Genomic DNA, 497,832 nt, shown 5'->3' on the forward strand with positions numbered 1-497,832 from the left:
ATAACAACGAAACCATAAAGAAGAGGTAAGCATTAAGAGCTACCTCTTGATGCATTCACCACATACCATCACAAAGGCGGAACAGGCCGCGATTTTATATCTGGAGGGACTGGGTGCTGTTTACTAATAACCCAGGTCCAACTTCGTTCTCAGGTAGCGTACGATCTTCCCGCACATTAGTGATGCGAAATATCGATACGGCGGTGCGCTAACCATGGTGACGAGGTTGCAATGTTCCTCGACTGTCAAACGGGGAAGATGCGCGGTGTTCTACCTTTTGCGCCTGACGTATAGTACTGCGCAATTTTGAAAATAATTACAGAAAGTAAAACAGAATGGCGCAGCACAAATTTTAAAAGTGTCCATTCTCAAGACTGCGCCCAACAATAACAAGCATGTAATTCAGTTGGCGGTTTCTTCAAGTCGAAAGAACATCAACAGAACGGTGAGGCATTTCCACAGTCAAAACAATGGATTCACGTGCCATTATGGGGTGTATTCTGGAGCATCTGGGGGATATATTTTGGAAAGAATTCAAGGAACAAGACACTATAGATAATGCATCTGAAAGACAACTTTTTCAAGGTAAGTTTTGACCACATCTTCTCTTTGCACTTCTTCAGTCGACGCGAAGAAGTCATCACAGCAGATGAGGGTACCGGTCAACTCGGTCCCAAGCCAACTCGGTCCCAGTCAACTCGGTCCCAAGTCAACACGGTCCCAAGTCAACTCGGTCCCAAGTCAACTCAACCTTGACTTGACTTGACTTGGGACTCAACCGACTTGACTTGGGACCGAGTTGACTTGGGACCTAGTTCACCTTGGACCGAGTTGACTCATATTCATAAGCCTGCCTAATGACCACAGTGTGTGTGTTAGGTGCGACTCAGCAGACCACTGACTGAGACCCTCATTGCAAAGCTAGCTAAACAGTTCCCTGAAAAAAATCTATCTGTGTTCTGATGAACTAATTCGAAAATCTCCCTGGTGAATGAATTGAATTTTGAAACACCGACATTTCGTACTGCATTAAACATGATAATTATTAGTCTATAATTTAATAAATGATAAACATGATGTTATAAATTAATAATATGATTAACACAACATGTGTCATGATTTCATTTTTCTCATTCAGATTCATTCAATGTTCAGTTGTAATTTTTTGGGGTCGGCAGCGCAGGTCAGACATTCATTTTAATTCAAGACTTAAGTTGTTTTATAAGGCAACTAACACTCAACAGACTCCTTTCGTTCTAAAACTTTTGTGTAGTAGTTGCGATAACCTAACCCTCCTCCCGACGGCGTGAGGAGGGTTACGTTTTTGCAACAAACTTCTTTCGTTCATACAAACGAATGGAGTCCGTGATATGATGATTACGAGGACTCAGGAGGATCGTTCCGCTATCGGCTCCACAGTTACAGTATACTATTACTATTACTATGATACTTGTTAATGTTAAATCCCGGAGCAATTATAAAAAATAAAAAATAAATCCTTTCGATCATCAGGGATATTGTGCCACAAGATGGACATCAATACCCATAGGTGCCGACTCGTTAACTTCTTGCTGCTTCTGGTGCGCCTTGTTGACGGTCAAGATGTCGAGGCCATTTATAAGGACAACCAACAATGCACGCCCCTCGAAGACGCCCTCGGGTGTTTCAAAACGGTCATGTCAGACTTGGAGTGTGACTGCACGCAGAACGAAGTTGAACATTTTCAAAACATCCTGAAGGAACAGGTATGGACCTGATTTCAATCATGTAGCTCTTTTTAAAGCCGAAATTTGGCTAAGCAAGAAATTCCCAAAGGTGTTTTGACTCTGTCATGTTAGAATGAGTAAGACGGCACTAAGAACGAAGTTGAGCTATGAGACATCGTGAAGGAACAAGAACATTGTATGGGCCCGATTTCATGTAGGCAGAAAATTCTGCTCATAAAATTCTTGGCAGAGCAAGAAATTCCCTTGGGTGGTTTGACTCTGTCATTATAGACTAAGAGTGTGACTGCACCAATAACGAGGTTGAACAATTTCGAGGGATCCTGAAGAAACAAGTGTGGACCCAATTTCATGTTAAAGGCAGTGGACACTATTGGTAATTGTCAAAGACTAGCCTTTTCAGTTGGTGTATCTCAACATAAAACAACAAACCTGTGAAAATTTGAGCTCAATCGGTCATCGAACTTGCGAGATAATAATGAAAGAAAAAAACATTCTTGTCACACGAAGTTGTGTGCGTTTAGATGGTTGATTTCAATAATATAGAATAATAATGTTGAAAATTTCTAGTGTGCCACGTCTGTCAATGATGACACGCCTGGCGCAAAAAAACAAGAACTCTGCTAACACACATTGACACAAGACAACCAAAAGTTTGAAGGCTATCGTTTGGTAACTTGTTTTTACTAAGCAAATTACTAAGCTGTATTTTTTGATATTTTAACTGCAAGGCTGTGATTGTATGCTGTAGAGCAGGAGATTTCAACAAAGCCCTTCTTGTGTTCCTGAGTTTATTTGGCGATACTGTACAAGAAGACCCTTCAAAACCAAACTCAAGGGTAAGTGACAGATGCTGTCTCAGGCCTTGAACTTTGGTCCGGAAGGGACAAAGCAATTTTCCTCTGGTTAGGGGCTGATTTGACCACAAGAAGTTGGAAGCACTAGGGAAAAGATCAAATGTGGGAATAGGTAGAATTGATAGATCGATCCATTAAGCTCCGCCCCATTGCGTATTGACCAATTAATACCCTGATCGCGCAACCAAAGGGTGACAAATTAAGTCAAACATGCGTGCGTGTATGCTTGGTTCACACATGTGCTGTGGGCGGATCCTATTGGATCGGTCTATTATTGAATTAGGCAGCCTAAAAAGGAGGGTATCTGTGGGGAAAATGAGAATGTAAAGACAAAAGGTCATTATTTATTTCATTCTTGGATGTTCACACAAGTTGGAGGCCCCCTATCCACAGTTTTGAGCCACTCTTGTTTTGTCTATGAGGCAAGCCAGAAAGGGGATATCTGTGTGGAAAAGGAGAATGCAAAGACAAATATTTATTAGTTATTTCCTTCTTGGATGCTCACCCCATGGGTTGAATGGTCTGGAGGCGCCTTACCCACATTTTGTTGCGTTTTTGTTCTGTGCGACAGGTCAAGGTTCAGCGGCAGCTCCAGGCCTTCATTAATGAAAAGAAAGTCAGTCAGAGATTCCTGGATCTCCACTCCTATGAGATCTTCCTACAAGAAGCAAAGACAATCTTAGAGAAGGTTCACAGCGCATTCAGTCCTCCTGTGTTACTCTCGGTAGGTCCAATAAAAAGTTGATATCTGAACTAAAAAGTTGCATTCCCAGGCTGCCGCTTCCCAGGTTGAATTGTAATTTAAATCATCCCTGGCTACACTGCAGGTAGCGGTAAAGTGGTTTGTCCCATGTGTTGTGTAACGCATGTAAAAGAACCCAGTGCACTTATCGAAAAGAGAAGAGGTTTGCCCCGTTGTGCCTGGCTGTTGCTGCTGAATGCGCTGTAGCACCTTTATAAACCCTTATTGGAAGGTACTACATAATTGGGTCTCAAAATCTTTCTGTTAAATTGTATGTACTAAGCGCCTTGAGTACCTAGTTGGTAGTTACTTGGCTATAAGATTTTGATATTATATTATTATTATTATTATTATATATGGTTCTGACTAGCACCCCGGAACAAAGACATCATTTCCAAGAACAGGGTATTAAATATGATGTATTGGTCAACAGAGAGGTATTGGTCAGTATTGTGGAAGTATCCTGGCCGAGCGGATAAGAGCACCGAATACAAACGTTGGTGTTTCTGATCAGCAGAGTGTGGGTTCGAGTCCCAGTCTTGACACCCGTGTCTTTAAGCAAGACACTTTAACATGATGCTTCGTCCTTCGAATGGGACTAAAAGCCCAGAAGTGTTTTTGTAATACAGAAGTATTTTTGTAATAAGAAATGGTCATTAAATATTGTTTTGATTTATTTACAAGGTACAAAAGAAAGCTGAACAGAAACAAGGAATCACTGATGATGACAAATCCTCGTCGTCATCGATGGTTATTGACTCGTCCAGTGAGGGCACATCTTCAAGACGATCCTCTCCGCTAAAAGGTCAATATAAGATGGCATCTTGTGGCCAAGCGGTCTAGCTCACCCAAGCTCTGGGCCCAATTTCAAAAAGCTGTTAAAGACACTGCACACTATTGGTAATTGTCAAAGACTAGTCTTCACAGTTGGTATATCTCAAACTGAGAAAATTTGGGCTCAATCGGTTGTTGAAGTTGCGAGATTATAATGAAAGAACAAAAACACCCTTGTCACACAAAGTTGAGTGCTTTCAGATGCTTGATTTCGAGACCTCAAATTCTAAACCCGAGGTCTCGAAATCAAATTCGTGGAAAATTATTCTTGAAAACTACGTCACTTCGGAGGGAGCCGTTTCTCACAATGTTTTATACTATCAACAGCTCTCCATTACTCGTAACCAAGTAAGCTTTTATGCTCATAATTATTTTGAGTAATCACCAATAGTGTCCACTGCCTTTAAGCAGCAAATAAGCAAAAATTGAGTAGGACAAAAGTCACAACCATATAACTCAGTGTCATTTTGGCCAGCGCTTGCTATAGTAATACTTTTCTGTGCCTATCAAGTTTTTGTGCTTGCAGGCTTTTATGAAACTATAAAACAGAATATTACTTTTGATTTTTAGGTCTCCGGAAGCTGTCACGCAGCAGGTTGGACAGAGGTGATCATCCGATGCTGGATGAAGCATCGAACGAGAATGGGTCGACTACTTCCGAGACTGATGACAACTGTGGCACTCCGAAGGGACTGAGATTTATTTCATCACGCAAGAAAAAGTGTAGAGGGACAAAGGGAGGCAGTAATGACCGTGAAAAGAGGTACGTAAAGAAGACTATATTTTAGGTTTTCCCGCCCAACTTCAGCAAAAGTTCATTGAATAAGCCAGTTGGGTGTTAGATTTGAACATTGTCTGGTACAATGCAAGCTAATTATAGGGTGGCATGGTTGGCTTGTGCACAAAGCACTCGCCTCTCACCAAGGTGACCCTCGTTCGTACCCTGCCAGGGCCATATGTGAGTTGAGTTGTGTGTTGATTCTCTGCTTTGCCACACGGGTTTCCAGACCATAGGGTTTTCCTTCCTTTGGGAAATATCAAACACTTTCGATCTATGGCTATGCTCTATGGTCATACTAGGTTGATGTGGCTGGCTGTCAAAGGCGCCATTGCATGCAATGCATGCCTGCTTTTTTTTGCACATCTTTTTTTTATGACAGTTTTTTTTTTTTTTTTTTGCTTTTCCCTGGACGACCTCTGCTTGTTATAATAATTATTGTATTGTCCGAAGAATTAAAATAAAATAATAAAATAAATAAACAATTAATACAAAACAATAGACTTCTGTTTTGTTGAGTTCTCTAAGATTCTTTTATTTGCAATACCTATAAGCGTCTACACCTTGGCAGTGTTGGAAGCTGCCGTGCCTTCACTGACAGACGAAGACTGGACGGACATCAGAGGAACGACTAATCCGTTTGTAAGTCCAAACTTGAGTCTATCTATCTTATTAATCATAATACTTCAGTGCAAAATTTTCAAATCCAACTTGCCTCTGTCTTATTATTTATTGATCAACCCTTTGTCAACGAAGTCTCTCTTTTTTTTTTTTCTAACAGCAAGATGACTCTCTGCCGAAGAGACAGAAAGCAAATTCGAGAGATGCAAGCAACGCGTCTTCTGCACCCTCTCTGGATCAGAGCCAGTCGCCGATCGCTGCACCCTCTCTGGATCAGAGCCAGACGCCGATCGATGCACCCTCTCTGGATCAGAGCCAGTCGCCGATCGCTGCAGTAGACCCTCAATCCCCCAACGATCTTGGACTCCAGAGTCCGACAGTGTCTACTCCAAAGAGGTAATAATAATGTAAGTTTTCACTCAAGCGCCAGTGGACTACGGAGGAGCTGGGAGGCAGACACGCTATATTTTTCCCTCGTATTCCACGAGCACGCGTGTGATACCAAATTCATCTTCCAGCCTCATATAAGTCAAAGTGAGTTTGACATTTCAGAGGGTTATTTCGTGACGAAGAGCCTGCTTGCCCAAAGTCATTTTTTGCACTGACCGTTGGCGGAGCGTGACGCATTGACACTTACAATACGCAAAGTGCAGTATGAAACTGGGCGTAGGTTATGACTTGATATCACATGTATGTATCTTTGTATACACTGTAGGTGAAATGAAGCATGTTACGATAGGTGCCAGCCTCACTACGCTACACAATGGTAAGTCTAGGTGAATAAAAACATCAGCCCTCGGGATGTCGGCAAACTATTTAGGACAAATCTAAAAGTGCTTTGGACGAAGAAAAAAAAATTCACACCGAATTTGTCCAAAATAACATTCCAGATAAGGATGTCATCCAATGTGTCTGTGGTTAAGTAGCTGCTTTAAATTTGGACCCGGTGTAAAATCTTGATATCAATTTTCTGCGTTTTTCTGTTTCCATAGGGGAAGATCAATCAGGGACCGGCAGTACCAACCAAACAGAAACAGGGTCCGGGATAACACATCACTGCCAGAGAGGGCGGCAGACTCATCAGATGATCTTATGTCTTCTGGGTCTAGCTCCGGAATAACCACCAGTAAGTTGTATCCATCTACATGTACATTGGGTAGATCACAGGCTGATTTGGCCTGAACATCTGTGCAGCATTGTGCAACGGGTGAACTTAAGTCACCATTTTGGGGCTCAAGCAGGGTATAATACACAGTATAACAACTTTTCTTTTTCTATTTTTAGCGACCTTCCCAACCCTAAAGTCGCCGAAACTACGGCATAGTTTAAACCCTAGTCATGCCTTCAGACAGCCGAGTAGGAAGAAGCAGTTCTGGTCTTATGAAGAATGCAAGCTGTTAAAGAAAGCCGTGGATAGGTTTGGCGTCGGCAAGTGGTCTGAAATGAATATGGCGTACGATTTCAACGGGCGGACCAACGTCAATCTGAAGGATAAATGGCGTAATATGGTTAAAAATGAGGAAGTCTGAGTTTGTTTAAATGAGTATACAGTGTTAACACACATCGGTGTATATGGGTAAAAAACAGAATGACTATTCTTTATCCCAGACTATTCTTTATCGTTGCGGAACCCGCTGCCAAACCATAGGATTCGAACTGCATCTAGCTACTGGGCAACCTCGGTAGTCTAGTTGGTAAGACACTGCTCTAGAATTGCAAGGGTCGTGGGTTCGAATCCAACTCGAGTAATATGCCTGTGATATGTTTTTCACAGGACTCGGGAAAAGTACTGTGTATACAGTGCTGACACACATCGGTGTATGGGTAAAAAACCAAAATGAATATTCTTTATCCCTGATGCAAGTTTTACATCTCGTATGTTCTTATTGTTGTTTTACTTCTATTTGTTGTTACTGTTATTATATTTCTGGTAATGGAAATGGAACCAGGGATACCTCATGAGTGAGTGTAATCGCTGTTGCTCGCAAGGAGCAAGCCCCTGAGGTAACTTTTAACTGTAAGTCCTTGCTATGTGAACTAGAAACACCGGGGTTAACCTCCACTCTTTAACGAGTCGTCGCGTTCTTCCTATACTCTTCCACAAATCGTCGCTTTTTTTTCTCACAAATCACTCAAAGTTACCACTAATTAGTAAACAATTTTATTAATTATTATGTAAAAACAAATCCTGGCAAAAAGTAAAAATCATGAGCATCATCTTTTAGCCTTAAAGCCATTACATGTATACACTTTCGGAACAGAAAAAAAATTGAAGTTCACAGATTTACAAATAACTTACACTTATACAGGGCTTACAGAAGGTAATGGTGAAAGACTTCTCTTGAAATATTATTCCATGAAATGCTTTACTTTTTGAGAAAACATTAAAACAATTATCAATTCTCAATATCGAGAATTACGGATTTATTTGAAACACATGTCATGACACGGCAAAACTTGCGGAAACAAGGTATGGGTTTTCCCGTTGTTTTCTCCCGACTCTGATGACCGATTGAGCCTAAATTTTCACAGGTGTGTTATTTTATATATAAGTTGTGAGACACACAGTGTAGGCCTTTGGACAATACTGTTTACCAAAAGTGTTTGTACCAATGGCTTTAATTGACATTAATTTAAAAAAAAAAAAAAAAAAAAACAGTCCAAAATACAGTTTGTTTGTTTTTCATTTCAATAACCAACATTTATTTATCATTTTCTGAGAAATACATTACTTTTACAAAGTTAATTGCTTTATTGCTTTTGGGTACAGAATAAAATAAGACACTTTACTTCCACAAGTTACCACAAATATAACTGTTATGGTTTTGGGTACAGAATAAATTAAGACACTTTACTTTTACAATTTACCACAAATATAACTTTCTCAGCCGCAATCATATTTAAAGAGCGTCTCTCAGGTTAAATTAAGTTTTGTGTTGCACTTTCACTAGGTGAAGTGCTTTAGTTTGGGGAAAAGCTATAAGTCTCTAGCCTTGTGGTAAAATGGTAAAAAATGTCAGTATTTAGTACTCTTTCAGAGCAAATTTTGAAGCATGACGTCATCGAACCTTGAAAACAAATAATAGTATAATATTATCAAAGTCTTGTATAGCGCACGTATCTACCAAACAAGGTGCTCAAGGCGCTGAGTACATGTAGATACAAACTTTCAATAAGATGAATTCTGAGACCCAAATATTTAGCACCTTATAAGAAGGGTTTACAAGGTGCTACGGCGCATACAGCAGCCACAGCCAGAAACACCAAGGCGAACCCCTTCTCTTTTTGGTGAGTGCACGGGGTTCTGTTACATGCGTTACACAACACACGGGACCAACGGCTTTATGTCCCACCCGAAGGCAAAGCAATGGACACAAGTGTCGTGGCTGGGGATTCTAACCCACACTCTGTTGATCTGTTGATCAGAAACACCCGAGTTTGAAGTCAGTGCTTTAAACCGCTTGGCCAAGACACTTCCAAATGGGTCTGTACATTCCACAAGAGGAATTTCTACTCCAGTCATGAGCTTAAATTCCATGCCATTTTGATTGCATACCATCGAAATTCAGGAATGAACTTTTAAAAAAACATATACCCCGTACAAAATTGACAGATTCATGTATTTGAATAGAGACGTCTTTGGTTATTGGCAGTGGCAGTATGCGCAGTGGAAGGGTTTCAAACACTGCCATTTTACATCCTTTCAATGCAAGGTTAGAGACTTTTTCCCTATTTATAAAGACTATTTATAAAGATACTTGATTCGTTTTTAGATCCAGAGGAACAAAAACCTCCTAAACTGAAAAAGAAAAATTGTTTAAAAACTTATCACCACTACCAACATTTTTGTCTGACTAACTGCCACAAGCTAGATCATTGCCCCAATACTTACAGAATCAAACAGCATTTTTGTGATCTGTCATCTCGAAACCCAAGCCTTAAAGTCAACAGTTCTATTTCTGTTACCTGTGTATTTTACAAGTTACTTTTTTTGTTGTGAGTGTAAATTTTTCAAATCAATGACTGTTATATTTGTAGTTCACAACAAAATGCTAGTGTTCAAACTTTTTGTTGGGAGCGTAAATTTTTTGAATCAATGACTTTGTTATGTTTGAATCAATGACTTTATTTGTAGTTCCTAAAGAATAAAACCTAACCAGTTCACAACAAAATCAGAGTGTTCAAACTTTTTGTTCGGAGCGTAAATTTTTTGAATCAATGACTTTGTTATATTTGAATCAATGAACCTGTTATTTGTAGTTCCTAAACATAAAACCTAACCAGTTCACAACAAAATGTGAGTGTTCAAACTTTTTGTTGGGAGCGTAATTTTTTCAAATCAACGACTTTGTTATAATTTCAATCAATGACTTTGTTATACTTGTAGTTCAGAAACAATAAAAACTAACCAGTTCACAACATAATGCGAGTGTTCAAATGTTTAATTTATTTTTAATTGTGAAATGTAGCTCGAGTAAAGAGTGTATTATTTTTCGCAGAACTCGGGAATACAGCGACTAGCACACATCAGTACAAGGGTCAAACAAAATAAATAAATACTTAAGAATGCATCATTTTTTTTAATTATGCGCATGCTGCAGAAATCCATATTAAGAAACGCCAACAAAAAATCCACACCAGTTGCCTACTAAACTTAACAACAGTGCTCACCTTAAAAAAAGTTTGTATTTATAAGCACTGGACACTATTGATAGTTACTCAAAATAATTGTTAGCACAAAAAACTTAATTAGTAACAAGTAATGGAGAGCTGTTTATAGTATACAACATTTTTAGAAACGGCAGTAACAGAGTTTTTGAGAAAGATGTATTTCTCACTCAAATATTAAAAGCCTTCAGGCCTGAAGCCTTTTGTTAGTAACTGAAAGCACAAAATGATTTTGTGCAACAACTGTGTTTTTCATTTCATTATTCTCTTGCAGCTTCGATGACCAATAGACCGTATTGAATAACCCCTTTTTTGCTATGAAAGTCACCATCTTGTAGGTCAAACCGTATGCGCATCCAAACGCGTACATCAATGAAGCACGCAGCATTCCCGGTTTGATTTCTACGACACAAGCATACACACACGCTTGCAGACGCCATCTTGTAGGGCAAATATTTGAGCGGTGACGTCATACTCGATACGGTTTCCGAATTTTCACTGGTTTGCTATTTTATGCATGTATTAGGATACACCAAGTGAGACTGCTGTTCTTTGACAACTACCCAAGGTTTTCAGTGCCTTCAAAGTATGCGGACAACGTTGGTTAACGTCGGGGGTGGGGGGGGCACTTTCAATAGGAATATCGGGCATGAATCTACGCTAAAACAGCAGAATTCAAAATAAAATAAAATGATGCACTGTTAAAACTGTACATAAATAGACATCTACATGTAACAGCAATGTATAAAGTAAAGTACATATTTTGTGATGATTAGACAGATGGTCTCTAAATGGTTTTAAACATCAACAGGATTGATTAAGACACAAAGCAAGGTGTTCGTTTAACTTACTTTTACATATTCATTTAATGAAAACAAACTGAAATTCTCAAACACCCTTAAATTGGCATAGGTTTAAGTTCTACTAGAACTGTATTTAATGATGAACAAGTGAAGTGTTTGGTGAGATTGCTGGTGATTTTTAGCGAGGGAGCTATGTCACTCGGAGTTGTGAGTATAAAAGTTTTCATTATGGAATGTTCGGAAATCTTCAGCCTGGATTTGTGTTAGATAGCACGCTGATAACGGAAATTGCCTAACTCTGAGAGTTGCCAACATTTGCATCTTGAAAACAGCAGGGAGATTTCGGACAAGAATCTTTAAAAAAAAATGTTTTATGCAAGTCCGCCCCAAACAAGGCTAAAAGCCACTCTTAGTATAGGGCTACAAGATGAAATTGATTAAACATTAAAATAAATCGGGAGAGCCAGAGGCAGGAATTGATATTCCTTCTAAAACAGATTGTAGGATGGAGGGAAACACCCACCAGGCAAGGAGTTCCAAAGAGATGCAGTACGTGGAATCAAGCTGTTGGAATGACTCTTTGTTCTACATCTCAACAAAAAGTGAGCTGTTTTGGTTTCAGTATCCTGACGATGACTAGAGCAAGCTAGTCGAAACGTCAAGACCAATTAGGACACACTCTGCGGTAGTGAAGTTTTGTACGTTTTATGAAGTTCCCTCGATCATCTAAACTTTAAAAAACATGTAGTCCCAGCCAAATTTCTGTAAAGCGGAATTTTTATCTGAGCCCCCTTATAGAGGCAGAACAAAACAAATCAGTTTTTAAATTACTTATACTCAAACATCTCTAATATAATTTGTTATTTTATTTTGAATAATAAAGTCTACAATAATATATAGTTTTGCTTTGCCCTTTTATAAATCGCATACTATGCATTTGATGTAAACATTAAATTAATAACAGAAGTCAACAACAACAAAATGTTAATTTTATAAATAGTGACCTAAATCTCGCAATAAATAAAGATAAATGCTCTAAGTGCACAATCTTTAGCAAATAAAACTCTTTTAAAATGTATTCTTTTGTTTCTACTTAATGAACAGAAACATTGTAATCATATAGACGATGTGACCTCCGACGTCACACGAAAACCATAACATGGCAGGCAAAACCTTTGTGTTTTGGCAGCCAGCTAGAAAGTGTCTGCAATCTTACCATGACTTTGTGTCTTTTTGCATGGCGAAACATGACGTATACAGTGTTTTTTCAACATATAGCATTTTTAATTGTAAACACGGGTCACATCGTCTATACATTATCAAACCAAAACAGAGTTTGGAGTGTTTAGCACATTATTGGTACACTCAGCCTGGGTAAACTAGCAGAAAACAAAACCACCCCCAAAAAATAAATAATAATCATTTCGAAAACCAGAATTCTGTACCGACATGTGTGACCCCGTAAGAATTCCATGATTTACAGAGAAAAAGATGTTTTCAGTAGCCAAAATTCTTCTATTTCCCACTTTTTAAAACAAGATTATTTTGCATTTAATTTATCTCTCACCATTACACTACCTCTCCCAGCTAATTTTTTCAAAAAAAAATAAATAAATGACTGATGCGTAGACAAAAACCATATTTTAAAGTCAGTGGATACTATTGGTAATTACTCAAAATAATTATTGGCATAAAACCTTTCTTTGTGACGAGTAATGGGGAGAGGTTGATGGTAAAAAACACTGTGAGAAACGGCTCCCTCTGAAGTGCAATAGTTTTCGAGAAAGAAGTAAGTTTCCATGAATTTGATTTCGAGACCTCAGATTTAGAACTTGAGGTCTCGAAATCAACCATCTACACGCACACAACTTTGTGTGAGAAGGGTGTTTTTTTCTTTCATTATTATCTCGCAAATTCGATGACTGATTGAGCTCAAATTTTCACAGGTTTGTTATTTCATGCATATGTTGAGATACACCAACTGTGAAGGCTAGTCTTTGACAATTACCAAAAGTGTCCACTGCCTTTTAGTTTATTCCGAGTTGTTTTAGTTGATTGTACTATAACAAACACGGCATCAGGTTGGCTCAGTGATTTCTTTCCCTGCCAGTTTTATTTCTGTTTACCCCAGGTTCGAATCCCAACTCATCAGACTTGCATGTGCATTGCTTTTTCAGTCCCAACCTGATTGCGTGGGTTTTCCCCCATTCAGGGGTTTTCGTCCCACACCTAAAACTTAATTATTTATCCAGTGACTTTGAGATGTAAAGATATTTCCTTTAAAAAAAAACTGAATATTTCTTCTTGTTTCCTAATCGCATCCCGTTATTGATGTTTGCGCTCTTGGGTGTGTAATAAAATAATTATAAATAAAAACAATAAAATCATCTCATCAAAAAATACTTTTCAAGGTCAAATTTCATTCCCCTACTTTACCGACTAAATAAAAAAGTGTGATGCACCTTTAATGTATACCTTTTGCTTTAAAGAGTGTGATAGTTCTTGTCCCGTCGAGTCTTGTAGAAGCTGTATGCAAACCCGAGTATAGCGACGATGACAATGCCTAAGACGATCCCGCCAATAAAACTGGCCGCGTCAAACTTTTGAGTGGACGGTTCTTTCGTCGCGGGGGATGCAGTTGTTACGTCCTTTCCGGTTGTTACGTCCTTTCCAGTTGGTCCAGCAGCAGGAGTTGTTGGGGGTGGCGTTGTTTTGTCGGAGTTCGGGGTGGTTTGCTTTCCTGCCGTTGTTGGCCCTGTTGTTAATTTTGCTGTAGTTGGTGGCAGGGTTGTTGGTTTAACAGTAACTGAAAGGAACAGTTGAAGAACTAAATTATTTCATTTTGTTTCCGGAAAAGTAAATTATTCAATACTAGGGTTCTTCTCCCTAGGATTTTTTCAAAACTATTGGTCATTCAGGACCCAAATGTTTGAAATTTCGCCAAAGGCAAGGACGCTAAATAAGCAAGATTTGAATAATGTCTGGTACATTGACTTGCTTAGTCACAATGCAACGATAACATTTGAATTCTTCAGACTATGCAAAACGGTTCAGGGCAAGCCTTTGCATAGCAATCTCCGGATGAGTGCCATTATGCCATACACATCCATTCAAAATTGTGTTCGGGTGTTCAACGTCTCTAATGTAACTAAGCAAAAGCTTGCCCCCTCATCATGTGACATAGCCACTGTCGATAGACTGAGGAATTCCAATTGAAGTGGTAACTTGAGATCAAGCATGTCATTGTACCGGACAATATTCAAATCTAACACGCAAATGGCTTATTGACACAAGGTTTGTAGACTGTTTTCTACTTGGTGTTTTAATACATCAACACTTTTTGGTCAAAAAGTTAAATAAATGCAAAAAATTATAATTGTTCAATTGTTTCAACACAACACCCCTCCAGCTATGAAATGGTAAGGCCCTCGGGTAAACAACTCCTTATAAGGAGATTGCTTTGCGCGTCGAGCGTATCCCGTGATGTGGCACATGTGTTCCAGCTGTTGCTCTCGACCAATAGGAATAAAGAAACTGTCCCGCTCACAACTGGTTATAAACACTTGTCAAAATAAAAGGTTTTAATACCCCCACGTGACGTGCTCTCCACCAATAGGAATAGCGAAACTGTCTGAGGTATTTATTGGTTTAAACATGAAAACAATAACTTACCAGCTTTAACAGATGTGACTGCTGCGGTGGCTTCTGTCTGCGCTGCTACAGTTGTAGCAGTTGGCACATCCACTGTGGCAGCTGATGATCCTTTATAGAAAAAATAAGATGTTATTGGTGAAGTGTTAGACTTGTGTACAAGCCGTTAAATGTCTGTCGCAGTGATAACATTCCGACGTTTCTCTCTGCGTTTCCGCTGCGATTCCCGCAATACTGGCAGTATTCTCGCGAGACTGCTGACCCCAGCGAGAATACTGGACTCACGACTACAGTCCAATTTTGCAGTCGTCGGCAGCCAGCAATTTTACACGAGAGCAGCGATTTCGCAAGAGCAGTATTCTATTGCGGAAACCTGAATCATTACGCCACCAACTTGACCCCACTATCTCAATGCGACGGACCATTTTAACGACTTGTCCACAAGTCTTGTGAAGTGTTGGTATCACGGTTACAACCTCTTCCCCATCATATAGGTCTGAGCCTCTGTCTTTTCTTCAACTGTTTTAATGGTAAATGTACCACCAGTGTGTCCGACCTGCTTAATTGGGTCTCGGAACTCATCAATTCAATAACCTATCTTTCTTAAAGTTTGTATATACTCAGCACCTTGAGTACCTTGTTGTATATATACCTAAGACTTTGTTACAATCATACGTTCACCCTAGAATTTTCTGCTCTGGCAACCACTGATTTTTCTCAATGAAATTGGAATCTGTCAAACTTGGAGTTATCACGTGAGGAACGTAAAATTGATAAAACAATGCAAATGAAAAACCACCCAACCATCTGTTTTCTTATTGAGTGATAACAGGTGCACACAAATTGTTTAAATATGCACTAGTATAGAATATTGATTGGGGTCGGACACCGATTGTTGTCGCACATTTCGTGTCGTCTCCCACGCAATCCAGTGTGTCCGGCCTAATAATGGAATTGGAGGTTGATATTCACATGGCCAAACTCTAAATAGCAATGCTTAAAGGCACTGAACACTATTGATAACTGTCAAAGACTAGCCTTCACAGTTGGTGTATCTCAACATATATGCATAAAATAACAAACCTGTGAAAATTTGAGCTCAAGCGGTCATCGAAGTTGAGAGATAATAATGAAAGAAAAATAACCCTTGTCACACGAAGTTGTGTGCGTTAAGACCTCAAGTTCTAAATCTGAGGTCTCGAAATCAAATTCGTTGGAAATTACTTCTTTCTCAAAAACTATGGCACTTCACAATGTTTTATACCATCAACCTCTCCCCATTACTCGTCACCAAGAAAGGTTTTATGCCAATAATTATTTTGAGTAATTACCAATAGTGTCCACTGCCTTTAAAATAAACATTGTAGGCCTGTTGTATATGTACACACTCAGACAAATGACTAAAACTCCACTCATTAGACATTGTCCGTTTGCACGGACATCACATGAACAGGCTAGATGATATGTGTAGGGCTTAAATTTTTTTAAAGGCAGTAGACACTATTGGTAATTACTCAAAATAATTATTAGCATAAAACCTTACTTGGTGACGAGTAATGGGGAGAGGTTGATGGTATAAAAAATTGTGAGAAACGGCTCCCTCTGAAGTGATATAGTTTTCTAGAAAGAAGTAATTTTCCACGAATTTGATTTCGAGACCTCAAGTTTAGAATTTGAGGTCTCGAAATCAAGCATCAGAAAGCACACAACTTAGTTGTGACAAGTTTTTTTTCTTTCTTTCATTATAATCTCGCAACTTCAACGACTGATTGAGCTCAAATTTTCACAGGTTTGTTATTTTATGCATACGTTGAGATACACCAACTGTGAAGACTAGTTTTTGACAATTACCAATAGTCCACTAAAACTGTAACACGTATTGTAATTAGACGTTGACCATTTTAGACATTTTTTAGGCATTTGCACACTGCACATCATTGTGTAGGGCCTAACAACAGGGCTCGCATGTACAATGATGGTTCCATTGTGGAAGGCAACAGACAAGAACAAAGATTGTGAGCAATTCTAACCATGGGGGATAGCGCAGGACATTTCCACAATCACAGCAGAAAACATAGACAATTGTCACAATGGAGTTTCTTCAAACTCATTTTAAGAGAAGGGTTTTGGTTTTTTTTTACTAACCAGTTGTTACTGCTGGGTTCGTCACTGATGGGAAAACACCCAGATCTTCATTTGGTTCTGTTCCATTAGTTACTGCAATAAAAAAAAAATTAACAAAATTATAGTTTAGAAAAAAAAAATCTCTCAAAGTTATAAATGGTTCATAACATGGTGGAATGTGCTGTAGTCAATACCACTAAGTTAAGACCAAGATTAAGACCTCTCTACTGCGATCTTGGGACCTGAGATGGATGAAAAATTTTACATTAAAAGTTCTCGGCGCTGAAATATTTCACCAGAAGATTATTGGTGCTGGTAAAAAACAAAATTACAAAGAGCTGTCAGATTGGAAAAATTTTTTAAAAAATTATGGACTTTGGTGAAATTTGATTCAAATACTTTGTTTTATCGATTTAATCTCTTCAAAAATTTAATAAAGTCATACACAGACAGAGGACACACACTAAAGGCCGGACTGAGGAAGAAAATAAAAATTATAAATTCTACATGTACAACCAAAAAGGTTTATGGGAGCAATTTGGTGTTCAAAAGCGTACGTAATTCTCCTTTCAACAATATGTAATAATGTAAAAAGACAAAATGACCGACATAATGAGAAAGTTTCATTGTAAATATGTAGGGGGCCTAAGCCTATTTGTTTTGACGTTTTGATTTAGCCTGGACTTTAGACTTTGACACTTTATAAGTGACATAGTGTAGATCGTTTTTGTACTACACACTGTGGGTCGACCATGGCTACAAAACAATCATACATGTTCAAGTATATCCCTGACCCCCACTGGGTTTTGTCTAGACACCTGGCAAAAATACAGAATGCAACAATCTCAAACACAGTTGAAAAGAGAACCTGCTTAATGCAACAAAACATAAGAAAGTTGAAATGTTGTAAAGATGCGCCAGGTGATTTACTCTGGTTTATAACTTATTATCAGGCGCCCTTGCCCAGAACGTGCAGTATGCAAGTAAAAAAAATATTATAAAGGCCCTATATTTTCAGGCATAATTGAATATTCTTCCTACTTTAGTCTGATTTCCAATTTTTTTTGCTCTTGGAAAAATCTGGAAAATTGTGATTATAAATAGCTAACGTACACAAGTGTATGTACCTGGGTCAGCCCTTGCTCTCAATAAAAAATTCCTACTTTTTCCCAAGGACCAAATATCATGCCTGTTAGGGGCCATTCACAATTATCCACATTTTCACGAGCGTACAAACTGACACTTTTTCAAGGCCCCCTACCTCCCCCCCTAAAAGTGTACGAAAAAAAATGTTGATTTTGTTTCCAAACAAGTCTTCATCTAGGGAACGGAAGGGGCTTTGCGCAATAATTTGCAATCGCGGTTTGGGAACACTACATTTTTAAAAGAGCTTATTACCATTTTAAACCGTAATCCCTTTTTTTATATAATGGAAGCAGATATAAAATACATGTTTTATTACGCTATTTGTATTTTTTATTTTAAAAATTATCAAATTACTGAAGCCTTTTACAATGCAAAAAACATTTAAAAATGTGGCGACGGGCGAGAAAACAGATGGACATTAAAAAAAATTAAAAAGCGTACGGTGGGCATGAACCCCCTCCCCCCCCCCCCCCCCAGCGTAAGGTTTGTACGCTCGTGAAAATGTTGATAATTGTGAACGGCCCCTTACATTATGGACTGGGACAAAAGCTGAACGACTAGTGAAATGACGAGCTTGGTCCTTCTGGCTAGTCACCATGGGCAATCCCAATTGTAAAACTCTACTTTTTTTTTTTAACCCTACACAATTGAAAAAATAGTGCACATACAAAAATTAATTTGGTTTTAAACTCTGATCTAAGAGCCCCTCTTTAGAAAATCTGGGAGTTGGAAAGAAGAAAAAAAACTGCTGGGTTGCCTTTCAAGATCATTGCAAATTAACTTCAACTCAACTTCACTTAGAATTAGGACACTAATTACTTTCTGATCCATCACTGTTTACTCTACCATCTCATCTTGCGAGGTTAATCGGGTTTTCCCACCGAGAGGGTTTGAACCAATTGACAGATGCTTTTGTAGCGCGTACTTTGGGTCACGTTCAGCCTAAGGCTGAGGCAATTATGCTAATTGAGATGACATTTAAGTGTTTAAAGGCACTGGACACGTTTATGTAATTGTCAAAGACCAGTATTCTCACTTGGTGTATCCCAACATTATATGATGCATTAAATTACAAATCTGTGAAAATTTGGGCTAAATTGGTCATCGAATTTGCAAGAGGAAAATGAAAGAAGAAAGATCGATAGAACCATGGAGCAATTTGCTCCATGATGGAACACCCTTTTTGTATCACTTTGTGCGATTTCAGATGCCTAATAAAAGGCTACAAGTCTTTGTTGAGTGATAAATTACGTCTTTTTCAAAAACTTCATTACGTTACTTCAGAGGGAGCTGTTTCTCAGATGTTATACTATCAACAGCTCTCCATTGCTCGTTACCAAGTAAGGTTTTATGCTACAATTTTGTTGAGAGTAATAAATAGGCCTACATGTGTGTCCAGGGGTGGATTTCACAAAGAGTAATAAAGACTAGTCTTATTGTAGTGATCTACCCTAAACCAACTGCAAAGCGTGAGCTAATTACTAAGCGCGAGCGTGCGCGCGGTTGGTTTGGAATTAAGAATATTGTGATTTAGAAGATAATTAATAACAAGGTTTGGAATAAAGAAAAGGAATGTAAAAGGAAGAGTTTAGTTTTGAGCTAGACTGGAGAACAGGAGGGTTCGAGAAGAGAACTCTTAATAAAATCATTTATCGTGACATCAACTTACTTTCGAGTTCAACTTGTCATTTGTTTGTTCTGTGGCGAACTTTAATTATTCATCGTCAACTTCAAGTTCAAGCCCTCCCGATTAACTTACTACTACTCCGCACATACGTGAGGAAGAAGGACCCAAACCCAACCAAGAATATTACATTATTATCTAAAATCGCCCTAACTTAGGACCAGCCATACGTTTTTAATAACTCCTAAGGCTAATTCTTACTCAGTAAAATCGACGACAGTGCCTTTAAGGGCGGGGGGGGGGGGGGGGGGGGGGAATGAATCACGGATTGTCTTGGTGCTATACAGTCGTAGTAGAGTCAATGTGAAGCCATGGAGGTGAAGCCAAGCGGAACTTAAGAGCTGTGGTTGGGAAGGCATCAGGTTGTGCTTAAGTGCGGGTAAAAACATTAATGATGGTTCTTTTTAAAGCCACTGGACACTTACTCCAAATAGATGAAATAATAAATTGTTAGCATATAAAACTTACTTGGTATAACAAGCAAACCCTATTTGAGATATGGTGGACACAATGCTACAACACTATAACTAGTATAGGTTTGGGTAAATTTGTTGGTATACACCCAAACCAAACAGTACACTCCTATCACGTCCGCCATACCTCAAAAAGGCTTATGGAGAGCTGTTGATGAAACATTGTGAGAAACAGCTCCCTATAAAGTACATGTAACCTGTAATTTCTTGCTCAAATAATAAAAGACTTCAAGTCTAACTAAAGCCTTTTAATTGTGCATGCATCAGACAAAGTAATTAATGCAACAAGAGGTGTTTTTATCTTTCATTATTCTCTTGCGAATTTGATGAACAATTGATTCAAAATTTCACAGGTTTGTGTTTATGTATGTTTGGATGAACCAACGGGGACTGATTTTGTTCCCAAAACAGTGGTGATTCACTGGAATCCCTACTGCCACTGATCATCTGATGCCAGTACTTCTTTCATAAAGCCGAGGGAATCTAGCAAACATGATAAATTAATTGATTGTATTTTTTGTAAGGAGCTAAAATTAGAATAACAATTGTATTTTCGTACATGTATCCCCCAGATGACTCATTCATTTGTCATTAGTCATAATGGACCGAGGTAGTTGATTCATTCGTTATCGTCAATGCTCTTAACAATTACAAATTTAATGAATGCAATGTTGTTATGTAACTTCTACTTCATTCATGTTTTAATTGTTACCATGCCCAGAGCTTTATTACATTGTCAAACTCAATAAAGATAAAATCAAATGCAAAAATTGTAATGACCAAAATCAAAGTTGTTTCGCAATTTTAATCATTCAACCCAAAATATCCAAGAAATGAATGAATGACTTGGTTGGGCATGAAACTTCAAACTGATGATAGAAAGAAATGATTTTAAAAACAACAAGTACTTACAAGGGGCAGACGAAGCGTATGCTGCCAGCAGAACAACAAGGAATATTTTCAAATACATCATCATCTTGAATTGTTTGAAACGACAAAAAGACACCACCTCAGCTAGCTTGCAGCATCCACTGACGAGTGATGAAAAATGATTGCAAAACACGATTTGCTCTGATGATGATGTTGCCGTGTCACTTTGCTGCATGTTAGTCTTGATAAGCAACGTTAGTTTTTGTACTAATCGTCAGTAGAGGGCGCAATATAACAGGCTCACAATAAGTCAAGTCTAGCTTCTGCTGCTATCAGTGACTACGTTTACAAAATGAACGACGCAAATCAAGACTAGCCTTTCAATTGTCGAGTGCAAGCAGAGATTGCGCGGTTTTTAAGTGATTCATATTGCGCAAACTTTTGGTGGCGCCCTTTAAAATCTGACACATCATCATCATCACCAAGATCGAACGCACCCCACCCCCCTCATCATCAACATCAAGCCTGTATTCTTCCCTTGTTGGATGATGATGAAGCCCTACTACAATAATTTCCGCATTCTTATATCACTGTTGTAAGCTTGGTTGGTTATTAGCTTACGCGTAACAGACCAATCATAAAGCAGCAGTTGTCCACACGTAAGAGGGCGGTATTTAACACAACCTTTAATTTTTCACCTGCAAACAAAATACCACAGTTAAACCAGCATAGCGCCCTCATTTTTGTGTTGGTGCAATAATTAAAAACACAGTTGACTTGGTGTGTACGAGTTGACTTTTGGGTACGACGAGTTGACCCGTTTCGATTGCAGCGCATGTTCGTGAATTTTTAAACAAAATGACCGGTATAGAGAGATCCCTTCGCTCGGTTTTCGGTAAGATAATTCCTTCTAAATGTTCGTTTTTACATAAAGAGTATTTTATTAACTATCTAGGAATCCAATAATATTGGCAATATCTATCAAAATCTGTGTGTGAGTTTAAATGTTTAATTTAAGAAATGTTTGGCTGGGCATTTTTAAAACACCAATCAACAAAGCCTTTGCAAGCAAAGTTTGGCAAATTGAATTTCATCTCTAAAATGGTCAAAACTTTGATTTTGTTTAGGGGGGGGGGGGTGGTTAACTGCTGTCTGCTGCAGCTGACCCTAGAGACTTTATATTGTGGCCAAGCATCAGGATTCAGTGGACTTAATTATAAACATAAATTAAACTTTTAAAGAGAGCATTGGATGATTGTTCCTTGTTTCTTTCCTTTCCACATGCACCCCTAAAAATACTTCTAGAAACTATTTTATAAGGCTCCCCCGCCGTGTCTCGTGAGCATTATAGGGGTCTAATATTTTAGGCCTCCTTAATTAACGCTATACGTGTTTCAAATCAGCGTTGATAATGATAGGTGAAAGTTTTACGACCGTTGTTAGCCAGCAATAACTGAAATTTCTTTTGTACTTCACTACCAAAACTTTCCCCACAAACTCATACATTCATAATGCTTGCATTTCCTTTTTGTTGAGTTGAAATTAAAATACATCGTCAAAAAATGACCGATACTCACTCACACTGTTGTGTTTCTGCCGCATCGCACGTTTTTAGACTTCTCAATATGCTCAACGCTTTATAATTCGGGAACCAGCCTACTATATGTACATGTACGTGTAGATCGACGAACTGCCGAGCCGTGGCCGAGTCGGACTGAACCATTATGTGAAAGGGGTGTTACGAACCGGTGCGGCAGTGCGTGGGCGCTGTTTGTTTACAATAACCGTTCACGCATAAAGCGTCCACGCACTGCCGCACGGGTTCGTAACACCCCTTTTACAGAATGGTTTAGTCCGACTCGGCCGCGGCTCGGCAGTTCGTCAACCTACATGTAGTAGGCTGGTCAAAAAATGTGCGATGCGGCAGAAAAACAAGCAGAAAATTTCATTTTTGATGATCTATTTTAATTTCACTCAACAAAAAGGAAATGCTAGCAAAATGAATGTATATTGAGTATATGGGGAAAGTTTTGGTAGTGTAGTACAAAAGAAACTTCAATTATTGCTGGCTAACAGTCATAAAACTTTCACCTATCAACGCTGATTTGAAAAACGTATAGCGTTAAGGAGGCCCAAAATATTATTAGACCCCTATTAGGCTCATGGGGGAGCCTTATAGTTTCTAGAAGTACACTAAAAATAGTCAGTTAGTCAGTTAGAGTAGTCACGTGAAAAAGCGAACATACATGTACCACAACCCAAAGAAAAGAAAAACCCATTTTCCCAACCAAACACAGTCTGTCATTCTGTGGGGTAAAAAATGAGAGGACATAGTTTATTATGATATTCAAAAAGAAAAACTACTTAATATCGAGGGATATTTGTGTGAATGATTTTGTTTCATATCTCCTTTTAGAATTATCTTTCCAACCATATTATTTTATAAATGACAATTGCATAACAGCCATCACCTCTTAAGAATAAAATTCCAATCTGAAGGCAATGTGTTCCTTTTATTAAAGTTATGTAAATAATGATGATGTTGTTCCTTCTCTTTCATCCGGTAGTGGGTAACATCCCGTATGATGCGACCGAAGAGAAACTTAAGGACATCTTCTCTGAGGTTGGTCCCGTCATCAGTTTCCGCCTCGTCTACGATCGCGAGTCGGGCAAGCCCAAAGGATATGGGTTCTGCGAGTATAAAGATCAGGAGACGGCATTGAGTGCTATGAGGAATCTCAACGGGTATGAGCTAAACGGACGAGCACTGAGAGTCGATAACGCAGCGAGTGAGAAGAACAAGGAAGAGCTCAAGAGTGAGTAAACTTTGCCAATAGTAGTGTAAAGCCCAAGAGTAAAAGATACGTTGTTTGTTAAAGGCAGTGGACACTATTGGTCATTACTCAAAATACTTATCAGCATTTAAACCACACTTGGTAACGAGTAATGGGGAGAGGTTGATAGTATTAAACATTGGGAGAAACGGCTCCCTCTGGAGTGACGAGTTTTTGAGAAAGGAGTCAACTTTCCACGAGTTTGATTTCGAGACCTCAATTTAGAAGTTGAGGTCTCGAAATCGAGCATCTGAAAGCACACAACTTCGTGTGACGTGGGTGTTTTTTTCTTTCATAGTTATCTCACATCTGTGACGACCAATCGAGTTAAAATTTTCACAGGTTTGTTATTATAGGCATGTTGAGATACACCAAGTGAGAAGACTGGTCTTTGACAATTACCAATAGTGTCCAGTGTCTTTAATGGTATTCAGGCCTGTATGCTTTGTTTTTGACAGGGCAAGGGCACTAAGGCATTTTCTCCTTGGTGAAGGGCACCCTTTGAGGAATATGTAAAGTTCTATTCACCATACCGCTCCTTCATATCTCACCAGTCTCATCAAGATTTACCAACCTGGAAGACCTGGCCTTTCGCTCTGGTTCAGACAGTACACTCTTGGCAGTTGCAAAGGTGCATTCCACTGCTGGGGACCGTGCTTTTTACGCGCATGCTCCGCGCCTTTGGAATCGTCTCCCTCATCAAATTCGTTCCGCGGAGTCACTCGCAGTTTTCAAGAAACATCTCCAAACTTTCCTGTTCAATGACTGATTGCTTTGACTGTTTTCCCATTATCAGTGCCATTATTTATTTAGTTGCTTATTGTTTAGTTTCTTGTAAAGCGCTGTGGTACCTCGTGTAAGAGCGCTGTATAAATGTCTTTAATTATTATTATAGGTTTTCTTGGTCAAATTCGGCAAATGAGCAGTCAATTTCATTTTCATGCGTTCGAATTACAACTGTCTTGCCTCTCCAGTTGTTACTGCGTTTCAAATTCGAAATTCGGCCGTTGAATTTTGTTTTGAGTCAAGTCAAATTCCTTTAGCACTCTGTTCAATTCAGCGTATCGTCATTCTTTTTCGTGGCACACACGCCTCAAGAAGCGTCTGTGAATTTGATTGCTGCTTTGATGAATTGTTAAATTGAATGATTATTTTGTTAAATCGAATAACGTAAAAGTACATTTGACTCGTCTTAAAACGAAACCGAATGACCCTTTTCAGTAGCATTCAATTTCGTGCCAAATAGAATAAGCTGGTGGTTAAATTGGCTGCTCATTTTCCAAAATTGAGCGAGAAAACCTATATTAAGGGCACAGAGGCAATGACCAGAGGCATGGGGGCAATCGCCTTCATTGCCTTCGTGGAGTATCAGGTCTGGGTATTGTCAGGCGAACAAAAAACATTGTTGTAAAATGAAACTTACTGTTTATCAATTTTATACTAGAACATTTTTTTTTCTTTCTGTGAAATATTTACTGGTCCTGGTGGCTTTTCAATTGAAGTGCTTGACCTCAATTATCTGTTTGTTGGTCATCATTTAGTTATTCTCACCTCTCCACACTGATGAAATTGACCCAAATCATCTGGGCCCAATTTCATAGAGTTGCTAAGCACAAAAATTTGCTTAGCATGAAATTTCTTCCTTGATAAAAAAACAGCATTACCAACAAAATTTCTATTTGTTGCATATTGTTTGTTACTGGTATTCAGCTGATGTTTGCTCATCCTGAACATCATGTGGAAATTTGGTTGGCAATCCTGTTTTTATCGAGGGAGAAATTTCATGCTAAGCAAATTTTGGTGATTAGCAACTCTATGAAATTGGGCTCTGACGTCATCATAAGAATAATCTTTGATGGGCCATTTTGGTGGTCATAGCACTATGCATTATTCAGTGAAGTGCACATTTAAGGCGACACAGCGTTTACACGTCTTAATAAAAAAAAAATTAAAAATGCATTGGAACCAGCGACACAGTTTTTACACGTCTTAATAAAAAAAAAAATTAAAATGCATTGGAACCAGCAACAGACTTTAAGTGCATGTAGATGTTCCTCCCCAGTCCAACTTACAATTGTCTTGTTGTTCTTGTACCTTCAGATCTTGTGCCTGCTGCTCCTGCAACTGATGTAAGTATTCTCTCGTTGATTGATGTCTTATCAGATGACATCACTCTCAGTGTCCAAGTTTATTTTTTTTTTCAGGGTGGGGGGATCCAAAAGACCACAGAACTTGTAGCTTAAAGCTATGGACACTATTGGTAAATGTCAAAGACCAGTCTTCTCACTTGGTGTATCTCAACATATATGCATAAAATAACAAACCTGTGAAAATTTGAGCTCAATCGGTTGTAGAAGTTGCGAGATAATAATAAAAGAAAAAACACCCTTGTCACACGAAGATGTGTGCTTTCTGATGCTTGATTTCGAGACCTCAAGTTCTAAACTTGAGGCCTCGAAATCAAATTCGTGTAAAATTACTTCTTTCTCGAAAACTACGTCACTTCAGAGGGAGCTGTTTCTCACAATGTTTTATGCTATCAACCTCTCCCCATTACTCGTCATCAAGAAAGGTTTTATGGTGATAATTATTTTGAGTAATTACCAATAGTGTCCACTGCCTTTAAGCCTTTGGTGCACCACAAGACGGTCGATAGCAACCACCAAAAACACGTCAAATTGGACTTTTGTATAACAGTCATAACTTAAAAACTATAACCCCACAGTATACCGCCCTCATTCCATTGTTAAGAGTGAGTGTTGAGCTTTCGTTTGGTGTGATGTTCAACAGTTGAGAAAATTGTTGAAAAATCACGGTTGAACATGTTCTGTTTTGCTTCTTTTTTAAAAATTAATCTGTGCACCATAGGGCTAAAACAATTACTGGACCAGTATTTTAATAACATGACCAGATTCAAAACGAGAAGAGACTAATAATATCAATAGGAATAAAGACTTGTTATGCGCACATATCCATCCTTCTGGGTGTTCAAGGCACAGTAACACAAAAACAAAACCAAAGAAAAACAGACACAACAAAATTAGCCTTGTAAACCTGTGACATAAGACAAGTTTTGAGAAGAGATTTGAATTTTGTGGTACAAAGACAAGATCGAAGATTAAGTGGGAGAGAGTTCCAGATGCGTGGCGCAGCTTAAGGAGAAGACCTGTCACCCCAAGAGTGTCGAGACTTGGGTTCAATGAGACTGAGGAGAAGCATGGAACTTGATCGAAGATTCCTTGATGGAGTGTTAACTTGAAGTAGTTCAGAACTATAGTGGGGAGCCTTACTAGAATCAAAATAAACTCTCAACTCTTGATTCAGATTGTTGTAATTTTTATTTGCAGTCGCCGTTTGGAGACGCCGTTGCACCACATGAAGCTCCCGAGGCTATCTCGAAAGCCGTGGCCAGCTTGCCTCCAGAACAGATGTTTGAACTCATGAAACAGATGAAGGTTGGTCTCTCTGTTTGAGTAACTTTTTCAGTTTGTCAGGGCCAAATTTTTATGGCTCTGCTTACCGTAAGCACAGAAGCTTACGAAAGCAGGGAATTCTGTGCTTATGGCAAGCGTATTTCAAGGGTTAGCGGCGAATTTTGGCTTCTGCGCGTGCGTACTCCGCGTTACTAGGCATTCTACGCTTACAAGGCTAGCGCAGAAATTCTGCACTTGCATGTTAGTGGAGAATCGCGATCGTAAGCACAGAATTCGGCGGTAATCAGAGCCATGAAATTGGGCCCAGTTCTACTTTGTACTCACTTTCAAAGCTCTTTGTGGTCTATCTCTGTCTATATATCCTCTTCATTCTGCTGGCCAATCCTCATCCACTAAAATTGCTGCTTTTGTAAACTTGTACTTAAGCATTTCAAGGGCACGAAGGCAATGACTACGGGGCATGGAACATTCATTGCCCAGGGCTGGAATTTCACAGCCATTGCCGTCGTTGCCCTTCAAGTGGCCGTGATGCCCCTTTCAAGGGCACGATGGCAGTGACTAGGGGACATGGAACATTCATTGCCTCCAAGAATAATCAGGTCTGCTGTTTCGAAACAATTTTATGGTCAGAGAGTCTTCAAGTTCTTTGCACCTTCATAATGATGGAAAGACTGGCCGGTTCATATTCACCAAGCCAACTCTGTTCTGATTTTCAAGAGACCTTAAAAGACTTAAAGGAACATTACATCTGGATTTAAAAGAAACAAACTCAACAATAAAAAGTTGCTGGCAGTATAAGCACTTTATGTTAACCACCATATACATAAACTGACAAACTTGTTTGAGAGAGATCCTTTGACCATCTGGGTCACGAGAGAATAGTGAAACACCGATTACAAGTTTTGCATTGCATCGATGCCAAAACAAAAATGAATAAAACGCTCACTGAGCGATAAACTCCAAAGGCCGAAATAAGATGATTTATTTCTCATCAAATATGAAATTTCAGACAGAAATATTTCAAGGGATGTTTTCTATACTATCATCATGATTAGACCGTGTTAGTTTTATGTAAATCTGTGATCTTCACGAGTTTTGTTTCTTCCCAATTCTGTATTGTTCCTTTAATTAATTTTAGCTCTGGTAATACTGGTTTTATTTCTGATCTTGTAGTTGGTGATTCAGAACAACCCAGTGGAGGCCAGGAACATGCTTCTACAGAATCCACAGCTTGCTTACGCCTTACTGCAAGCCCAGGTCGTCATGCGCATCGTCAATCCAGAAATCGCTGTGGTAAGCTAGAAAGGAAAGTTGTCTCTCAAAGGCGTGACCTCCTTAAGTTGATAACATTTCTACAGATCAACCCTCCCACTATGAGTGTGTTTCTTAAAGCCATTGGACACTTTCGGTAAACAGTATTTTCCAAAGGCCAACACTTCGTGTATCAACTGCTATATAAAAATAACAAACCTGTGAAAATTTAGGCTCAATCGGTCATCGGAGTCGGGAGAAAATAACGGGAAAACCCCCCTTGTTTCCGCACGTTTCGCTGTGTCATTTTTTACTCAAAAAGTAAAGCATTTCATGGAGTAATATTTCAAGAGAAGTCTTTCACCATTACCTTCTGTAAACCCTGTAAATTATTTGTAAATGTGTGAACTTTTTTTTTTTTTTTTTCTGTACCGAAAATGGTATGATGGCTTTAGTCTCTGATCTACCCCAGTAAATGGACATACCTAGTGGAATTGCAACCCCTGCTCGGTTATTTTTTACTCTTTCCTGTTAAACTCACTCCATTGTGCTGTTTTTGTACGATATTGTTGATTTTGTGCGTTTAAACATTCTATGCTAAAATGCGAACAATAATGTGGTGTCATAATTATTATTTTTTCTTCAAATTTATGTATTTTCTTCAGACGCTTCTTCACAAGCAAATCAATGTACCTCAAGTTCTCGTGCCACCTGACATGCCCCAGACCACACAACAGCAGCCAGGCATTATCCAGGGTCAGGGGCCAGGTATGCCCATGATGCCCGGTGGACAAGGTGGCCCTGGACCAGGCATGATGAACCAACGCCCACAGATGATGCCCCAGCAGCAGGGACCAGGTAGGTTAACTGACCACTCCCTCTTTTTTTTTGTTCCTTCGCTTACCCCTGTCTTACCCATTTTCTTACCCCTCTCCTATCCACATCCCTCGGTTAGCCCTGGAGTACTTTTACTTTTGTAAAAAAATAATTCCCGGGTGTGGAACCAACTTCTCCTGCTGACTGTCAAATCATCTCCATCCATCACAACATTGAAGTCAAACTTAAAATCTCGAACCAGATTACGTAACGGAGCTTTTCGCGAATCTTTCAGAAAAGCACTTGATAAAGGTAATCAAAAGGATTGTTTTTTTAACACAATTGAAATCTATTTATAGTCATATGACTCGATTTCCTTATTGATTGAAAACATTTTAAATGAAATTCAGCAAAGTTCACGACTTGACATTTTCGCTCAAGCAGGTCTTTAAGTTTAGTAATGGTTTAATATTATTTTTGATATTCCTTGTTGACCAGGTGGGATGATGCGGGGTCCGATGCACGGACCGAACATGGATCAACGAGGACCCATGGACAATAGAGGACCCATGATGCAACAAGGCCCCCCTAACCAAATGGGCATGGATCGAATGGACACAGGTAAGCTGGAGTCTGTTTGTTGGTCTGTCTTTCTGCTTGTTTGTATATTTCACTTCTGTTGTGATTAGGCATCGTACCAATGTTTGTTACGTAGCCCATATGGCATACATGCAACGCCAAAAGAATATTTTGTCAATTTGTAATGGCAGCAGTATTTAAACAAAAATTGAATCATGCTCTTTCACTTTCGCAGAGCCAATGGGTCAGCGAGGTGGTATGCCGCCCCTCAGCCAGGAACAGCGAGGAGGGTTCGACAATCGCAACCAGATGGACAACCGAGGTCCAGCGCCGGACCAGAGAGGTCAACCAGACCCAAGGTCACATGACCCCAGACGACCCGATATACGAGGTCCGGACATACGAGGTTTTGACGGGCGAGGGAACGACCCTAGAGGTCAACCCATGAGAGGCGGTGGTGACCCTAGGGTCATGGAGAGAGGAGGACCAGGCATGCCGGTAAGCATCTAGGGAGGGTTTTTGCTTCTTAGAAATGAGTACAAGCGTAAGAGTATATCACGAGGAAACAATGAAATGAAAAAAGTTACAAGAAAGATGTTAGTACAGTCCAGAGTCGTACAAAACACTACATTTAAGTATTGTTGTTTTTTATCTGTTTCTAGGGTGGACCACCAGTACCCCAAATTGGCCAGGGTGGCCCAGGAGGTCCGGTGGGGCCTGGAGGTCCAGTGGGGCCAGGAGGTCAAGTGGGGCCAGGAGGTCCAGTGGGGCCAGGGGGACCAGGATTCGGAGCACCTCAACCTACGCAGCAAGAACAGGATAAGGTGAGTTTGCAATGGGCAATGGAGGGATTGGTAACCAGTCTATTAATAATGAAGCATCTGAAAAATTTAACAATTAAAAAAAAAATTCTTTTATTGATTTTCTTTTGAAGCAATCGGATCATACTGATTAAAACGTTGAGTTGTCTACCACAGGTTCTTTTCAGTACAAACACTTCTCAAAAAGATATTTTCACATGGTGCTACCATAAACCTCACCTGATTATCCTTTGACTTTGCAAAATTTCAAATCCTACTGGCTATACTTTGTTGACCCTTCCCAATTGCTGTTCATGTGCTAATGTGTAATAGTTTACCTCAATTTCCTCCCTCTTTGGTATTTGTTATTGTTTAAAGACACTGGACACTATTGGTAATTGTCAAAGACCAGTCTCCTCACTCGGTGTATCTCAACATAATATGCATAAAATAACAAACCTGAGGAAATTTGAAATCAATTGGTCGTCGAGTCAAAGTTGCGAGAGTATAATGGAAGAAAAAACACCCTTGTCGCACAAGGTGTGTGCTTTCAGATGCTTGATTTCGAGACCTCAGCTGAGGTCACAAATTCAACTCAAATACTTTAGTTAGAAATTACTTCTTTCTCAAAATTTAAGTGACTTCAGTGTGAGCCGTTTCTCACAATGTTTTATACTATCAACTGCTCTCCATTGCTTGTTACCAAGTAAGTTTGTATGCTAACAATTGTTTTGAGTAATCACCAATAGTGTCCAGTGCCTTTAACTTTTGGTTCCCTGATTCTGTCATATATTATTCATTCATGTTTTCTTTTTATGCAGTGGTTGCCTTTCCCTTTTACAGGTCAAATTTAAAATAGAAAATTTTGTTAGACTTTTTGATTTGATTGATTTGAAATGGTTGATTCAGAATTGAAAATGTATTAAAAATTTGTCTTACCTCGGCCCAAGTTAGTCAAAATTAGTTTAAATTTACCCAGTCATTCTCCCCTAGAGTTTTATTAATATTGATACTTGTTGTTTCTTTTGTTCAGGCTGCTCTGATCATGCAAGTACTACAGCTATCCCCAGAGCAGATCAACCTCCTCCCTCCAGAACAGAAGGCTAGCATCATGTTCCTTAAAGACCAGATTGCACGCAGTCAGGGACAACTACCATAAGCCAAGACACTACACAACAGCCATGTTGGTCTATTTGTGAGTATGGCTTTGTGAGCCAAAGTGAGGTTCGGGGTTCGAATAGACTGGTACCTCTACACTTTCCAGGGGTGAGAAATGTTTGATGTGTTTCTTGTTCCTGAAGGAGCAGATTGCACGCAGTCAGGGACAACTACCATAAGCTCCTAATACTGGAATACATTACTCTACAGCCATATTGGTATATTTGTGTGTATGACTATGAGAGCCAAAGTGAGGCTCGTGGGTTAAAATAGACTGGTACCTTTACACTTTACAGGGGTGAGAACTTTACAATGTTTTTCATGTCACTCAAGGACCAGACTACAGGCAGTCAGGGACAACTACCATAAGCTGGTTACTGGGTACAATACACTACTACCATAGTGGTCAATTTGTGTTTATGGCTATGCGAGCCAAAGTGAGGCTCGCAGGTAAAAAAAAGTCTGGTACCTTTTTGCATTTCTTTATTTGGGCATGTCTTTTTTTTCCGGGGGGTGGGGGGGGGGATTGGAGATTGATGTTTATTTCTTATTGTTGACTTAAATTTGTTGTCGTTTTTGTGGGGGGGGGGGTCGGCACTCAATAAATGTACATTAAGTTCATCATCTTTGTGTAATACCATGTTGGGTAGCACCAAACCATTTTTATTCCTGTACGTTAGAATTCATACAAATTTGAATAAATAAATCCAGTATCTGGAAGTCTACTAAACTCAACTGATTTTGTGTCACCTCTAAATTATTTTGTTGTCATTTATAATTCAAGTTTCTGTATAAAATTATCAAAATATTCTGATTAAATAAGTCATGATCCATATAACATTGCATTAATTTGACACATAATAATGATTTCAAAGTCAACAAAATATATTTTGCTATATTTTTAAAACTAAGTACAGTCGACTCCTGTTAATACGAGGTCCGCCGGACTGGCCCATTTTCCTCGTATTATCCAAATCTCGTCTTGAACGCAGCGTGCTAAAAATAGATATACATGTCATCATTGTGCATGCACACAACACGCGTAGGTGCATATACATGTACAGGAATGGTTGTTATTATATAAACAAATTATCATTTTCAGTCTGAAAGCTCACTGCTCGTAAAGTTCATACCAGAACTAGTCCCCCCCCCCCTCCCCTTCCTAGGGAAAATATTCCACTCATAAATACTGATAAAGTCAAGAAAATAGATAATCATTGTCGCTCGGAACCGACACCCCAGAAACACCTTGTAACATTAACCCAAAGGTCGCAGGTCCAAATCCCACTCTGGTAAATTTGTCTTTGTACAACCCCGAATTCAATCAAAACTACCCAGACAGTTTCCCTTGTGGTTTATAACTTGATGAAGACGGTGTTTCTTGAATCACTGATTACCCCACCTGTCTGTACTTTCTCAAATTATATATTCAGTCTCTACAAATCAGCTTAAAAATCATAAAGGCACTGTTGGTAAATACTGATTGTAAATTCTACATTTTACAGGTCACAAATTACATTATTCGTCACTTCCAATAAATAGATACCGTTTTAATAAGAACATGATATGATATAAAAAAATTATTTCCTTTAAAATATTTGACTAAATAAACAAAGCACACTTGATAATTTCCAGTGAAAGACTCGGATCTCATTTTTAAGGAATAATGTGAGTGTAACTTCTCTTTTTCTGAACAGAAATCTGCTAAAATAGGAGAAAGAATTTGCAGCTCTGCAGTGTAAACTGGGTCTTGGGGAATAGCGGCGGCAGTATCAACTGTGGTCCCAATAAATATTTATTTTCAGTTTCCTACAAATTAACTACATACTAATCAACCAGACAACCATGTCTGTTTCCAACGATAGTAAGCTACGCGTAGGACAGTAAGAACACGGACAAAGCTACACCTATATAAAAACAGGCATTATAGACGATGTGACCTTTGACATCACATGTTTACAAAAGAGCCACAGAGCCTGGACTTCCTGCAGGCATGATTTGTACACAGCTCAATGGAAGAAGACATAAAATCTTATATTTTATGGAGATTGCACTGTCTAATTCTTATCAACTTTTGATATGATTAAAGGAGGCACATCTCAAAACTTGTCCAGCTTTTACTTTCATAACTCTTGGTTTTATGTGGAAATTATGACACAAAATGTCCACTTTTCCATAGGACCAGTGTAGTATCTTGCCTGCCAGCATACTTAAAGAATGTACAAGGTCACACTTATTGTAAACAATGTTCACATGGTCTATATTTAGGCTTGAGTACTCTTCTGTTCCACATCTTTGTCAACTAATCTTGTCTATGGTCAATGATGGTATTGCTGGTCCTGAATTTCTCTCTTGAAGGAGCACAACAATTTTCCCTCTCGTTAGAGGCACTTCTTTGAGAAAAATGTAAATTTGTATTGGAATTTTGCAAAGAGTACCACAGCAAAAGTACAGGGCACCAACAATTGCCGTGGATTACTTCAAGGCATGGTAGTGGAAAAAGGTGTATAAGCTTGTTCCCTGCCGGTTGGTGGCAGTGTCAAATGTGGCCTACATAAAAATACAGACACGGTTTTATACTAATTTACTACTTAAACTAATTGTCTTCTAAAAGTAAATAATTGTAATTTTTGTTTTAAAAGTTCTCCTTGTTATAGAAGAAGCGGCAGCCATCTGCTTTCATGCTGGCATGACGATTGCAGCATTTGTGTAGCACACTTGATAAACTCTTTGGCCCACAGAAAAACACCCCGGCGTTCTTTCTGGGAAAAAAAACAAAGTGATTCAGACAGGAATGAGACTAGAACCGGGCTGTCAGGTTGGGCTTGGGCTCCGGTTCAAGGCACCCTAACGATGTTCGAATCACCACCTTGTGCTAAGTACACGCTGCTCCAAAACTTATAGGCTTGGTAGAGCTGCATTTCCGCTCCAGACGCAGCAAGCCGGAGACAGAGCCTAAGTATGGTTACACCTCGAGGACCTCGGTTCAAATCCCTTTAGGGCGAATAAGTGGATTGATTTTTCAGTCCCTACCTGACTGCTTGAGTTTTCCCTGGAAAGTCGTTTTGGTGTGTAAGCAGTTTGCACTAGCTTATCATATTTTCACAAAATTATAAAGACACAATCAAAGTCATGTGTAAAAGTTTCAGCTGAACACGGTGTCTACTTGCTCTTGGAGAAAAAACACACATCGACTTAAAATTAAAAGAAATCTACTAAACCAAACTTCTTTGGTTCTTACCCTGGATTATCTTGGGCAATCTGCTTGAACGTGTCGTCCCATTTCGGCCGGCCGTAGTTGGTCTTCTGTCTTAGTCCGGTGATGGCATCTACCTCCTGCTCTTCCTGTAAGTAGATATTCTTAGCCTGGCAGAGAAAGCAAGAGCAAGAAGTTCGTTAAGCCATTGGACACTTTCGGTAAACAGTGTTGTCCAAGGCCCACACTTCGTGTATCACAACTTTTATATAAAATGACAAACCTGTGAAAATTTAGGCTTGATCGGTCATCGGAGTCGGGAGGAAATAACGGGAAAACCCACCCTTGTTTCCGCACGTTTCGCCGTGTCATGACATGTGTTTAAAATAAATTCGCAATTCTCGATATCAAGAATTGATATCGGTTTAATGTTTTCTTTAAAAGTACAACGTTTCATGGAATAAAATTTCAAGAGAAGTCTTTCACCATTACCTTCTGTAAACCCTGTAAGTTATTTGTAAATCTGTGAACTTTTATTTTATTTTTCTGTACCGAAAGTGTATAATGGCTTCAAGACATAAGAAGAACATCAAACCCGACGAAGATCTAGTGTGTTGTATAACTTGTTTACTTTCAAGCTGTGGATATTTGGCCTTATATTCAGGACTCAAATTTGGGGTGGAAACCAACAAGACCACAAGGATTTTTGTTCAAAATGTTAACTGTGTTTTCTTTAAGACCAGAATAAAAATTTTAGAAATCCAAGTTAACACCGTGACTTCTTGACTTGCCCTGTGGGCTTCACTACAAACTGTGCAATCCTTTCAGATGTAAATTTTAATAAAATTTAAATTTGTGAGGCCAGAAGGGATCCAAGAGACAAATCTCTTTCAAAACAATTTGTTGCGGATTTATACCAACGACCTCTGGATTAACGTGCCACCGCTCTACGCACTGAACTGTCTAACACTATGTTTGCGGTCTCCCTATTTTCTCAATATCTTTTTCGAGGGTGCCAGTCAGATGCCTTACAACCTGTAACTGCCTAGTAGCCAGGGATCACACTCAAGCTTATGCTACAACCTTGGAAGCGACAACAGATGGATGCGACGTATATTTTAAATACTACATAGAAAAGTTACAGGGTAACTTTTTAACAATTTAAAAGAAAACTTGACTAAGGCGAAAGTTGGACCAACAGCCTTTGGATTAACGTGTCATTATTTACCTGTCTGTGACTCCATCCTCTTGTTAAGTAGATATGATACTCAAGAAACTCGCTGCGACCGCTCTCAGCCAATCTGGTCTCTAGCGAAGTCAGGAGCTCCGTGAACCACTCAAAGGCGTTGGTGTCACGACAAATCCAGAAGAAATACACCTTCTTGAGTTTGAGATCGGAGTCAGGAGTTAGAATCCGTTCACTGTCGAGAAGAAATGGCAGATTAAAATACACTTCTTCTCTCACCCTGGCCCAGCAATATGGAATGAACTCCCACCCCAATCTCAGACAAGTCACTTCTTATACCAGCTTCAAAACTCATTTACAAGATGGAAACAATTTGGCTGAAATGAAAGTCCGCAGTAGATGCAGCTATTGCAGTAAGCAATTCTTTTTGTGTCACAACAAATCAGTGAAGACAAAGACAATTGCTATCATTTGTATCAATATTGTAACAAAACATTTGCTGACCAAAATGGCGTCCGCCCTTGTTAAAAATGCAATGGGTCTGGATTTGATTTGTGATTCTTTCCAAGGGTACAAGAAATGTCAGGACTCAGGGAAATTTGTTGAATGTTTAATTCTGAACGTCTTGAAGACATTGAGAGGAAGAAGCAGAAGCAGATACAAGAGATTTTCCCTAAAGAGACTCGGAAAGCATCAATATAGTTATTTTATCGACAACGTGAACTTACGAGATTGACTTAAGGATAGATGCGAATGGTGTGACGCCGATGCCTGCCCCAACACAGATTCCAACTTCATATTCAAATATGTCAATACTCGCCGTCCCAAACGGTCCATCAATAGCAACTCTACAAAAAAAGTAACAAATTGGTTTTGTGAAAAGTAAATTTAAAAAAACTTTATATCATTCAATTATAATGTCTTACTGAGAGCAGGATACATAAATAAATTATGAGAGGCAAGCATTTGAAATCAACTTAATTTGGGCTATCAACCCAAATTCTAAATTCCTACTTAGGTAATCTTTGGAATTCTTACTTAGGTCTCAAAGAGATAGATTTATAAATAATGCCATCGATGTGACTGAATTCTTACTTCACCGTGCCACTTGTTCTATATGGATAAAATGAGTAAAAGCAAATTCTTACTTGGGTAACCGTGTCACTGGTTCTATATAATTCAATGAATGAAAGCAAATTCTTACTTGGGTAACTGTGTCACTGGTTCTATATAATTCAATGAATGAAAGCAAATTCTTACTTGGGTAACTGTGTCACTGGTTCTATATAATTCAATGAATGAAAGCAAATTCTTACTTGGGTAACCGTGTCACTGGTTCTATATAATTCAATGAATGAAAGCAAATTCTTACTTGGGTAACTGTGTCACTGGTTCTATATAATTCAAAGAATGAAAGCAAATTCTTACTTGGGTAACCGTGTCACTGGTTCTATATAATTCAATGAATGAAAGCAAATTCTTACTTGGGTAACCGTGTCACTGGTTCTATATAATTCAATGAATGAAAGCAAATTCTTACTTGGGTAACCGTGTCACTGGTTCTATATAATTCAATGAATGAAAGCAAATTCTTACTTGGGTAACCGTGTCACTGGTTCTATATAATTCAATGAACATAAGTTGATTCTTACTTGGGTAACCGTGCTACTGGCTGCTCTCCTTCTTGGTCCCCTCCTACACTCTCCTTCAGTTTCATTGTCCAGTCACCGACGATGCGAACGTGGATGCTTAAATAATCCTCCTCAGGGGCCTAATGGCAAAGGAGATTTGAATTTATCCTTAAAAGTTACTTAAAGGCACTGGACCACTATTGGTTATTACTCTAAATAATTGTTAGCCTAAAAACTGTTAGCTGTTAGCATAAAACATTATGAGAATTGGCTCCCTCTGAAGTAACGTAGTTTTTGAGAGAGAAGTAATTTCTCACTAAAATATTTGAATTGAATTTGAGACCTCAGCTAGCCGAAGTATCGAATTCAAGCATATGAAAGCACACAACTTGTGCGACAAGGGTGTTTTTTCTTCCATTATTCTCTCCGTCTCTCGCAACTTTGACAACCATATTTTTAGTTCAAATTTCACAGGTTTGTTATTTTATGCATATGAGATACAACAAGTGAGAAGACTGGTCTTTGTGAGGGCAGGGGGTCGAGTGTCAGATATGAATATTCATGAAGGGTTTGACTCACCGATGTCAATGTAAATGGATGCCACTGTATCCTCGATATGGACGGGCACAGAAGGAAGATGTACTGACCGGGCAGCATCTTAAAGCCTTGTTTCTTCATTTGGAGCTCGATGACATTAGATGGATGTTGGACAACCTGAGACAAGGAGGCGTTAGTAATACCCAGTTTTTATATAGCGCATTTCACACCCGAAAGGTGTCTCCAAGCCCTTTCAACATGATTACCCCTGGTCACTGGGCCTTAAATCATTCCTTAAACCACCTCAGCTCCCTGGGGAGTATACAGCCTGTGCTACACTTCTCAGCTAAACCAATAGCAAGAACCACCTCTACTCTCGCAGGTACCTATTTACCCCTGGGTGAACAGAAACAATTATAGCTAAGTGTCTTACTGAGGGACACAAAAGTCACGATCGGGATTCGAACCCACACTCTGCTGAACAGAAGCACCAGAGCTTCAGTTTGGTGCTCTTATCCGCTCGGCCACGACACCCTAAGATCAACTGCTTGGTCAGAGTGGTGTCTTGCCTCGCCTTCCACCTCTGGGTCCCCGGTTCGAATCCTACCGGGGGCACTATATGTGGTTTGGGTTTTCAGTCCCTACTTGACTATGTTGGTTTTCCCTGGAATAATCCTCTAAGGTTTTCCTCCCACATCTCAAACTGAAATTTCTTCGTTGTCTTCTCTCTTCCCGTTTTGCTCTAATAAGAGCGCTTTATATCCGAATCCAAAAACTACTAGAGTTTATCTCACCATACCTTTGTGATTATGATGGTATGCCAGGCTCTGTAAAGTCTAAAGATCCTCTCAAAAACGTAACACACCATCGGAAACAATAGCCACTTCCAACTCTGCATCAATACAAAAAAATCAACACAAAATAAACCTGTTTGACTAAATTATACAAAAACATTTAACCAATAGTGGTCTTGTCAAAATTAATCAAAGACAGGTAGTCGGATTATAAATCTCTGATGTCAAAATCTCTGATGTCAGATTTCCATTGGACTGTATTTCTATCAGAGACATGGTTTACTCGCTGAAAAAACTAAAAGACTGCGTTCTCCAATAGACTAAAAGACACGCCCACTCTCTTGAAAGGTTCAAAAACAAAATGTCTCCTGACAATGACTTGAGCGAGCTAGTCGAAATGTTCAGATCATTTAAGAACTCACTCCGCGTTAGTGAAGTTAATAACAATCCACTATAAGCTATTGTTAAGTACATGTTGTAACAGGCCTGATACTTCACGGAGGCAACGGAGGCGATTGCCTCCGTTGCCCCTTGCCATTGCCTTGGTGCCCTTGACAATTTCCTCATAGAGTGCCCTTTGTCAAAGAGAAAATGCCTTGGTGCCCTTGCCCTTTCAAAAACGAAGCATACAGGCCTGGTTGTAATCCTGGCCGACTTTCTACATTCTGCCCAGGGTAGTAGTTAATAAACAGGACAGTTCTTTTCTGAACTGAGAAGTCTCCTGAATTCTGAAAATCTACTCCGCGGTATACATTCATTTGTAGCAAGACAAGTTCTCAAAAGAATATAATCTACCAAGCGATAGACTTACACATGGTTTTACTGCTAACCCAATATATTTAGATCATAAGGTCTTCCCCTACTACTACATTTTATTAAAAAAGAAAACACTGGAAACTAATTATTACTCACTGATGCTGATCCGTTTACAAACTCTGGATTTGGACACTGCTCCGATGGCCACTCCGTGTACAATTCATAACAAACCTTAGGGTCATGATGAGCAACGTTGGATTGTGAACTCACAACTCCTCTAGATAGATACAAACCAAGAAGATGCTTTCAGAAATCGCCAATGAACGAGATAAAGGAAAACAAAATAAAAGCCTAAACTGTTTGGTGAAAACCTTGTTCTTTAAAACTACATTACTTCAAAGGGAGTCGTTTCTAGCAATGTTTTATAATACCAACAACTCTCCAGCATGTGTCCAGTGCTTTATAACAAAGTAAGTTTTAAAGGGTTTTGATACCTTTTGTAGATCATGTTTTTGGCCATGACATGAATCCCTTATCACCGTCAATGGAGATGAATGATATATAATTTACCTGTAGAAGTTTCAGCTTTGTTAGTCATCAAATTTTTGAGTGAAAAAAGTGAAAATCAAAGAGCGATGTTTTCAGGAGAGCCGTGTTTTTTTTGTAGAGGCTGAAACTTGGAAATTGTTTTACTTATTTCTCAAAAACTACCGGTACAGCTCCTCGGCAAGTAATATTTTAAAGGAAGCTTTCTACCATCATTATCTTTGAACCATGTAAGCTTAAACCAAATCTGTGGATGTTTGCGTTTTGTGTTGTATTGTACAAAAACTACCCAAACCCTTTATACCCTTGAATTAACCAAAGGTTCACCCTCTATTTTAACCATCTCATCACATTATTAACTTACAACAGGGTAACCAAACTTTGTAAATAATTCAAATATTAAAGTTATGGGGGGTAAACTTACAATGCACCATGAGCAAGGATCATAGCAAAGTAGAGTACAAAAAGATGATGGGTGAACCAGAACGTCTCAAAATAGGACCTCCTGCAAAAGAGCGCAACACCCACACAAAAATATCTCAATAATGCTTCTTACATATAAATTTTGGGGAATAAAAAGTGATTTATTTTTCAAAAAACGCATTACTTCGGAGTGAAATTTTTCTCAAGATGCATTTTATTTTACAAAGCTTCGCCAGGAAAGTTTTGTAGCCATTTATTTTCAGAGCCATTACCAAACACAGAAAGCCTCTTTAAAGGAACTGGACACTATTGGTAATTACTCAAAATAATTGTTTGTAGCATAAAACCTACTTTGGTAATGAGTAATGGAGAGCCGCTGATAGTATTAAACATTGTGAGAAACGGCTCCCTCTGAGGTAAATAGTTTTCGAGAAAGAAGTAATTTTCCACGAATTTGATTTCGAGACCTCAGAATTAGATTTTGAGGTCCTGAAATAAAGCATCTGAAAGCACACAACTTGTGCAACATGGTTGTTTTTTCTTTCTTTCATTATCACGCAACTTCGACGACCAGTTGAGTTCAAATTTTCACAGATTTGTTGTTTTGTGCATATGTTGAGATACATGTACACCAAGTGATAAGACTGGTCTTTGAAAGTTACCAATAGTGTCCAGTGTCTTTAAAGGAAATCTCAGCATAATTTATGCAATCTTGTTGTCCACAATGTTACTGAATACAACTCCAGGAAGTGATTAGCTGGATAGCCCCCCAAGCCACTTCCTTCACCGTTGCCCACATTTCCGGAAAGTCACACCCATGGAACAAAATGCTTCAAGTTCTAACTCTTGCTTCTAAAATCCTGTGAATGAATGTCTAGAAATGTTTGTTTAATTTGGGGTGGAACAAAGACAAATTGACTAGAGGGGGATTTGAACCAACGACCTCCAGTTTAACGTGTCAGCGCTCTACCAACTGAGAAATCTAGCTCTAACGTTGGCAACTCCCTATTTTGTCAATTTTGTTTGAAGGTGCCAGTCAGAAGCCATACAACCGTTAGTTACACTGTAGCCACAGATCACACACAAAGTTACCCAACTTTCATTTACAGAAATTGGTGGGGTGAAACAAAGAAAAACTGTCAACAACTCCAGTTTAACGTGCCATCGCTCTACCAACTGAGCTATCTAGCGCTATTGTTGGAGGTCTCCCTATTTTGTCAATTTGTTCAGGGGTGCCAGTCAGAAGCCATACAACTGTGTAGCCAGGGATCACACCCAAGTTCACCCAACTTTTACTGAATAAATTGTACGACAAAAAAATAAAACCACCACCATCGCATTCACCCTTAAAGATGAGAGGGACAACAAGACTCAACAAATTTACTAATTTCTGTGCTTGAGGAAATACATTTTGTAGGAAGATCCGTCTTACCTGATAAACTCTGTGGCGCTTGAGAACATTAATATAAGGACTAAAGATAAGACTGCACCAGTCCATCCGGGTAGGAGTACCAAAGCTTTCTCAACCAGTCCAAGACCTAAGCTATTCTGAAAATGAAAAAATATAAAACAAACTTGATTAACACAAAATGTGGGTAACAAACTCAAAATTTAACTTACAGGGTTTTGTTACCTTTTTGTACAAGTTTTTGGCCATGACATGAATCCCTACTCACTGTGAATGGAAATCACAGAGCAATATTTTTCTTATCTCGAGTTAGGACGAGTGTCACTCATCCTAACTAGGACTGGTCTAAACTTTTTAATCACTCCTTAAAGGCAGTGGACACTATTGGTAATTACTCGAAATAATTATTAGCATAAAACCTTTCTTGGTGACGAGTAATGGGGAGAGGTTGATGGTATAAAACATTGTGAGAAACAGCTCCCTCTGAAGTGCCATAGTTTTCAAGAAAGAAGTAATTTTCCATGAATTTGATTTCGAGACCTCAGATTTAGAACTTGAGGTCTCGAAATCAACCATCTAAACGCACACAACTTTGTGTGACAAGGGTGTTTTTTTCTTCCACAATTATCTCGCAAGTTCGATGACTGATTGAGCTCAAACTTTCACAGGTTTGTTATTATTTTTATGTCTATGTTGAGGTACAGCAAGTGAGAAGACTGGTCTTTGACAATTACCAACAGCGTCCACTGTCTTTAACATTCCTAGTCCTAAGTTAGGCCTGTCTTTGTGAAATCGACCCCAGTGCCTTGAAGTAGCAAGAATCACCTTTGAAATAACTCTAATGGGATTAAGTTTAGCTCCGTTCGCCGTCGTCCGTAGGCTGAGGACAGACGCTAGTTCCCCGCTCTCGCCACTTGCAGCATTGTAGAGATGTTGAAAGTTGAAACAGTGACTGACGACATGCATGACTGTGAAGATAACGATTAAGTAGGCGACAACTTTGTGGAATGTGATGTTCTTGTCGAGTTGTCGCCGTAGATTCCGACGATAATACTAGAAAAATGAATAAAAGTTGTCAAAGAGGTGGGAATTTCATTTCATTCAGTTGTTTAAAGTTATTATTTGAGAAGAATTTTGGCCAAAGATTGGAAATTTTGAAGGTTTTCATGCTTCGTTTTAACAAGTTATTTATTTAATGTTTGACAGGGAAGTTTTGAACTTGATCTTGGGCCATTTTTTGTGAATATCGAGAGACTAAGCAAGAAATATTGCTTAGCACAAATAACAAACTTTTGCTTAGAAAAATAAGGTTACCAGCCAGAACACCATCAGTTAATTACCATTGCTGTGACTGGTACCTCAGTCATTTCTTGCTTAGCCAAGAAATTTGCTAAGCAGAATTTTCTGCTTAACAGCTTTTGAAACTAGGCCCTGCGGTGGATTTCGCAAGGAGTTAAGACTAGTCTTATCTCAAGTTAGAATGAGTTACTCGTCCTAAGCCTTAAGTTTTTAATATCTCCTAGGACTAGTCTTAAATTAGGACTAGTCCTAACTCTTTGTGTAAATCGACCTCTGGTTGTTGACTTACATTATTTGTCTCGCAGGAACCCCTGAAGAATGAGATGATGTTCCTGCAGACTGGAAGCAGGATCATCATGCTGTTGAGATTCAGGCATGTTGCGCTGGCTCTAGCGACGGGAAGACTCGCCTGGATCAGAATAACAGGACATCATCATGATTAATCATCACATAACAATAGTCTTTGTATTAATTTTGGTTTAACCCATACACCGATGTGTGTTAGCACTCATTACCTTCCCGAGTCCTGTGAACAAATATCACAGGCATGTTACTCGGGTGGGATTCGAACCCACGACCCTTGCAATTCTAGAGCAGTGTCTTACCAACTAGACTACCGAGATTGCCCGGTAGCTATAGGCAGTTGAATCCTATGTTTTTGTAGTCTTGGTTTCAAGACCTTCGCACCAAAATGGTGAGCAATTCCAACAGGGCATCCAACTGGATCAATTCCAACAACAGAGGGCACCACTGTCCTTGGTTATATTTTATAGCTTGAGCGAAGCAGTTGTCAACTGAAGAGGAAAAGTGCGCCGAATAATAATAGGCTAAATCTAATAAATATCTTTTAATTCTGTTGAGTATCAAATTACCCTTACAATGTAGCCTACACAATTACACAAATGAAATAGACACCTTCTTCATGCTTGTGCAACTCGTTTTGATTCTGGCCAACTGTAAGACAAATTCTGGACCAGTAAACATGTTGAGCTACAAACCCTGCAGTCTGGTGGATTTCCCAAAACAGTTACGGCCTATAGACGATGTGACCTGTGACATCACACGTTTACAAAAGAGCTACAGAGCCTGGACTTCCTGCAGGCATGATTTGTACACAGTCCAATGAAAGAAAACATAAAATCTGATGGAGATTGCACTGTCCAATTTTTATAAACTTTTGATATGATGATGAAAGGGGGGCACATCTCAAAACTTGTCCAGCTTTTACTTTCATAACTCTTGGATGTATGTGGAAATTATGACACAAAATGTCAACTTTCCCATACTACTAGGACCATGGGTGCAGTATCTTGCCTGCCAGAATACTGAAAGATTGCACAAGGTCACACTTATTGTAAACAAAGTTCACATGGTCTATATACCTACCCCCATTAGATGACGCATGTAGTAAAACTCGTCTGAATTTGCGTATGTGATGTAGGATACTACCCATGCTAAAATGTTGGCCAAGAACCACACAACCTAGCAGGTAAAAAATAAAGAGTTAAGAAATGCTTCTTAGTCAACAAACTAACATTTCTGCATCAAAATAACAAACTTTGTGTATTAATTAAAGGGCCACCAAATTGCTGTCAGATTCGGCACTTTGGAATATGAAGATAGGGTTTGTAATGAAATGAAAAAATGGTATTCGATGATTCACATAGGGCAAGGCAATGTGTAATTTATTGACACAACTCGGTCCGCTATTTTGTGGAATCAAATTTTTGACAAAATTTGCTGTTTGGAAAAGAACCCTAAACCTGTAGCATTGCTTTTCGCAAACATCAGGAACCATGAAGAAATATCAAAAGGAAACGTGAATAATGAAAAAATGGCAACTCACCAATAAAATCCATTTTACTCCTTCGTTAATGAATCGATCCCCCATATTTACTAAGACTGTATTGGCATCTTAGCACCGCAAGAAAATATGCAAGTGGGGTCGGTCCTCTGAGCTTGATCTTGATAGTAAGGTGAATTTTTAACCTAGAAAAATAAAAACAGTGTAAAATAACCTTTTGTTAAGCAGATTTAAGGTGATGTGTAGTACAGATCTACCTAGATGTCTCTTCCTACACTACAGTGTTAGTTTTATATGATAGGTCTAGTGTACTCCTAGAACTATGAGGTTCGTTCCGCTATAATCGACCGTCTTCGCTGTCATGGAGACGATAGCGATTCGAACCTCTATTTATAGTTTTAGGACTAGGAGTAGGCCTACCTGCCTAGTACTAGTATACATAATTATTTCAGTTTTATGCTCAAACATTGCTTAATATTTTATATGTACATTTATTTTAAAATCTGTTGGACATGCTGCTGCTGGCCGGACGGATGGGCGTGGCAAAATATTAATGGTACACTCTGTGAGTGACTGACTGGCGTGACATGACATGGAGGAGGTAAATCAAGGGAGAGTGTGTTTTACTTCTAAAAAACTTATTATAAATATAAAATTTAAAAGGCTTGAAGAGTCGAATGGTTTCGAATTCGAGTCGGCCACACATGACCCCCCTACCATGCCCCCCCCCCTCCCCAACGGATGAATTGAAATTGAATGTTGTTGGTCCTTGGTTGACTCACACTCACAGTCACACCCTACCTCTCTTATTTTCTTAGCCAAGGTTAACCCCTACCCGACACCAGACATGTCAAGGATATCATATGCATAATAAACTAGATCTTTTAATTTCTCCATGTGTAATAATAAAGACAAGACTAAGTTAAGTTACTAATAGATTTGAAACGTGCCGTTTTTGGCAGTTATTGGAGGCATTCGATCGTTGTTTTACCTGATTAATGATGATGTTGGGTCCGTCCCTTGCAATGTCCGAATCCTGTGTCACTATGGAAGGAAAAATGACATGGAAAGAACGCATTTCTCACTAACAAATCCTACAAAGTGTCTGGTGTTTCTAGCCAAAAAAGTCGGGCAAGTGTCGAACACCACAGCCAACTTGATAAACCTTGTTTGTTTTTGTTCAATGAGAAAATCAACAACTTTTGTGAAGGGCGCCCCCTCAAACGTCTATTTATAACCAGACGATGTGACCCGTGTTTACATTCAAACCGCCCTCTGTTGAAAAACACTGTATACGTCATGTTTCGCCGGGCAAAAAGACACGTTAGTCATGGTAAGATTGCATGCACTTTCATGGCTTCCAACCATAGAGCTACATATAAATATATAGCTCTATGCTGCCAACACACAAAGGTTTTGCCCGGCGGTGGTATGCGCGCGAATCATGTTATGATTCTCGTGTGACGTCAGAGGTCACGTCGTCTATACGTAATTGGACGGCCCAACGTGAAATGAAACATAGGGGTGTCAAAAAATATGTGGGTGAATGTTGCTTCGTAACTAAAATGCCCAAATTATCCAAATTGTCCATCTGGTGGGAATGTTGTATATTTTAAACTTTGTGAGGGGAAGTTATTGAAATCTATTGTTTGATTTAGCTTTACTAATGTAGAGAAAATCCATTTAAAATACGTTTTCCTATACGTCAATGGTGTGGCTGATACACCATAATAGTACGGTGTTCCATTAGTGCCACCTCCATTATTAATTTTTGTTTTACCCGTAACTGTTTTTGATGTGCGACACTTTTTCTTTTTTGTGCGGCGCAATTCTTGTGCGTGGCACTTTTTCCGTCGCAGTGTCGCAGTTTGTTGTCGTCGACATTATTTTGTTGTGCTCATTTTTTATTAATATTAATTTAAGTTTGTGTTACTTAGTTTTGAAATTTGGCCCGAAGAAAATCCGGCGGTCTGGGAAATTACTTCTTTCTTCTCGAAAAGCACTCCACTTCAGAGGAAGCCGTTTCTCCGTTTTATGCTATAAACCTCTCCCCATTACTCGTAATCAAGAAAGGTTTTATGCTAATATTTATTTTTTAGAAACTACCAATAGTGTCCACTGCCTATAAAAATTTACTTTAGCATATGAGAGCTGATAGTGTAAACGGTTGTGAGAAACGGGTGCCTCTGAAGTAAACGTAGTTTTTGAGAAAGAGGTCTCACTACGAAAGTACTCCCCATTTCAGCCTGAAAGACTTACAGCCTATTTCATATGCATCTGAAAGCACACAAGTAATGCAACAAGGGTGTTTTTTTTTTCTTGTTTTTTCTTCTTCATTATTATCCTTGCAAATTCGATGGCAAGTCCGTGTTATTTGATGCATGACGCCAAGTGAAAACTGGGCCCAATTTCATAGAGCTGCTAAGCACAACAATTTGCTAAGCCTGAAATTTCTTCCTCGATAAAAACAGGATTACCAGCCAAATTTGCATTTGTTGCATAGTGCTTGTTACTGGTATCCAGCTTTTGTTTGCTTATCCTGAAAATCACATGGACATTGGTTGGTAAACCTGTTTTTATCAAGGAAGAAATTTCATGCTAAGCAAATTTTTGTGCTTAGCATCTCTATGAAATTGGGCCCAGGTCTTAGACACTACCAAACGTACGTGTCCACGTGCCTTTTAACCCTCCCAACACTGTACAAAAAAACACTACGTGGACGCCGTTTTAAAGTCCCCAGGTTCAAGTCACTACGTAGACGTGACCAAAGACCTATGTTTTCTCAGGTACGGTTTAAACGGGTTGCTTACGTTGGACCCAGACACCTGTAAAAATGTCTTCGTTGAGATTAATGCCGAATATCTTGAGCAGCTGTCCAGCGCCAGAATATTAATCTGCCATTGGAATACACGATTTGAGAAGCGTTACCGTCAGACGACACAAAAGGTGCACCATAAAAAATGGCGTTGGTTGACAAAAAGTATGGCAGTAGAGTACGTAGGCCTACGTTTTCTTCATGTGTACGGTTTTATCCTGGTTTACGGTGAGCTTTTATGATAGCTTTTGAACAGCTTAAACAAGTATCAAAGCCTTTAGTGTAGTAGTCCTGGCCGCCTGGTTGCTGGGAGCACTGGGCGTGTCCATCTGTCCTAACCCCTAACTGATGGACACGCTCCATGCAGAGTCCACTCCAACACAAAGGCCTACAATCGGAGATAGTTCAGCGGCGGACCTACATCAATGTACGATTGTGTTAACTGTTTCCGTGTTATGCACCCCGCCCCGCAAGTTCATGTGCATGACAGTCAATAATGTGTGAGTGTACGTGCACATTCAATGCGCGTACATGTACTGTACGTTTGTTACTTTAGTAACAAACGTACAGTACATGATGAGATTTTGGACTCTATCTCCCCGCATGGTTGAACATGTCGCTAACAAAATAAAACTCCAAAATGCCCTCTCTATCAGTACTAAATAAGGAACATTCTTATGTTTGCAATTGGGCGGGCCCTAGGCCTACATAATCCCCATGACCTCATCCAAAACTTCATCCAGTCGTAACGCAAATCAAAGTCAAAGTCTCTCTTATAGGCATGATAGTATGCCATTGACTTTCACTGGACTTTCTTTAAGACCAGGGATTTAGCAGTAGGCCTTGTTATGGAAAAGTCTACCCGACAACATTAAAACAAGTGCAAACAGACTCGAGAATTCATTTAAAAGACAAAGCTATTAAAACACATGTATTGTGCTCTTACTTTAAAGGAACACGTTGCCTTTGGCCGGTCGAGTTGGTCTTTGAAAAGCGTTTTTGTAACCGTTTGTTATAAAATGCATATGATTAGAAAGATATTTTAAAAGTAGAATATAATAATGATCCACACAAGTATCACTCGAAATTGCGTGGTTTTCGTTTTACCTCGTCGACAAACACGGTCGGCCATTTATGATAAATGGCCGACCGTGTTAGTTCGCAAAGTAAAAGGAAAACCACGCAATTTCGAGGCAATTCCAAATAGGTGTGGACCATTGAATTCTACTTTTAAAACATCTTTCTAACCGTATTTTTTTATGAATGTTATAGCAAACGGTTCAAAGACCAACTCGACCAAACCAAGGCATCGTGTTCCTTTAAAAAAAGAGTCTTACTTTGTCAACTATTTGTCCTTGATACTTACTTATCTCATTGTCTAACTTTAATTTATCCGTTTCATCTCAACGCGCACGGAGATTTGTGATTTTGATTTTATGCGCCACTTTATTTTAATTAACGGATTTTTACGTGATGCGCATTGTGACCGCGAACAATAATTTCCGGTGGTTCAACAATAATACTATGATCACATTTTTTGCGTTGTTCAACACTAAAACATGGCCCATTTTCTGAAAAGGGCGGGTGTGAAAGTTACACTCGTACGTATCGATTTCTAGCTGTTGGCGGACACCGGACGTGCGGGTGATTTTTCCATAGGAAAAGTAATTTCTGGTGCAATGATACGCAGCATCATAATATTAAATGTTGTTTTATACGCCAAAAAAGTATTAATGATTTAAATTACTTAAACAGTTGGCAATATAAAAAAAAAATCGCGAATCATCTCTAAGCGCAATGCACGGAAAAGTGTGATCTCAACCATCAGGGCGGCAGGTCATAACAGTCGTGGCCGGGGTTGAGGTCCAAAATGATAATTCATGTGCTTCCCATATTGCGTTTATGATAATTTTATGCATATCACAGTATAATTCGAGCCCTTTCCACAAGATTTCGTGAACAACGTTGTCAAAAATAACTTAAACGAACGATCCCAACTACAGTTGGGACACCCCAACTACATTTTGGGACGACAAGTTGGGACGAAAAAGTGCGGTACACAAACGTTCATACACACTGTGTTTTGGCCATGGTATTTTTGTACGCCGGTTGTTTTTTAGTGTTATATAGTAGGAGGCTGAACTTGTGCACTTTGCAAAACCACTATAAACAATTAACGAATAAACTTTGACCTTGTACACAAACGTATAGCAAAGCAAAACGTAAAAGTGTGATTATCTTGAAAAGTGTACATTTTGAGTATACCAGCTTTTTTTGCACTCCCCATCTCAATTGTGCATATATATTTATGGTGCATATGTTTAAAACAACTTTTTTTGAAAGGTTAATGTACCCATAGCAGGCAGTTAAAAAAAAAAAAAAAAAAATCAAATACCACCTTCATGTAAGGTCATATTAAGGTCAAAAAGTGCCAAAACTTCTTTTTAATTTTTTTGCAAAATTTTACCCCAGGCGGCAGATCTATCCATTAAACTTATTTTCAACATCATAGTGACATTCCAAGTCTGTGAAATTAAGAGTTAATATTTTGTTTTGTACACAAACTTTTAGGAAAATTAAATATAAAGGTGCGATTTTCTCCTAAAGTGCATATCCTGAGCATAACAAATGTTTGTTTGCACATCCTATAGATCCCAGCACTGCATAATAACAGTTTTAACGAACCTTTTTTGAAAGGTAAATAAACCAAGGCAGTTTTAGTTTAAAAAAATTCAAATTACACCTTCCGCATTGGTAAACTGAAACAAGACATGCGTATATGCTGATTCCTGCAATTAGTTTGATTTTAGTTTGACGTGCACAAAAACTGCATGTCTGATATCAGTTATTTTTACTCCCAATCTTTCCAAGTACATGTACGCGGTTAAATACTCAACTTTTAATAGTGAATTAACAAAGTTGAACATTTTTTTTGCAGTAAAATGTTGTTTTATCCTAGTTAGGCCTATACATTGTAGCTACGATGGGGGTATGGGGTATCGTGCAGTGATACATTATATACTTTCTTATCTGGAGTGCCATTAGTCAAAGCTAACTCCAGAGCTACATGTAACCAGGCACACCAAAACCACTACAGCTTGACATACTTTTATGCCAAGTTTCTTTGATGAAAGAATTCTCACTACTCTTCAGGCACTAGCAGACAGCAATGACACTCTCATCACTTTGATCAATCACTTTGTGGACATAACACAGGTCAGAAACATACCATCATCACAGTTGCCCGGCCACTATTACACAGCAGGGAGAAATGAAATTACACGGGCAAGTCCAAAGCTTGAGATATAAATTTTGTTCAAGGGAGGACTACGTCTGCTTCAACTTTCTGAAGGATTGACAACACATGGAAAGTACTTGGCTGGGTTAGGCGTGGACAGAGGCGGGTGTTAATGAAGCCAATAATTTATGACTGAGACCCATGCTTCAAGGCAAAGCCTACTTTCTGTGATGTGAGGCTCTGTGGCACATTAAACGGTCTGTGCTTGAATCTTGGTCGGTCAAAATTGTTTAAACAAGAATGTGGAAGTTAATAAACTTGCCCAAAGTGTGGTTAAGCAGTTAAAATAGAGGGGCGGCAACCACACAGCAGAACTCTCCAAAGCACAGTAGGCCAGCTGTCAGATTTTCTAAGGAGTGACATTGGTCATGAGCTCATAAACAAATTCAACAAGCACTCTAGAAATCCAAACTCCCAACTGTGGTCTCATTACCATGAGATGGTGGAGATTGAGATCCACAATACTCGGAAAGACAGATACTTGATCATCAATCTGGGAGCTTTGTCCGCAATGCTGCCGTCCCCATCATCTATAACCACAGTAACTTTGATCATTAGGGATGTGTTCATCTGGCAGATATGAAACTCCTCAAGAAGACAGAAATGTTGATTATGTTTACAAGCTTTCATAATAAACAGTAAGATTTGATGTGTTCCGACTAAACCCAACCTTGGCGAAGAAGATGACACAGGCTCTGATATTGTGAGAGAGATACCACTGGTATCTTTGACAACCAAAGTTATTGCACCAGTTGATGTGGTATAAGTGATCTTCTAACAACTCCAGATCATGGAACGCAGTATATAATGACAAACTGGAAGCACCGTCTGCTTCAAGAAACTCTCGGTTTTAGTGATGACGGCCTGAAAAAAACATTGTGCAAAAACTGTCTCTGATCTGTACAATACAAATGTTTCAACCAAACGAATTATGTATGGTACAAAAGCCTATCCAAACGGACAGGAAGTTACTGCAACAATTGCTCAATGCTGCCACTGGAACCTACAACCTAGTCTTGATCGCTAGATTGGAGAGGGCTCCACCAAGGTAGTGACACAGTCAAAGAGAATGGGAAAGAAAAAGCCAATTCGAAAGTTCATCGATAGACCCGGGTTCCACTCCTACACGTCAGGTATGGGCTATTGAACAAAGCTAATCTCAAGTTCTTGTCAGACGTTTTCGTAGAGAAGGGCAAGGGTCTACTGGAAAGATGAGGAATAGTACAGGCGGGGGTTCCTTTGTGTTACGGAAGCCATGGTCCTTTATAGGAGAGATGACGTTTTGAGGACACCTTAGCAGGCTGACACCCGGTTGATGCTCCATGCATAGAGGCAGTCAATGAGGATAAGAGTGATTTGCAGGTGGAGAAATGTCACTTCTGGTGAACTTTGGAAAGAAATGCACATTAATTATCCGATACGTGCAGTAACTGAGAGACTTGCCAACCTGTAAGGCAGCTTGCATGCTCTTACATGATGCGACACATCTTCTCCTACATGACAAAAGATTAACTCATAATTTCACAGACTTGGCATGTCAATTTGATGATGAAACTATGTTTTATGGATAGATCTGCCGCCTGGGGTAAAACTTGGCGAAAAAATAAAAAAAATAAAATTTTGACATTTTTGGCTCATTTTGACCTCAATATGACCTTACATGAAGGTGGTATTTGATTTTTTTTTTAACTGACTGGGTACATTTACCTTTAAAAAAAAAGTTGTTTGAAACGTATATGCACCATTGAGATGGGGAGTGCAAAAAATGCTGGTGTACTCAAAATGTACACTTTTCAAGATAATCACACTTTTACGTTTTGCTTTGCTATACGTTTGTATACAAGGTCAAAGTTATACATTAATTACATACGTTTGTCATGTCAAAATTAACTTAAAAATACATTTTATGGATAGATCTATCACTTGAGGTCAAATTTTGTGAACATTTCAAAAATGCAAAATTTGTGCCTTATTTGAAATTTTGACCTTAAAATGAGTCGTTAAGACCCCACATGAAGGTGGTATTTGAATTATTTTGTTTTTCTCAAAAACTGCCAGGGTATATTTACCTTTCAAAAAAAGTTGTTTGAAACCAAAATATGCGCCAATGAGGACGGGGGTGCAAAAACAATTGGTGTACTCAAAATGTACCCTTTTCAAAATAATCACACTTTTACACTTCGTTTTGCTATACATTTGCGTACAAGGTCAAAGTTTATAAGTTAATTACATTGGTTTGTAGTATCAACATAAAGTTAAAAATACAATTTATAGATAGATCTCTCAAATGTGGTTAAATTTGACACAAATTTTGAAAATATTGATTTTTGACCTTTTTTGACCTTTTTACCCCAAAATGACCTAAAAATTCAAAATCAAGCTGGGCATCCACCCTAATCGTCTTCCCGAGCCCATGATCCATACATCTAGCATGGATGCCAGCCATTAACAAACTGTGCCGTGTTTTTTTTTTCGAGAGCACTGGCTGGTCTGCTATAAACCAAACAAACATACATCTACCTCCATGACTTCCCCATGGATGAGTCATGTAATGTCGATCGCAGCTGGCTTGTGAGAGTCGATATCTATGGAACGCGAAAAAGGCAATTATTCTTATCCACCGATCGGTCTTTTGCATGGATTGATCGGTCCTTATCGTCGATCGATCGGTTGCTGGTGCAAATTTTGCCGACGTTCACTGACGTCGGACCAATTCGTGTTAATTGGGCTGTAGCAATGAGTCTTACTCTAAGTTGGGAGTCGTGCTACATAAAAGTAATAGTAGGCCAACTTTTTGTGTACAGTTTCATTCCTGCAGTTCCCGTCTTCATTCGGACGTTCATTTGAGGGAAAAACACAGTATTTGGAGCGTGGGCGACAGGGGGTAGCTGCCTGTCCAGCGCTGCTTGGTGCCGGGCTCATACCTAGTGAAGTACCTGTGATATACTGGTATCTGGGACCAATTACCAGAGGTAAACAAACAAATATTGTTGCTACATTCCTGCTGCTTCTAGTTTATTTTTTATTTTTATTTTTTTACCAATTACTTTACTGTTGTGCAGTGGCTCTATACGTGACCTTTCGGAAGATTTAAGCAAAATTGTTTTTACTCGTTCTCAAAAATGCAACCCTGTGGAGACTTAAGTTAATGTTCATTTTTTTTGTGTTCTTTTTCCTTTCCGATTTATAGACCTTATGCACGATGGTGGTGTGGTGAGCGTGTCCCAATTTCCGTATTATGGATACTTTTTGTTTTCCTTTCTTTTATTTTGTTATCGGTCTCAATAAGTCACTATTTAAATGAGCACAACATGTGTGTGTTGCACTGGCCTGAATATCTGACGTCACACTTCTAGGCTTGAATACAGAGAGTGGCCTCTAGCCTAGGTCAATCCCCGTCCATAATCACCTTTCACCTACATTCATTTATGCAGACGACCGAAAGTGCAGCTGTCCAAAAGTCAACTCGGACCAATCAAAACACTGCTTCAGTGACGTCACTGCACGTTTATCCAATGAAATAAAAGTATCCAATGAAATCACTGGAACTTTTGGGACGCTAGGTGGCAGCAGACTTTACGGTTATAACTAAAACAATGACAATTTTACGTGGCGAGTCCACTAATCTTTTGATCAGTGAGTCAGTCTGCTGCCACCTACCTGGAAATCCAAAGTTTCCCATTGGGATACAGCATTAGCTACATTATTTCTTATCTCCTAATAGATGCGCTACCCTTCATTGTAAAAAACGAAGGGAATATTCTATTTGGTGATGGCGTGCCTGTTGGGCTGTACGGCATTAACGACGAGCTAAGTCTCATCATTAGCCAAGTTAGGAACTCGAGTGCTGGTACCTATTACTGTCGGCTCGCACCACAACGCCTGGCTTTCCAAGATGCGTCGGTGCCCATCGAAGTGATAGGTATGTCTGTGTCTCTTTAGAGATACCCGCATGGTTTACTATAATAACATGTTCCCCGGTTCGGGAAAGGCTTGGTTGGAAAACGTGTACAAAATCACGTTGCCAAAAAGTTTAAAGACACTGGACACTAATTGGCAATTGTCAAAGACTAGCCTTCACAGTTGGTGTATCTCAACATATGCAACAAATCTGTGAAAATTTGAGCTCAATCGGTCGTCGAAGTTGCGAGATAATAATAAAAGAAAAAAACACCCCTGTCAGACGAAGTTGTGCGCTTTCAGATGCTTGATTTTGAGACCTAAAATTCTAAATCTGAGGTCTCGAAATCAAATTCTTGGAAAATTACTTCTTTCCTCGAAAACTACATGACTTCAGAGGGAGCTGTTTCTCACAATGTTTTATATATACTATCAACCTGTACACATTACTCGTTACCAAGAAAGGTTTTATGCTAATAATTATTTTGAGTAATTACCAATAGTGTACACTGCCTCAGTTTGGAGGTCCACGGTTGCAGGCGTATACACACTAGGGTGTATGGGTTGGGCGGGAGGAGGGGCTCCCCCACTTGGTAGACCACTGTCTGTGACACAAAACAAAATGTAAACTTTGTTTATTTTTGGTTCCAGTGTCACCAGACCCTGATGAGCTTCCGATCGTCTCTCCTTGTGATGAGAAGCCGATCCCTTCCCTATGTGAGATCTCGACTGACCAGTCAGTGATTGGTCTCACATGCAAGGTTAAAAACACCTTCCCGGCGGTCGAGCTGCAAATCTGGAGATTTCCAGCCGGTGACGGTAATAAAATCGTTCAACTCAAAGACGCAGTAATTGTGACTGAGCAAGTTACAGTTCCACTGCTGGGGAATCTAACTGAAAACGGTAAGTATAACGTCATAGCTGAAAGAAGTATAAGTGATGATGACGATGTCGTACTCTCTTAAAGACGCTGGACACCTTTGGGAATTGTCTTAAAGACCAGTCTTCTCACTTGGTGTATCTCAACATAATGCACAAAATAACAAACTAGTGAAAGTGAACTCAACTGGTCGTCGACGTTACGAGTATTAATGGGAGAAAAACGCCCTTGTCACACGAAGTTGTGTGCTTTCAGATGCCTGATTTCGAGACCTCAAAATCAAATTCTGAGGTCTCGAAATCAAATTCAAATATTTGAGTGGAAAAATTACTTCTTTCTCGAAAACTACGTTACTTCAAAGGGAGCCGTTTCTCACAATGTTTTATATACTATCAACAGCTATCTATTGATCGAGTAACCAGTAAGTTTTATTCTAACAGTGATTATCAATAGTGTCCAGTGCCTTTAAAGTAAAAGAGTGAAAAAACAATCGTTTAGTCCGCAATACCACTGTTGCAAAAGAGCATCATGGCGGACAACTCTTTTAAGAGTGAAAGATGGGTACTTTCAACTCGATTAAGAGTGAAGTTCGTTTCAATTTAACTCAAAAAGGGGTACACGGAAAGTCCACAAGCCAGTTTATAGCATGGTTCCTCAGCCAGGTGACGGGCTTCGATACCATCATCAAGGTGAGAGGGTGGTTATAGTCGGCTATCTTGTAGACTTGCGGACAAGTCGTTAAATGTCTGTCGCGGTGATAGCGTTCCGACTCTCTCCGCTATTCCCACGGTATTCTATTACTAACTGCTGTCACGACTAGGGTCCCGTTTAAAGACAGTGGACACTATTGGTAATTACTCAAAACAATTATTAGCATAAAACCATACTTGGTGACGAGTAATGGGGAGAGGTTGATGGTATGAAACATTGTGAGAAACGGCTCCCTCTGAAGTGCCATAGTTTTCGATAAAAAAATAATTTTCCACAAACTTGATTTCGAGACCTCAGATTTAGAACTTGAGGTCTCGAAATCAACCATCTAAACGCACACAACTTCGTGTGACAAGGGTGTTTTTTTCTTTCATTATTATCTCGCAACTTCGATGACCGATTGAGCTCAAATTTTCACACGTTTGTTATTTTATGCATATGTTGAGATACACCAAGTGAGAAGACTGGTCTTTGACAATTACCAATAGTGTCCACTGTCTTTAATGGGGAGTAGAAGTCGGCAACCAGCAGTTCGCACGAGAGCAGTGATCTCGCGCCATATAAAATATCGCCACAACTTGTCTATCTTACCGCATGGGACCATTGACGACTTGTCCACAAGTCTAGCTATCTTGAGACCAATTAGAGGGCAATTACAATTTTACGTTTTATCTAAACATAGAGCGCCTTAGAACCGATAACACCTTCACCACGACTGCTTCAGTTGAGGTCGAGGTTGGAGTTAGAGGTGGCGTCTTCATCTGCAATAGCTCGGGCCCTGTCCCAGGAAAAGGGAAGAGTACATTGGTGGTGATAAGCAAAGAGGTCCCAGTGGCACCAACTACGCAGACTACCAGCCATGCAACTACCTTCAAAACAGGTAAGCCATGTTCCCACATGACGTCACAAAAGGTCGACGTACTAGATCGGTGAACGTTGCCGTTGGTGCCTGCCGTTGGTGAGACGTCAGACTGTGGTCAACCTTTGACGTCAGATTGTGGTCAACCTATACCGTTTAGTCTGGTATAAAACAATCTGACGTCAACAAGACGTTCTATCATCAACCTTAAGACATCAGACTGCTGTCAGATGTCTATTTTGGTCACAATGAGACGTCGCTCTTTAATGTCGATCTTCTGACGTCAATAAAATGTTAAAATTTGGTCAACCTGTGACGTCAGTACCGTCATAATATTGAGATCGGGCTTAGAAGTGGTTAAATACTCCAAAGCTATCATTTTGTTTGGTCATGGGGACAACTTAAACAAGGCTGAATGCCTGAATTCAGATAAAATTATAAAATTTCGCACTCTTGATATGTCCTTTTTTGTGAAGGGGTTAAAACAACCAATGAGGAAACAATGATGACTTCAGTTGAAACAGGTGACACTACGGCAACATGTGAGATGCTCGGCTTGACGATTATTCTGACTGTGCTCACACTCTTGTTTGCATTCTTGTGGCTTGTGTCGATCGTCCTGTCGCAACGGGTAACAGTGCTGAAAATTAAGGTAAGGAAATGATGGCCTTTTGTCAAGGCTTTCTTGGCTTGGAGACCCGTTTATGTCCCAAGCGACTCGCGCGCACGATCTCCCGTAATCGCTTGGGAGCACTGCTCTCCAAACCACAAAAGCCTTGTCAAAAGGCTAGGGAATAGTGGACTTTAAAGCTCTGTATTGTATCTTTGCTGAACTTTGGTCACCTCTTTGGTTTCGAAACTGAAAATCTTTATTTGTTGCCCTTTATGATGTTCAGTGGTTACACGCTGGTGGAACTCAGCACCAAGCGGAGCCTCAAGAACAAACCGAGCAAACGACTGAAATGTTGCACCAAAACACAGCCTCTGCGTAAAGTGACTTTACTGTGGACGTGTCCCCTGCTCTTGCATCGTGTGATTAACTCGTGGCTCAACTTTCGATCAGTATGAAGACGATCACTGCATACTGATCGAAAGTTGAGTCGTTAACATCTTGTTCTCTTCAATATACACATGATGTTACCGCAAACTTCTCTTAGTTGTAGGCATACTTCCATCAGCATGCAAAGTTTAAAATCTAGCTACTTTGCTTTCTTTTTGCTACAGCTTTCATTTTGTTCCAGCCTTCTTTATGTTGCATGCTGCATGTTTTCACTAACGAGCACACATAATGTTTTAGCTTTGGACACCTCTTTGTTTTCGAAACTGAAAATGTTTATTATTTTGTTGCCCTTTATGATGTTCAGTTTTTACACCGTGGTGGAACTCAACACCAAGCGGAGCCTCAAGAACAAACCGAGCAAACGACTGAAATGTTGCACCAAAACACAGCCTCTACGTAATGTGACTTTACTGTGGACGTGTTCCCTGCTCTTGCATCGTGTCATTAACTCGTGACTCAACTTTCGATCAGTATGCAGTGATCACTGCATACTGATCGAAAGTTGAAGAGAACAAGATGTTAACGACTCAACTTTCGATCAGTATGTAGGCATACTTCCATCAGCATGCAAAGTTTAAAATCTAGCTATATACTTTGCTTTCTTTTTGCTACAGCTTTCATTTTGTTCCAGCCTTCTTTATTTTGCATGTTGCATGTTTTCACTAACGAGCACACATAATGTTGACACCTTTCAACAGATAGTGTTGTGGTGTGAAAAAATGGTATACTTGGTACTCTTCATCTGTTCAAAATTCTTCCTGGCCATGTAGCTTGCAGAGTGTAGTCTAGATTTCAAGCCGTCCACGTAACTAAATCATACCGTGGCGGGCGCGCTTTGGCGATTCAACCGCGCGTAGTACACTATCCAGAATCAAGCACCATAGTCTTGGGCCAAGACTACCTGGCCAGTGACACTTTGAATGATAGAAACTGTACTTTCTACTTTTTAGTTTGTTGTTTATGTTGGCGAGTGTGATTTGGGGCAAAAGTGTGTCTTAATGCAGATCAGTGGGTCATAATCACTCAAATAATCATTATTTCTATAAGCACGTTCATCCAAAACAATGAACTACGTTCATTACGTCCCAAACCAAAGGGGTAGAACGAATAGGCCCTATTCGGCTAGTGTCAAACAAAGTGAGAATGGTACCGCGCAAGACGCCGCAAAGATCGAGGAAGCCATAATTCACAAGTGGGGCAACAAAGCTTCATATAATTATGAGCTTTAGAAACCAAAACTGGGTGAGGTTCTTGGCCAAGTCCAGCTGACAAGGTTGGGATAAATTGACTTCCAAAAAGGAGGAGGCACTAATTTGGAGGTGCATTATACTATGTGTGAAAGAGCGGTTAAGATCAACGAATTCAAACTCTGATGTTTCTGTTCAACAGTGGGTTCGAATCCTGGGAAGCCATCCATTGTATGTGCCGTAGCACCTTGTAAACCCGTATAAGGTGCTAAATAATTGGGTCTCAGAATTAATCTTTGCAATAACCGATATATCTTTCTGAAAGTTTGTATGTTTATACTCGGCGACTTGTACCTTGTTTGGTACGTGCACTATACAAGACTTCGATATTATTAGTATTATACTATTATCAATTGACTTCAAAAAAGGTGGAGGGGCGCACTGCTTCTCAGGTTTGTTATTATGTCTGCTAATAATGGAGCGGGGCTGCCATCCCCTACTCCACGGGTGGCGGATTGTGGAGCGACCTTCATAGACCATTTGGATGGATTTCGAAAAGAGTCGCCTTCTCGAGTGAGGACGAGTTACTCGTCCTAACTGAGGCCTAGCCTTAGGTTTCTAATATTTCTCAATATTTCTTGATGATTACCAGACAAGAAGTGGTAAGTCTGAGAAATTTTAAACTACCACGCCGCGGCGGTTGTCAAGTTTGGAGATGACGCATTTCTCTCTCAACGAAAAGAAGATTAGTATTTATTTTCGCCGACTGTTAAGCTGTTTGAAATTGCAGATTGTTCGTGCGTGACAACCAGTGTATATTGCTCGTTGATTACGGTACCAAACATTGAAGGTTAACTGTGAATATAAAATAAGCAGTCGTGGACCAACTGGTGATGAACTACGCGAAAGGAGATCGGGAAGTTTGTGTGGTTTGTATAAGACGTCATTGACGAACACGCAGACATTTTGAAACAAAAAGCTGTGTTTCCAATGCACAGAATAGGAGCAATGATATTCCAAATATTTAGATGTACGTTTCTTCTCTGCATATACCATATACCAGGCGTTGACTTTGGCCCGTTTTTAGACCTGCTTCAAAAGGTCGTAATGTTATGGCTTTTTAGTAAATTGTGTTTTCCATTGGCGTAACTATACATATTATACGTAAACACCGATCAGCTCAGGATTCATGGTATCATAAGCTTAAAAGAAAAACCTTACCAAAAACATTGCTGGCTAAGCCCAAAAAATATTTCTTCATATCTTTTTCATTTAAATAAAACCTGCCCACAATGTAGATCTCGCACATAGTGCAGAAGCTATGGGCGTGTATCGTTGCAGGAAGAATGACTCGCAGCGACCGCTCCTTGAAGGCAACTGGGACCGTCCCCTTATTCAAGAGCAAGAGACATCGAGGAGAAGTAACAGTGTAAGGAGGGACAACAACGAGACTTATAGCCAGATGTAGAAAAGTTCGAATATTATGTGCGAGACTTGCACAAGATGTCACTTAGTTTAGGAAAAATAGAGGCGCCCGACCCCTGGAAAGGTCAAACTTCAATGACGTCACGAGGAGTACATACACACAGATCTCCTGTTGGCGGGGAAGGCCTATCCCCATACTGCGGTTTGGGATCTGACTATTGTTTTATTTGCATTCATGTCCACGACAAGTCTTTGTCTGACGATTATCATTGTCACTAACTTGACCGCTGATCTGCGACGAGACACATTCATTTCGTACATTGTTACTGTCAGTTAGCAATTGGCTAATGAAACTGTTTTGTTAATAAATCTGCATATCAAATAAGTTAACATTCCATTAATCCCTCCCTTCTAACTCTTGGAAAAACACAAATTTTAGAGTCTGAGTTTGTGAGGGCAAGGTCGTTTACCCGCTTACGGTGGCCCACAACTGTCACGGCAAAACAAAAAGCGCCACGGCAAAACAAAAAGCGCCACGGCAAAACAAAAAGCGCAACGGCAAAACGAAAAGAGCCACGGCAAAACGAAAAGAGCCACGGCAAAACGAAAAGAGCCACGGCAAAACGCAAAGAGCCACGGCAAAACGAAAAGCATGCGGGTTGATAATTTACCTCGACTTCGTCTCGGTTAAATTATCAAGAACCATGCTTGGGCGGGTTTAAACCACTAGTTGAAAACCTCTTCACCACACATTTTTTCCCTTATCATTCTCTTGTAACTTCGATTACCAATTGAGTCAAAAAGTTTCACAGGTTTGTTATTTTGTGCATAATGTTTGGATACACCAAGTGTGAATAATGGTCTTTGACATTACCAAACGTGTCCAGTAGCTTTATAGGGTGAACTCTCCACTGTTGGTGATTTTTAATTTTCTGAACTATGCATATAATTGGCTTGTTTTTTTTTTCTTGTTTCTTTCTGGGGTTTTCTTGTTTCTTAAAAAAAAAACTAGGTTTTGGGGGTTTTTTCCCAGCTTTTTTTTTTAATGAAAGCTTTATTTCCGAAATTAACATTTTAACATTCTTATCTTCCATTTTGTTGTAACCTTTCAATTTTAATCGTGGATTTAACATTTTAATCTTATCTTCCATTATTCGAACCTTCAATTTTAATCGACGTGGATTCGTGTATTTTGGCTGATAACTAAGTAGAAATTAGAATTGTGTATCGCTACTTCACATGAAATTAAAGGCAGTGGACACACTATTGGTAATTACTCAAAATAATTATTGGCATAAAACCTTTCTTGCTGACGAGTAATGAGGAGAGGTTGATGGTATAAAACATTTTGAGAAAAGGCTCCCTCTGAAGTGCCATAGTTTTCGAGAAAGAAGTAATTTTCCACGAATTTGGTTTCGAGACCTCCAGTTTAGAACTTGAGGTCTCGAAATCAACCATCTAAACGCACACAACCTCGTGTGACAAGTGTATTTTTTTTCTTTCATTATTATCTAGCAACTTCGACCGATTAAGCTCAAATTTTCACAGGTTTGTTATTTTATGCATATGTTGAGATACACCAACTGTGAAGGCAAGACTTTGACAATTATTACCAATAGTGTCCACTGCCTTTAATGATTATGGTTTATCTGAAATATATCGACAAAAACAGTAAGTAACAAGCATTGTTTTATAAAGCAAGCAGTGTTTAAGTACTTTATATTGTAGGTAGAAAACGCCATTTGGCGCTCAATATTTTCTGAAAAAGTCATGATTTCGAAATGTTAAACTTGCCAACAACTCAAGGGTCTCCGTGTATATTATTATTCCAAGGGAACACTGATTTCCAAAAGTCTAGCATATTTTTGTAATCCCAATGAAACAATTAATTGGCTGTAGTGTACACAACAGAACTAGCAAAATCAAGGGTCTATATGAGTACATTATACGTGGAAACACTGATTCCAAAAGAAGTGCATAATTTTTAAAAAATATTCTAATAGATGGATTGCACATGACGTCAATGACCGCCATCTTTGATGTAAAACAATGGGAAAGTGCACATGAGTACGCGCTGCACACACAAATGTCATCAGCCAATGACAGCCTTTCAAGATAATTATGGGCACGTTTCGTAAAAGATGGTGGCCAATGCATGCAAGGGGTCTACTAAACGAAATTGGCTATAATAAATACTACAACTAGCAAAACCAAGGGTCTTCAAAATAGTCTACATAATACCAATGTGAGACACTGTCTTTGGGTAGCAAAGAGTATTAATGATAAAATTGACGTAAGGAGAATCAGGTTTAAGAGGTTTCTTGTTTGCCTTCTTTTTTGGGCTCGGATATTGATGGGTTTATTCAGTAATAAAAGCTTTGCAGCTTTAAGGAGGCTCAATTAAATTATAATGTTATCATCATCAAGAAAAGCTACACAAAATAATAGAGAGGTGATTTTTCTTGAGCTCCTTAGGAGCTATGCTCATGCCTTTATTTGAATTGTATGCCATTTTTTGGCACGTATCCATTGCACTTCCGTTTTAAAGGCTCTGGACACTATTGGTAATAATGTTACTAAAAAAAGTTGTTAGCATACACAACTTACTTTGTTATAATGAGCAATGGAGAGATGTTGATAGTATACAACATTGTGAGAAACGCCTCTGAAGTAACGTAGTTTTTGAGAAAGAGGGAAATTTTTTTAAAGAATAAATTTCTCATTCAATATTAAAAGGCCTCAGGCCTCGAAGTCTTATAGGCATTTGAAAGCACACGAGTTGTGCAGGCAACGTGTGTCATAATTCTCTTGCAACTTCGATGACCAATTAAAATGAGGAGATCAATTTAATCCTCACATGCATTTGAGATACACCAAGGGAGAATACTGGTCTTTGACAATTACCAAAGGTGTCCAGTGTCTTTAATATATAAGTATTTTAAATTTTTATGTAATTTTCTAGAAATAGTCCGGCTGCACTGAATATTGCATGAACAGATTGCTTAATTGGGTTGCCTGTAAGAATGCTGTGCTACCAATAATTGAAGAAACAACAATAATACAGATTGTTGAAAGGCAAATGATTGTTAGAACTCTTGTGTTTTCTTTTTGTTTTCTCTGAGATGTCGAGGTCTATTCTGTTTGAATAAAAACAGTTAACATTGTTTTACCCCGTCTAGCTCGGACTGTGGGGGGGGGGGGGGGCTACTGGGCCCAATCTTATAGAGCTGCTAAGCACGAAAATTTGCTTAGCATGAAATTTCTTCCTTGATAAAAACAGAATTACCAACCATTTCCATTTGTTGCATACGTTGCTTGTTACCTGTATTCAGTTGTTGTTTGCTTATCCTGAAAATTATGTGGAAATTTGGTTAGTAATCCTATTTTTACCAATTATTGGCAAGAAATGGTTGTGCTTAGTGTAGTGCAGCTCTAATGAACTCATGAGCCCAGATGATGATGATGGTAGAGGGCGCCAGACTGATCAACACAACCTGCCTGTTTTATTGACACGTCGTCCCCAGATTAAGTTTAAAATAATTATGTTCATAACGAACGTGGGGACGATCGAATTGTGTGCATTTTATGTATGCACACTATTCACACATCATCCGATCACCACACGATCGACAGAAAAAGGTGGTTAGCCAACGTGCGGTGGTAGAAAATAAACACTCGATTTTCAGATCTATTCTCCATAAATCACCAGGCCAAGCAAGGGGCAAAACTCACGCTGACCGTGTGGAATACAACGCCAAGGTATTTAACCTTTATTGTCCCTTTCATAAAAAATGTGTTTTTCTTTGTGCAAGTGACTGGTAAAATTACTGTTTATAAATTGGAGCCATACACCATATCCTATATCACTGTTGTGCGCAATCTTTGACATTGTCCTTTTATTGAATTTGCGCGGTGTTTTATCTTGTTATGATTTTGAAATTTGCGCAGCATACTCGGACGCAAACTTTAAACACCGCGCGATTGTTGTTATTGTCTAATCATAATTTTTCACCACTTGTCGTGAAATATATGCTGTAAAAAGTGTAAGTGCGAATGTTTTGCCGGATCTCAAATTCTGTCTGGAGAAGTGGTACTGGAAAAGTTTCCGTATGGCGCCACCACTTTTTCATTCGATATAAAATAATATAGGAACTTACCTGGATTGATATATCCCTTTTTGGAAAAATGAGTGAAAAAGTGGTGGCGCCATACGGAAAGTTATCCGTGGTACTTTTGTTCAAAAACTATTGAAGAATGTTGAGTTGAGAAACGGATCTGCCATGACCACCTGTGCAGTCCCACTGTCACTGACCATGTTCGGCTGCTCATCATCATGCTTGAGTTTGAGGCGTTTGCGCTCAAGAAGCGGTCGCTCTAAATACCGACAACTCATGACCCCTCTCGACAACTCACGACAACAATTTTTAAATGCACTTTAACTTGTACATAAGTCAACAACTGTTAAATATATGCACAAGAGTCGTATGCACCTAAATCACTTTCAAACTTCTGAAAAAATTGTAATTTTAATTGTAAAAAAGTGTTTTTTTACCCCCAGTTTAGTAACGAAGGGAAATATCTGGCATCTGCCATGTTTTTTGACGTACTTGGACGATTCCACTACACCACAGGGGTAATTTCTGAGGGCTCAGTTGTATTTTTTATTTTTGGTTTTAGCTGCTGTTTTTTCTTTCATTGTAAGTAACTAAGTCGTCACTCTGGAAATGGAAGTTAACTCCATGAAAAGCACATAAAATGGTAAATAATCATCTTGCATATTGTACCATCCCTGAAGTACGTTGGGAGACAACAAGGCAGATTTTTCCGTTTGTTACTAAACTCATGGTAAAAAAACACATTTTTTACAATTAAAAATACAATTTTTTTCAACAGTCTGAAAGTGATTTAGGTGCATACGATTCTTGTGCATATATTTAACGGTTGACTTATGTTCAAATGTTCATGTTAAAGTGCATTTAAAAATTGTTGTCGTGAGTTGTCGTGATGGGTGGTAAGTTGTCGGTATTTAGTGCGACCCCTCAAGAAGTAGTTATAAAAGTCCAATAAACCATGATTGAAGGATGAAACAAACAAAGTGGAGGAGTACATTAGGACAATGCCAACGGCGCTGGCTGACACACTGGCAGATTCCTGTGTGATAAGCAAACTGCGCTGCAACTTGTTGGTCAAATTTCTGTTTTTTTTTAAATAAATTTTGACAATTCATTTGAAATGAAAGAATTAAAAAAAAAACATCCTGTTTTTGTTTCTAATTCTAGTCTTGAATGCTGCTCCCCAATCTCAGGTTGCACGATTAATCAATGGATCCACCATTGACCGAACCCATCTACCTCTACCACAACCCCGTCCCCTAGCCCAAACCCTTACCCCTAACCCCTAACTCCTAACCCCTACCCCCTACCCTAAACACTTACTCCTAACCCCTACCCCAAACCCTGTCCCCTAACCCCTACTACAAACCACTACCCCTAACCCCTACTACAAACCAGTACCCCTAACCCCTACCCCAAACCCCTACCCCAAACCCCTACCCCAAACCCCTACCCCAAACCCCTACCCCAAACCCCATCCCCTGACCCCATCCCCTAACCCCATCCCCTAACCCCTTCCCAAAACCCCTACCCCAAACCCCTACCCTACTTGTAGAACTATGAGGTTCATTCCGCTTTTGCCTGGGAGTCGTGTGATGATAGCGGAACAAACATCATAGTTCTAGGAGTACCCCTACCCAAAACCCTACCCCAAATACCCCTACCCCAGCACCCCTACCCCAACCCCCCTACCCCAACCTCCAAACCCTACCCCATCCCTACCCCTACACCAAACCCCTTCCCTCACCTCTACTCTATCCCTTCCCAAACCCCTACATGTTAACCCAACCCCAAACCCCGCCTCTACCCCAACCCTTCCCAAACCCCCACATGTACCCCCTTCCACCTACCTTGCCTACCCCTTCAGTGTTGTGCGATTGATGGACCATCAAAATTCTGCCCTACAGTTACGTGGTGGATGGATCCATCACACAAAAGCTCTGCAACCGCAATCAGTCGATGATAAAACATTACATAATGTCTACACAAGGGCTCTTAAAAACAGAGGACATTCCATACAATTTCGACAACAAACTTGAAGTAGGACCAAGAGACCAAGTCTAATCACTAGGTCCTATCAGTATAATCACAATAATACAAAACCTTTATTTCCTGTGCATTGTTGTGTGTTGTTGATTGCTTTATTATAGTGTTTTCAAAAAAAATCTATAAATAATTCATCATATTACAGAGAGTGGACTTTGAATTTGTCTGAGCACCCTCAAGTTAATCAAAGAGTGATATTTACTTTACATATTTTTTTTTTTTTAATAATAACAAAAAGAACAATATAAAATACAGAAATAACAAAACAAATCAGCTTCAAGTGTGGCAAGAATGGGAATTGTCCAACAACAACACTGAACAAAGAATTTGTTATCAAGTATACTTTGTGTCAGTTGAGTGATGACAAAATATTACAACAAAACATGCAGTTTGAAAACCATAAACTTTGAACACAAACTGAAACAATTTGCCCAAAATGTCTCTGTATGTGCAGGCCTGGAATTACATGTACACAGAGGCCATGGAGGCCACGGCCTCTGTTGCCCTGGTTGCCTCTGTTGCCCTGGTCTTGGCCTGGGTGCCCCTCCAAAAGGTTCTCTTGCCCTGGTCTTGGCCTGGGTGCCCCTCCAAAAGGTTCTCATCAACTTTTTAAAGTTCTTGTACACAGGCCTGGAACTTTGATTGTCTCTATCCTCCCCCCCCCCCCCGATCATTGCCTTGGTGCCATTGAAATGAATTTCCTCATAGGGTGCCCTTAACCTAGGAAAAAACGCCTTGGTGCCCTTGCCCTTTCAAAAACGAAGCATACAGGCCTGTAAATGGAAGTGTCACTAACAAAATGACACTGGTCTTCAGGTCTTGCTCTCTCAATGTAGACAAATTTCAGGCCTATTTGAGCACAACACACAAGTATTTTCTTTGTGTTTACGTTTTGTTTGTATTCAAATACCAAGCAGAAAGACAAATCTTATCAGTTTCTAACATAAAAACCATCAGTAAATCAAAAGCTGTATCATCCTGCATTCTGCACTTTGAACAATGCAAACAGAAACTATACAAACAAAAGGTACCATACCAGCAAAATCACAGTTAATATTTTTCTTCACTGACATCCAAAGCTTCAACTCTTAGTAGTTTACACATTGGACTTTAACCGTACCACATTATAAGGTGATAACAAAAAAGTTGAACAAGAATCTTGTAAATATTTCAGTACATGATTAATCGTTGGTATTGGTTGGTGAGAAATACGCAAACTTAAGATGTAAGTATTTTAGTTCAAACAACATTGATGAGCAACTGGGCCAAATTTCATAAAGCATGTTAGCACACATATTTGCTAAGCACAGAAAAGTATTGCTTAACAGAAACAGGTTACCAGCCAAAATTACATATGTACTTCAAGTTTACATTGTTGTTACTGGTGGTGTGAACACTAAATATTTGCTTAGCAAAGAAATTTGTCAAGTCAGTATTTTCTGCTTTTAAAACAGCTTTATAAAATTGGGCCCTGGTGTTTAAAGGCAGTGGACACTATTGGTAATTATCAAAATCCAGTCTTCTCACTTGGTGTATCTCAACAATATGCATAAAATAACAAACCTGTGAAAATTTGAGCTTGATTGGTCGTCGGTGTTGCGAGATAACTATGAAAGAAAAAAACACCCTTGTCACACGAAGTTGTGTGCTTTCAGAAACTTGATTTCGATACTTCAATTTCTAAACTTGAGGTCTCAAAATCAAATTCGTGGAAAATTACTTCTTTCTCGAAAACTACGTCACTTCAGAGGGAGCCGTTTCTCACAATGTTTTATACAATCAACAGCTCTCCATTGCTTGTATCCAAGTGAGGTTTTATGGTGATAATTATTTTGAGTAATTACCAAAAGTGTCAAGTGCCTCTAATGTTAGTGGCTTGACTTTCGCAAATGGCACAGCAAGATAACTGAGAATTGTTTCAATAATCTTAATAAATCCTCATAGCATGGTGTGTAATCTGCTCATACAATGAGTGAATAGAATTTAGCTGGTTGCAAAAGTTCTTGCTTACCAACCAAAAGGACGCTGTTGCAAACCAAGCAAAGGGGCCTATGGTACAAATCAAAGATTATAGTGCGCCGTAGGCGCAAGATGCGGAACTTGGGCTGAAATGTGAAATCCCACTGGACGCCATTTCGGCAAGTAACTCTTTTGATACAACAATAGAATAGTGCAGATTAGTGCACGACCATTTCTATCCATGGAAAACAAAACATTCACTTGCTGAAATGGCGCCCATGCGTATTTCACATTCCATCAATAGATAAGATAAAGCTTCAGTTCCGCATCTTGCGCCTCTGGCGCTCTATAATCTTTGGTACAAATGCATGGAGGGATGGGGCAGGTTTATGACCATAGGTTGGAAAGATCAATGCTTGCACAATAGTAGACATTTTAGAGAATCTATTTATAGTTGAGTGGTCGTGATCTTTTGTTCTCACCTCTGAGAACAGTGGGGAAATGACCAGTGAGTGGGATCCAGTCTACATGTACATGTACATGTATGTCATGTACATGTATTGATGTATTTCTAAAAAGACTCCCATTGTAAATGCAAGTCATTCCTTTTGTCTTCTAGCCTGGGATAGTGGGTCTTTCTCATCCCCAATTCCCATTGTCCATCCTTGTGTTTACTTTATTAATTTAGCATATTCACTGGGAGCTGATTTTGCTTTGCAAAGGATATTAACAGTTACCCTAAAGAGCAACATTTCTTGATAGGTTTACCAAATTTACGCTAAATTTTTGCTTGAAATGGTTACAGGTATATTGAATTTTTAACCATTTGAGTCTCATTTTTGAGATATCGCCGGAAATCTGGAGTGAATATGTCCAAGCAGGAAGAATGACTTCCCTAATAGGAATACACAATGTGAGACCGTAAGGCTTCTCAGGTTCAAATTTTGAGGGATAATTTTTTTCATCTTTTTACATAATCCACCACGCCATCTTGAAGTAAAATGTTTCTCAAAATGCATGGATACTACCGAAAGCTGCTGTAGACTTCTAACAAAAAATTGTCACTGCCATTAGAGAATGATTACCAAACAAAGTATACCGTCCCTTTAAGATGTATTCATAAGTACCTCAGACAGTTTCTCTACTCCTACTGGCGGAGAGCGCGTCACGTGGGTGAGCATAAACCTTTTGTTAATGACCGGTAAAAAGTGTTAATTCATGGACGTGACACGCAACCTTGCACCTGTTCTTATAAGACAGTTTCTTCATTCCTATTGGTCGAGAGCAACGGCTGAAACAGTTGTGCCACATCACGCGATATGCGCGGCGCCCACAGCATTCCCTTGTAAGGAGTTGTTTACGCGAGGGCAGCGGAGGGCTCATCCATTTTATAGCTGGAGGGGTGTTGTGTTGAAAGAAATCATTTAACAACTATAATTATTGCATTTATTTTACTTTTTGACCAACAAGTGCTGATGTTTTTGACCGAAAGGTATTTATAAATGGGAATCAAAGTGTGTTGAAATCAGTTTTCAACTAGTGGTTTAAACCCGCCGAGGCCTGGTTCTTTATAATTTACCTGGACTTCGTCTCAGTAAATTATCAAGAATCAGGCCTCATTGGGATTAAACCACTAGTTGAAAACCTCTTCACTACACATTGATTCCCTTAGTCAAAGAAACTTATCATGAATTCTCTTTGTCTTGTCTTTTCCAGATTGAGAATCTATCTGACATTACTATAATTATTGCATTTATTTTACTTTTTGACCAACCAACAAGTGCTGATGTTTTTGGCCGAAAGGTATTTATAAATGGGAATCAAAGTGTGTTGAAATCAGTTTTCAACTAGTGGTTTAAACCCGCCGAGGCCTGGTTCTTTATAATTTACCTGGACTTCGTCTCGGTAAATTATCAAGAATCAGGCCTCGTTGGGATTAAACCACTAGTTGAAAACCTCTTCACTACACATTGATTCCCTTAGTCAAAGAAACTTATCATGAATTCTCTTTGTCTTGTCTTTTCCAGATTGAGAATCTATCTGACATTACTATAATTATTGCATTTATTTTACTTTTTGACCAACCAACAAGTGCTGATGTTTTTGGCCGAAAGGTATTTATAAATGGGAATCAAAGTGTGTTGAAATCAGTTTTCAACTAGTGGTTTAAACCCGCCGAGGCCTGGTTCTTTATAATTTACCTGGACTTCGTCTCGGTAAATTATCAAGAATCAGGCCTCGTTGGGATTAAACCACTAGTTGAAAACCTCTTCACTACACATTGATTCCCTTAGTCAAAGAAACTTATCATGAATTCTCTTTGTCTTGTCTTTTCCAGATTGAGAATCTATCTGACATTCCATACCTGAAGAACAAACCGGGCATTCTTGTTTGTAGTGAATACTGCTGAACTTCTCTTCAACTTTGTCTTCTTATCATCCCTCGTGTGACGGACAATCTGTCCACCAAGCCTCACTATGAGTTTACTGTCGTCTGTGAAGGAATCCCCGCTGTGTGTGATGGTCCTCAGCATGACATTCCTTATCAGCGGGATCATCGTTATTTTGCTTCAGCTGCTGACGTTATTCCTTGTCTACCCCTTCAGCAAGAGTTTGTATCAAGTCATCGTCTGCAAGATTATCTACATGCACTGGGCACGTAAGTACAGTTAACACTCAGGCTCTCACCCATAATAACAGCCTGTTGTACATTGTCTATAATGTCTATTCATAAATACCCCAGGCAGTTTTGCTATTCCTATTGGTGGAGAGCGCATCACATGGGGGTGTTTAAACGGTTGATAATGACCAGCTGGAGCTATTTAAGACCTGCTTGTGTTGGGTGCACAAGCTCATGTACGCCCATTTAACTTATGCGGAACACAATTCCTAGCTATAAGTAACAGCACGTAATAAATCTGTACACGTGCTGCATCATACACACCATCTGACGCGCACAAAACATTTTCACAAAAGATTTTGAAAATTTGAAAACTCGCAAAGGAAACAAGTGGCAGATTGTCTAGAATTTCTGAAACTGTTGCCTTTCAACAAAAGGGCATTTATGAATGGAAATTAAAGAGTAGTGACTGATTCTTAAACTGCTGGTTAAACCTTGCAGGGCCATCATCATATTCTGATGATATCTAAGTTGTACTTACCAGTTCTATTATATTGACAGAGATGGTATGGCTGTGCGACCACTGGTCCGGAACAGAGACGAGGCTCGTTGCTGATAAAAAATTCTTGGAATTTGTCGGCACGGAGCACGCCGTCATCACAGCCAACCACAAAGAAGACGTCGATTGGCTCGCAGTCTGGGCTCTTGCCGATCGCTTCGGCATTTTAAAAGTAGGTCGATCATATTTAGGCCTGGGCGATGAGTGAAATTTACTACTCGACTAGTTGGCCCCTAATAGCAGTGGCTTTGACACTTTAAAATGTTTGCCACAGGCGCAATATAGTAAAATTCACGCTGAAAGGATTGAAGGATTGTCTCACTGATGTCTGATTGTGTTTCGTAAGTAAATTATGTTGTCACGAAGAGTCGTGAGCGACACAATTGGTTCACGGAGTCTTTTTGTGGTAGTCATGATGCCACGATTAACTGAGTAGTTGGAAAACGGTAGTCGCAAAAATCATAGATGTCTTCATTTTTGGGTTTCCGTTAAAGCCATTGGACACTTTCTGAACAGAACAAAAATTATAAAAGTTCAGATTTACAAATAACTCACAGGGTTTACAGAAGGTAATGGTGAAAGACTTCTCTTGAAATATTATTCCATGAAATGCTTTACTTTTTGAGATTACATTAAAACAATTATCAATTCTCGATATCGAGAATACCAGATTTATTTTAAACACATGTCATGACACGGCGAAACGTGCAGAAACAAGTGTGGGTTTTCCCTATATTTTCTCCCGACTCTGATGACCAATGGAGCCTAAATTTCTACAGGTTTGTTATTTTATATAGTGTGGTCCTTTGGACAATCCTGTTTACCGATGTTGTGCGATTGCTTTAACAGAATGCTAAATGTCTGATGAAGAATGATCTTAAGTACGTTCCCCTCGTCGGGTGGTCGTTCTCCATGCTGGAAATGATCTTCGTCAAACGGGACTTCACAAAGGACAAGAAGAACATGATCGCCGGTTTCAGGAGCTACATCACATATCCAATTCATTGTATGGTGAGTTTTTTTCCTCTAGGAAAATTCATTATCATTTTGTACGCTGCATATCAGAGCAGTGCTGACTCTGTACTGAAACTTTTGAATCCCTATAAAGAGACCAGCAAGGTTTTAGCCAGGATTTAGGAAAAGGATGTCAAAATTTGCTGGAAATTAAAAAAACTTGGGTGTCCAAATTGTTTATCAGGGCAGTGTTGACTCTACACTGAAACCTCTGAATCCCTATTTGAAGAGACCAGCAAGGTTTTAGCCAGGTTTTGGGAAAAGGATGTCAAAATTTGCTGGAAATAAAAAAACTGTGCGTCCTAATTTTGCATTTTAATGTTAATGACAGATAGAACAGGGTGTCCACATTTGAAACAGGGTGTCCACAAGATACACAGACACCCCTCTGGCCAAAGGCTGAGTCACACTGCAGCATTAACGAAAGCGATAACAATCACGATGCAAAGAGAACGCATTATATTGGTTGAATGGGTGTGTGCGGTTCTGCTGGGAGCAATGGGAGACTTTGAGACGCTAGGTGGCAGCAGACTTACCTGGTAAATTACCATTGTTTACCTAGTTCTGAGCGTGCGCACATGACCAACAACAATGGATTTTACCTGGTAAGTCTGCTGCCACCAAGTGTCCCAAGAGTCTCCCATTCCACCAATAGAATGCATTTTCTCTGCGTCGTGATCGTTATCGTTTTTGTTATCGCTGCAGTGTGACTCGGCCTTAACACTATGGAGATCAACACCTCAAAAATTCTTCAGTCTCCACCTCATGACAATGACTAGATTGTACAAGCATTTAGAGATAGTTGCCCAATTTCATAAAGATGTTAATCAGAAAATACTGCGGAGCAAATTTATTTGCTAAGCCAAACAAAAAAATGTGTGGGACACCGACACCTGTTGCAACAAATTGAATTTAGCTAGTAACCAGTTCCTGCTAAGCTAGATTTTCCTGTGCTTAGCCAGTTTTTGTGAATATAGGTTTTGGAAATAGGACCTAGTATTGGTGTCACACTATGCAGGACTGATGCATCAATGGTGCAGTTAGCCTCTATCTTTTGATTCATAGTTAGGGGGTAGACCACACAACAAGGGCAACTTGCGAAAGTAGGCAAGTCACACCGAGGGCGACCTTTCCCCCGCAAAAATTCTTCACAGACAAGTGTATTGCTGTGGAGCCTGGCGTCACCCAAGCTCATTATTTTCCTTACTCATTAGTTTAAGGCATAAATTAAAGTGGTTTCAAAAATACCTATACACAAACGTATGTGACTTCTACCCACGGTTTGAAGAGCAAATTATTACTAAAACAAAAGATGTCGTTAACTTTCCGCTAAGATGCATCAATTTGTTTGGGATATTTTTGTACACGTTTTGGCGCGAAAATAATTGAATAGTTTTGATCAAAACGTGGTTGTTTCAATGGAATTTGTAATTACCCATAATGCATTGCATACGGTTGTGCATGCACAATGCCTATAGTGCAAATAGTACAGCATTTATCATAGCAAGTACATGTACATGTAGGCCTATTGTATTTATTAGTGGTTTGATTTTTGAGTTAAATCAAAGTTGAATTTGAGTTGAATATACATTTAAAACAAATTCTCTCATTTTTTTTACAATTACAAATACAATTTAAAAAAAAAACGCTTTAATTTAACCTTTATTTTGTTTATATATTTTTTTGGCAGATATTAATGTTCTGTGAAGGAACCAGATTCACACCCGAGAAACACGCCAAGGGTATCGCATTCGCAAAAGAAAAAGGATTGCCAGAGTTAAAACACCACCTCACTCCAAGAACAAAGGGTTTTGTCGTTGCCATGGAAGCGTTTGACGGAAAAGGTAATTAAAACACTGCTTTTGTTTTTAAATGGGGTGAATAATTCAGCAATCACGCATGGTTTTATTGCAGTTTGAACCCAAGAAAAGGAGGCCAAGTTATCTTTTGGACATGCAACTTAAAGTTTTGATCCTCGTTTGAGACCTTTTTGTCTGCAATGATTCTCAACCAAGAATACATGAAGTCATGGCTAAGGCTTTGTATCCGGCTTAGGCTTTGGCTGTGGTTAAGGCACAATAACCCGCTTTAAGAACACCATCCCGAAAGTGTCTGTTTTCAAAAGGACTGTAGAAGTAAACACTGCCCTCTATTGAGTGTTTAAAGGTATAAAACAGGATTTGGTAGAGCTGCCTGGTCCCCCAGTCTTTATCCTTGTGGATATAGACAGCCACTGGGGCCAATTTCATGGAGCTGCTTCAAATTTGCTTAAGCACGAAAATAGCTCGCTTATTTTACACATGTTACTGGCAAAAATTTCATGCCATATACATTGCTTGTGACTACTATTTAGCTGTTGTTTACTTAGCATAACAATTAAGTGGAGTCTGGGCCGGTAATCTGATTTGATTTAGCAAAGATTTGTTTGCTTAAGCAAAATTTTGGGCTCAAGCAAAATTTTGTGCTTAAGCAGCTCTATGAAATTGGGCCCAGGTCGAACAGACCCACTTATTTCATTTGATAAACTTGCAGTGACGTATGCTTTCAATACCTGTGTTATGATTGGTCCGAGGTGATGTAGTAACAGCTTGCCCTATTGATTGTCTGCAATGCAGCATACATGTGTATTATGGTATGTACATCAAGTAGTCATGTTTTATTCACTGTAACGCATGGTATGTGTTCAGGTGAATCGACTGCAAAGCTTCATGTGAAATGAATGTGAGGTCAAAGGTACATTGGTACAGATTTTGACACCTGCTCATGGCTGGTATCCGGCGTAATTTGTGAGCCTTGAAGAGTGACATCAGATGTTCAGGCTTACAAAAGGTTAAAGACAGGGGACCAGTCTAACAGGCCCAAAGATTTCAGTGAATAATCATGCAGTGGCGTAGGCTTGAAGTTTCTGTTTTAATTATTTGTCTGCTCCAAAGTGATATACATGTAGTTTGTCAGCTGTACCAGCCAACAGTAAAAATGAACTTTTGATCGTCCACTAGAAATTTTCCACTGAATAAAAAGCTGGAACCACTCTTGCCACTGTCAACCCATTGGATCGGTATTTTTTATCAGGATTCATTTTCAATAAACACTTTTCTGTTTTCTTTTTCTGTTGCAGTGCCTGCAATTTATGATCTTACCTTTGCTGTGAGCAAATCGGAATACGAACCAACAATGCTGAATATTATGAGGGGAAAGAAATTTATCTTCAACTTCCATGCAAAGTAGGTGTATTTATAACCCGTCTGCTGCCCCTTCCTAGGGCCCAATGGAAAATATTTGAGCGGAAAATATAGCTTAAGTTTCTTCTAAGCAGAAATGAGCAGGGTACTGGATACAAATTGTACTTGTGACATGGTAGTTTGGCTGGTAACCTTGTTCTGATATATCTAGTAAAGGTTTGCCATACTAAGGTTTGCATGTGATAATGCTCGATGGCTCAGTCGGTAGAGTGCCCAGCACGTTAGTCCGGAAGTCGCAGGTCCAAGTCCTGCTCGGGTCAATATTTTTTTGGGGTCACCACAAAATTATGTTTAAATTTGCACAGTGATTTTCCATTGCGGTTGATTACTTGATATTCACTATTTTAAGACTGAGATTTTGCAGCCATGAATATGCAGTACCTCGTTAACCACATTCACAAAAATCATGAAGATAAAACCATAGAACTCGCCAGGTTGCACAGAAGGGCTTTTGTAGAAAACATTCTTGTTTCAAGTCGACGTGGTTAGGCCAAACATCCAAAGTTCATGTTTAGAATGCATAGACTTCAGTTCAAAGCCTATTTCCCCCTTCTGAGTATTGCGGTTTATTATATTCTTTATATCCCACGAGACGAAGAGGCAGACCAAGTAGGCGTTGGATGGACGACATCAGAGAATTCAGAAGCGTCACATGGATGTGACAAGCACAAGAAAGATCCAGGTGGAATGGTGATGAAGAGGCCTTCCTTCTGCAGTAGAGCGATATAGGCTAGATAGGATAGATAGATAGAAAGATAGATCCCTGATGCAAAACTATCATCTTTAAAATATTAGTGCTTGTTTTCTTTTGTTAACGAAACTGACCATGTTTTTTTCTCTTCAGGAGAATACCAATTGAAGACGTTCCTAAAGACGAAGAGGGACAGGTGAAATTCATCCACGACCTTTACAAGGAGAAGGTATGAGAACAAATGTCTATCTGAGCGGTTTTGTCGCTTCAAATGTGCATAGCAAAATATTTTCACTGAACAGATATTGTTCACACTGAATTCTACTGCTAAGTAGCAAACAAACTTATTTTTTAGTAGCAACTGATATACTTTGCATAGCATTTTGCTCTGCTAAACAAGGAAAATTGTTCACTATATTGTATAAAAAAGCCATTTGCGTTTTAGATTTGAATATTGACTGGTACAACAATGTGCTTGGTCATAAGTACCCACTTAAATTTGAATTCCTCAGACTGCACAGACAGTTGCTATGTCATATGGTTCGGGGCAAGCTTTTGTGTATAATAATAATAATAATAATAACAAATTCTTAGATAGCGCATTTGACAATAAACCGTATCAATGCGCTTTACATTAGTCCCCTGGTCATTGGGCCAATAAACATCCCTTTAATCTTTCTCAGCTCCCATTAGGGAGTATACAGCCCCGAGCTGCCGTGGCGCTCCGAAAGCTTGTCATTCACAATATCAACCTCTACCCTCGCAGGTACCCATTTATACCCCTGGGTGAAGAGAAGCAATTATAGTAAAGTATCTTGCTCAAGGACACACGTGTCACGACCGGGATTCGAACCCACACTCCGGTGAATTAGCACCAGAACTTGAATTCGATGCTCTTAACCACTCGGCCGTGACACTCTACACTCTGTGTAGTTACATAAAAAATCGTTTAAGTTACGTAAGAGACGGTGAACACCCATACACAATTCTAAATGGATGTGTATGGCACAATGGCACCAGGGTTGGCTCATCGGGAGGTTGCTATTCTTGCCCCAAACCATTTAACATAAAAACTGCCTCTATCACGTCTATAGTCGGAGGAACTCGAATGTAAGCGTTACATTGTGACTAAGCAAGTCATTGTACCAGACATTATTCAGATCTGACTCGCAAATTGCTTATGGAATTCAGAACTCAATGGGAGAATTTGGAACGCTAGATGGCAGCAGACTTACCAGGTAAATTTCCATTGTTTACGTAGTTCTGAGCATGCGCACATTACCGAAAACAATGGATTTTACCTGGTAAGTCTGCTGCCACCAAGCATCCTGAAAGTCTCCCATTAAAAATTGCTCTTCTTCTATTTCCCATGGCAACCAGGTGAACTCTATGAGCATTTTGTCCAACATGAAACCTTCAAGGGTTGCATATTTTTTCCCGGTTTTTATACTGAAACAAGTTCCTCTTATTTCTATTTCCCATGGCAACTAGGATATGCTATACGAGCATTTCGTTCAACATGAAACTTTCGAGGGTTGCAACCACCGCAAGACGATCCCGTTCCCTTCCAAGTGGTCGCCGATCTTCGTGGAGGTGTTCTGGTTATCATTCCTTGGGTTCCCAGCACTGTACCACCTCATCACTGTGCTGACCACGGGCTCTCTTCTGGCGTCGGCAACTGCACTGGGTGTTGTACTCGCATGTAAGTAAACACTTATCCCTCTTATGTAGAGTGTCGTGGCCGAGTAGTTAAGAGCATCGAATTCAAGTTCTGATGCTTAGTCACCAGAGTGTGGGTTCGAATCCCAGTTGTGACACTTGTGTCCTTGAGCAAGATACTTTACTATAATTGCTTCTCTTCACCCAGGGGAATAAATGGGTACCTGCGAGGGTAGAGGTCGATATTGTGAATAAAAAAAAGCCTTCAGAGCTGCACAGTACAATATGCAGCCAATCAAACCAGGAACACCGGGGCGAACCCCTTCTATTTACCCTAAGTGCACTGGGGTCTTTGAAATGCATTACAAAACTCACGGGACCAACGATATAATGTCCCTTCTGAAGGACGAAGCAATAGCAGTTAAGTGTCTTGCTGAAGGACACAAGTGTCCGACCGAGACTCGAGACCCACAATCTGCTGGGCCACAACACTCCACATTTCTGGTAATGCTGGGCTGCTAATGTCGAGGCCAGTGATGTAAGACCCGGCCAGTAAACTCGTTCTTGTTTTGTTTGTGTTTTTTTGTTACAGTGTATATTCTGAGTAAATTCATGATCGGTGCAACCATGACATCGAAAGGCTCAACGTATGGCGGGAACAAACACAGAACAAATGGAACGAGTACGGCTGCCAGTGAAGCGACGTCTGCCAGTAAGAAAGATTAACCCAAGATCCTCTATTTGCCTCTCTTTTCTCTGTATTACTGAGATTTTAAATTCAAAATCAAGATAATGACAATTTTTTTTACACTCTTTATTTGTATCAAATTTTTTAAATTGAAATATTTTTTTCTTTAAATTTCAAGCCGGATAGCTTTGAAAAGAAAAGACTGCTCTCTCATTGTAGCTAGGGTACGCTGCCAAAACATTGATTCGAACTGCCTCTAGCTACCGGGCAACCTCGGTAGTCTAGTTGGTAAGTCACTGCTCTAGAGTTGCAAGGGTTGTGGGTTCGAATCCCACCCGAGTTACATGCCTGTGATATTTTTTCACAGGACTCGGGGAGTATACAGTGCTAACACACACCGGTGTGTGGGTTAAAACCAAAATTAATACGTTTGTTTTTCTTCAATGCTGTTATTTATCAAGAACTAAACGTCAAGGTTGTTGTTTTTGTATGTTAACCCAGGAACCAAACAAGTGCTGAATTTTTTTCTTTTTTTTTTCAAATTTAAACTTCAGTAGATTGCCTAATGGGTACTTTTGAAGCCTTTAAAATCCAAATTCAACAAATATAATTGCTTTTAAACCGATGAAAGCCCTGAACCGCACTACCCGTAGTCTTGTGTGGAAAGGTTGGTCGGTGATTTGTTTTTTGGGGGGATGGTTTGGGGGGCTATTTTTTATTAATTCAAACTTTTTTGTTGGTTTTGCTTTTCCACACATTTCCGTTCCATTCCTTTTCCGTCCAGACCAGTCTAGGGCTCATTTATTTAAAGCTGCTCAGCAAATTAAAAACAGGGAACCAATTGCAAGCACTAAACATTCATTGCACTCTAATTTGGCTGGTAACCTGTTTCTGCTTAGCAAATTTCTTTGTGCTTAATAGTTTTATGAAATTGGTGCCTAGTAAATAAAATTCCTAATCGCACAAATATTTAAATGTCTTTAACTCGTTGAATATTTGCCATACAAAAAAATGACAAATTTAAATGATCTTGGAATGTTTTTTCCAAAGCCTGGCCAACCATTGGTCAAGATAAATATCTCAATCTTGTTACAAATATTTTAGACTAGGGTAGGTAAAAGGGTGATGTGCTACTTGTCAATGCAAAAACTTACGAAACTTTCACAGTATTTTCAAAGTTTTGTTTTTCTAAATTTTATACATTGTACATTTAAACATAGTGTAGTTACAAAGAAGCGGAACCAAAACAAAAAGTGTTACGCCTTAATCAGTACTGATGTATTATAAAATGGTTTGCAGAAATTATTATTCACATCAGAAATGGAATAATTCAAGCATTTTAAACAAATGGGTTACTTGGCTTTAAGTTGCTGATAGGGCAAGTTGAGAACGGTGTTTGCGTCTAGGTAGTGTTAAAGACACTGGACACCTTTGGGAAGTGTCAAAGATCAGTATTCTTACTTGGTGTATCTCAACATATGCACAAAATAACAAACCTGTGAAAATTTGAACTAAATTGGTCAACGAAGTTTGGGCAGTAATAAAGTAAGAAGAAACACCCTTGTCACACGAAGTTGTGTGCTTTCAGATGCTTGATTTCAGGACCTCAAAATCTAATTCTGAGGTCTTGAAATCAAATACGTAGAAAAGTACTTCTTTCTCAAAAAGCTACGTTACTTCAGAGGGAGCCGTTTCTCACAATGTTTTAAAATATCAACAACTCCACATTACTCGTTACCAATTAAGTTTCTATGATAACAATTATTTTGAGTAACTACCAATAGTGTCCAGTGCCTTTAATACAAATCATCAAAGTGAAATAGGCTGCTTGTTTGCAGACACAAAATTCTGTTAAACCTTATATTACTTTTGTAGGTTTTTTATAACTCAATAGTAACATGTTGCAGTTTATGTACGTGTCTACTATCTTTCTTAGTAACAGGTATTTGGTATATATTAATCATATTTTTGTCTGACTAATCAATTTCATCCTCTGTTGCCATTCTGCAATTTGCAATAAACCATGTCTTGGTTGCATCTACACAGCACACATTTAACCCTTCTAATGTCTAAAGGTTTACTAAAATATTCTCAGACGACACCCCTAAAAATAATATCAAAGCAAAAACATTATACACATATTGACTGGCAATGAGGTAACTAGTATACGTCTATTCCCCCGAGGGACTTTTATAACACACCTCAGTCTTAAAATGTGAAATAAGAACAGAAATCTGGAAAAGAAAGGAAGTTTTGTAGTTGCTGTTCACAGTTTACGTCAAGAGCGGGTGCTGTAACCAGGCACTGTTTTCAAAGACTAGTGCCCGCTCAGGAACTAGTTTCCACGAAACTTGCGCGTGCGATCACTAGACTATAAAAGTTCACCCCACGTGACCGTGTTTCAGCCAACCAGAATACAGAACAAGCAAGAGGTGTGTTATAATTATTATAAGTTATCACACAAGCGCGAGTGGAGTACGGAAAAATATAGCGCTTCAGACGCGCTATATTTTCCGTATTTCCACGAGCGCGCGTGTGATAACGTATTTATCTTCAAGCAAACTTGGCGCGTGACATAGAACACACAATACGCAGGGTAGTGATATTAGCCGTGCAATATAGGTCTTTATCACCACTACATTCTGCGAATCTGATTGGAGGATTAGCGCGTACTTGAAGATAATACGTATTTTTGCCCAATAACCACGCTGCAGCCAGACGCCAATAACAAATCTGTCAGCATCGTGTATTGCAGCACGGCGTGGTAAACTGCAGGGGTCTTCTGTGGCGAATAATGGATTTTATTGATGGAGCAATAAAATGAATTATATCCACTGTGGTTTTGGATGTTAGACTATGCCAGCTTGCAATATGATATCATTTATTTGTACATATTACAGTCAACCCTCCTACTGTCTGACCATTCAATATTATCTACCGTGAGTTTGAAATAATATGTACTGTGCTCAAATCATCATCATCTTTCGTCCTTGGACAGAACAGTAGAAGCAGCTTTGATGAACTGGTGCCAGGTTGCTTTATCCCTCATGAGTTGCTGGGTGTCGTTTAGATTTAGATTTGGTCTTTTGTAATCAAATAACCTAATAGGCCTATCCAACATGAAATGCACAATCCATTTTTAGTTATATAAAACTAGTTGGACAAGTATCGAATAGCTCCCAATAAAAATATTATCACCATATTGATATTATTAAAAAAATATATAATAAATGTTTTCAATAATAATTTGTGAGATCAAACGCATCGTTTATAATAGACATGTGACAAATGTAGGATAGAAATTGATCATCATACTAGAAATGTATGTACTCCCAATAAAACTTATTTACAATTTGAACTTTTAACCCACCATTAATCATGAATTATTGTTTGTTATGTTTCTCCATGAATCACAAAAAATATATGTGAAGAGGGACATAATTTTTCTGTAGCCAAAATAACTTGGTCTGCCCCCAAAAAAACATTGTTTAAAAACAGTGATCACTATTGGTAATTGTCAAAGACTAGCCTTCACAGTTGGTGTATCTCAACATATGCATGAAATTGCGAGATAATAATGGAAGAAAAAAAAACCATGTCACACGAAGTTGTGTGCGTTTAGATGGTTGATTTCGAGACCTCAAGTTCTAAATCTGAGGTCTCGAAATCAAATTCGTGGAAAATTACTTCTTTCTCGAAAACTATGGCACTTCAGAGGGAGCTGTTTCTCACAATGTTTTATACCATCAACCTCTCCCCATTACTCGTCACCAAGAAAGGTTTTATGCTAAAAATTATTTTGAGCAATTACCAATAGTATCCACTGCCTTTAAAATGGCATGAGGTATAGTAATTCAAAATAAGCTCAAATAAGCAAACTGGCAAGAACACTACTCATAAGAAATGTTCATACGGTGCAACCATAAACCTCACTTAATAAGTTTGATGAGAGATAAATTGTGTTCCAATTTAAGTTTGTTGTGCCAATTTTATCTTGCATATAATTACATATGAGTAGTACTATTTACATCAGGAAGTTATAATGAAGTTTGTGAATATTCATTGTATGATAATATGCTGCACTCTAATTTGCATAATTTGTAAAACCATGTATGATTTTACAGTTGTAAATAATGTGATTGTTATAATGCCTAAAATAGTTCCTGTTTGTTATCATTTTGCCAAAACTTTAGAAGATTCCAAAACTTAAATTTTATTTAATTAAATAATTTAATTAAAGAGTTGTTAAAGTTTACTAATGTGTGTTAATAAAAAGTACTATGCAAATGTAAACAAATAAAACAGGACTCAGAGTCAAGTCTGTACTATTGTCTTTTATCAGAAATGAAATGTATGTGTATTTTTGTTATGGGTTTATTTCTTACCCCTAATTCAATTCGTACCCGCTCTCTCCTCTAACCTTGCTCCAAAATGACGTAGAAAAGTTGATATATTTTTCTCACACAGCTTTAGTTCGGGTAACTTTGGGTTGGTTAAACTTGACGAAATTAGATAAACTTTACGAAGTGATATCCGTCTTTTGTTTTCTATTTGTTTACATTTTTATTGCTGTGTGACAGTCAATGTGTTCATGCCTTTTGGAGAATTGCTGTATTTGAACAAATTAATTAATGGGAAACGTGAAGCAAATGCGGGGGGGGGGGGGGCTTGCAGCCGGGGTAGACCATGGTATTCAATTTAAAGAAACAAAACTACAGTTCTCACGAGCCTGTTTTAGTTGAAAGACTTCAGTTATTATTGTCAGTAGTATTTGTATTTGTATTTTTTTTTGTATCAAGGGCGATTACGGGTTGTTTCACTTTGCGCACCTTAACTAATCTCACCAATCCGAGACCGGAACACTACATTACGCCAGCCCCAGCGGGCGTTCCGGGCTGTTATTGGTGGGACGTTGCGACGCGAATCCAGAGGTAGGGTCTCACCCGGATTAAAGGATGACACTCGCTGCATGGTTTCATTTACCAAACCCACAACAAACAAGAGGACGTTAGAACACTCGTGAACCTCAAGAAAAAGATCACATGGAACGATAACATGTAGGGATGCACATTTTGGATGGATCATCAAACTTCAAAGTAAGTAGCCCAAATCAGGCAGCGCAAAGTGGGTAATTTTTTAAGAAAAACGGCACAATTCCAGGGTATGAACCTCCTAAAAATGTGTTATTTTGATGACCATTATGATATCAAAGTGAATATATCAACCAGAGAAAAATACAATTTTGATTCGAATATCGGTTGTCATAATTATGCAATCTCCCCTTGTTGATTCTAAACTGTCATTATCTCCACGTCAGTTTCGCAGATCTTGACACCTCACTCTAAAGACACTTGTACTTTCGTTTTTTAATTAGAGGAGAACTTGTCCTGATTTATATTTTGTGTATATTGCGATAAAGCACGTATTTTAATTAGCTATCATTTTGCAAATATTTACCCATGCCACGATGCACTTGTTACCTAAAATGGCATTAATAATACAGAATCCTATTAACGTTCTCAGAAGTTTTGATCTATAGGCCTAGGCCTAGGATGTTTAGAAAAAAAATCTTTGCAAAATAAGTTGTTATAATGTGCGAAGAGAAGGTGTCCTCTAAATGATTAAACTTGAAATTCTCTTTTGGAATTAAGAAAAGTTGAACTATTTGGGGTATTTTGCGATTAGAAAGAGTTGAAAAAAATAAGACGGTTTTAAATATTAGGCATAGTTGTGGTAAGATAAGATAAGATAAGATAGGAACTTTATTATTCTACACTGGAGAAATTCAAACTGGCCATGATTCAAACAGTACAGACAAAAACGCTTAACATTATTTAACAATAAACAGACAGATAAAAATTAGTTAAGAATTATGTATCTATCTGGTAATATTGGGAAGGGAAACAAAATTCATCGCAGTTCACTGGCCACCAAAACTCTTTTTAGGGTGATAATGTTCCGTTTGATTTGTTTTGTACGGTTTAGTTTTCTGTATACTTTTTTATATGTGATTTTGTTTTATCGCCAGTTTTCTGTAGCTTAAATTTAACAACACTATTGTTTATATGATATTTACTTTAAATTATTAATTAAGTGGCAATGTTCCGAGGAGTTGCTGAAATGGTCATAAGACAATACAATTAATTATGTGTCATTTATAAGGTTCTCGAGTCATCAATCACTAGAAGAAAATTATCACAGTGCGAAACAAAATGATTTGTAAATATCAAAAATATTCCTTACGGCAATAACCATATTGACTTCTGTAATTAAATTTATTGTTTACATGAAGTAATTAGAAGGTTAATATTAAGCCTTTTGGGTGGTATAAAAAAGCCTCGCTAAGTATTTTCTTGCAGTCGATGAGCTGGATTTAAGATCGATAGCATCTGAACGATCTTTTTGCTGGAGTGAAAATCGTCAAAAGTTCCTCCCGTAATTTTGGTAAGTGTTCCTTGCCGTCTCCAATTAAGCAAAATTATCTCAAATTTTAGGAATACTTGACTAGTATTTTTATATAATTCTTTATCTACTGGCATCGCGTTCACGTCTTTCCACTTGAAGTTGAACTTTTTGAGTATAAGAATCTCAAAGTTACCTTCTAACGTTTGACAATTCCTTTCAAGTTCCATTTTTTACGCCTGTACTTTTGCCAGATTTGTATAATCATTACTTTACCTACTCGGCTACAAGCATCATGGTTATCCAGTCATAGACACCATTTTGTTTTTTGTTTTAGCCGCAGTTCCCGTCAAGATGTACACGTTGTTGCCAATACTCTTACTGGTTGTGAGTGCTTACGGTACGAAATTGGAGCCAGACCACTCCGAGCCAGGACGATACATCGTTAAACTCAAGGTTTGAAATAAACATGTTATCCAATCATCGTTATTATCTGATCTTTACTTTAAAAAGTGCAATATTATTGATTTCGATAATATTTCTTGTTGTTGTTCCTGGTGTTGTTGTTGCTGTTATTGTCGTCGCTGTCGTCTTCAGCCGTTTAATTTACTTCAAAACGCGACTTAAATTATGTTTTAAATTATTTCGTATTGTTTTATTCAATATAATTGTACGCTCAAGAATTTCCTAAAGTTCCTCTGGGTAAACTCCTACTAACTATTAGAAATCGTTCAGCGATAATTGTTGCCAATACATACAATGCAGACATATTGTGTTCTTTGCTTTTCACTTAAATAGCACAGTTTGGCAACATTGTCATAAAGCACATCAATAAGGAGAGCTCATAAGGATTTGAGGACGATTGTAAAAAAAAAATCATAAATAATTTCAGAATCATTTTTCAGAGATGGGTTATCATTAACTCAGGAATACTTCACCTGTTTTGTTTGTTTTAGTCGAGCGAACTGGCGGGAAAGTTTGCGGAAGATTTGGATGAATACCGACAGTCTGCAAAGAAGTTGCCAATTGGTCACGTGGAGATGATATCACAAGCGGAGACGGGGTCAAGTCTAACCGTCATGAATTTGAACCGCCAATCACTGGATATGGTGAGTATTTGGGGGTTTCCCCACTATAAAGACAGTAGAATGCAAATGAATTCAAACTCACGCTGTGGAAATTTCTTTGGTACTGTTTTTCCCTCTTTTGTTTTGTCCTTAAAGACACTGGACACTATTGGTAATTGTCAAAGACAAGTCTTCTCACTTGATGTATCTCAACATTTGCATAAAATAATAAACCTGTGAAAAATTGAGCTCAATATTGGTCGTCTAAGTTGCGAGATAATAATGAAAGAAAAAACACCCTGGTCAGCTTCTTTCTCAAAGAGCCGTTTCTCACAATGTGTAATACTACCAACCTCTCTCCATTGCTTGTTAGCAAGTAAGGTTTTATGCTAATAGTTATTTTGACTAATTACCAATAGTGTCCACTGCCTTTAAGGTAAGGTACCAAAATGAGCACATGCGCACACACACAACTTCTAAGGATGAATACATGCACCCACTTAGTTTCACAACTTTTCTTAAAACTACAAAGGTCTCCATCAAGTGTTTTTCTACATTGCACTGTTCTTGTAGGTACGCAATCACCCATCAGTGGAGTACGTGGAGGAAGACGGCCTGGTCGAACTGGAGGTTGAGATTGGGGCGGGCCATTTACTGGAGACTCGGGGGGACGATGTGTCATACTGGGGACTCGACCGAATCAATCAGAAAACACTGCCGCTGGACGAAAATGTCTCATTTGTTGGTAGGAATTATTTTAGATTAGAAAAAAAAGACAAGTTGGCTAAAGTGGGACTTGAACCAACAATCTTCGGATTAATGTACCGGTGCTCTGGCGGGCCTCCTATTTAGTCAATATCTGGAAAATAACACGTATGGCCATTAACGATTTCTCAAAATGAGAATTCAGAGAACAAAAATTGTTCACTCTTTTGTTGCAAAGGCACTGGACACCTTTGAATAATGCAAGGAAAAAACACTTCAAAAAAATGAATGTGTGATTTCAGATGTCTAATGCCTGAAGTCTGTAATTATTTGAGTGAGAAATTACCTCTTTCTAAAAAGCTACGTTACTTCAGAGGGAGCCGTTCTCACAATGTGTTATACTATCAACAGCTCTCCGTTGCTCTTACCAAGTAAGTTTTTATGCTAACAATTATTTTGAGCACTAATAGTGTCCAGTGCCTTTAAACAGATCAAGATGGTTTCTGTCCTACAGGTGACGGAACTGGGGTGAATATTTACATCATTGACAGTGGGGTGATGGAAACACACTCAGACTTTGGCGGGAGAGTCAAGGCGGGCTTTGACGTCTTCGACAGCGATGTGAGTAAACAGACTTACAATCTCGCGGTTACGCGTGGCTTAATTTTGATTTTCCCGCTCAAACTATGCCATACTCAGTGTTGGTACAAGGTTCAAGAAGCAGTTCTGAAGGAAACGTATACCTTTTTGTTTTTGAACCCGTCCCGATTGTTTTAATTCGATATAAGATAACAAAAAACTTATCCGTGAAAATTGCATTTCAATAGGCGGAAGCGGTTATGTCCACGCAGGAAGAATATTCCGTAATTTAAATAACACACAATCTGAGAAACGTGTCTGACAAAAACGTTTCTCAATATTCTAATTTGGGGGGATAAGAACTGATGTGCTCATAACCACATTATTTAGAATGTTTCTCAAAATACTTACCATCGTAAGCTTCTGTACTTCTAACCAATGAAGTCTGTATTGCCAGTAATTTTAAGAGTGGTCCAAGCGTATACCTTCCATTGAAAGAGAACATTATTGCTTGACAAGTTCCATTCTAGCAGGGCCTTATCTGAAACAAATTTTGAGATGTTTGGGTCGAATTCTCTGAACAAAAAGCAAATCTTCCGAACTTGGTTTAAAAAAAATCCTCTGGCTTAACCAAACCCCAACCACAACCGCTCAACACCCGATCCCCGACCTATTCCATCGAACATTAAGCCATTCTGTCTTGATCCTCTACAGGGGCAAGATTGTCTCGGACACGGTACAAAAGTTGCCGGAGTCGCTGCTGGCAAGACGTACGGCGTGGCAAAGGGTGCTACCATACACTCAGTCAGGACGCTAGACTGTAACGGTGTGGCGAGGAACAGTCAAATTGCAAGAAGTATGGAGTCAGGTTTTCTCAAAATCTTTCAACAAGCTCCAGTAATTATTGACATTACTGATTCTTAAAGACTAAGTCCAGTACTAATCTATGTAGATGGTGTCTGGCCAGAGGCTCAGCAGTAATGTATTAGAGAACTGCAATTTGTGTCCACTGGCATTCCTTGTCAAATTGCTGAATATACGTAAACGAATAGAAGAGCAGATAATTTGTTAATTTCAATAATGTTATTGAATGTATTGATGTTGATGTCTTATAATCACTCAAGTAGTTTCATATCAACCAGATCTTAAGATATTTCCATCTTTTCGCTCCATTACCGCCTCCCTTATTCACCCACCATGCCACTCCGCCATCCTCAACCAACAACTACCACCCACACTCAACAACACCACTCACACAAAAACCCTTCCACTTTACACCCGACAACCCATCCATAACCCATCCCCACCACCTCCCCCACCCACAACCACCCATCCCCACCCACCACCAGGCATTGACTGGGTAGCAGAGCACGGTGAGTCTCCCTGCGTGGCCACAATAGCCCTCTCCAGTCGTTCGTCTAAGACCATCGATGCAGCCATCCAACGCCTGGCAGAGTCCGGCTGCCTACCGGTGACTGCCGCTAGCAACGAAGTCAAAGACCGGCAGTACGATGCGTGTGTGCGATCACCAGCTCGCTCTCCTTATGTAAGATCTAGATTACATTGTCAAAAGCATTCTGCAAAATACTCGTTAATGGATTCATAGTCTTTGGTCGTCGGTCTCCTCTCGTCGGTCTTCTGTCATCGCCAAGTCTTCTGACGATGACTATAGAGTAAGCTAGTTTCCCAGTTGTGACACTTAACCACGATGCTTCGTCCTATGGATGGGACGTAAAGCAGTTGGTCACGTGTATTGTGTAACACATGTAAAAGAACCCAGTACTCTTTATCGAAAAGACAATGAGTTCACCCCGGTGTTCCTGGTTTGATTGGCTGCATAATGCGCCACAGCACTTTGTAAACCATTACATAGTGACGTGTAAAAGGAGTAGGTCTCATAATTCAAACTTAGTCCCACAAACTCTGCAGGAAAATATTGAATGTGGTTGCGCTAACAAAATTAAGCGTCTAAATCTCAACCTTGAAGATGTTGAGTTGTCAACCACCGATTCTTTTCAGAACCAACACAAGAGGTTTACACATGGTGTTACCGCAGACCAGTGTGTATTGTGTATTTTCGTCCCCTTCTGTTTTATCTGATTATTATTTTTATATTGTTCACAAAAAGGCCCTGACTGTTGGAGCTTCTAAAGCTGACGATTCCAAGGCGTGGTTTTCACGGTACGGGATCTGCGTGGATATCTTTGCTCCAGGGTATGACATTCGGACTACCTCGAAGAAGGGGGATGATGAGTTCCTGTACGCCCGGGGGACGTCACTGTCTTGTCCCTTTGTGGCCGGTAAGAAGAGCTTAATTATTTTGTTTAAGCCCGTGGACACTATTGGTAATTGTCAAAGACTAGTCTTCACAGTTGGTGTATCTCAACATATGCATAAAATAACAAACCTGTGAAAAATTGAGCTCAGTCGGTCGTCGAAGTTGCGAGATATAATGAAAGAAAAAAACACCCTTGTCACACGAATTTGTGTGCTTTCTGATGCTTGATTTCGAGACCTCAAATTCTAAACTTGAGGTCTCGAAATCAAATTCGTGGAAAATTACTTCTTTCTCGAAAACTACGTCACAGTCAGAGGGAGCTGTTTCTCACAATGTTTTATACTATCAACCTCTCCCCATTACTCGTAACCAAGAAAGGTTTTATGATGATAAATATTTTGAGTAATTACCAATAGTGTCCACTGCCTTTAAGGAATTCAATACGTTTGGTAATTGGAAGTTTGGAAACCACTGCCTGTTTCAATTCTATAGTATAGATAATGATATAAAACTATATCTGTGAAAGGTGGAAGTGTTTTGGAGATATTGCCGAAAATCGGGAGCGGATATGTCCAAATGAAGAAAAATCTTCAATATTGCACTACAATATCTGAGAACTCAGATGTGTGATAAACACGCAGTAGCCCTTCTTCGAAGTGGAAGTTTCGCAAAGTATTGCAAGAGAAATGGCACAAGTCATTTTAAAAAGGCAGATCCGATGTTTGAGTATTATTAGTAACTTTTTCGCACATAAACACTAAAAGCTCAATATTCCTAATCACGTCACTGAAACACCATCGCCTAAAAGCTCTAAAGGCCTCCATGAGACAATGGGCTTTTTCCTTACAATGCCATGCCCACTCCAAGGAAAAGAAAATCACATGAAAATTGGTGAGTTTTTTTTTAGGAGATTGCCCATAACTGATTGCTAGTAAATTAATGCATTGTGTTACATGGCCCTATGTGCCTGAGACGGGTTGCTGGTAGAATGCCTTGCGTGAAACGGACCTAATGTTGATAACCTCATTTCTTTCTGTTCATGTTTCTAGGCGTTGCTGCCATCCACCTCGGTAACGGAGTGCCTCAAGATGAGGTACGAGAGCGGATCCTCAATGATGCTACTGTCTGTGAGATACCAGATGCTGGTAGAGGCTCACCCAACCGCCTCCTGTACGTTGACCCTGGCCGGAAGTAGACCCCATCAACTTTATGATGATGTGCATCTCTCAATGCACACCTTCCTTATTAAAACCTTGGGAGGCATCATGTTCACTGTATGGTCTTGGTTAGAATATTGAAAAGCAGTGGACACTATTGGTATAATTAATACTCAAAATAATTATTAGCATAAAAACTTACTTGGTAACGAGCAATATGGGGAGCTAGGAGTGTTGTTAGTATAAAACATTATGGGTACGGCTCCCTCTGAAGTAGGCCTAGTTTTTGAAAAAGAGGTAATTTCTCAGTCAAAAGTAAAAGACTTAAAAACAGATTACGATTGGCCATGTTACTAGTTTGTTATAAGTAATTCGTTTTCTAGTTTGTTTAGTATTATGTGAATGTGAAGTATTATTTTGGACGAATTCTTTATTTATTGTGTACACTGAAACATTGCAAAATACTAATTTTTATTGTCAAAAAAACTTAAAGAGTCATACAACTACCTCCATAGCTAGTGGACCCAGTCCGGAAATGTATTCTATGAATTACTGAATAAGACCAAAAGAAAAAATAAATGTTGCTGTGAACTGTGTTTGTCGTCATTTTGTAACTTTTCCAGAAAGTTTCGGGAAGATTTAGGCCGGGGCAACGTGTCTCATCAACTGGACCCTGTAATCATCCTCTTTTCTGGACCCCCCCCCCCTCCCTCTTCCCAACATACAATATTGTTTGTAGCCTATAGTCATCTTCTCACACACAGTAGGCCTACTACCACCAAAGAGCAATCGTCTGCCCGCCCACAAACGGCTCATGCAAGCCACGCCCCTGTAAACGCAGCACTTTTATGAAGCCCGCCCTCTTGTGAAAAAATAACTATTACAAGTGCATGATGGGAAGGAAATATTTTCGATGTTGCCGACTGATGAGTGCTGACACTCCAAAATTCGAGTACAAAACACCGAAATAGTTTATCTTACCAGTATTTTTTTAATACGTCTGTGTCAAGTTGGGGTGAGTATTAGTTGTAATATTTAAATATGCTTGTTATTTGGTATGTCCTTGCTTGTAAAGACTGTTAAATCGACCTTGGTAACAGAGACCAGCGTCCCGTTTCTAGGGCCACACACTTGACTTGAGGTGGTTGGTTGGAGCGCACGCACGGCCGGCAGACGGTGCCAGAGCCGCCGCCGAACGGTCGACCCAGTCCCGGTGGTTGTGGGGAAGTTGGGCGAGTCTGCCCGGCTATTGGGCAGACTTCGTACGTTTATCATTTTCAAAAAGAAGAAGTACATAAGACAAGTACACAAAAGAACATAATATTTTTTTCCTATATTTTTAGATTAAAGTTCACATTCTCAATTCACTGGACTGTCACTGGCATGAACCATGCACCTGAAGAGTGAAGTAGGCCGCCCTAGTATTCAAACTTTAATTAAAAAAATTAAAGAACCAAGATTTAAATTTGATTTTGTTTGCCCCACCACAGCAGTTCAATTCAACTCCTCCCTTTATATAATAAACAAATGAGGTGTCAATGTTATTTTAGATAAAAACTAGTGTTAGGGCCTACTTGCTGTGTTGTTTTAAAATGTTATTGTTTAGGCTTAGGGACTGTCCAAATTTTACAACATTTTTTCTAGTCTGCCTGAAATAAATAAATAAATAAAATGGTTTTGCACTTCTTTGATTAGACTCGGTAACTCGGGCAGGGGTGCTGCACTCCTATAAGTATTAGAACTTTGTTGACACCTTCAGTGGTTAGTTAGTGGTTCTCCTGCAACTTATTTATCATGTGAGGAGTTTGTTGCAATATTTGACAGATACAGATAGTAGTATGACCAAAGATGTTTTTTTTAAAGGAGTACAGCGCCCTCTCTGCATGCTCTGCTCTTTGATCTGCTTCTGCTGTCAAAAGCTCATTGGATTCTAACTATTCAAAATGCAGACTTAGAATTTCATTTTTGAAAGGAAGGGCAAGGCCATTTTCATTTTGCAAAGGGCACCTCAGTTGGCAATTCTTAAAGACACTGGACACTATTGGTAATTGTCAAAGACCAGTGTTGACAGTTGGTGTATCTCAACATTATGCAAAAAATAACAAATCTGTGCAAATTTGAGCTCAATCAGTCATTGAAGTTGCGAGATAATAATGAAAAAAAGAAAAAACCTTCAAGTCTTTCAGATGCTTGATTTCAAGACCTCAAATTCTAAACTTGAGGTCTCGAAATCAAATTCGTGGAAAATTACTTCTTTCTCGAAAAGTATGTCTTTTCAGAGGGAGCCGTTTCTCACAATGTTTTATACAATCAACCTCTCCCCATTACTCATTACCAAGTAAGGTTTTATGCTAATAATTATTTTGAGTAATTACCAATAGTGTCCACTGCCTTTAAATTAAAGCCAATGTGAAACTTTTTAAGGGGTATCAAGGCAACAGAGACCATTGCCTCGGTGAAACTCCAGGATACTGGGGATACTGTTCCCAACGAGCTCATCTCAAACATATTCTAAGGGCGAAAATTTATATCATTTCATCCTCAGATCCGGATTAGACCAAAATCTTAGTCAGCAATGACTCATATCCCTGATTATTATTTTTTTTTTCACCCATCCCATTATTGCAGTTTGACGTTGAATTAAATCAAGACAAGTCAAGATTATGGAACAGGTTCATCTCGCTGGAGACGAGGACGATGAATTGTACTCCGGGTACAACGACTACAATCCACTCTTCGATACTGAGGTAAGTCGAAGAATAAAAAACTACCCATTTATAAATAGGCCTAAATAATACCCCAAGCTCAAACAGGGTGTCCAAACTTAAAACAGGGTTTCCAAAAGACACCCGGACACCCCTTTGTAACACTAACAATGAGAAGTAATTACAAAGGCTTTCACAACACAGATGACATGTTGCTTTTTTTTAAAAACCTCTCTGTTTTGTCCACAAGTTTGCTATGTTGTTTATTTGTATGATATTTGTGAAATGAAGTATACTAATTCATCAGATTTTCTTGTTTGAATTGACAGAATCTTCAGCAAGATGAAGGATTTCAGAATGCGGTCAAGACGAGCCATGGACGTCGACCTCCTGTGAGTGTTTGATTAACTCCCTTTTGGTTTTCTCTGCTCGAGTTTTCTTCAAAGAGGGGCTACAGGGTCAAATAGGTCACAGGTTCAAGTCCTGCTCTAGTCAACTTTCTTTGTTCAATACAACCCCAAATAAGTCTCTAACCTTGCGCAAAAATGTGATAAAATTTAATTGACTCTTTTCGACCGAAACATGAAACATACATCGTTTAATCCAACCATTGTATTGGTGAATTTGTTTACTTTTGTTTTGGGTTAAATTAAATGAATTGTTTACTTTTTTTGTATTTGTAGATGACAGCCACAAGGCAGTTTGGCATACAACGTGGACAAATGGGTACAGCTGCCGGGGTAAGCTCTTTACTCTGATGCATAATTATTGTTTCATGAAAAGATTATCTTATTGACCCCTTGCACGCCTGCACACGCGGCGCCTGTCGTACGCTCACCATTTTGGTTGGCAGTTATGTTTACGTGTAAACGCCCCGTCGTCTAAAAAAGCGCACTTCACTGAATAACTCACAGTGCATTGCCCACCAGTATGGTGCATCCAAGATTATTCTATACACCAATTCAGGCGCGCAGTGTTGAGCAGCGTGCGCCATTGCTGAGGTGTACATGGGCTTAGTTTTGTGCACTAAGACATGATGAAATCATGTTTCTTTTCACTCTTTATGGACATGAAATGTTTTCCTCAACGACTATCACATTTTCCTTAACAGGACATCATGATATACTAATGAAAATCACTGACTACAAAATTTGCAACTAAATAAAAAGCGATTCACCTTGAAAACGGTGCTTGTCTTATGTGAATTGGGGGGAAAGACTCAGAAACTGCACAAAATAGTCACTAAAACGAAGATTTTGTCATAATTTCAGTATTTTCCTTTGTACTTAATTTAAAAAATAAATGCAAGAATGTAGTAAATGGTAGTGCAGCCATGTCAGAGAATCGCAAAAATTTTCGAGAAAGACATTACATTTCCATAAAAAGAGAAAAGAAACATGATTTCCTTATGTCTCTGTGCACAAAATTAGGCACATGTTACCTCAGCAATGGCCACGCCCGGTGCGCGCCTGAATTGGTCTATATGACGTCAGGTGAATTGGGTCAATAGAATGTTTTCCTACTTTGGAAGTCTGAGGTAGTGATCATAATAATTTAAATTTGAAAATTAAAGGTAATTCATAAAGACAGTTCCGCTATTCCTATTGGTGGAGAGCGCGTCACGTGGGTGTGTATAAACCTTTGTTTAAGACCGGTAAAAGGTGTTAATTCATGGGCGTGACACGCGACCTTGCACCTGTTCTTTTAAGACAGTTTCTTCATTCCTATTGGTCAAAAGCAACGGCTTAAACAGTTGTGCCACATCACGCGATACGCGCGACGCGCACAGCAATCCCTTATAAGGGGTTGTTTACCCGAGGGCGGTGGAGGGCTTTACCATTTCATAGCTGGAGGGGTGTTGTGTTGAAAGAAATCATTTAACAACTATAATTATTGCATTTATTTAACTTTTTGACCAAAAAGTGATGATGTTTTTGATCGAAAAGGTATTTATGAATGGGAATCAAAGTGTGTTGAATCGGTTTTCAACTAGTGGTTTAAACCTGCCGAGGCCGGATTCTTTATAATTTACCTCAACTTCGTCTCGCTAAAATTATCAAGAACCAGGCCTCGTTGGGATTAAACCACTAGTTGAAAACCTCTTCACCACACATTGATTCACTTATTTATACCTTTTGGTTTTTGGAGCCATCCGATTGAACCTGGAGCGAGTGTGTCCACCCAGAAAACAATAATCCCAAATAAACTATTTGAAAAGTGTTACTATAGTAATGCCGCTCAGATTCTAATTTTGGAGCATAAAAACTTTTATATTTTTACATAAGCACCCTACTTCAAAGTGGAATGTTTCTCAAAATGCTTAAAATATAATGTCCTATCAGAAGCTGCTGTAGTCTTCTTACCTTAAGTTAATTATAAATACTATTAAAGGAACACGTTGCCTTGGATCGGACGAGTTGGTTTATAAAAAGTGCTTGTAACTGTTTGATATAAAATGCATATGGTTAGAAAGATGTTTTAAAAGGAGAATACAATGATCTACACAAGTATGCCTCGAAATTGCGTGGTTTTCCTTTTACCTCGTCGTCTAACACGGTCGGCCATTTATGGGAGTCAAATTTTTGACTCCCATAAATGGCCCACCGTGATAGTTCGCAAAGTAAAAGGAAAACCACGCAGATTGGAGGCAAACTTGTGTAGATCATTATATTCTACTTTTGAATTATCTATCTAACCATATGCATTTCATAACAAACGGTTTCAAACGCTTTTCAACGACCAACTCGTCCGATCCAAGGCAACGTGTTTCCTTTAATTTTAAGAGTGATAACCAAACATTCCCTTTTAGGGAACAGAAATAATTGTATGCTCAATAATGTTGATTTGTTTTTACAACTCCAAAAGCCAAGTGAAACTAAAAGCTGTGGGTAAAGAAAGATTCCTTGCCTTTATTTTGATTGCAATTTTCTCTTTTTTTTTAAATTAGGCTCGTCTGAAAACTGGTCTAGTGTCGTCAATGGGTCGACCAGTAACCGGCATGGCTGCAGCGGTAAGTCAAATTTTGACATTCTCCCTCGCTTGTCGTTGTCTCAGTCGACACTCTCGACTCAAGCTCTGGTGTTGTCAGTTGCTGTTGTTGTCCTTGTTGGTCTTGTTCTTGTTTTTTTGTTGGGGGAGGGGAGTTTACATTTTCACATTTTTTTTATGCTGTATTATGTTAATGCATTTTTTAATGTCAACTGTATCGCCTGATATTTTTTCTAATAAATAAAGAAATAAAGAAATAAACAATTTTCACAAATTTGCAAATAACTTACAGAAGGTAATGGTGAAAGACTTCTCATGAAAAAATAGTCCATGAAATGCTTTACTTTTTGAGAGAACATTGAAACAATTATCAATTCTCGACAACGAGAATTACGGATTTATAGTAAACATGACACGGCGAAACGTGCCGAAACAAGGGTGGGTTTTCCCTTTATTTTCTCCCGACTCCGATGACCGATTGAGCCTAAATTTTCACATGTTTGTTATTTTATAATTAACATGTGATACACGAAGTGTGGGCCTTAGACAATACTGTTTACCGAAAGTGTCCAGTGGCTTTAAGTCAACTATTTTTTATTGATGATAGGATGGTAGTGTTGCCAGACCCATGACAGCAGTCAAAGCCGCTGGTTACTCCTCGACTGGACGAGGTCAATCATTTGACCCCATGAATCAGGCCTCCAAAGGCCCCGCACCACCGCTAGAATCTAGAAGTGAAGACACGTAAGTTGAAGAAAATAATTTTTCTCGATTTTACAAAGCACTTTCGAAGTTTCATTTTAAAGGCACTAGACACTATTGGTAAATACTCAAAATAATTCTTAGCATAACAACTTACTTGGTTACGAGCAATTGAGAGCTGTTGATAGTTTAAAACATTGTGAGGAACGGCTCCCTCTGAAGGAACATAGATTTTGAGAAAGAGGTAATTTGTCACTCAATGTTTAAAGACTTCAGACCTGAAGCTCTTTATCAGGCATCTGATAGCACACAAATTGGTGCATCAAGGGTGTTTTTTTTTTTCATTATTCTTTCGCAACTTCGATGACCAATTCAGCCAAAATTTTCACAGGTTTGTTATTTTATGCATACATTGAGATACACCATGTGAGAATACTGGTCTTTGACGATTACCAAAGGTGTCCGGTGCCCTTAAGATTACAGTTTATACAAATTGATTTGTTTCTTACAGACCTGAGGAGAAGATCAAGAGCCTTGAGAAGCAGGTGAATGGTTTGATCGAGGCTAGCTGCTTGGCCCATAGCAGAGGAGAGCTAAGCTTGGCCCTGGAGAAGGCTAAAGAAGCAGGGAGGAAGGAAAGAGTCTTGGTCAGGCAGAGAGAGCAAGTGTCTAATGGGGATCAGGTTAATCTGGATCTAACCTACTCGGTAAGTTTAGGGATTGGACAAGGAGAGGTTTGAGGTAATGCCATGTGAATATATCTTTTGAGTAGAGTAGTGATGATTCTGGGAAAAAACGGTGGTTAATGACTCAACGTTTCGATCTGATTCATGTTATGGTTTATTTCATTGGTGTGTTGTGGCTTGGCGGTCATGCGCACCTAACTCAAGATCTTGTGTTTCCGATCAGCAAAGTGTGAACTCGAGTCTCGGTCTTGTGAAGAGGGTTTCCCAGGGTTTTTCTGGCAGTTGCTGCTAATAAGGGAATCAATGTGTGGTGAAGAGGTTTTCAACTAGTGGTTTAATCCCAACGAGGCCTGGTTCTTGATAATTTTATCGAGACGAAGTCGAGGTAAATTATCAAGAACCGGGCCTCGGCGGGTTTAAACCACTAGTTGAAAACCGATTCAACACACTCTGATTCCATTCATCGAAAAGTAAATTAAATGCAAAAATTATAATTGTTAAATGATTTCTTTCAACACAACACCCCTCCAGCTATGAAATGGTAAAGCCCTCAGCCGCCCTCGAGTAAACAAATCCTTACAAGGGAATGCTGTGCGCGTCGCACGTATCACGTGATGTGGCACAACTGTTTCAGCCGTTGCTCTCGACCAATAGGAATGAAGAAACACGTGCAAGGTCGCGGGTCATGCCCATGAATTAACACTTTTTGCCAGTCATAAACAAAGGTTTATACACACCCACATGACGTGCTCGCCAACAATAGGAATAGCGAAACTCTCTGAGGTATTTATGAATGTAATATAACCTTCCCCTTGCAGGTGCTCTTCAACTTGGCCAATCAGTACGAGGCCAACGAGATGTTTCAAGAGGCCCTTAACGCCTACCAGGTCATCGTCAAGAACAAGATGTTCTCTCACGCCGGCCGACTCCGCGTCAACGTCGGCAATATCTACTTCAAGCAGAGGAACTTCCCTAAGGCTGTCAAGTATTATAGGATGGCGCTGGATCAAGTCCCCACCACTCACAAAGAGATGAGGTTAGGAAATAATCTAAAACCCTTTTCACACCCTTTTCAATGGACCTCGTCACAGCAGGCAACAATTGTATAGTGGTTAAGAGCATCGGATTCAAGCTCTGGAATTCGATCAGCAGAGTGTGGGTTCGAATCCTGGTCGTGACACTTGCTACATAAAGTTGGGGAGGTAGTGCTTTCTACCTGCCAGGCTTCTGATTGATGATACCCAAGCCTACATCCGTATGGACTGTAAAGCCTTAGGAGTAGGTGGCAACGGCCTCTGGAAAAAAATAATTGTAGCCAACACCTTGAAGTGGCCTTCAGGCCTTGTGTGTCTGGCGAGTTGCATAAAAAAATAAAAATAAAAAAAATCAGAAAAGATTACTTTCAAATGTTGGCTTTAAGTCTGTTAGAATACTAACAATTAAAAACAAATCAGAAAAGGTTACTTTCAAATGTTGGCTTTAAGTCTGGTAGAATACTAAAAATTAAAAACAAATCAGAAAAGGTTACTTTCAAATGTTGGCTTTAAGTCTGGTAGAATACTAAAAATAAAAAATAAAATCAGAAAAGGTTACTTTCAAATGTTGGCTTTAAGTCTGGTAGAATACTAAAAATTAAAAACAAATCAGAAAAGGTTACTTTCAAATGTTGGCTTTAAGTCTGTTAGAATACTAACAATTAAAAAAAAATCAGAAAAGGTTACTTTCAAATGTTGGCTTTAAGTCTGGTAGAATACTAAAAATAAAAAAAAAATCAGAAAAGGTTACTTTCAAATGTTGGCTTTAAGTCTGGTAGAATACAACTCTGTTGAATAGTACCAATACATGAAAAAAGTTCTCTTAAAGCTTGTTGAAATAAAAACAATATGTAGTTAAATTGTGTAGAAAGTTCTTTCCCATTAAGGTTCTGGTCTTGCTAAATAGAATCCAGCACAGTTAACATTTAAGTTTCAACCCTTGTGGAATGTTATCCCAAATTGGAGCCCTGACACTGGAAAAAAAACATAATAAGAGATGTTAGATTTGCATCGGGATAAAGAATATTAATTTTGTTTTTTTACCCATACACCGATGTGTGTTAGCACTGTATACTTTTACTCAGTACTTTCCTGAGTCCTGTGAAAAAATATCACAGGCATGTTACTCGGGTGGGACATCTTGCTGTACTTATTAAATATTTTTGTTTTTGCATTAGAAACAAGATCATGAAGAACATCGGCATTGTGTTTGTGAAGATGGGACAGTACAGCGATGCGATCACCTCCTTCGAGCACATCATGTCGGAGAAGCCTGACTACGAGACAGCCTTCAACCTTGAGCTGTGTTACTACGCTACAGGAGACAGGGACAAGATGAAGAAGACGTTCCAACAGCTGCTCTCTGTTGACTTGAATCTTGACGAAGAGGATAAATATCTACCGCATCCTGTAAGTATTGATCAGTCTGCCACCATCTTGGTTTGTTCCCTGTACCCAACAGCAGTAATGGGTGCTTATATTCATTTATAAAAAAAGAACCAGAATAAATGCCCTTTTAACCTTGTGTGTAATCCCTGGTTACAGGTTAAACAGCTTCTGACTGGCACTGCCTAACAGAGATATGTTGACCAAATAGGAAAACCACCAATAGAGGGGTAGAATAGCTCAGTGTGTATAGCTGTTCTTTAGTGGTCATTAAGTTCAATGTTCTTTGTTAAACCAAAAACAACTTTAATGTCTTTTGTAGCGGTTTCTATTATGTTGCAAATAATAATTCTTATTTTGTGTGTGTGTGTTTTTTTAGGATGACAAGCATGCCAATCTGGTTCTTGAGGTCATCAAGAAAGATCCACTTAGGGTCAGAGAAAAAGAAATGTAAGTTGGTGTTTCAATTTTTGTTTCAATTAACTTGTTATAATTTTTCTTTTTACTTAGAGCCTTTTATATGTGTGTTAAATAAGCAACAATTATTATTTGTTTGATGTAACAGGAAAGAAGGAATGGAGCGCTTTGTGATGGCCGCTGCTAAACTCATCGCTCCGTCCATCGAGCAAAGCTTCTCCGCTGGCTATGACTGGTAAGTTGACTCACTAGAGACAGACAGCCAGCGGGACTCTACACCTCAAACCGGTAGATTTTACACAACATTTGGGTACATGCGCCACCAAGGCCAGAGCACCCAGGGGGACCCCCGATCTCAGTGATCACTGCTGGGTGTGTCCTCTCTAGTTCTATTACCAAATGACCCCAACTGGAATTGACCATTCGACCTTTAAACGTATTAGCGTGTCATGGCCTAGTAGTCAAGCACACTGGGCTCAAGCTCTGTTTTTTTATCGACTACACTTGTGTCTGTCACACACAATTGTCAAGACCAGGACTCGAACCCACACTCTGCTAAAAAACCACACCAGAGTTTGAGTCCAGGGGGTTTGAGTTACTGGTATTGACACGTGTGTCTGTAGGCAAGTCACTTAAACATTATTTCTTTTTCCTTTGAATGAGACATTAAGTTGTTGGCCCCCTGTGTTGTGTGATGCGTGCAAAAGAACCCAACTACATTTACCGCATGGTGTATCTGGCAGTTGCTGCTGATTGCCGAAACCAACCAAGGTCATTACCACACAGTGAAGACCAGCTCCTCACACTGGTATTGCCTAAATATTTAATCTAATCAGTGAACACAGCAGGGGTCTGTTGCAATAAAGTTGTACACTGTTCTCTTTCGGAAGAACGGTTGCTGTTATATTTATAATTCAGTCATATAATGATGCGTTTTTTCCTTTCCACCACAGGTGTGTAGACTGTGTGAAGCAATCCGCCTACACTGATCTGGCCAATGACCTGGAGATCAACAAAGCCATCATGTATCTGAAGCAGAAGGAGTTTGCACAGGTACTAAAGAACTCGTTATAAACTCTTTTCCTCCCACAAAACTGAAATTTGCCAGTATTGTCTTCTGGCCTTTGGGTTCTTTGCTAGTACAGTGATTCTGAGAGTCATTGGCCTTGTAACCAGAATGAAAAAATTGAATATCTGTGACATCTTTAAAGGGTCTGCCTTCGTTTTCACAAAACTCTTCCTAACTTAAGACTAATCTTAGGACTTAGGACGAGTCCCAACCCTGCACTGTAGCATGCAGACCTTAAGATTGATCCCAAGTTAGGAAGAGTTACTCGTCCTACCTCGAGATAAGACGAGTCCTAACTCTTTGTGAAACCGACCCATGGGTACTTTTTGTAGGACACAAAACACAATGTCCACAGATTTACATTAAACTCACACAATTTGAAAATAATGATGGTAGAAAGCTTCCCTTAAAATATTACTTTCTGAGGTGCCGTTGTTTTTGAGAAATGAGTAAAAACAAGTCACAAAAGTAATTTTCGTCTCTAAAGACGAAAATTATTTCAGCATGTAAACTGTTTTTTCGTGACAGCACCTCAGCTAGTAATATTTTAAGGTAAGCTTTCTACTATTAAGTTGTTGCTCAAACCCAAAACCCCCGTCCTTCCATCCACCTACAATGACCAGGACTTAGCAAATGAGTTCCAGAAATTCTTTGTCACCAAGATTTCAGACATCCGCTCATCATTTTCATCAGTCCCTTACAACGTGCCGCAGACATTGCCACATCTTCAACCAGAGTGTAGACTATCTGTGTTTGAGCCTGCCACTGTTGCTGAGATTCAAAGGGTTATTATGAAATCTCCTTCAAAATCCTGTGAGCTGGATCCAGTATCAACATCCATGATAAAGCAAAACATCGATATTTTTGTACCCTACATCACTAAGCTTGTAAACGAATCTCTCAGTTCCGGTTGTTTCCCCGATAGCCTCAAAGTTTCCTATATCAGGCCGCTCATCAAGAAACCAAACCTGGACAAGGTGATATTCAAAAACTACAGACCGGTTGCAAACTTAAAATATCTTGGAAAAGTCATCGAACGAGTAGTGTCATCACGTATTTCTGATCACATTCATACTTTCAACCTGTCCGACGTGTTCCAGTCAGCATACAAGCCTTTCCATGGGACCGAGGCTGCACTAGTCCGTGTGAGCAACGATATTCTCTCTTCTATGGACAATGGTAACCTTACAGCACTAGTCCTGCTAGACTTGAGTGCTGCTTTTGACACTGTTGATCATAACATCCTTCTCTCTCGGCTCCAGAGTCACCTTGGCATAGACGACACAGCCCTAGCATGGTGCAAATCGTATCTCCACAATAGAACTCAGCATGTATGTATTGGCACTGCGATATCCGACCCTGTTGTTTTGAACTACTCTGTGCCACAGGGGTCGGTACTCGGCCCGCAGTGGTTTACGCTGTACACTTTACGGATTCGTGACATCATCCTCAAATTTAATCTGAATTACCATGTGTACGCAGACGACACTCAGCTATACATCACGTTTAAATCTTCTCAAGAAAACGCCAATGCATGTATTGCAAGACTTGAGAAATGCATCCAAGAGATTCGACGTTGGACACAACAAAACTTCCTGAAGTTAAATGATGATAAGACAGAGTTCCTTTTATTTGGGTCACGTCAACAGTTAACTAAGGTTTCAGTATCTCTCAACGAATCATCTTCAAGCTGATGCTCATTGTCCACAAAGCTCTAAATGGTAAGGCTCCCCACTATATTTCTGAACTGCTTCAAGTTTACACTCCATCAAGGAATCTTCGATCAAGTTCCATGCTTCTCCTCATTGAACCCAAGTCTCGACACTCATGGGGTAACAGGTCTTTTTCTTCAGCCGCGCCACGCATCTGGAACTCTCTACCACTTAATCTTCGATCTTGTCTTTGTACCGCAAAATTCAAGTCTCTTCTCAAAACTTATCTTATGTCACAGGTTTTCAATGACTAATTTTGTTGTGTCTGTTTTCTTTGTGTTGTGTTTTGTTTTTGTTTTGTTTTTGGTTTTACTGCGCCTTGAACACCCAGCAGGGCGGATATGTGCGCATTACAAGTCTTATTATTATTATTATTATGTTATCTTCAAACGGTGTAAGTTTAATGTAAATCTGTGGACATTGTGTTTTGTGTTACAAAAAGTACCCAAATCCTTTAAAGGCACTGGATACTATTGGTAATTGTTAAAGACCAGACCTCTCACTTGGTGTATCTCAACATATGCATAAAATAACAAACTTGTGAAAAGTTGAGCTCGATTGGTCAACGAAGTTTGCGAGATAACTACGAAAGAAAAAACACCCTTGTCACACAAAGTTGTGTGCTTTCAGATGCTTGATTTCAAGACCTCAAATTCTAAATCTGAGGTCTCGAAATCAAATTCGTGGAAAATTACTTCTTTCTCGAAAACTACATCACTTCAGAGGGAGCCGTATCTCACAATGTTTTAAACTATCAACCTCTCCCCATTACTTGTAATACCAAGTGAGGTTTTATGCTGGTAATTATTTGGGTAATTACCAATAGTGTCCACTGCCTTTAAAGCTCTTGATAAACAATTCCTTTAGACTTGGCACACTACAGTACTGACTCAAATATAAACCTAGGTCGAAGTTGTTTTTCTTCATTGCATCTGAAGAAGTGTTTATTGCTATGAAAGCTTATGCCATAGAGCTGTATATATTGACTAGAGCGCTAACACCCCGTTATACACGCACTAAGGTTTTGAAGCCGTGTGGGCGCATCCATGTTTATGTACAAACCATTACAATAGCTTGAAATTTTGTACGGCAATTGTACGGCTATTTGCATGATCGTGCGTCTGTTCTTTGTTATGTGCCATCGAAGCAAAAAATGCAGTAAATGTGAACGCACAATCTGCTGATAAGCGCACAAACTGCGAGCGTCATGTGCGTCATGATTAAAAGGCGTGTTTACCTTTTTTTTAGTACGGCAACCAAGTCGAAGTTACTGTTTTCGTAGCGCGGACGTACGCGAGTGGACAGTTGCGTACGTATACGCACACGCAGAATGTAAAATAATCGCGGCAATGTGTGTTCTCTTAAAATTCCGAATTCACGCAACACATCAAACATGTCTGCGCCCAGGGTGGCTTCAAAACGCAGAGCACGTTAGCGCTCTAGTCGATATATATAGCTCTATGGCTTATGCAGATATTTCTTACTGGGACCCCATTTGGAATCCCAACAGAGGCACTATGTGGATGTGGTTTTCAGTCCCTACCTGACTGCGTGGGTTTACCCTGGAATTATTATCTGGGGTTTTTCCTCACACATCTAAAACTGAAACTTCCTTCCTTGTCTTCTCTCCACTTGGTTCTTGACTAGTACAAAGATTAAGTTTTCTGAGAGTTCTTGGCTTCACAACCAGAATTAGTAAATGAAATAGGTGTGACGTCCGGACTTCAATATCCATTCTTTCATGTCATATTTGGTTATTGTTTCATTACTTCTTTAGGCTGTTGAAGTCCTAAAGGCTTTTGAGAAGAAGGATTCCAAGTGTGCCTCGGTCGCCGCCACCAATCTCTCCTTCATTTACTTCTTACAAGCCGAGTACCAACTGGCTGAGAAATACGCTGAGGTAGCGATGGCTGCCGATAGATACAACACTGCTGGTAAGTCAGTAGAGGAAACAGTAAAGGGTCACACATAGGCTGAGGTAGCGATGGCTGCCGATAGATACAACACTGCTGGTAAGTCAGTAGAGGAAACAGTAAAGGGTCACACATAGGCTGAGGTAGCGATGGCTGCCGATAGATACAACACTGCTGGTAAGTCAGTAGAGGAAACAGTAAAGGGTCACACATAGGCTGAGGTAGCGATGGCTGCCGATAGATACAACACTGCTGGTAAGTCAGTAGAGGAAACAGTAAAGGGTCACACATACGCTGAGGTAGCGATGGCTGCCGATAGATACAACACTGCTGGTAAGTCAGTAGAGGAAACAGTAAAGGGTCACACATAGGCTGAGGTAGCGATGGCTGCCGATAGATACAACACTGCTGGTAAGTCAGTAGAGGAAACAGTAAAGGGTCACACATAGGCTGAGGTAGCGATGGCTGCCGATAGATACAACACTGCTGGTAAGTCAGTAGAGGAAACAGTAAAGGGTCACACATAGGCTGAGGTAGCGATGGCTGCCGATAGATACAACACTGCTGGTAAGTCAGTAGAGGAAACAGTAAAGGGTCACACATAGGCTGAGGTAGCGATGGCTGCCGATAGATACAACACTGCTGGTAAGTCAGTAGAGGAAACAGTAAAGGGTCACACATACGCTGAGGTAGCGATGGCTGCCGATAGATACAACACTGCTGGTAAGTCAGTAGAGGAAACAGTAAAGGGTCACACATAGGCTGAGGTAGCGATGGCTGCCGATAGATACAACACTGCTGGTAAGTCAGTAGAGGAAACAGTAAAGGGTCACACATACGCTGAGGTAGTGATGGCTGCCGATAGATACAACACTGCTGGTAAGTCAGTAGAGGAAACAGTAAAGGGTCACACATAGGCTGAGGTAGCGATGGCTGCCGATAGATACAACACTGCTGGTAAGTCAGTAGAGGAAACAGTAAAGGGTCACACATAGGCTGAGGTAGCGATGGCTGCCGATAGATACAACACTGCTGGTAAGTCAGTAGAGGAAACAGTAAAGGGTCACACATACGCTGAGGTAGTGATGGCTGCCGATAGATACAACACTGCTGGTAAGTCAGTAGAGGAAACAGTAAAGGGTCACACCAACTAGTTTCTAAAACGTCCGTACTCGTCCTGAAAAAATTGAAATTGGGTTTGGTCTGGCTAGAACATATAGCTTTAGTCGGAAATTGTCTATAGTGTGACCCTAGTTGTTATGGGTTCATTAGATTGAGACTCTAAGAAAAGAGGCAATGACTACTTGACTTGTTCAGTCATAGTAATGCTTTGTATACATGAGCTGCTTTATACACTCAATAGAGGGCGTCAATAAGATGAGTGGTTTGCAATCAACACTAGTCACTTAAATTCTGGTATTGAGTCGGGCCTGTCCGGTAACAGGATGAACGCGCTACAAACAAACCCAGTCTGTGTGCACATCAAAATGACGCCCAAGCGCACCATGTCTAGCACGTCCCTAGTACGATCCAAGTACGACAGCTCTGTTTGTAAATGTTGCCACTCCATCTAACTGAAGAGATGGTCATCCAAATTTCTTTGGGCAGCCTCATAGTTCTGGAACACCATCCCGATCAAACCCGGCCGAGCCTGTCTATGAAGATCGAAAACAGATTGTAAACAATTGCTACTGCATCCAACTCCGTTTTGCACACAGTTTAAGCCCGTTCGGGTATATTTTTAAGAACATATTGAGAATGAGTTCGGTGTGATGGGGGCTTTAATATATAAACCATAATTCATAAATACCTCAAGACAGTTTCGCTTTTCCTTTTGGTGGAGAGCGCGTCGCTTGGGTGTGTATAAACCTTTGTTTATGACCAGTAAAAAGTGTTGAAACATGGGCGTGACATGCGAGCTTGCACCTGTTCTCATAAGACAGTTTCTTCATTCCTATTGGTCGAGAGCAACGGCTGAAACAGTTGTGCCACATCACGCGGTACGCGCGACGCGCACAGCTTTCCCTTGTAAGGAGTTGTTTACCCGAGGACGGCGGAGGGCTTTTCCATTTCTTAGCTGGAGGGGTGTTGTGTTGAAAGAAATCTTTGAACAGTTATAATTTTTGCATTTGTTTTACTTTTTGACCATAAGTGTTGATGTTTTCGACCGAAAAGGTATTTATGAATGGGAATCAAAGTGTGTTGAATCGGTTTTCAACTAGTGGTTTGAACCCGCCGAGGCCTGGTTCTTGATAATTTTCCTCGACTTCGTCTCGGTAAAATTATCAAGAACCAGGCTTCATTGGGATTAAACCACTAGTTGAAAACCTCTTCACCACACATTGATTCCCTTATTATATAATGCTATCTATTAAACCACAATAACTCAAACTTCTCATTTCTGTTTTTTTAGCGTTGGTGAATAAAGGCAACTGTCTGTTCGTCCAGAATGACTTGGAGAAATCAAGAGAGTTCTACCAAGAGGCTCTTCGTACTGAGGCAACGTGCACCGAAGCATTGTACAATCTAGGTATTTATTCCGAACTACCTCCATATTAAAGGCACATGACACCTTTGGTATAATATTCAAAGACCAGTATCCTCACTTGGTGTATCTCAACATATGCATAAAATAATAATAATAAATAATAATAAGACTTTCGGGTGGCACGGTTGGCTTGTGCGTAAAGCGCTCGCCTCTCACCAAGGTGACCCCGGTTCGATTCCCGGTCGGGGCCATATGTGAGTTGAGTTGTGCGTTGGTTCTCTGCTGTGCGACGAGGGTTTTCCAGACTATCCGGTTTTCCTCCCTCAGGAAAAAATCAAACACTTTCGATCTTGGCTGTGCTCCGTGGTCATAATGGGTTGATGTGGCTGGCAGCTGAATGCGCCCTTGCATGCCTGCTTCTCGAACACGTTGTAGCCGCGTCCTTCGCAATTCAGCTCTTAGCTGCGAGTAAGGACGATTAGCCCCCCAAATTATTATTATTATTATTATTAATGCGCACATATCTACCCTGCTGGGGTGTTCAAGGCGCAGTAAAACCAAAAACAAAACAAAAACAAAACACAACACAAAGAAAAACAGGCACAACAAAATTAGTTATTGAAAACCTGTGAAATAAGATAAGTTTTGAGAAGAGACTTGAATTTTGCGGTACAAAGACAAGATCGAAGATTAAGAGACTTGGTTCATTGAGGAGAAGCATGGAACTTGATCGAAGATTCCTTGATGGAGTGTTAACTTGAAGCAGTTCAGAAATATAGTGGGGAGCCTTGCCATTAAGAGTTTTGTGGACAATGAGCATCAGCTTGAAGATGATTCGTTGTGAGATAGGGAGCCAGTGTAGTTGTTGCAGAATGGGGGTGATAGAACAGGATTTTCTAGACAGTGCCACAATGCGGGCAGCAGTATTTTGGAGCCGTTGAAGTCGTGAAATCTGGTTGTTAGGAAGACTGTAGAGCATTGCATCATATGTGAAAAATTTGACTCAATTAGTCATCTTAGTAGAGAATACTGAAAGAAAAAACACCCTTCTTGCACAATGTTTTATACTATAAAAAGCTCTCCATTGCTCGTTACCAAATAAGTTTTTATGCTAACAAAAATTATTTTGAGTAATTACTAATAGTGTCCAGTGCCTTTAAAACGGTATAGCCCATTTTGTTGGGGTGTTTGTTTGTTTGTTCATTTGTTAGTTTGCTTGTTTGACTAAGCACAATAATTATTATTATTATTATTATTTTGTATTTAGGTTTGGTGAATAAGAAACTTGGTCATCTGGAGGCATCATTGGATTGCTTCTTGAAACTTCACGCCATCCTCAGGAACAACGCTGAAGTCTTATTCCAAATAGCCACAATGTATCCTTGAAAAAGAAAACAACAAAATTAAGATTCAAAATTTATTGATTCTTTTTAACTTTCTTACACCTAGGAGAAGTCACCAAGTCAAGGAAAGTCCCAACTAAAGTCTCTCGTCTAAAGTCTTTCAGGGCAAGTCTTACACTAATTCAGTCAAGTCCATATCATGACCTATATTAAGACCAAAATATTTTTGGATGAAAAATCAAACATTCTCACTCATCTCACATAACCAGTGTAAGTTCTTTTAGTAATTTCAGTTAAGGGAGAACGCTGAATTGAACTCGACATCAGATTCCAAACCTACATGATGAGACTCAATAGTGCCAAGGACCTGATTCCCCAATTCCTTCCCAATATGTAGGTTGCTAATACACAAAGGGTCCGTTCGTTTAGCTTCCCCGAGTCGACCCCGGTGTGTGGCGTTTTTTTTCTTTCCAGGACGAACGTGGGTAATTATCTGCACACGTTTGTCCTGGAAAAAGAAAACACCATACACCAGGGTCGACCCAGGGAAGTTAAACGAACGCACCCAAAATATGTTCAGATATATTTCCTTGACCCCCATCGTTCTTCTCAGCTACGACATGTTAGAGGACACCCCCCAGGCCACAGAATGGTTTACCCAGCTCATCAGCATTGTCCCTACTGATCCAGCGATCCTATCACGGCTTGGTGAACTCTTCGATAACGAGGGAGACAAGTCACAAGCTTACCAGTATCATTATGAGGTCAGTAACCTGTTAAGCAGAGAATACCCACTTAGCAAAAAGTACCCACTTAGCAGGAAATACATGCCAAGAATTTTAGGTCCAAGCAACCCCGCCAGCCATCATGGTGTGCTGATTTTGAAGCAGTGCGATACACAAATATTCATTGTGTACATATTATGGCATGACGAGGCTGAGTGAAAAAGAGCACCAGACTTAAGCCCTGGTGTTTCTGTTCGGCCGAGTGGGTTTTAGTACCGATCTTTGCACTGGGTCCTAAAGGAAGACACTTGACCATTATTACCTCATCCTCTGGATGGGACATAAAGCCGTAGGTCCTGTGTATTGTGTAATGCACATGAAAGCACCCACTTACACTTATTGCTATTAAGAGAAGGGGTTTGCCTGGGTGTTCCTGGCAGTGGCTGCCGATGAGCGTACCGCAACATTCTGTAAACCCTTGTAAGGTGCTACATAAAATGGATGTCATATTTAAAAAACAACCTTAAAAAATAAGTGTTTTGTGACACCTTTAGAAAAAGTTCTTTAGACGGAGGCCCTTAGGCAAATTGTTTTCTTAACTTTTCCTTGTACAGCTTGTTCGTATCATTGTATAAACAAATGTCTTCATTTAATAATTTTTCTTTCTTCTCTCAGTCATTCCGCTACTTTCCGTCGAACATTGAAATCATTGAATGGCTCGGCGCTTACTTCATCGACTCTCAGTTTGTGGAGAAGGCGATTCATTACTTTGAGAGAGCTGCCGTTATACAACCCAACCAGGTTAAATGGCAGCTGATGATTGCTAGCTGCCACAGACGTAGCGGTAAGTAGGGACTTCCTTAAAGACACTGGACACTATTGGTAATTACTCAAAATCCAGTCTTTTACTTAGTGTATCTCAACATATGCCTGTGAAAATTTGAACTCGATTGGTTGTCGAAGTTGTGAGATAACTATGAAAGAAAAATCACTCTTGTCGCACAAAGTTGTGTGCTTTCAGATGCTTGATTTCGGGACCTCAAATTCAAAATCTGAGGTCTCGAAATCAACTTAGTGGAAAATTATTTCTTTCTCGAAAACTATGTCACTTCTGAGAGAGCCGTTTCCCACAATGTTTTATACTATCAACAGCTCTTCATTGCTCATTACTAAGTAAGATTTTATGCTAATAATTGTTTTGAGTAATTCCCAATAGTGTCCAGTGCCTTTAAAGACACATTTGGTAATTGTCAAAGACCAGTATTCTCACTTGGTGTATCACAAAATATGCATTAAATAACAAACCTGTGAAAATTTGGGCTCAATTGATCATCGAAGTTGCAAGAGAATAATGAAAGCAGAAACAACCTTGTTGCACAAATGTATGTGCTTTTTTATGCTTAAAAAGTGATTCAGGCCTGAAGTCTTTGAGGGATAAAGTAAACTCTTCCTGAAAAACTATGTGACTTCAGAAGGAGCCATTTCTCGCAATGGAAATCTTTTCAACAGCTCTCCATTGCACGTTACCAAGTAAGTTTTTATACCAATAGTGTCCAGTTCCTTTAATCACTGTAGCTAGCAAGCTTAAGGAAACCAGAAAAACCAGAGTTAACCTACCAATGTGTTTCTTTTCATTATTTTAGGTAACTATCAGCATGCCTTGGAAACCTACAAACGAATCCATAAGAAGTTCCCGGACAATATTGAATGTAAGTTTTTGAGATACATAATTTACCAAAAATGTACGAAGGGGAAACACAAAATCCGTTATTCTCGATATCAAGAATTGATAATATTGTTTTAATGTTTTCTCAAAAAGTAAAGCATTTCACGGAATAATATTTCAAGGGAAGTCTTTCACCATTACCTTCTGTAAACCCTGTAAGTTATTTGTAAATCTGTGAACTTTTAATTTTTGTTCTGTTCAGAAAGTGTCCAATAGCTTTAAGAAAATCAGTATAACTTGTTATAACACACCTCTTGCTCGTTCTGTATTCTGATTGGCTGAAACACGGTCACGTGAGATGAACTAATATAGGCTAGTGATCGCGCGCACGTGTTTTGCGGGAATAGTATTAGAGCGGGCACTAGTCTTTGCAAATAGTGCCCGCGGTAACAGCGACCTCTCTTGCTTGAACCGTAAACAAACTACAAAATTCCTTTTTCTGTTCTTTATTTGACATTTTAACACCGAGCTTTGTTATAAAACACACATTGACTGGCATAATTCGGTAAGTAGTGTACGTCTGTTCCCCCGAGGGCCTGTGAGCGACCAGAAGAGGGGCCTTTTTCCCTCGGCCTTCGGCCTCGGGAAATAGGTCGCTCTTCTGGTCGCTCAAAGACCCTCGGGGGAATAGACGTACACTAGTTACCTCGTTGCCAGTCAATATGTGTATACTAGTAAATAGCTTGAAAAGTCTATCAGGGCCAATACTATAAGAAATCCACCGTGCTGTACTCAATATCAAAATTCCTAAGTTCAAGGGTCAAATCGTGCATAGAGTTTAAATGAATGAGATTTTACTGTTGTTTTTTTAATCTGATGTTTCTTGCCGCTAGGTTTGAAATTTCTGGTTCGTCTTTGCTCTGATCTTGGGTTGAAGGACGCTCAAGAGTTTGCCACAAAACTCAAGAAGGCAGAGAAGGCCAAGGAGCTACGAGAACAGGTGGGTGTCTGTTTTTGAAAGGGGCGGGGTTTTGGGTTCACTATCATAATTACCACCGTCCCCCTGCCCTTTCATGTTTTACACAGTTTTGCAAAATGCTTCACTGACGAGCACGTTTTCATGCAAAAGAACAGCTTAAGTTCAATCATTTCCCTACTTTGACCCCAGTGAGGGCTCTTTTTGAGCCATTTTTTTAGGGTTTAACTTCACATGCAAGGGGTATCTAATGTCAAAGAGAAACTTCTATACTACAGTATTGCCACAAAAGGGCCCCTTTTTCTTTTCTTTTTTAATTACAAAAGTCTTTAGCGGGAAAATTATTGAATAGTTACAAAGAAAATAAGTTTAAAACAGTGCTAATGTGTTTAAAGGGACACGTTACCTTGGATCGGGCGAGTTGGTCTTTGGCCAACCGTATTTGTTCGCGACGTAAAAGGAAAACCAGGCAATTTCGAGGCATGTTTGTGTGGATCATTATAGTCTACTTTTAAATTATTGTTCATATGTATTTCATAACAAACGGTTTCAAAGGCCAACTCGACAGATCCAAGGCAACGTGTTCCTTTAAAACGCTGCTTTATTCCGTTGGTGTAAGTTGTTAATAGTCCGAGGGTTAATGAAATTTTTTTTTCAATCCGTGGGGTGGTCATTTTATCAATGGTGCAGGTAAAATATGTCGACTGTTTGTTTATTTTAATCCATATTGATCTGTCTCATTGCAGCGTGCTAATAGTGGTACTCGACGTTCTGGCAGCGGTCGGGCTGGAAGTGGTCGTGGAGGTAGCGGAGGTAAGTCATCAGAGCTTAAAGGCACTGGACACCTTTGGTAATTGTCAAAGACATGTCTTCTCACTTGGTGTATCTCAACATATGCATACAAAAATAAACCTGTACAAATTTGGACTGAATTGGTCATTTAAGTTGCAAAAGAGATGATGAAAGAAAAAACACCCTTCTCGCACAACATTGTGTGCTTTCAGATGCATAATGAAAGGCTTCGGACCTGAAGTCTTCTATTATTGGGTGAAAACTACGTTAGTTCAGAGGGAGCCGTTTCTTACAATGTTTTATACTATCAACAGCTCTCCATAAGCCTTTTTGAGGTATGGCGGACATACAATGTTTTACGCGCGCGCCCCAAACGGGGGCAACTCATATGTATATAGAATATAATACCTAGATCGGCAGCACAAACATATGCGCCATAAGCCGCAGGAGTGTTGTAGCATTGTGTCCGCTATATCTGAAAAAGGCTTATTGCTCGTTACCAAGTTAGCTTTTATGCCAACAATCATTTTGAGTAATTACCAACACATTTTAGGTTTTTGGAAACGCTCAGTTTTAATCTTTCATAAATGTAGATAAATGCATACAATAAACGAAATATTTTAATTTCAAACGGTGGTCATGTTTTTTTAGATAATTATAGACTTACACAGTCTATGGTATACATTTATAAATAATGTGTTTTCTTTTTTCGTTTTTATTCTAGGAAATGCTCGAGGCATTCGTAATGGCAGTGCTGGTAAGTTGACATTATTAACAGCTTGATGTGGTTACTATTAAAATAATTCACTTATTTATTTTTCTCACTTGTTTATTTTATCAATGCACTTGATGAATCCGAGCAGTGTTTTGACAAACACTTGTACCAAATTCAACTTTGCACCAATTTTTATTTGAGCGCACTGACAAGAACCTTTTCAAAACACCAAGAATATTTTTTTCAGTTTATACTTTTCAAGAATCTCTCTATTTGTCTATTTTGTTTTGTAAATGAAAATATGCAGTTACTCACTTACCTTTTGTTTTCTTGAATTTTGAAAAAAAGATTTAAGAAGAAACTTGCATCAGTTTATTGGAATTTCTTGTAAAAAAAAGCTGGGGGGATAATGAAAAGTGTGTCAATATTGTTGGAGGAGTGAGTTAAATGTTTTCCAAATAAATTTCAGAAATGTATTGAAAACGAATGATTATTGTGATCAGATGTCCAGGGAAATAACTAATTTATTAGTTTGGAGGGAACTAAAACATTTATTTTAAGGTCTTATGGTGAAACCCGACTATGGCTAGATTTGACGTTGTCAAATTCGAAAACTATTTCCTAAAAGAAGGCAGCACTTACAATGTAAGATAGAGATATTTTTTAGTACCAACTATGAATAAAAGAAACAATTGTTTGTTTTTTATGCTGGAATATGCAAAACATTCAATCCCCTTTGATTCCTATCTTGACCCTTAAATGTCTCTTCAAGATTAAACCATTTTGTATAAATAATAATGCATGCTTTCCAATATTAATAACTATACTACCATTGTATCACCATACTTAAAAAAAACACTTTCCATGCCTTGCTCTTCCATTAACCATCATCACCCCCCCCCTTGTCATGCTGTGCCTGCTGTGATTCTTGCCATTCTCACTCCCTCTGTAATCACGTGTGTAGAGTCAGAGAGAACTGATAGTCCCAATGTGGCTGTTGGAGGGGAGTTTCTGGAGGTAGACGGTGGTGGTGAGTGTGTTAACCGTAACAGCTAACATTTAATGTCTAATCAGTTCTGTAAAGTCGGGATAGACCTCATGTAAAACACATTGTCTTTAAATTTGAATGTTACAACCGATTTTTTTTTTTTTTAAGAATTCCAGATACAGGTTGCCTTGGATCGGACGAGTTGGTCTATGAAATGTGTTTGAAATTTTTTATGAAATGCATATGGTTAGAAAGATGCTATAATGATCCACCTAAATATGCCTCGAAATTGCATGGTTTCTCCTTTTATCTTGCGAACTAGCACCTGAGCACGGTCGGCCATTTTGTGAAGTCAAACATTTGACTCTACAAAATGGCTTGCCGTGTTAGTTCTCGACGTATATAAAGGAAAACCATGCAATTTCGAGGCATTATTGTGGGGATCATTGAAATCTACTTTTTAAAATATCTTTCCAACCATTTGCATTTTGTAACAAACGGTTTTGAAACGCTTTTCATAGACCAACTCGCCCAATCCAAGGCAACGTTTCCCTTTAACTTTGGTTTTACTTTCCAGAGTTCTGTGATACAGGTACGCGAATATGACTTTATTTCAGAGAGAAATATTTCACATAAAAAAAATGTTCTAGCTTGAACTTTAAGCTAAATAGAATTAGTTGTTGCAAAATACTTACGAACCGAATGACTTGCTACCTCTATGGTATGAATGCAAACAAGATTGTCTTAAAATTTCAACTCTAGCAGAGTCTTTTATCTTTTTTTTGTTTTTGTTTTTTCATCCTTGCCAATCATCCTTTATAACACCTTTGACAATAACAATAAAAAACAGAGTTACACATTCATCTTTTAAGGTGTATTCCACAAAACTAACCAACTTACAAAATAATAAAGGGCCAGTCACACTGCAGCGCTAAACAAAAACGATAGCGATCACATTAACAAGGCATGCCCTCGATTGGTGGAATATGCGTGGGCGTATTCTTGCAGCTTGATCGTTATCTGTTCGTTACCGCTGCAGGGTGACTGGCCATTAACGCTTGATATTATTTTTGGAACTATCTAATAACCCCCAAATTGGTTCAGTTTGCTGTGCGTCTTCCCTTCCCAACTTTTCCCCAACTGCCATGACTGCTTTTGAGTTGATTTGCTGTCGGCCAGTGATTATTTGTCCCCTAAGTGATTCTATCCTACTTGATTCAAAAACACTTTTTACCTCTCATGCACCCAACCATTGCAGCAATGAACAGTAATTCAGGTAATTTATTTTATTTTTTTATTATCAGTTGGTTCTGAGGTCGTTGGTTCAAGTCCCACCCCAGTCAATTTGCCTTCGTTTAAACCTAAAATATTTCAAACTGACCCAAAAAGTTTCCCTGAATGCCGGTCGCCCCATGATGAAGTACCTTGCTACATGTAATTCCATGCTCCCTGATCAAACTAAACCATGAAGCTCCCACATCCATCGTGTATACATGTGTGAATGCTGATAAAATTATAAAAAGCAAAAAATAAGCCATTGATACTTCCTTTCGATTGCGATCCGAAGCAAATTTTGATGTCACATGGCTGTTTTTGCTGCTAATTTTTTTTCACAGAAGATGAGCTCATCTTAGTCTTAGGCCAGATCCGAATTGGCGGCTACGGCTACAGGCTATGGCCAGATGGCTGCGTCATGCATTGAAGTATAGGACGCCCTTAACAACACCCCTAGCAACAGTCGTAGCCGCAGCCGTAGCCACCAATTCGGACACGACCTTAGTTTCATTCTCTCACATCTCTTGGTGTTTCTCTTGTCACAACTTTTTAACCATAAGTGGTATCAACATGGGGTTTTAAAAGCATTCAGCAAAGAGTATGCTATCTATTTGGTTTGCTGTGGCATCATTTGTGTTTCTACTTGCTGGGTAAACTATGTTAGGAGACGATGACTAGAGCAAGCTAGTCGAAAAGTTGAGACCGATAATGAACTCACTCCGCGGTAGTGAAGTTAATAACAAGAAGTTCCCGCGATTCACTATAAAGCGAAAGCAGTATTCTCAGCCGGTTTTCTCCTTTCTGCCCTGGTAGTAGTTAAAAAGCAGAGACAGTTCGTTTGGAACTGAGAAATCTCATGAATTCCCCAAAAAATTTACTCTGCGGCAGAAGAACTTAAAGCAAACAAGTTCTCAAAAGAACATAATCTACCCAGCAAACCAAATATATATTGATACCTCACCATGCAATGGCTCGAAACTCATAAAGATTAATGCTCTTTTAAAATAACTAAAAAAAACTTCAAAATGACTGGAGTCAACGAACAACTAATTTTGCTCATGTCACACTGTAATACAAATTCTTGGGATTTTTTAGTCGACTATTTGTCTGATTCGTTCATTGCTTCGTCCTTGTGTAGACTCTGGTCATGGGAGCAGACAGAGCAGTGCAAGATCTGGCAGTGCAAGGCGTAGTGGGAGAGCTAGGGCGTCGCTGCCTGATACTAACGGACCATATGAGGCGGAGGAACAGAGTGTCGGTAAGTTGTGGGTCGCTCAGTTTAATGGGTTCAAACGAAGAAACTTATATAATAGATGTTAAAGGAACACGTTGCCTTGGATCGGTCGAGTTGGTCTTTGAAAAGCGTTTTGTAGCCGTTTAGAAAGATGTTGTAAAAGTAGAATACAATGATCTACACAAATATGCCTCGAAATTGCGTGGTTTTCTTTTAACCTCGTCCACAAAAACGGTCGGCCATTTATGGGAGTCAAAATTTTGGCTCCCATAAATGGCCGACCGTGATAGTTCGCAACGTAAAAGGAAAATCGTGCAATTTTTAGTGACACTTGTGTGGATCATTATATCCTACTTTTCAAACATCTTTCTAACCATATGCATTTTATAACAAACGATTTCAAGCGCTTTTATAGACCAACTCATCCGATCCAAGGCAACGTGTTCCTTTAAATTTTCATCGGGAATAAAGAAAATTATTTTTTGGTTTTTACCCATACACCGATGTGTGTTAGCACTGTATTCTCAGTACTTTCCCGAGTCCTGTGAAAAAATATCACAGGCATATTACTCGCGTTGGATTCAAACCAACGACCCTTGCAATTCTAGAGCAATGTCTTACCAACTAGACTACCGAGATTGCCAGGTAGCTAGAGGCAGTTCGAATCCTATGTAGAAACTTAGTCAAGTCAAGTGTGACCTGTTCCAATAGGGGGAAAGAAACAAAAAAAGTTGGCTTTTTAAAGTGGATTTTTGAGGAGTGAACTATAAAATGTCTTGTGCAAAAACTCATAGCTGAGCGGTTAAGAGCACGGATTCAAGCTCTGGTGTTTGATCAGCAGAGTGTGGGTTCGAATCCCGGTCGTGACACTTGCTACGTAAAATTGGGAAGGTAGTGCTTTCTGCTCTACCGGCCAGGCTTCGGACTGATGATACCCAAGCCTACATCCGTATGGACTGTATAAGGGGTAACCCTGTTTCAGCCCTAGGAGTGGGTGGCAATGGCCTCTGGAAAAAATTATTGTAGCCCACACCTTGAAGTGGCCTTCAGGCCTTGTGTGTCTGGCGACGTGCATACAAAAATATATATATAAAAACAGTGACATTTTACACTGTTCCAATGTAAGGTTGAGACATGTAATTTTTCCCGACTCTTTTGACCACATTGCGTATGGTGCCACATTGCGTACAGCGCCCTCACTGAGGTCAAAGGAAGACCTATCATTGGCTGAAACAATTTCTATTGTGTGACCTCAGTGATGGCGACCAATGCAATAGGTCTATTTATTGGAAAATTAGTGATTCACTTAAAGATGCTATGTCAGATTTTTGGCCCCAAACATTAAAAAGTAGATTTTTTTGAGTGAATGGTATTTCCAAGAGTATCACCCGCTCTAACGCAAAAAACTTTTACTTTTAATGGTCAGGAACCATAACAGAAATGTAAAACATTTCTTATAAAACACATAAGAATTGGTCACGTGATATATTGTTGGGGTCCCGACAAAAACATATTTTGAGCACTTTATTTCACTGCTACTAATAGTTGGCGGACTTTTTCGAGCAATGGCTCAAATGAAAGCTTGTAACTTTCTCGACCCCATTAAAATGCCTATTTAATTCTAAATCAAATTTTTGGGGTCAAATAGGCAAAAAATCTTACATAGCATCTTTAATTTGTCCTTGGAGCCCCTCCTTAAGTAAAAGGAAGACCCATATTTTAGATGTTTTCCTTTTCATCTATTTTCAACGTCTGTCTAGATGCATCTTATGTGGATCCTCTAGGCCCGACCACAGAGCGACCCAAGACTGCCGCTCGTCGTCGTGACCAAGTGGAGGATGAATTCGGCGATGAGGAACTGGGTGACGACCTCCTCCCGGAGTAGTCCTAGTCATTGGACTTCATTCAAAAAAAAGGCCAGAACAACACCCTTTTCGCCTTTACCAACTCACACCTGGTATCTCTATGTGACTCCTTGACAGAGACAAAAATCGACCCTGCACCCCATCCCTCTTCATATTGGTTCAATATATTTAAAAGCACTGGAGACTATTGGTAATTACCCAAAATAATTGTTAGCATAAAAACTTATATGGTAACGAGCAATGGGGAGCTGTTGATTGTATATATAAAACATTGTGAGACACGGCTCCCTCTGAAGTACATGTAATGTAGTTTTCGAGAAAGAAGTAATATTCCACTAAAATATTTTAATTTTATATCGAGACCTCAGAACTAGAATTTTGAGGTCTCAAAATCAAGCATCTGAAAGCACACAACTATGTGTGACAAGGTTTTTTTTTAAATATTATTATCGGGGATAAAGAGTAGTAATTTTGGTTTTTACCCATACACCGATCTGTAAGCACTGTATACTCAGTACTTTCCCGAATCCTGTGAAAAAATTTCACAGGCATGTTACTCGGGTGGGATTCAAACCCATGACCCTTGCAATTCCAGAGCAGTGTCTTACCAACTAGACTACCGAGGTTGCTTGGTAACTGGAGGCAGTTTGAATCCTTTGTTTTGGCAGTTGGCACCGTACATTATTAGCACATTTTAAACTTTTGAAGCATTTCAATGGACCCTTCCCATTAAATATGCCAATTACATTCACATATGTGTACACACCCTATTGGTTGACAAACGCCATAGAGTTGTGCACTAAGCTGAGTTATCACGCAGCCATTAGCCGTGTACAAAGCAGCGCTAAGTTCCCTTATTTTGCCAACCAAAATGTTAGTGCGCACACGCTACATGTATGGGCAATTTACATGTTTCATGGGGTCTATTAGCAAAGGTTTGGGCACATCAGATGTACAACCGTCTTTTTTGTTTTGTAATTAGTTGTGGAAGGGAAAACCTATATTTAAATACCCTTGTATACAAAACTTTAATGTCTTAATGTTTAAGACCTATATTTAAATACCCTTGTATACCAAACTTTAATGTCTTAATGTTTAAGACCTATATTTAAATACCCTTGTATACCAAACTTTAATGTCTTAAAGGCAGTGGACACTATTGGTAATTACTCAAAATAACTATTATCATAAAACCTTTCTTGATTACGAGTAATGGGGAGAGGTTGATAATATAAAACATCGTGAGAAACAGCTCCCTCTGAAATGACGTAGTTTTCGAGAGGTAAGTAATTTTCCACAAATTTGATTTTGAGACCTCAGATTTAGAATTTGAGGTCTTGAAATCAACCATCTGAACACACACAACTTCGTGTGACAAGGGTGTTTTTTTCTTTCATTGTTATCTCGCATCTTCGACGACCAATTGAGCTCAAATTTTCACAGGTTTGTTATTTTATGCATGTGTTGAGATACACCAAGTGAGAAGACTGGTCTTTGACAAGTACCAATAGTGTCCAGTGGCTTTAATGTTTAAGACTTATATTTAAATACCCTTGTATACCAAACTTTAATGTCTTAATGTTTCACCTCAAGCAATTTGTGAAAATTGCAACAACAACAAAATTAATGTTTTAATATAATGTAGATCTGTAAAAATAAAATGATGCTTTTTGTGTGTAAACTTTTGAACTTACTGAAGTATGGTTTTGGTTTTTATTTTAATTTGTATTTCTCAAATTGTTCCCGCTGAAATGTATAAGGTTATTATATAGCTTTGTGTGTTCATCCCTTTTGCTCTAAAATGCACCTTGTGTATTTATCAAACTTTTGCTCTAAAAATGTACAATCTGCAGCCTTGTGTATTAATTGTCTAATTTTGCGCTAAAATGCACAAGGCTATTATAGCCTTTTTCAAGCAACATTTGACAAGTTCACAAGGCCTTATAGCCTTGCAAACTTTTTCAAGCAAAATTTGACAAGGCTATAGCCTTAAAGATTCTTTAAGCAAAACTTGACAAGTTCACATGGCCTTATAGATTTTTTTCAAGCAAAACATTTTCAGGCAAAATTTGACAAGTTCTTGTAGACTTTTTCGAGCAAAATTTTACAAGTTCAAAAGGCCTTGCAAACTTTCACAAGGCTACAAGGTTCTCAAGGCTATATAGCCTTATAGATTTTTTCAAGCAAAATTTGACAAGTTCACAAGGCCTTGCAAACTTTCACAAGGCTAGATTTTTTTCAAGCAAAATTTGACAAGTTCACAAGGCTATATAGCCTTATAGATTTTTTCAAGCAAAATTTGACAAGTTCACAAGGCCTTGCAAACTTTCACAAGGCTAGATTTTTTCAAGCAAAATTTGACAAGTTCACAAGGCCTTGCAAACTTTCACAAGGCTAGATTTTTTTTCAAGCAAAATTTGACAAGTTCACAAGGCCTTGCAAACTTTCACAAGGCTAGATTTTTTCAAGCAAAATTTGACAAGTTCACAAGGCTATAGCCTTATAGATTTTTTAAAGCAAAATTTGACAAGTTCACAAGGCCTTGCAAACTTTCACAAGGCTAGATTTTTTTTCAAGCAAAATTTGACAAGTTCACAAGGCTATAGCCTTGTAAAAAAAATTCAAGCACAATTTGACAAGTTCACAAGGCCTTGCAAACTTTCACAAGGCTAGATTTTTTTCAAGCAAAATTTGACAAGTTCACAAGGCCTTTTTAGACTTTTTAAGGAAAATTTGACAAGGCCTTATAGATTTTGACAAGGCAAGGCAAAGCCTTATAGATTTGTTTTCAAGCAAAGTTTGACAAGTTCACAAGCCATGTAAATCATAAGCCTTGTGAACTTTTCGCTCAAAAAAAATCACAAGGCTATATTATAGCTTTATGAACTTTTCGCTTTTGGAAAAAAAATCATAAGGCTATATATATATAGCCTTGTGAACTTTTCGCTAAAAAAAAATCACACTGCTCTATATGATAAAAATGCTGGACTTTACCCCTTATAGTTTTTTAAGTTTCGCCCCAACTTTCAAGTAAAAATTAAAAATCACAACTTCCTAATTATTGCTTCAAATATTATTATAGGCTTCTGTTCAATAAAAAAAGGCTTCAGAAAAGCCTACTGCATCATGAAGAGCACAACATCGCACCTTTAAAAAAAACAGGCAAAAATTGAGAAAAGTGCTGGCCTCACCTCCTATGATTTTTTTCAAATTTCGGCCATTAAAAGGATGCCGTTCGTACTACGTCACGCGCATGCACATCGAGCAAGGCATGCTGGGGAAAAATGGCGCGGCGAGATCGATCACCCCTGGGAACGAAGTTGGTGTACCCCTTTACTTAGTCTGGTTCCCAAACCCAAAAATCTCCGACTAGGCTCTCTGTCGACAAGAGACGTCAAGGAATCTTTAGTCAGGGGACCAGACTACCCTTTACTCCCCGCGGCCATTTTCTTTTCTGAGCGCGGGCATGGTGTGTTCAGCTCCACGTGTGTGTTGAAAAAGCAGATTTTCTGCAACATTTTACATCGCAAACCGACATCAAAATTCAACAACTTCCACATGATAACTGCACGGATGTTCATAGAATCTTCTAAATCAGGTAAGTGATCCATGTGTTGATGCAAAAGAGGAAATTTGAGGGGGTTTCTAAGACAAGATTGTCTTGGCAATACATACAGTCAAGTTAGCCATTGTCAGCTAATGATATAACCCAAGACAAATCGAAGAAACGTAGATAGTGTTAAAATTTATTCAACCACTGAATTCTCGCTCAATACAACTTACAAGTGAGGAAAATATTGTTGTTGAAACTAAAAGAGTAAAATCACAGGGCGCACATATTTTTCTTCAAATATTTTTCTTGTGTGTTGGGAATTAGATTTGACGACATGAAGTACTGTACATGTCTAGCCCTGGTAGGACGTCAGTCAGTGCCACTGTAAAATTTTTCGCATTGGTACGGGACCTTTATACCCTGGACTCTGTCCCGTATATCCCCTCATTTGTATGAACACTAATTTACATCCATACTCTAAATATAATTTTGTTCTTTTTCAGAGTTCGTGAAATCTGATGTTTCCCTTTCATCAAGTGTATGCTGCCTCTCCCTGCATCTTAGCAGTCTTTACAGCCACAACAACAGTCACTGAGGTACAAAGCCTCAACCATTCTGTAAGGCAACCAAAATTTATCATTTTCTATTACTAGCTGTAGGGCCAGAATAATTTATACCAACACATTTGCCAAAACTTCTCTCATACTTTTTATTCTCCTAAGACCCACATTATTTATGACTTCTTCTTTTTTGTGGGCCTCCGAAGAATCAGTTTAATTTCCATTAAAAACTTTCATTTAGGTCAGCCCCCAAGGATTAGTTTTAGGGAAAGTGGTAATTTTTTTTTCACACCCCAAAATTTGAATCTGAGGAAGGCTTCAGGCATAAAGCCTTTCTCATGCATCTGAAAGCACACAATTTCATGCATGGAATATTGGGTTTTCTTTCATAATTTGTTTTCAACTTTGATGACCATTTAAGCCAAAACTTCCATTGGTTTGGTATTTATGCATTATTGAGGCACACCAAATGAGGAGACTGTTTTTTGATAATTACCAAAAAGTATACCCAACCTTAATTATTTTCTAAAAGTTATTTTTAATTAGTTCATCAACAAGAAGAAGGCATCAAGTTATAAGTTGTCAAAATATTAGGATTCATCAGAAAATAATAAGCAAACCAGACTAGATTGTTTATTTGAATTTTCAAGACTTTATTTGAACAAACTTTAAATGTCTTCCAAAGAAAGAAAACAATAACACTCAATTAGTGCATCCACACTGTTAGACATTACCCCACCCACCCTAACCTCAAGAACTTGATTATGACTATGCTGTATGTTATGTTTCCTTAATGTTTCAATTAAAACAAATATTTTGTTTGTGGGTGCTTTGGCACTCCTATTGCTTCCTTACTATTCATTTTGATAGTTGCTTAAATTGATGGTTGGAAATATGCCAGTTGATGTATAATTACTTTTTGAAAACCTCATTGAAATTATTTCAAAATGTCTTTTTTTTTGTAATGCACTTGTCAAGCGCCACAATTCCAAAATTGTATTTGTAAAATCAAATACAGCTTTCAATTCATACTTGTTTTTATTAAAATTATTGAAAATGTGTAGTTTCAAAATTCAACTTCAACCCCCAAAATATCCGAGAAGAAATATCAGCTGGCAAATGGCAACCATAGCTAAGAAATATTAATGATCAACCAAGGAAGAAATGTAACCTGTTTTATCCAAAAGGAGTCCACATGGCTAACAAAAAAACTAGTCTCATGAATTAACTATTTGGTTTCTGCAAACTTGCAAAATATTTGTGTGCTTTTTCTTCATCTTACAAGAACTCAGAATATTTACAGAATCAAAGCGGTTTTTTTTGTTTCTTTTCAAACAAATCTAATTAAATTTGACTCCTTTATGGTTTACAGGTTGCATTTCTTACTTATAAAGAAGGTACAACATTGGTATTCATATACTGCATAAAGAGTGCACAAATTTTGACACAAAAACTTTATCTCAAACTTGCAGCGTTTTCAAAACAAATTGCTTTATTTATTGTTTAACTCCATACAGTTTTTACATCAAGTGGACATTTAGATGAATGTTTACTTGCATGCTTACCAAAATTGAAGGTAATGCATGTTCACTAAATTCCCGCATTAAACTTACAAGTTCAATTCACAATAGCGCAACTACCAATGTTGTATCTTCTGAAAAGGCCGCATCTTATAGCTTGTTCTGTGACTTTATAATCTCAATCTTGGAAAGTTTTTAAAGTCCACAAAGGGACACAGCGAGTCAAAAATTACTAAGTGTTTTTGTCAAAAAATGACTGAGTCCAAAAAAAGACTAAGTACAAACATCGACTATGAGTTTCTGCTCAAAAAAATTACTAAGTACAAACAATGGCTAGTTTTTTGGTCGAAAAAATGACTAAGTCCACAATAGGACACAGAAAGTCAATAATTACCAAGTGTTTTTGTCAAAAAAAAGACTAAGTCCAAAAAAAGACTAAGTACAAACATTGACTATGAGTTTCTGCTCAAAAAATTACTAAGTACAAACAATGGCTAGTTTTTTGGTCAAAAAAATGACTAAGTCACCAATAGGACACAGAAAGTCAATAATTACCAAGTGTTTTTGTCAAAAAAATGACTAAGTCCAAAAAAAGACTAAGTACAAACATTGACTATGAGTTTCTGCTCAAAAAATTACTAAGTACAAACAATGGCTAGTTTTTTGGTCAAAAAATGACTAAGTCCACAATGGGACTCCATTTTATTGTTATTTAAAGTCACAACAAGCTATAAGACGATACCTTTAATAAGGGGCTGTATTCCATTTTGATGTACCTAGCTATATAATCTAATGGTAATTTGAATTTGACGTCTTGTATAAGTGTCATGTGCAAATTTCTAGTTGATTACATTGTTGGTGTACATTACTTTGGGATACAGTCTCTTCTGCACCCCTATAGGGGGTGCACTTGGTTGATCAATATTTTAATAATAGGGGGGGTAGGGCCAAACTTTTTACGCAGTTAATTTCGAACCGTACAACGGCACGAGAAATATTTTTGGCTGACTTAGTCTATATAAAAAAGGCGTTTTTTAAGGGATTTTTTTGATTTTTTTAAGCACCACTGAACTGTAGAAGCAGCAGAGTTGCGCAAACGTGTGTGCCGGTCGGTGTGGCCAACTACTATCTAGAAAGTGAAGCGACTAAATGATCTAAGTATTAATGGAAGGAAAGCATTTTATTAAGTGAAATCAAGTTAATGTTTCATTGATAGTCTGTTTTACCAATGTCCTGCCTTACATGATTGACAAACTAAAAAGATTGTTTTTTAAAAGTCCGAAGCCAAAAACAAACTTAAGATTTTTTTTTTCAAAGTCCAAAACACAAGTCGGAAAGGATTCTGTTGCCCGTTAAAATGTTTGATGAATCTGTATCAAGTGTACCATCGGACGTCTCCCCCTGTTCGGGCAAACACGTCGCTAAGTTCTTGGAGTAAAGTTTCAAGTTTGAATTTTGGTTGAAGTGTAAAAGGACGCTCCCACTCCGTCACCGATTGAGTCCTGTACCATCAGAATAACGAAGACTTCAACCCAGATGATGATGCGCTGATCAGAGAAACAAGATTCCAACATGGCGGCTTAACTTTAAAAATTTTGTGAATTTTTGTGACAAGCACAAAAAACAGAACAGCATACTCAGGAATATATTGGTTTCACTTGCATTAGAAGTACTACAATTTGTTTTGGATTTGTTAAGACATCGCAACATTTTAACAGTGTGTGTGATTACACGTTCAAATGAAGTCAAATTTCAAAGTCAAAAATGAGGTTATACACAAACATCAGATTTGCATCTTCATTGCATTGAGTATCATTACAGGAGATATTGTAGATGACATTGGGTTTATGGAGGATAACTAGACTGAGAAAAAAACAACTAACCTATCTCTAAACAAATTCTAAACTCTTAAGTACAACAAAGTTTCAAATCCTACGGAACTACAAATTGCTAATGAGGTCCCAATAAAGTATTGAACATCTAGGATCAACAACTACTCCTACTGATTAACTTCAAGTAAGCCTGCAAACCAACAACTGCATGCTAGTGATTTTCGCACCAATTTTAAATTACAATGTTTTTGCGTAAAAATGAGTCCGACGTCGATGTCGGAAATTAAGGTTTTATCAGTGACGATAAGATCCTAAGTACAACAAAGTTTCAAATCCTACGGAACTACAAATTGCTGATGAAGTCCCAATAAAGTATTGAACATCTAGGATCAACAACTACTCCTACTGATTAACTTCATGTAAGCCTGCAAACCAACCACTGCATACTAATGATTTCGTACCAATCATAAACTACAATGTTTTTGCATAAAAATGAGTCTGACGTCGATGTCGGAAAATTAAGGTTTTATCAGTGACGATAAGATCGCTGATAACTTGGTGTATTTTCCATCTAGAAAGACACCTGTGATTCTGCAAACAGTGCACTAAAGTAACAAAGTGACGTCTTATTTAGATTACCTATTCCTGCTGTGTCTTTTTGGCATAATATTCATAACACAATCAATCTAACAAGCAAATTGAGAAATAACTAATTTAGTTATTTGTTTAATAATTCTACACTAATACTGGACTTGTGTTTATGCTTCGAATAACTACCTAGCCATGTGACAAATTACTATGTTTGTTCCGAGGTTTAACTGAATAAGTCTACACTAATACTGCTAATACGCTAATAAACACCTAGTTTGATCCATTGTACACTTCGCTGTTGTACATGTTGAGACGTTCTCATGTTAACCATAAAAGAATTAAAATTATTGATGGACATCGCACAAAAATTGTCTTGTTTCAAAGACAATTGTTGTACTGACAAAAAACTAGTAGGTTACTCTTGTTCCCAACAGTTCTACGGGTTACATATCTTAAACTTGCCAACTCTTTTTAGAACCTGTCAAAATATTAATGACCAAGCGTCTTTGTCACTTTAACAGCCTAAATAACTAGAGAAACAAGATTCAAACATTGCGGCTGAACAAATTCTGTGAGTGTTTGTAAACCGCCTGAGTGTCGTCACCATATTCAGCTGGAAAAGGGTTAACCAGTTGTAAAAACTGTTTACAATTATCAATAATTAATACCCTGAAGGATTGAAAACACCTACTGCAGCTAAATTACTATGTTTATGAAAAATGTATACAAATCATGCACACCTCAGTGGCAGTATTTGTTAAAAAAGCAATGTCTATTGGTCAACATCATTTGTAAATCATTTTCTCAACTGATTGTTGTTAACATATCTACTGTAGAATCTGTCATAAAGCTGACCACTCAAAACCTACAATGAACAACCTAGTTAATTGGTCACTGAAATAGACCAATAGTCAACGTCATAGACTGAATATTGTCAACCAGTTCAACAGGGATTTATAAATCTAAAATCTAAACACTATTCTAACTGACGAAGGAGTGTACATACAACCTACTGTGGCTGAGAATTGAACCAGTTACAATTACCTAATGCACAACGGCATCTATCTAAGCGACGATGTTTCTTCTATAAAGGACCCTGTTAACTTCCTACACAATCCCAATGTCATCTTTGATATCTCCTTTTGATACAGTCAAAACTTCTTAACACAAGTGAAACCAATGTAAAAGCCTGAGTACCTGATTGAAATGTGAATAGCCATGTTCAGAATCTCGTTTCTCCGACCCTCGCACCAACATCTGGGTAGAAGTCTCCGTCATCCGTCAAGTTCAGAGGCTCCCTCAGATCAGAAGAGGATGTCCAGTGTAGAGAAGTTGCTCAAAAAGTAGACCCGTTTACACAGGAACAGTATAGAGAGACGGGTACCAACTTAGGATAACAAAATGATCAGGTAAAAAATGTGTAAAAAAGTGCAATGGTCCTCAGTCCTTGACACTTTTGATACAGGCCCCCAAAGACTTCAACAGGCAACCAAATCCTTTCTTTCTTAGGTTTCGTTTTTTTTGTCGGAGATCGAGAAAGTTGAAATAGTTTGTCAATCATGTAAGGTAGGACACCGGTAAGACAGACTACCAGCGCCACATTAGCAAGATTTCACTTAATAAAATGCTTACCCAACCATTAACTCTTGGATCATTAGGTCGTCACACTTTCCAGATAGTAGTTGGCCACACCGACCGGCACACACATTTGCACAACTCTGCTGCTTCTACAGTTCAGTGGTGCTTTCTACAGCATTTAATGAATGGTAACCAATTAATTTACTACATAATTTTTCAAATTATAAAAACAGCCAAGTACAACATTTACAATCCTTGAGTTGAAATAAAGTTATCTCTGAAATAAGATTTTTTTTTGTATCAGCTGATGCAAAAAAAAACTCAATAAAATTTAGAACTATTAATTATTACTGTCGCAGCAATGCAAAGAAGGAAAAAACAACATTTTCAAATGAAGTTTGTGACTGTTTCGTACAAAACTTTGTACTTTTTAATCAATTTTATTTTGAATTTGGACAGGTGTGTACCACACTCATCCAAACATGTCATGCCTAAAATGAATAAATTTGGTTAAATTGATGACGTACTCGTATTTCATTTTGTGTTTGGACAGGTGTGCATCACACTTATCCAAACATGTCGTGCCAAAAAGGAATAAATTTAGTTAAAATGACGGCGTACTTGTATGTCATGAAGATTGGTCCCAAGAATACAACTTTAGGATGTGTTCCGCTTGCATTAATTGTATTGAGTGCAAGTTGTACTTGGCTTCACAATCATCAAAGTATCAATATAGGACCAGAGACACTCCCACAATTTGAGTCACAAGCAAATTTTACAGAAAGTTGCTAAGATATTCCAACTCTGGGAAAAATCTAGAAAAGCAGAGTTTTTAAAGTGAGCAAAGTTTTAAAAGTAGTAGCGGGAAAAAAAATTGCCAAGAGAGTAAAAATAAAATAAAATAAGAATTTAGAATTTTGTATTTTGGGAAGTAAAGTCGAGCGTTCTATATGAAAAATGTACGCATTTTGTATATAAAGTAATGTGAACTCATTTCGTGGGAATGTCTCAATAAAGTGTTAAGATAATTTATGTAAAATACACAAATATTTTGCAGTTGTGACCCAAATTACCAAAAAGGACAAATCTTTTCGCATTGTCGTATTTCTTGTCCCAAAATTAAGTTTAAAGCCAAAATTAAGAATAGCTTTGACAGTAATTTATTTTGCGTGTGTGGCCAACACAAAGAATGATAAGCGAAATGTTTCACGTAATGATTTGTCTTCTTCTTTTTGTGAAGTTGGATCACAGATGCAGTGAAATGCACAATCATGAATAAATCCAGGTGCCCTTGAAATGATCCAGTACAGATTTATAATTTCCTCATAGGGTGCGTTTTACCAAGGAGAAAATGCTCTGGTGCCCTTGCCTTTTCAAAGGGGGGGGGGGGGGGGGCAGAGGTAAAATGGCAAGTGGCCATTTCTGACATACATCCGTGAAGGTTTACAGTAACCTTACCCCACAGAGGAAAGGTTTAGAGGTCACACGGCAGGTGGATTAATATAAAGTACCAGTCATTTCCCCCAGGTAGGAAGGGGAAAAGATCATGTATGTACATATCAACCTCAACATTTAGTTTGCTGTGACCCAATCCCTAGCAGAAAGGGATGAAAGTCATGCGTGATGGTAGTGGTACAACAGTAAGCCGCTAATGTAAAACGTTACTAAGTTTGCTGCGACACAATCCCTAGCAGAAAGGGATGAAAGTCATGTGTGATGGTAGTGGTACAACAGTAAGCCACTAATGTAAAACGTTACTAAGTTTGCTGTGACCCAATCCCTAGCAGAAAGGGATGAAAGTCACGTGTGATGGTAGTGGTACAACAGTAAGCCGCTAATGTAAAACGTTACTAAGTTTGCTGCGACACAATCCCTAGCAGAAAGGGATGAAAGTCATGTGTGATGGTAGTGGTACAACAGTAAGCCACTAATGTAAAACGTTACTAAGTTTGCTGCAACACAATCCCTAGCAGAAAGGGATGAAAGTCATGTGTGATGGTAGTGGTACAACAGTAAGCCACTAATGTAAAACTTTACTAAGTTTGCTGTGACCCAATCCCTTGCAGAAAGGGATGAAAGTCATGCACTATGGTAGTGGTACAACAGTAAGCCACTGCTAGAGAACACGCTGATAGGTTCCTAGTTTGCTATGACACAAACCCCTAGCAGAAAAGGACAGCTCAGTCATTTAAACAGGGCAAGTGCACCAAGGTGGTTTTTCTTGGTAAAGGGCACCTCTATGGAACAATTGCAAGAACATTTCAAGGGGCACCCAGGCAATGACCAGTGGCAATGTTGCCTCCGTAACGCATCAGGCGTTTCGCAGTAACAGTATCGAGGATGACATGTGTGCAATGACCAACTCTCAGGAAAAAGGGAGTTTTAGTCTTGTCATGACCCATAAGTTACTAAGTATGCCATAATCCTAACCAGAGCTAGAAGGCTTTTATCATAAAAGGTGTGCACTCAAGTTTCTTGTTCGTTCTTTCAATCGATCAACCCACCCCAGGGGTTAGGGGAGGATCGACCAACAACAACAATTCACAACGGTTAATAATTCAATTTCAGATACTCATTTTTTGAAACAAGCTATAAAGCACGAGTTATCGCAAACTAATGTAAGCAACACTGACAGTTTAAAAACACCTTTATCACAGTTCGGCCATTTTGTCTGGTTCCCGTGTACCGATCAAAACCCGCTCGAAACGCTCAAAGTTTAACAAAAAGGAACCAGACTGAATTTTGTTGTCAAGCCTCATTTTGTTTCTTGAGACAATCTTGATGGCACTGTTTGTGATAAAGGATCCTTATCTTATTTAAGTACCCATACTGGGATGGATGCTCGGCCTCCTCATCAGTAACACATCTCTCTGGCATCAGGTGGTGGTCGTTGTTGTCGTCGGTGGTGATTTCATCTCCTTGTTCCAGTGAGCTTTTGCCTCAAGTTCCTCTCAGTGTAGACCGATCCGAAGATGTTGATTCTCTTCAGGAGTACTCAATCTCTTGATGCCTGTAAATACAAAAATATATAAAAAAATTACTTTTACATAAAAAATGAACCTTTGACCCTAACCATCTTGGGGTCGATTTCACAAATGGTTAGAAAGATGAAATAAAACAGTGAAAGTTTCAGCAAAATAGGTTAATTGGTTCTACTTGCTGAGAAAACAGAAAGAAGCAAACCCTGTCACGGTAGCCGAGGTAAAGATTTCGATACATCAACAAATTATGTTTGTTTTTTTCCCCAAACATTTAAACAAATATTGGCCAAGGGTTTCCATACGGACACGAACCCTTTATCACCGATTTTTGCTCCTCTGTTTTCACAGGTAAAATATAAAACCTCTGAAATAAAAGGAACCTATTTGTATATCAAAATATTTGGAGGGGTTTACGTTATTTTTCAAAGTTTAAATGTCAACTTTCATTTTGAAGTCGCGCAATTTTCGATCAAACACAGTTAAAAAATCGGCCAGGGGTTTCCTTACGGGTGGCGAACCCTTTGTCACTGAATTTTTGCTCTCCTGTTTTCAGAGTTAAAAATATAAAACCAAATAGTTGGGGGCTTGTTTTTCAAAACTTATAAATCACCTTTCATGAAGTGGCGCATTTTTCAATGAATAAACACAGTCAAAAAATCGGCCTCTTCATCAGTAAGACATCTCTGTGGCATCAGGTCGTCATCGTTGTCCTCGTCGCAGGTGGTGATTTCATCTCCTTGTTCCAGTGAGCTCTTGTCTTGAGATCTCTGAGTGTAGACCGATCCGAAGATGTTGATTCTCTTCAGGAGTACTCAATCTCTTGATGCCTGTAAATATATAAAAAAAATATGAAAAAATTACTTTTACATAAAAAATGAACCTTTGACCCTAACCATCCTGTGGTCGATTTCAAAAATGGTTAGAAAGATGAAATAAAACAGTGAAAGTTTCAGCAAAATAGGTTAATTGGTTCTACTTGCTGAGAAAACAGAAAGAAGCAAAACCCTGTCACAGTAGCGATGAATCCATCCGAGGTAAAGATTTTGATACATCAACAAACTATGTTTGCTTTTTTTCCCAAACATTAAAAAATAATTGGCCAGGGTTTTCCTTACAGACTGTCACTGATTTTTGCTCTGTTTTCACAGGTAAAATATAAAACCTCTGAAACAAAATTAACCTATTTGTATATCAAAATTACTGGAGGGGTTTACGTTATTTTTCAAAATTTAAATGTAAACTTTCAATTTGAAATGGCGCAATTTTTAATCAAACACAGTTAAAAAATTGGCCAGGGGTTTCCTTACAGGTGGCGAACCCTTTGTCACTGAAATTTTGCTCTCCTGTTTTCAGAGTTAAAAATAGAAAACCAAATAGTTGGGGGCTTGTTTTTCAAAACTTATAAATCACCTTTCATGAAGTGGCGCATTTTTCAATGAATAAACACAGTCAAAAAATCGGCCTCTTCATCAGTAAGACGTCTCTGTGGTGTCAGGTCGTCATCGTTGTCGTCGTCGTCGCCGGTGGTGATTTCATCTCCTTGTTCCAGTGAGCTCTTGTCTTGAGATCTATAAGTGTAGACCGATCCGAAGATGTTGATTCTCTTCAGGAGTACTCAATCTCTTGATGCCTGTAAATATAAAAAAATTACTTTTACATAAAAAATGAACCTTTGACCCTAACCATCCTGGGGTCAATTTCACAAATGGTTAGAAAGATGAAATAAAACAGTGACAGTTTCAGCAAAATAAGCAAAACCCTGTCACAGTGGCGATGAATCCATCCAAGGTAAAGATTTTGATACATCAACAAACTACGTTTGCTTCTTTCCCCTAACATTTAAAAATAATTGGCCAGGGATTTCCTTACAGACTGTCACTGATTTTTGCTCTCCGTTTTCACAGGTAAAATATAAAACCTCTGAAATAAAACGAACCTATTTGTATATCAAAATATTTGGAGGGGTTTCCTGTTATTTTTCAAAATTTACCAAATGTCAACTTTCAATTCGAAGTGGGGCAATTTTCAATCAAACACAGTTAAAAAATCGGCCAGGGGTTTCCTTACGGGTGGCGAACCCTTTGTCACTGAATTTTTGCTCTCCTGTTTTCAGAGTTAAAAATATAAAACCAAATAGTTGGGGGCTTGTTTCTCAAAACTTATAAATCACCTTATATGAAGTGGCGCATATTTCAATGAATAAACACAGTCAAAAAATCGGCCTCTTCGTCAGTAAGACATCTCTGTGGCATCAGGTCGTCATCATTGTCGTCGTCGTCGCCGGTGGTGATTTCATCTCCTTGTTCCAGTGAGCTCTTGTCTTGAGATCTATAAGTGTAGACTGATGCGAAGATGTTGATTCTCTTCAGGAGTACTGGATCTCTTGATGCCTGTAAGAATACAAAAATATATAAAAAAATTACTTTTTCATAAAAATGAACCTTTGACCCTAACCATCCTGGGGTCGATTTCACAAATGGTTAGAAAGATGAAATAAAACAGTGAAAGTTTCAGCAAAATAGGTTAATTGGCTCTACTTACTGAGAAAACAGAAAGAACCAAAACCCTGTCACAGTAGCGATGAATCCATCCGAGGTAAAGATTTCGTTACATCAACAAACTATGTTTGCTTTTTTTCCCAAACATTTAAAAAATAATTGGCCAGGGATTTCCTTACAGACTGTCACTGATTTTTTCTCTCTGTTTTCACAGGTAAAATGTCAAACCTCTGAAATAAAAGGAACCTATTCGTATATCAAAATATTTGGAGGGGTTTCCTGTTATTTTTTCAAAATTTACCAAATGTCAACTTTCAATTCAAAGTGGCGCAATTTTCAATCAAGCGCAATTTTCAATCAAACACAATTAAAAAATCGGCGAACCCTTTGTCACTGAATTTTTGCTCTTCGGTTTTCAGAGTTAAAAATATAAAACGCAAAATTTGGGGGCTTGTTTTTCAAAACTTTTAAATCACCTTTTATGTAGTGGTGCATTTTTCAATGAATAAGCACAGCAAAAAAATTGGCCTCCTCATCAGAAAAAGAAAGCGCCAAATATTTTTACTGCAAGGTGAGTGGGACCAACGGCTTTACGTCCAATCCGAGGGGCGAAGCAATGGTTAAGTGTCTTGCTTAAGGACACAAGTGTCACGGCTGGGGAGTCGAAACCACACTCTGTTGATCAGAAACACCAGAGTTTGAATTTGATGCTCTTAACCGCTCGGCCACGACACTTCCAACAACGATTTACACACATGTCATATGAACAGTGACTTTCTGCTTGTACTAATCCTTATATAGCACTGAAATCCGTCATTCAGTGACGTTCGTGGCTCTTCAACAATGTTACCCCTGATCACTGGACCATTTATTTCATTCATCAAACCAACTCAGTTCCCTTCGGAATAAACTGCCTGTGCAGCCAAAAATGTAGTGACCAAGCTAAATAAATTACAAGAACCATCTCTGCCCTCAAAGGTACCTACTAACCCCTGTGCAATCTATGGAAACTGTATACTAAACCTAAAAGGGTCTACAAGCCTAAAGCCCGGTTCATATTTCCTGCGAATGCAAAGCAAATTTTGTTGTCACGAACTTGCAATGAATCACTCGCAGCAGTTGAACTGTGTTCAACCCCTTCGAAATATTCGCTAAGAAAACAGGACTGTGTCACCAAAATTCACTTTGCATTTGCAGGAAGTATGAACCAGGCTTAATTTAGTAGTGATTAACTTACTTGCATGATGGGCAGAAATAGATGACGGTTTGTCCTTCATCAGCTGATCGTGTTTGCCTGGTGTGGAAATGAAGTCCATCGTGACTGCACTTGGCACATGCCCTGTCAATCTGAAACCAGACCAGATACAAAAATGAAGTTAAGAAGTGATGAAAAATAACCAAGCATTGAAAAAATAAATCTGTTATAATACGCCTAAAAGGTAAGGCCATAAGTTTTTTTTAATTTTTATGATTAATTGACAAAATATAGAAAGATGAAATAAAACTATGAAAGTTTCAGCAAAATAGGTCTACTAGTTCTACTTGCTGAGATAACAGAAAGAAGCAAAACCCTGTCACAGTAGCGATGAATCCATCCGAGGTATAGATTGCGCTACATCAACTAATTACGTTTGCTTTTTTTCCCAAACATTTGAGAAAAAAAAAATTGCCAGGGGTTTCCTTACGGATGCGAACCCTTTGTCACTGATTTTTGCTCCTGTTTTCACAGGTAAAATATAAAACCTCTGAAATAAAACGAACCTATTTGTACATCAACATATTTGGGGGGTTTACGTTATTTTTGTAAATTAATTTGAAGTGGCGCAATTTTCAATCAAACACTGTTAAAAAATCGGCCAGGGGTTTCCTTACGGGTGGCGAACCCTTTGTCACTGATTTTTGCTCCTCTCTTTTCACAGGTAAAATATAAAACCTCTGAAATTAAACTACTGTATTTGTACATCAAAATATTTGGGGGTTTACATTATTTCTCAAATTAATTTGAAGTGGTACAATTTTCAATCAAACACAGTTAACAAATTGGCCAGAGGTTTCCTTACGGGTGGCGAACCCTTGCTCACTGAGTTTTTGCTCTTCTGTTTTCAGTTAAAAATATAAAACCAAATATTTGGGGGCTTGTTTTTCAAAGCTTACCAAATGATAAATGAAGTGGCCCATTTTTCAATTAATAAACACAGTTAAAAAATTGGCCAGGGGTTTCCCTACGGGTGGCAAACCCATATCACTGAATTTTGCTTACATGTTTTAAGAGTTAAATATGAAATATTAAATATAAAAGAAAAACTATTTCTAACCAAATATTTGTGGGGGGGGGGGGGTAATTTTCAAAAATTACCAAAATTAAAAAGAAATTGCCCTTTAAAATGGTGGTTAATTTTTCAATTAAACAGTTAAAAAATTGGCCAGGGGTTATCCTACGGGTGGCGAACCCATATAACTGAATTTTGCTTTGCTTAAGAATTAAATATAAAACCTCTGAAATAAAACTATTTCTAACTAATTTTCAATAAATTGCCAAAAGATTAAAAAAATCGCCTTTTAAAATGAAGTGGTACATTTTTCAACTAAAACTGTTAGAAAATTGGCCAGAGGTTTCCCTACGGGTGGCGAACCCATTGTCACTCAATTTTGCTGTTTTCAGAGGGATAAAACCTCTAAATCAAAATAAACAAGTACAAACAAAGAACTTTGGGGGTTGCTTTTTTTCAAAATTTACCTATTTATGATAAACCACCTTTTATTCAAAACAAAACTTTGCATTTTTCTTTCAAACAATTTCATAATTGATTCAGGTTGCAAACCCTTTACACTGATTTGTTTTTGTTTCTTTCCTGAAATAAAATAAAACGGTGAACCTAAATATGTTTGGGGTAATATTCTTCAAAAGAAACCAAATGAAATAAATCACCTAATAAATTTCATATTTTTTTCATAAACCAATTTTTAAAATGGCCAGAGGTTCCCCTGTGGGTGGTGTACCCAATTTCACAGGATTTAATTGTACATCTTGTTTTGTAAAAAAAAAATATATATATATATAAAAAAAAAAAAAATAATAACAAAAATAAAAATGTGCATACAAAAATTAAATAAAAAATAAAATAAAAAAGGAGGCGGCCTGTAAAAAGGAAGCGGGTGAGGATGCTAAACATGTTTCTTTTGTTACTTGGCCTGAACAGCAAGATATAAACCTAAACAATTTGGATATTTCTTAAGATAAAACTCCAGTGTGTCACTCACCAGTGGTCCTAGGTCTTTCTGGTCGACGACCTTGTGACGACCCTTCAACATTCTTGTGAGAGTTGAGACTCAGGTATGAATGATAGACCACACCATGTGATGCAGCTGTAATGAAAAGGAAGACAATAAGTGACTTTTCATTCATTCAAAAAATATGCTGTCTGTGCTAATGATAGTTGTTGTCTTTACAAAAAGGCGAGTTTTGATTAACTTACCTGTATAGCTAGTTTATTTCTAAGCCTAGTTATTGTTTTGCACCTCAAAATATTAGAATGTTGATAAAATTTCCTTTTTTAGGGTAAAACAATTAGTTATATTGTGTTCTTTGATTAGTTTGTTTTGATTTGATTAAAAACCTAGCTAAGCTTGCAGGAAAGGAAACATAAATTTAAAAAAGATAATAAATATAAAAATGGATAACTTTCCGTATGGCGCCACCACTTTTTCACTCATTTTTACAAAAAGGGATATATCAATCAGGTAAATTAGATACTATATTATTTTATTTCGAATGAAAAAGTAGTGGCGCCATACGGAAACTTTTCCAAAAAAATTGCGGTCACCACTGATAAAAAGAACAAAATTCACTGATAATATTAATAAACACAACTTGTGTTGAAAATCTGTAAAAGGAATGTAATTTTAACTTAAAAAAACGTGTTGGTGATCGATTTTGTAATCATGAATGCCCGGCAACAGTGCAGCAGGTTCTGAGGTTGCAAAGCACAAACCATGCCTCATCAAGATTTGAAAATCTGAAACATTCATTTCCAAAAAAGACAAGTCAGACAGTCAATGGGGATAACTTTCTGTATGGCGCCATCACTTTTTTACTTATTTTTACAAAGGGATATCTCATTGAGGTAAGTTCGATACTATATTATTTCATATCAAATGGCAAGGGTATTTCCTTTAGGTTTTTTTTACCACAACTAAAAACAAATTTGAATTTATTTATATATTTTTATTATTATTATAAATTATAATAACATGACCAAACAACAGCGGATGAGCCACCAGGATGCAATCATTACAAAGGATGATATAAAAGGCAATCATTAAACAGACACGCCTAGTAGTAGGCCGATATAATGTAAATTACAAAATTAATATTGAAAACTTAGTTTACTAAAAACATTATTTATAAATATTTTTTTATACTAAAAAAAATATTCATTTTTGTTTTGTTTTAAAAATAAAAAATTATCACAGTCATTAAGCTGTATCTGCATTAATGTATTTAATATTCAAAGTCTGAGTGTTGCGATCATGCATCAGCCTCCTCCCCCACCGCCTCCTTGGCCACGTCCCGACTCCGCCTACCCCTTTTATAAATAACGCACAAACAACACACAAGTCAAGACTCAAGGGGGCTATCACACACAATTTTACAAGTTCCTGTTTCCACAATAAATATATATATTCCAAACTTACTTTTTGCATCTACTTTGTGAGGACATGTCTTGCATTTCATAACTACCGTTCCTTTTTCAGGAAACGGTAAAATGGAGCAAAATTGCGGGCAAAATTCTCTCGAAGAAGCAACTCACTCATCTCCGTCCATGTTTTAGAGAAATTCTAATCCAGCGTGCGTTTCTGAATGGGACGCAAGTGATTTATCAAGCCTGACTTCACCCATACGTTCAGCGTTGAAATTGGTTTAGGGTATCTGACTAGGTATTAAAATAGGAATCGCGCCCTCTGCTGGTGGATTGTGATTTATCAAGCCTGACTTCACCTATACGTTCAGCGTTGAAATTGGTTTAGGGTATCTGACCAGGTATTAAAATAGGAATCGCGCCCTCTGTTGGTGGATTGTAGAGTCTCCCGCGCAAAGTTAATGAATTGTAATAATTAATTGATGCACTTTCTGGATGATTTTGATTTATTCTGGTTAAAAATACCAAGCGCAAAAGAATAAACAATGAAATTAAATAAACATTATCCCCGAATACGAACCACACCACGTCACTATCTAAGAGAGAAGTCCCTTCTAACTACTAAATCAAAATCGCTTTAAACTTTGTTTTCAATAATCCCTAGAACATTACATAAGTTGTCACTCACAACGATTAAAAAACAAAGAAATAATATTATTATATGATTTGTATAACCATGATAATGCTGGAAAAATAGTTTTTTGCCCCCTGCTGTTTTTATGTTTAAACTGCATTTTCATGTGTGTCCTCAAATGCATTTTGTTATTTTTAACCACAGGGGTAATTAATTTTAAAATAAAAACAAGAGGGGCGTAAACAGTTATTTAAGTGAGTTGCTGCTGGGGGATTAGCGAATTTGGTTTGGAGTTTCTAATTCTAAATTCGCTTGCAATTATTGGATATTTTAACTGGCGTTTGGCGAGAGCAGACAAGTGAAGGAGACCGTTGCAAATTAGCCTAAAATCAAACAATAACGTTTTGTCACAGACTCATCCTGCCTGCGCCTTTTGAATTTCACCGACTGTGTATAGCAAATTTTCCCAATTTTTTAAAGGCAGTGGACACTATTGGTAACTACTCAAAATAATTATCAGCATAAAACCTCAATTGGTAACGAGTAATGGGGAGAGGATAGTATAAAACATTGTGAGAAACGGCTCCCTCTGAAGTGACCTTGATTTCGAGAAAAACATTAATTTTCCACGAATTTTATTTCGAGACCTCAAGTTTAGAATTTGAGATCTTTAATCAAGCATCTGAAAGCACACAACTTTGTGTGTTAAGGGAGTTTTTTCTTTCATTATTATGATCTCGCAACTTCGACGACCAAGCTCATTTCACAGGTTTGTTATTTTATGCATATGTTGAGATACACCAAGTGAGAAGACTAGTCTTTGACAATTATTACCAATAGTGTACCATGTCTTTAACAGCTTCATACAAACTATTGCAAGTCACTGAACCCGAAGCAACAAACGTATTACCTTTCTCCAGACATAAAACATTTTAAAAAAAATCCACATAAATACCATGTGTTTTTTTTGCAGTTTAATTATTGTGACTTCCATTTAAGACACTGGACGAGCATACGACAGTATGTTGTGTTTACTCAGCAGCTGAACACCTACTGGACCTGCGCAAAACTTGGCACAGCGCCCTCAAATAATGGTCAACAAAATCTTGGGGCGTTTGTTTATTTTGTGTATATTATTTTTTGCACTTATCTGCCCTACATATTATTCCTGTACCTATGAAGGACCAAAAGTGGACAGCGCAATTTTCAATATTTTGATAGAAGAAAATGAGAATTTACTTTCAAGTAAAACCTTTTTTTTTTTCAAAATCTTCATTTTCTGCTATAGTCTAAGCTCCACAGTGCCAAAAAAGCTTTAAAACATTTTTACCTTACATTTTTTGCTCCCCTCAATATTTTTATATGAAAATGTACAGTAGGACATGCTGATCATGATTCAGTGTGGTGTATAAAATTTTGACCCGGCATTTTTGGGTGAAAAAAGCAAAATGGCCGCCGTTTTCCACCTGAAACCATTATAAAACAACTCCCATTGACATAACTAGAACACTAGGAGACCGATTCAGCCCAAATGTGGCTGAAGTTATAGAATTGTACATTTTACATGAAAAAATTTCAAAATTCAGTATGGCCGCCATTTTACATAAAAAAATAGGGAAACATTTTTGGTAAAAATTTTAAGGCAAATTTGGTCAGGATTAAAATAAAATATAGTTTTGTTTGAACAGAATAATGTGGTGAAAATGTACTTCCTAATAATTTTACATAAAAATGTGCGTTAAGACAAGTTGATCATGAATCAAGATGGTATATAAATATTTGACCCGGCGAAAGTGCATTTTTTGGATAAAAAACAAAATGGCCGCCGTTCCCCCCCCCCAAAAAAAAAAACATTACAAAAACTCCAATTGTCATGAACTAGAAAATTAAGAGACCGATTCAGCCCAAATTTGGCTGAAAGTATGAGGTTTGTACATTTTACATTTTAAAGTGTTACCAAATTCAATATGGCCGCCATTTTGCAAAAATGAAATGGGATAAAAACACATTTTTTGGGAACTTATTTGGCAACTTTGGATAGGTACAGACTTGGTAGAACAGAATATGTAGTGAAAATACACTTCCGAATATTAGGATCTAAAAATAAATATGCGGTAGGACATGTTGATCATTAATCAAGATGGTGTATAAATATTTGAACTGGCGAAAGTGCATTTTTCCCCCCACAACCACTACAAAAACTCCAATATTGTGATTAACTAGAATATTAAGAGACAGATTCATCCCAAATTTGGCTGAAAGTATGAGGTTTGTGGTGTACATTTTACATTTAAAATGTTACAAATTTCAATAATGGGCGCCATTTTGCAAAAAAATAAAAAATGGGGGAAAAACACATTTTGGGGCAATTTTTTAGGCAGCTTTGGTTACGGGTTCCAAGTTGGTTGAACAGAATATGTAGTGAAAAATACACTCCGTACATTTTTACATTTAAATGTGCGACAATTTGACATAACCAAATATGTTGATTATGAATCACGATGGTGTATAAATATTTGACCCGGCAAAAGTGCTATTTTGGGTCAAAACACAATATGGCCGCCGTTTTCCCCCAAAACAATTACAAAAACTCAAATTGTCATTAACTAGAAAATTAAAAGACCGATTCAGCCCAAATTTGGCTTAAAGTTATAGGTTTGTACATTTTACATTTCAAACATTTCAAAATTCGATATGGCCGCCATTTTGCATGGAACATTGGGAAAAAAACACAATTTTTGGGAAAATCTTTTGGCAACTTTGGTTAGGTACAAACTTGGTTGAACAGAATATGAGGTGAAAAATACACTTCCGAATATTTTGCCATAAAAAATGTGCGTTAAGACATGTTGATCATGAATCAAGATGTTTTTTAATATTTGACCCGGCAAAAGTGCATTTTGGGGTAAAAAAAACAATATGGCCGCCATTTTCCCCTAAAACCATTACAAAAACTCAACTTGTCATTAACTAGAAAATTAGGCGACAGATTCAGCATTTTGCATGAAAATGGGGAAAAAACACAATTTTTGGAAAAATTTAAGGCAAATTAATTGGTTTCTAGGAACAAAATTAAGAATAGACTTGGTTGAACAGAAATTGTTGTCAAAAATTCACATCCGAGCTGTTTGAAATTATTGTCAAATTTAATTTGGCCGCCATTTTGAGTCCCGAAAATGCATTTATCGCTAAACGTTGTGTTTAAAGGCAGTGGACACTATTTGTAATTACTCAAAATAATTATTAGCATAAAACCTTTCTTACTGACGAGTAATGGGGAGAGGTTGATGGTATAAAACATTGCGAGAAACGGTTCCCTCTGACGTGCCATAGTTTTCGAGAAAGAAGTAATTTTCCACGAATTTGATTTCGAGACCTCAGATTTAGAATTTGAGGTCTCGAAATCAACCATCTAAACGCACACAACTTCGTGTGACAATGCTGTTTTTTTCTTTCATTATTATCTCGCAAGTTCGGTGACCGATTGAGCTCAAATTTTCACAGGTTTGTTATTTTATGCATATGTTGAGATACACCAACTGTGAAGGCTAGTCTTTGACAATTACCAAAAGTGTCAACTGCCTTTAAGTAGCTTTCACTGCGTAAATGTTTACTGCAATTGGAATGGGATACTTTAAAGGATTGAGCTTAACTTATATTCATCGTTAGTTGATATAATAATAATAATAATACTAATAATCTGTCAAAGAATGCGCATGCAAGTGTGAGGCCTTTACGGCATGGGTCCGAGCTTGCTTAAGGGCCTGCGAAATGTTGCAGTCTAGATGCTCTGTGGTGCAATCTTAGGTCATTTAGAGACCCAGTAGCAAACAAAACAAAACAATAAGCCTTCAAAATTTGAACAGTAGAATTTGGGCCTTTTCGGATTTGGGAAATTCTTGAATATTCATTATTAACAAAATGAAAAAGATGGGTATGTGTAATGGAATGTTTGCAATGTTTGTACGCAAGATTTGCGGGCAAAGAAAACAATCTCAGAAACGTCTCAATTGAATGTGGTGTCAAATGGAACAGAGTTATTAACAACCTTCAGGTGAGAAGTTTTATCTGGGTAAATTATTACCGCTGTAACTCGCCATATAGGCTGCAAGAGAACTTAAAAGTATTGAGATGACACGCCTGTACGTGCCCTTTAAAGACAGTGGACACTATTGGTAATTGTCAAAGACCAGTCTTCTCACTTGGTGTATATCAACATAGGCCTATGCATAAAATAACAAACCTGTGAAAATTTGAGCTTGATTGGTAGTCAGAGTTGCGAGATAACTATGAAAGAAAAAACACCCTTGTCACACGAAGTTGTGTGCGTTAAGATGCTTGATTTCGAGACCTCAAATTCTAAACTTGAGGTCGTCTCGAAATCAAATTCGTGGAAAATTACTTCTTTCTCGAAAACTACGTCACTTCAGAGGGAGCTGTTTCTCACCACGTTTTATACTATCAACCTCTCCCTATTACTAGTAATCAAGAAAGGTTTTATGCCAATAATTATTTTGAGTAATTACCAGTAGTGTCCACTGCCTTTAAGAAACACAAGGCAACAAAACTGGGAAACATTGTGCCCCCCACCCCCCACCACCACCTAAGAATTGATTGCAATGACGGGACACAGGGTTTGTGGCACAGGGTTTGGTCTTGCACCTTGCAATACTTGAGTTTTATGATAAAGGTGGTCAAAAGACGCGGGGGAAAAATTTGATATTGTGTCCCCTTTCAAAAATGGGGTGGGATGGGGGACACTTCCCTTCCGCTCTTTCAAGGGGTAGGTGCAAATCTGTCAACGATATAGAGCATACGTGTGAGAAGCCTTTACGGGATGGGGTATGGGCCCGATTAAGAGTCTGTGAACATTTGCCATTTTAGATGCCCTGTGATGCAATCTAGGGCAAATTTTGAAGAGGGGTGGGGGCATTTGATATAGTGTCACCCACCCTCCAAAAGATGGGGGAACATGTGTGAACTACGAACTTTACGGGCCCATTAGCCATAAAAAACAAAATCTTGTTACTCTTAAACGCAAACTTAACTTTGTACAACTACGTAATTTCTCTAAATAAATACACTTCGTGACATGTCCAGGCATTTTCAATCTTTTATTAATCATACTCATTTATTCTCAAATCCAATAAAAAATATATAATTGTAAAGATAAAACTCTAAACTTTGTTAACACCCCATCAGATATTTAAATTCAACCAATAATTTTCATTCATAAACATTGGGTTTTGGTTTGGAGTAAATTGACGGCCACTGCATGCCGGCAGACGTTTTTCAGTGCACCTTCGACGTCCCTAGTGAGGTTACCAATCGTGGCACTATTTCAATGCAGGGCCACCCGAATAACACCACGTCAGAAATGCTATGAAAAGAAGCCTCAAACTTCGAAGAAGGCTCACATTTTCAGATCACAAATTTGTAATATTTACCTAGTTACATGTTGTTGTGATATATTTGTTCCCTGTACTCTTTAAAGGCAGTGGACACTATTGGTAATTGTCAAAGACTAGCTCTCACAGTTAGTGTATCTCAACATTATGCATAAAATGACTAACCTGTAAAAATGTGAGCTCAATCGGTCATCGAATTTGCGAGATAACAATGAAAAAAGAAAAAAAAAACCTTGTTACACAAAGTTGTGTGCGTTTAGATGGTTGATTTCGAGACCTCAAGTTCTAAATATGAGGTCTCGAAATCAAATTCGTGGGAAATAACTTATTTCTCGAAAAATATGGCACTTCAGAGGGAGCCGTTTCTAACAATGTTTTATACCATCAACCTCTCCCCAACACTCTTCACCAAGAAAGGTTTTATGCTAGTAATTATTTTGAGTAATTACCAATAGTGTCCACTGCCTTTAAATACCATTTGTATGTATTTATTTTTTGACAAGCCTTCGTTTGGGTGCAGCAAGCTTTGATTGAAAGTATTGCTTCTTGATTTGTGCACTTCTTGATTTCTTGATTACAAAATTAATTTTGAAAAGGTAACCCGTCTTCAAATGGAGATTGCAGGGCAATTTTAATTTTGCAAAGGGTGCTTCCAATGGAAAATAGTGTCCACTGCCTTTAAAGAAGTATTATAAAACAGAAGTACTTTACCAAGGATGGAAGAGATTAAAACTTTGCAAAAGAAGTTGAAACGTAATGCTACAAAAGTTCATGAATCTCAATGACAATAAACGGAATTTATTGAAGAAAAAAATACACAAGTTTGAAAACAGTGTCCCTTAGAATTTAAAAACCATGGACGGAAAATATTCGTTAAGTATACATTTCTTATATCAAATGTTAATTTTAATATAAAATATTAATAGGTCATTTTGGTTGGTGACCAGTTTACAACAGCTAATTATATTTTCTCAAGTATTTATCGATATAAGATGGGACCAGACAGAGTTATAGTCTATATATTGTAGTCTTTCAAAAATCACTTTGATAAATATATCACTAAATATGCATTAAAAGTGTAGGAATATACTTTGTTTCTAAATGCTGAAAATTGGACGGAGTGTAACAATAATTATTTGGTCCTCTTGGAATTTGTTTGTAACAAGCAATGCTGATCGTGAGTATTCTAACAGATTTAACCACAAATGCCAAAGCTGTACTATATTACACATGTAGCTCCTATTTGACTAAATTATCTGAATTTGTCAGGTTTTGTCTGGTTACGACACTATGCCTAAGTGCAGTTTGAAATGTGATGGATGCATGTTTATACAATATGATATCATGTTGTAATGGCGTCTATACAGTACACAGTCAACCCTCCTACTATATGACCGTCCATAATAGATGTGCTAGACCTGCCAGGAATAATTCAATGAAGTACACAGTCAACCCTCCTACCGTTTGATCATTAAATATCATCCACACTGTGTGGTTTTGAATGATAGAAACACTAGGCAGTCCTGCAATATAATACCATGTGGTAATGGCATCTATAAAGTACACAGTCAATCCTCCTACTGTCTGACCATTAAATATCATCCACACTGTGTGGTTGTGAATGATAGAAACACTAGGCAATCCTGCAACATGATATCATGTGGTGAATGCACCTATGAGCATAGTCAACCCTCCTACTGTCTGACCATTAAATATCATCCACACTGTGTGGTTTTGAATGATAGAAACACTAGGCAATCCTGCAACATGATATCATGTGGTGAATGCACCTATGAGCATAGTCAACCCTACTACTGTGTGACCATTTAATTGTATGCTAATGATACTGAACTCAGCCAGCTTGCAAATATTTCATGTTGTGAAGGCATCTAAACTGTATACAGTCAATCCAGTTTACATTGTACACTTATTTCTAAACCGTTCAAAACCAGACGACCTCAGCTACTATTAAGCCAGCCTACAATACAATATTATTTCTTAATAAGTTAATTTTTCAAAGTCTTTGCAACACTCAAAAACAGGCACTCGTATTTAAAACGTCGCATTAAAACTAGCAGGGTTATGAACCAAAATCTTATGTAACGTAAAACACACGTAAACAGCAAAACTTCAGAGAGAAGTACTTTTTGTTTTGATTACCAGGCAGACTTTAACTTCGCTAAAAGTCTGAAATTAGTCATTCCTAAATGTGAGATCTTAATCTAGAAATCTTTTTATTTGGAGATTGATTGGAACTGGTTGCAAATAGATTGCTCTGTGTGCCAAAGACCTTTTCACAAAGTAGACCTTTATTACGCTGTCACCATCTTGGTCGTGTTCCCCATTTCCTTAACATGGCACCAGACTATTATTTCGTCCAGCCTCAGTTTGGTTCCAACGAGTTGAAACGGAGTAAAATCAAGATGGCCACACCGTGATAAAGATCTATACCCATTGCTAGCTAGACCAGCATGTACAAAGTATTTGCCATAAGGCTCTGTTTTCCGAGACCTTCTTTTACTTGGTGTCACAGAGTAGAGCCACGCCTCTTAAGATCCAGTGGTCCGGATGATGAACCGTCTTCAGGTACAACGGGAAGATGTACGTCAGATCGGTACGTCTTGGCTTACGGTAGACGGGACACTCGTAGAGCCTCGGGTCCTTCCCCCCGGTGGCGTTGATGGCGTAGACGTGGACCACGGGAAGTGGGCTGAAAAGGACCTTGGGAGGGGGCTCGATCAGCTTGCAGTTACGTCGGTCCCAGCCGGCACCGTCCAGGAAAAGGCCGTAAATGTACACACCTGAGAGAGAAACGGACAATCAAAATGAAAAAGTAAAAACTACAGTCTGACAGTTCTTCAGCAAGTAACATTTTAAGGGAAGCTTTCTACCATCATTATCTTTTAACTGTGTAAGTTTAATGTAAAATTTGTGGACATTGTGTTTTTTGTCCTACAAAAAGTACAGAGGCCCTTTCAGATCACAGTAACCATACCTTCTGGTGGTGGAGTGCTGATGTCTTCCTTCAGGAGCTTGGTCATGTCATTGTGGAGCACCACACTGTCCAAAGCCCAACCCTTATGAGCTCTGGTGATCTCCTGCCTCATAGCAGTCAGGAAACCCTGCAAGAGAAAAACAGATGGAAGTCAGAATTTAAGGTTCAAGTTTCATTTCATAATAATAATATCGAAGTCTTACACATGTATAGCGTGCGTATGTACCAAGGTACTCAAGGAGCTGAGTATATACAAACTTTCAGAAAGATATGTTTTTGAAGTGATGAATTCTGAGACCCAATTATTTAGCATATTATAAGGGTTTACAAGGTGCTCTGGCACATCCAGCAGCCACAGCCAGGAACACCGGGGCGAACCCCTTCTCTTTTCGATAAGTGCACTGGGTTCTTTTCCATGCTTTACAAAACACATGGGACCAACGGCTACATCCCATCCGAAGGACGAGACATTTATTTGCCACAGTAGCATAAAATAAAAGACATCACTCAAGAGCGATTTAAGAATGCTACTTAACAGTAAAGATATCTCAGGAGCTAGATGATACTGAAGAAAGATCCACTTAAGAAGCAGAGTTTGTAGGCAGTGGTCCATAAAGACATGCATTTGCACTGAGACAAAGTCTGTGGTCAAGTCGAGAATTCAAGGCAAACTGTTCAAAGGCTTGAGATAAATTTGCCTTCATGCCCCCTGGTCAATGCCTTCATGCCCTTGGATTGCTCAGGTAGAAATTTACATTTTCGTAACAGGGTGCCCTTTACAGAGGAGAAAACGCCTTGGTGCCTTAACCCTTTCAAAAATGAACCATACAGGTCTGTGCATGTTAATGTTCTTTTGCACCTAGACGTTGCCCACTTTGAGACGCTCCCATGTGGATTGATGTGCCCCATGTAACAATTCTTGTGCCTAGACCTTGCCCCACTTTTGAGACGCTCCCATGTGGAACGATGTGCCCCATGTAACAATTCTTGCGCCTAGACCTTGCCCCACTTTTGAGACGCTCCCATGTGGAACGATGTGCCCCATGTAACAATTCTTGTGCCTAGACCTTGCCCCACTTTGAGACGCTCCCATGTGGAACGATGTGCCCCATGTAACAATTCTTGTGCCTAGACCTTGCCCCACTTTGAGACGCTCCCATGTGGAACGATGTGCCCCATGTAACGTTTCTTGCGCCTAGACCTGGCCCAACTTTTAAGAAGCTCCCATGTGGATTGATGTGCCCCATGTAACAATTCTTGCGCCTAGACCTGGCCCCACTTTTGAGACGCTCCCATGTGGAACGATGTGCCCCATGTAACAATTCTTGCGCCTAGACCTGGCCCCACTTTTGAGACGCTCCCATGTGGAACGATGTGCCCCATGTAACGTTTCTTGCGCCTAGACCTGGCCCCACTTTTAAGAAGCTCCCATGTGGAACGATGTTACATTTTTTTTAAGCATAAACTTTGCCCCACTTTTGAGATGCTCCCACGTGGAACAATGTGCCCAATGTAAACGTTTTTTGCGTCTAGACCCTGCCCAAACTGAGACGCTCCCGATATTTACCTGTGGGTTGAAGAAGCCTGTCATCCAGAAGACGTTTGGACGTCCCTCGAAGCACCAGGTAAAGAACTGTGCATTCCTCTCAATCAGGTCAGTGAACCAGAAACCAAGGGTGGTGGACTCCCAAGATATCTGTACAGGACGAAAGATTAAGAATAATAATTTATTAGATATTAATTTAGCATATGGGCTAAAGAATATAATTTGTTTCCACCCAAAATGTTCCTTCTTTCGATCTTTTGCTCTCCCAGCCAGTCAGTATTTTGACAGATTACACCTTTCATCCTACATCTGTATGGACTGTAAAGGGGGCAACCCTGTTTCAGCCCTAGGAGTAGGTGGCTCCTAGTGGATGATACCCATGCCTACATCCTTAGGGACTGTGAAGGGTGTAACCCTGTTTCAGCCCTAGGAGTAGGTGGCTCCTAGTGGATTATACCCATGCCTTCATCCTTGGGGACTGTAAAGGGGGCAACCCTGTTTCAGCACCAAGAGTAGGTGGCTCCTAGTGGATGATACCCATGCCTTCATCCTTGGGGACTGTAAAGGGGGCAACCCTGTTTCAGCACCAAGAGTACATGTAGGTGGCAACAGCCCATGGACTCTCTCACTTATAACAAGAAGTTCTCTCGATTCCTAAAGCAAAAGTGGTAGTCCCGGTCAATTTCCTACTTTCACCCATGGTAGTAGTTATAAAGCAGGACAGTCCATTTCAGAACTAAGAGGTCTCCTGAATTCCAAAAATATCAACTCCGGGGTAGTAGAATATAAAACAAAACAGGTTCTCAAAAGAATAACATGTCATGTAAGTAGGTACACACATGGTGTTACCGCAAACCAAAATACATGAAAGTCCTTTGGTCTTGCGGACTTTTTTCCCCCCAAATTCAAGCCTTGTATTTGGACGAGGGTCATGAGTAAAAGAGATAAAACCTCACCATAGGGTTATATATAAGAACTAGAGGGCGCACTGGTGATGCTTCTTGCACAAACGCGCAGGACTGTAAGGAGACGTGCGGGGGCCATTCTGCACGCGCGTTGAATATGAAGTAGTCGTTGGCGTTCATGTTTATTGAACGCTACGCAATGCTGTTTTGTCAACTTACAAAATGGCCGCACAAACACACGCTGTGCGATGCTGTTTTGTCAACTTAGAAAATAGCTGCCTGCGCGCATGCCGGATTGCGTATATAGGCCAGTGCGCCCTCTAGTTCTTATAAAATAACTCTTTGATCCACACCTTCTTCCAGCTCTCAGGGACCCTAGCATCGTAGATATTATCTAGAGCATCTCGTAGCGTCTCACTCATGATGATGGTACCGTCGATAGCGAGCTTCAGATCCTGTAGGGTGGTACGCACCGTGAAGATCACACGCTGCATACGGTCAATCTCCTGACGCAAGAAGATGTTGAGAGGGGAAAGGATACCCATCTTCTGCAGACGAGCTTTGACCTGAGGAAGAAAATTAGAAGCAGGAATAAGGTATTGTTGCTTGCAGAAATGGTTTACCGGTTTGGTCAAAGACACCAGTGTCAGACTTGGGCTCAAACTCCCCTTCAACAAAGCTTGCTGCGGGCTTGTCAGCAAGCTTGCAAAGTTTAAAAAATGAAAATTAGGAGGGTTCTAAAAAAAGCAAAAGCAGGGTTCCAAAAGAGAAAATGAGGGCAAGCTTGCCAGCAACCTTGTAGGGTTCCAAAAAGACATGAGGGCATGCTTGCCTCCAGCTTGCCACAAGCTTGCAGGGTTCCAATAATGCAAGCTTGCCAAAAGTTCGTCAGAAATATTGCAGGGTTTCAAAACGACATGAGGGCCAGCTTGCTACAAGCTTTTTCTCAAGCTTGTCAACAGCATTGAAGGATTCCAAAAATACAGGAGAGGGCAAGCTTGCTACAATATTGCTACAAGCTTGCAGGGTTCCAAAAGTTTGTCAGCAAGCTTGCAGAATTCCAAAGGCATGCTTGCCACAACCTTGCCAACAATCTAAATGTGAGAAAGGGCAAGTTTGCAGGGTTCAAAAAATGGAAATGTGGGAAAGTATGCCCAAGCTCGTCAGCAAGCTTGCAGGATTCCAAAAATTGAAGATTCTGATAAACTTGTAGCAACCTTGCAGCCAGCTTGTTGCAAGATTATGAAAAACTTTTAGTAACTCTTGAGGTTAAATACACAGAAATTGCACAGACTTGACATTTTACTTACCTCATGAGGCACAAAGTTTCCAGGCAGTTTCTCCAGCATTTCATCGGCTTGTTTGTAGACGACGGACTCTCTGGTTTCTCCACCTCCGCTCCCACTGTCCTTGGGCTGAATGTTGACGATGAGTTCCAACACCTTGAAAGAAAAGAAAAATCCAAAATGCATCAAACCATTAAATTTTCAAGAGTTTTTAAATTTTCGTCAAATTTCTAAATTGATTTGTGGTCTCAGATGTTTCGTACAAATGAGTCTTAAGTAGTTTCTTGAATTGTTGAAGTGAAGTTGCATGGCGAACATGTGATGGTAATTAGTTCCATACATCTGTAGCAGCAGCAAAAAATGCACATGAACCCGCCCTAGAGGCGGTGCAATGTGCAGCCAAGAGGTTCTCTGAGGAAGAGCAGAGGGAACGCGGTGTGACATACGGATGTAGATTGTCAGACATGTATGATGGCAACTGGTGAGCAACGGATTTGAAGACATGTAACATTGTTTTACTAAATAGACATAGATGGCACTCTACTCATGCTATTAATATCAAAATTACCTCCGTCGCCATGTTGGTCTGGTACGTGATGTCAGCATTGGGGTGAAGACCAAAAGCTTCTGGTGAATCGACCAATGGAAGGTTCTCAATAGCGTTGCGATATTCATCAACGCTGCGACATTTGGGAATGGTGTAACCTGTGCGACAAAAAACCAACATAACAAAAAGACTTAGATTAGTCATTGTTGCTTAATAAAGTGTGAAGTCGCTATGGTGGTACTGACAATTTGTCTTACAGGATGGATTTGATTGCTTTGTGAAATCGACCCCTGGATTAATTTTGACAAGACCCCTTACCTTTGTAGAACTTGAACTTGTCGAGGAACATATCTTCTGAGAACCAGACCCTTGCGTACGTGTTGAGGAGACGTTTGTCATAGTCGTCTGTTACTCGGCCACCGTACTGCACTTCACCTAACATGTAGCGGATGGTATTCCAGGATACACCCTGTACATGGTTAAGAAAAAATGGTTCAAAATATTGTTGTCATATTGTTATCATATAATCAACTGTAACTCGGCCATCGTACTGGACTTCATCTAACATGTAGCGGATGGTATTCCAGGATACACCCTGTACATGGTTAAGAAAAAATGGTTCAAAATATTGTTGTCATATTGTTATCATATAATCAACTGTAACTCGGCCATCGTACTGGACTTCATCTAACATGTAGCGTATGGTATTCCAAGATACACCCTGTACATGGTTAAGAAAAAATGGTTCAAAATATTGTTGTCATATTGTCATCATATTATCAACTGTAACTCGGCCATCGTACTGGACTTCATCTAACATGTAGCGGATGGTATTCCAAGATACACCCTAAACATGGTTAAGAAAAATTGGTTCAAAATATTGTTGTCATATTGTCATCATATTATCAACTGTAACTCGGCCATCGTACTGGACTTCATCTAACATGTAGCGTATGGTACTCCAGGATACACCCTAAACATTAAAAATAGTGAAGAAAGTGAGAAGAGGCAAATAACAACAAAAATAACAATAATAGTTCTTATTTAGCGAATTGCACAAAAATGTTGTGTGACAAATACAATTATACACATTGCACTGAAGGAGAATCCGTCTATCCAAAAGGTGCTGCCAAATTTTTATAGAGTGATTTGTTTTGATCAGTCAGCAGGCACAAACTTATGGGTGATGAGTCAAATCATCAACGGTTACCAGTGCGCTGAATTTGAAGTAATGTGGTACACAACTATAAAACCAGCTATAGTTACAAGATGGCTTTCATCTTAGCAACTTGATTCAGATTTAAAGGTTTCCAAGATATACTGCTGTAATTTTAAAGATGTACATAAAATAATAATAATAATAACTGAATCTATATAGCGCCAAATTACCAAAGGATGCAAGGCGCTTTACAGGGAGACAGACAAAAGAATGGGGAAACCAGCTACGAGTTGGAGAACAGGTGCGTCTTGAGACCCTTTTTGAAGGACAACACAGTCTCTGTGTTTTTAATGGGGACAGGAAGACCGTTCCATAGTCGGGAGGAAGCAGTAGAAAAAGCTCTATCACCGGCTTGTTTGCGTGACTTGTTCACCACGAGGGAGATCGCATCATAGCTTCGAAGGGAGTACGGACAGTCATGGATTTCAAAAAGTGAAGAGAGATAATCTGGAGCACTGTGATTTAATGATTTGTAGGTATGGACCAGCGTGCGGAACTCAATACGTTGGGCTATATGGCTATCTTTTCATTACGTTCTCCCTGTGAGCATAGTAGGGACTTTTCGTTTTTGACGACGGATGGTTCTGCGACGGTTGTTCAGCTAAACGTTGTCGTTTTCAGCACAACGAAGATTCATCCCAAGTACTGTCGTAGAAATTGAGGGACGACCGTCCTCAAAGCCGACGCATGCGCAGATGACGCCAAATGTCATCTTTACCGTCGCAGAACCATCCGTTGTCGAAAACGAAAAGTCCCTAGTGATGGAACGGGGAAAGATGTGAGGTTTTTTTTAGGTCAAAGTTCACCTTCTTAGGGTCCAGGTCATCAAGATGATTGTTAACAAACTGCACACTGGATGTGAAGTCAGCCTGGTTGAACTCATAGGGGATGTTCCAGCCTAGAGGACCGAACTTACGCCTCTCTTGGACGGTGGTGTGAAGGAAGGCCACGGCATACAGGATGGGCTTCCACTGGGGTAGGTTGGAGATCTCAAGTTGCTCCTGAGAGGGGGAAGAAAAGAAACGAGATGTTGAGAATAAAACTTTTGCGGTAAATCACTTTTGTGGTAGTCAGACATAAATTAATGTTTCATCCCGTTACTTGTGTCACTGACTTGAGGATTTATCTAGCAACAAATACATAACATTACAGAGCACTGCTAAGTTTGAAGGCAGAGTTTGCCCTTTGTGGCTGGCAAAGTGGGGCTCAAACAATGGTTAGAGAGTCAAACGCTTCTCACTGTAGTCTGGCCAGGCCAGGCCAGAACAAAATTTGTTACTTGTCCATTTGTGAAGGATTTTATTTCATTAATTCTGGTTGTGAAGCCAAGAGCTCGCAGAAAAGCGAACTTAATCACTGTACTAGACAAGAACCCAAATGGAGAGAAGACACTGGGTGCGTTCGTATAGCTTCCCTGGGTCTATCCCGCGGTGCTCACTCAGTGAGCCCCTGACAAGAGCTAAACGAACAATCACACTCGCACTCTCGTGGTGACGGCATGCAACTCAGGTCACCCCCAAGTGACCCACTCCACAAGCAGGGCACTGGGGGCTGACCCGGGTGAGCCCCGTCAAAGCTGTTCGAATGTACCAGGGAAGACCGGGGTGACCCAGGGAAGCTAAACGAATGCACCCAACGAAGGATGTTTCAGTTTTAGATGTATGAGGAAAACCCCAGAGGGAGTTAATCCAGGTAAAAAACCCAAACAGTCAGGTAGGGACTGAAAACCCAATTCACATACATGTAGTGCCACCGTAGGGATTTGAACCAGGGGTCCTAGAGGTGGAAGGCAAGGCAAGGCAAGGCAGTAGGATTTGAAATGTAGTCCTAGAGGTGGAAAGCAAGGCAAGACAGTAGGATTTGAAATGTAGTCCTAGAGGTGGAAAGCAAGGCAAGACAGTAGGATTTGAAATGTAGTCCTAGAGGTGGAAAGCAAGGCAAGACAGTAGGATTTGAAATGTAGTCCTAGAGGTGGAAAGCAAGGCAAGACAGTAGGATTTGAAATGTAGTCCTAGAGGTGGAAAGCAAGGCAAGACAGTAGGATTTGAAATGTAGTCCTAGAGGTGGAAAGCAAGGCAAGACAGTAGGATTTGAAATGTAGTCCTAGAGGTGGAAAGCAAGGCAAGGCAGTAGGATTTGAAATGTAGTCCTAGAGGTGGAAAGCAAGGCAAGACAGTAGGATTTGAAATGTAGTCCTAGAGGTGGAAAGCAAGGCAAGACAGTAGGATTTGAAATGTAGTCCTAGAGGTGGAAAGCAAGGCAAGGCAGTAGGATTTGAAATGTAGTCCTAGAGGTGGAAAGCAAGGCAAGGCAGTAGGATTTGAAATGTAGTCCTAGAGGTGGAAAGCAAGGCAAGGCAGTAGGATTTGAAATGTAGTCCTAGAGGTGGAAAGCAAGGCAAGACAGTAGGATTTGAAATGTAGTCCTAGAGGTGGAAAGCAAGGCAAGACAGTAGGATTTGAAATGTAGTCCTAGAGGTGGAAAGCAAGGCAAGGCAGTAGGATTTGAAATGTAGTCCTAGAGGTGGAAAGCAAGGCAAGACAGTAGGATTTGAAATGTAGTCCTAGAGGTGGAAAGCAAGGCAAGGCAGTAGGATTTGAAATGTAGTCCTAGAGGTGGAAAGCAAGGCAAGACAGTAGGATTTGAAATGTAGTCCTAGAGGTGGAAAGCAAGGCAAGGCAGTAGGATTTGAAATGTAGTCCTAGAGGTGGAAGGCAAGGCAAGGCAAGACAGTAGGATTTGAAATGTAGTCCTAGAGGTGGAAGGCAAGGCAAGGCAAGACAGTAGGATTTGAAATGTAGTCCTAGAGGTGGAAGGCAAGGCAAGGCAAGACAGTAGGATTTGAAATGTAGTCCTAGAGGTGGAAAGCAAGGCAAGACAGTAGGATTTGAAATGTAGTCCTAGAGGTGGAAAGCAAGGCAAGACAGTAGGATTTGAAATGTAGTCCTAGAGGTGGAAAGCAAGGCAACATAGTTAAGTTTGAACCAGAGTCCTAGAGGTGGAATCAATGCAAGACACCACTACGCCAACCGGGCCGCCCGATTAGGAAACCTACCTGTGTGATACCGGCGTATGTTCTCTTGAGGCCAGCTTTGATACCCTGTGGGGGCTCGTTGGTATACTTGATGGAGATCTGCAGGAGGTTGATGGGGAACTTAGGATGCTCCTCAGTAGTGATCCAAAGACGGAACGAATCGTGGACATTCTCAGCGCTTATAATCTAAAAAAAAAAAAATAACAACAAAATTAACAACTGAATAGTTATGCTTAAACGGAAGCTCAAACAGTGTAACAAAACAGTGTGACAAATGTTTTCTCCCTCTCACAAAACACAATTGTTTATAGTAATAATGCACTCAATAGAGTCAAAAATTAACTGAACATCATCAAATAGTTGCAGCAAGCTCAAAGTTGGGGAAAATTCTTTCATTCTCCTGAAAAAATGAAAAGCAAGCAGCTGACATGAGGCAAATGACTTTTGATGTCAAATCAGTTTGAATCTGTTTTATTCACTTGGAAATTTGTAACACCATGAAATGGTTAACGAGGTGCTGTGGCGAAATATGCTGCCAATCAAACCAGGAACACCGGGATGAACCCTTTCTCTTTTTGATAAGTGCACTGGGTTCTTTTACAAGCCTTTCTCAACACATGGACATGAATTTGAGCTTACCGTGTCTTGAAGTTCGTCGAGGAACCCGAGTCCAAGATGGCAGTTCTGAAGGAGGACCCATCCACCTTCCGACATGAATCCACTCAAAAGCTTACGGGCGTGTACTTCTTGACCTTGACCCATACTGATAGAGCGACAACCTGCGCAAAAAAAGTCAATTGCTTGGTGTAAGTTTTGTGTCTCAGAAAGTATTGTTAACACTAAATGTACATGCATGTTTGAAAGTGCAAACAAGTTGCATCTTCCTTTTAAACCCTTTCCTTTTTTTTTTACACTTGGTGAACCCCCCTCAACCCTCCCCCCCCAAAAAAAAAAAGTGTCACAGTCGCACCCTTAAGAGTTCTACATGTTCATTATGTTGAAGATTTTCCAGGCAATTTCATAGTAAAAAATTATGACTTTTCCAATGGGCGAAATGGAATCAGATTTACGACTTAAGTGAGAAGACTATTATTGCCTGGTGTCACATGGCCCAGAAACATTATTATTTTCTTGGTAAGCACATATTGAGGGTTATTTACTGATCAATGTACGAGAGGCTCCTACTAAGCATTACATTTTTGGTAAGCAGCTATAGACCGTATTGAATAGGACGTCACTATTCAAATATCTGCCCTACAAGATGGCGTCTGTGCGCGTGTGCGTGTGCATATGCCGTAGAAATCTAACCGGGAATGCTGCATGCTTCGTTGATGTACGCGTTTGGACGCGCATACGACCTGCCCTACAAGATGGCGACTTTCATAGCAAAAAAGGGTTTTTCAATTCGGTCTAGTGAGGGTTACTTACAAATATTCATTTTCTTAGTGAGTCCTTCAATGGTTAATGAAAGGGAAACCTGCTAAGGATGATTTTATTGGTAAGCAGATATGGAGTGGTACTTACGGATATTCATTTTCTTAGCGAGTCCTTCAATGGATGCAGTAGGATCTGATCCCATAGACAGGAAGCAGGCCATGGGTGTCTTCACGTCAGACTCCTCCCACATCTTCTCCATATTGAGGATCACTCCCTCGGCAAACTAACACCAGAAAAAAAACCCAGACACAAAGTAAGTTATTATTACCATTGTTATTAATATACATTTTTGGTAAGAAAACACATGTGCTTGCAATGCAATGTTAACACCCCTATTCATCCATGATGAGTGCTCAGCAGCCGATTTTACGAAATGCTAGGATTACGAGTTAGGACGAGTAACTCCTCCTAACTTTGGATGGGTTCAATGCGCCCTAACATCTATGGATACGGAACTGAACTCGTCCTAAGTCCTAACATTAATCCTAAGTTAGGGAGAGTTTGGAGTAATCGGAGGCTGGATGCCGTAGCAATGCTAGTTCACAAGAACTTTAGATTAATGTCCAATTTTAAGGACAAAGCAATCATGGTCAAGAATCTTGCTACAGGACACAAGTGCCATGACCGGACTTCAAACCCATATTGTCATCTCTTACGCAGAAACTTTCATTTCTGAGAGTACGATGGTCTCCGACAGACAAAAGTAACAAGTAATTTATTTCTATATGGACACAAGATTATTGAATAATTCACAAGAATGTTTGAGGCAACACATTGTTTATACTCATACGTTTTGGTGTTTGTGTGTAGTTGATTGGTGAGGTTCATTTCTTGCCCAGCATGTCCAGGTAAATAACGAGAAAACTGAAATGTGAAGAAATGTCCTTATTGGTGACTGCCTGTTACTAGTAAACCGTAAATTGACATAGCCTAAAGGTTTTACACTCACCTTAACACCGATGGCGTCAGCAATGTACTTCCTAGCCTGTGGGATGGTACGGTCCGGACACCAAGACCTGACCAGCAGCAGCTTACGGAAGACATCCAGTGACGAGGAGTATCCATCAGGTATGGTAGCCTCCTCCGGTGCATCTTCATCAAACCATTGCTTCCAGGCCTTGTCATTGCGCGCCACCTGGCCCAGGATCTGGTTGAACTGTGGCAGCTTGCAGAGCTGGACGAGATTGAGCCATGTCATGTCCAGGATCCACTTCTTGGGTTTGGGTTCGACGGCGTTTAGGTCCAAGGCGGCACCGCCTGAGGGAGAAAATAAAAGACAGATAATGATTGAGATGAAATAAGTTTAGTTTTATGGAAATTATCATGTAGAAATCACAGAAATCGCATGATTGAAATATATTTCAAAGAAATTATAATAATTTCTTTCTTTTTTTAGAGATCACCTTCATTTTAACTTTTTTTTTGTATGGCCCTCAATGCCTGCCAAAATTAAATTAAACATCCATTCACGTGCAGCTACCAACCACATCTCTTGCTGAACAAAGTAGATAAGGAGCCACTCTAGGTCAACCTAAATAAATTTTGGTTTCCGCCAGGTGAACTTATTATTTACATTGGCTCTGCTCATGACAAGATGGACGTCTAAAACCAAGGCGCTCCATAGTCATTCTGAACGACTGCAACAGTCGATCTTTGCACTTCTAGCGTGTCCAGTCGTTCTTAACTGTTTCAGACATCAAACTTTTCATGTTCTTAATCTAGAATTTAGTTCGATGCGACTCTGGAGCACCTGTCATGCCTGTCTGGAACGGGTGTTAGCGATTTATGCAATTAAACCCTACCTTTGATAAACGTCTGGAACTCGTTGTGTTTAATCTTGCCGCCCTGCATGTCAATCTTGAGTGCCAGGAGGATGGTGAACAGGAACTTATGGTTCTCATACAGACCGCGAGCCGTGTATTTAAACACCTCGTACGTCATGTACTCGATGATGTTGGCTATACGCTTGGATGTGATTGGGCTCTTCTGGGACCTGGGGGAGGAAAGGAGAATAAAGGTCAAGGTTCAAGGGTCATATCTGTCATGTACTCAATGATGTTGGCTATACGCTTGGATGTGATGGGGCTCTTCTGGGACCTGGGGGAGGATAGAAAGTCAAGGTCAAGGGTCATAGGTAATGTACTCAACGATGTTGGCTATGAGCTTAGACTAAGCAGTAAAATTACAAATACAGTTAGATAGAAGCTAATAAAGCATATCAAGGGGTCCAAACTGGCTGAACACATTTTCAGGGTGGGATTCAAGGGAGGGACATTTTGAAGGGGACTCATGGGGGTGGGAAAGGGGCGAGGTAGACATGGAAACGCAAGTACTGACGACAAAAGAAAGGTAATACGAGGGATGAAAAATAAGTACATACTGTACTGGGTGAACTTGACATGATTTTTCTTACCTGGCCATCGAGATATCAAAGATACCCAAGAACTGTTTGAGAGACGTCTGGTACATGACGTTCACCATGCTCATCTCGGTGATTAAGAAGTACAGTGTACTGCCTCGGGTAGCCACTATATGACAAACAAGCAAAACAAATTAAAATATAAAAGTCAAAAGTGTTCCTGATTTGTTTGACAGCAATGCGCAACGGCACCTTGTAAACCATTACATGGTGCTACTGTATCTAAAGGACCAGGTCCAAAACTTTAACAAAATCATAGTCTGTGTCCCTCACAGGAACAATATTAAATGTTGAAGCGCCATGTGCGTCACTTGAGTAATGAATTTGAGTGCTAGATGAGAAGCCAATTTACAGTTTAAACACGAGATTAGATACCTGTTATTTTTTCCTGTGCAAATAGAACTAAAATAAAATAAAAATAAGAAAAAATGTAGGTAAAAGAAGTAAAAAGAAGAACACTTTTCCTCAAGCATTTTCAACTGTTTTTTTTTTTCAAAACGAGGTTCACTTTAGCTTTTCAAAGTTTCAGAAGGAATAATAGAAGCAACCATACCAGGTCTGAATTCCTCTCTTGCCGAGTTGATCCGCAGCTCCGTCTCGGCAGCGATGGTCAGTTTCTCGCTCACTTCCTCCGCAGTGATCTTAGTGACTCCTAACACCTCGATAAGAGACTCGTCTTCAACGAGGGAGCCCTCCGTGCTGGTCAGTCGGTACAGGAGATTGTCCTCAAGCTCTTGCATCTTGCGCTTGTTGGCAGTGACCTCCTCCATCAGTTTTGTACGCTCAGACTCCAATTCCTGCAAGGTCGGGATAAACTCTTTGTTTAGTTTGTTTAGATCATTTCCCGTCAAGGGAACTCGGCAATAGACAGGTTCACTATCCATAAGGGTACAATTTCATACAGCTGCCTAAGCAGGAAATATTGCTAAGCAAATATGAGTAGGATACCAGTCACAAATGGTACATGTGACATGGTTTCTTGGCAGTTAACTGTATTCTGGTGAGCAAACAGTTAACTGTATTCTGGTGAGCAAAATTAATTTGTGCTTAGCTACTTTGTGCTATAAGCAGCTCTATGCAATTGATGAGAGCTCACTAACATGCCTAAGCAGAAAATACGCTATAACATTTTCAGCTAAGCAAAAATGAGTAGATCACCAGTCTCAGTTTGTGAAATTATTCCCTCTGATGAAATAACATGTTTTTGAGAAAGAGGTTATTTCTCACTCAAGTTTGAAAAGACTTCAGGCCTGAAACCTTTTTAAGGCATCTGAAAGCACACAAAGTTGTGCAACAGTGTTTTTTCCTCTTGTAACTATGATGGGATATTGAGGTCCGATTTTCAAAGGTTTGTTATTTTATGCATACAATGGGATACACCAAGTGAGAATACTGGTCTTTGACAATTACCAATAGTGTCCAGTGCCTTTAAGTGATCGCTGGTAGCACTACATGTAATTCATACCACATTTGATTTATTTCACTGTTTTTATCATACCTGTTTCTCAGTAAGGATGACAATACCCAGCAGCTGATCCTCCAATCCCTTCATAGTGACAGTGAAGTCAATAATAGAGGTCCGAGCACTGATCTCTGGGGTGTACGCAGGGTTGGCCAGCTTGGTGGTGATGTACAGACGGAAAGAGTTCATCACGTCACATTCTTTGTCTCCGACTTTTACCTTTGGAATGAAAAACATTTGCATATTGTCAATATAGATTCAAAGCAGATCCAAAGCAAATGAGCTAATGATAATAACAATTGTATTCATTGGGTGCCTAGCACCTTAAGAAGAAAGTCTCTAAGCGCTCAAAAGAACAAAAAGAAAACTAAACAAACGACACGTTTAATTAACTTAACAGAAATGTTTTTTAGAAGAGTCTTAAAACTTGAGATAGTCGTGGCTTGTTTGATGTGTACAGAGAGATCGTTCCATAAATGAGGTGCAGCAAACTGAAAACGACGTTCACCATATGTTTTAGCGGCAAAAGTTGGAGTAACAAGGGTTTGTTTGTTTTCTGAACAGAGGTGTCTTGCAGGCATGTATGCGGTGAGCAAGGCTTCAGCTTAAGGTAGGATTCGAACCAGCCGTCGATTTCACCAAAATGTTCCCAACTTAGACTTAACCTAAGGGCTCAAGACTAGTTAAGTTTTGTATCCATAGACGTTACGACACACTGAACCCATCCTGAGTTAGGACCTGTGTTATTTGAGATAGGATTAATCCTAGCGCTTTGTGAAATCGGCAGTAGGATCCACAGGGAAAAGCAGGGAACCAAATCCCTCAGCCAACATGACACCCTAAATATAAAATGTTAAACTTACCTTGAAGGTTGAGCCGGACTTTATGAAGTTCTTCTCCAGGACGTTGTCCAAAGCCGGATCCAGCTCCTCTCCGATGTCTTCTATCAATAGAGGGCGCCCTAGGGACAGACTGTCCTCAAGATGGGTACGGAAATACTTGTGGTTCAGGGCGGTCACCTTTTAAACAAAAATTGAATAGAAAAACAACATAAATTTCATAAAATTCAATTTACAACTATTTTGTCATCTCATTGCTATGAGGCACATAATGGTAATGTTTAAGGTAGCGTCATACCGTGGGAGACAATGTTTATTGTCGGTTGCAAGTGGACAGGGAATAGTTTTGTATAACATTAGGACTGGGTGGCCCAAGCAGTTTGGCCGGGATTGTAGTTCCCTTGGTCTTACCTGAAGCTCATTCGCCTTCTCCTTGTTCTTGATCCAGACCTTACCCTGTCCCTGAGGGTCAATCAAGAGTGGATAGCGGGCAGCCTTAGTGACGATGATACCATTCTGGATAGACAGCTCATCGTTGGGTAGACCTTGGAGGTTCCATTCTCCTACGGTGGTGTTGTCAACCAGCATGCCGGTGATGTTCACATCCTGTGGTAAAACATTTTCATATAATTAGGATCACACACTTATATTGGGTACATTCGTTTAGCTTCCCTGGGTCGACCCCGGTCTGCCCCGGTGCATTCGAATATCTTTGTTGCCATTCAAAAGGCTCTCCCGGGTCAACCCCCAGCCCTGCTTGTGGAGTGGGTCACTTCATGGGTGACCCGGGGTGCATGACGTCACCACGAGAGGGCGAGTGTGATCGTTCGATTAGCTCTTGTCAGGGGCTCACCCGAGTAAGGACCGGGGGGAATGGAAATCTTGACATGCGACAAAGTTTATAATCATCGCTGAGGCCTAGAAACTGTGTCTTTTTTTTATCGCGCATCAAGATTTCCATCACGCGACCATCGTGCGAACGACTTTAAACCGGCCTTAATCTTGTAAAGATTCTGTGGATAGATATTATTCTCAAGAGAGACTTAGTACTCACGTCGCTGTATGGGATCTTATTGATGGCCATCTCTTTCTTCCAGTTCTTCAGGAGGAGATTACGGAACTCTTGATTGAAGGGTCCTGAGTAGGATAAGAACCCAGTGGCTAAGAGAACATCGCCCACCAACCTGTTGGAGCACAAACATATTACATTATATAATTTACCAATTTTGAATTTAGCGCACGGTTTGGGAACTATTTTTCATCCCACAAAGTATGAAGCTTTCTTGATGCACCTCTAGCCTATATTACACAACCCCATGTGATCGTTTTTCAGCCAACCTGGGACCACTTTCATAGAGCTGTTTAATCACTAAAAGTAGTTGAGCACAAACAAAACTATGTTTTATAAAAGATGTTAAATATGCACCGGGGATAAAGGATAAAGTATCGGGATAAATTCCCTGTCACAGAACTTGGGAAAGTTCTGAGTATACAGTGCTAACACACATCGTTGTATGGGCAAAAAAAAAACAAAAAAAACAACAACTATGTTTACTGGAATAAGTTCACCAGTCAAAACAGTCTGTCACATTTAAAATCTTAAGTTGGTAATTTCCCCCTTTTTTGCTTTAATAGCAGAAAATTTGTGAGCACTATTTTCTGCGTTAGCAGCTCTATGTGGACACCTTGTGCCAGGACTCTGGACTGTGTCGGGAAGAGATGCATGCAGCAATGGAGCAACAACGTGTTTGGAGGGCCATCATCCGATGCTCCGCATCGACTGAATGAATGAGGCAGCTCTGTGAAATTGGGCACAGCAGAATTAGCAACAGGTATGTTTTCAATCTGTTTGTGATACCAGTTCTCATTTTCAAGAGCTGTCATTACCAAACTCACTCAGCAACATCTTTCATTTTCAACCCACCTGTTGATTTGGTCCTGGAAGCGTTTGCTCGCCTCGGTCCAGCGAACCTTCTCCCCACCGAGTCCCTCAATCAGCGTAGTGGCATTAGTCATCTTCCTCCTACAGCTCTCCGCATCGTCAAGTAGAGTCTGCTTCTCCGAGATGGCAGCGTCGTACATGGCCTGGACGACGTCTAGCTCCTTCTGTTTCTCATCCAGCTGATCTTGAGCTTCTGTCAAGGAGGCATTGGCTTTGTTCAGACGAGCCTCCTGGATGGTTAAGTTGGCCTGGAGAAGGAAACAGAAGAGAAATGATTGGTGTTCTAAAATCACTTTTGGAATAACCCTAACAGGTACATTGTTCTTTGCATTTGATGCTAAAAAAGCTTCAAAGTATCGCCATCAACTCCAGGGGAGGCCTAGCACCGGCTCCTGGCTGGAAGAGACCCAGAGGCCGCCCTCGATCATCCTGGGCCCAACAACTTGGCCGGCCTAGCGAAATCAACCACATGTGGCATGAGGCTGTAGGATGTGGACACAGGAGATCGGACCCTTACTGTCTCTGCGGTCGATTGATTGATTGAGGGTCTGTTGCCCTGGTTTACTACTATAGTCTTCACTTGGACACCAGCAGAAACTTAGTATTCAGCGCGGTATAAACTTGTACTATTATTATTATTATTACTAATATGATTATTAAGCAAATCTGCCTAACACAGGATTTACTGTAAATTGAAGCAAAAAATTGAATTAATGTTTGAAAAGAAACAATAATAATAATGCTTAAAAAAGAAGAAAAAAAAAAAGAAGAAGAGATCTCTAGGCAAAGAAATCGGTCATCGTCTTACCTTCAGCGGCAAGACTTCCTTGTTGATACCAAAGAAGAAGGACATAGCTTGAGTCCAAGCACACAGACCAGCCACATCACCACAAGACTTCTTAGCTGACTCTAGGTTGTAATCATCCATGGATAGATAAGGCTGCAGTAACTCCACTGTCTCACCATTAATTGAATCCTAAAAAAATGGTGCATGAATGATATTAGAATTCTATTACTCACGTTATAGTATAAAGTGAGAATACAGCCGTCGATTTCACAAATAGTTAGGACTCGTCTTATCTCGAGTTAGGACGAGTAACTCTTCCTAACTTAGGATTAATCTTAAGGTCTGCATGCTACAGTGCAGGGTTGGGACTCGTCCTAAGTCCTAAGATTAGTCTGAAGTTAGGAAGAGTTTTGTGAAATCGACGGCAGTGCTCAAAACCAAATTATACATGTACTCCATAGAGCTACTTAAGCAGAATGGTCATAGATAAAAATTTGTATTTTACCTGGTAACCATTTTCAGGTTGACATGGTTGAGCTAGATGTTGTGCTTATCGGCCCAATTTCATAGAGCTGCATAAGCACAGACATTGCCAAGAACAGCAGCTCTATGCTTAGCAGGTTAAGGTTACCCGAGACAAAACACCATGTCACCATGTACAGTTTGTGACTGGTATCCTGCTCAATCTACTAAGCAGGACATTTACTGCTAAAGACATGTAAGCAGCTCTTTGAAATTGGGCCAAGGTCTGATTTTTATAAACATGCTTAGCAGAAAAAAGGGCCAAGTAAATTTATCTACTGAGTACTAAAAAGAGCATGAATTAGGTACAAAGCAGAACCTTTAAAAAAACAGCCAAGCGCAAATAATTGCAGACTCACCTTTGAGAAGCTGAGTAGATCTTTAAGGAAAGTGCTACCACCCATCAACTTAAGGGCATCCGGCCATGAAGGCTTCGGACTAGGTTTCTCTGGGTCCAAGCTCGTCATCTCCAGACGACGTTGGAACAGCAGCAAGACGCAGTCCATGATACGCATGATAAGATGAGGAGGTTTGGCCAGCTTGCGGACGGTGGAGATGTGAGCTGGTTTGATGGTGTTGAGGGCAGCCTCTGCCTCCTCCAGCGCTGGCTTGGCTGCTTCTAGTTTCTCCATAGCTTGGGCCTTGTCAACCTGTAGTCAGATGAGGTAATAGTAGGAATTATATTCAGTCGTTTGAAAAAAAATAGGAATATTGTATCGAGGCTGACCAACATGTACAGTTGGCGTAAGCTTTAGAAGATTTTTTATACTACTTAATCACAATTCTTTTCGTTTTTTCCAAGGGCTAACAAAAAATCAGAAATCAGACTTAAAGTAGGAAGGTTATCAAGCCTGTAATAGGTTTCTTTTGAGTGTTTTTTTTTCAATGATTTCCTTTGTAGTCAGGTTAGCTTCTTTACATAGGTAGGGTTCGAAGTGTTTGTCTCCTGAAAAGATCAAAACTTCACTGTTGTTTGGGCACTGGCCTGGTGACCAGTCTTTAACTTGTTTACCATTCTGTAAATTTTGAAACGTGTTGTAGGCTTTTAAAGGGTGGCTGCAGTGTTTTTTTATTCATTTAAACGATTAAACATGACTTTTTAAACCTGAAATATTTTTTTATATTTTTTATTAAATGCGCAAGTATTTTAAAAATGGTTTTCAAGAGATTAGGGGAACCCACCCCGCCCCTAAAAGGGAGCCTTCATTCGCATAAACGTGACGTCATGTCGGTAACCCGAGCCGTCGGGCCCCCTGGCTGTGTGCATATAGAGACGTGTGCGTTGTGTGGCCTGGTACATGTACCTAGGCGCGTGTAGTTAGGGACCAGACTCTTTTTGCCGACGATATGTTTGAATTCCCGACGTGACGTCGATTGTAGGGGGGAGGGGGGGCGGTAACAATCCACAAAAGGGGGGCATGACTTATTCGCTAATTACGATGTCGGGAATAAACAAAACACATTTTATAGATTTATTTGAATTCACTGCAGCATCCCTTTAAGCTGGCGCTGCGGCTTGGGTTGGGATTGGGGACTAGGGTTTGGGTTGGGTACAAGGGTTGGGATTGGGTTTGGGTTGGGTACAAGGGTTGGGATTGGGTTTGGGTTGGGTACAAGGGTTGGGATTGGGTTTGGGTTGGGTACAAGGGTTGGGATTGGGTTTGGGTTGGGTACAAGGGTTGGGATTGGGTTTGGGTTGGGTACAAGGGTTGGGATTGGGTTTGGGTTGGGTACAAGGGTTGGGATTGGGTTTGGGTTGGGTACAAGGGTTGGGATTGGGTTTGGGTTGGGTACAAGGGTTGGGATTAGGTTTGGGTTGGGTACAAGGGTTGGGATTGGGTTTGGGTTGGGTACAAGGGTTGGGATTGGGTTTGGGTTGGGTACAAGGGTTGGGATTGGGTTTGGGTTGGGTACAAGGGTTGGGATTGGGTTTGGGTTGGGTACAAGGGTTGGGATTGGGTTTGGGTTTGGGTTGGGTACAAGGGTTGGGATTGGGTTTGGGTTGGGTACAAGGGTTGGGATTGGGTTTGGGTTGGGTACAAGGGTTGGGATTGGGTTTGGGTTGGGTACAAAGGTTGGGATTAGGTTTTTTGACTAGGGTTGGGGTTGGGACTAGAATAGCAGGCTGGGATGGATGGCAAGAAGTTGACTACTCACATTGATGTCATCTACAATGGCCTGGGCTTTATCCTTGACTTTCTGGACCTGAGCTTTGACTTTCTCAGCAGCCGAGGCACTGACCGTCACCTCAGCGAGGACGACGTCAGCTTTCTTAGATGCCACTGCCAGTTCCTTCTCCTTGACCACTAGCTCTTTGCTCAACTCATTGACTGAGATGGTGGCCTCGACCAGCTTGGAAAGACCTGTTGGATGAAATGTGGTTCTGAAACATGTCAAAATTACTCTTCTATTAAATATATTTTTGCGAGTGGCTTCCTCCGCGACGGTTGTGGACACTGACTTAAAACCCACGAATAATGCAAAGGACAAACAAAACGTGCTTAGACTAAAACATTACCGATATTACCAAAAAATTAATAACAAGTGCATAATCATAATAATAAATAAACTATAATGAACATTTATATAGCATTGGTATATGCCAATTTTGAAGGTCATGGCGCACGACCGTCAAAACCTGATCATGAAGATAACTGCTTTCAACACCCAGGAATAAATGGAATACTGCTTTAATAAAAGGAAGATATTGTCACTACAGATATGATCTTATTGAATTAAAGGCAGTGGACACTATTGGTATCTACTCAAAGTAATTATTATCATGAAACCACACTTGGCAACGAGTAATGGGGAGAGGTTGATAGTATAAAACATTTTGAGAAACAGCTCCCTCTGAAGTGAAGCAGTTTTCGAGAAAGAAGTAATTTTCCACGAATTTGATTTCGAGAACTCAGATTTAGAATTTGAGGTCTCAAAAACAAGCATCTGAGAGCGCACAACTTTGTGTAACAAGGTTTTTTTTTCTTTTATTATCTTGCAACTTCGACGACCAATTGAGCTCAAAATTTTCACATGTTTGTTATTTTATGCATATGTTGAGATACACCAAGTGAGAAGACTAGTCTTTGCCAATTACCAATAGTGTCCACTGTCTTTAATGGGCTGTGTATACTTAATCAACAAGCTCAACTTGCTTACCTGTTTTCATTCTCTGCGCCAACAGTCCGATGGCTTCCAGTTTCTCATTATAGATGGATTTATAGCCATCGATGAAGGACAGATATGACTTGGGGGTCACGTGAGTCTGACGACGATATCGCTGGAAGTATTCAGTGCACGTCTCGGCCACCGAGTCCTAGAGAAGAAAAAGTTTGATAATTTAAAATACAAAGTAATTAATTGATCGGAAAAACTTTGTTTAATTTTCGGGGGGGGGGGGGGGAGTAGGGAAAATTTACCTGGAGATGCAACGTTTGTAACAACTTTTAAATCTCTTAAAATTGTTGCGGTATCCACAGCTAAAATGTATGATTTGTACTGCCTCTACCTACCAGACGACTACCGTCGTCTAATTGGTAAGATGTCTGCTCCGGAATGGCAAAGGTCATGGGTTCAAACCCCATCAAAGTATAGGGCCTGTGACTTATTTCTCTTTTTTTTCACAGGACTCAAGGACAAAATACTACGTATACAGTCCATCACACACATTGGTGTATGGGTAAAACCACATAATATAACTCTTTTTTTCTTCCAGAAATGCATCACATATAACGGTGAAAGGGTAAAACCACATAATATAACTCTTTTATTCTTCCAGAAATGCATCACATATAACGGTGAAAGGGTAAAACCACATAATATAACTCTTTTATTCTTCCAGAAATGCATCACATATAACGGTGAAAGGGTAAAACCACATAATATAACTCTTTTATTCTTCCAGAAATGCATCACATATAACGGTGAAAGGGTAAAACCACATAATATAACTCTTTTATTCTTCCAGAAATGCATCACATATAACGGTGAAAGGGTAAAACCACATAATATAACTCTTTTTTTTCTTCCAGAAATGCATCACATATAACGGTGAAGGGTAAAACCATATGATATAACTTTTTGCATGTGTGTCAGAAATTCATAACACATATCGTTGTAAGAGTAAAACCACATAATATAACTTTCTTTGCAGCGTCATTAATGGACTACGCATAGCGGTGTAAAGGTATAACCAACTTTTTTGTTGGCGTCAGAAACAAACTAGATTTATACCCTACCTGGAAGCTCCCCATAGTGCTGACGACGCTAGCCTTGACTTGCTCTGTACATTCGATCTTGAAGGAGGCAAGGAAATGCTGTGAGACGGCTACCAGGGCGTCCTTGGGCCAGCTGGAGAACCAATCCATGGTACAGCCGGAGAAGAGACCGGGAAACTTCAGGGAGCGGTTACGGAACTTCTCTCCGACCTTAAGAAAGGAAAATGATTGATTAAGATTACTGCAATGGTTGAGCTTTACACTGTATACAACATGTTAAGATAATATAAGGGAGACTACAAAACATCCGGAGGTCAATGTTTTATATTCCGGTCAAGTATATTTTTTCAAATGAATTCTCCTGAAGACGAGCTGAGGATACTGTTAGAAACGTCGAGACCCAACCGGCTCTTTTCAGAGCCAACACTCACCCTAAGAGATTTACACATGGTTGTACCCGCAAGTTTACTATTTATTCATAGTTTCTTCTTATTTTTACAAACCACGCAAAGCTTCAAACAATACTTAATGAATGATCCGTTCAAAATTCACCAGTCTTAAGGAATAATTCAATTTCACCAGATAAGCATTTCACTGGTCAATTAAAACTACTCAATTTCATCAGGACGCAAGATTCATTCAATTTATCAAAAATCAGCAGCAAGCGCCAGGAAACCATTTTTTTTTTCAATTGTAAATGGGCAGATAGGTAGCGGAAATTCAACTAAGAATGGTGAAAGTGTAGTCTTGAATTGTTATAAATGAATAAAGGCAGTGGACACTGTTGGTAAATACTCAAAATAATTATTAGCATAAAACCTTACTTGGAAACGAGTAATGGGGAGAGGTTGATAGTATAAAACACTGTAAGAAACGGCTCCCTCTGAAGTAATGTAGTTTTCAAGAAAGAAGTAATTTTCCACTAATTTGATTTTGAGACCTCAGATTTAGAAATTCAGGTCTCGAAATCAAGCATCTGAAAGCACACAACTTGGTGTGACAAGGGTGTTTTTTCTTTCATTATTATCTTGCATCTTCGATGACTGATTGAGCTCAAATTTATACAGGTTTGTTATTTTATGCACCAAGTGAGAAGACTGGTCTTTTACAATTACCAGAAGTTTCCAGTGTCTTTAAACCAAAGTGAATTATTATAAATTAAGATGTGTTACCGGTGAGAAGCAGAGTACCACGTGGAGGTTAGATCGTACTCTAGACAGGAAGTAATCATAGAGGTTCTCATTAGTGGGTGGCCGGCGTGGATATTCCTTCTTCATCACAGCTATCAGCTCTCCTGTTATCTCATCAATTTCATCTCGCTGGAACAAGTTGGATACCTGTCGGAATAAAAAATAAATAATAATTAAGAGTAATTGGTAGGCGCCAAAATCCACCAAATGAAGGTGTTCGCAGCACACGAGAGTGGACCCTCACACAGTAATAAAGGAAGAGGAAAATCAGACAAAGAACAAGTACAGAATGTCAGACAAAAACCACAAAAGTTAAGATTAACTTGCAATAAGAGATTTCTTTTTTTGCTCTTAATTGCTATTCTTTATTCTGACTGAAATAAAGTTAAAAATAGACGCAGCAAAGCAACCATGTGTGTATCATTCTGTTTTTCAACTTTCTTTCTTTATGCAGCAATTAATTTCCACAAACTCCCAACATTCACAATGAAAACAAGCACTATTCAAATAAAAGAAATTGAGTTGTATAGAAATGTTGAACTCATTCAGAATTTATACACATTGCACACTCAGTTTATCCATCTGTTTTTGATTTGCCTTTTTTTTTTTATATATGGTTGTTGATGCTGTTTTTATCAAGGAAGAAATTTCATGCTAAGCAAATTTTTGTGCTTAGCAGCTCTATGAAATTGGGCCCAGATCAGACACACTGGTGCCACATTGATGGCTTTTCATTGTTTTTCAACCTCTGTTGGCAAAAACCAGAGCTGTGATGTTGCAAAAGAAAGTTCTTTAGAAAGATATGTGGTCTGGTATCCAGACTCCAATTAACCCACCTCTCCTGACGCTAGTACGTTATTCATATACTCCAAGAAAGCTTCATCCTTGATCTCATTATCAGTGAAGATGAAGGTGATACCCTGGCCTTGCTGACCGGCTGTACGGTACAGGTACTTCAGATCATCCATCAAGTTACTCACGTTGTAGGATCTGAATAGAGTGATAGAAGAAAAATATAAGGGTCGAGACGTTTAACCGGTTAAGCATAAAATATCATTCAAATCTCCCAGAAGTCTATGACGCGGTATTGGGACCTTGTGTCCACAAGGGCATGGAGGCTGCATGGGGGTCAACCTGCTATTAATGAAAACTGTCGTTTCGGTCGAAAATCGTTTGGATCAAAAGTTACACACTAGTTGTCTCGAACACAGATGAACTTTCATGCTACATGTAACATATGTATGTTTCAAAATTTCCTTAAAGGTAGTGTCATAGATTGGTTTTTGACTTCGTAATGCCAACTTATTTGCAAAATTATGAATAAAGATACAGTAAAAGACAGTACAGTACAATACAGTGTCTAATTGCTGAGAAAACAGCGAAGAACTGGCACAGTATTTACACAAGAAGGTCAAATCCATCTACATGAAGTGAAACGACAGTGGGTACCAACCCGCATCTCTTGTCCAGCATTCACAACGTGACACCCATGCACCTTTAGAAATCTCAGATATGATTCATCACATTCAAATGTTTCGGTGCAAAAAATCCAAACTATATTACTTTGAAGGGAATCCTTTTCTCAAAATAGTTTATACTATCAACAGCTGGAGTACATCTCACCTAGTAATTTTTTGTTAATGTTTTGTTATCTTTTTGAGTATTTACCTACCTACGACCTCATCTTTAAGTTTTGCACTTACTTTGACAGCGTAATCTGGAATATCTTGTAGCCAGCGATGAAGGAGGCAAGACGAGTCAAGCTCTGTTTGCCTGAGCCACCCACACCTACCAGCAAAGCATTACCTTGAGGAGTACGGATGATACGAGAGATCTTGACGAGATGGACCATGGCGTCCTGAGGGTCACAAACAGCAAGGGAAGAGGTTAATACAATAAAAAACAGGCATTTCAAGTTAGGCTACCAAATAAGCCAGTTAGGCTCTTTCATGGCAAAACAGCCCATCTTGATTTTTTTCATAAGGATATTTTCTTGGTAAATTATGGCCGCTTTTTCCCATTTCAAAGTTTCAAAGGCATATGTATGGATGTGAATAACAAGTCCTATCTCTGCCTTTTTTATACTTTCATCCCGTTTCTATGGTAAAACAGCTTTAATCTCTGTTCTTTCTTTTCTTAAAATGTCATTTTCTCTTGTCTAAAGGCAAACTATGTGGTCTAGCAGTTAAAGGCACTGGACACTATTGGTAAATACTCAAATAATTATAACCATAAAACCTTTCTTGATTACAAGTAATGGGGAGAGGTTGATGGTATAAAACATTGTGAGAAACAGCTCCCTCTGATGTGAGGTAGTTTTCGAGGAAGAAATAATTTTCCACGAATTTGATTTCGAGACCTCAGATTTAGAATTTGAGGTCTCAAAATCAAGCATCTGAAAGCACATAACTTTGTGTGACCATTGTGCAACAAGGGTATTTTTTCTTTCATAAAATCTTTCAACTTCGACGACCAATTGAGCTCAAATTTTCACAGGTTTGTTATTTTATGCATATGTTGAAGACTAGTCTTTGACAACTACCAATAGTGTCCAGTGTCTCTAAAGACATCCGCCTAAAAAAAATATGGTTTGACACTACTTTCTTAAGCATCTGAGGATTTGTTTTCTGTTAGACTTGAAGGTAACATAACATCATTTTTGAGCGAAAAAATACAGAACTTTGCCAAGTTGTTATTGTAAGCTTTGGTGTGATGCCTGCCTAAAGGACATGTTGTACAGTTACAGGTTGAGTGGCTTGAGGTCTAGAGAGAGAGAGAGATGAAGAAAAAAAGCTACCTTAAAGAAGACAAGATCCATCTTAGCTCCTCGTATTCCCTCGTTGTACATGGCTAAGAACATGTTGAGTCTGGCGCCAAGCTGGTCGAATGCTTCAATGGGTTCATAGATCTTAGGTGCGTCTAGGTCAGCATCGTCTGGCTCCTCACCTTTAATAATCAAAATAGACAGCATTAAATATCAGCCGCTTATATCACCGTGGTCAAGTGGTTAGACTGCAGGACTTGCAATCACAAGGATGTGGGTTTGAACCCCCGAGCTAACCGCTGATTTCACAACGACTAGAATAAGTATTGTTGTCTAGTTTCTGAATCACAATTTCTTGATTTGTGTAATTCATAACCATAGACGTTAAACCAATGTTTGTATGAGAAAGATTGGCCGGTGCCAGCTTGGTGTTTATATCCCTTTGTGGGAGTTCGCCGAGTTCCCTTGATGGGAAGATCATTCAAACAAACAAATATCAGTTACTTCATAAGCAGTATTTGGCATACCATCCTACCAACCTCCTCCCCGGACATCTAACAGTCTAAACCGACACGCACTACATGTACTATACAGGGCTTCCCCACCCAATGTGCAACCCACACAGTAGCCATGAGCCAGCCAACCACAGGTATCCTTTTAGGAGAACCCATCACAGCAGTGACTGACTCTACATAGGGTGCGTTTGTTTAGCTTCCCTGGGTCTTCCCTGGGTCTTCTCTGGGTGCGTTTGAATAGCTTTGACGTCATTCCATGGGCTCAACCGGGTCAGCCCCCAGTGCCCTGCTTGTGGAGTGGGTCACTTGGGGGCTGGTCCCAGGTGCATGACGTCACTACGAGAGCGGTGAGTGATCGTTCGTTTAGCTCTTGTCAGGGGTGAGCACCGGGGAGTAGACCCAGGGAAGCTAAACGAATGCACCCACTGAAACTTCTGAACTCCTAAAAATTCATGTAGGCCAACTTCTCTAACAATTTTTCAGTCTCCTGACTAAACAAAACTGCATGTCATTATGTAAGTACTGTCTGAAACTGGTATCCCGCTGAGCAAACGTTGTTAAGCAATATTTTCTGCTTAAGTTCAGCGATTGTGCGTGCATGTGCACTGTAATGCATTTGCAGGTTATCTGAGCTTGAATGCTCTGTAGTAAAATACCCCAATCCGGTTATTTACCTGTAATTTCAGGAGCGTCTCTTAAGAAATCCACAAAGTACGGTTCCTTGTCTACTTGCTCAGCGAAAGCAGTGCCCAGATCCTCCTCTACAAGCTGCAGAAACAAAAAGACGTCATGTCAAATTATGAATAAGAACTGAGTAGGTTTACTGACAATTCAATTCAATTAAATGCGTCATATTCTTTACTGCGTGAGGGCGCTCTCGAACATATTTGTATCACTTCCGGGGGTATATTAATTAATATCCACAACAGTTATTAATTAGACTGGAACACATTACTAACGCAGACATCACATCCATCACAGACAATAGGATTTTTAAAGGGAAGGTACATGTTTGGGAATTGTCAAAGACCAGTCTTCTCACTTGGTGTATCCCATCATAAGCATAAAATAACAAGCCTGTGAAAATTTGGGCTCAATCAGTCATCGAAGTTGCGAGAAAATGAATAAAAGACTTCAGGCTAGAAGTCTTTTGTTATTTTAGTGAGAAATTACCTCTTTCTCAAAATCTATGCTACTTCAGAGGGAGTTGTTTCCCACTATGTTTTATATCTCCAATGCTCGTTACCAAGTTAGTTTTGAAGTTAATATTTGTTTTGAGTAACTACCTGGATGGTGGCTGGAAGATGAGAAAGAAAATGTAAAGAAATATAAAAATATTATCTTACCTTCATGAGAGCCTTCTCAAACCAGACTTTGTCTTCTTGGTTGGTGAAGCGATCAGCGATGACGCGAGAACACTCATGCTTCCAGAGGTTCAACAAAACAGGTGCGGCTGTTACCACCTCAGAGACAGTGTTTAACATACCCTGAAGAAAGAAAGCAAATTATTAAATCATAATTCAGTCACAAAACAAGTACAAAATAATATTCATAATAATACGACAGTGTTTAAAGTGACATGTTGCCTTGGATCGGACGAGTTGGTCTTAAAAAATCGTTTGTTATAAAATGCATATGGTTAGAAAGATGTAAAAGCAGAATACAATGATCTACACAAATATGCCTCGAAATTGCGTGGTTTTCCTTTTACTTTGCAAACTAGCTTGGTCGGCCATTTATGGGAGTAATAACTTTGACTCCCATAAATGGCCGACAGTGTTATTTGACGATGTAAAATGAAAACCACGCAATTTCGAAGCGTATTTGTGTGGATCAATGTACTCTAGTTTTACAACATCTTTCTAACCATATGCATTTTATAACAAATGGGTACAAACGCTTTTTATAGACCAACTCGTCCGATCCAAGGCAACATGTCCTTTTAACATACTTTGGAAGTAGAAAGCAAAAACAAACAAATTATTTAATCTTTGTACAGTCACAAAATCAGAACTGGATGCAGTAGACGACTCAGCCTGACACATCAAAAGTACAAAATAATAATACTAATAGTTAAACCGAGTTCTTATAAAGCACCTTACCACACCGATCTGCGTTTCAAAGCACTCAGTATTGTTGCCTTGCAAGGTATGCGGAGCTACATTTTATATTTGAAGTATGAGACCTAACCCTTTACACAGCACCATGTAATGGTTTACAAGGTGCTGTGGCGCATTATGCTGCCAATCAAACCAGGATCACTGGGGCGTACCCCTTCTCTTTTCGATAAGTGCACTGGGTTTTGTTACACAAAACATGGGACCTACAGCTTTACCTCCGATCCGAAGGACGCAGCAATAATTTTTAAGTGTCTTGCTAAAGAACACAAGTGTCTTGACCGGGTCTCAACCCCACACTCTGTTGATCAGAAACACCAGAGCTTGAGTCCATTGCTCTTACCACTTGGCCCTGACACACCACTGCCAACATTCGCAGATTCATCTTTAAAAATTTACCAAAGTCGTCAAGTAAAAGTTACTTTCCTAACAAAGATAGTTTAATTATATCTTTACCTGCCAGATTCGACTGAGATCACGCAGATTGAAGATGTAATGGAACTTAGCCGGAGTCGGCAACATCTTGATCTTTGTGCGTTGCCAGAGCTTCCTGGTGGTTGATACCAGGCTATCGGCCAGCTCCAGGATCTCATCTGGGAAGCGACGCTCCTGAAGAGGAAAATGAACAGAAAATGCATCACGCATTAAAGGCACAATTGGTAATTGTCAAAGACCAGTCTTCTCACTTGGTGTATCTCAACATATGCATAAAATAACAAACCTGTGAACATTTGAGCTCAATTGGTCGTCGTAGTTGCGAGATAATACTGAAAGAAGAAATCACCCTTGTCACACGAAGTTGTGTGCGTTTAGATGGTTGATTTCGAGACCTCAAGTTCTTAATCTGAGGTCTTGAAATCAAATTCGTGGAAAATTACTTCTTTCTCGAAAACTATGGCACTTCAGAGGGAGCCATTTCTCACAATGTTTTATACCATCAACCTCTCCCCATTACTCGTCACCAAGAAAGATTTTATGCTAATAATTATTTTGAGTAACACTTGAGGGATATTGATCAAGCAAGGGCAGCAATGATGCAGTGAGTTTGTACTCCACTGGTAACAAAGATTGTCGCAGTCTTACCTTGCAGTAGTGGCCGCATCCAATTGTCCTAAAGATCTTATCGATGGAGTTATTGGACGGCAGGGTACAGTTGAAGATGTTGAACTGTCTCTTGAGGCGTTGGGGGATGTCATTACGGCCACCGCCGGGCTGGATCATGGCGGCCATGAACTGGATGTCCACGATGTTCGTGAAGTCACCCGGCTTATCCAGATTGTAGAAACCTCTGGTCTCCATCAGCTGACGGACAATCTCGTTGGTGATCTGTTTAGAATGACAATGAAAAGCTGGCATTTATGGAGCGCCTTTTCAAGATTTGTCCAACACAGATAAAAAAGATGGCAAAAAAATAAAAGTTAAACAAGTATTTCTTCAGCAGTTTCTTGAATCAATTCCAGTGGGTTTGCTTTTTAGCAGCTATCAGGAAGTGAACTTTTCGATGGAAATAGCAACTAGTTGTACTGGTTTGTTCATACTCCGATGTTTGGCAAAGGAGTTACACAACAATAACAGGTGTGAGTTGGTAAAGACAAAAAGGATGTGTTAATGGTCATAGTGTACTTCCATTGGAAAATCTTGAAAAGTTTATGGGAAACTTTTTAAGGGGCACCAAGGCCAAGACCAGGGCAAAATTTAAAGGACTTGGCCTACCTTTTAATACCAGACCTGCTTACCAACACCTTTAGCAACAGCCGTAGCCAGGATTTGGAACCGGCCTTAAACAGCCGCAGCCAGGATTTGGAACCGGCCTTAAACAGCCGCAGCAAGGATTTGGACCTGGCTTTATGTCATGTATGTTTACATACCTGATCTCCCCATTCATTGATAACAGGCATGTTGATATCGTCCACGAAGATGGTCATCTTCTTTCCGGCTGGTGGTCCATACGTTGTACCTACACGCTTGTCAACGTAGCTTTCAACGGTACGCTACAAAACAAAGTTAAGAAACAATCAAAGGTAATTCAACAAGGGCCACCTAGATCAATTAGTACACCAAATGTTATTTTTTTTAATTTTTCATTAAACCACACACATATTGCTCGGATGGGATTTGAACCAACAACTATTGTCAATTCTTAGACATCTGCTCTAGAATCGACAAAGGCTGTGGGCTTGAATCCAACCCGAGTATTATGTCTATCATCCTTTTTCCTATCGGGTATTATCCCATTTCACAGGATTAATAAAGGTATTGAGAGACAGTGTTGTAGCCACGGTGGGCGGTGCTGGGCGGGCCTGACCAGGACTCACAATGTTTGCCCAGCACTCTGAGCAAAATACACTATGCCGCCCAACACAGATTTAAAATATTGTTCACTATGCATTGATCTGAGACGCAGCTAATGATAGGGAGTATTAATGAACACAGTCAAATTGCCATTCATATTATTGCATGGTCCCATAACACAAACAGTTTGGAAACCAGGGGTCGATTTCACAAAGAGTTAGGACTCGTCTTATCTCGAGGTAGGACGAGTAACTTGTCTTAACTTAGGACTAATCTTAAGGTCCGCATGCTACAGTGCAGGGTTGGGCCTCGTCCTAAGTCCTAAGATTAGTCTTAAGTCAGGAAGAGTTTTGTGAAATCGACGGCTGGCCCCCACTTCAGCAATAATGGCCCATAACTAAACATGAATAAATTTGTTGATCCCCTTGCCCTTGGTTGACTTCCCAATTCTTGTTATTTATTGCCCCCCACTAAAATTGATCTAGCTATAGTTACAACACTGTTGAGAGATACAATGCCTAACACGCAACAGTGTGTGGGTAAGACCCACATAACAAAACTGAACATCTTGCATAAGACACAGATTGTCCTGGACCCACTTATCCGTTGGGCCCAATTTCATAAAGCCTGTAAGCACAAAAGTTTGCTTAGCATGAAATTTCTTCCTTGATAAAAAAAGGATTACCAACCAAATTTCCACGTGATTTTCAGGATAAGCAAACAACAGCTGAATAACAGTAACAAGCAATATGCAACAAATTAAAATTTGGTTGGTAATCTTGTTTTTATCAAGAAAGAAATTTCATGCTAAGCAAATGTTTGTGCTTACAGGTTTATGAAATTGGTCCCTGGTTGTCCTGGACAAGGTCCACGAATCCCGCTTCATACTTCCTGCAAATGCAAATCAAATTTTGACGTCACATGGCTGTTTTCGCAGTGAACGTCTCTTAGGAATTGAACACAGCTCAACTCTTCCAAATTATTTGTTGTGAAATGTTGACGTCAAAATTTGGGTGTAAGTTCAGAGCTATCCTATCCTTACCTGGTACATGTTAGGTGTGGTAGCAGAAGAGAAGTTAAGACTCTTAGTGAGATGTCTCTCAGGATCGTACTTAGCACAGTTTCCTTTGATAACCACCGTCTTGGCTGTCCCCTGCTCACCTGCAAGTCACAAAAAGTGCCATTGTGTTTTATTGACCTGTTACAAACACCGCCACACAAAGTGACTGTATGTAGAGCTTGCCAATTTGAGAGTCAAGTTTCTGTGTATTTGCTACAAATTATGGTAAGCTTGTAGCAAATACACAGAAACAGGCAGCACAAAGCTTGCCACTAGTCTTGGAATGCTGGGATGGCATTGGACATGCGTTTAAAAACAGCTGTTGGTTTTGTTTGTTTTTCATTTCCAAATATCACAATAAATAATCATAAAACATACCAGACAAAAGAACAAAGGGTGATAAGAGGAGGGCACCAGGAAAAAGCCTAGGCTTGTACAGAGCCTGGACCCTTAGCTGGATAAAGCATTTTGGGCTAACATTTCAGAGAACAAGGAAACCTTGCTTCTTTATCTACTGTTGGCTTCGTTTGGAAAGGTAATGAAATTTGAAATCAGATTTCGCTAAAAAAAAAAAACTGGTAACTGGCATGGATAAATTGGTAACCTGTCAGTTAAACTGGTAACTGGTACGAATAAACGGGTAACTGGTACGGCTAAACAAGTAACTGGTTAAACTGGTAACTGGTAGATAGTTTACCGATGAGCAGCACAGCTTTCTCCTGCTTGCCGATGGTCTGAATGAGGAAGTCAGTCCTGACGTTGTCTGTATTAGGGACCAGGATGGAGGAGTAGTCTGGGGTACTGTCTGTAGGGTAGATGTACTCTGGAACCTGTCACAGATAAATACATATTGAATCAATTAAAGGAACACATTGCCTTGGATCGGTCGAGTTGTTCTTTGAAAAGCATTAGTAACCGTTTGTTACGAAGTGCATATGGTTAGAAAGATGATTTAAAAGTAGAATACAATGATCCACACAAACATGCCTCGAAATTGCACGTGTTTCCTTATACCTCGTCGGCTAACACGGTCAGCCATTTATGGGAAACCACCCTACTACCTCCAAATTAACTATCCAGCCGTCAATTTCACCAAACTCTTCCTAACTTAGGATTAATCTTATGACTTAGGACGGGTTCAGTTCCGTATCCAAATATGTAGGACGCATTGAACCCATCCTAAGTTAGGACGAGTTTCGTCGTCCTAACTCGAGTTAGGATTAATCCTAACGTTTCGTGAAATCGACCGCAGCAAAGGTAGCTGTGGGGTGTTCTGGCTGATAACCTTTTTTTTGCTAAGCAAGTTTTTCTTGCTCAGCAAGTTTGTGCAGTTACAGGCTTTATGAGATTGGGCCTAGGGGGCAAAAGAGGCCATGGCCTCCATGTAATTACAGGCTCGGAAGGGGGCAAGATGACTTACTCTATCGCTCCAGTGCTCCCAGCTGCCAGCGCTGTTCACAACATACTCAAAGATGGTATCTTGACTCGAAGCGTCAATCTTGGGTAGTTGCAGACCTCCCTTCTCCTTAAGGAACCCCTCCATCTGGAATCAAGTCACAAATATAATTTCAACTACTATTTTTTCTTGAAGATGGATGAGAAACGCTGGATGAAAAAAGGCATTTCATTTCATTTCATTTTAAATATTCTGGTTTTAAAGCCAAGGACTCTCAAAAAAGCAAACTTATTGACTGTACTAGCAAATAACCCCATGGAGAGAAGGTAGTTTTCTTAAAGGCATGGACACTTGGTAATTACCCAAAATAATTGTTAGCATAAGAACTTACTTGAAGCAATGGAGAGCTGGTGATAGTATAAATTATTGTGAGTAACCGCTCCCTCTGAAGTCATGTAGTTTTTGAGAAAGAAGTAGTTCTCACTTAAATATTTGAACTGATTTTGAGACCTCAGCTGAGGTCTTGAAATCAAGCATCTGAAAGCAAACAACTTGTGCGGGCATAGGTGTATTTTCTTCCATTATTATCTCGCAAGTTCGACGACCAATTGAGTTCAAATTTTCACAGGTTTGTTATTTTGTGCATATGTTGAGATACACCAAGTGAGAAGACTGGTCTTTGACAAATACCAAAGGTGTCCAGTGGCTGTAAATATTGTCTTTACACTGCAAAACGGCACAATGTTTGTGCTCTACCAATAGTGAAAAGTGTGTTATAACTGGAAATGTCATTCTGTCTAAAGGGTTAAGCGAGGAATTTTCACTTGAAAAATGTGCATACTCCAAGGTACTAGGCATTCTACGCTTAAACAGAAATTTGCTCTGTTTGCTCTGCAAGCGGAGAATGGTGATCGTTAGCGCAGAATTCGCTGGTAAGCAGAGCCATGTTACTGGGCCCTGTATTCCGTCAGAGGGTTAAAATTGAAAGTATCTTGCATGTCTTTTTGAAGTTATAGCATAACTACAGGGATTTTTAACAGCGATGTCTTACCGCTTTCCTGTCGTCCAGCTCAAGGAGAGCTCCGATGGACCACATGAGGCAGAAGATGAAGAGTCTCTCAAGATGCTCCCGAGATGGATTACTGTCCTCACTAGGGATTAGACCGGTCAGGAGATCCACAGCTTGACGGATGTACATACACTCCAAGATCTGGATTAATGATGATAATAATAATAATAATAATACCAGAACTTATGTAGCGCTTTTATCACATCGACATGCTCTAGGGTGCTGAACATGGCACTAGTCAAAATCTAAGCAGGTATCAATTGTTTGGACAAATTAAAACATAAGAAACAGAAACATAGCAACAGGAGTACAAGTGATTACAAATCATAGGAATGTTACTCATGCGGGATTCGAACCAACAACCTTTGTCAATTCTAAAGCAGATGTATTACTGCTAGACAACCAATAGCGGCAGTTTGAATCCTTTATTTTAGCATTGGGTACGAGAACAATTTGATGGATTCTACATTTTCATCAGGAAATTAACAATATTATTACAGCGCTTTAGAGATACTGGTGTAATGTGTAGAACCTAATCATATTTGTATATCCCCAACTCAAATTAAACATCTTTCAAAGCATAAAACTTGCATTTGGATTGGCACAATGTGGGCACCAACGAGGTCACCAACAATTGTTTATGTCAGAAGAATTCGGTGACATTCAGGGCCGATTAAAAAAAATACAAGGAGAAAAGTCTTGACTTACATCCATTTTAGGGACGCAGTTTTGCATGGCAAAGTTGTAGGTAATCTTGAAGTACTCAGCAAAGAGGTTATACAAGACGTCCTGCTGGGAAGAAGGTCTCGTCAACAACCAACCCTGGAAGAGACAATTAGTCAAACGATTAGTAAGATTTGAAACCTGGCATAGTCAGATAGTGGAGATGAAAACCTAGCAACTTTGCTGTAATAACATGAATAACAATAATTTCATACAGACATGGTCAACAGTAGAGCTGCTAACCATAAGCAAACAAAAAATGGCTTGCTAACCTTTTCGCCCATGTAAAGTTGAGCTTTAGAAACAAAAGTTACGTCCCATTGCAATTCCATGGTGAATGCACAAGCCTGCTCTCTTATTTCCTTGCTTACTTGTGAAATACATGTATCCTTAATAAGCAACTTATTCTAAGAACCTGTATGCACTTGGCCCTGGGACCTAACTTCACCTGCTTTCTCCAGAAGACGTCGAGTTGAAAACAACGGTTCTTTTCAGAACTACGCCAACTCATTAGAGATAGTCATTACATGGTGTTACCGCAAACCTTTCTATAAGGTATTTCCACCATACACAAATCCTACTATTCAACTACCTGTTTAATTAACAAAAACTACTTAAGGTTGAGATTATGCTTACCAGACATGCCAGATTTAGCTTTCCACTTAAACTACCATGTCGCATGTACCACTTATGGCTGGTATCCTGCACAATTTTCCTATGCAGAAATTTGTGAAGCAATTTTTTCTGCTTAAAGCCATTGGACTCTTTCAGTAAACAGTGTTGTCCAAGGCCCACACTTTGTGTACCACAACTTCTATATCAAATAACAAACCTGTGAAAATTTAGGCTCAATCGATCATCGGAGTCGGGAGAATACAATGGAAAAACCCACCCTTGTTTCCGCGCGTTTCGCCATGTCATGACATGTGTTTAAAATAAATCCGTAATTCTTGTTACCGAGAATTTATATTGTTTTGCTGTTTTCTCAAAAAGTAAAGCATTTCATGGAATAATATTTCAAGAGAAGTCTTTCACCATTGCCTTCTGTAATTCCTGTAAAGTTATTTGTAAATTTCTGAACCGAAAGGGTCCAATGGCTTTAAGCAGCTCTACAAGTTTGGCCACTAATTTGAGATACATGGTTCTTTAGTTGGTAAAGGTCATTCACTTCCATGACCTTTGACATGTTTGAGGTTGTTTTTGGACTCTCACCTTGAGGATCGGCTCCCAGTCCATGATGGAGGAGCTCATGTATACCATGCCGTTACGAGACACCGTAGCCGGGGAGGCGTTGTCAATGTTATGAGGCTCAAAGATGATCTTACAGGTAGGGGCCATGGGGATGCGGTCACCGTTGGCTAGGGTTAGGGTCTTGTTGTCGTCCAGGACAGAGTTGAGATTCTCGATCCAGATGGCGTCCACCGGGCCGTCCAAAACAATCCAGATGTGCTCTCCCTGTATTGAAAAATAATATAAATTTATATTTTGTCAAGCAACAAACCACCAAGGGAAACTAACTGGGTAAAATTGTTCAAAATAATTTGGGGTTAAAAAAACAAACAAAAAATGTTTGGTTTTATCAGATAAGGAGCTAGTCCCCCCCAAAATTTCATGTCCGGGTTGAGAGGTTTAAAGCATGAGTCTTTGCTTTTAAGTTTGTTTGCTTTGACAATATTAAGTACAGCAGGTTCCAAACTAGGTGCGCTAGAAAGTCTTTCTATGAATAGAGGACAAGATTCACAGTTGTTCAATTAACAACATGGCTTCTATACACCCCTCCTCAACAAAAATGCCTCGTTGTATGAGTGAAACCAAATTCATTCAGTTGAGTCACTTTAAGGTTTCAAGAAACATCTGAAAACTTTCCTGTTCAATGGTTGATTGCTAATGACCAACTGTCTTTCCCGTTACTAATGCCATTATTTATTTGCTTATTGTACTGTTTCTTGTCACGTGGTAATAACAATAGTTTATTGTAATTATGTTGCACTCCCTCCAACACCAGCCTCTTCGAGGACGCGTAAAAGTAAAAATGTGATGAGAAAGTTATATAGAGACAGTTAAGTACCCTGAGTAAGCGCGCTCTATATTTGCTTGATGTTATTATTATTAATCGAGCTGCCTCTAGCTTACAGGCAATCTCGGTAGTCTAGTTGGTGAACTGCTCTAGAGTTGCAAGGGTCGTGGGTTTGAATCCCACCCGAGTAACATGCCTGTGATGTTTTGTTCACAGAACTCGGGGAAAGTACTGAGTATGAAGGGCTACCACACATCGGAGTATGGGTAAAAAACCAAAATTAATATGTTCTTATTATCATACCTTCTTCCCTTTAAGAGTCTTCCTCCACAGTGTTGAGAAGATTCCATCCGTCCAGTCGTTAGTAGCGACATCAAGCCGTCCAAACATCTGAGGTGCTGTAATAGCTTTAGGGTTCATCCTCAGCTCACGGTGAGGGGCTCCACAGTCTGACATTGCCTTCATCAGGGTGTGGATACACTTGGTCTTACCTGGAGGTTGGATAAAAAAAAGTAATGCGTTAGAAACACTGGACACTATTGTAATCTAACTATGAGGTCTCAAAATCAAATTCTTGGAAAATCACTTCTATCTAAAAAACTCTGTTACTTCAAAAGGGAGCTATTTCTCACAATGTTTTATACTATCAACCTCTCCCCATTACTCGTTACCGAGCAAGGTTTTATGCTAATAATTTGTTTAATAATTTGTAACTACCAATAGTATCCACTGCCTTTCAACATGAATGAAAATTGCACAAATCAATAAATTGTATAACAGTAACTCAGGCATGCAACTGTATCTTCATCAAAAAAGAGGAAATTACAAAGTTTCCATGATTTTGTATAGTATTTTTCAATTTTGAATGGTAAAACTGAGTTTAAAAATGAGGAAATCAGCTGATCCGAGGAGGTTGCATGCCTGATAACTAGACGACAGTACTTATTCTAGTCATTGTGTATCATGCGGTTAGCTTGGTATGATTTGAGTGACACTTTGGCTTGTGGCCTTATCTTGGTAAGCATAATTTGTTTTATGTTTAGGCTACTTTCTGTGCTTATTAAGCAAATTGGGCCCACATTGTTGAGGTGTTGTACTCACCAGCACCACTAGGTCCGAGTGTCATCATTCCGTGACGTACTCTTTGTGTCTCATACAGCTGAATAAGCTTCAGAATCCATGGAGGGTGGTTCACTATTCCTGCCTCAGCAACCTTGAAAATGAAGAGAAATGTTTATTTAGGGTTGGTGAAAAGGTAAATTCTGCGTACGATGACATTCTAAGCAGACACAGTTTTTTCTTGTATGTTATTAAACAAAATTGAAGTTTTTAACTGGGCAAATTGGTGAAACGTACACCCAAAGTGCTAAGACAACCAAACAAAGAGAAAACAGAGTTCTCGAGTAAAAACTACCATCAGAAATGGAACTTTGTTTTGACAATTAACAATAAAATAGAGGAAACTCTACATTTTCTGAAACACCAAAACACTTGTTTATGTGTGTTGTCGTTCAAAAAAGACTCCGCTAGGGTTGAAATGTCAGGCACCAGCAGTTTGTTTGTATTTTCCCATAGACCCTTTTGGTTGATAAGCAGTTTCCAACAAAACTCTATTTTAAATATACATTTTTGATCAAGAGATTAATTAAAAATCAATGTCAACTCAACTCTGTGTTAATAAATTGTACAAAAGCTATAAAATATTGTTGAAATAGTCCACGACAGGGAAACTATAAGTACCTGTTTGTCAATGGCGGCTTCGATGTCTGGGTAACCAGCTTTGTCAAGAGACATACCAGGGAACAAGTCATCAATCAGGGATAAGAACAAAGGTTCATCTTCATCAACCTGGTCAGAAAAAAAGAAAAACCAAGAAATGATTACAAGTTTATTTGACACATAGTTGTTTAATGAATAAGGTTTTGTAAAACGATTATTGTTGTTCTGTTTGTATCATTGGGATTTTGTTTCATTATTTTGGTTCACTAGTCATTAAGAAACAAACAATAAACATGATAATTCATAAACCCTGTGAACAAAATCACAGGATTTGAACCAAACCACCTTTGCAATTCTAAAGCAGATGTCTTACCAACTAAACCACCAAGATTGTCCGGTAGCTAGAGGCAGTTTGAATCCTATTGACCCCTTGCACGCGCGTCACACGCGGCGACTGATGCCACGCTCACCATGTTGGTGGGCAGTTAGGTTTACATGTATTAACGCCGCATCGCCTAAAATGCACACTTCACTGCATAACGCACAGCATAGAGTCATATATGAAAACGCACAGTGAAATTGCCCACCAGTATGGCGCATTCAAGATTTCTCTGATGATGACATCGGGTGAATTTGGTCAAAATATTAGCAGTGAGTAGTTGTTGTCTTTTGAGAGAAGAATATTGTAATGTGTCCAAATAAAGTGGGTTTCGGCTACGACTATGACTAAAGGCGTTTGCAGCGTTCTAGTCGTAGCCAATGCTAAAGCTGTTATTTCAGACACGGCCTTCGTTAAACTTACCAACTTGGAGAGGTTCATGTCTCTGAGAACTCTCATGACGATAGTAGACTCACTATCCTGCGGGTTGAGACGCTTGAAGGCTCCAAGAGTACGCAGAACAGATAGAATGTTACGCAGACCAAAGTCATAATGCACCTGTTAGAGGTTTGAATAACAAATTGCAAGGTATATTATGAAATAAAACAGTACAAGTATCTAATGATACGGTGCTACAGGAGTTTGAGGAATTAAAGTAAGCGAGTTTTGAATTTGATTGAACTATATTTACAATCAATCAATCAATCAATCAATCAATTGTAACACTTTTATGGTGCCTTCTTCAACAAATCATTGCTTATGGTGCTGTCCAGTAAGCTCTTGTAAACATGTGAGATTTGAGTTAAGTCTTAAAAACATGTATTGTACGTGATTGTCTGATGACGTTAGGAAGACTGTTCCGTATCTATGGGGGCCGCAACAGAAAAGGCGCGGTCACCAAAACTGTGTTTGCTTCTAGGAATGAATAATGCAGATTTGTCCGAACTGGAGTCTTTACTCTTTGCGTCTCCATGCAAACATTCTGCACTCCTACTTTTGTAATACCAAATCCTTCAGACCAGTCCCCAAACCAGAACCTGAATCTGGAAGAATGGGTGTGATTTGGGTCTGTCAGATGGAGCTCAGAATTTTATTTTTAACTGACCTGTTTGGTGAGCTGCTCCTCGCACAGTTTGTACAGGGTGTAGAACTTGCGAGCGAGTAGGACGTTGCCTTGAAAACCACAGCTAGCGAGTTTGACACGGATGATGATCTGTCTGTCAGGAACCATCATGGCGACGGTACGGAACTGAATCTTCAGATTCTCTGGTAACTCTTGCCGACCAGCGTAACCGGGGTTCTAAGAATGAAAATTAACGATATGGTTGTTAATTGGATAGTTTCTTCAGGTGATGCAAGTAATTTGGGTTAAATATGCAGAATGGAGATTGGGGTCCCTGAGCATAGAGGACACACTGTTAAGAATGGTATTCCTGAAGTAAGAAGACGTTATTTTAATTCAAACAAAATTACTGTTTGAAATTTTTTAATTGAGATTTTTGAGAGTGACACAAGAAAAGGTTTGTTGAAAATTGTTTTTCTTTGTATTAAAGATTACCACTTTTAGAAGTGTTGATAAACATACTTTTTTTTTATTTTCGTCTGAAAGCTTACTGACTATGAAGTTCACACTTAGAACCAATTTTTCTGTGAAATATTCCCTCAGAAATGAAGTCATACTCAACTTGGAGATCGAGGCCCCTGAGCATAGAGACTTTACTACTAAAAATTGTATCTTGAACTACGAAGAACAACGTTGTTAAAAAAAAAAAAATTGTTTTTATTTATAGAAAAAATTTCAATAAAGATTTTTTGGGAGTTACACAAGAAAGTTTTCTTGAACTTTTTACATTTGTTTTCATATTAAAGATTACCATAATTATTAAATATCAGTCTGAAAGCCTTCTGACTATGAGGTTCATACTAGAACAATTTTTCTGTGAAATATTTCCTCTGAAATTAAGTCATACTCCAGAAAACTGTACCTGAAAACCTACAAAAAAACAGCTGATTTCGGTAGTTACAACCAAAATTAAGACAATATGGTTACATGATGGAAATTGTACATGATTTCACACTTCATAACTGAAAATTTCTTTTGGTATAAAATGCATTCTGGTTACAATAAATGATGCAACTCTACCATAGTCAAGAAGATTCCAAACTCGGGATCCATGTCCACGCTGTCACCATCGGTGAAGATGAAGTTGTTTTTGCGTTCCTTCTTGCAGGTGAGTACGATGGCGATCTGCTGGGCAGCCACTGAGAGTACAGGCAGCTCGATACGATTGAACTCATCAAAACAACCCCAGCTACCAGACTGGGCCAAACCTGGAACGAGGGAAGAGAAGCACAAAACACAAATGAGGTCAAAGTTTTACTAGTATTCTGGTGTTGAAGCTTGATCAATTAGGACTCTGATGGAAGATTATTTTCCTAAATAGTTAATAAAGTTATGACTTCCCGTTTACTTTTACCATTTCTACGATTCCCATCAGAACTATATGAGCCCATCTGTAAAAACAGCAGATGTCAACTCACTTTCAAATCAAAAGTTTTGATGCTAAAAAAGTAGAATACTGTTACCCCGTTTTTGACAGTCTCAAAAAATACAAACCGAAGTGGGGGAATACAAAGCAACTAACAATTTGAAAGGATTGAAAATAATGCATTACATTTGTTGAGGGGATAAAGATAAGAAATATTCCAAGAACAAAAATAGGCAATATGAACCTCAGATATTTCAGATACACGTAGATCACTACAATTACAGAATTGCATATTGTCACAAGGCTAGCGATATGACCTTTGTACTCTGACACGGTGACCCAATGTCAAAGGTCAGATCCCCACTGACCCTAGCGGATTCACCCTCCCTTGACTCACCTTTGTAGATACGACCCAGCCCTCTGAAGTCCATCTGATCAGAGCAGTTGAAGACCACTACGTACTTGCCGAGAGCTTTACCCATATCCTTAGTGGTCTCAGTCTTGCCTGTCCCTGCTGGACCAGCTGGGGCACCTCCCATGCTCATACCCAAAGCTTGGGCAAGGGTTATGTAGCATCTGGATAAAGCAAAAATGATAACAAAATCAAAGGTGTTTCCTTCAACCTATATTTATGAAACAATACCCTCGGAAGACACGGGCCAAACTTTACAAAAGCTGTTTACCAGAAAATGATGCTTAGCAATGGGTAAAAACCCATTATACTCATTATTACTATTCTAACTACCCACCTGTCAGTAAGAGGTGTAATGACGAGTCTCTCTGTGCACCCAACAGGTTCCATCTGATAGATGAAGTCAACATCAGTGATTGAGATCACACATTGATCAGTGTCCTCGTTGTAGTAGAAACGAGACTGCTTCAACCACTCAAAGTCAGTGATGGACTTGATGTGCATACGCACCTGTCAACAAAGAAAAGATTGGGAACTAAGATTGACAACTTTGTACCTTACATCTTTGTGTGTAACAGTTGTTTGTAAGACTGCTTCTTACAAACTTACTTCTTTTTATTATTAATCATCCAAAAAGAAAATGAAAAAGGATGAAAAATGTTCAGTACTAGACAAGGGAGGAAAACCCACGCAATCAGGTACAGATTTAAACACATCTTCATGGAAGGCTGTGGTCTCAGGCGGGATAAATACAATTCAGGGAGGAGATTTGAATATGAACAATTTCGTAACAATGCTTTTACTAATTGATCAAAAACTACAGCACCTCAGCACGTAACATTTTAAGGGATGCTTTCTCTCATCATTATTTTCAAACTGTGTTAGTTTAATGTAAATCTGTGCACTTTGTGTTATGTGTCCTACAAAAATTACCCACACCCTTTAAGATGTTCTTACCAAGTCATCAAAGATATCTCTCTGGTGAACGTGGATCGTGATGAGGGTCTCAAACTTGGTTCTCTCGTACTTAGTGAGCTCCTGGGTAGTGACGTCAATCAAGGTGTTCAACATCTCCATGAAGTACTGGTTAGTAGATGCCATGATCTATAACAAACAAACGAGAAGTGTGAATATGAATATGGCATACCCAAGGAAATAGTATGACTATGATCGATGTAAATTGATATAGACTGTGTAAGTCTTGCAACAACGCCACATAAAACACAAAATTGTTGCTCATCCCCGCCCGACCGTTCAAAACCCTCCGACCTCATTTTTTTTTCCCCCATGTCTGGATATCTCTTTATACTTTTACTGCCCAGATTTTTCAGCTGATATTTTTTTCAAAATGTAAAGGTTTTTTATTCATGTTGGCAAAGCAAGAACAATTCTTCAAATATTTACTTGGGCTACACTGTGCTTAGTTGTTTGAAAAAGTTTACAGAAAATGTCATCTAGGAGTTAAATTTGTTTGACAAAACTATTGAAAACATCAAAAACACACAAACCCTCTGTTTTGATGATGGTGATTGTGATGATTTCGTTATTCTTGATTTCATATTTGGCATGTCAACAACACTTTAAAAAAAAAAAAAAAAAAAACTCCCTCCCTCCCCCATTCGCAAAAAAAGGACGATCAACAATTTTTTTTTATGTGGCCTAATCAAACTTCCAAATTGGTCCCATTCATATTTAGTTTCATGAATCTGTTTCTTCCAATACTTTAAACCAATGTAGTTTAAGGCTATACAAATTGTATCACAATGTATGGGGATGTAAAATTTAGCACAAAATATATGAAAGAATTTTGTGTTGAACCAAGACAAATAATCTAGAATGGGACCTGCATTTTTAAGATTTAAGCGCTGGTACTCTACCAACTGAGCTACATGTACATGTACATAGCCCTTATATTGGCAGTCTCCCTATTTTGTCAATATCTTTGTGCGTTGGATAAAAATAATAACAATAGTAATGGTGGCTTCTTAGCGCTAATATTCCTCACTCAGTGTCGCTCAAGACGCTTCAACATTTAGCATTTTCCTGCAAGGGATGGTGGAGCTACAATTTTGAAGTATGATACCAATTATATTATGTGGCACCATGAAACGGTTTACAATCTGATGAGCTTTTACCTTCTTGTCAGAGCGAGCCAGCTTAAGTGCGTCCTCGCTGTCCCTCGTCCACAGCATCTGCAGCCCAAGAAGCCCCACCTGGGCAGGGTACGTATTCTCAAACTCAATCAGCTTGAAGTTCTCCTTGTCTCCGATAGCAATACTTGAGGTACGGATGATGCTGTGCAGAGACTTGAAGATAGTCTTCATCAGCTCTCCAAGCCACAGCTCTACGTTGCCCTGGGCCATGACTGGCTTGACCAGGTCGATCTTCTCGCTCTCCCTGGAACTGACCGCCAGGATCTGATCGTAGACTTTCTCGTGGAAGTCTGCTGTTTTGACGTTGTCGAAAAGACCCTCCAAGTGGTTCTGAGAGAGAGGAACAAGAGAGATGTTTCAAAACAAGTACTGTAAATTGTTTGGGTTTTCAAGTATCGTTGCAATTTAAATTGGTTTTCAACAAGTGAAAGTAAAACAATATGAGTCAAAAATAAATTAAAGTAAAACAAAATGCATCAAAAATAAATTGGTTCTCGATTTTTTAATTTTTTGTTAAGTATGTTTTCCCCTGAAAATTAACCACAAACGTTCGTTGGCTAAATCTGTATAAGCTGCTTAGCTACGCAATAAAGCAGGGTGCTAGTTGCACACAATTCAACCCAATACTGCATTTTGGTTGGTGAGCTGTCTGATGTGACGAAAAGTGACATCGATCAAAATAGTTTTGGCAGTTTGGTCTTGTGAACCAAACTTTGGGTCACGGAAAAGTTCAAGTTCTGTTTACTGGAGATGTTGTTTAAATTCAAGTTCTGATTCATATTTGATTTTACACGTACCTGGATAGTATGAGAGTCCGATGCCTGACCAAGAATCTCCAGCAGTGCAGGGTCAGAGACGAAGAAGAACCTCGGGAACACCAATCTCTTCTTCTCCAAGTAACCCGTCAGAGACTTCTGACAGATCTCCAGCTGCTCCAGGAGATGGGGTAGAAGCTGACCCAGGGTGTCGTCCCCGGTGCAGCACTGAACAACGTTGGAGTTCTCGTGGGCACTCTGCATGATTTTCACCCACGACTTATCGATGTTGCTGAAGCGTTTGGCTTCCTGTTAGTAGTAAAAGAAACATGAATCTTAAATAACAGACAGGAACATACCCCCACTTTGGAGCTAAAGCACATAGCAGATTCACATCTGTTTAGCGTCAACAGGATTACAGTCAGTGCTTACCATGCACGTTTATTAATTCTAAAATCTGTCTCCATATTGCCTTAACTCAAAACCATTGTATGGATAACAGACATTCATTCTAAAAAGAGACATTTACAGGACTATTTTTTCTCCTTGGATAGAGCATCACCACCTAGGCCCAATTTCATAGAGATGCTAAGCACAAAAACTTGCTTAGCATGAAAGTTCTTCCTTGACATTGTATGAAAAAAAAAAACAGGATTACCAACAAAATTTCCATTTGTTTTTTAATGTTGCTTGTTACAAGTATTAAGCTGTTGTTTGCTTACCCTGAAAATCACGAGGAAAATTTGGTTGGCAATCCTGTTTTTATCAAGGCAAAAATTTCATGCTTAGTAAACTGTGGTGCTTAGCAGCTCTATGAAATTGGGCCCTTGTCATTGCACATCTCCGCTAGAAAAGGGATGGAGCTTCCAATCTCTCTCAGGAAAAAAACGACAATACCACAAATGGATTTTGCAACCCTCCCTCTCCAGAACTGCAGAAATGCTTTAAGAGAGTATAACAATACAATATTCGAGATTCAATATTTACCTGTGGTAGCTGTTTAGCAATGTCACCGCCCACAAACACAGCCTCCAGATAGATCCATAGATTCTGGACCTGCATCCAGTTCTCAATGATCTCGGTGGTGTTGGACAGCTTCTGCACCCATTTCTGAATCTCAGGCTTGAAGGGGGCATTGTACCTGCAGACGGAACGAGTTAAAGAGTTCATTGGAAACACATTGATTGAACATTTGATAGGTTTGTTATGTTATGCATATATGTATATTTGGTTTGCGGTAACACCATGTGTGTATCTACTTGCCAGGTAGAGTTGTTCTTAGGGAACTGTCTTGCTTTATTCTGCTGCCGCGGAGTAGATAATTGATACCTCACCATGCAATGCCTCAAATCCTATATTATGCATATATGTTAGGACACACCAAGTGAGAATACTGGTCTTTGACAATTACAACGGTTTACCTTTTTGTAGGTTAAGTTTACCTGTAGAAATTTCAGCCTCATAACATGTTAGTTGCCAAGTTTTTGAAAAAAAAAAGTAAAAAATCACAGAGCAATGCTTTCAGCAGAGTCGCATAAAATCTGTTGTACATGCTTACATAATTTTCATCACACTGAGAAAAAAATTATTTTTGTGACATTGTGTCACTCCTATCTCAAAAACTACATGTACGGCTACTCAGAAAGTAATACTTTAAGGGAAGCTTTTAATCATCATAATCTTTAAACCATGTAAGTTAAATGTAAATCTGCGGACGTTTGTGTTTTGTCGTACAAAAAAGTGCATACACCCAAACCCTTTAAATACATTACTCGTGTATGAACTCACCTGTTACTCATGAGCGATGCGAGTACCATCAAGCTATCCTCCATCAATGAGATGATCTCACCAGTAGTGTCTCCCTTCAGTAGGAGTTCTCCACGACTCTTGAAGGGTGAGAACTGGAAGTCTTGAGCGCTCCATTCATTGATGACTTGCTTCAGTTTAGCTTCGATGTCACGTTCTTTGACCGCAGAGATACAGATGTCCTGAGTAAAACAGAGAGACAAAGAGATCGAGATTCAAAACCAAGCAGGAAACCATTTACAAACAGGTGCAAATTTTTTTAAGAACTGTACAACTTTTTCAGTGCAAAGTTCAGACATCTAAGTCGCCAGACACACTAGGCCTGAAGACCACTTCAAGGTGTGGGCTACAATCAACTATTTTTCCGGGGGCCGTTGACACCTACTCCTAAGGCTCAAACAGGGTTACCCCCTTTACAGTCCATACGGATGTAGGCTTGGGTATCATCAATCAGAAGCCTGGCTGGTAAGCAGAAAGAACTACCTCCCCGACTTTTACGAAGGAATCATGGTTAAGTGACTTACTTAAGGGACGCGTGCCTCACTCAAAATTAGCAAGGGATTAAAGGAGTGTCGATGGACTTGCATAACAAAATATAAATATAAAAAAAGTCCAAACCTCAATATCTTCCTTGTTCTCCAGCAACGGAGCCATCATAATATTCCTGAGTAGGAAAGCATCAGACTCCACATCGAATGTGTGCTTAGTGGCCGTCGCGATGCGGTCCCAGTGACGCGTCATCATGGCCTTGCTTGCCATCATCTCCAATAGAGGGCAGCATTCGTTGAAATCGTCAATCTTCTTCTTGAGCTCCAGGAAGGCCTGCCACTCCTTCAGCGCCTTGGGGAGCTTGCGGCACCTGGGAACAAAATCAGAGGTATGTGGAAATTAGGTGATTTTACACACACAAAAAAAACCCATGATAACATTAACCCTTTGGTGCACAAGGCGGTCGCTAGCGACCACCAAAACATCAAATAGGACTTTTATAAACAGTCATAACTTAAAAACTGATAAAAACTTATCTATGACCAAACCTTAAACTGCAACAAACGCTGCATTAATCACAGGGAATCAAAAATATCGACATTCAGATAAATCAGAAACTTCTCATCTCTGTAAGAGACTTACTTATTCTGGAAGTCCAACAGCTCTTGATTAATCTTCTCAATGTCAACCTCTACCCATGGAATATCATAATATCCGTTAACATTATCAATGACAGCATTGTACAGCTGGTACAACTTCTGCAGTAGCGTCAGCTCTCGTTTGATGCGCTGGATGTCAGGATAGTCAGTGACTGCCAGACCGAAGAGCTCCTCACCCCCGGAGTAGGTCACGAACTTACGCCAGAGCTCATCAAAGCGAGCTTGGAAGAGCTGCAGACGATCGCTGGCTTCGCTTGGAGCGATACCTTGTACCATCGGACCACTAGAATAAAAAATGGGGAAAAAATGTGTAAGCATTTCAGGAGTATTTCAATGAAAGGCAGATTTAGAGAAGTCAATTAACATATTAATAATAATAATAATAATAACTGGATTTATATAGCGCCAGATTACCAAAGGATGGAAGGTGCTTATAAGGAAAAAAGAAAGACCAAAGTGACGGTGACAACCAGCTACCAGTTGGAGAACAGGGGGGAGTCTTGAGACAAATTTTGAAGGACAGAGCAGTGTGAGTGTTTTTAATGGAGACAGGCAGACCGATCAATAAGCGAGAGGCAGCAGTACAAAAAGCTCTCTCACAAGGGAGATGGCATCATAGCTTCAAATCTCCAGCAGCGTCTTATACCAACAATAATAATAATATAATAATAAGAAGAATACCCGTACTTATAACGCGCCTTTTGCCAAAGGATACAAAGCGCTAGGTATTATTACTGCAAGGAGTGGGACGAAGTTCGAGATTTAAGACCTAATCCTGAGCACCATGTAATGGTTTAAAAGGTGCTGTGGCGCAATATGCTGACCACAGAGATTGCCCGGTAGCTAGGGGCCATCACTAATTATTCACAAACTTAAGTGCTCGTTTTACCTGTCTGTGTATTCGTCCACAAAGTTAGTAACCTCTGACTGGTAGAGCTCCACCAGGGTTAGAAGGTTGGCTTTAAACTCTGGCTGGATCTTGAGCAATGTTACCTGCACATGTTGCATCTAAAGGGGTATCAAAACAAAACAAGAATGCTCTGAAAATCTGTAAAAAATATCTGATCTGATGAATTTGTGAAATATATCGGATGAATTTGCAAAAACATATTGTTGCATCAGTGCAAAAACGTTGCACCTCCTGAAGAAGCAACTACGTTTATCGTGAGTTTGAAACTGGCGAAACTTCATATCTCACTGAAATTTACACATAAAACAAGCAGCCGAGATATGTTTTTTTGTATGGAACATTTTGGTGCAAGATACGTCTTAGCAAAATTGAGATATAACAGTTTTGCACTAACGAGACGATATGAGAAAGTGGTGCGACTTGGAATTTTTTTAGTGTAATGTTTTTGCACTGACATGACGAAATGCACTTGAGCTGTATTGTTTTAAATGTTGCGAGAACACCAACAAGTTCTTTCCAGAGCCGAAAATCTCTCAAGAGTTGAACCATGTGTCCTTGAGCAATATACTTAACCATAATTGCTTCTCTTCACCCAGGGGTATATGGGTACCTGCGAGGGTAGAGGTTAATATTGTGAATGAATAAGCCTTCCGAGCGCCACGGGAGCTCAGGGCTGTATACTCCCCAGGGAGCTGAGAAAGATTAAAGGAATCATACTGTCCAAATGACCAGGGCACTAATGTCAAGTGCATTGATACGGTTTATTGTGAAATGCGCTGTATACATGGAATTTGTTGTTATTATTACCCAAAAGAACAGTAGAAACCCCACTCCACCTTTCAAAGCCTAAAATCTTCCACACTCACCTGTGTATTAAGATTCTTCCAGCTATAAGACAAGCTATCCACCTTCTCAGCATTACCGTCCTGAAACAGTAAATCGTACTTATTCAACATCGCAAAGGACTCCTCGATCGGCCCGATAGTCATATCGATACGAATCTCCGACTCCCTGATCTCAGCCAACGACGCCATGGCGGCTCTAACATCGTCAAGATCCTTGATGGGACGGCTAAGACGCTTCTGAAGATTCTCGATGAAGTCGAAGATGTCTGTCATGTCGGCTGAGGCCTTGGCGTTGAGGGCTTTACCGAAGGCAAGCTTCCAGGCTTTGGTCTCGGCGATTAAGGCTTCCTTGAGTTTTTCCGTGAGGCAGATGACAGATCCAACGCGGTAGCTGGTCGGGATCTCCTCGATTGTCGTCTCAAGATTCTGAGAAAATAAAGAATCAACCGAGATGAGAGTCATTTGTAAAAAGAAAGTCTGAAGCTATCATTTAACTTTTAGGAGGTATACTGAAATGACAGAATGTCCAACGTCTAGTAACCACAGGGCTTGATTTTCACTAACACTAAGATTCATCTTAAACCTGTTAAAGAATTTTGTTCACTATATTTCAAGGAACTTCAGCATCCTGGAGTAATATATCAAGTAATTTTATCTATTGACATCTGAAGTGCACGAGAAGTAGATCAAAGAGCAGTGAGTTGTTTATATCTGAAGAAAATAACGTCCACCATGTCCACATTTTAAAATGAGCCGATCTGAAAAAAGTTGTTAAAATCGAAATTTCTCATCCTTAAAGAATTGAAGTACTTTAAAAGTGTTTCATGGTTTAAACTCAAGTTTTTCGCTAAGCAAAGAAGTTCCAAAGTTGTATTCTCTGCAAACCAGCTTTATGAAATTGGGGCCCGATAACCTTTTTTCTCCACTAAGCAAATGCGCATGTTAAGTAGCTTTATATCAGCGGTTCCCTGGTTTTATACACACCTGGTAGTATTTGATCTGTGTTTCAATCTCTCCAAGGAGCGGTTTACCAGCCATGAACTCAGTCACCTTCTCCTCCGGCTCCTCGTTCCAAAGCTCACTGAACTCCTTGAAGCTGTCAAGAACCTGCAGAGCAAGTGGAAATAGATGTTATCAATTGTCTTGATCAAATAATACAAATCAAATTAATAATATTGGAGTCTTATATCATGTATATCAGTGTTTATAGTACACTTATCGATCAATGATGTGCTAAAGAATAAAGAGAAACACTTTTTGATACACGTTTTGAACTTTATGAATTTATGAGACCCATCATGCCCATTACACATGTATGTAGCACTTCATATATTTGTTGACCTTATCGACCATTATAGGGGTTTTACAAGGTGTTGTGGCGCAGTTAAGCAACCCTGCTACAAACACAGCAGCAAACCCCTGCACAAGGTTTACATCCAGTTGCATTGTTATTTAAACAACTGAGAATATTTCTACTCCCCCTAGACAGGATGCAGGCAGTAGTGCCAGTCTATCGCAGGTTACTCCCCAGCTCTCACAGACACCCAATCACACTCCTGAGTGGAGAGAAGCAATTATGATAAAGTGCCTTGCTCAAGGGCACAAGTGTTGCAACTGACCAGGCTAGGATTCGAACCCACATTCTGTAAACCACAGAACTCAAGTCCATCGCCTCAGACTGCTTGGCCATGACACCCCTAGTTCCAGGCATGCAGACATTTCTAAAAAACTTTTCTCCAACCATAGAGTTACAATGTTTATATAAGAACTAGAGGGCGCACTGGGGATGCTGCTTGCACAAGCGCGACAGGACTGCGAGGAGATACGCGCGCCATTCGGTACGCGTGTTTAATATGAAGTACACCTTGGAGTTTGTTGAACGCTACGCGATGCTGTTTTGTTAACTAACAAAATTGGACGCACAAACACACGCTGTGCGATGTTGTTTTGTCAACTTAGAAAATAGCCGCATGTCACACTTGTATATAACTCTATGTCTCAAACTAACCTCCTGGCATTCGGACTTGCTACTACCGATGATGTTATTCAGTGTGATCACCACCTTCAGCACATCCTTGTGCTCACTGATCACCTTATGTAAAGGTTTCTGAGTCACTGCGAGCATCGGCACCTTATCTGTGTCCTTGTCATCTTTAGCATCCTCAAGCTCCTGAAAAAATGAACACAAAGTGAAAAAGCATTCAGTTGTTTGTTTGTTAGCTTCAGCCACTTTGATTAAAAAACCAGTAACTTACGGGGGGTGGACTGACGCATCTGAGCCCGATTTCATGGCTATGCTTATGGCCGAAATCTGCACTTACAATCACCATCTTGCGCTTACGTAGCAAGCGCCAAATTTCTTTGCGAGCTTTGTAAGCGAGCCATGAAATGGGCCCTGTTCCCTGTTTGCAGCGTGTTCCCATGTGGTGTTGGATCTCGCTATTTTTTCCTATGAATGCCTTGCTTGATCAAAACCCATGTAAGTACGTCCTCTGCCTTTTGAACTGTCTCCCTCATCAAATTCATTCAGTTGAGTCACTTGACATTTTCAAGAAACATCTCAAAACTTTCCTGTTTAACATGTTTAATGGTTGATTGCTCAAGACAAACTGTTGTCCCATTATTAATGCCATTATTTATTTGCTCATTGTATAGACGCTGTGACCTGTGTTTACATTTAAACCGCCCTCTATTGAAAAAACACTGTACATACGTCATGTTTTACCGGGCAAAACGACACGTACACATCGTCTATAGTTTCTTGTAAAGCGCTGCGATACCCTGTGTACGAGGGCTTGATAAATGCCTGTTAATATTATAACTTTGGAAAGTACAAATATATTGTATGTTTTAATTAGTTGCCAACTGCACCTTAATTTCAACTCAAAATAAACGATGTTGTGTTTGTTATACCTCACACATGCACGACATGCACATTAAACAGTTACATCTTGGTTGTCCATTATTATTAATAACCTTATATTAAGTAATATTTGTATTATTATTAAAAGTTTAAGTTCAGTGAAAACATGATGAATGAGTTTAACAATGTTACATGTCCTGAAGAGGTATTGATTCCCAATTGCCGATGACAGGTTCCTCTTATTCCCATTCTGGAAAATTGTTGTTTTAAAATACTTCTTAGATTATCAAACAAACATTATTGAACCAATATAAGGACTTGTGCTGTGTGGTTGGGTATTGTATAAATTAAGGGAGAAGTGCTGTACGTATCTGTGGGTAAAGAAATGATAATGTGCATTGCTCTTCATGTTACAGAGATTACTGTGTGTTTAGTGTAGTACACAGTTTAGGTAATGCAGCATTTGAAAGCTTACAATAAAGTTTAGATACATTATTGACTCCCATAATGGTTAGCATGGCAGAGAGTAGACTGTGCCCCTGTCTTTATCCTGCGGATAAAGACAGGGGCACAGCTACTCAGATCCAGTGATTCCATTGGATACAATGATATCAGTGGATAAACGTGCACAGACAGTGACATGAGCTTTTAATAGATGCTAAAACAGTACACTCCTATCACGTCGGCGATAGAATTTGACTGCGTGTCTCTGTGTGAAATGAATGTAGGTCAAAGGTGAAAATACACGCCGGTCTGGAGGCCGGTCTCTGGCGTTACTCAAGAGCCTCAAAGTGTGACGTCAGATGTTCAGGCTAGGCAGACAGTGACTTTGGTGCAAGGGCAAGGTGGAACGCTAGGTGGCAGCAGACTTACCAGGTAAGTTTCCATTGTTTACGTAGTTCTGAGCATGCGCACATTAACGAGAACAGTGGATTTACCTGGTAAGTCTGCTGCCACCAAGCGTCCTAAAAATACCCAAAGAGGACAATAATTTAAAGTAAATAATATCAGTGAAGAAAAACTACCTGAAATTTTTACAATTGAAGCGAAGAAAGATAAAGTTTTTGTGTTTTCTAAAACGGAGCTGACGACATGGACGAAGAGAGGAAGTGATGGTTTGCATATTGAATGACACTTTAAGGGGAACTTTTAGTTTCCAATACAGTGTTTATTTTACAATCGGTGGTAAAACATCGAACAGTACTGCTTAGAAGTTGTTTCATCAGCTTAAGTTTCCACAATCACAGGAGATATTTTAGTTTTAGTTTTACTGCAGATTTCCTTTGATTAAAATGGATTGATTAACCAGAAATGTTTATTCCAGGTTTTGTCGACAATCTAATTGATGATGTCAATGTTCCTAAGAGGGGCTCTAAGATCAAATTCAGTGCTGTGATGAACTCATGTCCTGATAGATAGAGTCCTTTTATATAATTGCGGGGAAAATACTCGTCTCCTAAAAAGGTGCAAAAAAATGATATTGGATTTTACTTACTTCCAAGTACAAAACTTGTTTACCAAAAACGTTGTGAAAGACTCCGAAAGGGTCAACATTCTATTCGGAGTAACTGTATATCAAATAAGTTTGTATTTGAAAGTGTGGGTAGAGATTTGTGAATTGTTTTCACCAATGGGAGACTTTGGAACGCTAGGTGGCAGCAGACTTACCAGGTAAATTTCCATTGTATACGTAGTTCTGAGCATGCGCACATTACCGAGAACAATGGATTTTACCTGGTAAGTCTGCTGCCACCAAGAGTTCCAAAAGTCTCCCACTACAGGTATAAGGACTCCATCTATCAGACCCAGAGCTGCCAACATTTGCTTTTTGCGATCAGGGAGACTTTGCACACAAAATTAAAGAGATATTTAGAATCTAATTCAACACAATGGAAAAGTTTCCACAATCTGCATGGAGATTTTCAAATCTATGGATCAAAACATGGAAAGATTGGTTTATTTTCAGGTAACTTCCTGTATACATACAGCGAGAGTTGGCAACTCTTAAAGTATATCACAAAATTTGCATCCTGAATTTGACCTTTGACCCTCTCTCTAAGAGTTGTGAGTGCTTAGTTCTACTATGTCAGGGTACCACTACTGTCAGTGTTTACTGTACGTGTTTTGTTTTTGTTTATTTTTTCTCAAAATGTTGATGAACCTTTTGTTTGGTAACCTCACGCATTGCATGATCTTCAAGCTTCTTGGGTAATGTAGCAACGTAAGCCTGGCATAAAGGAAGAAGAGAAAGTCCACAGCACATCACGGAGAAAGAGAACAAGTAGCATCACCACAAGGAGAAAAAGTAGTATCATTATAATTTGGGAGGCTAATTATCCTTTACTTAAAAAAAAACAGCTGAGAAGCTGCGTTGTGTAAAATGCAGCCGGGCGGACGCAGAAAGCAATGACAATGCCCCTTCAGCTTTATAGGCCGAGGGGTCAAAAGTAAGTTCTACTCCCCGATGTTTCATATGCTTTGACGTAGTATCACTACTGAAGTTTATAGTAGTATATGCCTTAAAGGAAAGGTACACATTTGGTAATTACTCAAAACAAATTTTAACTTAAAAACTGACTTGGGTACGAGCATTGGAGAGCTGTTGATAGTATAAAACATTGTGGGAAACGACTTCCTCTGAAGTAACATAGTTTTTGAGAAACCGGTAATTTCTCACTAAAATATTAAAAGACTTCTAGCTAGAAGTCTTTTATTCCTAACTGAAAGCACACAAATTCATATAACAAGGTTTTTTTTCATCAGTTTCTCGCAACTTCGATGACCAATTGAGCCCAAATTTTCACAGGCCTGTTATTTTATGCTTATGATGTGATACACCAAGTGAGAACACTGTTGTTTGACAATTAAAAAATGTGTAAAGTGCCTTAAATTTAGCCCTCTTGGGGTTAGTGTTTATTGGGGGGCATCAGGTTCTTTGTATAGTGGGGAATTACTTTGGCTGTGTCCGAAATTGCGATTTTTCTTCAACACCAACCGATGCACTGATCTGTATCTGTAGCTGTAGCAGAAGTCTCCATTTTAGACCAGCCTGAGACTCACTTAAAGTGTTCAATTTGAAGAGGGCATTGAAATGTTTTGCCTTCAAAAATTGTTTGTGCAAAAGTGTCGAGACAGAAAACCAACACAAAATATACATAAATTATATTTGAATCCCTCGAAAAGGAACAGAGTTATCCAAAACACCAAAGATAAGGAACAATCCATGAAAGAAGTTAACAGAAAACGTACAAATGAAAGAAAAATATCAAAATAAGGCCGTGTACAAGTAGGCGGCTACAGCTACGGCTTCATTGCCAAGTCATCATGCAATGAAGAATAGGACATCCTCAGCAATAGCTGAAGCCGCTACGGCTACATTGCCAAGTCATCATGCAATGAAGAATAGGACATCCTCAGCAATAGCTGAAGCCGCTACGGCTACATTGCCAAGTCATCATGCAATGAAGAATAGGACATCCTCAGCAATAGCTGAAGCCGCTACGGCTACATTGCCAAGTCATCATGCAATGAAGAATAGGACATCCTCAGCAATAGCTGAAGCCGCTACGGCTTCATTGCCAAGTCATCATGCAATGAAGAATAGGACATCCTCAGCAATAGCTGAAGCCGCTACGGCTACATTGCTAAGTCATCATGCAATGAAGAATAGGACATCCTCAGCAATAGCTGAAGCCGCTACGGCTACATTGCTAAGTCATCATGCAATGAAGAATAGGACATCCTCAGCAATAGCTGAAGCCGCTACGGCTACATTGCTAAGTCATCATGCAATGAAGAATAGGACATCCTCAGCAATAGCTGAAGCCGCTACGGCTACATTGCTAAGTCATCATGCAATGAAGAATAGGACATCCTCAGCAATAGCTGAAGCCGCTACGGCTACATTGCTAAGTCATCATGCAATGAAGAATAGGACATCCTCAGCAATAGCTGAAGCCGCTACGGCTACATTGCTAAGTCATCATGCAATGAAGAATAGGACATCCTCAGCAATAGCTGAAGCCGCTACGGCTACATTGCTAAGTCATCATGCAATGAAGAATAGGACATCCTCAGCAATAGCTGAAGCCGCTTATTTGGATACAGCCTTGTTAACACGAAACCACAAGATACCAACAACCTAAGGCCTGGTTCATACTTCCTGTACTTGCGATACAAATTTTGTCGCCACAAATTCGCAATGAATAATTCGTATCAGGTGAATCGTTCGCTGTAAATACAGCCATGTGACGTAGAAATTCGCTTCACAATTGCCTTCGCAGGAAGTATGAACCGGCTGAAGGCTAGATAGCACAGTTGATGGAGTATCCAGCAGTTAAAGGTTCAATTCCTACTCTAGTAAACTAGTTCATCCAAAAATGAAATGTCTTGTTAAGCCTCACCTTCAACGCAGCTCTCTGACTGATAATAGTGTGAGCCCACAGCGGGATGTCTTGAGCCATCCTCAAGATCACCTGCACCGCCTTATTGACCGTCTGCTGAACATCATCCAGGCTCGGACGTAGCACGATAGTCGGGATGGACAGTACGATGTTAGCCATAAACAGAGGCACCTTAGCGTCTTCGTTCTCCTGGGGACCCTGGGTGTACTTGCTGGCCGAGGTCTGAAGACGACGCTTGATGGAGTCCAGGGATAGGCGGGTGCCTTGGTGAAGAATTAAACAAAAAAGATGCTTAGAAGCGGGTACCAGGACCATCTCTCACACGCTTTGAACTATTCTCTTGAAGGGGGCTGGAAATTTTCACAACAAATTTCAGAACTTGTACCAAGCCAAGCATGAAGTAAGAGGTAAATCACAAAAAAAATCCTACAAAAGAGATTATCAGCGGCGGTCAGTTTGGAGTAGTGGTGTCTTGTCTTACCTTCTACATCTGGGACCCCAGTTCGAATAACACTGGCGGCACTATGTGGATTGGGTTTTCAGTCCCAATAACTGCTAGAGTTTTTACCTGGAGAAATTCTCTGGGGCTTTCCACCCACATCTAAAACTGAAACTTCTTTATTGCCTTCTCCCCTTGCCAAGTTGCTGAGCAGGCTTTGACGAGAATTAACATGGATGCATCATAAATGTTATTCTTAAACTTTCTCCAGTTGAAATCACATCAAGGCCAGGATGGCAAAATAGTTAGAGCCCTTTATGGTATAATGAGGATCAGTATTTACTAATGTTATAGAGTACAGGAAACAAGACTTACATTTGATGAGGGCGTCAGTATTCCTCTGACTGAAGCTTCCAAGCATAGCATAGAAGCTACAGGGGAGGCATTCCAGACAACGTTTATGCTTGGAGTCCGGGGTGAGGCACGGGTAGTTATCGTGGAGGTTACATCGCTCGCTCTCCTTCAAGTTGTTCTTGAGGGTGTCGACGAGATCTTGAACCGCCTTCTCGACGGCCTTGCTTTGTCTGTCGAGAAATTAAACTTAATCAAGTCTTTCAAAAAAAAGGTTTGTTTAACAATTTGGGAGAATTATGCTCAGCAGTACTAGAGAAGTAGATCAAAGAACAGTTTTTCATCATGTAGGTTTTCCTCCAACATCTAAAACTGAAAATTACTTTCTTGTCTTCTCTGCTTTGGGTTCTTGGCTAGTACAGTGATTAAGTTTGCTTTTCTAAGAGTCCTTGTTGGCTTCACAAATGAGGGACCAATTTCATAGAGCTGCTTAATCACAAAAAGTAGCTAAGCACAACAAAATTATGCTTAACACAAAAAGGCTACCAGCCAAACTATCCTGTCACATGTACAATTTGTGACTAGCAACCTTCTCATTTCTACCGAATAGACAAATATTATGTAAATATTGTTTGCTTAAGCAGCTCTGCGAAATTGGGCCAAGAATAGATGAAATGATCTCAGATAAAAATTGGGCCAAGAATAGATGAAATGATCTCAGATAAAAATTTTTATAACTAATTCTCCTTCTTTATACCTTGAGAGCTGCTCGCAAGCTTCCTTGCAAGTCTTTTCCGTGTCGGCCAAGAAGTCCTTCGTTGATGTCGGCTCAGCCTCTGGCAGGACACACAGTGCCGTGCAGGACATATCCTTCAATACCTGGTCGATGCGGCAGTCAAGTAGATCAGAAATCTGCTTGGTCAGGTGCTCTAGGAAGCCCAGCTCCTTGTAGGTGTTTGAAATATCTGTTGAGGAAACGGTAATGTGGTTTTAAAAAAAAAAGTTTTATTACGGGATTTAGAGTGTGGTGAAGATTGTCGTCAATAATAGTTTTTCGCCTTCTGCCATGTCTGCTCAACTTTACCCACCCATAGGCAGAACTCAACACCAACTTCATTATCTACCAATCAAGGCATCACAATCTCATTCAAATTGTAATTCTTTATTCGCACCAATCCAACCTGGAATAGGTTCAGGTTAAGGTTTCAGGTTTATTTTCCCTACCATTAGGTAGTACATGAACTATGTAAGAAAAATTAATTATCGGAACAAAATAATAGTATGGGGAGGTCGCAGACAAGAAGCTTGTACAAGGTCTGGCCTCTTCGAAAAGAATACATGAAGGTACAATCTTGACAGGCTCCCTTTGAAAGCAGTGACAGCAGTCAAGATTTTGGGCAGTGGGCCTTAAAGATGCTATGTCAGATTTTTGGCCGAATTGACCCAAAAATTTTGATTTAAAATTCAATAGGTATTTTGAAAGTTACAAGCTTTCATTTAAGCCATTGCTCGAAAAAGTCCGGAAGCAGTGAAATAAAGTGCTCAAAATTAGTTTTTGTAGGGATCCCGACAATATATCTAGTGACCAGTTCTTATGTGTTTTATAAGAAACGTTTTAAATTTTTGTCAAGCTTCCTGGCCAATAAAAGTAAAAGTTAAACTTTTTTCGTTAGAGCGGGTGATAATAATAATAATAATAATAATAATATGAAACATTTATATAGCGCTCTACGGAGAACAGAGCGCTTTACATGAGACTATGACAACAAAACAAAAGAAAAACAAACAAACTAGGATGGGCGGGGAAAAAGAAATGTCTTGAGGAGGCTTTTGAATACAGGCAACGAGATCGCCTCTCTCAGACCCGCGGGGAGCTCATTCCATAGGCGAGGGGCAGCTATGGAGAATGAGCTATCCCCAGCTTTCCGCCTAGTTCTAGGAACGGAAAGCCGGGTCTGATCAGCTGATGAGCGGAGTTGTTGCCTGTATTCATCAGCAGTATTGGAGTGATACTCTTTGAAATTTTTAGTCCAGGATGATGAAGGTGGGGTTTGCTTACATTGGTCCAGGCTGAGGGAAGTCCAGTTGAGGCTCGTTAGTCCGGGTTTCAGAGCATCCTCAACGCGACGTCTGAATGGAGACATCAGTGGCAACACCAAGTTGGGAATGGTGGTCACGATGCGGTCATACTCTCTCAGTAACTCAACCAACCTGAGGAATCAAACCAAACAAGTTTATTAAAGGTAGGCTATTTCTTCTTTCTTTGTGGCCTATTCCACTACATTGCAGTGAGGAAAGCCCGGGGTACTGACCCAATTCACCTGACGTCATCATCGAACAATCTTGGAACCGCCATATTGGTGGACAATGTCACTGTCAGTGAAGTGCACATTTTAGGCGATGTGGCGTTAACACGTAAACCCATTGACTACCAAAATAATGAGCGTGGCACAGTCACCGCGTGTGACGTGCGTGCGACGTGCATGCAAGGGGTCAATACCCAATTGATGGGGTAGATCAGGGGTAAAGCTATCCTACATGTAATGTGAAAGGGTCAGCATTGATTCCCCTTGGAAGCCCCCAGAAAATGAACCAGAGTGAAAAGGGCTTTCCGATGGTAGAGAGAAAATACAGGGTCCAATTTCATGGCTCTGCCAACCACCGAACTCTGCACTGATGATCACCATTCTTTGCTCGTTGAGTTTCTACACCACCCTTGTAAGTCTAGAATGCCTAGTAACATGCACGCGGACAGGCCGAAATTCCCACCAACCCATGAAATAGGCTTCACGTAAGCGCAGAAATCCCTGCTTCCATTAGTGCCTGATTCTTTGCTTGCGGTAAACAGTACCATGAAATTGAGTCCTGGTAATGTCAGGCATGCAACTGCCCGATGAAAAAAAAAGAGGAAACTTTTCGAGACCCACAATGGTACCCTAAAAAGTGTTGAGGTTTTTTATGCTCTTAGGATCAATCTTAGCATGTATGACAAAGACAAAGTGAAGTGTTTTATACAACTAAAATAACATGGAAAAACACCTTGCCTATGTATGCACCGTAATTCTAAGGTGGCAAAGCATCGGGAGTTGATTAAGTTGAGGAAAACTAACTATTGTTTCCCAGGTAATTATGAAATTTGCATAAAATTATTATTTAAAAAAAAAAAAAAAAAAAAAAAAAATATTTTTTTTTTTTTTTTTTGGGGGGGGAATAATAATTTTATGCAAATTTCATAACTACCTGGGAAACAATAGTAAGTTTTCCTCAACTTAATCAACTCCTGATGCTTTGCCGCCTTACAATGGTCGGTTGCTCCATGGTGAGAGCCACTTGTCCCCGCTTGCCGTCTTGCACATCACACAATATGCCATTCCTGGCTTGTCCACTTTCCGGACGGTTTCAGATAGCAGTTTACCGTCTACGTCTTATTTTTCCAACCAGAACCACTTCCAGGTATTTTTTACTCCTTTATCTATGGCTTTAATTTGGCCAGGTACCACTCGGTCCCGCTCTAAAATATCATTTCTTTTGGATGTCATTTTGACGGACGTTTGAAGTAAGACTGTTCACAACTCGCACACAGTATACATGTACATTTAGCAACGAACTCACACACACACATACATATCATGTACATGTGTACAACACATGTATACTATACTATTGCAAAACAGCGGGACCAGACGAAGACACCACCTTAGACTCATTTCAAGGCTGTATAATAACTTGGTTTAGCACACAACTCGCCTGCGCCACGGGTGCGTTCCACTGTTCCAGATTTTTCGACCGTACACACGGCTATTAGTGACCGCACGCAGTGTGTAAACGTATGCATTGCTTGCTGTGGGCTTTAGATTGACCCTGCAGTAGAATGGATTGCGTGCCGCGGCAGAGGCCAGACCATGCGTTACAATGCATTGTTGAATTTATCTTAAGATCGCGCTAACCGCGGAATGTATTTTTTTAGCGGAATTCCGCGTTTCCGCGGAAGAGTTGCATGCCTGTAATGTGTTGTTCTACTACACAGCTCTGCATGGATCAACAAGGGCGGTCAAATATTTTTAAGACTGCTACCAAGATGACTTACGCCACATAGTTAGCCTTGATTTCAGCTTCCTTTAGAATCAAGACCCCGGCAGAATCCGGCACCTCCAGATTCATCTTGCTTAGATACTTAGCCTCAGCGATCAGCTCCAACACCTGAGGGTCAAAGTTCACAAAGAGCTCCTTGGTCTCCGGATGGCGCACCAAGAGGGAAGAGTTGAGGCCGGAGCGGATGGTGTCGACAGCACGGAACCACCCTCTGTGGTAGAGAAGCTGAAAAGAATCGAAGACAGATTTGTAAACGATAAAATCAAGTTTTTAATTTATTTTTCTTTCTATTTTTGTTTACACCCGTTTTAGACAGGTGTGCCAGAGTTGCGCCAAACCAAATAGATTAGGAGCGACTCTTAGTCAACCAAAATAAACTTTGGTTTCAGACAGGCGAACTTAACATAACATTTACATTGGCTGGGCGTTTGAAACCAAGGCGCTCCAGAGTTGTTCGGAACAACTATATCAGTCAATCTTTCAGACGTCAAACTTTTCTGTACTTAATTCAGAACTTGGTTCAGCTAGGTCGGAGCACCTGTCTAAAATGGTTGTTAGATACAAATTTGCTGTATGTCTTCGTTCTACCCCAAATCCTTTAAAAGAACCCAGTCAGCTTCCCTTGTTTAATATTTTCCTCGTCTTTTAAGACAGTTCAGTTGGTGTTCGTCAAGCATTTTTAAACATATCTGTTTTTTCTCACCTCATACTCCAACAGAACTGCAGCCATCTTGTTGAAGTTCCTGATGATCTTCTTAGCTTCTTGAGTCTGTAAAACAAAAACATATCAACGAATTTTAAACAAATGCTAAAATGTTGCCATTAATAGGGAAAGAGAGAGGCAAAACCCAGAAAATGCAAGGGGTACCGGTAGTTGTTTAGAAGACTAAGGGGGAAGGGGATTGAGGAAAGGGCTGGTTGGGCCATGAAAAGTTCGAAACACAAAGGACACAATTTTGCCTATATTCAGTATTACATTGACAACAACATATATTACTCCACCTTTAACAGGCATGGAACATTTAGTACAAGGGCTGACCTATATTGTAGGCTTGAGTAGACTTTCAGGCCATATTGATAATACAAAAAATCTGATTTATCACTATGTCCAAACAAATATTGGAAAACAGACTTAAAGACACTTGAGACTTTTGGTAATTGTCAAAGACCAGTCTTCTCACTTGGTGTATCTCAACATTATGCATAAATTAATAAACCTGTGAAAATTTGAGCTCGATTGGTTGTCGGAGTTGCGAGATACATGTAACTATGAAAGAAACTATTACCCTTGTCTCACGAAGTTGTGTGCTTTCAGATGCTTGATTTCGAGACCTCAAATTCTAAACTTGAGGTCTCGAATTTGTGTAAAATTACTTCTTTCACGAAAACTATGTCACTTCAGAGGGAGCCTTTTTCACAATGTTTTATACTATCAACCTCTCCCCATTACTCGTTACCAAGTAAGGTTTTATGCTAATAATTATTTTGAGTAATTACCAATAGTGGCAATGCCTTTAAGTAGGTAGAATATCTGTTTTTAGAGAGTATAGAAATAAAACTTACCCGCAAAACTTCTGGCTTTCTCTTGAATGCCCTCATGGGCGTGTCGATCTTACGATAAAGCTGCCTTGCCCAGGTGATCTTGCCCGCCACCGGGGGCATGTTACGCATCACCGGGGGGTCATCCTTCCCCTTCTGGTACAGCTTACGCACCGACTCCAAGTCACGCCCGTAGTTTATCAACACTCGCATGTATTTGTCAGTTAGGTTGAGGTGGGAGCCAGAGATCTTCTCGAATTTGGAGAGGAGGTCTAAGGCCTTATCGGTCTGTCGAGATAAGTTGTTGTTTCATTGAAAGTGAACTCCTGAAACATTTACTTTTTGTTCTGAGGATCATGTGAACTGTTTGTGAGTAAGAGTTGCAAATAGATTGTCCTTGAATTTAATGGAACAATTTTGGAAAGCTTAAAACAGTTTTGCTTTTTAAGTTTGAATGTAACTGCAGTCTTGTTTGCTACTGTGGTCATGGTTTGATGGTAGTCCTTACAAACTTTCCAATGTGCTTGATTTTTTGGGGGAAATTTCCTTCTGGAAAATTGGCCTTACGTTTCTTATGTCTCATCACTATACGCAGACATTTATAATTTTCCATAATTTGTTTCCAAAAACAAACAAAATGACAGGAAAATCATTAAGAAACAGAAATCCTTGTTTTTTTTTACTGTCATGTGTTGATGTTATCAACCTTGCACCACTGTTTATTAATTCATCTTTGTACATGAAATATCTAATACACTTTTTGGTTTTTTTGGCATCTTTAAAAAAAAATTGGTTTCACTGGAAAGTATCCACAGGATAAACAAACCAATAAATTAATACACAAACAAAAAACAAATACTTACGGTCAGTTGTTTGTCAAACCATGAATCCACGAAACCCTGCAACTGTGAGTGCAGGCTGTCCATCAGAGAACGGAACTCAATATAGTCAACATCAAACTGAGAATACAAAATAAAGAAAATAATTGTTGATTAGCTTCCTAGAAACCTGCGCTAAACAAATTTTACATTTCTGTACGAGGCCGAAGGCCGAGTTGGATATGGGATGCAGACGCGCTATATTTGCCGTATTTCCACGAGCGCGGGTGTGATAACGTATTTATCTTTAAGCAAACTTGGCGCGTGACATAGAACACACAATACGCAGGGTAGTGATATTAGCCGTGCAATGTAGGTTTTTATCACCACTCCATTCGGCGAATCTGATTAGAGGATTAGCGCGTACTTGAAGATAATAATAATAATGACGTCTTCTATCATTGTCTATAGCCCCGATACCAACGAAAATGCTCATGGCGCTTGCTTCAATACAAAAAAAGTTCCCTCTTGATTGTCCTCCAGTGGTGCACTAAGATCAAGAAAAAATTAAAACAATCCAATATCTATGGAATGTTACTGAACTGTTTATGAAAAAGATGAGTCTTCGGGGTTGTTTTGGAAATGGCTATTGTCTGGATGGCTCTGATGGCATGTTATTAACCAATCTCACCTCTCCTTTGCGATGGTCAAGTACATCGTAACTCTTCTTCTTGTAGGTGGCAGTGATGCCTTGAAATCGGATGAAGATGGAGTCAATTCCTTCGATCTTGACCTCTCCCAGTGAGCTCATACTCTCCATGGTGTTCACCATGTCAGCGATGCGCTCAAGACGCTTGCAGAATGTGTCAAACTTGCCGAAGATGTAGTTCTCACTGCAGAAACAAGTCATTTACAATCAGATTAATATTTATGGCAAATATTTTGTGTCCAATTGTAACCACATACTGACATACTGTACGTAATTGTTTCAGCTAAAAGCTGATATATCCATGTCAACATTTTTCCTGGACTGTGAATGATGAAGGGGATAATCCTGTTTCAGACCCAGGCGTGGGAGGCAACATGCCCCTGGTGGCTGTTGATCTGAGTCCATGGCCGAATCGGTTAAACTAGCCCTCATCGTGAAGTGTCTTTCTGGCCTATGTGATGTTAGGTGATCTCTACTAAAAAAAAAATGAGGTGTGTGACCCTGTTTCAGCCTAGGAGTAGGTGGCTCCTAGAAAAATGATACCCATGCCTTCACACACACACACACACATCCTTATGGACTGTGAAGAGGGTACATTGTTTCAGCCATAGGAGTAGGTGGCAATGGCCCCTGGCATGCCTGGCGACAGATGATTTGGGTCGATAGCCCAAATCAGTTAAGTGTATCCCTCACCTTAAAGTTGGCGTCTGGACCTAGATGTTGCAATTTGTTTAACGATCACTTTTTAAAAGTGTACATAAATATCAGTTTGACTAGATTATTACAGTTTGTATTATTTATTTGGAATTTAGTGTTTTCTGCAATATTTATAAAACGTATTCTGTTAATTGATTGACCTTCTGATGTTAAGTGATCTCTCACAACCAAAAATTACACAAAAAAAGACTTCCAGCCGTACCTGAACTCAAACTGCCTCTCCTCTGGAGTTTCCTTCAATCTCTCCTTTGTCTTATGGAAACATTTCTGGTACTCATCATTCAGATAAATACAGTCATTCAGTCTCTTCAGCAAGTCAGATCTAAAATAAATGAATAAGAGCAAAAATAAAAGTACAAATCTTAAAAACAAACAGGATCTATAAACTCTACAAAAAAAACAAAAAAAATCCTTGTTCAATTAAAATGTAATTGTCTTTTTGCTAATTTATATTTGTTTTGTCGCTTTCTGCTGTTGTAACTCTTTCTTTTTTGTAAATTAAACTAGGGTCAAACACATATTAATAATTGTATACTCAGTGTTCAACATACTTCAGTGTTCATACCAGTTTATATCAACAAAAACAATAACAAAAACTTATATCAAGTATAGGTCCACCAAATAATTCCCTTAGAACTGGGCCAATCAAATTGCAATTAAGACTGTTATTTAATAAAGTCAAGACTAATAAAAACAGGAGGTCTAATAAAAAAAAGGAGGTCTACTGTTTACAACAAAGAGCTTGACCAAACAAAACCAAGGCTCGGCTTTAGTGAACATCCGTTCAGCTTGTTGTGACCATGCAGAACACTGGGAAAGCCAGGTTTGGAAGGTTAAGCAATTAAGTATCCAGCGTATTAACTGGTTGTAAATCCTAGCATGCCTCGACTCTTTAGCTTAAAATCTTGTGGAATCAAATCTGTGTTAACAAGAACAACAGGAATACCGCCAACCCATCACGTCATCACGAGTGCCCAAGTTCTGTCTGTGCATTATCAACGCTAATTCAAGAGACTTGCAATCTACGTGACGGACTGAAAGCAAAGGCCTATTCTATAGCAATGTCTAACTATACTGTAGACCACCAAGATTGCCCTGAAGCTAGAGGCAGTTTGAATCCTATGTTTTAGCAGCCGTTACCGTAACGCTTTTGTTGACATTATCAATCTACAATGAACACTACATCCACTTTGTCCTCGGACACTGTGGGTCTGTCTCCAGTCCTCATCGCACTCCGTACTTGTTTCATTGCCATCATTGCACTGCTGATTATATCTGGGAATATTCTTTCAATTGTCGTGACACGCCGTGTAACCAACTTAGCTGACAGCACCAAGGTTCTGATGACGTCACTGGCTGTATTCGATCTTCTGCTGGGATTTTTGGTACTGTTCTGCGTTGTAGCATCTGCTCTGGATAGGTGGCCGTTTGGCAAGGTGGGATGTGAACTGTTGACAGTAGGAGCGTACCTTGGCCTCTTCATGTCCAAGCTGTCAGTTATCCTCATCAATATAGAACGTTACATCGCAGTCAGTCGGCCGTACAAGTTTCAAACGTGGTGTACGAAACCTCGATTCATCGTTCTTGAACTCACAGCAACCATAACCTCATTGGTCGTAATCATCACCTTAAAAGTTATATTCCAAGAATCTGCAATTTACTATTCAACATCGGCTTTCTGTTTCGACGCAAACACCAGCAGAGTTGGAGCAGTTCTTCGCCTTCTTGTTGGCGACTTAATCCCAACTCTTATCATGACCTTCATATACTCTCGTCTTATCAAAATAAGTCGTCAACATGAACTCAGAAATAATCACAACGGGCAAAACCACCTTCGTGAAAACAAGGCCCTGAAGACGTTCCTTGTGATCACTATGGCGTTAAGTGTTTGCTATACACCATTTCTTCTCTTGAGAGCAGTGGAATCGTTCACAGGTCTCGCTAGCCCCGAATACCTTCAGTTTTTGACAATATGGTTGGCTGTGTGCAACAGTTTGTTTAACATCTACATCTACTGTTTATTTAACGAGTCGTTCCGTCAAACGGCCAAGAAAATCATCTCAAGAAAAATTTGTGTTTGCAAAACATCAATTGAACCAGAAAGTGTTGAAACTTAAGTCAATAACTGAATTCAGTTTGTTGTTCGGCATAATTTTTGCAGTTCAAAAAACGTTTTACCGTATAGTAGTAAATTTTGCCCTCCGTACTTGTTTCATGGTCGTTATCTACATCAAGTACAAACACCCACAAGCAAAGAAACCTTGCTTACCTGTGAACTAATTTGAGCGGGATTTCCCTGCAAACTTCCGCCAATTTTTTTCTACAGTGAGCATGGAATGAAATTGGGTCCTGCTTCTGCTAAGCATATATTGTGCTGTACAACAACAGCAAATAAGACCCAAAGATGAAGTAAATCTCAGAAAAAAATGCTTCCAAATGAAATAAAACTGCGCCAAAAAAAACCCCCAAAAGCATCGTGCATTGAATCTGCTTTGATTGATCCAGTAATTGCACCTAACAGACTCTGTTAACTCGAGCAGTATGGACTTGCAATACTGCATTATGACAAAGCTTTTAATAGAAAACAAAATCAGGCAGTGAATAACTGAATTGCTGTCATTTTTAATTGAAATTGAGGCCTCGGCAAATTGCTAGACATCAACCTTGACAAGACACGCTGATCATAGCGGAGAGCTAAAAGCTCACAGCATCATTATACAGAAGAGGGTTGGATGGGGAGATGTTTTAAATATGGATTACTTGTTTGATTAACAAAAACGATCGGGCACTAAGGCTGGATCTACTTAAACAGCAAAAAGCTATTAAGTACATTTGAACAGAGACACACGGTCAAGCCGTAGACTTTAAGGGTATCGGTTGCTTTGATGAGCAGACATTGAAATAACTCAGTACTGCATTCACCCAAAGGATATCACGTAAATCAACACGATTATTATAGTATTTGATATCCATAGTTCGAAGGAGATTTTGAGGTGCCGTTGAGGAACTGCGATAATATGAGCAAATTAATCAACTGATTAGGATTTGCGATATTGTGAGCTGCGGTATCAATGCATCAAATTAATTTGTGGTTAACACCGTCTTTGAGAGCTTACCTACTTGTTTCTTCTACTGCTGTCGAATAGTTTTCAGAATTCCGGAGACTACTTAGTTCTGAAATGAATTGTCCTGCGTATTGACTACTACGTATACTTGGGCGGAGGTAGTAAATCGGCCATAACTATTCTATCGCACAGTGGATTGAGGGGACTTTTTGTTATTAACTTCACAATCGCGCAACGAGCTCTTAATAACTCTCACTGTTTAGACTAGAGCGTGCTCTTGTCAACATCGGGAGACTGAAGACAGTAAGCAGTAAGAAAGTTACTGATGCAGGTCTCTCGTACATTTGTAGAGTTGCATGTAGTGAATGCATACATCTGAACCATCTCTCACACCTGGTGGTGACTTGACTTTGATTTCAGCATCGCATCGGACAGTTGCATTGGATCAAGGCCGACAATGAACACTACAATCTCAGGGTCGTCGGGTCTGTCCCCAGCCCTCATCGCACTCCGTACTTGTTTCATCGCCATCATTGTACTGCTGATTATATCTGGGAATATTCTTTCAATTGCCGTGACACGCCGCGTAACAAATTTAGCTGACAGCACCAAGGTTCTGATGACATCACTGGCTGTGTACGACCTTCTGATTGGACTAGTGTCTGTGTTGGGTCTTGTTGCTTCTGCTCTAGACAGTTGGCCTTTTGGTGATTTTATCTGCAAAGTAACTGTTGCATCTGCGGTACTTTTTTTCATCATGTCAATACTTTCTATTATCTTTTTGAACATTGAACGTTACATTGCTATCACTCGTCCCTATAAGTTTCCAGTCTGGTGCTCTAGAAGACATAACATCATACTTGTACTTGTGTCTTCGACCCTAGCACTGATTTTTACCGTCTGCTCTCACCTCATACTCACAGAGATGGGAATAACTTCACAATATTTCGCCATCCCTGCACTGTGCTTTTACAGCAGCGATTACCCTGCTATCATTACATTGTTCCTCCTTTTAGTAGTCCTCATCCCAGTGCTAATCATGACGATTGTATACGTTCGTTTGATTAAAATCAGTCGTGATCACGAACGACGTATCCAGCAAAATGGCCAAGCAGCCAACAATCCATCGGACCACAAAGCTCTGAAAACTTTCCTCGCTGTCACTCTGACCCTGGCAGGATGTATGGCTCCGATCTTTATTCTGGAACTTGTGGAACCTTTGATGTCAGTACCTAGCCCCGAATGGCTTCAAGGCATACTGATGTGGCTAACCTTTTGTAATAGCATTTTAAATGTTTACATCTACTGTTTCTTTAACAAGGCCTTCAGCCAAGTGGCTAAGAAAATCCTTTTCCGAGGAGTCACTTGCAACAAATCAGTTGCACCGATAAACATTTAACACTTTTAAATATGTTCTCTTGCGCTAAGTGTGGGTTCTACTTTTAGATAAAGTTTATGTTTTTTTTTCCAAGGATACAAAAATCCATTTATGCCATTAGTTGTCCTTCGCAAGGACGGTTTCCCATATCATCCCACGCAGTAAAAAAAAAAAAAAACTTGTCCTTTCCAAGATAATTTGTGAATAGCTAATATGCCTCTAATGGCAAGATAATAGCTCCATCACATCCCTCAAGTTAAGTGGAAGTTCCTGTTTAAGCAGACAATATCTGCTAATTGAATTGTAATGGATTATTGTACAGGATGATGTTGAAGTACAGTTTTAATTTATAGTGACACACCCTGATATTAACTTTTGGCTTCAGGCTGATGTAGAGCAAAATCAAATACGCACATTTTGTCGACTACTGACCAGCAACATTGCAAAGTGACGTTCACACTCGAACGACTCGTTTGGAAGCCTAGTCAACTCTCGGTACCACGGTAGTCAACACCATTGCCTTTTCCTCTTGCTATAGTGTCACCGGTTCCCCTCTGCGCTTTGGACATGTTAGCATGGAACAGGCCGGCGGTTCCAAATGGTCGAACAAAGTAGTCAACCAATGGTCGACCAGTCTGGGTTCGAGTCAAAATGGTTAACCTTAAACCACAGAGTGCACTCGAACGTGCTCCAAGTTGAATTTGAAAGAAGAGCAACCAGTCGGAGCAACAGTGAATCCCTTCTATAAGCATAGCAAAATGCCTTATAAATCAAAAACTGCCTCAGTTTGTTCATCAGAAATGCATCCAAAAATAATCAACTGCATAAGACTTTGATATTATTATTTTTTTTCCAGACCAATGCTTGGTAAACAACTTAGCCACCATCGCGAGTGATGAAGCGCCATAAGAGAAATGCGTCATTCATTTTGACTTACTCACTGCATGATGGAAATATATATTGCGTAGATCTCCTAATTACAAGTGACAGCGGCTGTACAAACATCGTTAATAAAGAAACGGAAGGCTACAAAGATGAAGTTGAATAAACCCTAATTCATTGCTTACTCTCACTAAATGTAAATGACAGTGCAGTTACTAATATCCTTCATTCAGATCTGAGCGAGTTTTTATGAAACTCACAGCTTTTAACCCTTTTGCGTGGCATCAACTTTAGCTCAGACATTGTAGCTTGGATAGATTTGTCAATCCTGAAATCAAACACACCAAACATTTATCGTTGATGTAACGCACACTCTATTGACAGACACCAAACGTACACTGGAAGTTTTGAGTGGGACTCATACAGCCAAGACCGGTGACGATGTGTCTCTTTAACTCTAGAATGAAGTGGAGAATTTGATATGCATTACAACATTGTGTGAGATGGATCAGAATCTGCTCAGCTTCTTGCGTTTAACCGAAGCAAGACACTAATAAAAAGGCTCCGACCCATCCATTGGTAACACTGTCTCATAAGCATCAAAGCCTATCTTGAAGCAGCTTCACTTGCTCCCCGTTGAACAGAGGATCATCTACCAGATTAACCTACTTATTTTCACCAACCTACATCTGTGATCTTGTCTAGCCTTACAGCTTGTGAAAATCTACGTTCAGCGGCTTACAAACTCCTCCATGTGGAATAAGCTTTGAACAATTCATAGGAATCCCAGTCTTTTCAGGGACAGTCATGAAGGTCATCATCATCATCAGTCGGCTGCACAGCAGGCGGACACAAGCTTTTCCCAATCTCTCCTGTCTTGTGCTATTCCCCAAATCTTTACAGAGAGACTTGGATTTATAAAGTGAAACTGATGCGAACCAATAACTCCATCATTTGTGATTGATTTAAAGAGATAATATTTGTGTATGACGCCCTTTCGAGTTACTTGATATTACAAATTAACAATGAATACTACATCCACAGACAAGGCAGACTCTATGGGTTTGCCCCCAGTCCTCATCGCACTCCGTACTTGTTTCATCGCCATCATTGCACTGCTGATCATATCTGGGAATATTCTTTCAATTGCCGTGACACGCCGGGTAACCAGCGTAGCTGACAGCACCAAGGTTCTGATGACATCACTGGCTGTGTATGACCTGATGGTTGGCTTCGTCGCTCTGTTCAGCGTTGCACCTTCGGCCCTAGACAGGTGGCCCTTTGGTGATTTTCCCTGCAAACTATTAGCTTTGGGTATAACTATGTTCTTCATAATGTCAATAACTTTAATAGTTTGTCTCAACATAGAACGGTTTATTGCTATCACCCGTCCATACAAGTTTCCTTTGTGGTGTACAACACATAGTGTGGTAATACTTGTTTGTATGTTATCCATATTTAGTTTAGGTTTCTGCGTCAGTCTGATTTTTGAAATATTACCAACAGATATTGATACTTGGGACAGTTGCTTTAATATGAACACCTCAGTGTTAAATAACTTTCTTAGTATAATCCTTGCAGATATATTTCCAACAATATTGATGTCATATATTTACTATCGATTGATTAAAATCAGTCGCCAACATGAACAGCGACTGAATCAAAATGGCAACAATGAGGCAAACAATATTCATGAAAACAAAGCTCTCAAGACATTCTTTGTTGTTACGTTGACATTCTCCGGATGTTACACGCCAGCTTTGATTTTAAGAGTTGTGAGGTCATTGAGTGTGCCCCTTCCACATTGGCTTGAATTCCTTACAATTTGGTTGTTAATCAGCAATAGTATGTTCAATGTCATCATCTACTGTCTTTTCAATACGTCATTTCGTCAAACAGCTAAGAAAATCCTCTTGGAGAGATTCCCCTGCTGCAACAGATCGGTTGCTCCAATTAGTATTGCAGAATAATGTTGGAAATGTATGTATAAATTGAAATTAAGAAACTATGTTTATATGGTTTACTTATAATCACCATAGCCAAGTCCTTGAGATGTTTGGATTGAAGGGTTTTGAGAGTTTTTAGGCGAATTATAAATTTAATGTCTTTCAAATGTTTTTAAAGGCCAAATGATCAAGTTGCTTTAGCTTTCAAGTTTACCTCGTGTTCTATTCAAAATGGTATTATGTTCTCTAGAAATATTTGTTTATTCATATGTCTTACAAGTGGACCATAGAGCTAGCCCAGTGACTTGAGGCAGTTTTAAAATCCCACATGTATATATTAGCAGCGGGTACCGCAACAATTTAAGAAACTACTGATTTTAGAGTGCTTTAAAAGGCAATTGCACAACATCTGTAAACAGTATTGTCCAAAGGCCCACACTTCGTGTATCACAACTTATATATAAAATAACAAACCTGTGGAAGTTAAGGCTCAATCGGTCATCGGAGTCGGGAGAAAATAACGGGAAAACCCAACCTTGTTTCTGCACGTTTCGCTGTGTCATGACATGTGTTTAAAATAAATCCGTTATTCTCGATATCGAGAACTGATAATTGTTTTAATGTTTTCTCAAAAATTAAAGCATTTCATGAAATAATATTTCAAGGGAAGTCTTTCACAATTACCTTCTGTAAACCCTGTAAGTTATTTGTAAATCTGTGAACTTTTAATTTTTGGTCTGTTCAGAAAGTGTCCAATGGCTTTAATATGCGTCGGTGTAAGGGTACAGATTATTTTCTTTAACCCTGATGAAAAAATAACATGTATAAGAAGATCTTTTTGTTCCCTCAAATTAATATTTATCGAAGTATTATAACCTGTTAAGACCCCTTAATAGGCTACCTGCCAATTACTGTTACCAGTCTTGAAATTGACTTTGATACACAGTATTAAAACTGGCTCTTGCTATTAGCGGAAGAACTGACAATGCTGAACTTATATTCATAGCGAACAGGTAAATACAAGCCTAATGAAGAGATGATTAACAACGTATTGCTTCAAATTTTCCCTGCATGTTGGTAGTAACTTTGTTGGGAGTATCTTTAGCGATGTTATAATTGTCTTTCAATTGATGCTGTAGCCTGTATTGCATTTGATGCTTTTGGTTGTTGATACCAATATTGGAATAAATATCTAAAACCAACCAAATGTAAGTGACAGTGGCTGCAAATCATTGGTCTATAGATTGTCATAATAAGAGGCTTGATAATAATGATGCAGTTTATTTGTTAGGGCAGTCCACCAGTCTGCAGATTCGCAGCGTGGAACTCCAATCTATCGGACTTAGCTCAATTTCTACAGAAGAGAGTCTAGAATCGTCAATGTGCGTCTTCATAAGACTATACAGGAACACAAGCGACATTCCTGCTCTATTAAATAAACTTTGACAAGTTTGTGGGAACTCTGCAAAACCAGCATGAACTGAAAGCTCTTGAATAAACAAGTACAGTAGATCTCACAGCGAAAGGGCCTGGAACTGAAGTCAAGGAAACAGTCGGAAAAGGTTCTAGAACTTAAACTGAAATCTTGAAGATTGGATTTGAAGAACAAACCCTGACGATGTCTACTGTGAATATGAACTCTACATTCACAGACGCTGTGGGTCTGTCCCCAGTCCTCATCGCACTCCGTACTTGTTTCATCGCCATTATTGCACTGCTGATTATATCTGGGAATATTCTTTCAATTGCCGTGACACGCCGAGTCACCAACTTAGCTGACAGCACCAAGGTTCTGATGACGTCACTGGCTGTATCCGACCTCCTGGTTGGTTGCATAGCTCTACTCACTGTTGTAGTATCTGCTCTGGATAGATGGCCTTTTGGTGATGTGTGCTGCTCTATTTCTGCAGTGTTTACCAGTACAAGTTACTTTATGTCAATACTTTCAATTACTTTTCTGAATATTGAACGCTACATAGCAGTCACCCGGCCATATAAATTTCCAATATTGTGTACACGCAGTCGTACGATACTGCTTGTTACTGTGGCATCATTATTCTGTTTTGCCACTGGACCTTTGTTCATTGTTTCCTTTAAATCATCGGTAGAATATTTTAGTGGTTCACTTGTTTGTTATTACAGTGACAAACAGATCTATTTCAAAACTATCACCCTTTTGTTGACATTTGTATTGCCACTACTCTTTATGATATTTGTTTATTATCATTTGATTAAAATCAGTCGACAACACGAGCGTCGACTGAATCAAAATGGTAACAATGAGGTGAACGACAACAAAGCTCTCAAGACATTCCTTGTCGTTACTTTGACATTTGCTTGTTGTTACACTCCACTTATACTTTCAAGGACCGTAGAATCTTTGTTAGCTATACAGAGCCCAAATTGGCTGCGGTTTCTAACAATTTGGCCAGGTACATGTAACAGTATGTGCAACGTGTGGATTTACTGTCTCTTTAATTCACCATTCCGTCAAATGGCAAAAACAATTCTCTCGGAGAGATTTCCCTGTTGCAACAGGTCAGTGGCACCGGTAGTGATCTAATTCAGAACTAATATCAGAACTAGTCATCTGACGATGACTAGAGCAAGCTAGTCGAATTATTGAGACCAACCCAAGAACTGACTCTGAGGTAGTACAGTTAATTACGATCCTATAAGCTAAAGTAGTAGTCCCAGCCTATTTCTATACCATCCGCCCAGGTAATAGTTAATAAGCAGGACGGTTCTTTTCAGAACTGAGAAGTCTCCCGAACAATCTACTCCGCGGTAGTAGAATTAAGCAAGACAGTTCTCTAAGAACAAACTCTACCTGGCAAGTAGATACACACATGGTGTTACCGCAAACCAACTATATATCAATATCTACTTAAAACAAGGCTTTGATCCAGAACTAGCATCTACTTCAGGACAAACAACCCTAATCCGTTACTTAAAATCTTATTTATTTATGTATAAGTAGAACCTAATTCAGAACTTAGCCAAGCGGTCAAGCACACTGGACTCAATCTCTGGTGTTTGTGATCAGCAGAGTGAGGGTTCGAGTCCCGGTCTTTACATTCGAGTCCTTAAAGCAAGGCTTACATGCAATCACTAGGCAAGCATATTGCTTCGTTCTGTAATCAAATCCCTTATTTAGTCTTAATAATGAGTGACGCTAAGCATTAATTACTGTTACCAGCCAGGATGTTGACTCTGGTACTTAGTATCAAAACTGGCTCTTATTGTTAGCGGGAGAGCCGAGGCTCTCTATTACTGACAATACTGAGCTAATATTCATAGCGGACAGGTAAATACAAGCCTAATGGAAAAATGATTAGTCCATCAACAAATATCCTTCTCAGTGACAATGCCTGTATAAACATCCATTTTTTATAGGGTTGTCGTTTGGTGAAGTTTTATGCCGATTTGTTTGGGCCATCCACCAGTCTGTACATTCGTGGCTTGGAACTCCAATCTATCACACTGAGCTCAATTTCTACAGAAGACAATCTAGATTCATCAACTTTTGTCTTGAGAATAAGACTACACAGGAACACAAGCAACATAAAATGCTCACCACAATTCCATGAGTACATGTAATCCATCATGAATCCCTTCTAAGTGACAGTGCCTGTGGCATAAAACATCCTTTTTTTATAGGGTTGTCGTTGATGAAGTTTATTGCTGATTTTGGGAGCAGTCCACCAGTCTGTAGATTCGCGGTGTGGAACTACAACCTATCACACTGAGCTCCATTTCTACAGGAGAGAATCCAGTATCATCAACTTGTGTCTTCAAACTTAAGACAGGAACAGCAAGCGACAGAAACTGCTGTTTCACTTTGACAACTTTGTGGACACTGCAGGAAAATCATGGATTGAAAGCTCTGGAATAAACATGTAAAAATCTCACAGCGAAGAACCTGGAACTGAAGTCAAGGAAACAGTCGGAAAAGGTTCTACAACTAATACTGAAATCTTGAAGATTGGATTTGAAGCACAAACCTTGACGATGTTTACTGTGAATATGAACACTACATCCACAGACGCTGTGGGTCTGTCCCCAGCCCTCATCGCACTCCGTACTTGTTTCATCGCCATCATTGCACTGCTGATTATATCTGGGAATATTCTTTCAATTGCCGTGACACGCCGGGTAACCAGCGTAGCTGACAGCACCAAGGTTCTGATGACATCACTGGCTGTGTATGACCTGATGGTTGGCTTCGTCGCTCTGTTCAGCGTTGCACCTTCGGCCCTAGACAGGTGGCCCTTTGGTGATTTTCCCTGCAAACTATTAGCTTCGAGTATGATTATGTTCTTCGTAATGTCACTAACTTTAATGGTTTGTCTCAACATAGAACGGTTCATTGCTATCACCCGTCCATACAAGTTTCCTTTGTGGTGTACAGCACGTCGTGTTGTAATACTCGTTTGTATGGTATCCATATTTCATTTAGTTTTCAACGCCGCCATGATTTTTTTAAAATTTTTACCAACAGATACCGACACTTGGGATAGTTGCTTTAATATGAAAACTTCAGTGTTTTATAACTTTCTTACTATAATCCTTGGAAATATATTTCCAACCTTATTGATGTCATATATTTACTATCGCTTGATTAAAATCAGTCGCCAACATGAACAGCGACTGAATCAAAATGGCAACAATGAGGCAATCAATAATCATGACAACAAAGCTCTCAAGACATTCCTTGTTGTAACGTTGACATTTGCTGGATGCTACACACCAATTTTGGTTTTAAGAGTTATGGGGTCGTTGAGTGTGCCCCCTCCACATTGGCTTGAATTCATTACATTTTGGTTGTTAATCAGCAACAGTATGTTCAATGTCATCATCTACTGTCTTTTCAATACGTCATTTCGTCAAACAGCTAAGAAAATCATCTCAGAAAGATTCCCGTTTTGCAACAGATCGATTGCCCCAATTAATATTGCAGCATAGGCCTAATGTTAGACATTTATGATTAAATTGAAATTAAGAAACTATGTTTACTATGGGTACGTTCGATTAGCTTCCACGGGTCAACCCCGGTCTGCCCCCGGTACAGTCATATAGCTTTGACTGGGCTCACCCCGGTTAGCCCCCAGTGCCCTGCTTGTGGAGTGGGTCACTTTGGGCTGGCCCTAGGTGCATAACGTCACCACGAGAGGGTGAGTGATTGTTCGATTAGCTCTTGTCAGGGGTTCACCCGAGCGAGCACCGCGGGGTAGACTCAAGGAAGCTAATCGAACGCACCCATATTTTACTTATACACCATAGCCAAGTCCTTGAACATGTTTGGAAAAGGGTTTTTAGGCAAATTATAAATAATATGTCTTTCAAATATTTGTAAAGGCCAACTGTTCAAGTTGCTTCAGCTATCAATTTTACCTTGTAAATACTATTGTGCTCCCTAGAAATATTATTTTATTCAGATTTCTTACCAGTAGACTAAGAGCTAGCTAGAGGCAGTTCAAATCCTATTAGCAGCGAGTGCCGCACAAATTTAAGAAACTAGTGAGTTTACAGTGCTTAATACGGGCTCTGGAAATTTCTCATAGGTAGAGTATTAGAAAGTGTTTATAACATTTAATGGTCTGCCTTAAAACGTGAGAAAAAAATAAATAACATATGGGAAATTAACATTGGCTGGAGCAGGAGGAGTCAAAAGAGGGCGCTATCAGAAGAAGTTTGTACACAGCTCGCCAAATGGGGGAGGGGGGGACCACAGAATATCCTACCAGACCAGTGTCTCAGGGAAATCTGACTACCAGAGATTCTGCCCCATATGGGAAATTAACATTGGCTGGCGGAGGAGTCAAAAGAGGGCGCTATCAGAAGAAGTTTGTACACAGCTCGCCAATAGGGGGACAAGACCTTACCTTTCAAGTTCCCAGATCTTGGAGGCGTCTCTATTGATATAGGCCTTGCAGGTTGTGATCATCTGGTTGGTGACCTTGACGAAGAGTGAGGTCATCCTCTCTGATGTGTTGTAGTAACGGGAGATGCTGTGGATCATCCGGATAGCATTCATCAGACTGGGAACGTGTTCTACCATGACACACTGTAGAGAAAATTAGTTTAATTTAAAGCCAGTGGACACTATTGGTAATTGTCAAAGACTAGTCTTCACAGTTGGTGTATCTCAACATATGCATAAAATAACAAACCTGTGAAAATTTAAGCTCAATCGGTCGTCGAAGTTGCGAGATATTAATGAAAGAAAAAAACACCTTGTTACACAAAGTTGTGTGTTTTCTGATGCTTGATTTCGAGACCTCAAATTGTAAACTTGAGGTCTCGAAATCAAATTCGTGGAAAGTTACTTCTTTCTCGAAAACTACGTCACTTCAGAGGGAGCTGTTTCTCACAATGTTTTATACTATCAACCTCTCCCCGTTACTGGTAATCAAGAAAGGTTTTATGATGATATTTATTTTGAGTAATTACCAATAGTGTCCACTGCCTTTAATAACAAATTCGGAGGTTGGTTGGTTCGATCCCACTCCAGACAATTCTTTGTTCAACCCCCAAATTAATTTAATAATAATCAATAGTAGTGGCTTCTTATACAGCGTGCATATCCGTCATGCTCAAGGGGGGCTTTATTACACTACAAGGTATGTGGGACTATGTCCCATCCCAAGAACGAGGGGGTGGAACAAAGAAAGATTTGAGCAGGATAAGAACCAAGGACATCAGGTTTAGTGGGTCAGTGCCCTACCAACTCGGCCTTCTATACCCATGTTGGCGATCTCTTTATTTTGTCATTATCTATGATCAGGGGTGCCAGTCAGAAGCCAGATAACAGTTGGCTGCTGTATAGCCAAAGATCACATCCAAATTTATGACCAACCTGGGAAGCAGCAGCCATGTAAAGACGTTGCAACTTTTGATTTCATAAAATCGAGTAATAAACCACAAAAGAAAACTGACTGGGGAAATTTTAATAATTTTGTTGTAATTTTATTTTTTACAAATGATGTGCCGTGCAGATGGCAAAGTCAACCAATAAGCAGGCAACCGTACCAGAAAGCAGGAGTTTTGGGGCAAAATTCAAAATCACAACAAAATAAAACCAAAACCTGATATACTTACGGGATCACATTTGACTAGCGGCCCAAAGAATTTATCCAGAGTGTAGAGATACTTGACATTGTCCTTGGCCTCATTTGCTGCATCAGTGATGCGGATATCCTGAGGATGAACACAGTTAATATCAATCAAAATTCATATATTTCAAGGATTTTTCTTCACTGCTTAATAATTTATTGATCAATCTTGTTTTAGTCTTCTGCTAATAGTTCCATTAAGACCAAAAGGAAAACATTTATTTATTTATTTCATCCTCAAAACCTCCAAAAATGGAGAAGATAAAAAGATTTATAAAAATTACATCAAAAATACAAAAAAGGGACATAAACACGCAAATAAATAAACAGGATAACCCTGACGACCCCTAGACCATCCTGACAAAGTATGAAACAAAGGGATTGTCAGAACGATCTGAGTAGCCGACCGAGAGTATCAAGGTCATCACATTCAAGAAACTGATTACGAAACAAAACTGTTTTTACACTATCACAAATACCATGGTTGACGCAGTTTACATACTTAAGGTCAGAGTTAAATTTCCGCCTGCAAGCAGGATTAATAAATTGTACTTACGTTTAGACCCTAGCAGAGCCTCTGAGAGTCTGCTAGGGTCAATATGTCAGGCCATTAACAATATTTCAATTTTATTCCAAGATCCTACTTGTTGGTAGGCAGTTTGCAACACATCTAATTCTATTTTCTCAAATAAGAAAATGAAGACAAAACAATGCACGCTGTGTCACATGCAATACTGGTCTAACAAGTCAGACCATTTTTTTTTCATTTTTGTGAAAGTATGCCCCAAACAAGGTTAAAAGCCGCTCTTTGTAATGGGCAACAAGAAGTAAAATATTGAAGACGAAAATAACTCAGGGGAGCTGAAGGTAGGAATTGATATTCCACTTAAAACAGTCTAGCCTATAGGACAGAGGATACTGAAGAATATTCAATGCAAAGCTGAACTCACCAGTTCTTTCCACTGCTTCAAGACCTTGGACTTAGCAGCATGTAGGACCCCAACCACAGCCTTGCATCTTGGGCTCTTAATCTGCTCCAGGAGACTGTTGAACTTGGCCATGCGTTTCTTCCAGTGGTCCAGCTCAGCCGACGGACCGATGTCGTCCGCCTCCTTGCGCATCTGCTCACTCTTGGCAAGGACCTGCTCGATCTGCTTGGCCCACTGGAGGATCAACTCTTCCAGTTTCTCTACTGTGTCCGGAGCGGCAGCTGTGGGGTAAGAATAATAAGAGATATCAAACAACTCTTTGGGCGCTATCAACCACAAATTACCACCACTCGAGAACTGCTATAACATGAGCAAAATCCCTTAATACGGTCTCTGGTGAGTGCGCGCCCTCTTGTGGCAATAGATCAAAGGAAGATATTAATTAGAGGAGAGCCTTGAACCAAGACTACACAATAATAATAGTGGCTTCTAATATAGCGTGCATATCCATCACTCAGTGACGCTAAAGGCGCTTTAACATAAAGTACTTCCTGCAAGGTACGTGGGACTCAGTTTGAAATATGAGATCTACTCCTTCTACATAGCACCATGTAATAATATACACGGTGCTCTGGCGCAATACGCTGCCAATCCAGCCAGGAACACCACGGGGAAGCCCTTTTCGTTTCGATATATGAAATGGGTTCTTTTATGTGCGTCACTGCAAAACACACAGGACCAACGGCTTAACGTCCCATCATAAGGACAAAGCAAGGGTTAAGTGTCTTGCTTAAGGACAAAAGTGTCACGACTGGGACTCGAGCCCACACTCTGCTGATCACAAACACCAGAATTTGACTTCTGTGATCTTAAAGCCACTATACACTTTCGGTACAGTAAAAAAAAAAAAAGTTCACAGATTTACAAATAATTTACAGGGTTTACAGAAGGTAATGGTGAAAGACTTCTCTTGAAATATGTTCCATGAAATGCTTTACTTTTTGAGAAAACATTAAAACAATATCAATTCTCGTTAGCGAGAATCGCGGATTTATTTTAAACACATGTCATGTCACGGCGAAACGCGCGGAAACAAAAGTGGGTTTTCCCGTTATTTTCTCCCGACTCCGATGACCGATTGAGCCTAAATTTTCACAGGTTTGTTATTTTATATATTAGTTGTGATACACGAAGTGTAGGACTTGGACAAAACTGTTTACCGAAAGTGTATAATGGCTTTAAAGGGTGGCTGCAGTTTTTTTTTATTCATTTAAACGATTAAACATGACTTTTTAAACCTGAAATATTTTGTTATATTTTTTTTTAAATGCGCAAGTATTTTTCAAGAGATTAGGGGAACCCACCCTGCCCCTAAAAGGGAGCCTTCATTTACATAAACATGACGTCATGTCGGTAACCCGAGCTGGAGGGCCCCCCATGGCTGTGTGCATATAGAGACGTGTGCACTGTGTGGCCTGGTACCTAGGCGCATGAAGTTAGGGACCAGACTCCTTTTGCCGACGATATGTTTGAATTCCCGACGTGACGTCGATGGTAGGGGGGCGGTAACAATCCACAAAAGGGGGGGGGGGCATGACTTATTCGCTAATTACGCAAGTCAGATATGTCGGGAATAAACAAAACACATTTTATTGATGTTCAATACATATATCAGAAATAAATGACAGCAAAATTAACTGTTTTATTTGAATTCACTGCAGCATCCCTTTAACCGCTAAGTCACAACACTTCTCCTTACCAGCTTGCTGGAAGTCGCTGGCAGTCTTGAGTGAATCCAACATGGACTCTAGATGGTCATGCTCGCACAGCTGGACTTTACCCTCCATGTTGCCCTTAGCGATGGACAGACTATTGATGAAGCGGTCAAGCTGATCTAGGAAGTCCGACACTTGACCGTTGTCTTTGATTTCTCCCCAGCTCTGCATGCAAGAAAAGTCAAAACCAAATTCAACAATTAATTTTTTATAGAGGGTAAAACCTGTTAAGACAGCTATGTGGACTAGCCAAAATCTGGAATAGAATCTTGGGTTGACACTTTGTTTCAAAGGGCATATCAAAGGGCAAAGGCAATGACAAGGGGCATTGAGGCAACTGCCTCTGAAATGATACAGTAGAAGTTTACAATTTCCTCCTTAAGAGGAAAATACCTTGGTGCCCTTGCCCTTTCAAAAACGAAGCACACAAGCCTGCAGGTTCATTGGGAATGGAATCTAGGAAAGGGTAGGGAGAATGGTTTGAGCAAGGATCTGACAACATAGGCCTTTTCCGAAACCATGGAATCGGCTTTAGATTCGGCTTCAGACTCCGTCCTCTCGTCTCAAGCACTTAGCAAGTACGCAAAGCACGCGCAATTGTCAAAACAACCGCGAACCAAGCTAGCTTGAGCTGAAGCTGGAGCTGTAGATATGAAAAGGGCCACAGATGAGAGAATCTGTATAATCCCAAGGGAGCTGAGATGGTTTAAAGCCATTGGACCCTTTTGGTACAGAAAAAAAAATAAAAGTTCACAGATTTACAAATAACGTACAGGGTTTACAGAAGGTAGTGGTGAAAGACTTCTCTTGAAATATTATTCCATGAAATGCTTTATTTTTTGAGAAAACAGTAAAACACTATCAATTCTCGATAACGAGAATTACGGATTTATTTTAAACACATGTCATGACACGGCGAAACGGGCGGATACAAGGGTGGGTTTTCTCGTTATTTTCTCCCGACTCCGATGGCCGATTGAGCCTAAATTTTCACAGGTTGGTTATTTGATATAGAACTTATGATACACGAAGTGTGGACCTTGGACAATACTGTTTACCGAAAGGGTCCAATTGCTTTAAGGAATGAATTAAATACAAGTGACCAGTAATAATGTTGGGAGCGCATTGAGACGCCCTTCGGGTGTGAAAAGCGCTAAATAAACACTGGTTGTTATTATTATTATTTTATTTTTATTATTATCTGTACGTACCTCTTGGCCCTTGAGCGCTGGCACCATGACCTTCTTCAACAGCGTCTGCAGCCCGTCCAGTATCTTCCCATTTGAAGCATCCATCATGCCGTAGTTGATCTCCTGGGCAATGTTCTGGTTGGTGATCGGCTTGGACATGGGGCGGACGAAGAAGTAGCACATGCCGTTCAGACCCTCTGAGGCGCCTGTGGTCAGGAAGAGGCGTTTCTGAAGAGGCGGGTGGGTGGTCACGCTTGAGGTATCTATCGGTTAGGAGAGAAGACATGTTAATTTTGGTTTTACATCGATGTATGTTAGCACTTCATACTCAGTACTTTCCTGAGTTCTGTGGAAACAAATCACAGCCATATTACTTGGATGGGATTCAAACCCAAGACCTTTGCAGTTCTACAGCAGTGTCTTACCAACTAGACCACCTATGTTTTAGCAGCGGGTACCGCAACAAGAAATGAGGAGAAATGTTAAGCTATGTACTTTCAGACGATACTCATAGGTGGCAGCAGACAGGCGCAGAGTTTAGAGAAGAGATTCAACCACAGAGCTGTATATTGAGAAAGTAGTGACAACTTGCTATTAGAAGCTGCGTACCAAACTAAATTGCTAAGCAAAGTGTCACAGTACAAATCACAGTGGCGATATTAACAACGCATCTTAAATGAATCTTAGTATTCTATGAAATCGAGCTGTGGTTCTCTATATATATCAAGATTTAAAGGCAGTGGACACTATTAGTAATTACCCAAAAAAATTATTAGCATAAAACCTTAATTGGTAACAAGTAATGGGGAGCTGTTGAAAGTATAAAACCTTATGAGAAACGGCTCCCTCTAAAGTGACGTAGTTTTTGAGGAAAGAAGTAATTTTCCACGAATTTGATTTCGAGACCTCAGATTTAGAAGTTGAGGTCTCGAAATCAAGCATCTGAAAGCACACAACTTCGTGTGACCATGGTGCGACAAAGGTATTTTTTTCTTTCATTAGTATCTCGCAACCTCAACAACCGGTTCAGCTCAAATTTTCACAGGTTTGTTATGTTATGCATTTGTTGATACACACCAACTGTGAAGACTAGTCTTTGACAATTACCAATGGTGTCCAGTGTCTTTAAGAGCGAGTCGTTTGTGGATAAATTACCAAATCCATCCTAGTCAACCAAACCAATGCTATACGGATTCTAGATGATTATCATTGATCTCATGTACTTACCTGTTCTAGAGAACAGCGTATCTCTGGTTGGTGCTTCCTGATAGTAGAACATCAGCTTACGAGAACCATTGTTTGCAAAGAAATCCTCAATCAAGTCAAACTAAATGAGGAAATAGACATCGAATAAGAACATCAATCACAATCACAAACTAATGCATTGTAGATATTTAAGTGAATGGCAAAGTATGAGAAATCGGGAGCTCTTCAAACAACTCAACCTTCATCAACTGTGGGTAACTTGGTTTTTTGTTTGTTTATGGGGGGGGGGGTCAAGAAAAGAATTGGACGATGCAGCTTAAATGCAAAGAGGCCAACATGTATGACAGTATGAGGTAAATCCATTAAGCTCAATGAAGTGCCTTCACCGAACATGCTGAAAATCACTCCACAAAAGGTAATTATTAGAGTCAGGGTTTACTTCTAGTCCTGTTGCACAAAATGGTGGACTGTGTTTGTTCACAAAGTCAGGAATATTTGTGTGGATCATTATTATTATATTTGAATTAAAACATAATGCCAACCATATAACATTAACAAACGCTTTCAAAGCACCCAATTCGAAGGCAACATGTCCCTTCAGATTGGTGGCTCGTCTGCAGAAAATGACAAGAACAATCTTGTTTATTTATTTTATTTTACTAACCTTATCATCTCCAAGAATGAAGTCCTCCACCTGGGCAATCTCAATGCCAATGGATTCTGCTAGCTGCAATTGAATTGATCGATGAAATTCAAACAGTCGAAGGAAGCAATTTCACAAAGCAAAGATTACAAAACCCCCAGTCGTGACACTTGTGTCCTTAGGCACGACTCTTTTCATTGCTTCGTCCTTCGGATTGGCTGTAAAGCCGTTGGTCCCATGTGTTGTATAACGCATGTAAAATAACCCAAGGTGTACTTTATCAAAAAGTGAAGGGGTTCGCCTCGATGTTCCTGGTTGTGGCTGCTGAATGCGCCGTAGCACCTTGTAAACCCTTATAAGGTGCTACTTAATTGGGTCTCAGAATTCATCACTTCAATAACCTATCTTTCTGAAAGTTTGTATATACTCAGCGCCTTGAGTACCTTGTTTGGTAGATATGTGCGCTATATAAGACTTCAATATTGTAATACATACGTGTACATCACTGAAGTGTGCCTGCCACATTCAAAATGAGTGTATCCCAGACAAATCCCAGACAAAAACACAACAATTTTCATTTCCACCAGTAGGCATTATGGTGAGAGTTATACAAAGTTGAGTTTAAAGCACTTCTCTCCAGAACATTTGTAAAACTTGTCTTTGTTCAACTCCAAACTAGTTAATCGAATCAACCTACCTTTCCGAAGACAAACTGATGCCTAGCATCCATCTGAAGTGAAACACATGAAAATAAAACAGTTAGAAAAACCCTCGTACATATATGCCACAAAGAATATTTAACATCCACATCTATACTTGTCAAAGCCTTTTCAGCATCTAGACATGGCGAGATGACAATGAAGACAACATTTCAGTTTTAGAAGTGGGAGGAAAACCCCATAGAATTGCTCCAGGGAAAACGCACGAAGTCAAGTAGGGACTGAAAAACCTAATCCACATAGTGCCCCCGGGTCCCCAGAGGTGGAAAGCGAGGCAAGACACCACTGCGCTAACCAGGGCCCAATTTCATAGAGCTGCTAAGCACAAAAATTTGCTAAGCATGAAATTTCTTCCCTGATAAAAACAGGATTACCAACCAAATTTCCATTTGATGGAAATTGCTTCACATTACTGGTATTCAGCTATTGTTTGCTTATCCTGAAAATCACATAGAAATTTGGTTGGTGATCCTGTTTTTATCAAGGCAAACATGTCTAGCTAAGCAGCTTGGTGTGCTTAGCAGCTCTATGAAATTGGGCCCCGACTTCCTTAACATTAGCATTCATAAAATGAATTAATTTGCATTTATTTCCAGCCCTTCACATCCAAGGCTAGTGACTAAATCCAAGCCCTGAATCAAGGACAACAATCGCTCACCCCTGTGCGTCTCTCATCACGATTTGCCTTGGCTTGCTTTGCCATCTCCTTCATGGCTTCAGTAGACATCACCACGTTCTTCTTGGCCACGGACTGCAGGAGAAAATAACACCAGATAAATGAGCAATCAAGTCAGCTTAGATTGGCAAATACCAATGCCCTATATTTACTACCTGTGCCCACAACATAAATCTGACCTCTTGAACTTCCATTGCCCTTGTTCTACATCGAGTTAAAGGCACTGGACACCTTGGTAATAGACTGGTCCATTAAGCTCTGCCAACAACGCCTGTGTGAGCAAGAACACGTGTGCCTCTCCAATGCCATTCTGCATAACTCTGGAGCGCGCGCCAAGCATACGCACAGGCATGTCCGACGTAATTAATCAGATTTTTGGTTGCAATAACGATTGTGACTGGTCAATACGTAATGGGGCGGGACTTAATGGATCGGTCTATTGTCACAGACCAGTCTTTTCACTTGGTGTAACTCAACAATATGCATAAAACAACTAACTGTGAACATTTGAACTCAATTGGTTGTCGAAGTTGCGAGAGAATAAGGGAAAAAAACCATCCTTGTTGCACAAATTGTGTGCTTTCAGATGCCTTGAATTTGATACCTCAGCTGGAGGTCTGGAATTCAATTCAAATATTTTATTGAGAAAATACTTCTTTCTCAAAAACGATGATACTTCAGAGAGAGTTGTTTCTAACAATGTTTTATACTATCAACAGCTCTCACGTGCTTGTTACTAAGTAAGTTTGATGCTCACAATTATTTTGAGTAATTACCAACATTGTTCAGTGCTTTTAAGCCGGTGCTAAAACAATGCAGCTTCATGTACTATCATGACCAAGCAGGTAGGCACAGGGCATTAAGATAATCGGATTTTGTTTCCAACAAACTATTTGTTTTGACTATCCATACAGAGCAACCTTCAAACAGAAGCTTTTGAAAGATGAAATAGGATCAGAAGTTAATCTTTTAGATTATTTTTTGAAGAGGGGCGACGGATCATTGCTGATAATGCCTTTTTAACTGGTTTAAATATTTAGATTGTGAAGCCTCCCACTTCGCTTGAACAAAGGATCACTTTTATGTTTCCATCATGTTTTCAAATTTGAAAGCTCGATCTAAAGTTCTTTTTACTTATCATTTTGTTCCCCTCAAAAAATATGATTTCATGCCCTTGAAATACTACTCGGTGACCTCCAGGCATGAACAAGAATGTATCAAATTCTAGACATTAAAATAATTACTTAAAATATAGCCACTGCAATCATGGAAGCTGTTAAATGCCAGCAACAATGTACTACATAAAATGAATGGTTAATGCACATTCCAACTTGACCACAGGTACTATTACACTATACAAACAAACCATCTACTTTATACCCCAATTTGCACGTACACAAATGTTAGCTTTAAAACACACCTTTGAGGGCTCATAAAATGTTTTAAACACATTTTTTTTAGCCCATGGAAACACTGCATGATACACATTTTGTCTACAATGTAACAGCTACAGTTTGTCTACCACTAGACTTGGCTCAAGACGTTTCTACATGTTAATATTTCACTGATCGCAATCTTACCACCGGACCGCCGCACTCAAATTGTCCCAAACACTGATTGCGGTCTTATCAAAAGCCTGTCGCGGTCATCAGAGAGCACATTTCCCAAATTAGGTGAAAATTTAAACAACTTGATGAAAATGACCTCTTCATGTATTTGAGGAAATTTTGCGCTGCCGTGTAGTGCTAACTAAAAAAAATGTAGGAACGTCTTGACCAAGATTACATGTGCACATACAAACTTACATTAATCTACATGAATGTGAATTCACTATCTACCACTCTACCGGGACTTTGAAAAGAATTTTATTTTGAGCATATTTTAAAACTAAAGAAGTTACTACAAGCAGTATAGAGTGGATCTACAAAATTTGATTACAGAATGCAAATTTGTTTACAGACGTAAACAAAAGGTGTTGTTCCTTTGGGTGATGCAGCTCTACTATGGAAAGAAGGTTAATTAGCTGCAAAAGAAGGTGTGTTAATTAATGAAGCAAGATTGCAGAGCCTGCCAACCAAAATGTATCCATGTATTAGACGATGTAACAGCGTTTAGCCTGCCCTTTCAAGAACCTGAGGTACCCCCCCCCCGCCACCCTACCACTTATGGCCCTGGGAAAAAAAGTAAGACTATTTGTAAGAGTACAAGAGATGACAACGCTTAATAGAACTTTCATGCTTTCAATCATACAAACTGGCTGATTTTTCCCATGGGCAATAAAACAAATCTGAGGGTGTGTTCCCTGGGTCGACCCGGGTCTTCCCCCGGTACAATCAAATAGCTTTGACGCCATTCCAGGGGCTCACCCAGGTCAGCCCCCAGTGCCCTGCTTGTAAGGTGGGTCACTTGGGGGCTGGCTCCAGGTGCATGACGTCACTGCGAGAGTGGTGAGCGATCATTCGTTAAGCTCTTGTCAGGGGCTCACCTGAATGAGCACCGCGGGTTAGACCCCGGGAAGCTAATCGAATGCACCCTGACTAGAGTATAGACACAACTGGTATTTTCAGCAGTGACCAACCATGGACCAACATATCGTGCTCATTTTTTTTTCGGCAGTATCAATCATCACCACGGGCCTGCAAGGGGCAAGCTTGGCCAGTTTCATTTTGCAAAGGGCACTTCAATTGGAAAATCTTTAAGTCAATGGTAAACTTTTGAAGGGGCACAATTGCCTCTATGTCTCACAAGAAAACAATAAATCCTATTGCTTTTAAAGTTGCCTTACAATGTAGCATTGTTTGGTCATGGTTTCTTTGTGACATGTTCTCTCCAGCAACAAATTCTTGCAAATCTCCCCCCCCCAAAAAAAAAAATAATAATAACAAAAAATAAAAATACCAGATCAGATGCAGGATAAAGTTTTTGTAGTTACCAAAGTAAAGTTTAATGTTTGCACCTCAAAAGCGAATGCAATGCTTTTCAAGACTAAGAACAGCAGAAAACATTATTGCTTCTCAGATTTTGAATTATATTTATTCTAAATGATGCATGCAAGCATTTGACAGCATGAAATCATGGGTGATTGTGTACCATGATAACAAGAAATCTGAAATGATTCGATGAATGGAACATACAGCTCGACGTAGACGAGGGGTCGATTCTGTTGATACATCCAACGATGCCCGACCAACCGTGACCTGAAAAGAACAATCAGCCCAAGGCAAAGTTTGCTTTTTCAGTGACAATGGATCACATAGCAACATACTGATGATGACGCCTGCTAGTGTTGTTGTGATACACAGCAATTAATGTTACATTGGATACTGCCGTCAATTTCACCAAACTCTTCCTTTTTCCCTTTCTTCTGTTTTTAGACATCGCATGAATTGGATGAATTTTTTACACTCTATGTAGGTTAGTGCTGGCAAAAAAAATTCTGATTATTTTGTTCATGATAAAAAAGACAAGGTACTTTTGTTGTAAACCACATAAGCCTACAAGGTAATTTTGTTGAAAACCACTTTACATTAATGTTAGTATAAAGCCATCATGCCCTTTCTACACAGTCTACTAACACTTGTGTTAAATACAATTCCATCAAATTTCATTAAAAAAAAAAACTCACAAGGCTTTTAAAAAGGCTTGAGACTAAACTACTGAACTGTATTATCGCAAATGATTAGTAAAATCAAACAAACAGCTATGGATCTATAAATGGCTAGCTAAAAAATACCACTTACCAACGGCCCTTTCTGCGTGAGCTGGTGCATAAAACAAGGCAAGGGTTTCGTGGTTAAAAACAGGGTTTGGTGAACAAGGTTAAAGATACTAAAGAATGTTTTTCTATATTTATAAACAAGACATTTCAAACAGAGTTTTATGGGGGATAAAAACATTTGTGTTTGCCCATCTATTGTTGCCATTAGCTGTGGTCAATGGACCCCGTGCCTTTGACATCAAAAGCTCAGAGAGAGAGCTAGCCTTTTGTCGAGGCTACCTTGGCTTGAGCAGCTTTGTAGTGACTGGAGAGGAAGACCTCTCGCGCGAGTCGAGTGGAAAAACTGTGAAGCTGTCTAAGTAAAGAAGGCCTTGACAAAAGACTAACCAGAGCCCTCACTAAGATTTATATGAACGACCCACAGTTGGCCGAGACAAATGTAATGCTGGTTTCAATCGCAATGTTTGACATCCATGGAGGCGACAAAATGAAAGAAGTTTATACTGCCAATTTGCAATGTGCACCTGCTACATGTTTTAAGGCTCTAGCAGTTGTATGGTGGGGAGAAAACTAAATGAAATATTTATCAATTTGATTTGTTCTAAAAAATATGATTGAGGAGCTACATAACAAACTGCTTTATTGACAGATTAAAAATACTAATTTTGTTATTTTTCATTTTGCTAGTTAACTAATTAATGGGAAACTGCATGAGCTTTCGTAGTTACAAACTACTTCATCATAATGTATACAAAAAAGTAATAGTGACATTGACAAAATTCAGTAAGTAAAAACGTGAAGTTTTCCTACCGGTGGTGGTGGGCCTCGCCTACGTTTTTCTGTCGCTCCTTCCGACCCCACAGCCTTCTTCTTGGGTTCATCTTTCTTATCTTCAGCTGGAACAATAGATTAATTAAAAACATTTAAGGGGCAAATTTTTTGCTCACCCCCTCAGTTAAAAAGAGTTGTAAACTTTAACACAACCATCATCAACGATGCACCAGTCCTACCTAGGTCCATCTTGCAATTTGACAATCTTGTTTAAACATTTGATCCAACTTCGATTCACCTGTGGGGCAAATTATATTTGGGGATGCGCCCCAAACATCCAAAAGCAGAACGATACAAAAAACACAACATGCACAAATGAGTATTCTTAAAAAGGATTCACAAATGCAATGGGGCCAATGGTGAAAACAACTTTGTCGCACAAGTTTAGAGGTATGGGAGGCTAAGGTTTGGCTCTGGTTAAATAATCCCACTCCCAGCATACACCTTATATTTTATAATTCAGGGTCAACCTTGGACATGTTGGACATGACAGACAGACAGGGGTGTAATAATTTATCCCATACATAGGATGGCATTGCCATGGGGATGGGCGTCAGAAGGTTTATTTTTTTATAAAACTTATTGCATGTCAACTTGATGTCATGATTGTTTTCTACTTAAAATATAGATCAATGCTATTATTATTAAATTATTTAAACACAAGTGATGGGAACATTAAAGGTTGAAGTAAAAGATTAAAAAAATCCAATAAATATGCCAGCCTATAAAAATGATATACATTACAATGTTGTTTAAGTTTCAACTTCAATTATAAATAATATTAATAAATGTACAACCTCAGTCCTCACAAAAGTCCAAATCATGTATGACTATGAATATGATTGAATGAATGACACACAAGTCACAACCACAACACAACAAGTCACTACAAAGATTAAATCAATTAAATTCAGTTTATTACTGGTTGCTTTCACCCATTTGTGTAAGCATCTTCCATGGTGTAAGTAAACCCACGTATGTCTATCCTAGCCTTTATTAACAAGCAATTTACATGGAATAACCAGTGGGGCGCACTCACGTTTTGCTGTTGTTATGAGCGGCGGGGCAACATCTTGAGTGTCAGGTTTCGGCGAGTCGGGTTTATTCGTCTCCTTCTCGCTTGGTCCCCCATCTGCACCCGGATTTTCAGCTTTTTCTCCCTCACCGTTTTCCATTTTTCACGGCTATGGACTACCTCGGTGCCGTGATGGTCCCGGTCACGCAGGATGTTGTTAAATTGTGTACTGTCGCTGAATGATAACGATCAAATTGACTAAATTTACACAAACGCTAATGTGTGTTTACGTCTTCCACACAAAGTTTACTCACTTTTACGATTTCAGCACCCCTTAGATCTCAACTGTGTCAATCAATTATAAAGGTTAATATTACTCCGCGAAATATAGCTCTCTCCTAAAATTCTTTAACTAGATTTATTTGTCACTAAAATTAATTTGTGCGTACATTTATCAGTATTAGTTTCAATTCAATCTTGTAAAACAAATAAATATTGAAAATAAATGAATACTACTTGCACTCAGTGAGTTTTTATTTGTCGCGGATGAACACAACATGGCGTAGTACATAACATCCAGCAACCTGCTGCCAGTCAGCCAGTGTGGTTGTCTGTCGCCACAGCAACGTTCGCGTAGCAGTCAGTTGCGCCCTCTATTGGTGACTAATACAACCAATTATTTAAACTATGTATGTAATCAGCCCATGTTAAACAGCTACAAAGTAGAAAATTATATGTTTTTTTCATAAGCAAAAATCTTAATTGGGAACCAGAGTCGGGCAACACATAACAACCAAAATGAAAAATGCCATAATAAATTTAACGTGGATAAAATTGAACAGTGAATTAAATTGTTTTAACAAAATATTAAAAAAAAATACATATCAGAGATTTCGCTTATTTATCTGGTTTTTACTGAGGGCCTTGATGAAATATATTCTTAGAACGCCAACAAACGGTTCAAAACACAATTTAAACACAGTCAATTTAATAAACAAGCACCACAAAAAACACAAAATCCACTCAAAAATTAAATTGCATTTTTTTTTCTCACTCAAGGTGCTCAATTCTAATTTCTTCAATGAAAATGCTACTTAATTGGAAAAAAAATCAGCTGATCAAAGAACACCATTAATTTGTTGTGAATTTACCTTAGTTTTATAATTAAAACAATTTTACCATTAACTGAAACTGCATAAAATATGGTGAAATAATAAACTTTCAACATTGTTCTCTCAAAATATTTTTTTTATAGATAGGGGCGCCTCCATCCATTTGGCAAAGTTCTACTTCATGCTGTGGGTTCGAGAGTCGTGACACCGGTGTCATTATTAAGACACAACCGCGATGCTCGTCCTTCAGATGGGACACAAAGCCGTGGTCCCGTGTGTTGTTTACTTACGTAAAATAACAGTAAACAGAAGGGGTTCGCCCCCGGTGTCCCTGGTCCGATTGGCACCAAATTGCGCCACAGCACTCTGTAAAACATTACACGGTGCTTTCAAAGACTTCCACATAAAAATAGCCCCACACCTTGCAGGAAATACCGTATGTTACAGCGCCAGGAGCGCCACTGAGTGACGGACATGCGCGCAATAATATAACATTATGCTTAACGATGACAATATGAGACTTTGGAACGCTAGGTGGCAGCAGACTTTACCAGATAAATGTCCACTATTTACGTAGTTCTAAGCATGCGCATATTACCGAGAAAAAACATTGATTTTACATTGATTTTTTCGACTTTCACAGTTCGATATCAACTGGTGCCACTGATCTTTTGCAGCACACAAATCGCCCCATGACGATTCTTTTGGCCACCTGACGAAAAGACTCATTAAAAAGACAGTAGATGAACACATTAAACATACTATTACTTATTGTCAACCATACTACTACCCATTCAAATATTGGGGGAGGGGTAACGCCCATCGATGTTGTAACTACATACGTGACAAAATTCGGTGTGTAGCAGATGGCAAAAATTACAGTGACAATGATGAATGTTTTCAACATCTTTTCTTGATCCGCTTGTGCTTTTTTCTGACGGTTACGGTTCAGTTGTAGATCTTGCCGTTTACTGACTTTGATGATGCGATAGTAGACAAAAAACATGATCGTCACAGGAGCTATGTCACCAAAAATGAGGATCAGAATATCACCAATTGCAGAGCTGTGTTCTAGAAGACATCCAGCTGGAGCTTTTAGGAAAACACTTTTTACTCCAAAGATTAGCTTGATTCCAATTGGCAAACAAAATGAAAAGCACGATGCAAAAACTACAAGCATGATGAAGCGACGTCGGGTACACCATATTGGGAACTTATACGGCCGTGTGACGGCGATATACCGTTCAATGTTAAGAAACAAAACAGACAGAATTGACATCACGAAAGATGCACATGTAACTACAGTAACAACTTCGCAAACGAACTGTCCGTAGACCCATTGTTCTCTGGCTGATGGCACGACACTGAGCATTGAAATGATCCCAACTGTTAAGTCATACAACGAGAGAGTAGTCATCAGAACCTTAGTACTGTCGGCCAAAGTTGAGACACCACGCACCACAGCAATCGAGAGAATATTCCCCGAAATGATCAGCAAACCAATGATAACGATGAAAAATGTACGGATAACAATAAACGATTCAGGCAAACCCGAAGGGGCTGTAGTTGTCGTGGTATTCATTGTTTCTCTACTTATCGTTCAACAGTCAAAAGCTAAACACGTTCATCAACAGACAGGTCTTCAACAGGCTGGTCTTCAGCTATTATATGCTCGCCAGAAGACGATCAGAGCATACTGATCGAAACGTCGACTTGAAACCAACGGTTCTTTTCAGAACCATCCCAACTCATTTTAGAGATTATCATTACATGGTGTTACCACAACTCTTTCTATTATCGTATTTCCACCATGCAAAGTTTCAAATCATACTAATGCAAAGTTGCAAAGCACGGCTTGTCATCAGATGTTCGTTGTTCGCAGTTCGATACGACATTAGTGTGCTCAGTGTCTTGATATACCAACTAGTATGTATTTCTTCCAAAGTAGGTCCATACATTAACATGCTGTCCAGTACATATCAAAAGGACTGCCATTTTCATCGCTACTATTATAACAAGTTTCCGTTCACCGTTTGATGTCTTTGAATTCCTCTCAAAGGTTTTCCCCTTGTCTGAACAAAAACGACAAGACACTGTAGTTTAGAGCAAATTTGAGCGTGCACAATGGTTTAATTAAAGGTCGGCTATTTTTAATAGCAGCCAAACTGGTTGACTTTTAGTTGACTACTGTAGTCGACCATTAGAACCAGCCTCATGACCATGCTTTCTTTCCTGACTGGTAGCCAATTGTTTCTTGCTAACCGTGTAGAGCGCAGAAGGGAACTCCAATAGACCCATACAAATACTCCTTCTACCCTCGATCCATCCGACTATGGAACCAGTTTTTATCGTATATTATCAGTTTTGTTGTCTTGTCGCCACCATAACTTGACCTTACAGGCACTTTGCCTGTGACGTCACTTCTGTACCCTCCTTTTGGTATAACTATAATAGCTGAACAATATTAAGGATTTCACCATTGAAGATTGAAAACAGCAAAAATATCGTGGGGCATTGGAAATGTTGAATGCCAAACTGATGGTGACTAGACTACTTAATAGTCGTATAAAAATGGTTCAATATTCACCACTTACTCAAAATTCAAAGGAAACTGTCAAAGCATGACTGTTTGAATAGTCATAGTTATTTATGTATTGGTTTAGTAAAAACATTAGCGGAAATGTAGCAAACGAACCATAGCATCGTTGCCAGGCAACCAAATGAAACACATTATTTTGCAGTAACAAGGGTGTACTGGGTTGGCTGTGCTCATTTATGACTATCAATGGTTGGTTAATTATCATTTTACAGTATTTATATGAGTTGTCCTTTTTGATGTTTTTTCCCCTTGTCCACCGATTGACTTCTTCTATTGCCATTCAATAGTGAAAGACGCATTCATTTAATTAGCCACCGTATTATTTTGATTTAATTATTTTCTTACAATAATGTTCTGCTTTTGAGAGTCAGAGTTCACAAATACTGCCAATGCAAAAACTGGGGTGTTAAAATGTATACTGTTGGTGTGGTCATATATCAGATACCGAAGACAGAATCAAAATTTACAACATAGGCAGTGGACACTAGTGGTAATTACTCAAAATAACTATTATCATAAAACCTTTCTTGATAACGAGTTGTGGGGATAGGTTGATAGTATAAAACATTGTGAGAAACTGCTCCCTCTGAAGTGTTGTAGTTGTCGAGAAAGAGGTAATTTTCAACGAATTTGATTACGAGACCTCAGATTTAGAATTTGAGGTCTCGAAATCAAGCATCTGAAAGCACACAACTTCGTGTGACAAGGGTGTTTTTTTGTTCTCTTTCATATAGTTATCTCGCAACTCTGATGACGAATTAAGCTTAAATTTTCACAGGTTTGTTATTTTATGCATGTTGATATACGCCAAGTGTGAAGACTGGTCTTTGACAATTACCAATTAGTGTCCATTGTGTTTAAGATGTACAATTGTATTCAATTATAATTCAATTTCAATTGGCGCGACCGATCTGTTGCAACAAGGAAATCTCTCTAAGAGGATTTTCTTAGCTGTTTGACGAAACACCTTATTGAAGAGGCAGTAGATGATGACATTGAACATGCTGTTGCTGACCACCAACCACAAAAAAAGAAAACTAAGCGAACCTGGAGCAGATACTCCTAATGACTTTAAGGTTCTCAAGGTTAGATGTGGTGTGTAACATCCAGCAAATGTCAACGTAACAACAAGGAATGTCTTGAGAGCTTTGTTGTCATGATTATTGTTTGCCTCATTGTTGCCATTTTGATTCAGTCGCTGTTCATGTTGGCGACTGATTTTAATCAAACGATAGTAAATATATGACATTGATATTGTTGGAAATATATCCGCAGAAACTAGGATCAAAATATGAATTGTAAAAGGGGCTTCATCAAAATCACACAGTTGTAGTATTTCATCAAATTTTGCAAGTACATTGGATGCAACAACGATTAAAAAACTTAAACAAACACTGATTATTGTCTGGAAAAGCACAGCCATTATAACCCGAAATCTGGTGCACCACAAAGTTAACTTGTAGGGTCGGGTAACAGCTATAAACCGTTCAATGTTAAGACTAACAATCGAAAATATCGACATTGGAAAACACATCGTGATTAATAAATTGACCAGATCGCATCCCACAACATCAAAAGGCCAGCCGTCCAGAGCCGATGCAATAGTACTGAGTAATGCAAGAAATCCAACCAGGAGATCGAATACAGCCAGTGATGTCATCAGAACCTTGGTGCTGTCAGCTAAGTTGGTTACACGGCGTGTCACGGCAATTGAAAGAATATTCCCAGATATAATCAGCAGTGCAATGATGGCGATGAAACAAGTACGGAGTGCGATGAGGACTGGGGACAGACCCACAGAGTCTGCGGATGTAGTGTTCATATTCCCAACGGACATCTTCGTTGGTTGTCTTCAAATCCAATCTTCAGGATTTCCGAATTAGTTCTAAACCTGTCATATACGGAGGGCAATGGAGATATCAGACCCGACTGGACTGTGAATGTGGAGTTAGATCATGTCGAATGATCGTTGTTTTTACAAAATAATATTCAATCTTCAGCAATATCACAAAACCTAGAATGTTTCCGACAGTATCAATGAGTTAGCAGTAACACTTATCAATCATTCATGGGCTTTCGTCGAGTAGGCCTACGAGAACAAAAATTGTCATGGAATAAATAAATAACCACTCTTCATAAACAAAGAGGATCAGGCTAGAGTGGGCTCTGTCGACTGTTTTGATTTTAGCCCGATAAAGACACACCTTTAAGAATCCAGATTGTCCGCCTCAATAGAACTTGAGCTCAGCCCATCAGGTCGAGGCCACACACATCTCTCAAATTCAGTTAAAATACCAAGTGAAAACAACTATCTCAGTAGCAGGCAAACTGATCAATGACATAAACGAATGAAGTATAGTGACTTTACTATGCTAGTTTCGACAGAACTTTTGTGCAGGCAGCTGTCACTTCCGACAGTATCTCATAGTTAAAGTAACATCAGTTCCAATGCCTTTCCAAGAGTAGCCTACTACGTGTCCACACAAGTTCTCATGAGCATCAACTGTTCCAAGATTAACCTGCTAGGATTTACTCTGAGCAATGTGTTCCAGAATAGCCTGATGAAGACATAGCTTGTGACGAATCTATAGTCTAGATTACTCGCAGTAGAATAGTGAGAGCAGTGCTTTAGGGTCGAGGATACACACATCTCTCAAACTCTGTTAGAACATGGAGGTAGAATACCAAGTGAACACTCTATCTCAACAGCGGGCAGACTGATCAATGGCACATAAGCGACCAAACGAGACCAAATATTGACAGAACTTATGTACAGTCACTGTCACTTACAATAAATAAGCCGATGGATTAATCAACTTACCATTAGGCTCTTATTTACCAGCTCTCTGTGAAAGCTATTAGCATCGTCATTCAAAGAGAGACTCATAGCGAAGCCCACAATAATCTGTGTCAGTATTGTTGACATTGCGTATCAGTAAGTGGATGATATTAATTAGACTGGGCCCAAATTCATAGAGCTGCTTAAAGACAGTGGACACTATTGGTAATTGGCAAAGACTAGCCTTCACAGTTGGTGTATCTTAACATAAGCATAAAATAACAAACCTGTGAAAATTTGAGCTCAATCGGTCATCGAACTTGCGAGATAATAATGAAAGAAAAAACACCCCTGTCACAAGAAGTTTTGTGCGTTTAGATGGTTGATTTCGAGACCTCAAGTTCTAAATCTGAGGTCTCGAAATCAAAATCGTGGGAAATTAGTTCTTTCTCGAAAACTATGGCACTTCAGAGGGAGCCGTTTCTCACAATGTTTTATACCATCAACCTCTCCCCATAATACTCATCACCAAGAAAGGTTTTATGCTAATAATTATTTTGAGTAATTACCAATAGTGTCCACCGCCTTTAAAGCCGAAAATATTGCTAAACAAATTACTGCTTAGCAAAAATGAACACGATACCAGTCACAAATTGTACATGTGGCATGGTATAGTTTGGCTGGAAGACATAATATTCTGGTAAGCATTATTTTGTTGTGCTTAGCTATTTCTTGTGCTTAAGCAGCTCAATGAAAATGGGCCCTGGTCCTTATCCGCAATGATAATGACGGGTACGCTTTTACAGCAGATTCAGTTGGATACAATGATTTCATTGGACAAACGTGCAGTGACGTAAGCTTTCTGTATATGTGTTTTGATTGGTCGGAGTTGATGTAGGTGCAGCTGACAAACGTCACCCCGGACCAATCAAAACACCGATATGGAAAACTTACTTTCGGTCGTCTGCATGCAGTGTACAGTAGGTTGCATTTTGCCCAAGAAAGATTGAGACCGCACTTGCATTCACCATAGACCTTATCGTAAAATACTAGGTAGGTGCGCACAAGGCGTGGAGTGAGGTGCATGCTGATCCAGCTAGCGATCAAGTTTGAACGCCAGCTAGACCAGCATGCACCTCATTCAACAGTTAGCGCTTGCGCAATGGGTATTTGCGAAAAGGTCTATACTCTACGTACAGATCTTTTTACTGCAACGTCACTTCTCTCCCGAGGCTTTTCCAAAAAAAGGTTGAAAACTATTGGAGGAGGCTGTGAATGCAAAGCAAAAAACAGCATGCAGACTAATGAATAGCATAGACGACAGGCAATTTATGTAAAAAAAAACAGCCACTTTCAAGAACGACTTGATGGATTAATATTTTTTACATTAGGGGTGTGTTACCAGTTCATTGTGAAAGCCATTAGCAATGTCAGTCAAAAAGAGAACCTAGTTGCACCTGGCAGTAATTAAAGCCAGGAGCTGTATTAAGTATCAATCTATAGTTGATATTATTCTGTGCTACTGTATGGTAACACTCAGTGATTGACAGCGTGAGTTATTGGGAATAACGAAAAGAAACGACAAGAATTGAAGGCAATAGCCAATAATTGCTGTAAGAATAATGTTTCCCCTGTCGAGTAAAACCACGTATTAACCCTCTAGTCCCTGCACCGCCCGAGTTTCTGAAAACCAATTTTTCAAGATCCTTGCAGTAAACAATTGGAATCGTAGTTCAATTTTTTAAAGATAGCTTAATATTTTTGCACAATTTTTTACCCTTTCGGTAATGTTTGTATAAAAGTACAAGCTCCCATTGGGAACAATAATCGGCTCTCGAATATGTTTTTGTAAGGATAAAATGGACACAATAGCTTTTCAAGGCTTTTATCTGACTCAATGCTCAAACAACGGAAACTGTATTTATTCATCATTAATATAGAATGAATGGTGGTTTTCGTTACCATGGCAAAGGATCCTCTTGAAGTCTAAAAAAAACACGATTTTGAACGAAATTTCTGAGTGGGAGTAGATATTGTTCGTGTTCAGCAGCTCAGCATTTCAAGCCAGAGTGAGAAAATGGCCGTGTTGAATGGTTTGATTTTCCTCTTGCTTGAGATGTTTCTTGAGGTTTCAGCGTCTTATAGTGTGAGTGGTCTTTACCGAGGGGTCTGGTACCAGCCGATAGAGCACTACGCCCTGCTAGGCCATTCCTTCATGAATATCTCGGGCATCTCTGCCGTCAGATGTTCAGTTCGGTGTCTCAGCCATCATGGATGTTTTTCTTTCAACTACGATCACATCGATCAAGTCTGTCAGATGAACAACGCCAGTGCTGAGCACGTCTGTGACAACTTTCAAGGAATGCCGTATGTTTCGTATTACGACGCAACCGCAAAACCAATCACCTGCAAGGTAGTTGTAAAATTCGTTTATGTGTATTTCTAAAGGATTAAACCAAATGATTCTTATTTTAAACAGCTACCTGTGGGGAATGTTTTCAACGGAAATGTATTTAACTTGTTCACCATTTTAATGTAATTTTGACATGTGTACACCTCTGAATTTTTCGTAATATTATTATCGAATAAAAAATCAGGCCCCTACCTTAAAGCCTCGGTCACCGTGCGTGTTTTTTGCCCGTACGTTTTTTTGGGAGGCCACGGCCGCCACGTTTTTCTGAAAACGTGGGGAGGGAGTGGCAAGAGCAGGGAGGAAGTGGGACGCACGTCACTCGCACGGTTTGCGCAAGGTGTAAGTACGTGGCCCGCACGCCACGCCTGGCCGTAAGTGGTTGCGTGCAACGTACGTTGCGCACGTGGTAAGTGAGTTGTACATGCTTACAACGTGCTTACAACGTATGACTATATTGCGATCGCCACGTTATCGTACGGAGGCCGTACTCACACGTGCTTGTCACGTACGGTGTCCTTACTCACTCGCATGTTGTAAGTGCGTGCAAGTGCAATAAACGTGAGTTTTTCGCCCGACGTCGGGGTGGGGGGGGGGGGGGCGGGTATTATGACGAAAGCTGAAAATGAAAAGTTTTACACATCAATAAGTTTCATTTCTTCAATTCACATGTTCGAAATTTAAAAATGAATGATAAGATACTTGTACCATAACATGTAAAATGTACAAATTGTGTATTTAGACACTATTGGCAGACAATTACCGTTCTCCGCTTGGTCGCCTACAGTGGCAATATCGGGTGGTTTGAGCACATGAACTCATGATACTCAGGATTTAGTTTTATGAACTCTGGGGATGGGGAGACTTTCCCTGAACTCATGATTTAATTTTATGTTTTCATGTGTCAATGTTTATTGTGTCAAACAAATAATAAAATGTTGCCTTTTGGGCTGCAGATGCAGCGACCCCTTTTTGTGTCTTCTTCGGCATCTTGGAGACGAAATGATGGGCCTCAGTGCGCACAACGTGTGTTGTAAGTGCGGAGCATGTGCTTACTCGGTACGGTCCACATGAGTTCTGCGTGCTCATTGGACAGCTGAACTGGGGAAGTGCCGAGTAAGCACGGACCACGCACTTATCACATGCGCAGCACGCACGTGCTAAGTGCGCCGTTCGTGGAGCAAGTGACCGTTGGAAAAAAATTAAAAGGACTCACGGAGTCAGTGCGTTGTGCGCTCGTTGACTGTAGAGGGCACGCGCGTCACCCGTACGTCGCCCGTACTGGGGGTGAATCCGTACGGGTGACGCAGAGAAAGTTCCTCATGCACTAAAAGTGCTACCTCGTGTCTGCGTGCTCCCAAATCCGTACTGAGGCGGTACTCACCACGTACGGATCCCCAAATCTTGCCCACGTTTTTGCAAGTAGACAGCACGCACTTGCACGTACGGCGGGTTGGGACCGCCGCTTAAGGTTTTGAAAAACTAAAAACACTTCTGCCGTTGACGGCGCGGTTCATAAGACAATGCCGCTGACGTCTGTGAAAGTTTACTTTGTTATACCTCCACGCTGCAACAAAGCGGCAGTACAAATTGGAGCTCCCAACTATGACGTTTTGAGAGTGATTACGTAACCGGGCTTTTCGCAAATCTCTCAGAAAAGCGCTGGATAAGGGTATTCGAAAAAACATTTTTTACACAATTAAAATCTATTTATAATCATATGACTCGATTTCCTTATTCATTGAAAACATTTAAAATGAAATTCAGCCAAGTTCACGACTTGACATTTTCGTTCAAGCAGGTCTGTAAAAGTTGCACAATATTTTTGTATAAATTTCAAAATGTGTTCATTCCTACCTTGTTTTTACAGAGTATTATTTCTGGCAATGAAAAGTGTGCTCCTGTGAAGGTCTCTGTGGGTTTTGGTGAGTAATCAGATAATTGTTTGTTTTAATTCCGTTGGAGCGTTTAAAGACACTGAACATAACCAAAAGGTGTCCAGTGCCTTTAAAAACATGCAAGAAACTGTGGAAGATTTAGACATCATGACCCAGTTCAAGTAGATCTTTTTTTATCCAAGCCACCTTTAATAAAACTCAAAACCACATTGTGGGCATTATGTGTACATAAATCTTGTATCTTTCTATTCCCGATCCAGAGAAACTCGGTCTCGAAGATGGTTCGATCCTCGATGAGAGCCTCTCCGCATCAAGTAACTATAACGGACTACGAATGTCAACACCGGCTGGTGGCCGTCTCAACAAGCTACCGCCTGATGATAATACCATAGGAGCATGGCAACCCAGAGTATCGAATACCAACCAGTGGATACAGGTGGATTTAGGCAACCCGACCTACGTCATTGGGGCACTCACACAAGGGCGTAACGGTGGAGCTGCTCAGTGGGTGACGAAGTACAAGGTGCAGTTCGAACCGCCCTCACCGGCATGTCTTGTTGATGTGAAGGACCAACTTGGTCAAACTCAGGTATGTTGATATACTAAAGAGCCTCCTTTGATTTCACCCTTTTTAGAATGAAAACCCCTGATAAACAACTTATAATAAGATGTTATTTGTCCTCCTTCTAGATATTCAATGGCAACACCGACCAGAACAGCATCGTGGAGAGGCGCTTCTTCAAGCCCGTCTTGGCGACCAAGATTCGCATCGTGCCCGTTCAGTGGAAATATTCCATCGCGCTGCGTTTTGAGCTGCTTGGTTTTTAATAAGTAACATGCAGTAGACGACATACTTTAAGCGATGGAGGAAACTTCTATACATTTAAATGTTTAATTCAACTTGGTTTATTGGTTTGACAAAAAACATAAATAAATCTAATCAATATTTAGGTGTAACTGACCATAACGTGACACCAACCTTGATGTCTAGTGTTCAACACACAGTTTAGTTTTCAATGTGCAATCATACCCGTGTTCCAGGGAATTCTGTCCGCCGGGGACTTTTTACCCAAACATATTGAAAATTATTGTAAGCTGAAGAAGGTTGTTTCAAAAGAGGGCGTACACAGTTCGCCGTGGGGGTGGGCTAAGAATCCCCGGGGGACAGAATCTCCTGCCAGTCAACATATTATCTTTGGTTTAAAACAAGTCCAAATTATTACAACCAATTTGAGAACGACATCATGTGTTTTAACTGATTTGATGTTCTTAATAATTTCATTTGCATGTATTATATTAAGTGTCTATAAGTATTAAGAGCAAACCCATCTCCTTTAAATACAGTGGACACTATTGTTAATAATTGTCAAAGACTAGTCTTCACAGTTGGTGTATCTCAACATATGCATAAAATAACAAACCTGTGAACATTTTAGCTCAATCGGTCGTAGAAGTTGCGAGATAATAATGAAAGAAAAATACCCTTGTCACACGAAGTTTTGTGCTTTTAGATGGTTGATTTCGAGACCTCAAATTCTAAATCTGAGGTCTCGAAATCAAATTCGTGGAAAATTACTTCTTTCTCGAAAACTACGTCACTTCAGAGGGAGCTGTTTCTCACAATGTTTTATATTATCAACCTCTCCCCATTTCTCGTAACCAAGAAAGGTTTTATGATAATAATTATTTTAAGTAATTACCAATAGTGTCCACTGGCTTTAAATGATTTTTGAAGATGCTTTTCAGTAGATCGACATGAAGCGACTATTAATGTTGCTCTTTCTTTATAAAAACAAAAAACATTGATTATAACTTTTGAGGATCGCATGTTTTGATGTATTTGTGTCAGCTTAGGAACAACCTAAATGCACTGAGAAATCGGTAGAAAGTATAGCCATTAAGTTGATGTTTTTAAATTATAGTCTAAGTAATTTAATTAAGTATTATGTATCTTGCTGAAACCTGATGCAACCTTAAAGGAACACTATGCCTTGGATCGGTCGAGTTGGTCTTTGAAAAGCGTTCGGAACCATTTGTTATAAAATGCAAATTGTTAGATAGATAACTTAAAGGTAGAATATAGTGATCCACACTAACGTGCCTCGAAACTGCACAGTTTTCATTTTCTGTCGCTCGCAAAGAAACATGGTCGGCCATTTTTTGGGGAGTCAAAATTGTGTAAACTAGTAAACTGGTTTAATTCTCTAGCTGTAACAAGTCTTTGTTGGCTGTACACAAAAACGCAACGACATCGGTTGGAGACGGAATAAGGACTTGGTCAAGTGTACCATACTATTATCAGACTTACCATTGTATATAGAAACTAAATCGAATTACACACTTCGACGGTTTCTCACGCGAACTGAGCCGTGATTTAATTACTATTTCTCGCCATACCCTTGAAACGTTTGCGCATTTTGCATCAAGATTATGATTTTTTTCTGAAAACTATTATTCGTTTGAATTGAACCAAGCTTAGAGAAGAATTAGTTCAATTGAAACACCCCACTCAGTGTTTCTGTCGAACCGTGACGCAATTTAATTATTAAGCCCATGCTAGACAGGGTCTTTTGTTTTGACTAACGCTGGCTTGGCGGTCGGGGCACCATACCCACGAAAAACAGCAAGCTGCCACATCAATGGATGATGTCATCGTCAGCCAATCACCGTGCAGGAAAACCATGCTGTTCAATGGTTGATTTTTTCGTAACGGGAGTTTTGGACTACCGGTGGAAATCGCTGTATCCTGACTGGACTAGCTACGATCCGGTCTCGCTTTTAACATTTCCGTGAAGAATATGAAATAATCTATCAATATACTAATTGGGGACTGTTGCCGACATTCATAACGGGAACATTTGCCGTGTTTTTGTGACTTGTTTTCTGTCTTTTGAAGCCATGTTTTACGTACAATGATCTCTTTTTAAAATTTGAGTTGCACCGATTTTGTCATAGTACATAACGACAGATATGCTCTTCGTTTCAATTTACTGGTACATTATTTTGGTTGAGACTTTTCAGAAAAGGCCGAAAATGACCGAATTCCAGAAGCCCTTTTGACTAATTAAATATTCACGCAGAGGTCACGCACGAAAAACATAATCTGAATAATAATAATCTGAATAATTTGCAGGTAAAAGAAAACGAAATTTAGTGACCTGCGGGTTGACTGTCACAACTCAACTCACATTATGGCCCTGGCCGGAAATCGAACCGGGATCACCTTGGTGAGAGGCGAGCGCTTTACGCAAAAGCCAACCGTACCACCAAGTCATACTAGACTAGTATTCGTTCAGCAAGCAAAGTGAACCAAAACTTACGGATTAATTGTTACTAACACCCACATACCCCCTTCCCGAGTGGTGACAACTTTGGGGGCCTGTTGTAAACTCTAGGGCTCCTCTCTAGACGTCAAGACTGACAAAAACAAAACAGATTTGTACTATTGAGTACAACAATTTTAAGGGCCTGGTTTTAAAGAATATAATATTTTCCGGTTTAAGCTTAGAGTCGGGATGAGGATTAGAGTTGTGCAAGCTTAAAAATCAGGCTCAGCTTGATGGGTACTGTTTTGGTTACAGTTAGAGTCGAATAATGATCAGTCTGTTTTATATTTTACCGGTCAGAACTACTGCATGAAATTCAGGTTTACGTTCTGGGCCTGGATTGTGTAATCATATTATTAAAAAATAGCTTTTCGTGGTCGTCCAAAGGACAAATATTTGTGTCTTTACTTTAATTTGAGTTTTTTAAACCATTTGTGAGTGACGTCAGATGAGTTGTTGTCCTGTTACCTCGGCAACGCATTCCCTTGCAGTCTGCTATTCAGGTGTTGTTCGTGTTCAACAACTAACTTTATCAAGCTAGAGTGCGAAAAATGGCCGATGGTTTGATTTTCCTCTTGTCAGATGAACAGTGCCAGCGCTGATGACGTCTGTGACAACTCTCAAGGAATGCTGCATTTTTCGTATAACGACGCAACTGCAAAACCAATGACCTGCCAGGTACTTGTACAATTCGTTCATTGTGTTTTGTAAAAGTATTTTTCTTGCTGAAAATTTATTAAATCAATGGCATTTTCAAACTATTTTCCTTTGTTATAACGAAACTAAATTATCCTTACTTCAGTTAAACAAAATGATTTATTCCTAGAATAATACAGAATTGGTAAGGAAAAAATAATCATAAAGATCACCTCAGTTTACATAAATCTTACACGGTCTAATGCGGAATATATTAGAAAACATCCCTTGAAATATTTCTGTCTGAAATGTCATAACAACAATTATTTGGTAAGGAATAAATAAAACTAATATCCCGTTTGGAGTTTATCGCTCAGTGAGTAAGGAGCGTTTTATTCATTTGTTTAATCGATGTCATGCAAAATGTGTAATCAGTTTTTCACTATTTTCTCGTGACCCAGATGGCCGATCGGTCTAAAACTTCTATATGTTTGTCAATTTATGTATATGGTGTATTAAAGTGCTTCATTGCCAGCAACTTTTTTGTTAGCACACATAAAATTCTGTAATGTTACTTTATTACAATAGTGTGTTTGTTTGCTCTACAGAATAATTTTATTTCTGGCAATCGACAGTGCGCTCCTGTGAAGGCCTGTTGGGATTTCGGTGAGTGAACAGATAATATATATATTTTTCATTTCGGTTGGAGCATTTAATATTGATCGGCAGGGATTATTTCAATGAAGTTGGGCATCGAAATAATTTAACACATTTTCTTGTCTAACAAAAAAAAAATTAAGAAATTGTAATTGATTTCCATACAACCTCTAATACTCTTAAGAAATGAAAAATGAATAAGTTGGTCCAAGAAATCAAGTTTTGGGGTAAAATTATCGATGGCAAACTAAACTGGTATACAGCAATACTCTCCGAAAGCGTAATAAAGCCAATCAATTGCTTTACTTTTTAAGAAAACTGAAATCGTTTTAAAAACGCAAATACTTATATTCGTTAACACTTTTATCAGAGAGTGTAATATATTTTAAGTTTCTGTGGTGTGGCATAACTCACTCTCTCAAAGCAAATTGTGAGAAACTCCAGTGGATTACCAAACCATGATTATTGGAGCAGACTCTAAGATTACGTCAAGAAGACTAAATCATGACCCGGTTCAATAAGATTCTTCGTGATCCAAACCACTCTAAAACAACTCAGAATCACTCAGGCAGGGTCCAGCAAGTACGTTTAAAGACTGACAAATTTAGGGATCCCTTTCAGTAGTGCAATTAACCTTTTTAATTGTATGGTCGATATATAAAGTGGTAAGTTTTCTATTTGGTTGTATTGTGTATGTTATGTTGTGTATAATGACCCAAGCCTTTGGTATGTCTGTGTTTGTGTTATTTTGTAATTATAGCCTTTAGGCCCTACTTATACGCTATACTTTTACTTGTACACCTTTACTTTTACTTTACTTATTCTCCTTACACAAATGAAAGACAAATTCACATTTTTATCAAAAGAATCAATATTGTGATTATTGAGGTGAAAATAACATTAATTTTCTGTTGAGTCCTTTCAGCAATGTAGGCTTTATGTTGTATCTTTCTGTTCCCGATCCAGAGAAACTCGGTATTGAAGATGGTTCGATCCCCGATGGGAGCCTCTCCGCATCAAGCAATTGGGAACCCCATGATCAGCATACGGACACGAGCACACCGGCTGGTGGCCGTCTCAACAATATGCCGCCTGACGCTGATACAATTGGAGCATGGCATCCTAGGGTAGCGGATACCAACCAGTGGATACAAGTGGATTTAGGCAACCCGACCTACGTCACTGGGGTACTCACACAGGGGCGCCATGCTATTAATTCACAGTGGGTGACTAAATACAAAGTGCAGTTCGAACCGCCCTCACCGGCTTGTCTTGTTGACCTGAATGACCAATTTGGTCAAACTCAGGTGGGCTGATATAACAACCTCCTTTGATTTTACTTTTTTTAAGGATGATAAAAAACCTTTTTAATGCTGTTAACATTACGCTTGTCTTCTTCTTTCTAGATATTCAATGGCAACACCGATAGAGACAGCGTAGTGGAGAGGCGCTTCTTTAAGCCCGTCTTGGCGGTCAAGATTCGCATCGTGCCCGTCGAGTGGAGCGCTTTTATCGCGCTGCGTTTTGAGCTGCTTGGCTGTAAGTAATTTACGTGAAGTAAACGAAGCACCGACATTTTTGTAGCGAATTGAGAAAAATTGCATGATGTAAGACTTGTGACCATTCTGTGATGTACTGTAACAATTCAAGTCGTTTGCCTCATTTTCATCAATATCGTAAACTCTTTGTCTAAACAAAAGTTTAGTTTTAATTTGCGATTTCACAAGCATCATTTCAGGAGGATGATTAAAAAACTGACACAAATGGACGTTAAACCCTCTACATCCAAAATATTAATGGCATCCATAGTGAGTACCGAAAACATCTTTAAAAACCAAACAGTAGATTTAAAAATATATATACACGTCTATTACGAAATAATAATTTAGCTCTTCGATAAGTAGTAAAACATGTACGCTGATTTTATAACGGTGTTTGATTCTATTTTACATTCGTTGGTATACAATTTAATTTGTAGGCGTACAATAACCCAGTAGCAGAAGAGAGTAAAGTATAGTGAGCGAAAGGGCATACTTATTTTTGTACATGCTGAAACTTTCTTATTTTGTAAACTAAATTTATGATAAAAGTAGGTTTACATTCACAACCTTTGAAGAGTTTTCCAATATCTTTCAGCAAGGCCATAGAATAATTCATTTTTGTTGTGTGGGTTTTACCACTGTTTTGGGGGAGCACGGCTCTGATCTATCTTCTGTTTACAGATGGAGGGGTAGTGTGATAACCTGTAGGGCGACCTCTGTTGATGAGTGGTGTCCAAGTGTTGTGTTGTTGTGAATGGCACCCATCTTGTTTGTTGTGAAGTAACATGAAATCATTCTGTCACTGTCATCAGTAATTCAAATTGTAACGGGTAGTTTTATAGAACTCTTCATGAGTATTGATTTGTGTTTAGATAATCGTTTGGTCAGAGTGTTGTGTTTTAGAGGGTTAATTAAATCATGCGTTTGGGCAAAGGATGCACGTGTTTGCCATTCACATTGTAGTCGTATCATTTCTAACTTACTGTGTCTGTGCTATCATTATTGTGTAAGGCTTACTTCTACTTTCATGTAAGAGTAAACTAGTTGCAGGATATTTATCTTCTATAATTGAAACGACATTTTGTGCAATATGTAATTTTGGTAGCTCGTCCTTTTTTCTGTAGTGGAAGCCGCACCTCCGTCTGCTCACAATGACGGGTGCAAATCACAATTTCGTTTTATATATTATTTCAAATCTGCTTCAGAATTCCAAACCTTGAGTTGGATGTCAAAGATTTTACATGAACATATATTGAAGCAAACAATCTATGTGCATTTGTGTCCGATCCTAGAAACACAGACAACAAGAAAATACAAATCCGGATTGAAGGCAGAGTAAAGTTTATTTTTGCACAAACTGTTGTGCTTTAGATGCCTTAAAGACACTGTACACCATTGGTAATTGTCAAAGACCAGTCTTCTTACTTGGTGTATCTCAACACATGCATAAAATATCAAACATCTGAAAATTTGAGCTCAATTGGTAGTCGAAGTTGCAAGATAATAAAGAAAGAAAAAACACCATTGTCACACGAAGTTGTGTGCTTTCAGATGCTTGATTTCGAGACCTCAGATTCTAAATCTGAGGTCTCGAAATAAAATTCGTGGAAAATAATACTTCTTTCTCGAAAACTACATTACTTCAGAAGGAGCCGTTTCTCACAGTGTTTTATACTACCAATAGCTCTCCATTACTCATTACGAAGCAAAAGGTTTTATGCTAATAATTATTTTGAGTAATTACCAATAGTGTCCACTGCCTTTTAAAGGGCTTTAGGCCTAAAGTCTTTTAATACTTGAGTGAGATCAAACTGAAAATAAAAATATGTTCTAGTTGGTTGCATCCTAAGGAATGGTTGTAACAATGGTTTACATATTGAGGAAGAGTGAGAAAAAAGGTAATAGTAATAATAATAATTTATTCATTTATATTGCGCCAATTCCATAAAGTGTACACAAGCGCAAACAAAAATAATTTAAAAAGATATTAAAAAATGTACAACATGAAAATAACCCTTTAGAACCTGCACCGCCCGAGTTTGCTGAAAACCAATTTCTCAAGATTCTTGCAGTAAATTACTGGAATCGTAGTTCGCATTTTAAAAGATAGCCATGGCTTAATATGTATGTACAATTGTTTACCCTTTCGGTAATATTTGTATAAAAGTACAAGTTCTCATGGGAACAATAAATGCCTCTCGTTAAACGGCTACGGTAATTTATATGGCGAATATTTTTGTGCACGGATGAAATGGACACAATAGCTTTTCAAGGTTTTTGTCTGGCTCAATGCTCATACTGATTAAATGCGAAGGCGTCAATTTTCGACAATATTATCATCAATGATGAACAATTTCCTGTTTACTAATGAGCGTTTTTTTTTTCGTAAGAGATAAATTATTTCATCATCATTAGCTTCGACAAGTCAACTGTGAAGGGAGAATTAATAACGATCTATAACAACTAGATATATTAACAAATGCGTAGACCTACTAATGACTATCGAGTTTTCTTTTGATGTTCCTTTTTTCTACAAACATAAGCTAGCGAAGTTTCCTCGTACCGCATAGAGGCGGCTGGGCGGCACAGTGGCTTGAACGAAAATGTCAAGTCGTGAACTTTGCTGAATTCCACTTAAAATGTTTTCTATGAATAAGGAAATCGATTCATATGATTATAAATAGGTTTCAATTGTGTAAAAAAACAATAATTTTGTATGCCCTTATCCAGAGCTTTTCTGCGAGATTTGCAAAAAGCCCCGTTACGTAATCACTCTCAAAACGTCATAAGTAGATAAAGCCGCTTTGTTGCAGCGTGGATGTATAACAAAGCAAACTCCCACAAATGACGTCAGCGGCATTGTCCTTTGACGCCCGCTCTCAACGGCAGAAGTGTTTTTAGTTTTTCAAAAAACCTTTAGGTAGGGGCCTGATTTTTTAATCGATAATTACGAAAAGTTCAGAAGTGTACACATATCAAAATTACATTAAAATGGTGAACAAGTGCATTATAAATAAGTAAAAATACCATTTCTGTTGAAAACATTCCGCTCAGGTAGGTGTTTAAATAGCAGTCCAAACATAATGAAAATACAAGGACCTTACAAAACAATCTGAAGAGTAAAAATTGCAAAACATTGAGACAGTAAACCCAAATAAATTAGTGGAGGAACAATACATGCACAATCAGTAAAAGCTTCTTTAAAAGGATTAGTCTTAAAGGCAGTGGACACTATTGGTAGTTACTCAAAATAATTATTGGCATAAAACCTTTCTTGGTGACGAGTAATGGGGAGAGGTTGATGGTACAAAATATTGTGAGAAACGGCTCCCTCTGAAGTGCCATAGTTTTCGAGAAAGAAGTAATTTTCCACGAATTTGATTTCGAGACCTCAGATTTAGAACTTGAGGTCTCGAAATCAACCATCTAAACGCACACAACTTCGTGTGACAAGGGTTGTTTTTCTCGCAACTTCGATGACGGATTGAGCTCAATTTTTTACAGGTTTGTTATTTTATGCATATGTTGAGATACACCAACTGTGAAGACTAGTCTTTGACAATTACCAATAGTGTCCACTGCCTTTAAGGACAGATTTAAAAACATCAAGGCTACCAGCGCTCCTAATATAAAGGGGAAAGTATCAATTTTAAAACGATTATTTGAAACACTGCTTTCCTTAAGCAGACATACACATACACTTGGCTGAGCAATTCAAAGACGTGGAAACATGAACTCTCAACCAGTTATTCAACGTGCACGCCTTAAAATATTTCTGAATTACACAAAAAACACCGAAAAGTCATAGAATTTGAATTTAAGTTAAACTAACATGGTAGAAAGCTTCAGCTCCCTAAACACGAGAAAACTACCCACCCAAAAAATGTCCCTGCTGAAAGCTAAATCGAAAACTACAAGGTCCAACGGTCGCAGCCACATCAAACTTACCCGGTAAGTCTGCTGCCACCTAGCGTTGGAAAGTCTCCCATTGTAATAGCGTACAACCGCGTTTGAACCCCTATGGGTAATACACTACTTGCCAATTTTCTCCTTACTTTGGCTCTTGAAACTGGTGCATGGGTCAGGGCCATTTTCTCAATGGCAAATATTTACTACGAGCACAAATTACAATTTAGATCCTGTACCTATTCACTATTGTCACCGTTCTATCGCATAGAGCTATACCTTGCTGGACAAGACATGACCTCTTTTATGAGCCTCTATGGGCGTAATCGAGCGCCGACCTAGTATAATTCAGAACGCTATATTTAGTATTTTATTGGTAAACTGAGCTGACATCATAATTAAGTCAGCTTGTATCACGTGAAGTTATTAGGTCCACTTTGGAAGTCAAATAGTATTTTTGTGTTTGTCTTATTTTGTTGCAGTACAAAGCTCACAAACTCAAAAGCTTGCTTTTCTGAAATGAGAATTTGCGACAGCCATTGTGTTCTGTTCACTATAAAAGAACTAATTTAAATATTTTTTTGTAATAATATTCAAAATACCATAACATCCAAATTGCAGAAAGTTTACGGTGGCCTAATTGATTTCTATAAAGAAGTATGGGAAAAGTAATTAGTGTTATGTGTTCTTGCCAACTGTGATTTGCCATTTCTTTATTTTTTGCCATGTAGCGGTTTCTCAGTCTCATTAGTAATCATTGCTGTAACTTTAATGACAATTATAGTGGATTTTCTAAATGAGCGATGGTTGGTTTTTCAATCTAATCAAATTGTTTTTGTGCTCTTTTTAATGTTTTTTTTAATGTGTGCTCTTTTTAATGGGATGCGTTGCCTTGGATCGAGCGGGTTGGTCTTGGGAGGGCGTTTGAGACCCGTTTGTTATGGAATGCTTTGCGGTTTGCGGTTGGATGGATGGTTTGGGAGTGGATTATGGTGGTCCGTGCAGGCATGCCTCGGGGTTGTATGGTTTTTCTTTATGCCTCGTGAGCTGGCGTGGTCTGCCATTTTGTGGATTAAATTTTTTGACTCCACGGAATGGCCGACCGTGTTGGTTCGCTACGTAGGGGGAGGACCGTGCAGTTTCGGGGGGTGTTTGTGTGGATTATTCTGCGCTACTCTCGAATTATCTATCCGGCCGCATGCAGTTTAAAGGAGCGGACGGTCTCGGGCGCTTTTCGGTGATCAACTCGACCGATCCGGGGCAACATGTTTCATTTAATGTTTTTCTGTCACAAATTTGTTGCCTGTGTGTTTATACATTTGATATTTCATTTATTTTATATTTTATATAATAGTAATTATTTTAATGACTATTTTGTAAACTGTACATTTCGGCTTTTAGTCGCTGTATTGCAGTGTTTTAAAGCCATTGGACACTTTCGGTAAACAGTATTTTCCAAGGCCCACACTTGGTGTATCACAACTTATATATAAAATAACAAACCTGTGAAAATTTAGGCTAAATCGGTCATTGGAGTCGGGAGAAAATAACTGGAAAACCCACCCTTGTTTCCGCACGTTTCGCCATGTCATGACATGTGTTTACTATAAATCCGTAATTCTCGTTGTCGAGAATTGATATTGTTTTAATGTTTTCTCAAAAAGTAAAGTATTTCATGGAACAATATTTCAAGAGAAGTCTTTCACCATTACCTTCTGTGAACCCTGTAAGTCGTATATAAATCTGTGAACTTTTTTTTTCTGTACCGAAAGTGTATAATGGCTTTAATAAATAAACCATGAATAATAATTACAGCCCATTTACAGCGGGTTGCAATCTGTATGGTAGTGTTTTTTTTGTGACGCAAGATGACCCGAATGAATGGGTTTTGTTTTCATACCATGGCAACACATTTATCCGCAGTTTAATTTGAACCACGGTCTTCCAGGAATTTATTGAGAGGGAAAAGATTATGTTGTGCATAGGGCAACTCACCATTTTAAGCCAGAGTGAGAAAATGGCCGTGTTGAGTGGTTCGATTTTCCTCTTGCTTAAGATGTTTCTTGGGGTTTCAGCGTCTTATAGTGTGAGTGGTCTTTACCGAGGGGTCTGGTACCAGCCGATAGAGCACTACGCCCTACTAGGCCATTCCTTCATGAATATCTCGGGCATCTCTGCCGTCAGATGTTCAGTTCGGTGTCTCAGCCATCATGGATGTTTTTCTTTCAACTACGATCACATCGATCAAGTCTGTCAGATGAACAACGCCAGTGCTGAGCACGTCTGTGACAACTTTCAAGGAATGCCGTATGTTTCGTATTACGACGCAACCGCAAAACCAATCACCTGCAAGGTAGTTGTAAAATTCGTTTATGTGTATTTCTAAAGGATTAAACCAAATGATTCTTATTTTAAACAGCTACCTGTGGGGAATGTTTTCAACGGAAATGTATTTAACTTGTTCACCATTTTAATGTAATTTTGATATGTGTACACTTCTGAATTTTTCGTAATATTATTATCGAATAAAAAATCAGGCCCCTACCTTAAAGCCTCGGTCACAACCCACCGTGCGTGTTTTTTGCCCGTACGTTTTTTGGGGAGGCCACGGCCGCCACGTTTTTCTGAAAACGTGGGGAGGGAGTGGCAAGAGCAGGGAGGAAGTACGTCAACGCACGTCTCTCGCACGGTTTGCGCAAGGTGTAAGTACGTGGCCCGCACGCCACGCCTGACCGTTAGTGGTTGCGTGCAACGTACGTTTCGCACGTGGTAAGTGAGTTGTACATGCTTACAACGTGCTTACAACGTATGACCATATTGCGATCGCCACGTTATCGTACGGAGGACGTACGTACACGTGCTTGTCACGTACGGTGTCCTTACTCACTCGCATGTTGTAAGTGCCTGCAAGTGCGATAAACGTGAGTTTTTCGCCCGACGTCGGGGTGGGGGGGGGGGGGTATTATGACGAAAGCTGAAAGTTTTACACATCAATAAGTTTACTTTCTTCAATTCACATGTTCGAAATTTAAAAATGAATGATAAGATACTTGTACCATAACATGTAAAATGTACAAATTGTGTATTTAGACACTATTGGCAGACCATTACCGTTCTCCGCTTGGTCGCCTACAGTGGCAATATCGGGTGGTTTGAGCACATGAACTCATGATACTCAGGATTTAGTTTTATGAACTCTGGGGATGGGGAGACTTTCCCTAAACTCATGATTTAATTTTATGTTTTCATGTGTCAATAAACATGTAGAAGTTTATTGTGTCAAACAAATAATAAAATGTTGCCTTTTGGGCTGCAGATGCAGCGACCTCTTTTTTGTTTCTTCTTCGGCATCTTGGAGACGAAATGATGGCCCTCTTCCGTCGGTTTTTTATACTGCAGAAATCAGTGCGCACAACGTGTGTTGTAAGTGCGGAGCATGTGCTTACTCGGTACGGTCCACATGAGTTCTGCGTGCTCATTGGACAGCTGAACTGGGGAAGTGCCGAGTAAGCACGGACCACGCACTTATCACATGCGCAGCACGCACGTGCTAAGTGCGCCGTTCGTGGAGCAAGTGACCGTTGGAAAAAAATTAAAAGGACTCACGGAGTCAGTGCGTTGTGCGCTCGTTGACTGTAGAGGGCACGCGTGTCACCCGTACGTCGCCCGTACTGGGGGTGAATCCGTACGGGTGACGCAGAGAAAGTTCCTCATGCACTAAAAGTGCTACCTCGTGTCTGCGTGCTCCCAAATCCGTACTGAGGCGGTACTCACCACGTACGGATCCCCAAATCTTGCCCACGTTTTTGCAAGTAGACAGCACGCACTTGCACGTACGGCGGGTTGGGACCGCCGCTTAAGGTTTTGAAAAACTAAAAACACTTCTGCCGTTGACGGCGCGGTTCATAAGACAATGCCGCTGACGTCTGTGATAGTTTACTTTGTTATACCTCCACGCTGCAACAAAGCGGCAGTACAAATTGGAGCTCCCAACTATGACGTTTTGAGAGTGATTACGTAACAGGGCTTTTCGCAAATCTCTCAGAAAAGCGCTGGATAAGGGTATTCGAAAAAAAATATTTTACACAATTAAAATCTATTTATAATCATAATAAATGACTCGATTTCCTTATTCATTGAAAACATTTAAAATGAAATTCAGCTAAGTTCACGACTTGACATTTTCGTTCAAGCAGGTCTTCAAAAGTTGCACAATATTTTTGTATGAATTTCAAAATGTGTTCATTCCTACCTTGTTTTACAGAGTATTATTTCTGGCAATGAAAAGTGCGCTCCTGTGAAGGTCTCTGTGGGTTTTGGTGAGTAATCAGATAATTGTTTGTTTTAATTCCGTTGGAGCGTTTAAAGACACTGAACATAACCAAAAGGTGTCCAGTGCCTTTAAAAACATGCAAGAAACTGTGGAAGATTTAGACATCATGACCAAGTTCAAGTAGATCTTTTTTATCCAAGCCACCTTTAATAAAACTCAAAACCACATTGTGGGCATTATGTGTACATAAATCTTGTATCTTTCTATTCCCGATCCAGAGAAACTCGGTCTTGAAGATGGTTCGATCCCCGATGAGAGCCTCTCCGCTTCAAGCAACTGGGAACCCCATGACACTTTTACACGTACGAGCACACCGGCTGGTGGCCGTCTCAACAAGCTACCGCCTGACGCTGATACCGTAGGGGCATGGCACCCTATGGTAGCGGATACCAACCAGTGGATACAGGTGGATTTAGGCAACCCGACCTACGTAAATGGGGTACTTACACAGGGGCGTAACGGTGGATATGCCCAGTGGGTGACGAAGTACAGGGTGCAGTTCGAACCGCCCTCACCGGCATGTCTTGTTGATGTGAAGGACCAACTTGGTCAAACTCAGGTATGTTGATATATTAAAGAGCCTCCTTTGATTTCACCCTTTTTAGAATGAAAACCCCTGATAAACAACTTATAATAAGATGTTATTTGGCCTCCTTCTAGATATTCAATGGCAACACCGACAGAAACAGCATCGTGGAGAGGCGCTTCTTCAAGCCCGTCTTGGCGGTCAAGATTCGCATCGTGCCCGTTGAGTGGAAGTGGTTCATCGCGCTGCGTTTTGAGCTGCTTGGCTGTAAATAAGTAACATGCAGTAGACGACATACTTTAAGCGATGGAGGAAACTTCAATTCATTTAAATGTTTAGTTCAACTTGGTTTATTGGTTTGACAAAAAACATAAAAAAATCTAATCAAAATTTAGGTGTAACTGACCATAACGTGACACCAACCTTGATATCTAGTGTTCAACACACAGTTTAGTTTTCAATGTGCAATCATACCCGTGTTCCAGGGAATTCTGTCCGCCGGGGACTTTGTACCCAAACATATGGCGGGGGGGGGGGACACACAGAATAATGTTCAACATTGAAAATTATTGTAAGCTGAAGAAGGATGTTTCAAAAGAGGGCGTACACAGTTCGCCGTGGGGGTGGGCAAAGAATCCCGGGGGACAGAATCTCCTGCCACAGCATATTATCTTTGGTTTAAAACAAATCCAAATTATTACAACCAATTTGCGAACGACAGAATGTGTTTTAACTGAATTGATGTTCTTAATAATTTCATTAGCATGTACTATATTAAGTGTCTATAAGTATTAGTAAGAGCAAACCCATCTCCTTTAAAGACAGTGGACACTATTGTTAATAATTGTCAAAGACTAGTCTTCACAGTTGGTGTATCTCAACATATGCATAAAATAACAAACCTGTGAACTTTTTAGCTCAATCGGTCGTAGAAGTTGCGAGATAATAATGAAAGAAAAATACCATTGTCACACGAAGTTTTGTGCTTTTAGATGGTTGATTTTGAGACCTCAAGTTCTAAATCTTAGGTCTCGAAATCAAATTCGTGGAAAATTACTTCTTTCTCGAAAACTATGGCACTTCAGAGGGAGCCATTTCTCACAATGTTTTATGCTATCAACCTCTCCCCATTACTCGTCACCAAGTAAGGTTTTATGCTAATAATTATTTTGAGTAATTACCAATTAGTGTCCTCTGCCTTTAATATTCTCGTGCAACTACGATGTTGGGACACACTAGTGTTAAACTTGGCTTGACACTTACCAAAGGTTCCAGTGTCCTTAAAGTTTCCATATTCGTTGTTGTTGCTGACGATGTTTTAATATTTTTGTTATAGAAAGGTTTGCGGTAACACCGAGTAATGACTATCTCTAATGAGTTGGGGTGGTTCTGAAAAGAACCGTTGGTTTCAACTCGACGTTTCATCAGAGCATACTGATCGAAACGACGAGTTGAAACCAACGGTTCTTTTCAGAACCACCCCAACTCATTAGAGATGGTCATTACATGGTGTTACCGCAAACCTTTCTATATCGTATTTCCATTTCGTCTTGGGTCATGACTAGTTTGTTCTGGTAAGATAGCTTCAGTTGCCTGAAATATTGATGATTGCCCATGGCAACAACACTAAAATCCTTTTCATTGTTCATCAGAACCTTGGCCATCACACTTCTTCGATGATTTATCTACCGAACCTTGACATAATTAAATTATATATGGTTCTCGCATATCCATGACACGGAATGAAACCATACTATCTAGTATTCGTTCAGCAAAGTAAACAAAAAATTAGGATTAATTTTTCCCAACTCCCACCTACCCTCTTCCCGAGTGTTGTCAACTTTTGGGGTCTGTTGTATTGTAAACTCTCTGGGGTTCCTCTCTAGACGTCAAGACTGACAAAAACAGAATAAAACCGATTTGTACCATTGAGTACAGTAAAATTAAGGGCCTGGTTATAGAGAATAGAATATTTTCCGGTTTAAACTTAGGGTCGGGATGATGGCCAACGTTTGACCTAGGATTAGAGTTGTGTAAGCTTGCAAATCGGGCTGAGCTTGGTAGGTGTTTTGGTGACAGTCAGAATCAAATAATTATGTTTGGTCTGTTTTATATTTTACCGGTCAGAACTATATTGCATGAAATTCAGGTTTACGTTCCGGGCCCAATTGTGTTAAAATTAAATCGAAAAATGCTTTTCGTGGTCGTCCAAAGGACAAATATTTTTGGTCATTTACTTTTATTTTGTGTTTGAAAACCATATATTTTATTTAAACACCGTATCGATAAGTGGGAGTGACGTCAGATGAGTTGTTGTCCTGTTACCACGGCAACGCATTCCCTTGCAGACTTCTATGCGGGTGTTGTTCGTGTTCAACAACTAACTATATCAAGCTAGAGTGCGAAAAATGGCCGACTTGAGTGGTTTGATTTTCCTCTTGCTTGAGATGTTTATTGAGGTTTCAGCGTCTTATAGTGTGAGTGGTCTTTACCGAGGGGTCTGGTACCAGCCGATAGAGCACTACGCCCTACTAGGCCATTCCTTCATGAATATCTCAGGCATCTCTGCCGTCAGATGTTCAGTTCGGTGTCTCAGCCATCATGGATGTTTCTCTGTCAACTACGATCACATCGATCAAGTCTGTCAGATGAACAACGCCAGTGCTGAGCACGTCAGCTGTGACAACTTTCAAGGAATGCCGTATTTTTCGTACTACGACGCAACTGCAAAACCAAAGACTTGTCAGGTACATATACGTTTAACAGTTTTGTTTGCGTTTTTTAACCACTCGTTTTCTGTCTAGTTATTTCATGACCGAGATAATCAAAGCATTTTCCTTTGTTAGAACGAAAATTTACTATTCTTACTTTAATGAAACGATGAAATATATCATATCAATTACACTCATGTTCGTTATCACTTTACTCTACAGAATAATTCTGTGCGCTCCCTTGCAGGCCGGTTTTGTTTCTGGTGAGTAATCACTTATTCGCTTAATTTATGTCTCTGGAGCATTTAATTATAGACAGGGCTGATTGCACAACAACGATGAAGTTGGCTATAGAAATGAAATAGGCATAACAACATATTCTTGTCTTGTGTGATAACAATCTAATTCTTACTGAAAATAATAAAAGAAAAAGAATATGTATTTGATTTTCGTTGAACGTATATTTCACCGTAGATATCAATAACAAAACTCCGTTGAGGTTGTAAAAGAAGGCAAGTATTTGTGTAAATTTATCGATAGAAAACTTAAATTTGAATAAAAGTACTAACCAATTCAGACCAAATCCTTCACTTTTTAAGAAAGTTGTATTCTTCAATCATTTTTCAAGTGCAATTTAATAACAACTATTTTAGGAGTATGGCCATTTTCTGTATATTGCATTTCAACGTGTACTTCATGGTCTGTATAATAACTATGACCGCAAACTTTAAGACTTCTGAACATTTTTATTTTTATTTGTATTCTTCTTGTTTATTGTTTCAGACTTTACTTGTTTTGTCTACAATTCGCCGTTCAGAGAAACTCGGTCTTGAAGATGGTTCGATTCCCGATGAGAGCCTCTCCGCATCAAGTAACTGGAAGTACGGGTATTTTGTCAGCACGCCGGCTGCTGGCCGTCTTAATAAGATACCGCCTGACGATAAAACCATAGGGGCGTGGCATTCTAGGGTAAAAGATACCAACCAGTGGATACAGGTGGATTTAGGCAACCCGACCTACGTCACTGGGGTACTCACACAGGGGCGTTATGGTGGATATCCGACTTTGGTGACAAAGTACAAAGTGCAGTTTGAACCGCCCTCACCGGCTTGTCTTGTTTACGTGAAAGACAAATTTGGTCAAACTCAGGTATGCTAATAAGTATCCTCCTTTGATTTCACATCTTTTTCAGATGGTACATACACCCTCCGCAATTGATAATAATATTTTTTATCCCCATATAGATATTCAATGGCAACACCGATCAGAACAGCATCGTGGAGAGGCGCTTCTTCGAGCCCGTCTTGGCGGTCAAGATTCGCATCGTGTCCGTTGCATGGAATAATGCCATCGCTCTGCGTTTTGAGCTGCTAGGCTGCAATTAAATTATGCACTACGTCTAGTAAATAACCAACCTACACTATTGTGGCAAGAGGGGGAAAGTCGCAGGACATTAATGACCATTCTGTGACGTATTACAACAATTTCGATCCTTGGTCTCAATATCACGAATATCTTAAACTACTTGTCTTGATAAATTTAACAAACACATTTTTACAAACAGAGTTTTATTATCATGGAGTTCTTACACACACAACATTTAATAAGCTTTGTGATAGACCAAACATAAATTAACTCGAGTTTTCGAACGTAGAAGCTTTTTATTGAAGCGACCAAACTCCGTACGAGGGCATTGTATGTCGCACACCGTTCACTACGAATTATGGCCTCCCCTCAGAACACTCAGAACACATTGTCAAAGTTCTTAAATACTGTAAATAAAGAGACGAGTTATGCGTGGTAAATCGGACTAAATAAGATAAACAGTGATGATTAAGGTAAATCGGGCAAGATTATGTATCAACCTTCTGTTATAATTTTTAAAAGACACAGGTTACTTTCTTAACGTAGGCGTTATACCTAAAACAGATAAATTCGAGGTTTTCACGTCGAAGAAAGGTTTTAAACACTTTTATAAGTTCACAAAATTAATTAAAAATCGCCTTTAAACTGTTTGAAAACGTGCTGTTTAAAACATCTTAAACAATCAATTTATTAAAAATAGTTATTTTCAAGAGAATCCAGTTATATTTTGAAAACTTGTTTATTTTTTAACTTAACCAAGCTGAAGGGTCCGTTTGTCCAACAACCGATGGCCCCTTCCTGGTTACTGTCGTCAAGTACGTTGTGTATAATTTAATCTACTCCAAGGCTGGATGTATTTTCTATCGAACCCTGGCGCAATTTAGTTACGTGGCCAACAACGTGCCCCTTTCTGGTTATTGTCAATTGTGTTGTGTATATTTTTATCTACTCCAAGGCCCCTTTTTAAATTTCAAGACTGAATACCCTTGCAGTCTATTCAATACCACGACCCCCCCCCCCCGAACTCACTGAGTGGGAGCGGCGTGTTGTTTGTGTTCGATGCAACTTAGCATTTCCAGCCAGAGTGAGAAAATGGCAGTGTTGAGTGGTTTGATATTCGTCTTTCTTGAGATGTTTCTTGAGGTTTCAGCGTCTTATAGTGTGAGTGGTCTTTACCGAGGGGTCTGGTACCAGCCGGTAGAGCACTACGCCCTGCTAGGCCAGTCCTTCATGAATATCTCGGGCATCTCTGCCGTCAGATGTTCAGTTCGGTGTCTCAGCCATCATGGATGTTTTTCTTTCAACTACGATCACATCAATCAAGTCTGTCAGATGAACAACGCCAATGATGAGCACGTCTTCAAGGAATGCCGCATGCGTCGTATTACGAGGCAACTGCGAAACCAATCACCTGCAAGGTAGTTTAACATTCTTTGTGTGTTTCGTCATACCATTTTCCGTTGCAAAAACGAAATTAAGATATTTTTACTTTAAAACAAATTAATTGTGCATCAAATTGTTTCTTCCTTGCTCCACAGAATAATTCTATTTCTGGCAATGGAAAGTGCGCTCATGTGAAGGTCTGTTTGGGTTTTGGTAAGTAATCAGATAATAGCATTCGTTTTAGTTCCATTGGAGCATGAGAAAATATTGTTAAGAATTTTCTGTCGAATTCGTTTTGCAATGTATGCATTGTGACTGCGTATAAGAATGTTGCATCTTTCTGATCCCGATCCAGATAAACTTGGTCTTGAAGATGGTTCGATCCCCGATGAGAGCCTCTCCGCATCAAGTAACTGGGTCGCCGTAAGAACGTCAACACCGGCTGATGGCCGTCTCAACAAGATACCGCCTGATGATACTACCGTCGGAGCATGGCATCCTAGGGTGGGGGATACCAACCAGTGGATACAGGTGGATTTAGGCAACCCGACCTGCGTCAATGGGGTACTCACACAAGGGCGTTTTGATAACTCCTATGTCCCGCAGTGGGTGACAAAGTACAAAGTGCAGTTCGAACCGCCTTCACCGGCATGTCTTCTTGACATGAAAGACCAACTTGGTCAAACTCAGGTATTTTAATAATTAAAGCTTCCTTTGATGTCACTTCAACTTTTCAGATAATAAAACTCCTCCTTCACCTCTTACTATACGCATTTTATCATCTTTATAGATATTTAATGGCAACACCGATACATACAGCATCGTGGAGAGGCGCTTCTTCAAGCCCGTCTTGGCGGTCAAGATTCGCATCGTGCCCGTTGAGTGGAATGGTTTCATCGCGCTGCGTTTTGAGCTGCTTGGCTGTAAATAAGTTACGTGCAGCAAACGACCAACCAGGTAAAATATCACATGCCGTAAGATTTCAGGCGCTTATATAACAACTCTGTGACGTATTACAACAACCCAAATCGTAAGCATCAATATCTTAAATCGTGAATTCTTAGTCTTGATAAAGGTGTTGAAAACAATAGTTTGGTTTTGTCGTGAGTTCTTACGTTAGTCATTAATGTTGTAAAGGTCTTATAAACTAAAATAATGCTTCTTTCTCTAACAAGTTTGACAGGCATTTTGTGAAGTTATCGACTTTTCATAGCATTTCATCCAGGAATATTCATTATGTTTTATTGCTACCTTTGTACTTTAATTTGTGTGCCTTAATATTGAAACCGTTTATGATTATTTTTCTCGCTCTCTTTTAATAGTAGCCAATCCTTTACTCAGCCTTTAAAACATATTTTGCTTTATTTGTCAACAACCACACCCTTTTTTCAGGGGGGGGGGGGTATTTTGTTAAAATGTTATAACAAATAAAACCGCTTAAATACTAATTGAACTTACCTTCATAGTTAAAGGAACACGTTGCCTTGAATCGTTCGAGTTGGTCTTTGAAAAGCGCTATGTAACCGTTTGTTATAAAATCGGTATGGTTAGAAATATGTTGTAAAAGTAGAATACAATGATCTACACAAATATGCCTCGAAATTGCACGGTTTTCGTTTTACCCTGTCGACAAACACGGTCGGCCATTTATGGGGGTCAACAATTTGACTCCCATAAATGGCCGACCGTGTTAGTTCGCGACGTAAAATGAAAACCGTGCAATTTTGAGTGATACTTGTGCGGATCATTATATTCGACTTTTAAAACATCTTTCTAACAATAATGCACTTCATAACAAAATGGTTTCAAACGCTTTTCATAGACCAACTCGTCCGATCCAAGGCAACGTGTTCCTTTAATCATCATACTTTGATATAAATGACAATTTTTTTTATATTAAATTCTGCTTTGCATTTATGGTACATAAGCTTAAGAGAGTAACGTGAACGCAACTAGGCACTTCATTCAACTTGGACCTACTGCAAATTTCCTATTTGCATATGTTTTACTGTAGGCATACAATGTGCACTTTACGTTCATATATTTTCTCTATTTTTTTCTGGGCATGTTCGTATAATATTTACTATCTTATAAAGATAATATCTTTATACGACTCTTTGTGAGTATTTATTTGTGTAGATAATCTTTTAGACGGTAAAAATAATGTTAGAGGGATAGATGAGTCGTTCTTAAAGTCACCATTTGAATGTATGGTAGCACATGTAGGTAGCCAGCCACGTTTCTACCTTTGACCTCATAATGTCGTTGTAGTATTTCTGTGCAATTTATTGTGTGCTGCTAATTTATTGTCAATATAAAATTAGTTGCAGGATATTTATAGTCTATATTCGAGAAGTCATTTTGTGCATTTTGTAAACATTTTTTTCAGTCGAGAGCCATTCCTCCCTCCTCTCTTTCATTAAAATGGGGCAGATCTTCAAGATTATAATCTAAGGAACATGTGACCCAGCGTTAAAATGATTACCTAAGACGTTTTGAACCTGACTCGCAAACTGCTTGTTCTGACAACACCTACACACATTTGCTGTTGTGTGTTCGGGCAGTTTATGTATGGAAACAAAAGGATCAGTCTTCACATAATGTAGAGTAAAGTCCGATAATCCTCTCAGAATTCTTAATGAACAATACAAAAATAATAATATTGTCACTCGTATTTTGTTTATACAGAAGTTTAAATTTATTTCATACAGAAGTGCTTTCTTAAAGGCATTGGACACTATTGGTAATTGTCAAAAAACAGTCTTCTTACTTGGTGCATCTCAACATATACATAAAATAACAAACCTGTGAAAATTTGAGCTCGATTGGTCGTCGGAGATGCGAGATAACTATGAAGGAAAAAATCACCCTTGTCACACGAAGTCGTGTGCTTTCAGATGCTTGATTTCAAGACCTCAAATTCTAAACTTGAGGTCTCGAAATCAACTTCGTGGAAAATTACTTCTTTCTCGAAAACTACTCCACTTCAGAGGGAGCTGTTTCTCACAATGTTTTGTACCGCCAACCTCTCCCCATTACTCGTTACAAAGTAAGGTTTTATGCTAATAATTATTTTGAGTAATTACCAATAGTGTCCACTGCCTTTAAAATTAAGTTTCAAAAAAATAATGGTAAATTTGCAAAAAGAAAACCAACGAGGTGAAAGTGTAAAACTAATACTGTCCATGATGATGAATAATAATCGTTTTCATGAAAATGTTTTTGTATGGTGAATTTGTATGATGTGGTAATAAATGAAAACAGATCTGCAGTGGTATACAAAGTTCCTACATTATTTTATCTAACACACGAATATCCGTATACTGTTTGTTACTTCAATTTCTCAACTAAAATGCGCGTCTACCATTTCCGCCATTTTGTATAAAAATGGGTGGGGGAACTTTTTGGGAGCAAAGGCGGCAGTAGACTTACCAGGTAATATATTTTTTTTTTTTCAAAACGGCGGACAAGCTAAGGTGCGTAAGGGTGCGTTGTGCAATGGGTCAATGTCCTTTTGATGTCACTTTCCTGCGCGTTTCTTTTTCCATCACGATCATCCCGCTATAGTGTTGGTTCAAATACTCTCCTACAGTTCTCGGAGGTGATAGTGGTCTATGGTGAGAGCCCGCCCTCTTGTGATATACATAATGCATTGACGTCATTCAACCGCCATCTTAGAGGTAAAACAATGACGTATCAATCAAAAACATCGTCAGTATAACAATAAAACACATTTATATAGCAAAAATTTAATGGAGATCAACTATAAAAAAAAAACACTGTGATTTGTACGCACGGCACACAGGTTTGACCAATCAACGACCGCTTTTTGACCTTTAGGTGAGGGCGCCCTACTGATATGACATCGCGTGCATAAAGTCTACATACAGTACAGGAGATTTTGAACCAAGACTCCAAGACTCTCATCTTGCCCGGTTCAATAATCATCAACATCTAGCATATTGACGTTGTTGTTACTAAACTCCGTTGCCGTTGCGTCTCTTTCTTTCAGTTCCTCAGCCAGGTCGTACCGGCCGCATTTGACCAGAGCACGGCATAACTTCCTCTCTTTGTCGTAGGCTCGGGGTAGCATGCTCCTCCAAGTCACCAACATATCAAGGACTTGCTGGTCCACCTTGGAGAAGAAAACAAGACAGTCATCTGAGTTTGATTTAAAATAAAAAATGAACAGGAGAACTGTGGCTTCCTGGGTCCGTAAATTAAGATTTACAATTACCAAATCTTCATAGGCCTACAAATAAAACTACTAAAAAATTCGTACTTCGTATTTACATCTAAACCAAGAAAATAAGTACAGTATCAAGGTCCTTTGTTTAAATTAAACTATTTTTTTTTTCAATGGCCGCGTTTATTTTTTATTTATTTTTATTTTTTTTTAAGAAAAAATGAGAAAATATAATTACCTGTTCAACTGCTTACAAACCAAAATGATGGTATAAAATTTAATGCAAAAGCACAAACAAAATATAATTTTGTGACAGCGGTTTTAAGGCAGTTACTTAGCTGTACACTGTAAAATAATGTTCTTTTGTGGTTAATAATCCCGCAATATTTTTTCTCTAAAAGCTAAGCAATGGAAAGAAGCAACTGGGTGATATTTCTCGGAAAAAACCCGAAGTCATTATGTCAAAAGAGCGATCCCCGTAAATAAAAGTAATATCTCATTAATAAAACATTAGAACAAACAGACATAAAAACAGACATAACAGACATAACAGACAAAAACACAAAATCAACATGCACACTTTTAGGAGGTAATTGTAGTAAAGTAGAAGAAAGAAAAAAGAAGTAAAAGGACTGTTTTAAAAAATAAAACACGAAATCTACTCTGACACAAAGTAGATCAGACACATACAATGAATTCATATACTCTCTAAATGTAAACGAGTGAAAAACACCACTCTTTATATATTTCGAGTTGTCCCTCAAGTAGCTTTTTAAGAAGAGTGGTAATTATTTCACTCTTTAAGAGGGGTTTTACTCCAGAACAGAGTTGTTCCTTTCACTCGTTTACATTTAAAGAGTAATAATAGCCAAAGGATGGCAGAACAGTTCATGACACGACATCAGAACACAGTCACTTTTAAATAAAGACTAAAAGTAACGGTCACAAAAAAGGTCAACCCAACACGAGGCTGACTACACGCACACATGTAGCTTTTAATTAAGGCGCACGCGGCGGCAGCGGCAACCTAAGATGTCACGCACGAAAAAAGACCAGCGCGAGAGACGACATGGCAATACACAATTTAAAGTTAACTTGTTACAATATGAACACTTGGGGGCGCACTATATAACAAGGATTGAAAGCTTCTACTCTACCTTGATGGGATTATTTCTCTTGATGCTCTGTAGACGACTCCTCTTGATGCCCAATGCGGCTGAGAGTGACTCCCACTCGTTCCCTAACTCTGTAGATAACCAACGCAGATTGGCGTTGCTCACCGTACCTGGAAATATTCGCCAAAATAATATTGTCACCTTTAAACATTGCAGCGAGTCGGAAAGCATGCAGCACTAAAATTAAGGGGTATACAATGAAAAGGGGAGAGGGTGGAGGGAAGAGTGGAGGCCATAACCCGGAAATAGTTAACAACAAGCTGATTTTCAGGATAGGTCTAGGAATGTGCCTAGAATGACATACTTCAAGTCCCCGGAAATCCCCTGAAGCTTTTCCGAGATCCAAAAATACCGCCATTTTCAAATTTGTTTAGCAACCATGCAGTCATGCTGTTGGTGTCTAGTTGTATGTATTAAAGCACAAGAACTCAAATTAAATGGCATTATCTTGAGATTTTAGAGTTTAAAGGTAAACTCAAAGATGGGAAGAGGGTGAAAAAACAAGCTTTACTTTAATCAAATTAACTCGCATATGGCTGTTTATGCTGTGATTCAACATGATTTACCTCCTACATCGATGGCAGTAGCACGGTATCTACTGGGTGGAAGGGGCGGCTCTGGCTCAGCCTGTTGGAGAAAACAAACATCAGTCAATCAATCAATCAATCAATCAATCAATCAATCAATCGAGCTCTTGTCTAAACAGGTGAGATTTTGAGTGAAGACTTAAAAATGGATATTGTAGGTAGAAAGACGGCATGGGGTGACATGCCCACTGTAAAACTAATCCTGTTTTACATATTTCCATCAGCCAATGATCTTAATTACAAAATATTTTAAATTCTTGGGTAACCGAAGATCGAGTTTTTGGTCCATGTTTAAAGGCAGTGGACACTATTGGTAATTGTCAAAGACCAGTCTTCTTACTTGCTGTATCTCAACATATGCATAAAATCACAAACCTGTGAAAATTTGAGCTCGATTGGTCGTCGGAGTTGCGAGATATTCTGTGAAAGAAAAAATCACCCTTGTCACACGAAGTTGTGTGCTTTCAGATGCTTGATTTCGAGGCCTCAAAATTCTAAAACTTAAGGTCTCGAAACCAAATTCGTGGAAAATTTAACTTTCTCGAAAACTACGTTACTTCAGAGGGAGCTGTTCCTCACATTGTTTCGTACACCAACCTCTCCCCATAATACTCGTTACAACGTCAGGTTTTATGCTAATAATTATCTTAAGTAATTACCAATAGTGTCCACTGCCTTTAATAATAATAACGCAATTTTACCTTTGGTATTGACACAGGAAGTTTACAGATCAAATCGGTCTCAATCTTCTTCAAGCTTTGTTGGTAGTCTCGTCCGCCCATACCGTCCCCGTCTGGCTTCTTCTTGTCTGATTTGGTCAGCATGGACGACCCCGAGTGTTTGCTGTCTTTTTCGGCGGCCTTTGCATCAGCTTCCCGGAGTAGAACCTGCGTTGAAATCAGTTAAAGGGTTTATGTAACTTTTGTAGGACAAAAAACACAATGTCCACAGATTTACACTAAACTTACACAGTTTGAAGATAATGACAGTAGACAGCTTCCCTGAAAATACTACGTGCTGAGGTGCTGTAGTTTTGGGGAAAAAGGTAAAACAATGTAGTGACAATAATTTTCGTCTCATGAGACAAAATTTGTTTTAATCATTTACAAACAAATTTTCATGACATTGTTTTATTAATTTCTCAAAAACTACAGCACCTCAGTAAGTAAGATTTGAAGGGAAGCTTTACACTATCATTATCTTCAAAAAAAATACCCAAATCCTTTAAAGGGGAAACAATTACTCAGCATAGTTTTAGGAGGATTTTATTTTATTTTTATTTTTTTGCAAATGTCTTTGACAACCAAATTGAATTTTCTAGGAAAACTAAACAAACGGCAGAAGACAAAACCGACTACTTTACAAATCTGTATACAAAACAGGGGTTGATTATAACGCCTGTATTTCATTAAATTAAATCGATTTTTTGTGTTTGTCTCCTAAAATTGTCCAGTCGGCTCATTGATTCACTTAAAGGCAGTGGACACTGTTGGTAATTACTCAAAATAATGAGGAGCTGTGATGGTATAAAACACTGTGAGAAACGTCTCCCTCTGAAGTGACGTAGTTTTCGAGAAAGAAGTAATTTTCCACGAATCTGATTTCGAGACCTCAGATTTAGAATTTGAGGTCTCGAAATCAAGCATCTTAAAGCAGACAACTTCGTGTGGCAAGGTTTGTTTTTTCTTTCATAGTTATTTCACAACTCCGACGACCAATCGAGCTCAAATTTTCACAGGTTTGTTATTTTGTGCATTTGTTGAGATACACCAAGTGGGAAGACTGGTCTTTGACAATTACCAATAGTGTCCAATGTCTTAAAAAAACTGTTGTACGAATTTCTGGCGTTGCCAGACATTTTCAAATTGGGAGAGGAGTGGTCAGCTTTTTGCCTGGGGTAGCAGGGGACAAGGATTTTACGAGTTCCCCCTCCCAAATTACAAACCTCTTCCGGATCCTCCATGTCAGCGAGCGTGATGCGTGGCCTGCCGTAGAATTCAGCCATTCCCCGGTACTCTTCCGAGCTGTGATTGCCAAACTTATTGATCTCGTCGATGCTAAACTCGATGACATTCCTCCTTTGGGTGTGAAACGTAAACGTGATCTGGTCACGGCCGACTATCTTTATGTTACCAGTAAATCTGAAAAGACAATTAAAATAATGAGTTAAAAAGCCTCCTCAATACATTTCTGTTTCCCCACCCATCCTAGTGCGTTTGTTTTTCTTTTTGTCATAGTCCCATGAAGGTTTATTTCAATACCATTTGTACATGTACAATACAAGGGGCAAATAATTATAGAACTTAATAACAGTATGTGGAGGTCGCAGACAGGAAGCCTAGGCTTGTACAAGGTCTGGCCTCTGCAAAAAGAGCGCTGTAGAGCGCTGTATAAATGCTTCGTATTATTTATTATTATTATTAATAATATAATAATCGAAGAATTGCCTATGTCTGAGGAGGCGGAACTTGAACCGGGTAAAAAAGGGAGGAAGAGTACTGCAGTCCGAAATGATCCTATGAGACAAGTAGGCCTACGGTTCAATTTGAAATAAAAATTCAGTTAGTTTTCTACTAAAACAATAGTTAACTTAATGGCCTGATGTTACGAATTGGGACAATTGGGACTATGAAATCATTGTATTCAATGACAACTTGGGGCCTATAAGTGGTTATCTTTATCATCGTTGATAAAGACGGGGACCAATCTAGTTACACAAGCTTTATCAGACCTCCTCGGTCGTACTTTAATAACGGACCGGGTGTTCACGTAACGGTCGTGGGGGACGGAGTGCCGCTGGCCACCACGAGACACCTCTCCAACGAGTGCCTCCGCCTCGGCAGCACTCAGAAAACGAAGACAAGCTCTATATGAACAAATCTTCACAGAGCACCGAGTAGAACATTTTACACATGGTGTTGCAACAAACTGTATTGGGGAGATAGTGCTTTCTGCTCTACCAGCCAGGCTTCGGACTAATGATACCCAAGTATGCATCCATATGGACTGTAAAAGGGGTAACCCTGTTTCAGCCCTAGGGAGTAGGTGGCAACGGCCTCTGGAAAAAAATAATTGTAGCCCACACCTTGAAGTGGCCTTCAGGCCTTGTGTGTCTTGCGACTTGCATACAACCAAAAATATATTGATGATACCTCACCATAATCCCTCAAAACCTATATACCTCATACCTCATTGTAATTTCCTGTCCCTCCGTCATAGCTATATCCCCACTAGGCTCGGGGGGTCCCTCGTAACCGTCCTGGTTCAGCCGCCTGAGAGCGCCCTCTAGCTGTCTCGAGGGTACACACTGTACCAAAACGCGCTGGGGATCGTCCTCGCGGTGGTGGAGTAAGATGGTGGCGTACTTGATTTGGAGGGCCTTCTCGAAGGTTTGGGCTACGCTCTTGGCTGGGTAACGACCGTCTGCTGTCATCCGGAGTATTAAGACTCTTTAAGAAACAAGACAAAAGTGGATAATCAAAGACAGGATATATAGGAAGAGAGGTTTGGGTAAACCGATTATAAGTAGGATTTGAAACTTTGCTTTGTGGAAGTTTAACTAAGAGAGGTTTGCGGTATCACCATATGGAAATTTCTTTTTGGGTAGTTTTGGTTCTGAAAAGAATCGGTGGTTAACAACTCAACGTTTTGATCAGTATCGTCTTCGTGGCATTGCTGGGCTTTTCGCACACTACTGAGCCAAGTACTTTATTTAGCAGCATCCAGTATCAAAATTGTATTGACTGTTATGAGAATGATGATGGTTTCCGGCACCCTATAAATACAATGAAAGGAAAGTATTTTGTTAAATGTTGACAAGTAAGCCCCTCCTTACTTATCCATTGGCTTGTCCAACTCGATGGACACCAGATCCTTCCTGACTTGTTTGATGTTGGCATTCTCCACCTCGTTCCAATACCCCCAATTCGACTGCCGGTGCATCAGGTGAAGCGTGTCCTCAGCCGGATCCCCGCCGAAGATACTGCTCTTCGTCCCGCGTATGATCACAGCTCCGTCCGGTGAGAGCGGGGCTTGTTTCTCTGGTGTCTTCCCCGCGGTGCTGTTGGCCGTGGTCGCTGCGGGGACCTTGAGGGGGTTTGGCGGGCAGGGGATGGTGACGGTGACGGGTGTATCAAAGGGTTTTCCCGGGGAGTGGCTGAGGTGGATGATGGGGCTTGCGGCGATGAGATCGGAGCAGTGCCGCATTCGGGCACGGAGGTCACCCACTGCCTGCTCTGCTGGTTGAACCTTTAACATCAAACAAAACAATTTTGTTTAAAGGCAGTGGACACTATTGGTAATTACTCAAAATAATTATTAGCATAAAACCTTACTTGGCAATGAGTAATGGGGAGAGGTTGATGGTATAAAACATTGTGAGAAACGGCTCCCTCTGAAGTGCCATAGTTTTCGAGAAAGAAGTAATTTTCCACGAATTTGATTTCGAGACCTCAAATTTAGAACTGGAAATCAACCATCTAAACGCATACAACTTAATGTGACAAGGGTGTTTTTTTCTTTCACTATTATCTCGCAAGTTCGATAACCGATTGAGCTCAAATTTTCACTGGTTTATTATTTTATGCATATGTTGAGATACACCAACTGTGAAGGCTAGTCTTTGACAATTACCAATAGTGTCCACTGCCTTTAAAACAAAAATTACATTATGTATCTTGACGGAATGAGAACCTAAGCTTCTAAACGGAGGGGGAACATGACGGTGTATGACATTAGATATTTTATAGTGCTGTTTCTTCGGTTGGTCGTCTCTCAAAATGAAGGCAGGAACACGAACAACCTTCAGATCCCATAGTTTAGAAAAAATATGCAAAAGGTATGCAATCATAAAGTATGCAAACGGTATATGTCCAATTTGGTGATACCAAAACTGATTTCCAAAGATATTTGCTACAATATTTGCGTCTTCGCAAAAGGATACAATAATGTTCGATTTTAATGACCCCCCCCCCCCCCCCCCCCGGTCAGCGCAGGGGTCTAAAAAATATGGATCAATAACCGACCTGTAAGGTGACGCTCATTAGTGAACAGACACCGGGCGGGTAGGACACGTTCATACGGGAGTCACTGGACGACTTGACCACCCCACCCTTCTTCGTTATCGTCTGCCGTTCCTTGTTCAGACGAGTCACCACTGCGAATGAACCCAGGTTGTAGGTCCGCACTTCGGCAAATGGACCCTGGAAAAGAGAAAGAAAACTGTGAATCGAGGGAGCGAGTATTTATTTATTTGTATATTATTTTATTAAAGCATGGGGCCTAACACCAAATTAGATCAGAGGCTGTTTTACATCATGGTCTTGTTAACAAAACAACGATTTAAAAAACGAAACAACCAACAAACTTTAGTATCTGCATTCGACTCTATTCATAATAAATTGCGGCTTTCAATATTAACTCAAAACTTTGTTTAAAAAAATTACATTCTCGATTTTTTGTAGTAATTATTATACAAACATGAGACGGATGCTTAAGGGGGGGGGGTACACGTTTGGTAATTACTCAAAACAAATATTAACTTAAAAACTGACTTGATTGCGAGCATTGGAGAGCTGTTGATAGTATAAAACATTGTGAGAAACGGCTCCCCCGGAAGTAGCATAGATTTTAAAATAGAGGTAATTGCTCACTAAAATAATAAAAGACTTCTAGCTAGAAGTCTTTTATTCCTATCTGAAAGCACACAAGTTCGTCCAACAAGGGTGTTTTTTCTTTCATCGTTTTCTCCCAACTCTGACGACCAATCGAGCTCAAATTTTCACAGGTTTGTTATTTTATGCATATGTTGAGATACACCAAGTGAGAACACTGGTCTTTGACAATTACCAATAATGTACCTTCCCTTAAAAATTTCGTGACTCGGATATTGCTTAATAAAAATGTGTGCTAAGTGAAATCGAGCATTATTACCACCCACAAATTGTACACATGAGATGGCATTTTGCCAAGTAACCTTAGTCTATTAAGCATTATTTTATTGCACTTTAGCAACTTTTTGTGCTTCAGCATGCAGCTCTATGAAATTGGGCACAGTACAGTGTTATCTTGCCCCCTGCCAGGAAATGAAATCGCGCAATTTATCGTGCAAATGCGCGCGAATTGTATTGCCTACAGTCTAGCATTGTCTCTCCCTTCCTCCCTCACATCCTCCACCCCTCCTCCACTCACCTTGTGCTCCTCAAAAGAGCTATCCGCAACCAGCATGGGGACGACCTTCCACGCATCCTCGTTCCCACCTCTGAACTTCACCACAAACTCCTTCGTGCTCAACATCCGTGCACTCACATTGTACGGGATCGCAACGACAATCGGTACCTCGAGCTCACTGACAATGACGTTACTGTCGTCGTCAAAGACCTGCTCGACGGTGACAACATGGCTGACAAGCTCCTCGCTGTCTGCGACTGCATCAGTGCTCAGGTTGTTGTTGATGACGCAACGGAACTCCGGCACGGTTGTGGTGAAGTACTCTTCCTTGAGGCGAATGACGCAGCCGATTTCGTCATCAGTGACGTCATCATCGGGAAGGTTTAATCTAGAGTATTGGTATTGTGATATGTTTGAAGATTTGGATGATGTGAAAGATAATAATAAACTAAAACTTGCGGGCACAACCATGAAATAATTCTCTTTATGAAATAAATGTTGACTTGAATGAAAGAATGAATCAATGTTTTCAGCAGCGGACTTACCAGGTAAAATCCATTGTTCTCGGTAATGTGCGCATGTTCAGAACTACGTAAACAATTGACATTTACCTGGTAAGTCTGCTGCCACCTAGCGTTCCAAAGTCTCCTATTAGAACACTCACATTTGGTGCGGCCAATCCAAGACGTTCTCTTTGATACTCCTTTTCCTCTTCGGTGAGGGAGGTGGTTTGGGTGTGTCCTCCGGTTTATCATCCTCCTCCTTATTGTTCTCACCATCTCCAACTGTCACATCTTCATTGTTCTCTTCGCCTTCATCTTCTTTCTCTTCCTCATCCTCCTCGTGTTCGTCTTCTTGAGCGTCGCCTTCCACAGAATCTTCACCTTGTCTCAAAGGGGCACGGCTTGAGAGGGATCTTGCATCCTCGTTCTCTTCTTTTTCTTGACTATCCCAATCTTCAATTCAAGTCAATTCAATTCACATTTATGTCCATACTGTCAAAAACACAGCATTACAGAGTGCATATACAATGTAATGGCAATCGAACAGAGTAGTTTACAGTTTGTACGGTCAAAGAAGATGAGTAGGGCCCAATTGCATAAAGCCTGTAAGCACAAAGCTGGCTTAGCACAACACAGATGCTTAGCAAAAAAAGGTACTAGCCAAACACCATTCAAACTACCACTGCTGCGACTGGTACCCCGGCCGGTCAATTTTTGCTAACAGCCAACAAATTTGCTAAGCAGAATTTAGGCCCTGTACGGAGGCCGATTTCATAAGCAAAGGCTTGGATGTAATCAGCCTGTGGACAGACAGACAGAGACGAGATAGACGGACAAACAAAATACGTACGAATAGGAACAAAACAACTCACAAACAACAATAAAACTTATTCAACTAAAATAAAAATATGATATAATCTATAGGAGCGCACTGTTTGGTTTTGGTGTTTCAGACAAATTTAAGATATCTATGAAAACCACAAATGTTGATATAACTGGCCAAGCAGTCAATAAGCCATTTTGAGATATGGTGAACATAGCACAATGACACTACTGGGTTTAGGTAAATTTGTCTGAAACACCAAAACAAAACAGTGCGCTTCTAGTGTCCACCATACCTCGAAAAGGCCAATGGAAATAAGTAAATAGAAATAAAGCTTTGTTAATACATACTGAGAGAAAGTTCCTCTTCGGGACCATCTTCAAGACGATCTTCTGCATCTTCTTTGTCCTCCTTTTGTTCATCATCAACTGCTCCGCTTGCCTCACTTGCCGCATCTTCCTCTGGCCGTTCAGCATCTTCAACCTGGTCCAGTCGGTCTTCGATCTCAGCGAGTTCCTCCTTGGCCGTCTCTGCGGCCGCAGCTGCTTCGGCAGCGGCGGTCTCTGCTTCGGCTGCCATCTGGGTGGCCGAGGCGACGTCCAGGGCAACTTCCGCCAGCAGGGCTTTGGCTGCAGTGACGGCGGCAACAGCCCGAGAGTGTGCCTTCTTGTTATCTATAGAGTAGTAAAAGAACAAATACATGAATGAAAAATAACCCTCAACAAATGAAAGAAGAATTTTGATTCAAAGATTTCATTGTTTCATATTCTAGAAGTACTTCATCAGGGTAGAGGTCACAAAGAGTTAAGACTTGTCTTATCTCGAGTTAGGACGAGTACCTCGTCTTAACTTAGGACCAGCCTTACAATTTTAATATATCCTAGGACTAGTCCTAAGTTAGGACTAGTCCTAAGTTAGGACTAGTCCTAACTCTACAAATCGACCTCTGGGCGAAATTTCATTAAGCTGCTTAGGTGGCACACAAGCTAGCTAAACACAACAAAATTAGTCTTAATCAAATCGCAACACTAATGACCACATTCGAGAACACAACAGCCAGACGAAAGATGGCCGCAACGGATAAGAGGTCATTTATAAAAGGCTCCAATCGCAGAGCTAGACTTTATGTTATTTGGATTCTCCACATTGAACCCAACCCTTCATTAATAGATAATCATTATTCCACAATAAATAACCACTTCGATCTGCCTGTCAGGACAACTGACAGATTGTTGGTTTTAGATCACAATAAGTATTGACAGAGGGTGACGTCGTGACTATAGAGGATCGGACCATGGCAAAATCTGCAGTTATTGTAGAGCTCAAAGGTCGAACAATACTTCTTCGTGCCTAAGTTTCATATAAAAACATTTTTAATATGGGTATGATATTAAGATAATAGTTACCATAAGATTGCCAATAATTCATTTGATAGTGTTGTGGTATTTCAAAGAACTTCAATAGACTCGTGAGAATGTTCGAAGGAGATTTATTTGGTTTCGTTTTGAAGAGACTCCTTATTTTGGACCAATAATGGATCCTTGAGGAGTTTGAAGCCAACACACTTTATGATAACGGTTTTTTGTAAAGAACTCTATCAATGAATGCTCTCTTATTTCTTTTTTTTTCTTTGTTAAACAACATTTATTTGTTTCCCGTCAACTAGGTTCTTTAGAGAACTGTCTAGCTATATACTTTACTACCCCGGAGTAGATTTTTTTTATTTTCCGGGAGAATTCTAGTCAGCTCTGCTTATTAAAGGAACACGTTGCCTTGAATCGGTCGAGTTGGTCGTTGACAAGCTTTCGAAACCGTTTGCAATGAAATACAAATGGTTCTGATAGATAATTTAAAAGTAGAATAGAATGATCCGCACAAGTATCACGTTTCGAACGCTTTTCAAAGACCAACGTGTTCCTTTAACTTCGGAGTTGTTCTTACAAAGTTCGCAAACACATTACAGTTTCCTCTTGGCCGAACAAACACCTCTGCTGTTCCTTTAAGAATAACACACTTCATCTTGATGTCAAAAAATGAAAATCTGTTTGCTTGAGCTGGTCTGAAGTCAACAAGTTGGGTATATAACCAGCGACGACCATCAGCCATCGACAGATCAAAAGCAAACATTGTCGCCGTGGTAACGTACTCTAACGCCAATGGGATAGGCTTTTCTTATATTGATAAACAAATCGCACTGGTTGCCATGGATGGCCATTATGTGTTAAGTTGTGACTTTCAACTAAAAAATGTAATCTTATAGCTGCTTTGTTTCCAAGAAATACAACCTAATTTTTATGTGTCTTCTAATAAACTGTGTCTGAATGATACGGAAATGTTTGCGGTAACACCATGTAATTTCTATCTCTAAATGAGTTGGGGTGGTTCTGAAAAGAACCGTTGGTTTCAAGAGTTGTGGGTTTTTTTGTGCTAGTTTACGCTCGACAGAAGTTTGTTACACATTATTGTATGAAATTTGGCTATGATTTGTACCAGCTTGTTTATATCTTGAATGTGTATTAATATTAAAGTCAATTGTTGTTTGTCGTCGTCGTCGTCGTCGTCGTCGTCGTCGTTGTTGTTGTTGTTGTTGTTGTTGTTGTTGTTGTTGTTGTTGTTGTTGTTGTTGTTGTTGTTGTTGTTGTTGTTGTTGTTGTTGTTGTTGTTGTTGTTGTTGTTGTTGTTGTTGTTACTGTTGCAATCCTCTTAATTTATTTTACATGTAATAGGGTGGTTTGACCTTTATACCTGTTCACAGATAATTTTATTTAATGGATATTTAAGTTTAGAAAATAAAAATTTGATATTAGTGTATCAGTCAACGCAACCATTGACGCCCAAAACAAACAGTCTTAGTAAAGTTTCTTTATATACGTTAATTTGACTTAATAATAATAGAACGAAAACAATTCTGGACATAGTGACAGAGCCTGTAAGGACTTGCAGATGATATTTCAATCTTAATTATGTATTCTGATTTTAACTAAACTCATCAATGTCATGGACAATTACTTTCACAATCACCCAAAATGAGGACTGGCAGACGAGTGAATTAGAAAACATAGTCACGCAGTTTTATATTACTATTATCATAATAAATCAATAGGAAGAATAACGTACCAAAAGCAATTATTCTATGCCTATAACCTGATTCTCAAATCGTCAGTTATTTTTATGACAGAGTACAGAGCTAATACACCGTAGGAGCTTGCATGAAACAAGGCACCGAAATCAACTTGTCTTCACTTGCAAATCTATTTAAGAATCAGTTATATGAAAACAAATCGGATGTCAATATATATTTGGTTTGCGGTAACACCATGGTGTGTGTGTCTACTTGCCAGGTAGATTATGTTCTTTAGAGAACTGTCTTGCTTTATATTTTACTACCGCGGAGTAGATTTTTCGAATTCGTGAGACTTCTCAGTTCTCAAAAGAACTGTCCTGCTTTTTAACTTCTACCTGTGCGGTAGGTAGACATTCGGCTGGGACCGCTTCTTTAGCTGAAGTGGATCGAGGGGACTTCTCGCTATTACCTTCACTGCCGGACGTTACGACTAGCTCTAGTCATCGCCAACAGGCGGCTGATGTCAAATAGTAAAAATATGGTAGTCTTAAAAGAAAAAACATAAACACGAGTGTTTAAAGTAATGGTAGTCATCCGACTGCACACTTAAAGTCTCCAAGCAGAAAGGCCCTTTCCAGTTTGAATGTCAACTATTATAGTTTAACAATGAACTCTACATTCACAGACGCTGTGGGTCTGTCCCCAGTCCTCATCGCACTCCGTACTTGTTTCATCGCCATCATTGCACTGCTGATCATATCTGGGAATATTCTTTCAATTGCCGTGACACTCCGTGTAACCAACTTAGCTGACAGCACCAAGGTTCTGATGACGTCACTGGCTGTGTATGACCTGCTTGTTGGTTTTCTAACACTCTTAAGTTTGATATCATCTGCACTAAACAAAATAATGGCCTTTTGGTGATTTGGGGTGTGAGCTGTGTATGTCATATATATACATAACTCTTTCAATGTCTGTGGGTTGCTTGTTATTTCTTAACATAGAACGATTCCTGGCTGTAACCCGACCATACAAGTTTCCTGTGTGGTGTTCCAAACGCCGAGTGGTAACGGTTGTAACTTTACAATCTGTTTTAGTGTTGCTAAGTGCAGCTTTGCTGAGAACAGTTTTCCATTTAGATGTCAAGTTCTTTTCCGAGCAGCAGTTGTGTTTTTATGAAAACACCTCGGCAGTTTGGGACTTAAGTGTACTTGTAGTGACGTTTATAATTCCTACAAGTGTGATGGCAACTATTTACTATCACTTGATCAAAATCAGTCGCCAACATGAACAGCGACTGAATCAAAACGGTAACAATGAGGCAAACAATAGTCATGGAAACAGAGCTATCAAGACGTTTCTTGCTGTGACGCTGACCTTCTCCGGATGCTATGCACCTTTCCTTATTCTAAGAGCAGTCGAATCAACTCTGGGGATCTCTTCCCCAAGATGGCTGATGTTTCTCACGTCATGGTTGGCAATCAGTAACAGCATGTTTAACGTCGTCATCTACTGTCTCTTTAACAACAACTTTCGTCAAACGGCTAAGAAGATTATTTCGGAGAGATGTCCATGTCTTTTCAGGTCCATTGAACCTATGAACATTGCAGTTTGAATGTTCAGTGTTTAAAGGCACTGGACACTATTGGTTATCAGTTGTAAGCATGACAAACTTACTTGGTCATGAGCAATGGATAGTTATTGATAGTATCAAACACTCTGAGAAACGGCTCCCTCTGACGTGACGTAGTTTTTGAGAAAGATGTATTTTCCCACTCAAAGTATTAAAAGGCTTCAGGCCAGCCTGAAGCCTCTTTTAGGCACCTGAAAGCACATACATTTGTACAATAAGAGTGTTTCTCATTTCATTATAAATTCTCATGCCACTTCGACGCCCAATTAAGCTCAAATTTTCACAGGTTTGGTATTTTATGCATATGTTGAGATACGCCAAGTGAGAAGACTGGTCTTTGACAATTACCAACCTCCGCCAGTGTCTTTAAGAAGAGTAAGAACAGATCTTGAAAATATTTGTCAATCATCAAAAACTTTGAATATGAAGCGTTCAGTTCAGACTCATTTGGAGCAGTTGTTTGTCGAAGCGCGGTTTGGTGTAGAGGTGTTCGGGACAAGTTGAACGATACAGCCAAATTTTCACAGGTCTGTTATTTCATATATAAATGGTTCGTTGATAACCCAAAACATGAACACTGCGACTTTTTTGTTAGCTCTAACATTATTTTATAGTACTTTAAAATGTCAAAATGCATGTAATTTAAATATACATGGATTATAATGAGTGATGACAACTTTGTTTAAAAAAAAATAATGTACGAGTACCTTTATCGCTTTGTCCTCGTCGTCACGATTTTTCCTCTCACCGACGCAAACAAAAGCTAATATTTAACTTCCCTTTACACCACTTAAAACGTGACTTTGCAGATAATGGTTGAGTGTCACAAGAAACTGCACTTTCAACACAGATTATTAAAAGCACAAGGAAGAGAATCAAGTCATATTTCCATTCACGTCAGGTACTGATCAATCATCGATTCCGACGGGAGGGTATAACTCCTATGTTGTTAATTTCCCCCAAACAGCATTCGTACAGGCTCATTAGAAACGATGTAGTACTATGTACTATGGCTCTTTCCAAAACCACGGCTTCGGCTTTGGATTCGGCTTCAGGCTCCATTATCTCGTCTGAAGCTCTGAGCGTGAACGCAGTTGTCAAACAACCGCGGGGCCAAGCTAGCAGGAGCCGACTCTGGAGCCGAAGCCATGGTTTCGAAAAGGGCCTGTATTGTTTGCCGAGTAAAGAAACGGTGTGTTGTATTTGGGGTTGTGTGAACTGGGTTTATATTTTGAAGATATTAACGCGGTGTGGTGATCGGAAAAGTAAATTGACTTAATGTTTTGTTAGCACATAGCAGGCATAGTAACGCCTTGTTCATATTGTTTGTAAATGCTTAAAGGGGAAATCCATCATCGGGAATTGTTGTGGAGCTCAATTTCATAGAGCTGCTTTAAGTAGAAAAATTAGCTAAGCACAACAGAATTATGCTTACAAAAATTGTGCTACCAGCCAAAATACCATTTATTATGTTCAAAAATGTGACGGGTATCCTGGTAAGCATAGCAGAAACCTTTTAAGCAAAATTGTCTACTAAAGCGTTCCTTTTGAGTTTGGGCCTTAGTTTTACAGTTGACTGCCGAGCTACGACAAAAGCAAATTGTGAAGATTGTTAAAACGCTCAGAAAGAAATTGTTGAATTAAAACTTACATGTTCAAACAATCGTCATACTTTTTAAAGATGTTTAGGCTTATCTTTGAAAAAAAAAACAATTTTTGAATTGGCATTAAAGCTATTGGACATTTTCGGTAAACAGTATTATCCAAAGGCCCACACTTCGTGTATCACAACTTATATACAAAAATAACAAACCTGTTAAAATTTAGGCTCAATCGGTCATTGGAGTCGGGAGAAAATAACGGGAAAACCCACTCTTGTTTCCGCACGTTTCGCCGTGTCATGACATGTGTTTAAGATAATCCGTAATTCTCGTTGTCGAGAATTGATAATTGTTTGAATGTTTTCTCAAAAAGTAAAGCATTTCATGGAATAATATTTCAAGAGAAGTCTTTTACCATTACCTTCTGTAAACCCTGTAAGTAAGTTGTAAATCTGTGAACTTTTGTTTTGTTTCGGTTCCGACAGTGTATAATGGCTTTAAGTCACATTAAAGTGATTATTAAGGGAAAAGGAAGTTTATGCCCAACTATTATAACCCGAGAAGGGTGACTGTAAGTAACGTTCCTCGGATTGTGTTTTTCGCTTCGAATTATCGGCGATGTCTAAAAAAAAAAACGCGACCGCCTACATTAACATTATGTAAGGAATAAAACAATCAAACTGTTAAAACAAAACTTTGCTATTGGCAATTACTCAAAATAATTATCATCATAAAACCTTTCTTGATGACAAGTAATGGGGAGAGGTCGATGGTATAAAACATTGTGAGAAACAGCTCCCTCTGAAGTGACGTAGTTTTTGAGAAAGAAGTAATTTTCCACGAATTTGATTTCGAGACCTCAAGTTTAGAATTTGAGGTCTCGAAATGCAAGCATCAGAAAGCACACAACTTCGTGTGTCAAGGGTGTTTTTTCTTTCATTATTATCTCGCAAATTTGACGACCGATTGAGCTGAAATGTTCACAGGTTTGTGATTTTATGCATGTGTTGAGATACACCAGGTGAGAAGACTGGTCTTTGACAACTACCAATAGTGTCCACTGTCTTTAAGTTCTCGTTTATCGAAATTCGAAGAGTAATTTGACGTCACAAATTCGCAACAAATAATTCGCATTAATTGACTTGTGCTGAAAACACCCACGGTGTGACGTCTACAATTCGTGTTGCATTCGCAGGAAAGTATGAACCGGCTTTATAACATGTCAATTTTGTTATCTCTATCTGAACACGATGGATTAAAGATAGGCACAATCAGGTATGTTTTGATCTGTTTGTTAGTGGTCACGTCACCCAACAAGCAATTAAACACACTGCAAAAACCAGGGTGTTAAATGGACACAATGGGTGCTGTCACAAAAATAAGTACTACAACCGTTTTAAACTTATATAAGCTATAGAGTATACCACAGGGTGTGCAAATAACACTTATTTCAGCTAACATAATAACTTGAACGGCATCTATGTTTAACTATTGTAAAATCTTATATCCAAAGAATTTAGAATAAAAACATCAACTCAATAAATATAAATAGTGTTAGAACTTTTTTTCTACAATATTTTTTCTTATTTTTTATTTTTATTGCTGCTGTTGTCAATTTATTTTTGCTGTTTGTTTGTTTGTTTGTTTGTTTGTTTGTTTGTTTGTTTGTTTGTTTGTTTGTTTGTTTGTTTGTTTGTTTGATTGTTTGTTTGTTTGTTTTTGTTGTTGGTTCGCTCAAGAGGTGTGAATAATAACTCACCTGTATTATCCTTCTCGTCCACCATGGCTTCAGCCTCCGCATCATTGGATCGATTCAGCCTTGCCTCCAGAGTCTTCTTCAGTCCCTGGGCAGCCTCCCTGATCGCCTCGATGCCCTCAAACAACCTCAAGCTCTGGTCCTCACTCTCCCTCAGCGTCTCCGACAGCTCACCAAGGACCCCTCGCACGTGCGACGTCTCAATGCTCCCGAGGCTCTCCGCTCTCTGGAGGCGCTCTGTCTCCTCATGGATGACCGTGATAAACGAGGAGAAGACGGCCGTCAAATCGCTCGGTGTTCCCTCATCCCCGTACTCCAACTCTTTGGAGTAAGCACTAGAACTAGTCTGGCGACTGGACGCTCTATTCCTAACCTCATATTCATCATCCCTCCGGTTGTCCTCACTGTGGCGATCTGAGGCGTCACTTTGAGGTTCATTTCCTATAGAGTTCATAGAGCCCATCGACCGCCCATCGCGTACGCCGTGAAGTGTTGAGGCTGATTTGGAAAGGTCCTCATCTGTTGAATACGCCCCATCTTGGACCTCACTTGACCCATACCTCCCACTTACACTTGACCTCTTCCCGGCAGAGACATCTGAGGTGATGCTATCAGTATCAGCTGAGGCCAGGCTATTCCGCCCAGAGCCTCTGTGTTTATCGGATGATACCTCAGACCTCACGCTACCTCTACTTGATGGTACCTCCGAGCTCACGCTACCTCCTTGGTCTATCGACCCCGATAGCCTCCTACCGTGAGAGTGCTGTGCGGAGGCTTCTGACCCACCGTGACTCCGTGAGGCTATCTGTGATGAGGCTTTTGGGGCTTTCCGTGAGGCGACTTTTCCTTGCTCTGCCTTCCGGGTTGTTTTCTCGTCTTGCTCCCCGTCGTTGGAGTGCCGGCAACGGGCAGGTTTAGCCTCAGGAACGTCAGCCATTGTCGCTTAAGAAAGTCTAGATTATCTTGTGATGAATGAAATGTCCTCCTGAACTGGCCTCGTTGAGTGTTGTTCCATAAGAGCTGTTCAATTATTCCAAGATCAAGACGTGTAGTAGTCATTCATATACATGAGGTTCAGTGTACACTAAGGGTTGCTGCAATGGCTGCAAAATTGTGAACTTCTTATAGCTGGACTCTTCATACAGCTAGTTATGATATAGCTTTTATGTGGAGCAATTATGGCTATTTCGCCCACCTTGAAACTTGAAAGTCCTTTACGGATGCTGGTCAAATACGACCGGCTTGCTGCCTGGGTTACTCATAGCTAGCTGTCACACAGTTATGGGTGGCTGAGGGCTTTAGTTCCAGTTAATGACATAATCCTCGTAAAGTATCACCCCTAACCGTTGCAATTATCCTCTTAATGAATCCGTAGATGCAACTCTCTACAGCTCATTCGATTCCATTACAAATACGCATATTTCTCTCCCAATGTTGTTATGAAAGTTGTATAGCCGAAGAAGGAGCCCGAAGAAAGCTGTAGTAAGCTACAGACCATCTTTAATCACCCAAACGTCTCCTGACCGCCCCCAATTGAATAAATTGACCGGGGTCAGCGACGCGATGTCCGGGCAACCATTGTCCCTTATTGCCCCCACAAAGACCAACAACCTTGAAAAGACGCAGTGTGTGTTCAACTGCGTTGTCTTCTTCAATGGGGGACCAGACGACGATTACAAGTCAACAATAATAAGTTACCAGCTAGATGGTAAATAAGTAATAAAGGAAGAGCGTGTGGTATGTGTGTTGAGCAAGGGCTGTGTCTCAGCGAGCTCGTGCATTATTCATGTTACATGTTTCATGAATTATTCATGTGAATCTTGGAGAACGTGCCAAGGTTCTTACAGCAGCATCTGAGATATGCCTATTGAAGATAAAGGTCGTTGGTTCGATTCTAAATCGAGTCGGTCGCTCTGAATTTCATCATATCCCATAAAAAAAAATGCATAAAATAGCAAATCTGTGAAAATTTGGTCTTCGAATATGCCGGAAAAATAAGAAAAAAAAAAAACACCGTTGTGTTTGCTTTCAGATGCATAATAAAATAGTCCAGGCCTGAAGTCTTTAAATATTTAAGTGAGAAATAACTCCTTTCTCAAAAACCACTTTACATCAGATGGAATCATTTCTCAAAAAGTATTAAAGGCAGTGGACACTATTGGTAATTACTCAAAATAATTATTAGCATAAAACCTTACTTGATAATGAGTAATGGGGAGAGGTTGATAGTATAAAACATGATGAGAAACGGCTCCCTCTGAGATAACGTAGTTTTCGAGAAAGATTTAGTTTTCCACGAGACCTCAGATTTAGAATTCAAGCATCTGAAAGCACATAACTTCGTAATATAAGGGTGTTTTTTCTTTCATTTTTATCTCGCAACATCGACCAACTTAGCTCAAATTTTCACAGGTTTGTTAACTTATGCATATGTTGATAAACACAAAGTGAGAAAACTGGTCTTTGACAATTACCAGTAGTGTCCACTGTTTTTAAACATGTGTTTCATCGATAAGTTTTTAATATATTTTTTAGTGAAAACCATGCTAGGGTCATTTTTTGTTTACTACAATCAAATGGAACTTGCCAACAGGCGCCGTGGCTTAGCTGGTAAAGCGCCTGTCTAGTAAACAGGAGATCCCCGGTTCGAATCCGGGCGGTGCCTACAGTTTTAACCTACACTTTGAACTATCCATCTTTGTTAACTTGTCATTTCATGAAGTGTTTCTTATTGAGAATTCGTCAGAGCCTGGTTAGCTCAGTCGGTAGAGCATCAGACTTTTAATCTGAGGGTCAGGGGTTCAAGTCCCCTATCGGGCGACTTTGTTTTCTCTTTTCAACATTTTTTGAAAGAATACAGTGCTAGCGTAAATTTTGATACTACAATCAAATGAAACTTTGCCAACAGGCGCCGTGGCTTAGTTGGGAAAGCGCCTGTCTTGTAAACAGGATATCCCCGGTTCGAATCCGGGCGGTGCCTTCAGTTTTAACCTACACTTTGAACTAGACATCTTTGTTGACTTTTCATAAAGTGCTTCTTAGTTACAGTTCGTCAGAACCCGGTTAGCTCAGTCGGTAGAGCATCAGGCTTTTAATCTGAGGGTCAGGGGTTCAAGTCCCCTACCGGGCGTCTATGTTTTCTCTTTTTAAATGTTTTTCTTTAATGAATACAATGCTAGGGTCATTCTTGTTAATACAATCTCATAAAACTCGACCAACAGGCGCCGTGGCTTAGTTGGTAAAGCGCCTGTCTAGTAAACAGGAGATCCCTGGTTCGAATCCGGGCGGTGCCTACACTTTTAACCTACACTTTGAACTAGCCATCTTTGTTGACGTTTCATTTCATAACATGTCTCTTACTAGATGTTTTTGAGAGCCCGGTTAGCTCAGTCGGTAGAGCATCAGACTTTTAATCTGAGGGTCAGGGGTTCAAGTCCCCTACCGGGCGACCATGTTTTCTCTTTTTAATATTTCTTTAATGAAAACCTTGCTAGGGCCATTTTGTTTACTACAATCTAATGAAACTTTGCTGACAGGCGCCGTGGCTTAGTTGGTAAAGCGCCTGTCTAGTAAACAGGAGATCCCTGGTTCGAATCCGGGCGGTGCCTACAGTTTTAACCTACACTTTGAACTATCCATCTTTGTTAACTTGTCATTTCATAAGGTGTTTCTTATTGAGAATTCGTCAGAGCCTGGTTAGCTCAGTCGGTAGAGCATCAGACTTTTAATCTGAGGGTCAGGGGTTCAAGTCCCCTAGCGGGCGACTTTGTTTTCTCTTTTCAACATTTTTTGAAAGAATACAGTGCTAGCGTAAATTTTGATACTACAATCAAATGAAACTTTGCCAACAGGCGCCGTGGCTTAGTTGGTAAAGCGCCTGTCTTGTAAACAGGAGATCCCCGGTTCGAATCCGGGCGGTGCCTTCAGTTTTAACCTACACTTTGAACTAGACATCTTTGTTGACTTGTCATTTCATAAAGTGCTTCTTAGTTACAGTTCGTCAGAGCCCGGTTAGCTCAGTCGGTAGAGCATCAGACTTTTAATCTGAGGGTCAGGGGTTCAAGTCCCCTACCGGGCGTCAATGTTTCCTCTTTTTAAATGTTTTTTTTTAATGAATACAATGCTAGGGTCATTCTTGTTAATACAATCAAATGAAACTTTGTCAACAGGCGCCGTGGCTTAGTTGGTACAGCGCCTGTCTAGTAAACAGGAGATCCCTGGTTCGAATCCGGGCGGTGCCTTCAAATTTTGTTTTGTTTAAGCTAAATTAAATTATTTCATTATTGAGACTAACCTATTGACTGAAATAAACACCCTTCACACAGAGCCCGGTTAGCTCAGTCGGTAGAGCATCAGACTTTTAATCTGAGGGTCAGGGGTTCAAGTCCCCTACCGGGCGACCATGTTTTCTCTTTTTAACATTTTTTTAATGAATGTCACGCTAGGGACATTTTTACTACTATCAAATGAAACTTTGCCAACAGGCGCCGTGGCTTAGTTGGTAAAGCGCCTGTCTAGTAAACAGGAGATCCCCGGTTCGAATCCGGGCGGTGCCTACAGTTTTAATCTACACTTTGAACTAGCCATCTTTGTTAACTTGTCATTTCATAACGTGTTTCTTATTGAGAGTTTGTCAGAGCCCGGTTAGCTCAGTCGGTAGAGCATCAGACTTTTAATCTGAGGGTCAGGGGTTCAAGTCCCCTATCGGGCGGCGTTGTTTTCTCTTTTCAACATTTTTTGAAAGAATACAGTGCTAGCGTAAATTTTGATACTACAATCAAATGAAACTTTGCCAACAGGCACCGTGGCTTAGTTGGTAAAGCGCCTGTCTAGTAAACAGGAGATCCCCGGTTCGAATCCGGGCGGTGCCTACAGTTTTAACCTACACTTTGAACTAGCCATATTTGTTAACTTGTCATTTCAATAACAGCAACAAAAACACCAAAGTGACCGCCAAAACTTACTATATACAATAATTTATTTATTCATGGCTCAAGCTCCACAATATTATTTGTTTTACTTTTATATAAATTTATACCACATGCGCAAAAACATCTTATATGGCAGACTATGTGACATCACAATGTTAACAAGTAACAAGAGCCAAAAAGCCAGGGGTGGATTTCACTAAGAGTTCAGACTACAGTTAAGACTAGTGTTATCTACCCCCACCCCTAACCCTAACCCCAAACCATTTACAGATTATCATAACATGTTGTTACCGCAAACCGTTACTGTATACATGTACATTGTAGTCTTATCTCGAGTTCTCGTCCAACCTTAGGATAACTCATAAAGAATCCTAAGACTTTGTGAAATCTACCCCAGGACTTCCGGCAGGCACAATATGTACACAGCTCTACTTCAAGATGGGATCGAACTGTCTGATTTTGCTAATTTGTTGATATGAAGAAAAGGGGCACATCTCAAAACTCGTTCATCGGCTACTTTTAAAAAAACTCTTGAATTGATGTTGAAGTCATGACACAAAATGTAGAACTTCCTATGTGAACAGTGTAGTATCTTATTTTGCCTGCTAGCTCACATCCTGGGTAGAAAGCTTTTTTAAGAGTGAATGCAATGAAGGAGTCCAACCTGGGCATAATTTCATAGAGATGCTAAGCACACAAATTTGCTAAGCATAAAACTTTTGCCTTGCCAAAAACAGGTTAACCAACCAAATTTCTATGTGATTTTCAGGATAAGCAAACAACAGCTGAATACCACTAACAAGCAATATGCAGCAAATAGAAATGTCATAATAATAATATATAATAATATTGAGTTTTTGTATAGTGCTTTTTCACTCCCTACGGGCGTCTCAAAGCGCTTCAAGATATTACCCCTACTGACTGGGCCTTAATTCACTCCATAAACCATCTCAGCTCCCTGGGGAGTATACAGCCTCGTGCAACAAATGCGCTACACGGCTAAATCAATCACAAGAACCATCTCTGCCCTCACAGATACCCATTCACCCCTGGGTGGAGAGAAGCAATTATAGTTAAGCGTCTTGCTCAGGGACACAAGTGTCACGACCGGGATTCAAACTGACACTCTGCTGAACAGAATCAGCAGAGCTTGAATTCGGAGCTCAGTGCTTAGCAGCTCTAAGAATATGGGCCCTGGGCTATTTGCCTGCCAGAAAGACCCTAGAATGTACAAGTATACTCTTTTTGTAAACAAAGGTTTATGGTCTGTAAATTTCACAAGGGGGAACTGATATAACTTCCAACGCTTGATTATAAAAATTGCTGGTAGCAAGGTACATTCTAAAAGGTAATCCTTGAGGCTACCTCGCTTGACATTTGTAGGACAGATTTATGTCTACAGGTTACCCTTTTACAAATCCTTTTCGAAACGAATGCTTCACTTCGGCTATGGCTGACCCATATTCGATTGGTGGTTGCTGCTACGACTGTTGCTAAGAGTGTTGCCATGGATACATCTATACTTTAAAGCATGTGACATGGCAAACCAAGCCTAACTGTAGTTGTACATAGTCTAATGCTTAGGCCTGGTCTGCCTGCTTAGAGTGGCATGGTACACTTGTGCGTAAAGCGCTCGCCTCTCACCAAGGTGACCCCGGTTTGATTCCTGGCCAGGGTCATATGAGTTGAGTTGTGCGTTGGTTCTCTGCTGTGCCACGAGGGTTTCCAGACCATCTTGTTTTCCTCCCTCGGGAAAAATCAAACACTTTCGATCTTGGCTGTGATCCGTGGTAATAATCGGTTGATGTGGCTGGCAGCCAAAGGCGCCCTTGCATGCCTGCTTCTCGTACACGTTGTAGCCGCGTCCTTCGCAATTCAGCTCTAAGCTGCGGGTAAGGATGATTAGCCCCCCAAATTATTAAAGCAACATAGCAGAAGCGCAACTTACAGAAGCTTCAGCCAGAGCCCAAATCATAGCCAAAGCCACAGCAGGAGCCACAGCAGGAGCCAAACCCAATCCTAAGCCGGAGCCAAAGACAAAGCCATGGGCAAGTGCAACCAAGACCTTTAGAGGGTATTGACGTGCTAAGCATATCAAACCATTAAGAAAAATAATGTGCACTATATGGCAATCAAAGTTTTAAACTTCGCATGTTCAGCTGAATCTTGAACTTACCCCTAAGACATGTTCACCATTGTCTAAACACTGTCTCTTGTTATCAACTAAGATTATTATGAACAGAAAATAAGGCACGGAATGGGTTAAGTGTTCACATTATAAGGTAATTTAAAATAGGACAGACCATGGAACAGACTTTGGCCAGCTACAAACTGAAAAAGATTTTATACTTTCGAAAAATATTTAACAACTTTAAACTTTGCTTTTTTTTAAAGGCTTAATGTTGTGCTGACGACTTAAAAGAGTCAGGTTGCTTTGTACTCTATACCCTCAACAATAATTGTAAAAGCTCATCAGACCAACTCTTCCTAACTTAGGATTAATCTTAGGACTTAGGACGACAAAGTTACGTTACCACAGAAAATAGGACACATTGAACCCATCCTAAGTTAGGACCAGTTACTCGTCCTAACTCAAGATAGGATTAATCCTAGCGTTTCGTGAAATCTGCTGCAGAACGACAAAATCTCCTGCCACACCGAACTTTTTGTGTTCATTGGCTGGCTGTGTAGTACTACGTCAATCAAAATCCAGCAAAAAAAGGAAAGGATTTAGGAACAATAGTGTGAGGGTTATATTACAACAGTAAATAGACACAGATCTCTGGGGTATAACAGCGTGGCTTTGTACCATCGTGGAGCAACAACATCCTTAGATTATTACCACATGAAAAAAAAAAGTGTTTTATTGCTAACAAATAATACGCTCACAGCACCAAGGTTTACAAATTTGTCGAGTGCTCAAATTTATGCAGCACAGAACAAATTGCACATTTCAGTGGAACTGCAAAGACATAGACTAAACAGGGATTGTAGCTCAAAATGTTGACCGGACCAGAATTATTTTTACAAGGGTAGTCCGCAAACAAAATGAGAACAAAACTTCCTGACAGAGTTCAACATTCATTGAACTTGAAAATAAAAAAATTCCCTTCCCAGTAATATGGGCTGGATCATGATTTTTCACCCCCCCAAAAAACTGTGAAACTGAGAAATGAATCATGGATCAATCATTTCTCAGATTTCTGAGGGTTGTTGTCCGTTCGTGAATGCATGCTGCAGTCAGAAATTTGGCTGGTACCCGCTGGTACATGAAAATACCGCGGCATTTTTTTGCTGTTTTTGCAGCCAGTACACACTGTACCCAGCTGACCATTTCATATGTGACTTTAATTGTAGCTTGCTTGATAACTTTGGCAGAAATGCGACTACTGCAACTTGTCAGCTTACTGTGTAAAGCTTCGTTACTGGTAGAAGTCGTTCATTCCTTGCCAGTCTTGAGTAACCTCAGCGCTTTCTCTAAGTAACCGACAGCTGACGGGACGTCCTCATACTGGAGTGAACTCCCTGCATACTTGCAGTACTTCTGGGCTTTGGTGAACTCCGAAGTCGATAACTTGGGGAATCCTGTATGGTTGCAAACAAATATTGATAATGATTACAAGACTTGCACTGGTTACCATTATACAATTGTTGCACGCTGTGATGGGGTCCATGGCGTTTTGTACACCCAAGGGGGAAAATGGCACTCGAGGCGAAGCCGAGGGTGCCATTTTCCCCTCAAGGGTGAACAAAACCTATGGACCGCAGTAACAGCGTGTAACAATTGTTTGTTTTACCTATGTATAATATTTATTCCTCTTCTCAAAGTTCTGTTGTCATCTTCGTACTTTATTACAACCACCTTACTCTATGTTCTGATGGACCATTCATTGTTTAATAATCAGACGAACGAGCAACAATTCCCTCGAACCCGCAGTTGTTTTGCACACAGCACTGGAAATCGACCAACGCCGGGAACAATCAAGGTGATGTACACCGGTGTACATCACTTTTCATGTTACCCGACCCCTTCGAGCCATGTAATATGCAAGAGAACCAATCATGTGCGTCACATGATTGGTTCTCGACCAATCAAACTTCACATTTTGTTACCGAGGTATAAAAATTATACTTTTGATGATCACTCTTAAAATTATTGGCAACAAAAACTAATTTGCCAAGAAGTACAAAAGCTTTCGATAGTATACATGGTATGAGGAATTTTAAAAATCTTCCCAAGTTTTCACAAAGCAATTATAGTAAAGTGCCTTGCTGAAGTCTAAATAAATGTTATCACTACACTGTGCACTTACCGTCAACAGAGGGCGGTGTTTGTGTGGGGCCAGGGATGCCCCCTTGGTACACTCCAGGCTGCTCCGGCGTTGAGGGCGGGGCATGCATACCAGGCGGAATCAGGTGTTGATTGACGGGAGGGTAGGTGGAGCTGGGTTGCTGAGGGGGAGGGTTTGATGAGGCAGGGGGAGGAAACGAAGAAGAGGAGGAGGAGGGTTGGTCGGGATTCGTCGGGAATGAAAGATTGTCGGGAAAGGCTGCACCTCCTTGAAGTACAGAAAATAAAGAAGAATAATAGTTTTTATTACAGAAAATGACAGAAATTTGAAATTTTTATAACTTTTATAATTTTACTACAGAATTTCCGGCACAATTCTGCTTTTTAACAAAAGAGCATTGATGAATGGAAACAAAAGAGTAGCGACTCGCTCTTAAAACCTTACAGGGTCATTGATGTGCAATAAAGATCCTCGCCGATTGCATGGCCACGACCCTGCAGGTTTTAAACCTCGTTGCCTACTCTTTAATTCTCTTAATCTATGACTCTCCATAGACACAGGACACTATTAGTAATTGTCAAAGACCAGTCTTCTCACTTGGTGTATGTCAACATGCGCACAAAATAACAAGCCTGTGAAAAAATTTGAGCTCAACAGGTCGTCGAAGTTGCACGATAATAATGGAAAAAAAAACACCCTTGTCACACGAAGTTGTGTGCTTTCAGATGCTTGATTTAGAGACCTCAAAATCTAATTCTGAGGTCTCGATATCAAATTCGTGGAAAATAACTTCTTTCTCAAAAACTATGTTACTTCAAAGGGAGCTGTTACTTTAAAGGGAGTCGTTTCTCACAATGTTTTATACTATCACGAGCTCTCCATTACTCTCTACTAAGTAAGCGTTTATGCCAACAGTTAGTTTGAGTAATTACCAATAGTATCCACTGCCTTTAAATTAATTCAAAATGGTGGTTTTATTACCTTCTTCTTCTTCATCTAGGGGTCCGGCGTGTGGCGTTTCACCTCGTTTCTGACAACCTGTGATGTACGTCACTTTCCATTTGGCATACTTTTTGGTTTTTTGCAGCTGTGTGTATGAAGAAACAGAATATTACTATGGGGTTGAAAAAAAAAAAAATTTGGTATCTAGAACAGGATTTGAACCTTTGGCCTTCGGATTATCATGCTGGTGCTTTACAAACGGAGCTATCTAGCCCCAACCTTGCTACCATGGGCAGCGGCCGTATCACGCTAGCTCTGCGTAAGTCTCTAACCCCTGGGAGGGAAACTCCGATCCGTGTCTTTGACTGGCTATCATATACGCGCAAAATTTGAAACGCTGTGCGTCTCCAAAAAGCTATAAACGCCCAATTGCGTGCATATAAAGATGTACGTATTCACTTTTGTTGTCACGCAACACTGAACGCCAAGGCAAGTTTATGACTTATATGCACAGCGCATCAAGTGTGTGCGCGACTAACGCCCAACACAGAACGGATCAACCACAGGACTAATTGTAATATCCCTTATATTTGGATATTTTAAAGTCACACTTCCAGGGGTTATGATCGAGCAAGGCATTCTGGGAAAAAAATGGCGCGGCGAGATCGATCACCCCTGGGAACGAGGTTGATCTAGCCCTACATCTTGTACATGTACGTTGGCGGTCTCCCCATTTTGTCACTATCTTTGTTAGGGGTTGACAGTCAGAAGCAATTCAAACTGTAACTGCCGCTTAGCCAAGGATCACACCCAAGTTTACTGATAACTGAGTATGACTCTGGTCTGGTAAATAAAGCCCTGCCTAGGCTAAGGTCTGGGGTTTTTTAAACACTGTGTTAGTACACAACTTTATTTTTTAGGAATGCAGTTAAGATCTAAGAGGCGCCAGGGCTTAGTTGGTAAAGCACTTGTCTAAAGTAAACAGGATATCCCTGGTAAGTTGAAATGCATAAATCTACATTTTTATAAAGGATTAAAAAAAGTACCAGATCTTAGAACCAAGGTGTATTTTCTTTTAAAGCCATTATACACTTTCAGTAAACAGTATTGTCCAAGTCCCACACTTCGTGTATCACAACTTACGTATAAAATTACAATCCTGCGGAAATTTAGGCTCAATCGGAAATCGGAGTCGGGAGAAAATAACGGGAAAACCCAATTCTGTTTTCGCACGTTTCGCCGTGTCATGACATGTGTTTATAACAAATCCGCAATTCTCGCTAACGAGAATTTATATTGTTTTACCATTTTCTCAAAAAGTAAAGCATTTCATGGACTAATATTTCAAGAGAAGTCTTTCACCATTACCTTCTGTAAACCCTGTAAGTTATTTGTAAATCTGTGAACTTTTTTTTTTTTTCTGTACCGAAAGGGTTCAATGGCTTTAAGGTAGAAGTAATGTGCAAATGTATTTACCTACCTCATCCGATAACTCTCCAAACGTCTGCATAACATCAAAAAGTAGACCCGACTTATAAAATGATTTAACCATTGCCCTGCAAGAAAAAGAGTGAAGATACTTGACATTCAAAATATTGATTAAAACTGAGTCTTCTTCGTTCCCCTTAACCTTTTGATACCGAATTGTTTAGACTAAAAACTGCTGTTGATTTTTTTTTTATTTTTACCACTCAACTGCTCGGGAGTGTATCACACATTCTTATAGCGCTCGTATCCGTCACTCAGTGACGCTCAAGGCGCTTCAGTATTTTCCTGAAAGGTAAGTGGGACTACATTTGAACTACGAGACCTACTCCTTTTACATAGCACAATGTAATGTTTCCTAGGATGCTGTGTCACAATATGCTGCCAATCAAACCAGCAACACCATGGGGAACTCCTTCTCTTAACGATAAGTGCACACAGCTCTTTTGCATGCGTTTCACAAACACACCGGACCAACGTCTTTAGGTCCCATCCGAAGGGTGAAGCTGTGATAAGTGCCTTGCTCAGGGACACAAGTGTGATGACTCGGACTTGAACCAACACTCAGCTGATCAGAAACACCAGAGCTTGAGTTCGGTGCTCTTAAATGCTCGACCGCGACACGCCAGATTGGCTTTTAGTATAGAGTGGTTAATAGACGAAACTTGGTGTAGAGTAAAAGAGGCCTACATGTGCCTTGTTTTTGAAAGGGCAAGGGCACCAAGGCATTTTATCTTTGTGGTAAAAGGGCACAGAATGAGGAAATTGTAAATTTCTACTGGAGCATTTCCAGGGCACGACGGCAATATCCAGGGGCACAGAGGCAATCGCCTTTGTTGCCTCTGTGAAGTATAAGGCCCGGTAAAACTAAAAATCTTACTTGTGGAATCTTCCGGCTCGGTCCTCGTTATCGGCGTAAACGAAGATCTTGAGGGCACAGTTCTCAACGTGAGCCTGGGAGGCGAGCTCACTCGCTAAAATTTCATTGGAGCCTTGTTCTTTCTTAGACTGTGGGAAACAACATTTTTGCAAAATATTTGGTTTATTTTGAAAGACAAAACATGGGTAAGTGTCTTGCTTAAAGACACTATTGGTAATTGTCAAAGACTAGTCTTCTCACTTGGTGTGTCTCAACATATGCATAAAATAACAAACCTGTGAAAATTTGAACTCGATTGGTCGTCGAAGTTGCGAGATAATAATGAAAGAAAAAACACCCTTGTCACACAAAGTTGTGTGCTTTTAGATGGTTGATTTCGAGACCTCAAATTCTAAATCTGAGGTCTTGAAATCAAATTCGTTGAAAATTACTTATTTCTCGAAAACTATGTCACTTCAGAGGGAGCCGTTTCTCACAATGTTTTATACCATCAAACTCTCCCCATCTCGTCAGCAAGTTAGGTTTTATGCAAACAATTATTTTGAGTAATTACCAATAGTGTCCACTGCCTTTAAGCAGCTCTATGAAATCGGGCCCTGGTCTTATTTCTCAAAAACTACAACACCTCAGAAAGTAATAGTTTAAGGGAGGTTTTCTACGATCAAATGTTTTGAGTGTGAATGTGAATGGGAAGTGCACAGGGAACTGTAAATATTTGTAACGTCAGGAAAGGGTGGCCCAAGCATTTTGGCTGGGATCGTAGGTCTACATTGCATTCAGCTTGGGCGATATCACGATATTATCGAATATCGCGATATCAATTTGGACACGATTTCGATATCGGATGGATTTGGTTTTAATTGAAATATCGATATATCGCGATATATCGATATATTGATTAACTATCGCGATGTATTTGCTAGCTGAGACATCTTGCACCCCATAGGTTTGGAGTAAAACCAGAAGACCAGAAGAATAGGTCATTAGAACACCTCTCTTATGCTAGGACTGTCTCTTCTACAACTTTCACTTGGAGTTTTAAGACTGATGATGTCAAGTTTCATTAATCGCGATTATATCGAATATCGTGATATATTGTCGGCGATATATCGTGAATAAAATAAATCGATATCGCCCAAGCTTACATTGCATTGCACCTTCCTACCTTTTCTAGACCATCCATTAAGCTGAATAAGAAGCCTCGATGGTCTGGAGACTTATCCTGTTTATCAAGAGCCAAAGATGTTTCCATTGCATAGCGCCTACCTACAAAACACATCAAAAGCAATCATCAACAAAAACATTACAGGGGATGAACAGATATTGCGTAGCGTCTACCTACAACCACATCAAAAGCAGAAACAAAAACATTGCAGTTATGACTTGAACAGAATAACTCACCATTTGATCGTTATGCTCTCATTTTCTCACGGGGAAAAAAAAGAAGCTGTTTCAAAAAATGGCTTCCGCAATTTGACCTGTTTTCATCTAAGCAAGACATTTCTGTGCTTAGCAGCTTTGAGTCTTGAGGCCTGCTGATGTATTTCCTTTGAATTGAAACCAAATGATTATTTGTTTGTTCACTCCATGGGAACTACAAGCTAATTTATTTGCTAATTAAAATAAAATCTGTTGCTTAAAGTCACTGTGTGTACTTAATGCTAATTAACATGTTGGGTATCCATGCGATGCACAATGATACAGCAGGCCTAATTAACCTGTTTGTTGACAGAGCATTTAATAGCAATCAGCCAGTTTTACACAACAAAAGCAGTGTGTCAGTGCAGCCTGTAATGTAATGACAGATCATGTGCTGAAACATTGAAAGCACTCACACAGCTACATTGTACACAGTCAACCCTCAAATTGATCAAAGTGTCATTCACACAAAGTGTTGTTCAGCCAGAGGTGTATCTGTGTGTCTTTTGGACACCCTGTTTTAAATTTTGACACACTATTAAATTGTATCTGTCATTTACAAATGTATTTTGATTGTAAGTGAGCACTTTGGAAAACCAGTACTTGAATTTCCAGCAAATTTGGACACCCTTAAAATTACAAAATCCTGGTTAAAAATCTGCAATCACATGGCTTGCATTGTAATGAAGGAAATAAATGGTCTTCTTTCGAGTCCATCATCTACTCTTCAAATGTTTGGCCAGGATTAGGCGCATCTCACAGCCTTCTTGTTAGCTGTGATCGGGTCTTCAAGGCACTAAATAACTTGGTTAGAGTTGTAGGAGTTTAGGCATTGCATGGTGAGGTATCAATATTTGGTTTGCAGTAACATCATAGTGTATCTACTTTGATCTTAGAGAACTGTCTTTCAGTACACAGTTACAACATTCTCAAATTGTGTCAACAGATTTGTTGTTTTGATGGTAAGTCAATAAATTTGCAACTTGTGAATCTACATACAGTGTAGTACAACACTGTAGTTGCAAGTGTTGAGCAATCTTACAAAAAACACAGGCTTGATATTCACCAGCAAATTTATGCACGCGTGTGTGAGGTAAGGTTGCCACGGGAGGACAAACCCTAAAGCTGCATTAAGACTCCTTGGATTGAACTCAAGATGTTGCGTTTCATTGCCAAGAAGACCTTGATGAAGACTTCTCCTCCAGGTGGCAAGGATCGACTGGAGGTCTGTCTCCTTAATGATGATCCTCAAGGGTAAGCCATAATAATCAGTTTGTGTTTATTGTAATTGTTTACTGTTCTACTGTTCATTGAAAGCCTTAACATGCCAAATAAATGTTATAGTTATTTTAATCTCTCTTTTTATACACACAAAATGCGTATTGTTTTGTATAGGCCCCCTACTCTTTTAAAAATGCTATGTCAGATTTTTGGCCGATTTGACCCCAAAATTTGGATTTAAAATTCAATAGGTATTTTGATAGGGGTCGAGAAAGTTACAAGCTTTCATTTGAGCCATTGCTAGAAAAAGTCCGCCAATTATTAGTAGCAGTAAAATAAAGTGCTCAAAATTTGTTTTTGTCGGGATCCCGACAATATATCACGTGACCAATTCTTATGTGTTTTATAAGAAACGTTTTCAATTTTTGTCATGGTTCCTGACCATTAAAAGTAAAAGTTAAACTTTTTTTTGTTAGAGCGGGTGATACTCTCTGAAATACCATTCGCTCAAAAAAATCTATTTTTTTAATGTTTGGGGCCAAAAATCTGACATAGCATCTTTAATGTTTTTATCAGTGTAAACATTGCTGCTTTTTTTTCAATCATCTGAGTGTTATTTTAATGTAAAGGTTTTTATCACATTGATCCATGTTGTTTCCTTTTCCTTGTTGCTGTTATTATTTGTAATTCATGATCAATACAGTGCAGTTAGCTGCATTTCATGTTTGTTATTATTGACCATTAAATTAAATGAAATTAATCCATATGGATTAAAAATCTTTCCAGAAAAAAAAGTTCTGTTTATCCAGAAGGATTATTTTCTAAGCAAGCAATCTTTAAAAAATTCACAGTAACACTTTCAACAAGGAAAATAATTCATCTATATGGACTGTGTTGTGGTGGTGTTCATCAGGCTTGGAGTTCCATCTTTGGGAGGGCAATACCATTTGCATTTTGCGATGAGCTTTTATGTTTAATTGGGCACCGAAGCCAAGACCAGGGCAAGCAACAAGAGCATGACCTCTGTGGTCGCCATGATGGTACAGTGTTTGTGTTTTGTCCTCTTCCTGAATATTACACTTTTTAACTTTTATCTAGAGACTATGTTCCCTTTTTTAGGTTTAGTAGTCCTCAAATCTATCTCCCTTTATATATTCATTTTAATTTAGTTTATTATATTTATAATAATAAGGCCCCAGCTAACCGCTGATTTCACAATGACAAGAATAAGTATTGTCGTCTAGTTACTGAATCACAATTTCTTGATTTGTGCAACTCATAATCATAGGCGTTAAACCAATGTTTGTGAGAGAGATTGGTTGTTGCCAGCTTGGTGTTTATATCCCCTTGTGGGAGTTTGCCGAGTTCCCTTGATGGAAAGATCATCTAAACAAACAAACAACGGCCATTTGTTTGTAAATTCTGTAATTTTTTTAAATACACACTTATTTATTTACGGCTGAGAATGTTTGGCAAATAATAAACATCGTTGTAAGAATGTATGGATAAAAACAAATTACGGAAAAGTTTCCGTATGGCGCCAACACTTTTTCATTCGATATGAAATAATAAAGTATCTAATTTACCTCAATGAGATATCCCTTTTTTTGTAAAATAATAAATAGAGTGAAAAAGTGGTGGCGCCATACGGAAAGTTATCCCAAATTACATTCATTGGATAACTTTCCATATGGCGCCACCACCTTTTCACTCGTTTTTACAAAAAGAAAAGGGATATCTCATTGAGGTAAATTAGATACTATGTATATTATTTCATATCGAATGAAAAAGTGGTGGCGCCATACGGAAACTTTTTCCATTCATTAATCAAGTAGGGGAAATAAAATCGAATTTCACACAACTCCATTCACACACTCGCATCATGGAGGTAGAAATATTTACAGTCATGCACAACCTGTCACTGGACATGCTGGATGTGCGTTTGTATTGGATTGCAACACTACCACCACGCACTACGGCAAAAGCAAAGCAAAGTAAACTCCGGCGAACAAACTGTTTTCAACCAAATATCCGCCCACTCCACTAAATTAAAAACCACTCCGTTTCACACAATACTTACAGAAGTAGGCAACCAACGGGTCCCTCTTATCATGATCCTTGGCTAGCAGTAAATACGGTCGAACTGCTCGCAGCTTCGGTGGAATTTCAGGATCCTCGGAGGCCGCCATCTTGTTTGGTATGTTCGCTGGTGCACTATTTCTTGACGCTCGTTTTATATGCAGAAAGCAAGTCCATTGCAGTCGCGAACCAGTCATCATCGAGTCATGGGTTTGTGGGCGGGGGGGGGGGGGGGGGGGTAGGGAGGGGGCGGGGCGCCGGGTAGGAGTAACCTGAATCTTTGTAATACCGACAGAGTAACATGAAAATAACAATATGGATTTATATTGCTGAGTTTCGCTTTATTTATTATCCCCAACTGAAAGAACCAGGGGCCAATTTCATAGAGCTGCTTAAGCAAAAAATTTGCTTAAGCACGAAAATAGCTGGCTTATTTTACACACTGGCCAAAATGTCATGCCATGTACATTGCTTGAGACTGGTATTTAGCTGTTGTTTACTTAGCAAAACAATTGAAAGGGGTCTTGGCCGATAATCTGATTTTACTAAGCAATGAATTTTTTGCTTAAGCAGAATTTTTTGCTAAAGCACCTCTATGAAATTGGGCCCAGGGCTTAATTTTTTAAAAATTACTGTCTGACAAATTTTCTAGTTTGAGTCATCAGCCATCACTCGTGCAAACTTTTGGGATTCCTCTAAGCATATTCTGCGCATAGAAAGTTTTTGTGCTTTCAGGATGTTAGACAAAATTGGGCACACGTACGTACCATCACATTTATTGGGGGGGGGGGGGGGTTCGGGCGCCTCATTCTGAGCGCCTGTTGTGCCAGTGTGTGCTCACTCCCCCCCCCCCCTTGTCTTTTTAAGGAAAACATGCCGTCAGTAAGGGCGAGGCCCTTGGGGCGGGCTGAGTGGGTGTGCGTGGGTGTGTGTATGGGTGTGGGGGGGGGGTAGGGCTCCCATGGGCCAATTTTATATTGCTCAACATTGCTTATTGTTTGCTAAAGAAACGAGCAGGACACCAGTCACAAATATTGTACACGTGACACGTTATTTTGGCTGGTATACAGATTCTGGTAAGCATAATTTGTTTGTGCTTATGCACTTTTTGTGCTCTATGACTATTAGGTAAAATGATAATTGACTTTGTAAAACAAAAGTTGCCCTTCAGAAAATGTGGCCCTCGTATACCTCGTAGACGAAATGGAACAATACCCCCCCCCCCCCCCCCAACACACACACGCACACCTAGGTGCCACATTAAATTTATACAATTTCCTTTAGTCAGTTGTTATTACTCGGTTCCACCTCGGTTTACTTATTGTTTGCGATGTGATTTTTGTTAAATAGAGCTTATTGACATTATTGGCATTAATAATAATTTCGAACTAACCGATCTGCCCTCTTACACTCTGCTCATCACTGGTCCCCGTAACAACCGTTCAAAAATCACCCCAAATCTTTATCAAAACTATCCTCGAAGTATTTCACACCCCCTGACCCTCAATCACTCGAACTGTTTACTTTACCATCTACCTATATACACGCACAATGGACGAGTACAATAACTTCACCCTAAAAAGGTTCTTGGCAACAAAAAATTCAAACGCAGAGTTTATTAAATTTGATCATTTACAATTGACTTGTGTCTGATGTCACTGTAGGCCAAAAGCCATCTCGATTATAATATTATAGAGGACTTGTTTTCTGCCATTATAGTTTTCTCAACAACTGGACGTTCTTTTTATGGTGATTCTTTGACTATAGGTGGAAAACCATATCTGTCTGCCAGATATATTATGTTCTTTAGTGAGAACTTGTCTAGGTTGTTTTAATCTACTACCGCGGAGTAGATTTTCGGAATTTGGGAGACTTCTTAGTTCTGAGAAGATCTGTCCTGCTTTTTAACTACCTTGGCGGCGGAAGGTAAACAATCGGCTGGGACTACAACTCGTGTTTATTGGATCGAGGGAGCTATAAACTTGGAATTCTATATATAAAGTCGATCCAGTGTCCGGATTAGCTGCCTAATTCGTTGCCATGGAATTTGCTTTTCCGAAGTCTGCAAGGCGTGACAGGCGAAGGTCAACTGCTATATTTCTGAAGGGGGTGTAAGTATCCAACAGTCCTTCCAAAATGACACACCACAATATTATTGTATAGAAGAGGTTGTAGTTATTGAATATCGCTTCTCAAATAATCGATAAAATGACTCAACAAAATGGCAACTTCAACAATACATTAAACATTATGTTCTGATATGGCGTAGCTCCGATGTTTACAAGGCTCACTGAATTTATTTATTGGGTCTCTTTGAGAATGCTGCTCATGTACTGATTAGGTTGAAGAGGCCAGTAATGTAATTATTTAAATAAACTTAAACAATTCAAGGCCAAATTCTGTGGCACTGTTCAAACCATTCCGGGAAGATTTACATTCGGAATTATTTACCAATAGTGGCGCTTTTTAAATAAAGAGGTACGCTGTGCCCCGTTTAGCAGGTTGCTGGCAAATACGTTGTTGTTCCGGGGTTCCAGGATAGGAACGTAGGAAAACAAAGCCAGAAAATCGAGTATATCGAGCAATGGAGAGCTGTCGATTGTACGAAACATTGTGAGAAATGGCTCCCTCTGAAGTAACATAGTTTTCGCGAAAGAGGTAATTTCTCACTAAACAAAAAAAGATTTCAGCTGAAGCCTCTGTATAACGCATCTGAAAGCACACAATGGGTGTTTTTCTTTCATTCTTCGGTGACAAATTGAGTCAAAATTATTTGGTTATATGGTTACTTCATGCAGACGTTGTGATACCACCGAGTGAGAATACTATTTGACAAATTTATTACCAAAGTTGTCCAGAGCCTTAAAGTAAGTGCAGTTTCGATTAGTGTGTAAACAGTGACGTCTTTGTGCGTGACTTATTTGCGCTGCCGGAACAGATTTCACTCTTTCTCCAGAAACGTATTATAATCCACCGAGAAACATGCATTTCACGAATCCATCTGAACAAAAGTAAGATTTGTTTACTTTTGTCACTCGGGCTGCAGCTGGGTGTAGGCATTTTGTGATTCCTTAATCAATAATCTGAACAATGAATCATGAAGCACACTTCATAACTTCCTGCGAATGCAATTGCTATACGAATTTTGTTTTCGTAGCGAATGCCAAGCAGGCCGGCTTGAGTTTAGTACAAGTCAACTATGACGCAAAAAGTTCGTTGCGAATTGTGACGTCAAAATTCGAATCCCAGTCGCAATAATGTGGGGTTATGTTTTGGTTGGTATCATTGCAACGCCGATGTCTTCTTGGCAAAATTACCAAAAAGGATGTAATAAAAGCCACACGAAAGTTGAATATAAGTGGAAAATTTGATCTCGTTTAATCTCGGTATCACGTGGAAACTAAAAGAACCGCGGTGAGTTTGTCCACAACTTATCAAGTTTTGGCACCCTTTTCGAATCCACGGTTATGGCTTTCGACTCGGCTTCATTTCAGGCTCCGTATATCTCTCGTCTGAAGCACTGATGATCGCGTACGCAGAGCACATGCAAACTTGTCGAATCAACCGCGGGGCCGAATCCGGAGCAGAAGACGTGGTTTCGAAAAGGGCCTATATATAAGAAGAGACACTCCAATTACAAACCAGTGTTCAGTACACACAATAAATAAATATATTATGCACACAGCAAAAAGACACAAGTATCCTTGACACAAAAAAACAACACTTCATTTGCATACACGTCAATCGATTCCTATTCAGAGTAATTCCCACTTGATTTTGGAAAACCCTTTTAGGGTTAAAATGTTTACACTTTCATTGGTTTCCTCTGCTCGGGGGATTATAACTTCTGAAAGACTAAGGTAAACACTACCCGCATTCATAGGAGTTTCGTGAAGATTATAAGTAGTGTATTTAACCGTCAGTTGCTGCCGTTTGCGAAGTGACGAGCTAAGTAAACTTTCAGAGGGATAAAGCGTTGGAAACAAGTAGAGTATGGTCAGTTTTGTTTCTTGTTGTGGAGAACACAACCGTGAGAAAGACAAGTGTAAGAAGCGGTGATGCACCAAAAGTTGTGACAATTTTCTTTTACGGTGAAAGTTGTTCGATTGGGAATTTTAAGCTGATTTTTGGCAGGACGAAAGCGACTGTTCACGGCCGACATCCACGAGATGTTTGCCTCGGCGACGCTGAATGCGAAGATGCGGAAATTTCGCACGTGAGTATAAAATAATCTAGTAATGATGAGTTAGTGCTGGATGAAAACAAAATGTATCTGTATTTTGGTGACGTTATAGATGACGTCACTGCGTAAAGAGTTCTGAGAGCACATGAATGAAGCATATCAAAAGCTAAAATGATCTCCTAAAATAGTTTTTTCTTCTCCAGTATGTCCATTTGCAACAAGCGTTTGATTTTGTACTTTTGAAAAAATTTATATTTAATTGCTGGGCGGCAATTAACGCACAGAGGTAGAAATGAATCACTAGTGAATTAATGGTCAAAGATACCTCTTTGAGATACATTGTATAAATGTGTGCCCTATATCCCGGTATATTATATTAAATGCATCTTTCGATGGTAGAAAACCCCAGTTGAACCCCACTATATAGACCCCATTATGAACAAACTCTCCCAATCAGCGCATATTTCTAAGTATCTCACTCGCCAGATGGAGAAATCATGAACAATTATTGGGAGATCCTTCGAAACACTGCATGCATCAATAATGTTGAGGCGGTTTGAAGTAATAATTATTGTAACCTGACATTAATGTGGTTCATAATCATAGGCTTACTTTTAGATCCGCTCTCTAGAGTGAAAAGGCACTTTTTGAAGAGCCTTATAATGGACAACTGTTTTTCGAGTGGTCTTCCACTCTTTTAGATTGAAGTTTGCATCTTTTTGAGTGATTTTTCACTCTGTCCTGGAGTGAAACCCCTCTAAAAGAGTGAAATAACCACCACTCTTTTTAAAGAGCCACATGAGGGACAACTCGAATTATAAAAAGTGGTGTTTTTCACTCTTTAACATTTAGTGAGCATTTCCATAGTACCTTACAGGTGTGGCAATAATGCCACTGTTTAAATCCTGCATTGTTTGACCTGCTGAAGGAGCATGGACTCGAAAGTTTGAGCCGCACTCTCGTTGTGCCGCAGTGTCAGATGCAATTGTGTCCGCCATGCAATACTGTCCACTCCGGACACTTTTGCATATGCAATCGTGTCCGGGGCTATGCAAAAACCTTCCGGTGGCCATGTACATGAATATGAATGTGCGCGCGTATAGCGAGCGGACATGCACTGAACCTACGTACATGCAGCATGAATATTCACGTATGATTGCAGCGAAAACCCAACGACCGCACATTTCCAATGTCATTCACGACATGCAAGGACGGTTCTTGCACGGGGCGGACACAACTGCATATGCAAATGTTATGCAGCAGCGTCCGGGCGCTCACAAATGCATATGCATATGCAAAACCGTCCGGCGGACATTATTGCATATGCAATAATGTCCTCCGGATTGCATAGAGGACATTATTGCATGCGACACCGCCGTTGCATTCCAAATACTGTTGTGGTTTTGTTTTTGTGTATGGTTGGTTGTCATAAAGCTACCCCAATCGAGGTAAAATCTTACCCCCTGTTTAAACCAATCTCCCATTCGATACCCGTTAACGACAACAACTACGCTTCGGATTGGATTAGCGTAATGTCAAAGGTCAAGCCAGTTATCACTGGTTGCTATGCAGCTGAAGTTTTATTGCACCTTAGCTGGTAATAGTGGACCACCTCTCTAAGGCCGTATAGTATAGCACTTACAAATACCCACTAGTATTAAGCCAGTGTCAATAATCACCATGTTGTGATAAATAACGAGTCAATACAACATTAAAGGCACTGGACACTATTGGTAATTCCTCAAAATAGTTGTTTGCATAAAAACTAACTTTGAAACGAGCAATGGGGAGCTGTTGATAGTATTAAAAATTGTGAGAAACGGCTCCCTCTGAAGAAACGTAGTTTTTGAGAAACAGGTAGTTTCTCACTCAATGTTACTTCAGGCCTGAAGCCTTTTATTAGGCATCTGAAAATTGTACTGTTTTTTAAGTCACAACACTTTTATTTTTCGACAATTTTTAGGCCCATATTTCATACCAAGCCTAACCGTTCCGTTCGCGGCATATGGTTTGCAGACCGCCCCCCCACCCCCCATCCCGATATAATTACCTCAGCAAACAACAATTCCAATTTAAATCTTACCTAATCCGTTGCTATAGCAACCACGCTTAACCGCTTGTTTCAAAAACGACCCGAACTCCCACAACATGTCGCGCGTTTGTGTTAGATATTGTCAAAAACACACAAGATAACAAATCACAGTGTGTCAATTACGATGACCAAACAACAGTTGGGACGGGAGTATACACACTGGGTGTCAGTCTTTAGAACACTAGTTCGTGACATTGATGCTAAACAATAGATTACCTGTATACATCATTCATCTTCTGAAGGAGAACTTTGTAAGAATGGACAAGTTGGCAAGTTCGAGCACTGAATCAAAATGGAAGAAACTCCGAGCTGCGAGCAAGTAAGTCACATTGTTCATCTGTTTTTGAAACATTGTTTTCTAACATGCAGTAATTCACCATCATTGTTTATATTCGACGTGTTTTGCGATAGCGACTCGTGTAATGCAACAGATAGCCGTTGTTCTTAAAGTCTTACATTACAATGCAAACACAGCGTGGTTTTAGCCGTTGTGGTATGCATTGCTATGTCCACCATTTTGTAGATAAGTACAGACTGAGGTTTAAAACGCTTCTTTTGAATTGATTTGTCGGAAGAGGGGTTTCTTCACTGTATAATTATGCTACTTTGCTTATATCTCGTTATTCACTGTGGGTGTTGAGCATCACGTCTGAACATAACTTCTGCTTTCTTGGACCACTGAAACTTCAGTTGAAGAATATTATTAGCAATTTAGCAATAATGATGAACATAATGGTTCCATGAATTCAATTGCAGTTACATTTTTTGTGGGCACGCGTGAGCAAGTTTAAAATTTAAAATGGGTGCCACAAACAAAAAAAGCAAAATTGTTATTTAGTTTAGGCCTATTCCCGATAAATGTTCACCTGCTCCGTGTGGCCCATATCAGACCCGTTATTTCATCTTAAAGAGGGCAAGGCCATGTTTAGTTTGCAAGAGGCATTAATTATCATTGGTAAATGGTATGTCTATGGGATATACGTTTGAAGGGGCACCAAGGCTTAAACAAGGGGCAACAGTGGCTACTGCCCCGTTTCTTGCGTGTACAACCAGGCCTGCCTCATACTTACAAATGACCTGACATGGTTCTGGCTATCGTCGTGTGAACCATTTTCTTTTGCTGTTTGATGTTTATTTGAATATTTAACTGAAACAGCCGTATAGACGATTCAAACCAATCCCCAGACGTCCTATCGTATTTGACACGGGGTGATAAGGTCAGGAACCAGACCGCTCACCCATATTGGCAACACACTATGCACAACATTGTGTTCAAACTAATTGATTTGGCTTTATTTTATTGTCAACTCTTTGGATTTAAAATAACGTACAGTTTATTATTAGTTTTAGTATCCTGGTAAAATCTAATAATTATCTTTTAGATACAGCGATAAAATAAATCAAGTGTTGTTTTCTTAAGAAGGTTCATACCCCCATGTACATAAATTGTAATAATCTTTAAATAAATACCCATCTTATCTATATAAATATCATAAGTTACAAAATATACCATATACCTAGAGTCATTTTTGTATAGCTAAATTTAATTTATAAGAACCATCACAACGTTGTCAAACGACTGAAATAAGACTACTATATAAATATAAATTAACAGTAACAGTCTTCAAACAAAGCATTTCATATGAGTTTTATGCATTATAGTCTTAACATCGTAGTTGCAATACCAGCCGCGTTTTATTTTTTCATTTTCGACTTTTAAAATGTATCCGGCGTGTATCTAACCTTTTTCCTTTGACGAGGTGTAATTATTTATAAGAGTTTTATGATTTTTTGTCTCAACTTCGTAGTCGCAGTATCAGCCGCGTTTTTCGCTTTCAACTTTTCTACATTTAAGTATTATGGTGTTTGTGTGACCTTTTTTCTTCGACGATGTGTAATTTATCCTCTCAGTGACTCTCAGGTCAGAGGTCACAACGTCAGGATGAACTTAGTGTGAGCAGCTGTTGCGAGTTTTAAAGAATTGAAAGATGTCCAAATAAATCATTCAGCAATTAGATCCAACTCAGTATTGAACTTCTGACAACAAAATACAGTAGCAGATTTGGGCCTATACTGTGTTCTGGGTCCGGGTAAATTAAACCTTTTGAGCTACAGACCAAGTGGTCTGTCACTCGAGCCCTGTCATACATTGTAATATTTATACGAAATTTGAAATGCCCACATTGCTAGCCTAACGAGATGGAATGCAATTTTATTCCCCATACTTTATATTCTTTTAGTATTTTATAATAAGTGCCTTATTGATTGAAAACATTCTTAAAATGAATTTTAGCAAAGATCATTTGTTGCCGCTGTAGTTATCTCTATGTGTGTAAGCTTACAGTGTTAAGTTGAACATGAAATATACGATGACTAGAGCAAGCTAGTCGAAACGTTGAGACCAATTTCAGAACTGACTCCGCGGCAGTACAGTTAATTACGATCCTATAAGCTAAAGTAGTAGTCCAGTCTAATTTCTATACCATCCGCCCTGGTAATAGTTAAAAAACAGGACAGTTCTTTTCAGAACTGAGAAGTCTTCCGAACCTCCGATTATCTACTCCACGGCAGTAGAATAAAGCAAGACAGTTCCCTAAGAACAACTCTACCTGGCAAGTAGATACACACATGGTGTTACCGCAAACCAAATATACATTGATACCTCACCATGCAATGCCTCAAATCCTATATAAATATAGAATCATTACCTTTTGTGATTCAAGAGCAAGTAATATATGGCAGTATAAATCTTACTTAAGGAAATATAACTATTCAAAATTCACTACAATATTATTGATGACGTCAGCAGATAACAAACCATAGTGCATTCCTCCCAACTCATTCTTCTTCTGTCCACCACGAGAAAGAAACGGGAAATTATTCCCAGAGGCAATGCACTGCCGACTAAAGAAGCCCGTGCCGCACAGTGGCAAAAGCACGCTCCGAACGGAAATTGAATCTACACTGGTTTTATTCGTATTCAAAAAATGCTGGCATTTTCCTCCGTGTTTTTCCGTTCTGTGATCTGTTGGCTCTGCCTCAAATCGCATAAGAATGATTGTTCCTTTCCGATTATCTCATTCTGTTGGTCAACCAGACATATTCGTCATTCTGTGGATACAAAACTCGTTTATCGGGCTGAGAATAAACTACAAATAATAGTAAACTTGCGGGTGCAACCATGTAATATTTCTCTTTTGAGGGAATGTCTCCAAACTTGCAGTACAACCATGTACATGTAGTGGTTAGTTTTTGAGGGAGTGGTGGCTCTGGAAAGTGAGCCGGTTTGGTCTCGACGTATCAAAAGGTATACTCTGCTCGTCTTCAGACTCATTTTGGACAATCTTCAAACTTGAGGGCCGGGCTGCAACCATGTAATCATACTCTTGAGGATGTGTTGGCTCTGAAAAGAGACGGTTTGGTCTTGACGTTTCGAACAGCATACTCTGCTCGTCTTCAGACTCATTTTGAACAATCTTCAAACTTGAGGGCCGGTGCTACCATGTAATAATACTCTTGAGGATGTGTTGGCTCTGAAAAGAGCCGGGTTGTCTCGACGCTTCGAACAGTACACTCTGCTCGTCTCTGGGCTCATTTTAGACAATCCTCAACTCGATTTAAGGTCCAGCTTTTCAGAGTCAGAGATGTTGTTAATAACATAGGAAATTTTGTTGTTTTGATTGGAGGACGCTATACTGACTCCTGTGACTTTTAAAGCGACTAGTCGCTGCAATTTTTTGAGAGTTGAGTCGATCTTTGTGATGGTTAATTTTGAAACTGACTTCGCCGTCTTCGGTGAAACGTCAAACCATGACGACGCCGGGAAAGTGGGGACTTACTCCACACCGCATATTCATCGAGCTCCCAGGCCGAAGAAATCGCAATTTAAACGGCGGACGTCGTCGCTCCCGCCACGGCAGGTCAAGGATGTTCCGAAAATCAAAGTGCAACACAGGTCAGCGTCTGCCATGGACCAAACCCGTCTTTATCCGTAAGTTGTTTATTTTCAGAAATGAAATTTATATGGACTTCAAACGTTTTCCTTCTTGCTCTTTGTTTGTCTGGGGTTATAAAACCTTTGCAACCTGTACCTATACGAAAGCTCAAATAATTTGATTATGACCAACTGACTCTTTTACATTTTGAAACATAAAGTGGGCAACAAAATAATGTTGTATTGTGGATTTTGGGCATTGCATGGTGAGGTATCAATATATATTTGGTTTGCGGTAACACCGGTGTGTGTGTACTTGCCATGTAGATTATGTTCTTTACTATAGGGAGTAGATTTTAGTAATTTGGGAGACTTCTCAGTTCTGAAAAGAAAGGTAGAAGTTTTGTCGGGACTACTACTTCAGCTTTAGTGGATCGAGGGGACTTCTCGTTATTAGCTTCCCTACCGCGGAGTAGATGACAGTTTGTATACTTTTGTATAACCTTGACAGCCAATGTCCAACTTGTAACCCTTGTGTATCTCTAAGGTTTTAAAATAAATAAATAAATAAGTAAATAAAATGAATAAATAAAATTTACCCTAATACATGTAAGTGTCAACCGGCGGTCGTGGTCCGCTACGATCACTCGGCCTCATGAGCTCCATGTAAACCGGCTGTTGTCGAACCACTCTACCAGCCTCAATACTCGCCCTCAAACTCTCAGAATCTTCATACGTAGGAGGCCGATCACCTCCTCTGTTATGGGTGAGCTCCTGGTAGTATGAGGACTCATCTCGGGCACTGGGTGTGGGGTTGGTACCTCTTTGCGAGGTACTGAGTTGGCGGCTAGCCGCGAGGCGAGGGGCGTAGGGGTACGAATAGGATGTTGTTGAGGGTTTGCGTCCGGAGGCGCCCCTTGACGCGAAACGACTGTCGTTGTCGTAGGTTGGATTGTTGACGCCTGTAAACAGGGTTTTAAATATTAAAGGCATTGGTAATGGTAGTTACTCAAAATAATTGTGAGCATAAAAACGTATTTTATGCATTTGAAAGCACTTTGTACAAGGGTGTTTTTCTCTCATTATTCGCTTCCAACTTCGATGACCAAATGAGTCAAACTGTTCACAGATGTGTTATTTTATGCATGTTGTGACACACCAAGTGAGCTGAGAATACTGGTTTTACCCTGAAGGTGTCCAGTGCCTTAGATGTATTGGATGACTCCTATTAATAATAATAATAATAATAATAATACCATTTATATAGCGCCTTTTCCTAAGGTTACAAAGCGCTCAGAGAATGACAGAAAAAAAAAAAAAAAAAAGGAATGCAAACAAAAACCAAGAGGAAAACCACGACTAGGCAAAGCTAGCAGCATTTAGCCAAGAAAGTCCCGCGCAAAGCCTGTCTCTCTTTGACTAGAACTGCAGGCCAAGCAAAGCGAGATTTACTGATTGAAAAAGAATGTTTTCAGAGACCTTTTTAGCATGGTAACAGAGCTAGAACTTTTGGTTGAATTTGGAAGGGAATTCCACATCCTAGGGCCTGCAACTGAAAATGCTCTGTCTCCTGATTTTCTGGTGGTTCGAGGAATATACAAGTTGCCCTGTGAACGTAAGTTGCTCTTTATAGCCCTGGTTTCTAATGAGTTGGAAATGTATGTGGGATAAGTACCAGACATACACTTAAACATGTTTAAGGCCAATTTGAACATTATTCGTTTTTCTACTGGGAGCTATTGTCTGACCAAGCAATCAATTGAAGCTCTCTTGCTGAAACATTTGAATCCTTGCCGAGGCTTACCTAATTTTTTGAAATTATGTCTTAATAATAGTTACCCTTCATTCCGTCTGATGGTGCGATTGGTGCCATCGAAGAATTGGTACTACGTCTGATCGAAGGCCTGAAGAAAAACAATTAAAATTTGAACGAAAGTATGAAAATGAATTAATCAGTTTCTATTCAAAAGGTCACTATTCAAAAAGGTTCTATTCAAAAAAATAAATACAACCATACGCGAAAAAATGTATTCAAGGTATTTTTTTAGTACTTGCTACAGAAGCAGGTCAAAATTATCTGAGGAAACTAGTAGACTGGCTCCCAGTCCCATTATCTCCGTAGGCCGTGTCCAAAATGGCGGCTACAACGGCTTATGGCAACGGTTCATGGCTACAACTGTTACTGAGGATGTCGCTAAGGACGTCCTATACTTTAGCGCGTGATGACGCGGTGATCAAGCCGAAGCCGTAGTCGTAGCCGCCAATATTCGGCCACGGCACCTTTAAAAAGGGTGCGAGAAAACAGTTCTTAAAATAATAATTTATTCCAATCTTACCCTCTGCTTGTTGGTTGCTTTCTGTTGACGAGGCAGACGGCTATTGCTATAACGACCAAGACCAAGAAGAGTAGAATGCCGCCCCCAACGGCTAGGCCTGTCAGCAATCCATGGTTGAAGACTGTGCCCTCATCACGGTCTTGCGTCGTGGGGTTGACTGCATGGGTAGTGAGAGTGGTACCAGACCTGAAGTGACGTTGATGATAAAATTGGTTTAAACAGAACACGTGTAACTGTAAGTGTGAGTAATTTTGTTTGACAAAGTAATGTCAGTTGAGCTGTATAGACCGCTTTAGAGCTTGCATGAATATAGCCTGAATATCTGACGTCACACTTCGCGGCTCCTGAATTACGCCCTGAGCGTACGTCCGGATCCGTACAAATGTACCTTTGACCTCACAATAATTTCAGATGGAGAATCGCAGTCAAATCCCACGTACATGCACAAACATATAAAACAACAAGACATGCTTGCATGTACATAACATTATTCGCACCGCATGCAGACGACCGAATTACAGTGCAACTGACAAACATCACCTCGGACCAATCAAAACACATGGAAAGCTTACGTCACTGCAATGAAACCATTTGGCCCCTATAATACCGGTGCAGGGATAAAGACATGGGACCAGTCTAGCATGAACAGAACACACTTTGCGTGAACTTGAGAGAGGGGCCGGGGGGGGGGGGGGTCGTATGAAGACACCATACATAATAACCCACCTTTCCACAATCATTATATCACAGAAGCAATATGGCATGGCGGCAAATGACGTGCAAGCATTTCCAGTGCACTGCGAGAGTTGGGCCCTGTGAATGGAAGAGTTACAAGTCAAAAAAGGCTTCATCTTATACTCCTATACGGAGAGAAGAAATAATGTTCAATATCCTGATTATGGTCACAAACACTCATACATGATGTAGTCGAGTCGAACTGCGTCATCAGCCCCCCCCCCCCCCCCACCCACCCTCCTTGCCAAGTGAACTACATTCAAATCGGGTACGTAAGATTGGCACGTGGTCCACTAAGACCAATCAGATCCGCAGTAGACATACCACTGGTTTATCGATGTCAGAACCCCATTATACACAATGACACGAGTTGTTATAAACCTTTATGGAAAGGAACGCTCCTATATAGACCTTTATCATTGTGTTGCCATCTTGATTTTACTCCATTCCAACTCATTGTAACCAAACTGAGGCTGGACTAAATAATAGTCTGGTGCCATGTTTGCGCAATGTATGTTAGCATGCATTACTGTTATGCATTACTGTTATGGAAACAGGGAACGTGACCAAGAGGGTGACAGAGTGCATAAAGGTCTATACTCCTATGTTTTATACCCTTTTCGAAACCACCGGTCTCAACTACTGGTCCAGTAGACCAACAGTGACATTTATTGTGTTTACAGCAAAATACCGCTCCTTGTATAAACTCACCTATTTCCCGTTCGACACAACCAGTATGTCTCGATGTCGTCTTCAGAACACGAGCAATGAGTCATGTGACTGCAGTATGCGCACTGTACGTCACCGTCACAGATCTGGTAGCAATACGGGTCTTCGCTCAGATAGAACTGGGCTATATTCATATTAAAAAAAGTATTTTAAAACTTAAGAAAATCTACATCAATTATGAGTTGAGCAAGAAAGAATGAGTATGCCGGAAGCTTCGAAGAAGGATGAGATCAATTAGTGCAAAAACTGACCGTCTTAAGAATAGTTTTTAAAGTTAAGAATACTGCTTAGAAAATATACTAGCTTAGCGAAAGCATTTGCGGGGCACCGGTCGCCACAATGTAAATTTCATGGAATGGTGGTATGTAAATGGTAACCTAGTTCTGCTAAGCAATTTTTCTGTGCTTATCAAGGTTTGTGCTAAAAGGCTATGTGAAATTGGGCTGTGGGTCCGGTTTCATAGAGCTGCTTAAGCACAAAATACAGCAAAACAAATGTCTGCTAAGCAAGCAGTGGACCAGTTAAAAAAATATCTGCCAATAATGGTGTTTTGGTTGGTCACTCCTTTCTGCTGAGCAGACTTGTGTAGCGCTTAGCAGATTTGAGTGCTGAAGCAGCATGCAATTGGCCCCTGTGGTCGATTTCACAAAGCAGGTATGATTACCTACCTCTCAGTGATTTGTATTGTGTCATCACACTTTGCTTAGCATAAGGTTTGCAGTTCAGATCAATCTTAACTGTATTTACCTGCCATAGTAATGTTGCATGGTAAAGTCACATTGCATGAGCAATACACCATCACTGAAGCTGAATGGGCCACTGCTTCGTCACCTCCGTACCTTAAAATGTGAACAAAATACAAATAATACACAAGTTTATCTGTGTTTATTAGTGTGGTTTTCCATAGGGGGCCTATTCGAGAAAGGTAAATGCTTTATTCATTTACGGTGCTTCTGGAAAACTGGACAAAACTGATGGACTGCTCTCCGAAGGGTCTTATGCACGCACCCCTTCATGGAGCTTTTACTGCACGCAATGTAATTCAGAAATCCTTCCTTTTCATATAATTTGCTCAGCCGTGACTACCTTTTTCACAATGTTAGTGTGCTAGTTAAAAGAAAGGTAATGCAAACTAAAGAGTCTTTCTCAATGGCCATAAGACGACACAACTTAAATAGGTATCTAAGTGTAACATGAGCAGTGTTACTAGAGCAAGCTAGTCGAAACGTTGAGACCAATTCAGAACTGACTCACCGGTAGTGCAGTTAATTACGATCCTATTATCTAAAGTAGTAGTCCAGTCGATTTTCTATACCATCCGCCCTGGTAATAGTTAAAAAGCAGGACAGTTCTTTTCAGAACTGAGAAGTCTCCTGAACCTCCGATTATCTACTCCGCGGTAGTAGAATAAAGCAAGACAGTTCTCTAAGAACAACTCTACCCGGCAAGATAGATACACACATGGTGTTACCGCAAACCAAATATACATTGATACCTCACCATGCAATGCCTAAAATCCTATATGAGCAGTTAAGTAGAAATACATGAATAGAGAGAGGGAGAGAGGCAGAAAGGCCACAGAAAAAAACAAGGGGTAAACAGTGAATATGGACAGAAACGGGGGTTGAGGTGTGAACGTAATTCAGACAGGATTTATTTTATAGGGATCATAGAATTAAATAGAAGGGGTTAGTACCACACCTTTTCCACATGGAAACAATATCATGATTCACGCTACTTATTTCCACAAATCCCACCGCTGCCACCAAAAGAACGGACCACAAAAACATCATCGTAGATTATGGCTCCAGTCTGCCGTGATTCAGCAGCAGAAATCCAGGTATTCGGTACGCATCATTTGCTGTCTGCAAGTGTCTCCACAAGTCACTCAAACATTTTGTGTTCTAGTCGGTTACTAACTGGTTGAGCAATCGAGAATGTCGTAAGATTTTCCAGGACAAAACTAACTACATTGTTGCCATTTAAAGAAACTTTTCTGCATTGCGTATGTGACCCAATTGTCAGATTACCCTCATTGATATACCAATTGCATTGTGATAGGGTCATGGTTTGAACTGTTCATTGTTTATACGAGATATATGGATTTATTATAATAATCAATCGTTTCTATTCATTGCCGTGATATGTTTTCAAAGATTGTCCTTGTGGCAAAACAATGGGCAGACACAGCATCTGTTCTAGCCTGAACATCTGACCTTTCACCTACACTCATTTCACATTGAGATACGCAGTCTAATTCTTCACCATAATATACAATAGTGTGACACTGCATGCAAACGACCAAAAGTAAGCTTTCCATATCTGTGTTTTGATTGGTCCGGGGTGACGTTTGTCAGCTGCGCCTACATCAACTCCGACCAATCAAAACACAGCTATTGAAAGCATTCGTCACTGCACGTTTATCCAATGACATCATTAATGTTTGTACATGTATATCCAATGAAATCACTGGTTCTAAAAAGCCCGTACATGTACATGGGACCACCAGTCTACATGCACATTCTGTTGTTGTTGTTGTAGAATTACATCCTCGTTCCCAAACAAAATAAAATTGAAGTGGCGTAGATCGATTTCTATCGCATGTTGATGGTGTGTATACACACCTCTAGTGTTGAGAAGAATAGTTATGTTATAATGAGAAGAATAGTTATGTTATAATGCGAAGGGTTGACGCCCTTTTGTGGAAGTTGGGATTAAGTATGGTGATTCATTATTGAACATAAGAGATTAACTTAAAGGTAGGAGTCAAACTGTAGTATATTAAGTATTGAGTATACAGTGCTAACACACATCAGTGTATAGTAAAACCGAAATTAATATTAAGCCTATTAACCCGGAAAATACGTGGTAATTTATATCTGTAAAGCAGGGTGTTAGTTTAAAATTATGTCTCTAGCTATGTCTCATGAACAAATGTATAAATATTCGGGGTAATTAAAAAATGTTTTTCAAATGTTTACCAACTAAGCCACGGCGCCGGATACTTAAAAGAGATGTAGACATTTACACTAAATGAAGTATTGGCGAATTCTATTTAAAATGCTCTTTAAAAGTAACTTGAACAAACAAACAACCAACGCCCGGTAGGGCCCTCAGAGGTTCAAGTCTGATGCTCTACCGACTGAGCTAACCGGGCTCTGACAAACTCTCAATAAGAAACACGTTATGAAATGACAAGTTAACAAAGATGGCTAGTTCAAAGTGTAGATTAAAACTGTAGGCACCGCCCGGATTCGAACCGGGGATCTCCTGTTTACTAGACAGGCGCTTTACCAACTAAGCCACGGCGCCTGTTGGCAAAGTTTCATTTGATTGTAGTAAAAAATGGGCCCAGCATGGTATTCATAGAAAAATGTTAAACAAGAGAAAAACATGGTCGCCCGGTAGGGGACTTGAACCCCTGACACTCAGATTAAAAGTCTGATGCTCTACCGACTGAGCTAACCAGGCTCATTTACAATTTATAGTACTATAGCTATGCCTTCATAATAAAACAAATTATTTGGTATAATTAGTTAAATAAAACAAAGTTAAAATGTAAGGCACCGCCAGGATTTGAACCGGGGATGTCCTGTTTACTAGACAGGCGCTTTACCAACTACCCACGGCGCCAGTTGGGAAAGTATCATCTGAAATAAGTAAACGAAATTAATTTAGCATGATGAAGATTCAAAGAGAACTGTTTGGGTAAAAACAAATGATCGCCCGGTAGGGGACTCGAACCCCGCGACCCTCAGATTAAAAGTCTGATGCTCCACCGACTGAGCTAACCGGGCTCAGTGTGCAGGGTGTTAATTTCAATCTATAGCTTTGTCTCAGTAATGAAATAATTTAATTTAGCTTAAACAAAACAACATTTGAAGGCACCGCCCGGATTCGAACCGGGGATCTCCTGTTTACAAGACAGGCGCTTTAACAAATATAAGCCACGGCGCCTCTGGACAAAGATTATTTGATTGTAGCAAAAATGTTCCTAGCATGATATTCATTCAAAAAAAGTTTAAAAGAGAAAACAGGGTCGCCCGGTAGGGACTTGAATCTAAATTTTTCAGACTTTTCAAAGACCAAAACATAGGCACCTCCCGGATTCGACCGGGGATCTACTGTTTACAAGACAGGCGCTTTAACCAACTAAGCCACGGCGCCTCTGCTACGACACGTAACGTAATGGAGCCATAACCGAAAGAAATAATGATTGAGTGACAAACGCAACAGCGCCCGATAGGGGACATGAACCCATCCATGACCCTCTGAAAAAAACTTGTTGATAAAAGAATGAACAAACCTGAATTGCGTGTTATCGCAGCGTATGACGGAGAAGTCACCCATTACCGAAACAATTGTATTTCTTGCAGGCCGAAAAAAAATGTACATTGAGAAAATAATAATTGAGAAAAAAGGCACCGTTCGGATTCGAACCGGGGATCTCCTGTTTACTAGACAGGCGCCTTAACAACTATAAGCCACGGCGCCTCTTGACAAAGTTTCATTTGATTGTAGTAAAAAGTGTTCCTAGCATGATATTCATTCAAAAAATGTTGAAAAGTGAAAACATGGTCGCCCGATAGGGGACTTGAACCCCTGACCCTCAGATTAAAAGTCTGATGCTCTACCGACTGAGCTAACCGGGCTCTGACGAACTCTTAATAAGAAACACATTATGAAATGACAAGTATACAAAGATGGCTGTTTCAAAGTGTATGTTAAAACTGTAGGCACCGCCCGGATTCGAACCGGGGATCTCCTGTTTACTAGACAGGCGCTTTGCCAACTAAGCCACGGCGCCTCTTGACAAAGTTTCATTTGATTGTAGTAACAAATGTTCCTAGCATGATATTCATTCAAAAAATGTTGAAAAGTGAAAACATGCTCGCCCGATAGGGGACTTGAACCCCTGACCCTCAGATTAAAAGTCTGATGCTCTACCGACTGAGCTAACCGGGCTCTGACGAACTCTCAATAAGAAACACATTATGAAATGACAAGTATACAAAGATGGCTGTTTCAAAGTGTATGTTAAAACTGTAGGCACCGCCCGGATTCGAACCGGGGATCTCCTGTTTACTAGACAGGCGCTTTGCCAACTAAGCCACGGCGCCTCTTGACAAAGTTTCATTTGATTGTAGTAAAAATGCTCCTAGCATGATATTCATTCAAAAAATGTTGAAAAGTGAAAACATGCTCGCCCGATAGGGGACTTGAACGCCTGACCCTCAGATTAAAAGTCTGATGCTCTACCGACTGAGCTAACCAGGCTCTGACGAACTCTCTATAAGAAACACATCATGAAATGACAAGTTAAAACTGTAGGCACCGCCCGGATTCGAACCGGGGATCTCCTGTTTACTAGACAGGCGCTTTGCCAACTAAGCCACGGCGCCTCTTGACAAAGTTTCATTTGATTGTAGTAACACATGTTCCTAGCATGATATTCATTCAAAAAATGTTGAAAAGTGAAAACATGCTCGCCCGATAGGGGACTTGAACCCCTGACCCTCAGATTAAAAGTCTGATGCTCTACCGACTGAGCTAACCGGGCTCTGACGAACTCTCAATAAGAAACACATTATGAAATGACAAGTATACAAAGATGGCTGTTTCAAAGTGTATGTTAAAACTGTAGGCACCGCCCGGATTCGAACCGGGGATCTCCTGTTTACTAGACAGGCGCTTTGCCAACTAAGCCACGGCGCCTCTTGACAAAGTTTCATTTGATTGTAGTAAAAATGCTCCTAGCATGATATTCATTCAAAAAATGTTGAAAAGTGAAAACATGCTCGCCCGATAGGGGACTTGAACCCCTGACCCTCAGATTAAAAGTCTGATGCTCTACCGACTGAGCTAACCAGGCTCTGACGAACTCTCTATAAGAAACACATCATGAAATGACAAGTTAAAACTGTAGGCACCGCCCGGATTCGAACCGGGGATCTCCTGTTTACTAGACAGGCGCTTTGCCAACTAAGCCACGGCGCCTCTTGACAAAGTTTCATTTGATTGTAGTAACAAATGTTCCTAGCATGATATTCATTCAAAAAAATGTTGAAAAGTGAAAACATGCTCGCCCGATAGGGGACTTGAACCCCTGACCCTCAGATTAAAAGTCTGATGCTCTACCGACTGAGCTAACCGGGCTCTGACGAACTCTCAATAAGAAACACATTATGAAATGACAAGTATACAAAGATGGCTGTTTCAAAGTGTATGTTAAAACTGTAGGCACCGCCCGGATTCGAACCGGGGATCTCCTGTTTACTAGACAGGCGCTTTGCCAACTAAGCCACGGCACCTCTTGACAAAGTTTCATTTCATTGTAGTAAAAAATGCTCCTAGCATGATATTCATTCAAGAAATGTTGAAAAGTGAAAACATGCTCGCCCGATAGGGGACTTGAACCCCTGACCCTCAGATTAAAAGTCTGATGCTCTACCGACTGAGCTAACCAGGCTCTGACGAACTCTCAATAAGAAACACATTATGAAATGACAAGTATACAAAGATGGCTGTTTCAAAGTGTATGTTAAAACTGTAGGCACCGCCCGGATTCGAACCGGGGATCTCCTGTTTACTAGACAGGCGCTTTGCCAACTAAGCCACGGTGCCTCTTGACAAAGTTTCATTTGATTGTAGTAAAAATGCTCCTAGCATGATATTCATTCAAAAAATGTTGAAAAGTGAAAACATGCTCGCCCGGTAGGGGACTTGAACCCCTGACCCTCAGATTAAAAGTCTGATGCTCTACCGACTGAGCTAACCGGGCTCTGACGAACTCTCAATAAGAAACACATTATGAAATGACAAGTATACAAAGATGGCTGTTTCAAAGTGTATGTTAAAACTGTAGGCACCGCCCGGATTCGAACCGGGGATCTCCTGTTTACTAGACAGGCGCTTTGCCAACTAAGCCACGGCGCCTCTTGACAAAGTTTTATTTGATTGTAGTAAAAATTCTCCTAGCATGATATTCATTCAAAAAATGTTGAAAAGTGAAAACATGCTCGCCATAACATACAAAACGCGATTTAAAATAAGCTATTGTCGATAGCAAAATATCGAAGCTAAACTACTTTGTTTGTCACCAGACAAACAACGCCCGGTAGGGGACTTGAACCCCTGACCCTCAGATTAAAAGTCTGATGCTCTACCGACTGAGCTAACCGGGCTCTGAAGAATATACATTCAAAGCCAAGTTTAAAGATTTTGACCAGAAAGCGTCAAGGCGGAAACTGTATTGTTGTAAAACAAAAAGGCGCCGCCCGGATTTGAACCGGGGATCTCCTGTTTACAAGACAGGCGCTTTAACCAACTAAGCCACGGATTACAGGATTACAGAACAGGGTGTTCACAGTTTATAACACTGGACACCTTAGGTTATAAAATTGTCAAAGACCAGTCTTCTCACAAAATTATGCACAAAATTAACAAACCTGTGAACATTTGCACTCAATTGGTCGTCGAAGGTGCGAGTTAATAATGGCTGAAAAACACCCTTGTCACGCGAAGTTGTGTGCTTTCTTTGAGACCTCACGCGTGAGGTCTCGAAGTCGATTCAAATATTTTACTGAGAATTTACTTCTTTCTCTCAAAAACTACGTTACTTTAGAGGGAGCCGTTTCTCACAATGTTTTATACTATCAACAGCTCCCAATTACTCGTTACCAAGTAGGTTTTTATGCTTACCATTATTTTGAGTAATAACCAAAAGTGTCTAGTCCCTTTAAGACTAGTCTTATAGGAGAACAGAGGACTAGCCATACGTTTTTAATAACCAATAAACAAATCATATTTGACTTATCATCCTAGTTAGGACTATGCAAGTGCGATCCCCGTTATGTTGTCCGTGGTAGGGCGTGGTCGTAAAAGACTATACACAGTTGCCCAAATGAGATGTTTGTACAGGCTCCACCTAACTCTTTCAAACGCTACCTTAAATCAACATCATGAATATTCATGAATAGTTTGTATACGCCAGAAGCAACAAACACATCTGTTGGTGTGTATTTGTATACGGCATTTGTACACCTTTGATCTAAATGAAAACGCTGTATACAAAAATGCCTTTTTATATTGTGTTTGTATTGTAGTGCAAAAATTGATGTTACACAGCCACACAATATGCATTTACATGTACATCATAAACGCTTATTCAATAAAAATGTGATAGGCCTATCCAAATTCATAAAACTGGTCTAATTTTTTCAAACTTTTCAAAGACCAAAACATAGGCACCGCCCGGATTCGAACCGAGGATCTCCTGTTTACAAGACCGGCGCTTTAACCAACTAAGCCAGGGCGCCTCTGCTACGATATATAACGTAATGGAGCCATAACCGAAAGAAATAATGTTTGAGTGACAAACGCAACAGCGCCCGATAGCGGACTCGAACCAATGACCCTCTGATAAAAAAGCCTGTTGATCAAAGAATGAACTAACAAGAATTGCATGTTATCGCAGCATGTGACAGAGAAATCACCAATTGGCCGAAACAATTGTATTTCTTGCGGCCGAAAAAATATACAAAAAATAAGTGAGAAAAAAAAGGCACCGCTCGGATTCGAACCGGGGATCTCCTGTTTACTAGACAGGCGCTTTGCCAACTAAGCCACGGCGCCAGGTGATTATAAAGCTAAAATTTGTACTCTAATATGGACGCCTGGTTATTGTAATGCTAATGTGGGCACTGATCTAGTAGTTGTACCAACAGAGATCAGATAGTTGTATACGTGTCAAATGAGCCGCGGAGCGCCCTCATGTGGTAACAATTAAGTTAATTAAAATGGAGCATTCATCTAAAAAGACCTCAATGGTTAGTAGTCATAATATGGCTTATGCTTATTGTGGTATCAATTTAGGTAGGTCATTCTTGCCCCAAAGACATTTTAAAATGTTTAACATTAACATTTAATGGCTTATGTTTATCTATCATAAACAATTTGGGAGATTTTGTTTACTCTTATATATATATTTTTTTTTTCCAAGTTTAGGGAGTTTTTGTGTTGTAATCGAACTGGTGTACAGTATTGAATTTGTGTACAATAATATTGTTTCCTTAAATTCTACAATACTTCTGTACAAATCATGTAGGACACAATCAACATATTTTATAGGTCTATACATGGAGGTAGAAATACATCCACCATTTTAAAACTGTATGGTCTTCGAAATAAAAAAATAAAAAAACGAAAATTGAATCAGGCACCGCCCGGATTTGAACCGGGGATCTCCTGTTTACTAGACAGGCGCTTTACCAACTAAGCCACGGCGCCACATGAAGATTATTTCACAAACTTGTAACTCTAATAATTATGCCTGGTTATATAATGCTAATGATGGGACTTGTTGGTGGTTGTGTAACACGTGTCAATTATTCCGCGCAGCGCCCTCACGTTGTATTATTTTAGTTATGTATTGGGCATTAATTCCTCAAAGATCTCATGGTTGGTTTCCTTCCTCCATGGTTAATCATAAAATGGATTATGTATATATCTATAAATTAAACAATTTGGGGCTTGCACATCTGGCGTCACACTTCGAGGCTCGTGAATAACGCCAGAGACCGGCCTCCAGCCGGCGTGTAAATTCACCTTTGACCTACATTCATTTCACATAGAGATACGCAGTCAAATTTTACAGGAAGCTGTGTTTTGATTGGTCACTTCAGTTGACCTCAGACCAATCAAAACAAATCCAGCTACGATAGCTTTTAGTCACTGCATTTACCCACAGTAGTATCATTGTATCCAATGAAATCACTGGATCTGAATAGCAGGGGCTCAGTCTATGTTACACCTTCGTCCCTGTATGTCAGTTAGCCCTGTAGCGGTGACGTCATGACCAATTTACATCCGGTTCAAAAGTGGGATCGGAACCGGATCAATAACGCGATGCCAGCTGATGGGTTCTAAAAAAAAACATGCTGGATCTCAGTCCACATTTCTGGATTGAGTGTTAAGGCGGTGACTGTTAAACAATTATATTATTGTTCTCTTGTCTGTTGATCTTCTATCGGTATCATATATTATATATCAACAACAAAAGATTACACACAGAAATAAGACAGCAGGGTTAACAATGCGTACAAGACAATAAAACAAAATACAAATAAACCCAATATTCCATTGTGTTCCATACTGAGTATATATGTAACTACGGGTGTCGAAAATACTCAATTACGGCAAGAATTTAGAGCCACATGTATTTGACTAATGGGTCAATTAATATTGCAACCTGAACATTTTTGCACATGATATGTCAAACCATGGAGGTATACCTAATCCCAAAACTAACATTACATGTCCGTAATCGTTTCTAACCGCACCCTGTTAACATCAATTAAGGGTTGCCCCCAGTGTTGTTACTCATACGCCGACAAAACATGGCGTCATAGCCAGTAGAGGTTTATCTCAAACACAAGGAGGGCAAATTTCAAGGGGCTGTTGTTAAATATTTAACAACTATGAAATAACAATTTATATAGCAGCTCCCGTCTGTTTCGATACATGCCCTTTAGACCCAGCTGCATTGTGTTTGTAGTTGTCACATTGTTTGTTTGTTTTGGCAAAAACGGCAACCTAGTGATTATATTATTATGAACGATAAACGGAGTGCGCCGCTTAAACCATACACGTTTTATATTATTTATATACAATCATAACTTAGCGTGTTATGATTAACTACAAAAACAGTACAGCACGGCTAGTGCATTTTAACGTGAAGTAATACCCCGCGCAGTCAGCGGAAATTTTGTGCTTCGGTCGAGAAACAAAAATGGCCGGTCGAAAATCCACTGCATCTAATAGATATAACCCAAGGTAAGATTGTTTCTTTGATATTCCAGTCGGCCTCGTTATTGAAGGACTAAAATTGATGTGTTTTTCTAAAGAATGGATTCATCTTTGTTAAACACATCTTAAAGGCCAGGCTTTCTATTTTGTTTAATATGTCTTCATCAAATTATTGCATTCATATGTTGATGGCATTCACAAAGACAAAATAATTACAAGTGCATTGGGTAATGGATAATAATTATAATATTGTATTTCTCCACGTATTTCTCTTTACGTCATTTTGTCATTTTGTATCGTCACAGACTACTATTATCCCACTTGGTGTATCCCAATACGCATACAAACAACCTGTGAAAGTTTGAGCTCAATATTGGTCACTCGATGTTGGAAGAACAAAATTGTACACCATTGTTGCATAAACATTGGGGTGATGATTTTATACCTCTTTTTTTAAAACTACAAGGCTTAAAGGCAGTGGACACTATTGGTAATTACTCAAAATAGTTATTAACATGAAACCTTTCTTGGTGACGAGTAACGGGGAGAGGTTGGTTGTATAAAACCTTGCGAGAAACGGCTCCCTCTGAAGTGCCATAGTTTTCGAGAAAGAAGTAATTTTCCACGGATTTGATTTCGAGACCTCAGATTTAGAACTTGAGGTCTCGAAATCAAACATCTAAATGCACACAACTTCGTGTGACAAGGGTGTTTTTTATTTCATTATTATCTCGCAACACCAATGACCGCTTGAGCTCAAATTTTCACAGGTTCGTTATGTTATGCATATGTTGAGATACACCAAGTAAGAAGACTGGTCTTTAACAATTACCGATAGTGTCCACTGCCTTTAACGGATGTTGTTTTTCACAAATTTGTTTGACCTATCAATATCTCTCAGCCCTACGCCTTGTAATGTGTAACTTGTTATGGTCATTAACTTGTAGATTAATTATCAATTACTATGACACAAATCTCTATACGAAATTTCGTACAATCAGACACCCTGTAGTATTTTTTATATAAATAATTTAATAAATCAAACAGCTGTGGTCGGAAATGTATCAAGTTCTAAAAATGAGCAAAAAAGGCTTCCTTTCCTAAAAAAGAGTTTACTTAAACAGAGGGAAAAGGAATGACGCCCGGTAGGGGACTTGAACCCCTGACCCTCAGATTAAAAGTCTGATGCTCTACCGACTGAGCTAACCAGCTCTATACAAGACAGTTACACATGGCCTAAAAACAACATTGAACAAGTTGGACGAGTTTATCTGGAGTAAATAATAAATAAAACAAATACATTGATAGGCGCGTCCGAATTCGAACCGAGGATCTCCTGTTTACTAGACAGGCGCTTTACCAACTAAGCCACGGCGCCATGTGGTGAAAGTCATGTGCAATCGGCAATCTATTTGTTTGTTTCTAAGCTACGGCCGGCGGCCGGCCGGGCGCAACCGAGCATGACAGTTTCCAATTTAGTCTGTACATGCACTGATTTTACGTAATTTTTTTTTTAAAGACACTGCAGAACATAATATGGGGGATACCCATCATATCAAACAGAGGTGCAAAGTAAAATAAAAGATAACGGTGCAAAATAAACAAACAAACAATTAACGATAGTACTCAACAAACAAACATCCCAACCAACAAACAAATTGAATATATTTATTTATTTATTTATATAATATTCTTTTTTTATTTCACAACTTTCCACTTAAGTTTTGAAACTATTTATTAAATTACTTGCAAGGATTTCGCATCAAGCATGATAGTTTCCTTTCATTGTATTGTTTTCTTCTTTTTTTTGTTTTCAGTCAATTCCATTGACCATAGCATTATATATCATAAAATTTTAAGTGTTCCTAATGGGTTTGTCTAAAGGGTTGTTTTTTATTTAGTTAATATAGCGGGGCAGAGTGAAAGCAGCCACTTCCTTTGTGATTTGAATTTTAGGAGCTATTGGAAGACTGGAGTAGTAAAAACGAGGACCAGGGTCCAATTTCATAGAGCTGCTTAAACACTAAAATAGTATATTTGGTTTGCGGTAACACCATGTGTGTATCTACTTGCCAGGTAGAGTTTGTTCTTAGAGAACTGTCTTGCTTTATTCTACTGCCGCGGAGTAGAACAAACTCTACCTGGCAAGTAGATACACACATGGTGTTACCGCAAACCAAATAAACATTGATACCTTACCATGCAATGCCTCAAATCCTATACTAAATTGTAGCTAAGCAAAATCAATGTTACTTACCAGCAGAAGACTACCAGCCAAATGACCTGTCATACACGTACAATGCGTGACTGGTGTCCTGCTCATTTCTGATTAGCAAGTATGTGTATGCGCCCTGTGAGTTAGTTCTCCGTTCACACCACTGTGTACACAATTTTGTTCATGCTCGGCTGCGCCCGGCCCGAGGCAAAACACGCCCATTATGCTAAGTGGCCTCATCTTTCCTGTGGAAAAAAGTTAAATGACCTAACAAATAAGTAAAAACAAAACATCAACACTTTTAGCAAAACAGCAAAGTATGACTCGAAAAGATTTTATTCCAAATGATGTTGGGTAAAAAAAAAATAAACAAAATATGACAGCCCGGTAGGGGACTCGAACCCCTGACCCTCAGATTAAAAGTCTGATGCTCTACCGACTGAGCTAACAGGGCTCTTGAGAGAAGGTGGTTAACAATCAATTTATTGGATGTAATTTACAAAACAAAATTAAAAATGTAGCACGATGTGGATTCGAACAGCAGAATACAGACTGAGCCAAAGCGTTATGTTGACCTGTCTATTCAACTATTCAGAGAAATAAGTTAATTTACAACAACGATTTTTTTGCAAAATAACAAGGTATCAATCAATGAAAGGATTTTGCCCGAAACGGTGATACTGATGGCCAAAAAAATAGAATCAATGTATGGTGAAGAGGTTTACAACTAGTGGTTTAATCCCACGATGCCTGGGTTTTGATAATTTTACCGAGACGAAGTCGACTCGAGGTAAATTCCAGAACCAGGCTTTGGCGGGTTTTTAAACCACTAGTTGAAAGCGATTCAACACACTTTGATTCCCATTCATGACATAAATACCTTTTGGGTTGAAATGCGTAATAAAGTATATAAAGAACGTTTATAAAGAAACTCTGTAAAGCTTACCCTATCCGAGTGCAGTGCTTGAGCTCTGTATGTTTCCTCCACCTCCATGGTGTTCAGTATACATGTTACATGTACATGTGTGTTGTGTCCGTCCGTACGCGTGTGTTTTCCGCTTCCGTTCGTGCGCATGCGCGTATAGTCTTGGTGCATATTCGCTGATTCTTCTTTTCACACACGGCGCGGCCAACTCACCGACAGCGCCTGCATCGCCCGTAACAAGAAACGTCTTGAATCGAGACTAGCGCAGAGTTGCCACCAATAGGAATAGCGAAACTGTCTGAGGTATTCATGAAAAGGAGTTAACCGGAAGCCCGGTAGGGTACTTGATTCCCTGATCCTCAGATTAAAAGTCTGATGCTCTACCGACTGAAGCTAACCAGGCTATGGAGATGTGTTATTTTAAGGGTTTTTTTACCTTTGTTAACGAGATAAGGCATAATAAGCCACGGCGCCACATGAAAATAATTAACAAACTATGATTTAGCCGTACAGTGGATGTATAGCAAAATATTGTTAAAAAACACAGAAAGGGACAGCGCCCGGTAGGGGACTTGAACCCCTGACCCTCAGATTAAAAGTCTGATGCTCCACCGACTGCGCTAACCGGGCTCTGACGACCTCTCAATAAGAAACACGTTTCCAGTTGTGGCTCACTTTAATAGTTTATCTGAGGTATATACAAAAAAGCTAATTGTGTAGGCACCGCCCGGATTCGAACCGGAGATCTCCTGTTTACAAGACAGGCGCTTTACCAACTAAGCCACGACGCCTGTAATTCTTCAATACTTTAATCTTAATGTTGCCAGTGTGAGGTGGTGTAAAAGTTAAGTAATAATTAATATAGTAATAATTTCTGCTTACCAGACAATATTGTATGCGACTCTAGTTTCATAGAAAGAAGCTAAGCACAACAGAAATTGTGCTTACCAGAATAAAGTTACCAGTCAGACTATAATTATATCTCATGAACAATGTGTGACTGGTATCCTGTTTATTTCTGCTCAGCAAACAATTGTTAAGCGATATTTTGTATAACTCGGCCCAGATATCATCAATTATTCAACGCCCTATAGCAAGATACATTTTCAATTTTCCCCACTCAATCCATGCATGTAACAAATCTCTCATACATACAATTACCACCCATGCGTAAAACTCTTTTCCCCAACGATAGCGTGCGTTCACACATCTCCGAGTCCTCAAGGTTAATTATAAATGCCCTGAGAGTAGTAATGTCCTCACGATTCAATCAGTCTTGGAGGCAGACAACTAAATGAAAAGAGATATCAAGCAAGATGCAGAATGTTTCCAAATACAATAGGAGGTTCACGAATGTGTGGACATTGTGTGTGGACATGAGATGTGAACTTAAGCACGACGTCCACACAGTAATATCTACAGGTATATTTAAAAATAGTGGCATAGAGCAAAGGAATGGACTTGCAAGAGCACCACTAGAGATTTCTCCAGAAGACGATCAGAGCATACTGATCGAAACGTCGAGTTGAAACCAACGGTTCTGTTCAGAACCACCCTAAATTTTACGGTGTTGGGGAGTAGGATTTTCCTTGATAATAGTGGCATAGAGCAAAGGAATGAACTTGCATGAGCAACACTAGCGAATTCTCAAGAATGGGGAATAACAGAACAGTGGCAATAGCCAGACCGCGCGATTACGGATCCGCATGGGTGTGTGTGAACAAAGAAGACGGTACACTGATCGAAAAGTCGAGTTGAAAACAACGGTTCTTTTCAAAACCACCCCAACTCATTTAAAGATAGTCATTATGGTGTTACCGCAAACCTTTCCATAACAATGAAGGGAGCCAAGAGAAGTCCCCAATTGATGGGGGGTTGACACTATAGGGACTTTGAACCCATGACCAAATTATCAGTAATAATTTGTCGAAGGCAAAGTGTCTCTTTGCGAAATTGCACATCGGGAAAATTGCTTCCGGGAACGAATGTGGAGGGGGGGGGGTCCACACAACTCTCAAGGGATGGAAATGAGGGAAAGGATAAGCATGGAGGAAGGGCATTACAGATCACAGATACTAATAATGTAAAGATGCAATCACTGAATCACTGGGTGGTGTCACAACTGCATATGTGATCCTAGGACATGTATTGTGTGATGAGTCCAATGACAGATTGAGCTTAAACTTCACAGGTTCGTTGTCATGTATAATGTAGGTTATGTGATAATTTTATGACAGACACCAATGTTATCCGTGTGTTTTAAAGGCAGTGGACACTATTGGTAATTGTCAAAGACTAGCCTTCACAGTTGGTGTATCTCAACATATGCATAAAATAACTATCCTGTGAAAATTTGAGCTCAATCGGTCATTGGTGTTGCGAGATAATAATGAAAGAAAAAAACACCCTTGTCACACGAAGTTGTGTGCATTTAGATGGTTGATTTCGAGACCTCAAGTTCTAAATCTGAGGTCTCGAAATCAAATCCGTGGAAAATTACTTCTATCTCGAAAACTACTCCACTTCAGAGGGAGCCGTTTCTCACAATATTTTATAATGCCAACCTCTCCCCATTACTCTTGACCAAGTGAGGTTTTATGCTAATAATTCTTGTGAGTGATTACGAATTTGGTAAAAACAAAAGTACTGAGTATACAGTGCCAATTCGCACATCGGTGTAAGGGTAAAATCAAAAAGAATATTCTGTATCCCCGATGCAAATTTGTAATATCTGTTTTTATTTAAATTTAATTTAATATTTCAATATCTGTTCCTCAAGATTGTTATAATAAAAACTTTGTTGGTATTACGGATGTAGAACGACCAACAGAGAGCTGTGGTAGTATAAAACTCTCTCTGAAGTAACGCAGTTGTTGAGCAAGAGGTAAGATCTCACTCAAATGATTCTAAAAAGACTTCTGGCCCGAAGCCGTTTTACGCATCTGAAAACACACAACAATGCAACAAGGGTGTTTTTCCTCCATTATTCTCTTGCAACTTCGACGACCAATTGAGTACAAATTCTAACAGGTTCGTTATTTGATGCATATGTTGGTACACCATGAGTGAGAATACTGGTCTTTGACTCTGTAGTGCCTCTAAAGACAATAGGGACTTTTCGTTTTCGACGACGGATGGTTCTGCGACGGTTGTTCAGCTAAACGTTGTCGTTTTCAGCACAACGAAGATTCATCCCAAGTACTGTCATAGAAATTGAGGGACGACCGTCCTCAAAGCCGACGCATGCGCAGATGACGCCAAATGTCATCTTTACCGTCGCAGAACCATCCGTCGTCGAAAACGAAAAGTCCCTAAAAACTCACATCTGAAAGAAAATTGCAGGAATAAATACCGACGTGTTTTCACGGAAATAATTATCACACGGCTCAATTTTGAATATAACGACCTCCAAGCCACGAAGCGAAATATGCATCCGCATTCACTTCAACTTCTGGATAATTATGTGGGATGTTATTCTTTGCCGGATGTTGTTATTTCCTTCAGAGATAAAATAAAAAAAGATTCTGGACAAAGGAGAGGCCTTTTATGACTCTGACCTCCTTCCAATTTATTTCTCCGAAGGACACTCTTCTATTGTGTATAAGGAATAGTCATCGTAAAACGCATCTAAAAGGCGTGCTGTAAACGGTCAGTTATTGTGTGGTCAAGAAATTCAGTCGAAACATCTTTGAATATTACGTTAAAGCCCATTATGAATAATTTATAAATACAAGTAAATTTGCGGAAACACCCATGTATTAAATCTCTTTTGAGGGAGTGTTGTCTCTAAAAGGAGCTGGTATTGTTTTGACGTTTCGTACTCTGCTCGTCTTCAAGAGAAAAAAAAAAGGTTTACGTTGCCGTTATGAGAACGCCATAAACTGTTTCACGCACAACAATCATACAACCTGGAATTGTATATTGAAGAACTTTGACAAATGTACGATTGATAATTATTTTTATTTGTCAGCCACCCGATCCACTGCAGGATGAACGCCTTAGCATAATGTATCCAAGTGTCCTTGTTTAGCATGTGCTTGACACACATCGTGATTTAAACTGCCTCCTTTATGATGCACATGTCCACCTTCGCGCTATATACAGATTTTTAAATAAAAAACCGCGGCATGGCTTTTAAGCTTGCACTTTTCGCTTCTTCTGTAAACCTCCGACTGTATATAAATTGATGAATTATGGATAACCAAAACAGTGAACATGCGAGATTGCATCTTTAGTTATCACAGAGTTCTCTCAGCTGGACTATCGCCTGTATAATCAAATACGCCAGTGAGTGTAGAATGTTTATGAAACATTGATGCAGCAAATGCATTACGCCGGGTTTTTTTTTATATCACCCGCGTCGAACACATTCTAATTAAAGGGCCTTTTTGTTTGTCTGTCTGAGGCTCTGAAAGGATTTTATGGATTACTGAAGATCAACATTTCATGTTTCCTGATTAACAAACGATGAATATGTGAAGCGTCAGGGTGAATTCAACTTCTGAAGTGAACATTTCGCCATACAATGTCCATGAGCAAGTTCAACACTTATTAGATCAATATCTCTGCAGTCGAGATCTTTTACATTCTGCTGTCGGGCCTATACTCCACGGAGGCAACTAAGGCGATTGCCTCCATGCTCCTTGGTCATTGCCTTCTTGCCCTTCAAATGCTCCAGTAGCAATTTACAGTTTCCTCATCTGGTGCTCTTTACCGAGGAGAAAATACATTGGTGCCCTTGCCCTTTCAGAAATGAAGCACGGGGCTGTGCTGTTTTACAGCTCTTCAAAACTCGTTTAAAATGCACGTGCTTTTTTCGTTGTGTATGAATTCATAGCATCTGAACGTTTCGTGTTGTTTTGTGATGGGGCGAATTAACTAATGCTCGCGTGTGTTTCCATTACCTTGATGTCTTTTTGTATCTCTCTTCTTACGATAAAGCAGACGTCCATGGTACAATCGTGACGCAAGCCCAGGAAACAGCCTACTGCTTTGTAATTATCAGTCATGCACATTGACAATCACGCTAATGAAGCTTTCATGTTAATGCCGAATTGTTAGAGAACTGCCGAGTTTTATGGCATCACCTTTTGTCTCCGCTAATTTGAAGCGTCTTTCTATCATGGTGGATTGTTCATGAGTGTATTGTCATGGTTTTTATGATACACTCATGGAAAATTAACCGCTACAGCAAGGTTGTAATTATGATTGACATTACATTCTGCCTCTGGACGTCGTTGTTATTTCCTGAGCATGCAGTGGATTTCTATTTTGGTTTTCTTTGAGGTAATTTCGTAACAAAAAGTTTGCTCATAATCAAAGAAAGTGCAGTGCTCATATTCAAACTTCAAACTGTTGAGTGGTTTTAACTCGACTTGTGGCGTGCAGCCAATTAGCTCTCAGCACTCAGTTTGTGTATAACGGCGGATATTAACTGATGCAAAACAAGACTATAATCAGTGCTTCATCTGTCTGCAGCAGAAGTTATTCACTGGAGTGCTTTTCTTAAGGAGCAAGAACTGATCTCGTCATTTACTTTTTGGTGGAATTTATGGACGTTGGTTAGAAATAAAAAGGAGTATAATTCGGCATATACATCTCTTGCAAGGGGGCAATATGGCGGACATTCCCTTTTTGGAGTGAAAGACGGACCCTACTTTCAACTCGACTTAGAATTAAGCTCGTTCCAATTTCACTCAAGGAAGTGGCACTGATTGACTTCCACTCTCAAAAGAGCGAATTGAAAACCACTCAAACGGAAACGGCTTCATGTTGTGAGGCGTACATAATATAAGGCTACATTCAAACTCAGATGGTTCCCGCCAAAACCATTCCTATAACTCGCCGACTACCCCCCCCCCCCCCCCCCAGGAACACGCACATTATTCTGATTGCTTTTTGCCAAGGTAACCAGGGATTGATCACATTCGGCAAGCCGTTTTTCCTTATCGTCCAATCACCAAACTCAGGGGGATTCTTTCCGGGGATGGTGGGCGAGGACGCATCATTAGATCGTTCTCCAAGGGGAGCTTACGCAACGAACGACGGCAGCTCGGGTTATCATCAGCCGCTCGATGGTGATTAGGCTGTCCATGCAGCAGCTGAGCAAGGTTGCAGAAAGCAGAGTGAGGAAAACAAAATACAATTTTGGATCCTGAAGGTTGTTGATGCTTGATTTTGGTACTCATCTAAATATCACGCCTTCGGCAAGTGTTTCCATGGCAATGAATGGCAAGTTATACGTGTGATCTCGTCCAGCCATTTATAGTCCAGAACTCGTGAAGTATTCAGCAGCTAACTGTTCGGACACTGGGGTCGGTTTTTAATACTCGGTTTTGGTACTCACAGTCTTAACAGAATTGAAACAATAATTATCAACTACTGTGATCTCGTCAAGCCATTTATAGTCCAGCTCTATGAAAATCTACGTTCAGCAACGGTGATTTTGGATACTGGAGTATGATTTTGGTATCTCACGATCTAAACATCAAATTGTGGGTATTTTTTAATCAATGAATGGCAAATCACTAAATATCCTATATGATCCCGTCAAGCCATAGTCCAGCTTGTGGAACGCCTTTGCAGCAGTTGATTCGCTTGTGGTGCATGCTGTGTGAATATATTATGTGGGATTCTGTGCTACAGAGCCACCAGACAACAGCTTTAATAATTAACCTTGAAGACATCTCTTGCTATAGCAATATTCGGATGACTATTCAAGCTGCTGTTGTTTTTGTGCAGCGGCTTTTCACATGTTGTTACTTTTGCACCATTGGAAAAGGGACATCATTTGATTATTTTTACGGATTTTTTTGAGGGGAAGGTGAATCCGCTTGTTTTGGATATGGCTCCCCTTTCTGCATGGCATGGCACCAGCTAGCTTCGCGTGTGAATAAAATCAATTTGTCAGAGTGTGGATATTAACTGACATGTTTCACAGGGATTCAATACTGATACAGCCATGTCGATTGAGAAATTCCAGTCGCTGATCGTATCCGTCCCGACACCGAGAATTGCAAAGGTACACCCTCTTCAGTTCCATGGCCACCCGCCGTTCACCGCGTCGATTGATGGCGTTGCTCCCGAGCCACTGCCCTTTAAGTCCTCGGAGATCGGTGGTCTTCCAGCTCTTCATCAGTCCGATTCGATTGCCGAAACCGGGCCTGGAACAATGAGCACGGTCACACCGTCTAGTACCCAAATCTTCCCGCCGTTGCTTAGCTTCTCATCACCCCCACATACACCGTCCGAGTGGAGCCCCACACCCGTTCAAGATAAATATATTCTGACCACGCCCAACATAAGAAGGTCTTCTTTTCTGTCTGTGCCATATCCAACTGACTTCCTGGCACAACTCACCACCGAACCTTGCGTTCCGAAAGAAACGTACCCATCTCTTCTAAAAGAAGAAGAACGAAACAGCCCAAGTTTTGAAATCATTCAAGACAAATCAGAAACGGTTGTTGTGAAATCTCCGGAAAGCCTGTCAGATTGTAGTCGGCCTGCTAGCCGTCGGGAGGGTGAGGAATCCCTTCTGTTCCAGGCAGGGAGGTTGTTGAGCTTGGGGTCACTGTCAACGGTGTTGGGAGACAGCTCGTCCCTTGGAAATACCAGTAATAATGCAGGCGGAAGCCAGGTCTCGTCAAGTCGGACCTCCCCTATGCTGCGACGTAACCGGCCAGTACTGGCCTGCAGTAAGCCCGCTCGCCACACTGGACGTTGCTCATTCTCGCCAAATAGGGAAGACTCAAAAAAGACCCTCAGCGGTGGTCTACCTTCAACACATAACAAGGGGGTCACAAACACAGCAAAACAAATGCGGTCCTTCAATGGTGACCAGATACAGTTGTACAATTTCAATTTAACGCCGTCGAAGAAAACGCGGGCAACGAAAACCGTCTGCTCAAGCAGACGAACTGTGATAAACGGCACTTTAGATAAAACCCAAACGGTGGTACTGAATCAAAAAACATTTCTAACAAGACTCTCGAATGTTTCGAGAAAGAAGAAAAATTGCCGTGAGCAAGGAGATGTGAACTTCTCGTCACAGACCTTGCCAGGGCAAAGGGGGCATGCTCCAAGTGGGACTTTGCCACGTATAAGTAAAACAACATTTAAACAAATCTCAAAATCTTAGCAGGAAACTTAAAGATATAGGGTCATGTACTATAGAATGCGGGTGCGGGGTCGTGGGTTCGAATCCATTCGAGTAGTATGTCTATGGATTCGGTTTTCAAACATGTCTTAGAAAGCACATTCCAGTATATAGTGCTGAACATTAATGCACGATGGTGAATATTTTATACAAAATGGCGGCGAATCCTCCTTCATAATGCCAATTAACTTGATCGCGTCCTTATAACTTTATTCATAACTGTTAATTCTTTCATTTTTAATTCTGTCATTATGTTCAGTTGATGGGATGTATTCATTTCTTTTCTCCAATATGCCCACATGCAGTCAACATTCCACTTTAAAGCACCATGCATAGTTAATTAACTAATCTAGTATTTCTTTGTATAGCCACATTGTGTTTGCGGTTACATCTTTTGTGCACTATGTTTGATAATAATATTGCTCAGTGATATAGTTGCCCAGCTTGGTTGTCAATTTCGTAAGTGTGACGTAATCACTCTAAAAGCCACGCCCACGTGGTACTTTGTGTGCTTTAAAGGCACTGGACACTGTTAGTAATTACTCAAAATAATTTATAGCATAACAACTTATTATTTGATAACGAGCCAAGGGGCCTGTTGATAGCATACAACATTGTGAGAACCAGTTGTCTCTGAAAACGTATAGTTTTTGTGAAAGAGGTAATTTTTTGTAAGGCCTCCATTACATGAAACCTGTTAGTATGCATCTGATTATTAAAAGCACACACATTTTGTGCATCAATGGTGTTTTACCTTGCAACTTCTCGAGTTTCGATGACCATTTTTATTGATTAAATCAATATGCCAAGCGTTCAATTCTGCATTAATTTTTGCTTGGTTGCAGCAGCTAAATAGCTTTGATGTAGTAAACGTAAGTATTCAACTGTTCACTATCTTCTATATAGAGGTAAAACACTAGTCTTCTGTATTTTGAGGCGAAAATTAATCTGTATTATTTTGTGTTCATTGAAGTAATTGTATTGTGTTTTCTAAGGTTGACAATGATCACTATCAAAAAAGGAAGTGTGACTTCGACTTGATCTATTTGTTTTATAAGACAGAGGGCGGTGTTGAATACACAATTTTAGACCTTGCTTTATCCCCCCCCCCACCCCCTCTCATCATACAGTTAAAACTGGAAAGGAAGTCATGTTAAGACAAATCAATGTAAAGGGTAAACAATGAGGGCCGGGTAACCAACAAAAAAGTTTAGAGAGTGTGCATAGACCTTTTCGCAAATACCGGGGCGCGCGCGTAAAGCTTGGAATTAGGTGCATTGTGGTCTAGCTGGTATCCAAATTTGATCCATATATATCCCACAATGCACCTCATTCAACAGTCTGCGCTTGCGCATTGGTATTTGCGATAAGGTCTATTGAGACTATTACTAGTAATATGATCATACATTTTCCCCTTAAACTTGTGTTAAATCTGTTCTCGTATAAACAAAAATGTTTCATTTTTTTTTTAATTAGGCCTAGATTTTAACCTTGTTCCGCAACTAATTCTCAAGTGTCTATCGACTATTCATTTTGAGGCTTTTGAGTTCTGTTTAATTTAACTTCGATTTCGAGTGTCATTTAAAAAAAGAAAAAATCTCTTTTTGGGTTTGAAAAGTAAAGAAAGGGGAAAACTTTGTATATAGCCTTTATTTGGTTAAAACCTTTTAGTAAGAACAAAAACATTAACATTTAAAAATCAGAAGGATAGATTTTTCTCTTTTGTACATGTGGTGGCTCTGAAAAGAGCCGATGGTTTTTGTTGTAGCTGGAGTAGAACTTTATTTCTTGGCCGCTCTCTTGGCTTTACCAGCCTTCTTCTTGGGTGCTGCCTTCTTGGGTTTGGCTGCAGCTTTCTTGGCTGGCTTGGCGGCTTTCTTGGCTGCTGGTTTCTTGGCGGCTTTCTTTGGCTTGACGGCTTTCTTGACCTTCTTGGCTGGCTTCTTTGCTTTCTTGGTCTTCTTGCTGGCCTTCGCCTTGGCTTTCTTGGCAGCAGCTGAAGCAGCTTTCTTGGCCTTCTGTGCAGCTTTCCTGGCTCGTGTCTTCTCCTTCTTTGCAGCAGCTCTAACCTTAGCCGCAGCTTTAGCCTTGGCCTTGGCAGCAGCGTTAGACTTTGGTGCCTGGGCGGATAGCCTGAAAGTACCGGCTGCCCCGGTGCCCTTGACCTGCTGCAAAGTGCCGTTGGCTACGCTGGACTTGAGAGCTTTGCGGATGTGATGAGCCTGCTTGACAGTGTCGACTTTGTAGTTGGCGGCGATGTACTTCTTGATGCCCTGGGTGGATGACCCACGGCGATCTTTCAAAGCAGCGACGGCGGCTACGACCATCTTGCTTGATGATGGGTGAGCGGCAGGCTTGACGGTTCTCTTGACCTTTTTGCTTGGTGAACGAGGTCGAGACTTCTTGGGCTTAGCTGCTGCCTTAGGTGCCACGGGAGCCATCTTAGCGGGAGAATTCGAACGAGACCTCGGACGACGCTTCGGGGAAGGTTTCCTTGGAGAACCAGCCATTGTTTCAATCGATTAGTGACAGTTGTACACTTTCGAGACAAAGATCAAAATATGATATGATTATTAAAATAACGCGCCACCTTTTGTAGGCGCGATGCGGACGTGACAGAACGCATCGGTTTAATTATGGTTTTGATTTATGAAAATGTATGAAATATGGATTCCATGTCTTTGTTGTGTTTTTGCCTGCATAAAAATCATTCTTAAAGATGAATTTCGACTGATTGTTTTAAAAATTTTGGGGTTAATACAAAGAATATACTATAAGCTATTGTTTAATCATGTTAATTTCATAAATAACGCGTTTATGATTTCGGAAATTTAATGCTAATTTTTGTCACATTATTGTTACAATTTTGACTGAAAATAAAACATTTTTATCAAAAATATTACATAAATAATATTTAAAATCTACACAAAATCATTCAGTTTTAAGTTCCATCTTCAACATCTGTCGTAGAAATGTCCAAATAAAATGATTTTTCAAGTTGAAAATAAAAATTTCGTTCAGCTGTCGTAAACATGTTTGAGCTGAAAACTCGCGGCATCACAACTTTTGCTCTCTGCTTTTTTTGCGCGTGTATTTTTGTATGTAAAGATTCGAACCTCATCATAGCTACCAACCTAATCAAGTTCGGGTTCAACACAAATTTAACATTGCCTTCTTATCATTTAAGAAAAAGAGGCATAATTTTGCAACTGAAAGAGTATTTCACACGAATATAGCATAAAAGGAACCCGTCATGTCATCCCACATTTGACCTAAGTTATTTCCTAATGAAAACAAATTATTATTATTTTCATCTCGCAGTGTGTTGTGTGACTCAACCTAAACTCAACAATTGTTTTCGTGTTCGATCTGGGCTCATGAACTTTTCTATTTTGTGTAACATTATTATATCTTGCATTTTTTGCTTAAAACTACATTTGTTTAACTTATAAATGATAAGTTAGTGTAATTCAAACAAATATTATAAAATGACAAAATTTCGTCAGGCCGTGTGTCAATTATTTCGAGTGTTCAATGATTTTTTTTTTCATCTCGCGTTGTTGTAATTTTTGTCATGACTCAAAAACTAAAACTCAAAATTGTGTTTTCATGGTTGCGCACAGTGTTCGATTACTTGGCTCATGAACCTTTCTGACTAAGTGGTGAATTAACTAGCATTTTGGACTTAAAACTGCATTTGTTTAACTTATAGAATGGACGAGTGTATTCGAAGAAAAGCAACCCCCGTCAGACCGCTAAATACTTTCGTAGTGACTGTATAGGAGTGAAAATGTTCAATATGAAAACGAAAAGTAACTATTATTTTCATCTCGCGTTCGTGTGAATGGCTCAGAAACTAAAACATAATAAACTGTTTTCATGTTGCACAATGTTGATATGCGAGTTCATAAATATTATTGCTTATTTGTTAATTAATGAGTCGCATTTTGGACTTTAAAAAATACATTAATTTTTCAACTAATTTTAGGATAAGTTAGTGTAATTCAAAAATAGCATAACAGAACCCCATCATACCGTGTGTCATCCCACGTACATTGAACCTAAAGAAAATCGAGTGTTCAATAAAAAAATATATATATTTTTAGTTTCATCTCGCGTTGATGTTGTGTATTAATATCATGCACAAAATGAAGAAACCAATTTTGTTTTCATGTAGCACATGCTGTGTTGATTAAGTAGGCTCATAAACCTTTCGTATTATTATGTGTAATATCTGCTTGCATTTTATACATTATTTTATTTTATTTATATATTATGATCATTCAGACAAGATAAGTCTGGCTCAGCCAACAAACCTAGCCTGAAGTGTGGTGAACATCTTTTGGTGGTTTGTTCGCCCCATCTATGCATGACGACGGACTACTAGGCCCTAGCTGGCGCCTGCGCGCAATGCAGATACTCGCGGATCACCTTTTTGTGGAAAGTTTTAGCCTTAAGTTCCCTGTTGAAGAATGATTCTTTCTTAGCTCTGTTCCCTCTTTTTTTGTTTATCAAATAAGTATCTGAGCAAAATTACCTTTAACAAATACAAATAGGTCCACCTATTTTAAATCAATTCTCATGCTGTGGTTCTTGTCCAAAATAAAACCCCTTCTATTAATAATCAAATTAAAAAAAATGCTGTGATGAAAAATAATAATTGCGAGAGTTTGATAGGCCTAGGCATAAAGGCCTAATAATGATGACGCGTTCACTCTGTGTTACCCCCCCCCCCCGCCACAAAAGTCTTTATCAAACAAAAGTAAATGAGAATTCTAAACTTTAAAGACAAGGGGGGAAATAAGATAAAGGAAATCACTTATCCAACTACCAAGTAGGTACGAAGACTGTGCCCAATTAATTATTCTCTCAGTACCGACCGAGTCACTGACTGCTGATGCAGCAGGCCTGCGGCAGCCATTCCTCTTGCAAAAACATTTGAACATTATTTCGATGATGGTGTGGCGGTGTGTTTTGATTGAACTACAATTTTGACTGAACTATTCCATTAGATTGTCCGTGGGAAACCCTTAATCCCATCTCTATTTGTTCATCTTAAGAAACGGAATAAAAGACCACAAGCTTCTGGATCTCTGACCAAGTTTGGCCAGGAGAAATATAGTTATGTTACCGAGAAGCTGCCATAATACTGAGTTTTGTGTTTTTGATTTCCGCGTGATAAAATATGGCATAGGCCTACTATAGACTTCTGTCAGACCGATTGTCCGATCAGAAGATTTGATTTCTTCTTTGCCAAGGACTGGATAATTACGGTAGGCCCTACGTGTGACACTTTCGCGACAGGTCACTGTCTTCCTCCGTGGTTAAGTGTTCTCAGCAAGCACCATGAATTGTATTGGTCAAGTACGACACTGAAGACATCTCACCTCGGGAGGTGGGGGGGGGGGATAAAATAATGTTGACAGAATGCATGATAAGTAGGATTTGAAACTTTGCATGGTGGAAATAAGATATAGAAGAGTTTGCGGTAACACCATGTAATGACTATCTCTAATGAGTTGGGGTGGTTCTGAAAAGATCCGTTGGTTAACTCGACGTTTCGATCAGTATGCTCTGATCGTCTTCTGGAGAATGCTGGACTCTGATGCTGCATGCTGCTTAAGTACGGGGCGGCTTTCACTTTATGAAAATAATGCATGATTTTTTACCCCCCCCCCCTCACCCCACCCCCGTCAAGAGGTCCCCGCCAAAAAAACGGTGAACGTACAAACTACTCAAGCGCCCTCTTTTGAACCATCCTCAAAATTGAATGTTAATTTCTTAATGTTTTTTTTCTCTGTTCAACCTCCTTTTTTACTTGACACTGTACATAATGGACGGAACACAAAAGTTTACCAGTTTAGCGTCTTGTAAAATGCAGAAACAAGTTTTACTTCTTTTCCTTTCACTTTCACTGGTGGACAAAAGATTCAATGAGTGTTGTGTGTACACACCACCAACTTTTGACTTCCTAAACGGCCTTCCAGTGATTGTTTGGGATGAGCATTTTACTAACACTAACAAGACAAAAAGTATTCAATGGGTATCCTTGGCTATCTGCGGGCGGTGTTTGAGGCGTGTGGCACCAAGCCCCTTTGAGGGCCAAGTTGTCAAAATGGCTATGTCAAGAGGCATATTGTGCTGGTTTTACGCTGTAGCCACAAGTGACTCTCAAACCATGAAGGAAGAACACAAAATGTATGTTCTTTCTCCATGTTCAAACTGCATCCAGGGCTCAATAAAAATTTGTTCTTAAAACTCTGTTAAGCATCGAACACTTTGATAAGCGAAAACGGTGAGGCACCAGTTTCAACAGTGTAAACTTGATGTTATTAGTTACCTGCTTAGCAAGTTGTGGTGCTTACAGGCTTTCACTTTATGAAACTGGGCTTTACCGAAGAAACTTGTCTCTGCCGTGGGGATGCACCTCACTCATCACCCCATGAGCTTTGCAGCCCTAAAGCCGTAACAAAAAGGGTGGATATTATGCCACGAATATTGATCAAGCAGATCGATAATATTGCGGTATCATTAAATGGGACTTGGCAAATTGGCCGTGTGTATATTGTGGATTATTTTGGGAGGATTGACTTTCGGCAGACAAGAATAGAAGTTTGTATGTGCACCCCATACAGCAATCATTATTGGTGGGCAATAATGTGGCCAGGGTGTACCCCCCCCCCCCCCTCCTATTGTGTCATTATTGTGCTCATGGAATCTCGGGAATTCTTCGATGGATTTTAGGCATCTTCTGTGGGCTTGGGAGGAACGGAGCGTCTTATTAATGGGAAAATTATTTTTGGGGGCACCCTCTGATGCCAGACCGGGCATGTAAACCAGCATTACATATTTATATGGCTTAAATTATAGAGATGCTTGAATCGAGAATAGATCCAGATAGCTCGGCATGATCATCTCATCACTGGGTATTTTGACGTCAGCAAATTCTTTATCCGTATACATGCAACAAATAATGCAAGGAACTTCATGCATAGGCCAGAGTGGTGCTCTATTATAGACAACACGGATCCTTTGAGGTTTTATCGGATGAAGGGATTGGATTAACTCTTTTTAGTAATGCAATCCAACCACCAGTCACGGCCCATTAATACTGACAACAATGATTTAAATCCAGGAGAACGTGTGCAGTCTTTCAAACACGCCTTCTTTTGTGCCGAACTTCAAGCAGCGAAAGGAACAAAATAGATAGGCTAAACGTCTTGGACACAATATTGTTTTGCAAATTCATCTGTTACACATGGGTCATTCTGCCATCAATTCCATGACATGTAAAAGCACAGCTTGATGACCGTCATAGCAAGAACTATACCTGGTTCTGATGGAGAAATACTGCCAAATCTGCACATCGGGATACACGTGCAGGTGACTGAGCAGCAAGATTTATTTTCGTTTCAGTATGGGCCCCTGATGATGTTACCCATTTTAGCTTGAAGTTTATTCTGAAAAATACTAAAAGTTGGTGCTTCGCGAATACCTTGCGGTGGTATTTGTTCCAATCTGCAAACATGATCTTGGGAGGAAGGAGAATTTGTAACAGTCTTTGTTTGCAGGAGGCTTGATGAAGGGCAGTTTCCTCGTCACTATATAGAAAGCTGTCACCCATAATAGCTACCCAAGACACCGGCAAGACACTAATAAACCGAGCAGTGTTGGTTGAAACTGTCAACTCTGCGATTGTTAAAGAACACCGAACATTTTTAACAACAGCCTGCAGGGGAACGATAACAAGAAGTATTCATGACAATTAGGACGTCTTGTTGGAATGATTGATGACGTATGTCATCGCTTGACAACCATACAAAGAATCTGAATCATTAGTCATTGTTGTTGTTGACAAATCCTTCAGAAAAAAAAAAACAGTTGGATTTTACTGATGTGACTTTATTGACGTAAGGATATTGTGGTGTTACTTTTTTTCTGAGAGTCATTCTCATCAGACCTTGATGTGCATCTCAAGTGGTTCACTTTTCACACGGCCGATGCTCTCTTCGGTTACAAGACATACAAAACCTACAGGGAATGTTGCCTTGCTTTCAACCTACAACACCACAAAAGCAGTTTAGAGTTTAACTTTCGTCTTGCATTGCAAATCTGTTTATTTGTAACTCAGCAAAGTCAACTCTGCACCGGGTTAAATTGTGAAACCCGATTCGAGCAGTTTGATGTTTTTGTTTACCAGAGAAAGTCAATTGATCTCGGGTAGTCAAGCAGTGAATTTCTGTTAAGTTTGTTGTAACCGAACCCATTTTCCACCGATGTATAGCACAGAGTCTTTTATGTAACCGAATTCGACAGAACAACAGCAGCAAGTGTTCTTTTTTCTTCATGGCATCTCTGTATGGAGGAATGAACTCTGTGAAAAACTCTCTTGTTACTTTGTTTTCTTGTATGGGAGTCGCTTGCACCAGTGGTAGGGCAAGGGTTTACGAACCAACAGATTAAGAGATTTGTGTATACACATAGAGTAAGGACCTCTCTATGGTAACACAGAAGCTTTTTTTGAAATGCAGCAAATTTAGACTTGCCTCATTAGTTTGATGTGATTGCACAGTGGAACTAAATATTCAGTTTCCTTTTGCGGAAAAACAACAGTTTCAAACATGTCAAGAGTTCGCGATAGGAGGGCTATTGCCCGCTCTCCTTCGACTCTGAATCTTGGCACGGGAGCAATACAGACATCTCAAGCCTCAGGTTTTTGTTATAATCGGGAAGTTATCTACCCCGTCCTCCCGATCACCTTGGACGAGGTCTACGATCGTGCTGCCAAATACACCAACAAGCTGCTTGCCAGACCCGTCTTCTACCCCGACAACGAGGAACTGGAAGACATCTTGCCCATAGCACCGTTGATAAACGTAGCGGCCAACGCTCGAGCGAGACGAGCCCAGAACGCTGCCGACAAACGCGCCTCTATACCGGTCAACGCAGCCTCACCGAACCCCGGTGGTGGACCGGCCTCCTCGTACGAGGACAGCAGGAGAGGTGTAAGTTATGATAGGAGGAGGGGTTCGGCAGCCCCGGGGGCCTACGAGGGGTCTGGGGCAGGAGGAGGCAGCCGAAGGTTGGGAGGAATTCTTGGCGGTTCCGATGATCACAGGAGGGGGTCTGGTGGGTTTGACCATGGAGGAAGGAAAAGTGGTTTTAGCGTAGCTTCAAACCTTCCACCAGCGATTGCCGAAGACGAGTAAGTAAAGTTATTAGTGTTGTTCAGAAAGTGTTTTGTGAGAAAGATTCCCATATCCTGCCACTACTTTTCACTCATTTCTCATTTGAGAAATTGGTACAAAATTTTGTTCTTTACAAAATAAGAAGTGGTGGTACTTTTTTGTCTTCAAAATCTGTTTTAAAAAGAGTTAGTGAGCTGACGTTTCGACCCCAAGCAGTACAATTGGTTTAGCAAATTATTTTTGAAGTGGCTAGTAAGTGTGTGATGTTATTTTCACCCCAAGTATATCATGTTGTTTGGTAGTAATCTACAAATTATCTAGGGGTTTTTATGGACAGGAAGATTTCAATGCCATTTTGATGATTAAAAAAAAGTAACTGCATAAAATACCCCCAATCTGATTACTTTACTGTAAGAAGGGCCCTACTACTGTTTGTGTAAAAACTTCGTATCTGAGAGAAAATTAAAAATGGTTCAGATACACCGTTTATGAAAAGAAACACTTAATAATAGTTGAATAAAACAAAACAAAAGTATATTAATGGTAACAAACAAACAATAAAACCATTATAAATACAAATAAATAAAATGGTGGATAAATAAATAAAAAGTGTAAATAATAACATAGTAACCAACAGAAAATAAAAACATAAATGAGTATAAATAATTAATTTAAAGAAATAGTGCACAGAAATGCACACTCAGTTGACCTCAAGATTACGCCTAGTAAAAGCTAGCCGAATCTTTCTCAAAGACTAAAATTTAAGTACAACACAACACACACAACATAAAAATTAGGTCAAGGAAATTACTCTTTAATTAAAACGAGTATGCCCCGTGAGAAGTCGACTTTTTGTGAGTTACAAACAAACTTTCTCACACGATTATGCGGCGCTTGGTCTTTGATAAATTATTTTCTATGACGTAAAATCAAATTTTTGCTGGAGGTAAAACTTATGCAGCCATAAAATTTGTAAGAAAGTTTTGCCAAAGTGTTGTTTCATTGTTAACTTGTGCTGTTATGTAGACCTTGTATAGTATTTGTGTTTCTTAATTTAATTATTAATTTATTAATATTGTTTATTTTGGCCACTTGTTTGCTTGCGCGAGCCTTAATTAAACTGCGCGTGCGCAGTAATAGTTTCCAAAGTAAATCTAGTACCTATACGTGTAGCAATGCAAAACGCATTGATGAACCAAAAGCGCCACACTAACCGATATTGAGGTGACCTATGACCTTCTTCTTGACAACGGGACCCTTGGCAGTTGCTAGACTGCGTTTAATCACACATTTTGACCATTTTTAACGCCTCTTTGGGGCAAAAAATACCAAAGCTATGTCTTCCAAGCTCGCCAAGGAGAAAAAGTCATCAAATAGGGTGAATTCGGCCTCAAACAAGGAGTAAGTTCGTACCGTTAATGCGGCCTTGTTTGCACTGTTTATTGAGTTTTTAACGTTCGCTGTGCAGTCAGTTCGCTGTATTGTTTGTGTGCATGCTACTGCATTGGGCCGCGGGACGGGTTAGTGTGTTGTGTATTAAATACAATGGCCAATACAATGAAGAATAGGGATAATGGCCGACCAACTATGTTTGGTTAAGATGGTTTGAGGTGTTGTCGTCTGGCTACATATTGTTGCAATGGTTACTGTAAATAATGGACATGAGATGGGGGTAGATAGAGAATAGAAGTGAAGTAGATTGTAGAATGACAACCATGAAAATGTCAACTCAACATTCTTAATATTTAATAGTTAAAAATGCAAAATATTTTATTTAAATATAATTTCCTTGTCCTTCCTACCTTCTTGAATTGAATGAAAGTTGAATCTTGCTTTAATGAAATGTAATTTGTTTGTTGGAATTTTGTGTAAAAAAAAACAAATAGATGTTTGTTTGTAATCGACAACCCATCGAAAACTAGAAAACACACTGACTGGCTGATTACAACTTAAATATCAATACTAGAGTAGTACTACTGGAATAGTTTCCGTATGGCGCCACCACTTTTTCATTCGATATGAAATAATATAGTATCTAATTTACCTCAATGAGATATCCCTTTTTGTAAAAATGAGTGAAAAAGTGGTGGCGCCATACGGAAAGTTATCTGTACTACTAGTAAAATAGTAGCCTGCCTTTAGCCCACTGATCGGTTCTTTGAGTCTGATGTATTCTACACGATGGAGTCCGGACCATTTTGAAAAATTAGCTTTCCCTGCCAGGATTCTTGTCTTTTGTTTTGCTTCTAAACGTTTTTTGTGTACCACCCCACCGGAGGTTATTTTCTAAGTGTTTTTACATAATTATTTATTCTTCTTAAATTTTAAAACTATTTGCATTGCTTGTTCTTCCTTGTAGATCTTTTGATTTGCAAATTTTTATGTGGTGTTTCATGTTTGCTGGCATATTTTTTATTGTTTTTTATTATCAATTTGCCTTCTATTTAATTTCATATTTTAAATTTATGTAAAATTGTTGTAATTCAGTCTTTGTGCTGCGAGGACAGTTGTTTAATAAACCATTTTATCTATCTATCTATCTATCTATCTAATTAAATGAAATGAAAATGTAATCAAAAAAGTATAATGCAAAACATTTTCTAATCTGACGGACATTATGGAGGAAACTGTTTCTTTCTTATTAAAGCCATTGTACACTTTCAGTAAACAGTATTGTCCAAGGCCCACACTTCGTGTATCACAACTTCTATATAAAATAACAAACCTGTGAAAATTTAGGCTCAATCGGTCATCGGAGTCGGGAGAAAATAAAGGGGAAAACCCACCCTTGTTTCCGCACGTTTCCTTGTGTCATGACATGTGTTCAAAATAAATCTTTAACTTCGCTATCGAGAACTGATATTGTTTTAATGTTTTCTCAAAAAGTAAAGCATTTCATGGAATAATATTTCAAGAGAAGTCTTTCACCATTACCTTCTGTTAACCCTGTAAGTTATTTGTAAATCTGTGAATTTTTTTCTTTTTCTGTACGGAAAGTTTATAATGGCTTTAATGATATTCCTTATGTCTGGCATTCAAAGACTGCTGAATCGGAATTGTTTTAACCCCGAGATGAAATTACTAATTCAGTCTTTGTTAATTTATTATTCATAGCAATATCGTTTGTCGCGCACGTTTGGAACTCAGAACTAGTGCATTATTTTGGTGTTAATTGTTAACAAGAACTCAACTTGTCAAGTTACAATGTTTAAACACCTTCACTGTAAGTATTAAAATACTGAAGTATCAGAAACGTCACTATCAAATGTTATGATAAAACATGTTTAAGGCCCAGTGACTCTAGGGGTAATAATGTCGGAAGCGCTTTGAGAAACCCTTGGGTTTGAAAAGCGCTACATGTTTATACAAACTGGTTGTTATTATTATTATTGCTTCAGTTTGCTTTAAAGTAAATTCAAGTCAAAAAGCTTTTCACAGGTGCTCCCCTCACATTACATTCAATTTTTATGAATTTACATGATATTTTTAATGAAATCTTCGCAAAATAATTGGAGTTTAAGTAATTTGGTGGTTCAATTAATCAAACAAAACCAAACACACAAAACCCACTTGAACAAAAACAATACCAAGTGATCTTTGCTAAATTCCTTTAACAATTTTAAAATCAAGTACTGAATATACAGTGCTAACACACATCGGTGTATGGGTAAAAACCAAAATTAATATTCTTTATTCCCGATGCAAATTTAACATCTCTTATAATTTTTAAATCAATAATGGAAATTTAGTTCGTACAAGTTTAAACAAATCTTTATTGTGTAAAAAAGTATTCATTTCAAATACTCTCTCTAGTGCTTTACAGTAGAATTTGTGAAAATCCCTGTTATGTCATCACTAATGTTACGTCATAATTATGTGGGAGCTCTGTTTTGTATAGCCACTTTGTTGCCGCATGGAGGTGTAATGACGTCAAAGTATTGTCACTTTGACGCACGTCGACATACGTCAAAGTGTTTTATGGTTTTCCAAAACCTTGAGATTGGGACCAAACACTTTGGCTGATAAATTTGGAAAAATTCGTTAGTGATCACATAAATGTTAATGTTTTTTTTACAAACAAACAACATTATAGACATGCTTGAATAAAAAGCATTCCCATTAAAAAAGTTTCGCTCAAGCTATTTAATATTTGTGGAGTTGTTTCACACTTACAGACTGATATAGATCGGTTGATAAAGGCAGTGGACACTATTGGTAGTTACTCAAAATAATTATTTGCACAAAACCTTACTTGGTAACAAGTAATGGGTAGAGGTTGATGGTAGAAAACATTGTGAGAAACGGCTCCCTCTGAAGTGGCATAGTTTTTGAGAAAGAAGTATTTTTCCACGAATTTGATTTCGAGACCTCAGACTTAGAACTTTAGGTCTCGAAATCAAGCATCTGAAAGCACACAACTCCGTGTGACAAGGTTGTTTTTTTCTTTCATTATTATCTCACAAACTCGACGACCGATTGAGCTCAAATTTGCACAGGTTTGTTATTTTGTGCATAATATGTTCAGATACACCAACTGTGAAAGTTGGTCTTTGATAATTACCAATAGTGTCCACTGCCTTTAACAGGATTTCAGAATATAAAAGCATTTGGGTCCTGAATATTTAATGAGGCTCACCTGAAACTATTGACTACTTGTTGAGCACACCTGTCATCACGCCTGCTTAATCAAGTTAAGGGATTAGTGTCGAGTCAAAAGGCGTTTTAAGTTTCTAAAGAAGCACTTTGTCAGAACGCTCCTAATGTAACACATCTCCTTAAAGCGATTTGTAATTGTGATCAATCGTCTGATGAGTATGTCTGGTTGGTGAACGTCACTTTTTTTTGTGGTCTCTTTTTGTCGTCTCGCGTGTATTGATTGGTTTTGTGTATTTTTGTGCTGGAAGGTGGTGATGTATTGTCCCTCTGTAGAGTACATATATAGGAATTGAGAGTGGATTGGTTTAGTTTGTTGTGGAGTTGTCATGTAGTAACTACTGTAAGTTTATTCGGGTCGGTTTTTGGAACGCTGGTGTTTGTTCGTAGAAATGCCTACAACGCTTAAAAGGTAATGTGCTTTAGAAATTGATACCATATTCTGTCGACTCTTTGGTTACTTGTTTTGTCAAGTTTTGTTTTACATTTTTTTTAGTTCTGAGACCTTGCTGGGAAAGCAAAACTTTACACAGCCATTTATGGATCATTGTTTCATTCATTATCATTCAGTTGCGGTGAGGGCAACCATCTATTATTTCCATGCTGCACCGCCTTGTGTTACGTTGGCAATCATGTCTTGGGTCATCATCCTTTCTGTCTCTTCAAGCAGGATTTGAAACTGCAACCTCCAGATTTATTGGTTAGGGGCTTCTAAGTTTCTAACAGCAGCCATGGCTTTGCAAAGGGCACTTTTATAGAAAATCTTGAAGTTGAAGGGGCACCAAGGCCAGGGCAGCAGAGGCCATTGCCCCCAATACCTCTGTGTTATTCCAGGCCTGTTACAGGCACTTAAAGACACTTAAAGTCACTGGACACCTTTGGTAATTGTTAAAGACCAGTCCTCTCACTTTGTGTATCTCAACATATGCATAAAATAACAAACCTTTGAAAGTTTGAGCTCAATTGGTCATCGAAATTGGGAGATAATAATGAAAGAAAAAACACCCTTGTCACACGAAGTTGTGTGCTTTCAGATGCTTGATTTTGAGACCTCAAAATTATAATTCTGAGATCTCAAAATCAAATTTGTGAAAAATTGCTTCTTTCTCGAAAACTGTGTTACTTCGAAGGGAGCCATTTCTCACAGTGTTTTATACTATCAACCTCTTCCCCCTTACTCGTTACCAAGTAAGGTTTTATGCTAATAATTATTTTGAGTAATTACCAATAGTGTCCACTGCCTTTAAAATACAAATTTAAACCTTTGGAGAAACCGCTAACATGACAGATGTTAAAGTGTCCCCCTTTATTGTGTTTCTTGTTGATACCTATCATCAGCTCTTGAATATCTTTCCAATCTAACCTTTTGGAGTTTAGACTTATCAGATGTTTTAATTGACGGCTATTAAAATTATATTGTAGCGTTGAGGGTGTGCTGTATTGGAGTGCTATTGTCTGGCGGACAAAACGTTTACACTCAGAATTGGGTTTCGAGACGACGTTAAATATATCTTAAAAGATGGCTAACTGTGGTAACTTTAGAACCAAGGAAAGGTTTGTGCACAAAATCAACAAATATTATATTTAGAATTGTTTACTTTTTTTTATATAGTGGAAAATATTGCCGGGGAAAAGATCACCTGTTGACAATGTTTGTGCTTTCATTATACTCTCAGCAGGCCCAAAATTTTGTCTTTGAGGAGGGCAAGGGCACTTTCATTACAAAATTTTTGCAGTCTGTTGGACATTTTTGAAGAAGCACCAAACTGCCAAAAGCAAAGACTAGGTCAACAGAAGGTGTGGTCTCTGTGTGTTTCATGTTGGGTTGACAGTCTCGGCAAATGAGTTTGAACTGAATGTTTGTAATGCAATCGCAATATCTACAGATTTACAAACAAAAATATTTTTCGTCTCCTGAGACAACATTTACTTTTGTGAAGTTGTTTTACTAATTTTTGAAAAACCACAGCACCTCAGCAAGTAATATTTTTAGGGAAGCTTTCTACCACCATTATCTCCAAACCGTGTTAGTTTTAAAATGTAAATCTGTGGAGACTGGACATTGTGTTTTGTGACCTACATTCAAGAATTACCAAAAGATGAACATGAAGTTTTTATTTATTTGGTGTTTTTTTTTCTGTACAGAGCCGCGTCCATTGCAGCCAGTGTGATTGGATCTCAAGAAGGCAGGAAACAAAAGCTCGTTATTTGGCCGGAATGGAACGACGCCGATGTCAACGCAGAAAAATGGGTGAGTACAAAATCTTGTCATCTGAGGGCAAATCACAGGCAACCAATTTCAGGCATTTGCCAAGAAACAAAAATTCACTTGTCAATTTCCACATAATTATCTTGGAGACAGAAACACCCGAGTCAGACTAGCCACCATGCGTCGAACCAAATAGATTAGGAGTGACTCTAGGTTGACGCAAATACATTTTTGCCGCGGACAGGAGAACTTAACATAACGCTTACATTAGGTTCGCCTCATGACAAGATCAAAGTTGAAATTCAAGATGCTCCAGAGTCATGAACAGTTGCAACAATCCCTCTTATGACTGTCACACCTATCGGCTCCAAGTAGGTGTCATAAATCAAATGTAGTCCCATTTACCTTGCAGTAAAATGCTGTAGTACTATTATTATAAACCACAAGGGAAACAGACTGGGCATTTAAAAAAAAAAAAAAAAAAATGGGTTGACCCAAAAAACATTGACTAGAATGAGATTTGATCAGCATGCTGGGACTAGCTCCTTAATAGCCCTAATGTAGGTAGTCTCCCTATCTTGTCAAAATCTTTGTTCAAGGGTGCCAGTTGGGAGCCATTCATTCTGTAACTGCCATGTAGCCAGGGGTCGATTTCACACAAAAAACTTAGGACTTGTCCTAGGAGATATTAAAAACTGAAGGGTAGTCCTAAGTTAAGACGAGTAATTCGTACTCACTCGTGATAAGACTAGTCTTAAATCTTTGTGAAATCCACCCCTGGGATCACACCCAAGCTTAAGAGACAACCTGCTTGTATCGTAACCAATTTACAAATTATTTTAAATTTGCATCATGGCCTTATGTAAAAACATAACTTGGCTATTTATTTTGATTTTTTTTCTTTCAGGATGCCCCGCACAAAGCGAAGGAGAAAGAGAAAGGAAAAAGTCCAAGCAGTATGGTAAGAAAATGGGTTTTAAAACTTCAAATATTTAGCACTTGCATCAGACTCTGCACAAGGATGGCACCACCAAGTTTACTGTTCATGTTGACGATAGTTGAATTGGGTCAACACACACCTTAACCAAGTCTTCCTAGTATCCATTTTGTGGTCTGTTATACGTAAAAGCTGTGTATATGTGAACCCCAAATTCCCCAAAAAATGTTTGTGGCCGAGAGGTTGGGAGCAGCAGACTCGAGCTCTAGATTCTCATCAGCAGAGTATGGGTTCAAGTCACGCTCGTGACAATTGGGTCCCTTTAGCAAGAAACTTAACTATTAATGCTGCACCATTGTTAAGTGTCTTGCTTAAGAACACAGGTGTCACAAGTGGGACTCGAACTCACACTCTGCTGATCAGAAACAAAAGAGCTTGAGTCGGATACTCTTAACCAGTAGCCACGACACACCATCAATAGGAGACTTTCCAACGCTAGGTGGCAGCAGACATACTGGGTAAATTTCCATTGTTTACGTAGTTCTGAACACGCGCATAATTCTGAGAACAATGGATTTACCCGGTAAGTCTGCTGCCCTCTATCGTCCCAGAAAGTCTCCCATTGACCTATGTACAGGTACCACAAACCACATGTACCACAACACCCTGTAATCCCTCTCATCTCATCGGACTTTCTCAACTCTTCATCTTAAACAGCAACATTTCTTTGATGACCCTGAGGGTCGTATCGAGATGCCGCCGTCTCTACGGATGCGTGTTGACCACTACCAGAGACCGCAAGACTTCATCACGGATAAGCTACCGGTCATCTTTGACCCAGACAATGGGATGGACTTTGACCTCCACAGCGTCAACTCGCACATCAACGATTGTGAGGTAGGAATGTCACACCTAAATCAGTATTTCTAAAACATTCTGTCGAAAACTATAAGTCCTGTCAGGCATGTGTGCTTCGTTTTTGAAAGGACAAGGGCACCAAGGCATTTTCTCCTTTGTAAAGGACACACTATGAAGAAATGTTAAATTTCTACTGGAGCATTTGAAGGGCACCAAGGCAATGACCAGGGGGCATGGAGGCAATATACGATCCATTAAGCTCCGCCCCATTATGTATTGACCAATTACATTGCAACGAAGGTCTGACATATAAGGTCTGACATGCGTGCGCGTATGCTTGGCGCGCGTGGCAGAGTTGTGCAGAAAGGCATTGGAGAGCCCCACGTGTTGTTGCTCACACGTGCGTCGTGGGCGGAGTCTACTGGATCGGTCTATTGCCTTCATGGCCTTTGTGAAGTATTAAGCTTAACTTTCCATGCCTGTGACCTAAAAATGGGTTGGCAGCAGACGCCACTAAAATTGGAAACATGTTTTATCCTTCCATCTACATAGAAGAATTGCCTCAGATTTGCCTGTACCATGTTTCCTATTTACAATCATGTCAAGGTCCCACTTTGCATATAGACTAGAGAAAAAGTTATGATTTTTTTTAAGGCACTTTCACTTACATTATTAAGTTGAAATTACCATATTTTTTTGTTTACAGTCGATGCGTTGGATCATCAGCCAAATTGCAAACCTCTGGCGCGTCTCCATTGTAGACCGCAACGAGCCTGAGTCTTCCATGACCTCGGTGGCCAATGGCGTGACGCGTAACTGGCGACCGTGGGATCATATCTTCGCTCTGTGTAGAGTCGGCAAGAGCCCACCTCAGTACAACCCTCACGGGAAGTACATCGTCAGGCTCTACTGGATGGTAGGCAGTCAAGTTCTTGTTTCTCATTATGCAGGAAATCATTTTGTATACAAATTATTTAATGATTGTGGAATGACAGTGCGAGGACCTGGTCTTCACCACGTGGTAATGACCGGGTTGGTGGCTGGCCGCTGTCAACTGACCGTGCGCGGAGTCCCAATGAATAAACATGAAATACAGGGCAAAGCACAAATACTAGTGGTACACAGGGTATGCTGGTTTAGGTGCCATTTGTTCGCTACCTGAGCAACAATTCTGTATTTGGAGAAAATTGCATTTGAATTTGAACCTTTCTTTTAACTACTGTTCTGGATAAAGGCGACTACTTACTTTCAACACAGAAATATTCAACTGTTTCACTTGGTGATACTTAGTTACCTGTTCCTGTTTGTTGTGTTTTCATTTAGCCTCAGGGAAGACTCTGCCAGATTCAAAGAGTCAGGCCATTAACGTTTTTATGCGCAAATATTATAACACCAAAATATAGCAGACCTCTTTGTTAGTGCTGGACTGTCAACGGTTTTCCATCTTGCAACCGTTTTGCGACCAAAGATTTCATGGTGTTTTTGTGATTGATTTCAGGGTTGCTGGCGTAAAGTGACCATCGATGACACCATACCGTTTGATGATAATGGTAACATGTTGCTACCGGCTACCACTCTCCAGCATGAACTGTGGCCGATGCTACTCAGCAAAGCACTCATTAAAGTCATCTCACTCGAGTAAGTACAACCCTCGATTGAGCGATTGATTGATCGGTTGATTGATTTATTGATTTTTTAAATTTCTTTTCCCATTTCTGAAGAGTTAAAGGGATTGTATACCCTTGGTAATAGACCGATCCAGTAGGCTCCTCCCACGACGCAGGTGTGAGCAAGAACACGTGGGGCTCTCCAATGCCTTTCTGCACAAGTCTGCCGCGCGCTCAAAGCATACGCGCACGCATGTAGGACCTTAGTGTCGACCTTCGTTGCGTTGTGATTGGTCAATACGCAATGGGGCGGAGCTTAATGGATTGGTCTTTTGGACATGTTGAAACCCGGTGTTTGTTAGTTGTAGAAATCCATAAAACTAATCTGTGTCATACATAGTTACACATCAAAAGCACTGCTAAAACTATTAAATGATATTATTTATTAATGCTCAAAATAGAAGCTTGAATTTCCAGATCTCAAACAATGTGTCAAAACTCAAAACCTTACGTACTTGCCCATGCTTTATGGGCAAGCACGTGCATATAAAGTGTGGACCGAAGAACAAAAAAGGATCACATAAGATAGGGTTTTTGAAACACTGTGGTTTAGTACACACGTTCACACAGGGTTTTCACGCGCGTTGAAGAACATGTTCTTTCTTAAGTGCACATAAGCAACGCATTTAACAACTTTTACCCCATCCTTCAGATGGGACGTCAAGTCGTAGGTCCTCTGAATACTAGATGTTATATTATTAATATTAGTATTATTAATATCATTTTGTGCGTAAGTTGTACTAAAATTCTCGTTTGATTGTGTGTGTTTTTTTTTTTAGTTATTCCGGTGGAAATAGCAATTGTGAATTTGGTGATGTGAGCGTTATCCATGCACTGAGTGGCTGGCTACCAGAGACCATACCTCTTCAGTAAGTATCTTAAAGAAATGAAATTATTACAAATTAATACACTGTTTCTTACTACATCTATTAGACCTTTAGACCAGTGGATTGAAGCCACAGTGGGCGGTGCCAGGCGGGCGGTGCCAGGCGGGCCTGCCCAGAACTAACCAGTGTTGCCCTGCACTCTTGAGCAAAATACACAGTGCTGTCCAGCACATATTTCCCCCAGATTGCACTTCACCAATGATGGTCCCATCTGACGATGACTAGAGCAAGCTAGTCGAAACGTTGAGACCAATTTCAGAACTGACTCCGCGGCAGTACAGTTAATTACGATCCTATAAGCTAAAGTAGTTGTCCAGTCTAATTTCTATACCATCCGTCCTGGTAATAGTTAAAAAGCAGGACAGTTCTTTTCAGAACTGAGAAGTCTCCCGAACCTCCGATTATCTACTCCATGGCAGTAGAATAAAGCAAGACAGTTCCCCTAAGAACAACTGTACCTGGCAAGTAGATACACACATGGTGTTACCGCAAACCAAATATACATAAATTATTTTGTTGAACCACTCTCCCTTGTTGGAATAAAGTAGGGAAATCATGTCATGGCCAAAAAGTTCACCTGCAAATTGTATCAAAACCCTTTAAAGCCGTTGGACACTTTTGGTACAGAAAAAAAAAAAAAAAAGTTCACAGATTTACAAATAAATTACAGGGTTTACAGAAGGTAATGGTGAAAGACTTCTCTTGAAATGTTATTCCATGAAATGCTTTACTTTTTGAGAAAACACTAAAACAATATCAATTCTCGATATCGAGAATTACGGATTCATTTTAAACACATGTCATGACACGGCGAAACGTGCAGAAACAAGGGTGGGTTTTCCCGTTATTTTCTCCGGACTCCGATGACCGATTGAGCCTAAATTTTCACAGGTTTGTTATTTTATATATAAGTTGTGATACACGAAGTGTGGGACTTGGACAATACTGTTTACCGAAAGTGTCCAATGGCTTTAAAGGGAAGATACACGTTTGGTAATTACTCAAAACAAATATTAACTTAAAAACTGACTTGGGAACAAGCATTGGAGAGCTGTTGATAGTATAAAACATTGTGGGAAACGACTCCCTCTGAAGTAACATAATTTTTGAGAAAGAGGTAATTTCTCACTAAAATAATAAAATACTTCTAGCTAGAAGTCTTTTATTCATTTCTGAAAGCACCCAAATTTGTCCAACAAGGGTGTTTTTTCTTTCATCATTTTCTCGCAACTTTGATGACCGATTGAGCCCAAATTTTCACAGGCTTGTTATTTTATGCTTATGATGGGATACACCATGTGAGAACACTGGTCTTTGACAATTACCAAATGTGTCCTTTCCCTTTAACTGTGAAATTGATCTGGGAAAAAAATGTCAGCTTGTGCATGGGAAGAACCAGGCATCCCCCATTCTTGTGTACTTCAATTTCACTGCAACTTCATGTTATTACAAGGAACCTGTTCAGAGTTGCAAAAAGAATACAGCTCACTCAAGAAGAAATACTTGAAGATGGTATAAAATCTGAGGAGGATGGTAATGCTGATGATGAAGATGGGAAGCAGGAAGAGGAAAGTATCATCGGGTAAAAAGATCTTCATGTTCGGAGTTCTGGAGATGTTGTTCCAGTTTTACATTGTTGAGATTTCTTCTGCTGTTGCAGAGATGTGCATGAATTTTTTCGTTTTGTTCCTTTTTTTTTTGCGCTGACAAAACGCTTTTGACTTTTACACTAAAGCCAATAAAGTTTGTTCAATATGAAACCCAGACTTTTTTTTTTTTTTTTTTTTTGGCGGGAAAGGAACTTTTTTATTTACTTGTTCCAGTATTGGATTTGTTATAAGTTTGTTTGTTATTTGTTGTTGTTGTCCATGTATTGGCAACGTTTTAGCCTAGATGAGTTTAATAATAATAATAATAATATCGAAGTCTTATATAGCGCACGTATCTACTAAACAAGGTACTCAAGGCGCTGAGTATATACAAACTTTCAGAAAGATTGGTAATTGCAGTGATGAATTTTGAGACCCAATTATTTAGCACTTTATAAGGGTTTACAAGGTGCTACGGCACATACAGCAGCCACAGCCAGGAACATCGGGGCGAACCCCTTCTCTTTTCGAAAAATGCACTGGGTTCTTTTACATGCGTTACACAACACATGGGACCAATGGCTTTACGTCCCATCCGAAGGACGAGGCAATGTTTATGTGTCTTGCTTAAGGACACAAGTGTCACCGCTGGGGATTCGAACCCACACTCTGCTGATCAGAAACACCAGAGTTTGAATTCGGTGCTCTTAACCGCTCGGCCACGACACTGGTTTACAAAATGTTTTAAAACTTTACGTTTTTTTAATTAAAATTTGGTTAGTTATTATCAACAATGTCGTCATAGATCTCCATAACCATTTCGTATACATCTATCATAACTCATTTTGCTTGATATTTTTGATGTATTTACCTTGCCCCTTTTTGTTTTGTTTTTTTCGAAATGCCACCAATGTTCCTCCTTAGATCTGGACTCAAATTACAGACTTTTTTGTCAGCAGTGACTCTCACTCCTGAGCATATAATTTTAACATTTAATCTTCCCTAAGGTACGGTCACCTGGAGAAGGTGTGGCATCTTTTGAAGCAACTTCTTCCTGAGTTCAAGTTACCCGACCTAGAGGAGCAGCTCAAGACATCGGAGGGCGATGCGGGAGGAAAGAAAGAAAGCAAGCCAGACGACACAGCGTCCACCAAGGAATCACGCAAAGAAGATAAACCAGTTAAGGAAGGAAAAGAAGGCAAAAGTAAGTGATTGAGTGTAACGATCTTAAAACATTTTCCATTTAACAAAACTTTTCGTTCCCACCCGAAGTGTTAGTTTTCACCCAGGAGTATAAATGGGTACATGCGAGGGTAGAGGTTGATATTGTGTATGAAAAAGCCAGTTTGTCTCCACGGCAACTCAGGGCTGTATACTCCCCAGGGAGCTGAGAAAGATTAAAGGATGTTATTGGCCCAATGACCTAGGGTTGATTTCACAAAATGTTGGGACTAGTCCTAACTTAGGATTAGTCCTAGGAGATATTAAAAACTTAAGGCTAGTCCTAAGTAAGGACGAGTAACTTGTCCTAACTCAAGATAAGACTAGTCTTAGCTCTCTATGAAATCCACCTCAGGGCACTATTATGTGAAGCGCATTGAGTTATGTTATTGTGAAATGCACTATATAAGAACTTGTTATTATTATCGTCGAGCACAATCTGTCATTGATTCTTCATTCTTTATCACAAAATACAGGCGAGAAATCTGAGAAAGGTGGCAAAGACAGCAGCCACAAAGACCATAAAGAGGACAAGAAAGACAAGAAAGATAAAGACAAAAACAAAGATATAAGTAAGAAACAATTTCTCTCTTTCACACTTTCTTATAAACTCATGGTATTATTTTGGAAATCAGTTTGATGCCTATTTAAAAAAGTGACACCCCTAACACCCATTTGAGATGGGCGTTCCAGAGTCGCGTCATACTAAATTCTTAATTAAGTAAATGAAAAGTTTGACGTCCAAAAGAATTAGGAGTGACTAGACGCACCAGAAGTTGAAAGATCGTCTGTTTGCAGACGTTCGAGAGGACTCAAGAGCACCTTGGTTTCTTGTCATGAGATGAACCTAATGTAAATGTTTCCCTTATCTGAAACCAACATTTATTTGGGTCGACCTAGAGTCGCTCCTGATCTATTTAGTTTGGCGCGACTCTGGCATGTCTTTTAAGTGCACTTGCAGTAACTGATGAGGATATAGTTTATGGTTAACTTTTTTTCTACACTGCGAACAGGCTTAAGGTTTATCCCAAAACCATATCGAGCTGTAAAGATGGCACATTCTCTACAAATCTCTCAAAATTTTACTGCTTGGACATGCTGGAGTACTGTTGTTTTTTCTTGTTTAAGCTTCGTTCTTAAAAGTTAAAGTCCCGCTCTAGTCCCGTCATTTATTGAAGGCTAAATACAAGCAAGTTTTTACTCCAATTGTAACCAATTTCTGTTAATCAACCTGTTGTTATTACATTGATTTTGTTTTACCTTAAACTTAAACCTAAAATCCCTAAACCTACCCCCACCTGTAACGAATACATTTTTATTTACTCCATCTTCTAATAATGTTACTTTTGTTTGACCTTTGCCCTCCACTTAAACCCCAAACCAACTTCCCCCTACTGATCGCAGGACCACCTGAAAAGGAACCACTTTTAGGTCTGTGTTTTAACGAGGCATGCCATTTTGAAAAAAAAAACAAAAAACAAGACATCTCTTTTTGCAGTGAACATTTTGTGACTAAGCATGTCTGGCTTTAATAAAAAACCTCAGAACGGTTTTTTTCCCCCTCTGTTCTGGATTTCTCTATCACTTCCTCGACTCTGTACTTGGCTTTTATTTTTCTATCCTCTTTCTATCATCTACCCTTTTCTATAACCTCGTTCTTATATCTGTTTGATTTCAAGTCTGGCTTTATCTGTCACTGATTCTGTAACTTTCGTGATTCTGTACTTGTCTAAAATTTGCATTTATATTTCTTTTCTTCCCGAAAATTACTTGTTCTTATTTCTGTCTGATTTCAAATCTGAATTTCTCTGCCACTGTTTTTAGCACTGTCTTCATTCTGAACTTCCCTGAAATTACATTTGTTGTTCTATCCGAAAGTTACATTGACTTTTCTCTGGCTGATTTCAAGTCCAAATTTCTCTGTCATTGATTTTGTCACTGTCTCGATTCTGCCTCTCAAAGTTACCCTGCTCTGATTCCTGTCTGATTTCAAGTCTGAATTTCTCTGTCACTGTTTCTGTCAACGTCTTCATTCTGTATTTCTCCGAAATCGGCTTTTTGGAGATGCAACGTTGAGGCGCAAATCACAACAACAACAAAATTAGAAAGAAGTGGCAATATAATTTACAAATTATGAAAAATTGCAAACATGACCGATGCAAAATGTTAACCTTGATTGTGTTTTCTGTAAAATGCCTGTTGGTCAAATTGGCATCCATGCATGTCCTCACCATCCCAAAGAAATTGCCCTGCCACGCCCTTGCCACGCCCTTGTTTTTGAGATTTATTGCTGCATTTCATGATATACATGTACATGCATCAGCAGCTTTGCTGTGACTCAAATTATAAATGTACGCCCAATGCTGCCAAGCCAACAGTTTGACCTTTAATTTTCCATCCATTAAAGGATTTGGGTACTTCTTGTTGGACACAAAACACATTGTCCACAGATTAACATTAAGCTAACACAGTTTGAAGATAATGATAGTAGAAAGCTTCCCTGAAAATATTATCTGCTGAGGTGCTGTAATATTTGAGAAATGAGTAAAACAATGTCACAAAAATAATTTTCGTCTCAGGAGACGAACAAATTAACTTATTATGTACAACTGATTTACCACTACTTTCACAACAGCTTTTCAAAATAAAGTTTAATTTCTCTCTGTATTTAAAGTCTTTTTTGTATTATTTTCCTGTGCATGTTCAAACTTGTTTTCACTTAGCTACTTCAAGGTTTTACTATTTCTCTTTTTTACTCAGTTTAGTAGATTATCTTGGTAACTAGTTCACTAATTCCTCCTTAACTTAGTTAGTAGATTATAAACTCATTAGTAACCTAGTCAACTAGTTAGTATTTCACTAATCTTTAAACTATATTTTTGTCAGTCTTTTCCCCTTCAAACTTTACTTATAACTGTGAATACGATAAAGTTTCATTTTAGTTTTTGTCTTTATTTTTAATCATGTCATATCATTTATAATCATTTTCTTTCCAGCCATTCACATGAATTATTTTTATTTTTGTCATAGTGTATATTGATTGCATGATCATTTTATCAGTACATGTAGGAGCATGGTTTTCGGTTTTTAGGCACACCATCACAAATCACATTCACAACCATTTCATTCACTAGATTTCATTCACCTCTCCAAGCATGATTTGTACACCTAGAAAATTGTTACACATCTGAGTTTTGCATGTCATGTGTCAGTTCCAGTGGCTTATGGCTAGCGACTTATGGCTAGCATTGTGGCTTTCTCTCTCAGCCATGTCAGTGGCAATACTGATGTGTAAGGAACTAGCCAGTAACTGATAGCCACAAACACCGCCTTTATACACTATCCAGAAAGGTGGATTGAGATCCTGGCATTTTTATCTCAACCACAGATCAAGATCTTGTGTTGTATTTACACTAGTGCTTGATCCAGCTCTGATCCCACTTTTGATCACAGCAGTCACATAAAGCACAAGCCAAATCCCTGCCATTTCTAGCAAACCGGCAAGACCACATTGAATTGTGATGTCTTATTAACCTTTGCGTTTACGCTTACTGCTGGAATCCACTTTGCCAGATCTGATCCACCAATTGCAGCATTCAACCCTCCTCAAAAGGTGGATTAAAATTGCAAGATCTTGAACCAGGTCTGATCCCGCTTTTTGTGATTACACCAGGGCTAGCAGTAAATTTTGACTTGTGTGTGTGCGTACTCCACGTTACTAAGCATTCTACGCTTAAACAGCTAGCGCAGAAATTCGGCGCTTGCATGTTAACGGAGAATGGTGATTGTAAGCGCAGAGTTCGGCGCTTGCATGTTAACGGAGAATGGTGATTGTAAGCGCAGAGTTCGGCGGTAAGCAGAGTCATGAAATTGGGCCCAGCTGTTAATCCACATTGCAGGATCAGATCCAGGTCTAATCCACCTTTCTGGATCTAGTGTAACCGTGGTCCAAGCAGTTATGGATTAATTCAGTAGCGAACATTATCAATCATCCCCATTGATTCATCCATGTTAGTTGAGTTGAGTATAGAAGGTTAGATTACGATCATCTGTTTTAATGTTGATGTTGGTTTGCCACGGCAAGATGAAATGTGTGGCCTTCACAACATTCATCCATCGTGGATCATGTTGCAGTTCTGAATTGATTTGGTTTGCGTTTTCTACTCAGCATACTCTTTAAAGAAAGCCATTGTTGATATTGAGTTGTCATGACGCACCAATGTTCAAAGATTTAATCAGAGTAGACATGTAGTTACTTGTGTTACTCGCGTTACGTCAACCACAAATCTGGTACAAAACCCATGGACCCCCGTCACAGCGTGCAACAATTGTTTTGTTATACCCTGGTAACATTATATCACTTCTCAAAGTTCTGTTGTCATCTTCAAACATTATTACGACAGAGTATTCATAGTTTTACAAACAGTTGTTCAAATAAGAAACAATTTTTCACTGTTCCCTCGAAGTTCGCGGCTGTTTCGTACAAAGTGCTGAAAATAAACCATTGGTGGGAACGATCAAGGTAATGTAAACCAGTGCAAAACTCATGTTACCCTCTGCGCTGTGCGTTTATGCGTAGCGGGCATCCTAAGCCATGGTACATGCAATTTTGTGTAACATCACGTGATTGGTTCTCGACCAATAAAACTTCACCATTTGTTACCGAGGTATAACAATACATTTTGAAGAATTCATGTCTTTGATAGTATGTGGTTTTGCCTCCTACCAACAGACAAAGACCAGCCGACTTTTGTCATACCAGAGACGCCCCAAGTGGCAGTGTTTGTCAGCTACCTGCATCCACCGAAGGTCCCCGTCCGAATATCAGTCCTGGGTGAGATGGTAAGTTCTGAATCTGATTTTGATGATTTTGATTCTGAATCTGATTTTTAAGTATGTATTTGATGTAGTCAGCAAAACATCCTAAAGCCCGGTTCATACTTCATGCGAATGCGAAGCGAATGTTGACGTTATAAATTTGCAACAAATAATTTGCAGCAGTTGAACTCCGCTCTACTCACTTGCGATTATCACTGCGAAAGGAGGGTCGTTACGTCCTATTCACGTCAAATTCGCTTCACATTCGCGGGAAGTATGAACTCGGGCTTTATGGAAACACCGCACCAACTTTTGTAAAGAAGAAACTTCTGTTTTAGTCGTGGGAGGTAAACCAACCCAAACTGATTTTGAATCTTTTCTGCAAAGGCAGGGAATTTTTTGGGGGGACAAAGCCATGGTTTTGACTTTGTCACTCTTTCTGCCATTTGTATTCGTCTATAAATAGGAGAGCTAATTTCTTGTTATAAGCCAAAAAATGGAATTAGCTGTTACAAATTTCTTACCAATCTGCGGTATAAAAGGGACCTACAGTATAAATGCAAAAATAGTTAATGGCCTGACGTTTCACATTGACATTTGAAATTTTCCTATCGGACTGACGGTTTGAAATTGCTTCTACCCTCTTCATCTCACCGCTTATAGGCTGATGCATCAGAGCGTCTGAGACAAGCAGGTCTATCCCACGTTTATCCACATCCGCTGCTCATCACACAGACACGCTCGTGCCCCCTTGTGGCTCCTCCTCCACCGCCGAAAATCCCCGCCTGGAAAATGGTACGACCCAAAAAGAAGAAGCCTGCACCGACAGACGAGGCTGCTGGTAAGGTTTTAAATTGTGTAATCAGACAGAAAGTTTAAGGCCTTGGGGGAAAAAAAAGCCCCTGTCGCATTGCCACGTGTGAGGGATGGGATGGGGCTTGCAGGAAGGTAGAGCTACACAGAGCCGTGGTTGTTTTGGTCTTGGTCTTTGTGCCCCAAACATTTCTCATAGACTTAGATATTTGAATGGAATGCTCTTTGCAGAATATTGAAACTCTGTTGCCTTGCTTCGAGGAGTATTTCGAAGGGGCACCTAGGCCAAGAGGGGCGCAACAGATCAGGCTGTTTCACCATGCTATTGTGCTGTGGTGGCATTGGTTGCTAGTTTGTAAAGTGCTTCCCTCTTAACAATGTAGCCCTGCCGTCGATATCACAAAACTCTTCCTAACTTAAGACTAATCTTAGGACTTCAGATAAGTCCCAACCCTGCACTGTGGCATGCAGACCTTAAGATTAATCCTAAGTTAGGAAGAGTTTGAGTAGAGTTATGCCTTGGTTCTCCTCGGCAATTTTTTTAGGGTGCCATGTTTTTTTTTTGAGGCCTGGCCGTATCCTTCACAATTCAGCTTCTCAGCTATGAGTAAAGATGATTATCACCCCTTTATTATTATTACTGCGTTTCACTTTTTCTCCATTGTGTTTTATACAGAGCAAGAAGTCAAGAAACCAGAGCAGTTTGTGCAGTTGACCTCTCCGTATGTCAACTACAAAGTCAGCCCTATTCCAATCCCAACAGAAATGTAAGTGTAACATTTTTGACTTGAATGATTGCAATACATGGTTACGTAGAAAATGTTGTTATGACCCAAAATTTAAATCTGAGACCTGGTGGAACATTTACCATTGAAATATCTGTAAAACAGGCAAAGGCTGGCTACAGACCTACTGGCTACACTATTGTAGTTTTGTATATTTTGTATATTTATGTAGGATTAAAACATAAGGATAGTTCCAAAAACCAGATATACATTCTCTTTTAAATTGACAGTAAGCGGCCGAGATCTTCGTTGTCCCGCGGGGCGTCCCGGGCTGGTACCTCGACTTCTATGCTTGAGATACATGAGGTAGACGAAAACGCTCCGGAGAGATCGGAAGAAGAAGAGGCCAAGGCTGAGGAGGAGAGAAAGGCACTAGAGTTGAAGAAACTACAGGAGATGAACATGAAGTCAGAGACTAGGGAAAGTCTACTCTCTGAGGTAAGATTTTTGGTTGTTTTTATTTTTTTCTTGGTAACACTTGAGGAAATGGTTACAGATAGGACTAGGGAAAGTCTATTCTCTGAGGTGAGGCTTTTTGCTTGGTTTGAATTGGTGTAAGGGTGGGGGTAGCACTTAAGGAAAATGGGTGCTGATAGGACTAGGGAAAGTCTAGTCTCTTAGGTGAGGCTTTGGGTGTAGGGACTAGGACAAGTCTTTGAGGTTAGGCTTTTTGCTTGGTTTGAATTGGTGTAAGTAAGGGGGTAGCACTTAAGGAAAATGGGTGCTGATAGGACTAGGTAAAGTCTAGTCTCTGAGGTGAGGCTTTGGGTGTAGGGACTAGGAAAAGTCTAGTCTTTGAGGTTAGGCTTTTTGCTTGGTTTGAATTGGTGTAAGTAAGGGGGTAGCACTTAAGGAAAATGGGTGCTGATAGGACTAGGTAAAGTCTATTCTCTGATGTGAGGCTTTGATTTGACTGGCGTGAAATTACCTCATATTCAAAAACTATGTTACTTCACATTGTCCTATGCTACCAACTGCTCTCTGTTGCCCATCAACAAAATTGTGTTATGCTAAAATATATTTTGAATCAAACATGTTCAGCATGCCTTTAATGATTTTTTTGTTTTGCTTTTCTAGAAAGCGACAGATGTCATTTCACCGGTCCCCACTTCATGTGCATCACCGATTAGTCGGAGGAAGTCGTCCGCCGTTGTGAAACGAGACAATCGGAGCCCGAAGGTTGAAAACGAGAAAGATATTAAGGATAAAGATAAGGTAACAGTCATCTTGTTCTGGGGAAAACTTCCTTAATCACTTGGGTATTTTTAAAAAGATTTTCTTGCCCATTCATTATACTGTAATTGTTTCTTTTTTAGTGTCCGCATGAACTCTTTTGAGCTTTCTGAGTAGTTGATTTCCTTAGGAATTCCCGCCTCGCTAGCTATTGAGACAGAGCTTTCTCTTACATTGCACCTCGTCTATGGAATTTGCTGCTGCTTGACCTCAGAACACAGAAAAATCCTTCAATCTTCAAACAACACCTCAAAACTCACCTCTTCAAACAAACATTGTATATCCTGGACTCTTGGCTTTGCGACCGACGCCCTTGAATGGCATCTTTTGTCAGATACTGTTACCTATTATATTTTGCCTCCAAAGGAGAAAAGTGCGAGTCCAACTCGTAAGAAGTCAGCTAAGAAAATCAGCAAAGTGGCCGAGAAGACTCCAACTAAAGGAGAGTCGAAGGTCGTCTTGAAGGAACCCAAGGCTGAGAAAGACACCACAGATAAATCTGGTAGGAAATTTTTCCCTTAAAGGCAGTGTACACTATTGGTAAATACTCAAAATAATTATCAGCATAAAACCTCACTTGGTAGAGAGAAATGGGGAGAGGTTGATAGTATAAAACATTGTGAGAAACGGCTCCCTCTGAAGTGACATAGTTTTCGAGAAAGATTTTCCACGAATTTGATTTCGAGACCTCAAGTTTAGAATTTGAGGTCTCGAAATCAACCATCTGAAAGCACACAACTTTGTGTGAGAAGGGTGTTTTTTTCTTTCATAGTTATCTCGCAACTCCGACGACCAATCGAGCTCAAATTTTCACATGTTTGTTATTTTATGCATATGTTGAGATACACAAAGTAAGAAGACTGGATTTTGACAATTACCAATTAATCAGCAACAATTATCATTCGTCCAAAGTCGCCCCATCCTCAAATTGTAATGGGAGTCACCGCCATCACCTGTTCTCTTTCAATTGCTGTTATTCTCAGCTCTCCTATGCTTCTACCTCTCAACTTTGTCACATTGTCTATCCAGCACAGCTTAGGGCATTCTCTACCTTGAATTGTACCCTAATAGGTAGACCGTCTTTAATTCCCGAGATGCATTGAGGCAAATTGTTTGCTGCAGGCGCAATTTAGTTAAAATTTACACTGAAAGATTGAAAGATTGTGTCACTGATCTTTGATTGTGTTTCGTAAATAAATTATGTTGTCGTGAATAGTCATGAGCGACACAGTTGGTTCAACATGCGGAAGTCGCGACTATCTTTGTAGTAGTTGTGGTGGCCCACCCCCCCCAAAAAAAGGTAGTCGCAACTCGACTAAGCACTCAATAAGCGCAACTTTGACACAAGTCCAAGTTGCACTGGTCGCTCAGGCTTAGCAGCAAGCCCCAATTCAGTGCGGAAACTTCTTACCTCCACAGCCAACCATAACTTTCCAAATTCTTTCTCTACAGAAACTGGCACCTTGAGGCCATCAGACGATGCCACTGATGCGATGTCCGTGATGACCGGAGCCGGGGAGGGACTCGGGTCCACCCTGGAGGGTGAGGCTCCCCCGGAGGCAGCCAAGGAGGAGGTGAAGCTTGAGAAGATGGTACCTAAAGATATCTGGATGGACTTTGAAGACTTCTGTAAATGTTTCAAGTAAGTTTTGATTTTAGCGATTTGAAAACTTCAAGGAACAATACAGAATTGGTTTTTGCTAACAAAACAGTTGCTGGCAGTGTAAGAATTTTATGTGATCCACCATATACATAGACTGACAAGCCTGTAGAAGTTTGAGATCGATTTGCCATCTGGGTCACGAGAAAATAGTGAAAAACCGATTACACATTTTGCATGACATCGATTAAAAGTTTGTTTGACTAAAATGCTGACTGAGTGAGCATTAAGCTGTGTAGGTCCTGTGTGTACGAGGATTTTAAAAAAAGAACCAAGAACACTTGTTGTGGAGAGTAGGGGTTAGTCCTGGTATTGCTGGTTTACGTAAGCAAGCACCCATGTTTACAGGTTTCCTCAGACTTGCATTGTTCCAAGATACAGTGTTTAAATTACGTAATATTAATTTAATACCCTGCTGGGTGTTCAAGGCGCAGTAAAAACCAAAAACTAACAAAACAAACAAGTTTTGAGAAGAGACTTGAATGTTGTGGTACAAAGACAAGATCTAAGATTAAGTGGTAGAGTGTTCCAGATGCGTGGTGCAGCCGAAGAAAAAGACCTGTCACCCAATGAGTGTCGAGACTTAGGTTCAATGAGGAGAAGCATGGAACTTGATCAAAGATTTCTTGATGGAGTGTAAACTTGAAGAAGTTCAGAAATAATCATCGATGGTTTCAACCGTTTATCCACTCCATGCAAAGCTTCAAGCATCACTTTTTCCGATTACTGACCTTCCATTATTCTCATTCTATTTCCCTTAGGACACTGTACATCTTCCACAAGCCATCAACCTACCTCTGCAACCACAGAGTGTCCGATCTTAAGGTATTTTATCAAAATTCTTCTTGTTGCTTCTTTATTTTGAAAATAAATTGTCACCATCCCCTCCCCCCCTTGCCAATTCCCCAATCAGGTGGCGATGTAAAACCGACAACGGCTTGACGTCACAGAGGCGTTACACAGTAAACCGTTAAGTTGGTGCGAAAACTTTGCATCTCTTAAAAACTGCATTTACCTCATACACACAAGCTTGAAATTGCATGGTGTCTCTATCGTGCAAGACAAGACCCCAGTACCAATACTAGATTTCCAAGAGAGGTTTGCAGTATTGTGAATGTCTCGTTTGAGTAGTGTTGGTTCTTAAAAGAACCACTGGTTAACGACTTAACATTTTGATCAGTATGCTCTGATCGACCTATCTTTAGTTCCTGCCGTCGCGCACCATCGAGCCACGCCCAGAAACCAGCTAAACGCCTACAAGGCACTGAATAAGCAGTATCCAGCAACAGAGTCCAGTATTCTCCTGAAGTCAATCAGAGCATACCGATTAAGCATTGAGTCGTTAAGCAGCGGTTCTTTTTAGAACCTCTATTTTTTTATTTTATTTTTTTTATTTTTATATGCAAGTCGCCAGACACACAAGGCCTAAAGGCCACTTCAAGGTGTGGGCTACAAGGATTTTTTTCCAGAGGCCTTTGCCACCTACTCCCAGGGCTGAAACAGGGTTACCCCTTTTACAGTCCATACGAATGTAGGCTTGGGTATCATCAGTCCGAAGCCTGGCCGTTAGAGCAGAAAGAACTACCTCCCCAATTTTACGTAGCAAGTGTCACGACCGGGATTTGAACCCACACTCTGCTGATCAAACACCAGAGCTTGAATCCAGTGCTCTTAACCGCTCGGCCATAACACACCACAAAAAGAGATACTCATTACATGTATACTCAAAGTTTTAAATCGTACTTCATGATGATTCTGTCATTTGACTCAACTTGACATTCTTGTACCTTGGAATTTCTGCTCTCCTTTTAAGTGCCCACAATTAATCAATTTAATCCTAGTTGCGGCCATTAACATTGTTATTTTGTTCATCTAATGCTTAAAGTTCCGCTTTTCTTGTCTTTCTTATTAACGCTTACTCTCTACTAAGAAACTGGAAAAATACCTCAAAAACATACAGGTTTGTAGAGCTAAACATCTGGGGGCCCAAGTTTCATTCAGCTACTTTGGTTGGGGGCCAAGTTTCATTCAGCTACTTAGCAACTTTGCTAAGCATGAAATAGAATTGCTTAGCAGAAACAGGTTACCAGCCGAAACTCAATGAATCTTAACCAGTGTGTGAGACTGGTTACCTGAAATGTTGCTGATGTTGCATTTTGGCTGGTAAACCTGTGTTTGCTACGCAAAACTTATTCGTGCTTGGTCGATAAATGTCCAGGGGTCGATTTTATCAAAGAGTTAGGACTGCTCCTGACTTAGGACTAGTCCTAGGAGATATTAAGGCTAGTCCTATTGTAATGTACATGTTCTACTCCAGACTTGTACTTATTGCTGTTCATATAAGTCTGCTGCTGGCAGCGATAAGAATTTTTTTTTTTTTTTTTTTTTTTAGAAGAGTAGTCTTAACTCTTTGTGAAATCAACCCCTGACAGCTTTTTGAAATCGGCCCTATGATTGTTTGTCTTTGAGGAAATGTCATCAGTTTGTGTATTTTGTCCGATTGCTGTGTTTTATTGTTTATTTTGGAAGGAACAATTCAGGCACAGAATGATGTTGAACATGATGTTGCACTGAATAAATCTATGTTGGCTACTTGCAATGTGGATTTGAGTTCAGTCAACAGGTTCATGTTTGTCCTACTGATAAATGTTGTAATTAACTCTCCAACTCTTACACATCGATGTAAGGGTAACAAACCAAAGTCAATCTTCTTTATCCTCGATGCAAATTTAACATCTATTATATTGTTGCGGTACCTGCTGCTAAAACATAGGGTTTGAACTGCCTCTAGCTACCAGGAAATCTTAAGCTTTAGTGGATGGAGGGGACTTCTGGTTATTAGCTTCACTAATGCAGAGCAAGTTCTAATAATTAAAATTAGTCTCAGCGTTGACTAGCTTGGTCTAATCATCGTCAGGAGGCTGTAGAATGTGAGAGATTTTGGTCTATTTATAGGGGTTTAGAGCTGAGGTATCAGTGTAGAACTTATAATTATTCCTGCCTGAATATTGACTATATTTTCTTGTTTATCTTTCTCAACCTCACTATTCCTGCCTGAATATTGACTATATTTTCTTGTTTATCTTTCTCAACCTCACTATTCCTGCCTGAATATTGACTATATTTTCTTGTTTATCTTTCTCAACCTCACTATTCTTTCCCTATATTTACGTTCCCGATATTCTTGTCTTCATATTCGCCTTGTTTCTGTTTGCCGAATTCTATCTGTCTTGTTTGCTGAACACAACACTGTTTAAACCTGCTCTTCCAAACATTACCTCATTTTCTCTCAATCCCTTTTTCTGTTTTTGCAAAAAACCTGCTATCACCACCACCCACACCCTGTCAACATGTTGACCTCTTGACCCCTTCTCTCCCATCCCATAAATCATTCCCCCTTCCCCGGTTCCCCTCTATGCCCTCATACATCACAGCTTGAAGCTGCACCTCTGTCTAACATGGTAGGCACGTTTACCAGCCGGCGGAGTGATACTGTAGGTGTTTTATTGCTACCACTTTCTTCTTTGTCATGTGATTCCTAAAGGTCATAGTTCATTCGGTTAGAGGTTATAGTTCATTCAGTTTCAGTTCACAACAATAAAGCACTTTGAGGCACTGGACGCTTTTGGTAATTACTCAAAATAATTGTCAGCATAAAAAACTTACTTGGTAACGAGCAATGGAGAGCTGTTGATAGTATAAAACATTGTGAAAAACGGCTCCCTCTGACATGTCTGAAGTATCAAAGATTTGGAGGAGGTAATTTCTCACTAAAATATTTGAATCTGAAAAAGCCTTTTTTAGGCATCTGAAAGCATACAATTGTGCCACAAAGGTGTTTTTTCTTTCAATATTCTCTTGCAACGCTTGATAATTACCAAAGATGTCCAGTGCCTTTAAACCTAAGACAGCAAATTTAACACAGCCTAGAAAAAAAAATGTGTGGTGGGGGGGGGGGGTGAATTGTGTAGACAAAAATATTATTCCTTTTGGACTCAACTTAAACGAAAGCCATGGATACCATTAGGTTAATTTATATATCATGCATGCCTTATTATTTTTTGCTACCTTTGTTAAACACATATCATAAAATGCACTTCATATGAAACTCAATGATAAAGCACCATTAATTCTATTCTATTTAGATGGTTATCATTAATCATTTCGTGGGGACTTTTAATAAAATGTAGCCTAATTACCTTCAATCTGTACTCCAACATCCTACTTCAACTGTGTTCCACTCACAAGAACAATGCATTTTTTGGCCGACATAAGCCACTCAAGGGGGTGTTCTGCAGTAACATTTGTGGACATCTCAGAGCGTGACACTGGAAAACGGCTTCATGACCTCTCCGCAATTATGGAACAAAGAGGACCTGACAGTGGAGAGCAGCTGTTGTCATAGCAAAGGCTTAGTTTGCTCAGTTCGAAGATAAAAAGCAAATGCAAAATAAGTTTGTTTGACAAAAAGCAATCAGTGTGCTTCGTTTTCCCCATCATGACACAAAGATGTTCATTCAAAGTTTGTGCTAAATGGTGAACCTGTACTTATCGTTGGCCAAAATTCGCATTGTTCAAGTGAGCGGAATATACCGCTGTTCATCAATGAATTCTAAATCTAACTGTCATTTCCTCAATGTGGCAACTAACTCTCTCTTCTTTCATATTTTTTTTCCTCTTCGATTGCCGCTTTTTCTAATGTCAACTTCAGCTCCAAGTGCCAAAATTTGGACGAGTTTCTCGGCATGAATATTGTTCCGACTCCGTATGTTTATAAACCTCTCATCCTCCGAGGCCCGCTTCATACCTCACTCAAAATAAAAAGCAAACCCTTAAAGCCTGGTTTATACTTGCAAATGTGAATGATATAGGAATTTTGATGTCACAAGTTGGCATTAGGGACTTTTCGTTTTCGACGACGGATGGTTCTGCGACGGTAAAGATGACATTTGGCGTCATCTGCGCATGCGTCGGCTTTGAGGACGGTCGTCCCTCAATTTCTACGACAGTACTTGGGATGAATCTTCGTTGTGCTGAAAACGACAACGTTTAGCTGAACAACCGTCGCAGAACCATCCGTCGTCGAAAACGAAAAGTCCCTAATGAATAATTGGCAACAATTGACTTTTGCTCGACCCCTGCAAAACATTTGCTGCGACGGCAGCCATGTATCGTCGAAATTCTGAAACTCTGAAATTCCTTTTCCTTTTTGGTGAGGTATGGATCAGTGTCAATGTACAAGTAAATATTTCTTAGGTCTGCATGGCTCAGTTTTCTTTCTTGTCAAGAATGTGTGTATAAATATTGTGGTATAGCTGTTCTAATAAGTATAGCTTGTGTAAAAGTACCACTCGTATTGTCTTTAGCCTGTTATCATGGTTATCAAGCCTATATTATGCTTTGTTTTTGAAAGGGCATGGGCACCAAGGCATTTTGTCTTGGATAAAAGGGCAACCTATGAGGAAATAACATGTATAATGTTTCGGGATTTCACCCTGATTTCCGCTCGCCCTTTTTCTGTCTTGGGCTTATTCTGTGCCCTCAGTTTTTTTTCTTAAAAGACAGAAGCAGACCATTGGGAAGAAGGACAGCCATTTTGTTGCTAATTTTTATTTCTTGTGGTGGAGAGCTTTTTATCCTTGTGTTTTCTTTTTACATCAAAAGCACACATCTGCCGCATGAGATGCACAAACTTACTAATTCATTTTAAAAATAATTTTGGGTTGAACAAATACAAATTTACTGGAGCGAGACTTGAAACTGACCTCCAGATGATGTTCTGGCGCTCTACCAACTGAGCTACATGTATTTGGCCAGGGGTCGATTTCAAAAAGAGTTAAGACTAGTCCTAACTTAGGACTATTCTTAGGAGATATCAAAAGCGTATCGCTCGTCCTAAGTTAGGACGAGTAACTCTACCTAACTCAAGATAAGACTAGTCTTAACTCTTTGTGAAATCCACCCCAGGAGCTTTCTTGGACTAGATAGCTCGGTTGGTAGAACACCGGCACATTAATCTGGAAGTGGCAGGTTTAAGTCCCGCTGTAGTAAATTTTTCTTTGTTCGACCCATAATTGTATACAAATTTATCCGGTCAGTTTTGTTTTGTTGTTTTTTACATGATCATTGTTAATTTCACAGTGCCAGTAATTGTCCTGTGTATGGCAGCAATACTCGCCTATAACCATGATAACAGTATAATAAGACATGATATTCTTCTTATTTGAGTTTGATTTTCTGATTTTCGTTTTTGTCTAAATCTTGAAAAAATCTGATTGTATACCCTACCTATCTATAAAACAGCCTTCACTATATGTATCAGTCTTTGTACTCTAAAAAAAAAAATTCCTACTTTTTTCAAATGTGGCCATGCGAATCGTGGTAATGCAGTTTTGACCCAGCAGAGTTGTTAGCCTGGGGTCAAACCATGAGTCAATTAGCATTTGTGTTTATAAATAACCTTTTGTCGGTAGCACACATCTGCATGAAATGCACAAATGTTTCTACTAATTCATCTGTTTATGTCTTTTTATGATGTATTTCTTAAGCATTAATATAATTCAGTTGCCTGGTATTATTTCCGTTTAATATAATTGCACTGTCGACTTCATCTTATTTTATTGAGCCTGTTATTTTTTTGTGTGAGTGTGGCCAGTACCTGCTATGAAATTATGTGAATGTTTGTTGTTGTTGAATGTTTGATGCTTTCCTTGATCAATTCAGTGCATCAACAAACTTTCCCTCAAACCAAGATGCATGAACGAAGTTGTGATGAAGCATTCACATCAAATTAAAATTTCTACATGTAGCAAGCTCTTGTTTCGCTCCTGCATTTTGACACAGTGGGTCAAAATCACTTTTGGGAAATTCCCCTACTGACATGATTGGATGATTCATTGAATTGAATATGCAACACTATTACATAAGCTGAGATCTTTTTTGTTATCTTTGTTGACAACTATTTGATAAATAAATTTGCAAGTTTTAACTCATCTACTTGTCTTTGGTTCAATACAAAAGTTTAAAATATTATATTGTTCTTCCACTGATGTAAAACAATGGAAAAGTGTACGCGTTATGCACAACTCTCAGCCAATGATAACTCTTCACGCTGGCAGCCAATGACGTCTATTGAAATCCTTATTCTAATCTCAGGTGTAAAGAAAAATAATCTGATTATCTTTGACTTGACTTTCAGGGTGTCCAGCCGACCGGCAGTAAGAAGTCCGCAGCTCCTGGTGGTCCGAACCCCAGCGCCTCCATGACTTCCCAGACCCCAGCCAGGATCCCTTTTAGTCCCTCACCCCAGCATCACGTAAGTCTCATCCACAAACTCCTAGTTTCCTTCAGGTCTCAATTTCCCTCAAAACACACAACTGATATTAATCCCATGCAGGGCCCAAAATTTAAACCGAACCGCAGTCCCGACCGTAAGGTCACTTTAAGGTCCTTGGCCCAATTTCATAAAACATTTAAGCACCTGTTTTGTTAAATTTCCATGTCATGAAGCTGTTTACCTTAAGCATGGGTACAAAAAATGCTGGCTAACCCACCGTAAGCACATGAGTGACGTAACAATACAAAACCATGGTGAGAGCGCATGCACACCTCAAAACTGTTTTGCTTACAGGTCAACAGCTTGATGAAATCTGATCCTGACAAAACACAATTCCAGCAGTTTTGACTGTTTTTCATAATAAACCTGTTTCTCAATTAGTCCAGGAGGCTAGCAAAATGTGTTTGAAGATAAATTAAGATACAGTAAGAGTCACATGTGAAATTTTCGGCTGAACACAGTGTCTACTTGCTGAGAAAAACAGCCACAAACTTTTTCTAAAGCACCGTCACTGCTACATGTACCTTTTCTCACACACGATTACATGTAACTATAACTTGAATACTCCTTTTTTTTTGCTCTTCCTTGCTTGTCATTTATGCACTGCTTCCAGGACAGGGATAAGGTAATTAATGGAGTGCTTTGTTTTTAGAGACAAGTTTTCTTTTTAGGAGAATTTGTGTGATCTAGAAGTTATCTGGAAGTTGTTCCAAATGCAGTGATTCTTTGTAGAGTGTCATGGCCGAGTGGTTAAGAGCATCGAATTCAAGTTCTGGTGCGTCTTCACCGGAGTGTGGGTTTGAATCCCGGTCGTGACACTTGTGTCCTTGAGCAAGATACTTTACTATAATTGCTTCTCTTCACCCAGGGGAATAAATGGGTACCTGCGAGGGTAGAGGTTGATATTGTGAATGAAAAAGCCTTTGGAGCGATATAAGCTGTTGCCCAGGTTGTATACTCCCAAGGGAGCTGAGAAACATTAAAAAGGGATGTTATTGGCCCTATGACCAGGGCATTAATGTAAAGCGCTTAGAGAATTAAGTGTTAGTTATTAGGCGCTATATAAATCGAAAGTTATTATTATTATTATTATTATTATTCTTGTCAAATGCACCTCAATGTAATGTTATAAAAACCCACACTTTCAAATGATTTGTATGACATTGCTGTTTGGTACAATAAATTTACTGCACCATGCCTTTTGAGTGATTTCTTGCTTCTTTGCTGCCAAACGTTAGCGCACCAAGCTAAATCAATCACATCACAAGAACCATCTCTGCCTTCACAGGTACCCATTACAACAGAAGCAATAATGGTTAAAGACACTGGACACTATCGGTAATTGTCAAAGACCAGTCTTCTCACTTGATGCATGAAATAACAAACCTGTGAAAATTTGAGCTCAATTGGTCATCGAAGTTGCAAGATAATAATGAAAGATAAAACACCCTTGTCATACACAGTTGTGTGCTTTCAGATGCTTGATTTGGAGACCTCAATTTCTAAATCTAAGGTCTCGAAATCAAATTCTTGAAAATTACTTCTTTCTCGAAAACTACTCCACTTCAGAGGGAGCCTTTTCTCACAATGTTTTATACTAGTCAACCTCTCCCCATTACTCATTACCAAGTAAGGTTTTATGCTAATAATTATTTTGAGTAATTACCAATAGTGTCCACTGCCTTTAAGTATGTTGCTCAAAGACACAAGTGATATGACTGGGATTCGAACCAACACCCTGATGAACTCAGAAACCAGAACTTCAATCAGATAAAACCGCTCGGGCAACACTATCACAACTTCAACATGACACTGACTGGGATTCAAACCCACACGCAGATGACTTTGTCACCCCAGAACTAGCCACTAGCTTAGAGATATTGTGTACATTGATTGCCCTGAGGTTTTGGCATCACCATCTCTGATGTGGAAGACTCTTCGTTGACTTTCAATGAATATAGAATAGCTTTCCACACATTACTCATGATTGGTTGATTTGCTTGCTGTGATTTTTTTAAATGATTTTCATTTTTAATAGTTTATTACTTGATTGTGATTTCATATAAGTGGTCAGACTGGTCCGCAGTTTTGTGTAGAGTAAAAGTTTGGTACTTCAAAACGGCAGACCGTGTAATAAGTTTGCAAAGTAACAGGGACTCAGCACAATTTTGAGGCATTCTTGTTTCTTAATGACTGCTTTCAAAGGCTTTTTTATAAAAACTTGTTGTTGTTGACAAAGTTTTACTGATGAATAATTGTTTATTTTCTCTGTCTTTCCACAGACCCCTCTTGATGATAGAGCTCCTCATTACTTCTGTATCCTTTTCATGAGACCAATACAATGTAATTGCATAGATTTTTTCACAAATACCCATTGTTTATGTGCTTACTACAACTTGGTTGCTAGCTAGACCAGCAAGCACCTCATTCCATACCTAATGTGCGCGTACGGAGTTGCGATATTATGACGTTGCAGTCCAAAACAGTGCCCTCATTCAGGACAATGGAGTCCTATCATTGGTCGAGAGTTGTGCATGAGCAGTGACATGTACACTTGATAACATTTCCAGCGTCTGACCTTCAGCGATTGGTACATGTAGTACGCTGAAATTATTATTACCGAATTATTTCAAGCTGGTGCTATGTATTAACTCCTTAACTATCGCCACTCACAGTCGTTGATAATCTAGTATCCAGTGAGATCATAGTGAGCTTCTCTTCTTTGTCTCGTTGGTTTGACCCGCCTCTTGAGCCTCCCAAGACGTCTCACAGCACCTCTAGAGAGAAGGAGAAGCACAAGGATGCAGAGTCCGTGGCTGGATCCAGCAGCGTCGCCGACGGACTTGGTACGTACAGAGGGTTTGGGTACTTTTAGCAGGACACAAAACACAATGTCAGCAGATTTACATTAAGCTTACATAGTTTGAAGATAATGACAGTAGAAAGCTTAAATTAATATATTACTAGCTGAGGTGATGTACTTTTTTGAGAAATGAGTAAAACAATGTCACAAAAAAACTCAGAAGGTGATTTTTTGTTCAGCAAGTACGACGTGTTTACGCGACTCTCCTGAGAACATTACTGTGTGATTTTCACCCTTTTTTTTTCCTCGGAGATTAGACTTGGAACATCATCTTTTTGAAGGCTAGGCCATTTGCATTCCATTGAAAAATCTTAAAGTCTATGGGAAACATTTGAAGGGGCACCAAGGCCAAGACCAGGGCAAAAAAGGCCTCTGTGGAATTTCAGGCCTAATTTCTGGCGAAAACCTACACTTGTTCTTTTCTGAAAAATGACTTGCTTTTTCGAATTTGAACTTTTTGATGTCCTGACAGGCGTTTTATTCCTTTCAACCTTTTAAATACACTTTCCTCCTCCCAGCTCTAAAAGAAACACCCACGATCACACCAAATGTTTCGGGTCTCCTCGTTGCGGAGCCCTACTCCTGGAAGAGCCTCGTCGTCGGGCAACCCATCTTGCGTATCCGTACGACGTCCACCAAGGCTGCTGCCCTCACACTGCCGCCCGGGCGACATGTTTTGCGTTTTACCATGAACGCTCCACTGGGCTACCATGTCCATCTGTGTTCGACCGTACCATTTGTTTACGGGGATGAGGAAACGGTCATGACCCATCTGGTTAAGGTGGGTTGAGTTTTTTATTAATAATATTTCGCCGACAAGTCACTATGTATACACAATCTTCAAAACTCATTTGAAAAACCTATTTTTGTCCTTAATATGTCATTTACCATGTCTTTTTAAATTATTTGAAGCTCCCTTGCTTTTGCATCTCTCCTTCGTCAGGAGTGGCTTTTGGACAGACATGGCCACAATTTTTATTATTATTTAATCTTATCACAGCATGCAAAAGAAAGATAGCATAATTTCCGCTATGCGGGTAACTCCTCGAGTCCGGCTATGTCGCGTAGCCTTAGATCTCGAGGGTTTTTTCTCTGGATCCTTGGTGTTCCCAACAGGATCTGCAACAGATATACATCCTCGCATTTGTCCCTGTTTGGTCTAGATGTTTCCCCAGTGCTTTTAGAATTATTATTATTATTATTTTGTTTTTGACAAGTTTGATGTTTCATCTGTAGGAGAGTTGTCGGTTCGTGGATCATGCAACCCAGGTGTTAAGAGGTATCGGTAACGTCATCCAACAGATCGACCATAAAGAAGGAATGGAACAAGCCATGCTTGCTCTGAATAACGTCCACTGCCCCGTCAGGAAAGACAGACTCTCTGTGCTTCATAACTTTGAGGTGAGCTGTTTTTTTTTCTTTTAAATTGTTTGCTTGACTAGCCGGCATAAGTTTAAAAATCGTTGTAAGTGCTAAGCAAAGTTTGATGTCACAAGAAAAACACAAGGGTGGTCGGGTTGGCTTATAATAGTGGTATCTTTCCCTACCTTCCATTTCTTGTACCCAAGTTCAAATCCCACCATGGGCACAATCTATGTGGATTGGGTTTTCAGCTAGTCCCTGCGACTGTGTGGGTTCTCCCTGGAACAATTCTCAGCGGGTTTCCTCTGACATCTAAAACTGTTCGCTCGGCCCTAGCTTCCAGTCTATCCAGGACCGCTGGGATGGGCTAATCGCCTGCACAGATGCTTAATAATAATAATAATAATAAAAATAATAATAATACAAGGTATTAATAAAGCGCTCTAACAAACAGGGGAAAGTACCACAGCGCTGTACAAGAAGTACATCAAGTATGCAGTGCATAGAAATATGGTGCAGTGTGAGTGTGATGCATGATGGGACTGCGCATTATTAAACCAATGACAGTGCATGATGCGTTTGCCCATCCCAGCACCTTTGGTTAAAGCAAGGCGCTGGGGACGAGCGAACTAAAACTGAAACTTCCTCCATTGTCTTCTCTCCATTGGGTTCTTGCCTAGTGCAGTGATTAAGTTTTCTATTGTCTTCTCTCCATTGGGTTCTTGCCAAGTGCAGTGATTAAGTTTTCCATTGTCTCCTCTCCATTGGGTTCTTGCCTAGTGCAGTGATTAAGTTTCCTATTGTCTTCTCTCCATTGGGTTCTTGCCTAGTGCAGTGATTAAGTTTTCTATTGTCTTCTCTCCATTGGGTTCTTGCCTAGTGCAGTGATTAAGTTTTCTATTGTCTTCTCTCCATTGGGTTCTTGCCTAGTGCAGTGATTAAGTTTCCTATTGTCTTCTCTCCATTGGGTTCTTGCCTAGTGCAATGATTAAGTTTTCTGAGAGTCCATGGCTTCACAACCAGAATAAATTAAAAGAAATTAAATACTGGCATCTCATCAAGCCCTACATAACTGACTGAAATTACTTTTAAACCTTTTTATTCTTCCCGGTAGGTTTTTGGCGAAGCTATGTACTTGACTCTCCGTAAAGCGTTTGGTGAGAACTTCTCGGCTGATATCGCTTACGCATGGAAGGTCTTCACGCTGGATATCAACTCAAAATCCGTCTCTGGGATTAGCTACGGCGGGAGTAGACCAGGTAAGCAAAAATTCAAACTAGCGCTTAGCGGATAGCAATGTTGGGCATTACTATCTGTTCAATCAGCACTGAGTGGTTGAACTCCACAGCTGCTAAGCAGAATTTGCACTCCAGTTATATTAAGAATGCTTCTAACATTTTCACATCACATCTGGATTCCATGGCTACTTGGAATTACAGTAAGCAGATTATTTGAGCTTAGTATGTTTTGAGGGACACCAGCCTCACTCTCATCATGTACACGTCTTTAGGTCGGTCTCTTGCCAACTTTCTCGATCTTGCTAAGCATTTTTTTGTAGTATTTTTTGTTTTTATCAGCCATAATTATTCACGGCTTGCACATCTTTAGGATGGTCTCTTGCCAACTTTCTCAATCTTGCTTAGCAACTTTTTGAAGTGTTTTTTTATTGGCCCCACTTATTCACGGCTTGCACATCTCTTTTGAACACAGCACTCTATGATAACCTTTAAGGCAAAAAATAAAGGAGCATTTAAAAACAAGTTTTTTTTCTACTCTGGTTGCGGACTGTGTTTTCATTGTGACTCTCTTTCCTTGATTATGGTAATTTCAGGAGCCTCTTGGTTGGTTACAGAGAGCAGGCCAGGTATATTGTGTGCTGTGATTGGTTAATGCAGTGAAGAATATTTACAGTTTGTTGATACTTATTGATATGTTTGGAACTAAACTAAGTAAAATATTTGTTCCTTTCTGACAGTAGCCTTACAGCGAACTTGTAGTTTATTTGATACTGGCAGCATTCTTATTTCCAAACAAGGAAAGAGCATTTCCGGCGAGAATATGCGTGATGATATTTTTGTTGAATTTTTGTTTTTTTAATGTAATAAATTTTAACAATACAGGATGTCTCTCAAACTGCATTTACCAGTATTCTGTTGCAATTTTGTAATTTCTTTCAGTTTTAATTTAAACAGTTTTTTATTCAAAATATGCTTTTGTAGTCCTTCATTGTCAAATTGCATGCTCAAAATTTAAAATGCACTGGCTCCCATCGGGAAAATTAAAGTCATAATTTTCACAAATTGGCCATAGCTAAACCGAGATTTACGAATATTCTATCACAGATTTTGATTTCTTGTTTAGTCATTTTTCAAACAATATCTTTTGTAGTTCTTAATTGTCAAAATGCATTCTCCAAATAAAGACTTTTTCAAATATTCAGTCACAAGTTTATGATTTCTTTCCAGCAGTTTTCATAAAGATTTTATTGTAGTTCGTCATTGTCAAAATGCATGCTCAAAAATGCACAGTTTTTTGTATAATGTTAAACAACTCCCTTCCTATCTACACTGCATCTTGCACCCAAACCTCTGCAATTGATCAACCACTTATAATCGTTTTGCTACCTCCTTACCACCCCACTTCACACCCTCTCCACCCCCACCCTTCGATTTTTATTTTCCGCTCCCACCCTTGTAGAGGAAGTTGCTGCACATGAATCCACAGGTACTAACTGAGTTGTTTAGGTTTTCTTTAGCACTCATCACCAAATACCTTGTGAGCTGTGATGAATAGATATTGAGTTTGCATCGGGGATAAGGGAGGCCGTCTTCAACTAACCCCCATTTTCCGCCGGCAATCGCCCGATCCCGGCGGCTTTTATCTTAGTGAACACTTACAAAAGGATTGCATAAATCATGAATATGCCAGCGCCCAAAAGGTCATGCTCTGGCTGAAGGGCTCAGTAAAACCCCATGCAAATTCATGTGACGTATAGTGTAGCTTTGTGAATTGACCTGTAGATAATGAGCTCATTAAAGTGGTGAAAGAAAAACCGCCGGGATCCGGGGGTTTACGGTGGCAAATGGGGGTTAGTTAAAGACAGCCTCCCTAAAGAATATCAATTTGACTGTACCCTTGCACTGTATACTCGGTACTTTCCCAAGTTAGGTGAACAAAATCACTGGCATATTACTCAGGTGGGATTCGAACCCATGACCTAGAGTGTGTATCTATCGGTCACCCAGGCCATGGCTTTTCCTTCATGATGGGCACAAAAAGTATAACATTGTCTTTTTGCCGAGGGTCACTAGCAGTAGATACAAATAGTGCATCTTTTGAAGGGATAGTATTACAACCCACTGTTTGTACCAATCCTGTTTAGTTGTTTGTTAATGCCCTTGAAACACTCCAGTAGAAATTTACAGTTTCCTCATAGGGTGCCCTTTACTGGGGGAAAATGCCTTGGTGCCCTTGCCCTTTCAAAAACGAAGCACACAGGCCCGCATGTCTGTGTTACTATATTTGATTGATTTTGTGTCTGATTGTGTTACCTTCTTTGCATGAATGTGCTTTACTCTGTAGACAATACCCTTGAATGTTTTATTTTTAGTTTTGTGATGGTTCTTTTTCACGAGTCAATAGTTTCATTTTTTTGTTTTGCATGTTGTTTGTATAGTTTTTATTCTTTATTATACTTTAGTTTTCATCATTAAGTTATCAGCGGACATAGAATAGCTGCATGCTTATTCAAACCCGTTCTTACAACAATTGCATGCTTTTGAAACGTCCATTCATAGAATAGTTGCATGCTTTTTAAAAACCCCATTCATAAAATAGTTGCATGTTCTTTGATTAGACACCACTTTTTCTGCTGTTTAAAAGTTTTTCTGTTCACAACATACAATGTAATTGTGTGACATGTTTTTTGTTTTGTTTTTTCATTTAATTTATACATGGAATTTGTGTATGATCTGTTTATCGCTGTAATTTAATTGCATGAAGGTTTTCAATTCACAAAATAGTTGCATGCTTAATTTCAATAGAAGTGCCATCACACTTTACTTGTGCATGTCTAATCTTTTATATAGTTGAGTGCTGTTGGATTTTTAGAAAAACGCCACCCACTTTTGTTTTGTTCACAAACATTTAGTTTGTAGTCATGAAACGGTTGCATGCTGTTTGGTAATTTTGTGCTATTTTTAGTATTAGGCCATTTCAAAATTGGTGGCTCGGGCTATAGGGCTCTGACTGTTGCTAAGGGAAGCCTATGCTTCAGTGCATGTTACCATGGTGATCTAGCCACAGCCGCTTGTTTCTGAAATGGCTTTTAGTCTCCATCCACCAATGAATATTAATCAAGTTGTAATTACTTGGCTGCACCTTGCATGAATTAATTTCCTCACAAAATAGTTGTATGCTGTTTGTACGTCGACAACCCTTACCCCTTCACATTATTTATTTTACACTCCAGGGGTGGATTTCACAAAGAGTTAAGACTAGTCTTATCTTGAGTTAGGGCAAGTTACTTGTCCTAACTTCGGACAAGCCTTACGTTTTTAATATCTCCTAGGACTAGTCCTCAGTTGGGACTAGTCCTAACTCTTTGGGATTCTAATTAATTTTGGTGTATTCACACAACACACAACTAAATAAAAATAAAACAAGGTGACGAACCACCGCATAAATGTGTTTTGGTACTTGGTGAATTTAAAGAGTATTTGAAATTATTTTTATCGAGAATGATTTTATGATTCTTTAAGAAGCTTTGAAATAATGCTCTGCTATGGTTGATACATCAGGCCATTCAATTTTGTTTGCAACTCTGAATTAAAAAAGATAAATTTATTTTCAGCCACCGGTGCATCAAGAAAGTCTGCCAAAATAAAGAAACGTAAGTTTTCGTTACGACTTTAACAGCATGCTTTACTTACACCAACCGCTACTTTAACAAATTGCCAAATTTTTGCTGTAATTCTATTTTGCATGTAAAATCAAACATACATATCTGTACATTAATCATAGGATAACTGAAAGTTATACAATTTTATTTGTGAAACGATTCTCAGTATATTAACCAAGTCATAATAATAATAGCTTTTTGTATAGCTTAAATCCATCAGTCAGTGAGCCGTGTGGCGCTACAATATTGTTACCCCTGGTCACTGGGCCATTTTGTTCCTTAAACCATCTCAGCTCCCTGGGTAGTCTTCAACCCGTGCTGCCAATTATGTAGTGCACTAAGCTAAGTCAATCACAAGAACCATCTCTGCCCTCACAGGTATCCATTTACCTCTGGGTGGAGAGAAGCAATTATAGTTGAGTGTCTTGCTCAAGGACACTAGTGTCATGACCGGGATTCGAACCAAAACCCTGATGACCGTAACCACCAAAACTTGATTTTGATGCACTATTAAACCAATTGGCAATGACTCCATTATGATTTCTAAATCTGTTGGAAAAAGAGCATTCTGCTGTAAGTGTTCGAATACACTTAAAACCTTAAATAAGTAAAACATGTATGTTAAACATGTAGTTCTTAAAAATATATGATATATTTGTAATAATTAGAGATATCACACTTAACTAATAGATTGTTTAATCCTCGTGAAAGACTTCCAAGTCCAGGCATTAGGCTGATAACATTTTGTGTATTTAAACTTTACGGCCATGTCGTACGAGGTACTCAAGTAATATTTAGGCATTCAGATTCAAGCAAGAAAAGACAAACGAAAAATTCAAACAAGTATTTATGTTACGTTCTTGGGAAAACTCTTTTAGAAAAATGTATGCTGTGATGCTACCTGGTATTGTCGGTTGACCAATACGAATATTATTAAACAGCTACCTGAGCGGAATGTTTTCAACAGAAATGGTATTTTTACTTGTTTATAATGCACTTGTTCACCATTTTAATGTAATTGTGTACACTTCTGAACTTTTCGTAATTATCGATTAAAAAATCAGGCCCCTACCTAAAGGTTTTTTGAAAAACTAAAAACACTTCTGCCGTTGAGAGCGGGCGTCAAAGGACAATGCCGCTGATGTCATTTGTGGGAGTTTACTTTGTTATACATCCACGCTGCAACAAAGCGGCTTTATCTACTTATGACGTTTTGAGAGTGATTACGTAACGGGGCTTTTCGCAAATCTCGCAGAAAAGCTCTGGACAAGGGCATACAAAATGTTGGTTTTTTTTTACACAATTGAAACCTATTTATAATCATATGACTTGATTTCCTTATTCATCGAAAACATTTTAAGTGGAATTCAGCAAAGTTCACGACTTGACATTTTCGTTCAAGCAGGTCTTTAACTGTAATTTTGTGTAGTAATTAGCACAGCTACATGTATGTGCACGCACAGGGCTTAAGAAAAGTCTCAATGTGTCTCTAGTCATGTCAGTGTGATCCCAGTATTACATACATGTTTGTGAACTTGTATAAGTCCTTTTGACCAAACTTTTTTTTTACTAAAACCATGTTTTGTTAAAGCTATTATACTATTGTATTAATTAAACCAAGCTTATATTTTACTTAACCCACATTTTTACATAAGCCATATTTTACTAATTCCATATGTTACTAAACCCATATTTGACATAAGCCATATTTTACTAAACCCATTTTTCAGCATAAAGCCTTATTATTGACACTCATCTTTACTATAGATCTAAAATTACTAAAGTTTTCCTCAATAAAATTGTGTCATTTCATGGTCATTTCTTTGTTGAAGCCAGAAAGCCTGTTTCCACACTTTTCCTAACATTCATAAGTATTCAATATACAAAATCCCCCTTCAAAATAGCTGCATTGTACGATTTCTTTTTCCTTTAAAATATAATAATTCTTTCTGTTTTCAAAGAGCCACCTAACTGAAAATTGTGCTTAACGTATTATTTTTGCTGAGCTGAAGTCGGCAGAGGACCAGTCATTACATTAAACCCAATATGGCATTTTGTCTGGTCCCCTGTTTTTCCCAAGCAATATTTAACAGCTCTATATACAATTTTACCCAGCAGGTTTAAACAAACAGAGACAAAATTATTTATGTTTACCCCATCCGCCAAAGTCACCATATGTGTTTATCTCTGTGCACACTGTCATGACTGTACTTAAATTTTGGTGCTCGATATCTGGCATGGTGTACCCCCTCTTATTGTGTCTTTATTATGCCCTGGGAATCTCAGGGAATCTGTAGGGGATACTTCTGATATTGATTTTACACCGTTTGTGTTTTGTTAACAGGGGATGTCCCAGATGCATGGCAAAACAGGTAAATACCTCATAAATATTCAGAAATTAACCTTACCCGTCCACAGGTTTACATTGATTATATTACACAATATTACAAGGGACCCTTCCCATGAAATATGCTAATCACATTCACGCATGCGTACAGACCCTGTTGGTTGGCAAACGCCGTAGAGATGTGCACTAAGCAGACGCGCAATCGTGTCTGCGTCACGCACCCATTAGCCGTGTACAAAACAGCGCGATGTTCCCTCATTTTGCTAACCAAAACGTTAGTGCGCACGCGCTATGTGCAATTTACATATTTCACGGGAAGGGTCTATTGTCCCTTATTACTTATCTTCATTGACGGTGAGTATAGGGATTCATGCCATGGCCCGAAACTTGATCTACACTTAAGACCCCTTGCAATACGCTTAGCGTACTCGCATGTGCCTATCCTGGGTGTCATTTTGGGTGTCGAAATCGTATACAAACATGAACAAAAGAATGTTGACAACCAAAATTGATCGCATTGTTCAGCGTTCTGTATTGTGTAAGAAATCAATAGCTCCCCCTTGCATAACACGAAACGCTTCAGGTACGCTGAGGTCAAGCGCACGTTTTTACGCAAAGAGAACAGCTAGTGTCCAATAATCTGCCTCCTTTTTGAGAGTGTGACGTCATATGCAATGGGTCTATCAAGGTATTGGGTATTTTATTTACCAACAGGGACCCAGCTGATGAGGAGATTGAGGCAGTGACTACGATCGCTAAACACTGGAAACGGTTCTTTGTGTCCAAGATACGATCTTCAAGAACACCAGGTTAGCTCATCTTAAAGATGTGTATTTTGTATTCAAGGCACTGGACACCTTTGGTAATTGTCAAAGACCAGTATTCTCACATGGTGTATCCCAACACACGCATAAAATAACAAACCTGCATAAATTTGGGCTCAATTGGGCTCAATGGTCGTCGAATTTGCAAGAGAATAGTGAAAGAAAAAAACACCCTTGTTGCACAATATTGTGTGCTTTCAGTCACCTTAAAAAGGATTCTTTTAATATTTGAGTGAAAATCATACCTCTTTCTCAAAAGCTAGCTCTCCATTGCTCGTTACCAAGTAAGTTTTTATGCTAACAATTATCAAAACCTCTTCACTTCGGTATCAAAAAACCTTTCCTGTGTCTCGTTCAATTCCGTATGAACCAAAAAATATAATGATTTTTTTATTTTTGTTTTCCAACAGGAACGGAGGAGAACTTGCTGGCTAAGGAGCAGTTGATGAAAGTCTGGACTACCTTGGAAGCCAACTTGGAACAAAACGCTTTGCATCTCTTCAGGTATTAAAGCCTCTTAACATAAACACAAGTTTCCTCACAAGGTTACTGTTTCCATAAAAACAATAATAATAACTAATTCTTATACAGCGTTTTCACAATAATGTATCAATGTGCTTGGCCCTGGTCATTGGGCCAATAACATTCCTGTAATCTTCATTCCTGTAATCTCAGCTCCCTGGGGAGTATACAGCCCTTAGCTGCTGTGGCGCTCCAGTACCTTTGTCATATATCAACCTCTACCCTCAAGTGTCATGACCGGGATTCAAACCCACACTCCGATGACTTAACCACCAGAACTTGAATTCGATGCTCTTAACCACTCAGACAGGAAGAATTTTCTTCTTTGATATTTGCCTAGAACTGGCCCCATGTGACACAGCCATAACTTTCTTACATGTCCTGAAGTAACCAAACAGTAGTTGCAGTAGTGGGATTGCTAACATCTAATGACCCTACTATTGTGACTGTATCTATAGGACCATGTTCAAGATCGACCCAGAGATGATGCCAGACTTCCCGTTCTACCAGGATGAGTGGAATCGGATCTCTTATGTCGACTTCCAAGGAACGTATCAAGAGCAGCCGGTCCAAACCTGGTTTGTCGTATTCAGGTGGGTCCCTGATATTTTAACAGGAATTATTTGTTAAACTTGTTTTTAAAAAAATGGTCACTCTTTGATTCCTAATGGGGATGTTGTGATTTGAGATCAATAATTGCAATGAAGTGTTTGAAGCAGTGCATGCTTCTTTCTTTGATAATGGCGTTCCTGTTACGTTCTTACTGAGACTTACCCCGCTCATTGTTGTCATTGACCCGGCTCTGCTTATTTTGAGCACATTCAAAATAAGCATTGGGAGAGAACGCAGCTCCCCGACCTTGGAGATCCCACACTGACCAAACCACGCTCATGGAGATCCTCCCACGTTTGGCCCTCGATTGGTTACGCTCTCAGCCACTTTTCCATCGTAGTAGAAGCGCTGTCTATGTGTGACCGGTGTATTAACTATGTGAACATGTATTAATACCATCCTGAATGATATGCTGTAAATTAGTATCAACAACAACATATTAATTATACATCTCATTTGTTATTTCAGGGAGGTATTCTATGTGCAAGAACCCATGCTTGTCGTCCCTAAACTCTACGTATCGATCCCAACCTGTATGCTGAGAGTAATTGATAATGATACTGGTGAGGAGATTCCAAGGGTGTTCCAGAGAGTTGCTCCGTTTGAGTACAAACGCAACAAGGTTCGGCCTCTTTATTTATTGCTGTAATTGGGTTTTTTTTTCACACAGGAAAATCTGTACTTATTCAAAAATCCTTATCTTATATTTATACTTATCTTTAAAGGTACTGGATACTATTGGTAATTACTCAAAATAATTGTTAGCATAAAAACTTACTTGGTAATGAGTAATGGAGAGCTGTTGGTAGTATAAAACATTGTGAGAAACGGCTCCCTCTGAAGTAAACGCAGTTTTTGAGCAAGTGGTAACTTTTCACTCAAATGATGAAAGACTTCAGCTGAAGCCTTTTATTATGTATCTGAAAGCACACAAAGTATTATGCAGCAATGGTGTTTTTTCCTTCATTACTCTCTTGCAAATTTGATGACCAATTGAGTCCCCAATTTCAAAGGTTTGTTATTTTATGCATATGTTGGGATACAACAAGTGAGAAGACTGGTCTTCAACAATTGCCAAAGGTGTCCAGCCGACGATTTCACCAAACCCTTCCTAACATAGGATTAATCTTAGGACTTAGGACGAATTCAGTTCTGTATCCAAATACGTAGGACGCATTGAACCCGTCCTAAGTTAGGACGGGTTACTCGTCCTAACTCGAGTTAGGATTAATCCTAACGTTTCGTGAAATCGGCTGCAGTGCCTTTAACCCTTGTCTTAAAAATACTGGGTTTTTTTTTAGTGTTTTTTTGTTTATTAATGGGCAGTCTTTAGTGTACCCATAGCCATGGAATTTTGGAAGTCTTATTTCAAGTTTGTTTTGTCTGCAGAGAGGTTATACCTTCGTCGCCGAAGCGCGTACCACAGACCTCCCTCTCCCGGGCGGGAAGTGGAGAATGCGTCTGATTGGTTCATCAAGCCCCTTGCCCCAGCCGGGCAGGGATAATCTCAACAGTAGCTTCGGAGTCCGGGAGATTAGGGATTACTATATCCCCAACAAGGAGAACGTCATTATGAGGTATGAGGGATCAAGAATCTGAAAGAGTGTTTCGGAACTTGTTTTGACGGAAGACTGAAAACTTATTTTTAAAAGCACTGGACACTATTGGTTATTACTCAAAATAGTTGTTAGTATAAAAACTTATTGGTAACAAGAAGAGGAGAGCTGTTGCTAGTATAAAACACTGTGAGAAACGGCTCCCTCTGTTTAGTAACGTAGTTTTTGAGAAAAAAGGTGATTTCTCACTCAAATTTTAAAAGACGTTCGCAACAAGACTGTAAATTCCCTTGTGTGACATGACCCTCATGTCTCGTGAGGCAACGTACAGCCAAGCAGTTCCAGGCAATCTCAAAGAAGAAATACCATTCACATTTCAATTATTCACCTGGTTTTCTTGTGGATTGTAAGACGATGTTCCAAAATCTTCCTGTAGCATGCGCTACAGTTGGTTGCCTCCAAGTTGTCTGTGAAAAGTTGCCACGTGTGACAAGGCTCTGAGGCTTGCGAGCAACAGTAATTAACTTATTAGGCATCCTTGATTTCATTATCAGACAAAGTAATAATAACACAAAATCTCTTGCATTTGTTTTCACAAGGTACGCTGTTAAACCACAGGAGGACCATGTAGCCAGCGTCCAGTTCGGCACGTCCAAATCGGACGTGTACATCAGCCTTCAAGTATTAGACCACGAGGAAGAGCTGGCCAGTACCGCAGGGAAAGGGCACGCGGTCATCCCCGCATTCACTTTCTTAAGGGATAAGGAACCTGGGGAGGAGGAGAGAAGATCTGGAAGCAGAGTTTGTGAGTAGTTTTGTCCTTTTTTTTCTTCTTCAAATTTCAGAAATGGTTAATGCGCTTTACGAACACATTATCAAGTTGAATTTGAAACTTGGCATGGTGGAAGTATAAAGCCGGGTTCATACTTAATGCGAATGCGAATACGAAGCGAATCTTGACGTCACAAATTCGCAACGAACAATTCGCAGCAGTTGAACTCTGCTCTACTCACTTGCGAATATCGCTGCGAAAGGAGATTTACACATGGTGTAACCTTCACTTTATTAGTACCTTTTCTTAAACCAAATGTTATTGTTTTATGTATTACGTGCACTTTGATGGATATGTGTGCTTTATAAGTTTTCATTATTATTATTGTTTATTTTGACAGCTGTTCGTGGTGGTAAACCTCACGGTAGTTCTTCAAGTTTAAACTCAGCTAAGAGACGACAGCAGTCTGCAGGCAGCCATGACGGCAGAGCTTCGGTAAGACAAATATGTTATCAGGTCAACCATTAACTTTTACAAAATTTTCACAACTTTTTCCCACAGCTAACTCTTTCCTGTTATTTATATTTTATGACAAATTTTTGTTTGATTGTTTTTTTTTTTTCTTCTAATTTCAGAGAACAAGTCGAGGCTCAGCAGACAAATTTGAGGAGGTGAATGAAGAGGACTTCAGGGTAAGTGTCTTGAAAATTGGTTCAAGGAAATATTTGCGTTTTGAATGTCCCCCCTTACACTCAGTGAACCACAACGGAAGTAAGTCTTTAACTTGTTTGTATTATTCTCTGTAATTTTTTTAATGTTTTTTCGTTTGTAGTATATCAAATCAAATCAAATCAAAGAGTGTCTGCCAGACATATATTTTATCCCTGATGCAAAGCTAATATCTATAGAGGCCTTCCGCACCCTCTGCTAACACATAAGGTTCAAACTGCCTCTAACCACCAGGGCCCAATTTCATAGCGCTGCTTAGCGTCCGATTTTGTGCTTACTGTGCAATTTCTATTTCATAGCGCTGCTAACCGTAAGCACACGAAAAGGCATGCTAACCTTTCGGTGCTTACCACACGAAAATAAATGACGCCACAATGCAAATCCACGGTAAACACGCAATATGACCGCCCAATTTTTCTGCTAACCTGTGAAATACGATCAAGCTTAAGCAAATTTTTCTGCTACAGTAATCACTCAAATTTGCTTACCGTTAAGCAGCGCTATGAAATTGGGCCCAGGTTATCTTAGTGGTCTAGTGTTAGGACTCTTTTTTCACAGAACTGTTTTTTTTTTTTATGCAAGTCGCCAGACACACAAGGCCAGAAGGCCACTTCAAGGTGTGGGCAACAATTATTTTTTTCCAGAGGCCTTTGCCACCTACTCGTAGGGCTGAAACGGGGTTACCCCCTTTACAGTCCATACGGATGTAGGCTTGGGTATCATCAGTTTGAAGCCTGGCCGATAGAGGAGAAAGCACTACCTCCCCAATTTTGCGTAGCAAGTGTCATGACCGGGATTTGAACCCACACCCTGCTGATCAAACACCAGAGCTTGAATCCGGTGCTCTTAACCGCTCGGCCATGACACGCCATAACACTTGGGAAAGTAATGAGTATACAGTGCTTCATACACATCGGTAAAATTGAATTTTTTTTATATATATATTTGTCTCTGATGCAAAACATTCATCTATTACACTTTCACAAGAACGCACTTTTGAAATTTCTTTCTTTCTTTGTTTTCTCTGCAGCCTCATAAGTACATCATTCAAGCCAAGGTACTGCGCAAGAGTTGGCCCTTATCTGAGAGTAGCTGGGCCTTCGTTCAGGTCCTTAAAGACTTGGAGAAGAACGACCTCAAAGGTAAGCAAAAGAACCTCAACAATTTCATCTGTTTGTTTTTTAATTGTTCTTAATCATGGTAATGAAAACGGACTCCTTGAAAAAGTTCTGCACTTAAGCCTGTAGGCTTGACAAAACAAGGTTGACAATTTTTTGTAGTAGAAGAAAACATCAATGGCAACTTAATTTTAAGGTAGAGACCACGACAAACTTATGCCAAATGTCGGGCTGAGCACCCAAATTTCTTTCTTTTGTTTTGTTCGCTACAATATACTTACTTTCACAAAGCCAAATAATGGCTTCCCTATTTATTCAATGTTTGTATCTGTGAGTTTTGGGTTGTTTTTTTGTTCGTGGGGGTGAAGCTTTCTTTTTGCTTGTCGCAAGAGATAAATACTAACTTAATTTGCTTTATTAATTTGCACCTTAAAGGCAGTGGACACTATTGGTAATTACTCAAAATAATTTTTAGCATAAAAACTTACTTGGTAACGAGTAATGGGGAGAGGTTGATAGTGTAAAACATTGTGAGAAACGGCTCCTTCTGAAGTAACGTAGTTTTTCAAGAAAGAAGTAATCTTCCACGAATTTGATTTCGAGACCTCATTTCGAGAACTTGAGGTCTCGAAATGAAGCATCAAAAAGCACACAACTTCGTGTGACAAGAGTGGTTTTCTTTCATTATTATCTCGCATTGAGCTGAAATTTCAACAGGTTTGTTATTTTATGCATATATTGAGATACACCAAGTGAGAAGAATGGTCTTTGACAATTACCTATAGTGTCCACTGTCTTTAATCTTTTTTATGCTTTCCCTAAAGTCAGAACAAATTTGGGATAAGAGTTTTATTTATTCTAATGATTTAAGACTTATGTAAAGGAATAAATCAAGTGATGATTGTTGCACAACATTAAACAGCAGCAACTTTTCCAATATCACCTCTTTCAGGATTTCCCAACCCCTCTGCCCCACCCCAACCCCCTCCAATCCCTGACCATCTTAAAATCCCAAAACCCATTTATAGAATTGCATGCTGTGCTAACCAATTGGTAAAAGGTATATGCAAAGAACAGTAGCTCTCTATTGCTTGTTTTTGGTGTGTTTTCTCCCTTGTCCCTCCACCCCTCCGGCATGAATGGATTGTCCCTTCCACCCCTTTGGCATGAATGGAATGTCCCATCCACCCCTCCGGAATGAAATACATGTAGAACAACCTTTACCCTTGTTGCATGTTTGTATACAACTCACCCCCCTTAGCCAATCCAACTTGCCTGTCGTCCTCAACGGCTAAGGTCAAGGAATATAGGACAGGGATGGACGACTGGGAGTATGATCCTGACGGCACCGATCGACCGCAGAGGGGAAAACGAGGCAAATAATAAAACCGCAAACAAACTAAAACATCTTTTCTCTCTCCATTTAGATTCCGACTTTCCGAAGACATTTCTTAACTCATTTTCCGATGGAGGGCTAAACTGCTCTTGTCCAATGGTGTACTTATTACCCCCCGGTGTTGCAATGGTTCAATCGGTTAAGCTCCACCACTTTAACTCAATTGACCAATCAAAACTGCGAGCGCACAGCCAGAGTTCAGACATGGCTAAACTCCTTAGCGATACACAACCGCAAGGGAAACTGAAAAGACTTGACTGTAGCAAAAGTCCACATTTTGTCCAAACCTCTTGCTGTATATATCTGGTGATGCACAGGGTCTGTTAAAGCTCCTGAATTGTAACATCTGGGAGGTTCCATTTCTAGAGAAGGGGAAACCAAACCATTTTCAGGAATTTTCAAATTTGGGAAATTTCATCCTTGAATTTAGAGTAAATTTCTTCAACTTGAGCCCTGTTAATATTATGGAATAATCCTTTTTTTTTTTAAACACATTTTGATACAAAGCACAAATTACCGATGCTCCAAAACTTCAAAGCTGTTTATTTTTTAATCATTAATATCAAAACATTCCCCCTTACTACTCGGTACTCATATATACACTTACATTCCTCAAATGTCATGTTCATGAGGACATAAATCACAATTTGATACGTTCCACTCCAAAATATTTGTACAATCATTCTGTTTGACAAAACGACAGTCGTTTGTAAAAGTTGGCGAAATTGAATAATTTTGATTGATTTCTCATTGCATGGGGGAATTATAAGTGAGCACCATGGACAGGGGCATTGGATGTAGATATAGATTTATTGTGTCAACTAACACACCATAATCTTACAAAGAGCAATCTGCGAGTTAGATTTGAAAAATTAATGTCTGGTACAACGACGTGCTTATAATCACAAGTAACCGCTTAAATTTAAATTCAAATAATAAACCACAAGGAAAAAAAAGTGACTTGGTAAGTTTTAAATGATTTGCGGTTGAACAAAGATCAAGTTTTCTAGGGCAGGATTTAAACCACTACCTGTGGATTAACGTGCTGCAGTGTACCGACTGAGCTATCTAGCCCTATGTTGGTGGACTCCCTATTTTGTTAATATCTTTGTTCGGGGGTGTCAATCAGAAGCCATACAGCTGTCAACTGCCATGTTGCCAGGGACCACACCCAACTTACGATACAAGGATCACACCCATGTTGGGTTCCTCAGACTGTCAAGACAGTTACTATGTCTCATGATCTAAACGAGCTTTGTAAGAGTCTATACACAATTGTGTATGAATGTGTTTAAACATTTTACCTGGTTCTGCTCATCTGGGCCCAATTTCATAGCGCTGCTTAGCGGCCGATTTTTTGCTTACTGTTCGATTTCTATTTCATCGGGCTGCTAACCATAAGCACACGAAAAGGCATGCTAGCCTTCTGGTGCTTACCGCACAAAAATAAACGACGTCACAATGCAAATCCACGGTAAACACGCAATATGGCCGCCCAATTTTTCTGCTAACCTGTGAAATACGCTAAGGCTTAAGCAATTTTTTCTGCTACAGTAAGCACGCAAATTTGCTTACCGTTAAGCAGCGCTATGAAATTGGTCCCTTGAGGGTGCTACACAAAAGCTTGCCCGAACCATTTGACATAGCAACTGTCTCTGTAGTCTGAGAAATTCAAATTCAAGCTGTAACTTCTGACTAAGCAAGTCATTGTACCAGACTTTATTCAACTCTAACTCGCAAATGGCTCATTCTAACACACTTACTTTTTGTTACTATCAGCTCTGTGCAGTCTTGCGAGGGCGCTATTTGTCCTATCTTATCATAGGTGTGGCACACTAACCACTTTCATACAGCACAAGAGGGCCACGCCACCTAACTGCACTAGCCACAACTCTTTCAAAGTATCATACAGAATTGGTAGAGGGGACTAAATAGTCGCAGACAATGTTCATGTTTTGTGTGATCAACCAATACATGTTTGTTTGTTTGTTTGTTTGTTTGTTTTCTCCTTCACTGATGCCTGTTTTCTTCTGTAGATACTGTACATGTATATATTAGAAAATTACTATTACCACCATTCTGTGGTTTCTTAATGAATTGCTTACTTAAGTTACTGTACTTCCTCATAACAAACAATTCCTTTTATTCTACCTTAAAGGCAGTGGACATTATTGTAGTTACTCAAATAAATTGTTAGCATAAGAACTTTCTTGGTAACTAGCAATGGAGAGCTGTTGATAGTATAAAACATTATGAGAAACAGCTCCCTCTGAAGTAACGTAGTTTTCGAGAAAGAAGCAATTTTCCACGAATTTGATTTCGAGACCTCAAAAATAGTTTATGAGGTCTCGAAATCAAGCATCTGAAAGCACACAACTTCGTGTGACAAGGGTGTTTTTTCTTTCATTATTATCTCCCAACTTCGACGACCAATTGAGTTCAAATGTTCACAGGTTTGTTATTTTATGCATACAATGAGATACACTAAGTGAGAAGACTGGTCTTTAATAATTACCAATAGTGTCCAGTGTCTTTACGTTTTATCAAAATATTAAATTAATTTGTTTGTCCATGCCAATGGTTGCTATTATACAAGAGTTGCTATTTTAAAAGTGTTTCTATCTGTCTTTGATCAATTCCTGCACCGCTGTTCAATTTGCTGCACCCAGTCCTTACGCCAGATGGGAAACTCGGTATAAACAAATTCTTGATCTCTTAGCATGCATGTAGATCATCGTCATACAAAACCAAATATCGTGCCTGCACCCCTTCACCTCCCTAAACCCCCTTTGTTTTCAGTTTGCTATCCCGCCAATCAAAATATCAGCTTCACACCGAGCTAATTTCAAAACTGAAAAAGAAATTCACTGCTTTACTCAAAACATTAGTTATGTGGTAAACCAAATCAGGAATGATCATGCCGGCATTCCCTCACGGCCTAAACCCCCTCTGTTTTCAATTGCTATCCCGACAATCAAAGTACCAGCTTCTCACACTCCGTTGAAAAGAATAAGTTGCTGCTTAACTCAGAAACTTTTTGTTTTGTAGTAAAATTGCATGCTTAATGTGCTTTAGTGCATTTTATAATACTTAATTAGGCCGTCTGTGTTTTGGTGCCCTCAAGTTACAAACCATTCCATGTTGTCAATATTCCACGTTGTCAATAAAGAAAAATTGCAATTAACATAAACTTAAAACAAGATAAACTTACTTTGGCGTCAACAAAAGATATATACCTTGTTCAGTCCGTGATTTAATAGATAACTTTTGTAATCAAATGTTTTTCATGTGACATTTTTTAAGGATCCAGTGATAGATTTGAGGCAAACCATAAAAATATGAAGTTGGATTGTTTTGGGTTTTTCTCTTTTTTTACCATTTGAGTTTAAAACCATTTGAGTTCTGACTTAGCCCCTTTTTTTAACAGCCAATTCCACTTAAATTTATTTTTTAACTGATGTAGAAAACTTAAAGACAGTGGACACTATTGGTAATTGTCAAAAGACCAGTCTTCTCACTTGGTGTATCTCAACATATGCAAAAAATAACAAACCTGTGAAAATTTGAGCTCAATCGGTTGTAAAAGTTGCGAGATAATAATGAAAGAAAAAACACCCTTGTCGCACGAAGTTGTGTGCTTTCTGATGCTTGATTTCGAGACCTCAAGTTCTAAACTGGAGGTCTCGAAATCAAATTCGTGGAAAATGACTTCTTTCTCGAAAACTACTTCACTTCAGAGGGAGCTGTTTCTCACAATGTTTTATACTATCAACTTCTCCCCATTACAGGTAATAAAGAAAGGTTTTGTGATGATTATTATTTTGAGTAATTACCAATAGTGTCCACTGCCTTTAAAACAAAATTAAAAATAACAATCTGAAGTTTAGGGGACTCTAGACAAACACACATTTTCAGTTCCTATGCACTACACACATGACACTACGGTTAGAATAAGATTGCAAATAGTAGTCACAAATCAATCCATACGCAAACATGACACTGCTGTATCATAAATATCAACCTGCACTCAGGGCTGATACTGCACAAAGCCAACTCAAACAGTTGCCTCTGTGAACTATCAGTTTTGATCAATATTTTGATCAGTTGGCAATTTTGACTAAAATAAATATTTAAATGGAACATGTTTTTGAAAATTAAAATATAAACATGTTTTCAGCTGAGTTTTGCACATCATGTTATCTTTCAATATGGAAAGAGTCATTTTCAAGTTGAACAAGCACATTCATAACAAAGTTTACAGTTGAGTGTAGATTCGTAACGAATCTACTCTTCAGTGTAGATTCGCTGTACTTTCATCAATCATTTGTCAATAGAGTGACGTTACAGAAATAGTTGAGAAATTTGTAGTGTCGAGCAAATTTCAATCTTAAAGCTAGACTTTGTGTACATTATGGTACAGGCAGGAGTTCCCCCCGCGCCAACAGACAAGATTCCGAAGCCAAAGAAGAACGGAAGAAAGGCAAACTATTTTTTTTAACATTCCTTGTCATTTCTCTCCTTCTTCAAACTATCCACAGTGATTTTATAAAAGCACAACCTAGATTCACTAACATTAGCCTCAGAATTAGTGTTTTAAAGTATTGAATAATAAATGTATGTGCACAAAAGGACGTGTATGATTTGGGCGCACCTTCTTATGATTTTTCATTCATTTTACACTTTTACAATTATATTCATCCATTTGAATGACTTTTGTTTTAATTTTAATTTTTTTAAGATATATATATTTTTTCAATCCACGCACCATAGACCACACCCTTCATAGTATGTCTCATAAGCTAGACTTGCCACAGTCTGTTCCTTCACTGTTTGTACATTGAGAACTGCTCTAGAATTGCAAAGGTCATGGGTTTGAATCCCATCCGAGTAATGTCTGTGATTTTGTCCACAGGACTCTTGAATTACCGAGTACACACAGTTTTTTCTTAAGTTTTTTTTTTATACAAGTCGCCTGACACACAAGGCCTGAAGGCAACTTCAAGGTGTGTGCTACAATTATTTTTTTCCAGAGGCCATTGCCACCTACTCCTAGGGCTGAAACAGGGTTACCCCTTTTACAGTCCATACGGATGTAGGCTTGGGTATCATCAGTCCGAAGCCTGGCTGGTAGAGCAGAAAGCACTACCTCCCCAATTTTATGTAGCAAGAGTCACGACCGGGATCCGAACCCACACCCTGCTGATCAAACACCAGTGCTTGAATCCGGTGCTCTTAACCGCTCGGCCATGACACTGCAATGACACTAACACACATCGGTGTGTATGGTCCGATGCAATTTATTAAATCAACATTAAAAAAAACAAAAAAAAACAGCCTATGACCCCACCTTTAATAGAGATGCGGACCAGGTTTTAATTTCCTGTTCCTGAAACTTACGACTCCGTATATAATTTTAGTTATTTGATGAATGTAATGGATGACCAGCTCCAGTTTAAACTGAACATTGCCCCTCCAAACATCCTGCACGCTCGGAAAATTTATTCAGACCTGCGAACGATTGTTTCATATCACAGACTCGAACTCTTCAATGGCCTTTTGTAGCTTGAGAGATCAACCTAAGCAGAGGTTTACTTAGGAAGACCATGATGAGGGTCTCAAAATTAGGCTGTTGAAAATGTTTTTGTATTTATTCCTTAAAAAATCAGTCGATTTGATTGAATGTATACATAACAAAAGATCAATCATTTGACTTAACAACACTTTGAAATGATCACCCGGCCAGGGCCCAATTTTCTTAGAGCTGCTAAGCACACAAATTTGCTTAGCATAAAATTTCTTCCTTGATAAAAACAGAATATTTCCATTTGTTGCATATTGCCTGTTTACTTATATTCGGCTGTTGTTTGCATCCTCAAAATCACATGGAGATTTGGTTGGTAATCCTGTTTTTATCAAGGAAGAAATTTCATGCTAAGCAAATTGTTTTGCTTAGCAGCTCTATGACATTGGGGCCAGTTCTCATTTTTCATAGCAACGGCTCCCCCTTGCCTGTTAATTTAATTACCGGCTACTCATTCAGTGTAAACGTTCAGGCAACATTGACACAGTATACAGCACCTGTAACAATACTCTGAGCATACAGTGTCACACTCAGATGTTTGTATGTGTCAGAACTCCATCTATAGTCCTTTTCTATCATCCCTTTATTGCCAAACTCTAAGACTGTTTACTCGTCGGCAACCCTCTGTTTGCTAAATCCTTACCTATGTTTTACAGTTGGAGGCTTAATATTGCAAATTGTATAATATTGGAGTCTGTGTGTCAAGCCACATGCTGAGTTATTGTTTTTTGAAACAGCGTTATTGAAGACTGTTGTGACTTTTTTTTTTTTTTTTTTTAAAGTTATTGCTGTGTGCCCAGATTTTTTCGCTATGGGAAAATTATGGGGAAGTTTACAGTAGCAACTCCTTGTTTGATGCGTTAGGAAATGCCTTTGGATATCACACAAAATAATACCACAAATATAACAAACTTTAAGCAAAATGGTCATCTTAAGCGCAGAGTTGGGCGATAAGCAGAGCCATAAAACTGGGCCAGGTCCTCGTATTGTTACTCCCTCACTCAGCTATCGACTATCCTGTCATACTTTCATTGTCCGCGATCAATAAACGCCACTCGTAAATTATTAATACATTTTTATGTCATCACATTATTGATCAGAACAAAATGTTGACCTGATAACCTCCAGGATCAATGAGCAATTTGTTTGTTTGGCTCATAAATATTATATATCCATCTGTTTCTAAACATCGTGTTGTGGTAACTAAGCAGATACATAAGTAATATTCCTTTTTCGTAAACAAGAACTTGGCTTGAGCTCGGTGCTTATAAAGTCGTTCATTGTAATTTGCTAATCTGTATTGATCGAAACAAATAAGTTTTGAAAAACCAATCAAAGTCCACAAGACATGTTTTTGTTTGCAATAAGAATGTTACCTTTTGCCAAACTTATTTTTGGAGACCACTCTTGATCAAGAAACGCCGTTTACCAGGAACTCCAACGTTAACAATTTGCAATTTGATGAAATCTATACAAACTGCATTAACAACCCTATAGTCCCGAGCCGACGATTTTGTGATTAGACTATACAGTCGTCTAGATACCATATATCGGATATTTCCCTCAGCCAGGAAGAATCACATGATCATGTAGACAGTATTGGTGTTACTTGGTTGTCACAATCCATTTCATCTTAAAGATGCTATGTCAGATTTTTGGCCGATTTGACCCAAAAATTTTGATTTAAAATTGAATAGGTATTTTGATGGGGTCGAGAAAGTTACATGCTTTCATTTGAGCCATTGCTCGAAAAAGTCTGCCAATTATTAGTAGCAGTGAAATAAAGTGCTCAAAATTAGTTTTTGTCAGGATCCCAACTATATATCACGTGACCAATTCTTATCTGTTTTATAAGAAACGTTTTAAATTGTTGTCATAAAGTTCCTAACAATTAAAAGTAAAAGTTTAACTTTTTGTGAAATACCATTCACTCAAAAAAATCAATTTTTTAATGTTTGGGGCCAAAGATCTGACATTGCATCTTTAAAAGATTTACCCATTTCAACCCTTGTCATTAGTTGATATTATAGTGTAATGGTTAATTGTAGATTTCAAAAATTGTAGAATTTATGAAAAATGTATTCAATGGGTGACATTGCAACTTGTAATTGTCTCACTGTAAAAAAAGGTTCACTCATTATGGTCACCCAAGAGAATCCATTTCCTTAATCCCTTTCAATTTTGAGTTGTATAGTCTTAGTTGAGCAAGTGTATTCAAAACCGCATTACAGAAAAGCTCCATCAACAAAATTCTGAGTTTGGCCACAAAATCTAGGAAAGTATCCTTTTCAACGAGGAAGTGCGTTTACATCGAATTTGTTGGGTCATTAAACTTTAAGCAGTTAATCTGCCTGGGTCAGTGATGCACCACGAGTTGTGCATGATCCTAAGTCAACTGATTGGAAAAGGAGTTACATGGAGATAACAGGTGTAAGTTGCCAAATGAAAAAGGATGTTATTATTTTTAGCCTCTCTCTTGAATGGAGCTTTCCTGTAATGATTTCAATCATTTTGATGATCTTTCATTTCTTTTTGGATTTTCCGATGTTCATTTTACCACCAGTTCTTTTCAGAACCAATACTACTCAAAAAGTTTGCAAAGTTTCAAAATCCTACTTGATATTCATTTTTGATTGTCTGGTTTTCATTTTCAGCAAATAAGGAGCGCCCCGCGTCACCGGGCAAAGAAGGGGGCAAAACCACCACCAAGGGGGAGAAGAAGAAGGGAAAAGACAAAGGGAAGGATAAGGATAAAGATAAAGATAAGGACAAAGGGAACTTGTCCAGGCCCCCCTCCCAGCAGTTTGACATCACCAAGCCTAACTGGACGCTTCGTGTGGTGTTGGACCAGACCCCAACGGTAAGAGAAAAACAAATTAGGGTGGGGGTAGGTGAATAAGTCGACTAGAATGGGATTTGAACCATTGACGTCCGGTTTAACATGCCACAAAACATTGTGAGAATCAACTCTAACCGCCCCAACTGTCTCTTTGTTTGATTTTGTTAGACTGACAACTTCTATAGTCTACTCTAGGAAGTTAATCGAAAGACTATAAGCAACTTTTTTCCTTTTTTTTTTTTGCATCATGGAGGTCAGTGATCTAGTGGTAAAGATGTCTGCTCTGGAATGGCAAATCACACCCTAATGCATGAAAATGCTAAAGAAACAGATTGTCACAGATTTTCTATAAATGTAACATTTTTGTTGTTTTTTAACAAAAGTGCAATTATATGACTGGGAATAAAAGAGTTGTGGCTTGTTTTTAAACGTTCATGTAGGGTCATGGCCAGGGCAGAAACATGATAAAGGACCCCACCTTCAGTGACAGCCTTTATCCCACAGCCACGACCCTGCCTGTTTTAAACGGCCGTTTAAGAACTCATCCCAACTTTTTGAATCCCCTTAGTAAAGTTCTCTCTTTCAATTTTTTGATTTCCTTTCTTCAGGAGGAGGTTGAGATCAAGCGTGATACGGAGCGGCAAGATGAGATCAGAGCTATGAAGCAGGCTTGGGAGGCGGCCGAGCCAGGCAGGGCGGCCAAGGCCCAGGCAGCCAGAGAGAAGTTCCTTAAGGAGCATCTTATCAAGATGGAGACAGAGGAGGAAGGGGAAGAGAAGGCTGAGCTAGAGGGAGAAGGTAAGCACCGGAGAAAATCACTCTCAAGGGTTGCTTTATTTGTGACACAAAACCAGGGGTGGATTTCACAAAGAAATTAGGACTAGTCCTTACTTAGGACTAGTCCTTAATTAGGACTAGTCCTTAATTAGGACTAGTCCTTAATTAGGACTAGTCCTTAATTAGGACTAGTCCTAGGAGATGTTAAAAACTAAAGGCTAGTCCTAAGTTAGGACAAGTAACTCGTCCTAACTCAAGATAAGACTAGTGTAAACTCTTTGTGGAATCCACCCCTGGAATGTCATCTTTAAGAGAGCAAGGCTGTTTTCAGTGTGAAAAGGGCATGTCCTTGCGAAATCTTTAAGTCTATTGGAAACTTTTGGAGGGGCACCAAGGCCAAGACCAGGGCAACGGAGGCCACGGCCTTTATGTAATTCCAGGCCTTCAAAATGCAAATCTCAATAGTCTTATACTTAAACTTTGAGTGTCGTGGCCGAGCGGTTAAGAGCACCGAATTCAAACTCTGGTGTTTCTGATCAGCAGAGTGTGGGTTCGCATCCCCAGCCGTGACACTTGTGTCCTTAAGCAAGACACATAAACATTGCTTCGTCCTTATGTTGTGTAAACGCATGTAAAAGAACCCAGTGCACTTATCGACAACAGAAGGGGTTCGCCCCGGTGTTCCTGGCTGGATTGGCAGCATATTGCGCCACAGCACCTTGTAAACCATTACATGGTGCTTAAGGATTAGGTCTTATATCTCAAAAAATTCGCCCCACTCCTTGCAGTAATAATACCTGGCGCTTTGTATCCTTTGGCAAAAGGGGCGTTATAAATACGGTTATTATTATTATTATTATTATTATTATTATTATTATTATTATTATTATTATTATTATTATTATTATTATTATTATTATTAGTATTATTATTATTAACATATTCATCAGTCAAAAATAACAATTCAATTCAATGTTTATTGTTCATAAAATAAAAATGTGCTTTGTCGAACGTGTTAATAACAGTCAAAATATTTATACAAATTACAGAACAACAATTCATGTTGAAGTGAACAATATTTACACTATGAAACTTAAAACTGTATTTACACAAGGGTACATCCAAAGTTTACTTTATGAAAGACAACAGGAAAGAACAAGAAAGATGTCACCCATTGCGTGATTATTACTCAATTCAAAAACATGTTTTAATTGTTTATTTGTTGACAGCTGGTCTTCCCCAGACCCCAGCCTCTGAGCTCGAGCATCCCCCAATGGAGGCTGTTCTAACAAACGAACCTCCACCCCCACCCCCGCCTAAAGAAATCCTCAGAACCGTTGACCTTACGCCGTACATCAGGTAAGAAATGTGGAAAGTTGTTTGTTCAGATGGTCTTCCTGTCAAGGGAACGTCGCGAAGGTGTTATAAACACCAAGCTAGGCCCAAATCTCATAGAGCTGCTTAAGAAGAAATGTTTGCTCAAAACTCAAAAATATACTGTTAAAGCAGAAATGAGCAGGATACCAGTCACAAATTGTACATGTGACATGGTAGTTTAGCTGGTGACCTTATTCTGGTAAGCTTAATTTTGTTGAGCTTAGCTTCTTTTTGTGCTTAAGCAGCTCTTTAATTGGGCCCTGGCTACAGCCAATCTCTCTCATACAAACATTGGTTTAACCCTATTATGAATTGCACAAATCATGAAAATGTCATACAAGCTGGGAACATATTCTTGTATGCAATAATTGTTGTGTGAATACTATTGATGACTTTTTGATATGGAAAGTGTGTGTATTTCCATGTATTCTGCTAATTTTCTGTTTCTTTTATTCAATCTTTTGTTTTGCTCTTTATTTTATCTTCTTCATTTTTGAAGTTTGATGTATTAACATGGGTCCCTATTGAGTGTATTTTTTGAAGCCTTACAAGTTACATTCAAAGTTTTGGAAACATATTACTGTTATCCTTTTTCATATGTTTCAGCAGTTTATTTAAACAATCCCTGTTTTATCCTTGTGTTAATACTTGACTTTACCTGATTTTGTAACTAAATTTTAAAGCTTTATTATTTGTAGTGAACAGGCTTAGTTTTAAATCTGTAGGCCTACTGTTTAAATCCTTAATGCTGAATGTACTGGATGGTAAAAATTAGTTTATCGGTTTGTAAAAATTCCTTGGAAATTTTCCTTATATTTACTAGTTTGCTAAATAAAGATATTGTTGCCATCTGTTTAAATCCAGTGCCACATTTCGTAGAGCTGCTTAAGCAAAACAAACGATGCTTAGCTCAGTAACACTAAGCAGGATACCAGTCACAAATGCTTCGAGTGAAATATTATTTTAGCTGGTAACCTTTTTTTTTTGTAAATCTAATTTTTTTGTTGGGCTTATCTAATTTTTGTGCTTTTATTAAGCATCTCTATGAAATTAGACCCTGTCTAGATTTTGAAATAGTTCCTACATTTTGTACATTTTGCCTTCCTGGCTTCTGTAAATGCGCCCATATTTGTTTGCTCCGTAATCCATTACATTATATTATTTTCATTTTATTATTCATAATTTTTTTTTTGTGTAATTAAATAATTGTACTTAATTATTCTTCGTTGGTCACCATTATATTAGGCCTATAGAAGTAAATGTTGATTGACTTGAAAAGTTAATAACTAAACTCAAGGATTTTTTTCTCCCGTTCAGACCTGCCGATTTCACCGGAGAGCCCCGTCTTAAGGATGAGGTTGAGATTGAGAGACAGATGCGGGTGAAGCAAGACGAGGTCCGACGCTACAAGGCGTTCCGAGAATCCGTCTTGGATGCCAGGGAAGAGGATAAGAAGGACAGAAACCAGACCAAGGAGAGGCAGCTTCAACAATGCATTGACCTTCAGGTTGGTAGTAGTCGCCAGACTAAAAGGGATTGTAAATTCCAGATGGTTAACGATAGGGTGTTAAGAAAGACTCCTGGGCCTAATTTCATAAAGCTGTGAGTGGGGCACCAGCCACAACAAAGCAAACTTAATGTAATGCTGGCTGATAACCTGTTTCTGCTAAGCGGTAGCCTGCTATTCTGTGCTTAGCAAGTTTTTGTGCTTACAGGCTTTATGAAAAGTGGGCCCTGAAGACAATCAGAGCATACTGATTGACACATTGAGTCGTTAACCACCAATTCTTTTCAGCACCAACATTCCTCAACAAGAGATTTCTATATATTTTAAGTAGGATTTGAAACTTTATATTTTTTAAGTAGGATTTGAAACTTTGCATGTTCGGAGGTTAGGTTTTCGGTCGCACCATTAAAAATCTCTTTTGAGTAGTCTTGGTTCTGAAAAAGAACCGGTGGTCGACAACTCAATTTTTCGATAAGTACGCTGGTATAGGTTTTTATGATAATGATAATAAAAATACCAAACGCCTTTATCATGTTGACATGCTATAGGGCGCTGAACAAAAGGCAAAAGGTACAAATGTATGAATTAAAATGAAATCAAAAACTGAATTATAACAATAGGAGTACAAAATTTGTAAAAAGTTTAACCTGTAGTAGAAAAATGAAATTGATCCCAACAAATTTTACCTTCGATCCACAGACCTCCCTGGACGAGAGACGTGCCACAATCAACGAGCCGCGAGAAGCCTTCCGTCAGAAGTTCCTCGAGGCAGAAAAGAAGCGTCTTGAAGAGATTGCCGCTGCTGAGGCCGCCATGAAAGCAGAGCAGGAGAGGAAGAGATCGCCGTCACCCAAGGGTCGGAAGAGTCCCAAGGGAAAGAAAAGTCCCAATAAGAAGGGGAAAAGTGCGAAAGGAAAGAAGAAATAAAATAGCGTTATCATTTCTTTGTGTCAGTGCAAAACACAAATGTTGTATTTCCTATAAAACAAAATTTTTTTTTAAAATAGTAAATGGCCTGACGTTGTGACCCTAGTCTTTCTCGAGAAAGACTCTGCTAGGGTCGAAACATCAGACCATTATCTACTTTTAGCATTTATACCAAAGGTCCTTAAGGTTGGTAAGTTGTTACAGCTAATTTTATTTTCTCCTAAAAATAGCAATGACGTTACACATGAACTGTCGCTATTAAAGCAAGATTGATAAACACAAACCTTTCTGCTTAATAAAAAATCTCTCTCTCTAAAGATGAAATACAGTGTCATTATAAATTCCGTCCAATTTTTTTTTCCTTATAAATTTTTTTGTATTTTTGTAAAGATATCTACGTGTATACCTGAAAACTTTTCAATTTATTGTGTATAGTTTGAGGAACCTTTAGTGTGTGAATTTAGCCTTATCCGTCCATTTGTATAAAAACTAAAGATGATACCCTTTTCACTGGCACTCACATGTGGAGTATTTGTATATATATTTTCATGGTTACTCCTGAGCAAAAGTACCAGCGAAGTAAATATTAAAGGCAGTCGATACTATTGGTAATTACTCAAAATAATTATCATCATAAAACTTTTCTTGATTCAGGTGATAGGGATAGGTAGATAGTATAAAACATGAGAAACAGCTCCCTCTGAAGTGGCGTAGTACTCGAGAAAGAAGTAATTTTCCACGAATTTGATTTCGAGACCTCAAGTTTAGAATTTGAGGTCTCGAAATCAAGCATCAGAAAGCACACAACTTTGTGTGACAAGGGTGTTTTTTCTTTCATCATTATCTTGCAACCTCCACGACCGATTGAGCTCAAATTTTCACAGGTTTGTTATTTTATGCATATGTTGAGATACACCAACTGTGAAGACTAGTCTTTGACAATTGCCAATAGTGTCCACTGGCTTTAATGTAATAAAATAATTGCACTCCGTGGCTGTAGTTAGAGACTGAAAAAAAAACCAATACTTTCCATAGAAAGGTTTGTTTTTTGCTAATACATTTCTAATTTGTTGAACACCAGTGCCCTTACCAATATTTCCATAAAAATTATTTGGAAAGAAATACAAACATTCTAGCTCCAAATTGATACTGTCTCTAACAGACCTTCCATTATACGAGCGTTTATTAAAGGAAGCTTGTTGTTTTTAAACTATTTTAATGATTGTAAAAAGTGTTTACTTTTGTATATATTTTGTTTCAATTTATTAATATTGCAATTTTTTATCCACAAGATGATATTTATCCGTCCTATTCAAAAGTTGTATTTTCCTGCTCAAGTTTTCTTGCAGCAATTCATTTGAAATGTATTCATTTAGGTCGTTTTTTCCCTGGCCAATTTCAACAAAATTCGGGGAAGCCTAGATTATTACTGAATATGTTTATATTAATTTCAACAAGTTGTGTTAATAAAGAAACAGTGTGTTGATAAGAAAGTGATTCGGTGATAAACTGTTTTTCTTCCTTGTTTTTCAATCGTCTGGGCACCCCCTAGTTCGAATCGTAGACCTGGACCTTACTTTAAGGCAATAAAGCTATGAATACAACAATTTTGTGATCATACTTATGTCTAATTTGTATCTTTTTGCACAAAATTGTAGTTTAAAATATAATTTTACTTGTACTTCGTTTTCACAAAAAGTGGCTAATTTCAAACGGGAGTAACTCAGCAACGCGATACACCCCAAAGCTTAGACACATGCCAAATTACTGCTGCTGATGTGTTCTTTCCACCACTGCATATAACTCAATTCCTGAAATTGCCTACATCTTCCCATTTTCACAGAGCGGGTCACAAATGAGAAAGATCTTTTCTAGTGCTTGTTCAATTCATTTTGGATCCGGTCTTGTTGTATAAGTAGGCATTTTTATGGCCTTAACTGTTTTTCAGATTTGTATTTGACAAACTCGAGGACTTTTTATTCGTAAATGTTGACTCAGCTACTGTTAATTGTTAATTGATATAATACATAACTGCTAACATCTGTGGTTTTAAAATTGTTACTAATCAAATGGAAATGGAAAACGGGATCCATGATTAATATTGTGGCTGTGTACTTCACGTGTGAAATTTGACGGCCCACAACTATTAAAATGGTGGTGCACCACTTAAAAACATGTCGAGATAATTAGTTTACACGTAACTAGAATGATAAATGATGCTGACATATACTTTAAATTTGGACTCCACTGTATTACATAAATTACATATTAACTATCATTTTAATATTGAAGAGTTTTGGGCTTCAATAGTTAAACCGGCGCACTGGACACCATTGGTAATTACTCAAAATAATTGTTAGCAAAAAGCTATACTTGGTAACGAGCAAGGGAGAGCTGTTGATAGTATAAAACATTGCGAGAAACGGCTCCCTCTGAAGTAACATAATTTTTGAGAGGAGGTAACTTCTCACTCAGATATTAAAAGACTTCAGGCCTGAAACATTTTATCAGGTATCTGAAAACACAAATTTTGTGCACTAAGGGTGTTTTTTGCTTTCATTGTTCTCTTGCAACTTCGATTACCAATATTGAGTCTAAATTTTCACAGATTTGTAATTTTTTGCGTGTTGGGATCATTTCTGCCGTCGAGGTCACCAAACTCGTCCTAACTTATGATTAGTAGGACGATCAGTTAAGATTTGTGTCCAAAGACGTTAGGACGCATTTAACCCACCCTAAGTTATTAGGACAGGTTATTCGAGAAAGGATTATTCTAAGCGTTTCGTAAGGGATAATTAATCAAAAACTAATTCCAATGTAAACGCAGGTATTATGATGTGGTCACGACTGCTTATAAAAGAACTGGGTACGATGTGAGTTGCAACCAACCTTTGTATCTTCCCAAAAGGTTAGAGTCCGGTATCTTGGTCTATCCCTTGTCGTTTCTGCGTCGTGAACCCCTTGGCTGCTTTGCCGGCGTGGTCTCCCCTCCAAGGATCGCTGCTTTCCTAGCCACGACGAAGGGCTACTGCTGGGTGGACGATTCAAACGAAGCCCTCGAGGGTAGAAAGTTGCCGAGCATCTCAATCCAGGCCGTTGCTGTTCCGTTCTCCCTAACGTAGATAGATGAACACAGCACCCCTACCTGCAGAATGGAAGAACCCTATGGGAAATGCACGCGCGCGCTTTTTGACGATTTGGCAAAGCTGCACGCGCTCGCTCGCCGCTCCGACGCAAAAACAAACTGTGCCCAAAACACGGAACAATTTCGGACGGGACAGACAAACGCAAAACAAAATCACAACATCTCACCCGTTGTCAGCACACTTTAAACACACAAAAATTACCACTGCCCGGTGGCAAGTTTCCCCCATTGAAGAAAAGCACTTCGACGTTGGCAATTTTGATGCCGGCCTACAGAAAAGAAAACTGCTGACTGGACATGTCCTTTTTGAAATGTTAATACCCACCGCAGAAATCCCACGTGCAAGGTGTTTCAGAGGCGTATCCCAAAAACCGGACTGTGATAGGGGCGGGGTCGACTCCGTAAATGAAGGGTTCGCTTTGCCCAAGCTTCCCCACCGCGATGTAACTGCCGTTGGTTTCGATCCAGAAGCCCCGTGGGTTAGAATCACTGAGTATTCCGGGAGTAGACACTGGGCCGACTGACCATTCACACGATTCGTCCTCACACCGCCCAATAGTTGACACCGTGTTGAGAGCTCCCCCGATAACTTTAACAAAACATGGCAGTTGAAGACATAATATGTTAATGGACTTTAAAAACTCACGGCCCGGGATTGATACGGATCATCGGTCGCCCCCCCCCCACCCCCGCACTGTTGGTAATTGCTCAAAATAGCCTAATTGTCAGCATAAAAACTTACTTGGTATAGCGAGCAATGGAAAGCTGTTTATAGTATACAAGTTGTGAGAAACGGCTCCCTCTGAAGTAATTTTATTTATTTATTTCTTATTTTACCCTGGGGAAACCTCTCTGTAAAACACTGCTTTTCAGAGGTGCCCAGCATCTAAAAAGTTTGACATAAGAATTTGAAAATGCAAATTGTATGCATATTATGTTGAGACACCAAGTGGAAGTACTGGTCTTTGACACTTTTTTTTTTTTACCAAAGGTGTCCAGTGCCTTTGACAACACAGTTCCCTCGGCAGTCAATTCCAATACTTTGGGGCTATAATATCGACTACCAACTCTCAAACAAAAATGGCTTACCTATTGTATACATCTTGCGGTCGCCTAATGACGTTTGGGACAGTCCAACGACGGCAGAACTCTCGGCTTGTACGGTGAATGTCACAACCCCTGGGCTCTGTACCTCCTGGTCAAAACGCATTGGTCCACCACTAAAACTTGATTTTTTGCAATCTGAAGAAGCATCATGATAACCTACAAAAAGGGAAGAACTTTTATTATTAGGCCAAATAAAAATTTAAAAAGTGCAAAGGTTGTGGGTTCGAATCCTACCCGAGTATTATGTCTGTGCTTGTTTTCATCATTCTATGTAAAAAGTTGATAAATTTGTCCAACGTAAAGCAGAAGTTACCGTGACCATTGAGGTGAAGCCATGCCGTGCTCATGATCAAAATCACCCGTAGAATTCCTTGGCTCCACATGCCCTTGGGTGCGCGTTGACATCGCCTGCTCGGTGGCAACTTGCTCCTTAAACGTCTTGGACTAGCCATAAGTTTTATAACTAAACTGAGTCGCTCATAAAGTAGACTCCACTTTAAATTTCCCTTGGATATACATCAAGGCAGAACGACAGTTCAACTTCAACTTTAACAAAAAGCTTCAATATACAGTGTAGGTCGATAGGCCTAGGCCAACATTCAGTTGCAATATTATAGAAGTTGTGAGTTGGCGGCAAAATCGTCGAGCATTAATGAGCCAGCTCGCTTGAGCCAGTGGCATGATATTGGGAAGGAAGTCGGTGACAGCTGGGCTGTTCCATTATCAGTGCAGGGAAGATTATTGCAATGTAGGGGGAAGGGTGATACATCCACATCTACATCTATGATAACTCTTGTCAAACCCTTTACCTTGTAGGACTTTTAAAAGGACCTATGGTATAAATGCAAACAAAAAGTAGTTAATGGCCAGGGCCCAATTTCATAGAGCTGCTTAAGCACAAAATTTTGCTTAAGCAAAACAAACCTTGCTTAGTAAAATCAGATTACCGGCCAAGACTCCATTCAATTGTTATGCTAAGTAAACAACAGCTAAATACCAGTCATAAGCAATGTATATGGCATGACATTTTGGCCAATAACATGTGTAAAACAAGCGAGCTATTTTCGTGCTTAAGGAAATTTTTTGCTTAAGCAGCTCTATGAAATTCGCCCCAGACGTTTCGACCCTAGCAGAGTCTGACTTGACTTAGTTACATTAGCTGGAAGTTGACTAAAGCATATGGTCGAAACGTCAAATAATAAACCGCTTATTTGATTAAAGCCAGTGGTTTCTTATCAAGAGAATATGTTTTTCATGGTGCTAGTGCAAATCCCACTTTGATATGAATAAGTATTAGACTGCATGACTTGCAATCACAAGGTGGTGGGTTCAAATCCTACAAAGCAGACACGGGATCATCATAGAAACACCATACAGTCAAATATTCACATTCACAATAGCAATTTTTATTCCACATATTTCAAAGAAATATCCCATACAAAGCAAACCACATAATTATTTTTAACTAAACACGTATATTTTGTGGACGGTTTTGAATATTTACAAAAGCAAAATGTGTTTAAAAGCGCAACTATTTACATCACACAAACATAAAATTAATAATGGAAAGCATTTGAAATATCTCTCATTAGTTTTACCATAAATAACTCACTCTCAATAAATGGTCACTCATTACTCGTTTCAATTTTTGATGGAACATAAAAGTACTTTGTAAGCAACAGGGTGGTGGAATAAACAGAAATAAATCCCTTTTCTTAGACAATTTGGTACATGGAAGTCTACCCCTTTAATGATTTTGGTCCTTCATAATGTCTCAGAGGACTGCAGATTTACGCACTTCCTCTCACTTATCCATTTTTGTTCTTTCTATAAATATGTTCAATTCAAGAAAACGGTCTACTTGTGACGACAAATTATTTGGAAGGGTGAATTTCTTATGCGCATAACATTTGTCACAACACACTTAATCTTGCTTCACAATGTGCTAATAGAGTGACACATTTGCGGTGTTACCATTGACAACAACAATGACACTGACAATGACACTGACAATGACAAGATAAATATTCACATTCTGATCCCCAGTTTTATAGAACTGCTTGAAAAGACAATACTGCTTTAAGGCAGTGGACACTATTGGTAATTACTCAAAATAATTGTTAGCATAAAACCTTTCTTGGTAAGGAGTAATGGGGAGAGGTTGATAGTATAAAACATTGTGAGAAACGGCTCCCTCTGAAGTGTCGTAGTTTTCGAGAAAGAAGTAACTTTCAACTAATTTGATTTCGAGACCTCAGATTTAGAATCAGAGGTCTCGAAATCAAGCATCTGAAAGCACACAACTGCGTGTGACAAGAGTGTCTTTTACTTTCATAGTTATCTCGCAACTCGGACAACCAATCGAGCTCAAATTTTCACAGGTTTGTTATTTTATACATATGTTGAGATACACCAAGTGAGAAAACTGGTCTTTGACAATGACCAATAGTGTCCACTGTCTTTAAACATTTTCTGCTAAGCAAAAATAAGAAGGTTACCAGTTACAGATACATTTGACTTGATAGACAACATTGAAATAAGGGCTACTGTTAAGCAGGGCCCAATTTCATGAAGCCTGCAAGCACAAAAATTTGCTTAGCATGAAATTTGTGCCCTGATAAAAACAAGATTACCACCCAAATTTTAATTTGTTGCATATTGCTTGTTACTGGCATTCAGCTGTTGTTTTGTTAACCTGAAAATCGCAGGGAAATTTGGTTGTTAATCTTCTTTTTATAAAGGAAGAAATTTCATGCTAAGCAAGTTTTTGTGCTTACAGGCTTTATGAAAATGGGCCCTGCCGTCACACAAATTTGGGAAAAGTGACCAAACGCAAACCATGTAGACTGTACTTTAAGTATTTTAATAACAATACCCATATTTTGGACGGTTTGAATATTCACAGGTGTGTTTAAAAGTGCAACTATTTACATAAAACAAACCTAAAATTGATAATTTAAAGCATTTGACACAGCTATTATAAGTTTTTACCATAAATAGTTCACTGTACAGGTACTCAAATTGGTCACTCACTCAACACTCCATTTAATTTTTGAAAAAAAAAAAATCTTTCTCGTAAGAAAAATAATAACGAGATAAAATTATGCATATCTTGGGGACAATCCTTTACAAAAGCATGACGTGGAATTTGTGAACATTTTACTTGGAGACCTGCTTTGATTGCGATTTTGTTGGTAAAATATTCTAGGAGATTGCAGCAACAGAAATTTTCTTCAAAGAACAATCAGGAAGTAGGAATGGAAGATTTTAATTTGGGGAAGTTACATACAAAAAAAATAATAATATCTTATTTTTCATTATTCTGTTTGTGACAATGAGTTTGACACTATTAATAGACACTGCTCTAGAATTGCAAAGGTTGTGGGTTCAAATCCCTTGAATCCCACCCGAGTATTATGCTTCTGATTTTCTTCCCAGAACTCTGGTAAGTACTGAGTATACAGTGATAACACACATCAGTGTGTATGGGTAAAACCCAAAATTAATATTCTTTATCCCGATGCAAATTTCCATCTATTATAAAAAACAAAACAAGCTGGCACCTTGGGTGTGCTGTGCACATTTCAATACCACACATTACAGTTACTAGACAAAGATGGCCCTCAAGGGGCCTCACCGCCGATGGGTACCAAGTCTGCCTGGTGTTGCTCCACCCTGTTTAGAAGCTGCGCCGCCACGGGGCAGAATTCCGTCCGCCAGTTTGACCTCATGAAGTCCATGGTCTCGGGGTCCCAGTCCACTCCCTCTGGAGCCTCCATTGCCGTGTCTTCATCTGGATAGAAACATATTTCAAACAAATATATTTTAAATTATATAATACTATAATGAGTGGGGTAGATGGCCTAAGCTTTGGATCCAAACGGGACCTTCTTCTGTTAATTATATCATATTCCTAAATTATATAACATTATATATGATCCTATTATTCTTTAATTGTCTATAGTTAGTGGCATCCTAATGCAACTTGCTCTCTAATCCTACCCTTTCATGTTTCCCTGCATTGTAATACCTACAATGCATTTACTACTTTAATGGTCCAGTAATCCATCCTTTCATACATTTTGGATCGAAAGCTAAGGCCATCTACCCTATTCATATTCACACATGTAATGGCTTCTTATAGCACTAAAATCCATCACCAATCATGTATAATATTTCAAAGCTTATCATGGCCCCCAAAAAATACTTCAAAAATCTTACCAAGAAAATCTGCCAGTTTATCGATGAGGTTTCCTGCTTCCTGCTCCCCGAAGCACTCGACGGAGTTTGTGATGTTTTCGCTGTAGTTCCATAACATCTTACAGACCATGCTGGCAAGCTGCCAATCCGATCGACCAAAGTCAACCAAGACATCCGTTAATCTGGAGAGGGGGATCGGAGGGGGGGGGGGGGGGGGGGGAAGTAACAAGTTTGTTAAAAGAGCAATAAAAGAGCACCATGCAAAGTTTCAAATCCTACTTAGCAATAAAAATGTTTTACTTAGATGCGATATTGGAATCCCAGCCTGATACATGTTAATGCACCACCCAGGCAGCTCCGATCGACGCCAAACGTCTTCACATTCAACCTTTGCGCCACTCAATCCTTCTCATACTCTTCCCAATCCTTCTCATACTCTGGACAAGCACTATTGAATGAACCCCCCCCCCCCAATCTCTGACAAATGACTACATATGCCATCTTCAAAACTCGTTTGTGCAACTTGTGTTTTCGTCTTTGTATCTCATTGTATTTAAAAGAAGTTCAATCTGCATCGGGGATAAAGAATATTGATAAGATTTTACCCTAACATTGAGGTGTGATAGCACTATATACTCAGTACTTTCCCAAGTTCTGAGAAAAAATTAAGTTTCTGTTAATTAATATCTCCATGTAGGCCAACTTGCTCCGGCATCTCTCCTGCGCCAGGAGTATCTTTTACAAGTTTTAGACAGACATGGCAAATAATAAATGGTCTTTATTATTACAACTATGTCAGTGAATGCTTCTAAACATTTCTAGAGGACTTACTTTTTGATTCCGCCCTCCTTTTTGAGTACCGGCCTCCTATGTTCATCTGCCATCATATTAATGAGCACCCCACACGCGGTGTAAACGATCTCCATGTTGCCTGCGTCAAGTAACGTCACCATCATCTCATCCACTATAGTAAATAAATGAATTATTCATGAGGAGGCTGGAATGCCTGGCTGTAATTGGTTGAACAGAGGTAATCTGATTTGCTTGATTACCTACTGTTGGTTAGTACATCAGAGACCTTGATTGCATATTGATGTCACATGGATCTCCAGCCTCATCCATTATTCATGAAGAATTTGGAATGCCTGGCTGTAATTGGTTGATGGATGATCAGCTGATATGCATAATAACTTAATATTGGTAAATACGTCAGAGACCTTATTTGCATATTGATGCCACATGTTGCAAGAAGCTTGCCAGCTCTTGTAGTCTGTTTCTAAGCTGGTAGTTGCCAGATTTTAAGCTGAGTTAACTGAATTAAATCTGTATTTTAATTAAAACCACTCCAGTCGCAAAGTAAGGGCTCATCTTTGCAACCGACAACTTGTGAAATAAAAAAAGGATGTTGGCTTTTGTAGCCCACTGCATAAATTTTGTGTTTACACAAGGCTGTTTCACTTCTCCTGTTTTGACTCTTCAAACACACAGCCCTAACCACATACTGACACAGGACGAGAATTACAAGAAGTATGAGTAGATTTACCTTTTTTGGATGTCAAGAAATCTCTGACTTCAACAGTGCGGGACAGATTGCCAAAAACTCTGGACGCTTCTATCATGGCTTCCATGTTATCGTTCATCAGTAACTTCAGCACCACTGCATAAAGAGATTGATAATAATAACAGTCGTAACTAGTTTTTATATAAGGGATTTGAGGCATTGCATGGTGAGGTATCAATTTTGTTTGCAGTAACACCATGTGTGTATCTACTTGCCAGGTAGATTTTGTTGTGTAGAGAACTGTCATGCTTTACATTCTACTACAGCGGAGCAGGTTTCTTCTGATTTCGGAAGACTTTTCAGTTCTAAAGAGAACTGTCCTGCTTTTTAAACTACTACCTGGGCGAAAGGGAGAAAAATTGGCCGGGAGTACTACTTAAGCTCATTAAGGATCAATATTAACTTCACTACCGCGGAGTGCGTTCTTAATTGGTCTCAAGGTTTCGAAAAAACAAAGTGCCTAATATTAGAGCAGTAAGACACTGCTGTAATATTGCAAAAGTCGTGGGTTAAAATCCAACCCAAGTAATATGTATGTGATTTTTTTTCACAGAGCTCGGGAAAGTACAGTGCTTAGACACAACGTTACATATGGGTAAAACCAAAATTAACATGATAATTAATAAAAATTTGGGGGGCTAATCATCCTTACTCGCAGCTAAGAGCTGAATTGCAAAGGATGCGGCTACAACGTGTTCGAGAAGCAGGCATGCAAGGGCGCATTCAGCTGCCAGCCACATCAACCCATTATGACCACGAAGCACAGCCAAGATCGAAAGTGTTTGATTTTTTAGGAAAACCGGCTAGTCTGGAAAACTCAACTCACATATGGCCCGACCGGGAATCGAACAGGGTCACCTTGGTGAGAGGCGAGCCCTTTCCGCACAAGCCAACCGTTCCACCAGATCTCAAAATCGTTTCACATTTTGCAAAATAAAAAGTACCAAACAAAAAAATACTCACGTCTGGAAATTTCTGCTTGTCTCTCCACAATACAGCTACCGATGACGTCATAAAACGATAGATTATTGATTGTGATCACTGTGTTCAAAACTAACTCCTCGCTGGTACGAATGTCTTTATATTCTGTTTCAAAAGAAATATAAAATTAAGCAAAAACAAAAATTATATTAATGTCAAGTTCAGTTTTGTGATGGTCTCATTTTAATAATAATAGTGGCTCCTTACATAGCACTCAAATCTGTCAATCAGTGAAGCTCATGGCGCTCCAACATTCAGTATCTTTCCTGAATTTACAAAGGGATATTTTTTTAAGAATAAATTAAAATAACTTGAGGGTACAACCACATAAATTTGTTTATGCCACTCAAATCCAATGTTGTTTTGATTGAAAATCGTCAAAATGCAGGGTCGAACATAAAAGTAGAACATGTTTTTGAAATATGGCTGCTTTTTGTTTAATTTTGGTTGAGCCCCACTTTTAGGTCACGAACCCGATTGTCTGCAATACCTTGAACTGGACTTCTCAGCCACAACATCCCACATTCAACCCTTTGAAGCACCAAGGGTACTGAACTTTTTGAATCCCCCCTCCCCTCCCCCGGCGTGGCTCTAAAACATTTCTCACCGAGTATCTGCATAAGTTGATCCACGCAGTTCTCATTTGATGCTATAAGCGGCCCGATGTCTTGGTTGATAGAGAGATTGGCAATGACTCTAATCAACTTAATCAACACGTCTTCAACGAGGCTTGCTGAGTTCTCATACTCGACATCCCCGTCTGGAGACTTGGCCGGCTCCGCAGAACCAGATTTTGATTTCTAGAATATGAAAATATTTTCGTTGATAATGTTAATTAAAGACACTGGACATGATTGGTAATTGTCAAAGACTAGCCTTCACATTTGGTGAATCTCCATTGTAACACCATGGCAAACACCTCGGCTAACAGCAGCTCCTTTCAGGATAAGTGTAACTGTGGCGTGTCATGGTGGAGCGGTTAAGAGCACCGGATTCAAGCTTGATCAGCAGAGTGTGGGTTCGAATCTCGGTTGTGACACTTGCTACATAAAATTGGGGAGGTAGTGCTTTCTGCTCTACCAGCCAGGCTTCGAATTGATGATACCCAAGCCTACATCCGTATTGACTGTAAAAGGGGTAACCCTGTTTCAGCCCTAGGAGTAGGTGGCAACGGCCTCTGGACAAAAATAATTGTTGCCAACACCTAGAAGTGGCCTTCAGGCATTGTGTGTCTGGCGACAAAAAAAACTGTGTTCTTTGCATGCATTACACAGCGCAAATTGTTTTATACCTCTCAAAGATGAAATTCCATCGCTGAGTGCTAAGCACATTTCTCCACAAACAAAAGTTCAAACTTATACCTGTAAACTTTTAACAAAGTGATGTCGTAGAACATTCAAGATGACTTCCATGGCGTTCTCTGCGTTGAACAAACAATATCTGAAGTCGTCGTTCTTGGCCGTAAGATTCCCCAGGGCAAAGCTCAGTCTGACGACGGTATAACTTTGGTCTTGGTATCGACTGAGTAGAGCCAAGATGGACTGAAACGCTGTTGGGTACTCGCCTAAGACAGTGCAACACTCAGGGTTGAGGGTCAGTTTACTGTTGAGCAAAAAATCAAACAAGTTTTTCGAAAAAGGGTTTTGATACCTTTTGTAAATCAAGTTTTGGGCCATGACATGAATCCTTACTCAAGGTAAATGAAGATAGTAGTAATATAATGTATATGTGTTGATATTCTGTTCATTTGCTTAGATGTAGAAAACACAGGCCATTCCAACAGCTTTATTCCACGTACTGCATCACTTTGGAACTCCATGCCTGGTGGATGTTTCCTTCCATCCTACAATCTTGACTGTTTTAAAAGGAATATCAGTTCAATAAATCAATGTATCAATAAACAATCTTTCTTCTTGTAGCCCCATGCCAAGAGTGGCTTTTAGCCTTGATTGGGGCGAACTTTCATACAGGCCTGGAATTTCATCTTTTAGAGGGCAAGGCAATTTTCATTTTGAAAAGGGCACCTCCATTGGAAAATCTTAAAGTCTATGGGAATTTTTGAAAGGGCACCAAGGTCAAGACAAGGGCAACTTGAAATTCCAGGCCTGTTCATACAAAAAATAATAATAATAACAAATTACAAAATCACAAAATACCTGAATATTCTAGCGACGTGCATCATGGTTTCGGAGTCGCTCGGGTACAAGTCCATGGAGCGACAAATCTCCGGAATGGCATTATGGGAAATGAAGAGTGCGTAATGGTCCTTGTGGTCCACGAAGTTACGCATCGTTGCGATGAGCTGGAGCATGATCCCTGCTGACCCCTTGGCTAGCTTGCCGCCATGAGAGTTCTGTGTGGGAGAGAGAAAATGATTGCGATAGAAATAAGAACAACAGCAGTGGGCCTTGGTCCTCCCCTATAGTGTCGAGGTCGAAACCCCATGAACCATGAACCTGCTGGGTGTTACATTTCATTAGATTAACAGAGCTTGTGTAATGGGCCGGGAAAAACGCCCAACATCGTGGCCGAGCGATCTAGTTCAACACACCCAAGCTCTGGTGCTGTCAGCAGCAGAGTGTGGGTTCGAGCCCTTGAGCAAGACACTTAACCATAATTGATTCGTTAAAAGTTGGGAAGGTAGAGCAGCAGCCAGGCTCCTAGTGGATGATACCCAAGCCTACATCCTTAAGGACTGTGAAGGGGGTAACCCTGTTTCAGCCCTAGGAGTAGGTGGCTCCTAGTGGATGATACCCAAGCCTACATCCTTAAGGACTGTGAAGGGGATAACCCTGTTTCAGCCCTAGGAGTAGGTGGCTCCTAGTGGATGATACCCATGCCTACATTCTTAATGACTGTGAAGGGGGTAACCCTGTTTCAGCCCCAGGAGTAGATGGCATTGTGCCTCCTGGTGCCAGTTAAGTAAATCTCTTGCCTTGAAGTGGCTGTCCATAAGCCTTTTTGAGGTATGGCAGACACAATAGGAGTGCACTGTTTAGTTTAGTTTCACCTGACGTCATCATCAGAAAAATCTTGAATGCACCATACTGGTGGGCAATTTCACTGTGCGTTTTCATATATAACTCTAGGCATAGAGTATGCTGTGCGTTATGCAGTGAAGTGCGCATTTTAGGCGACGCGGCGTTAATACACGTAAACCTAACTGCCCACCAACATGGTGAGCGTGGCATCAGTCACCGCATGTGACGCGCGTGCAAGGGGTCAATACAGACAAGTATACCCAAACCTAATAGTGTTGTAGCATTGTGTACGCCGTATCACAAAAATGCTTAAGGCCTTGTGATGCCAGTTGATCTCTTGTATAACCAAAATTGTAAATTTGTTTTTAAATATCTTTACTTACCGCTTCATTGACTGACTTCATGATCCTCATAACATGCTCGATAGTTCCAAGTTGGACAAAGCGTTCCAGAACCTTGTAGTGGTTCTGAGTCAGGAACCTGACTGAACCAACGAGGTAGACTAGAAGCTCATGGGACTGCGTCTTGAAGTCTAGATCGCTCATTAGAGCAACGATCAAATCTGCAGAGAAAGGGGGAGTAGAAGAGAAGTTTACACAATTGTCATGCCTTCTTAATAATAATAATAATAATTTGGGGGGCTAACCATCCTTACTCGCAGCTAAGAGCTGAATTGCAAAGGACGCGGCTACAACGTGTTCGAGAAGCAGGCATGCAAGGGCGCATTCAGCTGCCAGCCACATCAACCCATTATGACCACGGAGCACAGCCAAGATCGAAAGTGTTTGATTTTTTCCTGAGGGAGGAAAACCGGATAGTCTGGAAAACCCTCGTGGCACAGCAGAGAACCAACGCACAACTCAACTCACATATGGCCCCGACCGGGAATCGAACTGGGGTCACCTTGGTGAGAGGCGAGCGCCTTAAGCACAAGCCAACCGTGCCACCTGGTTCTTACAATAACAACTAGTTCTTATATAGCGCATTCTACAATAAAGTATCAATGGTGCACTTTACATTGATCTTCATGATTACATCCGTGCATGTCCAGCCCACAGGCGTTGCTCAATGGCTACATTTTGGGTTTTTTTTTTTTGATTTTTTTTGTCAGATTTTTGGCCGATTTGACCCAAAAATTTTGATTTAAAATTAAATAGGTATTTTGATAGGGGTCGAGAAAGTTACAAGCTTTCATTTGAGCCATTGCTCAAAAAAGTTGGCCAATTATTAGTAATAGTGAAATAAAGTGTTCAAAATTAGTTTTTGTCGGGATCACGACAATATAATCACGTGGCCAATGCTTATGTGTTTTATAAGAACCGTTTTAAATTGTTATCATGGTTCCTGACCATTAAAAGTAAAAACTTTTTTTCGTAAGAGTGGGTGACACTCTTTGAAAAACCATTCACTCAAAAAAATCTAATTTTTAATGTTTGGGGCCAAAAATCTGACATAGCATCTTTAATTGTTTGTTTCAATTAATCAGCATGTTGAATGTCTTGGTGAAGTTGGTTCAATCCAATATCAACCATCCTCAGGTCATCAGAGAGTTGCTGTTGGTAGGTGCACATTAGTGCTCCCCCGCTACGATCGGGGTCAGTCCAGGAGTAATGAGAGAGGAGTGTCATGACTTAACATTAGTACCCTTAATTGTTTTTTTGAATCTCTCTCTCTAAAACCACATCCCTTTGAAGGTAATTGTTTCTCAAAATGTTATACACTGGTTTTCAACCAAAGTTATACCCTCCCTTTTGAGCCATTATACACTTTCGGAGCAAAAATAAAAATAAAAGCTTTACAAATAACTTACAGGCTTTACAGAAGTCAGTGGTCAAAGACTTCTCTTGAAATATTATTCCATGAAATGCTTTACTTTTTGAGAAAACATTATAACAATATTCAATTCTCGATAGCGAGAATTACAGATTTATTTTAAACACATGTCATGACACGGCGAAACGTGCGGAAACAAGGGTGGGTTTTTCCCGTTATTTTCTCCCGACTCCGATGACCAATTTTATATAGAAGTTGTGATACACGAAGTGTGGGCCTTTAGACAAAACTGTTTACAGAATGTGTCCAATGGCTTTAAGACACATTTGATTTGGTAACATCACCCTATGCCAGCTTAAAAGGACCTTTGTGAAAGACAAAGTTGTGACCAAAGTAAAACATAAGAAGTCAGGTTGGAAGTCTTCAAACTATTATTTCTTTGATTTATTTTTTCAATTTTCTACAGACTAAAATATATGACAAACTATAGTTTGTCGACTTCCACTATCTTGAGGAGCTAATGTCACCTGTCCACCCTCAAGCGATATAACATTTGTATATTTATGCTTACCCACAATGTTGTGTTCCATAAATAGCAGATCATTGTTGTTGTCCTTGCTAACTTTCAAGATGAGTTTACTCAAAGTGTTTAAGTTACTTCCATTTACACCAAGCTGAAAAAAAGAAACCAATAAAGAAATATATATATTGGAAAGCATTGCCTCCGAAACACTGCAGCCTGCATCGTGGCACTGTCTAGAAAATCCTGTTCTATCACAAGCAACATCACTGGCTCCCTATCTCTCAACGAATCATCTTCAAGCTGATGCTCATTGTCGACAAAGCACTTAAATACACCGGACACTATTGGTAATTGTCAAAGACCAGTCTCCTAACTTGGTGTATCCCATCATAACCATAAAATAACAAGACTGTGAACATTTGGGCTCAATTGGTCATCGAAGTTACGAGAAAATTATGAAAGAAAAAACACCCTTGTTGGACGAATTTGTGTGCTTTCAGATAAGAATAAAAGACTTCTAGCTAGAAGTCTTTTATTATTTTAGTGAGAAATTACCTCTTTCTAAAAAACTACATTACTTCAGAGGGAGTCGTTTCCCACAATGTTTTATACTATCAACAGCTCCCCAATGCTGGTTACCAAGTCATTTTTTAATATAATATTTGTTTTGAGTAATAACCAAACGTGTACCTTCCCTTTAATGGGAAGGCTTCCAATATCTCATAACTACTTCTTAATCCATATATTATTATTAATTATCAATAATACTCACTGCCATCATGAGCCTGGCAGACTGCAGTTGCACCCTGGGATTGCTGACATCGGTTAACTTAAATATCGACCGCAGCGCTGTTCTCCGTCGCTTGCAGGCCCTGCCGAACATTGATCCCTCTTCAAGTACGTCATAGAGGGCACTGCAGGCTGCGCATAACCGCTCCTCTTCTGCTTCTGGTACTTTGCCTGTTGAATAAAGGACTCAGTGTAATCAGGAACTTAATTTTGTCCTTACTGCAAAGTATACGTTTGGTTTTTGGAACCCTTCAATTGTCTTAATCCTACAAAAAAAAACACCCTTGTCACACGAAGTTGTGTGCTTTCAGATGCTTGATTTCTAGACCTCAAATTCTAAATCTGAGGTCTCGAAATCAAATACGTGGAAAATTACTTCTTTCTCAAAAACTACATTACTTCAGAGGGAGCCGTTTCTCACAATGTTTTATACTATCAGCCTCTCCCCATTACTTGTTACCGAGAAAGGTTTTATGCCAATAATTATTTTGAGTAATTACCAATAGTGTCCACTGCCTTCAAAGGTCAATTCATTCAAATAGATTTACAAAGAAATACTTAAAAGGAACTAACCTATATGTTCCGGAACCATTCCCTCCAGTACTGGGCTGACCTTCGTATTCCAATAGAGGGCCTCCTCCGGCGTCTCTTCTTCCCTACTACTACCCCCAGATCGACTCCCGCTGGAGACTCGGTCGCTAACATAGCCACTCTCAGCCCTCGCTGACGTGCTGCTGGAAACCCGAGATCTGTAAAATCAAAATAATAACAATAATACTTGTTCTTATATAGACCTTTACCTCATCCTAAAGCGCTAAGTATTTTTTCCTGCAACCTATGTGATCAAACAAGGAGCACTGGAGTGAACCCCTTTCTTTTTGCACTGTTCTTTAAAAGAATTGTTTTAATCCAAACCTTAAAAATGTAAACGTGTAACCGATTGATTAGTCAGTTAAACGTTTAACCACGTTACCATCACAGGCTTAATAATAATTTAGGGGGCTAACCATCCTTATTCGCAGCTAAGAGCTGAATTGTGAAGGCACGGCTACAACATGTTCGAGAAGCAGGCACGCAAGGGTGCCTTTTGCTGCCAGCCACGTCAACCCATAATGACCACGGAGCACCGCCAAGATCGAAAGTGTTTGATTTTTTACGAGGGAGGAAAACCGGATGGTCTGGAAAACCCTCGTGTAACAGCAGAGAAAAACCAACGCACAACTCAACTCACATTGCCCTGGTCGGGAATCAAACCAGGGTCACCTTGGTGAGAGGCGAGCGCTTTAAGCAAAAGCCAACCATGCCACAAAAAGGCTTAGTTGTACTATTGAATTGTTTATAAATATTTCTTACTTCTCTCTATGGACTGGTACACTGTCTGCAGATTTTACTCTCGGCATCCCGTCTTCAGACGGGGGCTTCGTCCTCTCCTTTGGCCCACTGTGGACCCTCCTCTGAAGGAGCTCCTGATGAGTCGGGGACGGAAGAGGGTTGGATAGCTGCCTCTCTAAGGGTTGGGGTAAAATTTGAACTGCAAAAGAAAAAGTAGATACACATATGGTGTTACCACAAACTAAATATATACTGATAGGTATGCAATACCTCAAATTCCATATGCAACGACTTTCGGTAAACAGATTTGTGGAGAGTTGGGAGTTGGGAGAGTTGGGAGAAAATAATGGGAAAACCCACCCTTGTTTCTGCACGTTTCGCCGTGGCATGACATGTGTTTAAAATAAATCTGTAATTCTCGATAACGAGAAATGATATTGTTTTCTCAAAAAGTAAAGCAGTTCATGGAATAATATTTCAAGAGAAGTCTTTCACCATTACCTGCTGTAAACCCTGTCAGTTATTTGTAAATCTTTTCTTTTTTTCCTGTTCCGAAAGAGTATAATGGCTTTAAACAAACTGAATGATAGCAGTAGAATGTTAGTCCAGAGGTTATTGGTTTGAGTTTCAAAACCAAATTGATAACTAAATACTTCGTTGTTATTTTGGGCACTTGTCCTAGTAGCTAGATTGTGGCCCTTTACAACAGCATTATCCCTGCTCATTGGGCATACCTATACCATTCCTCTAACGTTCTCAACTCCCAAGGAGCATACAACCCCAAGCTTCTATAATTAGCACTAACGGGTTGTTATTCCAACACACTACTGTCCCAGTGGTTCAACTTCATCAGTAACATCGAGGTCACCCACAGGACAGGACTGCCCACCATCAACTACCAAATCCAACGTCGCCGCACCGCCTTCTTCGGTCACGTCGCTCGCCTGGCTGACAACATCCCAGCCAAAAGTGCTCTGGGCATCGCCGTCGATTCCAGGCGAGGTAATCCACCAGGTCCCGGCTGGAAGAGACCCCGCGGTCGTCCCAGGTCATCCTGGCAAGAACAACTGGGTCGGCCCAGCGTGATTGACGGCATGTGGGACGAAGCTGTAGGACGTGGACACAGGAGATCGGCGCGACGGACCTTTGCTGTCTATGCGGACGATTGATTGATTGACTGTCCCAGCCCTCTCAGCTTCCCATTTATACCCCAAAATATTTGTTAAGTGAGAAGCAGAAACCCCTTGAAAAAGTACCATGCAGCTACCACATTCAGGATTTTGGGGGAACCAGTACTACAGATCTTCTCAGCTCATACAATCCTCCTCGAAAACTCCGGTCTTATAATTCTAGCCTCCTTCTTGAGCCCATTTCCAAACATTCATGGGGAGACCGATCTTTTTCACATGCTGCCCCTCGTCTATGGAACAAACTGCCTGCACTAGTAAAATCATCCGTTTCTTTGACCCAATTTAAAAAACAACACATCTCTTCAAACAGGCATTTGATTCAATGGTTTAATTATTGTTATTTTTGTTACCTTTTAGGATGTTTTTTCTTAAATATTGCATTTGTATTATTGTATTCTATACCACATGTTCTAGATTTCTCTCACCTTAGGTTTACATTTTAATTTGTGTTGTTGTTATTGTATATTAATTAATGCTATTGTTTGTATTTTAGCGCCATGAGCACTTCTGTGGATTTGTGCACTTTATAAGTTTTCATTATCATTACATATACACGCCTTCAGAGCCTAATCAACCAATCAAATCATTGGAATGGTAAACCCAAAGCCTGTCAAATTCCTGGCCCCTGAATGTGTTTTAGGCTGGTACCTCACCTGCAAGACCATCTTGACTAAGGGCGCTCTTCAACTTGGTGTGCATCCGTCGCTTTCCGGACGTTGCTCGGGTTGAATCCAGAGGTGGGGGCTTTGGGGGTTTGGCCAGATGGGGAACGTATTCAGCGCTGGAAGAGGGGGATACTGGACTGATGGATTGGCTTGGCATCTACAGAACAGGGACGAGATTGGAGGAAAAAGAAAAATCGTGAAAATTTTATAACAGTTTTATCTAATGTACTCCTGCGCACAGTTGTGCTGCCTTATAAAACCTGCGCAGATGGCTGGTTTCAAATGGTTTTAAAAACTAGCTTACACACTAGTATGTTATAACAAAAAGCGGTAAATATTTAAGGAGCTTAATAAAAAACACTTACATGTTCAAGAGGGGTAAGCCTTGTTCCAGATGATGGTCGAGAATCGCTGCCATCAAAATGCCGAGCACCCAGGCTGGAAAAAAAAAAATGTAATAGAGAATTTTCATTTTGGTTTTACCTATACACACCAATATGTTATAATAGTACTGTATACTCACTTCTTTTACAGGCATTACACAACAGCTTAAAAGTATCCCATCCGAAAGACGAACCAGTAAGCCTAATGGTTAAGTATCTTGCTTAAGGACACAAGTGTCAGGAGCAAAACTCAAAACCCTTACTCTGCTGATCAGAAACACCAGAGCTTGAGTCCAGTGCTCTTGTCCATGACAGGTCACATATAAAGCACTGTATTATTACCATTCTTATATAGTTCTAGCAACTTATCAAAGGTAAACAAACCTAAATGCAGAAGGAGGTCTGTCATTTGGACTTCGCGGAACACTTCCACTAAAAAGTGTCCGTTTATCTTCCAACGGCGTGAATGGTCGCTTTGTGCGTACTGTGCGTAGTGACGACCGGGCTTCCTTGATGATGTCAGAGCTTGTTGTGACGTCAGCAGGTTTCTCATAAAAGGCTTTGGGTTCCTTGGGCCGCCTTCTATTCTGCCCAGTCTTGTTCACTTGAGCCATGGTGCGATACTACCTGCAGGCTACAATTAAATAGGAAAACAAAATTGAAACTCTATAGGGAAGGTATGTTTGGTTATAATAAATCTTAAAATTAAGGGCAACATAATAAGCTTTACTTATTTAGTGAGACAATACACACCTTACTAAGTAAGTGATCGTTTTTCAAAGAGCAGCTATTTTTATTTCCACATTTTAAATAAATCATCGGTTTTTACATTTTTGTAGGAGAAGTTTTCGTATGGCGTCACCACTTTTTCATTCGATATGAAATAATATAGAATCTAATTTACCTCAATGAGATATCCCTTTTTGGAAAAATTAGTGAAAAAGTGGTGGTGCCATACGGAAAGTTATCCTTTTTGTACCTGACATGTTTTTAACTTAAATGTATTCCTGGGAGAAAACAAACACAATGTCTGGCACTCAACTTGTCACAGTGAGTGAAGCACACACAAGCACAGCTTTCTTGATTGGTTGTTGTTGCATTTTTAGTTTACCTTGCTTGTTCTGTTGTTTATAATTTCTAAATTAGAAAAGGCAGTCTCTAACTTCAGACTTAACTTCAGGTTAACTTCCTACACCCTCGGCCTCGACGTCAAGTTGCATCTGTACAATGACCAAGTGACCATGTACATTTTCCCAATAGCAATGGCAATGCAAATGATCAAATCAAACACAAACACCAACGACCCGACGTTTTTCATTCACACACAATCCAGTGAAGTTTTGTCTGACAGCGATAACACCAACAAAACAAGACCATTAATTTACGTAAATATCGCAACTGACGGTCACTAATTCTCAAATAAAACAAACCCTTAGATGTTACGGAAAAGGGTAACAGGCTAACAAACGAGATCGCATTCAGAAAAATGTGTTATTTCGGCGGTTTTTTTATGCTTACCTTCCTGAGCCGACATCGGAAAAATGTTAGCGTTCATAGCTACGGAACAGCGCCCTCTGTTGTCAGAAAAGACATCACAGGCTGCCGTTCAAATAAGTTAATTAATTGCTTTTTCCTTCTTTTTAATAGGCTTCTAAAGTTTATGTTTAATATAAAAAGTGTGTAGTTTCCGTATAATTGTGTTTTGTGTATTTTTGTGAAGAGGTTTGAGACCAGCTTTCGACCAGCTTTTTTTAAAAGACCCTTTTCGAAACCTCGGCCAGACGGTTATACTATGCAGTATCAGTGCCAACCGTATTTGAACGTGCAAGGACGGAAGCCGCAGTCGAAGACAAAATGTTGAAGCCGTAATTTCGAAAAGGGCCAACATAACTCAAAACGCGTGAATTAAAAAAACATAGTTGACAAAGGAGGGCGCACTTCATAAAGCATGTTTCTCGTTCGCTACTGAGAAGTTGATGTTTTGTGAGCGCTTTTTATCACGAAATTATACCCAAATAGCTTTAAATTCAAAGCACAAATTGTTGTGCCTTTGACGTCAGACAAATATCCACCATGTCGTCGTTTAGGAAAGCTGCTAAGACAGCTCAAAAAACACACAGAGAGCGATCTAAGGTAAGTCACTTTTTTTTTTTTTCATTTTGTTGCAGAAGAATGAATCCAAACTTGATTTTAAACATTATGAAGCCTATATATTATAATATGCACATATTTTAGTAGTGGATAATACCCGGCACTGGCTACACAATGTATCTTTATTGGATACTTTCCGTATCTTAAATCTCATCCTCCCGAGTCCCTGCCATCCACCGATCGAAGGTTGGTTTCAATGTATATTAACCGTTCCCAATTCATACGCGTATGATGACTAGTTGCAATATAACGTAACCCTCCTGCCGATGGCGTAGCCGGAGGGTTACGAAGCAGACGCAATGTGAGCAGGGCGAAATGGTTAAAAACGTACAATTTCGACAGCTAGTCAGCAGATTTGCTCCATTTTTACCACTTTTGAAAATCATGACACAAATTCTAGAAACACGAACTTGATTCTCAATGTCTAATGAATCCTACAATATCACTCAAAACACCATTGAGGAAATAATTTGAAGAAAAAGCACAAAAAATTACCAGATTCCCGAGCGAAAGACCCAGGTAGAAAATTCGAACCTGAGGGGGGCTTATTATAGCTCCATGGTTATACATAACCATGGAGCTATAATAAGCCCCCCTCAGGTTCAAATTTTCTACCTGGGTCTTTCGCTCGGGAATCTGGTAATTTTTTGTGCTTTTTCTTCAAATTAAGTATAACCATGGAGCTATAATAAGCCCCCCTCAGGTTCGAATTTTCTACCTGGGTCTTTCGCTCGGGAATCTGGTAATTTTTTGTGCTTTTTCTTCAAATTATTTCCATAACAGGTAAAACTGTTTTATTTCAAAATGACATTAAAGGAATGAAAAAGTGGCCCATGGTTTTTAGAGCTTTTTCATACTTTTTAAATAATACCCGGTAATTGTCTTTAATTTATATTTTTTATTAGTTTGTTTACTAATTCTTCTTATTTTGAAATGGATTGAAACGGATGTTAACTTTTTTTTAAACTATTTTTAATAATAGTTGCTCCATGTCCCGGACTCCCATCCCATGTTGTGTTTGCGCCGACTGCATTACAATCATTCCCGTTAATCATGCATTGCTAAATCCCAAACAAGATTTTGTACAAGCTAGGCTTTAGCATCTCGTCCAATTCCAAACAGTATTGAGACTGGTGGTGCCGCGCAAGGAAAATATTGGGAAATGTAGACAATTATTTTAAATGCTTTTCATACAAAAAAAGTCGTTTGAAACTTCGTTCTACTATCAACATTTTTGTTTTAATTGTGAAATTTTGTATTTCAGCCAACGGATCACCTTGGCTATCTGGAGAAAAAGAAAGACTACAAAAAGCGAGCAAAGTAAGTGAAGAAAGGTTACCTCAGATCCTAGATCTTGACCCAAGAACGTAGATCTTGACCCAAGATCCTAGATCAATCCCGGATCCTAGATCTGAATCCAGGAACCTAGATCTAACCCAAGATCATGAAGATCCTAGATTTTTACCTAAAAACCTAGATCTTTACCCGAAATTCTAGATCTTTACCCAAAATCCTACATGTATCTCTTTACCCAAAATCCTAGATCTGAGTGGAATATTAATTCCTATATTCAGCCCCTTACCGAGAATGGCCTTACGCATTGTTTTGGGCAATTAAAACATCATCATGCATATCAAAAAAGTATGTATAAATCAATATACCTCTGAAGAAGGTCCAGTTTGGATCGAAAGCTAAGGCCATCTACCCTACTCATTATATAAATCAATAAGAATATATTAAAAGATGTGATTACTTTTTACAACTCAGATTCCGTTTCCCTTTTCCCTGACATGTTTAGTGACTACCATTCAAAGCAGAACAGACTCAAAAATCTTCAAAGAAAAGCCCTCAACAGAAATCCAGATGAATTTTACTTCAAGATGGTCAACTCAAAACTCCAGGTAGGTACATTGTAGTCCTCACAATTTTAAAGGCGTGTCTTGATATAGACCCCCGCTCTTGTGGCGTGTCGTGGCCGAGCAGTTAAGAGCACTGCATTCAAGCTCTGTTGTTTGATCAGCAGAGTGTGAATCGAATCCCGGTTGTGACACTTGCTACACAAAATTGGGGAGGTAGTGCTTTCTGCTCTCTCGGCCAGGCTTCTGACTGATGATACCCAAGCCTACATCCGTATGGACTGTAAAAGGGGTAACCCTGTTTCGACCTAGGAGTAGGTGGCAACGGCCTCTGGAAAAAATCTTTCAACTGTTTTATTTTTTAATCTTATATATATCAATGTACTATGTATAAAACTAACATGTGAAAACTTATCTAAAAGTTGTCATGTATTTTAGATATTGCTGAAAATCCGGAGCGAATGTGTCCACGCAGGAAGAATGATCCCGAACAGGAATACACAGTCTGAACAAAATATTACAACAGTAACACTTCTCAGTTTCAGATTTGGGGCATAAAAACTGTTATCATTTTACCTAACCACTCTTGAAATGTTTCTCAAAACGCTTTATACTATAGAAAGGTGCTGTACACTTCTAACCACAGGTTGTTATTGCCATACATACATACAAAAATGTTTTATATACCGCCATTTTATCAAGACCACAGCGGTTTGTGGAGAAACAGAGAAATAAATAAACGAAGAGACAAAATGCAAAGTTTAAAATGCTACTTCATAGAGGCTTTGAGACGCCTGTACCTAAAGCGCTATATAATAACTGGTTAGTGTTACTATATTTTACCTAATTTAATGGAGGGATTCTTTTGCTTTTTTGAAAGGATGGAGTTCATAAGTGGCAGAAGAAGGAAGAGGTGATTACGAGGGAGCAGCAGTTGATGATGGAAACTCAGGATAAGAGATACGTCAATCACAAACTCACTGTCGAAACAAAAGTAACTATCAAAACTTTGTCTTCAGATATTTTACTATGATTCATTCTGTATTGGGCCAAGATTTTACGAAACTGAGCTCAGCATGATCTGTGTTCTTTTACTAAAAGATTCTTCCTTTTATTTTTTTTCAGAAAATAGAGAAGTTAAATTCCTCTCTGCATTATGTGCAAGAGTCAATAGAAAAACCCAAGAATAAGCACACCTTCTTTGTAGACTCCAAACAAGAAGGTTAGTATGAACATTCAGTGGTCTGGTTATGTGGGGTTAGTGGAGAAAGTTGTCTGCTGCGCAGAGTCGGCACCTAGTCTGCGCGTGCGCATAGTCTATGCGTAGCCTGTGCGTAGTATGTGCATAATCTGCACATATTCTACTCATAGTCTGCGCTCTCCAAGTTATATGTTTTTGTTCCAAGTTAACAACACTCCTTTCCGTCCGACTTCTTCATTAATTGTTGTTTTTATTTGTAATATTGTACACCTCCCCAGGATTATGGGGTATGTTCCAGTTACAATAAAATTATTGACTTACCTTATTTCTCCTTTTCCAGTTGAAGATTTTGATATAAAAGCCCATCAGAGGACATTCCAGTCAGAGGATTCACCCCCTCTGGAGGACAGCAGTGAATTCACACTGGAAGAGGTATGCACTTATAAGAGCTTTACAAAAATGCAACAATTGTCTGTCTATAGGTTAGGGAACAAAAGCATCTTGCTTAAAGACACTGGACACTATTGGTAATTGTCAAAGACTTCTAGTCTTCTTACTGGGTGTATCTCAACATATGCATAAAGTAACAAACCTAGGAAAATTTGAGCTCAAGTGGTCGTCGTCGAAGTAATGTGTTTTCGGACTTTGTCAGATGCTTGAATTCAAGATTTTTTGCTTACAATTATTTTTGAGCAATTACCAAAAGTATCCAATGCCTTTAAAGGGAGGGTGCACCTTTTGTAATATGTAAAAAAAATTACACCATAAAACTTTAAGAAGATATTGATTGACTTATACCACTTAATTTATTTTTATCTCTTTTATTTTAATACACCAACATTTTTTAGTAATTTTATCTATTGCCCAGTCTTACTCATGCATAACATGTCCGTGTCCCTTTTTATTTGTGTACAGAATGGTATCGTTTTCGTTGTATACGTTTCTTTTATCTTTGTAAGGGAAGGGGAACAAGAAGCATTTGCTTCTCATTTTGCTGCTCATGTTAACATTGCATTTCTATTTTATTGTTCATTAACTGGATCAAGCTTTCATTTGTACAAGTTATGACATGTTTTCTGAGCAATATTCTGTATTGATTGATATTGCCATGAAATATATGTATCTGAAATGAATTTTGTTTCTAAGTGAGTTTTTATTTTCATTTTTTGAAGATTCTAGACATTGAGAAGAGCAGGAAGTACCGAGAGTTAAGACAGAGGAAAGACAGACAGAAACAACTGAAAATCATCGCTGGTAAAATGCAGGCCAGGAGCATCAAGAAGGTACATGATGAAGGTTGATAAATTATTAGGTTCCGACAGCGAACATGTTGCCAATAGGGAGTGTCGTGGCCGAGCGGTTAAGAGCACCGAATTGAAACTCTGGTGTTTCTGATCAGCAGAGTGTGGGTTCAAATTCCCAGCCTTGACACGTAAAGCCCTTGGTCCCATGTGTTGTGTAAAGGCATGTAAAAGAACCCAGTGCACTTATCGAAAAGAGAAGGGGGTTCGCCCCGGTATTCCTGGCTGGATTGGCAGCATATTGCGCCACAGCACCTTGTAAACCATTACATGGTGCTTAAGGATTAGGTCTTATATGTCAAAATTCGCCCCACTCCTTGCAGTAATAATACTATTGATAGATGGATTGCAATCGACCGCCATATTTGATGAATTGTGCACTCGTGAAGAGCTACCGTTGGCTGAGAGTCGCGCGCAGCACGTTCACGCTGCACTTTTCCCTTGTTAGTACATCAAAAAGGGCGGTCGATGACGCATATTGCAACCCATCTATAGACCGTATCAAAAATGACGTTACCATTCAAATACCTGCCAACAACATGGTGTCTCAAACCGAGGACTTTAACAAAAGGGGATCCGGGAAAAGTCACACCGAGGACGTCCTCAATTCGATTTCATGTACAAAACCAATGGGGGCGTCTGAAAAATAAACTATGGCCAAACAATGGGAGAACAAAGAGAAGTCCTCGGGTTTACATCATAAACACAGCTGTGTGCACATGTGCGTGCGTTTGCCAAACAATTCATACTGGGAATGCTGCGTGCTTCTTTGATGTATGTGTTAGACGCACATTCGACCTGCCGTACAAGATGGCCACTGTCATAGCAACATAGGGGTTATTCGATACAGTCTATTTTACAAAGCAATCAAATTCATCGCAAGACAAATTGTCAGTATCACCATAGTGATTTGTATTGTGACATCACACTGTACTAATAGCAACTTTGATTGATTTGCAGTTAAGATCAATCTTAGATCTTTGGGGAAATCGGCCCAAGATCTGCAGGGTTATTCATTCACTGATCACTTTTGTTACTTTGGGGTCTTCACTTATTAAGTTATTCCTATGCCAAATATAGTTATTGTTTGTAATTTACTGTTTGATAGGCCTAATGTGGTAGTATTTTGCTTAATTTAAACGCTGACTGAAATACTGAAATAATATCATTTGGCTTCAGGTTTTAGTTTACAAACCTGCTGTAGTTACAGTTGAGTAAGAACACCATGTTATGCCCACATTGATATTATTGAGTTCATATTCTTATTGTTACTTTTCTTTTTGCTTGTTAGGATACAAGGAAAAAGGTCCTGGTTGCGAAGGAGACGATATCATCGCCAGCCGTCTACAAATTCTTCCCTGAAAGAAAACGGTGACAGTCTCTGGGTACAAGACATGTGATCTATAGGAGACTTAGTGCATTACGGGAAAGAGGCCGGACTAAAAACATCCTTTTTGTATGGCGACTCACACCTGTTTTCTTCATGTATTTCCCTTTCCCAACAGTGGTATTAAGTGGACCATGCACAAACCAGTAGGGCTGCTGACTCGCTATCCCATGCATATTAACTGCTTATCAGTTAAGTTTGATGACCCAAGTCATACAAAGTACAAAACATGTTATTTTTTAGAGATTTATTACATTGCAGGAAAGCTTCATTAAAGGCAGTGGACACTATTGGTAATTACTCAAATTAATTATTAGCATAAATTCTTTATTGGTAACGAGTAATGGGGAGAGGTGGATAGTACAACACAATCTGAAGTGACATAGTTTTCGAGAAAGAAGTAATTGTCCATGAATTTGATTTCGAGACCTCATGTTTAGAATTTGAGGTCTCGAAATCAAGCATCCGAAAGCACACAACTTCGTGTAACAAGGGTGTTTTTTTCTTTCATAGTTATCTCGCAACTCCGATGAAGACTGGTCTTTGACAATTACCAATAGTGTCCAGTGTCTTTAAGTTTGATGACCCAAGTCATACAATGTACAAAACACGTGATTTCTTAGAGACTTATTGCATTACATGAAAGCTTCATTAAAAAGAGAGGCCAGAATAAAAACATCCTTTTCATCTGGCAACTCACACCTGTTATCTCCATGTATTTTCTTTTCCAACGATGGACGCACCAGTAGGGCTGCCGACTGCCCCAGACATATTTAATGCTCATCTGTTGGGTTTGATGACCCAAGTAATTACACCGGCACTTTCCTATGTTTTAATAAATCTGATAAATCAAAACAATGTATTCTTTTGTAATTTCTGTTATTGTCAGTCATTAGGGTGAAACTGTTTTTCATGCGTATGAGTGCATCGAAGGAGCCTGAATTCAAGTAATTACAGTGTAAACACACCCACTAATTGAAAAGGATGTACTTTCTGAGATTTGTGGCCAAACCCGCATAAACTTGCAATACCTGGATTAACCCGGGGAGGGTAACAACAATGGTAACATACAGACCTGATACATCATGGAGGCAACAAAGGTGATTGCCTCCATGCCCCCTGGTCATTGTCTTGGTGCCCTTGAAATGCTACAGTTGAAATTTACAATTTCCTCATAGGGTGCCCTTTACCAAGGAGAAAATGCCTTGGTGCCCTTGCCCTTTCAAAAATGAAGCATACAAGCATGAAAATATCATTAAATAATAAACAGGCTAAGAAAAGATGGTAACATGAAAACATTGATAAATAACAAACAATATATACTTTTTGTTCACTCTTGCACTCGATTAAAAAGTGTATTTCATTTTCAACCACCTGTTTACAGTGTGGGCATATTTCTCTATGCTGTTATATCTAAAAATGTCAATGATAACTCCATGTCTTCATTAAAGGCATTGGACACTTGGTAATTACTAAAAAATAATTTTTTAAACATACTTGGTAACGAGCAATGGAGAACTGTTGATAGTATAAAACATGAGGTATGGCTCCCTCTGAAGTGACATTATTTTTGCTTTATTATGCATCTGAAAGCACACACAACTGGTGTTTTTTTTCCATTTTTCTCTTGCAATTTCGATGAGCAATTGAGTAAAAATTTTCACAGGTTTGTTATTGTATTAAAATGCGAGAAAATGAAATTAAAATGAAATGAGACTGTAGGGCCATGAGAGATAGTAAGGCAACTAAGGAGAATGTCCTTTTACGTGATTTAAAGTCACCTGGAAGTGGTATTTTGTCAAAATAAAGCTTTGTTTTGTCACTACAATGTGTGTTTTGATGAGTGGAATATGAATAAACAATTGACTGAGGTTTAACAAAATTAGTTTCCATGTATGAATAAACAATTGACTAAGGTTTTAACAAATTAGTTTCCATGTTATTTACAAATTTGGAAATAAGTCCGACCGAGAGGGCGCTGTTCGTGACGTCAATCGAGGCGCGATCGCATGCAGTGCCAACACAAGATAGTGACGCTTGGCGCAAGCTAAAAACATGCCCACAAAGATGAAACAATGCCTGAATTTGTCACGTAAGGTAAATGCTCCTTCAGGTTCGTTACGTCTTGCAGGTACCTTCTTCGACTTCCCCACTTGCTGGAAGAATTGTTGGGATGGCGTCATGTTTTAGAAAAGAACTTTTCTCTTCATGTCAAAATGTGTAGTGTACTCCGGATTCTCGAAGCACGACGGCTCAAAGTTTTTGCCGCCACAGCGCTGAAAAAGACGTCGGACCGGTTCATTTTGCAAACTGACCCCATCTTTAGTTGTTTTGCTGCATCCAGCAGCTATACACCTGGTCGACGTTGCCGAAAAAAATGCAAGAAAAACCTTTTTCGAAACGTATAAACTCTTGAATGTTCTTTCGATGTTAGATCGAGGCAAAGTCTTCCTCGATTGACGTCACAAAAGGGGTAGGCGGAGTCACCCCCACACACTTTATTATTTTTTTAAAACATATAAATCGTTAAAAACAATTACTGAAAAGATTATTTTTTAGGTTTCCTTTGTTTAAATTGAGGTTAATCACCCTTTTGCACTCCGGGTATGAAGTTTTAAATGCAGGGTTTCATCACTGAATTATTGGTTTAAAATAAAGAGATATAGAGAGAAATACAAAATTAGTAGGCCTGAAAATGTTCTTTGTGTAAGATAACTGTTTTCAAGACCACGAAAGTTTGATCTACTAATTATGAAAGTTGATGATAGGTAATAGCTTATTTCTTATCCAGACATTTTATCCAGAAATTTATCTATAAGGTTTGTGCTAAGTTTTAAACAGTTTTTAACTCGCAACAGGTTTTCATCAAGAAGTTTCACCTTCAAAAAACTTGTCATCACGAAAGGAAATTTGTACAATCTCAGTTGAGGAGTGCTGCATGGCTCCGAGAGAAGGGGCCTTTGGTCCTGAAGTTTCAACAGTATAATTTGCTCATCTTCAGGAAAAGACACAACGGATCTTTTCAGAGCAAGACCCCCCCCCCCCCCCCCAATAGTGATTTTACAGTGTACCCGCAAGTCTCCTTTTTGCATTGATACTTCTCATTCTCATTTTGGTATGATATTAGTATTACACATACATATGCACTAAAAGTCATATATTGAATATGAAACCACGCAGAATTATTGTTTGAATGAAATGTCCTCCCCCCCAAAAAAAACAAAATAAATAAATAAATAAATAATAATAATTGTCCCCCGGCCAGTGCCGTAATTAAATTTAACCCCGGGTGTATGCGCAAATCATCCAGTGCCCCCCCCCCCGCCCTCCTCCTCCTCCAGATCAGATCAGGTGGTGCCCCCCCCCCCCACCTCCCCCCTTCCAAAAAGTCAAATAATATAGGCATGCACCCCCCCCCCCCCCCCCCCCCTGGAAACAGTGGCCCCTTCAGCCCACTATAGAACACAAATCATGCCCCCAACCTGTCCCTCCCCCCCTTGCGACAAAAACATGGTGTAATACCGTTGATTTTTCTAGGCGAAGAGAGCTCAACGAGCATTGAGGATACGTATTAATCCATTGATAGAGGTTTACAAATAATTGTTTGCATTGTGCACCCTTTCATTGTGAAAAAGGTGGGGAGATAGATAAGTTTCAATTGTTTTACTGGATCAAGTACAATTTCGAAGCCATGCCTGATATAAAAAGTGGGGAAAAAATTAAAAAGGCGAAAAACACAGCTTATTGACCCAGACGTGATTTGAACACGCAGCCTTCTGATCTGGAGTCAGACGCGCTACCGTTGCGCCACTGAGTCATGCTTGCAAGAAATGGAATAGCAAATTATTTATAGTCAATTATAATAAGATGGTGCCGTACAAAGCAAGCTAGTTTAAATTAAAAGTTATTAATAGCCATTTAATATATCATTTAAAATTATTATGTTATCATATCCATATCCCTGGCGTACTAAAGTACGTTTTTTTGACGAATTCAGAGAGGACTTAAAATTGACCCGGAAGTACAACTAGGGGCTAATTTGACCTCAGGTAGGGAAACCCGGCACATGGTCTTTTCGACTGCCATGTCAAGCTTTCACAAGGTCTGTACCGCCGGGTGCCGTAAATTTTTCAGTTTTACTTGATTTTCTCGGCTCACATTTACGAATTTTAGTTCATATTTAGTACAACATTACCTAGTGTTTAATATTCTTGCATTATTATTTGTGATGTGTTTTAGAAATTGACTAAAACGACCGTTTTAAAATTCGATTTTGTGATCGGAAATTCGTGAATGCGAAAACCTGCAGCTGAGGGCGCTCTACTCTGTGTAGTGCAATGGTGTACATTTTTAGTAGGCCTCCCTAGTTTTGTCCAGCGTGTCATAAAAAACAGTCATATTTACACAATTGTACCTAGATTTTAAACATGATTAAATACCAGAAATAAACCCTAACTTTAAGTGTAGAGCCTTGACCTTTTGAATTAATGAAAAATTAAAAAGTTCTGATTTATTTTATTCTTTGCAATCCAATTCCAATCTACTAAAAAAAGTAATTTTTTTTAAATTGCATAATGCATGACATGCTGGATGGAATGCCGTACCGTAATTTCTTTTTTTTAGTTGACTGTCCTGCTGCTGGAATGGAACTTTTGGGAAAAATCTCAAATATGTTTTTGGAAAGTAAAAGTAAAGTCAAACTCGAATGGAAATGCTTTTAATTTGAAAGTGGATCTCAAAATTTAGTTTTGTTGTCGGGCTTGTACTTGATTCCCTTGAAGCCTATTTAACGTAATTTAATTTGCGAATATTTTTTTTACAGCTTTTGAGAATTCGTACACACAGTACACATATTCTCATAAAAATTGGTTCACAAAATTGCTTTCAATGTTTTTATTTACCAGTCCACCAAACATATGGGTTTGAATTTGATAATCTTCTTACTGTCCGAACTTCAGTTCCCCTTGGTTGATCTGCATTTGTTATAGACAATGTTTCTATGACTTTAGGAGAGCTCTGACTGTCTTGTCTGTGATGATAAAATGACCACACTTATCGAGGCATTTATAATGCAATGAGATTATCAATCACATGCACTACCATCTGAGACGACATGCAAAAGACGTCAACTCTCTGTGAAACAGGCATGACATTCTTCATAGTTTGGTCCGTTTTTAGATAGGTTTTGTTCCCTTGGAAGTCTGTTTTTCGATATATATTTTTCCCCTTGGAATAAAAAACACAAAATGTCCTTAAAAAAAAAACATTATTCAGAGCTTTCACCACACGTAGGTCAGCCCTTACCCTAACAAAAAAATGTTCAGTCCCTATCCTATACTTTCTTTCAAGGACCAAATCGATATTCGACCAAATATCGTGCATCATGTTCTGGTTGTGTTAATCATAACCCCCCCCCTCCCTCCATCCTCCCAACTTAGTTGGCATAGCACTCATATCTGATTTTTTTGTCAGACTTGGTGACCAGATTTGCCAATTTTTTAGCACTTTCAAAAATCATGACAAACCAATTGGTACAAACCAAGTACAAAACAAAGTATCGTTAGCAGCCCCGCTGTAAACTTGAAGATTTAACAGTGTAAACACCCATTAGCAAAAATGGTATTGTCCCCTGAAACAGAAGATTTAAGGCATTCAAAGCTCTTGTGTGGTTAGAGAAAACTTTATTAATGAAATCTTTCTTTCTCTATTACAGACGTTACTAATAGATGGGAAGGGTCACCTTCAGGGCCGATTGGCCTCGTTGGTGGCCAAGAACCTTCTTCAAGGTGAGTTGAACTCTTGTTATTATTTTTAAGCAGTGTTCAAATTGGACCTTTTTGGGGGTAAACTAACCAAGCAAATGGGTAACTTAACCATTTTGAGTCCAGTACGAGCAGCGCATTAAGTTCCCCTCCAAAATATCTTACCGACCCAAATGGGTAGATTAACAGACCCACGCCTGCCCGGTTGAATTGACCAGGTCAGTTTAACCGAGCCAAAAAGTCCAGTGCCAATGCTTTCTGGGTAAATGGCGCATCCAGTCCCCGACTAGGCCGCCGTGCCATGTGATCGTTGGGTGACAGATAAACATGTCTTAACTTAATGATGCAGGACACCCGAGTGTGGTTCAATATCTGTCAGTGATGATAACATGACCACGCTTTTTCGAGGCATTATATTGCAATGAGATTACAACTCAACATGCACTACCATCTGAGACAGAAATTGGACCCGAAAAAAACCCCATAGAAACCAATTTAGCCCACATTTTTACAGGATTTGTTATTTTATACATATTTTAAGAAACACCAAGTGAGAAAATTGGTCTTCGAAGCTTACCCCTAAAGGGTCCAGTGCCTTTTAAGCAAAGTGTTCTGAAGCGGAGATCGTTCTCAGGCCACTCTGTATAAAGCAGAAACTCTGTCCTATATATGCTTTGTTTTTGAAAGGGAAAGGACACCAAGTTATGTTCTCCATAGTAAAGGAACCCCATGTGGAAATTGTAAATTCCTACTGTAGCATTTCAAGGGCACTAAGGCAATTATTAGGGGGCACAGAGGTGATCACCTTCGTTGCTTCCGTTGAGTATCAGGCCTGAGAAACTAACAATTTACAGGCTAAGATTGGATGCATGACATTTTTAATTATTTCTCTGTTTGTAGGTCAAAAGATTGTCATTGTTCGATGTGAAGGAATCGACATCTCCGGTAGCTTCTACCGAAACAAATGTAAGTTTTCTTTTAATTCTCACCGCAACACAATTACCTCAATCCAAAGTCTTTACCAACAAGGCATAACTCATTGTCAATGATGAAGTTTACATCTTAACCTACATTGTTTGATCTTATGTGAGAAAAAAAACACTGTTAACTGAGACAATGGGTTTGCAGATATAGAAATGTAGGGTGCAATTTTATGGAGCTGCTTGAACAGAAAGGTTTTGCCTTGCAACTTTCTGCTCAGCAAATGTAAGATTTAACGGACCGGTCACACAGGCCCAGAGAACGAAAACGAGAACGACAAAAATGCACGCTGAGATTGGTTGAAATGCTCCACAGAGAACACGACGACGCCCATTCAACCAATCCAGAGCGTGGATTTGTACTTTTCGTTCTTGTTATCGGGGCCTGTGTGACCGGGCCTTAAGAAGGAAACCAGTGAAGCAAAGCACGCTACTTTCGATTTGGTGTAACTGGTGTCCTTAATTTGTAACTGGTGTCCTTAATTTGGTAAGCAAAATTTCTTTGTGCTTTGCTACTTTGTTTAAGCTTAAGCAGCTCTATGAAATTTGGGACGCCTCGGAATAATATAGAGGATGTAATTTTTGTTTGTACCTAATCTTGGAAAGGTTCCCTATTTCACTTGAGATACAGACCAAGTGAAAAAACTGATGGACTATTTACATAAGCTACTTCATTCTGCTGGTCAGTTACTTACTGCTTAGGGCAATCCTTGATTAGTATTGTATAGATTTAAATCCTACTTTTGTTCTTGTTCTATAGTGAAGTACCTGCAGTTTCTGCGCAAGAGAACCAACACCAAGCCTAGCCGTGGTCCCTACCATCTTAGGTCACCCAGCCGTATCTTCTGGAGGGTTGTCAGAGGTAAGGTCTCTTAATGCCACTTACTTAAACATTTGGTCCTCGAAACTCAAAATGTTTGTACTAATGTAAAAATACCAAATGGTGTCTAGAAATATAATCAAAGGGTGGTTTTCACAAATAGTTAAGACTTGTCTTAGCTCAAGTTTGGGGGAGTAACTCCTCCTATAAAACTTAGGACTTGTCTTAAGTTTTTAATATCTCCTAGGAATTTTCCAAGTTAGGACTATTCTTAACTCTTTGTGAAAACGACCCAAGGTCTTTTAACATAATTTTGGTTTTGAAGAAACTGAACTACACTCCCTGGCGTGTTCAGGGCGAATTTTTGTGAGTGTTTTTCTGAGTAGCTCAGCTGGGCCTAGTCTATCTTTCTGTTCTGCTAAAGGAGGAATTCAGCACTTTACAGTACCATTTTGGGCTTTAAAAAAATTATCACAGAATTTCTGTACAAGCGTTGTGTAGCCAATTGGCCAGGATAGTATTAAAAGGTTAACGATGCAGGACACCCGAGTGTGGTTCAATATCTGTCAGTGATGATAACATGACCACGCTTTTTCGAGGCATTATATTGCAATGAGATTACAACTCAACATGCACTACCATCTGAGACAGAATTTGGACCCGAAAAAAACATACATAAACCTGCCAGCTTCCCCTGACTCAGCAAAAAATTCCCTAAAAGTAGACGGGTGTTTCCATGTTCTGATGAACAAATGTGAACCAAATTCCTGATTGTGGAAACTTACTCCTTTTTTGTGTTGAATGTTATTCTACTTTTCTTGTCTTCTTGATTGGTGTGTACTTGTGTACTTGTGACTGCAAGATGCAAATGTTGGCAGCTCTGCTACTACATAAAACTGTCCCAAACAGAAGTATTAGAAGTGCACGCAAAATAACCCAGCAGAAGCGTAGCACTTAATCTGGTGTTTCTCATTCAGATAGCAAGCACCCTTGTTTACAGGTTTCCTCAGGCTTGTGAGCTACAGTGATTAAGTTCACTTCTTAGGCATCCTCGGTTTCATTACTGGACATAATGAAACTAGTTCTGCTATGTTAAATTGATTAAATACATCTAAATCTTTTGTTGCCCCTGTTTTCCTGTAGGCATGTTGCCACACAAGCGTGCAAGAGGCAAGGATGCCCTAAGCAGACTGAAGGTCTTCGAGGGAGTCCCACCTCCATATGACAAGGTATAGATTTTTTTTAAATCAGCAATGTCAGTACACTTACATGTCAGAACCTGCTTGTTGCACCCCCCCCCCCTCCCCGACTTGCTCGTAGGGCTTGTCACTTGTATGTTTTGACTGACTCGTACAAATTTGCCAGCGTGTATGTTGTTACTTGTGATAGATTCATGTTAAACTGTTTCACACAAGCAGTATGCAAACTTTTGCCTTGCCTGCCCAGCTGCCCATGAGGCAAGCTTGACTGCCTCGGAGTGCTCTTGGCACTGTTGCCGATATCAGACAGTATGAAGTGTGTGTTCTCGATGCCAATGATGTACAACTTTCACTTAACCTACATTGTTTGAGTTTCCGTGAGAAGAAAAACCAATTCTGAGGCTCGGTGCACACACACACTCATGAAATCCTTCACTCAAAGCGTTATTATGCTGAGTACCTTATGAAACAATTAGAAAAATTACTTCCAAAGCTACGGTCGGTTTGTATGAAATGAGTGCAGCTTCACAACATCTGACAACTGTAAGCCAACAATGCTATGCATTTTAACCGGAAATCATCACGGGAAAATTTGTCTACTGTCTTTTTTTAGAACCTTTGTGCTGTTCAGGCCCATTTGTTGTTCGTGTTCGATGATGTCGCATTTGAAATTACACTGTGAAAGAGTTAACATTTTCTAGGATTTTATTGTGATAGTGTAATTGTTGCCCCACTTTCATGAGGGCTCTATCTACAGGGGAAAATTAGTGCATCGCAAAACTGAATGTTAGCTTTGAGCCCCTTCTTTTGTGTTTAGTTTGTTTAATTCTTGGGCAGATTATCTGGGTATTACAGTATAAGTAACGTAATTATTATTATTAGTAGTAGTAGTAGGAGTAGAAAATCTTACATGGTGTACATAATTTGCCCCCCACTTTTATGAGGGGCTCTATCTATTTGAAAATTAGTGCATCACAACATTTTGACCTTGAAGCCTCTCTTTACTGTTTATTTAATTCTCAGGCTGATTTTATCATTTTTCAAAGGAAAAGGCTAGTTTTAACATGGAAGTAATTATTATTAATAATAATTACTTCTACTAATTAGTAGTAGCAATAGAGATTCTTAAATGGTGAACGTAATGGATTAATAATGACATCTACATTAATACACTTAGTTTCTACATGAGCTTCTAAAGGTTTTGTGTTTCATGTTTAATACCTGCATTTCAACATTTTTCTTCTCTTAAAATTTTACAGAAAAAGAAGTTTGTTGCTCCACCAGCACTCCGGTCAGTGCGGCTAAAGCAAAACAGAAAGGTATGTCATGTCGGAGACTCTGAGTAAAGGTCTTCAGAAAGAGAGATTAATCTGGGATTGGGGAGGGGGCAGAGATGAATGGTTAGCCTAGCTACATTGTCTATGATGATATCTTGACCACGCTTAATCGAGGCATTTTAATGCAATGAGATTATCAATCACATGCACTACCATCTGAGGCGAATACTGGTTACCTTTTCATTCATCTTTTACAATTAGGTGGGGGGTATATATACACAGAGACTTCAATACTAGTTTGTAAGACCGACGCTACGTGTCGCGTAAGAGTTTTGCTGGTTATTGTGGTCTCTAAAGTGGACTGGGCCAACTTTGATGGCTCTGCTAACCGCTGAACTCTGTGTTTGCGATCAACATTCTCTGCTTGCACGGCAAGCGTTGAATTTCTGCGCTGCGGCTAGCCTTGTAAGTGAAAAATGCCTAGTTGCGTGGAGTATGCACACGCACAAGCCAAAATTCCCTGCTAACCCGAAAAGTATGCCTTACTTAAGCGCAGAGTTCCTTGCTTCCGTAAGCGCCAGTTCACAAGGCTATAAAGTTTGGCCCTGTTTAAAACAATTGTTCTTATTAAAAGAGTCTTGATTTATATTACGATATTAATTGGTTACTTCTGGGTATTGATTTAAAAAAAAAAAAAAAAATCTAACCATGGTGTCTAAGTTTGAAATATTAATGAATATTCCCTTCTCTTTGTCGTTGATAGTTCTGCAATCTCGGACGTCTAGCCCACGAGGTTGGATGGAAATACAAGGAGATTATCGAGACCCTGGAGGAGAAGAGAAAGGCCAGGTCCTGGGAGCGCTGGAAGGTCAAGAGAACTGGCCTGGTAAGTGACAACATCTTGCTTTGGAGTTATGGCACTCTAATTTTGCTGTTCTCAGCTCTTTTTTCGTGTGACTAAGCACCTTTGTTCAAATGGGCCTCGGGTCGCGCTGGATTTCACAAAGACTGAAGACTAGTCAATAGTCATATCTCGATTTAGAACAGGTACTTGAAACTAGGACAAGCCTGAGGTTTAAAAACTCCTAGGTTTAGCCCTAAGTTAGGACTATCTTTGTGAAATCGACCTCTGGGCGAATTTTTGTTGTCTTGCCCAACCTTCTATAGATGCTTTAAATGGGCAGGGGAACACATTGGCCCCATGCCGACCACCCCCCCCCCCCCCAGGCCAAGCTGTATTTATCTCTGCTTCTCATCGGAGCTTGTTTTTGGTTTCAGTAAAGGTTGTTGTACTTTTTTGTCTATGATGATATCTTGACCACGCTTAATCGAGGCATTTCAATGCAATGAGATTATCAATCACATGCACTACCATCTGAGACGAATAATAGTACACCAATCTGTGAAAACACATGAGGAAAAATAAAACCAACCCTGGCTGAATGGTTGAAACCCCTTATGCATTGGGACAACAGAGAACAAATTTCCCAAAGTACCATACTTTCCTACGTAGCATTGGCTATCTCGTTCGCAGCCACATTAAATCTAGCAAATTTCAGATTTGTCAAACCACAAACTTGCAAGCAATCTCTCTTGTAGATTTGTACCCCTTCATTTATTGTGAAAAGGAACAGTGGACTAGTAAAGGGGGTTAACTGGCCTGCCGATGTTTTCATTTGCATTTGGCCACGTGATGCAACTACTTAAATATTTATGTTACACGAAGTAGTAAATGTTATTTCTATTTTGTCATCTTTTGCAGCAACTGCGTCGCAAGGCAGCCAAGAGTGTCAGAGACAAGGTCGCCCCCTACCAGAAGATCATCCGCCAGTACGGTTACAAGTAAACAAAACGATTCAACAGAGCAGTTACCATGGCAATCGGCCTCTTTGATACACATCCACAGTCTAAAGAGGAGCTCTACAATCTATACAGAAAACGAATGCGTCCAACCGGACAATTTGGTTGACATCGCGTTTACAGTTTTCATCCCAAACCAGGACATACTTGATAAGATAAGGGAACATAGTCTGAATGTGTCGATAAAGCAGTCAGCAAGATTATAGTACAATTTTTTGTTTATAAAAAAGCTGAAAGTACAATAAAGACATGGAAATGAAATTATAGAAGAGATTGTGTTGTGTTTTTGGTGTTGTGTGAATTAACTTAGTGTGGGGTGTTTTTTTTTTTTTTTTTTTTTATAAATAGAAACGGACATTTGATGGCAGTGTTTTTAAAATAATGTAGTCGCAAACTTTTTGTCTGCTCGGTTTTGGAAGTTGAATATCCTAGAATATCAGAGATAATATTTGAGCTTATCACGCACTGTGCCTTCCCCCATAGTCTTGAAATCAAGTCGGTAATTGTTTAGCTCGGTGTAGCTACGGGGACAGTGCACTCGTCCTCGATCCCAGTATTGACGACTGTTGTTGCCTGTATGTTGCTGTTGCATAACGGCAGAATGTGTGTTTGTAATAAATATGCAGCGCCTAACAACTTGTCATCAAGGCTACTTCCCCCACTGCAGATACATATACTTTTGCAAGGAAAATTGAGTTCAAACGAATCTTTCAACAGAAGTCGGAACATTCCAGCTCAAAATTACGACCTTTATTATTTACATTATTTTTTTTAATCCCCTGAAAATACACTGACTAATACAAAGGCTGAGTCACACTGCAGGGATAACGATGACGGCACATAGAGAACGCATTCTGTTTGGTTGAATTGCTCCACGCAGAATATGGCCACGCTTTTCAATCAATCGAAGGTTTGCATTTTTAATGTTCTTGTTTTCGTTCTCGTTATCGAAGCCTGTGTGACAGGGCCCCAACTCATGGTTTACACCATTCAAGGGAGTGTGAATAGACCCATCTACTGAGCTCCGCCCCATTGCATATTGACCAATCACAACGCCACGAAGGTCCGACATGCGTGTGCGTATCTTTGGGCGGGCGACAGAGTTATGCAGAAAGGCATTGGAGAGGCTCGCGTGTTCTTGCTCACACGTGCATCATGGGCGGGGCCTACTGGATCGGTCTATTCTTTATGCCTCCAGCTAGATATGATGTAACACATCATTCAAGGTCATAGTTCATTTTAAAAAATGATCTTAAACCAATTTCATATAGCTGTTTTTTGCTTACTGCTTACAAAATGCTACCTGCTAAACTGGTAAACAGGCACCACTTGTTTGATTTTGGTAAGCAGAGAAAGCCATGAAAGTGGGCCGTGGTTTTTTGACTTGTCTTTATGGGCATGAAAAAAAACCAGGTTTTCTATTATCTAAGGCCAGCTCGGGCCAAGTGCCAGTTAATACACCCCGAGGACCAATCAAAATTCACATTAAGTGGTCCGGCTGACCAGCTCAGTGTTAAAAAAGCATGTCTATTTCATTTGATACATGGATGATTGAAAATAATGACAGACTTAAAGATGCTATGTCAGATTTTTGGACCAAACATTAAAAAATAGATTTTTTTGAGTGAATGGTATTTCAAAGAGTATCACCAGCTCTAACGAATAAAAGTTCAACTTTTACTTTTAATGGTCAGGAACCATGGCACCAATTTAAAACACATAAGAGTTGGTCACGTGATATATTGTTGGGATCCCGACAAAAACTAATTTTGAGCACTTTATTTCACTGCAACTAATAATTGGCAGACTTTTTCAAACAATGGCTCAAATGAAAGCTTGTAACTTTCTTGACTCCCATCAAAATACCCATTGAATTTTAAATTAAAATTGTTGGGTCAAATCGGCAACAAATCTGACATAGCATCTTTACGCTAGCTGTTCCTGCCAGTCACTAAAGACATCACGGGTAAACCCTGAAAGAACTCCCTAATTTTAGTCACAAAAAACAAGAGGAAAAATTATGAAATCATTTGAAACATATAACTAGTTTAATAGAGGGATAATCTTATCCTTTATGCATTTAAGATAAACAGCCCCTTAGAATATCAGCGATTAAACTGTGCGTTATTCTTATAATATTCAAAGGTTCTTATATTAACAATACCACAGTAAACTTATCTTTAAAGTTGATCATTAACTTCAAATTGGGGGTTTGGGGCCCAGTTTCATAGAGCTGCTGAAGAACAAACAGTATGCCTTGATGCCTCAAGTACGATTCAAGTTTCACTGTTGCTTGGCAGAAATTTATGGAGCTGCATTTTGTTTCTGCTTAAAAACCGTTGCCTTGGATCGGTCGAGTTGGTCTTTGAAAAGCATTTGTAACCGTTTGTTATAAAATGCATATGGGTAGAAAGATGTTGTAAAAGTAGAATACAATGATCCACACAAACATGCCTCTAAATTGCACGGTTTTCCTTATACCTCGTCGACTAAATGACTCGCATAAATGGCCGACCTTGTTAGTGCGCACAGTAAAAGGAAAATCACGCAATTTTGAGACAAATTTGTGTGGATCATTGTATTCTACTTTTAAAGGCCGTGGACACTATTGGTAATTACTCAAAATAATTATTAGCATAAAACCTTTCTTGGTGACAAGTAATGGGGAGAGGTTGGTGGTATAAAACATTGTGAGAAACAGCTCCCTCTGAAGTGCCATAGTTTTGGAGAAAGAAGTAATTTTCCACGAATTTGATTTCGAGACTTCAAGTTTAGAACTTGAGGTCTCGAAATCAACCATCCAAACGCACACAACTTCGTGTGACAAGGGTGTTTTCTTCTTTCATTATTATCTGGCAACTTTGATGACCGATTGAGCTCAAATTTTCACAGGTTAGTTATTTTATGCATATGTTGAGATACACCAACTGTGAAGGCTAGTCTTTGACAATTACCAATAGTGTCCACTGCCTTTAAAACATCTTTCCTACCGTATGCATTTGATAAAAAACAGTTACAAACGCTTTTTATAGACCAACTCGTCTGAGACAAGGCAACGTGTTCCTTTAAGCAACTCTATGAAAATTGGGCCAGGGTAATTGTATCTATTGTACAGAAACAAGTGTAAAGAATAACGATAACTATACTAATGAAAAGAGAAAAACTACAATTATTGCTCATTTTGAAAAGTAGTTTTTGAATTGAATAATACTTTTGTGTGAGAAGAGTACAATTTATAGACCATAACCCTTAAAGGCAGTGGACACTCTTGGTAATTACTCAAAATAATTATTAGCATAAAACCTTTCTTGGTGACGAGTCATGGGGAGAGGTTGATGGTATAAAACATTGTGAGAAACGGCTCCCTCTGAAGTGACATAGTTTTTACGAAAGAAGTAACTTTCCCAGAGTTTTATTTTGAGACCTCGGATTTAGAATTTGAGGTCTCGAAATCAACCATCTAAACGCACACAACTTTGTGTGACAAGATGTTTTTTCTTTCATTTTTATTTCGCAACTTCGACGACCAAATTTTCATAGGTTGGTTATTTTATGCATATGTTGAGATACACTAAGTGAGAAGACTCGTCTTTGACATTAATTTACCAATAGTGTCCAGTGACTTGTACATTCCTGTGCCTTTCTGGCAGGCAAGATACTACCCTCGGCACATGATAAACTACATTTTGTATCAATATTACCACACACAAAATCAAGCTGTAGGGGTAGTGTTCTCTTTCTTCAATTGAAAAGATGATTTGAAATACATGTACGTGTTTATATGCACTTATCTTGAAATGTAAGAATTGTGTTTCATCTATTGAGCTGTGTACATATCGTGCCTGCCGGAAGTCCTGGGATGGGTTTCACAAAGAGTAAAGACTAGTTTTACCTCGAGTTAGGACGAGACCTCGGACTTTCTTTAAGTTTTTAATCTCCTGTTAGGCGTAGTCCCAAGTTATGACTAGACTAGACCTGAGCTCTTTGTGAAATCCACCCCAGGCTCTGTTGTTTTTTTTAGTAATGTGACATCACAAGTCACATGGTCTATTGCACTTGCAAAGTGATGTTGATAGCAGCCATTTTATCCAGTTTCACTTACTAAAGCATGGTATTTACAATAGTGTTACTGCTTACCTCTCTTAGTTTACTAGTAGAGAACAATTTCCCTTCTGTAGCGAAGCAAAATGCTATGCAAATGTGTCGGCTGCTACTCAAAAGTCATTATTTGCACTATTGAATATTAGTTTTAACTGTGCACAAAATCTGTTGGGTCAAAGTATTTTGCAACGCAAATTCAGTGAGTGAAATCGCTCCCCCTCTAGTATTGGTACTGATGTCTTGTTACGCAGGATAGAAGCGCTATGCAATTTCAAACCTGTGTTTTTAAGATAAATACGATTTTAAGAGATGCAAAGCTTTTGCACTGCCACAACGATTAACTGCTCTGTGACGTCAAGTCGTTCTCTGATTTAAATGGCCACCTGTGCCTTGGCTTTTCCCTCTCTCTTCACCTTGTAGTTTGACAAAGCTGCTCTGATGGCATCTTCAGCTAACACTGTCAAAGACAAAAACAAATATGAACCAATAAAGATATTAATAGATGTTATTAAGGGATCAGGGATAAATAACACACATTGTTTTACCCTTGCACTGAAGCGCTTTTTACTCGGTACTTAACCAAGTTCTGTGAAAAAAACACAGGGTTCGAATCCTACCAGAGTGATTTGACTGTTTCTATTATTTCACAGAACTCTACAAAGTACTGAGTATACATGTACAGTGATTTTAAAAATACATTCTGGTGTAAGGGTTTATAAACAAAATAATATTATTACTTCTTGAATGGCCGTGTCAAATGAGGCAATGAGTCATTTTCAAGTAATGTCTGGTAAATTTGTAATTGCCGAGTTACAAGTTGCCAGTTAACCACTTAAATTTCTCATACTCCAGCGACAGTTGCTTTGTCAAATTGTTAAATGCAATCTTTTGTAGACAATCACAACCCCCATAATGCGCAAACCCCTGATCTGATCTATAACTTACTTGAGCAATGGAGCTTGACTGGAGGAAGACAGAGTTCTTTAGCGATGTCTGTGTTCTTGATTTTCAGTGCATCGTCAACCTATAGATCAAGAGAAATTAGTCTTTAACCCTCTCACTGTCTGACCATTTAATATCATCCAACGAGGTTTTGAATGAGAAATATTCTGTTCTTCTTCTTCTTCCATAAGAGTACAGTCTACCGTCTGGTGTATTACGTACATGAGTTGAATGCATAGGGGTACACAGTCAACCCTCCTACTGTCTGACCATTAAAAATCATCCTCTTTCGCATGTTTTTGTTGAAACAATACTAGGTGTTCATTGCAGACATGTCCACAAAAGCCGAGTTGCTGAAAAGTAATACAAATTTGTAACCATGTCTTTGTAAGAAACATTGACCCTTTGAGAAGTTAATTGAGAAGTTAATTATTGAAAAGCTAATTACCGATTTTCCCTTGACCCATTCTGTTGCCAGAGAGCTTGATGCTATTGCAGATCCACAGCCAAACGTTTTGAACTTTGCATCAACAATCTTTCCATTCTCGTCAACTTTGACCTGAAAAAACAAGAACAACAGACAACTAGTTATAATTGAGTGAATACCATACCAATTTCAGTCAAAACTGGACAATTCGGCGACAGTCAGATGTGGTCTTTCACAATTTTTTCTAAAGTGTCATTGGGATGGCCGAACAGTTAAGAGCATCGAACTCAACCTCTGCTGTATCTGATCAGCAGAGTGTGGGTTCGCCTACCGGTCATGAAACTTGTGTCCTGAAGCAAGACACTTAACCATTGCTTTGTCCTTCAGAAGGGACGTAAAGCCGTTGGTCCCATGTGTTCTTATAAAAACTTTCACAAAGAGAGAAGTTCGCCGTGGTGTGTCAGGCAGTGCGACTATCTTCAAAGACGAAGAAATTTGAACCCTACCGTTCTGACAGCCCTATTCTCCGACACTAGTGTATTTTCCTAGTCCTAACCCTAGTGTCTATCCTAACTCTAGTGTTTTTATAGAATACAGGGGTGTCGGAGAGTATGGAGCAGTCACTGATAAACTTGTCTGACCTGAAGTTTCATGACATCACCACATGCTGGGGCGCCAACAAGACCAGTTCCAACAGAATCATCGTTCTTATCCATAGAACCCACGTTCCTTGGGTTTTCGTAGTGGTCGATGACCTGCATTATAAAATATTAAGTTAACAAAAATGAGTTATAATAGAACTTGGCTAGACCAACTAGTTGTACTATTTATATCATGCAGAAAAACAAACAACAGGAAAAATAGCTCAATAATTTGTAACAGCACACCACCTCACGAGTCACGTCACACTCACAGAGTGTTAAACTAGTAAAGACAAAAGTGGGGCCATCTTTATGTGGGCAAATCAAAAATAACGTGAGATGAGTAAATACCGTTGTTTGACTTTGACATGATTATTGATACAGTAGTCTGGTAGTTTTATCAAATTCCTTGCAAATGCATGTTGCATGTCATGACATGTGTTTATCACCTTATTGCTCCATGTTATAACCAATTCCGTAATTCTCGCTAACGAGAATTTATATTGTTTTACCGTTTTCTCAAAAAGTAAAGCATTTCATGGACTAATATATTTCAAGAGAAGTCTTAATTGTTAATGCATTACGAAATCATCAAAAACAAACACCCGAACAGAAGAAATGATTTACATTTTTGTGATAAGACGCTTCCGATGCACAGGTTGCAATTCTCGACTGCAGCAGTGGACGGAGCGACTTCCCGAGCTGTCGAGCAATCGACATTCTGAACTTCTGATTGTTTCTAGAAGATGAAATATGGAAAACAAGGCTAAGAAGTTTCACGAATGCTACGCAAGTTCTACCGATTTCTTGTTTATGCAACTTTAGTGCGACATGGTACACACATGGTTCCCGCGTTTTGTTACCTGTTTGGACAGTGACATTGCAGTGAACCAGTGAACTGTTTACGACTAACTAAACATTACCACTTGGTGGCGCTATCACAACAAAAAGCGGTAGCAACAAAATATTAATTATTCCACCAGCAGCTCTCTGGTTTTTGTTTTGTTTGCTGAATTTTAAGTGAGAGTAGAGACGTTTTTGCTGTAGATAATCTCAAATTGTCTTCCACCTACTGAATTATCCTGCCATGGATGATGACGGTAAGTCCTCACATTCACAATATCTATTTGAAGTTCAAGTTCAACAAAAAAACAAAGAAAGAAAAAGTCAAAAGAGCAACAGATTACTTTATTAAAGTTAATATCCTGGTGTCATGTGTTTTCAGTAGGATAACAGGAAAATTGTTTTATTTTTCAAATCATCTATCCAATTTTTTAACAATAACACTTTCACTTCATGGTGTGTTGAAATTTTTAAAGTTTTGGTTTTACGTTGCGAGAGACAGTCCGCCATTAACACAGTGCAAATGCATGCACGACATTGGAGCAACGTCATATGTTTTCACACCTTTCATTGGTTGGTATTTTATTGAATATTCAGAAGCTAGTATGGCGTGCAAAATAAATCCAAAATATTATTCAATTACTACTTAACAAATTTAATTACATTTTTGTCCTAAGGCATTATGGCTACTTTATTAGAATCCAGAGATATGATAAGTTAGGCATGAAAGTAAAACACCCCAGCCCCCCTTGATGCACTCACACTTCATAACAATCCGTTTTCCCCCATGAACCTCCGATTATCTGCTCCACGGCAGTAGAATAAAGCAAGACAGTTCCCTAAGAACAACTCTACCTGGCAAGTAGATACACACATGGTGTTACCGCAAACCAAATATACATTGATATTTAATTCATTGTAACCAATCACATTTCACTTCAGTAGACTCAATATTTCACTAGTGAAGTCGACAACAGAAGAAGAATAGCCCAGCATGCACACTTAGCACATCAAATTAAATTTGTATTCAAGTCGTTGTCATCAAGACACCATGCATCAGAGTGTGTGTGTGGTTCCAACCGTGTCATGACACTTGTGTCCTTCTCCTTGAGCTAGCAAGATACTCTTAGAATCTTGATGGTCATTATTGCTCCTTGAAGTTATGTCTTACATATCACACTTTGTTTCTTCAGTTCAGGGCCTTTTTGTTAGCCTGGAGGCACTTGTATTTCTACTGCTTGATTGAGCACCAAACAAACAATCAACCAGGCTAAGCCTTACGTCCAAACTTATGCCATAGATCCTGCTGACTGAATAAACTAACGTAAACGTACACGTTATGCCTTGCCCTTGGGAACAGCCAAGTAAAACTGATCAAAGTAGATGGTAGAAGTGACACTTTAAATTGATCAATGAAAATTCTGTCAATAAAATAAATTCGAGATGTAAAATACAGCAAAAAGTGTTTTTGGTTTATTTTGTACAGATGTCCCTCCATTGGAGGACATGACGGAGTTACTTCAGAAGGCAAAGCAGATGATGAGCTCCGAAGAATCCTCTTTATCCTCCCAGTCCATCCCGGTCAAGGCAGCCTCTCCCAACGGTCACCATGGCAACGCATCTCTGTCAACCTCCAGCAGGGAGGCGTCGGAGAGCTTGAAACCTATGAAAGAGACTTCTCCTAAGGTTTTTTGTCATTCGTTTAGTTGCCATTCTTTACTTACTTTACTTTACTTTGATCCATCGATGGGGGATGCTTGTAGGACAATGCCTCTTCATTGATCGAGGGGTAGTCATGTGCATTGTTGGTGTTCAGGTTGGGGAAGTAGTATCTTTCCTCCCCTCTCACCTCTCTAGGACCTCTAGGGTTTTCAGTCCCTACCATCCCACCTCGATTAATTACTGCAACAGTCTCTACATCAACCTTCCTCAATCCCACATTGCTCCCCTCCAACGTATACAGAATTCATCAGCTCGTCTAGTTTCTCGCACAAAGAAATCAGATCACATCACTCCTGTTCTGCGCTCCTTACACTGGCTCCCTGTGTCTCAAAGGATCCAATTTAAAGTTCTCACTCTTGCCTACAAAGTTAAACATGGTCTAGCCCCTAAATATATCTCAGAGTTACTTATTCCCAAAAAGCAACCTACAACTCGTGTTCTCCGACCGCTCGCCTGGAATTCAACTCTGGTCCTATCCCTCGCACTCGCTATGGAAACCGATCCTTCTCAATCGCCACTCCCACTCTTTGGAACAATCTCCCCGTTCATATCCAAGCCTCATCTTCACTGGACTCATTTAAAACTGCTCAAAAAACACACTTATTTAAATCCATCTAGTCTGTTCAGTTTCTGCTATTTCATCCCACTTTTAACTGTCTTTCTTTTGTTATCATTCACTTTCTGTTCAGCGCTTAGAAACCTTGTATTAAGCGCTATATAAATGCATGTTATTATTATTATTATTACCTGACTGCGCGGGTTTTCCCTGGAATAACTCTGTGGGGTGTTCCCCCCACATCTAAAACATCCTTCCTTGTCTTCTCTCCATTGGGTTCTTGGCTTAGTGCAGTGATTAGGTTTGCTTGGCTTTACAACCAGAATAAAAGAAATAAAATGACAGCTACCTACAGACCTAAAATTTGTTCAAACATCGATTGTAAGGGCGACCTAGAGTGTCAAGAAATACATTAATTGAGTTGGTATAATTCTGCATTTTTTTTTAACCCTCGTTTTGTGACTGTATTTGTGTACTTTTGTTTTGGGAAGCACAGTCGATGTATAAGCAATACGGGTTATTTGAGAGCGTTCAACCTTGTTTCTTTTTCTACAGTGAAGGCGATTCCAGACATTTGCCAACGGACATGACTGACCGCTTCTGTTGCACCACAAACCAATGTCACCAAATTGTTAAAGATTTGTGTGAACAAAGTTAAATAAAAAATTAGGAAAATAATATTTTTGTAAATGAAGTTATTGGAACCCACTTAAATTAATTTTATAATTTTTGATTCTGAAATGTAACCATGGTTACAGGAGACAACAAAACTAGTCGCACCATCGGGTGGTTTCGGTGGAATGAAGAAAGGGTTTCTCTTCGGTGGACCAAGCAACAAAACAGTCACATCTTCTGGAAAGTCAAAAGCAAGTTCAGTGAAGTCTGCGCAGAAGTCAAGAGTAGTAGAAGAAATGCCAGTGATCCGCCCAAAGGAAGGGTCCGGCGACAGTAAAGATCGATATCGGATGGATGAAGTTCAAGAAGCATTGAAGGCAACTGCTCCACTTCTTCAGAATAAAGGTACTCAATCGAAGTTATGTGTTACAGTATGACTACAAACCTTGAATCTTAGAAGCGTTACCGCATAAACAGCTCTCAAATTGTGTATTCCTTGATGTCCTTAAACTTTAAAGCCATTGGACACTTTCCGTAAACAGTATTGTCCATAGGCCTACACTTTGTGTATCACAACTGATATAAAAAATAACAAACCTGTGAAAATTTAGGCTCAATCAGTCATATAACGGGGAAAACCCACCCTTGTTTCCGCACGTTTCGCCGTGTCATGACATGTGTTTAAAATAAATCCGTAACTCTCGACAAAGAGAATTGATAATTGTTTTAATGTTTTCTCAAAAAGTAAAGCATTTCATGGAATCCTATTTCAAGAGAAGTCTTTCACCATTACCTTCTGTAAACCCTGTAAGTTATTTGTAATCTGTGAACTTTTTTTTTTTTTCTGTGCCGAAAGTGTATAATGGCTTTCAGGATTTTCAATGATACCTCAAAAAATGCGACCAATGAAACTGAAATTTTCAAAACATGTACAGATGTACATTTATACAGGATTATAATAATCGAACATTAATTTTTTTTTGGTTTTACCCATATACGCAAGGGTCGTGGGTTCGAATCCCACCCGAGTAAAATGCCTGTGATTTTTTTTCACAGGACTCGGGGAAGTACTGAGTATACAGTGCTACACACATCGGTGTATATGGGTAAAACCAAAAATTAATATTCTTTATCCCGATGCAAATTTAACATCTATTAAATAATCGAACAGTTCGAAAAAATCAAAGTATGCTTGCTTTTAATCAGAAATGTATGTTACTCAGAAAGCTTTGAGGTAACACCATGTATATAGCTTATTTTGGTTCTAAAAAGAACCGATTGTTAGCGATGATTTTACCGCTAACCTATCTTAGTATATGTCCTTGCTGGAAGGATAATCCCAATTGGAATACACAATCTGAGAAGATTAAAATTGTTGGCATAATAAAAACTGTTATCTTTTTTACTTTGAAGTGAAATGTTTCTCAAAATGCTTTATACGATCAAATGTGATAATGGTTTCAACCATGGAGGAAGAAAGAGAAGGAATTCGAACTTCAAAGTGGAACCCATGGTACCGCGTTCTTTTAATGACACCTTGTAATCACCCACATACCTTACACAAACAATGGGTGATCTTTTTCCACTGGACAGACAGGGGCATTGTCAGGGTTTTCTTTTGTTACTATGCGGTTAGTCTCGTCATTCGAACTCCTTCCCTTCCTTCCTCCATGCTTCAACCAAGGCTTCTAACGTATACCTCCCCTTTAGGCTTGGACCCAGATCTTGACTACTTAATATGGAACAATGAACTATTTAATTGAATTTTCAGAGTGGATAACCGATGACCTCTTGACCAAATTGGAGAAACACCCAAACATGGCCAAGAAGTTAACGGACCGACCCTCGCTACGCTCAAGCAGTGCCCTTTAGGCAGCTTGGACCCAGATCTCAACTACTTAATATGGAACAATGAACTATTTAATTGAATTTCAGAGTGGATAACCGATGACCTCTTGACCAAATTGGAGAAACACCCAAACATGGCCAAGAAGTTAACGGACCCTCGCTACGCTCAAGCAGTTGAGAAGTTTCAATCGAACCCTCAGCAAGCCATGCTGGAGTACAAGGACAACGAAGACGTCCAACAGTTCTTCAAGGATTTCTGCGGCTTGCTTGGTGAGGATCTGCCTTTTTTAAAGTCTAATAATAATACCAATAATAAAGACTTGCAATGCACTTAATATCAACCCTGCTGTGTGTTCAATGCGCAGAAAAACATAAAACAAACAAAAGCAAACAGTGGGGTTTCGAGGTAAAATTCAGTTTTGTGGTTCACTCATTTTTCTATAGGTAGAGTCCTCATGAAAATTGGGTAAAAAGTATTTAAGCCTCTAAACCTTATGGCAAAATGCCAATGTGTTGATACCCTTAAATTCTTATTTTTGTCAAAATAAAAAAAAACGTTTGATGATGCCACATTTCATACTGGTCTGTATGTTTTTATACAGAAGTTTTGTTGAGGTTATTTCTGAGTTTAAGGGCTTTGGATTTTACTTTTAAACTGGCAAACAAAAAGTATCAGATAATACAGCATTTTACACCATTTTAAGATTTTTTTACACCGTTTTTTTTAACCGTGATTTGTTTTGACTTTCATGAGGAACATTATCTTGCTCTACCCAGGTGAACATTTTTCGTCCATGGGTGGAGGAGCCGCCCAGCCGACCCCAACCCCTCCTGTCAACCCAAACATCAGAACGCAAGACGCCTCGTCCAAAGCAGACATCGCTGTCAGGAGTAGCACTAATCCCAACCAAGCCACAGCTGCCGATGAAGCCAAGATGCAACAGATCTTATCTAATGCGGAGATTAGAGAGATCATGGTGGATCAGAGGATACAGAGATTAATGGAAGCGTTGAGGAGTAACCCAGATGAGGGACAGAGGTAACGATTACTGATTTAAAGGGACATGTTACCTTGGATCTGGCGAGTTGGTCTATGAAAAAAAGCGTTTAAAAATCATTTGTTATAAAAATGCATATGATTGGAAAGATGTTTTAAAAGTAGAATATAATGATCCAAACAAAAGTGCCTCAAAATTGCACGGTTTTCCTTACACGTTGTGAACTAACACGCATCGCCATTTTGTGGAGTCAAATTTCTGACTCGTCGACCGTGTTAGTAAAAATTAAAGGAAAACCATGCATTTTCAAGGCATATTTGACAAAATACACAGCTGACCAAGATTGTTTAAGTACAAGTTGTATATTCCATTTGTTATGTCACATGATTAGAGCAAGGTTTTGCGTTGGTACTCAAAACAGTGAACAGAGGAATTCAAATGTAAAGGCAGTGGACACTATTGGTAATTTCTCAAAATAATTATTGGCATAAAACCTTACTTGGTGACGAGTAATGGGGAGAGGTTGATGGTATAAAACATTGTGAGAAACGGCTCCCTCTGAAGTGCCATAGTTTTAGAGAAAGACGTAATTTTCCACGAATTTGATTTCGAGACCTCAGATTTACGGTAGAACTTGAGGTCTCAAAATCAACCATCTAAATGCACGCAACTTCAGGTGACAAGGGTGTTTTGTCTTTCATTATTATCTCGCAAGTTCGATGACCGATTGAGCTCAAATTTTCACTGGTTTGTTATTTTATGCATATGTTGAGATACACCAAGTGAGAAGATTGGTCTTTGACAATTACCAATAGTGTCCATTGTCTTTAAGCATCAACTTGTGTCTAAGCAAGTCGCTGTGTCAGATCTAAATATCACTCGCAAATGACTTATTGACTGGTATAACCACAAAGATGCACAATCAACAAAATCACATGTGGGAAAAGAAGAAAAAGTAACTGTGAAAGTAATTGAGAATTGAATTGAAACTACAAATTCTTTAAAGACAGTGGACACTATTGGTAATTGTCAAAGACCAGTCTTCTCACTTGGTGTATCTCAACATATGCATAAAATAACAAACCTGTGAAAAGTTGAGCTCAATTGGTTTTCGAAGTTGCGAGATATGAATGAACTAAAAAACACCCTTGTCACACGAAGTTGTGTGCGTTCAGATGCTAAATTCTAAATTTGAGGTCTCGAAATCAAATTCGTGGAAAATTACTTCTTTCTCGAAAACTACGTCACTTCAATGGGAGTCAATTCTCACAAGGTTTTATACTATCAACCTCTCCTCATTACTCGTTACCAAGTGAGGTTTTATGCTGACAATTATTTTGAGTAATTACCAATAGTGTCCACACTGCCTTTGATGGTTATGACAATTCAAATCTTACAAATCTTTTAAACTTGTCTTTTTTGTTTTCATCCCACAAGGATTCTACAGTCTGCAGGCCCAGATATGCGAAGCAAGGTCCACAAATTGGTCGAAGCTGGACTTCTTGGGTTCGCCTCCTGAAGAATTCTGAACTCTCAGTAGAGTTGAGAGTGGTGACCTTTGCCTTGCTGGCAGTTTGCGACTTGAAAGCCATGATTATTGGCCTAACTCTCAGTCGAGTGGACAGTGGTATAAGGTGAGATTTAAGCAATGGTCCACGGACGAGGTAAAAAGCTTGGAAAGAAACCACTAAGCCAACCTTATTACCCCGAAATAATTATTATTAAGGGGTTTGGCTCTACAGCTGATACGCCTGTTGCTGTTAATATTTTTATAGAATATCATTATTGTATATTTCTGGTGATGTCACAAAAGATGCCTTATAAGTGAATTATAATCACTGTAGCTGGTTCTGCAAAATGCCCTGCAGAATAGAATGTTCCCTGATTCTGCAGATCGTTCCCTGATTCTGCACAATGTTTCTCGATTCTACAGAACGTTCCTTAATGCTGCAGAATGTTCTGCAGAATGTCTTTGATTCAGCGTAAGTTTCTAAATAATGTTCCTTGATTCTACAGAATGTTCTTTGATTCTGCCGAATGTTTCTTGATTTTGCAGAACGTTCCCTAATTCTGCCGAATATTCACTGACTCTGCAGAATTGTCTGCAGAATGTTCCGAAAATCTGCATAGTCGTGAAACATTCTGCAGAATATTCCTGTTCTTTTTTTCCTAGTATAACTAATGCTATTCTAAAGACCCCCCATGTTTGGGAAATTTGATAAATACACATGGCGATATAATAGACTTGTGCATTAATGCGCAAGGCCTTGTGCATTTTACAGCAAAATTTCATACTAAAGAAGGCCTTGTGCATTTAACAGCAAAATTTGATAAAATATACAAGACTAATTCTGCTCTAAAATGCACAAGACCATAGTAGCCTTGTCAACTTTTTTAGCGAAAAGTTCACAACGTTATAGCCTTGTGAACTTTTCACTTGAAAAAGTATGAACTTGTCAGCTTTCGCTCAAAAAAGTTCAAATTCGAGCGAAAAAGTTCACAAGGCTATAAAGCCTTTTGTACTTTTTCGAGGGAAAAGCTCACAAGGCTGGCCTTGTACACATTTTCACGCAAAATTTGACAAGTTCACGAGGCTATAGCCTTGTACACTTTTCAAATGAAAAGTTCACTTGGGCACTTTTTGCAGCGAAAAGTATACAAGCCTTGTGTACTTTTTATATTGTGTTTCATACGATTTTGTTAATAGCTGAACTGATGCTGTTTCATAGTGTCTCTCGAACAACAACTGTACACCTAAGATGGGCCCAATTTAAAGGCTCTGCTTACCGTAAGCACAGAATCAGAGCTTACGGAAGCAGGTAATTCTGTGCTTACAGAAAGCATATTTCACCGGTTAGCTGCGAATTCTGGCTTTTGAAATTCTTGTGATGATTAAAACCTCACTTAAAGGCAGTGGACACTTTTGGTAATTAGTCAAAATAAATATTAGCATAAAACCTTTCTTGGTGACGAGTAATGGAGAGAGGTTGATGGTATAAAACATTGTGAGAAACAGCTCCCTCTGAAGTGCCACAGTTTTCGAGAAAGAGGTAATTTTCCACGAATTTGATTTCGAGACCTCAGATTTAGAACTTGAGGTCTCGAAATCAACCATTTAAACACACACAACTTCGTGTGACAAGGGTGTTATTTTTTCTTTCATTATTATCTCGCAACTTCGATGACCGATTGAGCTCAAATTTTCACAGGTTTGTCATTGTATACATATGATGAGATACACCAACTGTGAAGGCTAGTCTTTGACAATTACCAATAGTGTCCACTGCCTTTATGACAAATGTTTCTGTACCGTTATTTGCCTGTATGGGTATCAAAGTGATGATGATTCGACTGTACATTGTATTAAAGATCATTTCAATGTGGATTTTTACAAAAAGAAGTGAATGTTTTGTTTATTTCATCTGTTTGTTCCCACGTGTGGGTGTTGTCTTCAGACTGCAGCATAAATTTTGAAATTTTAGCAAAATTATGAACTAAAAATGTCGATTAAAACTCTGAATTTGGACCCTATTGCCTTGTGCTAAATTGTGCTAAATTTTTATAAAATTTGTGGACGCCGACCGGTTGAGATTTTCTCCATTTTGTTGCCCCAAATTGGATAAAAATGCTGGACTTCCCCGTGGAGAGTTGTTTTGCAAAAACAAAAAAAATGATAAAAATGGTCAGAAAGTCAAAGCCTTGTGGTATTTTAATTTTGGCAAAAAGTTGGTTTAAAATGACGGACCTACCCCTTGTATGTTTTTCTTATTCAATATTTTGTCCCGTTAGGTTGACCCGATTTGATTTCGGAATAGCCTATTAGGACAATCATTGAAATGCTGGATTCCCCTCGTGATTGTCCTGAAAAATTTGATAAACGCTGGACTTTGCCTCATGTGGTTTTTTTTTTAAATTTTGACAATAAGATATGAACATTCACACTGGAACCCGCTTCCCCAAGACCAGTGATCTTGACCCACACGCCTACTGCTGGTGGTATAACCGAAATGCCTAAGAGCAGAGTGCAGTCCTCCTTTTAAATCGTTTTCACAAGATTATTTTGACAAGTTTGTTTTTGACTCAAAACACTGTTTGACAAGTTCACAAGGCTTGTAGACTTTTTCAACTAAATTTGACAAGTTCACATAAAGCCTTGTGAACTTGTAAATTTGGCTTTAAAAAAATCTATAAGGCCTTGTGAACTTGTCAAATTTTGCTTGGAAATGTCTACAAGGCTATTTGCAAACTTGCAATTGAACTTGTCAAATTTTGCTTGAAAAAGATTGCAAACTTTTGAACTTGCCAAATTGTGTTTTTAAAAGCCTTGTGAACTTGTCAAATTTTGCATGAAAAAGTCTACAAGGCTATATAAAGCCTTGTGAACTTGTCAAATATTGCTTGAAAAGGTTTGCATGGCTATAGCCTTTGTGAACTTGTCAAATTTTGCTTGAACAAAATCTATGTTGTGAACTTGTCAAATTTTGCTTGAAAAAAGGAGAAAAAAGGCTATAACCTTGTAAACTTGTCAAATTTTGCTCGAAAAAGTATGCAAGGCTATATGGCCTTGTGAACTTGTCAAATTTTGCTTGAAAAAGTTTGCAAGGCCTTGTGAACTTGTCAAATAAATTTTGCTTGAAAGAAATCTATAATTATTGCCTTGTGAACTTTTTTGCTTGAAAAAGTCTACAAGGCACCTTGTGAACTTGTCAAATTTTGCTCGAAAAAAATCAAAAATGCTATAGCCTTGTGAACTTGTCTGATTTTGCTTGAAAAAGTCTACAAGACTAGCCTTGTAAACTTTTCAAATTTCGCTTGAAAAAAATCTATAAGGCTATAATTTTGCTTGAATTTTTTGCAAATTAATTTGCTTGAAAAGTTTACTCGAGAATTGATATTGTTTTACTGTTTTCTCAAAAAGTAAAGCATTTGAACTTTTGAATCATATAATAATAATATTATTTCTTTGTTTTTTGCATTTTTGTGAGAGACAACTTTTGTAATGTTTTAGGGATTATTTTAAACAAAATTTAAAGCGATTTTTATTTAGTAGTGGGAAGGGATTTCTTTCTTAGATCGTGATGTGGTGTGGTTCCTATGGGGGATAATGTTTGTTGAATTTTACTGTTTATATTTGTATCTTTAACCAGAATTAATCAAAATCACTCAGCAGGTGGATCTATTAATTGATTCCAACTCAATTAACTTTGCGCGGGAGACTCTACAATCCACCAACAGAGGGCGCGATTCCTATTTTAATACCTAGTCAGATACCCTAAACCAATTTCAACGCTGAACGTATGGGTGAAGTCAGGCTTGATAAATCACTTGCGTCCCATTCAGAAACGCACGCTGGATTAGAATTTCTCTAAAACATGGACGGAGAGGAGGGAGTTGCTTCTTCGAGAGAATTTTGCCCGCAATTTGGCTTCATTTTACCGTTTCCTGAAAAAGGAACGGTAGTTATGAAATGCAAGACATGTCCTCACAAAGTAGATGCAAAAAGTAAGTTTGGAATATATATATTTATTGTGGAAACCGGAGCTTGTAAAATTGTGTGTGATAGCCCCCTTGACTTGTGTTGTGCGTTATTTATAAAAGGGGTAGGCGGAGTCGGGACGAGGCCAAGGAGGCGGTGGGGGAGGAGGCTGATGCATGATCGCAACACTCAGACTTTGAATATTAAATACATTAATGCAAATTCAGCTCAATGACTTTGAGTCTGATGATGTAAATGACCTGGGACTGATAATTTTATAGTTTTAAAACAAAACAAAAATGAATATTTTTTTTAGTAATAAAAACAAATATTTATAAATAATTTTTTTAGTAAACTAAGTTTTCAATATTAATTTTGTAATTTACATTATTTCGGCCTTCTACTACTAAGCCTGTCTGTAGGGTTAACGATTGCCTTTTATATCATCCTTTGTGATGATTGCATCCTGGTGGATCATCCGCTGTTGTTTGGTCATGTTATTATATTTTTTATTTAAAAAAATATATATAAATAAATTCAAGATCTTTTTTAGTTGTGGTAAAAAAAACTAAAAGAAATACCCTTAGCACAACCACTTTTTGATTCGATATGAAATAATATAGTATTTAATTTACCTCAATGAGATTGACTGTCTGACTTGTCTTTTTTGGAAATGAATGTTTCAGATTTTCAAATCTTGATGAGGCATGGTGTGTGCTTTGCAACCTGCTGCGCTGTTGCCGGGCACTCGTGATTACAAAATCGATCACCAACACGTTTTTTTTTCTAAAATTACATTCCTTTTTTAATTTTTTTTTATATATATATATATATATATATAATATATCAAATAATAAACCACAAGGGAAACTGACTGGGAACATTTGTTTTAAATGATTTTGGATTGAACAAAGAAAATTGACTAGAGCGGGATTTGAACCAACGACCTCCGGTTTAACGTGCCGGCGCTCTACCAACTGAGCTATCTAGCCCTATGTTGGTGGTCTCCCAATTTTGTCAATATCTTTGTTCGGGGGTGCCTGTCAGAAGCCATTAAACCGCAAACTGCCGTGTAGCCAGGGATCACACCCGGGTAACGATACAACCTGGGAAGCGGCAGACAGGGGATCACCTTAAGGGGATGCGACTTTTTTATATCAGATATCAAATAATAAACCACAAGGGAAACTGACTGGGAACATTTGTTTTGGATAACTTTCCGTATGGCGCCACCACTTTTTCACTCATTTTTACAAAAAGGGATATATGAATCAGGTAAATAAGTTCCTATATTATTTTATATCGAATGAAAAAGTGGTGGCGCCATACGGAAACTTTTCCCTTGTTTTAAATGATTTTGGATTGAACAAAGAAAATTGACTAGAGCGGGATTTGAACCAACGACCTCCGGTTTAACGTGCCGGCGCTCTACCAACTGAGCTATCTAGCCCTATGTTGGTGGTCTCCCAATTTTGTCAATATCTTTGTTCGGGGGTGCCTGTCAGAAGCCATTAAACCGCAAACTGCCGTGTAGCCAGGGATCACACCCGGGTAACGATACAACCTGGGAAGCGGCAGACAGGGGATCACCTTAAGGGGATGCGACTTTTTTATATCAGATATCAAATAATAAACCACAAGGGAAACTGACTGGGAACATTTGTTTTAAATGATTTTGGATTGAACAAAGAAAATTGACTAGAGCGGGATTTGAACCAACGACCTCCGGTTTAACGTGCCGGCGCTCTACCAACTGAGCTATCTAGCCCTATGTTGGTGGTCTCCCAATTTTGTCAATATCTTTGTTCGGGGGTGCCTGTCAGAAGCCATTAAACCGCAAACTGCCGTGTAGCCAGGGATCACACCCGGGTAACGATACAACCTGGGAAGCGGCAGACAGGGGATCACCTTAAGGGGATGCGACTTTTTTATATCAGATATCAAATAATAAACCACAAGGGAAACTGACTGGGAACATTTGTTTTAAATGATTTTGGATTGAACAAAGAAAATTGACTAGAGCGGGATTTGAACCAACGACCTCCGGTTTAACGTGCCGGCGCTCTACCAACTGAGCTATCTAGCCCTATGTTGGTGGTCTCCCAATTTTGTCAATATCTTTGTTCGGGGGTGCCTGTCAGAAGCCATTAAACCGCAAACTGCCGTGTAGCCAGGGATCACACCCGGGTAACGATACAACCTGGGAAGCGGCAGACAGGGGATCACCTTAAGGGGATGCGACTTTTTTATATCAGATATCAAATAATAAACCACAAGGGAAACTGACTGGGAACATTTGTTTTAAATGATTATATATATATATATGATTTTGGATTGAACAAAGAAAAATTGACTAGAGCGGGATTTGAACCAACGACCTCCGGTTTAACGTGCCGGCGCTCTACCAACTGAGCTATCTAGCCCTATGTTGGTGGTCTCCCAAGTCAATTTTTCTTTGTCAATTTTTCTTTGTTCAATCCAAAATCATTTAAAAATGTTCCCAGTCAGTTTCCCTTGTGGTTTATTATTTGATATCTGATATAAAAAGTCGCATCCCCTTAAGGTGATCCCCTGTCTGCCGCTTCCCAGGTTGTATCGTTACCCGGGTGTGATCCCTGGCTACACGGCAGTTTGCGGTTTAATGGCTTCTGACAGGCACCCACGAACATAGATATTGACAAAATTGGGAGACCACCAACATAGGGCTAGATAGCTCAGTTGGTAGAGCGCCGGCACGTTAAACCGGAGGTCGTTGGTTCAAATCCCGCTCTAGTCAATTTTTCTTTGTTCAATCCAAAATCATTTAAAAATGTTCCCAGTCAGTTTCCCTTGTGGTTTATTATTTGATATATGATATATATATATATATATATATTAATGTATGTTTCCTTTCCTGCAAATTAGGTTTTTAATCAAATCGAAACAAACTAATCAAAGAACACAATAAAAATATTTGTTTTACCCTAACAAAGGAAATGTTATCAATATTCTAACATTTTGAGGTGCAAAACAATGAAAACTAGGCTTAGAACTAGCTATAAAGGTAAATTAATCAAAACTCGCCTTTTTGTAAAGACACCAACTATCATTAGCACAGACGGCATATTTTTGAATGAATGAAAAGCCACTTATTGTCTTCCTTCTCATTACAGCTGCATCACATGGTGTGGTCTATCATTCATACCCGCGTCTCAACTCTCACAAGAATGTTGAAGGGTCGTCACAAGGTCGTCGACCAGAAAGACCTAGGACCACTGGTGAGTGAAACACTGGAGTTTTATCTTAGGAAATATCCAAATTGTTTAGGTTTATATCTTGCTGTTCAGGCCAAGTAACAAAAGAAACATGTTTAGCATCCTCACCCGCTTCCTTTTTACAGGCCGCCTCCTTTTTTATTTAATTTTTTATTTAATTTTTTTTATGCACATCTTTATTTTTATTATTATTATTATTTTTTTTTATGGGTTATTTTAAACGATCTCAGCTTAAAAACAACAATCTGAATTTCTTGTCTGAATGTCTTGACCAAAATGTTTCATTTCTGTATTGTATGTTTCAGCAGTAGAAAAAACAATGGATATTTGACATTTAAAAAGAATGGCAGCCATCTTGAAAAAAAGGAAAAAATGTTTCATTTTATACTCGCCTCCAAAACATGTTGTTTTAATTTTTTTCTTTCAGAGGTTTCATCATTTATATTTAACTCTCAATTAAAAAAAACAGATGTACAATCAGTGCTGTGTACTATTAAAATCTGTGAAAAGGGTTCACCACCCACAGGGAAATCTCTGGCCATTTTAAAAATTGGTTTATGAAAAAAAGATGCACAAAAGATTAAACTTATTTGGTGATTTATTTCATATGGTTTCTTTTGAAGAACATTACCCCCAAAAGTTTAGGTTCACCGTTTTATTTTATTTTAGGAAAGAAACAAAAACAAATCAGTGTAAAGGGTTTTCCACCTGTGGGGGACCTCTGGTCAATTATGAAATTGTTTGAAAGAAAAATGCAAGACTTTGTTTTGAATAAAAGGTGGTTTATCATTGGGTAAATTTTGAAAAAAAAAGCAACCCCCAAAGTTCATTGTTTGTACTTGTTAGGTTTTATCCTTCTGAAAACAGCAAAATTGAGTGACAATGGGTTCGCCACCCGTAGGGAAACCTCTGGCCAATTTTCTAACTGTTTAATTGAAAAATTTACAAATTATTTTAAAAGGCGATTTTTTTTATCTTATGGTAATTTTTTGAAAATTACCCTCCCCCCCCAAATATTTGGTTAGAAATAGTTTTGTTTTATTTCAGAGGTGTTATATTTAATTCTTAAGCAGAGCAAAATTCAGTGATATGGGTTTGCCACCCGTAGGGAAACCCCTGGCCAATTTTTTAACAGTTTCTAAATTGAAAAATGCGCCACTTCATATTACTTGGTGATTTATCATTTGGTAAGCTTTGAAAAACAAGCCCCCAAATATTTGGTTTTATATTTTTAACTCTGAAAACAGAAGAGCAAAAACTCAGTGACCAAGGGAAACCCCTGGCCAATTTTTTAACAGTGTTTGATTGAAATTTGCGCCACTTCAAATTAATTTGAGAAATAACGTAAACCCCCAAATATTTTGATGTACAAATAGGTTCATTTTATTTCAGAGGTTTTATATTTTACCTGTGAAAACAGAGGAGCAAAAATCAGTGACAAAGGGTTCGCCACCCGTAAGGAAACCCATGGTCAATTTTTTTTTTAAATGTTTGGAAACAAGCAAATCTAATTTGTTGATGTATCGAGATCTTTACTTCGGATGGATTCATTGCTACTGTGACAGGGTTTTGTTTTCTGTTTTCTCAGCAATTAGAACCAGTAGACCTATTTTGCTGAAACTTTCACAGTTTTATTTCATCTTTCTTTATATTGTTCATTAAAATCATTGACAAAAAAACAAACTTATGGCCCTGTATTTTAGGTGTATTATCACAGATTTGTTTTTTCAAGGCTTGGTTATTTTTCATCACTTCTTAATTTCATTTTTGTATCTGGTCTGGTTTCAGATTGACAGGGCATGTGCCAAGTGCAGTCATGATGGACTTCCATTTCCACACCAGGCAAACACAATCAGCTGATGAAGGACAAACCGTCTTCTATTTCTGCCCATCATGCAAGTAAGTTAATCTATACTTTAGCCTGGTTCATACTTCCTGCAAATGCAAAGTGAATTTTGGCGACACAGCCCTGTTCTCTTAGGAAATGTTTCGAAGGGGTTGAACACAGTTCAACTGTTGCGAGTTATTCATTGCGAGTTCGTGACAACAAAATTTGCTTCGCATTCGCAGAAAGTATGAACCGCGCTTTAGGCTTGTAGACCCTTTTAGGTTTATCATACAGTTTCCATAGATTTATTGTAGATTTATTTAGCGTGGTCACTACATATTTGGCTGCACAGGCAGTTTATTTTCAAGGGAGCTGAGTTGGTTTGATGAATGAAACAAATGGTCTAGTGATCATGGGTAACACTGTTACAGAGCCACGAGCGTCACTGAATGACGGATTTCAGTGCTATATGCGGATTAGTACAAGCAGAAATTCACTGTTCATATGACATGTATGTAAATCGTCGTCGGAAGTGTCATGGCCGAGCGGTTAAGAGCATCAACTTCAAACTCGGTGTTTCTGATCAGCAGAGTGTGGGTTTGACTCCCCAGCCGTGACACTTGTGTCCTTAAGCAAGACACTTAACCATTGCTTCGCCCCTCGGATTGGACGTAAAGCCGTTGGTCCCATGTAAAAGAATGCAGTGCATGCACTTATCGAAAAAGAGAAGGGGTTCGCCCTGGTGTTCCTGGCTGTGGCTGCTGTATGCGCTGTAGCACCATGTAAACCATTACATGGTGTGCTAAGGATTAGGTCTCATAATTTCAAAATCTTTGTCCCACTAACCTTGCAGTAAAAATATTTGGCGCTTTGTATCCTTTGGAAAAGGCGCGTTATAAATACGTTTATTATTATAATTTTTATTATTGTTATTATTAAAGCACAATTTGGTTACAAGTGCATCCAACAAAACATGCAATTGGATCTTGCAAAGGATCTGCGGTGGACTTTACAAAGAGTTAAGACTAGTCTTATCTTGTTAGGACAAGTTACTCGTCTAACTTAGGACTAGCCCTAAGTTAGGACCAGTCCTAACTCTTTGTGAAATCGACCCCAGGATGGTTAGGTTCAAAGGTCCATTTTTAATGTAAAAGTAATTTTTTTTATTTTATTTATATTATTTACAGGCATCAAGACATTTAAACTTTGGAAAATAACATAAACCCCGCCAAATATTTTGATATACAAATAGGTTCCTTTTGTTTTAGAGGTTTTATATTTTACCTGTGAAAACAGAGGAGCAAAAATCAGTGACAAAGGGTTCGTGTCCGTATGGAAACCCTTGGCCAATTTTTTTTTTAAATGATTGGGAAAAAAAGCAAACATAATTTGTTGATGTATCGAAATCTTTACCTTGGCTACTGTGACAGGGTTTGCTACATTCTGTTTTCTCAGCAAGTAGAACCAATTAACCTATTTTGCTGAAACTTTCACTGTTTTATTTCATCTTTCTAACCATTTGTGAAATCGACCTCAGGATGGTTAGGGTCAAAGGTTCATTTTTTATGTAAAAGTAATTTTTTTATATATTTTTTTTATATTTACAGGCATCAAGAGATTGAGTACTCCTGAAGAGAATCAACATCTTCGGATCGGTCTACACTGAGAGGAACTCAAGGCAAGAGCTCACTGGAACAAGGAGATGAAATCACCACTGGCGACGACGACGACCCGATGCCAGAGAGATGTCTTTCTGATGAGGAGGCCAATTTTTTGGCTGTGTTTATTCATTAAAAAAATGCACCACTACGTAACAGGTGATTTAAAAGTTTTGCAAAACAAGCCCCCAACTATTTGGTTTTATATTTTTAACTCTGAAAACAGAAGAGCAAAATTCAGTGACAAAGGGTTCGCCACCCGTAAGGAAACCCCTGGCCGATTTTTTAACTGTGTTTGATTGAAAATTGCGCCACTTCGAATTGAAAGTTGACATTGGGTAAATTTTAAAAACTAACATGAAACCCCTCCAAATATTTTTATATACAATTAGGTTCGTTTTATTTCAGAGGTTTTATATTTTACCTGTGAAAACAGAGAGCAAAAATCAGTGACAGTCTGTAAGGAAATCCCTGGCCAATTATTTTTTTAATTTTGGGGGAAAAAAGCAAACATAGTTTGTTGATGTATCAGAATCTTTACCTTAGTTGGATTCATCGCTACTGTGACAGGGTTTTGCTTCTTTCTGTTTTCTCAGCAAGTAGAACCAATTAACCTATTTTGCTGAAACTTTCACTGTTTTATTTCATCTTTCTAACCATTTGTGAAATCGACCCCAGGATGGTTGGGTCAAAGGTTAATTTTTTATGTAAAAGTAATTTTTATATATATTTTTTTATATTTACAGGCATCAAGAGATTGAGTACTCCTGAAGAGAATCAACATCTTCGGATCGGTCTACACTTATAGATCTCAAGACAAGAGCTCACTGGAACAAGGAGATGAAATCACCACCGGCGACGACGACAACGATGCCGACCTGATGCCACAGAGATGTCTTACTGATGAGGAGGCCGATTTTGTGACTGGTTTATTCATTGAAAAATGCGCCACTTCATATAAGGTGATTTATAAGTTTTGCAAAACAAGCCCCAAACTATTTGGTTTTATATTTTTAACTCTGAAAACAGAAGAGCAAAAATTCAGTGACAAAGGGTTCGCCACCCGTAAGGAAACCCCTGGCCATTTTTTTTGTACTGTGTTTGGTTGAAAATTGCACCACATCAAATTGAAAGTTGACATTTGGTAAATTTTGAAAATTAACAGGAAACCCCTCCAAATATTTTGATATACAAATAGGTTTGTTTTATTTCAGAGGTTTTATATTTTACCTGTGAAAACAGAGAGCAAAAATCAGTGACAGTCTCTAAGGAAATCCCTGGCCAATTATTTTTAAATGTTTGGGAAAAAAGCAAACATAGTTTGTTGATGTATCAAAATCTTTACCTTGGATGGATTCATCGCTACTGTGACAGGGTTTTGCTTCTTTCTGTTTTCTAAGCAAGTAGAACCAATTAACCTATTTTGCTGAAACTTTCACCGTTTTATTTCATCTTTCTAACCATTTGTGAAATCCACCCCAGGATGGTTAGGGTCATAGGTTCATTTTTTATGTAAAAGTAATATTTTTTTTATATTTTTTTATATTTACAGGCATCAAGAGATTGAGTACTCCTGAAGAGAATCAACATCTTCGGATCAGTCTACACTTATAGATCTCAAGACAAGAGCTCACTGGAACAAGGAGATGAAATCACCACCGGCGACAACGATGACGACCTGATGCCACAGAGATGTCTTACTGAAGAGGAGGCCGATTTTTTGACTGGTTTATTCATTGAAAAATGCGCCACTTCATATAAGGTGATTTATAAGTTTTGAAAAACAAGCCCCCAACTATTTGGTTTTATATTTTGAACTCTGAAAACAGAAGAGCAAAAATTCAGTGACAAAGGGTTCGCCACCCGTAAGGAAACCCCTGGCCGAATTTTTACTTGTGTTTGATTGAAAATTGTGCCACTTCAAATTGAAAGTTGACATTTAAACTTTGGAAAATAACGTAAACCCCGCCAAATATTTTGATATACAAATAGGTTCCTTTTGTTTTAGAGGTTTTATATTTTACCTGTGAAAACAGAGGAGCAAAAATCAGTGACAAAGGGTTCGTGTCCGTATGGAAACCCTTGGCCAATTTTTTTTTTAAATGATTGGGAAAAAAAGAAAACATAATTTGTTGACGTATCGAAATCTTTACCTTGGCTACTGTGACAGGGTTTGCTACATTCTGTTTTCTCAGCAAGTAGAACCAATTAACCTATTGTGCTGAAACTTTCACTGTTTTATTTCATCTTTCTAACCATTTGTGAAATCGACCCCAGGATGGTTAGGGTCAAAGGTTCATTTTTTATGTAAAAGTAATTTTTGTTTATATATTTTTTTATATTTACAGGCATCAAGAGATTGAGTACTCCTGAAGAGAATCAACATCTTCGGATCGGTCTACACTTAGAGATCTCAAGACAAGAGCTCACTGGAACAAGGAGATGAAATCACTACTGGCGACGACGACGACCCAATGCCAGAGAGATGTCTTTCTGATGAGGAGGCCAATTTTTTGGCTGTGTTTATTCATTAAAAAAATGCACCACTACGTAACAGGTGATTTAAAAGTTTTGCAAAACAAGCCCCCAACTATTTGGTTTTATATTTTTAACTCTGAAAACAGAAGAGCAAAATTCAGTGACAAAGGGTTCGCCACCCGTAAGGAAACCCCTGGCCGATTTTTTAACTGTGTTTGATTGAAAATTGCGCCACTTCGAATTGAAAGTTGACATTTGGTAAATTTTAAAAACTAACATGAAACCCCTCCAAATATTTTTATATACAATTAGGTTCGTTTTATTTCAGAGGTTTTATATTTTACCTGTGAAAACAGAGAGCAAAAATCAGTGACAGTCTCTAAGGAAATCCCTGGCCAATTATTTTTAAATGTTTGGGAAAAAAGCAAACATAGTTTGTTGATGTATCAAAATCTTTACCTTGGATGGATTCATCGCTACTGTGACAGGGTTTTGCTTCTTTCTGTTTTCTAAGCAAGTAGAACCAATTAACCTATTTTGCTGAAACTTTCACCGTTTTATTTCATCTTTCTAACCATTTGTGAAATCCACCCCAGGATGGTTAGGGTCATAGGTTCATTTTTTATGTAAAAGTAATTTTTTTATTTTTTTTTTTATATTTACAGGCATCAAGAGATTGAGTACTCCTGAAGAGAATCAACATCTTCGGATTAGTCTACACTTATAGATCTCAAGACAAGAGCTCACTGGAACAAGGAGATGAAATCACCACCGGCGACAACGATGACGACCTGATGCCACAGAGATGTCTTACTGAAGAGGAGGCCGATTTTTTGACTGGTTTATTCATTGAAAAATGCGCCACTTCATATAAGGTGATTTATAAGTTTTGAAAAACAAGCCCCCAACTATTTGGTTTTATATTTTGAACTCTGAAAACAGAAGAGCAAAAATTCAGTGACAAAGGGTTCGCCACCCGTAAGGAAACCCCTGGCCGAATTTTTACTTGTGTTTGATTGAAAATTGCGCCACTTCAAATTGAAAGTTGACATTTAAACTTTGGAAAATAACATAAACCCCGCCAAATATTTTGATATACAAATAGGTTCCTTTTGTTTTAGAGGTTTTATATTTTACCTGTGAAAACAGAGGAGCAAAAATCAGTGACAAAGGGTTCGTGTCCGTATGGAAACCCTTGGCCAATTTTTTTTTTAAATGATTGGGAAAAAAAGCAAACATAATTTGTTGATGTATCGAAATCTTTACCTTGGCTACTGTGACAGGGTTTGCTACATTCTGTTTTCTCAGCAAGTAGAACCAATTAACCTATTTTGCTGAAACTTTCACTGTTTTATTTCATCTTTCTAACCATTTGTGAAATCGACCTCAGGATGGTTAGGGTCAAAGGTTCATTTTTTATGTAAAAGTAATTTTTTTATATATTTTTTTTATATTTACAGGCATCAAGAGATTGAGTACTCCTGAAGAGAATCAACATCTTCGGATCGGTCTACACTTAGAGATCTCAAGACAAGAGCTCACTGGAACAAGGAGATGAAATCACCACCGGCGACGACGACAACGATGACGACCTGATGCCACAGAGATGTCTTACTGATGAGGAGGCCAAATTTTTGACTGTGTTTATTCATTGAAAAATGCGCCACTTCATATAAGGTGATTTATAAGTTTTGAAAAACAAGCCCCCAACTATTTGGTTTATATATTTATAACTCTGAAAACAGAAGAGCAAAAATTCAGTGACAAAGGGTTCGCCACCCGGAAGGAAACCCCTGGCCGAATTTTTACTTGTGTTTGATTGAAAATTGCGCCACTTCAAATTGAAAGTTGACATTTAAACTTTGGAAAATAACGTAAACCCCGCCAAATATTTTGATATACAAATAGGTTCCTTTTGTTTTAGAGGTTTTATATTTTACCTGTGAAAACAGAGGAGCAAAAATCAGTGACAAAGGGTTCGTGTCCGTATGGAAACCCTTGGCCAATTTTTTTTTTAAATGATTGGGAAAAAAAGCAAACATAATTTGTTGACGTATCGAAATCTTTACCTTGGCTACTGTGACAGGGTTTGCTACATTCTGTTTTCTCAGCAAGTAGAACCAATTAACCTATTTTGCTGAAACTTTCACTGTTTTATTTCATTTTTCTAACCATTTGTGAAATCGACCCCAGGATGGTTAGGGTCAAAGGTTCATTTTTTATGTAAAAGTAATTTTATTATATATTTTTTTATATTTACAGGCATCAAGAGATTGAGTACTCCTGAAGAGAATCAACATCTTCGGATCGGTCTACACTTAGAGATCTCAAGACAACAGCTCACGGGAACAATGAAATGAAATCACCAATGGCGACGACGACAACGATGACGACCTGATGCCACAGAGATGTCTTACTGATGAGGAGGCCAAATTTTTGACTGTGTTTATTCATTGAAAAATGCGCCACTTCATATAAGGTGATTTATAAGTTTTGAAAAACAAGCCCCCAACTATTTGGTTTATATATTTATAACTCTGAAAACAGAAGAGCAAAAATTCAGCGATAAAGGGTTCGCCACCCGTAAGGAAACCCCTGGCCGATTTTTTAACTGTGTTTGATTGAAAATTGCGCCACTTCAAATTAAAAGATGACATTTAAATTTTGAAAAATAGCGTAAACCCCTCCAAATATTTTGATATACAAATAGGTTCCTTTTATTTCAGAGGTTTAATATTTTACCTTTGAAAACTGAGGAGCAAAAATCAGTGACAGTCTGTAAGGAAATCCCTGGCCAATTAATTTTAAATGTTTTGGAAAAAAAGCAAACATAGTTTGTTGATGTATCGAAATCTTAACCTCGGATGGATTCATCGCTACTGTGACAGGGTTTTGCTTCTTTCTGTTTTCTAAGCAAGTAGAACCAATTAACCTATTTTGCTGAAACTGTCACTGTTTTATTTCATCTTTCTAACCATTTGTGAAATCGACCCCAAGATGGTTAGGGTCAAAGGTTCATTTTTGATGTAAAAGTAATTTTTAATTTTTTTATTTTTTTATTAACAGGCATCAAGATATTGAGTACTCCTGATGAGGATCAACATCTTCGGATCAAGAGCTCACTGGAACAAGGAGATGAAATCACCACCGACGACGACGACAACGACGACCACCACCTGATGCCAGAGAGATGTGTTACTGATGAGGAGGCCGAGCATCCATCCCAGTATGGGTACTTAAATAAGATAAGGATCCTTTATCACTGACAGTGCCATCAAGATTGTCTCAAGAAACAAAATGAGGCTTGACAACAAAATTAAGTCTGGTTCCTTTTTGTTAAACTTTGAGCGTTTCGAGCGGGTTTTGATCGGTACACGGGAACCAGACAAAATGGCCGAACTGTGATAAAGGTGTTTTTAAACTGTCAGTGTTGCTTACATAAGTTTGCAATAACTCGTGCTTTATAGCTTGTTTCAAAAAATGAGTATCTGAAATTGAATTGTTAACCGTCGTGAATTGTTGTTGTTGGTCGATCCTCCCCTAACCCCTGGGGTGGGTTGATCGATTGAAAGAACGAACAAGAAACTTGAGTGCACACCTTTTATGATAAAAGCCTTCTAGCTCTGGTTAGGATTATGGCATACTTAGTAACTTATGGGTCATGACAAGACTAAAACTCCCTTTTTCCTGAGAGTAGGGGTTTGCGTCATAGCAAACTAGGAACCTATCAGCGTGTTCTCTAGCAGTGGCTTACTGTTGTACCACTACCATAGTGCATGACTTTCATCCCTTTCTGCAAGGGATTGGGTCACTGCAAGGGATTGGGTCACAGCAAACTTAGTAAAGTTTTACATTAGTGGCTTACTGTTGTACCACTACCATCATACATGACTTTCATCCCTTTCTGCTAGGGATTGTGTCGCAGCAAACTTAGTAACGTTTTACATTAGTGGCTTACTGTTGTACCACTACCATCACACATGACTTTCATCCCTTTCTGCTAGGGATTGTGTCGCAGCAAACTTAGTAACGTTTTACATTAGTGGCTTACTGTTGTACCACTACCATCACACATGACTTTCATCCCTTTCTGCTAGGGATTGGGTCACAGCAAACTAGGTAAAGTTTTAGTTTAGTGGATTACTGTTGTACCACTACCATCACACATGACTTTCATCCTTTTCTGCTAGGGATTGGGTCACAGCAAACTAGGTAAAGTTTTAGTTCAGTGGATTACTGTTGTACCACTACCATCACACATGACTTTCATCCCTTTCTGCTAGGGATTGGGTCACAGCAAACTTAGTAAAGTTTTAGTTAAGTGGCTTACTGTTGTACCACTACCATCACACATGACTTTCATCCCTTTCTGCTAGGGATTGTGTCGCAACAAACTTAGTAACGTTTTACATTAGTGGCTTACTGTTGCACCACTACCATCACACGTGACTTTCATCCCTTTCTGCTAGGGATTGGGTCACAGCAAACTTAGTAACGTTTTACATTAGTGGCTTACTGTTGCACCACTACCATCACATACCATCACACATGACTTTCATCCCTTTCTGCTAGGGATTGTGTCGCAGTAAACTAAATGTTGAGGTTCATATGTACATACATGACCTTTTCCCCTTCCTACCTGGGGGAAATGATTGGTACTTTCTATTAATCCACCTGCCGTGTGACCTCTAAACCCTTCCTCTGTGGGGTAAGGTTACTGTAAACCTTTGCGGATGTATGTCAGAAATGGCCACTTGCCATTTTACCTCTGCCCCCCCTTTCCACCTGGGGTATTTGTTGCAATAACACAGTGATAAATCTTGAATCATGTGTTGTGAATTGTTTCTATAGACTAATAGGCCTGTATGCTTCTTTTTTGAAAAGGCAAGGGCACCAGAGCATTTTCTCCTTGGTAAAATGCACCCTATGAGGAAATTATAAATCTGTACTGGATCATTTCAAGGGCACCAAGGCAATGACCAGGGGCATCGAGGCTATCGCCTTCGTTGCCTCCGTGAAGTATCAGGCCTGGATTTATTCATGATTGTGCATTTGACTGCATCTGTGATCCAACTTCACAAAAAGAAGAAGACAAATCATTACGTGAAACATTTCACTTATCATTCTTTGTGTTGGCCACACACGCAAAATAAATTACTGTCAAAGCTATTCTTAATTTTGGCTTTAAACTTAATTTTGGGACAAGAAATACGACAATGCGAAAAGATTTGTCCTTTTTGGTAATTTGGGTCACAACTGCAAAATATTTGTGTATTTTACATAAATTATCTTAACACTTTATTGAGACATTCCCACGAAATGAGTTCACATTACTTTATATACAAAAAGCGTACGTTCTTCATATAGAACGCTTGACTTTACTTCCCAAAATACAAAATTCTAAATTCTTATTTTTTTTTTTTTACTCTCTTGGCAATTTTTTTTCCCGCTACTACTTTTAAAACTTTGCTCACTTTAAAAACTCTTCTTTTCTAGATTTTTCCCAGAGTTGGAATATCTTAGCAAATTTTACAGAAATTTTTGTTTCCTGTTTAGGAAAACAAAACTTTCTGTAAAATTTGCTTGTGACTCAAATTGTGGGAGTGTCTCTGGTCCTATATTGATACTTTGATGATTGTGAAGCCAAGTACAACTTGCACTCAATACAATTAATGCAAGCGGAACACATCCTAAAGTTGTATTCTTGGGACCAATCTTCATGACATACAAGTACGCCATCATTTTAACTAAATTTATTCCTTTTTGGCACGACATGTTTGGATAAGTGTGATGCACACCTGTCCAAACTCAAAATGAAATACGAGTACGTCATCAATTTAACCAAATTTATTCATTTTAGGCATGACATGTTTGGACGAGTGTGATTTACACCTGTCCAAATTCAAAATTAAAAAGTACAATATTTTTTACGAAACAGTCACAAACTTCATTTGAATTTTTTTTTTCTTCTTTGCATTGCTGCGACAGTAATAGTTAACAGTTCTAAATTTTATTGAGTTTTTTTTGCATCAGCTGATACAAACAAAAATCTAATCTCAGAGATAACTTTATTTCAACTCAAGGATTGTAAATGTTGTACTTGGCTGTTTTTATAATTTGAAAAATTATGTAGTAAATTAATTGGTTACCATTCATTAAATGCTGTAGAAAGCACCACTGAACTGTAGAAGCAGCAGAGTTGTGCAAACGTGTGTGCCGGTCGGTGTGGCTAACTACTATCTGGAAAGTGTGACGACCTAATGATCCAAGAGTTAATGGTTGGGTAAGCATTTTATTAAGTGAAATCTTGTTAATGTGGCGCTGGTAGTCTGTCTTACCGGTGTCCTACCTTACATGATTGACAAACTATTTCAACTTTCTCGATCTCCGACAAAAAAACGAAACCTAAGAAAGGATTTGGTTGCCTGTTGAAGTCTTTGGGGGCCTGTATCAAAAGTGTCAAGGACTGAGGACCATTGCACTTTTTTGCACATTTTTTACCTGATCATTTTGTTATCCTAAGTTGGTACCCGTCTCTCTATACTGTTCCTGTGTAAACGGGTCTACTTTTTGAGCAACTTCTCTACACTGGACATCCTCTTCTGATCTGAGGGAGCCTCTGAACTTGACGGATGACGGAGACTTCTACCCAGATGTTGGTGCGAGGGTCGGAGAAACGAGATTCTGAACATGGCTATTCACATTTCAATCAGGTACTCAGGCTTTTACATTGGTTTCACTTGTGTTAAGAAGTTTTGACTGTATCAAAAGGAGATATCAAAGATGACATTGGGATTGTGTAGGAAGTTAACAGCGTCCTTTGTAGAAGAAACATCGTCGATTAGATAGATGCCGTTGTGCATTAGGTAATTGTGACCGGTTCAATTCTCAGCCACAGTAGGTTGTATGTACACTCCTTCGTCAGTTAGAATAGTGTTTAGATTTTAGATTTAGTTAAAATTGTAGGTTTTGAGTGGTCAGCTTTATGACAGATTCTAACAGATTCTACAGTAGGTATGTTAACGACAATCAGTTGAGGAAATGATTTACAAATGATGTTGACCAATAGACATTGCTTTTTTAACAAATACTGCCACTGTGGTGTGCATGATTTGTATACATTTTTCATAAACATAGTAATTTAGCTGAAGTAGGTGTTTTCAATCCTTCAGGGTATTAATTATTGATAATTGTGAACAGTTTTTACAACTGGTTAACCCTTTTCCAGCTGAACATGGTGACGACACTCAGGCGGTTTACAAACACTCACAAAATTTGTTCAGCCGCAATGTTTGAATCTTGTTTCTCTAGTTATTTAGGCTGTTAAAGTGACAAAGACACTTGGTCATTAATATTTGACAGGTTCTAAAAAGAGTTGGCAAGTTTAAGATATGTAACCCGTAGAACTGTTGGGAACAAATGCAACCTACTAGCTTTTTGTCAGTACAACAATTGTATTTTATTTAATTTTTAAGATCTCGTTGAAACGAGACAATTTTTGTGCGATGTCCATCAATAATTTTAATTCTTTTATGGTTAACATGAGAACGTCTCAACATGTACAACAGCGAAGTGTACAATGGATCAAACTATGTGTTTATTAGCGTATTAGCAGTATTAGTGTAGACTTATTCAGTTAAACCTCGGAACAAACATAGTAATGTGTCACATGGCTAGGTAGTTATTCGAAGCATAAACACAAGTCCAGTATTAGTGTAGAATTATTAAACAAATAACTAAATTAGTTATTTCTCAATTTGCTTGTTAGATTGATTTTGTTATGAATATTATGCCAAAAAGACACAGCAGGAATAGGTAATCTAAATAAGACGTCACTTTGTTACTTTAGTCATGCACTGTTTGCAGAATCACAGGTGTCTTTCTAGATGGAAAATACACCAAGTTATCAGCGATCTTATCGCCACTGATACAACCTTAATTTTCCGACATCGACGTCAGACTCATTTTTATGCAAAAACATTGTAGTTTATGATTGGTACGAAATCATTAGTATGCAGTGGTTGGTTTGCAGGCTTACATGAAGTTAATCAGTAGGAGTAGTTGTTGATCCTAGATGTTCAATACTTTATTGGGACTTCATGAGCAATTTGTAGTTCCGTAGGATTTGAAACTTTGTTGTACTTAGGATCTTATCGTCACTGATAAAACCTTAATTTTCCGACATCGACGTCGGACTCATTTTTACGCAAAAACATTGTAATTTAAAATTGGTGCGAAAATCACTAGCATGCAGTTGTTGGTTTGCAGGCTTACATGAAGTTAATCAGTAGGAGTAGTTGTTGATCCTAGATGTTCAATACTTTATTGGGACTTCATTAGCAATTTGTAGTTCCGTAGGATTTGAAACTTTGTTGTACTTAAGAGTTTAGAATTTGTTTAGAGATAGGTTAGTTGTTTTTTTCTCAGTCTAGTTATCCTCCATAAACCCAATGTCATCTACAATATCTCCTGTAATGATACTCAATGCAATGAAGATGCAATCTGATGTTTGTGTATAACCTCATTTTTGACTTTGAAATTTGACTTCATTTGAACGTGTAATCACACACACTGTTAAAATGTTGCGATGTTTTAACAAATCCAAAACTTATGATTGATTTGAAACAAATTTATGAAAAATTGTAGTACTTCTAATGCAAGTGAAACCAATACATTCCTGAGTATGCTGTTCTGTTTTTTGTGCTTGTCACAAAAATTCACAAAATTTTTCAAGTTAAGCCGCCATGTTGGAATCTTGTTTCTCTGATCAGCGCATCATCATCTGGGTTGAAGTCTTCGTTATTCTGATGGTACAGGACTCAATCGGTGACGGAGTGGGAGCGTCCTTTTACACTTCAACCAAAATTCAAACTTGAAACTTTACTCCAAGAACTTAGCGACGTGTTTGCCCGAACAGGGGGAGACGTCCGATGGTACACTTGATACAGATTCATCAAACATTTTAACGGGCAACAGAATCCTTTCCGACTTGTGTTTTGGACTTTGAAAAAAAAAATCTTAAGTTTGTTTTTGGCTTCGGACTTTTAAAAAACAATCTTTTAGTTTGTCAATCATGTAAGGCAGGACATTGGTAAAACAGACTATCAATGAAACATTAACTTGATTTAACTTAATAAAATGCTTTCCTTCCATTAATACTTAGATCATTAAGTCGCTTCACTTTCTAGATAGTAGTTGGCCACACCGACCGGCACACACGTTTGCGCAACTCTGCTGCTTCTACAGTTCAGTGGTGCTTAAAAAAAATCAAAAAAAATCCCTTAAAAAACGCCTTTTTTATATAGACTAAGTCAGCCAAAAATATTTCTTGTGCCGTTGTACGGTTCGAAATTAACAGCGTAAAAGTTTGGCC

At 39.3% G+C, this 497,832-nt stretch overlaps 20 protein-coding genes, 3 long non-coding RNA genes and 54 other non-coding genes across 84 annotated transcripts; 34 read left to right on the plus strand and 43 right to left on the minus strand.

The window, feature by feature from the left end:
* Positions 1–396: 396 nt before the first annotated feature.
* On the plus strand, positions 397–7,266 carry LOC117296294 (telomeric repeat-binding factor 2-like). Its single transcript, XM_033779143.1, has 10 exons — positions 397–585; positions 1,513–1,745; positions 2,456–2,563; positions 3,153–3,305; positions 4,008–4,128; positions 4,728–4,920; positions 5,490–5,577; positions 5,717–5,952; positions 6,549–6,682; positions 6,841–7,266. Exons 1-10 carry the CDS (start codon positions 471–473, stop codon positions 7,083–7,085), a joined length of 1,626 nt encoding a protein of 541 aa, XP_033635034.1. The 5' UTR covers positions 397–470; the 3' UTR covers positions 7,086–7,266.
* A 5,715-nt stretch (positions 7,267–12,981) lies between these two features.
* On the minus strand, positions 12,982–21,289 carry LOC117296585 (platelet glycoprotein Ib alpha chain-like). The gene is made up of 4 exons (XM_033779603.1): positions 21,018–21,289; positions 16,824–16,895; positions 14,700–14,789; positions 12,982–13,833 (listed from the first exon to the last, which is right to left on the minus strand). The coding sequence occupies exons 1-4, from the start codon at positions 21,208–21,210 to the stop codon at positions 13,511–13,513; spliced, it is 678 nt and encodes a 225-aa protein (XP_033635494.1). The 5' UTR covers positions 21,211–21,289; the 3' UTR covers positions 12,982–13,510.
* A 183-nt stretch (positions 21,290–21,472) lies between these two features.
* Positions 21,473–32,924, plus strand: LOC117296584 (cleavage stimulation factor subunit 2-like). The gene is made up of 10 exons (XM_033779602.1): positions 21,473–21,870; positions 23,543–23,791; positions 25,910–25,938; positions 27,157–27,264; positions 28,417–28,536; positions 29,160–29,352; positions 29,809–29,931; positions 30,125–30,387; positions 30,552–30,713; positions 31,723–32,924. The coding sequence occupies exons 1-10, from the start codon at positions 21,834–21,836 to the stop codon at positions 31,846–31,848; spliced, it is 1,410 nt and encodes a 469-aa protein (XP_033635493.1). The 5' UTR covers positions 21,473–21,833; the 3' UTR covers positions 31,849–32,924.
* Positions 32,925–34,035: 1,111 nt separating this feature from the next.
* On the minus strand, positions 34,036–46,604 carry LOC117296575 (cytochrome b-245 heavy chain-like). The gene is made up of 15 exons (XM_033779590.1): positions 46,419–46,604; positions 45,470–45,612; positions 45,010–45,105; positions 43,913–44,032; positions 43,150–43,377; positions 42,349–42,464; positions 40,918–40,998; positions 40,104–40,224; positions 39,197–39,289; positions 38,440–38,574; positions 37,882–38,000; positions 36,958–37,077; positions 36,272–36,464; positions 35,089–35,213; positions 34,036–34,605 (listed from the first exon to the last, which is right to left on the minus strand). Exons 2-15 carry the CDS (start codon positions 45,512–45,514, stop codon positions 34,527–34,529), a joined length of 1,671 nt encoding a protein of 556 aa, XP_033635481.1. The 5' UTR covers positions 45,515–45,612; positions 46,419–46,604; the 3' UTR covers positions 34,036–34,526.
* Positions 46,605–48,388: 1,784 nt separating this feature from the next.
* On the plus strand, positions 48,389–62,131 carry LOC117296878. 3 transcript variants are annotated; one of them, XM_033779975.1, is made up of 7 exons: positions 48,389–48,470; positions 54,345–54,512; positions 55,265–55,462; positions 56,092–56,343; positions 57,714–57,911; positions 58,367–58,542; positions 61,436–62,131. In XM_033779975.1, exons 1-7 carry the CDS (start codon positions 48,410–48,412, stop codon positions 61,568–61,570), a joined length of 1,188 nt encoding a protein of 395 aa, XP_033635866.1. In that variant the 5' UTR covers positions 48,389–48,409; the 3' UTR covers positions 61,571–62,131. The 3 variants fall into 3 exon arrangements, with proteins under 3 accessions (XP_033635866.1, XP_033635867.1, XP_033635868.1); XM_033779976.1 differs by lacking the exon at positions 61,436–62,131 and adding an exon at positions 59,255–59,479; XM_033779977.1 differs by lacking the exon at positions 61,436–62,131 and adding an exon at positions 58,787–59,203.
* A 2,973-nt stretch (positions 62,132–65,104) lies between these two features.
* On the plus strand, positions 65,105–80,462 carry LOC117296770 (1-acyl-sn-glycerol-3-phosphate acyltransferase gamma-like). The gene is made up of 9 exons (XM_033779818.1): positions 65,105–65,321; positions 72,018–72,337; positions 72,860–73,029; positions 73,707–73,868; positions 75,562–75,715; positions 76,990–77,095; positions 77,958–78,033; positions 79,296–79,506; positions 80,056–80,462. Exons 2-9 carry the CDS (start codon positions 72,157–72,159, stop codon positions 80,187–80,189), a joined length of 1,194 nt encoding a protein of 397 aa, XP_033635709.1. The 5' UTR covers positions 65,105–65,321; positions 72,018–72,156; the 3' UTR covers positions 80,190–80,462.
* LOC117297117 lies at positions 74,941–75,095 on the minus strand. The gene has a single exon (XR_004519858.1). It is a non-coding gene; the product is annotated as a U12 minor spliceosomal RNA (small nuclear RNA).
* Positions 80,463–93,263: 12,801 nt separating the features above from the next.
* Positions 93,264–121,258, plus strand: LOC117296893 (intraflagellar transport protein 88 homolog). 2 transcript variants are annotated; one of them, XM_033779998.1, is made up of 24 exons: positions 93,264–93,354; positions 94,968–95,086; positions 95,374–95,436; positions 95,728–95,784; positions 97,992–98,054; positions 98,640–98,776; positions 99,246–99,441; positions 100,239–100,456; positions 101,633–101,864; positions 102,220–102,290; positions 102,406–102,492; positions 103,211–103,310; positions 106,816–106,972; positions 109,365–109,481; positions 110,707–110,815; positions 111,396–111,546; positions 112,183–112,351; positions 113,151–113,216; positions 114,067–114,173; positions 114,896–114,962; positions 115,666–115,698; positions 116,621–116,686; positions 119,058–119,177; positions 120,914–121,258. In XM_033779998.1, the coding sequence occupies exons 2-24, from the start codon at positions 95,003–95,005 to the stop codon at positions 121,036–121,038; spliced, it is 2,595 nt and encodes an 864-aa protein (XP_033635889.1). In that variant the 5' UTR covers positions 93,264–93,354; positions 94,968–95,002; the 3' UTR covers positions 121,039–121,258. The 2 variants fall into 2 exon arrangements, with proteins under 2 accessions (XP_033635889.1, XP_033635890.1); XM_033779999.1 differs by lacking the exon at positions 116,621–116,686.
* Positions 121,259–137,440: 16,182 nt separating this feature from the next.
* On the minus strand, positions 137,441–140,956 carry LOC117296355. Its single transcript, XR_004519744.1, has 3 exons — positions 140,827–140,956; positions 139,393–139,497; positions 137,441–137,478 (listed from the first exon to the last, which is right to left on the minus strand). It is a non-coding gene; the product is annotated as an uncharacterized LOC117296355 (long non-coding RNA).
* Positions 140,957–149,225: 8,269 nt separating this feature from the next.
* LOC117296872 (dynein heavy chain 5, axonemal-like) lies at positions 149,226–243,060 on the minus strand. Of its 3 annotated transcripts, XM_033779967.1 has the most exons (81): positions 242,773–243,060; positions 241,713–241,798; positions 240,319–240,381; positions 237,167–237,259; positions 236,487–236,519; positions 235,811–235,873; positions 235,168–235,267; positions 233,962–234,203; positions 232,735–232,915; positions 230,997–231,256; positions 230,033–230,131; positions 228,817–228,998; positions 215,863–215,982; positions 214,926–215,127; positions 214,280–214,375; positions 213,441–213,704; positions 212,581–212,646; positions 211,873–212,102; positions 209,845–209,996; positions 208,543–208,750; positions 207,810–208,018; positions 206,996–207,258; positions 201,738–201,899; positions 200,714–200,836; positions 199,751–200,155; positions 198,864–198,982; positions 197,958–198,257; positions 197,445–197,685; positions 196,809–197,008; positions 196,008–196,161; positions 195,063–195,329; positions 194,248–194,595; positions 193,070–193,216; positions 192,450–192,622; positions 192,098–192,276; positions 191,355–191,542; positions 190,317–190,511; positions 189,635–189,769; positions 188,854–188,961; positions 188,215–188,326; positions 187,417–187,604; positions 186,309–186,551; positions 185,082–185,195; positions 184,356–184,514; positions 183,329–183,451; positions 182,606–182,738; positions 181,891–182,009; positions 180,425–180,547; positions 179,640–179,882; positions 179,013–179,165; positions 177,786–177,926; positions 177,114–177,207; positions 175,958–176,106; positions 174,864–175,018; positions 173,997–174,150; positions 173,143–173,307; positions 171,992–172,180; positions 170,913–171,069; positions 169,911–170,116; positions 168,113–168,403; positions 167,253–167,420; positions 166,427–166,692; positions 165,557–165,686; positions 164,914–165,108; positions 164,527–164,682; positions 163,700–163,882; positions 162,755–162,998; positions 162,196–162,310; positions 161,585–161,775; positions 160,732–161,039; positions 159,870–160,005; positions 158,985–159,124; positions 158,367–158,531; positions 156,118–156,312; positions 154,411–154,561; positions 154,114–154,250; positions 153,570–153,701; positions 152,613–152,825; positions 151,376–151,504; positions 149,809–149,935; positions 149,226–149,614 (listed from the first exon to the last, which is right to left on the minus strand). In XM_033779967.1, exons 1-81 carry the CDS (start codon positions 242,906–242,908, stop codon positions 149,331–149,333), a joined length of 13,968 nt encoding a protein of 4,655 aa, XP_033635858.1. In that variant the 5' UTR covers positions 242,909–243,060; the 3' UTR covers positions 149,226–149,330. The 3 variants fall into 3 exon arrangements, with proteins under 3 accessions (XP_033635858.1, XP_033635859.1, XP_033635860.1); XM_033779968.1 differs by lacking the exon at positions 240,319–240,381 and having other exon boundaries at positions 242,773–243,059; XM_033779969.1 differs by lacking the exons at positions 241,713–241,798; positions 242,773–243,060 and having other exon boundaries at positions 240,275–240,323.
* A 1,346-nt stretch (positions 243,061–244,406) lies between these two features.
* On the minus strand, positions 244,407–245,519 carry LOC117296874 (octopamine receptor Oamb-like). The gene has a single exon (XM_033779970.1). The coding sequence runs from the start codon at positions 245,440–245,442 to the stop codon at positions 244,498–244,500; it is 945 nt and encodes a 314-aa protein (XP_033635861.1). The 5' UTR covers positions 245,443–245,519; the 3' UTR covers positions 244,407–244,497.
* A 5,938-nt stretch (positions 245,520–251,457) lies between these two features.
* Positions 251,458–274,861, plus strand: LOC117296307. Its single transcript, XM_033779155.1, has 18 exons — positions 251,458–251,651; positions 253,519–253,573; positions 253,807–254,135; positions 254,237–254,366; positions 259,132–259,472; positions 259,572–259,704; positions 260,579–260,589; positions 265,561–265,965; positions 267,877–267,931; positions 268,164–268,504; positions 268,606–268,738; positions 270,938–271,218; positions 271,966–272,331; positions 272,427–272,541; positions 273,308–273,400; positions 273,698–273,965; positions 274,257–274,620; positions 274,721–274,861. The coding sequence occupies exons 1-18, from the start codon at positions 251,556–251,558 to the stop codon at positions 274,859–274,861; spliced, it is 3,657 nt and encodes a 1,218-aa protein (XP_033635046.1). The 5' UTR covers positions 251,458–251,555.
* A 2,150-nt stretch (positions 274,862–277,011) lies between these two features.
* Positions 277,012–296,940, minus strand: LOC117296308 (death domain-containing protein 1-like). Its single transcript, XM_033779156.1, has 12 exons — positions 295,430–296,940; positions 287,723–288,046; positions 286,711–287,002; positions 286,068–286,434; positions 284,903–285,079; positions 283,714–284,126; positions 283,067–283,327; positions 281,824–282,019; positions 280,580–280,765; positions 279,858–279,918; positions 279,274–279,401; positions 277,012–278,065 (listed from the first exon to the last, which is right to left on the minus strand). Exons 1-12 carry the CDS (start codon positions 296,361–296,363, stop codon positions 277,868–277,870), a joined length of 3,537 nt encoding a protein of 1,178 aa, XP_033635047.1. The 5' UTR covers positions 296,364–296,940; the 3' UTR covers positions 277,012–277,867.
* Positions 296,941–298,018: 1,078 nt separating this feature from the next.
* Positions 298,019–298,091, plus strand: Trnat-agu. The gene has a single exon. It is a non-coding gene; the product is annotated as a tRNA-Thr (tRNA).
* An 82-nt stretch (positions 298,092–298,173) lies between these two features.
* Trnak-uuu lies at positions 298,174–298,246 on the plus strand. Its single transcript has one exon. It is a non-coding gene; the product is annotated as a tRNA-Lys (tRNA).
* An 87-nt stretch (positions 298,247–298,333) lies between these two features.
* On the plus strand, positions 298,334–298,406 carry Trnat-ugu. Its single transcript has one exon. It is a non-coding gene; the product is annotated as a tRNA-Thr (tRNA).
* Positions 298,407–298,483: 77 nt separating this feature from the next.
* Positions 298,484–298,556, plus strand: Trnak-uuu. Its single transcript has one exon. It is a non-coding gene; the product is annotated as a tRNA-Lys (tRNA).
* Positions 298,557–298,646: 90 nt separating this feature from the next.
* On the plus strand, positions 298,647–298,719 carry Trnat-agu. The gene has a single exon. It is a non-coding gene; the product is annotated as a tRNA-Thr (tRNA).
* Positions 298,720–298,801: 82 nt separating this feature from the next.
* On the plus strand, positions 298,802–298,874 carry Trnak-uuu. The gene has a single exon. It is a non-coding gene; the product is annotated as a tRNA-Lys (tRNA).
* An 87-nt stretch (positions 298,875–298,961) lies between these two features.
* On the plus strand, positions 298,962–299,034 carry Trnat-agu. Its single transcript has one exon. It is a non-coding gene; the product is annotated as a tRNA-Thr (tRNA).
* Positions 299,035–299,116: 82 nt separating this feature from the next.
* Positions 299,117–299,189, plus strand: Trnak-uuu. Its single transcript has one exon. It is a non-coding gene; the product is annotated as a tRNA-Lys (tRNA).
* Positions 299,190–299,276: 87 nt separating this feature from the next.
* Trnat-ugu lies at positions 299,277–299,349 on the plus strand. Its single transcript has one exon. It is a non-coding gene; the product is annotated as a tRNA-Thr (tRNA).
* Positions 299,350–299,431: 82 nt separating this feature from the next.
* Trnak-uuu lies at positions 299,432–299,504 on the plus strand. Its single transcript has one exon. It is a non-coding gene; the product is annotated as a tRNA-Lys (tRNA).
* Positions 299,505–299,594: 90 nt separating this feature from the next.
* Trnat-agu lies at positions 299,595–299,667 on the plus strand. The gene has a single exon. It is a non-coding gene; the product is annotated as a tRNA-Thr (tRNA).
* An 85-nt stretch (positions 299,668–299,752) lies between these two features.
* Trnak-uuu lies at positions 299,753–299,825 on the plus strand. The gene has a single exon. It is a non-coding gene; the product is annotated as a tRNA-Lys (tRNA).
* An 84-nt stretch (positions 299,826–299,909) lies between these two features.
* Trnat-agu lies at positions 299,910–299,982 on the plus strand. Its single transcript has one exon. It is a non-coding gene; the product is annotated as a tRNA-Thr (tRNA).
* Positions 299,983–300,064: 82 nt separating this feature from the next.
* Positions 300,065–300,137, plus strand: Trnak-uuu. Its single transcript has one exon. It is a non-coding gene; the product is annotated as a tRNA-Lys (tRNA).
* An 87-nt stretch (positions 300,138–300,224) lies between these two features.
* Trnat-agu lies at positions 300,225–300,297 on the plus strand. The gene has a single exon. It is a non-coding gene; the product is annotated as a tRNA-Thr (tRNA).
* Positions 300,298–302,277: 1,980 nt separating this feature from the next.
* LOC117297010 (vacuolar protein sorting-associated protein VTA1 homolog) lies at positions 302,278–312,799 on the minus strand. The gene is made up of 7 exons (XM_033780131.1): positions 312,677–312,799; positions 309,122–309,222; positions 307,957–308,084; positions 307,072–307,147; positions 305,631–305,736; positions 304,671–304,916; positions 302,278–303,942 (listed from the first exon to the last, which is right to left on the minus strand). The coding sequence occupies exons 1-7, from the start codon at positions 312,783–312,785 to the stop codon at positions 303,797–303,799; spliced, it is 912 nt and encodes a 303-aa protein (XP_033636022.1). The 5' UTR covers positions 312,786–312,799; the 3' UTR covers positions 302,278–303,796.
* Positions 312,800–321,593: 8,794 nt separating this feature from the next.
* On the minus strand, positions 321,594–339,833 carry LOC117297100. Of its 2 annotated transcripts, none has more exons than XM_033780234.1 (7): positions 339,748–339,833; positions 327,432–327,523; positions 326,667–326,808; positions 325,947–326,033; positions 325,221–325,406; positions 324,724–324,788; positions 321,594–323,846 (listed from the first exon to the last, which is right to left on the minus strand). In XM_033780234.1, exons 2-7 carry the CDS (start codon positions 327,481–327,483, stop codon positions 323,485–323,487), a joined length of 894 nt encoding a protein of 297 aa, XP_033636125.1. In that variant the 5' UTR covers positions 327,484–327,523; positions 339,748–339,833; the 3' UTR covers positions 321,594–323,484. The 2 variants fall into 2 exon arrangements, with proteins under 2 accessions (XP_033636125.1, XP_033636124.1); XM_033780233.1 differs by lacking the exon at positions 339,748–339,833 and adding an exon at positions 328,386–328,674.
* On the minus strand, positions 329,924–329,996 carry Trnat-agu. The gene has a single exon. It is a non-coding gene; the product is annotated as a tRNA-Thr (tRNA).
* Trnak-uuu lies at positions 330,083–330,155 on the minus strand. The gene has a single exon. It is a non-coding gene; the product is annotated as a tRNA-Lys (tRNA).
* On the minus strand, positions 330,408–330,481 carry Trnak-uuu. The gene has a single exon. It is a non-coding gene; the product is annotated as a tRNA-Lys (tRNA).
* Positions 330,567–330,641, minus strand: Trnat-ugu. The gene has a single exon. It is a non-coding gene; the product is annotated as a tRNA-Thr (tRNA).
* Positions 330,779–330,851, minus strand: Trnat-ugu. The gene has a single exon. It is a non-coding gene; the product is annotated as a tRNA-Thr (tRNA).
* On the minus strand, positions 331,264–331,336 carry Trnak-uuu. The gene has a single exon. It is a non-coding gene; the product is annotated as a tRNA-Lys (tRNA).
* Trnat-agu lies at positions 331,419–331,491 on the minus strand. The gene has a single exon. It is a non-coding gene; the product is annotated as a tRNA-Thr (tRNA).
* Positions 331,577–331,649, minus strand: Trnak-uuu. Its single transcript has one exon. It is a non-coding gene; the product is annotated as a tRNA-Lys (tRNA).
* Positions 331,732–331,804, minus strand: Trnat-agu. The gene has a single exon. It is a non-coding gene; the product is annotated as a tRNA-Thr (tRNA).
* On the minus strand, positions 331,889–331,961 carry Trnak-uuu. The gene has a single exon. It is a non-coding gene; the product is annotated as a tRNA-Lys (tRNA).
* Trnat-agu lies at positions 332,014–332,086 on the minus strand. Its single transcript has one exon. It is a non-coding gene; the product is annotated as a tRNA-Thr (tRNA).
* Trnak-uuu lies at positions 332,172–332,244 on the minus strand. Its single transcript has one exon. It is a non-coding gene; the product is annotated as a tRNA-Lys (tRNA).
* Positions 332,327–332,399, minus strand: Trnat-agu. The gene has a single exon. It is a non-coding gene; the product is annotated as a tRNA-Thr (tRNA).
* Trnak-uuu lies at positions 332,484–332,556 on the minus strand. Its single transcript has one exon. It is a non-coding gene; the product is annotated as a tRNA-Lys (tRNA).
* Positions 332,609–332,681, minus strand: Trnat-agu. The gene has a single exon. It is a non-coding gene; the product is annotated as a tRNA-Thr (tRNA).
* On the minus strand, positions 332,768–332,840 carry Trnak-uuu. The gene has a single exon. It is a non-coding gene; the product is annotated as a tRNA-Lys (tRNA).
* Trnat-agu lies at positions 332,923–332,995 on the minus strand. Its single transcript has one exon. It is a non-coding gene; the product is annotated as a tRNA-Thr (tRNA).
* Trnak-uuu lies at positions 333,081–333,153 on the minus strand. The gene has a single exon. It is a non-coding gene; the product is annotated as a tRNA-Lys (tRNA).
* Positions 333,236–333,308, minus strand: Trnat-agu. Its single transcript has one exon. It is a non-coding gene; the product is annotated as a tRNA-Thr (tRNA).
* Trnak-uuu lies at positions 333,393–333,465 on the minus strand. The gene has a single exon. It is a non-coding gene; the product is annotated as a tRNA-Lys (tRNA).
* Trnat-agu lies at positions 333,548–333,620 on the minus strand. Its single transcript has one exon. It is a non-coding gene; the product is annotated as a tRNA-Thr (tRNA).
* On the minus strand, positions 333,796–333,868 carry Trnak-uuu. Its single transcript has one exon. It is a non-coding gene; the product is annotated as a tRNA-Lys (tRNA).
* On the minus strand, positions 333,956–334,027 carry Trnat-ugu. Its single transcript has one exon. It is a non-coding gene; the product is annotated as a tRNA-Thr (tRNA).
* Positions 334,929–335,002, minus strand: Trnat-ugu. Its single transcript has one exon. It is a non-coding gene; the product is annotated as a tRNA-Thr (tRNA).
* Positions 335,246–335,318, minus strand: Trnat-agu. The gene has a single exon. It is a non-coding gene; the product is annotated as a tRNA-Thr (tRNA).
* Trnat-agu lies at positions 335,900–335,972 on the minus strand. Its single transcript has one exon. It is a non-coding gene; the product is annotated as a tRNA-Thr (tRNA).
* Trnak-uuu lies at positions 338,630–338,701 on the minus strand. The gene has a single exon. It is a non-coding gene; the product is annotated as a tRNA-Lys (tRNA).
* A 253-nt stretch (positions 339,834–340,086) lies between the features above and the next one.
* Trnak-uuu lies at positions 340,087–340,159 on the minus strand. Its single transcript has one exon. It is a non-coding gene; the product is annotated as a tRNA-Lys (tRNA).
* Positions 340,160–341,187: 1,028 nt separating this feature from the next.
* On the minus strand, positions 341,188–341,260 carry Trnak-uuu. Its single transcript has one exon. It is a non-coding gene; the product is annotated as a tRNA-Lys (tRNA).
* An 88-nt stretch (positions 341,261–341,348) lies between these two features.
* Positions 341,349–341,421, minus strand: Trnat-ugu. The gene has a single exon. It is a non-coding gene; the product is annotated as a tRNA-Thr (tRNA).
* A 9,145-nt stretch (positions 341,422–350,566) lies between these two features.
* On the minus strand, positions 350,567–351,305 carry LOC117297101 (late histone H1-like). The gene has a single exon (XM_033780235.1). The coding sequence runs from the start codon at positions 351,293–351,295 to the stop codon at positions 350,567–350,569; it is 729 nt and encodes a 242-aa protein (XP_033636126.1). The 5' UTR covers positions 351,296–351,305.
* Positions 351,306–357,219: 5,914 nt separating this feature from the next.
* LOC117296541 (androglobin-like) lies at positions 357,220–421,304 on the plus strand. 2 transcript variants are annotated; one of them, XM_033779510.1, is made up of 45 exons: positions 357,220–357,990; positions 364,772–364,877; positions 365,743–365,796; positions 366,490–366,669; positions 367,337–367,546; positions 368,129–368,268; positions 369,077–369,166; positions 371,781–371,977; positions 372,471–372,566; positions 376,727–376,836; positions 377,476–377,653; positions 378,302–378,392; positions 378,641–378,848; positions 379,488–379,625; positions 380,010–380,145; positions 381,096–381,285; positions 382,065–382,128; positions 383,234–383,263; positions 384,738–384,797; positions 386,015–386,068; positions 388,502–388,618; positions 389,253–389,264; positions 390,922–390,955; positions 391,315–391,485; positions 392,021–392,283; positions 392,739–392,903; positions 393,979–394,123; positions 395,562–395,588; positions 397,717–397,755; positions 400,109–400,136; positions 400,826–400,920; positions 401,346–401,439; positions 401,916–402,050; positions 402,538–402,691; positions 403,459–403,646; positions 404,225–404,430; positions 404,798–404,892; positions 405,033–405,089; positions 406,157–406,268; positions 410,310–410,333; positions 415,876–416,081; positions 416,669–416,858; positions 418,067–418,196; positions 419,532–419,721; positions 420,421–421,304. In XM_033779510.1, exons 1-45 carry the CDS (start codon positions 357,407–357,409, stop codon positions 420,646–420,648), a joined length of 6,021 nt encoding a protein of 2,006 aa, XP_033635401.1. In that variant the 5' UTR covers positions 357,220–357,406; the 3' UTR covers positions 420,649–421,304. The 2 variants fall into 2 exon arrangements, with proteins under 2 accessions (XP_033635401.1, XP_033635402.1); XM_033779511.1 differs by lacking the exon at positions 357,220–357,990 and adding an exon at positions 359,227–359,374.
* Positions 421,305–427,514: 6,210 nt separating this feature from the next.
* On the minus strand, positions 427,515–442,846 carry LOC117297004 (armadillo repeat-containing protein 2-like). Its single transcript, XM_033780121.1, has 17 exons — positions 442,797–442,846; positions 441,663–441,912; positions 441,261–441,333; positions 440,884–441,052; positions 439,062–439,239; positions 438,282–438,457; positions 437,692–437,879; positions 436,968–437,070; positions 435,007–435,185; positions 433,799–433,995; positions 433,004–433,244; positions 432,250–432,442; positions 431,625–431,747; positions 430,644–430,757; positions 429,932–430,064; positions 429,122–429,282; positions 427,515–428,693 (listed from the first exon to the last, which is right to left on the minus strand). The coding sequence occupies exons 2-17, from the start codon at positions 441,890–441,892 to the stop codon at positions 428,524–428,526; spliced, it is 2,628 nt and encodes an 875-aa protein (XP_033636012.1). The 5' UTR covers positions 441,893–441,912; positions 442,797–442,846; the 3' UTR covers positions 427,515–428,523.
* A 369-nt stretch (positions 442,847–443,215) lies between these two features.
* Positions 443,216–449,513, plus strand: LOC117296835 (probable U3 small nucleolar RNA-associated protein 11). The gene is made up of 8 exons (XM_033779909.1): positions 443,216–443,411; positions 444,694–444,749; positions 445,228–445,330; positions 446,166–446,279; positions 446,411–446,507; positions 446,827–446,918; positions 447,659–447,769; positions 449,079–449,513. Exons 1-8 carry the CDS (start codon positions 443,352–443,354, stop codon positions 449,160–449,162), a joined length of 717 nt encoding a protein of 238 aa, XP_033635800.1. The 5' UTR covers positions 443,216–443,351; the 3' UTR covers positions 449,163–449,513.
* Positions 449,514–452,919: 3,406 nt separating this feature from the next.
* On the minus strand, positions 452,920–452,991 carry Trnaw-cca. Its single transcript has one exon. It is a non-coding gene; the product is annotated as a tRNA-Trp (tRNA).
* A 242-nt stretch (positions 452,992–453,233) lies between these two features.
* On the plus strand, positions 453,234–461,338 carry LOC117296799 (60S ribosomal protein L13a-like). Its single transcript, XM_033779858.1, has 8 exons — positions 453,234–453,276; positions 454,888–454,960; positions 455,837–455,902; positions 456,677–456,778; positions 457,880–457,965; positions 459,195–459,254; positions 459,976–460,098; positions 460,975–461,338. The coding sequence occupies exons 1-8, from the start codon at positions 453,241–453,243 to the stop codon at positions 461,056–461,058; spliced, it is 630 nt and encodes a 209-aa protein (XP_033635749.1). The 5' UTR covers positions 453,234–453,240; the 3' UTR covers positions 461,059–461,338.
* On the plus strand, positions 454,199–454,287 carry LOC117297121. Its single transcript, XR_004519862.1, has one exon. It is a non-coding gene; the product is annotated as a small nucleolar RNA Z195/SNORD33/SNORD32 family (small nucleolar RNA).
* On the plus strand, positions 455,308–455,397 carry LOC117297118. Its single transcript, XR_004519859.1, has one exon. It is a non-coding gene; the product is annotated as a small nucleolar RNA Z195/SNORD33/SNORD32 family (small nucleolar RNA).
* On the plus strand, positions 455,974–456,055 carry LOC117297124. The gene has a single exon (XR_004519864.1). It is a non-coding gene; the product is annotated as a small nucleolar RNA SNORD34 (small nucleolar RNA).
* On the plus strand, positions 457,299–457,388 carry LOC117297119. The gene has a single exon (XR_004519860.1). It is a non-coding gene; the product is annotated as a small nucleolar RNA Z195/SNORD33/SNORD32 family (small nucleolar RNA).
* Positions 458,263–458,342, plus strand: LOC117297125. Its single transcript, XR_004519865.1, has one exon. It is a non-coding gene; the product is annotated as a small nucleolar RNA SNORD34 (small nucleolar RNA).
* On the plus strand, positions 459,350–459,438 carry LOC117297123. The gene has a single exon (XR_004519863.1). It is a non-coding gene; the product is annotated as a small nucleolar RNA Z195/SNORD33/SNORD32 family (small nucleolar RNA).
* On the plus strand, positions 460,509–460,597 carry LOC117297120. The gene has a single exon (XR_004519861.1). It is a non-coding gene; the product is annotated as a small nucleolar RNA Z195/SNORD33/SNORD32 family (small nucleolar RNA).
* Positions 461,339–463,328: 1,990 nt separating the features above from the next.
* LOC117296959 lies at positions 463,329–464,193 on the plus strand. Its single transcript, XR_004519828.1, has 2 exons — positions 463,329–463,360; positions 464,125–464,193. It is a non-coding gene; the product is annotated as an uncharacterized LOC117296959 (long non-coding RNA).
* A 1,258-nt stretch (positions 464,194–465,451) lies between these two features.
* Positions 465,452–468,008, minus strand: LOC117296797 (iron-sulfur cluster assembly enzyme ISCU, mitochondrial-like). The gene is made up of 5 exons (XM_033779856.1): positions 467,811–468,008; positions 467,184–467,297; positions 466,564–466,674; positions 466,119–466,197; positions 465,452–465,630 (listed from the first exon to the last, which is right to left on the minus strand). The coding sequence occupies exons 1-5, from the start codon at positions 467,901–467,903 to the stop codon at positions 465,545–465,547; spliced, it is 483 nt and encodes a 160-aa protein (XP_033635747.1). The 5' UTR covers positions 467,904–468,008; the 3' UTR covers positions 465,452–465,544.
* A 123-nt stretch (positions 468,009–468,131) lies between these two features.
* On the plus strand, positions 468,132–476,733 carry LOC117296798. Its single transcript, XM_033779857.1, has 6 exons — positions 468,132–468,283; positions 469,513–469,712; positions 471,063–471,324; positions 472,855–473,037; positions 473,545–473,806; positions 475,203–476,733. The coding sequence occupies exons 1-6, from the start codon at positions 468,271–468,273 to the stop codon at positions 475,282–475,284; spliced, it is 1,002 nt and encodes a 333-aa protein (XP_033635748.1). The 5' UTR covers positions 468,132–468,270; the 3' UTR covers positions 475,285–476,733.
* Positions 476,734–479,160: 2,427 nt separating this feature from the next.
* Positions 479,161–484,310, plus strand: LOC117296353. Its single transcript, XR_004519743.1, has 3 exons — positions 479,161–479,267; positions 482,394–482,498; positions 484,284–484,310. It is a non-coding gene; the product is annotated as an uncharacterized LOC117296353 (long non-coding RNA).
* Positions 484,311–497,832: the final 13,522 nt, after the last annotated feature.

This window comes from Asterias rubens, chromosome 11 (genome assembly GCF_902459465.1).
Source record: "Asterias rubens chromosome 11, eAstRub1.3, whole genome shotgun sequence".
Classification (NCBI taxonomy): Eukaryota; Metazoa; Echinodermata; class Asteroidea; order Forcipulatida; family Asteriidae; genus Asterias; species Asterias rubens.

Excerpts from the sequence above, each read along its gene's own strand:
- LOC117296294 (XM_033779143.1), top strand. The coding sequence starts at position 471 with ATGGATTCACGTGCCATTATGGGGTGTATTCTGGAGCATCTGGGGGAT. Across the intron at positions 586-1,512 it reads TGAAAGACAACTTTTTCAAG|GGATATTGTGCCACAAGATG; the intron begins GTAAGTTTTGAC and ends TTCGATCATCAG. Across the intron at positions 1,746-2,455 it reads AAAACATCCTGAAGGAACAG|GCTGTGATTGTATGCTGTAG; the intron begins GTATGGACCTGA and ends TTTAACTGCAAG.
- LOC117296893 (XM_033779998.1), top strand. The coding sequence starts at position 95,003 with ATGGAACAGGTTCATCTCGCTGGAGACGAGGACGATGAATTGTACTCC. Across the intron at positions 102,493-103,210 it reads TTCTCCGCTGGCTATGACTG|GTGTGTAGACTGTGTGAAGC; the intron begins GTAAGTTGACTC and ends TTTCCACCACAG. Across the intron at positions 112,352-113,150 it reads TAGCTGCCACAGACGTAGCG|GTAACTATCAGCATGCCTTG; the intron begins GTAAGTAGGGAC and ends TCATTATTTTAG.
- LOC117296835 (XM_033779909.1), top strand. The coding sequence starts at position 443,352 with ATGTCGTCGTTTAGGAAAGCTGCTAAGACAGCTCAAAAAACACACAGA. Across the intron at positions 443,412-444,693 it reads CACACAGAGAGCGATCTAAG|CCAACGGATCACCTTGGCTA; the intron begins GTAAGTCACTTT and ends TTTGTATTTCAG. Across the intron at positions 446,919-447,658 it reads GTGAATTCACACTGGAAGAG|ATTCTAGACATTGAGAAGAG; the intron begins GTATGCACTTAT and ends CATTTTTTGAAG.
- LOC117296541 (XM_033779510.1), top strand. The coding sequence starts at position 357,407 with ATGTCAAGAGTTCGCGATAGGAGGGCTATTGCCCGCTCTCCTTCGACT. Across the intron at positions 380,146-381,095 it reads AGACACCACAGATAAATCTG|AAACTGGCACCTTGAGGCCA; the intron begins GTAGGAAATTTT and ends CTTTCTCTACAG. Across the intron at positions 394,124-395,561 it reads CTACGGCGGGAGTAGACCAG|AGGAAGTTGCTGCACATGAA; the intron begins GTAAGCAAAAAT and ends CCACCCTTGTAG.
- LOC117296874 (XM_033779970.1), bottom strand. The coding sequence starts at position 245,442 with ATGAATACCACGACAACTACAGCCCCTTCGGGTTTGCCTGAATCGTTT.
- LOC117296575 (XM_033779590.1), bottom strand. The coding sequence starts at position 45,514 with ATGGGGGATCGATTCATTAACGAAGGAGTAAAATGGATTTTATTG. Across the intron at positions 44,033-45,009 it reads ACATGCGTCATCTAATGGGG|GCGAGTCTTCCCGTCGCTAG; the intron begins GTAGGTATATAG and ends ATTCTGATCCAG. Across the intron at positions 43,378-43,912 it reads GTTCCTGCGAGACAAATAAT|TATTATCGTCGGAATCTACG; the intron begins GTAAGTCAACAA and ends TCATTTTTCTAG.
- LOC117297010 (XM_033780131.1), bottom strand. The coding sequence starts at position 312,785 with ATGGCGGCCTCCGAGGATCCTGAAATTCCACCGAAGCTGCGAGCAGTT. Across the intron at positions 308,085-309,121 it reads TAATGGATGGTCTAGAAAAG|TCTAAGAAAGAACAAGGCTC; the intron begins GTAGGAAGGTGC and ends TGTTTCCCACAG. Across the intron at positions 303,943-304,670 it reads AACACCGCCCTCTGTTGACG|GATTCCCCAAGTTATCGACT; the intron begins GTAAGTGCACAG and ends GCAACCATACAG.
- LOC117296878 (XM_033779975.1), top strand. The coding sequence starts at position 48,410 with ATGGCAGTAGAGTACGTAGGCCTACGTTTTCTTCATGTGTACGGTTTT. Across the intron at positions 48,471-54,344 it reads CGGTTTTATCCTGGTTTACG|TTTCATTCCTGCAGTTCCCG; the intron begins GTGAGCTTTTAT and ends TTTTGTGTACAG. Across the intron at positions 54,513-55,264 it reads TCTGGGACCAATTACCAGAG|ATGCGCTACCCTTCATTGTA; the intron begins GTAAACAAACAA and ends ATCTCCTAATAG.
- LOC117296872 (XM_033779967.1), bottom strand. The coding sequence starts at position 242,908 with ATGGAAAACGGTGAGGGAGAAAAAGCTGAAAATCCGGGTGCAGATGGG. Across the intron at positions 192,623-193,069 it reads GAGATATCTTTGATGACTTG|GTGCGTATGCACATCAAGTC; the intron begins GTAAGAACATCT and ends CTTTGTTGACAG. Across the intron at positions 165,687-166,426 it reads TTCCAGGACCAAATCAACAG|GTTGGTGGGCGATGTTCTCT; the intron begins GTGGGTTGAAAA and ends GTGCTCCAACAG.
- LOC117296799 (XM_033779858.1), top strand. The coding sequence starts at position 453,241 with ATGGTCTTTTCGACTGCCATGTCAAGCTTTCACAAG. Across the intron at positions 457,966-459,194 it reads TCCCACCTCCATATGACAAG|AAAAAGAAGTTTGTTGCTCC; the intron begins GTATAGATTTTT and ends AAAATTTTACAG. Across the intron at positions 459,255-459,975 it reads GGCTAAAGCAAAACAGAAAG|TTCTGCAATCTCGGACGTCT; the intron begins GTATGTCATGTC and ends TGTCGTTGATAG.
- LOC117296584 (XM_033779602.1), top strand. The coding sequence starts at position 21,834 with ATGACCGGTATAGAGAGATCCCTTCGCTCGGTTTTCG. Across the intron at positions 23,792-25,909 it reads GAACAAGGAAGAGCTCAAGA|ATCTTGTGCCTGCTGCTCCT; the intron begins GTGAGTAAACTT and ends TTGTACCTTCAG. Across the intron at positions 30,388-30,551 it reads GAGGAGGACCAGGCATGCCG|GGTGGACCACCAGTACCCCA; the intron begins GTAAGCATCTAG and ends ATCTGTTTCTAG.
- LOC117297101 (XM_033780235.1), bottom strand. The coding sequence starts at position 351,295 with ATGGCTGGTTCTCCAAGGAAACCTTCCCCGAAGCGTCGTCCGAGGTCT.
- LOC117296798 (XM_033779857.1), top strand. Across the intron at positions 469,713-471,062 it reads TGAAAGAGACTTCTCCTAAG|GAGACAACAAAACTAGTCGC; the intron begins GTTTTTTGTCAT and ends CCATGGTTACAG. Across the intron at positions 473,038-473,544 it reads GGATTTCTGCGGCTTGCTTG|GTGAACATTTTTCGTCCATG; the intron begins GTGAGGATCTGC and ends TGCTCTACCCAG.
- LOC117296307 (XM_033779155.1), top strand. The coding sequence starts at position 251,556 with ATGAACAACGCCAGTGCTGAGCACGTCTGTGACAACTTTCAAGGAATG. Across the intron at positions 251,652-253,518 it reads CAAAACCAATCACCTGCAAG|AGTATTATTTCTGGCAATGA; the intron begins GTAGTTGTAAAA and ends TTGTTTTTACAG. Across the intron at positions 273,401-273,697 it reads AATCTACTCCAAGGCTGGAT|CGTCTTATAGTGTGAGTGGT; the intron begins GTATTTTCTATC and ends TTGAGGTTTCAG.
- LOC117296797 (XM_033779856.1), bottom strand. The coding sequence starts at position 467,903 with ATGTCGATTGCTCGACAGCTCGGGAAGTCGCTCCGTCCACTGCTGCAG. Across the intron at positions 467,298-467,810 it reads AAGCGTCTTATCACAAAAAT|GTCATCGACCACTACGAAAA; the intron begins GTAAATCATTTC and ends TTTATAATGCAG. Across the intron at positions 465,631-466,118 it reads AGTCAAGCTCCATTGCTCAA|TGTTAGCTGAAGATGCCATC; the intron begins GTAAGTTATAGA and ends TGTCTTTGACAG.
- LOC117296770 (XM_033779818.1), top strand. The coding sequence starts at position 72,157 with ATGAGTTTACTGTCGTCTGTGAAGGAATCCCCGCTGTGTGTGATGGTC. Across the intron at positions 75,716-76,989 it reads GGAAGCGTTTGACGGAAAAG|TGCCTGCAATTTATGATCTT; the intron begins GTAATTAAAACA and ends TTTCTGTTGCAG. Across the intron at positions 78,034-79,295 it reads ACGACCTTTACAAGGAGAAG|GATATGCTATACGAGCATTT; the intron begins GTATGAGAACAA and ends CATGGCAACTAG.
- LOC117297100 (XM_033780233.1), bottom strand. The coding sequence starts at position 328,477 with ATGATGTTTTTGTGGTCCGTTCTTTTGGTGGCAGCGGTGGGATTTGTG. Across the intron at positions 326,809-327,431 it reads ATGCAACATTACTATGGCAG|CCCAGTTCTATCTGAGCGAA; the intron begins GTAAATACAGTT and ends ATATGAATATAG. Across the intron at positions 324,789-325,220 it reads AAGCAACCAACAAGCAGAGG|GCCTTCGATCAGACGTAGTA; the intron begins GTAAGATTGGAA and ends GTTTTTCTTCAG.
- LOC117297004 (XM_033780121.1), bottom strand. The coding sequence starts at position 441,892 with ATGGCTCAAGTGAACAAGACTGGGCAGAATAGAAGGCGGCCCAAGGAA. Across the intron at positions 437,880-438,281 it reads AATGGTTCCGGAACATATAG|GCAAAGTACCAGAAGCAGAA; the intron begins GTTAGTTCCTTT and ends TTTATTCAACAG. Across the intron at positions 432,443-433,003 it reads ACTTTGTTAAAAGTTTACAG|AAATCAAAATCTGGTTCTGC; the intron begins GTATAAGTTTGA and ends TTCATATTCTAG.
- LOC117296585 (XM_033779603.1), bottom strand. The coding sequence starts at position 21,210 with ATGCAGCAAAGTGACACGGCAACATCATCATCAGAGCAAATCGTGTTT. Across the intron at positions 16,896-21,017 it reads ATACGCTTCGTCTGCCCCTT|TAACTAATGGAACAGAACCA; the intron begins GTAAGTACTTGT and ends TTTTTATTGCAG. Across the intron at positions 13,834-14,699 it reads AGTCACATCTGTTAAAGCTG|TTACTGTTAAACCAACAACC; the intron begins GTAAGTTATTGT and ends TGTTCCTTTCAG.
- LOC117296308 (XM_033779156.1), bottom strand. The coding sequence starts at position 296,363 with ATGGCTGACGTTCCTGAGGCTAAACCTGCCCGTTGCCGGCACTCCAAC. Across the intron at positions 285,080-286,067 it reads GCTCTTTTGAGGAGCACAAG|GGTCCATTTGCCGAAGTGCG; the intron begins GTGAGTGGAGGA and ends TCTCTTTTCCAG. Across the intron at positions 284,127-284,902 it reads TAATGAGCGTCACCTTACAG|GTTCAACCAGCAGAGCAGGC; the intron begins GTCGGTTATTGA and ends TTGATGTTAAAG.